Below are 576,716 nucleotides of genomic sequence, written 5' to 3'. Positions count from 1 at the left end.
GCCACGCTGCTTCTCTGTAATAACCTGGTAGCTGTTTGGATGGAGAGGAAAGGATAGATTTTAGTGATGCTGTGAGGGTGAAACCAATAGGATTTAGTGATGGATTGAATATGTGAGTTGAATGAGAGAGAGGAGTCAAAGATAACGCCAAGCTCATGGGCTTGTGAGACGGGAAGGATGGTGGTGCCGTCTACAGTGATGGGAAAGTCACGGGGAGGACAGGGTGTGAGGTTAAGGAGTTCTAGCGCTCAGTAAATACAGTTGAATGTTTTGGGCATGTTAAGCTTGAGGTGATGGGGGACATCCAAGTAGAGATGTCTTGAAGGCGGGAGGAGATGCGAGACTGTGGAGAGAGAGAGAGATAACAGCTGGAGATGCAGATTTGGGTATCACCCGCATAGAGGTGATAGCTGAAGACGTGGGAGCAAATGAGTTCTCCAAGGGAGTGGGTGCAGATGGAGAATAGAAGGGACCCAGAAATGAACCTTGAGGGACCCCCACAGTTAAGATATGAGATGCACCAGAGGAGCCCGCGAAGAAGACTAAGAATGAACGGTCAGAGAGATAAGAGAGCCAGGAGAGGACAGGGTCAGTGAAGTCAGAGAAGAAGGTTGGATAACGTTTCCAGGAGAAGGGGTGGTCGACAATGTCAAAGGCAGCTGAGAGGTTGAGGAGGATTAGGATGGAGTAAAGGCCGTTGGATTCGGCAGGAAGGAGATCACTGGTGACCTACTAATAGTAGTGGTGTAATAATGATGGTATTTGTTAAGCGCTTATGATGTGCCAAGCGCTATTCTAAGCGCTGGGGTAGATGCATGACAATCAGGTTGTCCCACTTGGGGCTCACAGTCTCAATCCCCATTTTACAGATGAGTTAACTGAAGCAAAGAGAAGTGAAGTGACTTGCCCAAGGTCACTCAGCAGACGAGCGACCCCTGGGCCGCGTCCTCCCGCGGTCCCGGAACGCCCTCCCTCCTCACCTCCGCCAAACTCATTCTCTTCCCCTCTTCAAAACCCTACTTAAAGCTCACCTCCTCCGAGAGGCCTTCCCAGACTGAGCTCCCCTTTTCCCTCCGCTCCCTCTACCCCCCCTTCGCCTCTCCGCAGCTAAACCCTCTTCTCCCCCATTTCCCTCTGCTCCTCCCCCTCTCCCATCCCATCCCCTCATCACCATACTCATCCGCTCGACTGTATATATCTTCATCACCCTATTTATTTTGTTAATGGGATGTACATCGCCCTGATTCTATTTATTTGCTATCGTTTTAATGAGATGCTCTTCCCCTCGATTCTATTTATTGCCACTGTTCTCGTCTCCGTCTCCCCCGATTAGACTCTAAGCCCGACAAAGGGCAGGGACTGTCTCTATCTGTTGTCGATTTGTACATTCCAAGCGCTTAGTACGGTGCTCTGCACATAGTAAGCGCTCAATAAATACTATTGAATGAATGAACAAGTGGTAGAGCCTGGATTAGAACCCAGGTCCTCTGACTCCCAAACCTGAGCTCTTGTCATTGAGCCAACTGCTTCTCTATTACTACTATTTCTACTATCCACAAGGTCCAGGAAGTCCTGAGGCAGTTTCTGGATGCATTTCCCTCACTGGGAGAGCCCTGCTTTGTTACTTCCCCCTCCCTTCCCAAATCCCTCCTGTCTCTATCGCTCTCCCCACGAGTGCCCATTCCAGAGGCCAGTCGCTTCCTCCCTCCCCAAGTCTCCGATGACAGTAGTCAGGACTGAAATCTCCCCCCACGTAGAGGCTTAAAGAGACACATAGGAACACGTCTGTTATGTGTCCTGAAATAAGTGGCTCGTGATTCAAGGTGGGATCAGCATTTTTCCTAAATGGTCTATTTTCAGCCCCTCCCTTTTCTTCACCAGACTTGTTTTGGACAAATCTTTGAGTCATGAAATTGGGAGGGAAACACCTTCTAGGCGGGGGCTATTTTCCATTATGTTCTGCAGAGGAAGGGAGGTAGTATGGCCGAGAGGAAAGGGCACGGGACCAGGAATCGGGAGAGTGGTTCTTCTCCTGGGCCTGTCTTTGGTTTATGGGTGACCTTGGATGAGTCACTCTCTAGACCTCAGTTACCTCACCTGTAAAATGAGGATACAATTCTTGCTCACACTCGTTCTTGGACCGTGAACCCGTGGGGTCAGGGTCAGTGATTGATCTGATTATATTGAACCGGTGCTTCGTTCCTAGTATATGTTTAATAAATCTAATAATGATGATAAAAAATTGTATTTGTTAAATGCTTACTATAAGCCGGGCACTGTCCTAAGTGCAGGGGTAGATACAAGCGACTCAGGTTGGACCCATTCATTCATTCATTCATTCATTCATTCATTCATTCAATCATATTTATTGAGCGCTTACTATGTGCAGAGCACTGTACTAAGCGCTTGGAATGGACAAATCGGTAACAGATAGAGACAGTCCCTACCCTTTGACGGGCTTACGGTCTAATCGGGGGAGACGGACAGACAAGAACAATGCAATCCGTCTATTTATTTAGCTCTTACTGTGTGCAGAGCACTTTACAAAGTGCTTGGGAGCGTACAATTCAATAACAGACACACTCCCTGCCCACAACCAGCTTGCAATCTACATTCCTTTCCCCATGGGGCTCACGGCCTTATTCCCCATTTTACGGATGAGTTCACTGAGGCTCGGAGAAGTGAAGTGACTTGCCCAAGGTCACACATCAGACATGTGGCATACCAGAGATTAGAGTTCAGTTCCTTCATCTTCCAAGCCCATGCTCTATTCACTAGGCCACACTGCTTCTAATGATGATAATATTAATAATAAAAAGAGCTCACTGTGGGCAGGGATTGTCACTGTTTATTGTTGTACTGCACTTTCCCAAGTGCTTAGTTCAGTGCTCTGCACAAGGTAAGCGCTTAATAAATACGACTGAATGAATGAATAATAATAATAATATAATAACCACATTTATAATGATGCTACTGATGCCTGTTGACTCATTTTGATGTCTGTCTCCCCCCTTCTAGATTGTGAGCCCACTGTGGGCAGGGATTGTCTCTCTTTATTGTTGAATTGTACTTCCCAAGTGCTTAGTACAGTGCTCTGCACACAATAAGCGCTCAATAAATATGATTGAATGAATGAATAACAATAATAATAGAGAGCACTCTACTTTTAGTTGTCTTCGAAAGTTATAATTTGGGATTAAAACTGAAACTTTGCCAAGTGGAATGGGACCACCACTGGTTTCACTGGACTGTAAGATCGTAGTGGGCAGGGAACATGTCTACCGACTCTTAAACTGTACTCACCCAAGCGCTTAGTACAGAGCTCTGCCCACAGTTGGGGCTTAATAAATATGACTGATCGAGGAACACTATAGCTTAGTGGAAAGAGCACAGACTTGGGAGTCACAGATCATGGGTTCTAATCCCGCCTCTGCCATTTATCAACCTTGTGACTTTGGGCAAGTCACTCAACTTCTCTGCCCCTCACTTCCCTCACCTGTAAAATGGGGATTCAGACTGTGAGCCCCAAGTGGGACAACTTGATTACCTTGTATCTACCCCAGTGCTTAGAACAGTGCTTGGCACATAGTAAGCAATGTGCCAAGCACTTAACAAATACCAAACAAATACCATCATTATCTTAAAGAGCAGTGTGGCTTAGTGGAAAGAGCACGGGCTTGGGAGTCAGAGGACATGGGTTCTAATCCCAGCTCTGCCGCTTGTCTGCTATGTGATCTTAGGCAAGCCACTTAACTTCTCTGTGCCTCAGTTACTTCATCTATAAAATGGGAATTCAGACTGTGAGGCCCACGTGGGACAGCCTGATTACCTTGTATCTACCCCAGTGTTTAGAACAGTGCTTAGCACATAATGGTTCTATTCATCTATTTTAATGGTAGTGATGCTTAGCTACTTGTTTTGTTTTGTTGCCTTGTCTCCTCCTTCTAGACTGTGAGCCTGTTGTTGGGTAAGGATTGTCTCTATCTGTTGCCAAATTCTACTTTCCAAGTGCTTAGTACAGTGCTCTGCACACAGTAAGTGCTCAATAAATACAATTGAATGAATGAATAAGTGCTTACCAAATACCATAATCATTATCATTATTGAGACACACTGATTTTTAATGTGCCTTCATCTGTGGCAACCAAGGAAGCTGGGAGGAACAATGGAATGGGGATGGTGGTTAGCACCCTTGAATCCACCCTAAGGATTCCAGACAAGGTCCAAGGGAATAGAACAGTTCTTTTCTCTTGACTGCCATTTTTCAGCCCACAGGGATTCAGTCAGGATGAGGAGTTTGGTTGATGGGCGTTTTGCACGGGCCCTTTGGTTCACAGAACACAGAGAAGCTGTGCTCACATCACTTGCCCACAGCTTGGCATTTTGGTGGTGGGGGTGGAGAGAGACGGGAGACGATCAGAAGCAACATGACTGAAAAAAAAAGCCAGAAACATTACAGGTTCTGACTGCCCCAAACCAAAGAGGAAGGAATTATTACACAGAAAAATGGGAGGTCATTTGCTTAAACCCTTGAGAGCCTTGAGATTTTTTTTTCCCATCACAGAAACTCTCTCCTTTTCCCTCGTCTGACACGCTGCCCCTCCCTCTCCCTCCCAAGCCATCGTGTTCCCATAAGACTCTTCTCTCTCCCCATATTTCTGGTCCCCCCCAATCAACTCTATTTTAAGATATCTTGGCATGTCTCCTTTTATCTAACTCCAGAATATCACTCCGTGCTTGTCATTTCCCAGACCTTGCTTTTTCTCACTGTCTTGCTTCAGTGTTGCTAGACCTTTCTCAGACCTTTCCTTCTTCTCCCCATCTCCCTGGCTTCCCTCTCTACTTGCATGTTATCCATCAGCAGGGTTTTGCCCTCAGCCAGCACAACCTATTAGCCATGGGCCCTGTTGCTAATTTTAGCCTTTGGCTGGGGCTGGCGCTTGGATTTCCATTTTCTGGTAGTTGAAATACTCCCATGGTATTTGGGAGTAATCTATCTCCTCCCCAGAGTGCCCAGAATCTTGCCATCCTCCCCCTGGAAGGCCTGAGACTTTGAGGTGCAACCCCCGGAAGGCTTAAAACTTTGCAATGCTCCTTCTGAAAGGGCTGAAACTTTTTAGTGCTCCTCCCGGAGGCCTGAAATTTTGCAAGGTCCCCTCGGAATATTTGAAACTTTCCAGTGCTCGTCCCGGAAGGGCTGAAACTTTGCAGTGGTCCCCATCGAAGGCCTGAAATTTTGCAGTGCTCCTCCTGGAAGGTCTGAAACTCTGCATTGCTCCCCTCGGAGTGTCTCGAGCCTTGCAGCGATCCCCATGTCCCCAAGGTACCTGGCAGCTAGCACTGCACCCATCAGATTGCCTGAAACTTCATCGTGCCCTCCCTGGAGGGTCTGGACCACCGCAGTCCTTCCCTCCTCCCCTCCTTCCCCCTAACCTAAATACCTGGTGACTTGTAGTCCTCCCCTATAAGTGCCTGGAATTTTAATAATAATGTCGGTATTTGTTAAGCGCTTACTATGTGCAGAGCACTGTTCTAAGTAGTGGGGTAGATACAGGGTAATCAGGTTGTCCCCCGTGAGGCTCACAGTCTTCATCCCCATTTTACAGATGAGGTAACTGAGGCACAGAGAAGTGAAGTGACTTGCCCACAATCACACAGCTGACAAGTGTCAGAGCTGGGAGTCGAACCCATAACCTCTGACTCCGAAGCCAGGCTCTTTCCACTGAGCCACGCTGCTTCCCCTTGCTTTTACTTTGGGATAAAAATGTTTTTCACATTAGAATCTGCAGAGGATCTGAGACTTTTTTTTCCGAGATTAAGCAAATTTGCCGTTTGCCCAATTACTACTTATGGATGCAAAGGTTTTTGGCTAAATTATAATAATAATAATGGTATTTGTTAAGCAATTACTATGTGCCAGGTACTGTACTAAGCACTGGGGTGGATATGAGCAAATCGGGTTGGACACAGTCCCTGTCCTACGTGGGGAATCACAGCCTCAATCCCCGTTTTACAGATGAGGTAACTGAGGCCCAATGAAGTGGAGTGATTTGTCCAAGGTCACACAACAGACAAGCGGCAAAGCCGAGAACAGAACCCATAACCTTCAGATTCCCAGGCCCGTGCTCTATCCACTGCATCATGCTGCTTCCCTAAATCTACTTCTCTGCCCTCATTTCCCAAACCTCTGCAACTAAATAGAAGCAGCATGGCGTAATAATAATAATAACGATGATGTTGGTATTCGTTAAGCGCTTACTATGTGCAGAGCACTGTTCTAAGCTCTGGGGTCGATACAGGGTAATCAGGTTGTCCCACGTAGGCTCACAGTCTTAATCCCCACTTTACAGATGAGGGAACTGAGGCACAGAGAAGTGAAGTGACTTGCCCACAGTCACACAGCTGACAAGTGGCAGGGCCAGGATTCGAACCCATGACCTCTGACTCCCAAGCCCATGCTCTTTCCACTGAGCCATGCTGCTTCTCTAGTGAATAGAGCAAAGGCCTGGGAATCAGAAGGTCTTGGGTTCTAATCCTGACTCTGCCCCTTGTCTGCTGTGTGACCTTGGGCAAACCATTTCACTTGTCTGTGCCTCAGTTACCTCATCTGGAAAAATGGGGATTAAAAAAATGTGAGCCCCACGTGGGACAATCTGACTACCCTTTATCTACCCCAGGACAGTGTTCTGCACATAGTAAGCGCTTAACAAATACCATAATTATTATTATTAGTAGCACAGTGCCTGGCACACAGCTAAGCACTTAACAAATACCATCATTATTAAATACTACTTGAAGCGCGTGCACATCTAATTCAGATCTTTCTGCAGGAGAGGACGCCTCTTGGGTTCTCGACTCTTACGTCTGTCTGCCTGCCTCCCCCTTCATTTTCATTCTAAGACTTAATAGTATGGTAGATTTTTTTGTGTGGGTGCGCATTTGCCCCTCGTTTTGACTTTGACTCTGGTGGCTTCCAACTGCCTTTTATTTTCCATTTTACTGCCTCGAGATTGATGGTCTTTTCCTGTTCTTCACTTTGTACCCTAAATTATCCATTTGCTTTATTTCCTTTATTTGCATGGTACTTACTTTTCACGAGCCCGTTGTTCCCGCAGCTGCCGCTGTTTCTGGGCTGCACCTCTGACTCTGCCTTCTACTCTGATGACACGAAACAAAAATTAGGCAGGTCTATCCCTGCCTCCGGCTGCAGAACCTGCCCCAGACTATTTCAGTCCTTAATTTCCAGATGACGAGTCAGAAATCCCCTTGGAAGCTCTTAGACAAGGGGTTGAGTTGAAGACGCACTGACGAACGAAAGAAAACCTGGCGATCCTGTTGATGGAATGAGCAGTTAACGTCGGTCTCTCGGCGGTGTGGAATGAGCCCCTACGGTGTGTCGAGCATTGTGCTAACTGTTCGGGAGAGCACGGTAGAGCTAGGAAACATGATTCAAGAGCGATTCGGGTTTGAGGCAAGCAAGCTGCTGTGGGATCTAACCCACTCGTGACTGCTATGGTTAAAGAAGGGATATCTGGAATCATAAAAGAAGTCCTCTAGACTTTAAGCCCGTGGTGGGTACAGAATTGGTCTCTTACATTGCTATATTCTACTCTCCCGAGTGCTTAGTTCAGCGCTCTGCACACAGTAAATGCTCAATAAATATGATTGATTGATTAAGGCTTTTGGACTGTGGAAGCCCAAGCAGTTTTTGGGAGAGATTTTTGGTAGAGACTCTTTCAGAGAGATAATTCCTTCACCTGAAGAAGAATGCGTCTTGATCGAGGGAGTGAGGGCCGCTGGACTGAGCTACTCTAGATAACCTTGCCAACGGGACAACCAATCAATCGATCCTATGTACTGAGTGCTTACTGTGTGCCTAAGCTCTTGGGAGAGTATGATATAACAGAGTTGGTTCCCTGCCCCAGATGAGCTTACAGTCCAGAGGGGTAGACAGACCTTAATATAGATTTTTTAAAAATGCATATGTTCGTAAGTGCTGTGAGACTGAGGGAGAGATGAATAAAGGGTGAAATCCAAGTGCCCTCCCAATGTTTCCAGGGGACGAGGGGGCCGAGTCGCTCAGCTCCTCTGGGCCTCAATTTCCTCATCTGTCACGTGGGAGGCTAATATACCCATTCTCCCTTTCCTCTCTTTGACGTTGAGCCACCTGTGGGCCAGCAAGTGAGAGCGGAGTGGCTTAGTGCAAAGAGCACGGGCTTGGGAGTCCCAGGTCATGGATTTTAATCCCTGCTCTGCCACTTAGCAGCTGTGTGACTTTGGGCCAGTCACTTCACTTCTCTGTGCCTCAGGTACCTCACCTGTAGAAAGGGGGATTAAGACTGTGAGCCCCGGGTGGGACAACCCAATTACCTTGGATCTACCCCAGAGCTTAGAAGAGTGCTTGGCACATAGTAAGCTTTTAACATATACCGTCATCATCAGGGATCGTGTCCAATCTCATCATCTTGCAACTGTCCTAGTGTGCTTGGCATGTAGGAGGCGCTGGGTGGAGAGCATTATTATTATTAGTATGAAGAAGTGATGTGGCTTAGTGGAAAGTGCATGGTCTTGGGAGTCAGAGGACTTGGGTTCTAATCCTGGCACCACCACTGGCCTACTGTGTGATCTTGGGCCAGCCACTAACTTCTCTGTGCCTCAATTACCTCATCTGTAATATGTGGATTAAGACTGGGAGCCCCATGTGGCACACACCGATTACCTTGTATTAATATTATTCTCTACCCTTTTGCCTTATGAGGGGAGCCAGGGTCCCTCTCCAGCTGGTCTGTCTCCTGTCCGGCTAGACATCTTTGCGCATGGCTCTTTACCCTCGGCCTCCATTCCTGCTTCCAGGTGCCATGACTCAGAAGAGGTGCCCCTCTTTCCAGGGCTCTGGGAGGGTCACGGACACAAAAGCAGTGGAGCAAGTTGGGGAGTGACAAGGTCTGGGGTCCTCCTGAAGAAATAGTCTAGGTTCTGCAGATTTCCTACTTCTTGCCACAAACATTTCTCCGGTCACTTAGGTCAAAATCAGTGAAGAAGCTACAAGAAAAGAAAACAATCCAGGGTTACCTTCAACCACCTTAGAATCTGACTTTCTGTGGGACAGGGACAGTTTGCCTTTGGGCAAATCACTTAACTTCCCTGGGGCCCAGTTTTCTCATCTACAAAATGAGGGTTAAGACTAAGAGCCTCACGTGGTGATTCGTGGACTGTGTCCAGATTGATTAGGACAGGACAGGAGAAGCAGCGTGGCTCAGTGGAAAGAGCACGGGCTTTGGAGTCAGAGGTCATGGGTTTGAATCCCGGCTCTGCCACTTGTCAGCTGTGTGACTGTGAGCAAGTCACTTCACTTCTCTGGGCCTCAGTGACCTCATCTGTAAAATGGGGATGAAGACTGTGAGCCCCACGTGGGACAACCTGATTCCCCTGTGTCTACCCCGGCGCTTAGAACAGTGCTCTGCACATAGTAAGCGCTTAACAAATACCAACATTATCATTATTATTATTAGCTTGTATCTACCCCAACACTTAGAACAATGCCTGGCATATAGGAAGAGCTTAACAAATACCCTAAAAAAAAAAAAAGTCACATAGTAGGTATGTGACAGAGCAGGGATTAGAACCCAGTTTTCTTTTTTTATCTCACAGACTCTTTTCACTAGGCCATGCTGCTTCTCTGTATCAAGGACACATTTGCATCTAGGCAATGCCTAATACGGATAAAGCGCCTGATTCCGAAACAGAAGATTTAGGGTTCGAGTCCCTTCGTGGTTGATTTTCCAGCCCTTAGAACAGTACCTGGCACATAGTGCTTAACAAATACCATCATTTTTATCATTATTGATGCAGTCCATAAAAAGTGGTCAGAATGTTCAGAAAAAGATGAGGGCTGATTTTCTTCACCAAATCTTTCCAGTAATCACAGATGCTTCTTAGTGATAATAATCATAATAAAATCGAAAATAATAATAAAATGAATAATTATAATTCAATATTTATTAAGCACCTACTAGGTGCTAAGCACTGAAGTATGAGGTATGCTTCTATGCAGAAGCAGCGTGACGCAGTGGAAAGAGCACGGGCTTGGGAATGAGAGGTCGTGGGTTTCTAGTTCCGCCTCTGCCACTTGTCTGTGTGTGACTTTGGGAGGGTCACTTGACTTCTCTGTGCCTCCGTTACCTCATCTGTCAAAGGGGGATTAAGACTGTGAGCCCCATGTGGGACAACCTGATTTCCCTGTATCTATCCCAGCATTTAGAACAATGCTTGGCACATAGTAAGTGCTTAACAAATACCATCATTAACTGAGGTAGATACAAGATAACCAGTCTGGGCACAGTCCATGTCCCACATGGGGTTCACTGTCTAAGAAGGAGGTATTTCAACCCCCATTTCCCAGGTGTGTAAACAAAGGCACAAAGAGTTAAATGCTTTGTCCGAGGTCATACAGGAGACCAGCGGTAGAGCCAGCATTCGATCCCAGGACTCCTGATTCCTAGCCCTGTGCTCTTTCTACTAGGCCATGTTGCGTCTCAGTGTTCCCAATATCAGTTGACCTGCCAGAGGAATTTATTTAAATTATTTAAATCCAATCTATCCATTGAAACAATTTTCCTACACAAGAAAAGTCTTTTCTGTTTTGGGAAATTGAAGCTTGATAAATAAATGAATAAAGACATGCAGCAGTAGATTTCTCCACAAAGAAAAGTGCTTTGCCTGGGAACCATTACAATCTGAAATCTCAGAAATCACAATATTCCCGGTGGTTCCAGTGTTCTACATTAAAAATAACTAAAGCCCAGGTCTCACTTTTTCAAAACATGAAATGTATTTTATGCCACAATGCCTGCAATGATACAGACATGACAGCACTAAGAGGGTGTCTGTTCAGCCTCTTTCTGTGGATCTGCTAACAGTTAGGCAGACTTTACTGGTGAAACCCCATGCTTTAACATGTTAAAAACATTTCTTGAAAGCGATGTAGATTAAAATTCATGAAAAATAGCTTGCTTGCATAAATAAGGGGATGCGAAATTAAAATTTAAACACCCAAGCACGACTATCATTTTGCAAACGCCGTTCATATCATGACTCTAAGTCCCACCCTGCCATGTGATAATTCTGAGGAGAAAATTCGCTTGACTGAGTACTTACTAAAAGTAGGGGGCTCAGGTTGTAGGGAAAGGTGTTTAAGCTCCCCGATTCCATTGGCGGAGTGGAATAATTTTCCTTGACCTTGCTGAAATTTGTTAAGCACTTACTAAGTGCCAGGCACAGTACTGAGTGCTGGACTTTGTCTTACAGAAGTGAACATCCACTTTGACTGTGCTCTGTTCATAAAGGATTCAGATTTTCAGAATAGAACCTTAGCCCATTGTCATCTGGATTCCTCTTTTGGGGCAAAAGGTGTAAGGGGTATTTGCTTAAGCCTGCTGGTGGGCCAGTGGAAAGAACATGGCTCTGGAAATCAAGAGAGCTGGATTCTAGTCCTGGTCTTGAGGTAAGGTGAACGCCTGCTGGGGTCTTGCCATCGGTAACGAAGACGTCTAACCAATGAAGCACCCAGGGCGAACCCTAAGATAGACAGGCCCGGCAGGATGCCGGGAAAATAGCTCTCAAATGGGAGTGAAGAATGCCACAAGGCTTCCAAAGCAACTGCCTGCCAGATTACAGTTTCATAGCTTTGTATTGGCAGCTATGCTTAATCAGTCATTAACAGTATCAATTAAGGGTCTAGTGTATGCAGAACACTATACAAATCCCTTGGACAAATAGACTTAAAAGACACGATCCTTGCCCACAAGGGGCTTACAGTCCTAGCAGAGGAGATGGACCCCAAACTATCTACAGATAAAATAAAAAGAAAAATGTTTATGTTGAGGAATAAACGCTTAACTTGTAGGTTGTGCTCCGAAGTGCTACGGGTGGTGGGAATCCATCTGTGCGGGAACTAGTAATAATCGTGGTATTTGTTAAGTGCTCACTAGGTGCCCAGGTACCATAATAAGCGATGTGGTAGATACAAGCAAATTGGGTTAGACACGGACCCTGTTCCACATGGAGCTCACAGTCTTTATCCCCATTTTATAGATGAGGTAACAAAGGCACAGAGAAGTGAAGTGACTTACCCAAGGTCACGCGGCAGACAACTGGTGGAGCGGCGGTTAGAAACTAGGTCCTTCTGACTCCCATACTCTATCCATTAGACCATGCTGCTTCTCCTGTGGTACGGGAGTGCTGAGGTTGTAGAATGGGGATATGACCTGAGGAGAAGCAAAACGCATCTATGTGGAGATGAGATTTCTGATGATTAATACAGAAGATGAGGAAAGCTGTGCTGTGGTGAATTTGAACTGGGAAGGAGGCAAGGGAAGGGGGTGTGAGCAAGGGTCTGAGGCTGGAGAATCAAGAGGATGGCACAATAAGGAGGTTGCTGATCGCTTAGGCAGGTAATGGATCCTGCACTTTAAAAAAAAGGCGGTTGTTGGATTCACTCCGAACCGCACCGCCGCCAGCCTACTCTCCCACGCTGTGCTCCGGTCTCCAGAGGGAACTTGACTGGATGGAAGAAGAGTGTCACTGGTCAGGTTCCTGGAACCATAATCATTTCCTCCATGCAGGTTCCCGGTACTGAAGCCTCAGGACGGGGGTGGTCATCGGCCATTTTCAATTCAAGACCCCGGAAGCAGCATGGCCTAGTGGAGAGAGGCTGGGCCTGGAATTCAGAAGGACCTGCATTCTAATCCCGGTTCTGCCACTTACCTGCTGTGTGATCTTGGGCAACTCAACAGTCATGTGAGACTGGGACTGAGTGTGACTTGATTATTTTGTTATCTACCTAATAATAATAATAATCATGATTGTATTTGTTAAGTGCTTATTATGTGCCAAGCACTTTTCTAAATTCTGGGATAGATACAAGGTTATCAGATTGTCCCTCGTGGGGCTCACAATCTTAATCCTTATTTTACAGATGAAGGTAACTGAGGCACAGAGAAGTTAAGTGACTTGCCTAAAATCACACAGCTGACAAATGGCAGAACTGCGGTTAGAACCCAAGTCCTCTGACTCCCAAGCCCTGGTTCTTTCCACTAAGCCACACTGTTTCACTGTTAGAACAGTGATTAACCAACAGGAAGTACTTCATAAATATAACTATTATCATTATCTTCCAAGACACATGTTTCTCTCTCTGCGTAGAGGTGATAAAAGACAGTTCAGGCCGACTTTCAGCTTGGCCCAGAGACTCTCTAAGAGCCCCAGAATTAAATGATCAAAGAGGAGGAGCGATCCCACATGCCAGTCAACAGGAAAGCTACCAAAGACTAACTTTTATTTATTTTTTCTTGGCATTGTCAAGCGCTTTCTATGTGTCAGGCACTGTACCAAACGCTGGGGTAATGGAAGAGCAGTACAAATTGAAAACTAAAAACTTGCGGCATACAGTCTGCTTTTCCTCATCTCCCTGCAAGAATGAGCTCTCCATTTCCCCATTTCCCTGAAATGTCAGAGCAGGCGGGTGGGGTGAGCAGACTCAATTTCCCTGAAGTTAATAGTGAGATTATTCTGAATGATTTCCAGAGGGATGAGCTTTTTGCCTTCCTTTTATTTAGAGAATAGACAAAAATGGCTCAACAGCCTTATCGAGGGACCAGGAGCTCTCGATGCAGCTCACCTTTGCACGATTCCTTAAGAGAGATTTTGTTTTTAGCAATGCTCAATTAATTCTTCCAGGAATGGGTCCAATCAGAAAGAGTTGATTTAAGTGTGATAAACTGGGCATCTGTTTGCAAAAGTTGATTACCCAAAATGTGCCTTTCATCATGAGAAACAGAATAGCACACTCCACATTTAAAACACATGCATCCAAACAGCATCTTTTTTCTTTGAAAGCTAGAACAGTAGTCGAGTGAAATCATATCTCGGTCTGAAGTAAGCCAGGGCTGAGCTGATTAGGGTTAAAATCCTTCCCAAATTTCACGGAACAGCTCGGGAGCCTGTGGTGGGGAGGTTGAGAGGTTGGGGGTTGGTGGGAGACCTCCGCAGAGTGGGATTTGATTTTTAGCCTCAAAGAAAACAAAGCTGGCATCTCTCCTCTAGTGAGCCCAACTGAGCAGAGTTATTCGTCAGGTAACCAGCCTATTAACATTTTCACCCAATTTGATACAAGTCCAAAGATTAGCACCTTCTTTGACACTTTATAGTCCATTTAAGGGATCCAAAAGGTAGCCAGAGCAACAGTTTTTGGAGTGGGTGTGAAGTGGGGCTTTGTCAGGTTAAGAAAGAGGGAGGGAGGAAGCAAGGGAGGGAGGGAGGAAGGAAGGGAAGGAAAAAGGGAAAGAAAGAGGGAGAGAAGGACAGAAGAAGCAACAACTTAAGAGAAACAGCTTGGCCTAGTGGATAGAGCACGGGCCTGGGTGTCAGAAGGACCTGGGTGTCCATCACTTGTCCACTAGGTTGGCTCAGTGGAAAGAGCACGGGCTTTGGAGTCAGAGGTTATGGGTTCGAATCCCAGCTCTGCCACTTGTCAGCTGTGTGACTGTGGGCAAGTCACTTAACTTCTCTGGGCCTCAGTTACCTCATCTGTAAAATGGGAATTAAGACTGTGAGCCCTACGTGGGACAACCTGATTCCCCTGTGTCTACCCCAGCGCTTAGAACAGTGCTCTGCACATAGTAAGCACTTAACAAATACCAACATTATTATTATTATGGCAAATCACTTAACTTCTTTGTGCCTCAGTTACCTCATTGGTAAAATGGGGATTAAAGCTGTGAGCCCCACGTGAGAAGGGACTGTGTCCAACGCGATAACCTTGTATCCACCCTAGCGCTTACTACAGTGCCTGACACATAGTAAGTGCTTAACGGACACCAAGCAAATAGCGTAACAACAGGAAGATGGAATCTAGGGATGACTTCCGTGCATCTAAATTCACTCAGAAAAAAAAGTGTTCTTGTGATCTGTGTTGGTCATAAATGGCTTATAATGAGGAGTCAGTATCAGTATAATAATAATCATTACGGCATATGTTGAGGGCTTACTGTGTGCTAAGCACTAGTATAGATACAATACAATTGAATCAATCACCATCCCTGTCCGTTACAAGCCTCCCAGTCAAAGAGGAAGGGGAAACAGTTTCTCTTTTTTTCCGCCCAGTATAAATCTGTGGCTTTTAAAAGCCTTTTCGTGGAAGCTCCAGGGTCATGACCATTAGACGTAACAAGAAACTCAAGAAGTAAATGACCAACCACAGTCCTCAAATTTGAATTTCTTTGTCTGAAACAAGGCTGTGGCTTTCTTCATGGGGTCTTCCACAGACTGTACGGTAGGTGAATAATTGCTTGAGTTGCCTTAAGGACTAATTGCTCTGTTTGAAGTGGCTGATCTGGTTGAAAGTCAGTGGTGGGATTAGAGACCCCATTTGCCAAAAGGGATTGCGCTATACTAGTTTCAGTTTCCTGGACAGTGCTGGACCCTAAAATAGAAATTAAATACCATCAAAAGAGTTTTAGAAATATGTGATCACCCCACTATCCTGCCCGGGCTAATTTCACCGGGAAGGGTTGTCAGAGCAGGGTGGAAGAGGGGTCACACAACCAACCTCGGTTAGCGTAGCCCAAGCTCTGCTTCATTGTGGAAACAGGGGGCTAACGATTCTGGAATCAGGTGGGTACGGCCCACCCAGGCCTGGCAATCCAGGAACCCACCAAGAACAGGGCATTCACCGTCAATGAGCCAGCCTGAAGGGACCGCAAATCTTAAGAAGTCTTTGGGGAGGGAAAGTAACCTGGTCTAAAGGATAGAGCCCAGGCCTGGGAGTCAGAAGGACCTGGGTTCTAATCCTGGCTCCACCACTTGTCTGCTGCACAATAATAATAATAATGTTGGTGTTGGTTAAGCGCTTACTATGTGCAGAGCACTGTTCTAAGCGCTGGGGGAGATACAGGGTAATCGGTTTGTCCCACGTGCTCACAGTTAATCCCCATTTTCCAGATGAGGTAACTGAGGCACCGAGAAGTGAAGTGACTTGCCCACAGTCGCACAGCTGACAAGTGGCAGAGCCGGGATTCGAACCCATGACCTCTGACTCCCAGGTCCAGGCTCTTTCCACTGAGCCATGCTGCTGCATGACCTTGGGCTTTACTTTTTTGTGCCTCAGTTACCTCATCTGTCAGCGCCACGTGGGACATGGACTGAGTCTAACCTAATTACCTTGCATGTTACCCCAGCACTTAAAACAGTCCTTGTTTTCTCCCAAGCACTCAGTACAGTGCTCTTCACCCAGTAAGTGCTCAATAAATGCGATCGAATAAGTGCTTAACAAACACCATTGAAAAAACAAAAACCCAGGGAGAATTGGCCAAAGATCTGTGAGCGGACAGGAAGATCTCGGCTAAGATGCTGGGAAGCAGTGTGGCCTAGTGGAAAGAACACGGGCCCGGGAGGCAGAGGACCTGGTTCTAATGCTAATTCTGGCACGCGTCTTCTGTGTGACCTTGGGCAAGTCGCTTAACTTCTTTGTGCCTCAGTTACCTCGTCTACAAATGGAGATTGAATCCTAGTCAGACTGTGAGCCCCATGTTGGACAGGGACTTTGTCCAATCTGATTAGCTTGCCTCTTCTCCAGCACTTAGAAAAGTGCTTGGTACAAAGCCCTTGATAAACGCTATTACTATTATCATTATTATTATTACCCAAGATTTAGAACAGATAAATGGACCAGTTGGGAAATCAGTCAATCAGTGGTATTTATTGGGTGCTTTCTATGTGCAGAGCACTGTACTAATTGCTTGGGAAGGTACAATATTACAGAATTAGCAGACCAGTTCCCTGTCCGTAATGAGCTTGCAGGCTTGATGAAGACAACGCTTCCATACACCAACCCACTTGGGCTGGAAGGTCAACTGAGCATTGGCTTTTGATGCATAGTGGATAGAGCACGGGCCTGGCAGTCAGAAACCCATGGGTTCTAATCCTGGCTCTTGTAAGAAGTGAAGTCACTTCACTTCTCTGGGCCTCAGTTACCTCATCTGGAAAATGGGGATCAAGACTGTGAGCCCCACGTGGGACAAGGGACTTTGTCCATCTGAATTTGCTTGTATCCAACCCAGTGCTTAGTAAAGTGCCTGGCATATAATAGGCACTTAACAAATAACAAATTATTATTATTATTGTTATCTGCCGGCCTGGAGGAGGAAGAGAATGAAGAACCATTCATTCATTCATTCAATCATACTTAATGAGCGCATACTGTGTGCAGAGCACTGTACTAAGCACTTGGAAAGTACAATACAGCAATAAAGAGAAAAAATCCTTACCCACAGACTCTCTTGATAGCCAAAAATCTGAGTTTCGGTCTCCCCTTGTTACAGTGGAAGTTCCTTGTAGGCACAGAGGGTCTCTCTTGGTTCTCGAAGCACTCAGTACAGTGTGTTGTCCCTAATGAGTGCTCAATAAATACCATTACTAGTAATAATAATAATAATGTTGGTATTTGTTAAGCGCTTACTATGTGCCAAGCACTGTTCTAAGCGCTGGGGTAGATAGAAGGTAATCAGGTTGTCCCACGTAGGGCTCACAGTCTTCATTCTCATTTTACAGATAACTGAGGCACAGAGAAGTGAAGTGACTTGCCCAAGGTCACACGGCTGACGCGCGGCAGAGCCGAGATTAGTGCTACTGCCATGATTCATGGGAGCCACCTGAGCAGAGAAATGGTAAGATCAACAAATTGGTGTGCTTTTTCCCCTCCCTGAATTCCATTTCCCCACCCAGAATGTTCCTCCCACTAAGCAGGCAAGAAGTGCTAAGGGAAAAAAATAAAAAAAGGTTCAAATAATAATAGACTTCCATTAAACCAAATAAAGTCATTTTGAAATGACTGAAGAGAAATAGTGTAGGAAACATGCCCTCGGGTTTGCCGTCTGTTTATCTATTGCATATTATACCTTTTCATCACAATTACCTAAAGTGGTACATTTGTATTTCGGTAATGTATGGAATTCATTACATAGTTTTGCAATGAAATTATCACACTGTGTCTGGGACATCTGCACCCTGTCATACATCATTCTATTCATTTCTACTTAATTTAATCCCAATATCTGCCCACATGATAAGACAGATGTTCAGCTATACTGTAGCTTCTATAGTTTTCTGCCTTGAAGAAACTTTACGCCATTGAAAGAAATGACATCTTTCAGATGGATGTCTTAGAGCCCTGAAAACAAATTTTTTTTCAGAATTTCCTTCTTTTTGGTCTAGTACTGTAACCTCCTCCATAACAACCCACTGTGTTAGATCAAGTAATACATTTGCAAATGGGAATATATTGGATCTTACTGACAGCGAATCCTTTCGTAACCCTATGATGCTACCGGGGGTTTTCGGTCCCAAATCCTGACCAAAGGAGCCCCCAGAATTCATTCATTCAAATGTATTTATTGAGTGTGCTTTTCTGTGTGAAGAGCACTGTACTAAGCGGGTAGAAAGTACAATTCGGCAACAGAGACAGTCCTTACCGCAGGAGCACCCGGATGACGGTCCACTTCCACTGGGTTCTAAAGCGCTCCAGATTTCTCATTCTTCAGAAAGTCTGGGGCATCCTACTTACTGATCCCTAAGTTCATTCATTCAATTGTATTTATTGAGCGTTTACTGTGTGCAGAGCACTGTAATAAGCGGTTGGGAAGTACAATTCAGCAACAAATAAATTAGAGAAGCATCACGGCTCAGTGGAAAGAGCACGGGCTTAGGAGTCAGAAGACGTGGGTTCTAATCCCAGCTCTGCCACTTGTCTGCTGCGTGACCTTGGGCAAGTCACGTAAGTTCTCTGTGCCTCAGTTACCCCATCTGTAAAATGGGGATTAAGACTGTGGGCCCCACATGGGACAACCTGATTACCTTGTATTTACCACGGTGCTTAGAACAGTGCTTCGCACATAGTAAACGCTTAACACGTACCATTATTACTATTACCTTTACAATATTTAATACAGTCTTAGAAGGTAACAACCAAAGTAAATCCAGATTAAAACACCTTTCCCCGGAACTAAGGGGGTTCCCAGTAGGATGCATTCTACTTCCCTGCAGACATACTGGGGGGCTCCCACTCTTCTTCCTCTCAGGGACAGGAGAATCACTCCTCCAAAGACTGGACAAGTGCACCCCGAACCTCCAAAATCCTCTCTGTCCTTCCATGTGCCCTGTGTCCTTCCAGGCTTCACATTATGAGCTCTCCCTATGTTTCCCCTGCCAGGAAACACCAGCTTGCTTTTCCTTGCCTCAAGATGGCTGAAGTCCTCCTCCTTCTTCTCAACCTGCCCCGTTGCTTCCTCAACGATCCTTCTCTCTGATTGGTTTCGCTTATACTTCTGGGAGAGGAACCAAGGAGTGCCTCTCCTGGCTTCCTTCTCCCTCTCAAGTGTGGGGGCCAGGGGAACTGGGCTTCACGGAACCCTCTGATAATGTGTTTGGGCATTTTTACGAGTAACGGTGCAAAAAAACCCGGAGGCCTTTTGTTTTTACATTCACTTGGACATTTTCTTCCCTCATCCAGATTACTTATAGATCATTTCCCCTTCTTTGTATCCACAAGTAATGAGCTTTATGTTTATTCCTTAAATGGATGCGAGTCTTCCAGCTGCACCTGTTTGAGGGTTCAAACTCAATCCAGAAATTATCGTACATGAAATTAGTTTTTCTGTCTGCCTCTCCCACTAGATCAAAAATGGGATCTAGTTAATCACTAGTTAATCACTAGTTAATCACTAGTATTTACTGTACACTTCCTGGGTGCAGAATACTATACTAGATGCTTAAGAGAGTACAATAATATGTAGTAGGCACAATCCCTGACCTCAAGGAGCTCGTGAATACCTATTCTTTTGTACTCTCTCAAACATGTAGTACGGCGCTCTGCACAGTGTAGGGGCTCGATAAATACCGCTGACCCACAATCACCTCAGGTAAGGCCCTGGAATAAGGCACTGGGCAGCAAAAAAAACCCAGCAAAAGGAGGAAAAGAAACCATTTGTCCAGCAAGATGTCAGTGCTCTTTCCATCATCCCAGGGAGGCGACCAAGGGCTACCAGGAGCCACCAGAGTTTCCTGGAATCTTTCTCCTGACAGCCCGAAGAGTGAATGAAGTTAGTCTCTACTGAGCTCCACAAGGAGCCCATACTGCCTAAGCAAGACTTCTTTCCTTTATCCTGGAAGTTTAGGGTTTTTCTTTTTAATGGTATTTGTTAAGTGCTTACTGTGTTCATTCATTCATTCAGTCGTATTTATCGAGTGCTCACTGTGTGCAGAACTCCGTACTAAGCGCTTGGAAAGGACAATTCGGCAACAGATAGAGACAATCCCTACCCAGCAACGAGCTCACTGTTTAGAAGGGGGAGAGAGACAACAAAACAAAACAAGTAGACAGGCATGCCAAGCACTGTTCTAAGCACTGGGGTAGAAGCAGCGTGGCTTAGTGGAAAGATCACGTGCTTGGCAGTCAGAGGGCATGGGCTCTAATCCCAACACCGCCACTTGCCTGCTTTGTGACCTTAGGCAAGCCACTTAACTTTTCTGTGTCTCAGTTACCTCATCTGTAAAATGGGGATTGGGACTGTGAGCCCCAAGTGGGACAACCTGATTACCATGTACCTACCCCAGCGCTTAGAACGGTGCTTGGCCATAGTAAGCTCTTAACAAATACCATTAATAATAATAAAAATAATAATACAAGTTCATCAGGCTGGACACAGTCCCCGTCCCACATGAGGCTCACACTCTTAATCGCCGTTTTACAGAAGAGGTAACTGAGGCCCCAGAGAAGTGAAGTGACTTGCCCAAGGTCACACAACAGACATGTGGCAGAGTCGGAATGAGAACCCAGGTCCTTCTGACTCCCAGGCCCGAACTCTATCCACTAAGCCACGCTGTTCTATCCATCTATCTATCTTAACCTGTATACACCTACAAACGGATAAGTATGTATATAGCTATATATTTAATCCCCCTTCCCAGAAAGTGTCTAACTCCTTAAACTACTGTGTCAGTCTTCTGTGTTACAAATGTTACAGTCCTTCCCTTCCCTGTCTTTCATGTTACACTACTGTGATTTCTCATGCCCTCTGCCTGGATTAGAGTCCTCTCCCCCATTGGTTTCCTGTTGAAATGATGTGCCTGCCCAAGGGATTCACTAGGGTGACCACTGGCCAGCACTTGGGAATCTGTCTTTCCCATCGCTGGAGACACCACCGTCATCCTTCTTGTCTCACAAGTCTATAAGGTCGGCACTGCACTGAACTCACCTCTCTTTCATTCAACCCAAACGTTCAGTCTTTCACCAAATCCTTATGTGATGTTCTACCTTCACAACATGGTTAAAACTTGCCCTTTCATCTCCATTCAAACAGCTAGTACGCCGATCCGAGCATTTATGCCATCCCACCTTGACTACTGCATCAGCCTCCTTGCTGACTTCCTTATCTCCTGTCTCTCCCCATTTCAGTCATTTCTTCAGACTGCTGTCTGGATTCTTTTTCTAAGGAAACATTTAGTACACCTCTCTCCACTCTTCAGGAACCTCCAGTGGTTGTCAATCTACCTCCTCATCGAACAGAAACTCTTTACAATTGCCTTTAAAGTACTCAAAAAACTCTCCCCTTCTTACCATACCGCACTGATTTCCTACTACAACCCAGGCTGCAAATATTGTTCCTCTAACACCAACATACTCTCTCTACCTCAGTCTCATCTACCTCACCACCAGCCCTTTTGGCCTGGAACTCCCTCCCCACTTTCTATATGACAGACCATCACTCTCCAGAGGTCATGGGTTCGAATTCCGGCTCTGCCGCTTGTCAGCTGTGTGACTGTGGGCAAGTCACTTCACTTCTCGGTGCCTCAGTTACCTCATCTGTAAAATGGGGATGAAGAGTGTGAGCCTCACATGGGACAACCTGATCACCCTGTATCTCCCCCAGTGCTTAGAACAGTGTTCTGCACATAATAGGCGCTTAACAAATGCCAACACTATTAAAGTTTCATTAAAATCTTCTCCAAGAGGCCGTCCGTGACTAAGCCCTCAATTCTCTCACTCCCACTCCCTTTCGTGCCTCCTTTTGCTTGGATCTGTTCCCCTTTAGCATTTTCTATTCACCTCACCTTCAACCCCACAGCACTTATGTATGTGTCCATAATTTATTTTAATGCCTCTCTCCCCCACTGGACTATAATCTCCTTATGGGCAGGGACTCCAATTAGCAATTGTATTGTGCTGTACTCTCCCACACTCCTAGCATAGTGTTCTGCACACAATAAATGCTCACTAAACGCCACTGATTGTATCTTGGACAATGAGGTGCATGTGTTGTCATGCATGTTATTCTGGGAACACAGCAGAACATGAAGATTGATGACATCATACAGACCATTTTGCAGAAGTACACCCAAAGATGCCCAAACCTAGAGTACTTCCCGGGAGTCCCCCTACAAGCCCTCACCCCCCCCCCCCCCCCACACGATTCTATTTATTGCTATTGTTCTCGTCTGTCCGTCTCCCCCGATTAGACCATAAGCCCGTCAAAGGGTAGGGACTGTCTCTATCTGTTACCGATTTGTACATTTCAAGCGCTTAGTACAGTGCTCTGCACATAGTAAACGCTCAATAAATACTATTGAATGAACACATACAGACAGAAACACAAACGCACGCAACAACACACGTCCACGTGCCTGCTCCAGAATCTTCATTTCCCACCCAGGGAACACTTCCCAACTGTGAAGGTGGGTGGCAGGAACAGAGGGAAGATGGATACTGAAGATGAAATACCTGACCTAAAGACATTGGTGCAGGGATGGGGAAAAGCCGGGATTAGAATCCATGTCTCCTGATTCCCATGCCCTAACTGGGCTCTTTCCACTAGGCCACACTCCTTCTCTTTGCAGGGAAGAAGTCCCTCCCCCCTACCCCTCTCTCGTGGCTGCTAATGGTTTTACAGAAGCAGTGTGGCTCAGTGGAAAGAGCACGGGCTTGGGAGTCAGAGATCATGGGTTCGAATCCCGGCTCTGCCACTTGTCAGCTGTGTGACTGTGGGCAAGTCACTTCACTTCTCTGTGCCTCAGTGACCTCATCTGGAAAATGGGGATTAAGACGGTGAGCCTCATGTGGGACAATCTGATGACCCTGTATCTACCCCACCACTTAGAACAGTACTGTGCACATAGTAAGCGCTTAACAAATACCAACAGTATTATTATTATTATTATTATTATTATTATTATTATTTAGCAGTGACAGTAGCTGGGCCCTACTGGCCCTGCTGGTTCGGAGGTTCAGGGTCCCACCACCAGGTGGCGCTGCGCCAATAAAGTGCTGAGGGGTTGGAAGAATAATAAGAATAATAATAAGAAGAATAATAATAATGATAGAAGCACTTAAGAAGTACACAGCCAAGTCCATAGAGCAGAGCAGAGCAGAGGGCAGACAGGGGGAAATGTGGGCTTAATCAGGGAAGGGCTCTTGGAGGAGATGAGATTTTAGGAAGGTTTCAAATGTAGGGAGAGCGGTGGACTGTCAGAAATGAAGGGGGAGGACCCGAGGCCCGAGGGACGACGTGGGAGAGGGATTGGCGGTGGGATGATGATGATTACGATACTTATTAAGCGCTTACTATGTGCCAAACACTGTACTAACCACTGGGGTAGATACAAGAGAATCAGGTTGGACACAGTCCCCGTCCCACACAGGGATCACAGTCTGAGTAGGAGTGAGAAACGGGACTTCAATCCCCATTTTAGAAATGAGGCAACTGAGGCACTGAGAAGTTAAGTGACCTGCACAAGGGCACACAGCAGACAAGTGCCAGAGTCGGGATTGGAACTCAGGTCCTCTGACTCTCAGGCTCGGGCTCTACTAGGCCGTGCTGCGAGATCAAATCTATCTCAGTGATAATAATGATAGTACTGGTTAAGCACTGCTTATGCGGCAAAGGTGTGGGGAAGAAGCAAACGCAGGGCCCCCGGTCTAAGAGGGAGGGAGAACAATTATTTTATTCGCATTTAACAGTTGAGGAAACTAAGACCCAGAGAAGTCACTGGATCGAGGTTACACAGCTGGGGAGATGCACCATCGACTAATAGAACAAGCACAGAACGAGGATTTAAGAGATCTGGGTTCTAATACCAGTTCCACTATTAGTCTTCGGAATGACCTCAGGCAAGTCATTTAACTTTTCTGTGCTCCCTTTCCTCCACTGTAAAATGCCTAATTTACCTCTACTTCAGAAGAAGAGACATGAAAGACAGGGAAGAGAAGGATTGCACGATTTGGAACAAAGAAGAATGAGACAGTAGCTTAAGGAGTTGGTCGCTGTATGGGAGGGGGGGAAGTAGCACGGCTTAGTGGAGAGAGCCCGGGCTTGGGAGTCAGAGGACGAGGGCTCTAATCCCGGCTCCGCCACTTGTCTGCTGTGTGACCTTGGGCAATCCACTTGATTTCTCTGTGCCTCAGCTCCCTCATCTGTAAAATGGAAGTTAAGACTGTGAGCCCCATGTGGGACATTCATTCATTCAATAGTATTTATTGAGCGTTTACTAATGATAATAATTACGTTGGTATTTGTTAGGCGCTTACTATGTGCAGAGCACTGTTCTAAGCGCTGGGGGAGATACAGGGTAATCAGGTCATCCCGTGTGAGGCTCACAGTCTTAATCCCCATTTTACAGATGAGGTAACTGAGGCACCAAGAAGTGAAGCGACTTGCCCACAGTCACACGGCTGACAAGTGGCAGAGCCGGGAGTCGAACCCATGATCTCTGACTCCGAAGCCCGGGCTCTTTCCACTGAGCCACGCAGGGCACTGTACTAAGCGCTTGGAATGAACAAATCGGCAACAGATGGAGACAGATTCATTCATTTGTATTTATTGGGACAGGGACTGTGTCCAACCCGATTTGCTCGTATCAACCCCAGTGCTTAGTACAGTGCCTGGCACATAGTAAGCACTTAACACACACTACGATTATTATTAAGAACAGGAAGCAGGCATCTTAACCTCTCTAAGCTTTAATTAACATGCAGCATGGTGTGGTGGATAGAGCACTGCCGTGGGATTCAGAAGGTCGTGGGTTCTAATCCCGGCTCTGCCACTTGTCTGTTGTGGGACCTTGGGCAAATCACTTCACTTCTCTATGCCTCAGATACCTCATCTGTAAAATGGGGGATTGAGAACGTGAGTCCTGTGTGAGACGAGGACTGTATCCAACCTTATTTGCTTGTATCCACCCCAGTGCTTAGTACGATGCTTGGTACATAGTAAGCGCTTAACAAATACCACAATTATTATTATTATTCAGTTTGCTCATCTGTAAAATGGGAACAAAGGTCTGCCCAAAGTCACCCAGCAGGTCAGTGGCAAAGCTGGGGTTAGAAGCCTTGTCTCCTGACCCTCAGACCCGTACTCTTTCCACCAGACCAGGCTTCCAGGAGAGATGCATGTCTCCTCTACCTGTTTTTATGAAAGGAATTTCCATCTAACTTCTTTGACTGCCCCTAACATCCAACCTTTCCTGTTTCTAGGTCTTGGGCCCAGTATAATCTCTAGTTCATGAGAAAAGATCTCTTAGACACCGTAACTGTAGCCAGTGTCCTTGAAAATCAAACGGAGACATTGTGCACTGTCCAAAATGTGCCTAAGTCCACTGGGAAAAATAAGAACAACACTTCATTAAATTCAGCATAGATGTTTCAGTGTTAAAGAGGGCTTTCTCAACACAAATGGATTTTTCCTCAAAACGTCAGCGTGCGGAAGGCCGCTGACATAACTTTAGCACTCTCCCTCGCAGAATCTCATTATATATACATTTGAGGTAAACATTCTGTCCCTAAGTTACTGCCATTATTGTAGTCTTTAAGTCAGCTCTCATTAATTTATGACAAATCTAGTGCGATCTGAAGAAAGGGTCTATTTTATGTTTCTAGAGAATGATTTATTCGGTTCTTTTTCTTCATTTACTCTTACTCCCCTTCTGAAAAACCTAATTTGGAGCGTTCAATGCCCATAAAACATGGGCCTAACCACAACTAGGAGACACGAGTATTTGCTTTCACAAGACTCTTAGAAGTTTGAAATAACTTACAAGAAGTCTTGGGAAAATTGTAGACCGCTTGGGAACTCGCAAAAGCTCAGTGTGATTTTTAGTCCTTGGTAGAGGATGTTGAGACTGACAAAGAAGTCCAGAGCAAGCCAATTCTGACAGGTTTTCTTCTCCTTTCCCAAATTACTAAACCTGCCTGTCTCTGCCCCTCACTGTGCAGCCCAGCCTAGCAAAATCATCATCATCATAATAATACTTGTTAAGCACATATTATGTGCCAAACCCTGAACAGAGTGCTGGGGTAGATACAAAATAATCAGGTTGGACACAGTCCCTGCCCGACATGGACTTCACAGTCAAAGTGGGAGAGATAACAGGTTTCGAAGTCCCGTTTTATAGATGAGATAACTGAGGCACAGAGCCGTTAACTGATTTAAATTGAGGTCATATTACAGGCAAGTGGCAGAGCCGGGATTAGAACCCACGTTCTCCGACTCCCAGGGCCAAGCTCTTTTCACCAGGGCACGTTGCTTCCCAAGCGTTGAAACCCAGAAAACGGAAAGTCGCTTTCAGAAATTCAGCTTCACGGTAACTAGAAGGATCTGCATCTTTCATCCCCTTTGATAATAACTGTGGTATTTGGCAATGCCATGCACTCGGCACAGTGGACAAAGTCCGGACCTGGGAGTAAGAAGGTCATGGGTGCTAATCCCGGCTCCGCCACTTGTCTGTTCTGTGACCTTGGGCTCTATTTTGTAGTTGACTGTGGGCAAGTCACTTTACTTCTCTGGTCCTCAGTTCCCTCATCAGTAAAATGGGGATTGAGACCGTGAGCCCCACGTGGGACAGGGACTGTGCCAACCTGATTTGATTGTATACAAATTTGCTCAGTACAGTGCCTGGCACATAATGAGTGCTTAACAAATGCCATAATAATAATTATTATTATTACTAAGCGCTGGGGTAGATTCGAGATAGTCAGGTCCTACATGGTGTTCACATTTTAAGTAGGAGGAAGAACAGGTAATGAATCCCTATTTTGCCGACGAGGGAACTGAGGCACAGAGAAGTTAAGTGACTTGCCCAAGATCACTAAGCAAGTAAATGGCAGAGCTGGGATTTCTCATTCCCAGACTCCTGCTCTTTCCACTAGATCACACTGCTTCCCTTTAATCTTAGGCGGACATCCGACTGGAGCAAATCTCTCCCCACTTAGCTCCCTCATCCCCTCCCAAATGGATCAGACTCCCTCACGGCATTTTTGTATGTATACAAATTATATATTATAAATAATTCATTTATAATAATCTCTGCCTCCTCCCCTAGACTGTAAGCTCGCTGTGAATAGGGAACGAATCTATCAATTATGTTGCATTGAATTTTTTTTTCATTTATTTAATGGTAATTTTTAAGTGCTTACTATGTGTGTCAGGCACCATACAAGCGCTGGGGTAAATACAAGCTAACCAGGTCGGACACAATCTTAATCCCCAAATTAAGTGACTTGCCCAGGGTCACATAGACAAGTGGCAGATCCAGGATTAGAACCCAGACCCTCTTGTCTCCCACGTCCACGCTCTATCCACAAGGCCATGCTGCTTCTCTATTGGACCCTCCCGGGCGCTTATTACAATGCTAGAAATAGCACTGGCGATGATGCCGATGATGCTGATAATGGGGATGAATCAGACCCACGACTTCAAATAACCTTCCCATATCAGGAAGTAGCAGTGGAAGTGACTAAATGCTTTCTTCATGTTCTAAAACAAGCCTCCCCAACGCTGATTTGAACGATACCGTTCGTTTTAATGTGTCACAGTGTGCTGTTGGCCATCCTAAATCCACTGCGCCTAAGGATCCATAAGCTGAGCCCTGCAAATATGAGCAAACCAACAGCGTGAAGTACCACACGCTTGCCATCTCTTGCTTAAATTATTCAGGAGCTTCGAATGTACCGTTTTGTGCTTTGATAACACAGTGCAGCTGGTAAGTTCACTGAGTTTACACTTAGTTATTAGAACAGGCGGTCCCATTCTGTATTCTTTGAGCAAACTTAGGTAGTATAACAGCAACTACAAAATAGAGCCCTCTTGGCCCCCTAAAGGGAAAAGAATGATAAGATTTCATATTTATTTCATAATTCCCAAGGGAAGTTTGGCCAAGTCTCGAATACCCTCAAGTGATCAAACGCCACTAGGGTGGGGAGAAAGGTGGCCTAGCGGATAGACCATATGGGCCTGGGAGTCAGGGGACCATTCACTCATTCAATCGGATTTATTGAGCGCTTTCTGTGTGCAGAGCATTGTGCTAAGCGCTTGGAAAGTAAAATTTCGCAACATATAGATACGATCCCTACCCAACGACAGGCTCACAGTCGAGAACAGGGTTCTAATCCCTGCCCTGTCCTTTGCCTGCTGTATGACCTCATGCAAGTCACTTCTCTGTGCCTCAGTTTCCTCAACTTGAAACTGGGGATTCAATCCTTCTCTCTCCTAGTCTGTGAGACCCTTGCAGGAGAGGGTCTGCAGCTGGCTTGATTATACTGTACCTATCTCAGAGCTTGGACGGATATATGGCACATAGTAAGTACTTAACAAATGCCACAGTTATTATTATTGATGACTTCATCCAGAAATAGGAATTGAAAATAATTTTGCCCAAACCAAGCTAAGGGACACAGTCCTGGGGCCATCAGCTGAGTCAGGCCCCGTTGTGGTGCGGCAGCCTGGGCAGAGGTAGGAGGTGAGGAGGTAGAGACCCCTTGGCATCCTGGTGCCTTTGCAGGTCAGGAGAAGTCGTGAGACGTCACATTTCCGGAGACTTTCATTCACCATTCATTCAGTCGCTCATTATTGAGCGCTTACCGTGTGCAAAGCACTGAACTAAGCTCTTGGGTGAGTACAGTAAACAGTGAATAGACACATTCCCTGCCCACAAAGACCTTACAGTCTAGAGGGGGAGATAGACATTAATGAAAATAAATATATTACAGATATGTACATAAGCGCGGTGGCCACACCACGACCGGGGTAAATCTGTCAGTCTATCGTGGATTCTTTTTATGGTATTGGTTAAACGTTTACTATGTTCCAGGCACTGTGACAACCGCTGGGGTAGACACAAGCTAATCAGGTTGGACACCGTCCATGACTCACATGGGACTCTCGTTTTAATGCCCATTTTACAGATGAGGGAACTGAGTCACAAAGAAGTGAAGTGCCTGGCTCGAGGTCACACAGCAGGTAAGTGGCAGAGCTAGGATTAGAACCCACGTCCTTCTGACTCCCAGGACCATGCTCTATCCACTAGGCCAGCCACACTGCTTGGCTGTCCAAGAGGGAGGGAGTGGAAGGAAAGGAGTTTGAGGTGATTTGGTCCCTTAATATCCATTAATTGTGCTATCTCTTAAGCACTTAATATGTGCCAAGCACTGTACTAACCACTGGAGTAGATACAAGATAATGAGGTCCCATAGAGAAGCAGCGTGGCTCAGTGGAAAGAGCATGGGCTAGGGAGTCAGAGGTCATGGGTTCGAATCCCGGCTCTGCCGCTTGTCAGCTGTGTGACTTTGGGCCAGTCACTTAACTTCCCTGTGCTTCAGTTACCTCATCTGTAAAATGGGGATTAAGACCGTGAGCCTCATGTGGGACAACCTGATTCCCCTGTGTCTACCCCAGCGCTTAGAACAGTGCTCTGCACACAGTAAGCGCTTAACAAATACCAACACTATTATTATATGGAACACACAGTCTAAACAGGAGAAAGAACAGATTTTGGATGTCCATTTGCAAATGAGGGAACTGAGGCTCAGAGAAGTTAAGTGAATTTCCCCCAGGTCGCACAGCAGGTACGTGGCAGAGCTGGGATTAGAGCCAGGTCCTTTGATTTTCAGGCCCATGCTCTTTCCACTAGGCCATACTTCTTCCCTAGGAGAGCGGCTACTGGCTGCTAAAGCTGAGAGGGTGACAAACTCCTATCCTAAGAGGCCCCTGATGGTGGGGGCTCAAGGGTCTGGGGTGAGCCCTTCTCTTGGGGACTCCGGATCCCCATTCGAAAGCAATTATGTTTTCAATAACCCTCAGCCCCCAGAGACCTTCCTTTACGGTGTTGGAGGGGGACCAAGAAAGTTCTGGAATGGAGCCACAGCCACGGCCGGGTGGAAGACACGCTAATAAAGGGCGATCACCATGGTCTGACAATTTGCAGCTCCAGGAACTTAAAAAGAAAATAAATTTGAGGAAGCTAAATAGGTCCCAGGCCGGCCCTGCTGGAGCTTGCCTTCAGAATCCGTGGCATTCCTCCTTCATGACCATTGTTTGAATTGGCACCACAAACAACCCGAGGGTGACTACAGACCCAACTGCATCTTCATCCCTGCTGCCCTGCTGTGGTTCTTTTTTCATGGTATTTCTTAAGTGCTTACTATGTGCCAAGCATCGTACTAAGCACTGGGGTAGATACTCAGGTGGGATACAGTCCTTGTCCCACATGGGGCTCACAGTCTTAATTACATTTTACAGATGAGACAACTGAGACCCAGAGAAGTTAAGTGATTTGCCCAGGGTCTCACAGCAGACAAATGGGGGAGCCAAGATTAGAACCCGGGTCCTTCTGGTTCTCAGGCCTGTTGTTCTGTAGCCACTAGGCCATGTTGGTTCTTGCCCGAGCACAAGGATCTCGCCTCAGGAAAAAAAAAATTCCTAAAAACGCTCATTACTACTTACTGAAAAACTTCCATCCTCTGAACTCTGCCCAATTCCTTTCTGTGATCTTTCTCCGGATGTTTAATATAGTGCTTTTCACACAATGTGTTTAATAAATACTTTTACTGCTTCCCAGGGCTTAAATGGCATCAGGCAATCCAGAGCTAAAGCTGTCATCATCACGGTCATCAGTTTTTACTGAGTGTCTATGGTGTGCAGAGCAAGAATTAGGTGTTTGCAAGAGTATAATAGGATTAGTAGGTGAGATCTCTGCCTCAAGCTGTTAAGAGTCTAGTGCCTAGGAAGAAATAATAGAATGGAAAAGTTATGGGTATATGTGCTTCAGGGCAGGGCTGAGACTGCCAAAGTGCTTAGGTAGCACAAGAGTGCCAATGTGTAAACCGAGGGATTTAAAGTGGCAAAATGGGAGGTTAATTCAATTCAATAGTATTTGTTGAGCATTTACTGTGTGCAGAGCACTGTACTAAGCACTTGAGAGAGTACAATATAACGATAAAGCGACACTATTCCTGCTCAGAACAAGCTTACAGTCTAGACGTTAATCAGGGAAGGCCTCCTGGAAGAGATATAGTTTCAATCAATCATATTTGTTGAGGGTTTACTATGTGCAAAGCACTGTACTAAGTGCTAGGGAGAGGGTAACACCACAGAACTAGCAGATGCGTTTCCTGTTTCAGATAGGCTTTGGAGATGGGGAAAAGCTGTGGTCTGTGGGACATGAAGGGCGAGGGAGCTCCAAGAAGCGGGGGGGGAGCAAAACCTTGGAGGTGAGGGAGACAAGAATGAGAGAAGGGGAGAGAAAGAGAAGAGGGGTGAGGAGAGAGGGAAAGAAGAGGGGAAAAGGGAGGAGGACGAGAAGAAGAGAGAGAAGGAAAAGGAGAAAAAGAGGGAGGAGTGAGGGAGAGATAGACCGAGAGAGGGAGAAACAGTGAGTGGTCTGGGAGAAAGAGATGGGGACAGGGAGAGGAGAAAAGGAAAGACAGAGGTGGGGAGAGAAAAAGAATCTTTATGAGGGGGTAAGTGTATAAAACTGAGTCGGGGGTGAGGATTAGAATCAATCATATTTATTAAGCACTTACTGTGTGCAGGACACTGTACTAAACACTTGGGAGAGCACGATAAAACAGAGCTGGTTAGAAGCACAGTGGAGATGAAAAAAGCTTTACATGGCCACCCTCAGCTCAGCCCGCCACTTGATATGTTTTTTGCCGAGGCACTTGGTCTGTGGGTTGCTTTTTCATCCACTCGAACGTCTCTTTCTCTAAAAGACCCGGCCAGCTCAGGTCTCTCATTCCTCATGCGACCTCACCCGTGCCCATTCTCGGGTCCACGCTCACGGAACGGGGACAGGCTTAGACGTTGGCCGCTCCCAAGGGAAGAGATAAGCCAGAGAAGCAGTGGGGCTTAGTGGATAGGGCACGCACCTGGGCGTCAGAAAGACCTGGGTTCTAATCCTGGCTCTGCCACTTGCCTGCCGTGTGATCTATCAAATGGAGTATTAGACCGTGAGTCCCCTGAGGGATGGGGACCATGTCCAACCTGGTTGGCTTGTATCTACCTCAGTGCTTAGAAGAGTGCTTGACATGTAGTAAGCGCTTAACAGCTTACAAGCAGCATGGAGTGGTGGATAGAACATGGGCTTAGAAGTCAAAAGGTCAAGGGTTCTAACCTCGGCTCTGCCGCGTATCCGCTGTGTGACCTAGAGCAAGTTGCTTCACTTCTCTGGGCCTCAGTTACCTCATCTGTAAAATGGGACTGTGAGCTGTATGTGGCACAGGGACTGTGTCCGACCTGATTTGCTTGTATCTAAGCCCCAGTGCTTAGTAGAGTGCATGCCACATAGCAAGTTCTTAACAAATACCGTTATTATTAAATTCTGTAATTATTATTATTATTATAAGCTAGTCGAAAAGGATGCTACCCTTCTGCAGTGACTCACCAGGTCGGGCTTTTCCAAGTGAAGACGCTGAAGGTAATGAATTGGCCAGTTATTAACAGAAACGCGGAATGGTTCCTTTTACCACGTCGGAGCCATCATTACCCTATTTATTTACATTACCCTATCTATTTCATTACCCTATTTATTTTGTCATTACCCTATTTATTTTGTTATTACCCTATTTATTTTGTTAATGAGATGCACATCACCTTGATTCTATTTATTTGCTATTGTTTTAATGAGATGTTCATCCCCTAGATTCTATTTACTGCTATTGTTCTTGTCTGTCCATCTCCCCCGATGAGACGGTGAGCCCGTCAAAGGGCAGAGACTGTCTCTATCAGTTACCGATTTGTACACTCCAAGCGCTTAGTACAGTGCTGTGCACATAGTAAGCGCTCAAGAAATACTATTGAATGAATTCCACCAAATGCCCACTGGTGCGGGGGAGGAGGTGGAGAAGCCTTCCCATCCCAGAGTAGGGTATTCATTCATTCAATAATATTTATTGAGTGCTTACTGTGTTCAAAACGCTGCATTAAGCACTTGGGAAAGTACAATATAACAATAAACAGACACAGGCCCTGCCCACCATGAGCTCACGGTCTAGTGAGGGGAGACAGACATTAATATAAATAAATTACAGATATGTACATAAGTGCTGTGGGGCAGAACACAGGGTAGGCAGAGTGGGTGGCAGCCACAATTCCCACCTTCGCCAGATTTTTTTTTTTAGAGTGGGTATGTGGCTTTGGCTGGCCCTAGCTTAGTAGGTTGGGTCTCGCTCACTGGGTGGCACCGTCACCGCGAGCATTTGCAGAGTTCCGCCATCTCTATGGCAACCGGTTCCTTTTTTTTTCCACTTTAACGGTATTCGTTAAACTCTTACCGTGTGCCAGGCACTGTACTAAAGCACTGGGGTGCTTTATATTATTTTTATTATACATTATACATTACTTCTTTATTCATATTAATGTCTGTCTCGCCCTCTGGACTGCAAACTCGTCGCGAGCAGGGAACTTGGCGGCTAATTCTGTTGTATTCCATTCTCCCAAGCGCTGGCGCAGTTCTCTGCACGTAGGGAGCGCTTCATAAATAACACCGATTGATTGTTTGACAGGGTAGATACAAGATCATCAGGTTGGACACAGTCTTTGTCCCATGTGAGATTTACAGTCTAAGTTGGAGGGAGGATGGTTTAAACTTCATTTTACAGATGAAGTAAGAGGCACAGAGAAGTTCGGTGACTTGCCCAGGGTCACACAGAAAATCAGTGGGGAAGACGGGATGAGAACCCAGTTCCTCATCCCAACTTCATTCTCCTCCTGAAGGGGCATCAGCAACAGATCAAGCCTCACTTCACGGTTCCTCTTGCTGCTTGCCTCGCATACTATCAGTCAGTCAAGAGTATTACTGAGCACTTACTCTGCCGAGCACTGTAAAAGAGCTTGGGAGAATGCAATCAACGATATCTGTCGATCACCTACTTCGTTCATTTCCCTTCCAGACACACACAAGTCATTCGGGGGGCTCTGAAGAACTTCGGAACATCAAAAAGCAGGTGGGTGGTCGGGTAACAACAAGGGCAGCATGACAATAAAAAACCCCATCCAAGCCGGGCCTTGTTGGTGGATTCCCCGTAACCCTGGAGTCGGTGAGTCTAAAATCCAAAATGGAACAAAGTGGACAGAGGAACACAATTCTTAGAAAAAACAAAATACTTTGACCAAAAAAATGGTGTGTGGTTTTGCAAAATGCTTTAGAAAATAACAAACATAGGAATGGTCCCACCTACACCTTAGGCTGGAGTTTGAACCGGTGCACTTAAAAAAATTATGTTTATCGGGCCTAGGTTGTTTTTCCAGTTCAAGTAGAAACTGAGACTCGAAAATGGAATTTTTAGCCAATAACTCATACGTTTAGATTCCTGGTTTTTAGGTTTTGGAAAAAATGCACCTAGTTGTTTTCTTATTACAATACTGCTGGTTTTGTTCACCGGTCCATGTTTTTCTTGGAATGTGGTAGAGTGGAATGTTTTAAATTATGGGCTTTTACTTTTTAACCATCCAATGTCTACTAAATAAGTCCATCATCTAATTCTAAAATTGTGAAGCAGCAAACATGCACTTGTAGCCAACAAAGCATACATTTTTATTCCAGAGAGGGTATTTCTGTTCTAAATTTATGGCAAACCGCTGCAGAGACAAAGGGCGGGCACTCAGCCAAACCCAACTTTGCTTCCTTATAATGACATGTCTCTTCCAATGCTCTGCCTAAGTGCAGTACCTTATTGAAAAGTTTCACTTTATTAGTCAAAACAATAGGGTTTCTGGGCTTCACTTGATGGAACAAGATGAGCTACCTATCTGGGTAGACTGTGGAATCAAACGAAGAAATCAGATATTATTTGGGAGACAAGGTTCCGTCTTCCTTAGACTATAATTGCAAACCATGTTAGCAATACATTCCAGCCATAAATTTGATTAGAGTGAAATGGATACAATCTCTTTCAGTAGAGCTTCTGCCTATTAGCTTTCTCCCACCTCCCTTTCTATTCTACCCCACTCTCCCTCCCTCGCCCCCCACTTCCACACACAAACACACACGCACACACAAATATTGGTCCAAGGTCTGATTCCAGAGTTCCAACCCTCAATAAAAACCCTGGAGTCAATAGGTTGGGAGTCGATTTAGTATGGTTTAGTGCTTGGGGTTATCACAGATCGTCTAGTGGAAAGAACACAGGCCCGGGATTCAGAGGACTTGGGTTCTAATCCCAGCTGGGCCAATTACTTGCCGTGTACCTTTGGGTAAGTCATTCAACTCCTCTGTACCTCAGTTTTCTCAACTTTAAAATGGGGATCATAATCTTACTCCCGCCTTTTTAGACTGTGAGCTCCATGTGGAACAGGGACTGTATATACCCTAATAATAATAATAACAATAATGCATTTGTTGAGCGTTTACTATGTGCCCAGCACTGCTCTAATAATAATAATAATGTTGGTATTTGTTAAGTGCTTACTATGTGCAGAGCACTGTTCTAAGCGTTGGGGTAGATACAGGATAATCAGGTTGTCCCACGTGGGGCTCGCAGTCTCAATCCCCATTTTACAGATGAGGTGATCGAGGCACAGAGAAGTTAAGTGACTTGCTCAAGGTCACACGGCGGACGAGTGGCGGAGCCGGAATTAGAACCCACGACCTCTGACTCCCAAGCCTGTACTCTTTCCACTAACCCATGCTGCTTCTCTAATAAACTTGTTTCCATCCCAGTGCTTAGAACGGTGCTTCACACATTTTAAGTGCTTAACAACTACCTTAAAAAAAAAAGTCCATTGCATGGATTGCACTAGAGGAATCCACAGACACAAGCAGCTGGGGTTCGCCAGGCCAAAACAGATTCTTTGGCTTAATTTTTCTCCTTGATTGGCTCCGTTCTATCAGTGCAATAGACCACATAGGTTTTTATTTACCGTCAAAAGAGAAACAGTTGAGGAGGTTCAGTAACATAATCACAAGCAGAGGGCTATCACCACTGTTTGTTTTAATCAGGTGACCTAAACCGCTTTGCAGGAACTCTGCCAGAACTCTGCCAAAAAAATCAATGGTATTTATTGAGGGCTTATTGTGTGCAGAGCACTGTACTAAGTACTTGGGAGAGTACAATATAGCAGAGGTTTTTATGACACATAATCAAGCAATGGTATTTACTGCACATTTATTATGTGCAGACACTGTTCTAAGCACTTGGGAGAGTACAGTAATAATCACAATTGTGGTATTTGTTAAATGTTTACTCCGCGCCGAGCACTGTACTAAGCACCGGGATGGATACAAGCAAATCAGGTTGGACACTGTCTCCCAAGTGGAGCTCACAGCCTCAATCTCCATTTTCCAGATGAGGTAACTGAGGCCCAGAGAAGTTAAGCGATTTGCCCAAGGCCTCACGACAGACAAGTGGCAGAGCCAGGATTAGAATCCATGAACTTCTGATTCCCAGGCCTGTGCTCTGTCCACTAAGTCATGCGGCTTTCCCAGTGCAACAGAATTAGCAGGTACTTTCCCTGCCCATAATGAGCTTACAGCCTGGAGGGTTAGACAGACAGCACTCTGAATAAGTAATTTATGATATATAATTTAAAGATATGTATATCAGTGCTGTGGGGTTGGGGGTGGCGTGAATACGGAATGTCCAAAGGTTACAGATCGAAGTCGTAGATGATGCAGAAGGGAGAGAGAGCTAGGAAAAAGAGGACTTCATTGGGGAAGGCCTCTTGGAGGAGATGTAACCTCAGTAATGGTTCGTAGGCGGAGAGGGTGGTGATCTGGCCTATATGGAGGGGGACGGAGTTTCAGGCTGGAGGAGACGAGATAGATATCGAAGCACAGTGAGTAAGCTGGCACTAGTGGAGCAGAGTGTGCGCGCTGGGCTGGAGTCGGAGATCAGCGAGGTGAGGTAGGATGGGGTGAGCCGATCGAGTGCTTTAAAGGCCCTGAAATGTCAGGCACCGTTCTAAGCAATGGGGTAGATACTAACTAATCAGCTTGGACACAGTCCGTGTCCCACATAGAGGCTCACGGTGTTTATCCCCATTTTATAGATGAGGTAACTGAGGCACAGAGAAATTAAGTGACTCGCCCAAGGTCACTCAACAGACAAGTGGCAGGTAAGCAGCGTGGCTCAGTGGAAAGAGCCCGGGCTTGGAAGTCAGAGGTCAGGGGTTCGAATCCCGCCGGCTCCGTCACTTGTCAGCTGGGTGACTGTGGGCAAGTCACTTCACTTCTCTGCGCCTCAGTTCCCTCATCTGTAAAATGGGGATTAAAACCGTGAGCCCCACGTGGGACGATCTGATCACCCTGTTTCCACTCCAGCGCTTAGAACAGTGCTCTGCACACAGTAAGCGCTTAACAAATACCAACATTATGAGGTAGGTATTAGTACCCAGGCCATTCTGACTGCCAGGCTCATTTTCTAACCATTAGGCCCCACTGATTCTCAGGTAGACACATTTCACGCCCACAGAGAGCTTACTTAGCGTTGCTCTATAGCACTTCACGCTGTGATGATGTGACTGTGGTATTCGTTAAGCCCTTACTATGTGCCAGTCACTGTACTAAGCACTAGAGTGAGTAGGAGTCCCTGTCCCACATGGAGCTCATAGTCTTAATCCCCATGAGGTAACTGAGGCACAGTTGAATGAAGTGATTTGCCCGAGGTCGCACAGCAGACAAGTGGCAGAGCCGGGATCGGAACCCAGCTCCTTCTGACTCGCAGACCCGTGTTTTATACTAAGCACACCCGCTCTGTGTTACCTGCAGAACCTAATGGAGGGCCTGGGAAGAGAGGAGGTGATTGAGCCAGTGGTGGAGCCAAGATACACAGGGCTCTCCCCTGTTCTTCACTCTTCACTTCTCAGTTGGCAGTTGGAGGGGAGAAGGGCCCCATTGTGGGCCTAGGGCAGGATATATAAAAGAAAAAGAAACAACAAATCATTACACTTCTATAGTGTATATAAACTCTTGTTCGCCTGTGCTATTCCAATGAGAAGGGGTGCCAAAACATTCACTTCTGCAACTATCCAGTCTGCCAGAAACTTTGAAAAAGCCAGTGTTGGAATGAATATGAATATTTACCAGAGGGCTCTGTGGAAGCAGGCACTTAATATATAGATGTAAAAAATACATAAAATACATATATATATATATATATGTATATATTTAAGTGCCCAAATGACTGAAAAATTCAGTCAGCTACAGGAAAACAATCAAAGACCGATTCCAGTCCTAGGACAACAACTCTCCCCACTATTGCGATTCTACAAACACCCATCAACTGGGCAAATTCTTTTGTTATGAATAGTTAACGTGTGTTTACTTGAAGCGGCGTGGCTCAGTGGATAGAGCATGGGCTTGGGAGTCAGAGGTCATGGGTGCGAATCCCGGCTCTGCCACTTGTCAGCTATGGGACTGTGGGCAAGTCACTTCACTTCTCTGGGCCTCAGTCACCTCATCTGTAAAATGGGGATGAAGACTGTGAGCCTCACGTGGGACAACCCGATTACGCTGTATCTATCCCAGCGCTTAGACCGGTGCCCTGCACACAGTAAGCGCTTAACAAATACCAACATTATTACTTAGTTAAGGATTTCAACAGTCCCAGTACAGGTAGAAGGGCATCTTCAACTAAATCCAGGAAAACTCACCTTCCCCTGATCTGGGATTTGGTCCTCGCTTAACCCAGCCCGCACACTTCACTTAATGCCTCTAATGCCTACCTACTCACTGTACCTCGAGCTCATCTATCTCGCAGCCAGCCTCTAGCCCACATCTCGCCTCTGGCCTGGAGCGCCTCTCTTCTCAAATCCATCAGATAGTGACTCCCCTCGATTCAAAGCTTTATCGAAGGCACCTCTCCTCCAAGAGGCCTTCCCTGACGAAACCCTTTTGCCCTTTTCTTCCACTCCCTTGTGGGCCATCCTGACTTGCTCCCAGAGAAGCAGCGAGGCGTAGCGGCAAGAGCACGGGCTTGGAAATCAGAGGACGCGGGTGCTAATCCTGCCTTCGCCACTTGTCCGCTGTGTGACCTCGGGCAAGCCACTTAACTTCTCCGTGCCTCAGTTACCTCATCTGTAAAATGGGGATGGAGATTGTGAGCCGCGCATAGGACAACCTGATTCCCTTGTATCTACTCGAGTGCTTAGAACAGTGCTTGGTACTTAGTAAGCGCTTAATAAACACCATATTATTCATCCCCTTTCCCAGCCCCACAGCACTTATATTCTCATTCGTAATATATATATATATATATATTAATGTCCGTCTCCCCCTCTAGACCGTAAGTTCGCTGTGGACAGGGAGTGTGTCTGTTATACTGTTATACTGTACTCTCCCAAGTGCTTAGTACGGTACTCGGCACACAGTAAGCACTCGATAGATACAACTGATAGATTAATCCCTGGGTTTACCATCCTCCCCGCTGAAGCTACTGCTCCATTTCTGTATTCTCTCAGGCACCTAGTACAGTGCCCTGCACATACTTAGAGCTCAAGATGAATAATACCCTTTTGTTGAAAGCAGGCTAATAATTCACCTCAGGGCTAAGAGAGTGAATTCTGGGGCCAGTAGGTGAAATATTGACCTGAAATAGACCTCCATCTTTAGGTAGTGAAGGATCATTCTCCAGTTTCCTCCCTCTGCCCACAACGAACAGGGATGAGACACCCCCATCCCCCAAATCCACCAACCACCCACCCATTCATGCTTAAGCAAAGCGATTTTACTCTCTGGAGGGAGAGGGCAGAAACCTCCATGCTACTGAAGTTGCATAAGGCCGACGTGTGTCTCAGTTACCTTATCTGTAAAATGGGGATTAAGACTGTGAGCCCCATGGCGGACAGGGACCGTGTCCGATCTGATTACCCCAGGGCTTAGTAAAATTGAAAAAAAATAGATGTTGGCATTTGTCAAGCGCTTACTATGTGCAGAGCACTGTTCTAAGCGCTGGGCTAGATACAGGGGAAGGAGGTTGTCCCACGTGAGGCTCACAGTCTTCATCCCCATTTTACAGATGAGGGAACTGAGGCCCAGAGAAGTGAAGTGACTCGCCCACAGTCACACAGCTGACAAGGAGCAGAGTCGGGATTCAAACCCATGACCTCTGATGCCCAAGCCCGGGCTCTTTCCACTGAGCCACGCAGCTCCTCTAGTACAGTGTCTGGCACATAGTAAGCACTTAACAAAGTCCAAATAATAATATAAAATAAGGAAGGTCTAATGTTCTAAAAGGTGAAATCCTTAAAGGAGCCCAGAAAAATGAGTGAACCGTCGACCCTCTACCTGGTTTAGGAACGGGGGTCAGTAGCCAAAGATACAACCCAGTTTGGCTCTCGGGCACAGTGAAAACCTATCCCATTGATAGGAGACCTATCCCATTACTGTGTCTTCTTGCTCAACCTAATAATAATAATAATAATAATGTTGGTATTTGTTAAGCGCTTACTATGTGCCGAGCACTGTTCTAAGCGCTGGGGTAGACACAGGGGAATCAGGTTGTCCCACGTGGGGCTCACAGTCTTCATCCCCATTTTACAGATGAGGGAACTGAGGCACGGAGAAGTGAAGTGACTTGCCCACAGTCACACAGCCGACAAGTGGCAGAGCTGGGATTCGAACTCATGAGCCCTGACTCCAAAGCCCGTGCTCTTTCCACTGAGCCACGCTGCTTCTCCTAGACACCTCCCATCACCCCTGCTCTGATTCAGAGATGTAGAGAGTCTCGTGGTCCTTTTCATGTTTCCTCCCGCCTTTTGATGTCTATTCATCATGGTGATGTTTGTAAAGCTCTTACGTGTGCCAAGCACTGTATTAAGCGTTGGGATAGATTCAAGATAATCAGGGCAGACACAGGGCTCACAGTCTACAAAAATTTTGTGAGTGAAAACACGGACTGGTTATTCGATTTAGACTTTTGCCAGCGCCAGGCATGACACTGCTGGAAACCAAAAGCCAAAGAGGGATTGAAGGTTCAGGTAACCAGAGTTGTTGTTCATCCCTTCAGTTGGTCTCAAAGTTTAGAGCTCCGGCCTGGGAGTCAGAAGGAACTGGCTTCTAATCCCCTCGTTGCCTCATGTCTGCAGTGTGACCTTGGGCATGTCATTTTACTTCTCTGTGCCTCATTTACCTCATCTGCAAAATGGGGGTAAGAGTGTGAGCCCCACAGGGGACAGGGACTATGTACAACCTGATGACTTCGTATCCACCCCTGCACTTAGAACAGTGCTTGACACATAATAAGTGCTTAACAGTACCATTTTTATTATTATTTCCTCTCTGAATACCCTAAAATATTTTCATTCCCCTTACTCCTCCTCCTCTCCATCCTCCTCCGCCTACTATCCCTCAACAGTCTCAGCTAAAATGTCCTGGATCTTATTTGTACCTCAATTACAATCTTTATCCCCAGTCAATAAGCAGCCAACCCTTTTAGGGTCTTTTTAAATTCAATACCCATATGCAGCTATAATATTGGTATTATTATTATTATTGATTACCTGTGAGAATGATTGTGTTGGAGTAGCATTTTACTTCCTCTGTTAATGTATCCTCTGAAAATATTTCCTAAAAGGACACTCTGCACATATATTACCCCAGGGAAATCCACATCAGGATCCCAAGCCATAAACCAGAGGCTTGGCACGGCCATATACGAGATGAGTGATCTCCAAGTACCTGGAAGAAATTAGGCTAAGTCTTAGCAAATGCCAGATTCTGGGCAGACCGAGAATGTACTCAAAAAAGGAAAGATGTTCCCCTTGGCCTGGGCAAGGTACGTTTTGGGCTCCCAACTTTGATCAAGGCAAACGGAGGCACGATAATAATAATGATCGAATTTTTTAAGTGCTTACCATGAGCCAGGCACTGTTCTAAGCAATGAGGTAGATGCAAGCTACTCAAGTTGGACACAGCTTGTGTCCCTAATGGAGCTCACAGTCTTAATCCCCATTTTCAAGCCGCAGTAACAGAGGCACAGAGAAGTCAAGTGATTTGGCCGAGATCACGCAGTCCACAGGTGGCAGAGCAGGATTAGAACACAGAGCCTTCTGACTCCCAGGCTCGTCTCTATCCACTAGGCCATGTTACTTCTCTATCTTGTGACACTACTGAAGGGATAAGAATTCACCTTTCTGAAAGGAACGTGAAAGTTTTGTCAGTGAGCGTATGTTTTGGAACCTATCTGAGAGGAGGGTTTAAGTACTTTATTTTTTATTGGCTTTGTTAAATCCTTACTATGTGTCAGGCACTGTACTAAGCACTGAGGTAGATACAAGCAGTCCAGGTCGGATGCAGTCCATGTCCCGCGTTCTCTAGCCATTTGAACGAGCTGTAAAGAATGGGGCTGCAGAATGAAACGACTAGTGTCAGTCAGTAGGAAGAAAACATTTTACTAATCTCATCTGCTTCCGGGATGTGGGTTGAACACCCTTGTAACATCATGACCACCAACTTTGCAGGCCTGCTAATAATAATTAATAATAATTGCGGAATTTGTTAAGGTCTTACTGTGCTGGGCCCCGTGCTAAGCGATGGGATAGATACAAGGTGATGGGGTTGGATACGGTCCCTGTCCTACATGGGGGTCACTGTCTTAATCCCCATTCTAAAGAGAAGTGAAGTGACTTGCCCAAGGTCACCCAGCAGACGGGTGGCAGAAGCAGCATTAGAACCCCGGACCTTCTGACTCCCAGTCCCACTTTCTACACAATAGGCCTCCTGTTTTCTAGTGGGCTTTGCTTCCATATTGGAGTAAGCACTCTATAAATATGATTGATTGATTAATTGATTGACAATGGATGCGGAACCTTGCAAATGCGAAAACAGAGCCTTGTTTTTTAAGGAGAACTCGGATCCCAGAGGGAGTTCTTGCTTTAGAACACTAACCACAGTCTTCTAGACTGTGAGCCCGTTGTTGGCTAGGGATGGTCTCTATCTGTTGCCGAATTGTACTTTCCAAGCATTTAGTACAGTGCTCTGCACACAGTAAGCGCTCAATAAGTACGACTGAGTGAACGAACCCTCTCTAAGTCGCAAGACAAGTGGATCAAACCATTTGGTTTTGGGGGGGGGCCCAAAAGATAAATGTTTCCAGCAAGGGAGATAGACATTCAATTAGTATATCAATCATATTTATTGAAGGCTTACACTGGGCAAAGCACTGTATTAAGCGCTTGGGAGAGTACAATAGAACAGAGTTGATAGGAGCTTACAGTACAGTGAGCTTACAGTACAATGGGTTTACAGTCTAGAGGCATAATATACTTGAATAATATATTAATAATGATAAATGATGATATTTGTTAAGCGCTTACTAGGTGCTAAGCACTGTTCTAAGCGCTGGGGGAAATACAAGGTAATCAAATTATCCCTCGTGGGGCTCGCAGTCTCAATCCCCATTTTACAGAAGAGGTCACTGAGGCTCAGAGAAGTAAAGTGACCAGTCCAAAGTCACACAGCTGACAAATGGTGCGGCTGGGATTAGAACCCACCACCTTTGACTCCCAAGCCCCTACTCTTTCCGCTAAGCCACGCTGCTTCTCAGTGTTGTGGAAAGGACATGGATGTGGAGTTGAGAAATCCTCCCCACTCCTATTCTATGGGTGCTCACTCATCCTCAGGGAAAATCAAGGCACACGTGAACAGGTAGGATTCATCCTAGACCCCGTCGAAAATTTTGAGTCAACTTCTGCATTCCCCCACTTGAGAGAACAGAAAAGGTTTCGATATGACCTGGGTTCTAATCCCAGCTCCACCACTTGTCTGCTGTATGACCTAGGGCAAGCTACTTCTCTGTGCATCAGTTCCCTCATCTGCAAAATGAGGATTAAATATCTGTTTTCCCTCTTACTTAGACTGTGAGCAGTCCGTGGAACTGATTAGCTTATATCTACCCCGGTGCTTAGTACAGTTCTTGGCATATAGTAAGCACTTTACAAATATCACAAGGATCATTTCTAGCGGCAAAAAAGAGAATTACAGGATAAATAAATTCACTGATTTACAAACGGTAGAATTACAAACAGTAATTATAATGTATTTACTAAGTACATAGTATATGCCAAGCATTCTACTAAGCGCTAAATAAAAGGTAATCGGATCAAACACAGTCCCTGTCTCACATGGGGCTCATGGTCTTAGGGGGAGGGAGAACAGTACTGGATTTCCATTTTTCAGATGAGGAAATTGAGTCTCAGACAAGTGAAGTGACTTGCCCAAAAGGTCATACAGCAGGCAAGTGCGTGCGTGCGTTCCCTAAGCCCCCCTTTCCTCTTCTCCCACTCCCTTCTGCATCTCCCTGACTTGCTCCCACTGTTCATCAATCCCTCCCAGCCCCACAGCGCTTATGTACATATCTGTCATTTATTTATTTCTATTAACTTCTTCCTCCCCAACTCATTGTGAGCAGAGAATGTGTCTGTTTTCTGTTGTATTGTACTCTCACAAGCACTTGGCACAGCGCTGGGCACACAGTAAGCACTCAATCAATACAACTGAATGAACGAATGAGTAACGTGGAGGAGCAAGAATAAGAACCCAGGTCCAGAAATTGGCATCCTCGCTACTGATCTGGAGAATAAAAAACCAACAGATCTGCTTTCTCATTTTTCCAATCCCTTTAGAATTAATCGAATAGGAAAACCATAGCTTAATGCTTCTTGCCCAAGTCTCTGCTCTTATTCCAACAGCCTTAAAAAAGTTTGCATAATTGGTGGAAGGGAAATCAAAATGTTTCACCTGTCTGCCACTGTTTTCTCAGAGTTTCCTTTCTTCAAGAAGTATTTTCAAGCAACCAGGAAGCTCTGTGGCCTAATAAGAAAGAACACAGGCCTGGGAGTGAGAGGGTGTGAGTTCTAATCCTGGTTCTGCCACAGGTCTGCTGGGTGACCTTGGGCAAGTTACTTCATTTCTCAGTGCCTCAGTTATCTCATCTGTAAAATGGGAATCAAGACAGGGAGCCCCATGGGGGACAGGGACTGTGTCCAGCCCTATTATATTGTATCTACTTCAAGCACTTAGAACAGTGCTTGTCATACAGTAAGTGCTTAATAAATACCATACATTATTATTATCATTTTGCATGTGGATGCTGTATGAAACTCAGGGCAACAGAATCTCAAAAATCTAACATATTTAAAGGCATGGATATGAACTGGAGAGATCAATCCCATCTACTTTTCTTCCTCCTCCCCCATCCATCATGGGCTTATTTCTTAGAGAAAATATTGTTTGTTGTTGTGGTTAAACAGTACATTGCGCTAGAGACCAAAATGACCTGAAGCCATTCCAGAGTATTGATAAACTGTACTGTCTTTACGTCCAGTACTTTTATCTGCCTAGAAGCATATGGCTTATTCAATAATCAATCTACAATCACTTCATGTAACCATTATGGCCTAACACCTCAATCCATACTGAGTATCTTATTGATCTGAAACATGAGCCTTGACAGACTTCATCTCAATAATAAAAATTCAGAGAAAAACATTTACATGTATCGTTTGCACTATACCCAATACCCAGGTGTTTTATATTTTCAGGAGAAACACAGTGACCTCTGTCTATGAAAACTATTATAAAATGCACTGAGACAAACATTAGCATAGTATTAGCATTAGCAAAGAAAACTTCCTTAAAGACTAACTTGGATCTAATTTACGTGACCTTAAAAATGTTTTCTGAAGCAGCACCATTGAACTTTTCTATTCAGACCGTTTCAAGTCATCTACGACACGACAGAATTTCTTTAATCAATTAAAAAACATTTTCCCCTAAACTACAAAGTTTCACATCATGCTCCAGTCTGGAGCCTGTTCTCACAGCCATATTACCGAATACATTAAAGAAAAAAAATCAGATTTTTATCCTGGAAAATCTGACACGAACTGAACTCGGTAGTGTGAACATATTGTTGTAATTTCTTTCAGGCACGGTGAAACTAGCCAGCGTGAGTGATTTATTAAAACCAAACCGCATTTGGGAGGCATCTCTTCAAGGGAAACAGGGTCCATTTCATCCTTGTGCATTTTGGGGTTATTTTCCTGACTGATCTTGAGAGCCTGAAGCTTGGCTTCTTCAATTGTCAGGACAGACCACGCAAAGTCACAAATCCATCCAGGTGACCGCAGATGAAATAAACAGTTAGTCACCATGTCCCAGGGTCTCTCTGTACTACAAGGCTATTTTGTCCTCATTCATCCAGTTTCAAATGCTCCTTCCTTTTGCTTTTACTTGATTTTTTTTAAAAAAAGCCTTAAGATCAGAGTAGCAAGCAATTGGAAACAAATTGGGTCCTTGGGAGACATATTTAACTCACCAGAAACTCCAATGAACTCTCTTTCATTATTTCATTGTTTTCTCTTTCAAGGCCACAGAATTTTATCCGTAAAACTTTCCAGGGTAACAACAAGGGAGGGCGGAAGGATCAGGGAGTCCTAGGGGTGATGAAAAAACCAGATAACCACAGGGAAACAGAGCAGATCGCTCAGCAGGGGAGGAGGGAAGCCCCTCGCTGACGTCTCCACAGGCAAGGGGATGAGGGGAGTTGTGGCAATTACCTCGGTTTCCAAAAACGCTTGGAAGCAGAAGATCATTTGGGGCTGAATGATCCAAATTGACAACACTGTAAACAGCTCAGGTGACCTTGGGCAAGTCACTTTACTTCTCTATGCCTCAGTTCCCTCATCTGTAAAATGAAGATTGAGACTGTGAGCCCCATATGGGACAGGACCTGTGTCCAACCCGATCTGCCTGTATCTACCAAGAGCTTAATATAGTGGCTGGCACATAGTAAGTGCTTAACAAATACCACAGTTAGTAACTTAGGAACCAGGAAAGGGTCAGTCTGTTTGAGTAGATGATGTGGTTGGGCCTTTTCAGCCACTGCTGCACTTATTAAGACTGTGAGCTCTGTGTGGGACAGAGACTGTGTCCAACCCAGTTACCTTATATCTACCCCAGTGCTTAGTACAGTGCCCGGTCCATAGTAAGCACTTAAAAATACCACAATTAATAAGTGAATTCCACTGCTGGTGGCATCTTATTCAATCCCAAAAGACAAGTAAATATATGCATATATATATATATATATACACAAGAAATTTGGATATATACATCCAAATTGACAGTGTCTACTACTCCAATTCACAGATCAGTATTTAGCTCCCCCAGTTCATCTGACTCTAGACAAATGAACAGACAGGAAAGCAGTGTGGCCTCATGGAAAAAGTTCCTGCCTGGGGATCAAAGGACCTGGGTTCTAATCCCCATTCTGTCAGTTCCTTGCTGTGTGACTTTGGGCAAGTCACCTAACTTTCATGTGCCTCAGTTTAGTCATCTACAACATGGGGATTAAATACCTGTTCTCCCTCCTACTGAGAAAGCGAGCCCCAAGTAGGATAGGAACTGTGTTCACCCTGATTAGCTTGAATCTACCCCAGTACTTAAAACAGTGCTTGACACCTAATATTCATTCATTCAATCATATTTATTGAGTGCTAACTGTGTGCAGAGCACTGTATTAAGTGCTTGGGAAAGTACAATTCAGCAACAAAGAGTGACAATCCCTGCCCACAATGAGCTCACTGTCTACAGGGAGGGAGAGAGATATTAATACAAATAAACAGACATCAATATAGATAAATAAAATTGAGACATAAACATAAGTGATGAGGGGAGGGGAGAGGGAACAAGAGCAAAGGGAGCAAATCGGGGTGACGCAGAAGGGAGTGGGAGATGGGGAAAAGTGGGACTTAGTCTGGGAAGCCCTCTTGGAGGAGATGTCCCTTCAGGAAGGCTTTGAATGGAGGGAGAGTAGTTGTCTGATGGATTTGAGGAGAGAGGGCGTTCCAGGCCAAAGGTAAGACGTGGGCCAGGGGTCGGCACTGAGACAGGTGAGATGGAGGGACGGTGATGATAAGAGCGTAACGAATGTCATTATGTAAATGTCACCATGTACTACCCCAGCTACAGTGCCTGGCACATAGTAAGTGCTTAGAGAATAGCAGACAGAAAAAAAAATGGAGGTCACTTAGGAACTCTGTCTTATCAGCTATGTAACTTTGGGCAAGTCACTTAACTTCTCTGTGCCTCAGTTACCTCATCTATAAAATGGGGATTGAGACAGCCCCACGTGGGACAACCTGATTACCCTGTATCTACCCCAGTGCTTAGAACAGTGCTTGGCACATAGTAAGTGCTCAGCAAATATGATATTATTATCATTATTCCACCCTCATTCCCATAGCACTTATATACATATCTGTAATTTATCTTAACATCCGTTGCCCCTTCTAGACTGTAAGCTCACTGGGGGTAGGGAACGTGTCTACCAACTCCCAAGTGCTTAGAACCATGCCCTGCACACTGTAAGTACTCAATAAATACGACTGATTGATCAATTGAATAAGTGTTCAATACATACCAATGATTCTGACAGGTCACTTCACTGAAAGGGATTATTGCTGTGGAGATCACCTTTGTTTTAACCAGTGAAATTCTGTTTTGCCAGTATTGATTGTCAATGGGCACTCAGGATGCCCACAATGAAGAATTTGATTTTAAACACTTTGAGAGCAGCCTTCTACTTCTTTTATATGCTCCCAAGTCTCTGGTCGCAGTAGAGACTCAGAATTTATTTATGGCTTTTATTCATCTTTTTGCTGTTTATATTTGAATTAGAATTCATTCAAGACTTACTGTCTAGCTAACTTATCTCTGTCCTCTCAGGGTTGTACTTGGAGAGTTTCCAATACTCTTCCGGTCTCGGCTACGGGAGGGAGAGTCAAGCAGAGGCCTACCCATTCCATTCCTAGCTTGGCCAGTGGCTAGAGAGTGGAAGGCATTCTGCTACAAGTCAAAACTCACCTATGCTGGGCAGCAGCGGCACTGGAGAGAGTCGAGGGCGGAGACTCAAGTTTACTGCATGGAAGGAGGCACTGGTAAACCACTTCTGGATTTTTACCAAGAAAACCCTATGGATCCACTACCAGAATGATTGCAGATGGAGAGCAGAGCGTTCTGGGAGAGATGTGTCCTTGGTGTCGCTATGGGTCAGAAACGACTCGACGGCATAAGACAAGACAAACTTGTCTCAAAGGACTGTACAAAGATTATAAAGCACCTCGAGGGAAGGGTTAGTGTCTACCAATTCTGTTCTACTGTACTCTCCCAAGGACCTAATACAGTGCTCTGCATATGGTGCTCAATAAATACCATTGATTGATTAAAGGAAGAACAAGAACCAATCTGGTTCTTGCAGCAAATAAATGCCTGAAGCATTTTCTTAACTTTCAACTTCGGGATAGAAAGTAGACTGTAAGCTCACTGTGGGCAGAATACGAGTCTACTAACTCCGCTATATTGTATTCTCACAAGCAATTAGTATCGCGCTCTGCACTCGGCAAGTGTTCAACGAATATGATTGATCGTTTGATTAATAGTATTTATAGAGCACGCACTTTCCTAAGTACTGTACTAAACACTGGGAAAAAGGACATGGATGAGAGTGAGAGCTGTTCTTTGTCTTTCAAGAAACTCACAATTTAAAATAAGGCGGGGAAGATTTGGCTACAATAGGAAGAGTGAAACAAATTGAGGGCTGCAGTGAAAAATGTGAAAAAAACAGAAGGTTAAAAGCATTAATTAAATCTGACAATTTCCAGATTTTGTCAAGTCTTAGAAAAGCCACATGGCACCAAATTGTCAATGCAAATTTGGAAACTGTTATAAAAATAGGAAACAACAAAGTATGGAGAACGTTACAAGATGACAAAGTGTCACCAAATATTTTGGATGCCACATTATGGTTCAAATCATGTTTGTATTTCCATGTGCCTCTGTTAAGTGAGACTTCCTCTCCTGAAACCAGGCAGCTGGGATCTGCATCTGATTGGTAGAAATTCAACTTGCGCTAGTCTGCATGTCAAATCTGGTTCCCTCTGTAATCTATCAGTCGTTAATGGACACTTTCAGCTTTCCCAATCAGGGGAGCAATTTGGGTTTCTAATTAATGGGGAAGCCTTATGAAATCTAACAGTTTAGGATTTATTGCTAGAATTGAGCCTTGGTTTTCAGGTGAGAATTGGCTTAACAAGATGAGAGATTTGCCTGCAGAGAATCTCTAGAAGCAGATCCTGAAATCTGGACAAAGTAAACTTTGCTTGCAATTCAGAAAGGGCAGCGCTTAGGTTGATGAGAGATTAGATTGGAGAAAGTGCCAGAGAGGGACATTCTGGGATAGGGATTCAAAAGTCTGAAGGGGTTGGGAAGAAGAACGATACGACACATTACCAACGCCATTTGGTAGAAAAGCGGCACGGTCTAGTGGAAAGAGCACGGGTCTGGTTTGAATCCTGGGCTCCACCATTTGTCTGCCGTGTGACCTTGGGCAAGTCACTTCACTTCTCTGGGTCTCAGTTACCTTATCTGTAAAGTAGGAATTAATTCTGTGAGCCCCATGTGGGACATGGACTGTGACCAACCTGATTAACGTGTATCTACTCCTAGCTCTTAGTTCAGTGCCTGGCACAAAGTACATGTTTAACAAATACCACTAAAAAAAAATCCTGTTTTTCTGGAGTATAAAATACCCTTGCTTTGCCCGATCATAATAACAAATGTGTTATTTGTTATGTACTAACTCTGCATCAAAGTAGAATTTATCTACTCTGGGGTCAATAAAATCCAATTAGAAACAGTCCCTGTCCCAAATGTTCAATCCTATTTACTGATAATTTATTGTGTGCAGAGCATTGTACTAAGCAATTGGGAGAGTGCAATATAAAAGACACTCCCTGCCCACAAGGAGCTTAAACTCTATAAGGCGAGACAGATATTAAAAAAATGCAGATATGTACATAAAGGACTGAGGAGGGAATGAATAAAGGGTACAAATCCAAGTGCAAGGGCAATACAGAAGGAAGAGGGAGTGGGGGAAATAGAACAGGTCAACCCCATTTTTATCAATGAGGAAACTGAGTCACAGAACAGTTCAGTGACTTACCCAAGGTCTCACAGCAAACAAGTGGCAGAGGGGGGACGAACCCCAGGTCTCCTGAGTCCAAGTCCTGTGATCTTAGTGGATAGGGCACAGGCCTGAGAGTAGGAACGTCATGGGTTCTAATCCCGGCTCTGCCGCTTGTCTGCTGGGTGGCCTTGGACAAGACACTTCACATCTCTGTACCTCAGTTCCCTCATCTGTAAAATGGGGATTGAGACGGTGAGCCCCAAGTCGGACAGGGACTGAGTCCAACCTGATTCTGCTTGCATCTACCCCAGAGTTTAGAACAGTGGTTGGTACATAGTGAGCGTTGGACAAATATTGAGAAGTAGCGGCGCTTAGTTGAAAGAGCAGGGGCTTGGGAGACAGAGGTCGTGGGTTCTAATACCGGCTCTGTCACTTGTCAGCTGTGTGACCTTGGGCAAGTCACTTAACTTCTCTGTGACTCAGTTACCTCATCTGTAAAATGGGGATGAAGACTGCGAGCCCCACATGGGACAACCTGATTACCTCGTATCTACCCCAGCGCTTAGAGCAGTGCTTGGCACATAGTAAACGCTTCAAAAAAAATCAACATTATTATTATTAAATACCATCATTATTTCTAGGCTGTGAGCCCATTGTTGGGTACAGATTGTCTCTATTTGTTGCCAAATTGTACTCTCCAATTGCTCATTACGGTGCTCTGCACACAGCAAAGCGCTCGATCAATATGATCGAATGAATGAATGAATCTTATCACGGGATGACCCCATTTTTCTAGCAGCCTATTCTCCTACCTACGAGAAGCAGCTTGGCTCAGTGGAAAGAGCCCGGGCTTGGGAGTCAGAGGTTATGGGTTCGAATCCCGGCTCTGCCACTTGGCAGCTGTGTGACTGCGGGCAAGTCACTTAACTTCTCTGTGCCTCAGTTACCTCATCTGGAAAATGGGGATTAAGACTGTGAGCCTCACATGGGACAACCTGATTATCCTGTCTCTGCCCTAGCGCTTAGAACAGTGCTCTGCACATAGTAAGCGCTTAACAAATACCAATATTATTATTATTATTACCTTTCCTGGGGCCGCTGGTTCTTCTCAGCTCACTTTCAGCTTCCATTCCCCATCCCCAACTTCCCGGCTCTCCTCTCTGTTCTTCCCCTTCCCACGGTTCCTCTTCCACCACCTTCCCAGAGTCCTCAAATTTATTCATTCATTCGATCATTTGTTAAATAATATTTATTGAGCACTTACTGTGTGCAAAACACTGAGCTAAGAGCATGGGAGAGTACATTACAACAATAAACAGACACATTCCCTGCCCACAGTGAGCTCACAGCCTAGAGGGGGAAGGGAGACATTCATAAAAATGAAGAAGTAAATTAGATACAAATACAGATACAAATCCTACCACTGTATAGGTTTCTCCCAGAAACCTGGACTAGCCGCTTCATCAACGGATCTAGATTGCGAAGTTGTCACTTTGAGAAATATTGTTCTCCCAAAGGAAGCTGAACGAGCACTTGGCACGCAGTATGTGCTCGATAAGTACCACGAGTTGAAATTAAGATGAACGGAGAGATGGAGACGTATACACACATATCCATTCACATATACACACGCACACACACAGTCCGACATACGTTCAACGAATATTTACTGAAGAGCAGTAGGTATCCACCATTGTTCTTGGCTATTACTCTGGGAAGAATTCACAGATTACTGCTCTCCGAAGGCTGACAAGAAGACACGTCACTATGTACAGATCGGCAGAGAGTCGAAGCTCCGAGTGGTCAGGAAACATGTCTGGGACTTCTGAGGTATCTTCTAAGTCCTTCGCACAGTGCGCTACACTCAAATGCCATGACCACTACTATTTTAATCCTGGCAGAGCCACTTGCCAAGGAAGAATCACTTAATGTGTGGAAATCACTTAACTTCTCCATGCCTCAGTTTCCTTACCTGTAAAATGGACATCAAATACCCTCTGACTTAGACCATACCCCATCTGGATCATGCCTGGCAGGAGTGAGTGTGTCAGTGGGACTGCACAAACTCACTCTTGCAATAATCCATTCCGCTCTGCAAATCAATAGTAACCGTGGTATTATGATATTATAATATTCACCCCATTCCCAACATCACGGCACCTATCTACGGCTCTCTAAATTATACGTTATTATTTATTCATATTAGTGTCGGTCTCTCCCTCTAGGCTGTAAGCTCTTTATAGGCAGGGACCCGTGTTTGCTGATTATGTTGTACTGTACTTTCCCAAAGGCTTAGTACAGAGCTCTGCACATACTAAGTGCTCAGTAAATAGCGTTGATGGATTGATTTATTAAGGGTTTAATAGGTGGGTAGATACAAGATGATCCGGGCAGGCAACGTCCCTGTCCCATCTGGGGCTCACATTCTAAGGGAGAAGGGGGACGGTTATTCAATTCTTATTTTCCAGGTGAGGAAACTGACACAGTTAAGTTAAGGGACTTTCCTAGGGTCACACAGCAGGTAATTGGCAGGCCTTCTGAATCCCAGGCCTGTGTGCTTTCCACTGAGCCATTCTGCTTCTCAGGTGCTTGCTCCTGAGACATTAAAAATCTGACCCCTCAGTCATTCCCGATGGGAAATTCCATTCTTATCCTGCCCATCTCCCGTTAATGACACTCAGCGCCTTTCTAGGTCAGCTATGAACCCGGGAAAAACATCCCTAATGGGATCCCCAATGAGAAGTTTAGGAGGAGCAATGAGAGGACCAGTGGGAAAAGCACAGGTGAGGGAATGGAGATTGAGGTTCCAGTCCTGACACTGGTACTGATCTCAGTAAACCAATCTGTCAATATTTACTGAGTGCTTACTGTGCGCAGAGCACTTTGCAAAGCCCTTGGGAAAGGACAATGCAATAAAGTTGGTAGGCACCATCCCTGCCTAAAAGGAACTTGCAGTCTAGGGGGAAAGTTTATAGACTTCTTTGAAACACTGGGCAAGTCACCAATCTTCTCTGGGCCTCGGTTTAAAGAAGTAGCAAGGCCTAGAGAGAAGCAGTATGGCTCAGTGAAAAGTGCACAGGCTCGGGGGTCAAGAGACCTGGTTTCTAATCCAGCCTTAACCATTTTTCCTGATTTGTGAATTCAGACAAGTCATCTGACTGGTCTAGGCCTCAGTTTCCTCATCTGGAAAATAGGATTTGAAGCTATTTCTCCTTTCCTTTTAGACTGGGAGCCTCAAGTGGGACAGGGACTGTATTATAATAATAATAATGGTATTTATGAAGTGCTTACTATGTACCAGGCACCGTTCTAAGCGCTGGGGTAGATGCGAGGTAATCAGGTTGTCCCACACGTGGCTCACAGCCTTAATCCCCATTTTACGGAGGAGGTAACTGAGGCGCAGAAGAATTAAGTGACTCGCCCAAAGTCACACTGCTGACAAGTGGAGGAGTGGGGATTAGAATCCATGACCTCTGATTCCCAAGTCCGTACTCTTTCCACCAAGCCACTCTGCTTCTCTATCTGACCTGATTATCTTGTACCTCAACCTGAACTCAATATAATGCTTGGTATATATTAATATATTAATATTAATATATATTAAGAAGTTAACAAATACTATTTACTTACCTGTTCAAAGCGAATACTAATTACTCTAACTCAAGACAACTGATATAATAGCCCTTAATATTTTAAACCCTAAATGATTTTATTACATCCAGGTCTGCAACATGCATTCTCATTCCACAATTCAGATGGAATGGTACCGAATGATCAGGGAAGGTCGGTCTAGACAGATTCCAATCCGCTAGTAGATGTGGTGTAGAAATAAATGGCCATGTGCTTGCATGTGGAATCAAGCAAACTTTGAGTCCTATAATGAGATTTTTCTATAAACATAATAATAATGATAACAACAACAATAATAGGTTACTTGACTACTTCATCAGCCTCCTTGCTGACCTCTCTGCCTCCTGTCTTTCCCCACTTCAGTGCATACTTCACTCTGCTGCCCAGATCATTTGTCTAAAACACACGTTCAGTCCATGTCTCCCCACTCCTCCAGAACCTCCAGTGGTTGCTCATCCATCTCTGTATCAAACAGAACTTTTTTTTTATTATTTAATGGCATTTGTTAAACATTTACTATATATCAAGCACTGTTCCAAGCTTTGGGTTAAACACAAGTTAATCAGGCCAGATACAGTCCCCGTCCCACATGGGTCTCACAGTCTAAGCAGGAGGGTGAACAATCATCGAATCCCCATTTTTTAGTTGAGGAAACTGAGGCACATAGAAGATAAGTGACTCGCCCAAGGTCACATAGCAGGAAGGTGGCAGAGCTGGAATTAGAACCCAGGTCCTTTGACTCCCAGGCCTGTGCTTTATTCACTAGGGCACGCTGTTTCTCTTTACCATTGACCGGAAAGCACTCGAGCACCTTGACCCTTCCTACCTTATTTCACCGATTTCCTGCTCCAGCCCAGCACGCTCACTTTGGTCCTCTAACACCAACATACTCCCTGCATCTCAGTCTCATCTGTCTCGCTGCCGATCCCACGTCCATGTCCTGTCTCTGGCCTGGAACTCCCCTCCCTTTCATTTCCGACAGAACATCACTTTCCCCACCTTCCAAGCCTCATTAAGATCACATCTCCTCCAAGAGGCCTTCCCCGACTAAACCGTCCTTTCCCCTACTCCCTCTCTCTCCGCATCCCCCTCGCACTTGGATTTGTACCCTTTAATCAGCCCACCTGCAGCCCCCACAGCACTTACGGACATATCCATGATTTATTTTACTATTTGTCTCTTCCCTCTAGATTGGGAACTCCTTGTGAGGAGGGAATGTATCTACCAACTCTGTTTATTACATTATACACTCCCGAATGTGCTCTGCTCGCAGTAAATGCTCAGTAAATATGATTGCTTGATTGAGGTATTTGTTACGAGCAATATGTGCCAAGCACCGTCCTAAGTACTGAGGTCGATATAAGACGATGAAGTTGGACACATTCCCAGTTCCACCTGGGGCTCACCGCCGGGATTGAGAGAACGGGTATTGAATCCTCATTTTACAGATGAGGAAACTGAGGCTCAAGGAAATTAAACGACCTACCCAAGATCACCCGGCTGACTCATAGAGCCCGTATTCCTTCCACTAGGTCATGCTGCTTTATATTTTTTAAGGTAGAAAAGGAAAGGATTAGTCATTAAAGTTTTAGAAGAATCAGAATCAGAATCCTTTCTGTTTTGTGGGCTGGCACTGTTGTGAAGCCTGATCGTGTTCTCTTAGTGGGTGTGCTTGAAACAGTAGCCATCGTGTGCGTGTGTGTGTGTGTGTGTGTCTGTCTCCGTGTGCGTTTGTGTGTCTGTGTGTGTGTGACAGGAGTCAGTTCCAAATCCAAAGTGAATTGAGTTTTGGCCTTCTGGAACCTATCATTTTTGGATCAATCCTTGCTGGACTAAGTATCTGAGCTCCTTGCTTTCACCGCGGCATTTAATAATGACAACACTTGAGCCAATAATTTGTCGACCAGCTGTTGTGGACTAACTGTCTGGTTCACTCGTAATTTCTGGAACTTGATATAATCAGGGCCTTTGAGCCAATTACAGTAAAATTAGGTGTGCTGGAAGCGGGCTTCTCCTTCCCCGGAGGCTCAGCGGCAAGTTAGTTCGTATCTGTTACGGAACATTCTTGATTGGGAGACAAACCCCCGCGCTGTGGCCTGAGGAAAAGTTGCCGCCTGCCGCTCAAAATGGGCATCGTTTTCAATCTGCAGCCGGCCTGTCTCTGCCAGAGCTCAGGCGGCACCGGACACCCTGTACCGTCACTTCTTTAAAGCCACCGTTTCCCACTTGCTCAGCTCCTGCTTTCAAGTTCCTTGTCTCGGAAGTGGTAACCCTGTTTAGAGGGCTGGTAATCTGGCTCACCGGAAAGAGCCGCGGTTTGGGAGTCGGAGGCTCTGCATTCTAATCCCTGTTCTGCCGCTTGCCCGCTGTGTGGACTGGGGCGAGTCACTTATCTGTGCCTCAGTTTCCTCATCGGTAAAATTGGGATTCGATACCTGCCTCATTCTTCCATTCAATTGTATTTATTGAGTGCTTACTGTGTGTGGAGCACTGTACTAAGCACTTGGGAGAGTGTAATACAATAATAAACAGGTACATTCCCTGCCCACATTGAGCACCCTCCTACTTAGACTGTGAGTCCCATATGGGACGGGGATTAAGATTAACTTGTATCTACCCCAGAACTGAGCACGGTACGTACACAGAGTATGCGCCTAATGGCTAATACGATCATTATTACTTTTATCTGGTGAAAGTGGAGGGTTAGAAGTCCCCCTGGAAAAATGTTCTAAGCTAGCATGGCCTTGAAGGGACTTCCACAGTGTCATCACCTCACCATGTTCCACGTCTGGCATCGCACATGACATCATGCGTGTCTCTGGGTCCCCGGTCCATTTGAATCGGCAAGGCCCACCTGAGTCGGCTCCCTTAGACTGTGAACCCTCTATGGGACAGACACCATGTCTGATCTGAATGTGTTCTGTCTACCCCAGAACTTAGCCCAATGCTGGTCATGTAGCAGGTGTTTATCAAATACTACAATTATTATATCCCGACTCTGCCCCTTGTCAGCTGTGTGACTGTGGGCAAGTCACTTCACTTCTCTAAGCCTCAGTTCCCTCATCTGGAAAATGGGGATGAAGACTGTGAGCCTCGCGTGGGACAACCTCATTCCCCTGTATCTACCCCGCGCTTAGAACAGTGCTCTGCACGTAGTAAGCGCTTCACAAATACCAACATTATTATTATTATTGAAGACGAGACATCTCTAAAAATTGTTTCCTGGTCTCATCACATTTTCTTTCAAGATGGAAAGAAGAACCATGCCAGCTGTAGAGAGGATAAACTCTCTTCGTTAGTTAACCACCTTTTGCCCAGAATTGTGTAGTGGGATTCCTCACTGAGGTAGCCGTGCTCCCTAAATCGGTTATAATGAGACATGTCTACCAACTCTGTTACATTTCACTCTCTCTTAGTGCTTAGAGTCGTGTTCTGCACTCAGTAAGTGCTCAATAAATACAATTGATTAACTGATTGATATCCCAACCCCCTGAGACCACATAGCTAACCAACTATCCTCATCATAAGCCGTTAATTCATTTGTTCAATCTTACTCACTGAGTGCTTGTTGTGTGCAGAGCACTGTACGAAGAGCTTGGAGAAGACAATACAACAATAAATAGAAACTGTTCCCTGCCAACCACTGAGCTTACAGTCTGGAGGTGCTGTTTATTGAGCACTTGACTTGTTCAGAGAACTTTTTTAAGTGCTGGAGTGAATACAAAAGAAGTGAAATCTCAGATACGAAGGGCTCACATCTACCAGTCTCTCGGTGGTATTTATCGAATGCTTGCGGTGTGTAGAACGCTGTATGAACACTTGGGAAAATACAGTGCAATAGACTTGGTAGACGTGACCCCTTTCCATGTTTACAGCCTACAAGGGAAGAAAATTAAGAGAGTAGATTTAGGGATAAGGGGAATGGAAGGTTTTAGAGTTGTGCAGAAAAAAAACAAAAACTGATCTTGTAGACGACCCACAGATAACAGAGATTGTAAGCTCTCTGTGGGTACGGAACCTATCTACCAACTCTATTATAATGTAGTCGTCTTCATGCTTAGTACAATGCTCCGCACACAGTAAGTAGCATAATCGATTGGATTGTTTGATTGTTCAGGTCCAGACACTGTCCTGGAAACACATCGTATTCTTTTGACTCTGAGGAGGAAGGGAAAGTAGTGAGAAAATGAAGATGAGAGTACATGTACTGAGATGTACACAGACCTGCACACAGGCTCAGCAATTTGGGACACAGCAAGCTTTCAGTAGCTGTGCTTAGCATCAGTGTAATTCACCTCTCCACCACCCAAGTTATACAGTAGAGGGTTTGTGTTTAAACAAAACCGGTACTGTAAAACTGCTCACACGGCTTGTTTCTGGGGGATTGGTAGGGATTGAGCTGCGCGGAGGGTTGAGGAGGGCATGAACTGAATATTCATGCTAAAGAGTTTCAAGCTGTTACCCTTAACTGTACATATAAAAGTGACATTGCCATCCATAATAGTCAAGGCTGGTAAAGTTATACCCGTTAACGATACAAACGCAATCGATCCGTCACCAAATGCTGTCGGTTCAACCTTCAGAACATTGCTAAAATCCACCTTTTCCTCTCCACCTAAACTGCTACCATATTATTCCAAGCATTTATCCTATCCCACCTTGATTACTGCATCTGCCTCCTCAGTAACCCTCCTGTCTCTCTCCACTCTAGTCCACGCTTCACTCTGTCGCCTGGATCGTTTTTCTACAAAAATGTTCGGTCCACGTTTCCCCATTCCTCAACAACCTCCAGGGGTTACCCATCCACCTCCGCATCAAACAAGAACTCCTTACCGTTGGCTTTAAAGCCCTCAATCACTTCTCCCCCTCTTACCTCACCGCTATGATCTCCTACTACAACTCAGCCCGCACACTTCACTCCTCTAATGCTAATGTACTCACTGTATCTCAATCTCATCTATCTCACTGCCGACCTCTCGCCCATGACCCGCTTCTGGCCTGTGACAACGGACACCCTCCGTTGTCATCTCTGACAGTCGATCGCTCTCTCACCTTCCAAATCTTGTTAAAAACAAAGCTCCTCCAAGAGGCCTTCCCTGATTAAACCCTCCGTTTCCTCTTCTCCCACTCCCTCTGAGTCACCCTTGCTCTGGGATTTGCTTCCTTTATTCACCTCTCCCTCAGCTCCACAGCACTTATGTACATATCTGTAATTAATTTATTTCTAATAAGATCTGACTCCCCCTCTAGACTGTAAACTTGCTGTGGTCAGGGAATATGTCTACCAGCTCCATTATATTGTATTCGTCCAAGTGCTTAGTACAGTGCTCTGCACACAGCAAGAACTCAATAAACAGGAATGATTGATTGTTTGAAATGCCATTTTTTCGGAAATAAGTCTGGGGGATCTTTTCACTTGATCATTCTCTAAGAACAGCGAAATCCAACTGAAGCCCGTGGAATTGTATTTCATGATCTCATGTCTAGTGAAGAAAGTTATCGGACGTCTGAAGAGAAGTCCGGCACGTTGTCACTCAGCTCAAAATGTAAACCCTACCAAACCACTGTTCCCAAACTTGCAGATATATCCTTTTCTCATATTGGTTTCCAGGTTAGACAGAGGAACTCCCCGAGACTGAATTGACTAAAATAGAAATGACATCCTTGATTCATTTCTTTCACTGACAGAATAGAATGAATTCTGGGTCAGGGAATTTATGTTTGTGATTGAAATATTACGTTATTAGTAAATCATGCCGTACCTGGGTTTCAAATTGCATGTCTCTCATGGGAACTTGGAGATGGAAGATAGAAAAGCAAAGCATGAGTCTACACACTCAGAGCAGAGCTTAGTATTTTCATCCCGAATGCTGGTGGTGTGGAGGGTTTCTCCCGTCTGTGTCACGTATGCATTTGGATCTGCACCTTTGGGCATTTGATATTCACCCACTATTATATATATATATATATATATATATATATATATATATATATATATATATATATAAATTATAGATGGTTTACTTATATTATTGTCTGTCTCCCCGTCTAGACTGTAAGCTTGTTGTAGGCAGGGAACGTGTCTACCAACTCTGTCGTATCATGCTTTCCGAAGCGCTTAGTACGGTGCTATGCATAGAGTAAGCACTCAATAAATTCTCCTGGTGATGAAGATGATGAGGGAAAGGAGAAGGGAAACACTTCCAAAAAAACCACTTTCTTCTCTAATGTCTTAAGCATCACAAATATTCACTGCAGTGACTGATTTATGCTACGGTTGATTTTGCAGCCACATTGAGAACTTAGCACTTGCTGTGTGCAGAGCACTGTACTAAGTGTTGCACAGAGGACAATAAAACAGAGTCGATAGACATGTTCCCTGCCCACGAGGAACTTACAGTAGTATTAATGATCATTATATTAATGGGAAGCAACATGACTTAGTGGAAAAAGCACAGACTTGGGAGTCAGAGGTCGTGGGTTCTAATCCCTACTCTGCCACTTGTCAGCTGTGTGACTTTGGGCAAATCACTTCACTTCTCTGGGCTTCAGTTACCTCATCTGTAAAATGGGGATGAAGACTGTGAGCCCCGTGTGGGACAACCTGATTACCTTGTATCTAACCCAGAATTTAGAACAGTGCCTAGTGGCACATAGTAAGCACTTAGCAAATACCATTATTATTAGTAGTAGTAAAGTGCTTACTATGAGCCAAACACTGTACTCAGCACTGGGGTATAGACAAGTTAATCAGGTTGGAGTCTCTATCCCTCCTGCGATTCACAATCTTTGGGAGAGGAAGAACAGGGACTTAATCCCCATTTTACAAATGAAGAAAACTGGGGCACCGAGAAGTGACTTGCTCAGGGTCACACAGCAGGGGAGAGGTGGAACCCCTGACTCCCGGACCTGTGATCTTTCCGCTATCCCACACTGCCACTCCAAATAAGCATCATAGGGGTTAAATACTTCAAAACTCCTCATTTGAGTCGGCCTTATTCTCTTCCAAGTACTCCGAAGCTACGGAAAGGGCCAGCGGAGGCTATTTCTAAGGGGGCACATCGCTGGGAGGAAGTCAGACACAAAATAGGCCACGCCTGCCGGCTAGTCAGTCGGTGGATCGGATTGACTGAGGGCTTACCGTGTACAGAGCACTGTAATAATAATAATAATAATGACGATGGTATTTGTTAAGCGCTTACTATGAGCAAAGCACTGTTCTAAGCGCTGGAGCGTATACAAAGGTAATCAGGTTGTCCCACTGGGGGATCACAGTCTTAATCCCCATTTTCCAGATGAGGGAACTGAGGCACAGAGACGTGAAGTGACTTGCCCAAAGTCACACAGCTGACAAGTGGCAGAGCCAGGATTAGAACCTATTACCTCTGACTCCCAAGCCGGTCCTCTTTCCACTGAGTCACGCTGCTTCTCTAATAATAATTGTGTTGCTAAATGCTTCTCTGTGCCAGGCACTGTATTAAGTGCTGGGGTGAATACAGGCAAATTGGGTAGGACACAGTCCCTGTCCCGTATGAGACTCACAGTTTTAATCCCCATTTTACAGTCGAGGTAACTGAGACACAGAGAAGTGAAGTGATTTACCCAAGGTCACACAGCAGACAACTGGGATTTTTCCAGGTCTTCCCTGGAAAGATATTGCTTACTCCTTCTCTATCCAACAGGTACTCGTTAGCTGGTTTATAAAGAGAAAGCACAACTAGCTTGTTGCGGGCAGGGAATGTGTCTGTCCCAAGTGCTTAGTACAGTGTTCTGCACAAAATAAGCACTCAATAAATACGAGTGAAGGAATGAATGAGTGAGGAGGAGGAACAGAGGGTTAAGGGGTAAAGGATGTTGAAAAATCTTCCAAGAATTCCCCTGGCTGGAAACAAAAGATCACCACCAGGCCATTACTATTGCCGTCATCTTTAACCAGTAGAGTCTCTTGAACATCGTAGCGGGTTTTAACAGCTCAGAGAATCTCCCCTCCCACAGTGGCCAATTCAATCAATTTATTGGTGGAATATTAATTGAGTAAATGAAGGAGGAACCCAGAATTAAGCCCTTGGGAAATTACAGCCAAAGGAAAACATATGCTCCCTGCCTTTAAGGCGTTTAGAATCTAAGGGGGGAGTCAAACAAAAATGATTCGCATTAATAGCAAGAATAAAAGGAAGAGAAAATATAAAACAGGAAAGAATAAGAATATGTCAGGAGAGTGAGACTGTAGATTGTAACCTCCTTGTGGGCAGGGACTGCATTTACCAACTCTATTGTACTGTACTTTTTAAAAATCGCTTAGCGCAGTGCTCAGCACAAGGTAATAATAATAATGTTCGTATTTGTTAAGCGCTTACTATTTGCCGAGCACTGTTCTAAGCGCTGGGGGAGATACAGGGTCATCGGGTTGTCCCACGTGAGGCTCACAATCTTCACCCCCATTTTACAGATGAGGTAACTGAGGCACAGAGAAGTTAAGCGCATTGCCCACGGTCACACAGCTGACAAGCGGCAGAGCCGGGATTCGAACTCTTGATCTCTGACTCCCAAGCCCGGGCTCTTTCCATTGAGCCACGCTGCTTCCCTAAGCATTCAGTATAAGGTAAGCATTCAGTTCATTCATTAATAACATTGGTATTTGTTAAGCGCTTACTATGTGCCGAGCACTGTTCTAAGCGCTGGGGTAGACACAGGGGAATCAGGTTGCCCCACGTGGGGCTCACAGTCTTAATCCCCATTTTACAGATGAGGGAACTGAGGCACAGAGAAGTGAAGTGACTCGCCCACAGTCACACAGCTGACAAGTGACAGAGCTGGGATTCGAACTCATGAGCCCTGACTCCAAAGCCCGTGCTCTTTCCACTGTGCCGCGCTGCTTCTCCTTCATTCATTCATTCAATCACGCCGTACTAAGCACTTAGGAGAGTTCAATACAACGACAAACAGACACAGTCCCTGCCCACAGCGAGCTCACAAGTTAGAGGAGGAGAAATATCTTCTGGGAAGAATTCAAGTCAGTTCCAGGAAAAGAGGAGACAGAGGGGAGAGTCAGTTATTTCCGTTTTATACAACAATCAGAAGTTCCTTAAGGGACTAGAAGACATAAACCTAGAAGCGAAATTTTAAGGGAATAACAACTCTGGTATTTGTTAAGTGCTTATCAAAAGCCAGGCATTGTATTAAGCACCGAATTAGAAATGCAATAATCAGGTCAGGCACTGGTGTTTAATCCCCATTTTACAGCTCAGGAAACTGAGGCCCAGAGCAGTTTAGTGATCTGCCCAAGTTCACACAGCAGGAAAGTGGAGAAGCCAGATTAGAACCTGGGAATCCCGACTCTCAGTCTCTATGTTCTTTGCCCTAGGCCTCCCTGTTTGGCAAAGGTTCTCATAGGAATTAACTGTAACTGACAGTTTAAGAAAACTTTGTTGCAAAAAGAATTGTTTACAAACCTGCCATTCAATTCCTTACAGTTTGATTATCAAACTATTGGCAGCCTTAGAAAATGAATAGAATTTCTCTGGGAGAGGGATTTCTCCTCTCTCCACCCGGCTCGTCGCCCCAACCGCCCCCCCCCCCGGCCCCAATTTCCTCTAATCAAGAATTATTTGTAAGGACTTCAGACTTGTAAAAAGCACCTCTGGCGTGCAGATTCATTGGGGAAAATTCACCATGTTTCCTGCAATTTTAACTTACTGAAAACAAGCAGACAACCAAAACAAATTCATCGGTCTGCTATCGGAGAACTGTCCCCCACTGCAGGGAAAAACGGAAATATGACATCAAGACGGCTGCAAGGGCCCTGCGATTTGATGACGTCATCTGCTGAAAAAACGTCACGCTTCAAATTTGTCCAGGACGCTTTTTCTCACCGAGCGTCTCTCGGGGCTGCCTCTAACCTAAGGAGTCAGAATTTGAAAAAGGGGCCTCCAGTAGTCCAGTTGTACATGCCCAGAGAGTCAGATTTGAAGAAAAGAGCTGCTAGTGATCCAAAATGCACTTGCCCCGTGTCAGACGCCCAAGGGCTCTCTATTGGAGAGGTTTGGCTCCTGATGGGGTGGATGTTAATAATAATTGTGGTATGTCTTAAGTGTTTGTGTCAAGCACTGTAATAAGCACTGGGATAGATTCAAGATAATCAGGTCAGACCCCCCCCGCGTCCCACACGGACCTCACAGACTAAGGAGAAGGAAGAACGGGTATTGAACCTTTATTATACTGTTGAGGGAAATGAGCACAGGCTTAAAGGACTTGCCCGAGGTCACACAGGAGGTAAGTGGCAGAACCGGAATTAAAACTCAGATCCTTTGACACCCAGACCAGGGCTTTTTTTTACTAGGCCACTCTGCACTTCTGAGCTGCATTCTGTCGATCAATGGTATTTACTGATTATACACTATGAGCAGAAGCCGTGTAGCGCAGTAGAAAGAGCACGGACTTGAGAGTCAATGGTCATGGGCTCTCATCCGGGCTCCTCCACTTGTCAGCTGTGTGACTTTGGGCAAGTCACTTAACGTCTATGTGCCTCAGTTCCCTCGTCTGTAAAATGGGGATTAAGACTGTGCGCTCCATGTGGGACAACCTGATTACCTTGTATCTACCCCAGTGTTTAGAACAGTGCTTGGCACACGGTAAGCGCTTAACAAATATGATAATGATAATTATTATTACAAATGTGCGTGTATGTACATTTTACATATATATGTGGTTTTTATCACTTATTTATTTATATTAATGTCTCTCTACCCCTCTAGACCATAAGCTCATTGGGTGCAAAGAACAAGTTGCCAACTCTATTGTATTGTACTCATCCAAGAACTTAGTGCAGTGCTGTACACATAGTAGGCGCTCAAATAAAATTTCACTGAAAAAAAAAAAGTTAGCTAACGATCCCTGTTTTCGAAGAGCTTAGAATTCAGCAGAGGATAGTCCATCCTACCCTTGAACTAAAACCAAAGCCCCGACCAATTGGATGATTAACTGATCGATAGGTTGAGCAATGACCAGGTTTTGGTACCTTATTTTCCCCTGCCCCAACCCCCCTTCCTAAATCGGTGTGTGCGTGGACAGAGGCTAAGTTTTGGGCATAACAATAATAATAATAAGGTATTTGTTAAGTGCTTACTATGTGTAGAGCACTGTTCTCAGCACTGGGGGGATGCAAGGTGATCAGGTTGTCCCACGTGGGGCTCACAGCTTTACTCCCCATTTTACAGATGAGGGAACTGAGGTACAGAGAAGTTAAGTGACTTGCCCAAAGTCACACAGCTCGCAAGTGGCAGAGCCGGGATTAGAACCCACGACCTCTGACTCCCATGCCCTGGATCTTGCCACTGAGCCATGCTACTCCTCTATTATCTACAGTATGCTCTCCTCGCCTCTTTCCCTTTAGAGTGGCAGCTTGTTGTGGGCAGGTAGTGGGTCAGTTCTTGGTTTGGTACTTCCTAAGCATTCAGGACAGAGCAATGCCCCCATTGGAAGCTCCATAAAGGCTACTTCTACTAGGACCGATCCGTGTTTTCAGCGTCGCAGGAGCAACTCATGGTAAAGATCAAGCACTGCCTTCTTGTTTTAGGCCATTCTCAGGTCTGCAGTCTGAGAAATGATGCTGATAATAGTTCTGGGTGCAGTCCAGCGCTTAGAACAGTGCTAGGTACATAGTAAACACTTAACAAATTCCATCATCATCATCATTATTATTATTTCTAGGGTCAGCCTTTTTAGTTCATGATAAAAACCTCTTCCATTTGACTTTTTTAATTGACCTATCAATCAATGCTATTTACTGAGCTCTTATTAAAGCACTTAATCACCTTGCTATTTCAACCTGCTGCTCTCCTACAAAACCCAGCCTGGACTCTTCTCTTCTCTAATGCCACCCTACTCACTGTTCCTCCATCTCCTCTATCTTACCACCGACCTCCCGCTCACGTCCTACTCTGTCCTGGAGCGTCCTCCCTCTTCATATCCAACGGACAATTACTCTCCCCTCCTTCAAAGCTTTGTTAAAGGCACATCTCTTCCAAGAGACTTTCCCTGGCAAAGACCTCGTTTCCTCTTCTCCCACTCCCTTCTATTCATTCAATAGTATTTTTTTTCATTCATTCAATAGTATTTAGTGAGCGCTTACTATGTGCAGAGCACTGGACTAAGCGCTTGGAACGTACAATTCGGCAACAGATAGAGACAGTCCCTGCCGTTTGACGGGCTTACGGTCTAATCGGGGGAAACGGACGAGAACAATGGCAATAAATAGAATCGAGGGGAAGAACATCTCATTAAAACAATAGCAAATAAATAGAATCAGGGGGATGTACATCTCATTAAACAAAATAAATAGGGTGATGAAGATATATACAGTTGAGCGGACAAGTATAGTGCTGAGGGGAGGGGACGGGAGAGGGGGAGGAGGAGAGGGAAAGGGGGGAGAAGAGGGTTCAGCTGCGGAGAGGCGAAGGCGGGGGGTAGAGGGAGCAGAGGGAAATGGGAAGAGCTCAGTCTGGGAAGGCCTCTTGGAGGAGGTGAGCTTTAAGTAGGGAGAGCTTTCCCTCCCTTGCACTCGAATCTGTTTCCTTTATTAACCCTTCCCTCCGCCCCACAGCACTAACATACATATCTGTAAGGGAGTCAGAAGGTCATGTGTTGTAATCCCGGCTTTGTTACTTGTCTGCTGTGTGACCTTGGGCAAGTCACTTCACTTCTCTGCGCCTCAGTTGTCTCATCCGTAAAACGGGGATTGAGACTGTGAACCCCCATGTCGGACAGGAACTGTGTCCAACCCAAACGGCTTGTAGCCAGTGCTCAGTATGGTGCTCGGCACAAAGTCAACTCTTAATACCGTTATCATTGATGATAATAATAATCTGTTTATTTAAATTAACGTTTGTCTCCCCCTCTAGACTGCGAGCTCACCGTGGGCTGTTATATTGCTATATTGAACTCTCCCCAGTGCTTAGTACAGTGCTCTGCACACAATATGCACTCAATAAATAAGATTGACTGATTGCTTACTGTGCACAGTTCCATGTGCCGAGGAGAGCAGAATGCAGTGGAGTAAACTTTCCCTCAAGGATTTTACAATCTAGCAGGTTTACAATCTAGCTGACCTCCACTGTAAGCTCCTTATGGTCAGAAATAGGTCTCTTTCTTGGGCCATACTTTCCAAAGCACTTACTGGGAGCTCAGCATATACCATTATGGTTTCCAGTTTGCAAATGGATTACATAACAGAAGCCTCAACACAGAGACAGATTCGAACCCCATTCTCAAACTTTCAAACCTCTCCGGGATTCGTAACCAAATATCCGCCTCCCCCTAGGGAATCTCACATCTCCCTGCCCTCCCTCCTTCCCAGGAATCAGCTCTGCATGGTATACAAAGCCAGTCGTCTCTTCCTACAAAAAAAATAGGCAGAGTGCGTTGCTGCTACTAATTGCCTAGGAGCATTTTTCCCTTTACTGTGTCATTAAAAACGGGTGACCTTGTCCTAAAAATGCCAAAAAGGCAACCATAGTTTATTTGTTTATAGCTCCATTTAAATTTAAAGGATATTGGTGGATGGAAATGCAAAATGAGAGTATTAAAATACTGGTGAAGCATTCGGAGAGGTGGACGTTATTATCCATTCGACGATAATGATTAACAGTTAAAATCCACTCTCTGCTACTCCCCATGCCTTGGGAAGAATGGACGCTTTTGTTTTCCTGAAATAAAAAGCCACATCTCTCTTTGCAGGGAATGCATTAGAATGAAGGGCTTCCCCAGGCTTGGCGTGTGGCCAGGAAATTTTGGATTCAAGTGCCCTCCCTCTCGCCACCCTTACAACCCCCCTTTCAGCATGGCACGGGGCCCACAGAGTCCCTCAGTGCTGTTTCTCTAGGTTTGGGGATTTACTCTGCTCAGGGGCCAAGGAGGACGATGAAATACATACGTTGCTTAGTTAATTAACCCGAGCAGTCCACAGTAGACGCGGATGCGGTCGGGGCCAAGCAGCAAGCCGGCGTTAACCGGGAGCTGCCTTTAAAGGTGTCTGAGGCACCGTGGGCGTGCGAGAGACGTTTAGCGAACGGGACTGGCACGGCCAACCGGCCCCGTCCAGGCAAAGAGAAGGATCACGAGACGAGCCTCAAGCAGCACCTACAGCGATGAGGGATTTGGCTCTCATTTATAAACTCCACGCCCGGGCAGAGGGTCCAGCTCATGACCGTTTTATAACCCGCCCACCTCGATCGCAAACGACTAAATTAAATCTGGCCCGAGAACAGTGGCGGGTTTTCCTCTCTTCGGGGAAAAAAAAAGAGGAAAGAATGAAAGCAAAGGAAACCGGTCTCTTATGAGAGAATCAGACAGCATTCTAACCAGCCTCTCGCCCATGTTATGAAAAAGCTATTGTGATGGGGGGGGGGGGCTGAAAGGGGAAAGGGGGGAGGGGGGCTCTTGGCACCAGAAAGGCAGAGAGAGATTTTCCTGAATCATTTCTCATTTTTTATTTAGGCTTCACACTTTTCCCGGGGCCTCTGGGCTGCCTTCCAGGCCCAGATACTCCGTGATTGACTTGGATGAGGTAAGTGATCCGTCACTCTCGGACCCGAAGGAGGGGGCAGCGCCCGGTGGTCCCCCTCAGGCCGGGCCTCGGGCCCCGGCTCCCGGACCCTGTCCACGCTAATGCGATGTGAAGTAGCGTGTCTAAATAGCCTGTCAAACTTTTTTGATGTTAGGGAACCCACAGATGGGATTCATTTCCACACTGTTCAAAAAACGTAAACGATACAAGGACATTAAAGAGCATTAAACTACTTGATGACATTTCAGTCACATTAATGAAAAGTGGCATTTTTAAACTACTAGAAAAAGGAGGTGGGTACAGGGGTGGGAAGGGGAGTGGGGAAAAGAGCAACAAGGAGAGGGGAGTGAGCGAAATTAAAATCCACTGAATAATAATAATTGTGGTACTTGCCATGTTCTGTACTAAGCACTGGAGTGGATACAACCAAATCGGGTTAGACGCAGTCCCTGTCCCCCATGGGGCTTGCGGTCTCGATCCCCATTTTCCAGATGAGGGAACTGAGGCCCAGAGAAGTGAAGTGACTTGCCTAAGGTCACCCAGCAGACAGGTGGCAGAGCCAGGATTAAAACCCCTGACCTTCTGACTCCCAGGCCCATACTCTATCCACTACGCCATGCCGCTTCTAAAAGAGGAGGAGAAAATCTGGAAGTTCCTAGACAGCGCCAAAGTGAGTAGGACCCCCCCTCAGACGAAAGGAAGTCGGTGGAATTCTCCTCCCCCGGATAAGCAATCCCTGGGACGACCCCCGCCGTCCGCCACCTCTACCTGGGACCCAGAACCGGGGAGCGGGGCGGGAGACAGGACGCGCCCCAAGTTCCTTCCCCGTCATCGTGGCCGCTGCCGGCAGCAACTGCGGCGGCTTCTTTTTTCCGGCCTCTGCGGTTACATTAATTGTTTATGACAAAGGCAACCTTCACTCTGTGTGGTTTCCTGCCCGTGTTTGGATCCTTTACAGGGCCTTCCTTATTTTCCTTCCCTGATAGGAAATGCAACCCGAGACGTGCGAAAAAGGAAAAAAAAAACAAAACAGGGCCCGTATTGTCGTCTAATCGGCCCCTCGCTCGGACTCATCGTGGCCGGGCGCGTGTGCCGTGGGGGTGTCTCCTCCACAACAGGAAAGAATAAACTCAGACGCAAATCATAGGAAATTCATCAAATGTGCTTCTTAGAGCTCTGCCTTTCAAGGTCTGTTTCCCTGCCATATGATCTCCATAAACCAAATCACCGCTGGCCCGAATACAAGCCTGGAGACGCCCGGGGCTAACCTCCTAATGAATGCCAAATGCATGTGACAATAGACCGATCAGGGAAAAGAATGGACATTTTTTAAGTAGCGCTGTCTATTTCGTTTCCTAAAAAATCAAACTGACTGCACTTAATGCGCTTGAAAGAAGCCGAGTGGGGATGGGCACTGCCAGCCTGTCTCACCGATCATCTCTACCAACCCGGTTCAGCCGGAGCAACGGCAGGAGAGATGGGAGAGAGAAGAGAAGACAACTCCACAACTCCAAAATGCACTCGATGCTCATTGCCATTTTGGAGGAATGGACGCTAGGGCTGAGGGAGTTCTATATCCACCCTCATTTCATAACGTTCCCCCAACTTCATAAAAGATGGCTCCATGGCTCCTTTGCAACGAATCCAAATGCTCTGCTTCTCCTGTGGAGACCCATCATCCTACTAATCAAGTATTGTATCCTCCCAAGTGCTTAGTACACCACTCTGCACCCAGCAAGTGCTTGGCAAATTCATTCATTCATCAGTCAGTCATGGGTTCGAATTCCGCCTCTGCCCCTTGTCAGCTGTGTGACTGTGGGCAAGTCAATTAACTTCTCTGTGCTTCAGTTACCTCATCTGTAAAATGGGTATTTAGATTGTGAGCCTCACGTGGGACAAGCCGATGACCCTGTATCTACCCCAGCGCTTAGAGCAGTGCTCTGCACGTAGTAAGCGCTTAACAAATACCAATATTGTTATAGAGTGCTTACTGTGTGCAGAGCACTGTATAAAGTGGTTGGGAGAGTACAATACAGCTATAAGTAGACACATTCCCTGCCCACAACGAGCTTACAGTCTAGAACGGCGGGGGTGGGGGGGAGACAGACATTAATATAAATAAATAAATTACATATCTGTACATAAGTGCTGGGGGCTGGGGCGGTGGGGGGATGAACAAAGGGATATGAACAAATACCATGGATTGATTGAATATTATTTAGTGAGCACTCACTAGATGCAGGGCACTGTACTAAGTACAAGGGGAATTGTATTTATTTGTTTTCATGTCTGTCTTCCCCCTTCTAGACTGAGAGATCACTGTGGGCAGGGATTGTCGCTCTTTATTGTTGAATTGTTCTTTCCCAAGCGCTTAGTATATGCTCTGCACATAGTAAGCACTTTATAAATATGACTGAATGATTGAATGCAAGGCACGCTACCTGCCCTCAGAAAGCTTACGAAAACTCTCAGACTCAATGGGAGAAACTGCCTCAAATTCAGGGCTTACAGAATCAGTGCTGTTCTATCAACTTGAACACCCGATTGTCCCCAGGTTTTTTGCTGGACTTTTTCTCCCCGCTCTGTGCTTAGCAATTATTTCAAATATTCCAAGAGCCATAGGTGCTTCGGGATAACAGAAAATGTATAAGGCCCAGAAAATAAAAGAGTCTGCATCAGACTGAAGGCAAAAAGGTAATTAATATCATGGCTTTTTAGGTTTTTAGAAAAGACGGCACTTAAAACTGCAAGTCAACTAAGAGACTGTCGACAACCTATAAATGGTTCCATACCCACAGACATCAGCAGTCTTCCAGTTACAAAAAAGTCATAATACATACATATTAATGGATCACATTTTGTCCTTTGGGGAGCATATTTTTTAAAAGGGCCGAGGCAGCAATAATGGTTCCTTGAAAAATTCTAAATGCGGTAATTGTTTTCGATGAATTACAGTGCTAGGATTTAATTAGTGATGGATGTTCCGAACGGAGCCCACACTTTTCAGTCGAATTCAGGCGGAGAGAAAAAAAGGGGTCTTGTCTGAGCCGACAACCTCTCCGGGCCCATCTCCCCCTCCTGCCCCCTCTTCTCCTACTGGCAGTCGGAAGGTTTGGAACTGGTTAAATCCGAGATCCGTTTGACCGCATTTCAATGAGGAACATGAAATATGGTTAATGAGGTCATGCGTCTCGACAGAAGGTTTGGGCTCCCTTAGTTAAAGAGAGATGTGAGCCAAATCGCAGGAATCTCTCCCCTGCCCGGCTGGAGGCACAAGAATGAGGGAGAAACCAGTCCCACTTTCCAGCTTGGGGATTTGAGCAGGTTGGCTACGGACCTGCTCTCAGAGCAATTCCTCTTGCCGGCTTCAGCGGCCCCACTCGGGCGAAGCTCTGGCATTTCACATTGTTCCGGAGCTGGTTTGATTTTCTGCGTTTTCTATAAGATCACTTGGTTTCCTTCCAAGTTACTTAAGTGTGAAAATAATTGTGGTTCAGCAAGAAATCCTTCTTGTCCTCACAGCAAACTCTGGCGTCTAAAGGGACGTAAAACAATCTGGATGAGGTGAGCGTCTTGTTCAGGAAAAGAGGTCTGGACGCCAGTCAGTCCAGAGTCCGAGGAAGGCGCAGTTGGGAGCAGACAACGAGATACAAGATGAAAGAGAAGCCTTTCCTCAAGCAGGGCTGCTGGAGAACTCCTGAGATCTCCTGGGTTCACGGCTTAAGTTTCAATACACAGTCCTTCCCCTAATGACACCCTTGGCTCCCTTCAAGACCGGGCCGCTCTTAATCTTACTTTAGAGTTTGGCTGTTCCTCCTTCCAGATAATCACCCTTATTATTGATAATAATTGTGGTATTTGTTAAGTGCTTACCACATGCTAAGCACTGAGGAATAGACAATCTGGACTTTCTTTCTCGGCCCCATAGGTAGCTCACAGTCTAGGAGGGAAGGGAGAACAAGTGTTGAACCTCTATTTGGCAGATGAAGAAGGTGAGGCACAGGGAAGTGAAGTAGCTTGCCCAAGATCACTCAGCAGAAGGCGGAGCTGGGATTAGAACCCAGGTCTCCTGACTCCCAGGCCTGTACTCTTTCCAGTCATTCATTCATCCATTCATCCGATCGTATTTATCGAGCGCTTACCCTGTGCAGAACACTGAACTAAGCCCTTGGACAGTACAATTCACCAACAAAGAGAGACAGTCCCTGCCCACAACGGGCTTACGGTTAGAAGGGGGGAAATAGACGTCAAAACAAGTAAACGGGCATCAGTAGCATCAATAATAATAATAATAATCTTGGTATTTGTAAAGCGCTTACTATGTGCAGAGCACTGTTCTAAGCGCTGGGGTGGATACAGGGTAATCAGGTTGTCCCACGTGAGGCTCACAGTTAATCCCCATTTTACAGATGAGGTAACTGAGGCACAGAGAAGTGAAGTGACCCGCCCACAGTCACACAGCTGACAAGTGGCAGAGCCGGGAGTCGAACCCACGACCTCGGACTCCCAAGCCCAGGCTCTTGCCACTGAGCTGCGCTGCTTCTCTAAATAGAAATAAATAGAATTATAGATATGTACATATATACGCAAGTGCCCTGGGGCGGGGAGGTGTAGAGCAAAGGGGGAGAGTCGGGGTGACGCGGGGAGGGAGAACTGAGGAAAAGGGGGACTTAGTCTGGGAAAAGGGGGGCTTTTCCACCTGGACTATGTCTAACCCGATTTGCTCGTATCCGCTTCAGCACTCAATACAGTGTCTGGCAAACAGTAAGTGCTTAACAAATACCAGAATTATTATTGTTACTATTATAGGCTGTACTGCTTTCTCTCAGAGCATTTATTGGCTTTGGCCACTTTCCAAGACCTGGCACTATTCTCCTCGGCTCCTACTCGTGTTTTCCCTGGTCCTCTCTTTCTCCCTCATGCTCCTCCTGATCTGAACCTTCGGGGCCACGTATCAATCAATCAGTGGTATTCACTGAGCACTTACTATGTGCAGAGCACTGTCCTATGCACTTGGGAGAATAGACTGTTACACGTCTAAAATTCTGGAATTCCTGCCCAAGCAGGTTGTCCATGACAAATTTATTTATTCACAAAGTGCCACAAATATTTTTATGGTTTCCCTTCCCCTTGGAGTATGAGCTCCTTATGGACAGGGCGCACGGAGCATTTCTTTATGTCGTGCTTCCCAAGCGCTTAGTACGGTTCCCCTCACCAAGTGGAAGCTCAATAAATAATACTTTTTTATGGTAGTTGTTAAGTGTTTACTAGATGCCAGGCATCGTACAGAGTGTTGGGATAGGTGCAAAATAATCAGGTTGGACAGAGTCCCCGTCCCACATGGGGCTCACAGTCTTCATCCCCCCCCCGTGAAGCAGCGCGGCTTAGTGGAAAGAGCGGAGGCTTGGGAGTCAGAGGACGTGGGTTCTAATCCCAGCTCCACCACTTGCCTGCTGTGTGACCTTGGGCAAGCCACTGAACCTCTCAGTGCCTCAGTTACCCCCACTGTAAAATGGGAATTAATACCACGAGCCCCACGTGGGACAACTTGATTATCTTGTATTCACTCCAGCGTTTTAAACAGCGCGTGGCACATAGTTAGTGCTTAATAAATACCATTATTATTACTGTTATGATTTTACAGATGAGGCAACTGAAGCAAGGAGAAGTGAAGTGACTTTCCCAAGGTCGCATGGCAGACAAGTGGAGGAGCTGGGATTAGAAACCAGGTCTTCCTGCTTCCCGGGCCCACGGTCTACCCACTAGGCCAAGCTGTTTCTTTATTACCATTCCTATTCCTTCCCCTGGGTTTGACATCTCAGTAAGACTATCTGAGCTGTGTGGTCCAACCCCATCAGGTACGGACTAGGTCTGGATCTGTGTCCAACCCGATTTGCTTGTATCCACCCCAGCGCTCAGTACAGTGCCTAGTGCATAGTAAGCACTTAACAAATACCATTATCATTATTACTATTATTACCATTTGGCATTTGGCAGTTACCTCACCTTCAGCCCCACAGCACTTGTATACATGTCGGTAATTTATTTATATTAATGTCCGTCTCCAGCTCTAGACTGTCAGCTCCCTGTGGGCAGGGAATGGATCTACCACCTATGTTGTAGCGCACTCTCCCAAGTGCTCAGTACAGTGTTCCTCACTCTGTAAGTGTTCCATAAATACCACTGGTATGGGAATCTTTCTAGCTGCAGGTGGAAGGAAGATTGATCTCGTCACGTTTGTGGCCAGGTAATACATCGGTCTTATTTTGGATCACGTTGTGTGCAGAGTACGGTGCTTAGAGCTTGGAAGGGTACAACAGTGTTAGACTAAGCTCCCCCACCCCCACTTTTCTCCCTTCACTGTCACCTGACTTGCTCCCTTTGCTCTTCCTCCCTCCCAACCTCACGGCACTTATATACCTATCTGTAATTTATTTATTTGTGTTGTTGTCTGTCTCCCATTCTCTAGACCGTAAGCTCATTGTGGGCTGGGAATACGTTTATTGCTATATTGTACTCTCCCAGTCGCTTAGTACAGTGTTCTACACACAGTAAGTGCTCAATAAACAAGATTGAATGACTTGAATGAATTTCCCTGTCCCCAAGGAGCTCACGTTTCTAAGAGGAGAAAGCATCGGCATCCTGGGTGTGGAATGGGTAATAACCATTCAATGGTATTTGTTGAATTACTACTCTGTGCAGAGCACTGGACTAAACCCTAGGGAGGGTACAATACAACAGAGGTGGTAGACACATTCCCTTGCCCAGAATGAGCTTACAGTCTAGACGACCTTAGGGAGAAACGTGAAACTGGGGAACCTAAGCAAACAAATGCCAGTTTTGTAAGACGGTGAAAAATGTTTGCGTCCAAAGCTGATTTTGAAACTCTCTACCATATGCCTAGAGCATACTCCCTTGTCCTTTTTGGGACTGGGTGATTTTCCTTATCCAAAGTTGAACTCAAGGTCACTGCCCTCTCAAAAGCACATTAACCTTCGGGAAAGTTTTGAACCCAGCATAAAACCACAAGATGCCATCCTCTGAACCCAATCTCTTTCTTATAAAAGCCGATAGCTCATCGTTGAATTCCACTACACTCGTGGCAGCAAATGACTCACTGAGTTACGAGGAACTTGAAAATGGTAATTCAGACAGATAGACTATAATCTCCTTGATGGACAGGGAATGAGTTTTCCAAATCCGTCATTTTGTACTTTCCCAAGAGCTTAGTACAGTGCTCTGCACACAGTAATCTCTCAATAAATACTATTGACTGATGAATAAATGTAGAACTAAGCCATGTATCAGATTCTGGGCGTCTAGAAATAAACATGTATTACATGGAATACATTTTTTTAATTATTATTTTTAAGGAGAAAAGTTGTGTTTGCTTCCAAAATACTTTCAGCCAGTGACGAGTCCTATGAAAATGTGTCTGGGGCCCAAGTGTAGATTACCATTGTTCTTTTCCATTTGATCGTTCCTCCCAGATGTGAGTAGTGATGAACTGCCTGCTCATGTGTTTTTCTCACTTCCGTGATCTCTCCTACGGCTTCCAGACAGGTAATAAATGTGGCATTTGTTAAGTGTTTACTATGTGCCAAGAACTGTACTAAGAGCTAGGGTAGATATAAGAGAATCAGGTCTTGCATGGGATTCACAGTCTCAGAAGGAAGGAGAACAGGTATTGAATCCACATTCTGCAGATGAGGGAACTGAGGCACATAGAAGTGAAATGACTTACCCAACGTCCCACAGCAGGGACGTGGCACAACCGGGATTAGAACCCAGGTCCTCTGACTCCCAGGCCCCTGTTCTTTCTACTAGGGCATGCTGCTTCCCTATGTGGGGGGGATTTTAATAATAATAATAATGTTGGTATTTGTTAAGCGCTTACTATGTGCCGAGCACCGTTCTAAGCGCTGGGGTAGACATAGGGGAATCAGGTTGTCCCACGTGGGGCTCACAGTCTTAATCCCCATTTTACAGATGAGGGAACTGAGGCACAGAGAAGTTCAGTGACTTGCCCACAGTCACACAGCCGACAAGTGGCAGAGCTGGGATTCGAACTCATGAGCCCTGACTCCAAAGCCCGTGCTCTTCCCACTGAGCCACGCTGCTTCTCTTTTAGCTTTCTCCCCCCATAGAGTAGCCATTGAGATCCACGGGGGATCTTATTGCTTTAATTCTCGAACTTTCCTTTACCAAATGACTCCTCTTTACAGGAAGGAAAAGTAAAGTCACCGACGCATAGCTGAACGGGCCTCCAAAACGGGGTTCTTCAAGCCTCTCCGGTTGCTAAGCGACCGATATTTCAAGTTTGGAAATCTTTATCCATACCGGATATATTATCCTGGCAAATTGGACTTTCAGATCTGGCGGCTATGGAAAGAGTACCTTTTAAAAATAGAGACAATTTAGATGATTTCAAAGACATCTGGTCTCTTTTTCTAGCAATGGATGACTAGTCTATTTTGCTAACATGTATCTGATCTAAAACACTTCACATGTTAAAAAAAAAAAAAAGAGAGAGAACCGAGTTAGAAAAACAGTGGTTCAACCCTCTACAGATATATCTATAAAACCAGCTGCACTGGCCAAGAGTTGCCTGTGTCCCCAGCCGAGCTAAATAAAATGCAGGTAGGAAACAACCAGTCCCACTGTTTCACTTTGGCATGGACGGAGGCTGTGTTCATAAATCCTCAGAGAGATTATAAAACTCTGTCTAATTCTGCCCTGGTTCCCTGGATTTTACGGCTTTAGGAGGAGAATGAGGATGAAAACTTCCAGGCGATCGCGGGGGAGAACCCGGACAATGTTTCGAACGGATGGGAATTCCTGGCAACACCGGTAGCTGGGTTTTCTGGTCCTGGCAAGGGGATCTCGGCTGCAGCTTCTCGAAAGAAGACTTCAGTTGTGGAAAAGTACGGAGGAGTGACAGAATGGCTGGGATTTCTAGGCCACGTTTGATGCTACAGGTCCATTGGAAAGCCTTTTATTCTACTATTTCCTCTAGGTGTAACTTATTTTAATTTTTTTATGGTATATAAATGTTTACTATGTGCCAGGCACTGCAATAAATGCTGCGGTGGAAGCAGCAAGGCATAGGGGATAGAACACGGGCCTGGGAGTCGGAAGGTCACGGGTTCTAATCCCACTCTGCCACTTGTCTTCTGTGTTAACTTCTGCAAGTCACTTCTCTTGGTCTCAGTTACCTCATCTGTAAAATGGGGTTAAGACTGTGAGCTCCACGTGAGACAGAGACTATGTCCAACCCGGTCTGCTTGTATCCACCCCAGCATTTAGTACAGTGCCTGACACATAATAAGCACTTAACAAATTCCCCAATTATTATAAATTAATCAGATTGGGCACAGTCCCAGTCTCACATAGCGTTCACATTCTTAATCTCTATTTTACGGGTGAGGTAACCGAGGCACAGAGAAGTTCAGCGAATTGCCCAAGGTCAGTTTTAATGTGTGCCTTTCCTATAAACTGAAAACTCTTAGTGGGCAGGGATTGTGTCTACCAACTCTACAATATTATAATGCCCCAAGTGCTTAGTACAGTACTCTGCGCACAGTAAGTGTTCAGTAAACACAAAGGATGGACTGAATGGGCTCAGTAGAATCCCACACGTGTTCAGAAAATGAATTTGAGAGTAGGCTTGTTATTAAACTTACTCTCCTGCAGCAGTAAGCTCATTGTGGACAGGGAATGTGTCTGTTTATTGCTATATTGTACTCTCCCAAGTGCTTAGTAGAGTGCTCTGCACACAGTAAGTGCTCAATGTATACAACCGACTGACTGATTAATGGTGAGTAGGAGAGAACTGTATCTCCCTGCTTTTTAGTTTTCCTCATGCCTCGGTTCGCTGTGGTCTCTCCACCCCTAATGGTATTAACTGAGTGCTTAAAGAATCTAGATCACTGTACAAAGCGCTTGGGAAAATCCAACACAATACCCTGAATGACAGCCCAGAAACTGTGACATTCGATGTCACATCCCCACTCCTCATGTTTGCTTGTAAGCACCCCAGCACTTAGTTCAGTGTCTGGCACATAGTAAGTGCTTAATAAACACTATTATTATTATGTGTCAAGCACTGTTCTAAGGGCTGGGGTAGACAGAAGGTAATCAGATTGGACACAGTCCCTGGCCCACATGGGGCTCACAGTCTTAATCCCCATTTTCAGATGAGATAACTGAGGCAGAGAGAAGTGAAGTACCTTGACCAAGGTCAAACAACGGACAAGTTCCGGAACCAGGACTGGAACCCAGGTCCTTTAGCTCCCGGGCTTGTGCTCTAACCCCAGGCCACGGTGCTTACTACGACAGCGTTGATAGACACACAACCGGGCTGCCAAGAACCCTCTGCCATCACTGGGTGGTTGATGACTTTGCCTTCTCCGTTTTCCCTTTTCCCTCGCCCTACACTCCCACCCAAATCAATGAAGGATGAGGAGACGAATGGCATCCAAGAGGCTGGCAGGATTTGCCCCACTGGAAGGGCACAGTGAGCAACATCACCCTGAAAGGGACTGGCCAGGGGTCAAGTCACCCCTGGGTTACTGGCCCTGAAGGAACTGTTATTAATAATAATAATAATGACAATAATTGTGGTATCGACTAAGCTTACTATAAGCCAAGCACTGAGCATGGCGTAGTGGATAAAGCATGGATCTGGGAGTCAGAAGATCATGGATTCTAATCCTGGCTCCGTCACATTTCTGCTGTGTGACCTTGGGCGAGTCGCTTTACTCCTCGATGCCTCAGTTACCTCATCTGTAAAATGGGTATTGAGACTGTGAGCCCCATGAGGAACAGGGACTGTGTCCAACCTGATTAGCTTCTATTCACTCCAGCATTCAGTACAGTGTTTGGCATATAGCAAGCAATTAACAAATGCCACTATTATTCCAGTGCTCAGCACAGTTGCCGGCATGATAAGCACTCAACAGATACCATGATTAATCATTATTACGAACAAAATCAAGTTGGACACGGTCCCCGGCACTGTATTAAGCACTGGATTGGATAGAAGCAAATTTGGGTCGGACATAGTCCCCGTCCCACATAGGGCTCCCAGTCTCAATCCCCATTTTACAGATGAGGGAACTGAGGTCTAGAGAAGTGAAGTGACTTGCCCAGGGCCATACAGCGGACAAGTGGAGGAGCCGGAATTAGAACCCGTGACCTCTGACTTCCAGGCCCGTGCTCTATCCACTACGCCATGGTCTTTTTAGTTCTACTAAGAGTCACCGCTCCACCGAGCACAGATGGGATTTTTAATGAATGGAAAGGGCTACACGATTTCGCGGCTCTTCTTTAGTAGGAGATGGATTTACCTTGTGCCCTCCAGGTAGAGTCTGGCTCTGGCTAGGGGAAGAAGCTCTCGCAGAGCTCTGTGGTTTTGAGCTGCCTACCCTCTGCCAGAAACCACTGCCAAACATGGTGTTACCTGCAAAGCCAACGGGAGTTACTCTGGCATCGGCTGGGCTGAGGATGCAGTGGGGCTGATCCGGGCTTAGCAAGCGATGGTGTCTGCTTTCCAAATCCTTGCCCTTTCATCCCCAAGATGAAATGACTAAGCTCTGGCGGAGATGTCAACCTCGCTGTTTTCCCTTTTCCCTCGTCCCCGTCTGCTCCGAACAACCCCGGGTGCCCCTTACCTGCCGTGAGACCTTGGACAAGTCACTTAACTTCTCTGTGCCTCCGTTACCTCATCTGGAAAATGGGGATTAAAAGTGGGAGCTCCACGTGGGACAACCTGATTACCCTGCATCTTCCCCAGTGCTTGGAACAGTGCTTGGCATATAGTAAGCGCTTAACAAATACCCTAATTATTATGTGGGACAGGGACTGTACCCGACCCTATTCTCTTGTACGTTTCCCAGGGCTTACTATAGTGCCTGGCACATAGTACGCACTTGACAAATACCAGGATTATTATTATTCTTGTTATTCATTCATTCAATAGTATTTATTGAGCGCTTGCTATGTGCAGAGCACTGTACTAAGCGCTTGGAATGGACAAATCGGCAACAGATAGAGACGGTCCCTGCCCACTGACGGGCTTGCGGTCTAATCGGGGGAGACGGACGGATGTTACGTCACCCCCTACCCGAATAGTCATCGGGTACATCGATGGGAGGTGGCACTAAGACATCAGTGGTATTTACTGAGCACTTGCTGTGTGCAGAGCACTGATCTAAGTGCTTGGGAGAGTACAAAACCAGAGAGGTGTAGACATGATCCCTGCTCTGAAGAGGCTGCCAAGATCCAAAAAGAGCAGTTCAACTCTCTACAGATGAAGCAACATGGAAGTGGATAGAGCACGGGCCTGGGAGTCAGAAGGCCATGGGTTCTAATCCTGGCTCTGCCCCTTGTCTGCCGTATGGCCTTGGGAAAGTCACTTCGTTTCCTCTGTGCCTCAGTTACCTCATCTGTAAAATGAGGATTAAGACTCTGAGCCCTGTGTGGGACAGGGACTATGTCCAACCCAAATTTGCTTCTTACCAATCCAGTGTGCTTAGTACGGTGCCTGACACATAGTAAGGGTTTAACAGATACCACAGATATTATTATTATTATGGAATTTAAGTGGGATTTAGGTTGGCCCCAGCCCCAGCATTGAGTCTGTCAAAAAGGTAGCAGCAGAGAAGGAAAGGCCCATCATTGTTGTTTTGCTGTTGAGCCGCTGCGCACGAAGGGTTCCACGGTAGTATAGCCAGTGTCTACTTCAGCAGAAGTAAACACGTCAGTCAGTCAGTCAATTTATTTATTGAGGACTCACTGCTTGCAGAGCACTGTACTAAGTGTTTGGGGGAAGACAATAGAACACCGTGGCTCAGTGGAAAGAGCCTGGGCTTCGCAGTCAGAGGTCATGGGTTCGACTCCCGGCTCTGCCACTTGTCAGCTGTGGGACTGTGGGCGAGTCACTTCACTTCTCTGGGCCTCAGGTACCTCATCTGTAAAGTGGGGATTAAGACTGTGAGCCCCACGTGGGACAAGCTGATTCCCCTGTGTCTACCCCAGCGCTTAGAACAGTGCTCTGCACATAGTAAGCGCTTAACAAATACCGACATTATTATTATTATTATTGTCACTTCACTTCTCTGGGCCTCAGTTACCTCATCTGTAAAATGGGGATTAACTGTGAGCCTCACGTGGGACAACCTGATGACCCTGCATCTACCCCAGCGCTTAGAACAGTGCTCGGCACGTAGTCAGCGCTTAACAAATACCAACATTATTATTATTATTATTATTATTGTTATTATTATCAAACTGACACAATCCCTGCCTACAAGGAGCTTAGAGTCTAGAGGCTGAGACATCAATATAAGTAAATAATTTAATCTCCCTTCTACAGTTGAGGGAATTGAGGAATAGAGAATTAATATTGGTATTTGCTAAGCGCTTACTATTCATTCATTCATTCAATAGTACTTATTGAGCGCTTACCATGTGCAGAGCACTGTACTAAGCGCTTGGAATGTATTATGTGCCAGGCACTGTTCTAAACTGGGATAGATACAAGGTAATCAGGTTGTCCCACATGAGGCCAACAGTCTTAATCCCCATTTTCCAGATGAGGTAACTGAGGCACAGAGAAGTTAAATGACTTGCCCATGGTCACACAGCTGACAAGCGGCAGAGTTGGAATTAGAACCCATGACCTCTGACTCCCAAGCCCGGGTTCTTTCCACTAATCCACGCTGCTTCTCTTGATTTACCCCAGCTCACACAGCAAGCCACTGGCAGAGCTGGGACTAGAACCTAAAACCCAGGTCCTCTGACTCCCGGGCCCATGCTCTTTCCACTAGACCACACTGCTTTCCAACAATCTTTTTTAAAAAGGGTAAAGTTTATTTTAAAAAATTCTAAATCCTGTGCCAGGTGAGAGAGGATATGCTGAGATGTTATAGGGTTTGAGGGGAAGCGGTCTGGGGTTGGAGGGTGTTTAGTGGGAGAGTGGAGGGATGCAGAATTGGGGAATCATTCAAGAGTATTTACTGAGCGCTTACTGTGTGCAGAGCACTGGACTAAGCCCTTGGAATGTACAAATCGGCAACAGGCAGAGACAGTCCCTGCCGTTTGACGGGCTTACGGTCTAATCGATGCAAGGAAACCAAGGGGCAACGAGGGGGAAGGGTAACCTGGTTAATAGCTAAGGATCCAAGAATGGAAGTCGTACCTATTATATTTCCTCTGAAGTTGGTCAGTCCTGCTGTCTCACCACTATTGAAAACTTCACCCTTTTAACCACAACTCAGCGACACAGTACAGTGCTCTGCATACTGTAAGCGCTCAATAAATATGGTTGAATGAATAATAATAATAACGATGGTATTTGTTAAGCACTTATGTGCCAAGCACTGTTCTAAGAACTGGGGGAGATACACAGTAATCAGATTGTCCCACATGAGGTTCACAGTCTTAATCCCCATTTTCCAGATGAGGTAACTGAGGCAGAGAAGTTAAGTGACTTAATAATAATGTTGGTATTTGTTAAGCGCTTACTATGTGCCGAGCACTCTTCTAAGCGCTGGGGTGGACACAGGGGAATCAGGTTGTCCCACGTGGGGCTCACGGTCTTAATCCCCATTTTACAGATGAGGTAACTGTGGCACCGAGAAGTTAAGTGACTTGCCCAAAGTCACACGGCTAAGTGGCCGAGCCGGCAATCGAACCCACGATCTCTGACTCCGAAGCCTGTGCTCTTTCCACTGAGCCACGTGTGACTTGCCCAGAGTCACACAGCTGATAAGTGGCAGGGCCGGGAATAGAACATACGACCGCAGGACTGGGTCCAAGGGCTTAGAACAGTGTTTGGCACATAGTAAGCACTTAACAAATACAATAACTGTTTATTATTTATTTACTATGTACAAGTCACTGTACTAAGTGCTAGGCTAAATACAAGCAAATCAGATTGGGTACAGTCGCTGTCCCACAGGGGACTCACAGCCTCAATCCTCATTTTAAAGATTAGGTAACTGAGGCGCAGCCAAGTGAAGTGACCTTCCCTAGGTCACACAGCAGACAGGTGGTGGATCTGGAATTAGAACCTATGACCTTATGACTCCCAGGCCTATGCTCTATCCACCACACCATGCTGCCTCTCTGCCACTGCCTAGAACAGAGATGGCACCGGACACCCACAGGTCTGGTATTTTTTACTTTCAGCACCCACCTCCTTCTGCCTCAGTTCTTGCTGCTGAGATCTTGGGTTCAGAAGCAGCGCCCAAGTTCAGAGGGACCTGGGGGTAGGGAGGTGCGGGAGAGATACGACAACTGTGGAGCAATTCAAGGGGGGGCCGGGGGTCCAGGAATCCACCGAAAGAAAGGTTTCGGGCTCCGTGACCCTGGACGGACTTCCGTAAAACAGAAAACATTCCCTACGATGTCGTTATCCTATATCACGTCCCCAGGAAAACACATGTAATAACAGTAATCGTAATTGTGGTTTTTGTTAAGCGCTTCTATGTGCCAAGCCTAGAAGATACAAGCCAATCAGGCCCTACATGGAGTTTACAGCCTAAATCGGAGGAAGAACAGGTATTGAATCCTGTTCTTTAAAGAAGCGGCATGGTCTAATGAACAGAGCACAGGCCTGGGAGTCAGAAGGACCTGGGTTCTAATCCCAGCGCCGCCATTTGTCTGCTGTGTGATCCTGGGCGAGTCACTTCACACTCTGTACCTCAGTTCCCTCATCTGTAAAATGGGTACGAAGACTGCGAGCCCAATGTGGGACGTGCACTGCGTCCAACCTGTCCAAACTGAGGCCCAGAGAAACGAAGCGAATTGCCCAAGGTGACACAGCAGCGGACAAGTGGCATAGCCGGGGTCAGAACTCACGACCTTCTGACTCCCAGGCCCGCGGTCTCTCCGCTGTGCCGTGCTGCTTCCACTGACTATTTACAGACAGAAGCCGGGGGCTTCCACCATTTATGCAGCTAGAGAGAGCAGCCCGAAACCTGTCGTCCGTTCACTATTTCATCCCTTGGAGATGGAGTCCTGAAGAGAATCCTGCCAAGGAGCCCGGTGCCAACAGGAGCTGAAAGGACTCTCCCAAAGGCATTCTCGAGGCCGGTCCTTACACAGAAAACGATGTTTTTATTCCAGATACTGGACTGCAGAGAAGGGTGGAACCACTAGATAATATTATTATATTACATTATATAATAAGATACCGTTATTATTATTATTACTAGGCAGTTTGGGTTAATAGGAGAGGCCCAGGAGGTGGGCAGTAGCAGCAGGGAGGATAACAAGGGAAGCAAGAAGCCTGGCTCCCGCGGGCTTGGGTGATGAAGGGTTGGCGTCGTTTAATAGGCCGGTTCCACGGAAAGAGAAAGTTAACCAGACTACCTCCCTCTCCCCACGAGGGTCCACGTGGGAAAGGACGGTTCCTCAGGGATCGCAGCAAGAACGTTCAAAGGCTCCAGAGCAGCCAAAAATCAGTCAGCTGATTCTTGTTTACGCAAGCTTGTTCGGGGAATGTTTTCCATAAACCAAGCGCAGCACGGCTTAAACACATAAATACAATTAGGAAGGCTCTCACTTGCCGAATTACAGTGTTGGGGAGGTGGAGGAGGGGATGTCTTGGCTGGCCTCGGATTGGATTGGGGAATTGAGGCTGCTACTGAAGGAAGCATTCTTGTCCTGGGGCTAAGGAGATTGAGATCTCCTCGATCGTGGTGATGACTTCATTTCGGTCTTTTTTTTTTCTTTCTTTCTCTTTGAGCGTGCTAGTGGCCGCACGTGAAAGGAGCTGAACCAGGAAGGCAGGCAGAGGGTGAGTCTCCGAAGCCCCAGAATCAGTCAGTCGGCCAATGGTACTGAGCTCTTATCTGTGCAGAACACTGTCCTAAGCACTTGGGAGAGTACAATATATATCGACGTGATAGACACATTCCCTGGCCACCCTTGGCTCGGACAGGAGTCAAAATATTGAGATCTTTATCTCCAAGGTCTTGTCTTGTCTCACGCTGTCGAGTTGTTTCCTAACCATCGCGTCTCCATGGGCGCAGCTCGCCCAGAAGGCCCCTCCACCATCTGCAATCGTCGCGGCAGTGTATCCGTAGAGTCTTCTTGGTAAAAACACGGAAGTGATTTACCATCGCCTTCTTCCACGCGATAAACCTGAGTCTCCACCCTCGACTCTCTCCCACACCTCTGCTGCCCGGCACAGGTGAGTTTTGACTCGGATCAGATTGCCTTCCGCTCTCTGGTCGCTGCCCAAGGGAGAAATGGAATGGATCTGCCTCTGCTTGACTTTCCTTCCCATAGCCGAGACTGGGAGAGTACTGGAAACTCTCCGGGTGCCAGCCGGGATTCTGGGGATTCAAGAAGGGTCTCTGCCCTCTTCTCACCTCCCCCAGGACAGTCTGTGAGGGGCTTTTGCGGGGCAGCTGGGTCCTCTTCGACCCCCTCCTCTCTTCTCCCCAGCTCCTCAGGCTCTTGCACTTGGGTCTGGACTCTAGCCTGGCATGAAACCATGGGGGATGAAAAGTCTTGACTGAACTTTTCAGAAGATTTAAACCAAAAGCAAAAGAGTAAAATCAAATTTAAGGGAAGCAGCGTGGTCTAGTGGAAAATACACGGGGCTGGGAATCAGGGAACCTGGGTTCTAATTCCAACTCTGCAACGTGCCTGCTTTGTGATCTTGGGCGAGTCACTTAACTTTGCTAGGCTTTAGTTTCCTCATATGTAAAATAGGGATTTAATACTCGATCATCAAAATAATAAATGTGGTATTTAAGTGCTTATTATGTGCCGAGCACTGTACTATGTACTTGGGGCTCACAGTCTAAGTAGGAGGGAGAACAGGTATTGACTCCCTATTTTGCAAATGAGGGAACTGAAGCAGAGAAGTGAAGTGATTTGCCCAAAGTCCCAAAGCAGGTAAGTGGAGAAGCTAGGATTAGAACTCAGGACCCCTGAGTCCCAGGCCCAGATTTTTCCACTAGCCAAGCTGCTGTCTTTCCCTCTTAGATCGTGAGCCCCACTTGAGATAGGGACTGGGTTCGACCTGACTATCTTGTACCTACCCCAGACGGAGCATAAAGTAAGCACTCAAGAAATTCCACGATTATTATACTATTATAATTTTGTTAGTCTTCTCAGGAAACGATGCACTAGATGAAGAAGCAGCAGAAGCAGCGTGGCTTAGAAAAAAAAGCACGAGCTTGGGATTCAGAGGATGTGGGTTCTAATCCCGTCTCCGCCACTTGTCTTCTGTGTGACCTTGGGCAAGTCACTTAACTTCTCTGTGCTTCAGTTACCTCATCTGTAAAATGGGGATTAAAAGTGTGAGCTCCACTCGGGACTACCTGATGACCCTCTATCTACCCCAGCACTTAGAACAGTAAGTGCTTAAACAAATACCATAATTATTATCATTATTATTAGGAGTGGGAGAAAAGGAAATGAGTGTTTAGTAGAGTGCTCTGCACAGAGTAAGCACTTATATACCATGATTATTATTTACTGCTATTATTCTTGTCTGTCCGACTCCCCCGATTAGACCGTAAGCCCGTCAAAGGACAGGGACTGTCTCTATCTGTTACCGATCTGTACATTCCAAGCGCTTAGTACGGTGCTCTGCACATAGTAAGTGCTCAATAAATACTACTGAATGAATGATTATCATTATTATCATTAGAGAAGGCTTGGGAAATAGTTTTCTTTTAGCATAAACCATTAAGAATTATGAAATTATTTCTACATTTCCTCCCACCCCTTTTAGTAGACTGTATCATCCGTCCCTATCTCTTCTTATCTTTATTACGTGTCTACTCTCATTGCTGTTACTTTTGATCTGGCAGTTCATTCTTCAAAATATGCATCAAATGACCTGTCTGAAATTCCACCCACATTCCACTCCTCCCAGGCACTTCTCAGTGTTTTACTCATCAAATCCTCCTCCTGGCACGGGGTACGTTTTTCGAAAGGTGTTGTTGGTGGTTCTCCCAAGTCTTAGTTTAATTCATTCCCTCCCGACTGCAAAAGCGAGAGCGTCGGGGGCTGGGATTCAGCAGACCTAGGTTCTGAATCCGGATCACTTCCGGCATTGTTACCGACAGTGCTTTCTCAGAACCTCATTGTTCAGTCCTTATAAAAGGGATGGAAACGGATCCCCATCCTGTCTCTCGGGGGACGCTTGAGATCCAGATAAGGTAGAGCTCGGTGTCCCTGTTAGAGGGCGGGCTCTTTAGGGGAAGGAATAGTCTGGCTTTTTCATGCTGTACCTCCCTGGCACGGCAAACCGAACCAAGAAACGCTCTCGAGAAACGCTATTGCTGCTAATCCCTTGGAAGGGAGAGGTGCTCGAGCTCTGTGCTTCTGAATTTGAAAATGAGCGCTACGTTTCCAAGTTCTCTGTTATAGTTCATCGGTCTCAATAGAGGCTCAATAAATACCATTACTAGGAGAAAAAGCCGGGTAAGAATAATGTAGCACTCATTAGACGCTACCTCACCTTGATGTTCTCCTTTTTACTTCCCAGCCGCGCACTTCACTCGTCTAATGCCAACCTAGTCACTGTACTCCGATCTCACCCATCTCTCCACCAACCTCTCGCCCACATCCTGGCTCTGGCCTGGAACACCCTCCCTCTTCAAATCCAACAGACAATCCCCCTCCCCACCTCTGAAGCCTAATTGAAGTTCCATCTCCTGCAAGAGGCCTTCCCTGACTGAGAGTTCCCACTCTACCCAGCTGTGAACGAACCCATCTCTCCTTCCCTGCCTCGCTCTCTCCCTGTCCCGTCCTGATCAATTCCCGAACGCTTGCCCCTCTGTCTCTGAGCTAATTTCTTTTCTTGCAGCACCTCAAGCAGGTACACACAGTTCTGCCAAAGCACTGTGGCCTAGTAGGAAGAGCCCAGGCCCAGGAGTCAGAGGACCTGGGTTCTAATCCCAGCTCCGCCGCATGCCTGCGGTGTCACCTCGGGCAAGTCACTTAACTTCTCTGTGCCTCCGTTATCTCATCTGTAAAATGGGGATTAAGACCGTGAGCCCTCATGTGGGACAGGGTCTGTGTTCAACCCGATTTGCCTGTATCTACCCCGGCGCTTAGTTCGGTGCCTGGAACATAGTAAGAGCTTAACAAATACCACAATTTTTATTATTATTAGTAGTAAAGTTTCTGAGCCTCAGTTTCCTCATCTCCAAAATGGGTACTCAATACCAGTTATGCCTTGTATCTGGAGAAGCAGCGTGGCTCAGTGGAAGCAGCCTGGGCTTCGGAGTCAGAGGTCATGAGTTCGACTCCCGGCTCTGCCACTTGTCAGCTGGGTGACTGTGGGCAAGTCACTTAACTTCTCTGTGCCTCAGTTCCCTCATCTGTAAAATGGGGATTAAAAGTGTGTGAGCCCCACGTGGGACAACCTGATTACCCTGTATCTCCCCCAGCGCTTAGAACAGTGCCGAGCAAATACCAACATTATTATTATTCTATCTAAACTGTGAGTCGCATGTGGCTCAGGGACTGAGCTCAGCCTGATTATCTTGTATTTACCCAAGAGCTTAGCACATTGTAAGTACTTCCCAAATACCACTGGCACGCTTATTATTACTACCCTATTTATTTTGTTAATGAAATGTACATCGCCTTGATTCTATTTGGTCGCCATCGTTTTTACGAGATGTTCTTCCCCTCGACTCTATTTATCGCCATCGTTCTCGTCTGTCCGTCTCCCCCGATTAGACCGCGAGCCCGTCAGACGGCAGGGACCGTCTCTATCTGTTGCCGACTCGTTCATTCCAAGCGCTTAGTACAGTGCTCTGCACCTAGTAAGTGCTCAATAGATACTATTGAATGAATGAATGAATATTCATCTGTGGGAAGAGAGCTTTCACTAGGCACCCTGGCTAAGACATGTCAGTACAATTAGGTGCCGGGCTTCCTCTGGAGACAACAGGCGGTGGTGGAGACAACAGGCGGTGGTGGAGACAACAGGCGGTGGTTCTGGGAAAGCTGTTGTGTGCAGACATGGTATTGTGACCGCTACAAGGTAAATTTTCCTTAATGAGCGATTTGCAAGAAGATAACCACTGGGAATAGGAGAAATGCCTGAATTTTGGTGTCTCAGGCAGGGGCTTCTTCCTTTCTCTTTCCCCCTCATCTCCCACCCTGGCCTTTGAGTCTTGAGTCAAGCTTAGCTATAGTCCAGCTTCATCTAGCACTTTTAGGCACTTATTCATAAGCACTCTCTGGTCACTTGCACATATAGAGAAGCGGAAAGAGCACAGACCTGCAAGTCTGAGGACCTGAGTTCTAATCCTGGCTCTGCCACGAACCTGTTCTGGGACCCTGGGCAAGTCACTTAACTTCTCTGTGCCTCAGTTCCTTCATCTGCAAAATGGGGGTTCAATACCTGTTCTTCCTTTTTTGAATGGGAGCTTCTCATTCATTCAGTTGTATCTGTTGACTGCTTAACGTGTGCTAAGTGCCCTTGCATACCTTGCTTATCTTAATACCGATGATACTTTTTAAGCGCTTACTATGTGCCAGGCACTGATCTAAGCACTGGGGTAGATATGAGTTAATCGAGTTGGACACAGTCCCCGTCCCACATGGGGCTCACGCTCTTAATCCACATTTTACAGATTGAGACCCAGAGACATTAAGTGATTTGCCCAAGGTCACACACCAGACATGTGGCAGAGGTGGGATTAGAACCCAGGTCCTTCTGACTCCCAGTGCCGCGGTCTAACCGTGCTGCTTGTTTTAAACCCAGTGTTCAGCATATAGTAAGCACCTAATGAGTGCCACAGTTATTACTAAACGCTGTCCTGAGCACTGGGGTAAATTACAGTATACACAGGTTAAGTACAGCCTCCTCCTCTAAATAAATGAGGAACTGGACTTCTTCTTCCTGAAAGTCACTCTGGGGCAACCAGACCAGCCAGTCAAGCCTAGGTTTCTTTATAAAATAATCTGCTAATCCCAAAGAAAATTCAACCTGTTAAAGGTGTGTCGAAAAATGCAACACGGTTTTACTGTGCGCAGAGAGGAAAGAGTCCAGCCCTTCCCAGGAATTCTTGGTGTTCCCTAAATTAACCTTCACCAGGAGTCCAACATCATATTGGCAATGGCTTTATGTTCTCAGAGTTTCCATCAGGGAGCTGCCATTTCATTAGAGAGATGGTGAGGGGAGAGCAGACGGGTTCTCTTTCCAGACGTGGAAAGACTGTGGAGATTGTTAAACCGGTAGAGAAATTATGTGTTTCCAAGGAGTTTGGGCCTGTTGGGCAGTTCTGCAGAACCCAGCCTATACGAGCGGTTGGGGAGTTAAGAACTGACTCCGCTTGGAAAGCAGGAATAATATTCCTGGTGATTATGATTTGCTGATTAATTTACAACAGAAACAGCATCTTGGGTTTCAGAAACCAGCAACCACGAAGCAGCATGGCCTAGTGGATAGAGCTCAGGGCTGGGAGTAGGGAGGTCCCGCGTCCTAATCCTGGCTCTGCCACTTGTCTGCTGTGTGACCTTGGGCAAATCACTTGACTTCTCCGTGGAGGTTGTTAGGCGACCACTGAAGATTTTGGAGGAGGTGGGTGACATGCCCCGAACGTCTGTAGGAAGATAATCCGGGCAGTGGAGTGAAGTATGGACTGAAGTGGGGAAAGACAGGAGATTGGGAGATCGGAAAGGAGGCTGATGCAGTAATCCAGTCGGGATAGGATGAGTGATTGCTCTAACGTGATAGTGGTGTGGATGGGGAGGAAAAGTAACGTATTAAGTGCTTCAGAGTATAATAAAGTGCCAAAGACATTATGCTGGGTACACTAAATGGGTCATCTTGCCAAAACCCACACTGACCTGGCCTGACCCAAGAATGTTTCTCCAGTCCCCCCTCACTCCCGATTAGCTTGCATCTACCCCAGTACTTAGAACAGTTCCTGACACATAATAGGTGCTTAACAAATACCATTTTCATTTTTATTTTTATTATTGTTATTTGTTTTACTCCCTTGAACTTGCCTGTGATCGGAGGTACCGCCTCTGAGCCCTGGAACTTGGTGTCAAAAACCAAGGTGGAGGGGGGTTAGATGTTTGAAAAATAAAATCTTAAATGAAAAGGTGCCCGGGGCCATATCCATTCTGGACAGGAGACAGACCAGTTGAAAACTGGACGAGTGGCCACCCTAATGATAGCTATTATTTTATCTACCACTTGAGTAGATAAAATACTACTAGATAATCTACCACTTGAGATGGACAGTTGACCTCCCGAGGCCAGTTTTCAAGCAAAAAAGTCTCTTTCTAAATCAGACTCCCCTGAAATGGCTGCTTTCCTAGACTCAGGCTAGAGTGTATGTGCAAAACCACATCAGTCACCTCCGATACTGGAGATCAGGCTCTGAATTTCAAGAGAGAAGATAAAATATAAACGGTTATTTTCTGGCAGTATTGAAGAGACAAGAAAACTACCCTTCTTGCTAATCCTCAAGGAGACATGTTTATTTACCCAATCAATTAACGTCATCACAGCCTTTTACTAAGATAAAAAAGACCCTGCGTCCTTTCCCTGCACGGCATTTTGAACCAAAGAGCCAAAACATAAACTATTGTTATAAATTAATTTTTAATAGTCAATTGCAAGCATTACAGAGAGAGCAGTTGTTTGCTACTGAGGTCAGACCATCTCAGTTCACATCCTTTTAGAAGAGCTGCAACCCAGAAGAGATTTATTGGATGAGATGCTGGAGAAATTACATTAGATTTGAGTGTCTGCCAGTCCCACAGGAACAAAATTATCGGGGCATGAGAGTCTGTGGCCAAGAGCGTATCACAGTAAATGGCAGCACCCCTCTTTTTAGGGGCTCAGGAAAGATTGGTGAATTCTCCAATCTTCCTCCACCTCCTTGTACGCCCCCAAACATTCTAGCACATAAATTGAGGGGTGACACTCCCGTGCGTGAGTTGTACGGTGCTGGTAGTTCTACTCCGAAACATGGAAGGGGCTGGAGTGGGTGAGGGTAGGGCCACGGTGGGGTAGACCGTGGTAGATCAGGAGCGTCTGTCCAAAACTGTCTGCAGACTTGAAAAAAAAAACACAGGCCTCTCCAGCCTAGTTGGGTCCCAAATTTCAGGGCTGACACGTGTGAGAAATCCAGCTCCGTTCCCCTTTCTAGGGACCCCAGAGGCTCTTGGGATACTTTGACCTTGGCATCGTTAACAGCAGAATTGAGAGAGCATCTGTGTGCAGAGCACAGTACTGTGCACTTGGGGAGGCTACAGAAGGAGCTCACATGTGGGGCTCACGGTCTCAATCTCCATTTTACAGATGAGGGAACTGAGGTCTGGAGAAGCGAAGTGACTTGTCCCAAGCCACAGAGCAGACAAGTGGCAGAGCCAGGATTAGAACCCATGACCTTCCAGCTCCCAGGCCCGTGATGATGATGTTGGTATTCGTTAAGCGCTCACTATGTGCCGAGCGCTGTTCTAAGCGCTGGGGTAGATACAAGGCAATTTAAGTTGTCCCACATGAGGCTCACAGTCTCAATCCCCATTTTACGGATGAGCCAACTGGGGCACCGAGAAGTTAAGTGACCTGCCCAAAGTCACACAGCTGACAAGTGGCGGAGCCGGGATTCATGACCTCTGAATCCTAAGCCCGGGCTCTTTCCACTGAGCCACACTGCTTCTTTGGCATCTCCAAGGGATTCCAATATATAACCCTACAAAGTTAGAAGTCACCTATCCACTAACTAAACGGATAGCATCATTACTATTATTATTATTATTCTCATCATTACTATTAGCCGCTTTTCAGATCTCCGGATCTGTGAAGTCGCTTCTTTCACATTTTCTATCGTTCCCCTGAATCCCCAGGCTTAGACTTCCCGGCTAGCCTAAATCTGAGGCCCCATTTGCTACCCCCCCGGCCCTTAGTCCTGGGGGTGACGGAGGTGCTTCCATTTGAACGGTCTCTTTCCTCGAAAGGACCTGCTTTGGCAATCAGCTATCTGGTTGCCCAGCGCTCTGTACTCTAGTTTCCCCATCACCCCAGGCAGAAGGAGTCAGCCCAAACCCTTGGCGAGTCCAGGCTTTCCAGATCTCTCTCATTCCGCAACCCAAACTCACCCCCCCGTCTGGAAGCGCCGCACGTCAACCGCACAAAGTCTCACCCGCCCTGACTCCGTCGGCTCGGGGACTTTGAACTTTCTACCTTTTTACCAGAGATCTGCTGGGCCGCTGCGATAAAAATGAAGTCAGATACCAGCTGCCCGTCTCTGGGCTCTCATCCAGGACGCGCCTGGCCTGAGCACACGTGTGAACACAGGGAACACTCCACCCACACGGAGGACAGTCCATCGAGAAGCTGTGGCCCAGCAGAAAGGAGCCACCAGTCTGATCTACTCCCCTGACTCCAGGAGACGTAACACAAGTCTTCCCAGTCTGACAGCAACGTCCACCAAGTGCTCTGTGCAGTGCTCTGTGCGTACTTGATAAATACCACTGATTGATGGAGAAGCAACATGGCTTAGTGGACAGAGCACGGGTTTGGAAGTCGGAGGTCGGGGGTTCGAATCCCAGCTCTGCCTCTCGTCGGCTGTGTGACTTCTCTGTGCCTCAGTTACCTCATCTGGAAAATGGGGATTAAGACTGTGAGACCTAATTAAGACCTAATTACCTTGTATCTACCCCAGTGTTGAGAACAGTGGTTGGCACATTGTAAGTGCTTAACAAATACCATTATTATTATTATTATTCTCTGTGCTTCAGTTAACTTATCTGTAAAATGGGGATTGAACACCTGCTTCTCTCAGCCCCTTAGACTTTGAGACCTTGTGATACAGGGATTGTGTTCCACCTCATTATCTTGTATCTAACCTAGTTTATCACAAAGTGCTTGGCACATAGAAAGCACTTACCCAAATAATAATAATAATAATGTCGGTATTTGTTAAGCGCTTACTATGTGCAGGGCACTGTTCTAAGCGCTGGGGTAGATACAGGGTAATCAGGCTGTCCCACGTGAGGTTCACCGTCTTCATCCCCATTTTACAGCTGAGGGAACTGAGGCACAGAGAAGTTTAGTGACTTGCCCACAGTCACACAGCTGACAAGTGGCAGAGCAGGGATTAATGCTACAGTTGTTAGTATAGGTGCTCTAATATGAAGTGCCCCTCTCAGGGTCCCATGTGGAGAGTTCCCAATACTCTACCAGTCTAGACTACAGGAGGGAGAGTCAGGCAGGGGCATATCCATTCCATTCCTAGCTTGGCCAGTGGCTAGCGAGTGGAAGCCAATCTGCTCCAAGTCAAAACTCACCTGTGTTGGGCGGCAGCAGCTTGGGAGAGAATCAAGGGTGAAGATTCACGATTACTGCGTGGAAGGAGGAAATGGTAAGCCACTTCCAAATTTTTACCCCGAAAACTCTTTAGATCCATTACCAGAATGATTGTAGATGGAGGTGGGGCCTTCTGGGAGAGAGAATAATAACAATGTTGGTATTTGGTTAAGCGCTTACTATGTGCAGAGCACTGTTCCAAGCGCTGGGGTAGATACAGGGTAATCAGTGGTCCCGCAGGAGGCTCACAGTCTTAATCCCCATTTTCCAGATGAGGTAACTGAGGCACAGAGAAGTGAAGTGACTTGCCCAAAGTCACACAGCTGACAAGTGGCAGTGCCGGGATTTGAACCCATGAACTCTGACTCTCAAGCCCGGGCTCTTTCCACTGAGCCAAGCGTCTGTGGTGTCACTATGGGTCGAAGATGACTCGAAGGCCTAAGAGAAGACAATACAAAGTGAAACAGCTTTGTGTTTGGATGACTTTAAGTTCGCTGAGGGCAGGGAATGTGCCTACCAATGCATCTGTTGCATTGCACTCTCCAAAACAGTGGAGTGCTCTGCATTGAGTGAGCGCTCGATAAATACCATCGATTAGTCAATTGATTGACTCGATACATTATTATACAGGGAGTGGCGACATTAAAGTGCAAGCTTATTGAGGTCGGGGAGTGTATCATTCATTCATTCATTCATTCAATAGTATGTATTGAGCGCTTACTATGTGCAGAGCACTGTACTGAGCGCTTGGAATGGACAAATCGGCAACAGATAGAGACAGTCCCTGCCCTTTGACGGGCTTACGGTCTAATCGGGGGAGACGGGCAGACGAGAACAATGACGATATCATTTCGTTGTTCGGTATTTCCCAAGATCTCAGTGCAGTGTTTTGCTCAGCAGGTGCCCAACATTATTACTTACTACTGTTCTTTAAAAAAGAAAAGAAATAAGTTGCCTGCTTAATTTAGAGCTCATTTCTCTAGAATAATTAGGTGTACACTGAAGAACTCAAGAGTGGAAATGGAGAGAGGAAGATCACCTAAATTTGCCCCTAACTGCTCTCATTTAGTTCTATGCCAAAGTAATTTTAAAATTTAAGCAATGAATTCAGTTTGCCGCAAGATAGGCCCTTATTTGGGTCATTCCTCCTGACCCACCTCAGGTCCGATCACCTTTCAAATGAAATCGATACAGCAACAGAAGGAACGGGTAATAATACCAGAAGGAGAGGAAATTGAAAGGGCGTAATAAACTGAGGCAAAGACCTATGTCTCCATGGGATCTGAAAAGAAATGGAAGTTTTTCAGGAAATGCTCTTCCCCTTTTCGGAATACCAGGGTCCCAGTCTGCACTGCCGCTATAATGTACACAAATAAGGGCGCCTCAGCCATCGCAGAGTAAAAGCAGGTCCCGGTAAGCCTAGCTTATGTTCAAGGATCAGGTGACGTGGCAAAAAAATCTGATTGATAATAATTATGATAATTATGGTATTTAAGCGCTTACTATGTTCCAGGCACGGTACTAAGGGCTGAGGTTGATACAAGCAAATCAGGTTGGACACAGTCCCTGTCCCACATGGGGCTTACGGTCTTAATCCCCATTTTACAGATGAGGGAACTGAGGCCTAGAGAAGTGAAATGACTTGTCCCAGTTCAAACAGCCGGGGATTGAGCAGAAGGACCTGAGTTCTGGCTCCCAGGCCTGTGCTCCGTCCCCTAGGCTACTCTGCTTCTTGACATAACCACAGTAATTGTGATTTTTAAGTGCTTACTGTGTGTCAAGCATTATGCACAGCATGAGAGTAGATACAGTACGGGGACTGTCCCTCTTAGACTAAAGGGCAGGGAGAAGAGGTATTTCATCTCCCATCTTACAGACGAGGAAACTGAGACCCGGAGAAGTTAAGTGACTTCCCCAAGGTCACACAGCGGGCAAGGGGAGGAGCTGCAACTAGAACCCAGCTCTCCAAGACTCCCAATCCCGTGCTCTTTCTGCTAAGCCATGCTGCCGCTTCCCGAGGGATCTTCAAAAGAAACATGCAAATGGCGGACACCAGCATTAACCAGGGACCAGAGGAAGGAGCAAATTTCCCTTGATGCCTAGTCCTTAGGAAAAAAAATAATAATAATGGCATTTGTTAAGGGCTAACTATGAGTCACACACCGTTCTCAGCACTGGGGTAGATACAAACCAATCAGGTTGGATAGGGTCCCTGTCCCACGTGGGGCTCACGGTCTTAATCCCCATTTTACCGATGAGGTAACTGAGGCACAGAGAAATGAAGTGATTTGCCCAAGGTCAAACAGCAGATACGTTGCGGGGTCAGAATTAGAATGCAGGTCCTTGTGACTCCCAAGCCCATGCTTTGCCCGCTAGGTAATGCTGATAATAATAACAATAATGTTGGTCTTTGTTAAGCGCTTACTACGTGCAGATCACTGTTCTAAGCGCCGGGGTAGACGCAGGGGAATCAGGTCGTCCCACGTGGGGCTCACAGTCTTCATCCCCCTTTTCCAGATGAGGTAACTGAGGCACAGAGAAGTGAAGTGACTTGCCCACAGTCACACAGCTGACAAGTGGCGGAGCCGGGGGTCGAACCCACGACCCCGGACTCCAAAGCCCGGGCTCTTTCCACTGAGCCACGCTGCTGCTGCCAATGCTTTGCACACGACAAGTGCTCAGTAAATACGATCAAATGAATGAATTGTCGGGGGCTTTCAAGCGAAGGTCCCCGAATGCTCGAGCTTCCTATCCCAACCAGGGGTGCACCCAACCAGTTGGGGGGGAGGGCCGGCACGCAGCCAACATTCATTATGTAAATTCAACACCTGCCAATAGAAACTGTCCCTTGAAGGGACAAAAAAAAAATGAAACTATTCAACGGCCTTTTCTTAGCAGAAGTGAGCGAGAAAATGAAGCTATGTTTCTGAACTCTCTGTTTTCTTTTTCAAAGCCAGGCAACAGCATTCAAGCTTTCAAACTGTTTATAAAATAATCAGCATTAATTTGTTCTGTTCAGATTTTAATTACACACATTGGACCATCCTGACAGGACACCACGGAGCCTAGATCTGTCAGATGGAAATCATTTGCTCCAAAGATGACCACATACCTCATGCATTATACATGAAACTTTGTTTCCTCGTGGCTGTCGCTAAAAGATGCTGTCATCCTTCCTAAATTTCAAAGGACCCCAATTGTTTTTAAGATAAGTCTAATTAGCTGGAAGAAGATGGTGAAGGGTCAGGGATGACTTCCCAATTGCTAAAACATTCTTAGAGACACCATCCTTATTCACGCTTTCCCTTCGGGTTTCCGCCGGGGTCCCCGCTACGGTCTCGGGGGTGATTTCTCCGAAGCCGGAGGGGTCCAGGTCAGTTCGTGCGTGTTTTTCGAGATCCTCTCCTGAGGCGAGATTTACATTTGCTTTCTAGAAGACTCAGCTACAGCAAACAAGGCGTAGATCTAGACATAATTCTGTTATTCAAATGGGAGAAGAGTTTGATAGCTATGCTAATGACTTTTATCTGTGAAAACATAACTAATAGCTTGGTTTACATTTGCCTACATTTATGAGCATAATTTTAGCACATAATTTTATTGCACAATAAAACATAATACTGCATTAGCCCGCTTTAAAAAAAAAAAAAAAGATACCTTAGCGGGATTCGCGCTTAAACATTTGTGGTGCCTTTAAATGGCAGAATCAGTTTTAAAATGTTGACCCGTATGAATTAAGGAAATTCCCAGGTAACGATGAGCCAAAACGGATCGTTCCCCGTCTGTATGATATTGGAGGGGAAATGTTGAAGATTTTCTGCGTAATTCATTTCTGCAGATTGTTTTTAGACTCCGGTTATTCTTACGGGTAAATTGGATTGAATGAAGATAATTTTTCTTACATTGCATCAAAAGGCTCTCTTAAAATCTCTGCAGGGCTGTTCACATTTAACAAATTATGTGGAAGAAAATCAACAACCCACATGCAGTCCTGTTGCTAAAGGGGTCTGACTTCCGCCGCGTGACCCGGCTTCAGACACAGCGGATCTTGGGAAACCTCAAAGAGGAAATTAAGCTCCTTGTGGGCAGGCAACTTGTCTACCAACTCTGTTGTGTTGTACTCTCCCAAGCGCTTAGTACAGTGTTCTGCACACTGTAAGCACTCAATAAATGCTGATTGACTGAAGGTTCCAGCGGTCATGACAACGATCCATGCAAGGGGAAGTTATACCGGCGTGGCCCAGTGGAAAGAGCACGGGTCTGAGAGTCAGATGATCTGGGTTCTAATGCTGGCGCCACCGCTTGTCTGCTGTGAGACCTTGGGCAAGTCACTTTACTTGTGAAGTGCTTACGAGAAGCAGCGTGGCTCAGTGGGAAGAGCCCGGGCTTGGGAGTCGGAGGTCATGGGTTCGAATGCCGGATCTACCGCTTGTCAGCTTTGTGACTGTGGGCAAGTCACTTCACTTCTCTGTGCCTGTTACCTCATCTGTAAAATGGGGATTGAGACTGTGACCCTCACGTGGGACAACCTGATTACTCTGTATCCACCCCAGCACTCTGCACATAGTAAGCGCTTAACAAATGCCAACATTGTTTGGGTTTTTTGTATTTGCCTCGATCATCTCATCTGTAAAATGAGGATTGAGACTGTACCTCGTACCTACCCCAGCGTTTAGTACAGCGTCTGGCAGATGTTAAGCGCCTTACAAACACCACAATCATTACTGTTATTATTATTATTACCAGACGTTGGATCAGATGCCAGGGAATCCCCATGGTCACATCACCAGAAAATGATGCTAAAAGGGGCCACAGGGAAACAGAGTGAGGACCCCCTTTTTAAGAAAATTTCTATTGACGGTCCAGGCACTGTCAAGTATCTGCACCCTTTAATGGGGGGAAAACTCTCAGAACCTGAAATGTACACTTCCTCAGCTAATTGTATATCTTCAGTGCATATGTGCATCTTTTACGCCCCATCACATGAGAAGTTAAGCTTTCGTTTTCGACAGGCAGAATGCTCAATTCAAAGCCATCTTTAACTCGTCTCCCACGGACTCTCTGTCTTGCTTCCCTAGACCAAAGTCGCAGCAAACGAGGCCGGTCAGAAACTAAAAATTCAGACACAAATTATGAAGCTGATTGGATTTCTTTTGAGCCGCTTCCAGTCCCGATCATTTTCCGGGGAAACAGACAAAAGGATTTCCCTCTAAGAGAAACCGTGGGGAGGGATGTGTGCCTTCAAGCTGTCCTGAGTATCACCTTGGGTCTAAAAGTGGCATGAGGAGCAGAAAGCCCAGTGGGCAGAACCCTGACTGGGGAGCTGCTGGTGTCTTGCCAATAGCTTCCCTACTGCGGGTTTCATTTTCAACCCCAACTCACCGGGCAGTGTGGCCATTTGGCCATTTTGCATCGGTCTATCATTCATCCAGTCATATTCATTGGGCGCCTGTTTCGCAGAGCACAGTACTAAGTGCTTGGGAAGCAGCGTGGCTCAGTGGAAAGAGCCTGGGCTTCGGAGTCAGGGTTCGACTCCCGGCTCGGCCACCCGTCAGCTGTGTGACTAGGGGCGAGTCACTTCACTTCTCTGGGCCTCAGTTACGTCATCTGTAGAATGGGGATTAACCGTGAGCCTCACGTGGGACAACCTGATTACCCTGTAACTACCCCAGCGCTTAGAACAGTGCTCTGCACGTAGTAAGCGCTTAACAAATACCAACATTATTATTATTATTATTGGGAGAGTACAATAAACAGACACATTCCCTGCCCACAGTGAACTTACAGTCTAGAGGGGGAGAGAGGTATTAATAGAAATAAATTACAGATATCCTCTGTCCGGTACAGAGTCAGCAACGCCTTTAAGACTGATATTTTTATTTTCCCCTTCCAGGAGCGGTGCCCCGAGTTCAGCGGGAACTGGATGGAGAGCACGCAGTTTCCAGAGCAAGTTTAGGTTTTTAACCGCTGACGGAGACTCCCTTGGAGAAACTTTCTAAGTTGGGATGGCCTTGGGCATACTTCTACTTAAAGATGCAAACGATATCATGATGTGACACTCCAGGGCAGCCTAATGCAAGTAGTGTCTTGCAATAATTATAATGACCGTGGAATTTGGTAAGGGCTTACTATGTGTCAAGCAATCAATCACTGGTATTTATTAAGCATGCTTACTCTGTGTAAGGTACTATACTAGAGGAAGAGCGTGGCTTAGTGGAAAAAGCACAGACTTGGGAGTCAGAGGTTGCGAGTTCTAATCCCGGCTCCGCCGCTCATCTGCTGTGTGACCTTGGTCAGTGATAATAATAATAATGTTGGTATTTGTTAAGCGCTTACTACGTGCAGAGCACTGTTCTAAGCGCCGGGGGAGACACAGGGGAATCAGGTTGTCCCACGTGGGGCTCACAGTCTTAAGCCCCATTTTCCAGATGAGGTAACTGAGGCACAGAGAAGTGAAGTGACTTGCTCACAGTCACACAGCTGACAAGTGGCAGAGCTGGGATTCAAACTCATGACCCCTGACTCCAAAGCCCGTGCTCTTTCCACTGAGCCACGCTGCTTCTCTGTGCCTCAGTTACCTCATCTGTAAAATGGAAATTAAGACTGTAAACCCCACGTGGGACAACCTGATTACCTGATGATCTCCCCCAGCGCTTTGAACAGTGCTTGGCGCATAGTAAGCGCTTAACAAATGCCATTATCATCATTATTACTAAGCGCTGGGGTACTCACAGGATAATTGATCATTTATTGAGCACTAACTGGGTGCAGATCAATGAACTAAGTTCTTGGAAGAGTGCAGTATAACAATGTAAGAGAATCTAGAGGGGGTGATAGACATTAATTTGTATAAATTAAGGATGTGGACCTAATTGCTGTGGGGCTGGAAGGGAGGATGAATAAAAGGAGCAAGTCAGGGAGATACAGAAGGGAGTGGAAGGAAAGAAAAATAGGGCCAGGCAGGGAAAGTTTCTTGGAGATGTGCCTTCAATAAGGCTTTGAAGGTGGGGAGAGTAATTATCGATGTGAATAATAATAACGTTGGTATTTGTTAAGCGCTTACTGCGTGCCGAGCACTGTTCTAAGCGCTGGGGTAGATACAGGGTAATCAGGCTGTCCCACGTAGGGCTCTCAGCCTTAATCCCCATTTTACAGATGAGGGAACTGAGACACCCGAGTTAAGTGACTTGCCCACGGCCACACAGCAGTGCTCGGCACATAGTAAGCGCTCAACAAATACCAACATTATTAAGTGGCAGAGACAGGATTCGAAGGGTAGTCCAGGCAAGAGGCTGGATGTGGGCGAGAGGTCGGCAGTGACATGGACGAGATTGAGATACAGCGAGTAGGTTGCCATTAGAGGAGCAAAGTGTGCGGGCTGGGCTGTAGTAGGAGAATAGCAAGGTGAAGTAGGAAGGGGCAAGGTGATTAGGTGTTTAGAGTCAACGGTAAGGAGTTTTTGTTCGATGCAGAAGTGGATAGGAAGTCAGTGGAGGTTCTTGAGGAATGGGAGATATCAACTGAACACATCAAAAACTCCCTCCCTGACCTGAATGGTCTCACAGACTACGGGAGAGGGAAAAGATTTAATTCCCATTTTACAGATGAGGCAACTGAAGCACAGAGAATCCAACAACCGAGAGTCAATCTCCCCTAAGTCCTTGGGAAAGTACATCAGAGTTGGTAGACAAAGCTCAAAGTTCACATTTCAGGACTAGATGATGATGAATTTTTATCCCGGTGGTATTTGTTAATCAGTTTCCTGCTACCAAGCTCCGGGGTAGATACCATATAATCACATCGGATATAGTGGGGAGAACAGGTATTTTATCTCCACGTGCCAGTTGAAGAAACTGAGGCAAAGAGAAGTTCGGTTATTTGACCGAAGTCACCCAGCAGGGAGGTGCCAGATCCAGAATTAGAACCCAGGTTCCTTGCCCCTGAAACCCGGGCTCTTTCCACTAGGTCCGGCTGCTTCTTTTCGGACAGTAGGAAGGGAGGAGTTGGGGGAAGAGAACATCTCATGGAAAGCGGAGTTGAGGGCTCTGGCTGTGCAGGATTTAGGACAGACAGGTCACGGTCTGTAAGAATCACCTCTTAATGGCTTTTCGCAAACCGTTTCCAATGTGGTTTCCACAATTACTGACTGGGGGGAGACAGGAACACCCCACTGTTCTCAGATTGGTCAGGGAGCGGTCCATTTGACCATCTCTTATCTCCTCTCTTTTGTTCAGCCTGAGTCTCGCGGTAATTAACCCTTTTCCACCATTGGATGGTCCCAGTGTGGGCCTGGGAGGAGACCGTCACGTGTCCTTAATGGCCCAGACGCCTCTTCTACTGCTCCCTTGGGGATAATAGGTCTGAAAGGCTTGAACGACACCGTTTTCCATCTTCCTCCCCACTCTGAAATCTCCTCCCTCCAGTACTGGGTGAGTCTTTGTACCAGTAAATGATCCGTTCTGAAAGAGCAGAGGAAAAAACAAAAACAAACCAACTTTGGCTCACCCCTGATAGGCTTCAGAGAGACAGGTTGCTTCCAGGGGGTTTAAAACTCCTGGGATCGATTCAGTAGTTTCATGAGACATTGCACGGTAGCGAAGCACTCCGGGGTCCAGAACCAAATATCTCGCAGGAAAGAGGAAAGAAAAAAAAATACTCCCGGTGTTGCCTTGAATGAGTCCATTCTTTCGATCCTCTGATCCGTCCAATACGGATAATGATGATAATAACGGTATTTTTTTAGGCACTTACTTTGTGCAAGGCACTGTGCTGGGGTGGATACGGGCAAATTGGGTTGGACACAGTCTCTGTCCTATGTGGGGCTCACAGTCTCAATCCCCATTTTTCAGATGAGGTAACTGAGGCACAGAGGAAGTGAAGTGACCTGCCCAAGGTCACACTGACTCCCAGGCCTGTGCTTGATCCACCACGCCATGCCGCTTCCCAAGAAGCAAGGATCTGACCCCAGATGCCATATTGTTACACTGTGCTTTCCCAATCGCTTAGTACAGCGCTCTGCATGTAGTAAACGCTTAATAAATGTTATTGATTAATTGACGTCCCGGACTTTCATCTTCAGTGCTCACCCTCCCTGCGCCATGGCTCCTACTGTCAGGCTCTCTGGCTCAGATGTGATGTCCACGTGATGGGGGACCAGAAGGAGATCGTGACAGAGCAACAGCGTGGCCTAATGGAAAGGACACAGATCTGGGAGTCAGAGGAGCTGGGTTCTAATCCCGGCTCAACCACCCGTCTGTCGTGTGAACTTGGACGAGTCACTTAATTCTCTGTGACTCAGTTTCCTAATCTGTACAGTCAGTGATATTCATTGAGTGCTCTCTATGAGCAGAGCACCGTACCAAGTGCTTGGGAGAGAATTAGCAGACATTAATATTAAACCATACTGATAATAACGTTGGTATTTGTTAAGCGCTTACTACGTGCAGAGCACTGTTCTAAGCGCTGGGGTAGATACAGGGTAATCGGGTTGTCCCACGTGAGGCTCACAGTGAATCCCCATCTGACTGTGACCTGCTGAATAAAACTCCTTATGAGAAGCAGCATGGCCTAATGGATAGAGCACAGGCTGGGAATCAGACGGCCATGGCATCTAATCCCTGCTCCACCTCTTGTCTGCTGTGTGGCCTTGGGCAAGTCACTTCACTTCTCTGGGAAGCGGCGTGGCTCAGTAGAAAGAGCACGGGCTTTGGAGTCAGAGACCATGGGTTCAAATCCCGGCTCTGCCACTTGTCAGCTGTGTGACTTTGGGCGAGTCACTTCACTTCTCTGTGCCCCAGTTACCTCATCTGGAAAATGGGAATTAACTGTGAGCCTCATGTGGGACAACCTGATGCCCCGGTGTCTACCCCAGCGCTTAGAACAGTGCTCTGCACATAGTAAGCGCTTAACAAATACCAACATTATTATTATTATTATCTTTAAAATGGGGATTAAGAATGTGAGCCCCGACCCGATTTGCGTGTATCCACCCCAGTGGTTAATACGGTGCCTGGTAAATCATAAGCACTTAACAAATACCATTTAAAAAAAACACCCCTGAAGGATGAGGTGTGTGTCTTTGCTGCTGAGATCATTTTATCATCAAAAGCAGAGTGGTCCTTTGTGTGCTCTCAGGCCTGCTGGTCTCCCTCCTCATACCTCATAGAGCACAAATTCCCCAAGGATGAAGCAGATCTTATTCCACTGCTCTGCCCTGTTCCCCATGCAGAGTATAGCACTTTGCACACTCTGAGTGTGGAAGAAGTAATAATAATGATAATAACGTCGGTATGTGTTAAGCGCTTACTATGTGCAAAGCACTGTTCTAAGCGCTGGGGGTATACAAGGTGATCAGGTTGTCCCACATGGAGCTCACAGTCTTTATCCCCATTTTACGGATGAGGGAACTGAGGCCCAGAGAAGTGAACTGCCCAAAGTCACACGGCTGACAAGCGGCGGAGACGGGATTAGAACCCATGACCTCTGACTCCCAAGCCTGGGCTCTTTCCACTGAGCCACGCTGCTTCTCTGTGTACAGGATTGATACTTCAAAGGATTGTGTGCATGTGCAAGGGTGTGTATGTGCATGTGTGTGTGAGAAAGAGAGTGAGGAGGAAGCAGAAGAGTGAACACTGGAGTAGGAGAGAGGTTAGGTAATCAGTGCTGAGCAGAGGGGAGGAAAGAAGGAAGGAGAGCCGAGGAAATGATAATGTTGGTATTTGTTGAGCGCTTACTATGTGCAGAGCACTGTTCAAAGCGCTGGGGTAGATACAGGGTGATCAGGCTGTCCCACGTAGGGCTCACAGCCTTAATCCCCATTTTACAGATGAGAGAACTGAGGCACAGAGAAGTGAAGTGACTCGCCCACAGTCACGCGGCCGACAGGTGGCAGAGCCGGAGGTCGAACCCGTGACCTCCGACTCCGAAGCCCAGGCTCTTTCCACTGAGCCTCGCTGCGTCCCCTATGAGACCTGACCGGAAGGGGTGCAGAGGAAACGAGTACTGAGCGGCGGGGAGGGAGAGCGCAGAGGAAACCAACACTGAACAGGGGCTGGCGGTGGGCGGCGGGGGAGGCCAGAGGAAACAAGTGCCGACCAGAGGCGAGGCAGAGGAAACGAGGATGTTTGAGTTGAGGGGTGGAGGGGGAAGAGAAGTGATGTGGCCTAGTGGAAAGAGCACAGTCCAGGGAGTCAGAGGACCTGGGTTCTAATCCCAGCTCCACCACCAAACTGCTGTATTAACTTGGGCAACTCACTTCCCTCGTCTGTGCCTCAGTTCTCTCATGTGCAAAACGGGGATTCAGTACCTGTTCTCTCCTACTTGGACTGTGGGCCCGTGTGGGTCCTGATGTTTTCTATCTACCCCAATGCTTAATAAAGTGCTTGGCACATAATAAATGGCTAACGAATGCCATAATCTTTATTGAAAAGGAGCCCTTGAAGCTTTGGCGGGACTTTCAGAAGTTTCCCAATCATTATTCCAGTGACCATTTCCTTACAATCTGACAAAAATCTGATAATCTGAAATAAAAGTGGGTTGGGCAAAGTACCTTACATATCTGCTAGAAAAGCAGCATGCCCTAATGGGTAGAGCACAAGCACGGGCCAGGAGTCAGAGGACTTGCGTTCTAATCCCAACTCACTCGCTTCTCCGCCGCGTGACCACGGGCAAGTCGCTCTGTGTACCGGATAGAGCACGGGCCCGGGAGTAAGAAGATCGTGGGTTCCAATCCTGGCTCCACCATTTGTCTGCAGTGGGACCTTGGGCAAATCACTTCACTTCTCTGTGCCTCAGTTACCTCATCTGTAAAATGGTGATTGAGACCGTGAGCCCCTTGTGGAACAGGGACTATGTCCAATCTGATTTCCTTGAATCTACCTCGGCGCTTAGTATAGTGCAAGGCACATAGTGAGCGCTTAACAAATACTATAATAATTATTACTTCACCTGTAAAATTCTATTTATTGCTATTGTTCCTGTCTGTCCGTCTCCCCCGATTAGACTGTAAGACCGTCAAAGGGCAGGGACTCTATCTGTTACCGATTTGGACATTCCAAGCGCTTAGTGCAGTGCTCTGCACATAGTAAGCGCTCAGTAAATACTATTGAATGAATGAATGAATGAATAAAATGGGGATGAAGACTGTGAGCCCCATGTGGGACATGGATTGTGTCCAACCTGACTAGCTTGTACCTACTCCAGCGCTTACTCCAGTGCCTGGTACATGGGTATGCGCTTAAATACCACACACACACACACACACAAAGAAAAAATCCAGGTTAGAGAATTCTTACAGAAGAGGCTGAGTCTCCCAACACGATAGAGGTAACCCTCAGAATTGAGGTGGAGTGGGGGGGAGTGAAGGGAAAACTCCTCGCCAAACCACTTGATGAGAGTTCCACAACAGAAAGAACACTCTGATATTCATTCAACCCTGTACTCTGACTTTCTATTTGCTGTCGAATCATTTCCAATTCTTAGGGACACCATGTACTCATCTCTCCCAGAACCCCGCTCTGTATCTGCAGTCATTCTGGTAGTGTATTTACTACCTGTAATTTATCCTAGGGTCTGCACCTCCCCACTAGATTGAAATCTCCCTGAGGGCAGGGAATCATGTCTACTCCTTATTATACCCTTTCAAGCATTTACCTTGCTGCTCTACCCGGAATAAGATCCCTATAAGATCGATCGAAAGAAACACAGTTATTTGCCTGGTTCTTCTCTGGAATTTGGTGGGTGTGCCGGGATTTAACCCAAGCTGAGTCAGCCGATGGAAAAAAAAAATTGGCCCCAGTTTACCAGGAACAATTCACAAGATGTAAGAATTGTTTTTTCCTTCCTCCCAAGGAGAGAAAAAGTTTGGCCTGTGTGTGTCCTGGTAAGCTCTTCTCAATGTTAGATTATCTCCTCCTGCAAGTGAGTTGGAAATTTCAGGGTGAGAGGTGTGTTTTATCAGCCTGAATGCCGCATTCCTTGCTTGTTGCCCCCAACCCTGCCCCCTACAACTTCCCACCCCCTCCCCAAGGTAGGTCCCCCACCGTGGAATGTGGCACATTTCGGAAAATGTTGTGCTGGTAGTATCTCCTCTCCTTCCCACCCGTACCTCCCCCCGTCACTGCTCACACCAGGCCACTCCCTCCTCTCCTGTCCTTCCCTTTCTGGATCGTTCTCTTCCTCTAGACTTTTAGGTCCTTGTAGGCAAGGAACACCTCTACCAACTCCATTCATTCAATAGTATTTGAGCGCTTACTATGTGCAGAGCACTGTACTAAGCGCTTGGAATGCACAAGTCGGCAACAGATAGAGACGGTCCCTGCCGTTTGACGGGCTTACGGTCTAGTCGACGGGCTTACAGTCTATTGTTTTGTACCCTACCAAGTGCTTAGTACAGTGCTCTGCACAGAGTCTTATGCTGTCCAGTTGTTTCTGACTCCTGTCCCTCCTCAAATCCAACAGGCAATTATTCTCCGCTCCTTCAAAGCCTTTTTGAATGCACATCTCCTCCAAGAGGCCTTCCAGACCAAAAGGACTTCCTTCCTTTATCTCCCACTCCCTTCTGCCTCACCCTGACTTGCTCCCTTTGCTCTTCTCCCCTCCCAGCCCCACCGCACTTATATACGTCTTTAATTTATTTATTCGTATTGATGTCTGTCCCTGCCCCCAGACTGTACGCTCAATGCGGGCAGGAATTGTCTGTTTATTATTGCACTCTACTCTCCCAACCACTAAGTGCAGTGCTCTGCACATGGTAAGCGCTCAATAAATACGACTGAAGGAACGAAACCTCCCAAGCCTGAGAACTTGGGTACCGACTACCGTGAAACAAAGGCCTCAGTCAATGAGCGAGAAGGGTAATTGGGCAGTCAGAGATGAAACGACTTTCCCATCTGATTATTTCCTAAATGGGCAAGCGTGCTCCAGCTTTATCTGTGGAGCCATTCTGCTCATTCAGAATGAAAAATACTTCCTGACATCTGTTCTGAATTTCTCTTTCATTTCAGTATGGGCTTCTTTGTCCCATCACCCGGGCCACTTTGAAAAACAACAACGGGGCTTGACAGGTTCTAAGCCAGTTAAATATTGCATGCGCGGTTCCCTTCCCGGGATCCGTACGTTCTTTCTTCCAACTGGAGAAATTGCTTCTTGGGTCCTCGTGGTTGGACCACAATGGTTCGGAAGCATGATGTAGATTTGAGGAGAAAAATGATAATCGGGCAGGAGAGGGAGAAAAAATGGAGCGGGGAGATCCAAGCTGGAATCGAGCGAAGTAATTTCTCCAACGAAGAGCAGTCATCAGAAATAAAAAGCTCAGCAGGGATCCCGTCTACCAACTCTGTCATATAGTACTGCCCTAAGCGCTTAGTACAGTGCTCAGCACACAGTAAGCACTCAATAAATGCCATTGATCGATTGATTCACAGAGGGTCCATCCTCTAAAAACCTAAAGTAAAAGTCAGAAGCAGCGTGGACTAGTGGAGAGGGCATGGGCCTGGAAGTCAGAAGGACAGAGTTCTAATCCCAGCTCTGTCTATTGCTTGCTATGTGACCTTGGACAAGTCACTTGACTTCTCTATGCCTCAGTTCCCCGTTCTCCCTCCTACTTAGATTGTGAGCCCCATGTGGGTTAGAGTCTGTGTCCAACCCAATTAATTTTTACCTTCCTTACCACTTAGAGCAGTGCTTGATCTACAGTAAGAACTTAAATACCATAAAGAATAATAATAATAATAATATTTTTTAAGCACTTACTATGTGTCAAGTTCTGTTCTTAGCACTGGGAAAAATGCAAACTAATCAGATCAGAAACAGTCCCTGTTTCACCAAGGGCTTACAAGCTAAGTAGAAGGGAGAACAGGTCTTTATATTGTTTCTTTTTTTAATGGTATTTATTAAGCACTTACTGTGCATCACGTTCTGTTCTAGGTGCTGGGAAAATGCTAAAAATCCTTTGTCAGACATAGTGCTTATCCTACATGGTGCTCTAAGTAGGAGGAAGAACAGGTATCGAATCCCCATTTTTACAGTTGAGGAAACTGAGGCATAGAGAAGCTAAGTGATTTGCCCAAGGTCACACAGCAGGCAAGTGGCAGAGTCGGGATTAGAACCCAGGTCCTCTGACTCCCAGGCCTTTGCCTTATCTGCTACGCCGCACCGTTTCCCAGGACAGATATCATTATGGATATCGCTCAACTAAATGGACATATCCATTCCGATTATGATAATAATCAAAATAGCGGCGATAGTCATTAAGCAATTACTGTTGTGTTAAGCACTGTTCTAAGTGCTGGGGTAGATCACAAGGTAGTCAGGTCAGACACAGTCCCTGTCCCATATGGAGTTCACAGTCCTGACATGTGGTGGGGCGGAAAGTAGAAATCTTGTCCCCTGAATCCCAGACCTGTGCTCTTTCCAAGAGGCCAAGGACAGACAAGCCGTGACGTCAAAGCTTAGAACAGTGCTCACTTCTTAGAACAGTGCTTGACACATAGTAAACGCTTAACAGATACCATCATCATCATCATTATCATTATCACTCTGGGGCTGTCATAACTTTGGTTTCCACTCTGCATTTTGGCTCCAACACTGTTAGGGCATATCCTTCAACTAGCTCACTTTTCCCCTCCAGAGCCCTACTGAGAGCTCACCTCCTCCAGGAGGCCTTCCCAGACCGAGCCCCCTTTTCCTCTGCTCCTCCCCGCCTCCCGATCGCCCCGACTCCCTCCCTCTGCTCTATCCCCCTGCCCGCCCCACAGCACTTGCGTATATATGTACATATTTATTATTCTATTTATTTTATTAATGATGTGCATATATCGACATGTCCAAAACTGAGCTCCCTATCTTCCCTCCCAAACCCTGTCCTCTTCTTGACTTCCCTGTCACCGTGGACGGCACTACCATCCTTCCTGTCTCACCAGCCTGCAACCTTGGTGTCATCCTTGACTTAGCTCTCTCATTCACCCCACACAGATCAGGTCCTCACTTATACAGAGGTCAAAGTGATAGGGCAGACCTAGAAGCCACTGACCCTGGAAGGCAGACTTTCCCCACTCACAGCAGAGAGCTCGGGGGGCGTGAGGTGGGCAGGGCAAACGGGACCTGGCCTCGGTTTTATGTGTCTTTGCTCAGGCAGCTGAAAATGGTGCCCTTCTACCAAGGTTAAGAATCGAGGTTCCATTGGGCAGACATCTCAAAATCAGAGGGGTTCCACAATAAGCTAGCTGTCTTGCTTCATAGAAGTAAAACAGATACGTCCACCATCCCTAGTCACTTCACCTAACCATCCCTAAGTGTCCACCTGCCACCCTGGACTCTTCTCTGCCCGCAGCTTGAAGCCTCCCTTCCTTTCCCTTCCACTGCGACTTTCAAAATTGCATCCTCATTTCTTTAAGATTTCCCCGCATTGCTACATTCCAGTCCCTCCAGCCAGTATTCTTAGACAGTAAACTCACCCTCTAGACAGTAAGCTCCCTTTGGGCAGAGACTAGGTCTGCTTATTGTTATATTGAACTCTCCCGAGTGCTTAGTGTAGTGCCGTGCACACGGTAAGGGCTCAATAAATATGATCAACTGAGCGACCCAGAGCCAGTACCGGAAAGGAGGCTAGCCTCGTAAAGTCGAAACCCCTGCACTGTAAGACGTGAAATGGTATGAATTCAAAAAATGTTCCAAGTATCGTTCATCATAACTCAAAATACGTTACATTCCTTTCATCTCCACTCTGTGGCCTCAGAAGCTTATCTAAGTTTATCTAAACGGTCACCACAAACGTGTCCATTTTACAGTAATGTCTACTGAGGCACCACTGTCACACCATGCCTCACTGATACCCTGGAACAGAGTTTAGAGTCCTAATCTGCATTCTTTCATCACAAAGCCAAATAAAAATCTATCGGTGTTATTCATTGATTGCTTACTCTCCACAGAGCGCTGTACTAAACGCTTGGGAGGATACAATAGGATAGATTAGGTAGACACAATCCCTGCCCTCGAGGCACTTACAGTGTTAGAGGAAACATGATGCATCCTAGGGAATGATTTTTCTGCATTTCCGACTATCTTTTCCTCAATTCTTCAGTAAAACTTATTTATCACCATTTGAATAGCGCTGGATTGCTTTGTAGAAGAGATATTCCCTAAACCAGAATATCTGGACAGTTTTTTTACTTTTTGTGACACCTACCCTCAACACCCCTTAAATTTAGGCAAGGAATCATGGCACGCACTCTGCTTTCCCAAAAAGAACCTTTTTTACTGCAGGTTTAGTGTGTTAGCTTAACCGCCACTATTATTAGTATTATTGAAGAAGTAATAATAATAATAATCGTGGTATTTGTTAAGTGTTTACTAGGTGCCAAGCACTATACTAAGCACTGGTGTAGATACAGGATAATGAGGTCAGGCACAGTCCCTGACCCACACAGAGCTCGCTTTACTAAGTAGGAAGGAAACCGGATATCGAATCCCCATTTTACAGAGAAGGTAACTGAAGGCACAGAGAAGTAAAGTGACCTGCCCCAGGTCACAGCAGGCAAATGGCAAAACTGCCATTAGAACCCAGGTCCTCTGACTCCCAGGCCTGTGCTCTGGCCCCCGGAGACCTCACTGCCTCTAGAGAAAACGTTATATTGTCTTCTGCCGAGACAGGAAGGAGGGATCTGGTGAGGGAAGTAGGTGTTTGAACGAACTAAATATATGGTAGTGTGAGTAATAATTTTATTCTGAGTTTACACATTTCTAGACCCTATTCCTTGGAGGCTAGGGATCAAAGGTGTGGAAAGTTATTGTTGAGTAGAGGTGGAAGGTCAGAGTCATAAAGTAACACTAGGGGTTTTCCATAACAATGAAAAGTTAATGCAAATAGTCATTGTCCTTCCTTACAAAAAATATTTGGCAACAACTTTTCCAGGCTCTTGTTAAGGTCGGAGAGAAATATTTCAGCACAGAACCACTTCATCATTTGTATGAATGAAAATGAGCGCAAACAGATTGTTAAGATGACTTTTAAGTTCACATCTTTTTTCTCGTGCGGACTGTCCTCCGTAATTACATTTTGCCTGTCAGTTCATAAATTTTTTTTCTTCCAAACCAGGCATTATTGATTGCTTTTTAAAAGCACTAAAACTAAGCTCAGACCTCTAGATCTCTCAGCAAATTCAAAACATACAATCTTCAAGACTAATCACTGGCAAAAGGCACGGTGGAAAAAACTATCCAAGTTTATTGCGAACTCGAGGCAAAAGCTGAAGCCGCCAGGAGTTTCAGTTTAGTGACTTGGCTTGGGCTTAGCGTGTTTTAGGCCACAATGAAAAGAGATAAACTTATTTGGCAAAGTCACATGCTTTGAGAGCCAGCATCCTGTAATTGTTCCCTCATTTAGGCTGGCCAGGCAAATAAAGTTTGGGGGGAAAAAAAGGTGGTTTATGACAAAACACCATAATATTGTCTGGGGAGAAAAAAAAAATACAGGAACCAAAGTTTTTAAAGGTAGTTTCTAAATCAGATGGAGCTGCTTGGTGCTTTGCTCTTTGGTTCTGATTTATTATTTTTTCTTTTTTAAGACTGGGGGTCATTCAGAACCTTGTGGATAGAGCATGAATCTGAGGGTGGGTTGGTTTGAATTACAGAGTCAGAGGGAGGCTCCCTGTGACCCTGGCACTGACCCCATGAGTCCCGGAGAGCCAGAGAGCGGAGGGGGTAGCATTCGTGAACCCGGCCTCTTACGAGAGCAGTTGATTAAACGGTGCCGACGGGAATTAATCCACTCTGGGAATACCGGTCTGGAGTCCCGGAGAGGAATAAGGACAATCACAACGGATTTTATACTGGCCGCTCTCTTTCCAACAAGGACAGGCGGATATCTATGGATGCCTGCTCGGGACACGTGACTGTGGGGCGAGAGAGGCCGACTGTACTCGATCGATTCACGTTCTTTGCAGGAGAGAGCTAAGCAGTCGGTCTCTGGAGCGATCCAAGTTTAGTGCTGTGGTGTTGCCAATCTTCAACTACAGCTGAGAGAGACCGGGAAGGAGCTACTGATCTGGCCGGGAAACAATGCCCCATTCAAAGAGTTGGAGTGTCTGTTCTTAATATCAAGGCACAGAGAATGAACTATCCACAGCTTGAGGAAAGAGGCATTTATGTCCTTGTGGGGCCAGGAAAGCATTAGACCCTAACCCAAGAAGTGAACAAAATGGGATACATAAAAATATTTTAAAAGTGGAAATAATTTAAGAACCTTCTAAATATCTTAACAGTGCGCTTGGCTATGCTTGGATTTAGGAAGCAATATTTTATGTTTAGTGGCAGATTCTTTTTTTTTTTGCAGCCGGAGATCCAAAGACAGGACTGTTCTCCATCAATAGATGACAACGGCCAACCTAAAAACCACTCCAAAGAAGGGCATGCAGATCCCCCAAGCTTTTAGGAAGCGGACAACTTAATAACACTGTTTGTGGTACTTGTTAAGCACTTACGGTATGCCAAGCACCGTACCGAACCTTGAGGAAGTTATGGGATGATCAGATCAGACACAGTCCCACATGGGGTCCACAGAAAGTAAATTAGATGGAGAACAGGTATTTAATCTTCATTTTACAGATGAGGAAACTGAGGCCCAGAGAAGTGAAGTGATTTGCTCAAGGTCATGCAGCAGGCACGTGGCCAAGTGGGGATTAGTGGTACTGATTGTCTCCATTTTACAGATGTGAAAGCTGAGGCCCAGAAAGGTTAAGTGATTTGTCCAAGGCCAGCAGGCCAGTGCTAGAGTGGGTTTTAACTAGAACACAGAAAGTCACATAGCAGACATGTGGCGGATCCAGAATTACTACCCAGGACCTTCTGACTACCCACTCCGTGCTCTCTCCACGTAGCTGCCTCCCAACGACCGTCTATTCTCTGCACTGGGCAGGCTCACTGGCAGCACAGAGAGTGTCAGAGCTGTAGGCCATTTTCTTCTTCCTGAAGGCCCTTCTTCACCGGCAGCCCAGTTTCCCTCAGCATGGGGGCCCCACTTCAGTATTCATGACTTATTTCTCCTCAGCGATTTTTTACAATCCTCCTTTTACTAAAGACGAGATTCCCTGGCTATTGGAAAACTCTAACATTTCCGCATTTCAATCTGCAAGACCTCCCCCTCCCCAAGGGAATGGCCAGTGACCCTTATCTTCACGGAGTCAAATATCTCAGAACCCAGGGACTCTGTCTCTGGTGCCGGAGAGGAGAGAAATGTAGGGCAGAGATGAAGGAGAGAACCCCCTGATCTCAGACTGGTCCTTAATGATTACCCAATCACTGATCAATGTGGCCACAAACTCCCCATTAGTCGATTTGGAAAATTACGTGCCGTTTGCCTTCACATCTGATCGCCACCATCGCAAAACACGAAGCAGGGGCGGGAGCGGTTAGGGGGTGGGGACGACACTGCGTGTAACCCAAGCGTCTCATAAAGACTCCAAGCCCCGAAAATGCATCCTAGAGACCCTATTAGTTGTCTCAAAGCTGCCTTCGTGCTGTTGCCCTGGACAGGAGGCTCCATGAGTGTGCTTCTCTCTCCTAGGCCCCAGAGATGGAGTGGGGCTTAGAGAAGCAGAGGAACAATGTGACCTAGTGGCTTGAGCATGGCCCTGGCAGTCAGAAGACCTGGAATCGAATCCCGACTCCACCACCTGTCTGCTGTGTGACCTCGGGCAAGTCACTTCGCTTCTCTGGGCCTCAGATACATCATCTGTAAAATGGGGATTGAGACGGCGAGCCCTGTGTGGGACAGGGACTATGTCCAACCTGATTATCTTCTAACTACCCCAGTGCTTAGTACAGTGTCTGGCACATAGTAAGCTCTTAAAAAGCACAATTATGATTGTCTGCAGTGTGACCTTGGGTAAATCATTTCGCTTTTCTGTGGCTCAGTTAGCTCACCTGTAAAATGGGGAATAAGACTATGAGATCCCTATGGGACATAGACTGTGTCCAACCTGATTTTCTTGTATCTACCTCAGTGCTCAGTACAGCGCCTGGCACATTGAAAGTGCTCAACAGGTACCATAAAAAAAAGGTTTCCCATCATATGGAAGGGACACCGCCTACCCCGAGAGAGCCCAGACCCAGACCCCGCTCTATCCGCGACTTCCCCCGTCAGGGACCTGTCCACTGCAGCTCCTGGTCAAGTCAATCAGTATCCACAGAGAGATTGGTTAAGCACCTACGAGCCCCTTGCCCAGCCAGGTTCTCAGAGCCGGGGTTGACACGAGATGATCATGTCGGATACAGTCCCTGACTTTCTAGACACGGCTCACAGTCTGTGGCACTTTACAGATGAGGGAAATATTGAGGTCCAGAGAAGCGAAGTGCCCAAGGTCACACAGCAAATGAGTGGCAGATCCGGGATTAAAACACAGGTCCTTCTGACTCCCAGAACTGAGCTTTACCCACTAGGCCAAGCTGCCTCTCTACTGAGAGCCTACTGTTTGAAGAGCAGGGGGGATTAGAACCCAGGAGCCAGACAAAAGAGGTCAAAGGCCATCCTGGCGACATTCACCGTGAAATTCTTCTTCCCCATTGCCACCTCGGCTGCTGCATAGTAACTGAGCCCAGACCCCACATTCTCCATTTCCACCACCTCTGCTCAGGTCATAAACACTCCCCCGGTCCCGCTGGCCCAGTTTTCCACATGTGCACAGGAATGATGGAGGCAGAGGCACAGGGGGAGGGGTTGCTCGTGTCTTAACCGACCTCACACCTAACGCCTGCACCCTGCAGGACAACACACATCCCTAAAATACCGTTGCAAAAAAAAAAAAAACCCTTAACGATTCCATCTGCTTCCCACCCACACGTTCCCCTTGGCATAATGGACAAAGAGGCCATTTAAGAGGTGGGGAGACGACGTGGGCAAGAGGAGAGAGAGCAGGCCTGGGGATACGGTGGACGGCTGCCGGCCGGCTGACGGGGGAGGTGTTTGAGCCGCCGGGGGTCCCAGACGGCAAACCCTGGCTCGGGAAGGCAGAGTGGGGGAATCTCGGGAAGTCTCGGGTGCCGCCGGGGAGGAGGAGAGAGGAGGGATTGTCCCCGTGGAGATCTCACTCAGCACGGAGACATGGATTGTTTTTGGCACGGAGTAACCGCTGCAGGTGCATAAACACCAGCCGGCTCCTCGATTTCCAGACAGAGACGGGGAACGTTCCTGCCTATTCCGAAACTCAAAAAGGAGGCTTCTCTAGACTGGAAGCTCGTTAAGGGCAAGGAACCTGTCTGCTCATTCTGTCAAATTGTGCTCTCCCAAGATCTTAGTACAGTGCTCTGCACATAGTGAGCGCTCGATTAATAGCGTCGATTCCTATTAAGATGATAAATTGTCACCAACCTTCTTGAGCACATGCTAACAAGATAGCCTGACTTCTAGAGGGCCATCCTGGGGCCTAATGTTATAGACACGGTAAGTTCCTTGTGGGCAGCGATCGTGTCTACTAACTTTATTGTACGTCAAACGTTTAGTACAGTATCCTGCAAACTGTAAGGGCTCAGTAAATACCGCTGATGGAGAGACTTCCCAAGCCCGCCCATCAGACCCGCCGAAACGGGACAGGCCCAAGAATGAGAAGCAGTGTGGTCCACTGGAAATAACACAGGCCTGGAAGCAAGGGGCCCTGGGTTCTAATCCCAGCCCCGGCAAGGGCTGTGTGACCTTGGTCAAGCCACTTCATTTACCTGTGCCTCAGTTACTTCATCTGTAAAATGGGGATTAAACCCTCCTCCCTCAAATTAAGACCGTGAGCCCCATATTAGACAGGAACTGCATCCTGATGTATCTACCTCAGTGCTTAAAACAATGCTAAGTCCTTGGCAAATACCATTACAAATAGAAAACACATCTTTTAAAAATTCATTCCTACAGCTTCCAGTGATGGAAGAACCTGGAGCAGCAAAGGAGAAAGGGTCTGGGATGAGGAGAAGAAAGTCCAAGCTGATGACTGGGCTCTTCCCCCTATGACTGGAAACTCTCCCAAGTATATAGGTGCAGGATAATGGTATTCATTATTCATTCAGTCGTATTTGTTGAGCATTTACTTTTTTGCGGAGATCTACTGAGCACTTGGGAAAGTACAATACAACAATAAACAGAGACATTCCCTACCCACAATCAGCTTACAGTCTAGAGGGGTGGAGCCAGACAATACAAATAAAGTTACAGATATGTTCATAAGTGCCATACATAAGTGTTGTGGGGTTGGGAGGGGGGAAGAGCAAAGGGAGCCACTCAGGGTGATTCATTCATTAATTCATTCAATAGTATTTATTGAGCGCTTACTATGTGCAGAGCACTGTACTAAGTGTTTGGAGCGTACAAATCGGTCACAGATAGAGACAGTCCCCGCCCTCTGACGGGCTCACAGTCTAAATCGGGGGAGACGGACAGACAAGAACAATAGCAATAAATAGAATCAAGGGGATGAACATCTCATTAAAACAATAGCAAATAAATAGAATCAAGGCGATGTACATCTCATTAACAAAATAAATAGGGTAATGAAAATATATACGGTTGAGCCGACGAGTACAGTGCTGAGGGGATGGGACGGGGGGGGGGAGGAGCAGAGGGAAAGGGGATGCATGAGGGCCAGGCACTGACTGTACTAAGCACTTGGGAAAATACATCAGAGACAGAAGACACGTTCCATTCCCGCAAGTGCTTACACTCTAAAAAGGGACATCTCAGTTTTTCCACGTAGATCAATAAAAGGTACTTATTGGGTGTTTACCATGTACAGAGCTCTGTATTGAGTGCTCAGGAGTCCAGCAAAATCCAATGACAACATAATACGGCAAAAGTCTGCTCAGGCAAGTAAGATGACAGGAAGAGTACTGTAAACTCATATTTACAAAACTTGGTTAAATAAGAGGGACTGTGGTATCATAAACTCAGCACCAAGAGGGTCTGGGAGATGTCTTCTCTACAGGGCAGTGGATGGGACAAGAATTTACCCACGATTCAGCCATTCCTGGCACTTTTGTTTTAATTATCCTAGAAGAAACGAAAATCCTTGGTTCCTCAGGACGGAGAAACACATCACAAAGCTAGCAAAGCAGTATGGTCTAATGGATAGGGCGCAGGCCTGGGAGTCAGAAGGCCCTAGGTTCTAATCCCAGCTCTGCCACTTGCCTGATGTGTGACCTTGGGCAAGTCACGTCTCTCTAGACTGTGAGCTCATTGCGAGCAGAGATTGTCCCTCTTTATTCCTGTACTGTACTCTCCCAAGCAGTTAGTACAGTGCTCTGCACACAGTAAGTGCTCAGTAAATACGACTGAATGAAATGACTGAATGAATGAACTTCTCTGTGCCTCAATTCCTTCATCTGTAAAACAATAATAATAATGTTGGCATTTGTTAAGTGCTTATTATGTGCAGAGCACTGTTTTAAGCGCTGGGGGAGATACAGGGTAATCAGGTTGCCCTACGTGAGGCTCACAGTTAATCCCCATTTTACAGATGAGGTCACTGAGGCACAGAGAAGTGAAGTGACTCGCCCACAGTCACGCAGCTGACGAGTGGCAGAGCCGGGATTCGAACCCATGACCTCCGACTCCCGTGCTCTTTCCACTGAGCCCCGCTGCTTCTCTCAAATGGGGCTTAAGACTATGAGCCCCATGTGAGACGGGTACTGTGTCCAACCTGATAAGCTTGTAGCTAGCCCAGCAATTAGTACATTACCTGGCACAAGATAAATGTTTAACAGAGACCACTTAAAAAAAAAAAATCCAACAACCCTCCGACACCGAACTCCAGCTTCTGCCCTGGTACCTACCTCATGGGTGTCAGGAGTCATGTAGTAGTTTTCCCAAAGTCCCCTTCGGCTTCCCAGGTGGCTTCCTGCTCTGCGGGCGATCACAGAAAGGGAGTCCTCACCTGAGGGGCTAAAGAGACCCCCTCCTGAACCCAATCTTCCCAGACAAAGTCCTCTCCCAGGGGCCCGGACAGACATTCCTTTGGGGCTTCTGTCTTCAGCTTTGGTCCTAACAACCCCCTCCCAGACCTTCCAGTGTCGGAGAAGCAAATCACTTACGCCATTTTAGCTGGCCTCCACTCCGCCAACTGGCTCCCATTACCTTAAGTACTCAAGGAGCCCTAGGCCTTGGGTTTAAAGGGCCAGTCCACCTTACCCAGCCTTAAGGAGACCCACTGCACTTAGGATAGGCTAGCAGATGCAACCTCATCTATAGATCAAGAGGAGAGCTCGGTCATCTGACCTAATCCCATCCAGCCCCCGCCTTCCATGATTTTAATTCTACCCACATAGATCCTGATTCTATTTAGTCGCCACTGTTTTTACGAGTTGTTCTTCCCCTCGACTCTATCTACCGCCGTCGTTCTCGTCCGCCCGTCTCCCCCGATTAGACCGTAAACCCTTCAAACGGCAGGGACCGTCTCTATCCGTTGCCGACTTGTTCATTCCAAGCGCTTAGTACGGTGCTCTGCACATAGTAAGCGCTCAATAAATACTATTGAATGAATGAATGAATCGATCAGTGGTATCTGTTGAACGCTTGCTGGGTGCAGAGCATTGTGCAAAGCGCCTGGGAGAGTACAGTACAACAGAGTTGAAAGGCACATTTACAGTCGAGAGGGGGAGAATTGGCCATCTCTTGGGGATTTCAGGGGTCAAAGGGCACTCCACCAGAGCTGTAAAAATAAGCATTAGCCAATGTGCCCAGCAAGTCTAAAAGAAATTTGGATTTCAGAGTTCAGGAGACCTGGGTTCTCATGCCAGCTATGCCACTGACCTGCTCTGGGATCTTGTGCAAATCACTGAAGTTCTCTGTGCCTCAGTTTCCTCATCTGTAAAATGGGGATTAAATATTTGTTCTCCCCGCCCCCCGCACAAACCACACACACACACACCCCCACACCTGACACCGGGAGCTCCATGTGGTCAGGGCCTATGCCAGTCAGTCAGTAGCATTTATTGACGATGATGACGATGATGGTACTTGGAAGGTCTCTTGGAGGAGATGTGCCTTCAATAAGGCTATGAAGAAAGGGAAAGTAATTGTCGGTGGGATTTGAGGAAGGACGGTTTACCAGGCCAGAGGCAGGACATGGGCCAGGGGTTGGCGGTGAGACCCGCAGGACTGAGGCACAGTGATTAGGTTAACGCCGGAGGAGCGAAGTGTGCGGGCTGGATTGTAGAAGGAGAGAAGAGAGGTGAGGTAGGAGGATCCAAATTAAGAGGAAGCAAGATTAACAGAGGAGGCTGAGGAAGGTGAGCAAAAAGAGGCATAAAAGGAAAGAAAGTAGAAGAGGAACCCAGAGAGAGTACAGGAGTGGATTTCTGAGGGAAAAAAAAAAGGCAGAAGAGAATTAGGAAAGAAAAATAATGTTGATATTTGTTAAGCACTTACTATGTGCAGAGCACTGTTCTAAGTGCTGGGGTAGATACAGGGTAATCAGGTGGTCCCACGTGAGGCTCACAGTTAATCCCCATTTTACAGATGAGGTCACTGAGGCACAGAGAAGTGAAGTGACTTGCCCACAGTCACAAAGCTGACAAGTGGCAGAGCCGGGAGTCGAACTCACGACCTCTGACTCCGAAGCCCGGGCTCTTTCCACTGAGCCACGCTGCTTCTCATGACTGGGTCTGTGCAGGGTTGGGAGATGGCCAGACTGTAGGTCAGCAGGCATGACAGGCAAATGCACAATTCTTCAACAGGCCTTTTTGGCGGACAGACGGGACAAGGACTCACAAGAGAAGATCCATGAAGTGCACTCCTCTGCAACTGCAAAAACCTGGGGGAATCATTGAAACAAACACATAAATCTGAACAAACAAACAAATAAACAAATAGCCATATCAAGGAAGGCAAAGGAGCAAAGCCTCCAGAGTCTTAGCTCTGGTTTCAAACTGTGCCTAACATCCCTCCTCCTCTCCCTCGGATATAGCAGGTCCTGATTTCTCATTAATCACAGAGTAAATAATTGTAAAGCTCCGAGGGTTCTCCTCTTCTTCCCCTGGCACGGTTTTCCTTCGGTATTTCCTAACACCGTGCTCTACTTGAAAAGGATTGCCAATGTCTCTTTCCACTGCTATTCTTCCTTTTCAGCTCTGGAGTTGGAGGAGAAGGACAAAGCCAAAGGGGTTGCCCGTGAATTCAAAAGAATATTTTCCATCCATAAAGAACATTCTCACTTTTTGGAGTAAATGATAAAAAAAGCTTATGCACATAATTAGTGCATAAGCTTTAATGAATTTGGATCTCCAACGAATGCTAAGAAGGGGAACCTTGGGAAACGATTCAGCCCTTAAGAGATTTTTTGAAAGCAAAGGCAAATACCAGTTTAGAAATACTTTGATTATAAGGGAACTGACTTTTTGATAGTAAATGGCCACTGGACGAATCAAAAGGGGCCAAACTTCAGGATGTGATGATGTGAAGGCATTAGACCAAAGGACTTTTCTAAGACCAATGAAAATCATAATTACTATCATCTCTTTGAAGGAAGGTTCCTTGCTCGGAGTTCCAGCCTGATTTTTTTTTTTTTTGACGGCTCCTGGCACTTTCGTTTTAATTATCTTTCTAGGAGAAACAAAATCCTTGGTTCGCAACAGGGGCAGAGAAACGCATTACAAAGCTGCTTCGCTTTTAAATTTACAGAAGTTCTTGTATCTAATTTATGAAGCTAGAAAGCATCACCAGGTTTTCTATTCATTCATTTGTATTTATTGAGCAATTTCTGCGTGCAGAGTACTGTACTAAGCGCTTGGGAGAGTACAATACAACAATACGCAGACTCATTCCCTGCCCACAGTGAGCTTACAATCTAGGTGGTGCAGACTTTCTGATGAGGTGCAGAGGAGATAGGGCAATGGCATTTATTGAGCTCCTACTGAGTTCAGTGCACTGGGCTAAGTTAAGGACTTTAAACTGGAAGCTCTCCACTAGATGATAAGTTACTTCGTTCAGTCGTATTTATTGAACACTTACTGTGTGTAGATCACTGTACTAAGCACTTGGGAAAGTACAACACAACAATAAATAGTGACATTCCCTGCCCACAACAAGCTTACAGTTTAGAAGGGGAGAAGAGGTCACATCTACCCATCCTAGTGTATTCCCCTAACCTCTTAGTACGGTGCTCTGCACACAGTAAGTGCTCAATAAATAGCAATGATTGATTGATTGGTAAAATACCACAATCCGTTCAATGCCTTGAATGAGTTTCCCAACTACTGAGGGAAATATCTTCCCTTCTTGTAAGCTCCATGAGGGTAGAAATTGTATCTATTTACTCTATTGTACTCTCCCATGTATTTGGAACAGTGAACACTCAATAAATACCGGTGATTGATTGACTGATGGGGGAAGGTAGGCATAAAAATAGTCACAACCAGTTCGATCAGAGAAGCAGAGATACATATTCCTCTAGGTTCAATTGATTCTTTCTAGGAAGTCCTTTCAAGGGTGGTATTTCCTTGCACTGACTAATTTCCACATGAAACACGGAGAACCAAAACCCCTTCATAACCAACATCTTTTTAACAAAGCGTCTCAATCCAAATGCCCAACGTATAATTATATTCCATTTACCAAAGATCTCTTTGCAAAGGACTCCACTCATTTAATGATCAATAAAGCATATTTATTTAATCAATCATATTTACTCCAGTTAACCAGTTTCCTGACACTGATAGGTTTTACTGGATCAGAGACCCAAAAAATACCATCTTTTAACTCAGCCCAATAGGTTGTCCTTCACAGAGGGTGTTGGGAAGGGGGGAGAGAGAGAGAGAGAGAGACTCTCCCACATCAATCTCCCCCCATGAAGATGTCACCAAATGGGTCCATCAAGAGCACCGCTAGGCTGTACAATGGAGTGAAAATCCAAACAAACTCAGCTTCTTGGGCTCACAAGCGTCCTGAGGAAAGGAAATGTCTGCCAACTCTGTTATATGGTGCCCTCCCAAGCACTTATTAAAATGCTCTGCACACAGTAAGTGCTTGATAAATATGACTGATTGAGGATTCCAAAGTGATTCCAAAGTACAGGGAGAGGTGGAATAAAAGGAAAGATTTTCTTTAATTCTCAGAATTATTCAGTTTGTAAATATTTGTAAATATTTCTGTCTGCCTCCCCCGTGTAAGTGCCTCGTGGGTAAGGGACATGCCTCATGCAACAGTTGTTCTCTCCCAAGTGGGTGCTCAATAAAGAACATTGTTACTTAACCGTGAAGGTTGAGAAATTTAAAAAACACAAAAATTTCATCACTTTACATTAGATTACCCTTGTGAATTCCAAGCAACCCGTGAGCCTTTTCTAGTGGGAAAAGCATAGGTGTGAGTGTCGGGAAATGTAGTTTTATGACCCAACCCCGCCACTGGCCTATTACCTCAAACTCATGAAACGAGACTGTAAGCTTGTCCCTCCGGGCTGTAAGCTCATTGTGGGCAGGGAATATTACTGTTTATATTGTATTGAACTTTCCCAACTGCTTATTATCGTGCTCTGCACAAACAGTAAGTGCTCAATAAATGCAATTCATTCATTCATTCAATAGTATTTATTGAGCTCTTACTATGTGCAGAGCACTGTACTAAGCGCTTGGAATGTACAATTCGGCAACAGATAGAGACAGTCCACAATCCTTGCCCATTGACGGACTTACAGTCTAATCAGGGGAGACAGAAGGACAAAAAACAAGACAACTTAATCACGATAAATAGAATCAAAGGGGTGTACACCTCATTAACAAAATAAATAGGGTAATAAAAATATATACAAATGAGCACAGTGCTGAGGGGAAGGGAGAGGGGGAGGAGCAGAGGGAAAGGGGGGTAAGGGGGCTTAGCTGAGGGGAGGTGAAGGGGGAGCAGAGAGGGAGCAGAGGGAGCAGAGGGAAAAGGGGAAGTTTAGTCTGGGAAGGCCTCTTGGAGGAGATGAGCTCTCAGTAGGGCTTTGGAGAGGGGAAGAGAATTAGTTTGGCAGAGGTGAGGAGGGAGGGCATTCCAAGACAGCAGTAGGACATAGACCAGGGGTCGATGGTGGGATAGGCGTGAACGGGGGACGGTGAGGAGGTGAGCGGCAGAGGAGCGGAGCATGCAGGTTGGGCAGTAGAAGGAGAGAAGGGAGGAGAGGTAGGAGGGGGCAAGGTGATGGACAGCCTTGAAGCCTAGAGTGAGAAGTTTTTGTTTCGTGCAGAGGTTAATAGGCAACCACTGGAGGTTTTTGAGGAGGGGAGTGACATGCTCAGAGCCTTTCTGCAGGAAGATGATCCGGGCAGCGGAATGAAGAATAGACTGGAGCGGGGGAGAGACGGGAGGAAGGAAGATCAGAGAGGAGGCTGACACAATAATCCAGTCAGGATATTATGAGAGCTTGTACCAGTAAGATAGCCGTTTGGATGGAGAGGAAAGGGTGGATCTTGGTGATATTGTAAAGGTGAGACAGGCAGGCATTGGTGATGGATCCGATGTGTGGGGTGAATGAGAGAGCTGAGTCAAGGATGACACCAAGGTTGTGGGCTTGAGAGACGGGAAGGCTGGTTGTACCATCCACAGTGACAGGGAAATCAGGAAGAGGACAGGGCTTGGGAGGGAGGAGGGAGGGAGCTCAGTTTTGGACATGTTGAGTTTTAGGTGGCAGGCCGACATCCAGGTGGAGACGTCCTGGAGGCAGGAGGAGATACGAGCCTGAAGGGTGGGGGAGAGAAAAGGGGAGGAGATGTAGATGTGTCATCTGCATAGAGATGATAGCTGAAGCTGTGGGAGCGAATGAGTTTACCAAGGGAGTGAGTGTAGATGGAGAACAGAAGAGGGCCAAGAACTGACCCTTGAGGAACCCCAACAGTTAGAGGTTGGCAGGGGGAGGAGGAGCCCGCGAAGGAGACCGAGAATGACCGGCCAGAGAGATAAGAGGAGAACCAGGAGAGAATGGAGTCCGTGAAGCCAAGGTGAGATAAGGTGTGGAGGAGAAGGGGATGGTCGACTGTGTCAAAGGCAACTGAGAGGTCAAGGAGGATTAGTTGAATGAATGAATGAAATGGGGGCTATCCAATTCATCGAGTGGCCAAGCCCAGGTTCCCTGTATCTCCCAGCTCAGTCGGGAACATGAACGTCACTTGTGAACATGGAACATAGCTGAAGACCTCTCCTCCGCTCTTCCCAACCAATCTCAAAGGATATGCACAACTCCCTACAGAGTATCAAGCACCTTTCAGAGAAAGGCAAATCTCAGTTCTCTCCATGCTTCCTGCACATGCCCACTGGGCCTTGTTCTGTACCTTCACCTCATGGAGCTTCTGAAACTGTTGCTTCAGAAGAGTTGCGCCCCACTGGAAAGGAGCCTCTGTCTAGCGGAAAGAGCCTGGGTTGAAATTCCAACTCCTCCACCAGTTTGCTGTGTGACCTCAAGCAAGTCATTTACCTTCTCTGTGCTTCATTTTCCTCAACTGTAAAATGGAGATGAAATACCTGTTCATCCTCTTCCTGAGGTTCTGAGCCCTGTGGGCAACAAAGACAGTCTGACCTGAATAACTTGTATCAAACTAAGCACTTAAAACAGTGTTTGCCACATAGTAAGAACTTAACAAATACCATCAATAAAACAAACAAAAAATACCCACAACACCTGTAAAATGGGACCTCATAGTCTAACAAGCATTGAATCCCCATTTTAAAGATGAGGGAACTGAGGCACAGCAAAGTTAAGGGACTCGCCCAAAGTCACAGAGCAGACAAGTAGCAGAGCTGGGATTAGAACCCAGGTCTTCTGACTCTCAGGCCTGGGATCTTTCTATTTTTCAGATAGTTCCAGCCAGGAAGGATGATGTATAGCACAAGGTCACAGGCAAGAGAAATTTGGAAGAGGTCAAGAGAGAAGATTACCTAAAGAGGAACAAAGAGTGAGAGAGAGGGTGCTGTGGGGAAAATGGTGGTTAAGTAGGAGGGAGAGAGTTGGTTGAGTTCCTTGAAACTAGCTATTGGAAGTTTCTCCCTGGAACTGCCCCCATCTTCCTGCAAGGGAGAAAACAGTTGGGCCAGAGATACCAAATAATCTTAATAATGGTATCTGCTTAGCGCTTACTATGTGCCAGGCACTGTAATAAGCTCTGAGGTGGATATAAGCAAATCGGATGGGACACAGTCCCTGTCCCACACGGGGCTCACAGTCTCAATCTCCATTTTACAGCTGAAGTAACAGAGGCCCAGAGAAGAGAAGAGACTTACCCAAGGTCACACAGCAGATAGGTGGCAGAGCTAGGATTAGAACCCATGACTCTCTGACTACCAGGCCTGCATTCTATCCACTACACCATGCTGCTTCACACCAGACAGTGTGAGTGGCTCTGCCCCAAACACTATAATTCTCCTCAGGTCCATGCAGTGGTTCTCTTTACAGAAAGCTGAGGATGGGAGTTAGTCCATGGTATTGGATGGGATCCTTCATCATCATCATCATCACCGTCTTCATCATCATTGTCTTCATCACTGTCATCATCGTCAACGTCGCCTTACTTGTTGTCTTCATCATCTTGACGATCATCACCATCACGGTTGTCATCCTCATTTTCGTCGTCATCATCATTCCTGTTGACCGAATGCTGGATTTCTCCCTGCCTGAACCCCATCCTCTTCTTCAAAGCTAGAGGGGCATCCCCCTTAATCTCAGCTGCCACCCACCCTCGCAAACAACATCCCCACCTCAGGGAAAGTCAAGTGACGAGCAGCCTCCACCATGTTTCAGATTCCAGGGAATTAGGAAGAAGCCGAGAGGTGGTCTTGGATGGCTCCCAGATTTCGATCCGGTCCTGAGAATGGAGAATGAGAACTTCCAAACCAGAAAATCGAAGCATTGCTGGTCCCTCGAATCCAGGGCTCCTGAGCACGGGTACCCAAACTGTTCCCACTTTGGGCCTGGGAACATCTGGAAGTACTTCTCAAGGGGCTGGGGTTCGGGAAAACCCAATCTCCATTGGCCAAACACTTTTCTCCTTAATTTTTAAGCCCGTGTGGATTTTAAGGGAAATTTAATCCATATGTTTCTGATTCATTTTCACTTAACTCATCAAAATGTTGTTTTGCGAGAGTTAAACGGTGGCCGGATACCTTCGAGAGTGGGAGCCCGCTCCAGAAGCTAGTGGAGCCGATTGGCTAGTGAATCCAGCTGATAATGAAGCAGTGTGGCCTAGCGGGAAGAGAATGGACCTAGAGTCAAAGGACGTGGCTACTCATGCCTGCTCTGCACTTGTCTGTTGTGTGACCGTGGACAAATCACTTCATTTCTCTGTGCCTCAGAGTCCTCATTTGTAAAATGGTAACTAAAGAATAGTTATGGCATTTGATAAGTGCTTATTATGTGCCAAGCACTGGGGTAGATACAGGTAATCAGGTTGTCCCACGTGGGACTCACAGTTTAAATCCCCAGTTTACAGATGAGATAACTGAGGCACAGAGAACTTAAGTGGCTTCCCCAAGGTCACACAGATGACCAGTGGCGGAGCTGGGATTAGAACCCACAACCTCTAACTCCCAAGCCTGTACTCTCTCCACTAAGCCATGCTGCTTCTCTACCCTCCTCCCTCCCACCTAGAGTAAGAGTCCCACTGGGGACATCGACTGTGTCCAACCAGATAACCTTATCCTCCGCTCAACTGTATATATCTTCATTACCCTCTTAATTTTGTTAATGAGATGTACATCACCCTGATTCTATTTATTTGCTATTGTTTCAATGAGATGTTCTTCCCCTCGATTCTATTTATTGCCCTTATTCTTGTCTGTCCGTCTCCCCCGATTAGACCGTAAGCCCGTCAAAGGGCAGGGACTGTATCTGTTACCGATTTATACATTCCAAGCACTTAGTACAGTGCTCTGCACATAGTAAGCGCTCAAAAAAATACTATTGAATGAATGAATGAAGCACTTAGACAGTGCTTGGCACATAGTAAGTTCCTAACAAACACCATAAAAAAAATTGGTTTTGTTTTAGGAAGAGGAATTTTCCAGATGAAAACAAACTAGAAGACAGAAGTGTTCTCATTTCACTCTCAGGACCTCTCTAGACCTCTTCCCCTGCCTCTGTTGTAATTCCCAAATGCTTAGCATAGTACCGTGCAACCACGTAGGCATGCAATAAATAGCATTCCTACTATGATTATCATTTTTATGGTATTTGTTACATACTTATTAAGTGCCAGTCACTATACTAAATGCTGGGGTAGATAAAGGCTGATCAGGTTGGACGCGGTCCCTGTCCCACATCAGGCTCACAGTCTTAATCCCCATTTTACTGATGAGGTAACTGAGGCCCAAAGAAGTTTAACAACGTGTCCGAGGTCACACAGACCACGGAACAGTGGGGCAACTGCCTGGTCCAGTAGGGATGCGTGCAGGCGGGGGGGGCGGCCACCAGTCCGATGTCAGATTGCATCATACAGGGAGAGCCGGCGCAAAGTTGGATCGTAGTTCAACCCCTTCGCCTGAAATTGGTAGAACTGACAGGACACCCAGAGAGATTTTTAAACCAACCAAATGCCTCTCATGCAAACCATATCCTGTTCACGGACCCTCTATGGCTAAGGCCAAAGTAGGGTCTCGACAGTTCTGTCATGATGTGTTCTCCTAGGCTGTTTCATCTGTGGAAACCCTTTCTGTCCTAGGTTCCTGAGGCAGAGCAGCTCTTGGCCTTCAAGACAGGAGCGGTTTGCATGCAAGCTGAGAGTATCAGCTCTGAGCTTCCGCTCCTTAACACACTTCTCATCGCCCCAGCCCTGCACCAACAAACACACCAATCAGTTACCAGTTGCAGCGGGTTCACTGAGCTCTTCCTCTGTGCCGAGCACTGTAAGAGACCCTTGGGAATATGTGATAGGAGTTATGTCTTCCTGACCCTGAGGAATTCATAACCTAAGAGTGAAATGACAAAATGAAAGATATACATCAATCAATCAATTTATTAAGCACTTACTGTCTGCAGAGCACTGTACTAAGAATTTGGGAGAGTCCAATATAACAGAGTTGGTAGAAATGTTCCCTGCCCCTACATTGGGAAATAGACTGTGAGCTCCTTGTTAGGAGGGAACATGTCTACCAACTCTGTTTTATTATACCCTCGGCATAGTACGGCGGTCTGCACACAATAAGAGCTCAGTTTAGATGACTGATTGGTATTTATTAAGTGCTTACTATATGCCAAACACTATGGTAAATCGGAAACAATCAAATGAGGAACAAGCCCTGTCCCACATTGGGCTCACCATATAAGGAGTGGGGAAGAACAGGCATGTTCTCCCCATTTTACGGATGAGGAAACAGAGGTACAAAGAATTTAAGTGATTTGCCCTAAGTCACACAGAAGACAAGTGGCGGATAAGGCAGAATTTAGTACCTTCCAGTACTATGCTTTTTCTGGAGGCCAAGCTGCTTCTCTAAGAACATAAATACAATGGATAGCTATCAAAGTAAGCAAAAAAAAAGAATAGTGATTAGATACAGATCTACTGATGAGTGCTCAGAGGAAGGGCATGACCAGCGAGGTGGAGATTATGTGGGGAATGTTTCCTGGAGGAGGTGGCTGATTCAGAGGGTGTTGAATATGGGTAGGGACAGGTTTTCTTTGCCTCCATTTCCTTGGCATGAAAGACACCTTGTGTTGAAGTGAATGCTTTTCTCTCTCTTTGATTTCACTTCCCTAATTTGACTCTGAGCTCAGAGCGAAGACCCAGCAAAAAGAGGGTAAAAGAAAGGGAGGGAGGAGGAGGGAGAGTCCTCCGAAGGCAGGAAGGGTAAATTACTTAGAGGATGTTGGGACTATTTTTTAAAGAGCCACCCATCTTATCTGGGTTGACTCTTACATTATTTTCACAAGAAAGCAATCATGTCTCATCGGATTGCCACAAAACGCAAAGACCACACTTTTTCCCATATTGATTATATTGATGGGTGAAAGAGACAACAACAGTCTTCTCGAGCCGGAGCCCTTTTATGGAAAACTAAGGCAAAGCAGATATAGGACAAAGGTTTTTGTTGGTGGTGGTGGTGTTCTTGAGATGTGGAGCTTCCAGGCAAAATGAAGATCAGGGCGTGAACTTTAGAACTGCACCAGGATGTGAACTATCAGACTTGCTCAGGATTGACCCAAAGCCAAGAGCTAATAGAATCAGCTCCCTCACTAGACTGCCAGGGATCCTGCCTATCAACCCTATAGTATTGTTTTTCCCCAAGCGTTCAGCCCAGTGCTCTCCACCCAGCAAGCACTCAATACCATCGATGGATTGAGTGATTGATGATTGAGCACCCACCAGATACAATGTAGTGTACCAAGCGCACGGGAAAGTACATCACTGAGAAGTGAGGCATAGTCTTCCTACACTCTGTCTCAGAGGGACAGAAAAGGAAAGGAGTCTTTCTGGTGTAAATATTAATACATAACTATGAGGAAAGCAGGGAGGAAAGATAGGAAGAAAGAGGATCTTCTAGACTGTGAGCCCGTTGTTGGGTAGGGATTGGGTAGGGTAGATAGGGTAGGTAGGTAGGGTAGGGTAGAGAAGCAGCGTGGCTCAGTGGAAAGAGCATGGGCTTTGGAGTCAGGGCTCATGAGTTCGAATCCCAGCTCTGCCACTTGTCGGCTGGGTGACTGTGGGCAAGTCACTTAACTTCTCTGTGCCTCAGTTCCCTCATCTGTAAAATGGGGATTAAGACTGTGAGCCCCACGTGGGACAACCTGATTCCCCTATGTCTACCCCAGCGCTTAGAACAGTGCTCGGCACATAGTAAGCGCTTAACAAATACCAACATTATTATTATTATTATTATTATTATTGTCTCTATTTGTTGCCAAATTGTACTTTCCAAGCGCAGTTAAGTATATGTAACTTCGCTTAACATCTCTGTGCTTCAGTTTCCTCAACTGCAAAGTGAGGACGCAATACTGGTTTTCCTTCCTACTTAGATTGGGAGCCCCTTGTTAGCCAGAGATTTCATCTAACCCGATTACCTTGCATCTACCCCAGTGCTTAGAACAGTGCTTGACGCGTAGTCAGCACTTAACACATACCACAGTTCTTATCATTAAAGGGACTGCAAAGTCTAGTCCCGTGGAATAATGCCTAATGACCTTGATGTCAGAAAGTGCTTGCTGAGGTCTAACCTAAATAATAAGAATAATAATAATAGTAACAATAATAATATTTTTAAGCACTTACTATGTGCTAAGCACTGTTCTAAATGCTGGAGTAGATACAAGATAACCAGATAAGACATAGTCCCTGTCCCTCATGGGGCTCACAGTCTCAATCCCCTTTTCACAGATGAGGTAACTGAGGCACAGAGATGTAAAGTGATTTGCCCAAGGTCACACAGCAGACACGTGTTAGAGCTGGAATTAGAACCCACGACCTCTGACTCCTAAGCCTGCACCCTTGCCACTGGGTCATGCTGCTTCTCTAACCCTCACATTGTGGGTTAAGCCCTTTTCCTCTTGAAATTAGATTCTGGTCTTGGTGGGGATGGAAAACAGCAGATAGAAAAATCCCTTCAGATAAGTAAAGTTGCTTCGTTGCCTCTCAACTTTCTTTTGCAGGAGCTTAATTAGAGATCTTCGTTCACGTATCCTGGAAGCCTGGAAGAGACTCAGGCTATTACCTGACAATAATTCAACCGCCCCAACTTATGAAAGAAGTATGGATTCCTGTTAATGTTTCTGTAACTCATTTCAATTGTGTGTTCCCTGCTGCTCTGCACATCGCATCTCTTCATTAGTCTGTCTGAGTAAATACGCAGCTTAGTGAAGTAATTGTGTCTGATATCTCACTCCCGCCCGCCTCACCTTGCTAAAATCACACACTTTAGCTCTTTGGGGAATTTCAGGGAATCTGCAAGGTGCAATATTACTTGTGACAAGTCAATTATCTGAGCAAGGGAGCGGGGAGAATATTAATTTCTCTTTTATGAAATTTCAGCTGAAGCATTGGGTAAGATGGAAGAGGAAAAAAAATGGGACATGTAGTTTCCTTCCTTTTTTTTTCCTTCTATGTGCTTGAGGTCAGCACAGTGATTTAAAGGACTGCCCCCTTCCCTTCCTTCCCATCTGCTCTGTTCCTCTCTTTTCTCTCTTCTCCACCTTCCTCCCCTCCCTTCCCTCTACAGTGGTTCAACAATTATTTGGCGTCATCAGAGCCCCTAATTGAAAATATTTTTTCCATCATTCTTCATGGTGATAATAGAATTTCTTCAGTGCTTACTCTGTGCCAAGCACTATATTAAGTACTGAAATGGATACAAGATAATCAGGTTCTGACCTGGGAGAAGGGATATTTAATCCCTACTTGACAGATGAGGAAATTGGGTCACTTTGGACTTTGGTTGAAGTTGGATATTTCTATTCCAAGCATCTTAAAAAACACACTTGCTTCTCACAGACTCCTCCACAATCTAATCAATTTAATCAATCAATAGTATTTGATGAGCGCTTTCTGACAGTGACGATGGTATTTGTTAAGGGCTTACTGTGTGCCAAACGCTGTACTAAATGCTGAGGTGGATACAAGCTAATCGAGTTGGACCTAGTCCCTGTCCTATGTAGGGCTCACTGTCTCGATCCCCATTTTACAGATGAGGTAACTGAGGCACAGAGAAGTGAAGTGACTTGCTCCTGGTCACACAAAAGATAAGTGGCAGAGCCGGGATTAGAACCCACGACCTGGTGACTCCCAGGCCTGTGCTCCCTCCACTACATCATACTGCTTCTTTCTGTGAACAGAGTGCCGTACTAAGTGCTTCGGAGAGAACAGTGCAGAAGCAGCATGACCTAGTGATAAGCGCACAGGTCTGGGAGTCAGAGGACCTAATCCCAGCTCTGCCAAGTGCTTGCTCTGTGACCTTGGGCAAGTCACTTCACTTCTCTGTGCCTCAGATCTCCTGATCCAATAATGTTGGTATTTGTTAAGCACTTACTATGTGCAGAGCACTGTTCTAAGCGCTGGGGAAGATACAGGGTCATCGGGTTGTCCCACGTGAGGCTCGCAGTCTTAATCCCCACTTTACAGGTGAGCTCACTGAGGCACAGAGAAGTGAAGTGACTGGCCCACAGTCACACAGCTGACAAGTGGCAGAGCCGGGATTCGAACCCATGACCTCTGACTCCCAAGCCCGGGCTCTTTCCACTGAGCCACGCTGCTTCTCTAATCTCTGATCTCCCTTCCCACTTAAACTGTGAGCCCCATTCGGGAAAGGACTGTGTCCAACTTAATTCATTCGTATCTACCCTGACTTAGTGGAAAGAGCACAGGCTTGCGAGTCAGAGGTCGTGGGTTTTAATCCCAGCACTGCCACTCGTCAGCTGTGTGACTTTGGGCAAATCATTTAAATTCATTTAAATTCTCTTTGCCTCGGCTTCACCGCTTGTCAACTGCGTGACTACGGGCGAATCGCTTAACTTCTCTGTGACTCAGTTACCTCATCTATAAAATGGGGATTAAGATTGTGAGCCCCACGTGGGACACCCGATTACCTTGTCTCTACCCCAGAGCTTAGAACAGTGCTTGGCACATAGTAAGCACTTAACAAATACCTTCATTATTATTATTATTATTACCCCAGCGTTTAGAACTTAGTACAGTGCTCTCCACATAGTAAGCACTCAATAAAAACGATTGAATGAATGAACTGTGTTTGACATATAGCAAGCACTTATGTCATAAGCAAGCACAACTGTCATAAAAAAAATGCAGCCTAAAGTTACTAGACAGGTTCTCTGCTCAAAAGGAGCTTAGAGTCTAGAGGGAAATTCAATATATATTTTCAAACGAAACACTCTCAACTTGTCATACACTCCATCCCCAAAGAGCGTGATTTAGTTAAAACTTCATGTGCCCTAGAAGGTGGCGAAAAGGAACGATTGCTCAGTGCTCTCTTTTACCGATGATGCCAACCGGAAGCTGATGAAAAGTGGCATCAGAAAGGATGGAAAAAGGTTTTGTTTAACCTGGTTATCTAGGGTTGGCAAGCTTATACATTTGTACTATTTCCTCCTAAATCGTTCTTTCTGCTAGTAATAGTAATCAGGGAAGTAGTGGGGAATGAGCATGGCTTGAGGCAGCAGCAGAGCCTAGTGAAAAGAGCACAGACCGGGGAGTCAGAAGATCTGAGTTCTAATCCCTGGCTCTTTCAAATGCCTGTTGGGTGACCTTGGGTAAGTCACTTAACTTCTCTGTGTCTCAGTTTCCTCAACTGCAAAATGGGGATTAAATACTTGTTCTCCCTCCTATTTAAACGGAGAGCCCCACTCAAGACAGGGACTGTATCTGACCTAATTAACCTGTACCTACCCCAGTGCTTAGAACTGTGTTGGACACATAGTAAGCACTAAGTTAAATGCCATGAAAATAGTATTTACTAAGTGCACTTAGTAAGCACTGTACTAAGCGATAGGAAAGAAACGCAAATAAGAGATATAGACACGGTCCCCAGTTTCCAAGTCGCTCACCTCTTCCTACTCCCTTTACTTGTAAAGTTTTTTGAACCGTCTCTCCATCCTGCTAAACTGTAAGTTACTGGAAGGCAGCGATCGTGTCTTACTTCTGTGGTACTCTCCCAGCTGGTTAGTATAGGACACTGGAGGGACGCTCAGTGAGTACCACTGATGATGGTAGTGACGATGACGCCTTTGAGGGAGGAGTTAAAGGTCGGTGTCCAGTCCCGAAGAAATGGATTGGAGGGGGTTTCTGAGGCATCTGGGAAGAGGCGAGGAGCCTGGAGAGCGGTTCACCCCTTCTCCCCAGTGCCTCATGGTCGTGACCGCTGTTCTGACTCCTCTTCTCTAGCCCTGCCCGCCTCAGCATTCCCCTAACAGCGCTCTACACACACTGACAGTTTGGTCAGAGACACTGTCAATTACCCCCAGGCCCCAGGGAAAACTGAGGCAGCGATGTCTCCAGGAATCCTGTCCCAGAAAATTCCCTTCAAAAGCAACTGAATTTAAGGGGAAAATCATCTCCAGGTAGACTGCAAGCTCACTGTGGGCAGGGAATGTGTCTATCGTTGTACTGTACTCTCCCAAGTGCTTACTATAGTACTGTGCACACAATAAGCACTCAATAAATATGATCGAATGAAGGAATTAGGTCCAGTAGTCCACCCCAACCTGGACCTCCAGCTCTTTATAGCTCCTAACTGGTGGCCAAAGAATGCCAGGTCAGATGAGCTGGCCTCAGTTTCTTCCTCCTGCCTGGACTGTGAGCCCCCTGTGGGACAGGGATTGTGTCCACCCCGATCAGCTTGTACTGCCCCTAAAGCTTAGAAAAGTGCTTGACTCATAGGGAGAACTTATCAAATAATAATGTTGGTATTTGTTAAGCGCTAACTATGTGCCGAGCACTGTTCTAAGTGCTGGGGGAGATACAGGGTAATTAGGTTGTCCCACGTGAGGCTCACAGTCTTCATCCCCGTTTTACAGATGAGGGAACGGAGGCCCAGAGAAGTGAAGCGACTTGCCCACAGTCACACAGCTGACAAGTGGTAGAGTGGGGATTCGAACCCATGACCTCTGACTCCAAAGCCCGTGCTCTTTCCACTGAGCCATGCCGCTTCTCTGCCGTCATCAATCATTCGATCCATCGAAGATATTTATTGAGCACTTTTTGTGTGATGAGCACCGTACTAAGCGCTTGAGAGAGTACCATACAACAGAATTGGTTGACAAGTTCCCCTTCTAGACTGTCCGTAGTGGGCAGGGATTGTCTCTATTTGTTGCTGAATTGTACTGTCCAAGCAGTTAGTACAGTGCTCTGCACACAGTAAGCGCTCAATAAATACGATTGAATGAATGAATGAGCTTTCAACCTAGAGTAAGTTACAGTCATAATTATTATTATTATTGCTGTTGTTATTATTTTCAAGGCAGACCAGAACTGGTTTTTATCCTTCCAGCAGTCCTTACCAAAAGTCTCAGCATGTGGGCAGGATTCCAGACGCCTAGGTGGGGAAATTAAGGTAGGGGTGGTTGGAGGAGCAGCGTGGCTCAGTGGAAAGAGCACGGGACTGGGAGTCAGAGGTCATGGGTTCGAATCCCGGCTCTGCCACTTGGCAGCTGTGTGACTGTGGGCAAGTCACATAACTTCTCTGTGCCTCAGTTCCCTCATCGGTAAAATGGGGATGAAGACTGTGAGCCTCATGTGGGACAACCTAGTCACCCTGTATACCTCAGTGCTTAGAACAGTGCTCTGCACATAGTAAGCGCTTAATAAATACCAACATTATTATTATTGTCCCCGGAGGAGGTTTTTGAGATAGGCTCCAGGGCTCCAGATGACTCTAAAGCAAGAGTTCTTGTAACCTCTCTCCCGCTCAGCCCTCCCAGCTCATCCTTTCCAGGGCTAAAGCCGTATTTAGTTTCCAACTCTAGTGACATTACCTTCTAATAGAAGGCCCTTATCTCCTATGATGGAGGCAGTTGAATCGCTTAATTCAAGGGAATGCTACTCTTGGAAAAATAGGTACCAATTTACAGCAATCACAATACGAAAAAGTCCCATATCCGGCAGATGCAAGACAACAAGGTAATAGTACATTGTGGAGTGTGGGGAGATCAAAAGGATTTTTTTTAAGTCTCCAGTAGGCACTTAATCTCTCTCTTGCTCTCTCTCTCTTTCCATTACGGTCCACTGATACACTACTTAGACTGCCTACTTTCAATGCTTTCCTGGCCCTCTCCCCTTCTTGGAAACCATTTCTGAAGTAAAGCTAAAAAGAAACGGATTACAGATCCATGTCTCTGCTTCTTCTTGAAATCAAACATCCCCCGGCTCCGGAGGCAAGGTAGCCAGCCGGCTTCCCTTACTGCCACAGAAGGGACCTTGTGAAGGTGAGAAAACACTGTCCCTTAATTGCCCCTGATTCTCTCCCTCCCTCCCTCTCTCCCTCCACCACAAACTCATGTTCATCCACCTAAAAGGGTCGGTTTCATAGTCCACAACCAATTTCCAGATGTCACGCCCGAGTTCCTTGCCGGGGCATTAGCATGCACTTAGTTCCCCACTGCCAGTCCTCCCGCAAGCATCCATTTCTGAGCACCACCCAGGCCGGCCGAGGCCTAGTGTTCTGGTGCCAGATTCTCAATTCTAGTATCCATGTTGGGGGTACCAGGGCCCCCTTAATCCGGACCCTTTCCTAGAAGGCTGTGTTACCTGGGATATCCTTATTGGCCACTGAAAGACCTCGGCCCTCTATGGCCAACTGTTACTTGTCAGCAGGAATGTCAATTGACTGATCAATGGTATTTTTTTTCTATATTTGTTAAGCACTTACAATGTGCTGGGCACTGTACTAAATGCTGGGGCATGTACAAGCTACTTAAGCTGGACACGATCCATGTCCCACATGGGAGTCACAGTCTTAATCCCCATTTTACAGTTGAGGGAACTGAGGCCCAGAGGAGTGAAGCAACTTGCCCAGGGTCACTCAACAGACAAGTGGTGGAGCGGGAATAAAACCTAGGTCCTTCTGACTCTCAGACCTGTGTTCTACCCATTAGGGCAACACTGTTTCTCATTTTGGGTATTTATTGGTGGTACTTATTGACGTCCTACGTTAGGCAGAGCACTATGCTAAACACTTGGGAGAGTACGATAAGGTGGATAGACATAGAGAAGCAGCGTGGCTCAGTGGAAAGAGCCCGGGCTTGGGAGTCAGAGGTCATGGGTTCAAATCCCGGCTCTGTCATTTGTCAGCTGTGTGACTGTGGGCAAGTCACTTAACTCTCTGTGCCTCGTTACCTCATCTGTAAAATGGGGATTAACTGTGAGCCTCATGTGGGACAACCTGATTTCCCTGTATTTACCCCAGCACTTAGAACAGTGCTCTGCACATAGTAAGTGCTTAACAAATACCAACATCATTATTATTATTATTATAACCCCTGCCCTTCAGGAGTTTAGAATCTAGTAGAAGAGACAAACAAAATAAATTACATATAGGGGAAGCAACAGACTATAAGGGGATTTACATAAATGTTGTGTGAGTGGGAAGGGGGTGAATATCAAGGTGCTTAGAGGCTATGATTGCAAATACATAGGTGACGCAGAAGGGAGGGAGATTTAGAGTGGGGAGAGGAAAGGTTAGTCAGGGAAGGCTTACTGGAGGAGATGTGATTTTAGTAGCGCTTTGAAGATGGGGAGAGTAGTAGTCTGTGAGATGTGAAGAGGGAGGGAGTTCCAGGTCGGAGGAAAGGCATGAGCAAGGGGTTGATGGATTGAATGGATGATTGAATGAATGAGAGAGATGAGATGGAGGCGCAGTGAATCAGTTGGTGTTAGAAGAGCCAGTTGTGTGAAAAGACGTAGTGGGAAATGGTTAAAAAGTTTTCAGAGTTTGGGACCCCTTTACTCTCTCCCTCCATCAAAGGGTTATTGAAGGTACATCTCCTCCAGGACACCTTCCCTGACTAAATTCCTCTTTTCCCTTTTCCCACTCCCTTGTGCATCGCCCTGACTTGCTCCCTTTATTCATCCTCCCTCCCAGCCCCACAGCACTTATGTACATATCTGTGATTTATTTATTCGTATTAATGTCTGTCTCCCACTCAAGACTGTAAGCTAGTCGTGGACAAGGAATGTGTCTATTACATTGCTATATTGTATTCTCCCAAGCGCTTAGTACTGTGCTCTGCACACAGTAAGCACTCAATAAATGCAATTGACTGACAGACTGAATGATCTAAGACTGGTAAATCGGATTAGGTGTTGATGGCTTGTTCTTCTCCTCCAATTAGAATGGAAGTTCCCTATGGGAAGGAACTTGTCTTCTGTATGTGTTGTCTTCCCCAAGTGCCTAGTACAATACACTGCAATCAATTAATCAATAGTATTTATTGAGCCCTTATTGTGTGCAAAACACTATACTAAGCGTTTGGGAGAGTACAGCGTAACAATATAACAGACACATTCCCTGTCCACAACAAATTTACAGACTAGCAGGGGAAAGAGATAGTGATATAAAAAAAAATACAGATATGTTCGTAAGTGCTTTGGGGCTGAGGGAGAGGGGAATAAAGGGAAGAAAGCAGGGTGATGCGGAAGGGAGTGGGAGAAGGGGAAAGAAGGGCATGTTCCTTCAGTAAGGCTTTGAAGGTAGGGATAGTAATTGTCTGTCATATGAAGAGGGAGGGTGTTCCAGGACAGAAGCAGGATGTGGGCAAGAGGGCAGTGGTGAGAGAAACAAGATCCAGGTACTGTGGGTAGATTGGCACAAGAGGAGCAGAGTGTGTGGGCTGGGTTGTAGGAGGAGAGCAGCGAGGTGAGGTAGGAGGGAGCAAGTGATTGAGGGCTTTAAAGCCATTGAAAGTTCCCTTCCAAAAGGGAGCTGAACACTCCCCATCCCCTAGTTTTCACTCCCCTTTTCTCTCCTTCACACAATGGGGTCCAGACTAAAATCTCCTCATCAGCCCCTCAGCCTTGACTCCTAAAGAGCTGCAGAAACAAAGGAATGTCCTCCTGCTTTGCCCAGGATCAAGCTTTTGTGTTTGAGCTTATCTGCAGCAAATCCCCAATCCCCAGGCCAGGAGGGGAGTGGGGAAAGGGAGAGAAAGGAGGGGCATCCCTGTCTGCACCGTGGCTAATGACCTTTATTCCGGGGACTTTGACTATGCCCAGCGGGACCAGTGAAGTCAGGAACCCTGCGTTCTAGTCCCAGTCGAGTCACTGACCTGCTGAGCAACCTTGGCAAGTCACTTAACATTTCTGGGCCTCCATTTCCTCATCCATTAAATGTGGTTAAAATAGGTTATGGGACAGGCCTTGTAGAAAGAGCACGGGCCTGGGAGTCAGAGGACTTGGGTTTTAATCCTATCTCTGCCACTTGCCTGCTATGTGACCTTGGGCCAGTCACTTAACTTCTTTGGGCCTCAATTGCCTCATCTGTCAAGTGGAGATTCAATACTTGTTAATAATAATTAATAATTATGGCGTTTGTTAAGTGCTTTCTATCTACCACACACTATTCGTAGCACTGGGGTATTACAAGGTAATCAGCTTGTCCCACATGGGGTTCACAGTCTTAATCCCCATTTTACAGATGAGGTAACTGAGGCACAGAGAAATGAATCAGCTTTCCCAAGGTCACACAGAGACAAGTGGCAGAGCCAGGATTAGAACCCACGTCCTCTGACTCCCAAGCCTGGGCTCTTTCCACTAAGCCATGCTGTTCTCTCTCCTACTTAGACTGTGAACTCCAGGTGGGACAGGGACTGTGCCTGACCTGATTATCTTATATTTACCCCAGTACTTAGCATAGTGCTTGTCACATAGTAAGCACTCATTAAATATATTTATTAATCTACCTCAGGAGGCAGTGCAGTGTTCAATATATATTGTAGATATTATTATAAAACACAAGCCTGGTAGTCAGAAGGACTTGGGTTCTAATCCTCACACTGCCATGTGCTTGCTGTGTGACCTTGGACAAGTCACTTAACTTCTATGGGCCTCAGCTACTTCATCTGTGAAATAGGTATTTAGAGTGTGAGCCACGTGGGGGAACAGGGACTGTGTCCAGCCTGATTAATCTATATCTACCCTCAGTGCTTGGTACATAGTAAGTGCTTAACAAGTACTATTACTATTAATATTGGTTCCCACTTTCCCCCAGAATGAACCTTTGCTATTCATGTGAGCTTGTTGTGGGCAGGGAACGTGTCTGCTGTTATATTGTGCTCTCCCAAATGCTTATTAGAGTGCTTTGCCCACAGTAAATGCTCAATAAATAAGATCGAATGAATGGATGAATCATTTAGAACAGTCCTGTCTGACTCCCCAAATGTGACTCTATTTTCACCTGGGAGCCGATCAGAAAAGTCGAGTGGATTCCTGAAGTTGCAAAGTGGCTGAAGAACAGGTTCTCTTGCCGAGGAACAAATCTTGCCACAGGACAGGAGAAGAAAAATTCAGCCGTGGCCTAAAGGAAACCGCCAATTCATCTTGTCAGGAAGAAGCTGGTTGGGGGTGGGATTTCCCCCCTCCACGTCTGCCCGCCTGGGAACTGCAAGTGAGCGGGGTGGAGGGGAGGGGAGAGGGAGGCTGGGGGCTTGGTTCCCCCTGACCTCACCCAGGCGGACTGCTCCTTCCCCATTGAGGATCGACCACAATCCCCAGAAGGGGATGAAAAGGCTCATTTTTTTGTGCCACGATGAATGGGGTCGCACGCCTTGTGCAGATGGAAAAACTCATTCATAAATACTTCCTCCACTACTCAACAACCCTTTGGTTTTGACACACTAATATTTCCTGTACAAGTCATTTCTGAAAAAACATCTAATTAATCTAGTCTGGCACCCGGGAGCCTGTGAACTTCTCAGTGGAAAGAGCTTGGGTGAGTACAAAAGCAGAGCCACCTTCCTGACCATAGGGGAATCAATCAATTGAATGCTCAATCAGGGCATTTACTGAGCACTCACTGTGTGCAACACACTGTACAAAGTGCTTAGGCGACGACAATACAATAGAATCGGTAGAGACGAGTCCTACCCACATGAAGCTGGTAATCTACAGGGACTCAGAAATGAAATAAAGGTTAAAGCAGCCCTCATTACCCAGAAGGAGGAAAACAGAACTCAATATTTAAGATAATTCCGACAGCCTAGTGTATAACCGCAGCCAGGAATGGAACTTCAACATCTGGCTTTTCTCCCAATTTAGATTGTCAGTTCCTGGAGGTCAGAGGTCTTGTCTTCTAATTCTATTGTACTCTCCCAAGCACTTAGTACAGTGCTCTATCCAGAGTAGGTGCTCAGTTAATACTACTGATTGATTTTCTGTCAGACCTGTTCCATTTCCGGTTTGATTTCCTCTCTCCCCGGCTAGACTGCCAGCTCCTCGAGAGCAGGGATTGTGTTTTTTAACTTTAATGTACTCTCCCAAGTGCTCAGTACAGTGCTCTGCCCATAGTAGGTAGAATCAGAAGACTCGAGTTTAAATCTCAGCTCTGACACTCGTCTGCCTCTGGAACTTTGAACAGGTCACTTGTCTTCACTGTGCCTCAGTTTCCTCTGTAAAATGAGGATTAAATACCTCTCCCTCTTACTTAGACTGTGAATCCTGTGTGGGAAAGGGACTGTGTTCACCCTGTAAATTATTTACCTTCCCAGTGCTTAGTACAGTGCTTAGCACATAGTAAGGGCTTAACAAATATTATTATTGTTATTATATGCTTCTTTGGCAGCATTTTGGGTATCGACACATAATCAATTTTGCAACCTTTTATTTATTCTGATTTGTTTAAATTTGTGCTTATTTCTTGGCCCGTCTCCCCTGTTAGAGTGGAAGCTCCTTGTGGACAGAGAATGTGTTTCATGGACCTGCCGTTCTTTTCCAAGTCCTTAGTACAGTGCACTGCATGCAGTGTGTGCTCAATAAATACCATAACAATAATAATAATAAGCGCATACTGTGTGCCAGCCACTATACCAGGCGCTGGGGTGGATACAAGCGAATTGGGTTGGACACAGTCCCTGTCCCTCTTGGGGCTCACGGTTTCAATCCCCATTTTACAGATGAAGTAAATGAGGCACAGAGAAGTAAAGTGACTCACCCAAGGTCACACAACAGACAAGTGGTGGAGCTAGGATTAGAAACCATGACTTTCTGACTCCAAGGCCCGTGCTCTATTCACTACGCCACGCTGCTTCTTCTCGCATCCCGTTGCGACCATTACTGCCCAGGGGAACCTGCAGTGAGTTGTGTGCTGAGCACGCGTGACTCTAACTTCCAGAAAAACTCTAACCCCCAAACCTCCCCTCAATATCTGCACGCTTTCAGGATGGAGATGTAAATTCCAGTCACCAAATTCGTATCCTCTCTGCTGATCGATTTGCATTCCATATCGATCTCGAGGGCCGTATAATGTGTTTGATTTGGGGCACTTTGCATAATTTTCTGATTAAGTTACTTATTTAACCTATTGACCTTTTCTCTTAATTAGAGTACCTGTGTACTGTAAATGTTGAGTAGTAATCAAGTTGTGCGTTTTCCTGAGTGAATTTACATTTCCGGGAGTTCAACTGACAGCACGGAAGGCCCCGGGTCTTGGGGTGCTAAGGGTGGTCAGGGCTCCGGTGCCGTCCCTTCTGTGAGGGCCAAGAGACCAGACACTTGGAGTGATGAGGAGGGAATTTTTCCGTGGGCCAGTACAGATGATCAGTCCCTGGAGGTCTGCAGGCCAGCAAAAGGGAAGCAGCATGGCCTCGTAGGTAGAGTACAGTTCTGGAAGTGACAAAGACTTGTGCTCTAATCCTGGCTTTGCCGCTTGTCTGCTGTGTGACCTTGGGCAAGTCACTTCACTTTTCTTTGCCTCGGGTTACCTTATCCGTAAAATGGGAATTAAGACTGAGAGCCCTTTGTGGGACAAGGACTGTGTCCAACCTGATTATCCTGTATCTACTTCAGTGCTTGACACATAATTTGCATTCACCAAGTTCCCAATTAATACGAATGAAAGAATGAATGAATAGTAAATGCTGAACAAATACCATTATCATTATTATTATTATTTGTTAAGATGAGAAGCACTGTGGTGGTGTGGATAGAGCACAGGCCCGGGAGACCGAAGAACCTAGCTTCTATCCACAGTTCCGTCTCTTGTCGGTTGTGTGACCAAGGAAGGTCACTTCATTTTTTAGTGCCTAAGTTACCTTTTCTGTAAAATAGGGACTGAGACTGTGTCCAACCTAATTGAATTGCATCAACCCCAGCTCTTAGTACGGTGCCTGGCACGTAGTAAACACTTAACAAATACCATAATAGAAAGGAAGGTGGGGCAAGGGGAAGGGGAGGGAAAGAAGTCCTGATTCTCCCCCAAGTCTGGGCTGGGAGAGTCATACTTATTCCCAAAATGGCTCCTGTGTCAATGACATCGCTTCAACCAAATAGGAATTAAGGCTATGAACCCCAGGTGGGACAGGGTGTCCAATCTGATATACTTGTATCCCCTCCCTGCCCCCCCCCCCGTGCTTAGTACTATGCCTAGCACATAGTAAGCGCTTAACAAATACCAAAATTATTGCTGATCATTATTCAGAGCAAGATGAATCAGGTGAAGGGCAGACAGAACTTGGCACAGCCCAGTGTTGGGCAAAGTGGAGACTGAGCTCGGCACAGCCCAATCTCGGCCCGGTCCTTGTCAACAAATAGCTTCAAGGCCTCAGTTGATTCATTTACTCTTTATAAGCTTTTGGGGTCAGTTTTTTTTGGGGGTATTTGTTAAGTACTCACTATGTTCCAGGCACTGTACTAAGCACTGGGGAAAGATACAGGTTAATCAGGTTGGACCCAATCCCTGTCCCACTTGGGGCATGGAGTCTTCATCCTCATTTTACAGATGAGGTAGCTGAAGCTCAGAGAAGAAAAGTGACTGCCTCTAAGTGTCACTTGCCCAAGGTTTTTACTTAGACTGTGAGCCCCAGGTTAAATAGGGATGGTAACCAAGCTGGCTGTTGCATAACAACCTCAGCACTTAGTTCAGTGCTTGGCACTTTATAAGAACTTAACAAATACCACAATTACCACTACTCTTATGATCAGGTTAGGCTGGATCTGTCCCTCGGATGGAGTGCTCACACTCTCCTCTCCAGTTCTGGCTCATTTTTCCCTTGCTTATTGTTGAGGCACAAGAGAACGCTAATCAGAGAGCATCTTGGCGGTCTCCAGGTCCCTTTTCCCGCTGGAGGGCCGGATGGGGGCTTGGCCTGCCTCCACGATCTCACACGTCCTCTGACTAGAGGCTGGGCCTCTTCCCGGCCTCTGACAGCGCTGAGTGTTCTGGCGTCACTCAACAAACACTAAACACTGAAAATCCTGCGGCACGTAAATCTCCCTCATTAGCACTATGGGAGGTAAGTGGAGGCATCCAGGGAGAATTTACCCTTAGCAGCAACACGCTTTTCACTGAGATGCTAAACACACATCAGCAGGTAGCAAATGCAGAGATGGGAGTTTGGGGCTTGTGTGAACTCTTCAGAAATATTTCTGGTTTCTCGGGCATGAACCACACACACACTCTCTCTCTCCCTCATTCTCTCCATCTATTTTTCTCTCTTCCTCTCTTTCTCCTTCCCTCCCTTCTCTTTCTTTCTCTCTCTCTCTCCCCCCTTCTATCTCTTTTTCCTTCCCCTAGCTTTCTCCTTTCCTCTCCCTCTCTCCCTTCTTCCTCCTTCTTCTTTCTCTCCCACTTTCTCTTTCTACTTAGCTCTTTTTCTTTCTTTCTCTCCTTCCCTTCTCTTTTTCTCTTCTTTCTTTTTTTCCCTTCCATTTCTTTCTCTATTTCTCCATTCTCTCTCTTCCTTCATCTCTCCATTTCCCCACTCTTCTACCTCCCAGCCAAAGGAATGTTCCCCAGTTTTCTGCCAGCCCTGCTCCAACACTAAACACCTTTTTTCCTCTTCTGGCTTTCAGCCACTCGCTCCATCCCTCCGGAGCTCCCAGCCTCAGTTTTCACCCTCAGCTCCTCTGAACAATCTCTTGACTTTCCACGACCCCTCCCTACCTCTCCACACCTTCCAGCTGCCTCCCCACAATATCCACAGTTTAATTAGAGCTGCCATCTTTCTTCTCCCAACATACCTTGCTCAACTTACTAGCCCGGGTCGTGCTGGAGAGGAAGGGGAAGAGGACCTGTGCTTGCATTCTGTGATTCCATCTTCTTCCTCTTCTTCCCTCACGAGTCTGATGAGGACAATAAAAGGAATAATTCAGAGACTCTAAACATTTGGCTCCAGAAACACCCTCCAGTCCAAACCATCTGAGCTCCCAAACTTCCCAGAATGCAACCCTATGATCTGTGGCTGCATGGAAACACAGCCAAGTTAGCCGCCCATCCCCTCCCGTGGTCCAAAGATGCTCTGTGGGGTCATTCCACGTGCCATGGACACAGGGGAGCATGCAACTCAACCATCAAAGCGCAGAACATTTAAAATATTCAGCCCCATCAGTAAAGAATGCACCTTGATTAGAAAAGTGTATTACATTTCAGCTACTTAACTTGGCAGCTTGATTAGTGAAGTATGCAGCTCAATCAGCACAGCACGCCACCTCACGACAATGCTCACCACCTAAGCCCTCCTGGCTGAGGAATTCTACGTAATCGTCAAAGCCTATGAGAGGATCTGTTGAGTCGGCCAGTCAGTCGGTCAATCATATTCATTGAGTGCTTACTGTTGGCAGAGCACTGTACTAAGTGCTAGGGAGAGTACCATGCAACAATATAACAGACACGTTCCCTGTCCACAACGAGCGCCTCATCAAAGTCAGCCATGTGGCCTGGAAGTTGGTGAAATTGTTGATCACAGAAACCGGCTACTTAAAGGGAGAGAGATCCAGGTGTGTGGAAGGTTAACACTGCTGGAAGATTTACAGGCACCAATTTGGTCTACAAAAATTGCTTCTGTGGCCCTCACACCAGAGCAATGCTCTGTACCAGGTGCTTAAGGAAAGTACTACAGATAGATGAGTAAATTAGAAAGTCCATAGTGGGTCAGGATTGGGAAATTTTGGTTTGACCTTTGGTCCACCCAATCACTCTTCTTTCTGCATCATCTAGAAGTGCTTTGTTTCTCATTACCATCCTCCTACACAGAGGGACGGGACCCATGTCTAATTCCCACCTGTGCATTCTCTCTTAGAGTTTAGAACAGTGCTCTGCACATAGTAAGCACTTAATAAGTATCATTACTACTCCTACTGTTTCATCCCAGTACAGATGTTCATCTCCTCTCAGGGTCACACCTGGAGAGTTTCCAGTGCTCTACCAGTCTCGATTACAGGAGGGAGAGCCAAGCAGAGGCATACCCATTCCATTCCTAGCTTGGGCAGCGGCTAGTGAGTGGAAGGCAATCTACTATAAGTTCAAACTCACCTGTGCTGGGCACAGAAGGAGGGAGAAAGGAGAAAATTAAACGTAATTGTCAAAATGACTTTTTTAATATAAATATTTTATGAGTTGGCTGTAAATAGTTGACTTTTGTAATATAAAAACAAAGAGAACATTTCTACAGTGGAAAAATGGTATTTTGGGACACTTTCTTCTAGTGCGTACAATTTTACTCCCAGCTTTCTAGTAATACTAGAGACTAGTTATAGAACTCTTATCTCTCAATTACTCAAAACAGGTTCCAGGAATGATTTAATGCAACTTTCTAACATGTATGTGAAGTCATTAAGTCCAACATTCCTTGGAGAGATGGGGGAGGGGATTCAGAGAGAGGGTGAATTGTTTGATTTATATTATCTAAAGAGTCACTCTAGATAAAAAATGAGGTTTTGTACTGACTTGTTTAACATAATATCAATCAGTCAATCAATCAAGCACATTTACTGAGCACTTACTCTGTACAAAGCACGTGGGATATTATTATTAATCCCTATTTTACAGATGAGGTAACTGAGGCACAGAAAATTGAAGTGACTTTCCCAAGGTTACACAGCAGACAAGAGGCAGAGGTGGGATTAGAACACAGATCCTTCTGATTCTCATTTGACTCAGTTTCCTTTAGAACCCTAAGACTCCTCTTCCTTTTTTTGTCTCACAGAATAATCATGCTTGTGTCTCATGAGCTGATATCATTCAACCCTTCAGAGAGATCAAAGCTCAAACAACTTTATATTTACTCTCTCAGAATTCTTGAGGTGGGTAAGGGACACAGTTATTATGTACCCATCTTTCACGAGGTGAAAAACTGAGATCCAGAGAGGATAGGTGACCTGCTTCAGATCACAGGAGGTCTCGTTTCTCGTGCCCACTTGGGCCCTCTATAAAGAAGCAGCATGGCCTAGTGGATAAAGTGAGGACCTGGGAGTCAGAAGTACTAGGCTCTAATCCTGGCTCCACCACTTGTCTGCTGTGTGACCTTGGGCAAGTCACCTAACGTCTCTGTGCCTCAGTGGCCTCATCTATAAAATGAGGATTGAGAATGGGAGCCCAGCATAGGACAGGGACTGTGTCCAACCTGATTCTCTTTTACCTACCCCAGAACTTCTAGAGTGCCTGGCATATTGTAAGCGCACAATGTGTTGGATAAATGTGATCGACAAATGTGATTAATTGTTTGACTGTTACAATCCCTCTCCCACCAGGGGCTCACAATTTAGAGGGGAGAGGGAGAACAGGTATTTAATCTCCATTTTATAGATTAGGAAATTGAGAAAGAGAGAAATTCTAGGAGGCAGAGATAAATTCTGATTTACCCGAAGTCACATTACAGTCAAGTGTGACCTAGTGGATAGAGCAAAGGCCTGAGAGTCAGGAGGACCTGAGTTCTAATCCCTCCTCCACCTCTTGTATGCTGTGTAACCTTGGAGAAGTCCCTTCACTTCTCTGCGCCTCAGTTACCTCATCTGAAAAATGGGGATTAATTATGTGAGCACTATGTGAGACATGGACCATGTCCAACTTGATTACCTTGTATCTATCCCAGAGCAGAGTGCAGTGCCTGTCACATAGTAAGTGCTTCAGAAATGCCGTAAAATAAATAAATAGTGGTGGAGTCACGAATAGAACCCAGACCTCTTTATGTCCAGATTTGTGCTTTCCAGTCACCAAGACCTACCGGTCTCACCTTTATAATATCGCCAAGATCCACCCTTTCCTCTCCACCCAAATGGTTATCTTACTGATATAGGCTCTCATAATATCCCAGCTGGATTATTGTGTCAGCCTTCTCTCTGATCTCCCTTCCTCCTGTCTCTCCCCACTCCAGTCTATTCTTCTTTCTGCTGCCAGGCTCATCTTCCTGCAGAAACACTCTGGGCATGTCACTCCCCTTCTTAAAAACCTCCAGTGGTTGCCTATCAACCTCTGCACGAAATAAAAACTTCTCACTCCAGGCTTCAAGGCTCTCCATCACCTTGCCCCCTCCTACCTCTCCTCCCTTCTCTCTTTCCACCGCCCACCCTGCACACTCCGCTCCTCCGCCGCCCACCTCCTCACCGTCCCCCGTTCTCATCTATCCCACAATCGACCCCTGGCCCACGTCCTCCCGCTGTCCTGGAATGCCCTCCCTACTCACCTCCTCCAAACTAACTCTCTTCCCCTCTTCAAAGCTCTACTGAGAGCTCACCTCCTCCAAGAGGCCTTCCCAGACTGAGCTTCCCCTTTTCCCTCTGCTCCCTCTTCTGCCTCTCTGCCCCCTTTCACTTCCCCTCAGCTAAGCCCCTTTTCCCCCCTTTCCCTCTGCTCCTCCCCCTCTCCCTTCTTCTCCCCTCAGCACTGTGCTCATCTGCTCATTTGTATATGTTTTTATTACCCTATTTATTTTGTTAATGAGATGTACATCCCCTTGATTCTATATATTGCTATTGTTTTTGTCTGTCTGTCTCCCCCAATTAGACTGTAACCCCATCAATGGGCAGGGGATTGTCTCTATCTGTTGCCGAATTGTACATTCCAAGTGCTTGGTACAGTGCTCCGCACATAGTAAGCGCTCAATAAATATTACTGAATAAATGAATGAAAAGTGTTGTGATCCACAGCCCCACAAAGTGCTGAAAACTCTGAGAGGAGGTTTGAGTATTAAAATCACTTCAGGCTGATTTTTCCCAAATGGTTCAAACCTGAGTTGAAGGCAACATGAATCTGCGTCGTGGGAAAACACAGCAGTGTTTAGTTAGAAACGGATTCTTCCCCGTCTCGCCGTACCCCATCGGCAAATAGCTTCCTGCTTGGAAAGGGACCCAAGCAGCCTACCCAGAATCCTCTTAGCCAGCATCCCGTCCTCTGGTTCGTACAAGGATCCTAACGGCCTCAGCCTCAGTCCCCACAAAGATTTTCATGAGGCTTCCCTTCGTTGATGGAATGATTTCCTCCAAAAACTTCATGGGAGTTTTTATGAAGTGACAAAATGACCATTTATGGGTGAGGCCATGTAGTGAAACATGTAACAATGGTTATAGTCTCGTGGCCAGGAGTCAGTGAATAAAAATACACACCCCCTTGGCCTCAGGCTCAGAGGGGTGAGGGGATTTATAAGCAGTTAGAAATATAGGCATTTCCCTCTGGGCATAAAATTAAACTACCCTGTAAGTTAACCAACCAAAGCTCTGGTCTCTTGGGAGTGAGGATTATACATTTTAAAGTGAATACTTCACTTGGCCTAATGGAAAGGGCCTGGGAGTCGGGAGACCGGGGTTCTAATCTCAACTCCACCAGTTGCCTGCCGTCTGAACTTGGGCAGGTCATAACTTCCATGTTTCAGTTTCCTCATCTGTAAATTAGGTATTCAATATCCGTTCTCCCTCCTACTTAATAATAATAATAATAATGATGATGGGATTTGTAAAGTGCTTACTACGTACCATGGACTGTACTAAGCGTTGGGGTGAATGCAAGCAAATCGAGTTGGACACAGTCCCTGTTCCCTGTGTGACTCCCAGTCTCAATCCCCATTTTACAGACGAGGTAACTGAGGCACAGAGAAGTGGAGTGATTTGCCCAAGGTCACACAGCAGACAAGTGGCAGAGCCGGTATTAGAACCCAGTTCCTTCTGGCTCCCAGGCCTGTGCTCTATCCTCTACACCATGATGTGAGCCTCAGATCGGACAAGGACTGAGGCTGACCCGGTTACATTATATCTACCCCAGTGTTTAGTACAGTGGTTGGCACATGGTATGTGCTTAAGTAATACCGCAATCATTAGTATTGAAGACATGTTGGGAGACACTAGCACTGAGAACACTGAGCGTAAAAGAAATTTTAAAAGAAGAAAAAGAAAAGAAAAATGGGGCTGGGAGTAAAGAGGTGAGAGGAGTTTTGTGTTTTTTTAATAATATTTGTTAAGGCACTTACTGTGTGTTAAGCACTACACTAAGCATTGAGGTAGATACAAGATAATCAAGGTGGACATAGTCCCTGTCCCTCAAAAGGCTCATAGTTTTAATCCCCAGTTCACAGATGAGGTAACTGAGGCACAGATAAATTGACTTGCCCAAAGTTACAGAGAGGACAAGTGGCGGAGCTGGGATTAGAACCCAGTTTATAGTGTGAAATGGGACTAGAGAGGCAGGTGTTGGGAGAAAGTCTGAAATGAGGAAGTGGGGAAGGAACCAGGATGGGAAAGGGGAAGTGAAGAAGACCAAGTTGGTACTTACCTCAGGAAGTAGCACACCATGAACAGCACCTAGTGGATAGAGCACAGAAGGACTTGGGTTCCAATCCTGGCTCTGCCACTTGTCTCCTGTGTGACCTTAGGCAAGTCACCTCACTTCTCTAGGCCTCAGTTACCTCATCAGTAAAATGGGGATGAAGACTGTGAGTCCCATGTGGAACAAGGATCGGGTCCAACCTGATTAGCTTGTATCTACCCCATTGCTTAGAACAGTGGCTGGCACACAGTAAGAACTTAAACACTAACATAAATAAAAACAAGCTATCATATCGATTGAACCCTTCACTTTGGTTAAGAAGAGGTTGAAAAATGCTTTTAGTTACTAATGATGACTTTCATTAAATGATTCCCATTTGCAAAGCCCTGTGTAGATACAAGATAAGCAGATGGGTCCCAGAGGCTGCCCCTCAAGAAGGTCGCAGTCTGAAAAAGAGAGAAAATAGGTACATTATCCCCATGGTGCGGATGAGAAACTGAGGCCCAGAGACTTGCCCGAGGTCACACAGCATGCCAGTGGCAGAGCTGGGGTAAGAATCTGGGACACCTGATTCCCCCCATCCTGTCCTCTTTCCACTACTAGTGCATGGGGCTTGTCTGCCAGATTAATTTCATAGTAGTTACTCATCACCTGCCCCGTGCAGAGCTCTGACTTGAGAGAGGAGAAAATAGGATAAAGGAGGTGTCCCTGCCCTCTGGGAGCTGACAGTCTCACCGTCAGCTCTCTCTTTATGTTTAAGCTGTCACTTGCAGATATCTACATGTCTGTCTTCCCTCGGAGATCACTGGAGTCGCTTGCCAACTGGTCCCCTTCTGCTCAGTCCAGCGTGTGAGGGGAGAACAGTCCGGGGGGATGATGGGTGTGACAGGCTGAACACAGAACGGGGATTCATCAGTTCTGTTCTGGAAGCCCCCACGGACCTAGGGCCTTCTGCGGTTAGAGGGTAGGCAAATCTTGGGAAGCAGTGTCGCCCAGTGGAAAAGGCAAGGGCCTGGGTCTCAGGAGACACAGATTCTAGTCCCAGGCTTGCTGTGTGTCCTTGGGCAAATCACTGAACCTCTCGGGGTTTCAGTTTCGTCATTTGTAAATTGGTGGTGACCCACCTGCTCTCCCTCCCTCGTTGACTGTGAGTGTTGGCAGGATACTGAGTCTTCCTAGGTCTTAGCACAGAGCTTGGAAGCTAGTAAAGGCTTAATAAATACCTTGACTGGACTCAACTAAACCCGAGGGACCTGCCCTGGCCACATTCTCACCCGAAACTGACCAGGCCTCCATGTTCAAGGGCCCAGAGATGATAACTGTAATTTTATTTATTTGCACTGATGTCTGTTTCACTTCTTCTAGACTGTAAGCTCTTTGTGGGCAGGGAATGTCACTGTTTGCTTTTTTTGTGTTGTACCTTCTCAAGCACTTAGTACAATGCTCTTCAATCAGAAAGTGCTCAAGAAATACAACTGAACGAATGAATGACTAGTAATCATATTTGTTGTGCACTTACTCGGCACCAAGCACTTTGGAGATTAAAATGTAATCAGATCAAATAGAGTTCCTGTCCTCCTTAAGACTACTGTCAAAATGGACTCAATCCCACCCTAACTTGGGGTTTTCAGCCTTTGTTTTGACTACAGCACTGATGGGAAGTTAGAGAGTGTCCATCTAACCTGTGCACACAAGCAAGCATAAGAAACTCGTCGCTCAGTGGAAAGAGCACGGGCTTTGGAGTCAGAGGTCATGGGTTCGAATCCCTGCTCGGTCACTTGTCAGCTGTGTGACTTTGGGCAAGTCACTTAACTTCTCGGTGCCTCAGTTACCTCAACTGTAAAATGGGGATTAAGACTGTGAGCCCCGTGTGGGACAACCTGATTCCCCTGTGTCTACCCCAGCGCTTAGAACAGTGCTCGGCACATAGTAAGCGCTTAACAAATACCAACATTATCATTATTATTAAATTGTGTGCACACACAGGATAAGTACAACCTACACTTTTTTAAAAAAATATGGTTCTCTTAGAACACAACTCCCATGTTGGTGGAGAATGTTGGAGAATTGTATGTGTTTAGAACACAAGTTGGTTAGGCAACCAGAACAGGGTTTTTCTTTCCTCATCATCCCTTCCTCCTCCTGCTTCTCATCTTTCTCTTCCCCACCCTTCTCTCTCTCTTTCTATTTCTATCTCCTCCCAGCTCTCTCCAATATTCTGGAACCTGGCTAACAGATATTTTGCTCACTATATCAAGCAGAACAATCAAGAGTCAGATTCATTCCAGTAAAAGGGCTTACTCCCTTCTTTCCCAACCTCCGTCCTGTGGTTACAATAATACTAATCATGGTATTTGTTAAACACTTACTATTTGCCTTACTCTGTACCTCTAGACTATAAACTCCTTGTGGGCAGGGAGCAAGTCTACCATCTCTGTTATATTGTAACAATAATAATAATAATTGTGGCAATTGTGATACTTCTTAATCACTTACTCGGCACCAAGTGCTGTACTAAGTGCTGGGGTAGATACGAGATAATCAGGTCCCACATTGGGCTCAAAGTCTAAGTAGGTATTGAATCCCCATTTTATAGATGAGGGCACAGAAAAGTTAAGTGATTTGCCCAAAGCCATAAAGCAGGTAAATGGTGGAGCCGGGAATAGAACTTGGTTCCGCTGGCTCCCAGGCCCATGCTCTTTCCACTAAGCCATTCAATAGACAAAATTGAATGATTGATTGATGGATCAATGTGCCAAACACTGTTTGAGAAGGAACATGCCTTATTGGAAAGAGCACGGGCTTGGGAGTCAGAGAACAAGGGTTCTTATCTCAGCTCCACCATTTGTCTGCTGTGTGACCTTGGGCAAGCCATTTAACTTCTCTGTGCTTCAGCTACCTCATCTGTAAAATGAGGATTAAGACTGTGAGCCCCACGTGGGCAACCTGATTACCTTGTATCTACCCAGAGCATAGAACAGTGCTTGGCACATAGTAAGCCCTTAACAAATACCATAATGATTATTGTTATTATTGAGCATGGGGGTAGATACAAGACAGTCAGGATGAACACAGCCCTTGTCACTCATGAGGCTCTCAGTCTAAAGGAGATGGAGTACAGGTATTACATTCCCATTTTACAGATGAGGAAGTTAGGCTAAAAGAAATTATTTGACTTGCCCAAAGGTCACTCAGCAGGCAAGTGGCAAAGCCAGAATTGGAACTCGGGTCCTCTGACCCTCAGGGCCATGCTGTTTCCGCTAGGCCTCACTACTTCTCATTTCCCCAGCCCCACTAGAGTCACTGGGAGTTCTGACAAGCAGGCATTCCAAGCAGCGAAAAACATTCTTCTTCCACTAGGTTGACTCCAATGTCTAGTCATAAAATCCATGCAATAATCAGAGCGCAGTAGCCTATCTTGACCAAGGGTACATTAGTTATGATCTGCAGCACAAACACCTTCCACTTTGTACTAACATTTTGGCAGTTAATATGCACACAGCACTTAAAGCTCCATCATAATTCCGAGATAGGCCTGGGCCAGCTGGCACCCGTAAAAACTATTTTATAACAAAAAAGTAAATGAAACTTTTTTATAGGTTTCAGTCCTCTCCCATGGCCTCCCTCTTCAGCACCATGCCTTTCCTCCACCCCCTGACACCCCTTTTTTTTAAAGGCGGTAGCACAGGTATGATTTCAGCCCAGTGATTTCAGGAGTGGCTAATGGGGCCACCGCTGTGTGAATTACAACGAGCTTTACTGTGACATGGGGGGGTGGGGAGGAGTGGTGTGTGTGTACTGGAAAGGGCCTTGGCGGGGGGGGTCAGAGAATGTGGGTTCTAATCCTTTCTCTGCCACATGTCTGCTCTGTGACCTTAGTCAAATCACTTCATTTCTCCGTGCCTCAATTATCTCGTCTGTACAGTGGGGATCAGAACTGTGAGCCCCAAGTGGGACAGGGACTGTGTCCTTCCTGATTACTGTGTATCTACCCCAGTGCTTAAAACAATGTTTGGCACATACTAAGCCCTTAACGAATACCATAATTATTTCTATGTGTGGATCTGATTTTCCAAGCTCGTAATGGGCAGGGAAGACATCTTTTATATTGTTGGACTGCACTCTTCCAAGCACTTAGTAAACTTCTCTCCACCCAGGAAGCATTCAATAAATACAACTGAGTGCTGGGAGTTTCAGTTGGCAGGAAGTATCCAACAGAGAAGATTTTATGCCAAGGCAGGTTCTCACCATGGCCTTCAATCAATCAATCAATCAATCATATTTATTTCGCGTTACTGTGCACAGAGCACCATACTAAGCTCTTAGGAGAGTATAACCCAACAATCTAATAGACACATTCCCTGCCCACAGTGAGCTTCCAGTCTAGAGGGATCCTGGTGCTCTCCGGCCACACAGCAGACCTAAGAGTGAGCCAGCAGAGAGATCAAAATCCAGGGAGAGCAGGGAACCCTCCCCTTCTCCCAGCCCTAGCAGACTGCGGCGTGAGGTTCAAAGGCTCCCCACATTACCTTTTTTTGAAAATGGTATTTGTTAAGTGCTAACTATGTGCCACACACCACATTAAACACTGGGGTACTTACAGGATAATCAGGACGGACACACTCCCTGTCCCATATTAGATTTGCCATCTTAATCCCCATTTTTCAGACGAGGTAACTGAAGCCCAGAGAACTTCAGTGACTTACCTCAGGTCTCCCAGCAGGCAAGTGGCAGAGCCGGGATTGGAACTCAGGATCTCTGGCTCCTGGGCACCTGCTCTTTCCAGTAGGTGATGCTGCTTACTGCTTGTGGAGATTGGTTCATTGGCTATGGATATCAAGCCACAGGTCCAGTCCAGTGTCTCCTGGGCCAGTTGTCTTCCCAAGGACTAAAAAAGTAAATAAGTAAAATGGCGGTATCCATTAAGGGCTCGCTACGTGCCAAGTACTGTGCTAAAATGCTGCAGTAAATAAAAATCCAGTCAGTCCACATTCCCACATGTTACTCACAATCTAAGCAGGAGGCTGGACAGGTATTGAATCCCCATTTTATACGTGAGGAAGCTAAAAAGTTAAAGGACTTGCCCCGGATCACATAAGCAAGTGGCAAATCCGGGATTAGAAGCCAGGTCTCCTGTCTCCTCATCCTGTGCTCTTTCCAGGGATCCACTGGGCCAGGAGAAGCCCCAACTCCAGGCTGTGGAGTTTCTCCCCAGCGACCAGGCCAGGTGGGGGTTTGGGGGTTAATGGCATATTTTCAAGGGTCAGTAGCTTCATTCCCCATTCTGGTTTTCCTGAGGTGACTGTGACGGCTAGACTATCAGCTTGTTGTGGGCAGGGAACGTGTCTGCCAGCTCTGTTGTTCTGTAGTCTCTCAAGTGCTTAGTACAGCCCTCTGCACGTAGTCAGCACTCGATAAATATCAGTGAATGAATAAACGAATGGGGTGAAGGAGACGGGCTTTTTTCCTCGGGAGTGAGCGGGAATGGGGGCTGCAGCAAGGAACGAGAGGCACAGCAGGTAGAGATGGGCCCATCGCAGGGAGAAGAGCATAGATCATAGAGAGAGAAGAAGAGGTGTTTGTAAGAGGGAGTCCTGAGACACCAAAAATGCAGCCAGAGAGAGCAAGCAAGAGGGAAATGATCAGAATAAGAAGGTGCCCAGAAGGGTAACATAAGCTGGTGCTGAGCTGTTCTTAATGCACTTCCCGCCCCCTCCCGACCTCCTGCTATAGGCTCTCCTCTCTCCTCCCCTACTTTAGGGAAAGTCACTTGGGTGTACGGGGGAGGAGAGGGGGGCAGGAGGCTGAGAGCTGATTGCTCCGAGAAGGAAAGAGTAACTTATATTTTTTTTATGACATTGGTCGAGCCCTTACTGTGCACCAAGCACCGTTCCAAGCGCTGAGGTAGATACAAACTAATGAGGTTGGACACGGACTATGTCCCACAAGGGGCTCACAGCCTTAATCCCCATTTTGCAGAAGAGGAAAGTGAGGCCCAGAGAAATGCAGTGACTTGCCCAGGGTCCCACAGCAGACAAGTAGTGGAGAAGGAATGAGAAGCCCGGACCTTCTGAATCCCAGGCCCGTGCTCTAACCAGTAGACCACGCTGCATTTCCCTTGTCTAAAGAAAACACCAGCACAGAAGACGCTTCTGCCCCCCAAATCCCCCAAATCCGGGCCCAGCCCTAGGGAAACAGCAGCGTCAAGCTCGTTTAAACCGATCCGATTCCTTGCATCTGACTCTTGTTAAACACACAGATCCACCCACATGTTTTACGAATAAAACAAAAATAGATTAGATGAACACAGAGTGTAGTCATCTAAAAATAGCCGCTGTGCTCGGAACCACATTTCGGTTTCAACTCCAGGTCCCTCAAATAGCCAGAGGAACAAACTGGATGGAAAAGTCAGGCTGCGGCGGGGGGATGGGGAGGGGTGTAATCCTCCCAGGTGACCCAAGGGGGCGATAGAGAGGACTCCAACGTCGTGCACTTCCCCCCTTTTCCACCAGATGGCACTCTGACAACTGAGGGCCCCCCAACTCCCCTTACCCCTTACCCCCCCACCCCCCCACCTTCCACCCCCCCCCCAATTTCTCCCTGCACCAAAGCCCATCGTCTAAGAGCGCATTAATGAAACATTATGTCTGGGGGATGGCTGGCGGGAGGGCGTGGGGTGGCGGGGAAGGGTTGGCTGGCGCAGGCCTAGTGCACTCTAGTGCAGTATGCTATTTCAGTCTCTCTGGAGATCCCTAATTGATGCGTGTTGAAAAAATGTTAAGGAAACTGATGTCGGGAACATGCTGAACCAATTTTCTTCTAACTTTCCCAAAAAGCCATTCACCTTTGGGCTGGGAGGAAGCTGAGACGTTTTAGCTCCAAAGGAATTTTTTTTTTTCATACTTTCGGGGGAAAGCGGAGATGGGGCTGGACGGCGGTGGTCGTTCGGGGGCTCGGTGGCCCCCCGTTCTACTGTCTGGCGCTGGCTCAGGCCTCGTCCCTCCACGGGGTGGTGGCCCCGCGGTCCCGGAAGGAGCTCGGACCGTCGGACGGACCGGGTTGCCGAGGAGATCGGGTCAGCGGGGAGACTGTCGACGTCGCTGGGGAGCGGTACGGTGGGTCCCACCGGGAACTGCAGGCTCCCCCATAGGATAAATAGTAATAATAATTGTGACTTTTTTAAGCACTTACTATGTACCAGGCACTGTACTAAATGCTGGGGTAGATATAAGCAAATTAGGTTGAAAACAGTCCTTGTCCCACGTGGGGCTCACAGTCTCAATCCTCATTTTACAGATGAGGTGACAGAGACCCAGAGAAGGGAAATGACTTGCCCAGTGACAGAGACCCAGAGAAGGGAAGTGACTTGCCCAAGGTCAGAAAGCACACTAGTGGCGCAGTCGAGATTAGAACTAACGACCTTCTGATCCTAGGCCCCTGCTCTATCCACTATAACATGTTCTTTCACCAGGATGGTCCAGAATCTCCCTGTTGTTCAACCATGAGTTAACCAGCATTGGACTCTGAGCCCTCAATGGGTCCCAGGTGCTCTTGGGAGTTACAAAGGAAGCACAAGACCCAGGATCATTTAACAGTCCAATGGGGGAGCCGAGATGGACATGGACACGCAAAAAGTCCAGTTGCTAGAGAATGCAGCGTCAGAGGCAGGTAAGCAGCCAATTTGGAGAGCGTCGAGAGCAGAAATAAGATTACCAAGATGGGCTTCTGGTTTAAGGGACAGCTAAAGCAATTAGAGGGGGCAGCACGATGAGGGGGGCAATCCAAGTCTTGGGGGGAGAGGAGGAGAGGAGGAGGAGGAGGAGGAGAACGAGGAGGACAGTTTTAGGAGTGACTGAAAGGCGGGCATGGTCCAGAGAGGAGCGGACTGTGTGTTTGAGTAATGTCCCTAAATTGTAACTCCTTGAGAGCAAGAATCAAGAACTTATCTGTAATTTCCTTTAGTGACCAACTCCCCCAGCTAGAATGTATGCTCCTTGAGGGATCCTTGAGGGCAGGGACCATATTCTATATTCTCCCATTTCCCCTTTTCATGTCTTAAGCCATTGAGTCGCCTCCGACCCATAACGACACCGTGGACACAACTCTCCAGAATGCCCTGCTCTCCATCTGCAATCGTTCTGCTAATGTATCCATAGAGTCTTCTTGGTAAAAATACAGAAGTGGTTTACCACTGCCACCTTCCGCGCAGTAAACTCGAGTCTCCTCCCTCGTTTCTCTCCGTGCCGCTGTTGCCCGGCGTGGGTGAGTTTTGCCTTGTAGCAGATTGCCTTTCACTCACTAGCCACTGGCCAAGCTAGGAATGGAGCGGGTAGGCCTCCGTTTGACTTTCCCTCCCGAAGCCGAGACTGGTAGAGGACTGGAAACTCTCCAGGTGTGACTCTGAGCTGGGTCCCATTCCCCTACCTGTAATTTATTTTAATGTCCACCTTCCCCTCTAGACCATAAATTCCTCACAGGCTGGGAATGTGTCTACCAACTCTGTTATAGTGTACTCTCCCAGGTGTTAAATACAGTGCTCTGTACACAGTAAAGCATTCGATAAATACCACTAATTGATTCACTGATTGATTACAACCTCTACTGTAATCTTCTGAGCATTTTGTACAGTGCTCTGCACAGAGGATTCACTCAGTAAATAGTACTGATTGATTGATCAATTCGGGTTCTGTCAGGATTCTCCATTGCGTGAGAGTGTGTATGTGTTTCTGTGTCTGTATGTCTGTGTGTACGTGTCCCTTATTGAGTTGTCCCATTTAATGCTTGCAGTATCAGGGCACTGTTTTCTCCCTTATCTTTCTGTCACTTTTTCTTTATGAAGTTTTGCTTCGAAGAGAGCCTCTCTTTTCTTCATGCTGGTCTCGTCCTCAGTAGCTGACTCCCCTTCTTCAGCTGGGACACAGTGTTTTCTGAGGCTTTGTTTTACTCGTGTACTTAGAAAGTTTCTTCTGTCCTCCTTGGTTTTGGCTTTCTATACAGAAACTCTCTGGGTAGCCAGCTGTCGCTCATTTTCTTCACATATCTCCCCCAGCATAGTAGTGTTAAGGTGAGCATATTCTCACTACTAGAGGATGAGATTAAGGTAACCAGCATGCTTGATAATAATAATAATAATAATGGCATTTGTTAAGGGCTTACTATGTGCCAGGCACTGTTTTAAGCACAGGGTAGATACAAGCTAATATGGTTGGACACCAGGGGCTCACCAGGGGCTCTTAATCCCCATTTTGCAGATGAGGTAACTGAGGCACAGAGTAATGAAGTTACTTGCCCAAAATCACGAAGTGGGCCAGTGGCAGAGCCGGGATTAGAACCCAGGTCCTTCTGATTCCCAGGCCCATGCTCTCTCTACTAGGCCACGGTGCTGTTTTTGTTCAGCCTGACCCTCAGTGCCTTATAGCACACTAATGAACATGGAGACCTGTGATCACAAGGCATGGTGGGCAGAAAGAAAACAGACTTACACTGTCCAGGCCATGCCTGGTGCAGGATGGGACAAGGGGCTTCTCTGAGGGAATCAGCCCCTCAGACCGCATGGCTCTCCAGCTCTGTGGATCCAGGGGAGGGGTCTCTGATGAAATGAAAGGGGGGGCTGACCTCTTTTGAGTTCTTCAGAGGGTCTCGCAAGGCTCTGACCTTCAAGACGAGGCTGCCGTTGCAGTAGGTCTCTGTGGGGGACAGAGGGATCTGCCTGCTGCCTGAAGGGGGTGTCCTTCTGGTCAGATTTTTGGCCCCAGTCCCTTCCCTCTCACTTCACCCCACTGGGAGAAGAAATTTAGGGCCATCTGGTTGAGAGGTGCTTGAATCTCTGAATCACCTCCGGCCACCCAGAGAGACGGCGGGTGACCCCTTTGGCCCAGAGGTGAAGTGGGCAGAAAGGCGAAGTCCTCAGACCCATTGAGACTCAGCCACCTTGAGAGACTGGTGCAAACTTAAGGTGCAAACAGGGGTGAAGCAGGGAGGCCTAGTGGGTAGTGCACAGGCCTGGGAGTCAGAAGGAACTGGGTTCTAATCCCAGCTCTGCCATTTGTCTGCTGTGTGACTTTGAACAAGTCACTTCACTTCTCTCAGCCTCTGTTACCTCATCTGTAAAACGGGGATTATGACTGTGAGCCCTAGGTGGGACGTGGGCTGCGTCCAACCTGATCGCCTGTATCTACCCCAGTGCTTAGAACAGTGCTTGGCACATAATAAGTGCTTTACAAATACCATAATCATTATAGTATTATTATTATTATTATTATTAACCTGAATTTCCTGTATCTACCCCAGTGTCGGGCACATAGTAAGAAAGTGCTTAACAAATATCATAAAAAAGCCAACTCAGCATTTTCTTCTGAACTCAAAGTTGTTTCCTCTCTCGGAGGAATTAGATTGTGCTCCTGAGGGTGATCAATATGTACTGTTCGGAGGTGGAGGTGAAGATGGAGGCCAAGGTGGGGATGGGGTTGGGGGATGGGGTAAGGAGGTGTGAGTGGAGATGGAGTTGGAGGCAGAGGAAAAAGTAAGGGTGTCAGAATTATCCTCCTATGGCCTCACTCCCAGGACTGCCTCCCTCATTCTTCCAAGCACTTAGTACAGTGCTCCTCATACAGTAAGTACTTCATAAAGCCATTCATTCATTCAACCATATTTATTGAGTGCTCACTCTGTGCAGAGCACTGTACTAAGTACTGGGGAAAGTTCGTCACGACAATAAACAGTGACATTCCTTTCCCACAACGAGCTTATGGTCTAGAATGGAGGAGCCAGACACGAATACAAATAAAGTACAGATAGGTACATTAGTGCTCTGCACATAGTAAGCGCTCAATAAATGCTATTGAATTCATTCAGTAACATTTATTGAGCGCTTACTATGTGCAGAGCACTGTACTAAGCGCTTGGAATGTACAATTCAGCAACAGATAGGGACAATCCTTGCCCAGTAACGGGCTCACAGTCTAAACAGGAGGGACAGCAAAGCAAAACAGAACAAAACAAAACAACATCAAGATAAATAGAATCATAGAGGTATATACATCGTTAACAAAATAAATGGAGCAATAAATAATATATACAAATATGCACAATGCTGAGGGGAGGGGAAGGGGAAAGAGCAGAGGGTGGGGGGGGATGGAGACGGGAGGAGGAGCAGAGGGAAAGGGGGGCTCAGTCTGGGAAGGCCTCCTGGAGAAGGTGAGCTCTGAGTAGGGCGCTGAAGAGGGGAAGAGAGTTATTTTGGTGGATGTGAGGAGAGAGGGCATTCCAGGAGAGCGGTAGGACGTGGGCCAGAGGTCGACGGTGGGACAGGTGCGAACGGGGGGCCGTGAGGAGGTGAGCGGCAGAGGAGCGGATTGTATGGGGTGGGCAATAGAAAGAGAGAAGGGAGGAGAGGTAGGAGGGGGCAAGGTGATGGAGAACTTTGAAGCCAAGAGTGATTAGTTTTTGTTTCGTGCCAAGGTTGGTAGGCAACCGCTACCCCACACATCCAATCCGTCACCAATGCCTGCCGGTCCCACCTTTACAGTTTCGCCAAGATCCGCTCTTTCCTCTCCATCCAAACGGCTATCTTACTGGTACAAGCTCTCATAATATCCCAGCTGGATTATTATGCAGCTCTGATCTCCCTTCCTCCTGTCTCTCCCGCTCCAGTCTATTCTTCACTCCGCTGCCCGGATCATCTTCCTGCAGAAACGCTCTGGGCATGTCACTCCCCTTCTTAAAAACCTCCAGTGATTGCCTTTCAACCACCACACGAAACAAAAACTTCTCACTGTGGGCTTCAAGGTTCTCCATCCTCTTGCCCCCTCCTACCTCTCCTCCCTTCTCTCTGTCTACTGCCCACCCCGCACGCTCCTCTCCTCTGCTGCTCACCTCCTCACCGTCCCCCGCTCACGCCTATCCCGCCGTTGACCTCTGGCCCACGTCTTACCGCTGTCTTGGAATGCCCTCCCTCCTCACCTCCGCCAAACTAACTCCCTTCCCCTCTTCAAAGCCCTACTGAGAGCTCACTTCCTCCAAGAGGCCTTCCCAGACTGAATTTCCCCTTTCTCCTCTGCTCCCCCTGCTCCCCCCGCCCTCTACTCCCTCCCCTTCCCCTCTTCACCTCCCCTCAGCTAAGCCCCCTTTCCCTCTGTTCCTCCCCCTCTCTCTTCCCCTCCCCTCAGCACTGTGCTCACTTGTATATATTTTTATTACCTTATTTATTTTATTAATGAGGTGTACATCCCCTTGATTCTATTTACCGTGATTAAGTTGTTTTTGTCCATCTGTCTCCCCCCGATTAGACTGTAAGCCCAACAATGGGTAGGGATTGTCTCTCTCTGTTGCCGAATTGTACATTCCAAGCGCTTAGTACAGTGCTCTGCACATAGTAAGTGCTCAATAAATACTATTGAATGAATGGATGGAGGTTTTTGAGGAGGGGAGTGACATGCCCAGGACCTTTCTGCAGGAAGATGATCTGGGCAGTGAAATGAAGAATAGACTGGAGTGGGAAGAGACAGAAGGAAGGGAGATCATAAGGGAGGCTAACACAAAAATCCAGTTGGTATAATTTGAGAGCTTGTACCAGCACAGTAGCAGTTTGGATAGAGAGGAGAGGGCGGATCTTGTGTCAGATTTGAAGAGGGAGGTCGTTCCAGGCTGGAGGCAGGACGTGGGCTAGGGGTCGGCGGTGAGATAGGCAAGATGGAGGTACAGTGAGAAGGTTAGCACTAGAGGCCTGAAGTGTGTGAGCTGGATTTCAGAAGGAGAGAAGCGAGGTGAGGTAGGAGGGGTTCAAGGTGATGGGCTACTTTAAAGCCCAAATGGTGAGGAGTTTTTGTTTGATATGGAGGTGGATGGACCCACTGGAGTTTTTTGAGGAGGGGAGGGTGGCATATCCTGAATGTTTTTGTACAAAAATGATCCAGGCAGCAGAGTGAAGTATGGATTGGAGTTGGGAGAGACAGGAGGCTGGGTGGTCAGTAAGGAGGCTGATGCAGTAATCCAGGCGGGATAGGATGAGTGATTGCCTTAATGTCGATAAATACTATCGACTCACTGAGTCTGCCACCTCTAGAGAAGATCATCTCCTCCCAGTCTGGCCATGATGCATCCTGAATCTCTTTAAGATGGTAAGCTCCTTACGGGCAGGGCACGTGTCTGCTAATTCTGTTGCAGTGCACTCTCCCAAGCGCTTATTACAGGGCTCTACACATAGTAAGCAGCCAGTAAATACGATTGTTGATTGATTGATTGATTGATTGATCCTAGGAGCTGATGGGCCAAGCTCAGCATCAGTGCTCGGGTCACAACCTGAACTCACAGCTGGCCTCTACTTTCTAGGCTTTACTTCACAGAGAGTGCCTCCCTGCCAATGCCAGAAAAATATACCCGACTCCACAATTACAGGCGACTCCTCTTCCCATTTACTGTGGGAGATGAAAAACATAAGACAGACCCAATCCTCACATCTATTTGATTACTTTCTTGTCCATCTTTGCTTTTGCAAATGAGGAATTCTCCAATTTTAGGTAACAGCATCTGTATTTCGGGCAGCCGGACTCCAAACCTCAGAAGACAAGGGGAAATGTCTAGTTTCTTCATGGAGTCGTAGAAATGCTAGCAGTGGAGCAAAATCATGCCTCAAGCTCCTCTCTGAGCCTGTTTGCTTTCTTCTTTGGAAAGCGGTAGGCACAGTCCATTGAGCTCAATATCACCCTCCGGAAAGCCGGGAAAATCTGTGGGAGAAAATCGAGAAATTAATTCCCTGAAATTTTTACCCAATCGGAGGGAGATGAGCGAGCAAGGCCACAGAGCAAAGTCGAGCTCCACTTTTCCCAGTGCCAGCATCATCTCTTGGTTGCAAAGAGACCCTCTCCTCTCTCCCTCAGAACCTTATTATATTGGTCACTTAATTGCATGTGCAAAATGGAATGAAATTTCATATGTCCAAGTGGAGTCATGTCAGAAAATATTTTTATAATTTTGCTTCCAGCCGTAGTGTGAAAGCCATAATGTAACTGCCGCATGGTTTCTTGGAAATTCCCACCTATGTCTGCGAGGGTAATAGAAAACCACACATATTTCCACATGGCTGCCAGCACACCCTTGCCCGACACAGATAGAGCTCGAGCAGCACATGGAAAGGAATAGACTGGGGCGGATGGGGGGTTTGTGAGGCGTGTTTTCAGGCTAAAATCCACTCAACACAGGCAAGGGGAAGCAGAGCCCCCCGGGGAGAAGTGGGGAACAGCCATGGGATGCGGGGGACGACCTGCCAAGTGGGATTTCTGTGCCTCCATTTCCAAGGGCAGGAAACCAGAAGTGTGCATTGGAATGGGGAATGCTCTGCTCATTCTCATCTCTCTTGCCATCAACCGCTTTTCCAAGTGCTTAGTACAGTGTTCTGCACACAGTAAGCACTCAGTAAGTGCCACTAATTGATTAATCATCCAGATTCTCCCTCTGGCCTATAAAACCTTCCCCCTTCATATGTGAAGGAAAACAAATCTCCCCATTTTCTAAACCCTACTAAAATCAGTCACCTCCAAGAAGTCTTCCCTGACTAACGTCTAATTTCCCTACTCTGTTTGCCCTCTCTTCTGTGTCACCTATGCATCTGGGTCTCAATCCTGCCCCAGCCTCACGGTACATATGTAAATATACTTAAAACCTCCCGCTTCCCCTTGCTGTAGCTGAGAAACATTGTTGCTTAGTGGATAGAGCACGGGCCTGGGAATCAGAAGGTCCTGGCTTCTAATCCTGACTCTCCTGCATATCTGCTGTGTGACCTTAGGCAAGTCACTTAACTGCACTGGATCTCAGTTACCTCATCTGTAAAAGTTTGAGCCCCATGTGAGATAGGAACTGTGTCCAACCTGATCAACTTGTATCTACCCCAGTGCTCAGAACGGTCTTTGGTGCATAGTAAGTGCTTATAAGTACCATAATTACTTAAATATCTGCTTCCCCTACTAGACTGTAAACTCCTTGAGGGATCTTATCTCTCAGCTCTATTGTAGCGTACTCTCCCAAGCAGTTAGTACGGTATGCTGCACACAGTAATGGTTCAATAAATACTGTTTGATTGGTAGTAGTGATTGACTGATAGTAGGCTGGAGGGATGGAGAGTGAGCCCTATTGGATGCGTTTTGGGATCGATATTTTGGAACTCTTCCTGCAGGTTTAATAATAATAATAGTAACAAATAATGAATTCCACAGTTATTACTGACAAGTAAAATAACAATAATAATAATTATGGTATGTGTTAAATGCTTAATATGGGCCGGGCACTGTACCAAGCGCTGAGGTGGATACCAACAAATTGGAAAGGGCAAGAGTCCCTGTCCCACATGGGGCTCCCAGTCCTAATCCCCATTTTACAGATGAGGTAACTAAGGCCCAGAGAAGTGAAGTGGCCCAAGACCATACAGCAGATAAGTGGCAGAGTCGGGATTAGAACCCAGGTCCTTCTGACTCCCAGGCCTGCCACATGTCTGCTGCCTGACCTTGGGCAAGTCACTTAACTTAACTTCTCTAGGTCTCAGTTCCCTCATCTGTAAAAAGGGGATTGAATACCGGTTCTCCCCCCACTTCGACTATGAGTCTCATGTGGAACAGGGACTGTGTCCAAACAGATTATCTTCTATCTGCCCCAGTGTTTAGTGCCACGTTTGGAACATAGTAAGCACTTAAGTACCATAATGATTATAAGTGCTAATAAGGGGTTGTCAGTCAGTCAACTGTATTTATTGAGAGCTTACTGTGTGCAGAGCACCGTACTAAGCGCTTGGGAGAGTACAACATAACATACAGTTACAGTCCCTGCCCTTTGACGGGCTTACACTCTGTTATGTTACGTTGTACTCTCCCAAGGAGTGAATTGTGTGGACTGGGTTGTTATTAGAAATCAGAGATGTAAGATAGGAGGGGGCAGGGGGATTGAGTACTTTATAGTCAATAGTTGAACATTTCTGTTCCATTTGAAGGTGGATGGGCAACCGCTAGAGGTTTTGAGGAGTGGGGAAACATGGACTGAATATTTTTTTAGAAAAATGATCTGGGCAGCAGAGTAAAGTTTGGGATGGACTGGGGAAGTGCAGGAGTCAGGGAGAGCACCTAGGAGGCTGAGGCAGTAGTCAAGACGGGATAGGATACGTGCTTGGATCAGCATACTAGCAGTTGGATGTAGAAGAATGGGTGGATTTTAGCAATGTTGTGAAGGAAGAATGAATTTGGTTCATTCAATCGTATTTTTTGAGCACATATTGTGTGCAAAGCACTGTACTAAGCACTTAGCACTGTACTAAGCTATGACTATGTGAATTGAATGGGAGAGATGAGTTGAAGATAATGCAAAGGATACTGGCATGGTGGTGCTGTCTACAGTGATGGGAAAGTCTGGGGGAGGACAGGGGTTGGGTGGGAAGATGAGTTCTGTTTTAGGCATCTTCATTTTGAGGTGTCAGTGGGACATTCAAGCAGCGATGTCCCGAAGGCAATACGAGACTGCAGAGAAAGAGAAACATCAGGCTGGAGATGTAGACTGGAAAATCATCCACTAGAGCTGGCAACTGAAACTAGAGGAGTGAATGAGCTCTCCAAAGGAGGGGGGTAGATGGAGAATAGAACTGAGCCTTGGTGATCTCTCAAAGTTAGGGATGGGAGGCAGAAGGGGAGAAGCAGGTTGGTCTAGTGGCAAGAACACAGGCCTGGCAGTCAGAGGATCTGAGTTCTAATCCTTGCTTCACTATTTTTATCCTGTGTTACTAAGGGTAAGTCACTTTTCTCTGTCCCTCCAATACCTCATCTGTAAAGTGGGGATTAAGACTGTGAGCCCCATGTAGAAAATGGACTGTATCTAATCTGATTAGCTTGTATCTACCCCAGAGTTTAGTACAGTGCCTGGCATATAGTACAAGCTGAACTTTCATTCATTCATTCATTCATTCATTCATTCATTCAATCAATCGTTTTTATTGAACACTTACTGTGCCTCAGTTACCTCATCTGTAAAATGGGGATGAAGACTGTGAGCCCCACCTGGGACAACCTGCTCACCTTGTAACCTCCCCAGCGCTTAGAATAGTGCTTTGCATATAGTAAGCGCTTAACAAATACCATCATCATTATTATTATTATCACCGTGTACAGAGTACTGAACTAAGTGCTTGGGAGGATCCAATATAACAAAGAACGGACACATTCCCTGCCCAAGGTGAGCTCACAGTCTAAAAGGGAAGACAGATGCCATAGAGAAGGAGCGAGGCTCAGTGAAAAGAGCACAGGCTTTGGAGTCAGAGGTCATGGGTTCAAGTCCCAGATCGGCCGCTTGTCAGCTGTGTGACTTTGGGCAAGTCACTTAACTTCTCTGTGCCTCAGTTACCTCATCTGTAAAACGGAGATTAAAACTGTGAGCCCCATTTGGGACAACCTGATCATCTTGTATCCTCTCCAGGGCTTAGAATAGTGCCTTGCACATAGTAAGCGCTTAACAAATGCCATCATTATTATTATAAAATAACAAATACCATTAAAAAGGGCTTAAGAAAGAGACTGACCAGACAGTAAGTTTTACCATCATCACCCTACTAAAGAGTCACTCTCTTTAAGATCATTACAGAGCAATATCATCATCAGTTTCCAGTTACTTCAGAATCATTTTGAAATCACATTTCCTCCACTAGACCTTCCCCATCTAAACCCTCAATTCCTCTACTCCTCCCTTCTGTGTTGCCCTTGCACTAGGATTTGTAGCCTTTATTCACACATCCTCTGCCCCATAAGACTTCTATGCAGATCCATAATTTATTTATTTATATTAATATCAGTATCCCCCTCTAGGCTGAAGCCTTCTTGTGGGCAGGAAATGTGTCTACCAATTCTGATATTGTACTCTCTCAAGTACTTAATATAGCATTCCACATACAGTAAGCACTCAATAAATACCATTAATTGATCATTATCAATCATTATCATAATCATCAGTACCTACCAAGAGCCTTTCATTTGCAGAGCATGTCGCTGAGCTCTTCAAAGCTTCCCCAATGGAAACCTGAAAACTTCCTTTCTTCTAGGCAGGATCCCACAAGGAGGCTTCTTTCTCAGGGGTTATCTAAGCTTCATTGACTCCACTGGGAATTGACTTACCTACTGGCTAATTTTTTTTTTTAATGTAATTTGTTAAGTGCTTACTCTGTAAACAAGCACTACATTAAGCACTGGAGTAGATACAAGCTAACCAGGTTGGACATAGTCCATGTCACCATGAAGTTCACATTCTTAATCCTTGATTCTATTTATTGCTATTGTTCTTGTCTGTCCGTCTCCCCCGATTAGACTGTAAGCCAGTCAAAGCGCAGGGACTGTCTCTATCTGTTACCAATCTGTACATTCCAAGCGCTTAGTACAGTGCTCTGCACATAGTAAGCGCTCAATAAATACTATTGAATGAATGAATGAATTTTATAGCACTGTACTAAGCTCAGGGGTAATTAGAACATAATCAGGTTGCACCCGGTCCATGTCCCACAAGAGGCTCACAGTCTTAATAATAATAATAATAATGATTACGGTATTCATTAAGCATGTACTATGTGCAAATCACTTTTCTAAGCGCTGGGGTAGATACAGGGTAATCAGGTTGTCCCACGTGGGGCTCACACTTTTAATCCCCATTTTACAGATAAGGTAACTAAGACCCAGATAAGTAAAGTGACTTGCCCAAAGTCACAGAGCGGACAGCTGGAGGAGCTGGGATTAGAACCCATGTCCTCTGACTCCCAGGCCCGTGCTCTTGCCACTAAGCCACACTGATTCTCTTAATCCCCATGTGGGATTTTCTTGCTGACTTGGTGATATTCTCCCCCTTTTTTTCTAATGATAATCATTAAGCACATACTATGTGCCAGGCACTACACTACGCACTGGGGTAGATACAACTTTTTCAGGTTGGACACAGTCCCTATCCCACAATGGGCTCATCGTCTCAATCCCCATTATACAGATGGGGTAACTGAGGCACATAGAAGTTATGTGGTTTGCCCAAGGTCACACAGTAGATAGCTAGTGGTACTGGGATTAAAACCCAGTTCTTTCTATTTTCCGGCTCCATGCTCTGTCCACTAATGATGATGATGATGATGATGTTGGTATTTGTTAAGCGCTTACTATGTGCCGAGCACTGTTCTAAGCGCTGGGGTAGACATAGGGGAATCAGGTTGTCCCACATGGGGCTCACAGTCTTAATCCCCATTTTACAGATGAGGGAACTGAGGCACAGAGAAGTTAAGTGACTTGCCCACAGTCACACAGCCGACAAGTGGCAGAGCTGGGATTCGAACTCATGAGCCCTGACTCCAAAGCCCGCACTCTTTCCACTGAGCCACGCTGCTTCTCAAAGCGTGGGATGTTTGCTACTTTGTCTCAATTCAAAACCTCAGATCTGCAGAAGCCACCCTCCTGTGCCCAGGCCTCCAGATTGGCCTAAGAATAATAATATTTGTGCTATTTATTAAGTGCTTAATATGTCCCAAGCACTGCACTAAGCACTGGGGTAGATTCAAGATAATCAATTTGGACACCATTCCTGCGCCCTCTAGGCTGTAAACTCATTGTGGGCAGGGAATGTGTCTACCAACTCTGTTGCATTGGACTCTTCAAAGTGCTTAGTATAGTCTGCACATAGTAAGCTCTCAATAAATACCATTGATTGGTTGTTTGCTTAAATCCCCATTTTACAGATGAGGAAACTGAAGCACCAAGAAATAACTTGCCAAAGGTCACACGGCTGGCAAATGGTGAAATCAGAATCGTAGCTCATGATCTCACTAGACTGACTCTAGTATGGCTCTGAAACCCCCAGGAGAGTAATGGTTTGGGGGACCAATATCAGGTGGACAGGGATGCAGGCAGGTGTTCAGTTCAATCGGATTTATTGAGCACTTACTGTGTGCAAAGCACTGTACTCAGCACTAGGAAGCATATAATGTAACATCAGAAACATCCCCTGCCCACAGTGAACTCACAGTCTAGAGAAGAGCCTAAATTGCAGGCTAGTTGACAGGTTGGGGTACCATTTAGCATTCCTGGGGTGGTCTTGGAGGGAAGTCTGTCTGATTTTGGAGTAGCAGTGTAGCTTAATGGATAGAACAAAGGCTGGGAGTCAGAAGGACCTGTTTTCTGGGGGGCGGGGCGGGGGTTAAATGGTATTTGTTAAGCACTTACTCTGTACCAGGCACTGTTCTAAGTGCTGAGGTAGATCCAAAGTAATCAGGTTGAACACAGTCCAAGTCCCCAGTGCCAATTTACAGATGAGGTCAGTGAGGCATGGAAAAGTTAAGTGACTTACCCAAGGTCACACAGCAGACAAGTGGCGGAGCCAGAAGTAGAACCCAGGTCCCTCCAACTCCCAGGGCCTTGCTCTATCCACTAAGCTCCACTAAGTGTCTGCTTTGTGACCTTGAGAAAATCACTTCACTTCTCTGTACCTCATTTACCTCATCTGTGAAATGCAGATTAAGAATGTGAGCTCCACATGGGATATGGACTGTGTTCAACCTTGTATCTGCCCCAGCACTTAATAGAGTGCCTGGCACATAGTAAGCGCTTAACGAATACCATAAGAACAAGGACTCGAATCCTGTGCTGTTCTGCCCAGCACAGCACTGGTGGGGGCGTCGTGCAAATATGCTCCAGGCAAATTCAAGCCTCCTACAGGAAAAAGGTCTTGGAAAATTCACCAGCCCACACCAGCAGGATCAATGAGTCTTGAATATTTGCCAAGTTCTCAAGGCTAATGCCCAGGAAGCTAACACCTCCCTCTGTGCCCAATGCCATCCAACCCAGCAACTCAGCCAGTGCCCTAGTAGATCGAGCCCAGGCCTGGGAATCTCACAGAACTGGGTTCTAATTCCGGCTCCTCCACTTGCCTGCCGTGTGACTTTGGACAAGTCACTTAACTTCTCTGAGCCTCAGTTACCTCATCTGTATAATGGGGCTTAAGACTGTGAGCCCCATGTGGAACATGGACGGTGTCCAACCTGCTTATGTTGTAATTACCCCAGAGCTTAGTGCAGTACCTGACATATAATAAGCACTTAATAAATACCACAGAAAATTCCAACAAACCAATTCTTCTCCAACCTGTCCCACCTCCCTTTCCTGAGCTTGATTTTCTTTTCCACTTATCAGAGGGTTGTCAGAAACTTCAATTAAATTTGAATTTCCTGCTATTTTATTAAACTTGATTCTTTTTTTGATTTTTATATCCAGGTTTGGATTGGATAATTTGACTGTTAAGATCTGCGGCCTCCAGCTTTTCTTGATTAAATCATTTGGATTTTAGCCACAGTTCGCAGTAGAGTTGTAAAAATAGAGAGAGATTTGGCAGTGAGTTGAAATTCGGCAGCCTGAAAAGGAATCCAATGTCTTGGCCTATATTTGAGGTACTCTGTCCTCCTCTCCATAGTGACAGCTCACACAGTAGTACAGTGCTCTGTACGCAGTAAGCGCTCAATAAATCCCATTTAATGAATGAATGGACTGAACTACCAGTCTTCAAAGCAATGCCAACAGCAGAATCTGAGGTCATAGGTCAACTATCTTCCCAGAATTGGAGTCGAAGCTCTTTGTGGGCCACAGTGTAAGCTCCTCGAGGGCAGGGACTGTATCTATAAACTCTAGTGTACTCTCCCAAGCGTTTAGTACAGTGCTCAGCACAAAGGAAGAGCTAAATACTACTGCTTGATTGGCTGATTATGTTGAGCTTCTGTTGAACCTCCCCAAGTCCTCAGTACCATGCACTGCCTTCTGTGAGTGCTCAATAACTAATATTACACACACACACACAGCAATCCCCACTATCATAGCTGGCAGAAAAGGTAATCCTTCCTCCAATTAGGAGATAGTTATTGAAGGACTGTTTGATACAAATCTCTGCACAGAAGGAGTGCTCAATAAATCCCATGGCGTTTGACTGATTGAATTACAGTCAGTCTCAGTGCTGATTGCCCCACAAAGCCAGTGTTGGTTAGTACTCAATAAATAGCATTGATTTATCGATTGATTTACATTAAGATTCAGTGCTGAACGATCCACAAATCCAGTGTTCCCTGGAAGGTCTTGATAACACCTGTGGCATTTGTTAAACACTTACTATCTGCCCCAAGCATTGTACTAAGTGCTGGGACAGGTACAGTATCGGCAGGGTCGCACGCGAGTTTTCAGTCGCTCTGGTTTTGGAAAATATAGTTCTTAGAGTAACTTTAAAGAAACTCACCAATAAAATTTCGCTCCATTTACGGCATCGTATATCTCCCCATTCGGCATGTAATAATAACAATGGTACTAAGTGCTTGCTATGTGCCCAGCACTATACTGAGCGCTGGGGTGGATACAAGCAAATCAGGTTGGACACAGTCCCTGTCCCAAATGAGACTCACAGTCAGATGAGGGAACTGAGGCACAGAGAAGTGAAGGGATGTGTCCTTGGTCACACAGCGGACAAGTGGCGGATCCGGGATTGAAACCCATGACCTTCTGACTCCCAGGCCCGTGCTCTATCCACTACGCCATGCCGCTCCTAATGGGCGAGTACCAGCTTCACTGCCCAAATCCTGCAAGATCTGATTGGTTCCCACTGAGCTGGAGATGCTGACCATCAAGGGAAGAGCCAGAAAAGGCAATCAGTCAATCAAGGATATTTGCTGAGCTTTAAATGTGTGCCGGGGAATTATACTAAGCACTTGGGAAAGTACAGTGCAATAGAGTTGGCAGATATGATCCCTGCCCACAAGGTGGTTACAGTCTTACAAGGGGAGATAGACCTTAAATTAAAGAGAGGGGAAAGAGTAGAGAATGTAGACGTGTACAAGAGTGTTATGGGGCTGGGTGACTATGAAAGTGCTGGCTTAGCTGATAGTAGAGCACAGGCCCCAGAGTCAGAAGGATATTCATTCATTCAATAGTATTTATTGAGCGCTTACTATGTGCAGAGCACTGTACTAAGCGCTTGGGATGAACAAGTCGGCAACAGATAGAGACGGTCCCTGCCGTTTGATGGGCTTACAGTCTAATTGGGGGAGACGGACAGACAAGAACAATGGCACTAAACAGCGTCAAGGGGAAGAACATCTCGTAAAAACAATGGCGACTAAATAGAATCGAGGCGATGTACAATTCATTAACAAAATAAATAGGGTAACGAAAATATATACAGTTGAGCGGACGAATACAGTGCTGTGGGGATGGGAAGGGAGAGGTGGAGGAGCAGAGGGAAAAGGGGAAAATGAGGCTTTAGCTGCGGAGAGGTAAAGGGGGGATGGCAGAGGGAGTAGAGGGGGAAGAGGAGCTCAGTCTGGGAACGCCTCTTGGAGGAGGTGATTTTTAAGTAAGGTTTTGAAGAGGGAAAGAGAATCAGTTTGGCGGAGGTGAGGAGGGAGGGCGTTCCAGGACCGCGGGAGGACGTGACCCGGGGGTCGACGGCGGGATAGGCGAGACCGAGGGACGGCGAGGAGGTGGGCGGCAGAGGAGCGGAGCGTGCGGGGTGGGCGGTAGAAAGAGAGAAGGGAGGAGAGGTAGGAAGGGGCAAGGTGATGGAGAGCCTCGAAGCCTAGAGTGAGGAGTTTTTGTTTGGAGCGGAGGTCGATAGGCAACCACTGGAGTTGTTTAAGAAGGGGAGTGACATGCCCAGATCATTTCTGCGGGAAGATGAGCCGGGCAGCGGAGTGAAGAATAGACCGGAGCGGGGCGAGAGAGGAGGAAGGGAGGTCAGAGAGAAGGCTGACACAGTAGTCTAGCCGGGATATAACGAGAGCCCGTAACAGTAAGGTAGCCGTTTGGGTGGAGAGGAAAGGGCGGATCTTGGCGATATTGTAGAGGTGAAACCGGCAGGTCTTGGTAACGGATAGGATGTGTGGGGTGAACGAGAGGGACGAGTCAAGGATGACATCGAGATTGCGGGCCTGCGGGACGGGAAGGATGGTCGTGCCATCCACGGTGATGGAGAAGTCTGGGAGCGGACCGGGCTTGGGAGCGAAGATGAGGAGCTCAGTCTTGCTCATGTTGAGTTTTAGGTGGCGGGCCGACATCCAGGTGGAGACGTCCCGGAGGCAGGAGGAGATGCGAGCCTGAAGGGAGGGGGAGAGGACGGGGCGGAGATGTACGTGCCTGCTGTGTGAACTCGGGCAAGTCACTTCTCTGTGCCTCAGTTACCTCATATGTAAAATGGGTATGAGTGTGAGCCCCATGTGGGACAGGGGCTGTGTCCCACCTGATTAACTTGTATCTATCCCAGTGCTTAGAACAGTGCTTGGCTCTTACAAGTACCATAATTATCATTATTATTAGTCTTAAGGGGTATATATGGTAAAGGGCAGCGTCACTGTAGAGGGGAGGGCAGGTAGGGGAAATGAGGGCTCAGTGAGGGATAGAGGGAGGTGGGGCCCAATCCCCGAGATGGTTGGAGCCACGGAGCCAGACTCTGGGCCTAGGTCAGGGCCACAGCGCCCTTTCTCATCCAGTCACGGAGTTGAGCTGGGCTTCGTTTCCAGGAGTGAAAGAGATTACACAGAAAAACACGCCTCGCCTACTGACTGGGAACTTAAGGACATATGCTTCGACCATGACGGGTTTGAGCCATGAACTGGGGGTTCAAAGCCTTTCTGAAATCACATCTTTTCCAGGAGGCCTTTTCTGACCACTTCAGCACTTCCACATCACTCAAAGAACCTTAGTGCACATATCCCCACCCCGGCCCCCACAATACTTCTGTCCCTATTCCCCCATTTTGACTGGAATTTATTATAGTGCGTCTCCCCTCTACAAGATAACTCTGTGAGGACACAGATTCTATTTTCTACCTTGTTGGGCCTCTTGGGGGCCATGGACCAAAATCGAATTTCCACCTGTGCATTCTTTCCCAGGACTCAGTAAAGTGCTTTGAACACAAAAGTGTTCAATAAATACTAATACTTCTACCACTTAGTTCCACAACTACTACTACTATCACCAACGCTTAATACAGTGCCTGACACATTGTAATGCTTAAAAAATGCCATGACAAACAAAACACTACTCTTTCAACTTAGACCTTCATGGACCCTTCTCTATTGTACTGACAATAAATTAATCAACCGTATTTATTGTGTGCAGAGCACTGTACTTAGCTCTCGGGAAAGTATCATGCCATAGACAGGATCTCTGCACTCAGTAGATGCTCAATAAATACGAGAATTTATGTATGGGGAAGCAGCGTGGCTCAGTGGAAAGAGCCTGGGCTTCAGAGTCAGAGGTCATGGGTTCGACTCCCGGCTCTGCCGCTTGTCAGCTGGGTGACTGTGGGCGAGTCACTTAACTTCTCTGGGCTTCAGTTACCTCATCTGGAAAATGGGGATTAACTGTGAGCCTCAGGTAAACAACCTGATTACCTTGTATCTACCCCAGCCCTTAGAACAGCGGTCTGCACAAAGTAAGTGCTTAACAAATACCAACATTATTATTATTATGTATCTGTAATTTATTTATATTCAGGTCTGTCTCCCCCTCCAGACTTAAGCTCAATGTGGGCAAGAAATGTGACTGTTTATTGTTATACTGTACTCTCCCAAGTGCTTAGTACAGTGCTCTGCATGCAGTAAACGCTCTATAAACACGATTGACTGACTGAACGAATGAATGAATGATTGGATCGCCCGCTCAAGAAGAAGGGAGAGAAATCAAGGAGGGGCTCGGCGCTGCCTTCTCTTCGGGCGAAAGTTTTGTCTAACTGCTTTACCCGGTGAGAGAGAAAGCAGTCATCACATCAGAAGCCATGCTCTTTCTCATCTCCCCTTGATGAAAATCCATTTCAGAGTCTGTTCCTCCCACCTAAGTCCACTAGCTTTTCCTGTTTTCCCTGCATGCACTATAAAATCAAAGAGGTAATGAACCCTTTGGGGGCAAATAATTTTAATGACTTTCAAGGACACTTGTATATTCTGACAGGGCTGGAATAGGAAAAGGAGAAATTAACAGCTATTGGCAAATTGGGAGAAGATGGGGATAGACACTTCAAGATGAGAGGCTAGCGGATAGGGAGGCCAAGACCTCAGGCTCTTCCCCTGAAGGTGGCCAGGTACAGGGACAGGACGGAAGATAACGAATGGTTCACGCTGCACAGACAAGGCCACACAGGAGGGTCATAAAACAAAATTTATCTTTAATTTGTAAGTGTCAACAGCAGTACAAAAGATGGAGTGATGGTGAATAGATTAAGGGTAGAGAGGACAGTCTTGAGGTAAATGAGCATAAATAGGCAGTCTTATAGACACTCCCCTGAGGGGCCTACACCCCTATCATGGCATATACGGTATCACCCAAAGATGGTGTGTTTAACATATCAGGAAAGCACCTTGTGCAAAAAAAAAAAAAAAGAAACATGAAGCTAAGGTGCCAACATACACCAGAATATATAAAGACAGTGTGTCTTTCAATTTTGTCTTTTCCATTAATTACTGAGGCAGAGGAGGAGAAGACTCTTAAAAGTACCACTGAAAGATTATTTAATATTTAATTTACCTCACGTCAATACCGCACAACATAATCCAAGAAGTCTGTTTATGCAATGAAGCGAAGCTAAGAATAATGATCCTTCTTTTTTCCCACTGGACAGCTGATCTTGTTTTGAAAATCAATATCTTTATCCTTAGCGAACTTTTATTTTTATTTTTTTACTGTATCAAGAGGAAAGTGTGAGAAAGATGTGATGGCAACCTTTAAGTTCATTTAAAAACTTTACACTGGACTGTACAAGATTTTTTTTTTTGATAAACTATTTACATTTTCAGACTTTAAAACATATTCAAAGCAGCAATAGACACTAGATTTTTTTTTCTCTAAACGCCCAAATAATTACCAGCCATGGGCCCAGGTAGGTACCTGCATTGTACATAGAATTTCTACAAAGAAAACCTGCCAGTTAAAATTTGCTAGAGGGTGTATAAATAGCCCGCCCTAGCATCTCGAGAGCCACACCCCCACAGTGTTGCTATAGGAACCAAAGCAAAGTACCTTGACAACAGAGTTGCAGGTGTTCCCACAGCCCTACACAAACTTTACAATTTGAAACAGCAGCTAGCATGTCAGTCCAGCATGTCAGTGAATTGTGCTGATTAAATTAACATAGAGTACAATCTCACAATATACATCACAAACAAATTACAATGTCAGGAAATAAAAGAGTTACAGTAAGATAAGTTATGTAGTAACAGCTTATAAGCTTGTCTTAATGTAATAAAAAATTTTTACATGGCAAATACAATAATGAAGGAACATAAAGGCCAAGCGTTCTATCGGCTACGAGCTGGAGAGGGCTACAATAAAAACAACAAAAAAAAACAAAACAAAAGAAAAACTGTGCTTTCAAAAAAGCAAAACACAAATGACAAAGGAAGACAAACGGAGAATGCACTCGAGCGGATCTGCAATGTGCAGCATACAAACAGTTAAATAGTTGCACATTCCCCATAGTACAACACAGCACCAAGGACCTCACTTGCGGTTCTTCAGAAAGAGGAAATTACCGAGCAAGCCGTGTCACTCTATGCTTCCTAGCTTTCATATTGCTGTAAATACCAATTTGAAAATGCTTCTCATTTAGCTCCGCCACCCCTTAGGCTGCACCCTCCCACTCTCGGAATACTTGTCAGTGGAGAGTCGGGAAGGCCGTCGGTCCCGAGACGGGCGGGGAGGCGAACGAAACGTGTCCGGGTATAAATACTCGGAAACGGGTCTTTTTGTTCGGCGCTAGCCCTGTGGCACTGTAGTCATCAGAACTGTGACGATCTGAAGGAATCGAAGAGAGTTTATTAAGGAAAAGTGTCGGGGACGAGTTGGGGAAGGAAATGAAGCAAGTGCTTTCAGAAAAGGGCAAATGAGGTCACGCGATAGTATCATTATTCTTTTTGAAGAGAACGTGTAAGTGCCAACTTGACTCTTAAACCAGAATGGCGACTGGGACTACCTGTCACCTTCTCGTTAAAAACGAAGACTCGGGCAATGATTACAATACATTCAACCAGCTGCAGTTCTAGCGCTGCCGTTGGCACTTAGTGCGGGATTTCTTCCGTGGATTCAAACGACCGAGTGACTCTCTCTGAACCGATCGGGAAATTCATTCTCTTCGAATCCGGCAAAATGGGGAAAGCACAGCGGGAGGAGGGGAGAGGGGCAGGAGAAGAAGAGGACTGCTTGCCCTCGAGGGGGACGGACGGTTTTCTGGAACCAATCGATGCTTTCAAATGACCACCCGATCCCGCCGCCCAGCCCTCCGTTCTCGGACCACAGGTGGTGGGACTTAATGAAGCAGCTGAGTGGGTGGGGAAAATGCCCAGGCTTTATTTATCCTGGGGTCGCCCCAATATGTTAACTTCCTCCCTGCCCGGTACCCGGCTCCTCCCGTGGGGTCAGATGGGCACCCTGGGCTGGACAGCACAATCCCCTCGCCAGCTCTGGAGCCAGCCGAGCGTGAGGCCCGAATTCAGAACCAGGCCGGGAAACCCGAGAACTTTAGTTCCCTGGAGCCCAGGGCTAGCGGGTTCCACTGAGAAGAGGCCGATGAGGGGAACTGCACAAATAAGCGAGATGTGACTTTCCAAAAAGAACACAGCACACGGGGAGATATTATGTCTGACTGCTTTTTTTCACAGTGATTTTTCTTTTTAGGTCTCGACCTTGCCAGGATAGACCATGGCTTCCGGCAAGCTGACGGGATCCCGGTTCAAAGGGGACAGGAAGAGCCCTGTACGTCCTCAGTCTACTGTCGGAATAGTCTTCGTCTGCGATCTGACAGTGCCGTGAAATAACGAATCCAGAAGATGTTTTTTAATGTTATTAGATCTAATTAGCATTGCGGGGGTTCTATTAATGAGTCTAATCTTAGGGAGTCAGAGTTTCGCCTCCAAAATGCTACGGAGCCGTTCCGCTCTCCGAGGGTATCAGAAACTATTTCATCAGTTTTGCTTGGATTCACCGAGCAAATTGAGTTTCTCACCAGCTGTACTGGAACTCGGGTGGGTTTAATGAATCAACTTTCTATAAGAAAAAAAGGAAGCCCGCGTGTGTTCGAAATCAAGTGAGTACCCAAGGCAGGGGTCTTCCTGTCCCAGCTCTAGGTCCAAAATGCTGCTCCCTCACTGTGCGTGTAAATTCAGCATCTACATGAGGAACAGTGACTCGTCAGCTTTTACTATGGACCGACGCACACTGATAAAGAACAAAAAAGTAAATACATAACTTATACTTCACTAAGAATTTATGAACCAAAAATAAAATTCTATTTCCTATGTTATATTTACACAATTTAAAAAAAAAAATCTAAAATGAGATGGTAAAAATCATCCAAGACTTTGTTTTGCGCCCCGATTAAGATTAAATGACACTATCCCTATGATTGTCCTTTCCTCGTCCCCACTGTCGTTTTAGAGCCACGGTTGGCTAATAAATATGAAAAACTGCCTAGCCGCACAATTGAGATTCGACTGCTGTTGTGGCCCGTGGATGAGACCTTTCCACCCTGATGGTTCCTGAATAGCCTTTCGTGTTTTGAAAATGGCTAAAATTCACCGAGCACCAGCGCTGAGGCAGGGCTGTAGCCAAAACAAAGTGTTCATACACACATGTATTTTGCATAAATAAATGAAATAACAAGACATAAAAATGACTCAAATCTGGCAACTGTGAGGCAAGCCCACACGAGTCGAAACAGATGACTTTTGTTCATGTAGTTTTCGTACAACAGTTTCACATTAGTCAGAAGTGATAAAAAATACCATTTATATCCAGTGCTTATAACACTTACGAAACAACATCTGTGAGTGTGTGTTTTTTTGTCCTACAAGCAAAATCAAGTTTCAGTCCTAAAGAACAGTCCTTTGTTCTCCACCAGCCTGCAGAATATTATTTTGGCATGGTCATAAAAACAAACAAAATTAACCAACTACCCTAAATGTTTGCCTTTGTGCAAAAATCATTACATAAAACACAATGCTAGCCATACAGCACTCTACCTAGGCAACAAAACCAAAAAGAAGAGAAATGGGGGGAGAGAGAGAGTGGGGGAGGGGGGAGAAAGAAAGAGAAGGAAAGAGAGAGTGAGAGAGAGAGAGGAGAAGGTGATATGTATGAGTGAATAAATCTGTAAGACTTCAATAAATAGTCAGTTTTTAGGAAATAATGACATCCTTCCCATCTGAGCTAAATGTACTAAAACAAAGTTCCAATCCCCAAGCAATATTAAGAACAAAACATTTCTATCAATACCTATTCAGTTTATAGAGAGCTCACCAGCTAATGACACAGCATACACCTTTAATGTCTTGGCTAGACCTGTTTATTGCTATTAGGAACGGCCTTGAACACTCTTAAATAACTACAAAGATGCACTATTTTCTTCCAAGTGACAAAATGGCTCAAGAAATCGGACCGCCACGTTTCTGCCATGGCAATTAGCCATGAAACTGTCCCCCGGGGAGGAGGTGGGGGTGAGGGAAGGGCTGAACTGAGGGGGCTCTGTTGACCCCAAACGAACACATCAATGCGGTGTCTACACTGGGCGATTCTGGTTAGAGCCGGCCCAGGAGGGCGGGAATCAGCGTGCTCTGCCGTTGCAGTTGGGAGGCACAATTTCTGCAAGGGGCCGGCGCTCTTGGCCAAAAAGCAAGTCGGCCGCTTCCCGGGGAAAACGAGCGGCAAGTGCAAAGTTAATGCCGGCCGGGCCGGAGCCTCTCGTCCTCGCTCTGCACCTACCCGAGTGGGTCCGCCTTGCATAGACAGTGACTTATCTGCATGGGCCAGAGAGGCAGGCGAATCAACGCTTCTATCTCCCGCAAATGACCTGTTCCCCGTCTCTGAAACAGAGTAACATCCCCACCCCTTTCCTTCTCTGAGTTCGAAATGGCATTCCCTAAATGCCTTCTGACTCACTATTCACCTCCCCGCACAGCTCTGGGAGCGCTGGGTGGTGTCTGCCCATTCTTGGGATTTTGCAAACAAATCTCTGAATATGCATGCGGAAGGGTGCCCTCTCACAGGGCCCACCCAGTCGGCTTTTCCTGGGCCCCTGGTCCTCTAAAGACTCCCCGACATTCTGTAAGAGCTTTGCTGCTGATTTCTGCCTAGTCCTCCCCAATACTGACTTCAGGGGAAGGTCTGGCAAAGTGAACTGAAGCCCAAGTTGGCCTCGGGTATAATACCTCCGCTCAGGGGTATGGGTGGATACACCCTTGCAGGTATATATCTATATATATATATATTTATTTATATATAAATATATCTTTGCATGCCGATATGTACTGTATATATTAAAACATTCATCTCAATTAGCATTATACTTAAGAAATGTTTCCAGGTCTTCTGGGGACATACAATCACTGCCTACATTTTCATGATTGGAGCAGGTGTGCTCTTCTGTTTGGGGACCTTTCGGAGAAGGAAGAGAAAGGGGTTTTCCAGGGGGCAAAGGGGGATTGTAAATGTAATGCCATCAACAATGCTTTTAAATAAATAGTAATTGGACCCTTGACATTCTGGAATGAATAAATTATTTAAGAGAAAAATGTGTTAAGACTGAATGCCAGGGTGAACAGCGAGGATAGTGGGGGGGGGGGGCGGGGGAGGGGAGAGGGGGAAGAGGGGTCATGTCCTTAGAGAGATGATTGCTCTTCCTTATTTACTTGGTATGACCCACCGATGGCACATCAAGAGGCTAAAGCAGTTGGGTATATGCACTGTGGCAACCATATGGACTTGTAATATCCTGTCTTCAGATTCCTGAGTACATTACCATATTCTGGAAAAAATAAAATAAAATCATGTGGCTATACTTTTTTTTTTTAAGATGCCAAAGGATTGTCTAAGACTTTGCAGTGTCTCCCTTAAGACTTTCAAAATGTTAAGATTCAAAAGTTATGAAAAAGTTTGGCACATTAGAAGTTCAACTCTACACGTGGAAAAATGGAATTCAGAGGCCTTTGTAAATGCTCTCCATGCAGCTGCACACACCTGGGGGCTTGTCCTGTTTCACAATAGGAAATCCGCGCTTGTTTTCGAAAATAATTCAGAATGAAAACACATTCACAACCTGTAGGCTGGCACAGCATACCTGAGTGAGAATGTTTAACCCCGTCTAAAACAGTAACTTAAACCTTGATCAACATCCAAAAGGAAAAAAAAAAGGACAAAAAAGTAAGACTTGTAAGACAGCTATGGATCCAGATAAGTTTTCAAGCCCCGATGTCTCATATTTAATATATGTCTTCACCTAAATAAAAAACAAACAAAAAAAAAACACAAGTTCATGAAAAATCAGGGAAAACTCAATCTGTCTCACACGTTACGAAACACTTAAGACCATTCTGCTGATGTAATTGTGGGAGCCACAAATGCATGCAGGCTCTTTAAGAACTTTTTGTTCAGAAAAAAACAAAAACTTCAGAGTACTTTCATTCTGCAAACACTCCTCAGTTAGCACTGACGGCCTCTGGGGCTTCGTTTTCGCTGCTATAGTCCGATTTGGGATCGTCTTCGTAGTCGTCGTACATTTCCATCTCGTCCTCTCCGTTTATCATTTCGTTTCCCGCCAGGCTTCCGCTGTCTGTCTTCATACCGTAAGTGCTCTGGATGACAGGGAGGCTGGGCTCGGGGCTGGCGGAGTTGCTGGAGCAGTCAGATGTCATCTGGGGTGATGGGGTGGTAGTTGCCATGGTAATAGCACCAGGATACACAACACCTGTTCCTGTGGTAATTGGAATCTGAGGCTGTTGCCTGTAAAAAATAAATAAATAAATAAGAGGGAGAGAAAAAAAATAAAAAAGAGAGAGAGAAAAAAATACCCCTGTTGCACAAGCGAACTGTATTTGATTTAGCCTGGCCACATACTGGGGCATTCTCTGGCAAACAACCTCGTCGAAAAGCAACTAGAAGCAGCGCGGCTCAATGGATAGAGCACGGGCCTGGGAGTCAGAGGAACTGAGTTCTAATTTTTTGTCTGCTGTGGGACCTTGGGCAAGTCACTTCACTTCTCTGGGCCTCAGTTACCTCCTCTGCAAAATGGGGATTAAGACAGGGAGCGCTATGTGGGACATACCTACCCCAGTGCTTAGAACAGTGCCTGCAGGGCGCGTGGGCAGCACTGAACAAATGCGATTTAAAAAAAATGAAACCTTCATGTTATAATAATAATAATGTTGGTATTTGTTGAGCGCTTACTATGTGCAGAGCACCGTTCTAAGCGCTGGGGTAGATACAGGGTAATTAGGTTGTCCCACGTGAGGCTCACAGTTAATCCCCATTTTCCAGATGAGGGAGCTGAGGCACAGAGAAGTGAAGTGACTTGCCCACAGTCACACAGATGACAAGTGGCAGAGCCGGGATTCGAACCCAGGTCCTCTGACTCCCAAGCCCGGGCTCTTTCCACTGAGCCACGCTGCTTCTCCCCAGAGGGCTGGATCACCGTATTCATTTCCTTCTTCAGGGGAGGGGGGTGTTGAAGCCGGGCCAGATGAGGAGCAGAGTGTATTCCCTCAGGAGCCTCTAGAGGGGTAGCTCTTTGAGGGCAGGGATAATAATAATAATGATGATGATGATGGCATTTAAGTGCTTACTATGTGTCAAGCACTGTTATAAACGCTGGGGTAGATACAAATTAATCAGATTGGACACAGTCCCTGTCTCAGATGGGGCTCCCAATCTTAATCCCCATTTTGCAGATGAAGTAACTGAAGCCCAGAGAAGTTAAGTGACTTGCAAAGGATCATGCCTAGTAATTCTATTTTCCTATCCCAAGTGCCTATAACAGGGATCCGCACACCACAGACAGTCAATAAATATCACGGAATGATGTACTGCGTAACTTTAACACACACGGGACCGTACTTGGATTTATTTCATTTTTTTTTCTTCTAGGAAAGGACATATTTCCTTGTAACCACACTCATGCAGAATGGAGAGAGGTTTAAGCAAAAGTTAAACAAAATCTCCATTTGACGCTCCTAAAGTTCCTATACTCCATGGCTTGTGGTCATGTGCAGCTTGGCTGTGCTGTTTGCTAAACTGTGCTAACAGGAAGTTTAAATGGTACCTAAGAAGTAGGCAACAGGAATAGAACCCAACTTTACTGTGCTTTCACCTTGCTGAAATGGGTCACCTCTATTCTTTACGTCGAATGTGCGTTCTGTATACATCTGAGACTCAAAACATTATGCAGCTTCAGCGTCTCTTTGCAGCTATCTGACTAACGGCGATTTCCTTCCTTCTAATCAAATGCTCCTCTTGACACAATTCTCTGCAGATGCAAGTTTGCTCCATGCCCAAAACATTCCCAGGACACTCTGAATCTTTGCAATCTGGGCTGTCCCTTGTGGAGCAGTATTCTAAAGATAGGTGACACTTGATCTCTCCTTCATAAACTTCGACTGAATTTAGAAGACTTTTCTTTCAATGCCTTTAAAAGACATTTCTTTGAAATGCCAATGAGAACAAGAATGGCAGATACTGTTGCCAAGCGGCTACAGACTTATAATAATAATGAGGATAATAATAACAGTGATATTTAATAATAATTAATAATCGTGATTTTTTAAGAGCTTATTATGTACCAAGCACTGTTCTAAGCACTGGGGTAAATACTTGGGGCTCACAGTCTCGATCCTCATTTTACACATGAGGGAACGGAGGCACGGAGTAGTTAACTGACCTGCCCAAAGTCACCCAGCAGGTATGTGGCAGAGCCAGGATTAGAACCCAGTGCTCTGACTCCCAGGTCCAAGCTCTGTCCACTAGGTCATGATGCTTCCTGTATCTGCTAAGCAGCAACGGTGTGTCAAGCATCAGACTAAGAACTAAGTACTAAATCCTTTCAAGCCATGAGAGAGGATGTTGTAATTTCCTTTACACTCTGTATTCTCAAGGCAAGCATCCCTCTGCACTCCCCTTAACAATAATAATTATTCTCATTGCATTTGTTAAGCTCTATGGGCCAAGCACTGTACTAAGCATTGGAGTGTACAGAATATAAGCGGATGAGACACAGTCCCTGTTCCACATGGAGCTCAGAACTTAAGGGTGAGAGAGAATAGGCATTAATCCCCATTTTACAGATGAGGAAACTGAGGCACAAAAGAGCTAAGGGACTTGTCCAAGGTCACACAGCAGGCAAGTGGCAGAGCCAAGATTAGAACCCAGGTCTCCTAACTGTTAGTCTGGAGCAATTTTTGCTAACCAGCGCTACTTCTCAGAAAGGCCTTGTATCTAAACAGGCTCGCCTTTATAGGTTGAATATTCCTCAATTCTCTACGTTTTAGCTAAAATGGGGAAAGAAAACGTGCATTATGATAGAAATGATTGTACTTTTCCCACCTATTTTGTAGGTGGGATTATCTGATGATCTTGTATCTGCCCCAGTGCTTAGTACAGTGCTTGGCACATAGCAAGTGCTCAACCAACACCACCATTATTTTTACTATTATATTTTAACTCAGTCACGATAGTTCTGAGGTAAATGTCATTCTCAAATGCTAAAAAGGACACCCTTTTGATTTTTCCTCCACACATCCAGAAGGCAGGCAGTTTACCGGCAAGAATTCATAAGCCATCGATTCAAGTACCAACCTATGGAGCAGAACACCAGCACCTGTGTTCTGGTCTTCATTCTAATCTACCTGGCCTAAGAAATTCTTCCCCGAACGAGCATTGCCTGTCCACCCGGGAGAGGTCGAGTGGATACCCAGACATGTTTCTTTAGGCGTGCTTCAGGGTTGATAAATTCCAGAATTCCTCCAGCCTGTCAACTTAGTACACAGCCCCATATTGATTCAATTGCTCTGGAATCACATGGCAATATCTTGATACAGAAGTTGAAAAGGAGCAAGTGTCAGAGAAAAATAAGCCTAACCAAACTTGAGAAACATTTTATGAAATGCCAGTTTCCCTCTCAGAACACCAAATACCCTGAGCAGTATACTATGCACTTCCCCAGTTTTGGGCAAATTAGCACAAATTAAATTTCACGCTAACCTGCCCGAGACAGCGAATGCCTCATTAGGTTTTACTGAATTCAGATAATTGCGATAAAAATATTTTTGCCTTGATCATGCGATGAGAAAATTTGGCAAAAATGCTTTCTCGGAAATATTAACCCATTTCACAGGCTGTCATCATTTTTCAAAGCATGACCATGTGAGCTGAGTTTCACACACTGGCCCAACTGTAGAACATAAATGCAAAAACACAGACCCAAATACTCTCAAGGTCTTTTTAAAGAGCAGAAAAGTTGTCCATTTTCCTATCTTATCCAGGAAAAGAACAAAACAAAAACCTCTCAAGCCAAGAGAAAGGATGTGTTGAAACTCAGTCATCAACTGAATTTTTTTAAGCTCCACTTTTTTAAGACTGACAGAATCAGTTAAATAATGAAATGATATTCTAGATGGTAGAGGAACGGGTGAGCTTGAACCCTCCTAATGAGAAACGTTCTTTTGGAAGGACAAAAGTTGCTTGACACCTGATTATAAGTGATGGTAGATTTTTTAGGAAGGGGCATTCAGCCTCCTGGAAGACTTCAAAAGGACCAAGGGTCCACTTCTACTATGTCCCAGCCTAGGAGACACTGCTTCAGTTTCTTCAGCTATAAAATGGGGAATGAATACTTAGTCTTCCTCTTTCTTAAAACTCTGAGTCCCATGAGGCACAGGAACTAGTCTGCCTTGCTATCTACTCCAGTGTTTAGTGCATTGCTATGCCCAAGGGAAGCATTTTAACAGACACTCCAATTATTAGGGAAGAAACATGACCTAGTGGAAAGAATGTGGGCCTGGGGGTCAGAGGACCTGGGTTCTAATCTCAGATCTGCCATTTGCCCGTTATGTGACTTTGGGTAAGTCAACTTCTTCGTGCCTCAGTTACCTCCTCTGTAAAATGGGCATCCAAAACCTGTTCTCATACTTAGACCGTGAGCCTCATATGGGATAGGGACTGTATCTGATTAACCTGTACTACTCCGATGCTTAGAACAGTGTTTGACGCATAGCAAGTGCTTAATAAATACTATTATCACTATCATTATTATCATCATCATCAGCATCATCATCATTATTATTAAAGAGAGTCCTCAATTGCATTAAGGCTATCATAGAGCTAACAACAGGATTTGGAATGCACTTGGATTTGCACCCTTTATTCACCCCTCCCTTAGCCCCACAGCACTTACATATATATCCATAATTTACTAATTTACATTAACATCTGTCTCCCGCTCTAGACTGGCAGTTCGGTATTGGCAGGAATTGTGTCTACCAACTCTGATGTACTGTACTCTCTGAAGCACTTAGTACAGTGATCTGCTTTGGCACATAGTAAGAGCTTAAAAAATACCAGTGGGGGAAAAAAAAGACATGAGCAGAATGAAAGATGGACCAAAGTGGGATGAGGTCTCTCCTGGATGAAAATATAACTCTAATTCCCTTTCTGGTCTGGCAGGTTTTTAAGCTGCCTAGGGAGCTTGGAAAGACAGGCTGGATGTTTTAAATATTTCTATTATTTTTGCTAGTCGTTTCATGGGTGAGTAGAGTGGAAACAGCATGGCAGAGTGGATAGAGCACAGGCCTGGGAGTCAGAAGGTCACGAGTACTAATCCTGGCACCACCACCTGTCTGCTGTGTGACCTTGGGCAAGTCACTTCACTTCTCTGGGCCTCAGTTACCTCATCTATAAAATGGGGATTGAGAGGGTGAGCCCCAACTCTTTTCTCCTTTAAAGGATAAGTAAAACCCTCTCTCCCATCCTCACTTTGCTCTCATAAACAAAACTCCTTTTCCTCTGCTCTTCCTCCCCTCTTTTCCTCCCTCCCCCACTTCTGCTCTTGCCCCTTCCCATCCCCTCAGCACTATGCATATTTGCATATATTATTACCATATTTATTTTGTTAATGAGGTGTATATCTCCATGATTCTATTTATCTTGATGTTGTCTTGTTTTGTTTTGCTTTGCTATCTGTCTCCCCCATTTAGACTGAGCGCCCATTATTGGGTAGGGATTGTCGCTATCTGTTGCTGAATTGTACATTCCAAGCGCATAGTACAGTGCTCTGCACATATTAAGCACTCAATAAATACTACTGAATGAATGAATGAATGACAGGGACTGGGTCCAACCTGATTTGCCTATACCTACCCCAGCGATTGGTACGGTGCCTGGCACTTAAGCACTTAACACTAAGCACTTAACAAATGCCATAGTTATTAAACCTTACCTTTATCCCTGAAATCCTATGATACTCCTGACATTGCCAATGTGCCACCTACCCATCATCCTCTGCTGCATAAATTATTAGACGGCTAATCTTGTCTAGGGCCGCATAAACTAGGACTGAAGGAATTTAAGGTGGTGCTGCAGCAGGAAAAGACTCTGAGCTGCAAGAATCAATCACTATCCAGTTAAAATGATAATAATAATAATAATGTTGGTATTTGTTAAGCGCTTACTATGTGCAGAGCACTGTTCTAAGCACTGGGGTAGATACAGGGTAATCAGGTTGTCCCACGTGAAGCTCACAGTTAACCCCCATTTTAATAATAATAATAATAATAATAATGTTGGTATTTGTTAAGCGCTTACTATGTGCAGAGCACTGTTCTAAGCGCTGGGGTAAACACAGGGGAATCAGGTTGTCCCACGTGGGGCTCACAGTCTTAATCCCCATTTTACAGATGAGGTAACTGAGGCACTGAGACGTTAAGTGACTTGCCCACAGTCACACAGCTGACAAGTGGCAGAGCCGGGATTCGAACTCATGAGCCCTGACTCCAAAGCCCGTGCTCTTTCCACTGCGCCACGCTGCTTCTCTATTTTACAGATGAGGTAACTGAGGCACAGAGAAGTTAAGTGACTTGCCCACAGTCACACAGATGACAAGTGGCAGAGCCGGGAGTCGAACTCATGACCTCTGACTCCGAAGCCCAGGCTCTTTCCACTGAGCCACGCTGCTTCCCTGATCAGCGAGTGAGTTGTAGGGATGGATCATGGTGACGAAAAGAGCACCAATGGAAGACAGCCTGGCCTAGTGGACAGAGCACAGAGTTGGGAGTCAGGAAATAATAATGTTGGTATTTGTTAAGCGCTTACTATGTGCAGAGCACCGTTCTAAGCGCTGGGGTGGATACAGGATTATCAGGTTGTCCCACGTGAGGCTCACAGCTAATCCCCATTTTGCAGATGAGGTAACTGAGGCACAGAGAAGTTCAGTGACTTGCCCACAGTCACACAGCTGACAAGTGGCAGATCTGGGATTCGAACCCATGACCCCTGACTCCCAAACCCGTGCTCTTTCCACTGAGCCATGCTAATCTTTACTCCACTACTTGCTTTCTGGGAGACCTTGGGAAAGTCACTTAACTTCTCTGTGCCTCAGTTGCCTCATCGGTGAAATGGGGATAAAACACCTGTTTTTCTTCCCTTTCAGACCATGGGACACAAGGGACAAGTCCCATGTCCCACATGGGGCAGGGACTGTGACCCATCTGATTTTCTTTCATCTACCTCAGTGCTAGGCATACAGCAAATGCTTAGTAAATCCCACCGTCACTATGATTTCTGCTATGTCTAACAAGAGAATGAGACAGTCATCATTGCCAGTGTTCCATGCACACTTCCCTTTCTGGGCTCCCCCTCTCTGGTGAAGGTAAGACGACCTCAGTTCTGGATATTTCATGAGGACTTACTTGGAGAGAAGCTATGTTCACTCTTCCCGGCCCAGGAAAAGGTAAGAACCATACCCATATAAAATAGGAATCTTCTAGGCGGCCCCTTAGGTTCGTAGAGTCAATCAAAAATAACTTCCCTAAAACTTGCCTTCATCTTCTGTCCAAGCTTGGACGATCCAAACGTACTGCAGATCAAATGTCAGAGAACTCACAAGCAAGAGGAGATAGAACTAGGAATGGGGTGTACAAAGAAAGTGAAGGGATCAAAATAAAATGCAGCGTAGCCCAGTGGAGAGAAAATGGGCCTGAGAGTCAGAAAGAGCTGAGTTCTAATCCCAGCTCTGCCAATTGCTTTCCGGGTGATGTTGGGCAAGTCACTTAAATCTCTCTGTGCCTCAGTTTCCTCAACTCTAAAATGGGAATACCTGATCTCCCGCCTAGTTACACTGTAAGCCCCACGCGGGACAGGGACTATGTCTAACCTGATTAACCTGTACCTATCCCAGCGCTTTGAACAGTGTTTGACACATAGTGAGTGCTTTACAGATACAACAAAAAAAATGCTGCTCCCTTAAATAAACACCCATGAGTTCTCTTGGAATGCACTGGAGAATAAGCAGTAAGAATGAGAGTCGATGGAAACTTGCTAGGAGAGGTGAAAAGTTATGGGAATTTTTCTGGAGAAGAGTCGACCTTTTGCCTTTCGGAAGTTAAACTGGAAAATCCCTATTGTCTGTTGACTTCTCAGGCAGATTTGCTTTATACTTTTCAAATTTCAATTGGCTGTATGAAAAATGCCTATGCATTACCCCTCTTACTTTTGTAAGGAATTGAATAACAGTCATCATAGAACAGTATCCATCTTGTGCTTTTCTTAAACTCTTACTACAGTAGGATAATACTGTATTAAAGTCATAATCAAAACAGTAGGCTAAGATACTCCTGCATTTGGTACTTATGAACATTATAAAGGCTTAATTTAATGGCCCTAGGGTTAAGACACAAACTTTAAATGTGAGGCCATTTAGCAAAACTAGAGGGTCTAAGAGTTATATAAGTCTCCTCAGTAAATGTCTGAAAATTGCTATTAGCCTTTCTCTCTCATCACAAAGACCAAAGTGACCTTCATATTTTGTGGTTTTTCTTGAGTATTCTCTTAGCACCTTTATATGCAATGAAGATCACTTAAAAATATTTATTCAATTATTCATCTAACCATAACTACTAACAGGATGCAGAAAATTGCCCCAGAAACCACTTTTAGTGGAACACGATTTAAGCAAGGAGCTAGCCCAGAGAGTCTTAGAAAAATGACTGCCAGGTAATAAATAGTAATAATAATAATAATAATAATAAATAGTAATGGTGGTATTCGTCCTAAGCTCGGGGATAGATTTAAGATAATCAGGTTGGATACAGTCCATGTCCACAAAGTGTTTGCCATCTAAATATGATTTTAATCCCCATTTTATAAGATGAGGGAACTGAGACCTGGAGAAGTTAAGTGATTTGTCCAGAGCCACACATAGGACAAGTGGTGGAGCCTGGATTCGAACCCAAATCCTCTGACTCCCAAGTTCGTGCTCTTTCCGCTAGGCCACTCTGCTTCTTGGTATCAGAAAGGCAAGAGAAGGGCAGTCAGTGGACATGTGGGATGCTACTAAAGCAACTCCTTCGTGTAGAAACTCAACCACAGAGCTCACACTGGATTTTTTGTTACCGGATCAAAAATGATCCTACTGAATGAACTACCTTGAACACCATAAATAACATGAACACCATATGGAAGCAACATGGCATAGTGAAAACAGCACGGGCTTGGGAGTCAGAAGGTTCTGGATTAGAACCATTGTTATGGTTCTAATCCTGGATTCACCACTTGTCTCCTGTGAGACCTTGGGCAAGTCCCTTCACTTCTTTGGGCCTCAGTTACCTCATCTGTAAAATGGGGATTGAGACTGTGAGCCCTATGTGGGACAGGGAATGTGTCTAACCCAATCTGCTTGTATCCAACCCAGTGCTTAGCACAGTGCCTGGCCCATAGTAAGTGCTTAACAAATATCATTATTATTACTATAATTATAATAAAAAAGTCTTCAGAACTAAATTCATCCCTTCTCCACCATCTCTCCACAAGAGCATATGTTTGAGGAATGAGCGAAGACCTAGGTTCTTTCCAGTTTCTGGAATTAGCTGCCTTTCATGATCCAGGATGACTCAGTTCTGCTATAGGGTAGAAGGATAACTGCTTATCATGTAAACTATGTTGGATTGCTTTATTCGTATTTAATTCATCACTGCTCCTTTCATTTTTAAAGAGTTTCAGTAGTTTTCCTAAAGTTATTTTATTATACTATCACTTAAGGATGATTTGATGAGGAACCCAATTTTAGGGATCCAAATAATAAATTACAAATTAAAGACAAAACTATGAGTTTCTGGTGCTTTCTGTCTGACACGGTCTGTTAGGCCTATTATCTTCGGAGAGCTACTGATTTCAATTATTGTTTCGGAGTCGCCTAACATACATTTCTCACATACCAAACCATACCATGCTTCTCTGCTTCTGAGAGTCCTATTTTTCTGAGTTTTGTATTCCATTACTATGGGCAAAAGAGCCGTTCCAAGGAGGAATCTCCTTTGCACTACGTTTAAGTGGAATCTTCTTCTTCTTCTTCATCAGGCACAGCCTCAAGGTTTAAATCTTCCTTGTGGGGGAGACAATTAACTTGCCATTTTCTCTTCTAATTTCTCCTGTCATTCCCCTGAAATTACATCCCCGATCCGTGCTCCGTGCTGCCGCAAAAACTTGCAAATGTGACCATTTCACTGGCACTCACTCCCTTGCCAGACTCCTCCTGGGGTGTAAAATCCTTGCTCCTTTGATTTCAGCGGATCAGGGGGATCGACGACCAGCTGAATAAGCCTGGTCATTTTGCCAACCTCTGCTGTGAGTAAACAGCCTTTCTAAGAGCAGACAATCAGTCGGCCAAGTCAAAATTTAGACCAGAAATCTACTACTTAGTTTTGAATCAGAATTATGTAAAATCATACTTCGAGATATCAAAAACAGGTCTCGTATCTCATCTGAGCAAGAAAATCCACATTGTTGCTGCCTCAGCCGCAAAATAACTGACTGCAACAGGAGTTCGGAAAGCTCTGCCAAAAGAGACGTCCCTAACAGACGTCAAGGTCAATTATCTGGTGGTGCAACCCACAACAGAAGCAGACTATTGTGATTAGAGAGAGAAACAAGGCACTGAGAATCTGGAAGGCTTCCGGGAGATTTGGGGAAGGCTTTTATTTTAACTCCTAGAAGGATTTATTGTGTGTGGGCACGGAGTGCCTTAGATTAATCTGTGAGACGATGCAAGGGACGACTCCACTGTGAGTTAGCTGACCCAACAGATCTAGAGGCTGAGGCAGCGAAATGCTGTGCTTTGAGCACGGAGACAACGTATCTGTCAATCAATTGATGGTTTTGAAGGGGTCCTTATCGTGTGTGGAGCACTCTATTAAGCGCTTGAGAGAGGACAATATCACTGAGTCTGTAGACACGATCCTTACCCTCAAAGATGCCAGCACACTTCCCTCCTCTAATGCCAACCTATTCGTGCTGCCTCAACCTCATCCATCTCGCCACCAACCTCTCACCCACATCCTGCCTCGGGCCTGGAACACCCTCCCTCTTCATTTCTGAAAGACGGTCACTCTCCCCATGTTCAAAGCCTTGTTTAAAGCACAGCTCCTCCAAGAGGGTTTCCCAGAATAAGCCCTCATATCTTCTCCTCCCATTCCCTCCCGAATCACCCTTCCACTTGGATTTGCAGGCTTTTTTCACCCCTCCCTCATCTCCAAAGCGCTGATGTTCATAACCCTAATTTATTTCTTTAAATTTTACCTCTGGACTCCCCTCCTGACTGCAAGCTTGCTGTGGGCAAAGAATATTCATTAATTCGATCTTATTTATTGAGCACTTACTGTGTGCAAAGCACTGTACTAAGCACTTAGGAGAGTACATTACAACAACAAATAGACACATTCCTGCCCACAATAAGGTCAAGGGCTACAGGGGAAGACAGACATTCATATAAGCAGCGTGGCTCGGTGGAAAGAGCACGAGCTTTGGAGTCACAGGTCATGGGTTCAAATCCCGGCTCTGCCACTTGTCAGCTGTGTGACTGTGGGCAAGTCACATAACTTCTTTGTGCCTCAGTTACCTCATCTGTAAAATGGGGATTAAGACTGTGAGCCCCAAGTGGGACAACCTGATTCCCCTGTGTCTACCCCAGCGCTTGAAACAGTGCTCTGCACACAGTAAGCGCTTAATACCAACATTATTATTATTATATTAATACATAAATAAATTGCAGATATACAGATACACACATATCTGTTGCCCATTTGTACATTCCAAGTGCTTAGTACAGTGCTCTGCACATAGTAAGTGCTCAATAAATGCTATTGAATGAATGAATGTACTGAGGGATGAGAGGGAGGATGAATGAAGGAGCAAGTAAGAGTGGCGCAGAAGGGAGTGGGAGAAGAGGATAGGAGGGCTTAGTCAGGGAATGCTTCTCCAAGGATGGGTCTACCAACTCTGCTGTGAGCCCCACGTGGGACAACCTGATTCCCCTGTGCCTACCCCAGTGCTTAGAACAGTGCTCTGCACATAGTAAGCGCTTAACAAATACCAACATTATTATTATTATTATTATATTGTACTCTCCCAGGTGCTTAGTACAGCGTTCTGTACACAGTAAATCCTCAATAAATATATGGTCTAAATAATGGCCTTTGTGGGATTCACACCTATGTTGGGATTCAGAGCCGGGCCCAAACAGAAAACTGAGAGGGAAGTGGATACTCAGAGACCTGTAGCTTCAGGTACTTACCCTACAGTAAAGAACTGCCTCATCTCCTGTCTCCGAGACCTCATCAGCTGCTTGTACTCGCCAATGCGTAGCTTTTTGCCATCAACAATGCAGGTGCGTTTGGGTCGGGGCTTGTATTTGTAGTTCGGATATTTCTCTAAGTGGATCTTGCTTAGCCGGGCCTGCTCTTCATAATACGGTTGCTTCTCTTGGTTCGACATGGATTTCCAGCGAGAGCCTGGGCACAGAAAATAACTTTTGAGTGCACGAGTGAGGGAAAGGAGGCATTCTGCATATGACAAACTCAGAGCCCATGTCTGCCACCCCACTCACCTATGCATATTATAACACCTTCTAGCTCCTTCCCCACTCCTCAGGTTCCCGAGTGCATTTGAAGAAACGCTAATCTGAGCACAAGGAAGAATTCTGGGGCTGATACTTTTGGACTCTCGTCATTCCATCAATCAGAACTTCTGCTCATTTCCAAACAGAGCCCGTCCTCCGGGAAGGTAAGCAAAACTAAGCCCGTAGTCCTTTAGGACTCAACTTCCAAATCTGCCATAAGGACTTGTACTTTCCTGTGTCTCAGTGGAAATTTAGGGAGAGCTCTGAACTGGTGATTACTACATTTTAGGCTTTTTCACTCAAGTGACTCTTTGAAATCATGTTGGCAGATGTTGACATCCTAGCCTACTTAAAAAAAAAAACAACAAACCCAAAACTATTGTGCGTAGTGTCTTCTCCTGGACAAATGTAATTAAAAGAACTGAACTCTACTTAGGAAGTTATATTTTAAGAACCGGAAAGCCCAGTTGCAATTATATATCCTGCTTGCAAGTTTTGTAAACGCTCATTCAAAGCCACACCAATAAAAGTACTAAAAATTTAATACAGTTTATACAGGAAGAGGGAAAAGTATTCAAATCTCTAATATTGTTTATAAAGAAATAGCTAAACACTCGATGGGAGAGGGATGTGTTTTTTTTTAAATGTAGCAAATCACATTTTTGTGCCTCGCTGGTGAATAAAACAGTTACAGCTGCGATGGATGCCGATCACAGCTATTCTTTCACCACGATATTTCATCCATCAACAAATGGAAAAGTCGTACAGATAGTTTCTGCATCCAGATATGTTCGCTGTCAATTTTAATATCATCTCCAGTCTACGCTCCTTGCTTATTGTCCTAGATAAGCTGGACAGATGTTTGACGCAGATATTCGTCTTTGTGGCAGACCAACTCCTGACAGGTTAATTCCACATTTAACAGAGAGCATATTTCTGGCACTCCTGAAATATTTATGCTGAAAGTTTACATTTTAATGAATACCGTCACTATACTCTTAATAGTTTTTTCACAGAATGCACACAAATAATATGGATTCTCCACAGCTGCCAAAAATGGAACAGGGCAGGTTTTATTCAAAACTGAAAGCCTATTCATGGTGCTGCTAAAATGGTAGACAAAAATATGAGACCTTCCAAGCTAGATATCGGTTTTAGGACAGAGAAACATTGATGTCTAGAATGTCTTTTGCCTATGAAAGAAATAACAAATGTATTTATGAAGACTATTTGGGTTAAAAAGGCACTCAGTAGCATAAGGCCCATCTTACAGTTGAAATGTGATTTTTTTTTCCAGCGTTCCTTGTGAGTTGTACTGAAACCTCTTTAACTTCAAAGGCTAAAGGAACAAATATAGGTTTTCATGTTTTCACCACTTGTTCTTATGTGTTTCTAATTCTCGAGAGGTCAGTAACTCACAATGGCTCAGAATCAAGACAATCTATTTACACAATGGCAAAACACATCTATTTGTATAGATCTCAGTTATTTATTCAGGTTAAATATTTATTTCTTTTGAAAAAAAGATTAAAAAATTAAGCCACAGTTTAATGCTCTAATTTGGGGAGATTCTTAAACTGCTTCCTTTGAGACTTTGACACATCATGCCAATTTAAACACTAACAGTATTTGATTTTTTTCCTTTTTAAAGGAAAACAAGTTGATTGTAATGCTACATGTTGTAGTCAATGTGTTGAACAGAATTGTTCCAAAGAGAATAGAGTTGGTATTAGCAAAACCCTCAATAGTTTAGAATTTTCTAATAGTTTAGAATAGTATTTGACCAGAATTTCATCCAGGGTGGAGCAGAGAATCCTTCTGCTTCATAGGTAATCTCCTCAGGTCACGGCTAGGAAATTCCAACTAGTCATATTTGATTGAACAAATGCAATCGCACTTTTCAAATTTTTAGAGCGGCAATCAGAACCACCGTTTTGAATTCCCCGAATTTCCCACCCGTTCCCATGTTTTTAAATTGGTTTCTGATGACCTGCTACCCTGGGTTGTCTTTCCTACAATTACTCTAGCAGACTACCTTTAGAAGGTCTGTGAGTGCTGGGAGGTTAATCACCCCCCCCCCCCGCACATACCCACCAAAAAATAAAAAAATTAAGATACGTCTCCAAGAGGTCTCGAAAACCAGCTACAGCCTTTGTCCCAGTACCTATCGCAGACACCAGTACAATCAGATGTGTCAGTACTGTTGTCGCTGACAGAGCTTCTACCCTGTCTCTGAACTCTAAACTCATTGTGGGCAGGGAATGTGTCTATTTATTGTTGTACTGTAGTCTTCCAAGTGCTTAGTATAGTGCTCTGCACACAGTAAGTGCTCAATAAATACGACAGACCCACCGACTGGTGACTGCTGCTTCAAATCCAGAGACTCTAAAAGAGAAAGGGCCAAACTTGCTCAAGCGGGCTGCGTCCGACAATTGTGTCCCAAGGGCGGTCCCTGCTCTGCCCCTGACTTCCCTCCCCAGCAAACCCGGGGCAGGTGGGTGGCTTCAACACTTACCGAGAATTTTGCTAATATTGGAGTTATGCATGTCAGGGAAGGCTTGCAGAATTTTCCTCCGCTCGTCCTTTGCCCAAACCATGAAAGCATTCATTGGTCGCTTGATGTGCGGTTCACTGCTGGCTCGGCCTCGGGCGTCCCTGTAGACTCGAGCTTCAGCCACAGTGGCGCCTCCTGTTGGCCAACAATAATACTGCTGTAGTTTAGCTGCAGAGCCATTCATTGCTTTACTTCCTGGAATATCAGGGCAGGAAGAAACAACATGGGTGCAAAGCATTATTATCTGCATCATGAAACCCAATGCTTTGCCTGGCTCGACTGCTTTCCCTTCTTTCTTTCCCTTTCCCCAGCTTCCAAACCCCTCTGAAGGATGAAACTCTTTTGAAAGGTGCAGCGTGGCTCAGCGGAGAGGGCACGGGCTTTGGAGTCAGAGGTCATGGTTTCGACTCCCGGCTCTGCCACTTGTCAGCTGTGTGACTGTGGGCAAGTCACTTCACTTCTCTGTGCCTCTGTTACCTCATCTGCAAAATGGGGATTAAGACTGTGAGCCCCACGTGGGACAACCTGATTCCCTCGTAGACACCCCAGCGCTTAGAACAGTGCTCTGCACATAGTAAGCGCTTAACAAATACCAACATTATTAATGCTCACTGCGGGGAATGTGTCTATTTACTGGTATGCTGTACTCTCCTAAGCGCTGAGTAATAATGTTGGGATTTGTTAAGCGCTTAGTATGTGCAGAGCACAATTCTAAGCACTGGGGTAGATACAGGGTAATCAGGTTGTCCCACTGAGGCTCACAGTTTATCCCCATTTTACAGATGAGGTAACTGAAGCACAGGGAAATGAAGTGACTTGCCCACAGTCACACAGCTGACAAGCGGCAGAACCTGGAGTCAAACCCATGACCTCTGACTCTGAAGCCCAGGCTCTTTCCACTAAGCCATGCTGCTTCAGTGCTTTGCACACAGTAAATGCTCAATAAATACGACTGAACAAATGACTGTAATGACAGTCACTCTTACTCATAAGATCTAACAATACAGATTATATCTTTCCCAATTCTAATGTACTTTGCTCAACCACATTCATCCTCCCTTGGTGTACTCTACATTTGAATCCGTACACACTGTTTGACATTACTTTCCTCTCGGTTTACCTGCCACGATCCTAGAACAAAATCAGCATTCATCTGTTTCAACCCAAAGAGTAGCATTTTCATACATGAGAAAGAGAAATATTCATCTCAAACCAAACCCACACACAAGCCATACATTCATTAAAAAAAAAAACCTACTTGGTTTGGACGGTTTGAATTCTACTGACCAAAGAATATACTTTTTGTAAGGGATTTCTGGACCATCTCTTTAGCGTCTAAGACAGTGGCACAAGCTCTAAAATGCCGTGCCTTCTCTCTCTTTTTAATTATGGCTATCAGTAAATGCTTCCTATGTGCCAGGCATTGTACTAAACTCTTTTGAGTAGTTACAAGCTCCTCAGGTTGGATACAGTCCCTGTCCCACATAGAGTTCGCAGTCTTAATCTCCATTTTACAGATGAGGTAACTGAGGCACAGAGAAGTGAAGCAACTTGCCCAAGGTCACACAGCAGACAAGCGGTGGAGCCGGAATTGGAACGCCAGGTCTCTGACACCCAGAGCCGTGTTCTTTCCACTAGGCCGTGCTGCTTCTCTCTGGCAGGCAAACCATGGAAGGTCTTGTTGGTTTGTTTTACTGACACCTTGGACTTCCCCGTAATGTTGAGATTCTCGATGTAGTTTCAGTACCACTTGGTGAACACCCCAAAAGCTGAAAGCCCCTGTGGGCAGAGATCACGTCCAACCAACTCTGTTTATTTATTTACACTAATATCTGTCTTCCCCTCGACGACTGTGAGCTCACTGTGGGCGGGCAATGTGTCTATTTTATTGTTACACTGTACTCTCCCAAGCGCTTAGTTCAGTGTAAGCATTCAGTAAATATGGTTGATGGATTGGCTGTTGTACTTTACTTTCCTGAGCACTTAGTACAGTGCTCTGAACACAGTAAGTGCTCAATAAATACCACTGATTGACCATACTTGTATGTGTTCTATTTGGCTATGCAGCTTACACTGAATCATGGCAGAGGGAAAATCTGTGTTCACTAATGTGCTACAGTAGGTATTACCTGGTAAATCCAAGGCTTTTACTGTTTCAAACCAGAGTATCTGCCCTGGCAAAATCTGTTGCAAAATATTAGTGCTACCTGAAACCCAAATCTTTTCTGGACTCTCGTCCTTAAGCCCAGAAGCAATATATCATGATTAATCTCTCTTTCTCATTCTTTCCATGCCCTAACAGAAATGTGGTTCTAAGCCTGGTAATAAATGAACAAAACAGTGGGCATTATTATTTATTAACAAGGCCATCATTTACCTTAAACAGAAACTGAGAAGAAAGGAAAATATTGACTATGATTTTGAATTTCCATTCTCTCTAGAAAAGAAAGCTTCAGAATAACTTGCAAAAACACATATTTAGAAACACTTCCTTTTTCTTTTTCTTTTTTTTTGGGCCTTACTGGATAAGCAGTTGACTTTTAACATGAAAAGTCTTGGAGCACAGAATGCATAACTAATATGCTACCTTTTTGCCACCATACCCACAGTACATTAATTTCATTGAAAATGCACTGACCATACAGGATAAATTGATTTCACTTTATATGGCTTTGACAGCCATGTTTATTGTGCAGTGAAATGTAGTGTAGCTTCAAGCTGACAATATCCATCAACAAGGGACCCAGATGAAGGCATACATTACTCTGGAAGCGAAACACTCATTCAGATACGACAGTGTCTTCTCCTGAGGATCACCGTGATAATTTATGATGCCCTCAATGCCATTACTTTACAACTGACACCGATTCAGCAATTTATATACTTGTATGCCTACACATTAAAGGAGACAAGTTTGTGGGGAATAGCAGATGAAAAAACATTTCAATATTATTCTGTGTGAACTACTGGGCCACAGGTGTTTAACTTTGAGGTTTGTTTTTAACTGTCCCTTTCTCTCTACCCATCCCTGACCAGAGAGAGTAGGGAGCGAGTTTTAGACTTTTTGATGGACTTAATGATAATAATTGTATTTGTTTAAGCACTTACCATAATAATAGTAATAATAATAATGATATTCATTAAGCCCTTACTATGTGTCGAGCACTGTTCTAAGCACTGGGGTAGCTACTGGTATACTAATCAGGTTGGATACAGTCCCTCTCCCACATTAGGCTCACAGACTTAATCCCCACTTTTCAGATGATATCACTGAGGCATGGAGAAGTTAAATGACTTGACCAAGGTCTTGCAGCAGGCAAGTGGCAGAGCCGGGATTAGGAGCCAGATCCTTCTAACTCCCAGGCCCATGCTCTGTGCCAAGCATTCTACTAAACGCTGGGGTAGATAGAAGATGATCAGGTCCCACATGGGGTTCACACTCTAAGTAGGAGCAAGAACAGGTACTGAATCCCCATTTGGCGGATTAGGGAACTGAGGCCCAGAGAAGTGAAGTGACTTGCCCAAGGCCACAAAGAGGTAAGGGGCAGAGCTGGGATTAGATCCCAGGTCCTTTGACTCCCAGGACCATCCTCTTTCTGCTAGGCCACGCTGCTTCCCTTGGAAAGAATAGGAAAGGATTATCATTAACTGATTAAATTGTACTAACCTAGATTTTAGAGCAGCGTAAAACACATAGTAAGCACTTAACCAAGATCACAATAATAACTGTGAGTCAAACAACTTGAGTTAGCCCCACGAATGGTTCAGTTTTGATATTTACATGGAAGGGAGGGTAAAGAGGAGAAAGTGACTTCTTCACCACAATGGCTAACAAAAGCCTCCACATTAGGCCTCTCAATGCAATCAATAAATTAGACTGTAAGCCCGTCAAACGGCAGGGACTGTCTCTATCTGTTGCCGACTTGTTCATCCCAAGCGCTTAGTACAGTGCTCTGCACATAGTAAGCGCTCAATAAATACTATTGAATGAATGAATAAATCAATGGCATTTACTGAGCACTTACTGTGTGCAGAGCAGTATAGTAAGTGTTTCATAGGAAGGCCAGGTTAAACCCCTGCAGCTGGTGACAGTGGGTCATATGCTCTTTCTCAGAGGGGCATCTGGCTCCAGAGTTACCACTAGAGGCTAAGAAAATCTCAGAGTATCCCTTAGCCATTGAAGTCCCTGACCTCGGGACCAGGTTTTCTGAAATCTGGGTATGTAATAATAATAATAATAATGATGCCTTTGTTAAGCGCTTACTATATGCCAAGCATTGTTCTAAGCATTGGGTAGATACAAGGTAATCAGGTTGTCTCACATAGGACACAATAATAACTGTGGTATTTGTTGAGTGTTTACTATGGGGTAAGCACTGTTCTAAGAGTTGGGCGAGAAACAAGTTAATCAGGTTGGATATAGGCCCTGTCCTACATGGGCTCCCTGTCTCAGTAGACCCACTGCGTTGTTGCAGCTGAAGGCTATTGTCCAACCCCTCGCTCCCTCCTACCCACAGAAATTGAATTTCAGTCCTACCCTCGGATATTCCGACAGAGTCAAAAGCCTGCGGCAAAGAGCCTGGGGAGAATGACATTCAGCAGTCAATCCACCTCTCTCAGCACCTCAGAATGGCAGGATAATATTTAGCCCAATTTAAATTAGAGAAAACGATCCTATTTATGAACAGAATTACTGTGAAGGGCAGAAATTCTTCAGTATTCATTTAAGCTATAACTAAATACTTCAGGAGAAAAGCGAAAAGCAAAATGAAAAATGTTTCATTGCATGTTCAAACTCTAGACAATCATGGTATTTCAGACTACAAGTAGTTTCAGAGCTACTTCAACCTGCCCATCAAATTGAAAAGCTTTTCTACTTGCATGTGAAATTTTGGTAGGAGCTCTGAGCTATATTTGATCGTGCCTTGTTTGTGCTAATAGATAAAATGATGAGTGCACCAGAAACAAAATACAGAAAATTATGGAACTCGAGAAGAGGAAATGAAAAAATTAGGACAAGAAGAGGGGGTTTTCATTCTAGTAGGATCTCTGCATCAATGTTTATCCTTCCCAAATCCATCTTAACTCAGTAGGGGACGTAGCGTTCTAAGTTGTGGGAGAGGATGACAGCTGTCTGTCTTTCTGAGATGACTGAGAGACCCTCCTCGAACTTTTCATTCATGTTTCACTGCCAAAACGTGACTTCAGTTTCAGAATTAATAGCTTGGCCAGAATTCCTTTTTTTCTTCTTTCAAAAAGCCATAGGATTTGGATGTCCTAATGGCTTAGTTGGCAGAGAAACATATCGCAGGGACAAGCAAGGGCCCTAAATTAATTGTGGTATTTGCTAAGTGCTTATTACAGACCAAGCACCGTTCTAAACACTGGGGTAGATACGCGGAATTCAGATCAGACACAGTCCCTTCCCATTCCAGGTTCACATTTTAAGTATGAGAAAGCATAGGTATTGGATCCTCATTCTACAGATGAGGAAAGTGGGGCACAAAGAAGTTAAGGGATTTGCCCAAGCTCACACGGAATATAAGCAGTGGAGCCGGGATTAGAACCCAAGTCCTCTGACTGCCAGAACCATACTCTATCCACAAGGCGTGCTATTTCTCAGTTCTGGAGGCCCTGAGTTAGGATTTGGTGGACAACCAGAATGAAAACAGACCTTGGGGATGTGATGGATTCTAAGTAGCCACAGTGAAACTCTGCTTAGAACTGCACCAACAAACTCTGGAGATAAAGACTCAGGGTGACATCCAATATGTCTGTTCCCCTGGATTGTAAACTCTTTGAGGGCAAAGACTGTGTCTATCAACTCTATCGTACTCTCCCAGCCACTTAGTACAGTGCACAGTAAGAACTCAATAAATAACATTCATTGATTGTTCATTGATTGGTTTCTACACTGACAAAGGAACTCTGACCCTATTCAGGTACTTGGTCTCATTTTTGCCTTTAAGCTTAAACTTAGTAAGGATGACTTGGTTATCTTCAAATAATTTATTGAACTCCCACAGTGTGAACGATGCTCTATTAAACACTTGGGGATTATACTGTAGTAGAGAAAACAGTGATGAGAAACAATATGCTTGTTGTTAAATAATAATAATAACTATTATGGTGCTTGTTAAGCATCTACTAAGTGCCAAGCATTTTTCTAAGCACTGGGAGAGAGACAAGTTAATCAGAATGGTCACAGCCCACATAAGGCTCACAGTCTAAGTAGGAGAGAGTAGAATTGAATCCCCATGTTAGAGATGAGGTAACTGAGGAACAGAGAATTTAAGTGACTTGCCCAAGGTCATCAGCAGATTAGTGCCAGAGCTAGGATTAGAACCCAGATCCTCTGAATTCCGGGTCCAATCTCCTTCCCCTTGGCTAAAGAGAAGACTATTTGGACATTTGTTCTTGATCTTCTAGGAATGAAACCTCACCTGGCAATAAAATATCCTTGATTCATTCTCAACACCCCAAATTGTATCAACCCAACAGGTATTTTTTGCACTTCTGTATTTATTTATACCTATCCCCAATATATGATTATATTGAATATACTTATATATATATAATATATTGAATATACTTATATATAAGTATATTCAATGATGCACTCAGTTATTTATTCTGATCACTCTAATTGTAAATCTTTTTTATGTCTGTCTCCTCTGATAGAGCATAAGCTTCTTGTGGATGGGGAAGGTGTCTCTTGCTTCAACTGTGCCCTCCCAAGCACTTAATACAGTGCATCATACCTTTGTGGGTGCTCAATAAATACCCTAACTACTACTCCTAATCAATCAAGCAATCATTGGTAGTTATGTGTGCAGAGCACTGTACTAAGCACTTACAAAAGTTGTTAGAAACAATGCTGCTAGTCTCACAACATCAAAACTTTCAACTTTGTATTAGTTCAAAGGGAGGACTGAGAAACTGAGTTACAGAAGAATTAGAGAAGCAGCATGGCCAGAAAAGCAGGATGGCCCAGTGGATAGAGCACAGGCCTGGGTGGCAGAATGACCTGGGTTCTAAGGCCAGCTCCTCCATTTGCTGTGTGACCTTGGGTAAGTCACTTAACTGCTCTTATGCCTCAGATACCTCATCTGCAAAATGGGGATTATGACTGGGAGCCCCATGTGGGACATGGGCAGTGTCCAGCTTGATTTAACTTGAATCTACCCCAGTTCTTAGCACAGTGCCTGGCACATAGCAAGCACTTAACCAATAGCATAAAAAATCGATGTAACCACTTGCATGTGAAGTATAAGGAGGAGGAAAAGATAAGAGGAGTTGGGAGAAGAAAAATGGTTAGTGAGTGCTTCACAAATTCCAGAATTGTTATTATTATCAGTCTAATGAGGTGTGCATTTCTAAGCTTGTGAATGGGGCACATCACCAGTTTTGAAGCTCACTGCACTATGTAATTGGTCTTGAAAATATTTCACCGCAAAGGTCACGAGACATGAAAATAAAATCCTGAAACCTGAAAATATGCTCCTGATGAAAATTTGGCTAAATTAACCTGGACATCAGTTACGAGATTACTAGAAAGTGTGACTGGGGATCGGGCTTCTATTTTTCTTATTAGAGACTCCATTCTCCTTAAACATCAACAAGAAGTACCAAAAGGGAATTCCCTAAGGTCAGCGCTGAGGAAACATAAACCTCTAATTCAATAACTCTGCTACTGCTCTGAAAAAGGCCTTATTATTGCAACATCCATATGGAGTCAATTGGACATTAATGACTAATCAATCCCTCCCCTTTCTATTCTACTTATAGTGTCACAAACCATGTTTAGATTAGCCCATTTCCTGCTTAGGATTGCTCAAGATGTCTTTTGTTCTTTCAGAGCCGGTCTGGTGGAGGCAGCTTAAACAAACACACGACTAGAGTGGCGCAGGAGTTATAAACTGCCATATGTGAATGAACAAAGGGGCCATACTAAAGCCTTTTGTGGTATTTGTTAATGTTTTTCATCTGAGTTTAAAAAGACCTAATGACTTTGTGGTGAGCTGATGCATGTGGCTCGTGGCTTTGCAAAATGAAGGAAATTCTAGCCAGCCATCTTCCAGTTCTCTATTTTCTTCAGTCCCTTGCTTTCAGTTTTGGTGGCAGAGAGATTTACTTTTTTTTCTTTTTGATAATTGAGTTACGTTTGCTTTACATATCCAAACAGAATTCTTTATCTTGATTAAACCAAAACATCTCAGGGACCCTGGGATACAGTGAAAGATTTGGAGGCAATAGCAAGGTAAAAATGACTGATCTCAGAACATCCAACATTCTGTTGACCCTCTACCCATAGATACAAAAATTAGGGTGCTGGCCCGAGGGGCAAGCCGACGCAATTTCGACTTAAACCGGGTTTGCAGTGAGCTTATGTTTAGTGTACAGTCTCCCTGGACTGTCAACTCCATCTAGACTCTAAGCTCCTTTGGGTCAGGGATGGTGTCTATCAACCCTTCTGATTTGTTCTCGCCCAAGTGACTAGCACAGGGTTCGGCTTACAGTCAGCGTTCAACAAATACCAGTGAGAGATTGAGTCTTTAACATGGGAGTTTTTAGTCCTTTTGGTGATTTGGGGCTGAGATTCAGGTGGCTTCTCTTTACCTGCAATCAATCAATCAGTAGTATTTTTGGATCATTTAGGAGAGTACTGTGCTAAACATTTAGGAGAGTATATTAAAAAAGAGTTGGTAGACACATTTCCTACCCACAAGGAACTTAGAATCTACAGGGGGGTCATACGAGTCCTGCTAAGAAGCCCCGGAGTTAAGCAATTTGAAATTTTGCTTTGTGTCTCTGGCTTCACTCAAAACCTAGAGAAGCAGCATGGCCTAGTGGATAAAGCCCTGGCCTGGAAGTCAGAAGATCGTGGGTTCTAATCTCGGCTCTGCCACTTGTCTCCTGGGTGACCTTGGGCAAGTCACTTCCCCTCTCTGGGCCTCAGTTACCTCATCTTTAAAATGGGCATTGAGACTGGGAGCCCTACATGGGACAAGGGCTGTGTCCAACTCAATTTGCTTGTATCCACCCCAGCGTTTAGTTCACTGCCTGGCACACAGTAAGCACTTAACAAATACCATCATTAGATTCCAAATGAAACTTTAGGGGGTGTGAGCTCTCTGCAGCCAAAGCGAAAAATGTCTGGCTGAGCCGCTTTCGGAACAAGGAGCAGTCACTGTATCTGCTCCGGGAAAAACCAATAATTGCTTTACCTCCAAAACCCTCCTGGATCCACATGTTTCATAACACTCTGCCGGTTCCAGCCTCGTCTTCAATCCAACTTGCGGGAGATGGGGCGAGTAGCAAATACTTGTTTTTTTACGGTATTTGTTAAGCATTTACTATGTACCAGGCATTGTACTAAGCTCTGGGGCAGATACAAGCTGATCAGGTGGGACACAGTCATGTCCCACATAAGGCTCACAGAATTATTTTCCATTTGACAGATGAGGTAACTGAGGCACAGAGAAGTGAAGTGACTTGCCCAAGGTCACAGAGCAGACAAGTGGAGCAGCCAGGATTCGAACCCGGGTCTTCATGACTCCCAGGCCCCTATTCTACCAAGCATGCTTGGGGATGCATGTTTGGCCATGGGCCTGCATCTTCCAGCCTACCTCCTGATTGGTCTGATGGGCATCTGGTAGACACCTGCAGTATGGTAGTACTGGGAGCCCACGGATGTTTCAACCCCCTCTACTCTCAACTCTAAGGGAATTATTGCGAGAATCCCCTCACGGTCGTGATTGGGTGAAGGAGCAGAACTGGGGATTGCAAAAGTCTGCACTGTAACCCATCACTCAGGTTACAGTGTGGAGAACAGCATGTCTTAGTGGATAGAGCATGGGTCTGGAAGTCAGAAGGACCTGGGTTCTAATCCCTGCCTCGCCACTTGTCTGCTGTGTGACCGCGGGCAAGTCATTTAACGTCTCTGTGCCTCAGTTACCTCATCTGTAAAATTCTTTATTATTATTTTTGTTATTACTAGGTCCTGGGTCAAAGGGCTTTCACAGGCCAGAGTAAAACGCCCTCTCTTTGACTCCCCTGGGCAAGGCCGCTCACCCTGAGGGCACACTAGATCTGGGGTTCTTGTCATTGCAGCTGTGAGCCCCACATGGACAGGAAATGTGTCACCTGATTATCTTCTATCTACCACAGTGCTTGGCACTTAGTATACTCTTATAAGATATTATTGCTGTTATTATTATGATTTTTATTTATTTGTGAGACTTCTCAATCCCCACCTCCCCCCCAGCCCCGCACCAACCAACCCCCCGGACTTACATGCACGTCTGTAAGTTATTTATTTATATTAATGTCTGTCTCCCCCTCTAGACTGTAAGCTCGTTGTGAGCCAAGATATGACTGTTGATTGGTGTACTGTACTTTTCCAAGTGCTTAGTACAGTGATCTGCACACATTAAGCACTCAATAAATATGACTGAATGAATTAATGAATTCCCCCTGTCTCCCCTTTGAAAGTGGAAGGTCTTTGTGGGCAGGCAACACGTCTTCTGCCTCTATTGCATCAATCATTGTACTTCCTCAAGCAGTTAGTTCGGTGAATTGCATTCTCTGGTGTTCGATAACTCTCATTATTACTATTACTACTCCAGATAGATGACTTTTTTTTCACAAAACTACACATGTTCTCATAAAGCAATGAACGCTGGCGTGGGGAAGTCTACCGTCTCCAGATAATGGGGCTGAGGAAATAAGGGGAGAGAGAATCAAACCACGCTTGCAAGCTGAAGGCTTAGCTTTTCCTCCCTTCTACATGAAAAGCCCTTTCATTCTCATCAGTGAGCAGTAGGTTTCCACTTTCATTTTGCCCTCATTGAGAACTAAACTTTCCTCTGAAGAACAAACTTAATCACTAGCATGAAGCCGTTCCTATGCCCCAGCATGAATTTGATAAGCTTCCATTTTAACATTTCTAAAATTTAAAAATAAAGCTGGCATTCTACTTGATGGATTCCCTCCCGAGTCAAAACGCCGTATACCGAGTCTGAGTTCTGAGTCACTCTCTACAACTGCCTGCTGAAAGTAAGAGTTTACAGTATAGTAAAAACGCCGCACCTTCTAATTGGCCTCAATTCAGAGTTCGCTTTTAATGAATGGGTGTATGATAGCTACAATTCTATAACAATTTTACACATAGATGGGAAGATCTTGCGGCGGGGAGGAGAGGGAGAGGCTGGAGGGAGGAGAGAGCAAGGGGGGAATTACCCCAAGTCCTGGCAATGGGGCAATTAGTATCAGCTGCAATGACAGGAACCCCAGATCTAGAGGGCCCTCAGGGTGAGCGGCCTTGCCTAGGGGAGTCAAAGAGAGGGCGTTTTACTCTGGCCTGTGAAAGCCCTTTGACACAGGACCTAGTAATAATAACCAAAATAATAATAAAGAATCTGATATTTGTGATATAAGTGATATTAAACACTTACTCTGTGCCAGGGCCTGTGTTACATGTTGAGGTAGGTAAATAAACTCAGATTGGACACAGTTCCAATCTGGGGCTCAGTCTAAGGGAAAGGCAGAACAAGTAATGGCTCCCCACTTTACAGATGAGGATACTGAGGCACAGAGAAGAAAATGATTCGCTGAAGGTCACACAGCAGGCAAACACTTAATGGACATATCCATGATTTATTTTGAAGTCTGTCTTCCTCTCCAGACTGTAAGCTCCATCTGAACGGGGAACACAGTGTACCATCTCTGCTATATTGTACTCTCCCAAGCGCTTAGTACAGTGCTTTGCACATAATAAGCACTCAATAAACAACATTGATTGTTTGAAGAAATGCCAATGATTGACTAATTGCTTGAAGTTGGCAAAGCCAGGACTAGAACCCAGGTCTCCTAACTCCCAGATTCATGCTCTTTTCACTAGGCCGGGCTATTTCTCAAAGCAAAGTGCTCCCAGCCGACTTTTAAATGAAACATGCGTTTAAGCACTTTAGCACTTCCTCCTCCTAACTGTAAAGTATTTAGCGTCTGTTTCTCCTGCTAGAATATAAGTTCCTTGAGGATCGGAATCGTGTCTTCCTCTACTGCACTCTACTCTGCAGAGTGCTCTGCACATAACAGAAGCACAATACAGAGTAGGAGATGTGTGTGTGTGTGTGTGTGTGTGTGTGTGTGTGTGTGTGTGCGTGTGTGTTGGAAAGTCAATTCTTTTTCACTTGCCTAAATCAAAAAGAAATGCGATTAGACCTGGCAGACATGTCTCCTTCATAACCCAAGGTACGTTTCTGTTGTTACGTGAGGCGGCAAAAAGGCTCCTGGGAATCCAAGGCCTGAGCTTGCATTCTTGCTGGGAACATTTCTTTGTCTTTAACTGAGCTTTCACCAGTTACTGATTTTCATCTTTTCTCTCTCAACTGCCATAGCAACTATTACAAATATTTATGTGCAACCCAAACTGGCATGGAGAGACAGTCTCTCCCTAGGATTTATGCATTTCTGTCACAAGAGCAGACAATGCTTTGTCATGCATGTGCTCCCTGCTGTTTACACCTCAGCTCAGGAGGGTGTTAAGCAAGTTACCTCACAGTTTTGGATTGTGCTGGCATGCTGCCAGGCTTCTCTCTTTTCATGAAAATTGTGCTTTTTTTTTCCTTCTTTAATTCTTCTGTGTAACAGGTCGGAGTTTGCCTTTTGTGGGGTAGCAAGAAATGGCTTTGCCAGTGGATTATTGCATTCCACTCTGCTCAGGGGGGTGAGTTTTATCACTCAGAGGATTCAAAAGGAATCGTCCCCTCCCGACATAAAAAGTTATTTTGGAGCTTTTAAGACCCATTGAATATATTTCTTTAAGGGAAGTTTATCTGTTTGCTTAAGAGGGCTGCACTTTATATATAGTACTGATATAAACTGGTGTACAGGATCCTGTAAAACTGTTTATATCCATAGTAAAATACATTTTGCGATATTCATGTTTGAGAGTGAGCCCGCAGTGGATTTTCATTTTTTTTTGAACTCCAGTTAGCCCTCAGCTTGCTTTGTTGCCTCTCTCTGGGCTATTGAGGCTTAGCTTCCCTTCTCTGGACATCAGGAGTCTGCTTTTCCAACTGTCCTGTTCTTCAGACTCTGTTTACTTTGATTTATTGCTCTGGATTGTAAGCCCATGGTGGGCAGAAAATGAGTCTGCATTCTTCTCACCGTGGCTGGGAAGGAATAAAAGCCAACTTATCTGGTCACTTGGTCCTGCCCTTCACCTGCATGCCTTCTAGGCGGAACTAATATTAATGGATGACTCCTCCTTTAGATCTTCAGCTCCTTGAGGGGAGGGATGCCATCTACCCACTCTATTGAACACTTCCAAGCACTTAGTACAATGTTCTGCACATAGAAAGCACTCATAAATACCAATCACTGATTAATTGGAACCACCTGAGGCCAGCTCACAGTCAATACTCATGCTTTACCTCCAGCATGCATGAACAAAGTACTGGGGCAGATATAAGATAATCAAGTCAGACACAGTCCCTATCTCCCATAGGGCTCACATTCTAAGAGGGAAGGAGGACAGGGATTGAATTCCCATTTTGCTGATGAAGAAACTGAGGCACAGAGAACTTAAGTGATTTGACCAAGGTCTCCTAGCAGGCACACGATAAAGCCGGCATTAGAACTCAGGTCCTCCGACTCCTAGACCTGTGCTTTTCCCACTACGCCACGCTGCTTCTCAGGGTGTGTTCTCTCGATGCCAGCACACTTCCTCTCCATTCACATTGACTTTAGGTAAATGGCCATCCAGGTGCTTAGTACAGTACCTGGAACATAGTAAACGCTTAACAAATACCATAATTATTATTAGAGTCCTTCTGCTCTATTGCATTCCGTCAAGTACTTAGTACAGGGTTCTACCCACAGTAAGCTCTCGATTAATACCACTGATTGATTGGCATTCATCTCACACTTCTCATAGCCAAGTCCTGTTACTACACATACAATGTCAAATGGTTATAATCATTTAACACTAAAGTCCATTACCAGTGGAAACAGCAAGACTACTTATTGAGCTCACACTAAGTGAATGTCCTCCCCTTTAGACTGTCTCCCTCTTTCTAGACTGTGAGCCTACTGTTGGGTAGGGATTGTCTCTCTTTGTTGCCGAACTGTACTTTCCAAACACTTAGTACAATGGTCTGCACGTAGTAAGCGCTGAATAAATACGATTGAATGAATGAACGAATGCATTCTATTAAGTGCTTGGAAAGGTAACAGAGAAACATGTTTTCTGCCTTCATAAAGCTCCCCTAAGGGGTTTGAAGTAAGGATTCATAAGGTCAAAAGGAGTAGCAAGTCCATTATTTGGGTCCTTGTCAATCATTCAATCAATCAATCAATGGTATTTCTTGAGCACTCACTGGATGCAGACCGCTGCACTATTTGGGAGAGAACAGTGGGATTGGTTGCCATGATGCTTGTCTTCAAGAGGTGGGGGTGACCTTGGTAGCATTGGATGAGGGATGTATCCTCTCTGCCCCTAACTCACCAATGAAAGCAATCAATCAAGCAATCGTTTTTTCTTGAGTGCTTACTGTGTGCCCAGCACTCTACTAATTGCTTGGGAGAGTACAATACAAAGGAGTCGGTAGGCAATGTTCCCTACCCTCAAGGAACTTACAGTCTAGAACAAGGGAACCTTCCCTTTTGCCTCAGAGCTCTTTCCTGTTTGAACTAAGTGTTTTGTGGGTTAATTAGCATGGCCTGAGGCATTTTGAAGAGGCAGAAGTAAGCATAAGAATCACTGCTTCTCAACCTTCCATCCGTTAAAATCAGCTCTTTCTCCAGTATCTCAAAGCCCCAGAAAATGGACCCTTTATATGATATCAAACAAGCAGAGATTCCCTCCTAGAGAAGGGAAACAAAAATAATCATGAGGAAGGAGCAATTTTTGTTCCATGATAGGTTGAAGATGATTGTGACTCTTCGGTCAGATGAGTCGAACGACACAAATCAGCCAGTCGGCCAGTCAATCGGATTTATTGAGCTATAACTGTGTGCACAGCACTGTACTAAGCCCTTGAGGGAATGCAATATAACAATATAACAGACACATTCCCTGCCCACAGTAAGCTTATAATCCAGAGGGGGAGACAGTATGACCTGTTCATTCTCTCCTTACCTCAACTGGACTTAGGGAAAGCCCTCCTCTAAAACCTGAAGTTGGTAGGCTCAAGAGGATAAAAAGTAACACTTCAGACAGGAGGTGGTAAGCATATGGAATTGGTTACCACAGGAAGTTAAACAAGAAGAAAATAGGTTCAAGAAGGGATTGGAGCAATTAAAGGATGATGGGCCTAAAATGAATTTACTAGAGAAAAGCAAAAGGGATTTGGGGTAGTTTAATGAGATTTTGAAACAATGCATACATGATGGGTCTATGTGGGATGAACAGAAGGGAAAGAATGGGATGTTTGATAGTATGTCCCTAACAATAGAGAGGAATAAGCAACCCTCTAGCATCCTTTAATCCCACAGTCAATGGAAGATTAGTGGGCTGGACAGATCAGCTGTGTGACCTTGGGCAAGTCACTTAACTTCTCTGTGCCTCAGTTGCCTCATCTGTAAAATGGGGATTAAGACTGTGAGCCCCATGTGGGACAACCTAATTACTTTGTGTGTACTCCAGTGCTTGGCACCCCGTAAGCACTTAACAAATATACCATCGTTATCATCATCAGCGGTATTTATTAAGCACTTACAATATCATAAAGTTGTTTATAATAATAATAATTGTGGTATTTGTTAAGCACTTACTATGCTCCAGGCACTGTACTAAGCGCTGGGGTAGATAGAAGCAAATCGGCTCAGACATAGATGGTGTCCCACGTGGGGCTCACAGTCTCAATCCCCATGTTACAGATGTGGTAACTGAGGCACTGGGAAGCGAAGTGACTCACCTAAGGTCACACAGCAGACAAGTGGCAGATCCAGGACTAGAACTCATGACCTTCTGACTCCCAAGCCTGGGCTCCATCTGCTATGCCCCACGATCCCTGACCTCAATTAATTTATATTCTAGTAAAATACTCATCTGATTCAGTATGTATTCCATAGGAAACTCATAAAATTCACAAATTCATAAAAGAAGGGACTTCTGCACTTCAGAAAGAAGAGACTCTGAGATCATAACCACAACTATCAAGTTGGCAAACAGATCTGGGGAACACATCCTTGGGAGGGGGCACAGCTGGGCACTTGGGACCAAGAAGAACCACCACTTTGCCAGCTGTCTTTCCACCCTCCTCCCAAACCCATAAAAATCCTGGGACATCAAGATCCCAAACCCGACCTGAACTGCTTCCATTCCCCTGGACAACCACTCATTAAGTGGACTGGAGTAATGTAAGCTCCTTGCTCTGCATGCAGAAAACTACTCACCCCTTATGGGCAGGAATCGTGTAAACTTCCTCTACGGCACTCTCAGTCAATCGTATTTATTGAGCGCTTACTGTATGCAGAGCACTCTACTAAGTGCTTGGGAGAGTACAATATAACAGACACATTCCCTGCCTACTTAGTACAGTACCCTGAACACATAAATGCTCAATAAATGCCAGTGATTGGATTGTTTCCTCTTAGAGGTATAACTAATTTAAAAAAAATGAAATAGGGGGGAACCAAGTAAAGAGATTTGTCCATTTTACATCTTGGAATGTCCCCTCAAGGGAAGGATCAGTAAATACTTACTCTGTGCCAGGCATTGTGTTACACCTTCAGGCAGGTAAATAAACCCAGATTAGACACAATTCCAAACTGGAGCCCAGTCTAAGGGAAAGGCAGAACAGGTATCAGCTCCCCATTTTACAGATGAGGACACTGAGGCACAGAGAAGAACGTGATTTGCTCAAGGTCAAACAGCAAGCAAGCACTTAATGTACATACCCATGATTTATTTTGAAATCTGTCTTCCTCTCTAGACTGTAAGCACCATGTGGGCAGGGAACATGGTGTATCAACTCTGCTGTATTGTACTCTCCCAAGCGCTTAGTACTGTGCAGTACAGTCTTCTGACCTCTGTGGTGTCAATCACATTATGACCAATCAGGGTCAGCTATTATTAGTAACGTTGGGGACTTTAAAACAAAATCTACTCCCCAGTCCCTTTTTTTTCTAAATTAGGTTTAAACCCCCCCAAAAAACTTAGAATTATATTTCTTAAAATATTATTTTCTTAGGATTTTGCTGCCAAAATCGATTTTTAATTCATGAATCCACTGGAATTCAGCCACAGTTGAATTATGGTGATTTGATGCATTTGTGTGATAAAATGTCAATATCCTCCCTTTCATCATAAATCTAGATGGAGAGTACAGTGCCATAGCTGGAAGGTGTGGTCATTTCTAAATGCAGGTAACTGTCATCTTTCATTCACTCAATTGTATTTATTGAGCGCCTACTGTGTGCAGAGAACTGTACTAAACTCCTGGAATGTACAATTCGGCAACAGATAGAGACAATCCCTGCCCGACAATGGGCTCACAGTCTGAGACCAGATACTTCTTACTTGAACATAGCCTTCGTCTCAAAACCAAGGTATGGATATTGGTAAATCTGGATTGACAATGGAGTCTGATCCCCTCTCGAAAAAGTAAGTGGTGTTCACAATGCTTTCATTCAGTCATTTGAATCTGTTGCAAATACGGATCAGGAGTGATACTTTCAAAGCTTGCCAATCAGATGCCAATGTATGTGGACTGCAAAAAATACAACTAAATTAAAGCTTGAAACTTTGCACATCTTTTTAAAAATTTGATTTTCATCTTTTTTAAAAAATAAATATCTATAATTTTATATTTTTTAATCCTCAAATCCATATGTGAATTATAAGCTGTCAGTGAATTGAAATCTTGATGAAGCCAAACATGTTAGGCTAGTTTTCAGTGCAGATCAATTCAGGAGGGAGAGTGGTAATAATAATAATTATAACGATAATAGTATTTTCTAATTGCTTACTATGTCCCTGTCTCCTTGTTTTGGTTTGTTTTATTGTCTGTCTCCCCGCTTCTAGACTGTGAGCCCATTGTTGGGTAGGGATTGTCTCTACTTGTTGCCAAATTGTACTTTCCAAGCATTTAGTACAGTGCTCTGCACACAGTAAGCACTCAATAAATACGACTGAATGAATGAATGAACGAATGAATGAATGAATGAATGAATGTGCCAGCTGCTGTACTAAGCACTGGGGTGGACACCGGCAAATCGGGCTGGAAACAGTCTCAACCCCCATTTTACAGATGAGGTAACGGAGGCCCAGAGAAGTGACTTGCCAAGGTCAAAGAGCTGAAACAGTAGGGTATTCTAAACAACTCAGTACAAAATGACAAAATGCAACTTTCTACTAGATTAAAATTATGCCTCTGGTTGCATCATACAAGCCAACCAACGGCTGAATTTATAAAAATAAAATTCTGTTGGCCATTAGCTTTCAGGTTTATAATTTTTGGGTTTTTTTCTAACTTTTTTTATTTGATTGTGAAGAAAGGCTTGATCCACCTGATTCTAGACTGTAAGCCCGTTGTGGGAAGGGATTGTCTCTCTTTATTGCTGAATTGTACTTTCCAAGCGCTTAGTACAATGCTCTGCACAGAGTAAGTGCTCAATAAATACAATCGAATAAACGAATCCAGTCAGTCGAATAAACGAATCCAGTCAGCCAGTCGCCTCTTTGGAATATTTTGTCCCATTGGCCAAAGTTTGGGAATAAGGACCTAGGATACTTAGAATTTCCTTGTTTGGAATGCTGCACACTTGAGCACTCAATTGGTACTGAAGCCTGACTGACAACGGAAATTTTCCAAGAAACAGCAGTGAACGGGGCCCCATTTTTAAGTGAGAGTCTTGTCTCCCAAATATTTCCCCTGAGGTGTTTGGACCCAACAGAGTAATTTCTTACTTAGTCTGTCAGAGAGAAAGAAAAGGGAAAAACTTGAGAAGGTAGAATGTGCCTGGTGTCTTCCCCCAACTATGATATTAACAGCTCATGATGCATCATACCCTAGCCAGGCCTGGCCTTCACCTCACACTTAAACAGAGAAGCGGTGCATCCTAGTGAATAGAGCACGGGCCTTGGAGTCAGAAGAACCTGGGTTCTAATCCCGGCTCTGCCATTTGTCTGCTGTGTGACCTTGGGTAAATCACTTGTCTTCTCTGTGCCTCAGTTACCTCACCTGTGAAATGGGGATTAGGACTGTGAGCCCCATGTGGGATAGGGGCTGGGTCCTACCTGATTACCTTGTATCTACCCCAGCAGTTAGAACAGGGTCCGGCAAATACGAAGCACTACTATTCCAAAACACCCAAAAAACAGATGCGGGAGAATATCACCAAATCAGCGAAAGCTGTGATTGGTTTCCAGCCCCTGGCTGCAAATGCTATCTAGCCCCACTAGTAGTAAACCAGGTAGCCTGCATTCATTTATTAACTCACACTCTCCACAAGCCACCCCATCCCAAGATGGCAGGTTAGTTTCAGAGGAAAGCCTCCTCAGAGGCCTTCACCATCTGGGCTACTATAGTCTATGTGGACCAGACAATTGGCATGGGACACAAGTAGCTAATAGTAGTTCTGGTGTTTGCTAAGCACTTACTATGTGCCAAGCAGTGTACTAGACTCTAGGAGAGATACAAGACAATCAGGTGAGACACAATTCCTGCCTGTCATGGGGCTCACAGTCTAAGTACGAGGGAGAACAGGTATTGAGTCTCCAATTTATACATAAGGAAACTGAGGCACACAGAAGTTCAATCTTATTTTTTGAGTGCTTACTGTATGCAGAGTACTGTACTAAATGCTTGAAGTCTCTAGATTCTACAACCTCTATACTGTAAGCTCATTGTGTGCAGGGAATATCACTGTTTTTTGTTGCATTGTACTTTTCCAGGTGTTTAGTACAATGCCCTGCACACAGTAAGTGCTCAATACATACAACTGAATGAGTGAATGAAAGTGTCCAAGATCACACAACAGGCAAGTAGGAGAGCTGGGATTAGAACCCATGTCCTTTGATTCCCAGGCCCAGGCTCTTTCCACTAGGTGATGCTGCTTTACTGACTATACTGAAAAAGAGAGAGAAGGGAAATGAAGGATAAACAGAAAAGTCACCAAAAAAAAATTTCCCAAAGAGGGCATTAACTTAAATAGATGTAACCTTGAATGTAGACATTCCGACTATAAAACGGACTTTCGCAGGAGGTAGTTTGGATATATTATGTTAGCAAATGCTTTTATAAGGTATGCTGAGTAAAAAGAAACAGCTTATTTTTCTGAAAAACTTTTTTCTTTGATTTCTTACAATGGACAGGTCAAAAAAAAAAAAGACTTTTATGTTCCTCCAGGGATGTTTCCAACTACAAAGTAATTGGCATCAACAAAGGAATTATCCCAGTAGAATATATGAGGAGGAGCTGCATCTATTTATACCCATTTCACAGAGAAGAAACAGGGGTGAAAAGAGGAAAGTGATATGTTGCCTGGGGATCTGGGGGAAATCTGGTTTCAGCCAAAACCAGCCACAGGTATCCATGGCTCTCAGGCCTGTGGTCAAATGAGCAAACCACAAGGCTCCCCAGGGAAGGAAAATATCTACTGATTTTAGCTATAAAATGAATGCACAGACTGTAATCTCCTCCCTCTAGATTGCAAGCTCCTTGTGGGCAGGGAACATGTCTACCAAATCGGTTATACTGTACTCTGCCAAGTGCTCTGCATGCAAATGAGCACTCAATAAAAACAAAAAAAGACTGATTGATCGACTGATTTACTCTGAAGGCTCAATCATCAATCAACAAGAAGATGGATAAGCCAATCCCCAATCCTCAAACATCCTCAAACGCCTTCAAATGAAACAGAAGTTGGGATGAGAAGCAGCGTGGCTCAGTGGAAAGAGCACGGGCTTTGGAGTCAGGGCTCATGAGTTCGAATCCCAGCTCTGCCACTTGTCGGCTGTGTGACTGTGGGCAAGTCACTTAACTTCTCTGTGCCTCAGATCCCTCATCTGTAAAATGGGGATTAAGACTATGAGCCCCACGTGGGACAACCTGATTCCCCTATGTCTACCCCAGCGCTTAGAACAGTGCTCGGCACATAGTAAGCGCTTAAATACCAACGTTATTATTATTATTATTATTATTATAAGGTGTGAGACAGCTCTGGGATTTTGGATGCTTTACAGTATATTCAAAGACCAGAGGATTCATTCTGTGTAACTCACTATGAACCAAATACTTTAGATACTTGGGCTTCAGACTCTAAAACTCCCAGTGTAGGAGATATCTTTAGGGGCCTGTGGAAATTTTCCCTACTGCCAGGAATGATCCACTACAAGGACTCTTGATGCCACCATCCCTCAGATCAGAGGTGCCCAGACTTAAGCCAACATCGTAAGCAGCGTGGCTCAGTGGAAAGAGCCCGGGCTTGGGAGTCAGAGGTCATGAGTTCAAATCCCGGCTCTGCCACTTGTGTGCTGTGTGACTGTGGGCAAGTCACTTCACTTCTCTGTGCCTCGGTTACCTCATCTGTAAAATGGGGATTAACTGTGAGCCTCACGTGGGACAACCTGATTACCCTGTATCTACCCCAGTGCTTAGAACAGTGCTCTGCACATAGTAAGTGCTTAACAAATACCAACATTATTATTATTATTATCGTACTCTCCAAAACACTCAGTATAGTACTCTGCACACAGTAAGTGCTCGATAAAATTGATTAATTTTCTTGTCGTATTTGTTATGAGCTTACTTTGTGCCAGGCACTGCACTAAGGGTTGGGACAGATACAAACTAATTGGGTTGGACGTAGTCCGATTCCCACATGGGGCTCACAGAATAAATCCCCATATTGCAGATGGGGTGACTGAGGCCCAGAGAAGTGAAGTGATTTGCCCAAGGTCACACAGTGGAGAAGTGGCAGAGCTGGAATTAGAACCCAGGACTTTCTGACTCCCAAGCCCGTGATCTGACCCGTTTTGAGGGTGTGGGTGGGGAAGCGGGAGAAAGGGAGAGGGTCTGTGTGGGGATAAGTCCCGGGAGGAGGCAAGCTTCAAAGACCAATAGGCCAAAATGCCACCATTTTGATTACGAATCCTCAGATCTACTCAGAGGCATCAAGCGTCTTCTGTGTGGTTGCCCTAGTCCACCAATTACAGTTCCAGGTAAGCAGCATGAGGTAGTGGATAGAGCACGGGCCTGGGAGTCAGAAAGTCCTGGGTTCTAATTTCAGCTCCGCCACTTGACCGCTGTGTGACCTCGAGCAAGCCACTTCACTTCTCTGGGCCTCAGTTATCTCATCTGTAAAACGGGGATCGAGACTGTGAGCCTCACATGGGAGAGGGACTGTGTCCAACCTGATTTACTTGCCTCCACTCCAGGGCTTAGTACAGTGCCTGGCACACAGTAAGCGCTGAACAAGTACCATAATTGCTCATTATTGTGAGGTGAGGAAGTCTAGGGGCCATGGACGCTGCTAAGAGTGCACTTGTGACAGTCTGTCCTGCCCAAATTCCTCCCAGCAATGGTTGGAGCAGATATAGTCACAAATGGGTCTGTGCTCAATCGATCACATTTACCGAGTGCTTACTGTGTGCAGAGCATATAATAGGAGCTTGGGAGTGTACAAGATAACAGAGTTGGTAGACGAATTCCCTGCTCACAAGAAGCTTAAAGTCTAGAGGGGGCGATACACACTAATACCTATAAATTAATTACAGGTATGTCCATAAGTGCCATGACGACCTACTGCTCACAAAGATTTATACTAAGTGCTTGGGAAAATACGATGACAGACCTGATTCCCACCCATCATCTTTCCTGAGATCCCAAAATATGAAAGCCACACTTTGGTGTTGGAAAGGGTAGGAAAGGGACTCTGCCTCCCTGGCTAAAGAAGGAATTCTGTTCGGAGCCAGAGACGGAGGGGTATTGTGTTACTCTGAAGAAAACAAATTAATCTTCCCTGACTTGTAGGAGGGTTTCTGCCAAAGCAACCACTAACGGGAAAACCAGTCAGTGCTCCGTGATGATGACACAGTAAATAACCAGGCAACATTACTACCGAGGCACTGACCTAACTCAAATTGGACTCGGCCCCTTGAGAACAATTTCTGCTGATTTGCTGCTGTACTTTTTTTCTTTTATTTTTTTAAACCGAACACTTTAACGGTACTGTTGGAGAACACCCTGTCTGAGAACCGGGATTTTTTTTTTCTTCTACTGCTTCATTGAGGGTTTAGCACTGGACTTAAAGGACACGGGGACTCCATAATTTTAGGCATTAACTTCGGAATGTATCCGCTAATTCTGTTGTATCGTGCCCTCCCACGTGTGTAGTTCAATTCTCTGCACGTAGTAAGCTGTCAATAAATTCTATCAATTGATTGATTCACCGCACACCAAGCCTGCTGTAAACACCGGAGGTGATCCTAGGGTAACCAGAGTAATTGTTTCTTTGCGTGACAAAATATCTCTTTCATAGTTTCTTGGGGAGACATAGTGAAGAAAAGGGACAGAAATAGCTACCCCGATTTGTTACATTAAGGTGTCTTCAACAACACCCAGTGAAATAACACAGCGATCAGAAAGCAATACGGTCTGTGACAAGAGACTACTTAATCTGTGCGGAGCGACCACCAGGGCATATACATTTTCTGATGAAGGCCCAGAAACTTACATGAAAGAAATAGCTCCGTGTCATGGATTGCTTTGAGAAATAACCCAGTGTCAAGGATTGGTACCAACGCAAGCCAGAAGCCCAAGGTGAAATGTTCCCCTCCGATTTTAAAAATCAGGAAAGCAGCCTGCGGAGACAGCGGGAGTCATAACGCTAACTCACCCTCTGCATCTTCTGGCCGGGTGAGGTCGATGACTCCAGGGCCCAATTTTCCATCTTCAGCTGCCTTTCCCGTTAACTGGGGGCCCAGGTTGTCAAAACGTGTCCTTTCCTAGAAGAAGCAAGAATCGTCAAATGTACACGAGCAGTCGGCTGGCTCCGGGGGTGGGGGGCATTTTACAAACGGTTCCCGTGTCTCTCGGGATCCCTAGCCAGAATCAGACATTCTTTATGACAAATCTGCCATCTGAAGACATCTGAAGATGACTTCACTTCAGGCTGAACTTTGCACCCATGGTCCTCGAGGGACAGCCCAGGCAAAGGGAGGGGAAGTCGGGGCAGGGAGACGGCAGATCTGTGGGCTGAAATTCTTCTTTCTTTTGGTTTAGCTATAGTAAACCAATCGACAGCTCAGCGCCTAAAATGCAGAACTCGAAAGAGCGGTCCCTATTAAAACACACTGGTAAATTTAATGGAAAAGGCATTTCCCCCCATTTAGAGATCACAGTTTGCATTTGTACTCCTGAGGAAACACAAGTCTGAATTTTATGCAAGAGCCTTTCAAAGACAAATATTTCAAAGAAGGAATAGTAGATGACGGAATGGAGATACCATTATTTTGCCTAGGAGTTTGAACGGAGCCTCCACGGGAACGGAAAAGGAGGACACAGCTTCTAGCGAAGCGCAAAGCCCGTGAGAGCCGGGGACCTGTTCAGCACCTAGAAAAGGCATTTTCCTCACTAACCCAATACTTCAAAGATGGCAGAGCGGGACAGCGTCGAACCACTTCACAATAGAGCCCTCTGTGGCACACGGTATCAGTGGCTAAATGCTCAGTGGTTATCATTAATTTAGTGGACTCATCTGAGAGACTGTGCCTCTCTTCTTGCGTAGCTGTTACTGCTTCAGACCAATCTTGGCATTCGGTTATACTTGGGAATGAATGAAACCTTGTTGTTCATTACTATAAAACAATATTAAATGTCATGTCAGCTTGAATTTACAGACGCGAAATACCAGCATTCAGCGCCGCGGAGAGTTTCCGCATGTTATTCTTAATGCATTATGCAGCAGCAGAGAGCTGATTACCGTTCTAGCCTATTGTTCAATGACCTAGTTCTGTACTGAGCATGTTAGACACGAAGAGGAAAAAAAAAACATTTTGAGTTTTCTCCTCTGCAAGATGTTTAGAAACTTGGAAATATTCTGAAAGTGCAAACATACAATTACTTGATAGCTGCTGTGCCTCATTTGTTCAGTCTCAATCCATTTGTGCTTTCTAATATGATTATTTTTGAATATCATTATATTTCTATAATTAATTCCCATCAGTCAAATTGTGCAGGAATTCTTTCCGCTCCCCTCATCACGTAATATGCTTAAAAAATCTGCACTGGAAGGAAACACCGCATAAGCCTGATAGGATCACAGCCTTTACCTAAGCCCAAATTGTGGAACCATTTTAAGCAGAAAACTTCTTTGAAGGTCTACCATAAATTTGGGTGTTTGAATTTTACCAACTGAGTTAAGTTTTCTTAATTAGTCACAAATGAATTGAAACTTCTCTCCATACAACAGCTGTAAAAACAGAAAATAAACGTACAACAAACTGAAAATTCAACATTAAATTATCTGACATGCTTTTAAATAGGCCTGCTAGTGCAAGGACGCCCATCGTAGCAATCTTAAATATAACAGTAAGTTGCTTTGTCCATGGGGAAAGAAGAAAAATCCATTTCCCAAGGAAACAGGGTTTGTGTTTTGAGAATTATTCTGGGCTGTCAGGATTTGTAGACAAAAATCAAAGCAACGAGAACTAGAGAAGCAAAATAGCCGATCTTTTTCATCACATTGTCTCTTATTTCAAATATTTGCATTTGAAAGCTATCTTATGTTAAAGACAGAAGGATCCCTGATGTGACACCTGCAATCTTCTTGGAAGCACAACCTTGAACTGTATTTGAGAAGGGAGGGAAAAGAACTTTCAACTCAAAAAATCAACAGGCCATACCTCCTACCAGAGTGCATATTGCACGTATCTTTCTAGTCACTCAGTCTTTTTGATTTTACTGAAAAATATTCGTAGTTTTAAAAAAAATAAAGTTCCTATAAGAATGCCAATATTTTGGCAAGGAAGAAGAAAGAGAAAATTACCTGATATGTTTGGAAAATACTAAGACAACAAAGATTACATAATGAGAATATCTTTCCTTCTATAAAAAATACAAAGTGCCCTTACATTTCAATAATATCAGATTATTATAAAACCTTCCTAAAAACATTCAGAATGACTATTCGCAAATAGAATCACACTCAAGAAATTAGTCTTGAAGTCATCCATTTTCTTTGACTTCATTAAAAACAAGTGTGTTGTAGATAACGGTATTTTAAACTCTCAATATTTTTACAAGGTATGCAATAGCAAAGAACATTTGACAGAGAGGCAAACAATTCTAAAAGATGATTCTGAACAAAGCACCACCATGTCACTTTACCAATTTAAAAGAATATTTGTTTGAAAATAAAAATCACAGCGACAGTACAAGTGCAGTGGTTTTTATGGCAAGGTAAATTTTGTGCATCACTCCAGACTGAATCCCGGGTTTTCTCACTTTCTTCAAAACAATACCTCCGAATATCCATTCACCAGATTCTTACCCACAGAGACAAGAACCTCCCGTCACCAAATAATGACCGCTAATTTTGATCACTAATGATCATTAATTTTGTAGCCAGAGGACCCCTAAAATTCCTTCTCGAATATTTTACCACCAAAATGCATGCTCTGTGTAGAGACAAGGACTTATACGGATTATGTCCTAGCCCTAATATCTTTAAACTCTTGGACCTAGGTGGGCGCGCTTCCAAAAGAAGCACATGAACAACAAGGTTTACCTGTGCCCTTAAATTCAAGAATTTCAACGAAGACCTCATTTATTTCTATGCTGGCACCCTCATAAACAAAAATATGTAAATGTTGAAGATTAAAGAAAAAAACCAGCATTCAACTGCTAACTTAAAAATACCCCCACCGAAAAATTCCTATTCTTTACAATAGGAGTGAAATTTTCATTTTCCTAACGGCAACATGATTAGGCACTTCTTTAGGCAATATCAGTGACAAAACACGCAGAAAACCTAAAAGTTACCAAAAAAAAAAAAATTGAATTCTGCTCCTTTATGCTTAGAGGACGGTTGGTTCTCTAAGTGCTTTGAAATTATGATGAATGAGGTAGATGTTGCATATTAAATAAAGATATTTAAATGATAAAGCCCCCTTTAGTGAGAGCTGATGAATGTTAAACGTTACAAGCCACAAGATGGTGGCATCCATCATATTCACATATTATCACAGTCAATGACGGAGCAGCTTCAGTGATGACAGATAGACTGCTAGATTATTATCCCTTATTTCTAGAGTCAGTGAGCAAAACCCCTCAACCCTCCGGGTTTTTTAACTTTGCATTAAATTGGGAACTTTTTCCTCACTCCCGTGGCAGGGATGATCAATTCTTCCTTTGCAGGGGATAAAGAAAAAGAACCATTTTGGGTTTACTGAATTGAAATGGGCAAGAGTTTGTCTTCCTCCGGAAAATGGCAAACTTCTTATGACTGGAAACAAATGTAAAATTGTGATCTTGTGAAAGAACAGCAATGAAACAGTAAGCACACAATAATGGTTTTTCTTTGCACTTAGATAAAAGCTGAATTTTTGATGTGCCCAGTATATTTTCATAAAATTTTATATACTATGTTTTATACACTTATTGGCTATTCCATAATAATGTGTGTGCTAACACTAAAATTGCTCTTAAATTTATGTGCGTTATTTATATGTTCCCACGTAACAATGCTTTTTGTTGTAAAAAATATTCTGTTTATTAATGTAACTTTACAACCCCTGCATCCGAGATCCGTGGTAAATTAATGACATTTTTATTATTTTATAGTGTCATTAAATTTTTACTGATCACTCCATCAAATAGAAGCAATAAAGACCATAATGTAAAACTGGGACACTTAGATCAGGGGAGCAGGAAGGCATTCCATATAGTCTGAAGTAAACTGCTTGCTATAAATGATATTTATACCATCTTTAAGCATGTGAGAATACTTGGATAACTTTGGCAAAACTGTTTCAGGAGTAGAGTGGATTGTGTACTTAAATAACAGTTTACTTGCCAGCGAGATGAGCTTTTTTCAAACCATATGCGAGAAGATGACTGATTGCAGCCATCTCCTGAAAAACAATATATGAAATGTAATAATACTCTGGGCACTCCTCCCTTCTGGATTACCAAGACTGATCAGCCTATACCCATGCCTCAAATTATTTCAACATGCTCGCTTTCTCCACATCTGAAATTAGTATGCTGAAAACTGAAATGGAAAATGGCATACATACTGATGGTTGTGAGAGATTTTTTTTTTCATTTAGCAAACAAATACATTTTGTTTAAGCAGACGTGGTTGGACAATGATGTAATAACTTTAATTTCAAGAGTCTAGTTCAGAAGCAGTTACCAAACCCTGTTTCAAAAGCCAATTTCTAAAGTCGGGGGTTAATATGGGTCAGAAGCTGCCGAGTATATGCCTCGAGGGCCATTACAAATTCTGTAGACAATATTTTAGTTACAATAGGTACGAGTAATTATTCCATGTTGCCATCACAAGTAAAATATATTATAATCAGGCTACTCTACACAAACCAGTCTAAATGAATCCATCTGGGGGTTATTAGCTAATTGTCAACTCTCCCGCGTATATGCTTGACAATAAACAAAAAAATCTATGCTTATATAATCTCGGGGTTAGACGGTGAACAGAGGTATTTGCGTGATTCTTACTAATGTCAAATGAAATTATGTGGTTAAATTCCAAGACACTGAGTTTCGAGACTTGAGACGCTTTAAAATCTAACTTAAATCCATAAAAATGTATCAAATGGGAATAAAAGCCAATACTTTACTCTTGCCTTGAAATCCCCATAGTGTCTAGATAGTGGGAAAATTTAAGGGATAAGGCAAAATCTCTGTCCCACCTTAAATGAGAGTTGGCCATTTCCCCCAAATGGTCCAATGCTTTGGGGGAATCTCACCTACTGTTCTTCGTTTCTCCCAAGCAAACCTTTTAACTGCCCCTCACCCACAAGCAGCGCTTAGCACAAGTGCTCTGCACACGGTAAGCCATTAAAGGACTGACTGATTATCTCCGATCAATTGCCAATGCTTTTCCAATGCATGTGATGTCTACCTTCCTCATGAATGTACTTCTGAATCTATCTATACCCCTCCTCAGCATGTGTGTATATGTGCAATTGAGTGCACATTCCACCATTTATTCTGATTTCATGAAAAAAAATGTACATCTTTCCCTGCATTAAAGTTAGCTCCTTGTGGGCAGGGAGCAATTCTAGAATGGACACATTTGTAATATCTCCCAACCACTTATTTCAGATGCGTGGCATGCAGTGGGAGCTTAAATACCATTCAGTCGTATTTATTAAGCACTTACTGCAGGCAGAGCACTGTATTAAGCACTCGGGAGAGTACAATATAACAGTAAATGGAACATTCCCAGCCCACAATGATCTTACAGTCTAGAGGGGGAGCTTACGTTCTATGCGTACTGGAACCGGGTTTGGGTTTATCTACTTCAAAGTCCTCCTAAAAAGTCACCTCCTCTGGAAAGCATTCCCTGATCAACTCCCCGCTCTTCTGTTTAATAATAACGTTGGTATTTGTTAAGTGCTTATTATGTGCAGAGCACTGTTCTAAGCGCTGGGGTAGATAGAGGGTAATCAGGTTGTCCCACGTGAGGCTCACAGTTAATCCCCATTTTACAGATGAGGTAACTGAGGCACAGAGAAGTTAAGTGACTTGCCCACAGTCACACAGCTGAGTCACCTGAATATTCGTGCACAAACCTGTTCATTTGTTATTTATGTATTTACTCGTGTTCATCAGTGCATCTCATTTCTCACACCATGGACTTTTTAATATTAAGCAACTGATGTTTGTCTCCTCGTTTCACTGGAAATCCCTCAGGGGTCACTAGCTTGGAATACTCTGTACCTCATAGTTGCTCAAAAATTGTTATCTGTTTTGCTGCTGGAAAACCCCACATTTAATCCTACTCACGAATAATAATCGTAATTGTGATACTTATAATAATAATAATAACGATGGTAATTGTTGGTATTTGGTATTTGTTATGTGCTCACTATATGCAGAGCACTGTTCTAAGCTCTGGGGGAGATACAGGATAAGCAGATTGTCCCACGTGGGGCTCACATTTTTTAATCCCCATTTTTGCAGATGAGGTAACTGAGGCACAGAGAAGTGAAGTGACTTGCCCAAGGTCATAAAGCAGACAAGTGGCGGATCCAGGATTAGAACCCACGACCTCTGACTCCCAAGCCCGGGCTCTTTCCACTAAGCCATGCTGCTTCTCGCTTAATTGTTAAGCGCTTACTATGTGCCAAGCACTGTTCTAAGCGCCGGGGAAGATACAAGGTAATCAGGTAGTCCCACGGAGGGCTCGCAGTCTTAATCCCCATTTTACAGATGAGGTAACTATGTGCCCAGCACTGTACTAAGCACTGGGATGGATACAAACAAATAGGGTTGGACACAGTCCCAGATAAGTGGCAGCTGGTACTTGACCCACCCCCACAGCCCTTGTGTACACACTCTGTGGCTTCCCCTACCTGGAATTTATTTTATCAGCTGTCTCTTCCACTGGATAGTAAACTCCTTGAAAGCAAGCATCATGTCTATCTACTCTATTGTACTCTCCCAAGTGTTTAGTACAGTGCTCTGCACCCAGTAAGTGCTCAAAATATTATTGATTCATCATTCAGGTGAAGCTGAAAACACAGCTTTAAATCTAAATTTTCAGTGAAATAGATGGAATAGATGCAGACTCATCAATATTTCTCCTACTTTGGGTGAGATTTCTGTCACTTGATAATAAAAATAATAAGAGGGAGGGATAAAATAAAGAAAAAAATGCAGCTATAAGAAGACTCAGGTTTAAAGTAGAATCATGTGAAGGTATTAATAGTAGGATATACCTTTCCTGTTCCAACTTTTGATGGCAGAGCAACACACACTCCTGTCAGGCAATCGTATTTATTGAGCATTTACTGTGTGCAGAGCACTGTAGTAAGCGCTTAGGAGAGTACAATAAAATAACAGAAACATCCCCTGTCTGAAATGAGTTTAAAGTCTAATACACTCCTAATAACAATAATGATAACAATTGTGGTATTTGTTAAGTGGCACTGGGCTAGGCACTGGCAGACTAACAGCTTAACAAATAGCATTACTGTCATTATTATTATTAATAATGCTTTGAAGGTGGAGAGGTGGTCTGGCGTGTAATCAATCAATCCATCAGTGGTACTAACTGAGCACTCGGTGCGTGCAGAGCGCTGCGCTAAGTGCTGCTAAGTGCTTGGGGTCCAGGTTCACCTGTATTGGATGGAGATCTTCTGAACTGAAGGCCAAGGAGCTTGGGTTAGTTCTGAGGGGACAGAATTGGGACCAGTCAGGCTGGCATCCCAAACATGTCACAGGGAAATATGAGGATAAAGCCCTCTTGACTGTCACAGTGTGAATTTGTGCTACTCTTTAGGTGCCTCACTGTCTGGCAACTGTACAGCTTCCCACAGCCCCTCAGCACCTACTCCATATCTGTAATTTATTTATTTATATTAATGTTCATCTCCCACTCTAGACTATAAACTCGTTGCGGGCAGGGAATGTGTCCACTTAATAATAATAATAATGTTGGTATTTGTTAAGCGCTTACTATGTGCCGAGCACTGTTCTAAGCGCTGGGGTAGACACAGGGGAATCAGGTTGTCCCACGTGGGGCTCACAGTCTTAATCCCCATTTTACAGATGAGGTAACTGAGGCACCGAGAAGTTAAGTGACTTGCCCAAAGTTACACAGCTGACATGTGGCCACTTACTGGCGTACTGTACTCTCTCCAGAAGTAGCATGGCTTAGTAGAGAGAGCACAGGCTTGGGAGTCAGAGGATGTGAGTTCTAATGCCGGCTTCACACTTGTCTGCTCTGTGACCTTGGGCAAGTCACTTAACTTCTCTGTACCTCAGTTACCTCATCTGTAAAATGGGGATTAAGATCGTGAGCCCCACATGGGACAACCTAATAATAATAATAATAATGTTGGTATTTGTTAAGCGCTTACTATGTGCCGAGCACCGTTCTAAGCGCTGGGGTAGACATAGGGGAATCAGGTTGTCCCATGTGGGGCTCACAGTCTTAATCCCCATTTTACAGACGAGGGAACTGAGGCACGGAGAAGTTAAGTGACTTGCCCACAGTCACACAGCTGACAAGTGGCAGAGCTGGGATTCGAACTCATGAGCCCTGACTCCAAAGCCCGTGCTCTTTCCACTGAGCCACGCTGCTTCTCTGACTACCTTGCATCTACCCCAGTGTTTAGAACAATGCTTGGCACAAAGTAAATGCTTAACAAATACCATCATTAGTACTACAGGGCTCTGCACACAGTAAACTCTTGATACATATGATTGACTGACAACATGGCATCCTAAGAGAGAACAAAAAAGCCTTTCTATGACAACTGCTTGGAGAATTTATGTCCCTCTGGACTGTAAACTCATTGAGGACAGTCAATCGTATTTATTGAGTGCTTACTTCTTTATAATGGCATTTGTTACCTTCTTCTATGTACCAGGCACTGTTCTAACCACCGGGATAGGTACACGGTAACTGGTTAGACACACCTCATGTCCCATGTAGGGCTCACAGTCTTAATCCCCATTTTACAGATGGGGAACTAAGGCACAGAGAAGTGAAGTGACTTGGCCAAGGTCACACTGCAGACAAATGGCAGAGCAGGGACTAGAACCCAGTCCTTCGGACTCCCGGCCCACGTTCTATCCACTAGGCCACACAGCTTCTCTTGTGTGCTCAGCATTCATTTATTCAATTATATTTATTGAGCACTTACTGTGTACAGAGCACTGTACTAAGCACTTGGGAGAGGCCAATGTAACACTAAACAGACACATTCCCTACCCAAAATGAGCTTACAGTCTAGAGATGAGCTGGCAGGGAACCTGCCCACCAGCTCTGTTGTACTGTACTCTTCCAAGTGCTTACTAAAGAGTTCTGCACAAAGTAAGCACTCAATAAATACCACTGATGAACTGAATAGAGGTTACCCCAATAAAGGAGTACCTCAAGCATATTTTTAAATGCTACTCAACACTATGCAGAATTATTGCTTTCAAATCTTAAAGATGCTTAGCATTTGCATTTTAATACTATGGCCAAAAAAGATTTTGACCAGGAGTAATGGCTTGGCTGGGAAAGCAGAATTGGGCCACTGGTCGAGCTTGGAGAAGCACTGGTGAGAAGGACATGGGGGAGGAGATTTTTTGGATTTAGAGCACGGTTTTTAACTTGTTCCATTGTGAGCTGTGAAGAAAACCCACCAAAACTCAATAAGACTGCAAATTTGAACATGCCTCACACAACTTCATGCTTGACCGCATTGTTCTTAGAGTATGTGGTATTTTACTAGGCACCCTGTAAAGTTTTACCCAGAGACATTCTAAACGCCCAACAACCTGACCCAACACTAAAAATATACTTTTTTTCTACACAAGAATAAGAATAAACCATGGCCCCAACATTAGCAGCGTGTTTCTGGAGAACTGGATATAATAAATGAGCTGTGAAAACATGACAGCAGGGTGTGCTTTAGATTATAAAACCACCGAGTGGAATTATGTCTGATTCTTCACTCAGCTCGGACTTTAACTTCTTGTTGCACCTCAGTAAACGTGTACATGATCAATGATGTAAATGTCCACATTTACCTTTACCCTTAATGAGAAGCAGTGTGCCTAGTTGAAAAAGCATGGCCCCAGGGGTCAGAGGATCTGGGTTTTAATCCCGGCTCTGCCAGGTGTCCATTTTTTAACCTTGGGCAGGTCACTTAACTTCTCTGTGCCTCAGTCATCTCATCAGTAAAATTAGGAATCAATGGAGAAGCAGCATGGCCTAGGGGATAGAGCATGGGCCTGGGAGTCAGAAGGTCTTAGGTTCTAATCCTGACTTTGCCATTTGTCTGTTGTGTGACCTTTGGGCAAGCCATTTCACTCTCTGTGACTCATTTACCTCATCTGTAACTCAGGGATGGTGTCCAACCTCATTAACTTGTATCTATCCCAGAGGTAAGTACAGTGTGTGGCATACAGTAAGCGCTTAACAAGTACAAAGTACCATTATTATTCATCATAAAAATACTCCACTTCATCCCATATTTGCTAAACTAATCCTTGAATTTAAATACCCAAACTATAGGTTGGTCCTGGGGTAATGGAGAAAAATGCTTATGTTTTTTAAATTGGACCTTTTAAAAAAAAAGAGTCTCTCTTACAATGAGATAAAAGTAATTTCCAAATACACTCATTATTGGGCAGTTTTTCTTAAGAATACAGTCTTCTAGGTTGTTGCCCTGTTGAATTTTGTGGGCTAAGTCTCAACTGTTGCCAAACTCAACTGAGACACCATCATTGTTAAATAAGTACCGAATGCCCCAATGTGCTGAGAAGCACCGTAGCCTAGAGGAAAGTGCCGAGGCCTGATAGTCAGAGGACCTGGGATCTAATCTCAGTTTTGTGATTTGTCTACTGTGTGACCTTGGGAAAGTCACTTAATTCTTCTGTGCTTTCATAACTTCATCTGTAAAATGGGGATTAAATCCTCTTCCCTCTCAATTAGACTGTGAGCCCCATGTGGGACAGGGCCTATCTCCAACCTGATTATTTTGTATCTACCCCAGCAATTAGAATAGAGTTTGACAAGTCACTTCACAGAGTTTGGGCAAGTCACTTCACTTCTCTGTGCCTCAGTGACCTCATCTGTCAAATGGGGTTTAAGACTGTATGACCAAAGTGGGACAGGGACTGTGTCCAACCTGATTCGCTTGTATCGATCGCAGCACTTGGTACAGTGCCTGGTACATAGTAAGCACTTAACCAATACCATACAAAAAAGTAATGTGTTGCCATTCTATGAAATATGTTGCCATTCTATGAAATACCAGAGTGCTCCAGACAAGTGTTTCAATAGATAATAATAATAATAATAATGTTGGTATTTGTTAAGTGCTTACTACGTGCAGAGCACTGTTCAAAGCGCTGGGGTAGATACAGGGTAATCAGGTTGTCCCATGTGAAGGTCACAGTTAATCCCCATTTTACACATGAGGTAACTGAGGTGCAGAGAAGTTAAGTGACTTGCCCACAGTCACACAGCTGACAAGTGGCAGAGCCGGAATTCGAACCCATGACCTCTGACTCCCAAGCCCAGGCTCTTTCCACTGAGCCACGTTGCTTCTCTATGCACTACTGCTAACAATAACGGTATTTATTAAGAACTTGCCATGGGCCAAAACACTGCACTAAGTACTGGGATTGACCCAAAATTACTTGATTGGACACCATCCCTGTCCTACATAGGGTTCATAATCTAATAGACAGAAGGAGCAGGTATCAGCCCATTTTAAAAATGAGGATACTGAGGCCCAGAGAGGTGAAGTGACTTGCCCAAGGTCACAAAGGCCAACATCAGAACTGGGACTACAACCTGGTTCTTCCAACTTCTAGACTCAAGCTCTTTTTCACTAGGCAACACTGCCTGTTTTCTCCAAGTCACTCCTGGGCCTACCTCTCAAACCAATTCTGGCTAAAGGGACACTTTGGAAGTGTTATTGAACATGTGCTGAAAAGTCACATGAAACACAAAACTACTGCTCCGAGATTATGAGATATTTTCCTCCAGGCTTCAAGGCTTACTTCCAGTGTCCTGACCAAACCACAGCTCAGAAAATAATTCCACTTGGCCTCCCGAAAATTCCTTGGAGGCCCTTCCCTATCTCCCCACCCATTTTCCTCCCCTAAATCTTTGCATAGAGCTCCTGCAGGAGGATGAACAACTGTTGTTGCCCACCCCAACGGCAAACCTATTTCAGTGGGGATTAGCTTGGTGCCCCTTACCGCCTACTGCCAAAGGAATAGTCGTAGTGAAACTGGACTCTCCAGACAAACTCCGGCCAAGTTGGGCAGAAGTAAGTCATATTATTTTAAAAGGCTTCTTTGTTGGTTGTGTTTTGGATACACTGAAAATGCCGCATTATTTGCCCACAGAGAATCCAAGTTGGGTTAGAGAAGTTAGACGGGCTTGCTGTTTTTGCCAGTAGAAATCTGCGGTCAACCCAGTGCAATTTCATGGTGCACAGAAGGGTGCAGGCGGATATGCTGGAATGGGGCAATTTCTCCCATGACAGAAACTCTAACCTGAAGCAAAATCATACTGGATATTCCAGAAAGAAAGAGCAAGAGAGATTTCAATATCAAATTATTATCAGCAGCAGCAGCAAGGCCTAGTGGATAGAGCACAGGCCCAGGAGTCAGAAGTCATGGGTTCCTATCCCAGCTCAGCTGTCTGCTGTGTGACCTTGACAAGTCGTTTCACTTCTCTGGGCCTCAGTTACCTCATCTGTGAAATGGGGATTGATACTGTGAGTACCACGTGGGACAGAGACTTGTCCAACCTGATTTGCTTGTACCTACCCAGTGCTTAGTAAAGTTCCTGGCACCTAGTAAGCACTTAACAAATACCATAATTATTATTATTATTAATAAATAGTGCCTATCATTGTTCATGAATTTGCTTTGTTTTCCAATGAGAAAAATGCTCTAATAATCTACATGCCATGTTTACTCCTGAAAACAGTCGTGGCTTCTCCAATCTACCTCAAAAGGGTCTGAATCTCATCCATATTCTGTAGATGTACAAAGTGTTCTTAACCCAACAGATGTCAAAGAATAAGGATCCATTAACCCTGAAAACACAGAGCAGTAGCAGGCAGTACTAGACTCAGGTCTAAGTTAAATTACTTTCATCAGGATTATGATTCCTATTGAACACCCTTAACCAAATGCTTTATGTCTCTGTTCATATGGTTTTAATATGATTTAACCAATTGCAAGGTTATTTATAAGTTTGCAACTCCCCAGTAGTTAGAGTTATGAAGCGTTCAGACTTAAGCGTATCCAGTTGTGTGGTAGCCCAACTATAGCTTTTATGTGGTTTCCAACTTTTTATTCATGCACAAAGGCATGATGTATGGCAGCAGCATCTGAATGCTTTTTGTTTAACTCTTTGCTTCAGCAAAAATTCATTCAAAGAGTTTTCATGAAATGATGAGACAATCTATTCAAACTCATCATTTAAAAACATAAATCGACAACAACAAAAAAAACTGTAGAAATTCCTCATTACTCATTACCCAGTCTCTTATAAACACAAAAGGTCACACTAATAAATTCAAGGACCTGTGCAACTGTTAACCTTGGGAAATCTTTGTCTAATGCTGCGGCTGGGGGTAAATATGTTTAAGGTCCTCTAGACTGTACGTTCATTGTGCGTAGGGAACATGACTACCAACTCTTTTGTACTGTACTCTTCTAAACACTTAGTATAGTGCTCTACACACAGTAAGCACTCAGTCAGTACCATTGATCGACTGCATAAAATATGCCCATTTGAACATTTGGCAGGAAGGAGAAATGACTGCTCACGGTAGATGCTTAATATGTACTATTGATTCACTCATTCATTGCTGAATATTTAGAGTTCTACAGGGGCTTCATACAATTATCTTTATTTTGTCAGAAAAGTGAAGAGTAATGGCCAATGAGAAGGCCGCTTTTGACATCTCAAAGACTTAATCACACGTGACTCCTCCTTATTTGGAAAGAGTTTATCGCTATGAAAACCCAAGTTTTTCTTCTAATTCCAAGCAGAGTGCATTCAAGTTTGTCTTCCATCACGGTACTCAATAAATATTTTTAAAGCAAATGACTTCAAGTAGCCGGGCCCTACAAGTCAGTAAAATTACTATGCTTTGACTTTTTTCTTTTTAACTTCTGTGCCATTATTCATCTTCTTTAGGAAAGTGCTTGAAAGTAATCTGTCTTTCTCATGGGCCTGCCAAACCATCGTCACACTCTTATGCCAAAGCGCATTTGTTTGCTGCTTCTGAAATTCCAGCCCTCCTGTATGCAAAAGGGTCAGAAGTGCTTCAGCTAAAAATCAAGCAGCTATTCTTCTCTTCCAATACTATTATGTTTTAAGAGGAAATAACTAGTAATGGGCAGAGAGACTTCACAGGTGTTTAAATGGGGCCCAAGAGACAAGGCTCATGTAGTATTAAGATACTAATAAATGAGTACATTAATAGAGAGAGAGGTTTTTAGGGTTGATTCATATTTTAAAGGAGTAACTGATTTTCATTTCCTGGTGACAGAATAATGACTTCAGGTTGCCCCATGGTAGAATTAGTGGTCTTCCACAAGGTCTAAAGTTCCAAAGTTCTAAAGTTCCAAGAGATCTCAAGTTCCAAAGAAATTTAGTCTTTTGTGTCAAATACATCTCTCCTTGAGAGACGGATAATCCCAAGGAGCTGAGGAGATAAAAGAAGAGATGAGAGTCCTTTGAAAAGGTTGATAGTTGCTGAGAGAGGAGAAGAACAAAGTGTGAAAAGGGAAAGAATTTGGGGGAAAAAGAAAAGTTCTGCACAGGGATTTAATAATGATAATCTAAATGTGAAGTTACTGTAAAAAAGAGAGGTAACTTTATAGAGTATCATGCACTGGAGAACAGGAAATGGCCAAAAAAAAAAGCAATCCAAGGAAGAAAGAAAAGGAGAAAAAAGAAAAGATTTTTTAGAGAAGCAGCATGTTGTAGTGGATAGAGCATAGAGACTATGAGTCAGAAGGTCCTGGGATCTGATCCCGGCTCCACCACTGGTCTACTGTCTTCGTGCCTCAGTTACCTCATTTGTAAAATGGGGATTGAGATCGTAAGCCCTACGTGGGACAAGGACTTTGTCCAACTGGATTTGCTGGTATCCATCCCAGTGTTTAGTACAGTGCTTGGCACATAGTTAACACTTAACAAATACCATAATTATTAGCATTATTAAGTGGCATTTTTGCCCACGCAAAACTAGATCAATGGGTTCCTGTTGTTTATCTTTTGCAGTACGGTACCCTACACAAAACACATCACTGTGTTTCTGAAAGCAACTTCACAAAATACCAGAGGATACTGGTAAGCTGTAAGCCATTAGGTAAGGAAGGTGTTGATTAACACTTTGATGATCAGTGTTTGACCATCCGCATCTTTAAGCTTGCATTGTACCACAAGGGAAAATGAACAAAAAAATAATGGAAGTATGTGTTCCTTTACAAATATGGAATTGGGCCAAAGATGATATTTAATGATTAACACAAGTAAGATTTTAAGATGATTACAATTCAATAAATTGATTGTTAATTTTAACGGCATCATTCACTTTGAAGAAATACTGAAAGAACCAAAAAAAAAAAAGGAAAATGTCGATATTCCCAATGCCATCATAGAGAGGAAGGTATTCCAAAGTCAGCAATGTGCAAAAAGACAAAACCTACACTGTCCAGCGGTGGTGATATGTGTTAATTGCATGGTTCTGAGAAGATGTGGGAGAATGGATTCCAATGCCCATATAATTACCATGACTCCCAGCAGAGTTAACAGGGAGTTAGTCTGTGGTTGCCACAAAATAACATGCAATTAAGTGGTGTCACATTGCACACCAGACTCAATAAGATACAGATTAATACTCTACAATCTAACCATGGCACAGTGCATTCCTAGGCATTTTGCTTCTAAAATTCCTGCAGCATTAGGCATGTATTCAATGATAAATCTTCACAAGATCTTTGGGGAGAATGAAGCTGAAACCATCTCTCTCCATTTCAGAGATGGAAAACCAAAACACGAGGATTAGAACAGGAGAATTTGTTTCAGAAACAGCAAATACAATATTAAAATATTACCCTTTCCACACCACCCACACATTTTAAATTTAAAAATGTTTCAACCTTGTGATTAAGGAGAACCTATTTTCCCGCTTATGTCCTTTTTTTCTTTTTTGCATTGATTCCTGGATAGGAAACCTGAGCTTTTTTTTTTCAGAGTTGAACTCTACAAAATTGTCTCAATTTTGAAACAAAATTCATAGTACTAATTGCTACAAGAAGGGGTGTAATTTAGAATCAATCCACTTTTATATTGGGATGTAAATGGTAAACGACAATCACGCAGTTCACCTTTAAAAGTCCCATATAGTAGTATTAATAGTAAATATATGCTTACTGTATGCAGAGCATATCAACGGATAAAATACGGACAATATAGAAGAATGTAAAAGATACACTTGTGGGGAAAATTATGCATGCAGGCAAAATGAGTAGGAAGTGACGAAGTGCATTGCTCTGAACATGACAAGAGCAGTGAGAAGTGCAAAGGGAAAACAGCTATATCTGAACCTAGCTACAGTGTTTCTGCTATATCCGGTCATTCCAGCATCCAATTATTTACTGAACTTCTATATGAGAGTTATTTGGGAATTCTGCTAATGTCCTTGCAAAAGGAATTGGCAAACTGCTTCATAAAATATGAGCCAAACTGAACGCATGTTAAAATTCTAAACAATATTGGAGAGGATGGTGTGAAAAAAGTATTAGCTCATCAGATATTTGCAGGATGCTTTATGCCAATGAAAGCTATACTTTTAAATATGATGCTAATTGATGGGCAAGGAATGCCACTTAATAGGAATTTATGTTCCACTTAATTTGCAAATAATGATAACATTCTCTGTTTTATGTAGTCAACAAAGATGGGTTTATGTTCATCAGTATATTTTGCACTTCTGCCCATTTCTAGCATAAATATGTATAGGAAACATATATGCATACACAAACACATAATATACATCAGGTGGCAACATTCTATTTATTTTGCATTTTTCTCTCTTTTGTGTGGTATGCCTCAAGCTCAATGTTTGGTTGCAGGGGTTTTATTTTGTTAAACTTGGGCTTTCTTTGTTATGCTCAGAGGGGAACCAAACCCATCAGAATGTATGACAACGGAACAATGATAGGAGCATCATTATACCATGTTATTTCCCCTTGTTCTCACATCACTGCTATGCGCCTCTGATTATTTCAGCCTTAAGAAAATGTGCTGATTACTCCGTATGTTAGCAATACTGCCAATCCTAATGCTTTAATATCACATGTAGCGTGCATTATGCTCTGAAGTAAATGAGTTAGGCTCTCTTCACGTGTCACGAAGTTTGTCATAGGGTGGCCAAAAAATAAAACTGTTGCAAATGTCGACGATTCCCTTACTCTATCAGAAACAACAGATTCTACATGCAAGGAGATTCAAAATGATTTGAAAGTTAAAGTGGATTTGGGGGAGATGTTGCATCAATTTTTAGAATACAGTTGAGAAGATATATCTCTTTTACACATTCCTAAATTGCACCCTGGATTGTCATGCAAACTGTAGCATGCACCAGTGATGGTAGAAAGAGCAAAAGGTACTCCTTATGAATTTATAAATTCTTTAGAAATTAGTTTTGTTTGTTTTTCCTTAAAAAGTAATCCTAATCTCAAAATGGTGCTACTCATTCAAGTGTATCTGAGATCTCCCTTAGGAAACCCACTTGAAGTTTTCCTGTAAAAACCTGATATTTAGCAAAAAGCAGGTACTGCATAAACCCAAGTACGTGAGCTCCCCTTTTCCCTCTGCTCCCTCTACCCCCACTTCACCTCTCCGCAGCTAAACCCTCCTTTGCCCCCTTTCCCTCTGCTCCTCCCCCTCTCCCTTCCCATCCCCTCAGCACTATACTCATCTGCTCAACTGTATATATTTTCATTACTCTATTTATTTTGTTAATGAGATGTACATCACCTTGATTCTATTTATTGCTATTGTTTTAATGAGATGTTCATCCCCTTGATTCTATTTATTGCTATTGTTCTTGTCTGTCCATCTCCCCCGATTACACTGTAAGCCCGTCAAAGGGCAGGGACTGTCTCTATCTGTTACCGATTTGTACATTCCAAGCTCTAAGTACAGTGCTCTGCACATAGTAAGCGCTCAATAAATACTATTGAACGAATGAATGAATGTGAAGGCCATTGGGTGGGTGTCCACTTCAGGGAATTGGTCTTCTTGAAGGCTCAGGGATCCAATCTGCTGAATCAGTTGAAAAAACTCCGAGGGAATTATTCTACGCACCAACAGAAACAACTTATAAAGGGGCTAGCTTCTTCTAAACTCTCTATCCCTACGAATCATTCTCAGGCCCACCTTTTCCTTCCAAAAGTATTCCGAGAGTCAAGGACCTAAATTACAGCACTATTCAGAGTTAACAGACATATGCAATCATAATAATTATTGCTTATACCAACTCTAATTCTTTGAAAAAACAAAGATTTTGGAGCAATAAATATTAGAATAAATCCTGATATTTATTTGAACCTTATCTGTGGGACTTTCAAAAATTTCTGCAAAATTCGTAGTGATACTCTTCACTGCTTTGCTGTAGAGCTGTTGGAAACCACCATGGTTGTTTTGAATCTATTTATAAAAACCAAAATGGCAATTTTCCTGGTTAACAGCTTACTTTAAATCTGAAAGGAGAACGACTCATTTTGCACTGGTTAAATCTAACATATGGCAAATTCTGTATTGTGACCAAAAGCTGAATTTGGCAGGGAAGAAGCAGTAGCAAAGAAATCGCAGAAAATTGCTCTGAGCATGGCCAGTTTATCTGACAGCCTTGCATCAAGTTTGCTCAGAGAATTTGCCATATTACCGTCTTAAATTCATCTAGGCCTTCAATTGTGGATTTCATTCTGGTACTGGTAATAAGATGTGAAGAGCCGGATTATGAGATTGCCTAGGCCCAATAAATGAGAATTCTCAATATAAACTAGATGATATATTTAGGAATTATTCAGTTCGAAATGCAAGTCTTTCATTTAAGATTTAGAAGGCCATCCCATGCCATTGAAATGCTCACCCTTGCCCTGCCAGTTGTTTTAAGATTCATGTGTTCATTGTACTAAACGCAGCAATACAGTTTGCATTCCAGATGAATCGATTTGACTGCAGGCTTCGTCCTTTAGTATGATTCTTACTCGAAGATAAATCAATATTTAATATCCCTTCTGACATCATCCATGGATAATTGTATACCTTTTCTTTATCCCATTAAGCTACCTTTAAAAAATTTTGTGTGTTAGCTTTCAGAAATGACTTCTGAAAAAACTAGTTTTAGGAATGCTGCCTGAAATTCATTAACTCAGACAGAGAGGGTTTTGATCTTGCTGCATTGTGCTGATCTGTAAATCCATCTACATTTAGCTAATTCTCAGTTCTCAGCTAATTCTTTGAGGAAAAATAAATCCTTCCCCTAAACCCCGAAGATCTATGGTACAACAGGCCTGACTGACTTGAAACAGGCTTCATTTCCTTTCCACATCCTCCTCTTCCCACTACCACCCACAAAGATGACAAACAAGGAATTGTCTTATTTATGAAAAAAGCCTGGTGTGCTACGTATTCATGCTATCAGACCTAGGCAGGGAATTCAGCCAGTTCAGATGCTATGGTTTACGGACTACAGACAGCCCAAACCAGGGGAATCATTTACTATTTCCATACATTCTGTGGGGCTCACAAACCATGTGCAAAGACTTCTCAATCACATCCATCCCGATAGTCTTCATAACAAACTATAAGCCAGATAATCACTACTCTCCTTCCTTTGCAAATAATAAAATTGAACACAGAAAACCTACATACTTGGCTCAAAGAAAGCCACCCTGTCAATGCTACAAAAAGCTAAGACTGGCTTTCTTAACGCTGGAGTTTCTACCACGAATGTTCAGGTAAGTTCCCAGAGTGAATGGCTCACTTTATCCCCAAGCTTCTCTCTGGTAAATTTCATCAGGTCTGGGTCCCCTCAGGCCAAAACTAAAACTAGGACTTAGTATGAATTCAAATTTACTTATTAGGTATATACAGTGCTTTATTTTAGTATAAAAAGTTCCAGAACTTTACAATCTCTAGACTGTAAGCTCATTGTGGGAAGGGAATGTCTGTTATATTGTTATACTCTCCCAAGTGTATAGTACAGTGCTCTGCACACAGTAAGTCCTTCATAAATACAAGTGACTGACTGACAGAACTCAAGCCAGGGCACAACCTCCATTTGTGGGTAAAAATGAAGTGAAGAATGAAGAAATGTTCAGATTCCAGAGGCTTGGATAGCCCACGTCAGAGGACGGTGAGAGCTAGGGGTAAGGGTGGGGTGAGGATACGGCATGAGTTAGGCCTGAATAAGGAAACACAACAAAATTAAGTGCCAGAACCTCTTTCCAGGGCAAACCTGAGAAAATTAGAACCTGGGCCTTTTTATAAAAGTTCCCTTTTCTGTGTTAAAAAACAGAGGTTTGAAATGCTACCAGTTGAATGCAAACATTTCACTTGACAAGAGGGTATAAGAGGACACAGATATAGCAGCTGTCTGAGGCTAGAGAAGGAGCTTAGGAAAATCTCTAAGAGTGGTCAGAGACTGCACCCTACCAGTAGCCAGAAACCTCACAATTGAGGCTGCTGCAACACAGCTTTACAGGGCCCATGGTGTAAGCCTCATTTCCTAACCCACCTATCCAGCCCTGCTATTTATTTTTTTCTGCCACCCAGCACTTACGTGCCTATCCATAAATTATTTATTTATATATATGTCTGTCTCCCGCTCTAGACTGTAAGCTTCTTGTAAGCAGGGAATGTGTCTACCAACTCTGCTGTATTATACTCTCCTAAGTGCTTAGTAGAGTGCTCTGCACATAGAAAGCATTCAATAAATACCACTGATTAACTGATTGTTGGAGAGTGCTAATAGTGGTGTTCTCCCACCCCAGGGGTCCCTTTCCAAAGCATGGCCCTCTCCATTCTCCTGGGACAATCAATCAACCAATCATTCAATAGCAATAATTGACTGTTTACTGTGTGAACAGCATTGTACTAAGCATTTGGGGGATATAATATAATGTAGTCAATAGATATGATCCTTGCCCACGATGAGCTTACAGTCTAGAGGGGGAGAAAGACACTGATATAAACAAATAATTTACAGATATATACCTAAGTGCTTTGGGGCTGAGAGTCGGATGAATACCAAGTTCCCAAAAGATACCGATCCGTGTGCGTACAGAACACAGCAGCATGGCTCAGTGGAAAGAGCACAGGCTTGGGAGCCAGAGGTCATGGGTTCGAATCCCAGCTCTGGCACCTGTCAGCTGTGTGACTGTGGGCACATCACTTTACTTCTCTGTGCCTCAGTTCCCATATCTGTAAAATGGGGATGAAGACTGTGAGCCGCATGTGGAACAACCTGATTACCCTGTATCTACCCCAGCGCTTAGAACAGTGCTCTGCACGTAGTAAGCGCTTAACAAATACCTACATTAATTAACACAGAAGAGAGAAGGAGTCAGGGAAAATGGGCTTAGTAGGGGAAGGCCTCTTGGAGGAGATGTAATCTTTGGTGAAAGTCATTTCTTTGGAAATGAACCATAGCTAGGAGAGAGAGGAAGAGAGATAAGACAATTAACCCATGTCGACATGTTGAGAAAATAAACAAGTTTGAGAAGCAGCATGGCCTAGTGGATAGAGCATGGGCCTGGGAGTTGAAAGGACCTGGGTTTAAATAGCAGCTCCGCCACTTGCCTGCAATGTGACTTGGACAAGTCATTTAAGTTCTCTGAGCTTCAGTTACCTCACCTGTACAGTGAGGATCAAGACTGTGAGTCCCAGGAGGTACATATAATTTGTGTGACCTGACTAGCTTGTATCTCCCCAGCACTTAATATAGTGCTTGGCACACAGTAAGCACTTAATAAATGCCATAAAAAACTAACTGGCATGTAGATTTTTCTCACATAATAATAATAATGATGGTATTTGTTAAGCACTTACTATGTGCCAAGCACTGTTCTAAGTGCTGGGGGAGATACAAGGTAATCAGGTTGTCCCACGTGAGCTCACAGTCTTAAGCCCCATTTTACGGATGAGGTAACTGAGGCACTGAGAAGCTAAGTGACTTGCCCAAAGTCACACAGCTGACAGTGGCAGAGCGGGATTCAAGCCCATGACCTCTTTCCACTGAGCAGTGCTGCTCCTTTGGCTCCAACCTAGAAAATATTTCATCAAAACATTTGCTTCAAATTGAATTTCTTGGTTGTACTCAGGGAGGTTTCCAATTAAAAAAATCTAGTGACCAATGAGTTATAGAAAGGTTGAAATAATATATTAGGATAAAAGACCTGGACCAGTCCCCAGATCTCCTCCATCTAGGGTGCTACAGATACTCAAATATCAACTTTATAAGCTCCTCGTCAGCAGGGATTGTGTCTGCCAACTTTAGTGTACTCTCCCAAGCACTTAACACATAGTAAGCACTCAAATTCCCAACCCCATTCTGAAAAACTCATTCCTTTGGAAAGGGAAAATAGCTTCTTAACCAGTGTATCCTTGTAAGGAGATGGAGATTATTGGGAATGGGGAAGCCCTAGGAGAATATCTTTAATAAAATGCTTTTTGTATTTCTAGATTTGGTTCTGTGGGTCACAGACTAATAAGCAAAAGAAGGGGTTACAGGGTTTTCACAAATAAATACAAGTGGGTAATCCCTTGATTAAAGGTCATCTCTTAGGAGGAAGGAACCATCTAATTCACAGACAGCTAACAGCCCTGCTTAAAAGCAGGCTAAAACTGTAATTCTCGCCAAGAGTTGACCATAAGGAAGGGAATTTTTCTGAAAAAACAAACAAAAAAACAACTCTGAAAGAGCAAACCTAAATTGATCAATCAATGGTATTTACTGAGTGCTTACTATGTGCAGAGCACTGTACTAAGAGCTTGAGAGAGTATAATATAACAGAATTAGCAGACACGTTTCCGGCCCATATCTCCACTAATGAAAAAGGTGCAAAAGAACTGACTGTGTTGGATTTAAATGTCAGCAGAAAACACACATCTTGGCTAGGGGGAGTTAAATGGAAAAAGTCGATTTTGAAAGTCTTCACAGTCATCAGTGACCAGACTCTTGACTTCCCATTCTCAGTGTCAGGTTCAAATGCAAAAAATCAACATCTGTCACTTTTTTTGTTGTTTTGTAGAACAAACCGCAAATTTCCCAGTCCACTCTCTTTTTTAAAGATACGTTATTTGTGGGGAGAATCCCTGAGAAGGCTCAAAGTTACCAAATGACATTCAGTGGACAAGTGTTTATATGGCTTCTAAAGTTCCTAATTCTCAGCCAAGATACAGTTACGGACTGAGAGCACAGACTTGAGAAGTGGCCTGCCAATTTCACTGGAAGAATTCTTCTAGTAGCAACTACAGTTGGTCACTAACATTTCTTTGGAAAGTCTAATCATGGTTCTACAGTACTAATTTCATTTTTTAGCTAAATTGCTACACTATTTTCATTCGTTTTACATGCTCAGAGTTAATCTGAGCTGGAATTGGAAGACGTTAAAACCCCATTAGTCAAGGTTATAATTTGGTATTTTAAATTGAGCCCAAACTTTCAGTTTTCCATGTTTGATTAAGTCTAACAAAATCTGCCTTATTTCAGTGAAAAAGAACAGCTTTCATTTCCATTAAGAAATGCGGGTCTGCTGAAAAGTTTCAACAAAAATGGAAGCATTTCAAAGCAATAGTTTGATCTTATTTGCAGGCCATTAATGTATGTATTAAATCATCCTCAAATTATACACTTTAAAAATATGCAAAAACAAAAATTCCTTGCAAAGTGCAATATGTATTTTAAGGAATACAAATGTTTGAAAACTTCCAGTGAATACAAAAGGTGACCTAAGTCAAATTTATCTAATTTAAAAGATAATCAACTGCAGGGTACTTTTCATGTTGTGCTTTAGTTAATTTAAGAGAACTGACAGCAACAATGATAACGACTCTGATAGCCAAGATCTCTGACAGAGTCTTCTGCCTCGTGTTTGTCATTTCTATTGAGGATATCCTGTTTATCGTTTTAGTCATTCATGGCATTTGGGATAATTCAGGGATGATTATGCTTGTGGGTGTATTTATTCCTGCATTTGTGCCAAAATGCTTAAACTGCGACAGGCCAAAATCTAAACTAAGGAAGGGAAGGAGAGAAGCATAAAAGGTCTCGAACAATGAATAGAGTGATTTTAGTTTATGCCAAGTCAAGTGAACATCCCTCCAACAGAAACATGTGCTACTCTGAATTTTGCCAAGCTAGTAGATTATGGAATTTATTAAGTGCTGACAAGATACTAACACTGTGCTAACTGCTGGGGGTAAGTAATCTGATCAGGCACAACTTCTGTCTGAAATGTAGCTCACAATCCAAGAGTCAGGGAGAGGAGGTATTTTATCCCCATTTTACAGGTGAGAAAACTGAGAGCAACAGAGAGTAAGTGCCTTGCCCTAGGTAACATAGCAGGCCAGGGTCAGAGCCAAGTCTAGAACCTGGGTCTTCTGGGTCTTTTGACCCACATTTCTTTTCCATTCAGCCACACTGATGGCCAAGTGTTTGAGTCAGAAAGTACTCATTTCTTGAAAATCTAAAGCACACATGAGATCTGAGCTATGGCTCTAAAGCAGCTTTAGATAAGCACTTGGGTACTCAGGTGCTATGCTGCACTTAAGTACATCTTTATATTATATTGCTTCCCCCAGCTATAATTTATTTTAGCGTCTGCCTATTCTGATGGATTGTAAGCCCCTTGAGGGCAAGGATCATGTCTACTAACTCTAGGGTATTCTCCTAAGCACATAGTACAGTGCTCACTTGCTTTCCACTACTTGTAACTGATTTCAATGCCTGCCTACTTAGGTAGATTGTCTATTGTTTACTTTGCTAGAATGTACGCCTTTGCAGGGTAAAGATCAGGTCGACTAACTCTAGTGTATTCTCCAAAGTGCTTAATACAGTGTAAGCCCTTTGAGAGCAAGGACCATGTCTACCAACTTTATTGCACTCTCCTAAATGTACAGTGCTCTATTGCTTTTCCTTACCTGAGTTGATTGCATTGTCTGCTTACTCTGCTAGAATGTAAGACCCTTGAGGCCAAGGATCATTTCTAGTAATTCTACGGTACTCTCCTAAGCGTGAGGTACAGTGCTCTGCCCAGAGCAAATGTTCAAGAAATACTTTTGACCAACTGATTGCTAAGTGCTGTGGTAGATACAGTGTGATCAGATCAGATACGGTATCGGTCCCACGTAGAGCTCACAGTCTAAGGTGAAGGCAGCTGAGAGGTCAAGGAGGATTAAGATGGAGTACAGGCCATCGGATTGGGCTAAGAAGAAGATCGTTTGTGACCTTCGAGAGGACGGTTTCTCTGGAGTGAGGGGGATGGAAGTCAGCTTGGAGGGGGTCAAGGAGATAACTCGAAGAGAACTTGAGACAGCGGGTTTAAACAACTCGCTCAAGGAGTTTGGAGAGGAATGGTAAGAGGGAGATGGGGCGATAGCTGGAGGGAGTCATGGGGTAAAGGAAAGATATTTTTAGAACAGGGAGACATGAGCACATTTGAAAGCAGAGGGGAAGAAGCCTCTGGAGAATGAACAGTGAACTGCTGAAGATGGCAGTAAGGAAAGGAACAAGAGAGAGGGTAAGATTTTGATACAGTGGAAGGCATGGGGTTGGCTAAGCAGGTGAAGAGGGTGGATTTTTGAGAGGAGGCAGGAGCTCTCCTCTTGAGATACTGCTGGAAAAGATGGGAGAGTTGAGGAAGGGGCAGGAAGAGAGAGAGACTGGAGAAGAGCAGGAGAGATTTAGGGAAATCGAGCCTGATAGTTTCAATTTTCTCAATAAAGTAGGTAGCCAAGTCATTAGGGGCGATGGTGGGTTTTCATGAGAAGCAGAACGATCTAGTGGGAAGAGCATGGACCTGGAAGTCAGAAGATGTGGTTCTAATCCTGACTCTGCAAATTGCTTGCCATGTAACCTAGGGCAAACCACGTCACTTCTCTGTGCCTCAGTTTCCTCAACTCTAAAATGGGGATTAATTTCTCCCTCTTAGACTGTGAGCCCTATGCCAGACAGAGACTGTGTCTAACCTAATTAACTTGAATCTACCCCAGCAATTAGAAGAGTGACACGTAGTAAGCACTTAACAAATACCATCAAAAAAAACTATAGGATCATAACTGATGAACTTTGCTAGTGAAAAGCAAAGCCACTAACACCCTTTGGGGGGATTTATGCAAAATTATTTATTGCAATTCCTTATTTTTTAATCATCCATTAGAAGATCCATTTTAATTGGACTCCACCTTAAGGGAAGATTGCTCATTCCTTTGAGGCTTAAAGGAGGTAGTGTACATTGAAACAAAGCTTTTCTCCCCCTTTCTTGCATCTACCATTTGCCTGACAAACCTGTGAGCTCAGCAATTTCCTATTATTTAAAGTGGATGGAGGAAAGGGGCCAAAGAAGTTTTTTTTAATGCTTTAGGTCTTAAAGTAGTAGCTAGGCAACCCATCAAGTAGCCCTGACAACAGAAATAAAAAGAACTTAAGCGCTTGTTACATCCAGGCACTATCCCAATATACAGAAACTGTAAGTGGCTGTTGTTAATTGTCCCAATCGGGAAAAACAAGCTCTGCTTCTTTATCACTTATTACTGAACGGTAGAGCAGCACGTATGTGACTGAGATAAAAGAATTGAAGAAATATACTTTTGGCCCATTTGGGAGGCTTTTCTTCAGCATATTACTTTGGGGCTCATTACATTAAGGTCCAGATTTGAATCTCAGATGTGTGGTTTTTATTAGTTCCTCTATTTTTGGCGAAACAAAAAAAGGCAGCTATGGTAGCATACTGTCTTTCCACTAGGTGGAAAGTGCAGATGTTTTTCGTGCAATGGGAGCTGATAATCTGGTCCTCTGCGTGACCCACAATATGCACCTTTACAGAGCAGAAGTTGTCAGTATCTATTCAGGACTGAAGACCGGTCATTGGAAAACTTCTAATGCAAATTGGGCACCCCTTCCTGCAAGATACTTGGGTTTCAATTTGTACATAATATATTCCTAATTATGCCTAGGAAATTCATCCCAGCACTCTGCATGTGAGCTGTATTGTAATCAGAGACAAGTTTAGTTCTAGAGCAGGCCTCCAAAAACAATGTGGTCTGTTGTTCTCCAGGCACAGGTCGATTTAGAAAAGCACTGCAACTGAACGTGTCAATAGACTGCAAAGAAAAGTGACAGTCTTGATGCTTCATTTCTATGTGCACCTCTTAAGAACAACAAAATCTTCAGAGTCTGGGGACTGTCTGAGGATCTCATTCAAAACACACCCTGCCTCACAATTTGTTCACAATGCTCCTTTCACTTATTGTTGAACAGCAGTATTGATCTCATGTCTAAACCTATGCTGGCATACAACAGTGAATATCTGAAACAACTATATCAATATCATGGAAATGTTGCAAACTGCAACGCCAAGGGTTTCAAGTCCAGCATGTTTTCGTTTCTAATAAAAGGGGGCAGTATTACATCAGTTGAAATTCTAATATTCAGATTTGAGAGAGAATATTGGTGAGGAACATCGATACTTCTTTGCAGAAAAGGCAACCACTCTGGAAAAAAGTGTAGTGCTTAGGGTGCTATTTCTCTCTGTGAAAGAAACATCACTTTGATACTGTGAATCGATGTAGTTTTCTCAGGTCGCCTGGAAAGTTGGAAACTTTTAAAAATCCCAGATGGAAATTCTATCACTGTTCATCTGAATCACAGTACGTGGTAGATCATTGGGGATATCCAACCCTGAATGGAATTTATATTGAAATAGACATAAATTATTACTGTCAAAGGCCAGTGTACTCCTACTGGTCCACATGCAAACTCCACAGCCCTATATATGTAGTTAGGCAAAAAGGTTTTGTCTCCCCAAAAGCCAAATCCCACTGGAATTCTATCACTGTTCATCTGAATCACAGTACGTGGTAGATCATTGGGGATATCCAACCCTTAATGGAATTTATATTGAAATAGACATAAATTATTACTGTCAAAGGCCAGTGTACTCCTACTGGTCCACATGCAAACTCCACAGCCCTATACATGTAGTTAGGCAAAAAGGTTTTGTCTCCCCAAAAGCCAAATCCCACTGGAAGGAAGTTTGGCTGCGCTGGGTGACAGAAATACAGGATCTAAGGGCTGGATAGGATCCGGAGAAGTCAATCTATAGCCTTAAGGTAAAATTAAGGGCCCCCATAAAAGCCTATTGTTTGGAAGACAGTCCAGAAAAGTTTTCACAACTTCCTTCCTAAGTGTTTAACAATCGTTCCTGTCTGTCAGGAAATTCTTCCTCAGAGTTAACCTCATACTGCGGTGGAGAATAATTTCCACTAGTATCCTCCAAGGCGATAGGGAAAGCAGACCAATAAGCCCTTCCTAAAATCCCTCCATATCCTTGAGAACCATTACTAAATCACCCTCAGTCTTCTCTTCTCTGCACCGAAGAATTCTAATTCTTTTTCCATAGGTCTCATTTTTCCAATCCTGAATTTCCTTGATGGTGATCGAAACCATCTTGAGGTTACATTCTACATTTATGTTTTGGTCTTCTCCAGTAGGGAAAACCTGGCAACAGGAGAGTTGGGCCACCAGTCTCCTTGGAAGTGATCACTGGAGGTTAAAGAAGGATAGAATCTGGTTCACGCCTTCCGTCCTGCTTCAATCAACCAATCTATTATACTTATTGAGTGCTTACTGTGTGCAGAACATTGTACTGAGTGCTTGGGAAAGTAATAATAATTATGGTACTTGTTGAGCGCTTCCTATGTGCCAGGCACTGTACTAAGCCCTGGGGTAGATATAAGCAAATAGGGTTGGACACAGTCCCTGTCCCATGTGGGGCTCACATTCTCAATCCCCATTTCCAGATGAGGTAACTGAGGCCCAGAGAAGTGAAATGACTTGCCCAAAGTCACACAGCAGACTAGTAGCAGAGCCAGGATTAGAACCCATGACCTTCTGACTCCCGGGCCCATGCTCTATCCACTAAGCCATCAACATAACAGAGTACAACATAACAGCTTTGGTAGGCACTTTGCCTGTCTACAATGAGATTAAATAAATTACAGATACATACATTAGTGGGGAGGGAACGAGGGAGGGGTGAATAAAGGGTGCAAATCTAAGTGCAAGGGCAATGCAGAAGGGAGTGGAGAAAACTAGTCAGGGAAAGCCTTTTGAAGGAAATGTCCTTTTAAGCTTTGAAGGTGGGGAAAGTGATCATCTGTAGGATAGGAAGAGGGAGGGAGGGTGTTCCGGGGCAGAGGCAAGATGTAGACAAGAGGTCGGGGGCAAGGTAGTGAGATGGAAAAGATTGAGGTACAGTGAGCAAGTTGGCATTTGAAGAGCCAAGTGGGAGGGCTGTGTTGTAGTAGGGAGGTAAGGCAGGAGAAGACAAGGCAGTTGAGTAGTTTAAAGCCAAAGGTAAGGAGTTTCTGTTTGAGTAGAGGTGGTTGGGCAGTCTACTGCCCTCCTCATCTTCAAAGCCCTTCTGAGATCACATCTCCTCCAGGAGGCCTTCCCCAGTTCATTTCTAATCTCCCCAGTTTATAACCACACAACTTCTACTTCATCACTTCCGGGACTCCTAACCACTTAAGTACTCTCAACTTCCCACACAACTTATGTACATCTTACATACCACATGACTTAAGCACTAAGTCATGTTCATATCTTTCTTTTCATTCTTCCTCCTAGCTGTCATTCATTTTAAATTCTATCTGCTACACAGTGAGAATCTTGAGGGTAGGGATCATGACTGCTAATATTACTATACTCACTGAGCACTTAATACAGTGCTCTCTACACAGCAGACAGTCAATTACAACTAATGAGTCCCCTGAAAACAGAAGAACCCAGTGCTGAAGAGGGGAATGACATCTAGATCTCTTGACATTCAGCCATCTTGGCCCAGAGGGTAAGTCAGAAGGGGCTGATTTAAAATGCAGTTGGGTAGAATTATAACTAAAAGGCTGTAGAACTGAAATATTCCAACAACACAAGTTGGCAAGGATTAGTTCACAATATGATCAAATCATACCGAATATTTACCCCTTTAAATTATACTCTCCCAAGAGCTTAGAAAGGTGCTCTGCTTGTAGCAAGCGCTCAATAAATATCATTACTGAAGAAGCATGGCCTAGTGGATAGAGCATGGGCCAGGGAGTCAGAAGGACTGGGTTCTAATCCCACTTCATCCCATGTCTGCTGTGGGAACTTGAGTATGTCACTTCTCTGTGTCTCAGCTACCTCATCTGTAAAAAATGGGGATAAGAGTGTGAGTCCCAAGTGGGACAGAGACTGCGTCCAACCTAACTTGTATTGACCCCAGTGCTTAGAACAATGTTTGGCACATAGTAAGTGCTTAACAAGTATAATTATTATTAAATTATATTATTTTTGTCTTGTCTTATGCCATCGAGTCGTCTCCGACCCATAGTGACGTCATGGACACATCTCTCCCAGAACGCCCCACCTCCATCTGCAATCGTTCTGGTAGTGTATCCAGAGAGTTTTCTCGGTAAAAATACGGAAGTGGTTTATCATTGCCTCCTTCCATGCAGTAAACTTGAGTCTTCGTCCTTGATTCTCTCCCATGCTGCTGCTGCCCAGCACAGGTGAGTTTTGACTTGTAGCAGATTGGCTTCCACTCGCTAGCCACTGCCCAAGCAAGGAATGGAATGGATATGCTACTGCCTGGCTCTCCCTCCTGAAGTCGAGACCAGCAGAGTATTGGGAACTCTCCAGGTGTGACCCCGAGAGGCTTATTATAGTACATATTACATTATATATTATAATTATAATTATCAATATTATTAGTGTAATCTTAGGCAAGTCAACTTCTCTGTGCCTCAGATATCTCATCTGTAAAATGGGGATTAACACTGTGAGCCCTAGGTGGGACAAGGATTGTGGCCAACCCACTTTGCTATACCTATCCCAGCACTGAGAACAGTGTCTAGCACATACTAAGTGCTCAACAAATACCACAATCACTATTATTACCAATAGACCAGAGATAGTCCTTTCTCACTGGGAAAGTCAAGAGCTGGGCTGCCATTTTTTCCCCAACTGTTTCAGAAGGGACTGAAGAAGAGCAGAATTTCTTCCACCCATGGCACCAGCCACACTGCAGTGATGGAGTGAAACAACTCTCAAGGAACAGTTCCACTCTGCTGTGCCTACTAGTCGCACATTTAACAGCCCCTGACTTCCCGGTCACGCAGAAAACTGGAACCCGCTTCCCAAGGGGCCGATACGGCCTATCGGGCCCAAAATCTTTTTCTTATGGATTTAGCCAATAAACTGTAACATCTCCGAGGGTAAATATGTATCTCAAAATATATGTATGCATAAGAGGGTATATAGCTTATAGTTCATAATATAACCATATGCGTCCAAAATGTATTTAACATTGTTGAGGTCTATATTTGAATCAGCGTGTTATTATTTTGAATAATGATTATACATCTTTCAGCAGGGATTAAAAAAATATATTGGAAAGTTGTTAATTATAACACATATGAAGGAGAGTTCTAAGATTTCAAGAGAGCACAAATATGTAGGCTATATATTGCAGAATGCAAGGTGCAATATCCTAATTTGGATATGTCTTTGTCTTGATTGTATCCTTCAGTGATGAAATTTAGACTAGACAAACTGAGATTGGCACAATTGGTTCAAGAAATGCACCCTATCATCTGTGCTTTTATTGTGTCTGCCCCTTTCCGCATTTCCCAGAAGAAAGGAATTTTATGCCATTCAGTCACTGAAAAGTTTGCCTTACTGCAGGTCTCTCCCATATTCTGTGTTTTGGGTTTTCTCTTCTGTTGAAAGGCTGGCAAGGCCTTTTGCCAAATTTGGAATTCCACCCAATCCCCAGTACCCTGCTGAATGTCAAAAACAACATTAGCAACGGGAGGACGAAAAAATCTACTGAGGTATTCCAAATGGCTTCTGGAATGACAATCCTAAATGTCTTTTCCTAGAACTTAAACTGTTTTCTAAACACCTTCTATTTCAAATGTTTCAAATACAGATCTTACCAACAAAAGTCATGGAGGCATTTTCCAATAATCTGCTTAGCAAGTACCTTAGCACATAGTAAGGGCCTTAAAATTACCATTAAAAAAATAAATGATCCATCATATCATCTGGGCACAGAGGTTCTTATTTTAGATACAGCGGGTCTAAAGTCTTAGCCTCATCGTAATGGGATCATAATCTACCAACTCTGTTTGCAATTTTTTCCCAAGCTCTAGAGTTCTGCACACAGTCAGCTCCCAAATAAATATCATTGATTGATGGATTCATGGATCTACCAGTGTGAATTTAATGAGTACTGAAGTGGATAGAGAGAGAGAGAATGAGGAAGAGAAGTGGGGAAAAAGATTGGGTAGCATAGAATTCATAGAGTGCAATCACCTCCACTGTATTACAAACCAATTCATACACTTAAATGCTATGAATACGTAAGGATTCTGGGTTATGGCACCTAATAATATAATAATATAATGTTGGTATTTGTTAAGCGCTTACTATGTGCAGAGCACTGTTCTAAGCGCTGGGGTAAACACAGGGGAATCAGGTTGTCCCACGTGGGCTCACAGTCTTAATCCCCATTTTACAGATGAGGGAACTGAGGCCACAGAGAAGTTAAGTGACTTGCCCACAGTCACACAGCTGACAAGTGGCAGAGCTGGGATTCGAACTCATGAGCCCTGACTCCAAAGCCCGTGCTCTTTCCACTGCACCACGCTGCTTCTCTAAGGCACCTACCTTCAATAACATGTTCTTCATCTGGTTAGGGAGGTGACGTGCTTCTTCCATTCTTCGTTGGGTTCTCCTCCTGCCCTCTACTACATTATCTTCTAACCCGGTTTCCTCGATTGGGCCTGAATCCTAGTGTGTCGTGCCCACGGGTCACTGTGTCTCTGGGAATGTGGTGGGCCCCCTGTATATACATCTGTGATTGAGCTTTCCTGTGGAAATAACCCTGAGTGTTCTACTGATGTATATGTCTGATGCCCGTGTTCTGTAAGTATTTGGGAAGCAACATGGCCTATTGGAAGCCGAAGGAGCCTGCCGACACGGAGCACCTGGTTCTTATCCAAGCTCTATGATGTGCTTGCTGTGTGACTTTGGGAAAGTCCCTTTACTTTTTACCCCAGTGCCTCGGACAGTGCTTGGCACAGGGTAAGCCATTAACAAATATCACTGCCAGTTCACAGCCAGTCTGCCAGGTCACAGAAATAATAATGATAATAATGATAATAATAATAATAACCGTGGTATTTGCTACGCGTTTATTATGTGCCAGGCACTGTACTATCCTCATTTACAGATGAGGTAACTGAGGGCCAGGGAAGTGGAGTGACGTCCAAAGTCACAGAGCAGAACTCATGACCTTCTGACTCCCAGGTACGTGCTCTATCCACTACAACCTGGATCAGAGACCTTGATTCCCACTCCTAGATCCTATGGGGATAGCACATTATGCCAGAAGAGATGGAGGAGGAGAAGAGGTATATCTTTGAGCTCAAACCTTTCAAAGGCTCACCAACATCCACCTGAATGGTTATCACTAGGAAAAAGAAGCAATGATTCAAAACTGGGAGGAGGCTAGAGTGTGTCATCTTAAACTTGGAGTCATCCTAACTCGCAGATGAAATAACTGAGGCACAGAGAACTTAAGTGACTTGCCCAATGTCACATCCAGAGAAGTGGAGGAGCTGGGATTAGAAGCCACATCCTTCTGACTCCCAGGCCTGCACTCGATCCACTAGGCCACTCTGCTCTTCAGGCCCTCTGAGGCCTCCAGTCTTGGACGAGACTCTGGCGAGTTCGAAAATGGTCTCGGAAGCAAACAGCGGGTCCGGCCATAAAAGAAAGACTTACCTTTTCATTCCTGCAGTTGTTCAGACCCAAGTTATTCATGGAGGTTAGCTTTCCGTCAACACTGAGAGGTGGCCGGTGGCGGCTGCTGCTGCTTGCTGCTCTCGCTGGATCTGTTCTCTTCATCTTACGAGCCTCCTGAATGGCTTTCATCACTGTGTCCTGGTCCCCAAACAGGGCAGGGGAGTTGAGGCTGGACAGGATATCTGAAAACACAGTAATGCCTAATTAGAATGTGCAAGCAGCCTGATTCTGCCCATACCCGTGCTTTCAACCTTTGCTCCATGAATGGTTGATCTAGGCTAGAAGCAGGGAGACCAATGGAAAAGGCATGGGCAGGAGAGTCAGACGACTGCTCCTCCATTACTCTGCTGGGTGACCCTGAGCAAGACACTTCACTTCTCTGTGCTTTGGTTACCTCATCTGTAAAATGGGGATTAAATTGTCCCACCCGGCCAATTTAAACTGTGAGCCCAAAGGGGTACAAGGACACCATCTAACCTGATGGTGTTCATTCATTCATTCAATAGTATTTATTGAGTTCTTACTATGTGCAGAGCACTGTAGTAAGCGCTTGCTGTACTTACACCAGTGCTAAGTAAAGTTCCTAGCTCATAGCAAGCACTTAACAAGTACCAAACTAACTCTACAGTCTGGAAAGGAGTAAGGGGAATTGGAGCAAAGGAAATTGGCTCGTTTACATCAGGGCTCTGAGAGGGGTGTTCTATAAAATCTGAGGGAACATGAAAACCCAGACTAGGGACCAAACTCCAGAAGTGCGGCCGAAAGAACTCAACTATCTAGAACTCATCTCCAGACGGGGGAAGCCGAGCTATCCTGAACCCTGCCCCTTCTTGACTTGATTAATAGGTTGCCTCTGTGGTACTTAAAAACTCCTCTGGAGAAAAAATAAATCTCTTGAGAAAGAGTATGCCCGGAATGATATAACCCAGGCCTGAGAGTCAGAGGACTTGGTTCTAATATCTTGCTCTGTTACTTGCCTTCTCTATGATTCTGGGCAAGTCACTTCACTGCTCTAGACTATAAGGCCACTTTGGGCAGGGAATGTGTCTGTTTACTGTGTACTCTCCCAAGCGCTTAATACAGAGCTCTTACACAATAAGCACTTAGTAAATATGATTGACTGACTACTCTATGCTTTGGTTTCCTCATCCTTAAAATGGGACTAAAATAACTGCTCTCCTTAAACTAGGAGCCCAATGAGGGAAAAGGACTGTGTCCAACTTAATTACTTTGTACTGTGTATCTATCCCAGCGTTTAATGCAGTATTTGGCACACAGTAAGTGCTTAGCAATACCTTATTTTTTTATTTTCAGTTAATAATTATCATTATCATTATTATCATAAACCTAGACTCTAATTGTTTCCCTTACATACAGACCCAATGATGATTACTCTTACTCTCGTGTATTGGCACTTGGGCACAACTCTGAGTTTTCTTTACGACAGCCAGAATATGGGCCTGTATCAGTCACTGTGGCTTTGTCTGTGTTGGTGTGAGTCTGTGTGCATGTTGTGTGTGTTTGCCACAGCAGGAAAGTGTGCACTCTATACACTGCATTGCCCTCCTCATCCAGGATGACCTCAAAGTGCTGAGGTGACTAATGAGGCATTCTACTCATTTGTGCTGCCTTATTTATTTACCACAAGAATGACAATCCACCCCCAACCTCTAGACTTCCTGCTTTGAAAGACTCAATCTGCTGGCTATGTAACTGTGTGCATGGGTAGAACTTTAACTCAGGCATAATGCTGCAAAAAAGGCAAGACTAAATATTACTCTCTTCAGACTCTGGTGTAACAGAAAGAATAGGATCTCTAAACTTTCAACAGACTAATTTTCCTCTGTAAAATGCATTTTATTGTAGGTAAGAGTAGTACTTTGGATAAGTCCTTCCAATTTTAGACAAAAAGGTAGCAATTATTCAGTGATTGGTAGGTACAGGCTGCTGTGGTAAAGTTTGAACTTGATCCACCTGTTTGTTGCTCTGAGGGTGTGTAGTGTATGGATATACATTATATGTGCGTGTGTTTGGGGGGGTGGAGGGAGGCAGTGAGTCTTGTATATTTAAAACAGTCAGACAAGCCTGATGAAGGAGAAAGTATGCATGCTGGGTAGGCTCATAAATATTGATGTGTTTTATTATTTTTTTGGGGTGTGTGTATGTGTGTTTGAGCAAGCCATACCCATATGGATATATCTGGGTAGGTATGGATTTGCCCTATCAAGATCTCTAGAGGCTAATTATATGTGAGTGTGTCTGGGGAGAAGGGAGGGAAGAGGGCTCCAATTAATTGCTATTTGGTCATGGCTGAAGGAGTGTCTTCCCCTCTCATTCTTTTGCCAAAACAGTTCTCATACACACTTACTCCTATACCTGCCTAGGTCTAACTACTAATTCACTTTCCAGTCTTGCCCAATGACTTGACCCTGAAATGACTACATCAGAATCAAATCATTGCACCACATGCTATGTTTCTTCCTTAACTTCTGAAGCCAAGAAAAGCTCAGTGAGGTATTCAGTTTTCTGGTTCTGAAAACATCTTCCCTCCTGCCCCTCCCAATCCTGCCCCCAAGGTATCTGATAAATGCTTACTATGTGGTAGGCACTGTACTAAGTGCTGGGGTAGATACAAGCTAATCAAATTGGACAGAGTCCTTGTACTACAAGGGGCTCATAGTCTTAATCCCCATTTTACAGATGAGGTAACTGAGGCACAAAAAACTTAAGTAACTTGCCTAAGGTAAGTAGCAGACAAGTAGCTGAGCCGGGATTCAAACTCAGGTCCTTCTGACTCAATTATCATCATTATTATGAAGTACTTCCGGAACATCCGTTCAGTTTTTGTTTTCATTTCTCTCTCTCTCTCTGTCTCTCCCGACTAGTCCCAACTACTCTCAAGACTCAAGTCACTTAACCAGGATCCTTCACTTCAGCAGACAAGGAACACTGGGCCTTCCCTTCACTGAGCAATCATCCTGAACCGAGGTAGGGTGCCGTAGGCCACTTCAGTCAGAGACACATCCCGGGCCTGCAGACTGGATGCTGTTGCTCCTTCCCAACCCTCTGATTACCTCCTTTCTGGTTTACCTAAAGAGGATCCTCTTCCCAGAGTTCCCCCCAATAGGGCTGGGGATACTGCTTTTGTTGGACAAAGTCACCGGGCTGGTTTTACTGGCTGGAAGAGGGTCTGTGGTTTCGGTGACGTCGGAGATTTTCACCGGCTCTGCCGTCTTGGGTCGAGCTGAGAGATTCAGGGCTGTGCTGCTTCATCCTACAAGGGTTGAACATAAATAATTAATTAAAAAAAGACAAAGGAAACACATTATCACTTAGCAAGCCACAGATATTTTACACCTCTGAGACAATGCCACCTTCTCCTGAAATAATGACAAAAGAAGCTAATTATCTACCTCCTTGAAGATTCAATGAAAGGAAACCTCATTAATTTCTCTGTGTTATGCTTCTATTTACATTAAACTGGGTAGTTGGTTCATTCTTTTTTGCCAAATTAAAATTTGAATTAGCTCACATTTACCGCTTAATTTCCTAATGTGTTTCAGAGATCTAAATTAACCTAGGGCACTGGCAAAGAATTATTTAAGATTTCAAGCAGCTCAGTAAGGCTTTTGTGCTTGTTCTTGCTGAAAAGTTCCCGGCATTAGAAATAAGCTTTTGTAGTTAATTTTTTAATACATATTTAAAATTAAACAATTGCGAGGACTTTAAAAATGGAAACATGGAAAAACCCTATTCTGATCTTCTGGACTCTTGCCCAGAGAGCCTCAGCTCTGCCGCCTGTCTTCCATGTGGCTTTGGGTTCTGGGTGTGTGCACTCTTCATGGTATATATTCTGGTCTCTCCCAGAACATAAAATTAATTTTTGCAAGATGCAGGGATGCATTGTAATTACATTTTACATGCCATCCTGTGTGCAATTTATTGTACAGACTTAAAATGATGCATCTGTCTGTTGTGCTGCCTATTTTTACGGGATGTTTATTTTAAGCAACCCTGAGTCCCACTGGAAGGAACAAGCAGTTCGACGTCCGACTTCCAGTTCTACTTTAGCCAGGGACCGGTTTTGGAGCTGGCTATGAAGGGGCTTTCCCTGGCCAATCTGTGTCTCTCTTTCCTCTTTTATAAAGTGTTCCGGATATTTTCAATTACGGGCCAACCGGTATAATCTCATTAACAAATGAGATGTGATTATATGCTAAGTCAGATGAATTACTTCTAGTGTTTTCAAAATAAAATCCATCAAAAATCAATCAATAGTATTGAATGAGCACCTATTTTGTTTAGACTACTATGCTAAATGCTTGGGGAGGAGTGGGTACAATAGACTTAGTGGACATGATCCCTACCGGTAAGGATCTTTCAATCTAGAGGCAATAAAATGGCCTGTTTCATAGTAACAATTTACTGGTTGAATCTAGGTTGGGGTTGCAACACCACCATTAAGGGAATTGTCTGTGTTGAAGGTGCTTTACTAGCACTGATTGGCTAATGCTGCATGACCTTGGGCAAGTCATTTAACCTCTCTGTGCCTGTGTTTCCTCATCCTCCTCCATTTAGGAAGAATTAAATACCCATTCTCCCACTCCATTACTTAGGTTGTGACCTGATTATCTTCTGTTTACCCAGGAACATAGCAAATGCTTGGCACGTTATAGTGTTTAACTTCAAAGTGACAGCATGACTCTTCCCATGCTAAAAATGAGGAAATGGGCAAAATCTGAGGAAGAGAGAGACCTAGAGCCTTGTCCAAAATAATAGGTGTAACCTTATTCATGCAACTCTGATCATATTTCTCAGAAGACCCCCAAGACTCCTCTAGACTGTAAACTCATTGTGGGCAGGGACCATGTGACTACCAAGTCTGCTAGTATTATACTCTCCCCAACACTTAATACAGTGTTCTGCACACAGTAAGCACTCCATAAATTGGATTGATTGATTGACTGATTCCCTCAGGTGGAGTCCACATTTCTTCCAAGAATTAAAAAGAGGGAGTCTGGTTTCCCTACTCAATCATTCAGAGTTCACCAGAACTTGAGGTATAGTGGTTGACAGTGGTTGTAACTGGTATTCATGAAAGTGGAACCCATCAGCTCAGAAACACATGCTAAGGATCCATAAATGTACTGAATCATGTCCTCTTTCCCTTCCTTCTTCCCTGGGAGGACAGATTTGGGAACTGTATCTATGCTCATATTTAATTTCTTAAATGCAACAAATTGCTATTTATTTGGAATACTATCACACATTTTCAGTTAGAATCAGTCTGCGCATACACCTACATGAAGTTATTTGTCACACTACATCATATGTAATTTTGTTCTGAAGTTTTAGTAGGTTTATTATGATGAAGGAAGAGATACTGGGCATTTGCAGGGGGATCTTCATGTTTTCTTTTGTTACTTCAATAAATTGCTAGAGATGCCATGGCTGTATAAAATTAGTATTCACAGAGCTTTAGAACACACAGGCATATTTACTGCAACAACATATGTAAATACCACAATATGTTAGGATACTGAGTAATGTATGAACATTTTCAAGCAAGCGGTGGCTCCAGTGGAAAGAGCACAGACTTGGGAGTCAGAGGTCATGGGTCCGGCCAATCCCGGGATCGCTGTTTGTCAGCTGTGTGACTCATGGGCAAGTCACTTAACTTCTCTGTGTCTCAGTCACCTCATCTGTAAAATGGGATTAAGACTCGTGAGCCTCACGTGGGACAACCTGATTACCCTATATCTACCCCAGTGCTTAGAACAGTGCTCTGCACATAGTAAGCGCTTAACAAATACCAACATTATTATTATTATTATGTTCTCTGTGTGTGAAAGAGTCTCCAACAGAGCATGCTGTGATATTATTTTCAGGGCTTCTTCTGTGACTGAAGCTTTTTTTTTCTCCCCCTCAAAGGATCGCTTATTTTCATCTATTTTTATGCAGGCAAAGCTATATTACAATATAATAAGTATAAAGAAAAAGGTTTCCTTTTTAGTAACACAAAGTAAGTCAAGTTTAAATTATGTAGGAAACCCCCAAGAATTACATGTGTCAACTGAGTAATTGAATTGCAGCTGGCCAGCAAAGCTAGAATAGTATATTGGCAGATATGTGCTTACAATTTAACCAGGGAAAATTTTACTCATCCAGTAAAGGTTTGGTTTGGTGGAGATCCATTTGGCTTCATTCACTCTTGTAACATATTACTTCTGCACGTTAAAGAATCCAATACTCAATACGCTAAGTCGCCGATGTTTAGTACCACTTATTACTATGGTAACTCTGATTAAACAAAATGCCTTCACTCTGGGGATAGCTTAAATGACTGCTTCACATACGCAAGCTCTGGAATGCAGTGGATGGGGCAGCCTGCTCCCATAAATTGACGCTGTTCATTTTCATATTTAGAAACTCTCTTAATCGCTAATTTTCATGCTCTTAACAATAGGCGATGGAAAGTCAACCTTCTCCTCAAAGGATTCCACTAACCCCTGGGCTACTGAAATAAATCCTTTTAAAATATTCTGACACGATGTGATTTTTTTTTGTGTGTGTGTGTGGTGGCCGGGGCGGGGGGGGGGGGGGGGCCTTTGGGTATGTTCAGGTCAGATTTCCACAAAATTTCACACGTAACATTTGTAGTTTACTCAGCATTTGAAAATGAATTCATTTAAGTGAATGTGTGATCCATTTATCGGTCCACTTAAAACTGAGTCACATAGGCAGGCGAGCACAGTGTTCCATATCTACAAGTCTATCTGAATAATCAATCAATGGTATTTATTGTTTTCTATGTGATTCAGCAACTCTGTACTACATGCTTGGAAGAGCACAGTACAAGAGTTAATCGACACCCCCTCTGACTGTAAACTCCTTGTGGGCAGGGAACATGTCTACCAACTCTATACTGCACTTTCCCCAAGTGCTTTGTACAGTCCTCTGCCACACAGTTAAGTGCCTCAATAAATATGATTGGCTAACTACACTGATTAGATATGTTCCCCTCCACAAGGAGCTTATAGTCTAGAGAAAGCCATGCTTATTAAAAGGTATCCCCTTTTTCAATGTGAGAATTTTTATATGTCTTCCCTTCTAGACTATAAGGAAATTCTGGGCAGGGTATGTGTCTCTCAACTCTCTTCTGCTCCTCTGCCACTAAACTCCTCACTGTGCCTCATTCTCGCCTGTCCTGGCCGTTGACCCCTGGCCCATGTCCCTTCCTCTGGCCTGAAAGCCCTAACATCTGCCAAACTAGCTCACTTCCCCCCTTCAAAGCCCTACTGAAAGCTCACCTCCTCCAGGAGGCCTTCCCATACTGAGCCCTCCTTTTCCTTCTGCTCCTCCTCCCCTCCTCATCGCCCCTACTCCCTCCCTCTGCTCTACCCCTTCCCCGCCCTACAGCACTTATGCTATATTTGTATATATTATTTATTTCTCTATTTTATTAATGAGGTGCATATACCTATAATTCTATTCATTTATTTGATGCTATGATGCCTGTTGATTTGTTTTGCTTTGTTGGCCTGTCTCCCCGCTTCTAGACTGTGAGCCCGTTGTTGGGTAGGGATTGTCTCCATCTGTTGCCGAATTGTACATTGCAACTGCTTAGTACAGTGCTCTGCACATAAAATGCTCAATAAATACGATTGAATGAATGAAGGTACTCTCCAAGTGCTTAGCACAGTGCTGGGCACATGGTAAGCGATAGATACAAACTGATGATTTTATTTTTCAAATAATTTTTTTCCTCACTCCATTTGACCTCCAGTACCTAGCAGAGCCAACAACGACTTTATAGTAATTCCACTGTGCTGTACTTTCTCACAGTACCTTAGTACAGTGTTCACACAGTAAGAGCTCAATGAATACCATCGATTGATTGATACAGACAACCATGACCGCCCAAGGGTACCAGCTTCACCTCAGATTTGGAGAACTCCATAGTGTCAATTTCCCATTCCTACCAAGAGCAAGGCGACAACCTAGTTTTACGTGATTAAAACTAAACTGCACAAAACAACCAACAATGGTGCAGATGAGATGGGGAAGAGCCCAGTCATCAGCAGCTCTGTGAACTCAACAGAGCTGAGTTCTGCCCCATTGCCCCTACTCCCTTCCTCTGCTCTACTCCCTTCCCTTCCCCACAGCACTTCTACATATTTGTACATATTTATTGCTCTATTTTATTAATGATGTGCATTTATCTACGGTTCTATCTATTTTGATGGTAGTGATTCTTGTCTACTTGTTTTGTTTTCTTGACTGTCTCCCACTTCTAGACTGTGAGCCCGTTGTTGGGTAGGGATTGTCTCTGTTGCCGAACTGTACTTTCCAAGTGCTTAGTAGCAGAAGCGGCGTGGCTCAGTGGAAAAGAGCCTGGGCTTCGGAGTCAGAGGTCATGAGTTCAACTCCCGGCTCTGCCACTTGTCAGCTGTGTGACTGTAGGCAAATCACTTAACTTCTCTGTGCCTCAGTTACCTCATCTGTAAAATGGGGATTAACTGTGAGCCTCACATGGGACAACCTCATTACCCTGTATCTACCCCAGCGCTTAGAACGGTGCTCGGCACCTAGTAAGCGCTTAACAAATACCAACATTATTATTATTAGTACAGTGTTCTGCACATAGTAAGTGCTTAACAAATACCAACATTATTAGTAGTAGTACAGTGCTCTGCACATAGTAAGTGCTCAATAAATACGATTGAATGAATGAATGAACAGGAAGTAGACACAATTTGCTCCCCAGGGGGTGTATTTGTTCAATGATTTGCGCATTCATTCAAAAGTTTTTTTTGCACGCCTCTGATGGCCGAGTACTGTACTAATGTATTTTCAATGCATTTCGAGAAGAGGCTTTACCAAAGTGGAGCAGAAAGTCCAAGAATTAATACGGCTTGCTGGAAAGAGCATGGCCCTAAGAGTTAAAGAACCTGGGTTCGAATCCCAGCTCTGCCAAATACATCCTGAGTGACCTGGGGCAAGTCAATTGACTTGTCTGTTCTCCTATTCTCCCTCTTACTTAGACTGTGAGCCCCATGAGGGACAGGGACTATGTCCAACCTAATTAGCTTGTATCTACCCCAGCGCTTAGAACAGTGTTTGACACATAGTAAGCACTTAACAAATACCATAAAAAAGTTACTTAAATTTTGTTTTCTGTAAATGAAGTGGGGATTCCAGTCACTCTTGCCCCACTAGGAGATGCAACAAGGTGTAATGCCCCATCAAGCCAACCACGGAATTAAAGGCTCAGCTTTCGAATTAGCTCTGGACAGAAAAAAAAAAGCCATTTACTCTAATGCGCATTTTCAAACAAAACCTCAGGTCCCAAAAAACTCTCAGGAATGAGTCTGCCAAGAGGGGCACAACAATTTAGGAACTGATCTCACAATGAGGCGGGGGTGTTTTTGAGAGGCCAACACCTGTTTCTGCATGCACCATCATGAAAATTTACCACAATGGATGACGCGTTCAACGATCCTTTCTATTCCTGGGTTTCCTGCTGTTCATTTGGAATGGCGATCGACCGAACCTCTATTTCTCACGGTACCATCTTCCCAACTCACTTTCACCTCCCCTCCAAAGAGGTACCTTAACTTGAGTTACAGGGCTGGTTCCTCTCTTTTCATTTTTCATCCCAGTAGGTGAAAGGGCTCCTGCTGTGTTCGGGGGCTGTGGAGTTGATGGCATCTTGGCTCCAGGTGACACCTGCATACTGGCTAACTGAGCTGCGTAGAGCTGCTGCAAAAGAGAGAAGACAAACACTTTTTTTGTTGTCGTTGCTGATGAAATGAGGAGCTAGAGTGGGAATTCAACTGGGAGGACTCTATTTCTCTAACATTCTCGATACTTGGCTTTTGGATCTTTTGTTGCTGATTTTAAACTAAGTGAAAAGAGACACTGAATTCCACTGAAAATAGAATTCACACAAAAAGCACACAAAAAATCACTTTCAAAATCACCAACTCGGACGCCTACCAGGACCTGTTTGGGAATTCCAGAGAGACTGACTCTTAAGGAATGTTCCTGACCTTTCCTCTTTATTCCGTCAAGATCAGGTCCTGTAAGAGATCTGCCTCCTAAGTTGGAAAGGGGCATGGGCCTTGGGAGTCAGGGCACCTGGGTTCTAATCCTGGCTCTGTCACGTGCCTGCTGTGTGACCTTGGGCAAATCACTTAACTGCTCTGTGCCTCAGTTTCCTCATCTGTAAAATAAGGTTGAAATACTTGTTCTCCCTCCTATTAAAACTGTGAGCCATATGCGGGGCAAGGACTAACCCAGCGCTTAGTACAGTGTTTGGTTTGTAGTACGCACTTAATATTATTATTATTATTCCTATTATCATTATTGGCCCCTGGCAAAGCAATTAGTTCTAATTAACCCAAAACAACTCCATCATTCGAATGGTCTGACAGAGTTGTAACTTCTCAAAATTCTGCCCAACTCTCAATTAGGGAGAAGCTTGCGCTACCCAGATTGGACCAACTTTACAGCTATCTCTGCATCTCAATGCGCTGGTGTTTTTAAATCTTGCCCCTGAGAATACCACCTTTTCAGACAGAAATATATTTTTTGGATTGGTAAAACTAGAGATATCGGTCCACTCTCTGAACCAATCCCCAGATACAAAAAAAAAAAAAAGATGCCAGTGAGATCAAATATTCACAATATCCTCAAGGTCTTGGGAAGCCTCCAAAATTCAACCCTCACCTTGAACCAGAAGTAACAATAATTCTTCTACAATAAATAGGACAATTCAAATCCCCTCATCCTCCTCGAAATTCCATTCAAACTTTGTCTTATTAGTGGAAAAAAAACAGGTGGTTTGTATGTAATTTCTAACATTACTATCATTCAGATGGACAAATAAAAAAAATTACAGTAATCAAAAGCAGACCTTTCAGCACATGTAATTAAATGAAAGCTTAATAAAGAATAATTTGCAAGAGCCAGATGTGCTTATGTCATAATTGTTGCTTTCTTTGGAACAATTTTTCTAATATAACAAGCCTCTAAAGAAATGAAAGTTACACAATACTCTATGTGCAATGACTCAGTGGCTAGACAAATCCATGCGTAAGGGTCAGAGTCAGAATGTCGGCGTTTAATGAAAAATACTGGGCTTTCTGTTTGTTCCACTTAACCTTTGCAAACCAGTCCTGCTAAAATGAAGCAGACTGTCCCCAAATGGGAATGAAATAGTCTCCTGAAGTAAAGAGAATTTAAATTTAGGTTAAGTAACTGTATTTTCTCCTTCTTAGGGGCGGGGAGAACTTGAAATGATGCGGAGAAGTTCAGTATGTGTCCAGGGTTGGAAATGTTCAGATTGATTCTAGTACCAGGGACCCAGGATATTGGTGAATACATCCATAGGGTATTTTTCAGATCATTTCTCTCTAGTCTGCCACTCTTCAGATGAGAAGGAAGCTCGTCCCTACTAAAATCTAGAATGCTATAAAGTTTCAACTCGGGGTTGAAAAAGAAGGGCAAAGACTATTCAGTTTTAACAGTAGCTAGGATTTTGCGTATTTTTCCCTTGTGACCTTACGTTTCTTGGAATCAGCTTAATGGCATGTGATATCTATTAATGTACTCATACCCACAATGCCCTCAGAGCCCTCTTCTAGATTTGTCTAAATGACACAAAAGAAGAAACTAATTCAGACCAATATCAGGATGTAGGGTGAAGGTTTTTGACAAAAATTAAATGATCCTGAAGCCAAGTCCTGGTCTATTCAACTACAAATTTGCCTGTTGAGAAACACAGCTGGTGAATTGCGAATGGAAAAGTCACTGAGGTAAAAGTGACCCAGGTCCTTCTGCCTTCCACTCTGTCTTCTGTGAGACACTAGCTGAACTTTAAATCCCATCTGTGTACACTTTCCCAGTGCTTAGTACAGTGCTCTGCACATGGTAAGGGTTTGATAAATACTACTACATCATTTTTCTCCCTAATAGAAGCGGCGATAAGATTTTTAAAGACAAAGTAGATCAGTCATTTCTGCAGGCCGGGTGTCTAAGTGACAATGTTTTGTAGAACCCCTACACACAGGTTTGTTAATTGCCAAACATTTGTCAAGCTATATTTACATACAAATGGCTCACTACCACCTGAGGTGTTTCACAGGTAATGCTGCTATGAATATTGCTTGCTTAAAATGTAAACGGGTTAGCTATCGGATATCAATTTCCTAAATTTAACTACCGACCTAAACACATGAATTTTTACACACATTAGGCAGTTTAGGCAGTAACTAATGAGTAGCAGCAACTCTTCCCAGGCTTGTTACTTATAAATTTAAAGCCGCTTTTAAACAGTATACCATCGTTTTTATACTTGCACATAAAATACTAGTTATTCGCAGAGCTATAATCAGAAAATTATCAGAGCAGCTCAAACATTGAAAAGTAGCCCCATTTCCCTCACTGATATCTCCAGAATCTAAAGGGATTAGCATGAGATAATTCTTTGAAGACTGATCATTTAGAGAAAGACAATTTCTGATTACATATAAGGTTGGGATTTCAGAAAGCATCAGTGAATAAAAACACCAGCCGGGTAACATCACTTTGCATAAAAAGATAACCCTGAGGTGCATTTGTTCTCAAAAAGAGTTAAGATTTTTAAAACAATGTCAAGGCTTTTGGAAACCTCCAAAATACATCACTTGTTGCAGATATTTCAAAAATGTAAGGATTTTCTCTTTCTCATTTTGAAACTAAGTGTCTGTGTGGTTCGTAGACTGTGCGTCCTGTGTGCTACAAAGTCTATGTCTAACCTGATCACCCTGTACCTATCCCAGCGTTTAGTACAGTGGTTAGCCATAGCAAATGTTTCATCATTATTATCATTGTTGTTGTTGTAGCTATGGAATTTCATATAAATATAAAATCAATCCTAGCTTTGCACCCTTCATTGCAGGATTATTAAATTACTATTGCTTGGAAAAAAAACAGCTATGAAGTTAATGCTCCCTTATTTCATGTCCCGCTATTATTCCACTTTTGCTGTCTTTTTATGAAAAATAACCAATTTAAAAATTCAACACAATTGAACAGCTGAATTTTCTGTTTATTAGGGTGTGATTCATAGCTGAAGGAGACCCTTCACCATTGTATTTCCCCAGAGGAAAGTAAACTGTCTCCCAGCCTTCTTACTGTTGTGATGGTGTTAAACACAGTTAATAGACACATTTCCTGCCCACAATAAGCTTACAGTCTAGAGGGAGAAGCAGACTTCAATTTATCTGAACAATAATAATAATAATAATAATAATGTTGGTATTTGTTAAGCACTTACTATGTGCAGAGCACTGTTCTAAGCGCTGGGGTAGATACAGGGTAATCAGGTTGTCCCACGTGAGGCTCACAGTTAATCCCCATTTTACAGATAAGGTAACTGAGGCCCAGAGAAGTTAAGTGACTTGCCCACAGTCACACAGCTGACAAGAGGCAGAGCCGGGAGTCGAACCCATGACCTCTGACTCCGAAGCCCAGGCTCTTTCCACTGAGTCATGCTGCTTCCCCGAATTCGTAGATAGGTACAGAACTGCTGTGGGGCAAATACTAAATGCTCAAAAGGCACAGATCCAATAATTGATGTCTGAATGTACTTAGAAATGGATTTCAAAACAACATTTGCAAGTAGCAATTAATAGTAATGACTCTTATTCTTATGATATTTAGTCAGCACTAATGTGCCAACCACTAGGGTGATATAAGGTACTATGTGCCCGGCACATAGTAAGTGCTTAACAAATACCATTTAGAAAAAAAGATTATCAGATCAGATTCACTCATTTAGATAATCAATGGTATTGACTGAGTGCTTACCATGTGCAGAGCACTATACTACATGTTTGGGATAGTATGATATAACAGAGTTGGTAGACATATTCCCTGCCCACAAGGAGCTTCAAATCAGTTATTCATTTCCTCTCTGCAGGGCGGAAATTGGGGACACAATTTGGATTTGGTCCTGCCTTGTGTGTGCAATCTGCCAAGATGTCCTAGCACATTCTAAACACTCCTCAACGCATCAGGAAAAATGCAAACTTGGGAAGGAAAAGATTTTGGAGCCCCTTTAATAATGATAATAATAATAATAATCAATATTATTGTAGCACTTAAGTGCTTATATATAGCACCACGCTTAATCTAGCTCCTCTCTTTTCCCTCTGCTCCCTCTACCCCCCTTCACCTCTCCGCAGCTTAGCTCTCTTCTCCCCCCTTTCCCTCTGCTCCTCCCCCTCTCCCGTCCCATCCCCTCAGCACCGTACTCGTCCGCTCAACTGTATAGATCTTCATCACCCTATTTATTTTGTTTAATGAGATGTACATCACCCTGATTCTATTTATTTGCCATTGTTTTAATGAGATGTTCTTCCCCTTGACTCTATTTATTGCCACTGTTCTTGTCTGCCTGTCTCCCCCGATTAGACTGTAAGCCCGTCAAAGGGCAGGGACTGTCTCTATCTGTTGTCGATTTGTACATTCCAAGCGCTTAGTACAGTGCTCTGCACATAGTAAGCGCTCAATAAATACTATTGAACGATAGACACAGAATAATCTAATTGGACAAAGTCTCACATGGGATTCCTGTCTAAGGAGAGAAGGAGAAGTTACTTTATCCCCATTTTGCAGGTGAAGAAGCTGAGGCACAGAGCAATTAAGTGACTTGCCCCAGGTCACCCAGCAGGCAAGTGGCAGAACCGGTATTAGAACCTAGGTCCTAGGATTCCCGGCCCTGTGCTCTATCCACGAGACCACGTTGCTTCACCTTGTATGAAAAAAAGAGGCAATAATGTTGTCTAGTCTTCCTGTTGTCATAGAGGATGAATGCTCAGTCCTCAGGGCTACATGTAAGTCATCTCCAGCACCCTCAATAACCTGTCTGTTGAGTGGATAATGACAAAAGTGTCCTTGGTGGCCCAATTTATTGTCTCTGGGCCACTGTTACAATATATTCATTCAATCATATTTATTGACTGCGCACTGTATTCACTCATTAAGTGTGCTAAGCGCTTAGGAGAGAATAATATAACAACTGACATATCCCTTCCCCACAATAATAATAATGATGATGGCATTTGTTAAGCGCTTACTATGTGCCAATACTCTTCTAAGCACTGGGGGGGTTCAAGGTAATCAGATTGTCCCACGTGGGGCTCACAGTCTTAATCCCTATTTTACAGATGAGGTAACTGAGGCACAGAGAAGTTAAGTGACTTGCCCAAAGTCACACAGCTGATAAGTGGCAGAGGCGGGATGAGAACCCCTGACCTCTGACTCCCAAGCCCGTGCTCTTACCACTGAGCCACTCTGCTTCTCTAAAAAGGGGTTTACAGTCTAGCTATATCCACTATCACAGTCACAACTGAAGGGTACTAATGGCTGCTGCATTTTTATCCCCTTGGCTTTTGGACCCAGGACACTGTCAGGGTAGTGAAGGAATTTAACCTATTGATGGGTGAAAAATTTTAATTAGAAAAAAAATTGCTATAACTACTCTCTGTCCAAACAAGTCAAACAAATCAAACCAAACTTTACTGGGAATCCTTCCAAATCCTCCCAAACCAATCCAATCCTTCCCTCTCTAGCCCGTAAGCTTGCTGTGGGTGAGGAACGTCTTTACCAGCTCCGTTATAGTGCACTTTCCCAAGTGCTTAGTACAGTGCTCTGCACACAGTAAGCATTCTATAAAATGATGGATTCACTGGGAAACCAAGAGCTCCTTCCTGTCTGGGGTTCAAAGGAGTTCCAATTGTTTCCCAGGATTCTGACTGTTCGGATGGTGGAAATTCTCAGACTGCAAGAAGCATTCATTGTTCCTCTAGACTGTAAACTTGCTGTGGGCAGGGAATGCGTCTGTTCATTGTTGCACTGTACTCTCCCGAGTGCTCAGTAAGGTGCTCTGCACATGGTGAGTGCTCAATAAGAACAATTGAATGAACTGTTACTCTACTCTCTCTTCTGGACTGTATCAGCAGGCCCAATCTTCCTCAATGTGAGACTCCAGTATGTCCAGGACAGAGGTAATACTAGTATTACTAATCCTGCTGTTGGGGTTGGGATTTGTCCCCAAAATGCAAAGACTGAGTGTGAAGAGATCCAGCTCTGCCACTGACCTGCTGAGTGACCCTGGTGAAGTCATTTAATGCCTCTGTGCCTTCATCTGTAAAATAGGGATTCAATGCCTGTTCTTCTTCCTCTTTAAAGTGTGAGCACCATATGGAAGAGGGCCTGATTATCTTGTATCAATCAGGATAGAGAGATACAAGATCTATCTATATCTTGTATATCTATATCTTGAGTGTATTAAGCTGAGTGCTTAATACAGAGCTTGTCACATAGTAAGCGTTTAACAAGTACTGAGTAATTATTATCATTATGAAGTCACTGAACCTCGCCACACTTACTTCCTCGTCTTTAAAATTGGACGAAAAAGACCAGCCACTCCCAACATCTTAGAATGTGAGCCCTGAGAGGGAACCTGATTATCTTACATCGTTCCCAGTGCTTAGCACAGCAGCTAGCACAGCTAAGTGCCTAATGAATATCATGTGAATACCCAATCCTTTGAAAATACTATAACCACTGAATCTGTGCAGCACTAAACACCTCCACCAGTGACCTTTCAGAACCATGGCCAAGTGGAATCTGGGTTCTTTGGCAGAAAGAAGCTATAGGGATCCAATAAATTAGTATACACTGTCATCGCCATCAAACGTAAATGGACGAGATGAGAAGCAGTGTGGCTCAGTGGAAAGAGCCCGGGTTTAAGAGTCAGAGGTCATGGGTTTGAATCCCGGCTCTGCCGCTTGTCAGCTGTGTGACTGTGGGCAAGTCACTTCACTTCTCTGTGCCTCAGTTACCTCATCTGTAAAATGGGGATTAACTGTGAGCCCCATGTGGGACAACCTGATTACCCTGTATCTACCCCAGCACTTAGAACAGTGCTCTGCACATAGTAAGCACTTAACAAATACCAACATTATTATTATTATTATTATTATTATTATTATTATTAGAACAAAGGCTAAAAATGAGCACGAGGCAAGTATTCCTAGCCACGATACAATGCTTAGTCCAAACCTTTAATTCTCACTCTGTCAGCTGCCTGCTCTTTAGGTAAGTGAAATAGAGTGGAAAAGGTTTAAAGTCAAGTACTGCACTCTTCCAAACCTAGGAGGTAAGAGAAAACTTGGAGACCCAGCAAGAAAGAGTGAGAGAGAGAAGACAGACCATAGGAGAAAGAATAACAGACAAGGAGGGAAAGAGAAACTAAGAAATACACCTACAAGTAGGGTGAAAATGAAAATCAGAAAATCAATCTCATCTTCATTCTTTCTAGCACTTTCCGTGAGGAGACTGGATTTGCAAAAGGGAAGGAAGGAAAAAGGCCATGACATCAATGACCAGAGTATTGAATGAAACTGTTTTGCATATCAGTTTCAATTGCTTGGGCAAACCAGGTTTCTGCTCTTTAATGTTAAGCATGGTCATAAAGCACTAGTAATTATAATAATAACAGTAGAAATAACACTTACTGAAAGCTTACAATGCTTACAAGGAGCAAAGCGATGGAATGAATCCTGGGGAGAGATGCTCACAAAGTGATGATTCAGACATGGAGCAAAATGATAATGCTGCTGAAATCCTCGGGAGGGGGTGCGGGGGTCACCAAAGAGGGTCACAGATGGCAGTGGATTTGTACCCTGATCCTGGGTCTCTCTAACCCCCAGGGGACTGTGTGGAATTCTCATTCAGATCCATTCCCCAAAGTTGTGGTTCTGGATAAATTGGAGTGAATCTCAAATTGGCCCTCAGAGATTCTTCCTAGAATTTATCCACAAGTAGAGACTTTCATATTCCCATCTGTTTCTGGCTGGACTGTTCTAGCCCCTACCAGTGCTGGCCTGGCTTACCCGAGTCTTCTGCTAAGATGGCAGTGCTGAATGGTGAACTGAAGGTAGGTGGGGAAAACCATTTTCCTGGAGCTCACCTTGTGCACCCGAGAGCTGGTTTTCAGCCCCTCATACTTTGGTGGCAGCTGGATCCCCCTGCCCTGAACTGGGGAGCTGTTTAGGGGTACAACAGTGGGCAGAGGCCAAGGGAGCCACCAGAGTCTTGCCCACGAAGGATAGCGGTGTCCCAGATCTCCGAGAGTAAGCCGACTCTACCACCAATGCCAACCACCATCTCACCCTCTTCCTCCCGATGGCACATTTCTCGGAAAGAAACATTTCTACCCAACATTGCATTGGGTGCATCCAGTATTGAGAAGTAACATGGCCTAGTGGAATAAGCACAGGCCTGGAAGTCAGAGGACATGGGTTCTAATCTCGACTTGGGCAAATCACTTAACTTCTCTGGGTTTCAGTTACCTCATCTGTAAAAGAGGGATTAAGAGTGTGAGCCCCATGTGGGAAAGGGACTTTGTCCAACCTGATTACCTTCTATCTATCCCTAGGCTTAGAACACTGCTTGGTAAATAGTAAGCGCTTAACAAATACCACAATTATTATTATTATTGCTGATGACAATCCACTGACAATTATGGGCACCAATTTCTCTGGTTGCAAATTGTCATACTTGTGGCCTTTGTTACTCACTTATTTGTGCCAAGCACCGGGGTACATACAAGATAATCAGGTCAGACACAGTTGCTTCCTCGTACTTCTCTCCCAATTGGTCCAGGAAATAGCTGTTGCCTAAATGCACCTGATCCCTCATTCCCCATCTTGCCCCACTTCCATTCAACTTGGACTCCAGGTCCTTGGCAACTTTGCTACTGGACTGAAAGATCCATGAAGGCTGAGATCGTATCTTCCAACTCTACTGCATAGTAGAAGTACTGCATAGTAGAGGAACAGCGTGGCTTAGCGGAAAGAGCAGGGGCTTAGGAGTCAAAGGTCATGGGTTCTAATCCCGGATCCGCCACTGATCAGCTGTGTGATTTAGGGCAAGTCACTTCACTTCTCTGTGCCTCAGTTACCTCATCTGTAAAATAGGGATTAAGACTGTGAGCCCCACATGGGACAACCCAATTACCTTGTATCCCAGTGCTTAGAAAAGTGCTCAGCACATAGTAAGCGCTTAACAAATGCCATTATTATTATTATTATTATTATCAGCACTCTCCCACACTCTGCACCCAGGAAATGCTCCATAAATACCATTGATGGATTTTGAAGACTACCATGAAAGCTTCCCTCCAAATGGCCAAGCACTGTACTAAGGGCTGGAGTAGATACAAGATAATCATGTTCTACATGGGGCTCACAGTCTAGATATTGAATCCCTATTTTGCAGATGAGGGAACTGAGACACGGAGAAGGTAAGGGACTTGTCCAAGGTCACACGGCAGGTAAGTGGCCGAGCTGGGATTAGAACCCAGGCCTTCTGACTCCAAGTCTCATGCTCTTTCCACTACACCAATGAGATGGGTCGGGAGGAGAGGTGAATGGATGGATAAGCTTGAAAAGCTCCTGACTAATTAGGAAGAGGACAAATGTCGCTGAGGGTTCCTGAGGTGGGTTGGAAAGCAGGCCTAGTGGCTTAAGTTAGTTTTTGCTAAACATCTCCACAACCTCTTTCTGTGGGATTGCTTGCATTAGCTTGGCACTTAACACGAGGCTTGGCCCTGTGTTGAAATGTGGTAGGAGATATTTTCAGAGGAAAATTTTTCTCCCCCAAACACACTTGCCTCCCATAGATGATATAAACTGAGTGAGCCAATGGGAGAACGTAAATGTGTGAAAACCTGTTGCCAATTCTATTCATTCATTCAATAGTATTTATTGAGCGCTTACTATGTGCTGAGCACTGTACTAAGCGCTTGGAATGTACAAATAGGTAACAGATGGAGACAGTCCCTAATTCTAGTCACCATCCTCCCGCAAATGGCTCTCTGGGAGGCGGAGGGGGTGTCAAATTAGATGCAGTTATCAGTTGCACCTCCATCTAAAGAGAGAGACTATATTTCCGCACACCTCTCTATCGATGGGTGTCAGGAATTTCTTCTTAAAACTGCTCCCTTTCCAAAAGGGGCCAGAGACTGTGAGGAAGGATGAGGATAAGAGAGCCCCTCTTGGGAAACATTCATTAGGCCCGAAGCGGAAAGGTTGGGACTTTTCCACAAATACACCCCTCTCCTATGTAATTTGCTGACCCTTTTTTTCTTCAGCTTCTCATAAATAGCCCTGTCCCTGTGTCTCCTTCAGAGGGGCTGCTCACACAAGGTTCACTGGAGCCCTGTGTCTACTCTCGCCCTCGCGGGCTGAAAAGTATTTCTGGGGTCAAAGGGGGAGGGAGAGAGTTGAGAGTCAGGGCAGAGAGTTGTTGCCAATAAGCTGAGAACTCATTATTATGATTTATATCGACTAACCCCATTGCCCCCACCCTGCTCGGCTCTGCAGTGGACATTAGGCTGGATGCCCTTGGTTTTGTTCACGGCTCACAACAATGCTGGCAAGCGTTCAAGCTTCCCTTCGGCCCACAAAGCATGGCATGATATAAATAGCCCCAGCTTTCAGCAGTGAGGAGGTGGAGATGAAGACTGGAGTAATTAGAGGGTCTGATTTATTGCTTCTTCTGCACGGGGAAGAAAGCGTGTCAGTAACAAGTCATTATGAACCAAAGAGGTTGGGGGAGGGCAGTTTGAAAATAACCATTTTAAAAAGATTATGAATTGACTTCATAATAAAACTCACCATACTGACCAAATAATCCAGAAAATTGGTTTTTAACTAGGTTTTTCAAAAATGAGAAGCCTCAAACTAATACTTCTTAAAATGGGCATTTCTTGTTTACCAAATCCAACCATGCTTCCCAGGGGTGGCAAGACCAATCCTTCCATTTATTTTCGTTGCCTCCTTTTCATTTGCTCCTCCTCTTTTCCCCACTTTTCTCTGAGTGCTTTCCAGCTTCATTTTAGAACCATCAAGATAGGGAGGGGCAGGGCACAAAATGTATCGGAGAGAGGAGCGTGAGGAAGTAGGTACCTCAAGGGCAAGGATCTTATCTTTAATTCCAAGCTGCACGTTTCAAAGTGCCAGGTACACTAGATTTGTAAACTGCTTGATCAGGGATCATGTCTACCAAATCTATTGTAGTGTCCCTCCCAAACGCTTAGGACAGTGCTCTACACACAGTAAGTGCTCAATAAATTCCACTGATGGAGTGATTCAGAACCCTACACACAGTAAGAGCTCAAAGGTGCTCTTGATGGTGATCACGATGATGAGGTTGAGTACCCTCCTTGTATTTCCAGGGGGCAAGTCCCACATATTAAAAAAGCAGCGTGGCTCAGTGGAAAGAGCACGGGCTTAGGAGTCAGAGGTCATGGGTTCTAATCCCGGCTCCGCCACCTGTCAGCTGTGTGACTTTGGGCAAGTCACTTCACTTCTCGGTGCCTCAGTTAACTCATCTGGAAAATGGGGATTAAGACTGTGAGTCTCACGTGGGACAATCTGATGAACCTATATCTACCCAGCGCTTAGAAGAGTGCTCGGCACATAGTAGGCGCTTAACAAATACCAACATTATTATATTGGGGTCTAACTGGGACCATTTAGGGCACTAGCTCCTGTTTTCAATCAATCAATCAATGGTAGTGAGTGCTACTGTGTGCAGAGCTCTGTACTAAGCACTTGGGAGAGTAAAACTGAGTTGGTAGACTTATTGCCTGCCCACAACGAGCTTACAGTCTACAGTTTTCCTTTGTTTCTCTACTGTTTTTGTGAACACCTCTTTTGCTTTCGCTAACCCTTCCCTAATTTGTCTGTTCCACTTCCACAGGATGAAGGCGAGGGGTCGGCTATATTTTGTTCCTAAAAAATCTGGGCACAAAGCTTCTTGGGCCAAAAGGGGAGTTAAAAGGAGACAGCATCAAAAATCCCCAGTAGCTCAAGAAACTCATCAGCAAAACTAACCATGTGATGGACCCTGAGGCAAAGCCAAAGCTGCTAGGCTGCTGTCTGTCACGGCCTGCCAAGGGGCCAGATGCTATTGCTAGAAAAATATCTTCAACTTTTAAGCATCTGAGCCCTTCAATTGGAAGAACACAATGTTGGGAAATACACATGTGATGGTTTAGGGGAAAAAAGAACTGTTTCATTAAAAGAAATGATTTCAATGAATATATGAAGCAGAGTGACCTAGTGGATTAGAGGATGGCTCTATAAGTCAGAAGGACCTGAGTTCTAATTCGTGCTCTGTCACTTGTCTGCTGTGTGACCTTGGGAAAGTCACCTCATTTCTCTGGGCCTCAATTGCCTCATATTTAAAATGGGGATTAAGATTGTGAGCCCCATGTGGGACATGGACTATATCCAACCAGAGCAACTTGAAGGTATCCCAGCACTTGGTGCAATGCCTGGCGCATAGTACGGGCTTAACAAATACACTAAGAGAAATATCTGAAGAAACAATCGTACACTAAAATACATTTTAAATACATACTTTTCCTCACCTCATATCTGCACAGATAGTACGGTTTGGAATTGCCTAAGAAGTCCACCGAATATCAGTATTTCCATCTTTACATCATTTCAATGAAAGCCCAACCTGAATTTTACCTCAGTATAATTTTGTGAATTGATATATAACTATCACATTAATTCATTGAATCCACAACCCTGATGAACTGAATACATGAATGAATACTAGGAACTTCTAAAGTACAGAACATTTTATTTAAATTTTGTTAATTGAAAGGAAGTAGATCCATTTGTAACATACATGGAGGAAATTGATGCCGCATTTGGAATGTAATTCTAAGAGATTAACTAAAAAGGCAAAGAAAGTACTATAGAATTGCCTCCCCTACCTTGCCTTTCATTTTTTGCCACCGCTGCTTTAAACAAATCATCTTCACCTGATGCACACATAATTTTAAAGAAATCATGGTTTTAAAGTCAACTCTTCCTTCTCTCTTTTTAAAGAAACTTCATTTCCTCTATATCCTCCATTGTAGAATTGGGGTACAATAGAATTATTCATTCGTTCATTCAGTCGTATTTACTGTGCACTTACTGTGTATAAAGCACTGTACTTAGCTCTTGGGAGAGTACAACATAACAGCAGACACACTCCCTGCCCACTACGAGCTTACACACAGTTTTCATGCCTCGACAATGGCATCGCTCATCTCTATCTTTCAGACATCCATCGCCCTTTCAGATCAAAGAAGATCCAGGAAGGTGGAACTCAAGAAAAAGCTCAACGATTTCTTGAGACCAGGGTGGGAAGGAGCACCGTGAAAAGACTGGATGGCAACGTCTAAAGGGCATGAAGTCCCTCAGGCCTTCTGGAAGCTGGAGTCTTCTGGAAGATAAACCTGGCTCCCAGCCCCATTCCGCAGGCCCCAGTCTGGGTCGGGGGAGCAGGGCGGCCACAGAAAAAAATCCTGACCAGATCTGTGAAGGAGGCAATGTGGACCTCTCCTGGAAATGGGTTATCTGACTAAACTCTCAAACTGGAGGGAGGCAGCAAATTGGGACTGGAGGAGCTTGTGAGGGAGGCAGACAATGGAAGTGGGTTCTAATCCCTCATAGGTTCTAATCCCAGCTCCACCACTTGTCTCCTGTGTCACCTTGGGCAAGTCACTTCACTTCTCTGTGCCTCAGTTATTATTATTATCAAGTGCCGTCGAGTCATATCCGATTCATAAAGACTCCATTGATATGCTTTCTCCAGAACATCCTGTCCTCTGCCATAATCTGCAACCTTTCTAACGGTTCTTCCGCTATTGTTGTTGAGAAGCAGCGTGACTCAGTGGAAAGAGCATGGGCTTTGGAGTCAGGGGTCATGAGTTCGAATCCCAGCTCTGCCACTTGTCAGCTGTGTGACTGTGGACAAGTCACTTAACTTTTCTGTGCCTCAGTTCCCTCTTCTGTAAAATGGGGATTAAGACTGTGAGCCCCACATGGGACAACCAGATTCCCCTGTGTCTACCCCAGCGCTTAGAACAGTGTTCTGCACATAGTAAGCGCTTAACAGATACCAACATTATTATTATTGTTGTTATGGTCTCTCCATCTAGCTGCTGGTCTACCTCTTCCACGTTTTCCCTGGATTTTTCCTAGCATTAGTGTGACTCAGTTACCTCATCTGTAAAATGGGGATTAAGATTGCAAGCTCGTTGTGGGCAGGGAATGTGTCTATTATTGTATTGTACTCTCCCAAGTGCTCAGTACAGTGCTCTGCATACAGTAAGTGCTCAATAAATACAATTGAATGAATGAATGGCAGGGACTGTGTCTAACCCAATTTGCTTGTATTTCCCTCAGTGTTTAGTACAGTGCTTGGCGCATAGTAAGCGCTTAACAAATGCCACAATTATTATTATTACTATTATTATGCGGGGGCCAAGGCAAGCCCTGTGATACCATAATCACTTTGATTAGCAAAATCTTCTCTGAAAGGATTGTATTACCTAGCTCCCCGCTTATTCCCGGTCTGCATGTGACTGATGTCCTAACAATATGCTGTGGTACTGAGAACCAGCTTTTACTAATACAACTTGTCTGCTATGTGACCCTGGGCAAGTCACTTAACTTCTCTCTGCCTCAGTTACTTCAGCTTTAAAATGAGGGATAAAGACTGTGAGCCCCATGCGGGACATGGATTGTGTCCACCCTGATTATCCTGTATCTATCCCAGGGCTTAGTACAGTGCCTGGCAGGTAGTAAGTGTTTAACAAACATTGTAAAGCAAAACAAACTAATCTCAGTTAAAATCTGAAATAAAGTTGACCACCTTAAGGAAAGTTGCAAGGCTTCCTGCCTTCCTAATTCAATATATTCACAAATTGGAAGCAAGCTCTTTGCCAAAGTCTAACTTGGAAAAATTACTGTGGAACAATAAAGGGTGGAATTATCCAGGGCGAGTCACCGCTCAATCAATGGTATTTATTGAGCACTTACTATATGGAAGGTGCTATAGGAAGTGCTTCGGAGAATCCAGTGTGGTGATTTATCATGAGAAGCCCTGATTGGAGCTAATGGAAAGAGAACGGCCCTGGAAAATCAGAAGGCCTGGGTTCTAGTCCCAACTCTACGATTGCAGAAATATCTGTTGGGAAGAGCTGAGGTCTTCTAATAAAAAACGCTTCTCTGTGGTGAACAGGTCTAGGAAGAATTCTTCTAGACTGTGACCCCGTTGTTGGGTAGGGATTGTCTCTATTTATTGTCGAATTATAATTTTTATGCTCTTAGTACAGTGCTCTTCACACAGTAAGCTCTCAAAAAATATGATTGAATAAAACATTGAGTAAATGAAAAAGAGCTGGCTAATGTGGGCGAGAAAGCCCACATTTGCTGGGTTAAGGAACTACAGGTTGGCAGTGGCATTCTGCTGCAGTCGTTTCGGCCAGAAATGGACTCTGCACGTAAAATGCCCTCAAGTGCAGACCTTAGAACCTTAAAAGCTATGGCCTGATGCCAATTCCCTGGAGAAAAGAAATATATTCAGCATACTGTTATACTGAATTTTCCACGGCATTTAGTACAGTGCTCTGCACACGGAAGCGCTCGGTAAATAGCACTGATAGATTGACTGACATTGTTGTACCTTGACATCCAATCTACAATTGGGAGTTGGCTAACTCTGGCATCTCAACCATAGAAAATGTGTTTAGGTTTTGGGTGAGTCTGTAAGCTCCCCATGGACAGAGATCTTGTCTACCTTATTTGATCGTATTGCTCTCTTCCAAACGCTTAGTACAGTGCTCTGCAATCAACTAATTAGAGAAGCAGCGTGGCTCAGTGGAAAGAGCATGGGCTTTGGAGTCAGAGGTCATGGGTTCAAATCTCGGCTCGGCCATTTGTCAGCTGTGTGACTTTGGGCAAGTCACTTAACTTCTCGGTGCCTCAGTTCCCTCATCTGTAAAATGGGGATGAAGACTGTGAGCCCCAGGTGGGACAACCTGATTCCCCTGTGTCTACCCCAGCGCTTAGAACAGTGCTCGGCACATAGTAAGCGTTTAACAAATACCACCATTACCAATCAAATTTATTGAAGGCTTACGGTCTGCAGAGCACTGTACCAAGCACTTGGGAAAGCACGACACAACAATATAACAGACACATTCCCTGCTCCCTGCACACAGTAAGCATTCAATAAATACCACTGATAAACTGTTGGAAGTAGGAACTGGCCACCTCCACAGTCCCACTGCAGTCAGCCACCAATGAGACTTTACAGCCAAAACACTTGCTCGATATAAATGTTCTTTTGCATACAAGAAAAGAATCCTGACAAGTCCTGCTGCCTTGGTGCAAAATAACAGCTTAATTTTGTTAAAAGGACCTAACTTTAAGAGAACCGGGGGAATATTTATGTGTCTCTCTAGTTCTTTGAAGGAATCGTCTTATGTTTCTATGCCTATCATGGGTCAGAGGTTCAAATCAGCACTTTTACCTGTCACTCCTTATATGTTTTACTATAATTTACAGCTCAGCAAGAGGACCCATAAAACAAAAGTGTCTCTTTTACTTCAGTAACTAATTCTAGTTAATCAAAGCTTTCCAGCAAAACAACTCAGCATGAAACTCTGCATGGAAAATATGCCGAGAACAAAGCATTTTGTCAAATAACACATCAAGTGATGTAAACACATATGCCTTTTATAGAAAATGTTATCGCTTCCACATTATTGGCATCCAAAAGGAATGTTCTTGATCATAGACCTGGTGTGGCTGTGGAGCCATTGTCATTGGAAACAGGAGCCTGATCAGATTATTGTTATTATTATTATTTTCATGGTATTTGTTAAGCCCCTACAATGTGTTAAGCACTGTTCTAAGTCCTGGGGTAAACACATGCTGATCAGGTCATACACAGTCTCTGTCCTAAATGGGGCTCAGTTCCAACAAGAATATGAATAGACTTTCCTTTTTGAAAGGGTTGTTGATAATATTTATTGAGCGCTTCCTATATGCAGAAGACTGTACTAAATGCTTAGGAGCAACAATAAACAGAGTTGGCAGACTTGTTCCCTGCCCGCAGTAACTGGTTTTATTTTTTTTTCCACACGGTCCAGTAATTGCCACTGGAAAAAAAAAAAGGCATTTATTTCTTCACTGTTTTTATCTTTTTAAAATCAGTCACTGACATTGGCTACCCCTTTGTCCTCTTCTGGAAAGTCTGAGTTAGTTAATCCACAGCTGTGGGGATATGAAGAAGGGACCCAGCAGGCTCTAAATCCATTGAGTCTCTTGTCTGTTAATAAAATCCACAGTCTGCAGGACAGATGTGAAGAGGATCTGTTAAATAAGTCAGTGGCAAAGATCTTGACCTCGGCTGAGGAAAATTTTATTATTCCAGAAAGAGACATAATTGTGAAGCACCGATAATTAGAGGCACCAAATCTATTCTTCGCGATTTTTCACTCTCCGCCTCAGCCTTATGGTGAAATAGAGCATCACAGCTTGTGTACAGAACAACACAGTTCTATAAATGGTGGTAAAGCAAGAGGCATATTGTAATGAGCTAAATTGTTCCAGAGAAGCAGTGAGACCTTCGTCTTTGACTTATTCTTAAATAGTTTTGTTTGCAAGTGATGTATGTCACTTCTTCTGCAACTTCACCAACCAGTGTGCCAAAACCTGACAAATGCAGTGTGAACTGCAAAGTTCCCCTCTAGGGGGAAATGTAAACTGAAGATTTAAATTGTCTCCACTTATTTTTTTTCCAGCGTGCGAATGGTTTGTTCCCACTACACGCAAGTGCATGAAGAAGCCATTTTTGAAAAACCCAAATCCCACTCACCAAACAGAAATCCAAGTGGGCAACTCACAGGCCTAGGATTCAGCCACAAACCTAATTTAAGTTCATATCTTGAGCGAGTGTAGACTGTAAGCTCACTGTGGCCAAGGAATGTGTCTACCAACTGTATTGTATGGTATTCACTTGCTGACTGCAGAGAAGCAGTGTGGCTCAGTGGAAAGAGCACGGCCTTGGGAGTCAGAGGTCATGAGTTCAAATCCCGGCTCTGTCACTTGTCAGCTGTGTGACTGTGGGCAAGTCACTTAACTTCTCTGTGCCTCAGTTACCTCATCTGTAAAATGGGGATTAACTGTGAGCCTCACGTGGGACAACCTGATTACCCTGTATCTACCCCAGCTCTTAGAACAGTGCTCAGCACATAGTAAGCACTTAACAGATACCAACATTATTATTACTCTACCCATGCGCTTAATACAGTGCTCTACATACAGTAAGCACTCAATAAATTCCACTGCCTGTCATCCTCAAATTTTCCAAAATAATATTGTTTTTTTAAATTATGGGAATGTTAAATGTATGTAAATAGAATATGTATGTAAATAGAATATACGCACTTACATAAATGCATTGCCCTTATCCTTAATCACCATAAGTCTTTCCCCTTATGAAAACATCCAAAGTTGTTTTTGTTGATTAAACGGTAAAGGTACTACAAGGTCATCTACAGTCTCTCACAATTCTACCCATCAGTCAGTGTTATCTATTGAGTGCTTACTATATGTAAAACACTATGCCAATAGCTTGGGAAAGTACAGTATAATAAAATTAACAGACATGTTCCCTGCCCATAATCAGTTTAGAGTCTAAAATATGAATAGAGCTCCTCTTGAAAAAGAACAATGTGGCCCAGTAGATAGAGGATGGGCCTGGGAGTCAGAAGGACCTGGGTTCTAACCCTGGCTCCACCCCTTGTCTACTGTGACCTTAGGCAAGTCACTTAACTTCTCTGTGCTGCAGTTACCTCATCTGTCAAATGGGGATTAAGATTGTGAGCCCCATGTGGGACAACCTGATTAGCCTGTATCTACCCCAGCACTTAGTACAGTGCCTGGCACATCATGAATATTCAACAAACACCATTCAAAAAAGAGAGGATGTTTTTTCATTTCACAAGTTCAAGTCTCCCATGTAGTTGCCATTTCCTTCAATGGCAAGAGTAGAAAACTGAAACCAAGAATAGGCAGCCAGCGTATCTCATGTCACGGTGCTGCGTGGAGTGAGATGGACAGAGCTGCCCGGATCGCTCTTCTAAAGCATCTGCAGCTGTTTCCCCAGTCCTCAAAAACATCTGATGGCTGCCATTTCTTGCCACATCACTCCTCCACTGACTTCGAGGCACTGGTTCACCTCTCTCCTCAGTACTTCTCTTCTCTCCCACTGCACCCCAGTTTGCACACTTCATTCTCCTCAAGCTAATCTACTCACTGTGGTTCATTCCCATCCCTTCCACCACCGCATTCTGGCTCACGCTGCCACTCCGCTCTTGTCAGGAACTCCCTGTCCCACCTCACCTCTGCTAGACCACTGCTCTCTCTGTTGCCAAAGCCCCTCTCTCTAAAAGCACGTCTCCTCCAAGAGACACTCCGGGAATCATCCCTCACCTCCCCACCCTTTACCTCTTCTGACTGCCACTTCACCACTTCTGGATCTCCTCCCATCTGTAATCTATCTTAATATCTGTCTCCCCTGCTAGATCTAAGCTCCCAGAGGCAGAGATCGGGTCTACCAATTCTATTGCACTCTGCTTTGCAGAGGGTAGATGCTCAGCAAATGTTACTGACTGGAAGCTCATTTGGGCAGGGAATGTGCCTACCGACTCTGTTATATTGTATACGCCTGTGCTTAACCCAGTGCTCCGCAACAGTAGGTGCTCAATAAATGCCACTGATTGATGGACCTCTAGTGACCTTGGATGAGCTTCTTCCCGGCTACCAGTGATCCCCTCTCCATTCTAGGGTTCCCAGGACCCACAGATGTATGAGAGAGCAATGCCACCAATACTGCCCCAGAAGCAGCCTGGCATTAGTGGATAGAGTGAGAGTCAGAAGGTCATGGGTTTGAATCCAGCGCTTAGTACAGTGCCTGGCACCCAGTAAGCATTTAACAAATATCACTTTTTTCCCCCTACTGTACCTGCTGTTGTTATACTTTCCAGGACTCTTCTCACTCTGACACTCAGGCCACTCAGCAAGGAAGGACAAGACTAAGAACGATGAAGACCTGGGAAGACGAGAACTGCAACTACTTGGGCGTGGGCACTCATTCATTCATTCAATCGTATTTATTGAGTGTTTACTGTGTGCAGAACACTGTACTAAGCACTTGGGAGAGTATAATATAACAATAAACAGACACATTCCTGCAATGCATGAAGCTGTGACTGTCAAGGTCAGGAACACCAGCCCGGGAATTGCCTCGTCTACTGTCCCCAGAGTAAAAGCTACCTTTATGCCCTTCTAGGTTGGAATACGAGCAGCATGGCTCAGTGGAAACAGCACGGGCTTGGGGGTCAGAGGTCATGGGTTCTAATTCCGGCTCCACCTGTCAGCTGGGTGACTTTGGGCAAGTCACTTTACTTCTCTGTGCCTCAGTTACTCATCTGTAAAATGGGGACTAAGACTGTGAGCCCCACGTGGGACACTCCGATCGCTTTGTATCCTCCGCAGCGCTTAGAACAGTGCTTTGCACATAGTAAGCGCTTAACAAATACCATTATTATTATTATGAGCCAGGGTAAGGCTAGCCAGAGAAAATAAACAACAGCAGTAATAAAGGCTGGAGGAGAAGCATGGCTTAGTGGATAGAGCACAGGACTTGCAGTCAGAGGACCTGGGTTCTAATCCCAGTTTTGCCACTTGCCTACAGGGTGACCTTGGACAAGTCACATAACTTCTCTGAGCCTCAGTTACTCTATCTGTAAATGGGGATTCAATACCTCAATACCTGTTCTCCCTCCTGTTTAGACTGAGCCCTGTATGGGACAGGGACTGTGTCTAATCTGCTCATCCTATAAATTCCTCAGTACTTAGAAAGTGCTGGACACAGTAAGGGGTTAGCAAATACCACAATTATTATTAGAATAATGATTATAATTGATTATAATTACTGTGGTATTTGTTAAGCACTCATTATGTGTCAGGCAATGTGCTAGGCGCTGAGGAAGATTTGAGACAATCAAGTCAGAGTGTTTCCCTGTCCCACAAGAGGCTCATAGTTTAAGGGGGAAGGAAAACAAGGATTGAATCCCCATTTTACAGATGTGAAAACTGAGGAACGGAGTGATTTGCTCAAGGTCTTACAAGAGGCAAGTAGCAGAACCAGGATTAGAACCTAGGTCCTCTGACTCCTGGGCCCTGTGTTCTTTCCATTAGGCCATGCTGTTTCTCTGCACTGCAAAGGAAAAAAAAAACCTTTCTTCATGGAATATCCAATTCCTGCCCCTCCCAATCCACCACCCGCCAGAGAGCAATTCCCCTGGGGAAACCATCTACTAAAAGGCGAGGCAAAAACTCTGAGTGATTTGGTGACTGTGCCTCACCTCATTTCACTTTTTTTTTTTTGAAGCAGGCTGAGCGTTGCTCTACTGAGAATACGAAGCTAAGCCACTTTTCCTGTAGAGTTTTTAAACTGGGCCTCTGAGAAAGGGTTTGATACAATTCAATGACTGAAGTAATACCTTTGTCCATTTGAGCATTAAATGGCCCATTGAAATACAGCTTAGTTAGAAGGAATTTCAGTAAATGGTGCTTTCTAATTTTTTTTTTTTATTTTCCTCCCAGCAGACCTTCGTCTGGCTCCGAAAATGCAGCTCAATCATTTTCTGGAGCCTCCCAGGTCAGGCCTTTAGCCAGTGTTAATTAAATATAACCCCCTTAGAATACTGGAGGTTAAGTGAGAGCAACAAATATTTCTTCTTCACTATATTACCTGATAACACAAATAGCCATAACCCTTTCATAAAAGGTCTTCTTAGAGCAAGGTTGTCACCGAAAAGTTACAAGGGGAGAAAACCATAATTGAGCTGGTTGAGGTAACAACTATTAATCATTAAGTTCTCTGTAACAAACTCTGATTTTGTGTAAATTACCTACAAAAAAAATGCCACGGTGGGCTCTTTTCTGGTTTATATACCAATTTTCAGTGACATAAGGAAAAACAAAGTACCAAAGTTAGACAGCTTCCTTCCTGAAAACTCCCTTCTGTAACAAATTTATGTTTTCGAGGTTTTTTTGCTTTTGTTTTACATCTCAGAAGTCAGAAGCACTCCTTGATTTTCAAGTTTTCACTATGTGCCCAACCTGCATTTCTCACGAGGCAGGTAACCCGACTAGATTCTGAAAAGGAGCTGAAATGACCTTGGTGGGCTCTGATGATTCAAAACAAGAAAAGCATCCTTCTCTTTCCCCACCGCTCGACCAAGTTGGATTGAAGCGACCAGCGCCATTTGTAAATGAAATCATCGGAAAGCAAGGTTTTTCAATACTCTGTAATTAGTTTAGTCTCCACGAACATTACTTTATTGCGAACGCTCCTTCCTGACTCTCCTTTTGTCCCAGGATCCCTTGGAAGAAAGCAGCCGAGCGATAATTCAGCATTATCGCTGCTTCGTTGCACTAATCGCTTAAAGAGCAGCGGAGACCCTGTGCTCCACTGCCACGAGGCTCCTGGCCTGAGGCAGGCTTCCCGCCCCGGCAGCATGCAGATGTCAAGAGGAATATCCAGGTCCTTATGCAGCAGGCGCTCCGTTCCAGTATGGTCTAACATCTGCTAACTCTGCTGCCATGCAACCTGCTGAACACACTCAGGCGAGGGCAAAGCCTGGGAATGAGGGAGGCTGAAACTACCCAACCGCCCCTTGGCATGCACGAGGCCCCCTACTATCTGGAGATCCTCTCACGTCTCCCCCCAGTGAGGACGATGGCACCGTTTTGTACGCTGATTTCATCCGAATGAAAGCTCCTCTCATGAGGGAATCAGAAGAAGAGAAAATGATTTTTCCAAGAGCTGATATAGATTCAGGTGTGCCACATTCTCCCGGTATGCGTGTTAGTCCTGAATCAATTAATCAATCGGCGGTACTTATTGAGTGCTCATTGTGTGTAGAGTCAGTCCGGAGCTGAGAAGTGCATTAGCTCTTTCAATTGGGTGGGTAAACGCGTCCTGGCATGGCTAATTGAAATGACATGGTGAAACACTTCCAGGTAGGCTCCAGCACTTTTCTGCTGTGTGACCTTGGGCAAGTCACTTAACATCTGTCAGCTTCGGTTCTCTCATAATAATAACGATAATGATGATGTTGGTATTTGTTAAGCGCTTACTATGTGCCGAGCACTGTTCTAAGATACAGGGTAATCAGGTGAGGCTCACAGTTAATCCCCATTTTACAGATGAGGGAACTGAGGCACAGAGAAGTGAAGTGACTTGCCCACAGTCACACAGCTGACAAGTGGCAGATGGGGAATTCGAACTCATGACCATTGACTCCCAAGCCCATACTCTTTCCACTGAGCCACGCTCTCATCTGTTTCCAACCTACCTTGTATCTACCACAGCGCTTAGAACAGTGCTTGGCACAGAGTAAGCACTTAACAAATACCCTAATAATTATGATTATTAAAGTCAATGTCCAAATTTAAGTCTTTAATATCTGTCACTAGTTCACCTTACCCTTCCTTATTGTTGGGTGATTCCCAAATGATAATCCTACTTTTACCTGATAGCCTTTGGATTTTTTTTGAAGGTAACTGTTAAGAGTTTACTATGTGCAAGGCACTGTCCTAAGCGCTGGGGTAGATACAAGCTACTCAGGGTGGACCCATTCCACGTCCCATGTGGGGTCACAAGTCCTATCCCCATTTTACAGATGAGGTAACTGAGACCCAAAGAAGTGAAGTGACTTGCCCAAGATCACAAAGCAGAAAAGTGGCATATCCGGATTAGAACACAGGTCCTCGTATCCCCAGGCCCGTGCTCTTTCCACGAGACCAAGTTGCACCCTAATCTCAAATGTGTATGAGAAGCAGTGCGGCTTAGAGGAAAGAGCACAGGCTTGGGAATCAGAGGACATGGTTTCTAATCCCGCCTCCACCACTTGTCACCACTTGGGCAAGCCACTTCATTTCTCTGGGCCTCAGTTACCTCATCTGTAAAATGGGGATTAAGACTGTGCGCCCCACGTGGGACAACCTGATTACCTTGTATCTATCCCAGTGCTTAGAATAGTGCTCGGCACATAGTAAGTCCTTAACAAATAACATAAGTATTATTATTATGTGTCATGTGAGAAAGGATTTAGGGGCTCGAAAAACCCATTTTATCATTTTTCAATTTTTATTGTAACAAGTAGACAAAGGCCTAAAAAACAAGGCAAGCTCTTTTAGGGTCTCAAAGAGTGTTGAAGTTTCTGCATTTAATTAATTCAAATATTTACTATTAATACTTAGATGCAGATGGGGGGCTAGATGGAGAACAAGCTACAACAAAGCTCAAACGTCATTCCTCCCAATCTAATCTCCAACCTGCTCCTTGCTCTCTGTCATCATCCCAGCAAGAGAAGCAGCGTGGCTCAGTGGAAAGAGCCTGGGCTTGGGAGTCAGAGATCCTGGGTTCGAATCCCGGCTTTGCCACTTGTCAGCTGTGTGACTGTGGGCAAGTCACTTTACTTCTCTGTGCCTCAGTGACCTCCTCTGTAAAATGGGGATTAAGATTGTGAGCCTCACGTGGGACAACCTGATTACCCCGTATCTACCCCAGCGCTTAGAACAGTGCTCTGCACATAGTAAGCGCTTAACAAATATCAACATTATTATTATTATAGTAGGGACCGTGTCCACCAACTCTGTTATACTGTTCTCTCCCAAGTGCTTAATGCAGTGCTTTGCACACAGTAAGTGCTCAATAAATATGACTGACTGGTTGTTTGGCACACACCCTTCCCCCTGCATAGAACTTGCTCCTCCTTCAAATCTGCCAAACCACATACCTCCCTACCTTCAAAGCCCTCTTTAAAAGCCATTTTCTTCTGGATCAAATCTCTGATAAATCCCCACATCCCTGGTCATGACATTTAATCATCCACCCTTAGAATTCATGGGCATATGCATTTATTTATTCTACTTTGTTTATTCATTTTTTGTTAAGTCATATGTCTGTTAGTGCTCTTCTTCTTAATATATGTATTGAAATTGTTTCTGCCTTTCTCCCCCTATGAGTGTAAACTCCCAGAAGACAGAGTCTTTATCATCTATTGTTATCGTAAGTTCCCAAATAGGGTGCTTGGCACAAGTAGGCACTCAATAAATGCTGCTGCTGATGAGAATAAAAGGAAGTCTAATCACAGGTACAAATCAAGCACAAAGCTATAATAAAGTAGCTTCTCCGTGATGCCTGTTCATTAGTCGGTTTCCAATCACTTTCAGAATCTCTCAATCACACCTGGCATTCATAAGCATATACTTCTGGATATTTGAGGTTAGTCCTGAAAACTGATTTACCAAGTCACCGTAAGCGGGGTCTCTCTAAATCACAGAAGAAGCCGAGAGCAGAACTCATCCAAGTTAGAAAGAGGGGCATTTTATGAAAGGAACCTCCCTATGCATCGATTAGATTAGGGGTTTTTAGAAAGCGGTTACTTGATAGCGACTGCTAAGCAGCAGACACACTGGAAGTGTGCTCAAAAATACAGACACTGATAATACTATAGTTTGGAGTTATATCATTTGCTTCCGAAGAACTCGGTCGATCGTATTTATTGAGTGCTTACTGTTTGCAGAGCACTATACTAAGCGCTTGGGAGACCACAATATAACGGACACATTCCCTGTCCTCAATGAGCTTACAGTCTAGAGAGAACTCCAACACCTTCACATTTCTGAATAATTTTTACTGTCTAAGGAAAAGGGGAGCCCCGGGGATGAGAAATTTCCAAATCACTGCAGATTTTCAACTCCGAGATCCTTTCTATTAACTTACTAAAGGGCTGGGCTGATATACACACACGCACGCGCACACACACACACACGGAGATGACTGAGAGAAAAGAATCATGGCCTGCAGCCAATGTCTTATTCTCCTTAGGAAGTGGTGCAGGAGACGGGCAGAGACGTAATAAATATACACCAGCTCTACTGGTCAGAAGTTTTAATCACTCAATTGGGGCACAACTGAGGGGGAAAACCCATTCAGCTGCATCTTCAGAATCTCATTCAATTAACATATCATTAAAATGTTTTTGTCCTTGCTCAGCCTGTTATGTTACCTAATGTCAAAATATTTAAGTCCCTCCATTTATGATCTATATTTCTAAATGCAGCAAACATTGTAATGCATTGCAATTGTGTTTCAGAGAATGGGCTTTCGGCAGCATTTCAGCAATTGTGCACGATTTTAATTTCGAACCAACTGATGCCTCTTTGATAGAGCCACCTCCCGCCAACTCCATCTACAGTGTGTTTCACTACGTGTTTTGGACGGAACGTCGATGGAACATGAGGATGGTCATCTGGTGATGTGAGCCTGCTTGAAGACAGGATGTCATGGTTTCAGAAGAAATGGCTTTCGTGCATGGAGGTGGTGTCAGTCAGTCTGAATACTGCAGTGTGAGTTTTCCTTAATGCGGGGCCTTGCCACGCCTCAACACCCATGTTTATGGAGAACTGCATGCACATTGAAGTAAATAAAGAAAATGTTGGCAGGATCTGCCTTAGCAAGATTTAAGTTCACTAGCTAGGTGGCATCCTGAGGACAAAGATTACAAGTAAAAATATATCTCTGGTGATTGTGTCAGAAAAGCAGGCAACCACAGAATGTTGAAGGCTCCTTCTGAAGTCTTAATCTAGTCTAATGGAACTTCGGAATAAGCAATTTTTACTAGCTGAGGTGAATAAGAACCAACACCAGTTTAAACCCATTCAGAAAAGGACCCTCAATAGACTGTGTTATGTTTGTTTTTGTTTTTATATTTGTTAAGCGTTTTCTATGAGCCCAGTACTGTACTAAGCGCTGAGGTAGATAGAAGACAATCGTGTTGGACACGGTTCAGGTCCTACATGGGGCTCACAGTCTTAATCCCCATTTTATACATGAGGTAACTGAGGCACAGAGAATTTAAGTGACTTGCCCAAGATAAAATGAGTGGTGTGGCCAGAATTTGAACTCATCTCCTTCTGACTTCCAGGCCCTGGATCTATCCACTAAGTCACGATGTTTATGTGGGTTTGAATTTTCACTGACACTGTCAACACAGCCAGAGTAATTAAAACCAGAACTGTAACAAGCTGACTGCAGAGGGCTACACTAAGCGCCTGGGAGAGAATAATCTAATAGATTTGGTAAATACGAATCTTGTCCTCAAGGAACTTTCAGTCTTGTGGGGCTGGACAGACATTAAATGCAAGGTGTTCACTCTCTTTCATACGCTAATCCACTGTTTCTCCCCCACCCCATTAGATCTAATAAATCAATTTGCCATTTACCTTTTATAACTGAAAAGAAAATCAAAATTTTCAAGCCATTCTAATTTTGCTCCCGACCCCATCCCCACAAATCAATAAAACAATTTTATGGAATAAGTGTGGCAAGCAAGATTTCATTTCAGATGGCCAGAGAAGAACCAAGAAAAGCAGAGGTGGCACCTAATAACTTAGGAAAACCTGAAAGACTTAAACAGGAGCTAAAATATTTACAGAGGAATGGCAAAGACCACTCTTTCAACTTCCGCTTGCAGCACAGAAACTGATATGGCCAATTAAATAAGATCTGTGTCTGTGCTCGCTTTTTACCAAAGCTTCAATTGTTCCCCCTTTATCTTGGTAAACTTGTCCAGATTTTTATGGCTTTCCCCATCTCTCAAGGTTCTAATTAAGTCTTTTCCCTGAAACTTCTTTCACAAATTCAAACATAATTCCCATCAATTGAAATGAGAGATTATTTAAAATTATTTACACCTTTCAAATTTTCCAATACTGTTCTGTTCCTCTCACAAAGACCAATCCTCACACCATCAGTCACAGAAGTAGTTCGAATGTTGTTAAAATATGGCCGACTTGAGCTTGGTAGTCTTTGAATGTGAAATAAAAATCATTCTCTGAGGCTAATGAAGACAGAAACTCTGCCTGTAACAATATTAAGTTTGTTTTCTCTAGTGATTCAAAGAAGTGAGCAATCTGTCAGTAATACATTGAGTGAAATTACTTGTCTTGTAGGAATTCCTGCTGACAGTCACTCAATCTCAGTGTTGACCCAAACATCTACCCACTGACAAACAAATTACCGTGTCCAACTTTGAAAAGGTAACTAGCTGCTTTTTTAATTTTGATTGGTCTTTCTGAATCCCTTGCCCATTTAGCCAGCACCATTCTTCATTGTGTTACAGAAAAAAAAGGAACCAGCCCCCACCCAGACTGCACTGGGAAAAGAAAACGGATATTGCCTCTGCCCTAGACCGTTATGTCAGATAAAGCTGTTAAGTGTGTCTAACCAACATTAAGACTGGCAGCACCGCCAGTGACTGACTGGGTGACTGAACACATTACCGAGACGGTATTGTAGGAATTAATTTTCTCCAATAAAGTGATTTTTAAGGCTCATATATTTCACAATCTAAACATATGTCACTGTTTCATAAACAAAATAAATGGATTAAAATAATACATTACCAATATGCTGACACATAGAGATATTTTAATTAGAAATACTTAAGCTGTGTGATATTTAACTGCTGTATTTGCCGAAGAGACGCATGCATCATTTAATAAGACATAAGGCAGGTGTATCGCCTTGCACGATGTGGAACCAGAATAGCACCAAATCACCTTGAGTTTAAACTACAACTATCAGGCAACGTAAGTTCTCATAAAAAATGACTTTAAGGTTATATCATATTGGAAGAAACTACATCAAGAGAGTCAATCCACTCAAACCGCTTTTTCATTGAAATAAGTCACCAAGAGCTTAGTCCCTGAGCATCATATTTCTTCATAAAAGGCCACATTTAACATCTTAGCTATTTAAAGGCCATATTTACATGACTGTCACATTACATTGGCCCCCTTTTTCTGCCCATTCTTCTTGACATACTTTAAGGACCAACACTAAAATAGCTGAGGAAAGCAAATGTCAACTGTGTCCTGAAATTTATATGTGTGAGAGAATTGGAATAAGTAGAAATGTAATATATTGTTTACTGTATCAAGTGCCCTCTGTTCTCTAAAGGTCAAAAGCATTGCAACCTTAGCGTTACAGTTTCTGATTGTTCCCAGGGTTAAATACATTATCAAAATTAATGGTTTAAAGCCCTCAACCCTCAGATACATGAGTATTCATGCCTCCATCTGCTGAACTGTTCAACTAAAAATAGCATTCTTTGGCCTTCGCTCTCCTAACGTCGTGCCCCTGAGGCAGAGTGAACAGTGTTTTGGATCTGCACCCAGTAGTACAGCAAAAGGTCATTACTGTGTCTGTAATTTTTTTAAAAAATCAGAATAGGCTAACGTGAGGGTCTTTTCTTTTTAAACACCTTTTCCTCCTTTGAACGTGCACTTTAGGTTTCTAAGATGAACCAGGACACTATTAGGAAATGCCCAAGACTCCCTGTCGTCATCTGACGATGCCTCTTCCCGGGTTCAAAGCCTTATTGGAGGCATGTCTCCTCCAAGAGGCCTTCCCCGACTAAGTTCTCCTTTCCCCTTCTCCCATTACCTTCTGCATCACCTTAATTTGCTCCCTTTATTCATCACTCTCTTCCAGTCCCACAGCCCTTATGTCCATATCTTGTAATTTATTCATTTATATTAATGTCTGTCTCCCCTTCTAGACTGTAAGCTCCGTGTGTGCAGGGAATGTGTCTGTTTATTGTTATTCCATACTCTTCATTAGTACAGTGCTCAATTAATACGAATTGACTGCCTAACTAAAAGGACTGAATGACAAGTGAACTGCTGCCCCGGGGAGATTTGGGCGGGGGGGGGGGGGGGGGGGGGGGGGGGTTGGGTTGGGTTGGGGGGAGAAGAGAGAGAGAGACAATCCAGATTGGGTGTGTTTCTTTCTATGACCCTTCTGTTTAGGAATGACCCTGCCTAATATAATTGTAATGCTTCATTAGAATCAACAGTTGATGGTAGTTGTTGACAGAGCTGGGGCATTTCCTTGTTTAGCCTAAAGAGGCTTTGTAATGGGTGGGGGTAGCTAAAAGAAAATGAAAGCAGTTTTTTTAAACAATAAAAAATCATGTTGTAACTTCCCCCACACACACACACTTCTTTTTTGTGTGTGTTTTTTTCCTGGTCTTGCCCAAGATTGAATGCAGGGAGGTCTGTGGGGACCTGCTGAGCTGTGTGTCAACCGAGCTGGGATGGGATTTCCCAGTGACAGGGTTGGATGCCTGTGCTGAAAGCTTGGGAAATCTGCCGGGCGGGCAAGCTTGGCCTTTCTGAGCCGGACGGCCAGGCAGCGGGCCTGGGAAAGGTTTTCCTGAGAACCGTGGAAAACATGAGTAATGGGATGGAGGAGAAATGGGGCAACGAGAAAGGGTAGAGTGCAAGAAAGCCTCGGAGATGAGCACCAATAATCCCGAGCCATGAGCTCGAGCCACGATGGATTCCATTTCAATGCAAGCAGCTGGCATAGGACACGTGACCTGCAGATGGATCCGCAGTGGTACGCAAACGACTGGGCATATTTGGCATATGCGCATTTAGGTTTGTACTTGCCAGCTCCCTGACAGAAGCCAGATTTCAAACTCTGGAGTGAGTGCGAGAGAGAGAAAGACAGATAGACAGATACATGGGCAGGAAGGGTAAAGGAGAAGAAGAGAGTCAGACATAGAGAGACAGAAGCAGGAGCGGAAATAGAGAAACTTTTCCCTATCTTCCAACCCACCCTTGACCTTAAAGAAGCAGTGTCGCCCAGTGGATAAAGCATGGGCCTGGAAGTCAGAAGGACCCTGATTCTAATCCCGGCTCTGCCACTTGTCTGCTATGTGACCTTGGGGAAAGTAGCTTTACTTCTCTGTAACTCAGTTACTTCAGCTGTAAAATGGGGATTAAGACTGGGAGCCCCATGGGTGACATGGACTGTTTCCAACCTGATTAGCTTGTAGCTATCCCAATGCTTAGTAAGATGCCTGGCACATAGTAAGTGCTTAGCAAATACCTTAAAGTAATAATAATAATAATTATTATTATTATAGTGATGTCTGCTAAACACTTACTATATGCCAAGCGCTGTTCCAAGAACTGGGGTTTATACAAGATAATCAGGTCGCACATATGGCTCATAGTCTAAGAAGGAGGAAGAGCAGGTGTTGAGTCCCCTTTTGCAGATAAGGGAACTGAGGCAGAGTGAAGTTAAGTGACTTACCCAAGGTCACACAGCAGGTAAGTGGAAGAATCTGGATTAGAACCCATGTCCACTGATTCCCAGACCTGTGTTTTTTTTACAGTTGGCCATGCTAGTAAGAGTAAAATGGAGTTGCAAAGGTTCTTGTCTTACCCTATGGACTGACATTCAGTCCTGTGCTCTCCATATCCTTGATCATAATTCCTCTTCCAGTTCTCCAAATATGCTTCTGCTCCTGAATTTCATGTCGTCAAAAATCACCTTTCTAACTGCACGATGTTAAATATTCTAGACTCGGCTTAGAGAAACAGACTGAGGCTAATTCTCTCCCTCAATGGTTTGATCCCTGGCTACTTGGGAATAAGAGACTTTCAAGAAGAAAAGACTTAAAATGAAAATGAGTTAACCCTATCTCTGTTGTTTTGAAGAATACTTTGGTTTCTAGAGTGATTTAATATTTCTTAGCACTTTCACATCAATGATCTCATTTTATCCTCACAGCTTCCCTTCGAGGTAGGGAGAGACAGGTATTAGTATTATTATTTGGCCTCAAGTCACCCAACGTGGCTAATCCATCAACAGTATCTATTGAGAGCTTACTGTCTGCAGAGCACTGTACTAAGCACTTGGGAGAGGACAAAACAACAGAGGTGGTAGATTTCTTTCCTGCCCACAGTGACATGACCTTACAGTCTACAGAGGGAGACAGACAATAAAATAAATTATAGATATGTACATAAGTGCTGTGGAGCTGAGGGTGGGGTGAATACCAAATGCTTAAAGGGGACAAATTCAAGGGTCAGGATGATAAAGAAGGGAGAAGGAGAGGGTGCAGGACAGTTCTGGAACTGGAACTAACACCTGGGGTTCGTGACTCCCACCTCCATTTTCTTTCCTCTTCGACCAGGCTGCCTCCAATGGAAACATAGGAGTTAACTTCTGAGCCCAACCATTTTCTTTCTCGCTGTTTTGCTCCTGCTAGTCATTAATGTGAGGATAATTGGGTAAGGAGACTATAAGACTGGGAAAAAAGATGATTGGACCACCTTGGCATATCGTAACTTTATTTTCTCTGTCCCACTATGTCACATTTTTTCACATTTCAGAGACCTACCACAAACACAGAGGATCGTGGGCACTAGTGAAGAAAGCAGCATCTGACAAGCATAAAAGAACCAGCCTTGGGCCCAACCGAGGATCACCAGAGAGGATGGTGATCCATTCAACTTGAAAAACTTCCCTTTGCACCCACCTCTGAAATTTCTAAAAGTTGGAAGGCATTTGATTTGGATTTTTTTCTGTTTATAAAGTCAAGTCCTTGCCTTTCGATAGGCAAAATTTGCCAGGAGTGAGGAATAAACTATTGCTCTAGCCTAAGGTGCCTGCTTTAAAAGGAAGTTAGGCGCACAACTGTCCAACCAAATCCCCACCCACAGAAGCAGCAATGGAAGCATTCATACCTCAATCTTTTTGTGGTTGTAAGAGTGGCCACCACCATGTTCAAAGGTGTCCAAATTCCTGCCATAACGTTCACTTAGGCCCTTTAGTCTTGGACTAATTTGTGGGTGGGAGGCATGACCTTTCTGTTTAGTAGCATAGTCAGCAAAAAAGCAAAAAAAAAACAAAAAACATACTGTCAGAAACCTGAGAAACGGAACCAAGCATTTCTAAACTCGGGGTCACGGACCACCCCAAAGTAATGTGGAATTGAGGAGCTTGGGGATTCCGCCTCTTCTTTTTACAGAAACCCAGTTGTCTGTTTTCCCCTAAACCAACATGACCTACTGTTTTTGTTGTTTTCTGTTTTGTTTTTTTGCTTTTTGTTTTCCTTCTAGCCAAAAAAAAAAATACTAAATCATGATTTCTCTTTAAAGCACAGATGTGGGAGGAGGAGGCAGATGGGCTCACCATTTTTAATTATCCAAGCTTTCCCCTAAGTTTTCATGGGCCGCAGTACATTCTTTGGGAGTTTTTTGGTTTGGGTTTTGTTGTGTTTTTTTTAAGGGGGGGGGTGCTGTAAATTGGAACTGCTATGCACTGTTGAAGAGCCCCCGCCCCAACACTAGTGTCTAACCTGGGTGGGTATTTTGCAAAATACTTCCCCATATTTTGATGTGAAAAATGAATGTAATTTGAAGTGACAAATAAAAACTGAGAATTATTTGTGCTTAAAAATGTTTAAGGAAAGAAGAGGGCAGTGGAATGTCAAGGCTCCAATAATCATCCCTACTCAGATAGATAGATCTACCCGAGTTTACTGAAGTGGATAAGTAAAACAGGCAAAGAAATTGAGTGTGGGTTTCCTGGAATTTCCCTTGTTGCTCCTTAAAGTGGCTGCTATCACATACTCCAAACCATTTTTTACTGCCGGCTATTTTTAAGGTGCCTATCATTGCACTGACACATTTATATAAAATAAAATAAAAACAGTTCTTCGTGAGGGTGATCAGAAGTTTGGAGTGTGATTCCTTTTCATTTAACACTGAATTGCATTTAACGGGGAAGGGACTCCATGACCCAAGCAGGGACACAGCTCAGACTTCTGACTGGCATTCCACCAGCCAAATGAATGGAAAGGTTGAGATTGCATAAATGCACAAGCAACGGTTTACCACAGAAGGAACAGACACAGCTGAACCCAGGTAGGGGGGTAGATCTAATATTCTAAGATTTCTCCCTCTTCCCCCCTACACTACAAACCCCCCCAAAAACAGCAACAAAGACAGCTCACTAAACTGACAGTAAAATGCCTACACAACAGATAATCCGGGCCACTGAAGGAAATCTGGATGAAAAGTGAAGTGGAAAAAAAAAGTATTTTTTTAATGTGTCATCTGACAACCGGGCATATAAACTTTAACATTATTAACTCACTTGATACAGAATACCCAGTGCTAAGTCATAATGCCATTTCCCCTGTTAAAATATTGAAGTTGGCAGCAGGCTCTCGTATTTGCCGTGTGGTAAGCACATAAGGTGTTAATCCTTCTGGGCTATGCTTAAAAAATTATTTAACATTCAGGCCATTATTTAGCATACAGCTGGTTAGCAGTTTTCCACTAAAGGGTTGGCTTGTGTCCCACATTTTTTTTTTTTTGTTCTGGCACATACCTGGAGTTGTAAAGGGCTGAGTCCAGAAGCAGCAGCAGCTGCCATTGTTGATGGAATGAACTGTACAGGATAGTTATCACCTGTCGGAGAGAACAATGCATACAGGTTTAGACAATGAGCTGAGAAGAGCGGCAGACAAGTACAAACACGGTTTCCGCATTGCCTGTTTGCTACCACGCTGCTCTAAGCCCAAACATCTGCAGAAACAAAAGGCGGAGTTGGGCACGGGCTTGCAGGACTACCTTGGAACTTTCTGTTAGCAGATATAGCTGGTAGGCAAACTGGCAAAACATAAATGTGATGTTTAAAAAAAAATTAAATGTGCAATTCAAGCATGTTCACTCCATTACAAATCATGTAATACATCATTTATGGGAGTTAAAAAACATTCCTAAAGCCAACTTGACACCCACCAAACCAAGAAAGCTTTGGGGTTTGTTTTGTTGTTTTTTTTCTTGAGCAACGATTAATTTATGAGAACACTGTGTCTCTAGGTCACAAGCTAGCTCAGTTTTGAAGCAAGATTACGAAGTTCTGGTCTCCCAACTTTTTGGGGGGCAGCTAAGGTATGGGGAAAAGCAAAAACTGAATTTAAAAGGGTGAAAACTTCAGAGAATTTCTTTGGCAGGGGAAAAAGGGTCTTTTCTACCTACCTTCTCTTAAGGGCTTTACCTTGAGGAACTGGAGCTACATTGCCCCTTTGAGGGAAGAGACTGTGTCTGTAAAAATCAATACTGCTCACCACTTAGCACAGCATCAAGGAGTTGGTGCGTTCTTCTTGTTAATAATCTGATTAAATTGTCATTCACCGTGAATGAGAGACTACATGAATAGCCCAGTGGATACCGTGCATGACTGGGTAGAGTTTATGCTACATCATAATGCCCCAAGAACGTGGACACTCCCATTATTGGTGCCTTGACTTGTGATTGTGACTCTCTAAAGACACACACACACATACACACACACGATTCAGTAGTTGCAAGAATCCAGAAATGCTGCCAAAGAGCACAGTTTGACAGTGGGACCTGTAACAAAAATTAATACAGTGATGGATAAATTACACAATAACAGTGATTTAATGGAGTATCACTTTGGCTCCAGCTACTTATTTTAAAGTCAGTGTTATGTACTATCTCCAGGCTATATTTTAATAGGCTGCTCCTCTGCACATTTTTGACATTTATAATCATCAAGCTGCTTTGCATGAACTTTTTCACGTTGAAAGCAAAATGGAATAATGAAGACACAACGTGGAGGGAACCAGAGTAATTGAACCTGGAGCTTTAAAAGCTGTAACTTTGCCTTCTCCCCGCAACTCCCCTCTCCTTCCCACCGCCCCCCCCCCGACACAAACACACACAGAGACATAGACATCTGAAGCCTTCAAGAGTTACCAGATCTTTGGAACTCCCCATGTTTGCCCCATAAAGTGTTACTCAGTCAGCCCAATGTAAATGTTAAGCGCTTTCACTTTTTAACAAATTGTTAGCCTTCTAATCCACATGGTCTCTTTGCATCATATCCATAATACCTCATCAGACCATTGAGCACAGTATGTGCTTGTACACAGTCCAGTAACAATTGGCTTCTGATTGCATAGGGAGCTCTGCTACAATGCATTCACTAACACTATATTGTGCTGGTGTCCTATGGCGTAATGTTCAAAATATCTGATCTTATTTTTCCTCCTTCCATGAGGCTGATTTTAGTTCTCTGGGCTTTTTGTTGTTGTTGGGTTTTTTTTTAACAGATAACTAGACCAGATTATTTTTTTATAGTAAATGACTGTCTCTTTATGGTTAAATAATTCTACTGATCTCCTTGATATTTAAACTAAATTATCTGAATAAAGAATATCCTAATCTAAGTTAAATAGTGTTTCTTTGGTCAATATCTTCCCAGGTTAAAAAAAATCACAAAGATGCTGAATTAATGATGCTTTAAATAGAAAAAAAAATCACCATTCAAGCTATCAGCATGGACTGCCTCACGGAACATTTCGGAGCCGTTCTTTCTTTAAATATCATGAATTATTCATCCCTGTTCCGCACCGCAATTCCTCCCCCCTTTGTAAGTTTAATACCAGTTGCTTTATTTGTACTAAAACATTTTCCATGTCAAACATATTTTAAAAAAAATCAAACTCTAAAAGAATTCCCCGCGGCACTCCTTTTTCATAGCTGTCATGCTTCTATGGTTTGAAATAGCTGAGTTTTTTTTATAGTTTTTGGCATGGCAGTTAATTTATTAGTATCTCTACCACACCCTGTAGTACTCTCCAGCTCACCTGCTGGCTAAAAACAGCTTTCTCCCTACTGTTGACAAGCACAATTTTTCGAACGTTTTTGAGCCAAATTATAGTGCTGTTCCTTTCTTCTGACTTGAATTTGACCACCTGAATATAATTTGGAGCCTGCCTGGTCTGAATGGTGGGACATTGTGTTACCATCCAATCCAGAAATGAAGAAACTGGAGCAATAAAGCAAACTGCAAACACCAAGTAGTAAAAGATGAAAAGTCTGTGGCTGTGTATGTGTGTGTGTCTGTCTGTCTGTGTCGGAGTGTGCTCGCACACGTCTGTGTGTTTTAAAGGAATTAGGCCGCTCTGATGTCGCTGGTGATTTTAATTTTTAATTACAGAAGGTACATGCTTTCCCTCTAATTTTCTTAGTACGGGAGTGGATCAAGAAGGCTCTCAGTAGCTGACTTGGCAAGAAATCAGTCAACATGTTGTAGCAATTTTTTTCAAATTTGTTTCTGGATTCAAAATGCTTGCGTGAGGACCCATTCTTTTAAAAACGCGTACAAAGGAAAATGAAGCATGTTGAAACAGGTTGGCTTTTAAGTACTGGTGTGTTCTGGCCTTTGATACCTGGGGTGTGAGATGAGAGCCTCAAAAAACAAACCTGAACAATAATGCCCATTCTGTAAGCTGATCTCTTTAGTCTCTCTGGCTTTGTTGATTGTCTGCTTGAATCCAGCTTCTATTGTTGAGTGAGAAATTGGTGTTTACAAGCCCTGAAGAGTTTACCAGACATTGTTTTACTTTTCCGATGAAGCTACCATGTAAATGTGCAGGAGCAGGACACCCTCCCTGGGTCTGACCAAGTAAATTATTTCTTTTTACTGTAAGTTAACAGTAAAGATCAGTAGACTATGCACAGGAGGAGGTGATCACAGGCTGACGGATGAGACTCCATTAGAGTCAGTGGGGTCAAATCCTGCTCTTAACTATTTTTGATCAATTCGGGAAAACAATCTCCTCCTCTTTGAGGGCTGGGAGCCCCAGTCAGCAGCATTTAGATCTTTCTCAACTGAATTTTCCTCTCTTCTCTCCAACGCACATGGCAGAATTGCCTCTGTAATACCCTAGGTTGGTGATTTTGGAGTCTCCCCCCCCCCCCCCCAGTTCGTTTGGAAGCTTTGGAGACATCGTTCAGAAAAACCCTTCCAATTTATCGACCCTTGAAAGAAATGAGAACAAATTACAAGGGTGGAGTTGGACCCGTATGTCAAACGAAGTTTCTTCCCTTCACCCCCTTCCGAAAGAGTGGCTCTTCCACTGAATAATATCAGGACAATATCTCCACTATGTCATGTCACCTGACCTCACAGAAAGATACTTCGGACAGAATGTCAGGGCCAAGGTCACAAGAAAGCAGTTGTTTCTCCTCACTTCTCCCCCATCGTAGTAGAGGAGAAGATGGCATCATTTCAGATGGTTTGCTTGATGGATACCAGGATGTCAATCAACTCTATATCATTTAGGATCAATAAACCCACCTTTGGAGGTGGGATCAATGAGTCCTGGTTGATTTCAGACCAATAGCCATTCATTCATTCATTCAATCATACTTATTAAGAGCTTACTATGTGCACAGCACTACACTAAGCACTTGGGAGAGAACAGACACATTCTCTGCCCACATTAAGCTTACGGTCTAGATAATGATTGATGATGTAAAATTAGCCCATGTTATGGTCAGATATGAAAGTATGACTACAGAAATCTCCAAGAGGAGGGGAAGGAGGTGAAGATCTCAACTTATTCATTCAATCGTACTTATTGAGCACTTACTGTGTGCGGGGCACCGTATTAAGTGCTTGGGAAGTACAGTTCAGCAACAAATAAAGGCAATCCCTGCCCACAGTGGGCTCACAGTCTAGAAAACGGTCTCACAGTCTTACCTCTCCAAGGCAGGGACAGTATCATTGCTCTTTGCTGGAGATCAATATCCAGTGGCCAACTGGCATTGAAAAGACACCAACAATGATACTTCATTCCTACTCTGGCTTAATACTTATATTTTCTGAGTTGGTTCAAGGAAAGTTTGAGTAGAGGTAAGGGCACCTATCTTCCTCGTCATTTTGAATGCCTTGATCAATCTAGTTAGTCTTCCTCCAACTACTGCTCCTTAGTGAAGACTGAGGGATTTCATGTGGTCAGAAGCCTGAATTGGAGGGCAAGAAAAACTTGGATTTTACTACTACACTGCAGACAGGATGGGTGTTTCTAGAGTTCCCACCAAGTAAATGAGGACCTGATCCATCCATAGAACATGCTGGAAAAGAGCCATGAGAGGCAGAGTGGACCAGTGGATAGACCACGGGGCTGGGCGTGAGAGGACCTGGGTTCTATCCCAGTGCCGTCACTTGTCTGCTGTGTAACCTCGGGCAAATCACTTAATATCTGTGTCTCAGTTACTTCAACTGTAAAATGAGTATTAACACTGGGAGCCTCATGTGGGACATGGACTGTGCCCAACCTGATTAGCTTGCATCTACCCCAGCGCTTAGTACTGTGCCTGGCATATAGTAAGTGCTTAACAAATGCCATAGAAAAATGGGATGGAATAGGATGTACAGTCCTAAAAAAGAGATGGGGAGAAACATCCCTCACCTAAAAATCATTGACTAATGTTCTCTGAATCTTCAATAATGCTTTGCTCAAGGGGAATCTTTGAGCACAGGTAAGACAGTGAACAACATAAATGATATGAAGAAAAGCAGCGTGGCCTAGTGGAAAGAGCAGGGGTCTGGGACACAGATGACCTGGGATCTAATCCCAGCTCTGCCACATTTCTCCTGTGTGACCTTGGGCAAATCACTTCATGTTTCTATGCCTCAATTTCCTTATCTGTAAAATGGGAATCAAATCCTAGTCCCCCCTATTTGGACTGTGAGCCCCATGTGAGACAGGGACCGTGTCCAACCTGATTACCTTGCCAATACCCCAGTATATGATGCTGGGCACATAGTAAAAGCTTACAAGTATAATAATAATAATAACAAGGCTTTGTGCCTTGACCCTGAGGAGGTAGATGCCTAGCACAGAATGAAGGTTAGAATTCAGTGCCCATTATCATCATCATTATTATCATTATATTTGTTAAGTGCTCATTTTGTGCCAGGTACTGTACTAAGTGCTGGGTTAGATACAAGGTAATCAGGTTGGATACAGGGCTTTGTTCCACAAAGGGCTCTCATCCTTAACCCCCATTTTAGAGATGAAGTAACTGAGGCCCAGAGAAGTTACTTGTCCAAGGCCACAGCAGACAAGTGGCAGAGCCAGGATTAGAACTCAGGTTCTTCTGACTCCCAGGCCTGCGCTCTATCCATTAGGCTATGCTGCTTCTCGGCAGCACCTACCACTTCCTGGGATTCATCTGCCTTCTTCAGTACATCTTGTTGCTTCAACTTTGTTATTTTGGGTGGTTTTTGAGGGAAAAAAAATTACTGCACTTTTTTCTTTCAAATATGGGGCTCAAAACAGTTTCCCTTATAAATAGCTACCCCTGGCGCTGCTGTTTTCTTAACATTAATAAAATTATTCCTGCTTTTGACAGTTGATGATTTTTTTTCTAGTAAGTCAAATGGAGTGCTCCTATTGAGACCCGTAAAGACCATACTCCTTTGGAAAGAGTCACAGACCTGTTGGCAACGGAAAGCCCCGTGTGAACCCCAGAGTTGTTCGGATTGTGTTAATCACATGAGGATGAGGAGATGGTTTAATCCTAATCTGGAAAGTTTTCTCCCAAGGCCGGACTAGCTTCAAATTTCCTTCTGGCAAATGTTACTTAAAGGGGCAGAGGGGACAAAGTCAATCACCACCAATCTCACTAGTCTAATTGGTTCTGAGCATCCATGGACTTACTCATAGCTTGGGGCAAGTAAAGATTCACTGTGAGCCTGGTGTAGCTGACAATCAATCGATCAAAACTATTGAGCATTTACTTTATGCGGAGCACTACTGAAGGCGCTTAGGAAAGTACAATATAGTAGACCTGGTAGACCTTATCCTTGTCCATCCAAGCACTGGCTCACCAAGATTTTCCCTGGCATCCCAGTGGTCAAGTCAGTCCCTGACCTCTTCTGATCAATCAGTAAATCAGACGTATTTACTGTGCACTTATCATGTGCAGAGCACCGTACTAAGTCCCTGGTAGAGTACCATATAACGTCGGTGGGTCTGGTGTTGATCCAATCCCCTGGACCAATAATCAAGTAGTTCTATTCATCTTCTTTGACACTGCCCAAGGGGATGACAATTTTACGATAGCTTTTATTGGACTAGAAATATGCATTTTAGGAACAAGATCAAGTCTCTCTCTGCATTAAACCAGATTAGCACCAAGTGTTTTGTTTTGTTTTTAAATGGCATTTGTTAAATGCTTACTATGTCCTAGGCACTGCACTAAGTGCTGGGGTAGATACTACCCCCAGAGGTCCCATATGGGGCTCACAGTCTTAATCCCCATTTTACAGATGTGGTAACCGAGGCACAGAGAAGTGAAGTGACCTGCCCAAGGTCACACAGCAGAAAAGGAGTGGAGCTGGGATAGGAACCCAGATCCATGCTTGTTTGTATTAAGCCATCCTGCCTCTTGGTGATGATCCAAGGGGAGCACAGTTTTTTCTCACTAATAATAACAATGATATTTGTTAAGTGCTCACTACGTGCCAGGCACTGTTCTAAGTGCTGGAGTAGATAGAAGACAATCTGGTTGGACACAGTCCCAGTCCCCCATGGGGCTCACAGTCTTAATCCTTATTGTTACAGATGAGGGAATTGAGGCCCAGAGAAGTTAAGTGATTTGCCCAAGGTCAAAGAGCAGGCAAGTGATGGATCCGAGATCAGAACTCATGACCTGACTCCCAGGCCCATACTCTGTCCACCAGGCCATGCTGCTTTCCTGCTTCTCAGTACCTGAGGTAAGTTTGCATCAGAAATGCCATAGTGAGGAGTTAGACTGTAAATTCCTTGAGGATATTAACTCTAGTGTACTCTCCCAAGCACATAGTTCAGTTCAGTTCTCTAAGCAGAATAAGTGCTCAGTAAATACTACTGATCGACTGAGTTGTTATAAAAAAACAACCATAGGATGAGATCACAACCATAGGATGTTTAAAATTTACAGACAAACTTTGAGTCCCCTCAGAAGGAGTGAGAGGAAAAGAGTGTTACTCAAAAACAGCGATGCAGAAAATTCATTGAAACAAAGATCCAGGTCCTGAAATGATTTCCGGCCCCCAAATGCAGCAGGTAACATTTAAAAGCTCCTTGGCAGCCTTACTCGAATGGAGTTTTGGCAAAAACATGGTGTTTCGTATGCTCTTTACATTAAAAATGCTGCTGCCTGAGTTCAATCTGTAAACTCTGTTCGATTTCCAGGGAAACCGCAGCACACAGATTTGGGGGTTAATATTGTCAGATTAATATGCTAAAAAGAGCTTGACAAGAAAATTATTAATGAGCAGAACAAGGTCGCTGCTTCTGGGCTGAGGTCACTTAGGAAGAATGCACAAATAAAATAAGGTTGACTTTTATTTACTTAACTATCTTCTTACGTTGGATTCCTTTGGCAACATATCTTCAAACATTTAAAGTCCTGTTTACAAGGAGGCTCTGAAAGTAGCTTCAAACCATTATACCCCTAATTGAATTCCCCAGGAGTCCAGTAAACTCAGAGGAATAAAGAAAGAAATCATAACATTTGCTAAATCATCTCCAAACATATTTCACTGCAAGGTTATGGGGCTGGCTTTGAGTCTTAATGATGAATGAGAATGAACTCCTGCATACTTTATTATTTAGACTGAAGTAAAACAAAGAGTCGCCTATTGGGGCAAGCTAATGAATTTAAACTAGTTTCTACTTTCTTCTAACATAAAAGGACGACCATCGGGATCCATTCCATTGTGTGGCCATCAGCCTTTCATCCAACGTCTTAAATTCAATTACAGAGATCTTTCACAAAAAGTAGCTGCTTTTGGTCAAGGTAACAGAGATCTGACAAAAATTACTCAGTTTCCTAAAGAAAGGAGCACAGCTCTGCTCCAAATGAGACGCCCAGGTAATTGTGGACTGCAGAAGGAAGATACGTACGGCTTCCGGCAAGCCAATTAGGCTACCGCTTCCTGTAAATTGGGACGGGGGTAATCAACAGAACTCGGAAAACTTCCACTCGCTTTCCCCAGTCCCTTCCTTTGGTCACTATATACATCCTGTGGATCACAAGCAAACGCACCCTGGATTTCTTAGCACTTCCAAACAGTCGCATGTCCCTGTCAGCTTACCTGGTTTGTAAGTTATTCCTGGGGGGAAGAGGAATCCCTGCTGGGCAGCAGCAGCAGCTGCCAGTGTCCGCTGGTCGTGTGGAAAAATTGGGATCATAAGCGGAGGCATATGACCCTGAACCTGCTGAACAGAAGAGAGCCTATGATCAGACAGAGTGCAAATTTGTCTTGACAGGTATTTTCCAACCTTGAGAGTGTTCTGGTGTTCACCAGACACCCGGCACCTTCTCCTCAATGGAAAACTCGCCATTCGAAGCCCTCACCCACATGGCTTCCCTCCATCTTGGAGGCAGAACCACTCTCGTGAGCTCCCCTTTCCCCTGCTTCCTCCGAAATTCGACTCAGTGGTGTTTTGCAAAGCAAAAGAAGTGTTCAGCCGGTGTTCTCTGACACTCCAGTCAGACACAGAGTAAATCAGGTGGGGTTTGCCCTATTGGATATTTCAGTGTTCCTGGTTTTACTGTCTAAAATTTTTAATTTAGGGTCTCGGGTCTTCAAATGATGCCTTGTGGTTTTACTTTCCCAACGCAGTGTCCCTCCGACCCCCAATTCAGGTATCTCATTTCAAAGTCTCGCTGGTGGATGTTAAACAGTTTCCTAGACAACACCCCAGCTCTTCAGATTTAAGGCTACTACAGCTTGGCTCCCAATTAAACTAATATCCTTCGCCATATACACCTCGCTGTAACATATAAATTGCTTGTCTGTCTAAGCAGTTTTATAGCTTTATGCACTATCACACAGCTCAGTAATTATGGAGTTGTATTCAGAGAGCATTTCAGAATAAATCCCACTAAATCAAATTTCATTTGACCTTAATAAATGTATCAAAGAGCACAAAAATGCAAAAGCGGAAAATTCTTCACCTTATATCAGTATTTGTATTCCGTATAGAGAAAATGAGGGCTGTGACAGAATCATGTCTGTTAAAATCACATTTTAATTTCCTAGTTTCTTTCTTTATGCTATCCACGCTGAACTGTCAGCAGATTGGATCCCGTGCAGTTTGTGCCTCGACCCTTAATGCACTGTGATATCATTAGGGTTGGACGGCAGGATTTTTCTGATTAAAGGAAAGTAAACATGGGAAGGGTTATATATCAAAACTCGGAAGTGGAGAAAGGAATTACGCTTTCAGCCAGACAGGGTTTGTGGCCTCCATCCTGCCGTAAAAGGACAGCATTACATCCTATTACAGAGTCAAACTCAACTTCAAGTGGCTTTTTTTCCATTTAATTCCTAAATCTTTTTTGGTCCGATCCCATATGTTGACCTGTGACACTGTTTAAATAGTGCCAAATTTCCCTGTCATACCCCTGTTCCTTTCCCAACCACTGATGCAGTGCAGAAATGCTACTGTGTGTGTCTAGGAAGCGTAATTTACCAACAACTCTTCTCGGGGGAAAGCCCTAAGATGTAGGTTAATAAAGGTCAAACAAAAAATAAACACTTTACAGTATTTTTCTGAATTCATTTCTCAGGAAAATCAACTTATAATAAAAAGGTCTTTGTGCAATTACTGCCTTGCCACTGGGGCGTGAAAGAAACTAGCTTTGGGCAGCTATTTATTTCATTTCAGCTGAGGTAAGCCTGGTTTTGAACGTTACTGCACGAGCCTAACTTGGTTAAATTGGAGCTGAGCTCCCTAGTGCCCAGCCCTGCCCTTTAACTTTTGATAACAGAACTAGTTCTGTTGTACAACCCTAGTTTGTGTTTGCCAGCTCCAGTCCAAGAAGGCAAAGCAGCGTCGATGTTCTTTGCCAGGAAAACAAACACATTGGCTTCATGGAGGGGGGAAACAAAATGGGCTTCATTTCTGCTTGCTGGAAAAGTGGATCCGACATTTCCATTTCCCTTCAAGTGAGCTCTCCTGGGAGATTACAGTGCTCGGGGAGAGTACAGTGCTCTGCATACAGTAAGAGCTCAATTAATACAATTGAATGAACTAATGAAAAGTCTTCACGAGCTGTATATGCTTGGAAAATCCTAGAAGGCCTCAAAGTTGAATCACAGAATTTGGAGAGATCCTTTCTTTGAGGCAGCAAACAATAAAATCCAAACTGTTGGTTTGGTACCAAGGCTACCTTGAGAAAGAGACATTTTGGCAGTTTCCAGAAGCCGGTGGAGACGTGGAACTAAGGGATTATATTCCAATATGTTACAGCCTCTTGTTAACGTTTCACCTTTCTGACATTCAGATCCCAAAAGACACTTAGCTAGGGAAGAGAAAAGACAGGAGTAGATAGTAATAATAATGATTATGGTATTTGTTAAGCGCCTACTATGTGCCAAGCACTGTTCTAAGCACTGGGCACTGTTGCTACTGTAGGTTGAAAGGAGGAATATTACAAAGTTGTTGAATAATGAAGTGAATAATGGTTGTCCTCCTTTTGGGCCTAGGATGAAACATGCAAAGAAATGGCAATTGATAACAGACCCTGATTCTTAGAAAAGGCATTTTTCCTCCTCAGGTTAGTTTCTAGAGACACTTTCAAAATTAACAGCTATAATCCCCGGGATGCCTGGGTGAAAATGACCAGATTATCAGGCTCCTTGGTGACTTCTCTGCCTCTTGTCTCTCCCCACTTCAGTCCATAGTTCACTCTGCTGCTTGGATCATTTTCCTACAGAAACGTTCAGACCATGTTTCCCCACTCTTCAAGAACCTCCAGTGGTTTTCCATCTACCTTGGCATAAAACAAAAACTCCTCACCATTGGTTTTAAAGCACGCAATCACCTTGCCCCCTCCTACCTCACTTTGCTACTCTCCTACTACAACCTAGCCCACCCACTTCACTCCTCCAATGCTGACATTCTCACTGTAACTTGATCTCATCTATCTCACCACCAACCTTTCATCCACGTCTTGCCTCTGGCCTGGAAAGCCCTCCCTTTTCAAATCCGACAAACAATTACTCTTCCCCAAGAGGCTTTCCCTGACTGAGCCCTCCTTTCTTCTTCTCCCACTCCCTACTTCATCTCCCTGATTTGCTCCCCTTATTCATCCCCCCTCCCAGCCCCAAAGCACAATGTAAATTCATAGTGGGCAGGGAATGTGTCTGTTAATTGTTCTTTTGTACTCTCCCAAGCACTCAGTACATAGGAGTCAGGGCTCATGAGTTCGAATCCCAGCTCTGCCACTTGTCGGCTGTGTGACTGTGGGCAAGTCACTTAACTTCTCTGCGCCTCAGTTCCCTCATCTGTAAAATGGGGATGAAAACTGTGAGCCCCACGTGGGACAACCTGATTCCCCTATGTCTACCCCAGCGCTTAGAACAGTGCTCGGCACATAGTAAGCGCTTAACAAATACCAACATTATTATTATTATTATTAGTAAGCACTCAACAAATCCAATTGAATGAATGAATTGACCATCACATTTCCTAACAGGGGAATTACAGATGCAAATCCTTATGCTATAGGGATTTGATCAATTATTTCTCATCACTGCACTTGTTTTTTAAATGGTAGTTATTAAGCGCTTACTACATGCCAGAAATTGTATGTTGGGTTAGATACAAGGTAATCAGATTAGACACAATCCCTGTCCCACAGAGGGCTCACAGTCTTAATTCCACCTTTACAAATGAGATAACTTCTGAGGCACAGAGAAGTTTAGTGACTTGCCCAAGGTCACAGAACAGACAAATCAGGATTAGGACACAGGTCACCTGACTCCAAGGCCTGTGCTCTTTCCACTAGGGCATGTTGATTCTCTTGATAAAGAGGTCATCCTGAAGCCTCAGTGCTCTACAGAAGGGCCATCTCTAGGCAGAGATGGGGAAAAGGAAACATCATAGCCCTTATGTATATATTTTATAAACCCTATAACTCAATCCTATCTGTAACGGATTTGTGTGTGTCTCCTCCACTACACTGTAAGCTCCTTTAGGGCAGGGTTCATGTATACTAATTCTATAGTACTCTCCTGAGTGCTTAGCACAGTTCTTTGCATCAAGGAGGAGCTCAATAAATTCTACTGATGGATTGTTGCAGAGTGCCATGTTCTTATTTTAAGTAATTTGCGAGAGTTGGCAGTTGGAAAGAATTTTACTTGGAATTGGGATGGATTCTCACTCTAATAATAATCAATCAGTGGTATCTATTGAGGGCTTATTGTGTGCAGAACACCGTACTAAGCACTTGGGAGACTATAGTACAACAGAATTAGAAGTTATGTTCCCTCCTCATGAGGTGGTTACAATCCAGATGGGGAGATGGACATTAATATATATAAATAAATTACAAATATCTACATGAGTAGCTCTTTACCACTGATTGAGAGTAGAAAGGTGCGGTGTAGTGGAGAGAGCACGGGCCTGGGAGTCAGAAGATCATGGGTTCTAATCCTGGCTATGCCACCTGTATGCTCTGTGACCTCGAGCAAGTGACTTCACTTCTCTGGGCCTCAGATACCTCACCTGTAAAATGGGGATTGAGACTGTGAGCTCCATGTGGGACAAGGACTGTGTCTAACTCGATCTACCTGTAGCCACTGCAGCACTTAGTACAGTGCCTGGCACACAGTAAGCACTGAACAAGTACCACACATTATTATTATTAGAACATTATTATTATTAGAAAGAATGTGATGCCGAAAGCTGGAGGGCCCAGGTTCAATCAAGCAAGCAAGCAAACAAGCAAGGACTCATATTTATTTAGTGCTTACTGTGTGCAGAACACTGAACTAAGTGTTGGAAGAGTACAATATGAGAGTAGATATACTTGTTCCCTGCCTTCAACGAGGTTACAGTCTTGAGGGGTTTTCATTCTTCCTCTGCTCCTGGCCCCAGTGTGACCTAGAGAAAATCATTTACTCTCTATTTGCCTCAGCTTCCTCGTGATAAAATGGGGATAACAATACCTGTCTCTCCCTACCCCACAGCAATGTTGTGAGGAAAAAAATGAGATCAATTATGTCCAAAGAACTCTGAAAAACAAAACACATAATTCAAATTCATTCAATCAATCAATCAGTCCTATACTGAGCCCTTACTGTGTGCACAGCCCTGTACTAAGTGCTTGGGACAGTACAATTCAAAAGAATACAAGGTAACTATTCCTCTTAAATTGAAAAATTAACTTTGCCCAAGGATAAATCATATGATTATCCATTTTTGGTCAGTTATTCATTCGGTTGTTCTTTAGACTCGGATCACCAGAAAAGTCCTTGGCAAGTAAAAGACAAGGGCACTGACTCTCTTAGAGGACATTAAATTAAAAATAAAAAAATACTAGAGTTTAACGATCTTACAAGTATTGCTGTAGTTCTCAGGGTCTTCAGAGTGTATCTCCAACTACAGCAATTTTTTAGAGAGGTAACCACTTTATCCAGTCAGGATGATGCAAGGAAAAAGACCAGCTTTAAAGTACCAGAAGGATATTTATCTCTCTAAGAGGCTGGATGTTCTTGGAGGTTTCTGAGTGTTGAATGTATTGAGGGAGGATGAGAGGAGCATTGAGAGGAAAAGTTCCAGGGACTTATTAGGCTTCCCAAAAATTACAAGATCACAAAAATCAACTTGGGACAACTAGCTACTTTTCTCCAAAAAAAATGGCATTTTTATGGCATTTGTTAAGCCCTTACTATGTGTCAAGAACTGTTCTGTCATGAATTGTTCTAAACACTACATGGGGCTCACAGTTTAAGAAGGGAGGAAGCACAGAGAAGCAGTGTGGCTTATTGGATAGAGCACGGGCCTGGGTGCCAGACCGAGGTTCCAACCCCATCTCCGCCACATGTCTGCTGTGTGAACTTGGGCAAGTCACTTAACTTCTCTGGGCCTCAGTTGCCACATCTGCAAAATGGAGATTAAGAGTGTGACGTGTGGGACAGGGACTGTGTCTAAATTGATTAACTTCTATCTACCCCAGGGCTTAGAACAGTGCATGGCATATAGTAAGTGCTTAATAAGTACCACAATTATGATTATTATTTGGTATTGAATCCCCATTTTAATAATGACAAAAATAATAATAATAATGGTATTTGTTTAGTGCTTATTATGTGCCAGGCACTGTACACAAGCAAATCGGGTTGGACGCATTCCCTATCCTACATGAAGCTCACAGTCCCAATCCTCATTTTACAGATGAGGTGACTGAGGCACAGAGAAGTGAAGTGACTTGTCCAAGGTCACAGAGCAGACAAGTGGTGGATCCAGCATTAGATCCATGACCTTCTGACTCCCGGGCCCATGCTCTAATCACTATGCCATGCTGCTTCTTGTTTTATAGTTGAGGAAACTGAGGTATAGAGATTTATGTGACTTGCCCAAGATGCTACGGCAGACAAATGGTGGAGCTTGAATTAGAACACAGGTCCTCTATCTCCAGGCCTGTACTCTTTCCACTAGTCTGCTGCCCATGATTTCAGACTTATCTAAAGAATGCAGTAAAGGCAGGTCTCAGGTCAGTGGCTTGGAAATACGATGGATTCTGCCAAACATCTCATAGTATTGAAAATGAATAGCAGCACAGAAGATTTCAAACACATCCCAAGATAAAGCACTCACATGTCTAACATCAATCTGTCTTCCTTCTAGAATCAATCAATGCTATTTATTGAGTGCTTACTATGTGCAAAACACTGTATTAAGCTCTTGGGAGACTACAATACCACAGAGTTGGAAGACCTAATCCCTGCTCACAAAGAGTTTACAGTCTAATATCCCCTCCTTTCGTCTTCCTTCAAATAGTCTATTGTATTAATGAATTAATTACTAGTGTGGCCTAGTGGAAAGAACATGGGCCTGGGAGTCTGAGGACCTGGCTTCTAATCCTACCACCATCACTTGCCTGCTCTGTGACCCTGGGCAAAACACTTGATTTATCTGTGCCTCACTTCCCTCAAAAGGAAGATGGGGATTCAATATCTGTTCTCCCTCCTCCTTAGACTGTGAGCCTCATGTGGGAGCTGATTATCTTGTACCTACTTAAATGCTTAGAACAGTGCTTGACTCAAAGAAAACACTTACAAAATGTCACAATTATTATTACCATTATCACTATTACTTCCAAATCATTTATGTTTTACATTTTTGAACATATCATGAATCAGAAATGTGTGAAGTACTGACTTTCAAAAACTGAAAAAAAATCCCACCTGATTTACATATTTAAATGAAGTGTTCAGTTTGTTATATGAAGTTATTGAACTTCTAAATGGTACCTACTTATTCTGGTGAACAAGGTTCTCAGCGAAACCTTACTTTCTAGATATCTAGGGACCCTACCTAAAAGTGATTCCTAGTCAGTTCATGCGAACAGTGATTACTGGTGTCACCAAGAATTAACCTAAAAAGATGGAAATCATATTATTGTCAAATCCAATGATCATGGACACTGACCAGGCGAACAACGATGAGAGAAAGGAACCCCCACGATAAGTTGGTGGTGTCTAATCGGTGCACGTGAAAGAAATCAAGTATCTGCACCAAAGACTGACTGCCCATTAATGTGAACCTTCCAACTCTCGCTCCAAAGGCTTTCCTCTTGAAGGGCGGGGGAATGCATTCTTTATCAAATCGGCTACATGCCCAGAAATTTTAATTGCCAGGATGTTCCTCAGGTCTTTCGGAAAATCAAGACAGCAGCAGATGCGCATGAAACACTTAGACTGTCTCTTCCCGTTCGTAAAAATAGCGCATTGTTACATCGACACTTTCCCCTTTTGTCTCCTTTGTGCTAAGTTGTTGATGATGCCATTTTTTGCCATCTGCCCCAGAGCTTCATTAAAGATACATGAATGGGCTAACTGGCCTGATATCTTGTGAGGAACAGGTGCTATTGTTTGTCCCTGAAGACTTGCGCTAAAGATCTGACTCAGAATACTTGAGAAAGAGCATCTGCAGCAGTCAGTCAGAGAGCAACTTGGCAGGAACCTCGCTCTGTGCTAATATGCAAACAGAGTGACACTCAAGGGGGACTCATTTTCTCCTTCATAAAGATTATTTAACTTTTTTAGAATTGGGCAACAAGTCTTTGTATTTGAAAATCAGGTGCCTCTTAAGTGACTCTTCTCGGGTTGCAGAGACAGAGTGAGACAATTCCGGTCCACGTTTGTATTTCCAAATAAATCAACTTTCATACATTTTAATTTCGGAGGAATTCCTCAAATTATTGTAAAGTTCATTTCCACTGCAAAATAAGCACAAGAAAATTCCCTTAATGACCCTTTTATTTATTGCAAAGAACAAACCAGGGCCATTTTTCTACCAAATTACAAGTGGAGAACTGCGGTTTCTGTAGCAGCCGAAACAAAGACCAAAGAAACCATAGAACTGTATCAGTGACCCCAGAGCCATTCATAATCCAGCCTGGGAGAGCTGGTCCCATAACTGAAAAGTTACTAAGGCATTTCTAGCCTCTTAACATTCCCCAGAGGATTCAGCAAATGTCCAGAAATGTTGGTTGCAGGCTAACTGAGCAATGAATTTTCTTGCTTCTGAGGAATTTGGCAGGCTCCAGAGGGGGAAAAAATGATCTGGGGAAGCAGTTTATGAGTGCAAATTATTCAGAAAAGAATGAAGCCAGTGTGGATTTGCCCAAGGTAAATTCTCCAGATCCTGGGACCACTCCCACCCAAATGCCTTCCCGCTGGCCAAGAATTACCTACCCATTTGGCCTATATCTTTGCATTTTCAGGAAAATTCTCTATATTCCAGACCAGTGGGAATGCTACCTCTAGAGGGAATTTTGGTTTTTGCAGCCTAAATTTTAGACTGTACATGGCATCACAGATTACTGTTACCCTGTCCTCCCCTTGCAAGGAAGGTAATCAATCATGAATTAATCAATTAATAGCAAGAATAATAACCACTGTGGCATTGGTTCAGTGCTTGCTATGCGTCAAGCTCTATAATAAGTGCTGGGATAGCTGCAGGATAATCAAGTCCCAGAGTGGCCTCACGGTCTGAGTGGGAGGGAGAAAAGGCATTGAATCCACATTTTACAGATAAGGAAATTGAAGCGCAGAGAAGTTAAGTGACTTTCCAAAGTCAATTGCTGGAACTGGGATTGGAACCCAGATCCTCTGATTCTCAGATCTAAATCTTTCCACTGGATCAGGCTGCTCCTATTATTAGTATTTATGAAGCACCTGTGTGGAGAGCCCTGTAGGGTACTAAATACTCAAGAAACTATAATAGAGTTTGAAATAATAATAATAATAATAATAATCATGGAATTTGTTAAGAAAATACTTTGTTCCAGACACTGTTCTAAGCACTGGGGCAGATACAAGCTAGTCAGATTGTACATGGTCCCTGTCCCACATAGTCATTTTTGTTAATGAAATGTACATCGACTTGATTCTATTTAGTTGCCATTGTTTTTACGAGATGTTCTTCCCCTTGACTCTATTTATTGCCATTGTTCTTGTCTGTCCGTCTCCCCCGATTAGACCGTAAGCCCGTCAAACGGCAGGGACTGTCTCTGTCTGTTGCCGACTTGTTCATTCCAAGCTCTTAGTACAGTGCTCTGCACATAGTAAGTGCTCAATAAATACTATTGCATGAATGAATAGTCCCTCACAGTCTTCATCCAGTCTTCATACAGATGAGGGAACTGAGGCCCAGAGAAGTTAAGTGACTAGCCCAAGGTCGCTCAGCAGACAAGTGGCGGAAAGAACAGCATTAAACAATCACTGCCCTCAAGGAGTTAAGCCTCCAACAAGGATCATCAGCTTCAGGATCCACTGAACATCAGAAGGATCTGGGTTCTAATCACAGCTTTGCCACTTCAATCAAGCAATTAATCAATCATATTTATTGATCACTTACTGTGCACAGAACACTATTAAGTGCTTGGGAGAATATAATATAACAGAGTTGGTAGGCACATTCCCTGCCTACAGCAAACTTACATTCACTTAATCGTATTTATTGAGAGCTGTATGCACAGCACTGTACTAAGCACTTGGAAAGTACAAATTGGCAACAGAGACAATCCCTACCCAACAATGGGCTCACAGTCTAGAAGGGGGAGTCTCTGCTATGTGACCTTGTAGCTAACCCAGCCTTTAACGCAGTGTCTGACACACATAGTAAGCCCTTAACAAATACCATAAAAAAGAAAGTCACTTTACCTCTCTGTGCCTCAGTTATCTCATCTGTAAAAGGTCTTAAGACTCTGATCTCCATGTGGGTCATGGGCTGTGTCCAAGAGGGTTAACTTGTATTTATCCCAGTGCTTACTAGCTGGTATACTGTAACCATACCATAAAAAACCATAAAAAATACCAAAACAAATACCATAAAAAAGATTTTCCCCTCCAAAAAACTGTAATCTGAGCATCTAGAAAATTACCTGAGAAAGATCTAAAAATCACCCTTTCCTAGATACCAACCAGACTCAATCCCAGACAAGAATGGAAAACACAGCTGCCCACAAAATGGAATTACCCTAGAAACGATACACAACATCACACAGCACTGAACCTCAACTTTAGCGAATATTAGCACCGCATCGTGTTTCTACTCAGATCTTTTACACTTCACCAGTCATGGGTAATCCATCTAACCTTTTCTGATGATGCAAAACTAGCCAGAAAACTACAACTGCTTCTGATTAATCAATCAGTGCACTGCAGCCTATCCAAAAATCAATATAAAAGAGTGAAATGCTTTATGCTAAGACGGGCATGACTCAGAGAAGTGCTTGGGTGTCGGAAACGCCTCAGTAATTGACTTTGTAATGAACTGTGCTTGCCTTTCTGGGCCTCAGTTTCTCCTTTCAAATCCTGAGTGTGGAATCTTTCCCTTTGCTGTCACTGAGCCGAAGAAGATGGAATAAGCTATCCACAGTGTCACGTAAGTGAATATAACACTTTGAGGAAGTTCTGTAAATTGTTTCTAAATGTTTTTATTATTATTACTCCCCCCCCAATGTAATCTCTATTCCTTTCCCCTGAACCTGGACAAGGTTGAACTTTATAATAATATTAATAATAGTACTAATAAAACTAATAACATGTATTAAGAGCCTAGTGAGCGACATGGAGTGTTCTACAATCTTGGGAAACTACAACATAAGTAAAACACATGCTCCTTGCCCTCAAGGAATACAATTTAATGGGGGAGACAAACATACAAAATATTTATAAATAGTGGGAAGAGAGGATCAATGGGGAGTAGAATTAATATACCAGGATGAAACAGCAGAATAACTGACACCCCCATTCACACTCACACCTTTACATATTTATCCCACAGGCTACTCACAGTGCCCATGACCTGCCTAAACAAAATAATTTAGTAGACTTACTAAACAGACATGAGCAGTTGAAGTACAGATCAGTGCCTTTCAGAAATTGTTTGACCTTTCACGGAAGTAACATCTCCCCTCTCCTCTCGTCAGAACCCTCCAATGGATTCAAATTTCTCCCTAGATCAAACAGAAACTCCTGAACACTGCCTTTAAGTTACTCAATCATCTCTCTCCCTCCTACTTATCTACTCTCTTCTCTTACTACATCCCAGCTCACTCTCTTCATTCCTCTCTAGCAAACCTATTCATTATGACTTGTCCTCATCATTCCTGCCTCTTGCCTAGGCCCTTCCCCCCTGTCTGGAAGTCTATCTCCCTTCAAATCCACCAAATCACAGCTCTCCCCATGTTCAAAGCCCTTCTGAAATCACATCTCCCCCAGGAAGCCTTACTGAATTAATTTATCATCCTTCATGCGTATATTCAATTACCACTTCAGAATTTTTGCACCCAATTATGCCCTTGTATGCTCACAACAGCCATAGTATTTCTGTACAATTTTGCAGAACATTTCTATGCCTAACTAGAGCCATTGAAGTAGTAACTCAAATGCACATCTACCTCTCCTTCTCTCTACTTGTATATTATTTTTATACCTGTCTCCCCCACGAAGTTGTAAGCTCCTTGAGGGCAAGGATCATGTTTATTAACATTACTGTATGCTCCTAAGTTTTCAGCACAGTTTTCTCTATAAAGTAGGCACACAATACATATGATTGACTGATTCTGTTTTTGTTATTTGGCAAAAAATAGGGTTAGATTCCCCATAAAGGATTTAGTCTTTTAGGCCTAATCGCAATTCCCCTAACGGGCAAAGCAGAGTTAGAAAAGACACTTAATTCCTCATTAGCCACACTCTTCCAGACTCTTCATTCCCCACACCACAGAGTAAGGGGAACAAACCCAGAAACCTGACCTGCTTGCTTCACTTTTAGAAAGGACAATTAAAATGTTCCTCACAACATAGTACTTTCTAGCCCACTTCTCTAGTTACACAGGAGAGAAATCATACTGAAACTAAGATCCTAATGGCTCCATAGATCAGGTCAACCACACGTTTTTTCCATCGTCTTTAGGAGTATTCTTGGGAGATATCTTAATAGTGCTAAAGGAGCCATTTCTATCCATCGCGTTAATAATGCTTCTTTTTAAAATTCTCTGTGTACTTCCTAAGCTTACTCCATCTGCATCTTTAAAAGTCCGCAGACATCGACAATTTACAAGGCACGTATGTGGTCAAACTCCATCATTTTATCTCCTACTCATTTCCAGGAGTGCTGTTTAAATATTTGATTTTCAAAGGCAAGAGAATGCCAAGTGTTTCCGATCTTCATTTTTAAGTTTCCATTGGACAGATTGGATGCTCCAGGGGAAAAAATAAATCTTACCCCCTTGTTAGAATTACTAGGGGGCCAGAACAACATTCCACGCAACTCTTAGAAAACTATGTTAACCCCAGGGCCTTCCCCTAATTCCCCCTGTTCTCAGCAGACTGCCCTATGGATCAAACAGAATGGAGATGGGTGGTGCATCATTTCAACACACTCAACATGTTAACTCTGGAGCCTGAAAAGAAAAAAAAAAATTGGCAGCATCGTTATCTTAACACACTGAACCCCCTGACTCTTCCAGAAAGGAGGACTTGGCTCTGGTTTTCTAATGAACTAAGCCCTCTTTTCTCCTGCATGTTATCCATTTGGACATGTGACCTTTGGGCATTTGATATTCACCCCACCCTTAACCCCTCAGCACTTATGTGCATACATATAAATTATACATTAGAAATTATTTATAGTAATGTCTGTCACCCCTCCAGACTGTAAGTTCGTTGTGGGGAGGGTACATGTCTACCATTTCTGTTGAAATGTACTCTGCCAAGCGCTTAGTACAGAGGTCTCTACACCGTAAGTGCTCAATAAATATCATGGAGGATGATGACTATTTTACTCCAGAGAAACAAAGGCTTTCTAAGCAACAGATAGTTGTCCTTAGTTTTCGAAGACAACATTGCTGATGATGAAAGTGCTTAGTACAGTGCTCTGCACAGAGTAAGCAGTCGATAAATGTCATTGATTGATTGATGACATTCACCTACAGAAGCACGAGAAAGATTACTGTGGGTCCTTCAGTTCCCAGCAGCATCAAGCAAATGCAAAGCCGGTCCCTTCCCTGTCCTGGGTGGAATAGCAGTAGTAGCCAAGATTGAACCTATTAGACTTCATTTATTTATTTTTCTGTCAACAACCTTCGTTGCAGCCTCTAATTTGAAACTATATGCTGGTATAAAGCATGCATCGTTGGTCTGTTGGTTCTTGCATGGGTACAGCAGTAAAAACTGAAACAATAAAAAAAAGATAAAGGATCATTATGAATTTCTCCCTTATTTTCCTATTGTTTGGATTCCAGAAAAATGGCAGGGGGAATATGTGAGGACAGAAATCTATTTCTATAAAATTAAATGCATGATAAATGATCATTAAATATGTTTAAAATGTCTTACTATGTTTTAAGGAACTCTCACTAGGAGGGAAGTAAAGCTTCCTTGCCATAAAGAAATTAATAAAACATGTTATGCAAAAGTGAAATTTATGGTTCATTTGGAATTAGATATCTACTACCTTTTCAATCCATACAAATGCATAATCTTGTCAATTAAATATTATTGTTAAGGTCTAGTAGTATGTTAAAATCACTTTAAAGTGCAACTAAGGAAAATTCATGTGTGTTTATTACTCCTTAAGGATCTATTAGTGGGTATTTTATTCAGATTCGTGTTGTAAAATCTGCATAAACTCAGCATATTGTTATCCCCATGTGTGCATTTGTTTGGTTAAAGCAGAACAGCAAATCTCAATTTTTGCAACTTCTGGAAAAGTCAAGAGAGCTAAAACAGTCTTAATTTTAATCAGGTACAAACAGTTATCACTACAGAAGTGAAGAGTTGACTATTATGCAAATAGTCACAGTTAGCGGTCACCAAGCCATCACAGAAGACTGAGCAAGTCAATTATTTTCGATATTTCCAAAGACTAGTGAAGATGTATGTTTCCTATTTCCACCCTGTCTTATTGCCACAGAAATATGAAAGATATTATAGCCTAATGATTGTTGTTCAAAAACAGAAACCTCATTAAGCCCACCAAGATCAAAGTCTTCTTGTGCCAGGACTGAGACTAATTTGTTTTCTGATGTGTTTTAAATGACATATTAAAACTTAGAGCATAGTGTGATGTTCTTCTCCTGGTAACCACAAATAAACCTTTCTTAAGCTTTGTTACCTTCAGTGAAGCCCTTCAATCTTTTATGTCTGAAGAATACAATTTCCTTTTCCCAGGAATAACTAAGGCTTATAATAAGGCTCACCCATTAGAACAGTTAGAAACAAACAGAAAACACACAGACACATAGACACACACACATATATTTTGCCACCACACAATCCTGGTAGTAAGGTAGCCTGAGACCAGTAAATCAGAAACAATCACATTAAGATATTTACTAGCAAAAACAGTATAGATATTTTAAAAATGAACTCTCTTACAACACTCTAGCAATAGTATTTATTAAGTGGCTACTGTGTGCACAGCATACTCTTGGGACAGTATGATGGAATTAGTGCACAAGATTCTCTCCCTCAAGAAGCTTACAGTCTAACAGGGGAGGGAGGCAGGCACAAACACAAATTAGAGGAGGAATCTACAGGCAGAAGAAGGAAAGGGGGATATGAGTATAGGTGCCCATAATAAGGATAGGCTTCATCAATATCCAAAATCATTTTTCACTTACAATTTTAAAGAAGAAAAGGTATTACAAGTGTGATGAATTTCATGGGAACTACTCCAAATATCTGAATTAGGGCGGATAGATACTTTACTTCTAGTAGGTTAATTCCCTTTTTAAAAGTATGTCTAATAGTAATCTTTCATGTCATTATTCATGTCACAATCTTTGCCTCTTTTTTCATTTTTTTAAAATAAAAACCTTTTAATGCATGAACAGAAGTGCATCTTGCACCTTGATTGATTTGTGTTTTGATATAATACTCTCATCATTTGAAATCTGAATTAAGTTGTAAAAGCTGGCAGAAGTAGAAGGTGCATTTTGCATAAAATCATTGAATTTTTTTAAAAAAGTCGTGGTTCCCTTTTTTAAAACAAACAAAAATGGCAATTTTATGTTTTAATGGCATATACATGTAAAAGAAAACACCTCAAAGTTTAACTGATTCTATAGCATAAACCTCTAGAGGATATCCCACTATATTATAATGTAGTTGCATAAAAATGCTCTTGATACTGATAAACTACTGTGCAGACTAACTGGTTGGGCCTCAGTTTCTGAAGTGCCCGATTCCTCTCTGGGGTTGATCAGCAAACATCCCTATTCTGTCTGGGGAAATCTGATGCCCAAAGAGAAAAACAGCTTGCCTCAGTTCACACCATTTAGCTACATCTACCCTAGATGAAAAACTCTTTGGTCTTACTACGTTTACCATGAAAAACAAGGTTAAAAAAAAGTACACAAAACAAAATAATCTTCATTTTACTGGCCACAATGGACAGTATTCTAAGCAGGAAAAAGGGACAAGGGGACTCATAAATTCTAACTCCCTAGACCACTTGGGAATTGGTAACATAGTCTATGGATCACGAACTAGATTGTAGGCTCGCTGTGGGCACAGAATGTGTGTTTACTGTTGTATTGTACTCTCCCAAGCACTTAGTACAATGATCTGAACACGGTAAGTGCTCAATAAACACGACTGAGTGAATGAATGAATGGACCATACAGAATGGCTTCTGGGAGATTCACATACAGAATTTGGTGTCAATGATCACTCAGGCTTCAAACAAACTTGAAGATCTGTCTACCAACTCTTACAGCAAACTTTCCCAAGCCCTTAATATAGTGCTCTGCACACAGTAAGTGCTTAATAAATTTGATTGATTGATGAATGGCTCTCTACAGCTCTGAGCCACCTAGGCCCTATAACAGAAGATACATCCTCTTTGTGAGCAGTTTCATTATATGCCTCCCATGACTTACACTCAATCAATCAATCAACCAGTGGTATTTACTGAGTGCTGACTGTGTGCAGAGGAATTTACTAATCTCTCGGGAGAGTATAATACAATAGAATGAGTAGACATGATCCCTGCCCTCAAGGAGAACTACAATCTCAACATGAAATGAAATTATAAAATGGCAAAAATCAATGACCAGGAGTGGCATAAATTCTTCGGCACTGAGGTGCTGCTGATAATAATGAAGCTTCACATGCCAGGACCTTTGTGGAGAATGAATGATGGCAGAAGAGGAAAGCAACTGGTAAATGAGGAAACGAAAAGGGGACTGCATGTGCGGGGAGAGTAACATAAATAACTTAATGACATAGGGAAGTTTGACCTCAAACAGAATGATCAAGCAGTGAAATGTGAGGAAATGATCAGAGGAAATGAGAAGCAGCCTGACCGAGGGGATTGAGCAAGGACTTAGGAGTCAGAAGGACCTGGGCAAGTCACTCAACTTCTCTGTGACTCAGTTACCTCATCTGTAAAAATGCTAATTGACTGTGCATGGCATAGTGGATAAAGCATGGGCCTGGGAGTCAGAAGGTTATGGGTTCTAACCCCTGCTCTGCCATTTGTCTGCTGCGTGAAGTTGGGCAAGTCACTTCACATCTCTGGGCCTCAGTTACCTCATCTGTAAAATGTGGATTGAGACTGTGAGCCCCATGTGGGACAGGACTGTGTCCACCCTGATTTGCTTTTAACCACACCAGCGCTTAGTAGAGTGCCTGGCACATAGTAAGCACTCAACAAATAGCTTTGAATTATTATTATTATTATTATTATTATGTGGTACCTGGACTGTGTCCAACCTGGTTAGTTTGTATCTACCCCAGAGCTTAATATAGTGCCTAGCACACAGTAAATGTTTAACAAATGCCATAATAAAAACAATAATTTTAAAAAAAACAGCGGACAGGCCAGCCTGGTAGGCAACAATCAGAAGAGGGGTTGTTCTCCTGGAATGGAGATTTAGCAAAGATCAGGGTGTAAAATGTCAGTCTTGCTAATAGAGACAAGTTTGGAATGGGGAAATCCACTCAGTCCCACAGTACTTTCGTATTTATCAGTAAATTATGGATTTATATCAAGGTCTGTCTCTCTAGTCTGTAAGCTTATTGTGGACAGGGAATGGGTTTACCCACTTGAACACAGTAAGTGCTCAATATATACCACTGATTGACTGGGTGACTGATTGAGCCCAGAACTCCAATATTTTTACTCGAGCACAATCTGGACTAGATACTGTTCATCCTTCACACACATAGAGAGATTTCAATATCACTAATGTCACCTTTGGACATTGCAGGCAGTCTCCTTCTCTCTCTCTCTCTCTCTCTCTCTCTCTCTCTCCCCCCCAACGCCCTGCCACTCCTGAAACATGTATGGATTCTTCTACCTTCTCCATACCTAAATGCTTTACATACCTAGGAGGAAACACCCCTAGAAAAAGATGAGCAGATGGAACATAAAATTTTTGAAAGGTCAAAGGCCTGGAAATGTATTTACCATATGTTCAAGAGTTAATTTGAAAGACCCGTATTTTTTCTTCTTCACCCACTTTAGATGCAAATATTGTGCTTTTAAATCACAAGGGAAAATTTCAAATATCAAGAAGGTGTTTTCTAAAGCATGCTCTAATCTCGAAAACAGATCCTTTTTCAAATCACCTAACGTGATTTTTCTGTTCTTTGGAAGGAGAACAGGCAGATTGATTATTGAGTACTTACTTATTCAGTCACAGTTAAAGGATCATCGATATTTGAAGTTTCAAGAACAAAGAGAAACCAATTCATTATCATTTTGGTGGTGAATTCAAAATGACAAATCAAACCACTGTAAAAGTGCAAGTTTGAAAACCATACCAATTGCTTTCCAAACAAGAACTGAATTCTACACTCCTCGGTCTGTGGGAGAGCACAAGCACTCTGCTGCATCCCCTTCGGTTGCAGCTGAGTTTTGCACGTAAAATTCTGGCATGCGCTATAGAATTTTTGCTTTAACCACCACACGCCTACTTGCTTATTGATCCCCGACCCCAGGAGGAAAGTGATTGACACGAATATGAGAGCATGAACAGCGATGTTTATTGTTGTATTGTACTCTACCAAGCACTTAATACAGTGTTCTGCACTCAGTAAGCGCTCAATAAATACAATCAAATGAATGAACGCTGCTTTCAGAGCTAGTATTAAGCCCTTTGCACGGATTCGCGTGGCTCAGTGGAAAGAGCACGGGCTTAGGAGTCAAAGTTCATAGGTTCTAATTCCGGCTCCACCACTGGTCAGCTGTGTGACTTTGGGCAAGTCACTTCACTTCTCGGTGCCTAAGTTACCTCATCTGTAAAATGGGGCTGAAGACGGTGAGCCTCATGTGGGACAACCTAATTACCTTGTATCTACCCCAGTGCTTAGAACAGTGCTCGGCACACAGTCAGCGCATAACAAATACTAACATTATTATTCTCAGACCCCAAATCTTTGTGACAGAGCCCATTTATGGTGAGAGATTTCTTTATCACAACATCATAAATCAAGATGCAGACTTTCTTCTCCTTGTGGGCAGGGGCTGCATCTACCAAATCTGTTGTACTCTCCCAAGTGCTTAGTACAGTGTTCTGCCCACAGTAAGCACTTGATAAATACCACTGATGATAATGATGATGATGACTGGGATAAAGAAAAGATGACACTGAGGTTCTTTAGGTGTTACAGCTGAAATGTCTGCAAAAGGAAAAGAACACATCTAGAAATTTTGGATTTAGTGGAAGGGAAGTGACACTCTGTTATCTTCCAAAACATTGATACATAACATCTGCTTCCCATGACTGTAAGTTTTTCAGGGCAGGGAAAGAATCTAGTAACTCTAGTGTATTGTACCCTCCCAAGTGCTTAGTACAGTGTGCTCTGATTTTATATTATTCAAATCAAAGCCATATCTTGCTCTATTACTTCTGCTTTTTAAGAGTGGGAGTATGGAATTTGGGTAGGGAATAGCAGATGCATGTCAAAAATCAAGACTTGTTCGGGACTAAAGTGACAACCTTAAAGCTATCTTTCAAACTAATCAAAATCACAAACAAAAACTCCCAACTAAAACGTGAAGAAAATATCAGTTTATGGGAGCTTTAATGACAAAAATGTGAAAAAAAGTCATGTAATGGAGGATTTCTAAAAGACACTGTCATGTCCACAGTACTGCACTGATTCAAACTCTTCACTTAAATGCACAAAGATAATATATAGTTCTCATATCAAGATGTGTATTTACCTTGTAAACATTTTGCCTTAAAAATGTGTTGATATTGGCCTCCTCACAGTAAAACTGACATTAAGCACTTACTAACCCAACAGCAACTTCATGTCTCCTCAGGAGACTGAGACCTGAAGCAATTATACTTTGTCTACTGGGGAAACACCTACATTTTATTTAAGATTTTGTCTTTTTTTTTTTGCCTTTTTTAACAACATGGTATTAAAACACAGAAAACGTGGCCAAACAAAACACTCCATTAAGAAGAATTAAAACAACACACTAACCTTTCAAGCCTGAAAATTAATTCCTGATTAGGCTGCATGTATGAATTGGATTGTCAGTACTTCAGACTCAACAGGCACTGGAAAGTTTGTAATACGATGTAATGGCATAGCCATTTGGTGAATTATATAAAGCATTTGCTACGTCTCTGCCAATTTTGATGCGGAGTTATTTAGTGACTTTTGCTAAAGTAAATATTTATTATTCATACTGCATAGAACAAGCTGGATTGCTTTAACAAGAATAAACTTCATCTATTTTTCTAAAGATAGCCAAAATACTAAAAAAGAAGTCAAAGCCAAGAAATACAAGTTGGAAGACAGGTGTCACCCTCCAATCCTATCTCCTCCCCACTCATTATCTCCTCTTCACCCCCTCACAAATTTAGTAGATGTGAGTCATAGGGTGGAACAACAATTTAAAATTTGAGTTTCTTGACTTTGGTCACCTTGGATTGAACCCTGAATGTTCTTCAATCAATTCAGCAATCAATCATATTTAATGAGAATGTGTTTATTGTTTTATTGTACTCTCCCAACTGCTTAGGACACTGCTCGGCATACAGTAAGTGCTCAACAAATAGGACTTAATGAATAAATGAATGACTGATTGACCGATATAATCCCGGCCCTCAAGATGTTTACAGTCTAAATTTACAATTCAACTCTTGCCACATTCCCATTTTCATTTCCACAATGCTATAGCATGGTTATCAAAACCTTGGATATTTTCTGAAGTTCCACATGACAATCTGCCAAAATCAGTAATGGGGGGACTAGGATTCCCTATCACGCTGGCTGATTTAACAGCAATAAAGGTCAGGTTAGCCCTTTTACAACTGCACTGTGACTGTAGTTTCCATGGAGGAAAACTCAAGTCAAATCTACATAGAAATTATCGGTCGATAACAATGGGCCTTTGTCCAGCTGTGCCTATTTCCCCTCTCTACAGCCAGGCCTTATCTGGCTCAGGAAATGCCTGTTTTAACTGACAGGTAGGAGATTAAATCTACAGCTGCCGAAACACAATCTCAGCTCTGTTAGATAGGCTTTCATTGAAAAGCACTACAAACACATAATTTGTTTATGTTGTACCAGCAATCTTTGACAAAGCAGACTGTCTAGCTGAGACAAATGTGGTTAAACCCATTTATTGTATTATTTCTGCTACACAGAACAAGCTCTTAAAACGTAGAAACTAGACAAGACACAAAGCTCTAGCTGTCTAAAGAAATCAAGAATAGATGACTTCTTGTTACACTAGCCCCTTTAACACAGTAAAGCATGTTTTCTCCTGGAAAACATCCATTCCAATTTCTTTTTTAAGTGGGTGGTTCAATGCTGTTTAGACTTTCGGTTTTTAAAGTTTCTTTTGTTTCTTTCAGAGTAAATGGGCATAAAATAACATTGTCACTGGACATCTCCAGATTTAAGAAACTGATGATTATTTCTAGAAAAGGCTTTACTACAAACAAATGGAATGATTCTTTAGTTCTGAATTCACTCTCCTCTCGATTTTTATTACCACCACACGGTTCACAAAATGCAGTGTCATTTCCCAATAATACCAACTGAAAATGTAGTTTTATTTACATAAAGAAATGAAGAGTTGTTCATTTAAAATCAAAATGCCATGGGTTTGGATACCGTGTGCTTACAAAGTGGAGCACCAAGGCAGAGGAATTTTTATTTCTAATTGAAAGGGTTTAGCAGGAAACACGTTACTGATTCCAATGGTGGCACAGTACTCAGGGTAAATAACTCTAAATAATTAACAGAAACTGTCAACGCTCAAAATTTTGCATTCGGATACTGCGTCATTTCTCTCCTAACTACAAATTCTTGCAGAACTTGGTAACATGGTAAACTCAGGCTGCACTGCTCACTGCACGTCTGATACCGAGTGCATGTACACAACTATCACCTTCAAACAATCAATGGTATTTATTGAGCGCTTATTAGGTGCATAGCACTGTATTAAGCACTTGGGAGAGTTCAATGCAGCAGAATTAGTAGACTCGTTCCCTCCCCTTAAACCAAACAGATGCACCGTCAAAAGAACCTTCCCTGATTTTGTCGACCCAGTCCATCCAAAACATGTAGAGTATGCATTTTGGCTGAAATGTGTGAATTTGGGTACATTCTGTTAGCATTCCTGGGAGTCTCTGCATACAATAACTGCAGAATAGACCCCAGTGAAATCTCCCCCGCCAGTGGAATCTCCCCTGCCTTATACTGAATTCTAAAAGTTATTGATAATAGAGGAACAAGAGATGGTAGATGACACTGGAAAACATGTTGTAAGTCAAAATTAACAAACTTGACAGAACACAGAGATTCTATTACTCAAGCCCAGAGAGATCCTAGGTCTGTATCTTCTCTCAATTTACTATCATTCATTAAAAAAGAAAAAATTCACATTCATTACGAGCATCAGTACTGGAGTCGAGCTGAGAACTCTTCTGTGGCAGGGCAGAAGCTGCCACTCAGAATGCAGAGTTGGGCATAAAATTTAAAAACTGTGTAATAAACTTGCCCAACCCACGGGGAATCCCTCAAACAGCATGGATAATGAGGAGAATCCATAACAGACATAAACAAAGTCAAAAAGATGTCTACAACCCAACATCATTATGTAAGATATATGCCTAAGATATATGGGCATACATTTGAATGTTCAACTTCAAACTTGGCCTCTATTACATTGATTCAATCACAGCATGGGGCTTAGTTAATAAACAAACCTGGCTGGAAAAATGTGGAGCTCCACTGCCCTATCTCCCTGTAAGCTTTGTTAAAACAGACTATAAATAAAAGCAGAAAGCTCCTTCCCAGAAAGCAAATATAATTTTCCAAGTGATGCGTCACAACTTTTGAGCAATTAGTACACAAAGGGCATATTTCAGCATATACTCGAGGGACATTTTACAAGATTTCATATTAAAAAGAACACATCACTGTAATATTGTCTGCCCTGATTCATATTTTTGCCATTAAACCTACTGCTCATATGTTCACAAAGGAAATGACAATAATATTGGCGATGACCACATTTATTATTTTCGCTGAACTTATTTTCTTTCTCTTTTTACCTGCTTTAAAAATGCATTTAACATGACTAAGGTACATGCTCTTTTGCTTTACCCAATTTCATTTTAAGAATTTTTCTTAAGCATTGACATTAATCATTGTTCAAGGATTAAGGGGATTCTTTTGAGCAAAAGCACCCCTTTTTCTGAGCAAAATGAAGGCAGAATGGGTATGTTCATTCACTCATTCAATCGTATTTATTGAGCACTTACTATGTGCAGAGCACTGAACTAAGCGCTTGGAATGTACAATTGGGCAACAGATAGAGACAATCCCTTCCCAACAATGGGCTCACAGTCTAAACAGGGGAGACAGACGGAAAAACAAAACAAGTAGTCAGGGTATGGCTTACTCCTCCCTTAGTAAGAGAGCAGGGGAACTCCTAATAGAAAAGGAGATAAATCAATGGGATTTATTGAGTGTTTACTCTGTGGAGAGCACTGTACTACGCACTCAGGAAATTATAATACAGTCAAGCGCTCTGTACTCTTCCAAGAGCTTTTGTACTCTCCTGAGCACTTAGTAAAGTGCTCTGCACACAGTGAGCGCTCAATAAATATGAGTGATGGATTCACAGAGTTGGTAGGTAGACGACAGTGGGCATAAGCATATATTCAGAGCAGAAGGGATGATAGAGGGAGGAAAGATGAAAGTCTTATCCCACCATTCCACCACAGCAGTGTGCAAGTCCCTCACTAAAATGAGGCCACAGGGTAGTATTAAAATACTTGGACTAGATTGGAGATGGCCCATAGTTTCCCCTGGTTTAAGGTGTTAAGGGGGGGGTCTCAGGGTATCTGGAGTTCTTCATCCTCTGTGGGGGTCCAGCATGGCCCAAGCACACCTTCTAATTCAGTGATCATAGTAATAACAATAATGACGGTATTTGTTAGGTACTATATGCTAAGCTCTGTTCTAAGTGCTGGGGCAGATACAGGGTAATCAGATTGCCCCATGTGGGGCTCGCAGTTTTAATCCCCATTTTACAGATGAGGTAACTGAGGCACAGAGAAGTTTAGTGACTTGCCAAGGTCACACAGCAGACAAGTGATGGAGCTGGGATTAGAACCCATGTCCTCTGACTCCCAAGCCCATGCTCTTTCCACTAAGCTACGCTGATCATGTCACTGGGCTGATATGGTTACAGGCCAGCCTTATTCAGATTGGGCTGGGGAGATCCTGGAGAGATCCTTCTAGACTGTAAGCTTGTTATGGGCAGGGAACGCTTCTGCTAATTCTGTTGCGTTGTACTCTCCCAAGTACTTAGTACACTGCTCTGCACCTACGAAATTCTCAATAAATACAATGGATTGATTGCTATAAATGGAACATGACTGCCTAGTCTCCATTCTGGGGGGGTATTACTGAAGAGAAAGGCCCAGTTTATGATGTCTAGGTGTTTAGTAGTCTAATAGATAAATCTGCATAGTGCAGTGTGCTCAGTGGAAAGAGCCCGGGCTTGGGAGTCAGAGGTCATGGGTTTGAAACCCAACTCTGCCACTTGTCAGCTGTGTGACTGTGGGCAAGTCACTTAACTTCTCTGTGCCTCAGTTGCCTCATCTGTAAAATGGGGATTAAGACTGTGAGCCTCACGTGGGACAACCTGATTACCCTGTATCTCCCCCAGCACTTAGAACAGTGCTCTGTACATAGTAAGTGCTTAACAAATACCAACATTATTATACTGTATGATCCCATCATGCCATCCCATGTATGATCCCACTACTGACATTTGAGTCAGTAATGTGTCAGGTAATGAATAGAAATCATGGCACTTTCCCTATTATGTAAGATTTTAAAATTTTAGCTGGCAGGATCACAGATCACATGCAAATACTGGATATTCTGGGCATTTTGACCACTTTTATATGTTAGTAGTATTTAGCCTTTTATACTTTTGGTTCACATTGCTTTTAGTTTGTTATTCAAAGTGAATTCATGGGGAAAGGCAATTGGTAGACTGATAGGAAACAACAGTTTCCATCCTCCCAGCTTTTCGGGGAAGATTGAATACAAAGTGGGCAGGTCATACTAAAAGAGTGAGAGATGAATTAATTGGTAGGCTAATGTCGGAGGGAAGCAAGGACCTCAAAGGTATAAACAGATCGTGAAGAAGGAAAAACAAAAGAGACGTATTAACCCAGTTCTGATCTAGAGTTTCAAACCCACTTTAGCATCTTCTATATTATTCACAAGGATGTTGGTGGATTATTAGAAACTTGGGATGTATTCATCACTGCTTCTGACCAACCTGCTCCCATGGAGAAGCTGTGAGAGTGGTTTGGAGAGAACTGGCCGGAGGAGCTGGGGAAAAGCTGAAAAACCAGGACTTCCTATGGTTGGGCTTTTGAATATCCTTCCTATCTCTTTTCCCCCAAAGTCTTCTAAACTGGCTATTTCAGGTGGGTGACAGTTCAGTGACTGCCCACCCCCTGTAAAATGTCTTCCTTTCCCAAACACCATGACTAACTGTCGTTTGATTGGCTCCTTTCGTCAGTGACTTCGTTCTGTTGTGAGATGCCAAGTTACAAATAATATAGCTTCTCCTTAGCAGAGTCCTGAATTTTCACTTTGGAATTTCTACAAAGGCTTAAATTTATTCAAGCACATTTTGAAAGAGGAGGAGCAGAAATCTGGGAGCTTAAGGAACAGACAGGAAGGTGGGATTTCAATAGGGTGGCTGTTCCATTTTTATACTGGACACTCTGGTCTTCAGCTGGCCTGCCTCAAATCTGGTACTGATATGGAATTGGATGTTTTTATGTTGTTACTGTTTTTTTCCCTTTTGAACCGAGCCTTCCTCCACTGAGTTTTGCAGCTCAGACTTTGCATTACACTTCACGCTGAGTTGAGAGAAGAATGCAAAGGCTCTGGAGCTAATGGACGTTCAATAGTCTCTCGGGAAAAATATTCCAAGAGTACACGAAATCTATGTTCTTCTAGAACATGGTGCCGTGATGTCATCACATTACACCGCATACCGGCAAGACGTGTGACATCACGTACACCTCTTTGCCAGATATCTGTGGGTGCCACTAGATAGGCAGGGAGACCTTCTTCCTAAGACTAGCACAATGCTAGGCATTATCTCAGCCAATGGATTGTACCCCTTCTCAAACCCAATCCTTATAAAGTCCCTGAAATAGACGTCCTAGAAATCAGTCAGCTACAGCATTTATTTGGCACATAGTATGAACAAGGCAATCAATCCAACTATGAATGGCATTTATTAAATGCTTAATCCTTGCAGAGCACTGTACTTACAATAATCTAGTAGAAATTGGTATATATGAGCCCTGCTCGCAAGAAGATTACAATCTAGTACACTGCCTGGTAGACAGGCATTGTCCAAGTAATCCTGAACTCCTAAAGATAGAGGAAAAGTCAACAGAGTCCTTATCATTATTATTAGTAATAATAATAATGGCATTTAAGTGTTTACTATGTGCCAAGCACTGTTTTAAACACTGGGGTAGCTACAAGGTAATCAGGTTGTTCAATATGGGGCTCACAGTCTTAATCCCCATTATACAGATGAGGTAATGGAGGCAGAGAAGAGTTAAGTGACTTGCCCAAGGTCACACAGCAGACAAGTGGAGGAGCCAGGATTGATACCGACATCCTCCGACTCCCAAACCCATGCTCTTGCCACTGCGCCATGTTGCTTCCCCGTGTCCTCACCAAATTTTCCAAAATCAGAGATCTCTACACGTGGACCTATATCTAAACTATTCTTCAACGTTGGCTCGATTCTACCTAAGATACTGTGGACAGCTTGATCTGAGGCCATAATGGATAGTAGACCATTCGTGACAAGACATTTTTGTTATTCTTTTGTCGACCACAGAACCTGCACTCTGCTGCCTCAACCCATCCTTAGAATCGATTATTTATGGTTTCAAGTGACCTGGACTGACTTAAGGCCAGCGTGGGTTAGATCTACCAGAAACCCAAATACCCAATGGCAGGAACTAGCCTCTAAATTGTGATTGTTAAAGACCTAATGACTGAACCCAAGGCTCAATTATCCCACCACCAAATCAGTCCTCCTTATTCCTGAGGGATAATTCCATTTAACTGAGGTTAGAGGCCGAAAAAGAACGAAAATGTATCAGTACATGGTTTTTTCCTAGTCATGTGGTCCTGAGAAACAGAGCATAGCACAGTTTTGCCAGGCTGGAGATCTACTCTTATGCTTTCCCTTCTCTGCCCTCTAGGGATTAAGATCAATCATCGTATTCTCTTCATTCCACTGGTTTTCTAGGTGACCTTTAACAAGTCACCTAACCTCCACTGGTTTCATTTCTCTGATCTGAAAATGAGGATTAAGCACCTGCTCCCTCTACCTCTTAGAGTGGAAGCCTCATGTCAGATGAGGCCTGAATCCAATCAGATTATCTTGCATCTACCACAGTGTTTAGCACAACATTAGGCATATAATACGTACTTAATAAATGCCGCCGCTAAGTAATTCCATTCTCCATCTCCATTTGGATGGAGGCTTATTGCTCAGTTTATCTGAATCTTTGGAACAGTCCCTATTTCTGTCCTTTCCACTTCCAATTCCCCAAATCAGTGGCTTTCTATCTTTCACTTCATAATTCTTCTACTTTCCCCTTTTCACCATCTATGTGGAATAATTAACATTAAAGGACTCTAGGGTGCCTTCTGTCTTGCAAATCGTTTCTTTTTCCTGCAAAATTTACTTTGGATCAGGCATAACTGGAGAGTTCTTGGTGACAAAGCAGGAAAGAGGTGTAGCCGGGATTAGAATCTAGATCCTCTGACTCCTAGGCCCCACTGCTTCCCAAGATAAGAGTCTGGATTTATGCAGGAATTGAAATATGATTTGATTAAAATTATCATTTTTTAATCTACCTTTGGGAGGGTTTTTAAGGATTTATTGGTACTTCCAAAATGGAGGAGAGACTCCCAAGAATTGTTTCACCACAATGAACCTTATTGTTCCAAACTAGTTAGGCCAGACTGATTGTGGCTTCAGAAAGTGATTATACTAAAAGGACCCAAGTAGTCATGAAAGAGTTAAGGCTCTCTTTAAAGTGGGTCATTGTTTCCACTGCCTTCACTGATTTAATAATAGTTTAAAAAAGGGGGGGGGGAGGGGAAAAGGGGGATAAAAACCTGTGTTAGGGATTTTAAGTGGACTGGTGGTGTTATGAAGATTAGGGAGGTTTGGCTTCATTTTTCTATCTCTCCCTCTTTCGACTCTCTTCCCTGACTCTGAACTAAATGCTTTGCTTCTCCATTCCACACAGAATAATAAATACCTCATTCACTCTCTCAGGCGGCATTCTCAAATGAACAGCAAGACCACTAATTCCGACTTCTGGATCAGTCTTTCCATCACTACCCTCTCCCCAGATTCTTACCTTAAATATGAAATTCAGTCTTATATAAATCTAGATATTCACCAGAGCACTGTGCAGAGATAAATCGCCAACAGCCCTTGGCACTCTTCACAGAAACTAAAACCCATTTATCAAATACGATGAAATATTATTTCACAACTACACCATTTGTTTGTGTGTGTTTTTTTTGTTTTCTCCCAAATAACATCTTTTTGTAAAATCACCAACTGCTACTTAGCAAATTATAGAAAACAAACTGCCTGTCATACTTTTGGTAACCACTGAAATGTGTATGTGTGTGCATTCTTGTGCGTTTCAATTGGTAAGGAATACGATCAATCCCAAATCATAAATTTGTTTTTAACTCTTAAAAACAACAAAATAGAGACATTATACATTGTGTTCTGCCAATCAATTACTGAACAGGACCACCCATAACCAATTTTTTTTTAAATGCATTGTCTGCAATGATATGGAAGGAAATTTAGTGTACATTCTCTTCTTCCTGTATTTTCCAGCTAGATTAAGCTGTTGTCCTCACAATTGCCTCCCAGCTGCTGTGACTTGTGAAAACAACAGACCCTGCTCTGTTGTCTGTAGAAAGCCTGGATTGTAATGAGTAACTTTATTGCAGGCACATGAGTGTGTTAAGACTTTAAAACACGCTCAAATGTCATGTGCACACCCAGTGACGGGCAAGAATAATTATGAAAAAACAAGAATTCTATGTCTATGAAACAGCGTTGGACAAAATGGGCCATTCATTGTGTTCCCCTGGGAATGCCTGAATCCTGCAGCCCGAAAACAAAAAGGGCACTTTTTTCCTGCCGTAGGCTGAATGCTTAGCTTTGCCATCTGAGCCCTAAGAAAACATGCACCCCCCCGCCTGCCCGCCCGCCCTCCCGTCTAACTACTGGCTGGCCTGCACACACTAAAAACTATTAATGCCCCCATTTTTCCAGCCAACCTCTCTGCGTGTAGACCGTGGCCAACATAAAGTCAATGCAAAGACAAAACAGTTTGCCTAACTATAAGGGGGTCGGGGAGAACTTGAATCTAATATAGTGTGCAAATGCTTCTGACACAGAGGGTTGGTCTCGGGCCTGTCAGTTTGCTCCTGCTTTAGTTTCCGTCGGACAGTAAGGGCTGGGGTTTGCTCTGTTCCCAACTTTCTGCTTTTCCTTAAAAGCGTGGCAGCTTAAGGATATCATCTTAGACCAAACTTTCCTCTTCCCTTCAGAGTGTCATCCATCTGTCTGGCTTGCCAGTCTGGGTGTTGCACAGGTGGTGTGTCATGTGAAATTCAAAAGCATTTATTTCAGCCCCGGTGTCCACATTTCCCTACAAGTTCAACGTATCTGTGTCTTAATGCAGGTTTCAGCTGGAGTTATTTAACATTACAGACTGCATGAGCTGAACACTAACGTTTTTATCCAGAGCTAGTGTATGTGCTGGCCTTGGGAGTGTGGATGGGGAAGCCCAAGCTGGCCTTGGACCTACCTGATTCTCTGGTTTCTGAAAGTCAATCAATCAATCAATCAATACTATTTATGGAGGGCTTACTGTGTGCAGAGTGACGTACTAGTCGCTTGGAAAAATACCACAGAATTGGTAGGAGTGATCCCTATCCACAAGGAGATTTCTATTTACAGGCAGAGACAGACATTAAAATAGATTAGGGGAATTAATAGAGTATAGGAATATTTACAAAAGTATCATGGGACTGGGGTAAGTATCATAAGAGTGGGTTCTCACAGAAACTCCCATTGTTACTCCTTCAGGTGGGCTGAGGAAGCGGGACAAAGGAAACGCTCTCCAATCAAGTAATCAGTGGTATTTCTTGAGTGTTTCCTGTGTGCAGAGCACTGCACTAAGCTCTTGGGAAAATACAAAACGACAGAGTTGGTAGGCACAATCCCTATACACATGGAGCTTTCAGTCTGGGGGGACAAAGACACTGAAGTAGATTAGGGATTAGAGAAATAGTAGTGTATAAGAATATTTACACAAATATCGCAGGGCTGGGATGAGTATCAAAAGGGAGAGATTATAGAGAAACTCCAATTGTTACTCTTTTAAGGGGACTGAGGAAGCAGGAAAAAGGAGGCACTTTCTCCAACCAATAGATGACCTTTACCAACTTTTTTTATTGTACTTTCCCAAGCGCTTTGTATAGTGCTCTGCACAGAGTAAGTGCTCACTACATACCAATGATTGATTTATGGAGAACTTTCTGCCTATCACACCTCTCAAGACATAGGGACCCCATTCCTAATAAAGCCCAAATTTAATGAATTGTTTTGGACTTGGGTTGACTATAAGAGCTTCGACTTAACTCGAATCCTATCTAAAGGCAGGTCACTAAAGGTAAACAGTTGATTGGATGATAATATTGTATTTGTTAAGTGCTTACTATGTGTCAAACACTGTCCTGAGCACTGGGGTAAGAGAAGATAATCAGGCCCCAGAAGATAATCAGGCCCCACATGAGGCTAACAGTCTAAGTAGGAGGGAGAACAGATATCGAATCCCTATTCTGCAGATGAGAGAAGTGAGGCAGAGAGAAGTCAAGTGACTTGCCCCAAGTCACACAACAGGTAAGTGGAAGAACCAGGATAAGAATCCAGGTCCTCTGACTCCCAGGCCCTTGCTCTTTCCACTAGGCCATGCTGCTTCTCTATTTAAATGTACCAATAAAACACCGACAACAATTCCTTTGACCAGAATGAGTATTATTTAAAAAGTCATGTTTAAACATTTACTCTATCTTGAGCTAATAAACCACTGACCTAATAAACCTTAGTGAGACATGGTTTATGTTTTACCAAAAACAATTACATTTGGGGAACTTCTTTTCAACCAGTGGATATTCTTGATCTAAAAAAAGGGTGGAGACCTAAAAGCATAAGAATAAGATGGGGAGGTCATAAAATAGCCTTTTATTCACAAATGATCTTCAAATTTTTCATTTGCAACATCTCAAACAGAAAATACTCTAAGCTCCTTGTGAGTGGGGAACTTGTCTACCAACTCTGTTATATTACATTCTCTCAAGTGCTTAGAATAATAATTATGGTATTTGTTAAGTGCTTACTATGTGCCAAGCACTGTCACTGCTCTGCACACAGTAAGCAGTCAGTAAATAGTACTGATTGAAGGAATGATTGATTGGAGAAGCAGCGTGGCTCAGTGGAAAGAGCACGGGCTTTGGAGTCAGGGCTCATGAGTTCGAATCCCAGCTCTGCCACTTGTTGGCTGTGTGACTGTGGGCAAGTCACTTCACTTCTCTGTGCCTCAGTTCCCTCATCTGTAAAATGGGGATGAAGACTGTGAGCCCCATGTGGGACAACCTGATTCCCCTATGTCTACCCCAGCGCTTAGAACAGTGCTCGGCACATAGTAAGCGCTTAACAAATACCAACATTATTATTATTATTATGTCCCTTACTGCCTTGCCCATCAGGAGGAGAGCAAATCAGAATGGTAGATGATATAAGCTGGAGATTTTCGCTCACTACAGTTCCCATTAGCGAGCTTTTACCTCCACAGTAAAATCCTTATGTCCTTCAAGAGATCATGGTTTTTCAGTCCCGTATTCTGGATCCGCACGGATAGAGAGCATCACTGAGAACGAAGCCCTGCTTCCTATCACCTACCAGGTAATGATAATGAGTAGCACCACCAATTAACGTATTTATTCATTCAGTCATGTGTATTAGAGCGCTTACTGTGTGCAGAGCATTAAACTATTTATTGAACGCTTACTGTGTGCCAAGGCACGGTACTAGAAGCTGCTAGAGAAGCAGTGTAGTATAGTGGAAAGAACACGGACTTGGGAGTCAGAGGATGTGGGTTCTAATCCCAGCTCCGCCACTTGTCTGCTGTGTGACCTTGGGCAAGTCACTAAAGTTCTCTGTGCCTCAGTTACCTCATCTGTAAAATAGGGATTAAAAGTTGAGCCCCATGTGGGACAACCTTATTACCCTGTATCTACCCCAGCACTTAAAACAGTGCTTGGCACATAGTAAGTGCTTAACAAATACCATCATTATTATTATTATTATTACTATGAGCCTGGGGAGGTGTAATATAGTTGGTAGGCATGATTCCCGCCCACAAGGAATCCCAGGACTCCCGAGTTGTGTTTTTTCCACCCCCAGTGCCTTGACTGAATCTTAACCCATTCAAATTCCCAAAACTCTACCTTTCTACCTTGACTGAATCTTAACCCATTCAAATTCCCAAAACCCTCATTCGAAAAGTACCAAGCAAAGGCTGTAGGCCCAGGTTCGGTTTCCCAGGCACAAAGAGAACTACTTACTATCTAACTCACCATCAGGCCAGCCATGAATTTGTTTTAACAATCCAACAACATCACCATTCCTCATTCACCCACTTAGCTTAATTTTCCAACCATCACTTTCATTGCTGAGGTTGTCTCTATTAAGCCATTTTTTTGTGCATCATTAACTTTTAACCAGGCATCGATAGCTTTATTGTTTAAATTGCGTATGACTTTATTTAACGTCAGCATTTCTTCTGGCTCCTGACAAGAAGTCACATTTTATAACTAATTAAATTGATCCCTGGGAAGCAAAAGCCACTAAACGGAATTATTCGTACCCAAGTGTCAATATATTAAATCAAAGGGCTAATGAGTTGGGTCACTGCTTCTTTTATCGGAATCCTAGAGCAGAATAGTACTCATATCATCCTCTATTTTCTGCTTTAACAATCAATTTTGTTTAAACCAAAGGCTGCTAATTAATGCATTTTGATCTCACAGTAAATAATACATTTTTGCCTGTTTTATAACTTCTATGAATTTTAAAGTCACATTGGAGAGGGGGAAAAAAGAGCTCTGTTGATACAAGCTGTCAAATTGCACATTTCCTCATCTTCCTGTGACATCAGAGCTTCTTGTAAGTCATAAGGAACATTAGAGTTAACCTAAAAGGTGCTTTGCAAGTAAATGATTTTGAAAACTTTTCATTTTCAACTATTATCATTACGAGTGTAAATCAAGAAGAAAATTTGCCACTTGGAGCTGACAATAGTGCCTAACGAAAGTGATTAGGAAATGACTAAATTTGTCATGTCAGCTTTTCCTATAGCCCTTGCAGCTGCTGAGTAATACTTTGGATGCTTTGACTATTTACATATGGACACTACTTTTAAAATTCATCACCTAATAATTTATATCAGTCACAGTCTTAGTCATAACTTAGTTTCTCTTGACAGAATCCTCTTAGGTGATGGGAAGGCAATTTTTGATTCGCTTACCTGCACTTCATGTGATTGTACCCAATTTACATTCAGATAAAATGCCATGCCCCACAACCTTCTTATATATGAATTCATTTTGCTTTATGGAACTTTACTGTTGGTGTTACAAATCCTTTGTCCTGCTGTCAGCCTTCCATTTTCCATAATTTAACCTCAGAGTTTTGGGAAAACTAAATTACTGACACCACTGAGAGAGATCTTTTGATCCTTTATTCAGTTTCTAGATAAGGTTTATCAAGATGAACACCTAAGAGAAAACATAGCAAGCACAAGATATATTCACAATCCTGTATAACTGGACCTATGACTATTCAATTCCAACTGCAGTGGCAAGTAGGTCTCTAGACCGTAAACTCCCTGTGGGCAGGGAATGTGTCTGTTACATCGTTTTAGTGGACTCTCCCAAGCGCTTAGTACAGTGTTCTGCACACAGTAAGTGCTCAATAAATACTACTGATTGACTGCCAGTGCCTGTAACAGGGGTACGAAACCTCCACCAGGAAGCCTTTCTTGGCTAAGTCCTCATTTCCCCTCTGTGCTGACTACTCACTTAGCTGAGCACCACTTAAGCACTTTGATACTCACCCCAATCCCACAGCACTTACGTCCACCTCCTTATATTCTACTATTTCACTTAACCGTAATTTAACGCCTCTATCCCTCTGTAGACTGAAAGTTCTTTGTGGGCAGGGATCACATCTACTAACACTATTGTATTGTACTTTCCCTGGCACTTTAGTACAGCGCTCAGCACACAGTAAGCTCTTAATAAATACCATTCTAATTAATAATAAATTAGAAGCAGCGTGGCTCACTGGAAAGAGCCTGAGCTTGGGAGTCAGAGGTCGTGGGTTCTAATCCCAGCTCTGCCGCTTGCCAGCTGTGTGAGTTTGGGCAAGTCACTTAACTTCTCTGGGCCTCAGTTACCTCATCTGTAAAATGGGGATTGAAAACTGTGACCCCTTCGTGGGACTACCTGATCACCTTGTATCCCCCAGTGCTTAGAACAGTGCTTTGCACATAGTAAGCACTTAACAAATACCACCATTTTTATTTTACCATTGATTGAATTACTGATTGAAGACATACTCCCTCTTGTTCCCTCCACTCCATTTCTGAACTGCCAGCTTATCTGGTGAAAGTCAACTATCTTTTCCCGATTTGGAATCGAAATAAAATACCATGCTGGTTTAAAGTGTCAGTCTTTGGATTGTGAGGTATTGTGTCGGGGAAGGAAGAAAGGTGGAGAAAAAGAGAGTGGAGAAAGAACTAGAAAGGGACAGAGAGAGGAGAAATAACACTCAGACCCCTTTGTACGTGGGGATGCTTTTATTCCCATGAAAGCTGATCTGTGTATTTGGGCAGGGCTGACACACTCTCATCGATCCTTTCCACATCGTGTGTGCACAAAAATATTCCTTTTTGCCACTACTGGTGTGTCTGCCATCTGCAACGCCTGCCATTTTTGACTCTACCTCTTGCTATCATAATCAACCCAAAGCCTTTCCTCAAAAACCAGCCGATGGAACAGTCTGGTTGTTGCCCCCTGCTACGTGACATTATTTGAGAAGGGGCTTCTCTCTGACTTTAAGAATATTCAGTCTGTCTTCTTGACTGCAAATGCCTGATTTCAGCTACCATCATTTACTCTCCTCCTTTGTCCTTCCCACTGAAGCTGTGATGAGATGAACACCGTTTGGATGCTAACAGTCTCCTCATTCCAGCTAAGATAGTTATATTATTTAATACTCCTGCCCCCAAAATCTTCATCTGGTATATCTATTACTAGGATCAAATATATAACAAGAAACGCCACAGATGTTTCAGGCAAAAACGTGTTCTTCTACCCACACATAGTTTGCTTTTTCAAACATTAAATTAGTGTTTCTCTGTAGATACAGTGGTTCTTTTTTGAAACAACTTGAAATAGTCATTTTTATCCATTTATAGATGCCCTCGCTTTGGAGGGTCGAACATGTGCTGTTGTTTCTTACCACAAAAGTTTGCCTTCATTTCCAATGGTCAAATATCACAAGAGTGTGCACCCTCAGCATCTGGGGAAACTATACGTGGTATTGTCCTGGGCTCCAGCCACACAGTGAAACAATGAAAGACCATTTCGACAATTCATTCATTCATTCAAAACGCATTCACATGCGAGTCGACGGAACCTTTTTCAAATGACCTAAATACAACAGATGTATAACAACTCGTTCCCGGCGAACTACGTCTCTAAAACATCATCCTCGGGAAACGGCAAAAGACAGGGCGGTAACCCAACCTCTTGACTTTCTGACGGATCAGAGAGATGACAGAGGTACTGGGGATGGGGGAGTGGCAGAGGGGAAAGCCACCACTGTCACCCACTTTCAAGCTCCTCTGCCAAAGCAACCAAGAGCCAAACGGTTGGGTATGTTCAACCTTTTCCTGCTACATAGAGATGAGGTTTTATGGGGTGTGCACCCCTCCTCTAAAAAAAACAAGGAAAATGGCCTTTTTTCCAGACATTTGTATTTTTAAGCAGCACCTCCCAATAAAGAATATTATATTATTTTCCAAGGCTTTCTGAAGAGGCATTTAGAATAATGGTTGAATTATTCCCCCTGCCTTTTTCCAACCTACCTTGCTTGATATAGTAAATTTTCCATTAGTTGCATTCACACACACACACACACACACACACACACACACACACACACACACACATTTTTCTCTCTCTCTCTTCCCCTCCCGCCCCCCCAGGCAGGAATAACTTCACTATTTTTTAGGGGGGAAAACATATGTTCTGGTCCCTTTTTCGGGTGTGCCTAAGTGGTTAAATAGGCTATTCTTCAGAAACTTCATGATGCCAGAAGTAGACTATAAGCTCTTTGTAGGCAGGGCACCCAACTACCCACTCTGTTATATTGTACTTTCCCAAGTGTTTAGTACAGTGTTCTGCACAAAGTAAGCGCTCAATAAATATGATTGACTGGTTGATAGTTTGCTCTCTGGTCACCCAGGAAATGCTTGCCAATGAGCCAGCAACAACTTTCAATCAAAGCCCCAGCTCCAAGACATCAACTGAATATTCTCTGAGCCTAACCGGGTCAGTCACAACCCTCTTGCTGATGCCATTTACAAGTCAGGAGCATAAATTTTTCTGCCCCTATGAGCACCAGAATTCAGGCTCCTGCTATTCAGCATTCATTTTTAATAGAAATACCCACAGAACCCCCATTAGGTAGGAAGACGCTCAGGGTCTCAGACAACCCATAGAGAGACTAAAATTAGAGGCCTAAATGTTGCTGTTGCCTTGCTCTGCCCTGATGCCGAAAATCTAGTTGTCTAGCAAGAAATGCAAAGATAGAGTGTGAAAAATGAATGTGTGATCTTTTTTAATGGTATTTGTTAAGCACTTCCTATGTGCCAGGCACTATACTAAGAGCTGGGGTAAATACAAACTAATCAGGTTGTTCACAATCCATTTCCCACATGGGGCACATATTTTACAGAGGAAGTAACTTGGGCCCAGAGAAGCTGGGTAACTTGCTCAAGGTCAGACAGCAGACAAGTGGGGGTAAAGCACTGTATTAAATACTTAGAAGAGTATAGCCAGATACCTCACAATTGGTTTTACCATCTAAGTTGCCAAAAACATAATGGGAAAAAATAAAGTCCCTCAATTGAACTGTAGTCTGAAAACAAAAAAAGATTGGGTAACAATCAGCACAACAAAATTAGAAGCTTCATTAATGGGCTAAAATGAATTGGAGAAATACCCTCTATTGGGGGACTTCGGAATATTCCCTTAGGCCTCATACTACGTTGCGTTGAACTTAGAGGCATTAGTGGTTCAGGCTTTGATCCTGCTTTCTTGGGCTCAACTTGCCCTTCCTTGTGAATCCTCCTCTTTGCTTGCACCAGCCCAATCATCTGTGCAATCATCTAGCTTTGATTTTCTGAGTCACAATAATACAGACTCTGCCTAAGCAATGTTCAGAGTTACTTAAAGTTGTACACACAAAAAATGTAAAGTAGCTACAGGTATAGGTGTGGGAGCAGCAGCAGCGTGGCTCAGTGGAAAGAGCACGGGCTTTGAAGTCAGAGGTCATGGGTTCAAATCCCTGCTCGGCCACATGTCAGCTGTGTGACTTTGGGCAAGTCACTTAACTTCTCGGTGCCTCAGTTACCTCATCTGTCAAATGGGGATTAAGATTGTGAGCCCCACGTGGGACAACCTGATTCCCCTGTGTCTACCCCAGCGCTTAGAACAGTGCTCGGCACATAGTAAGCGCTTAACAAATACCAACATTATTATTATCTACCTTATTTTCCCCAAATGAAAGATTTTGGTTTCCTGAACAAGCTGCAAGACAACAATGATGCTAGCAAGCATCTACCTATACAAAGTCACAATAAAGCCCTGCAACTTGGCATTAACTGAGTCTTTCAGGAAATGTTCCCATATTTGAAGTGGGTTGTTTCATTACACATATTTTAACTGGTGGGCCTCCATTTCTAATCTACAACTTGTGAGTCTAACAGATTTTTGCATATGATGCTTTTTGGCTTTTTTTTCCCCAGAGCATATCCTTGCCAATTTGGAAACGCTTCCTGTGTGATCTTCATTTTGTACCACCTCTGGCCCCTGATGGTGTCTAATATAAGAAGATGTGTGACCTAATGGAAAGAGCATGGGCCTAGGAAATCAGAGAAGCTGAGTTTTTATCCCAGTTCTGCCACTTACTCGCTATGTGACCTTAGGCAAGTTAACTTCTCTGTGCCTCAGTTCCTTCATCTGCAAAGTAGGAATTCAATACCTGTTCTCCCTCCTACTTATACTGTGAGCCCCATGCGGGACCTGATTATCTTGTGTCTGCCCCAGTGCTTAGTACAATACTTGGCATGTAATAAATGCTTAATGAATACCACATTTACTATCATTTTTTAAAATTATTATTACAAATAATAATTTAAAAAAATTCCACCTGTGTGTTCTTTCCCAGTGTTTAGTACAGTGCTCTGCACACAATAAGTGCTTAAATACTATTATTACTACTACTTCTACTAATTGATTCTATGATTTCCTGCTGGAATGAAAAGGGAGCTGGCAGGCACGGTACTTTTCATTTTTCAAGTTCTACTTGTCTGATCATTTGGTTTATTTCTCCTATGGACCTTACAAGTTTTCTCCCTGTTCCTTCCTCTAGTGTTTTTTGGGCCCCTGAGTTAGACTGAAAGTTCACTGTGGGCAGGGAATGTGTCGTATTACTGTTATATTGTACTCTTCCACACAGCACACTATAAGCACTCAAGAAATACAATTGACTGGTACCCACAGGGTCATCTAAGGAGGGAGGGAATTTCACTAAGTCCCCTGGCCAACATTTCCTCTGAGTTTAATTCCACAAGTTCCCTTTGGTCCTTCAAAGTGTTTCTCCTCCACTCCCAATGGGAAGGGGCAGGGGAGGGCTTTATGATGCCTCCAGTCCCTGAATAATAATAATTATTATTATTATTGTGGTATATGTTAAGCACTTATTTTGTGGCAGGCACTGTACTAAGTCCTGGGGTGGCTACAAGCAAATCGGGTTGGATGCAGTCCCTGTCCCACGTGGGGCTCACAGTCTCAATCCCCATTTTACAAATGAGGTAACTGAGGCCCAGAGAAGTGAAGTGACTTTTCCAAGGTCATACAGCAGACAAGTGGCAGAGCCTGGATTTGAACCCATGACCTTCTGACTCGCAGGCCCATTCTCTATCCACTAGGGCATGCTGCTTCAAAGCCTGGAATGCCCTGAATCACCGAAGTCTGGGAAACACCTTCCCAATCCCAATGACTTCTTGATCTTTCCTTTCCAATCCTTCGTGCTTCACAAAACCCGACACCTGCCAAAACACACCACCACTCCTTGCTCCCTATGTGCCATACTTAGGATGCCTTCTTAGATTAGGCACCCCAGGGCTCAAATCTGCTTTACCTGTCTGTTTCAGTGTTGACCTTGTAAGGCACTCTGCCTGTCTCTGTCTCTGGTACGAAAATAAATAAATGAATAAATAAATAAATGAATAAATAAATAAATAAATAAACAAACTCATCATCTGATGTTTCCTGTTTCTACACCTCCTGAGTCCCAACTTGTCTCCTCTCTTTTTATCTCAACTGCAATTTCTATATAAATGTACAAGCAATTTGCTTTCCGTCCATATTTTGGCAGGGCCCAGGCTGACAGGGTAATGAGAGAACTGTTCTCTGTCCATAATGCAAGAGGGGAATGCCAGCCAAGATAGAACTGCTGCTTGGCTATTCGAGCCCTCTTTTTGAGATTTCAAATCATGTCATCATGGCCACCCTGTCTGCCTTCCTCACTCAGGTACGAAGAACACTAACCATAGTAACTACTGTCTTTCAGGCTCAGAAGATGTCAGTGCAGCCAAGAGATTAAATAAGAAGCTGCTCTTTCAGTGTAATTAAAGAGAGAGGCACAAAACCCACAAAGTAGAAATCCGGACTCGTCCTCTAGACGGTAAGCTCATCGTGGGCAAGGAATGTGTCTGTTTATTGTTATGTTGCACTCTCCCAAGTGCTTAGTACAGTGCTCTGCACACAGTAAGGACTCAATAAATGCGATTTACTGACCGATTTGTATAAACATAGGCTTTTTAAAAATGGTATTTGTTGAGGGCTTACTAAGTGCTAGACATTGTTCCAAGCACTAGGATAGATATAAGGTAATGAGGTTGGACAGTTCAAGTCCCACATGGGGCTCACCATCTTAATCCCTATTTTACAGATGAGGTAACTGAGGTACAGAGGAGTTAGATGACATGCCCAAGGTCCCACAGCAGACAAGTGCTGAAGCCGGGCTTAGCACCCAGGTCTTTCTGAATTCCAGAGCTCTAACAAGTAGGGAAAGCTGCTTGTTAAGCTTAGAGAGAAAGGAATGTAAAGTCTCACTTTTCCTCATCTCCCACTCCCTTCTGCATCGCCCTAACTTGCTCCCTTTGCTCCCCCACCCAGCCCCACAGCACTTATGTATATATCTCTAATTTCATTTATTCGTACTGACGACTCTCTCGCTCCCTCTAGACTGTAAACTCATTGTGGGTAGATACTGTCACCATTTATTGTTGTACTGTTCTTTCCCAAGCGCTTGGTACAGTGGTCTGCACACAGTAAGCACTTTATAAATATGACTGAATGAACAAATAAATGAATGAATCTTTTCTGGTATTTGTTTAGCGCTTCTATGTGCCAGGCATTGTGCTAAGCACTGGGGTGGATGCAAGCTTATCCGGTTGAACACAGTCGCTGTTTCCCACACAGGGCTAACAGTCTTAATCCCCATTTAGGAGAAGCAGTGGTGGCCAGTGGATAGAGTGTGGGCCTGGGAATCGGAAGGACCTGGGCTCCAATCCCAGCTCTGCCGCTTATCTGCTGTGTGACCTCGAGCAAGTCACTTCACTAGGCCTCAGTTACCTCATCTGTAAAATGGGGATGAAGACTGTGAGTTCCACGTGGTGCATGGACTGTCTCCAATCCGGACAGCTTGTATAATAACTATGGTATTTGTTAAGCGCTTACTATGTGCCAAGCACTGTTCTATCTGTGTATCTATCCCAGCGTTTAGTATAGTGGCTGGCCGTAGTAAGCGCTTAACATATACCACAATTATTATTACTATTATTATTACAGATGAGGTAACTGAAGCACAAAGAAGTGAAGGGATTTGTCCAAGGTTGCACAGCAGGTAAGTGGTGGAGCTGAGATTATAACCCAGGTCCTTCTCCCAGCCTGTGCTCTTTCCACTAGGTCACACTGATGATACTCAAACAAATGCTTCATCATCTTTATCATCCCTACAACAACAAAATAGCAATCCAGGGTTTCCCAAAGGAAGATTCCTATAGTCACTTATGGATATTTTTATTGAAAGTCTACATATTTATATCAATCAAAGGTATTTTTCCCAACATTCTGTTTTCCTCATTCTACTCTTAAGGAATGGAGTAAGGAAGACAAAATATTGGGGAAAATTTTTTGAAGGATCAGTACAAAATGAAGGAATTCAGTTACTCAAAGCAAATCATGTAATATGCCATCAAATTTGAAACCAGAGACACTCAGATACTATTTTCTTCTACTAAACCTAGGAAGATTTCGCTCCTAAATATGCTCACTCTTTAAAAATAATGCTACTCTGAGGTAAATTTATTTCCCTGATTCTTCCATGCAGAAAGTCTATTTTACTTTTGATGTAGTTCATTATATGATCTGTAGGTTAAGAAAAATTAAAATTTGTACGCTCTAATTTTTTCCCCAGTCTGTCTAGATGTGGAAGTGTAGTTGGGTACCTTGGACCAAAAAAAAAAACACAAAACAAAACAAAACAAATGACACACCTAAAAATATTTAGAAACCACCTGGCTTGCCTTCTGTCTTTGTAGGCAAATAGTTAAAGTTTCCCAATAAATTAAATTTCTGAATATAACTAAATATCTCTAGTTATTTTATGTTTGCTTAATGGTGACAGTAGGAAACCACTTAGGCGATGTAGATTGTTTATACTGATCTTTGATGAAAAATATAGTTGAAAATACTGAATTTCTGTGAATCTCTGAGTGTGTGTGTGTGTGTGTGTGTGTGTGTGTGTGTATGGGGGGGAAGGGGGCGGGTACATAATATGTGCCAGGAAACTAGGACAAATTTTTCAACATAGTTATTATTTTGTAAAAAATACTTGTGTTTAGACTAAATTTAAATTAATAATCTATACTTAAAGACCACAGAAAATGCTCATTTTTCTAAAAGCCTTTTGATTCAGTAAATAATTCAGGTGCTTTTGCCTAAGTAAACAGATTTCACTTACTCCACATTTCATATAAATGCGGGTATATAATATATAGTATATTTTATATATTATACACTGCATATATAACATATATATATATATATATACATAGTCTCTTTTGGTGCTATCCTGTTATTTTGAACCCATTCCTTTTCACTGCTCCAGCTGTTACTCGACCACTATACCAATTTTGCCATTTCTGACAGCAAATTGGGAAAGATGGCATATGGAGAGAAGAGATGGTAAAGAAACAAGGAAGGCTGAAATACGATCAGAAAAATGACAGGGTGCCTTATCATCGAATTCTAACATTGAAAGGGCCAAATTACGCACTGGGTTTTGTGCTCACAACTTGTCACTGAAGTCAAAGGGAGTCACTGGCAAGATAACTTGCCAGGAAATTGTTCCCCACAGGAAAGAATATGCATGCCTTAGTTGGTTACTGTTTGTTTACTCTTTCAGCTCTAAAACATGCAAATAACATCAATGTCTGTGAATACAGGACCTAAAAATGGTACAAGTACTTCATCAAATTTAATACCACACACAAAAAAATTTAATGCCACACTGGGGATGGTGGGGGGAAGGAGGGAGGTGGATGAGGGAGAGTTGCTTTGAATCTCTTAGGACTTTCAAATTAAATTTTCTAGGAGATATTCAATCCACAAACTTAAACCCATGACTAGTCCCTGTCAATATTTATCTTTAAGGAAAGAAGATGAAACCCAAAGCCTAAAAGCAGCATCAAACTACCAAGAACTTCCCTTTGAAAGAGTTTGGGTTCATTAAAAATCCATTACTCTTCCTTCTTTTTAAGGCCATGCAACAGAGAAAAATAATTTGATGGAGGAACATGAGTAGATAAATTGGTGCTACAAAACACAGTACAGATTTTCAAACCACACTAATAGAGCAAGAACAAATTTATATCCTCTACATCATTCAATGATATTTATTGTGCACCTTTTGAATGCATAGCATTGCAACAAATTCAGTTTAATTCAGTTGGATTTATTGAGTGCTTCCTGTGCGCATAGCACTGTATTAAGCACTTGGGAGAGTACAATACAACAATAAACAGACACATTCTCTGCCCACGACCAGCTTACAGTCCAGAGGGGATAGTTTGCTTGCGACTGTACAACAGAAACAAGGCACAGGGGCCTTTGAGGAGCTAACAATCTAACGGGGGAGACAGAGAGAAACTATTTACAAATCACTGGAGCATGAGGATTAACTAGGATGCAACAGGAAATAATACAAATATATCAGATTGAAATAGCTATATTAACTGGTATTCATTTATTCAGCTAAGTGTTCAATAAGCAGTTAGTAGAAATGGCCCAGGCCTGGGAGTCAGAAGACCCTGGTTCAAATCCCAGCTCTGTCACTTACTGCCAGGTGTTTTTTGGGCAAATAACTTCACTTCTCTGGGCCTCAGTTCCATCATCTTCAAAATGGGGACTCAATGCTTGTCCTCCCTCCTACTTACATTGCAAGTCTGGCAGTCAGTCAATCGATCGTATTTATTGAGCACTTTACTTGTGTGCACATCACTGCATTAAGCACTTGGGAGAGTACAACACAACAAACAGACACATTCCCTGTCCATAAGGAGCTCATGTGGGACCTATCCATTTCAGTCCTTTTCTTACAGTAAGTGCTTAGCAAATATTATAATAAAAAGAGGAATAACATACTTCTTTGTTAAAGGTGGCTGTTGGTAGAGGAGAGCTCGATGCTGTCATTTAATCAGGGCAGGGTTCCTGGAGGATATGGAATTTTAGAAAGAATGTGAAGATGGAGAGCTGTGGTTTGACAGATTTGGAGGGGGAGGGTGTTGTGGGTCGGGGAACAGTGTGAGTCAGGAGTTAGAGGTGAGAGAATCCCTTGTGAGGTATAGTTAGGTGAGTTTAAGAGAAAAGCTCAAGTTGGGCAAATTATTTAAAAATTGTAAATCATTCATATTTATTCAGCATTTACTGTGTGAAGAGCACTGTATTAACGCTTGGGAGAGTACAGCATAACAATTATAACAGAGTTGGTAGAAAAATAATCTGAATATTGTACTCGTATCCCTCGATATTGACAGCCAAAGTATCAAATTTACAGGTCTAAGTTCTCTTTGAGATTTTAATGACTTTCAGCATTTTTTTACCTATTATGGGCTAGAGATGAATATTAATAAACAGTTGATTTTCTTGTGCCAAACTTGTACCAGAATCCAAGCTTTCACTTTTTTTTTAATGGCACTTGTTAAACACTTAATATGTGTCAAACACTGTGCTAAGCGCTGGGGTAATAAAAGTTAATTATGTGGGACACAGACTCTGTCCCGCATGGGGTTCACAGTCGAAGTAGGAGGGAAAACAGGAGAACTGCGGCCCCAAAGAAGTGAAGTGAAATGCCCAAGACTACACAGCAAGCAACTGTCTGAGCCAGAATTATTACCCAGATCCTCTGACTCCTGGGCCTGTGTTCTTTCCATTAGGCCGTGCTGCTCCAAAAGGTATGCAAGCACTGGCCGGCAGGTGACTCAGAAATATTTTAAAATGTATAAATTATTATCAGAATAGAGCTCCCACCTAACTCCTTCTTGAAGCTCCAGAAAAGTTCAGATTATTATTATTAATAATAGCAATTATTATTATTAATAACAATAGCATTACTATTGCACTTGTTAAACACCTACTATGTGCCAAGAACTGTGCTAAACACTTGGGTAGATACGAATTAATCAGGTTGGACACAGTCCCTGTCCCACATGAGGTTCACACTCTTAATCCCCGTTTTAAAGATGAGACAACTGAGGCACAGAGAAAGTAAATGATTTGCCCAAGGTCACACAGCAGACAAGTGGAGGAGCCAGGATTAGAACACAGGTCCTTCTAACTCCAAGGCCTGTGCCCTATCTACCAAGCCATGCTGCAGATTCTCTAGTGAACAAGAATTTTTTTTTTTTTTCTTGAGGCTGATTTAGGACTTGAGTCTGTCCTCCATCAGGCTCCCAATTTAAGAGTAAGTGGAGGCAGATGGTTGTCCCACAGCACATATAAACATAACCTTTTACTCTCCTGCTTTCCTTATCTGTAATTTATTTTAATGTCTGTCTCCCCCACTAGACCATTAGCTTCTTGAGGGTAAGGATCATGTCCACCAACTCTACTGCATTGTACGCTCCCAACCACTTAGTACAGTGGTCTGTACCACCGCAAAGCGCTCAATATATACTACTGATTGATTGATGTAAGTAGTGATGAAAACAAAAATCTGAAAGACATGGACGAAGATCAAAACATCAAGCACTGCAGCTAAAAGAACTCCTCAAGATTCAGTTGGTCCACAAAATCACATGGCTATGCCTTCCCAACATTTAAAGAATTCAAAATATAGGACATTTATGTGTATATTTTATTCACTCTATTACTTCCTCTTTTCCTACCACAGTGTCTGTCTTATTCTGCTAATTCTATTATGATTTCCTATGCTCTTGGCATAGTTCTCGACAAATACTACCGATTGATCGACTGATTGATTACTCAGGCTAAGAGAACACCAGCAGCGTCAATAGGTGTCCCAGGCTGAAATACTAGTGGGCCCTGGAAAGAAGACCCATGATGCCTTTCAGTCTCTTCCAGCCTTCTGATCCCTTGTCCTCAGACTCCTTGTTTGACACTCCTCAAATATATCTGGTAGCTTTCCTTTCACTTCACCTACCTTTCTCTACAGTATTGTCATCTCAGTCAAGGATTCTTTTCAACTATGGATTCTCTTCCATTCATTCAACCGCATTTATTGAGTTCTTACTGTGTTCTAAGCCCTGTACTAAGTGCTTGGTCCTTACTCTTCTTTCTGTGTCACTTATGCAAATGGATCTGTATGCCTTGAGCTCCTGATATTCATCCACCCCAACTCCTAAGCACTTACACGTCCATTTCCCCTATCTGTAATTTATTTCAATGTCGGTCTCCCCGATGAGTGTGTAAATTCTTGGCACGCAGGGATCTTGTCTACCAACTCTAGGGCAATGTACTTTCCCAAACACTTGGTACAGTGCTCCGAATAATAATGACGGTATTTGTTAACTGCTTATTATGTGTGAAGCATTGTTCTAAGCACTGGGGTAGATTCAGGGTAATCAGGTTCTCCCACATTGGGCTCACAGTTTTAATCCCTATTTTACAGATGAGGAAACGAGAAGTTAAGTGGCTTACCCAAGGTCACACAGCAGACGAGTGGCAGAGCCCGGATTAGAACCCACGTCCTCTGACTCCCAGGTCCGTGCTCTTTCCACCAAGTCACGCTGCTTCTCATACTTTGAATGCAGTTAGTGTTCAAGAAATACCACTGATTGATTGATTATGACCCTAGTCTTCAAACACAGATGTATTTGGTTGATGTAACCCCTGGATCTTCTGTTTAGTAAGGAGACACCATAAAATGACCCCGATATAGAACTATACTTTCTGGACATGAAACAGACTGCATCTGTAAACAAACAATAACCACAAAACTAAAGGTTAAATGTGTTGTGCATTCTCTCTTCCTATTACAACAGGAAGAACATTCTTTTAAGAAATTAAAAAAGAAAAAAAATCAAGTGTTCTTTAGCAAGATTTCAGCACCACAAATATGGGAAGAATCTTCTCTTAAAACCAGATAAAATGAGGCGTCGGTGGATGAAAAGTCTCTCTTCCCCCAACTGGAAACAAATCTTGCCAATAAATCTTAATCAAAGCCTGCCTGGGACACAGGTTAAACCATTTTCCCTGAGTCTTGACACCACATGGATTTGGCTCCTAAACTTTATCCAAAGAGAATGTTAATCCAAGGAAGATATCAACTTGCAATATCTGTCTTCGTAGCACTAACATCTGAATGCACCTGAAAGCTGCAATTTCTCATCTGCTCTATACTCCGTCATCTGTAAAAAGTACAGCCATTGGCAGGTGAAGTTGTGACTCAATGCAGATCCAAGGATATTTCTGTTTTGAGGCTCTGGTTCTTTCAGAAAGGGAAAACCAAAGCTGGAATCATGGAGCAATATTAAAAAAAAAAAACCTCTGGCCTTTTTAAAATGGAAATCTTTCAGTGGTGCGACCTAAACTGAGTGCAGTGAAAGGAATAGGATAGTATTTTTTAAAATCGAGAACAAATAACTAGGCATATACAGGAATGCCCCAGGATCTAGCTGAAAACCTACTTATCCCGGTGTGCATGGTTATACCATGGGGTTCATTTACCCAGAAACTCACACAGCACAAATTGGGGTCTGTTCCAGAATCTCTAGAGAAGTCAGGTGAAATTCCTTTATGAGGTCTGTACTATACTGACAAATATCACTATATGATTTAATTTTATAATAACCCAATTTTCAATAAATGAGATATTATAACTATGAGTCACTGCAGGAGGCTGTAAAAGTAGAAATTGCCCAATTTCACAATTTCACTGAAGATTTTACTCAATTTCAGTTGAACAGTAGCCTTCTTGTCTTCTTAAATCACCTATTAGGCAACCTGTATCTGAATATCCCTGGGCATCCTTTGAACTCTTCTCTCAGTCAGTCAATCATACTTACTGAGCTCTTACTGTGTGCAGAGCATTGTATTAAGCACTTGGAAGAACACAGTATAACAATGAACAGACACACTCCCATTAGGGTCTTCTTCTTCATTTGTATTTATAAGTTAACTTGCTCTCTTGAAAACTGATCCAAGATTTTTTAGTACCAGGATTTTAGCTGGTGGTAAAGACACCATAACTTCTTCCTCGTTTTGGCATCTTGCTATGATGCACCGGAGTGTTGAAGTTCAATGAGGTCCTTGTTGGACGATTCCTCCGAATGAGATGCAATTAACTTATCAACATCTGCCTCATTCATTTCTAAATTAAGCTGCCTCCTCAGTTCAACAACTTTCTTGGCTATCGGCTCAGGGGGTTTCTTCCACAGCTTGAAAATCTGACACAAATTGGGGCCAGGTTTCCTCTAAGATCCGGTCACTGTCAACTCCTTAATTTCAGCTCAGGTCGGGAGGGGACGGGAACAAATTTACAGACCTCTAGCACTCAGCTGCATCACGGAGTCTGTCAGGGTTATCAATCAATCGATCAATCAATCAATCAATGGTATTCATTGAGCACTCACTGGGGTTTGAGCACTGTATAAGTCTTTTGGAGAGTACAGTACAATAGAGTTGGTGGATGAGGCCCCTGGCCACAAAGAGTTTACGGTGTGTGAGGTAAGGCAATCATTCATTCAATCATATTTATTGAGCGCTTACTGTGTGCAAAGCACTGTACTAGTGCTTAGGAGAGTAAGGCACCTAAAAGTACTGGTTGGATACCCAAGGTGCTCGTAACCTGGAGTATACCAGTAGAGCACTGATTTTCTTTTCTCTTTCTCACCTACTATTTAGACAGTTTTCCTGCAGACTACCATATTTTTTGCTAGTAGGGATTAGTCCTATTAATAAATGATTAATTACCTAAGGGCTCAAAGCAACACATTAGGCAAATACATGATTCTTTACTTTGAAGATATGTACCTTTTCGATGAATGTCCTAAATTATCTAAGAAGGCCCAGAAACCATCATTTGGGTTCAGACCACAAGGTCCAACATCACAGTCATTCCAGGGTCTTATCCTGGTGCTACAAAAATTGAAAAGTCTATCACTTGCCCTGTTTGTGTAACTGGAAAGGACAATTTCTATGGATTAAAAAAGGAAATTCGACCTCATTTACAGTTGTTGCTTGGAGTTGCTCATCATTCTGTGACTTCAATTAGCCCCTCACTAGCCTGCCTGGACTATGAAGACTGTCTTAAAGACATCTTGGACAGCAAACAGGACTGGGCCAGGATGGGAGGGGGGCAGAGAGATTCTTGAAATGTTCTTTACCAACCTGGTTGGATATGCTGAAGTCCAGATTTCTGGTGGGGGCCAAGGGGGAAGAAGGGTATTCAGGGGAGGGAGCAATAATAATGACGGTAATTGTTAAGCGCATACAATGTTTCAAGCATTAATCTATGTCACTGGTGTAGATACAAGCTAATCAGGTTGGACACAGTCCCTGTCCCACATGGAGCGCAAATTCTTAATCCTTATTTTACAGATGAGGTATCTGAGGCACAGAGAAGCCAAGTGACTTGCCCAAGGTCACACAGCAGACAAGTGGTGGAGCTGGGATTAGATCCCAGGTCCTTCTGACTCGCAGGTAGGGCTCTGTCTACTAGGCCATATTGTTTCTCATGGAATGATACCTGGGTTCAAAAACACCAACCCTGCCTGGATCCTGCAACCCACAGATAATTTAGTTTGGCATTATAGTTTTAACAGCCTAAAATCAGATCACTTGACTAAACGTTATTTTAAGAAACCACACTCTTCCTATGCAAACACGCCCAGTGAATCCTGTCCCGGTCCCAGTCTCCCAAACACTGCCAAAAGAGAACAAAAATAACCCCGTGATCAGATCGTTCAAAAGCCGGGCTTAATTTATTCAATGTTAACAGTTGTTGCCTATGCCATTTGGCCTCAGGGAGTTCTAACATACTTGGATATTACACAATGAAACATTTTTTAAATTGACATTTTGATTACTGAAGATGGGTCTCTGCACACACACGCCAGGGAGATAAGACTTGGGCCCAATGCAAATACCTGTATCTCCTGAAAGAAAACTGAAGCAGATTTGAAAACTCATCATTAGTAAAGCTTTGATGGTCAAAGGTTACAATAAAGTTCATTAGAGTTCCTTTCCAGACTTCCCACTTAACAAAATTTGGGCTAGAAATGGTGTTGTAAATAAAGATTTTATTCCGCTTAATACTTGCATGATTATTGTCATTGCCTCTGGGAACTTTTTAAAAATGAAATCTGCCTTTTGTGGTCTACCCATTTTCTGCAGAGGAGTGAGAATCAGAGTCACTTAATCATGTGAGCAGCATAACTGGAATGAAACACTCCCGATCCTTGATCATCCCTTGAAGCCCCAATTGGATTGGAACATTTAGGCCCACTTAGCTTGGGGATATGCTTTGATAAATGATATATAAATATGCCATGATATATGAATGTGTACATGATCATAAGAGGGTGACTTTGGACAAATAATTTTAGATCAAAACATCCATGAAAATAGAAAGGAGATAGCAAATCTCAGGGCAAGAATATGTCTACTGGTAACAGCATGTGCTGTAATGGATTTTAAAAATACGTTTCCTTCTAGAGTTTTACTAGTCTTCTATTTCCCTACATTTGGGCATTTGACTCTCAGTTATTATTCTATGTGCTCTGAAGAATGAGAGGATTTGTAGGGAATATGTACTCCCAGTGTGGATAGAGTATAGCATAATGTGTTTTCCTCTTTGGCCATATTTCAATATTTGAAACTCTAAGGGATGCCACTTATATCCAGTGGGAGACCTGGAAATTTTGGTCGTCTACTGAGAACAAGAAATGGTTCTTCCTGTCAGGTACGTGCAATCAAAGAATTTCATTGGCAACTTATTGCTATCACCAAATTCTGCTACCTAGGTCATATACCGCCCAGTGATGAATAATCCAGTGCATGAACAGACAAAACAGAAGATATTTGGGGGGAAAAAAAAGGCCAGCCTCAGCCTCATAGCCCCTTTATGCCTATCCATATTTATTTATGTATATTAATGTCGGTCTCATACTGTAGGCTCTAAGCTCCTTATGGGCAAGGAATTTGTCTACCAATTCTCCCAAGTGCTTAGTAAAGTGTTCTTGTAGACTGTGAGCCCGCTGTGGGCAGGGATTGTCTCTATCTGTTGCTGAATTGTACTTGCCAAGCGCTTAGTACAGTGCTCTGTGCACATTAAGAGCTCAATAAATACAACTGAATGAATAAGCACAGTAAGTGCACAATATACCACTGATTGATTGACTGAGAAAATGAAATAATTTGGAAAGAATAAGGCACCAAGCTTCATACCAAAATGTAGGTCTAAAGCAGGTTTGAAATGTCCTGCTACTGAAGAAGCATCCACTCATGTGAGCTGTATCAACAGGGTTTTTTTGTGTGTTTGCTTTTTATGATACTTGTTAAGCACTTACTATGTGCCAGGCACCGTACTAAGCACTGGGGTAGATATGAGTTAATCATGTTGGACAAAGTCCCTATCCCACATGGGGCTCACACTCTCATTCCCATTTTACAGATGAGGTAGCTGAGTCCCAGAGAAGTTAAGTGGTTGCCCAAGGTCACACAGCAGACACATGGAGGAGCCGATATTAAAACACAGGTCCTTCTGACTCCCAGGCACATGCTCTATCCACAAGGCCACACTGCTTCTTGCCACAGGGTTACCTGTGAATCACACTCTGCATCAAATGGCAAGATAAAATGATCAAAAACAAGGTGCTAGAACACAATCTGCACAGCAGGATTTAGGATCATAGCAATGCAGGACGTATGCGGTAATTGGATTATAATTGGATGTCAATCAGTCAATGGAACTTTCTGGGTCCTTACTTTGAGTGGAGCACTATATTAAGCACTTGGGAAGACACAATCCCTACCTCAAGGAATTTATAATCCAGTGGTATGTCCAAGCGAAAGTCAAGGAACTGCAGCATTGTAAACTGAAAAGTGACACATGCAAATAGGTAGGGCAGAAAAATTGGAGACATACTGAAGCGTGATTTCAAACAATAAAGCAATGCCTGGAGAGTGGGCATAATGGCTAACTTTAGGACACCAGAAAGCAGCTTTGAAAATAGACATGGCTCCTTCATGAGGCAAATATATCGGTGGAGTAAGGAACTATCCTTTCAGGTGAACTGCTTAGAGTCTAGTCATTCATCAGTCTGCTCAGCCACACCTACATAAATTCACACCACTGGTAGCCACATTGTTGGAAACAAAGAGCAGCTACATTAATGCACTATTAATGAGAAGAATAAATGAACCCATGCCCTAATCTAGTTCGACCATGCTATAGTGCTATAAACCTCCTATGTTAATCACGGGTGCATTATGTCAACTTGGAACATGAAGGCAGGCCTCGGTTACGTGAATTTCCTGGTATTCCAACAGAAAATTGTAGCTCTCACTATGTAACAGAGGTTTTTTGTTGGGAAAGCTACCCCAACAAAGTGTCGATTATTTTACTCTGTTAAACTCTAATTGGACTGTGGGATGAATATGGCAGAAAGGTCTCAAACATGGTGTTTCTTCTAAAGTTTCAAGAGCCACATAAACCATTTTTAATAATCTTTTTAACAATATCTTGATTTGAAGCTATTTCAAATCATTTTGCTGCCTACTTGTTTCTCTTTAATAAAATATGATCTCCCCCAAATTGGAACATCATGGGCTAATACAATAGAATTTAGGTAAGGAGCTTGGGTCAACTAGAAAGATCCAGAATCAATCAATGAATGGTATTTATTGAATGCTTACTATGTGCCAAATACTTTACTAAACCCTTAGGAGAGTACAATAATAATAATGACGACGGCATTTGTTAAGTGCTTGCTATGTGCCAAGCACTGTTCTAATCACTAAGATAACAGAGTTGGTAGGCACATTCCCTGCCCACCAGGAGTTCAAATACTGAATTGGTGATTTATTTTTTCCATATTAAAGAAAGGCTGGATGTTAAGAAAGTTTCCCCAGTAATACCTGAGATGACTTTTAGCAATTGAAAATAGATTGTCAACTCTACTTTGGTGAGAAAAGAACCTCACTGAATTACCATTCCCCAGTCCCAGCCACAGAGCTGGTTTATGTTCAGCTTAGCTTTGGAATGCTCTGCTCTGACAGAGTTGCGGTGGGTGCCTTTTCTAAAGCGCTCTGGGTTCTTAAAATGGCTATTTCACAAAGCAAAAATATGCCCTTGTAATTTTAATGCGTGTTTATGTAAAAGGAAAGTGGCAGCTCTGTGTTAATAAACCTTGCTCTGAGAGAGAGAAAAAAAAACAGTAACTAAACCATGGTGAGTAATTAGCCCTTTAGCATCCCCTTTCTTCAAGAATGCTTCCTCCTGTGCTGCCTCTTTTAAATAGCTCCAGTCGCGGCTGCCTTTGTTGAGCTTGGAAATTGTGCACATATGAGAGAAATTAAGCCCTCATTTAACAGAGACACATGCCTGTCAAGACCAGTGGAACAAAGACACCTCCCTGGGGACTGTTCTGCTGCCCGAGGCTGCCACTCATTCTGTTATCATTTCATCTGCTCTGGTTAATATACACATGAGTCCAGGCCAATTCTTCAAAGTGTTTTCTCTTTCTTGAGCAACTTCTTTGCCTTTTCATAAGAGAAGACCTGTGTTTTTAGACTGCCGTGCCACTTTTATCATTGGAAAGAGAATGGGAATGTCTGGGGAGTCGGTCTCGAGCATATGTTCCTCCCACAAATGAAGAGAGTCAGTGTTGGATCCGTTTCACCTACAGGATGGTTTCTCCCTTCTGGACAATCGGTAATCTACAGGCAGTCAATCGTGTAAATCAACAGGGTGTCTTTCTGTTGCTGTGGAAGTTAAGTTCTGTAGGCTGATTGAAAAAAAAAACCACCTACGTGTTCCAACATCGCCTATACAACAGTGGGAAAGAAAGAAATAGCTCCAACTGGAGAAGATGCTTCTTTTTTAAAACGATATATTTTCAAAGAGAAATTTATCACCCCTCTGCAAAAATGCTGCTGTTCATTCAATAGTATTTTTTGAGCACTTACTACGTGCAGAACACTGTACTAGTGCTCTTCCAATTGATATGAATTGGGACATTAATGACAGATTATCTCCCCAAAGATAATTCGTTAATTTACGGTACCTACTGCTCTCCTGATTTCCCCAAGGTACATGAGGTTAAAAGTGCTACAAGAAGAGCAGTGTGTCTTGGTGGAAAGAGCATAGGCCTGGGTTCTAATCCCAGCTCTGCCACTTCTCTGCTACGTGACCTTGGGCAAGTCACTTCACTTCTCTGTGCCTTAGTTATCTCATCTGTAAAATGAGGAGTAAAACTGTGAACCTCATGTGGACATGGACTGTGTCCAACCTGATTAGCTTATATCTATCCCAGACCTTAGTACAGTGCTTGGTGTATAGTAAGCACTTAACAAATACCATTAACAAAACAAATAGTAAACACCATCAGAAGAAGAAAATGATGAATATTGGAAATTTTGAGGGAAAAGTGACAGACTTAAAGATATTTACAGTCCTGGATTACCTAAATCCAGAGAAGTGGAAAAGACGAGGAGTGATGACCAATAGAATTTTTCAGGGTATTTGAAAATAAAAAAACATTTTCAAACCAACCATCCTACTTTTTAAACAAACTCCTATGGTTTCCACCAACTGAGTCAACCTTTACATTGAAAACCACAAAAACAAAATGAAGGGGCCCTTCAACAGCTTAAATCCTGGTGATGCAGTGCATCCTAAAATCAAAAGACAGTGTCTACCTTCCCCTGTACTACCCAGAGAGATAAAGCAGGTCTAGGTTGGAAAAATAAAACCAGTCCTTCTCAATGATTAGATGGCAAAGTCCCACAATTAATGAGGAGTATAAGTAGTCTAGAACCACAGTGATTTTTCAGAAAAAGCTGCTTGAATATCTTGCAAGAAAGTAATCAACTCTACAACCCACGTGAAAGCTTTGTGTAAACACAAGTGATCCTGCATGGGTTTTAGTGCAAGGTTTTGTTTTCTTGGTATTTGTTAAGCACTTACTATGTGCCAAACACTGTTCTAAGCCCTGGGGTAGAGACAGGGTAATCAGGTTGTCCCACGCGGGGCTCACATTTTTAATCCCCATTTTATAGTGAGGTAACGAAGGCACAGAGAAATGAAGTGACTTGCCCAAGGTCACACAACAGACAAGTGATGGAGGCAGGATTAGAACCCATGTCCTCTGACTCCCAAGCCCGTGCTCTTTCCACTAAGCCACCCCGCTTCCCTAAGATAACACTGTCTAATAGAACTACCACATCACTCTTACTTTGCACTGGACTTTCTAACACCTACATTTCAGAAGCAGTCCCTAAATCTTATTTCTTTAAAAAAAAAAATCATCTTGAAAAAACTACAATGCAAATCACATACTGGAGACTTCAAGAGGTGCCATGACAGGGCAGTACAATGAAATCTATTCAGAAAACAAAGTTTATAGCAATAATTGAAATGTTGTTACGGTGAAGTGCTTTATAGTTCATGTATTTAAATAAAACAGTATTTTGTTCAATTTTACATTCATCCCTACAGCTCCAAAAGATATTAGAATTTTTAGTGAGTAATTACCTTATTTGCTTCCAACAAAATGGGAGTAATCAGAAACCATATTAAGATGTCCTATACATCTGAAATAGAAATCTCTCATTTTTCCTCTCTTACCAAGTAGCAAATTCTACTAAAATTAGAAGTTTACAATGGGGAAATCTGAAATGAGGAAATAGCTGCACATGTGTATCAAAATTAGCCCTCCAGAAGAAGACGTACTTCCAGGAGAAGCAAATCTTGACGTCTACCCCTAAGACCAGGTTTTCATACGATCTTATAGATTGGGCAGCACTGCTTATGAGTTTTGAATAGAGTTGCAGCCATCTCACACACCTCCAATTTTCAGCTCAAAACCACCACTTGTGGGAGAAAACAAGAGAGAATACGCAAAGGTGTTACATTTTATATAAACCTCTGACATAATACTTTAATAGGATATGCTGTAATTTCCTGTAATTAATATTTTAGCAAAGCTGAGAAGATTTTTTTCCCCAAAAACTATAACTTTGCATTTATGGTGCTAAAATTAACTTGTGTCACCCTTTCCATTTAAACCCCCCACTATCAAGGGACCTGCACTGGGGCTGTAAATTTACTATGTGTTGAAATCCGGCCTCATGGACATTCATCTTCAGTTTATTTAAAAAAAAAAACTCCTCTAGCCATTGTTTGACTCAGAAATGTCAACCCATTGGGGTGTCTCAGAATTCCAGACTCAATGACACTTAAAATCCCAACAATCTTTTAGGGTCACCATGGTGGACTCATGTCATGACAGACACTAGGCTCCGAGGCCCCTTGCCAGTGCTGCTGGGGTCCTTTTTCTAATGTTTAGAAGATATTTCCTAGGAACTTGTCACATAGTTTGCATCTGGCACCTCGCGTAAGTAGATTCATTCATTCCTTCATTCGATCGTATTTAATCATACATTCATTCAGATTCATTCATTCATTCAATCTCAGAGCACTGACTAAGCGTTTGGGGAAGTACAATACCTCAATAAACAGTGACATTCCCTGCCCACAACGGGCTCAAGGAATTGATGGATGCATCCTAAACTGACCTGAGAGGAATGGGGAAATGGAGAGAGAATCCAGGTCACTGTACTTCCTAAGCGCTTAGTACTCTGCTCTGCACACAGTAAGTGCTCAATAAATACGATTGAATGATTGAATTAATAATTTTAAAGGCCAATCAGTTGCTTTCCCTGAGCACTTACTGTGTACAGAGCATTGTATTAAGTGCTTGGGAGAGTAGAGTTGGAAGACTTGTTCCCTGCCCACAGGGAGCTTACAGTCTAAAGCCCTTCTAGAAGCAGTATTCAACCTCGTCGAACCTGGCCTGCATCTGAAGTTGTGATTTCACTCGGCTTTCTTGGAAATTGAGGCACATGGGAGCAAGGTCAGGGCCCTAATGGAGAAGTAATGTTGGTTGGGGAAGGTGACTGAAAGTGTGGAAGTGAGAAATAAATAGCAGAGTGGTACTGAGCATGATGTTGGAGCATAAAGAAAGCATTATTTTTATGTCCTTCTGCCTGGTACTTAGCCAGCTGAGGTAAACTTTTTTCACAGAAAACAAGGTCGATTTTTCCTATTTGGCAGCTCCATTTCAGGGGTTGAAAGCTTCAGATGTTTGCCTAGTAGCCAGTGAGAGAAGAAGCAGCCGGTGGAAGTAACGGGGCCTAGTGGAAAGAACACAGGCCAGGGAGTCAGAGGACCTTGATTCTACTTCCACTTTTGTCACTTGTCTGCTGTGTGACCTTGGGCAAGTCATTTAACTCTTCTGTGCCTCAGTTACCTCAGCTGTAAAATGGGGATTAAGACTGTGAGCCCCTCGTGGGACACAGACTAGGTCCAACCTGATTAACTTGTATTTACCCCAGTGCTTAGTTAACAAATACCATTTTAAAAAAAGCACTGTACTTGGCCCAAATGCTTTAGGAAATGTAGCCTAGTGGAAAGAGTATGACCCTGGCAGTCAGAGGACCTAGGTTCTATCAGCTCCACCAATTGCCTGCTGTATGAACTTGGAAATCAATCAGTGGTATTTATTGAACACTTACTATGGGCAGAGCACTGTTCTAAGCTCTTGGGAAGGTACAGTACAACAGAGTTGGTAGGCACATTACCAGTTCACAAGGAGTTTACAAACCAGAAGGGGAGACAGACATTAATAAAAATAAATTATAGATATGTACATAAATGCTGTGGATTGAGGGTAGGGTGAACATCAAGTGCTTGAAGGGTACAGATCTAATCTCATAGGAAATGCAGGAGAGGAAGTAGGGGGAAAAGAGGGCTTAATCTAGGAAGGCCTCTTGGAGGGGATGTGATTTGATTAAGGCTTTGAAGGTGAGGAGAGTGGTTTTCTGTCATACACGGAGGGGAAGGGAGTTCCAGGCCAGAAGAAGGACGTGGGCAAAATGTCAGTGGCGAGAAAGACGAGATCCCGGTACAGTGAGGAAGTTGGCAACAGAGGAGCAAAGTGTGCCGACTGGGTTGTAATAGGAAATCAATGAAGTAAGGTAGGAGGGGGCAAGCTTATCGAGAGGTCTGAAGCTGTTCCACCCCATCCTATAATGAATAATCTTTCCAATTGCAGAACCAGTTTCCAAACAGCTCATGACAACATTAAAGAACACATCTTTGCAATGTAGATTGCGTTTTGTAGAGCAGAAATCCCTAATTCGTCCAAATCATTTCTCTTGTAGTTACATTTTTCACTATACCAGTCCTACTAAAAAATACATTTCTTCCGGAATGTCCATTTAAGGGACGTTGCACTAGAAATCAGCATGCGGTTTAACGGCAAAATGAGCCCACTGTATCGGAGTCATTGAACTCAGTATGTAGCCCCCTGATTTGCCTGTTGAAGTCCAGAGTAGAGTCCTCACTCCATAGGTTCCAGGCAATCAATCAGCAGTATTTACTGAGTGCTTATTAGGCACAGAGCACTATATTAAGTACTTGGGAGAGTACGACAGAGTTGGTAGACACAATCCCGCATACACAGAGTAAAAATCATCTGCAGATTATTTGAAAAGAAAATTCTTCCACTGAGCCACATATTTAACAAGTGCCAAGGCTGTGACCTGACTGAGGAGGGATTTTTACACTTCATTCTTGGGGTGGTGAATTTCTAGGTTTTCATTGTTTGGCTTTACACCTTGAATATTTTCCTAATGGATCAGGATGGGGGGGGGGATGAATAAGGTGACTTCAGAGTTTCACAACGAAATATTATGAACCCTCTTCATCATTTGTTTTCTTTTATGTTGAATAGTTTCTTTAAAAAAAGCCTAAATCAAGCATTCATCATCTTGCGAAGGAGTTACCATATATGAATTAAACATGGTTACGTCAGTACATCTCTTCAGAATTTAAAAGATATTTCACTGGGTTATATCATGTGTCACACAGTATATCAATTTTTATTTCCCATCCCTCAAGTTTGGTATGTGCACTGTTTAACTTCTTCAATTCTGAATGTAGACATAATTTACACAAGCTGGGCAAATGCTTGGCTTATGGGAGATGCTATACCCAAGATTTATAGGTACAACTTTCTCTTAAACAAGGGCTACTTTTGCATTCATGCTGCCTCAGATCCAGCTGCTTCTCATAATTTCATTTGTATTAAGAAGCTGTAAACTTAAAGGGGAAAGTCTCACCTTTCCACATCCACTAACTTCATGACCACTATTTCGTCTAAACGGCAAATTCCCTTTCAGCGATAAACTTTGGTCTTACAAACTGAAAAAAAGAACATTCTCCATTTCAGGCAGCTCTCAGCTCAACCGCTATGACATATTTTTTACACATCCCATTAACTCCGGAGAGGCACAGGGATATTTGGGTTCTCTATTTACCTGAATTATAAAAATACAAAATGAATAAGTGTTCAGGAAACAGAGAGAATGGACGCCTATCTTAAAGTCACATCAGTACCGAGGAGTGAATTCTAAATATACATGCATGTACATATAGAGACACAGACATATTCAAATTATACGCATGTTTGGTTCTTTCATTTATATTGATGGCAATTATAGGTGTAATTGCAGTAAGAAATAGATCCCAATGGCTTTCAATTGCTGTTAAACTAACTACACCTTAAAATAACATTTCTTCACCTCCATACACTTCCACCACAACCCACAAATTTGGCTCTAAAGGCAACTTCATCTACAGCATAATTCTCAAATGTTTACAAATGTTGAAATAAAGTGATTCTACACATCAGAACTTCATAGGAATGAAGTGCGCCAACTCAAAAGTGTTTTAATCCTTTGAACAGTTATTCTGCCTACTGAATCAAACTAGAATCAAAAGTCAAAAAAGAAACAAAATATCTCTCCTAATATATTTTGTTCTTTTGATAGGACATGTTTTAGCATTTTTCCTCCAAATACTTGCCTCTGAAGACAGAAACTTTAACCTCTGATATCATCACATTCTTTCCTTGCTTTCCTCTCTCTCTATATAATCATAAATCAAACTGTGTAAATGGCTATCCCTTGTTAACTATTTTCTTCATTCCCTATCTAGTCTGCTCTCCAGCAAGGGATATAACACTAGAGCCTAAAATATACGGTGCCAAAGCCACAAGAGGTATTCAGGTTCTTAAATAATATTCTAGTTCAAAAGCCATTGGAACCACAGAGTTTAAAAATCTGTTGTGTTGTGGAATTTAGAATCCAGGGCTATTTAAACTGACTTCGCACTCTCGTGTTTTGGGAAAGAAATAATATAAAGGAGACACCTAGTAGTCAGGGAAAGCTTTGACAAAGGGAAAGAATAATCTAAAGGGAAGAAATCAGTATTGGCTAACATTCATTCATTTATTCATTCAATCCGTTTTATTGAACGCTGTGTACTAAGCATTTCGGAGAGTGCAATACAACAATAAACAGACACATTCCCTGCCCACAGCAAGCTTACAGTCTAGAGGGGAAAGTGACAGCAACACCACCTTCACATAGAAACAAATGAGAAATAAATCAAAGATAATTTAAATTCATGTAGAAATTCAGCACCAATCTACTGAAGTCACTATCTGCAATATGCTTTTCTTAAATCTGGGTGTCAGCATTTGACTAAAACCCAACCCGGTGCTCTCTGTGAGTTTATAGCTCACTTTGGAAGTTCTTGTTCTTGCTCATATTGTTCACTCTTTTATAATCGGGACTTCTGTATGAAAAGTGATCTCTTCCATGTCATTTATTTAGAGCTAAATTTAAATAACAAATTTTTAAAATATTGACTGTGAAACTGGGGTGTGATTACATGGTATTTAAAACTGATAAAGTTTAAAGGCCAGCTAAAAAGAGTGCCATTCAGCCATCAGAATATCCACAAGGAAAACAGAAAAGAAAAACATGAACAAATGTTTTCTTCTCTTGATACTTTACCTAACTTCCATCTATCCCTTTCTCACCTTCTGGGCCTTCTATCCATGCTACAAACTGACTCACTGATGGGGCATAGAGGTAATTTAAGGATAGGATTCAACCTCAGTTCAATTGAAAGGGTCAGTGTCATTCTCTCTTTTACTATGTTACGACTGATACATGCTTGGTGCCAATTTTTGGACACCAGATAATGATTAGTGTGGCATTTGCTAATCACTGTGTGCTAAGCACTGTACTAAGTGTGGGGTAGATATAAGATAATGAGGTCGGATCCAGTCCCTGTCCCAAATGGGGCTCATAGTTCAAGTAGAAGGAAGAACAGGTATTGAATCCCCATTTTACAGATGAGGAAACTGAGGCACAGAGAAGTTAAGTGACTTGCTCAATGTCACACAGTAAGCAAGTGGTGGAACCAGCAATACAGCTCAGGTCCTCTGACACCCAGGCCCGTGTTCTTTCCACTATGCCATGCTGCTTAGTTTTGTGCTGTAGGTTTTACACATGATTTTTCCCCACCCAACAGATCCATTTCTCAAGGCCACTAGAACTTCATTAAGCATAACCACTCCAGGAGGAAGAACTGAGAACCGTTCCTATGAGGTCTTCGACCACAGCCTGAATTTACATTTTCATCTGCTCCAATCCTCAGTGTTCATAAATTACAGCAGATTTACCTATTCTTTATAATCCAGAAACTTGGTTATTAAAATGTTTGAAGCGGGCCACAGCACATCTATCATTACTTAAAAAGTCAATTAGATTACATAAAAGAAATAATTAGATCTGCATTTTTATCCTGGTCTTAAACTTCCAAAGAAGATCACAACAGCATGCCTAGGGGCAATTAAAAACAGCAAAGAGCAGTGATATATAAAAGGAAAGAGGGTCTGTTTTTCCTGGCTAATTCATGATTGAAGATACAATTACAAAATATTTGAAGGGTTTGCTGAAGCTGGGGGCTATTCCTAGACTTCTAAGCTTTGTTTATAACCCTCGTTCAGTTTCAAGGGAGTATCAGGTCCGTGTACAGTGCCAATGGAAGTTTCAAATTGCTTTCAATGGGTTTATTTGGCCTCGGTTAGAGCTTGGGGAAGGGGATCAGTTTCATGATCAATAACACACAAAAAAAGGTATACTCCCTAGAGCCAGAGCAGTAGCCCTGTAATTGCTTTTTTTTTTTTTTGCTGGTCAATGCTAAATACAATTTGCAAACAAAGAGATATGACCTGAGACAAGGGACCCTGAGATAAGGCAGTCCTTCCTTTCCAGCCTTAGGCTTTTATACACATCCACCGGTGGTTTACCCCATCCCCAAATGACAGTAAATGGAAGGTCCAGCTCTTAAAATTGGAGGTCAATTAGATACTTAATGATGAGGCATATTTTTAAATATATTTCTACTCTTATTTTCCTAGCAAAAAATTAATTAACCAGGTCACGCAGGGCAGGAAGGCTAATGTGAAATGTAATTCTTCCTGATCTCTGGACTTGCACTTTGCTTAAAAAGATAGTTCCTTATTCAGCTCACCAGATACCTGAATTATCGATAATTAATCATTTGGAAGAAAAGAGAAAGGTTCCCTCTGTTACGCCCTTAAAATTTTAAACGTGACTCAAATTATTCGTGTTCAGCTTAATGTCACCTCCTGGCTTGTAGTGTTTTAGTGTATCTACTTACCATTCTCCCACACAAGAATAAAATAATAACACACACTTGTTGAAGTCAAATTGCCCAGCATGAACCCAGACCTATACACATCTAAATTACAACTAATTTTGAAATATTTAAGGTACATATTTAGACTAAAATAGTTTACAAGTCTTTCATCAAAACTTAAGGCTAATGAAATCAGAAACATATAAATTAGTACTAATTTGGAAATATTTAAGGAACATAGACTAAAATAGTTTACAGGGCTTTTGTCAAAACCAAAGGCTAATGAAATCTGAATCCACTTAGATTCCAGAAGTCTGGTCTTTTATAAACCAAGTACGAAAATAAAATGGCCCGTTTTACAGAACGTGCGATGGTATTATATGGCAAGGTGTTGAGAAGGACAGAGACAAGCCCAGTGGTTCCTCTTCATAAAATAAGGAAGTTCCCTGTGTAGACAGCAGTATTCCTATTCCCGAAAGCATTTGTGCTTCAAGTCACTGACTGCTTTACCAGTAAATCATTTTAATGCCTGCCTCCCTTGCTAATAATAATAACAATAATAATAATGGTACTTGTTAAGTGCTTACTATGTGCCAAGCACTGTTCTAAGCACTGGAGTAGACACGAGTTAATCAGATTGCACAACAGTCCCTGTTCCACATGGAGCTCATACTCTTATTGCCATTTTACAGACTGGGTAACTACTACTATGTGCCAGGCATTGTTCTAAGTGGTGGGGTAGGTACAAGGTAATCGGGCTGTCCCGAGCACTGTACAAGCACTTGGGAGAGTACAGTATAACAATATAACAGGCACAATCCCTGCCTATAATAAGCTTATAGTCTAGAGGACCATTTGCTACTTAGAGTTTGGGCCAGGTTTGCAGGGTAGCCTTTGCATATAAGACACTAGACACAAAATTTTTCATTTCTAAAGCTAAAGCGGAAGAGCTTAAAAACAAAGCATTTAACAAAAGAGCATAATCTGTAACTGTATTATTTGAGTGACCAGAGGGCAAGTAAGGTGCCAAGAGTCAATTGATAAGGAGGGCATTCCCTAAGTATCTATCTGGTCTGTTTCCCTGTCGGGAATGGATATGGTAGAAGATACCCTTAGGCCTGTATTTTTCTTTTCCTTTTAACTACTGAGCTCCTCTGGCTCAGTTCCTTGCCTCCACCTAAATCTCCCACCACAACATCACCATCCTCCTCATCTCTTGAGCCTGGTTGGTGTTATCCTAGATTCTTCTTTCTCTTTTAACCCTCTAGAGTTGAAATCAGTCTGTAATGGAATTCTGTTGGTTCTTCATCCACATCTCCAGAACCTGCCCCTTCCTCTTTATCCAATCTGCCACCATACTGGTCTAGGAACTTAGAATATCCCAATTTGATTAATGCATCAGCCTCCTGGCAGATCTTCCTGCCTCCCCTTTCCAGTCCATACTTTGCTCTGCTGCCCAAATCATTTTCCTAAATTATTATGCTGTTCGAGTCTCTGCACTCCTCAGACACCTTTAATGGTTATCTATTATTTACTGCAACAAGCAAAAGGTTCCTGACCACTGGCCCTAAAGCACTCAATCAACTCTCTCTCCCGCTCCTTTATCCTTGTTCCTCCCCTGTTCCTCCCCAACTGGCACACTCTGTCCCTCTCATGTCAACCTCCTCACTGTTTCTCATTCTCATCTTTCTTGCTGATGACTTCTTGCCTGGAACTCCCTCCCCCCTTCACAACCAGCAGACCACTGCTCTCCCCATCTTCAAGGTCTTTTTGAATTCACTTATTTCCAGATGGCTTCCCTAGATTGTTCTCTCATCTCCACTTTGTATTTCCAAGCCAGTTGAGCACTTCGGCATCACCCAAGCACTTGGGTACTCACACCACCAACCATTGCACCTATATATGTCTCATCATCAATGGTATCTATTGAGTTTTTACTATGTGTAGAGCACTGTACTCAGTGCTTGGGAGAGTACAGTAGAATACAGAGTTGGTAGACATGTGTCCTGACCACCACGAGATTACATGTCATTAAATTCTATTCCTTCCCCCTACCTGTAATTAGTGTCTGTCTCCCCACTAGATTGTAAATTCACAGTTAGGCAGATTATATCTACTAACTGTGACTGTGAACTCCATATGCCCAAGACAGTGCTTGGCACATGGTACATACTGAATTTTAGACAGCTTTCAGTCAATCAAATAATCAACCAATCATATTTATTGAGTGCTTACAGTGTGTGGAGCACAGTACTAAACACTTGGGAGAATACAACAAAACACTATAACACAAAACATTCCCTGCCCACAACGAGGTTCTTATTTGCGGGAAGAGAACATGGCTACCAACTCTGTCACACTGTATTTTCTCTAGTGCTTAGTATAGTGCTCTGTACACAGTATGCACTCAAAAAATTCCCCTGATTATTTAATAACACAAACATAATTATTATTCTTATTATGCTAGCAAGGAAAACTGACTAATCTCCTCTGAAAATATTAGAAAAAAGAACAGACTGCAACCAACTCTGAGTGGTTTCCAACTTTTGCCTAACTAAAAACTTGGGGTGTACCAAAAGAACAGAACCCTTCCAGTTCTAGGAGTATATGCTTTTCCTCACTGCCAAATCCTCTAAGCATATGCATTTGGATTGCATCACGCTAATCAAATGGTTTCACACAGTTCTTACAGAAAGTGTTCCATACACCTTCCCTCTCTCTGTACCTAAATCTGTAAATTTCAAAGGACCAATATCAGCTCAGAAGGATAGAAGGATAAGAACCTCTAAGAAGTCTAATGACCTGATGGTACTGAACCAAGTCTGAATCCTGTGATGTCAATCCTGAATGTGGCTTTATTCCTTATCAGTTTGAACTCTGGGCCCTGGGTCTCTGAAGCAAACAGCAGCTCACTCAACCATCTCCTTATAACCATTATTTTCTCCCCAGCAAAGCTGAAACTGAAAAGTATTAAATGAATGTGTAAATGTTTTAAGAGGTTAAATGAATGAACGTTTCCAAGAGCAAACTTCTTTGTGTTAAAATGAAGATGATAAGTTAATAAATGATTAATTCTACGGCTAATAAATTATTAGAAAAGATTCATCTCAAAAACATGAATAAAGTGGGTTTTTTGTTTGTGTTTTTGTTTTTTGATGGTATTTGTTAAACGCTTACTATGTGCCAGTCATTGTATTAGGTGCTGAGAAAGTTACATGATAATCAGGTTGGACAAAGTCCAAGGTGTTTACAGTCTTAATCCCCATTTTACAGATTAGGTGACTGAAGCACAGAGACATTAGATCACACAGCACACAGCAGAGCACATATTAGAACGCAGGTCCTTCTGATTCCCAGGCCTGTGCTCTACCCATTAGGCCATGCTGCTTCTCTAACTTTGATACATAAAACAGCTGCTCTGTTAGCACTTGGTATAAATCATTTTGGTTTAGGGATAGTATGATAACAAAGAGAAAATTATTGAATTGTTTCATATTATTTTGAGTGCTTAAATAAGATACATTTCATAAAGAATTTAAAATATGATTATTTCTCATTACATCATAGAATATGAATGCCTTTTGCAAGTACTAGTTTTCTAAAATTAATGATATCCTGATATCCTTATCTTTATAATTACATAGTTTGTACATAACTTATTTATTCACCTAAGAGTGTGTGTGTTTGTGTGTGTATGTTTTTGTATGTATGTATGCTTTTGAAAAGGGAAATCCAGGTCACATGGTTCTGGCCACACTGTGCACACAAGAAGGATTTGTTCCTTGTGGTGTTATGTTTAATATAAGCTGAGCCTGATATTGTCCACTTTTGTCTCCTTGTTCCTTGCTCTTTACGAAGCTTTAGCTCAAAAAAACCCAACCTTATCCTTCTTGATAAAACAGCTTGTGGTTTCTACAACTACGTTCAAAGACTGATTTACTGTAGTTTTAAACTGCGGAATAAAGTTCCGAAGTAACTCTAAAATACTTCTTTTAGGACGGTTAAAAACAAGCACATGACATTGTCTTTTCAAAAGAAATATTCAGACTGAAGCTCTATTCAACAGCTGGATTCTTCAGTTTACATTATGAAAAAACATCAGTTTCATACAGCAGACTCCAAATGATAACATTTTTATCAGATAAGGAATACTACTAAGAGTTCAAAAAAATTCTAAGTTCTTGTTTGGTGTTCTTTTATCTCAGGTCCACAGAACCACTTCGTCAACATTAACTAAGTCAAAAATAAGTCAACACAACATAAAAATGGGAGAAGGGATGGTATGTCTAAAAGCAAAGTCAGAGGGAAATAAGAAAAAGGCTAATAGAGTAGTGGAAATAAGAGGAGCAACAGAAATCCTTCCTGGAGAAGCCTTTCTATCCTCTCCTTCATAAATGGAGAGCTACATGAAGTGGAAAGAGATCTGGTTATTTAACACATACTGTGTATTTAAGAAGGGATCTCAGGGAAAAAGCAGGAAGCTACAGGCTAAATATCTTGACCTCAGCAGTAGGAGACAAACTGAGAATTCTAATAAGGGCAGTGCAGGGGAACACCTGGACGGTTATTTAATTAAGGCTCACAGCAGGCAGCCATAAAACAGATATCTGGCATCAGAAATTATTCCAAGATTTAACATCAAGAGCTGACAAGCCAAAGTCCAGATAAAAATCCACAGCCTCAGCATTCGGGTTACAGGAGTCTAATCCTTCAGCTGTAATGCAAGGAGTCAAGGACTGAGACGAAAGAAAGTTTTTCGAAAACGCCACACACAAAATGGTTTGACAATACCAGTGGGCACAGGGTAGAGCTAACAGAGTCCATTTCTTGACATGAACCTCGATTGACAAGCAGAAATAGAAAGGCCTGAGAATCCTAAATAGGAAGAAAGGATATAACTAATTAAGTGGTACCCAGAACTGAGCTTGATTCTCAGTGGCTGGAGAAATAAAACAGTAAGCTACAGCTCTTTGCTACAGATAATAGAAAAATTTGGAGGCTATAAGCCAAAATAAAGGGGTAATAATTGGACAGGCTAGGATCATTAATCATCCATAAGAGCACGAGGAAAACTAGATTTGAGAAATCTCTATTGTAGCAGCAGAAGCAGAGAAGACTAGAGCGGTGAGTCAGCGGCATTGGAAATGAGCAGCTCTGAGTGCTAATTTCTGGGCTGCTGCTCACTTGACACCTGGCTATCTGGAAGCCCCAAACCTTCTCCGTACACATCTCCGCAGTATGGACAGAGCTACATAATCATTTAAGGGGTCTGCTGTGCAGACAAATTGATAAATAACTGAAGAAAAAATCAGAAATGTAAAATATCACATACATGCCCCAGGTCACAGCCTGGGATCATTAAATCCACTTTCCCTGCCTGCCAGGGAAGGGGAGAAAATGCTAGACTAGCACTCTGTCCCTCCTTCATGCTCATGAGAACATGTAACTGTCCCCTCCTCGTTAGTAAGCTCAAACCCCCACAGACCTGCTCCTCTAGCACACCATTCTCAGAGAATCCCTGAGAAGCTGAACAGGCAAGCACATTTTCTACAGCCTAACAACAGAAGCAGATAAAGTGACTTTCCCCTCTCATGACATTAGGTGGTTAAACCCCGAACAGGAAATGTTTGGGGCGATTGTAACTGAATCTGGGTTCCAAGAGAAGCTGCTAAAATGTATTAGATAAGCAATGGAAGGAAAAAATGATAGAATTTGTTCTGCTAATGCATCAGAGAAGGAAGTGTTGCCATTCAGAAAGTGCCCAAACTCCCCTAGAAGACCACCTACGCATGGCCCAACGTTTTCCGCAGGCTTCCAAGGCGTCATGTATGTTACCCCTGAGTGACAACTCTGCGGCTGCTGTTCGCAAGTGAGGGTTGGGTCGGGTGAATGTTACCTTCTCATTTGCAGGGAGAAAAGTCTCTAAAGTATAATAAGGTGAAAGCAATTAAATACACTGACCTGGATTTGTTGCTGCAGGAGATTGATTTTGTGTTGCTGTTGCAGGAGTTGCTGCTGTTGTCTTGCAATCTATCAAAAATAAAGTTGCATTAAGTTCAAGTAGAAGTCTGAAACCTTCAGTTTCAACTCAGCTAGATTCTGTGCTAATTAGAAAGACTCATTTGTTCCTCTTGGTTTTGGGGGTCCCAAAAACTGAGACGAGAGGTAGAACACAGTGATTCCTCATTTCCCATACTTGACAAATCAGAAAAGTTGAGGGAGAGGACAAATATTAACTGTTATCACATCCTTGAGAACCCAGAAATCACTATTTGCTGATGATTTCCCATTGCAGGCACATTCTCTCCAGATGTGCTGCGAAGCAGCGTGGCCTAGAATGAAGACCATGGGCCTGCAAGTCAGAACACCTGAGTTCTAATTCCAGCTCCACCACTTGCCTGCTGTGTGATCTTGGGCAAGTCACTTCACTGTACCTCAGTTTCTTCAACTGTAAAATGGGGATTCAATACCTGTTCTCCCACCTTCTTAGACTGTGAGTCCCTTGTGGGACAAGGAGAGTGTACGAACTGATGAACTTATGTCTAACCAGCGCTTAGAACAGTGCTTGACACATAGTAAGCACTTAACAAATATCGTGGAAAAAAAAGGGGGCTTGTAAATTTGAAAGGACCAGAACCTGTATACTAACTTCGATGGTTCAGGGCCATTAGAGCCAAAATACAAGATTACGTAAAAGAAATTACTTCAGGTGGGAAAGATGATGTATTTTCCTATGCAGAAATCAGGATGGTGAGCTCTTTATTACAAAGCCAGCTGTGCTATAATCATGCTACAGTGATACTATATGATTTAGAAATACAGTCATTTCTATTAATTGAGCTCTTGAAGAGCTGCATGTTATGAGAAAATTATGTCTAAGGGGAATTCATGGGTTGGGGGTTAGAGGGTCGGAAGATGATACCATAACTGCCATTTTTCAATTCAAAATCTTACCTCCATTGAATGCATTATACCCTTGCTGCTCATTGGAATTTCCCCCGAGCAGTGAAATAACACAAAATAATAACATAACATAAATAATCCTTTAGACCATAAGCTCTCTGTGGGCAGGAAATCTGTGTGTTATATTGTTAGATTGGCCTCACCCAAGCTCTTAGTACAGTGCTCCGCAAAGAGTAGGTGCTCAATAAATAAATAAATACTATAAAGTTGCAAAAAAACCAAAGTAGCACAAAATCTTTTTTCAATACAGTAAGGCAGAGGCAGTAGCTGGGACAGCATCATTTCTCGAACTGCACCACCTGCATGTACCCAACTGCTTCCTTCGACACCAAATCTACCTGCCCCAACTTGTGGTTTACTTTCTACCAGAACAGACTTGGGTTGTGGAAAGAACATTTGCTAATTCTTCCATTGTGCAATATCCAAATCAGGTAACCAAGGCATATGTTGGAACAAAACTGACGGGGCACTGAATTTTCAGTCTGTCCCAATATAAAGTCTTCAGAAGAACTGAAGTGTAAACAAAATTAGCAGTTTGGATACCAAAAAAGTAACACTGAAACAGTTTTCACTTCTTTTTTACAAGAACTGTAATAAATTTACTAAAGTACAATAAATCTCTATTTTAAGGTCTATTTGGGTCCTGAGTTTTTAACCTTTACTAATAAAGCAGTTTTCACACATTCTCTGCTGTACTGTTTTAAGACTATAGGACAACACAAACAGGCTCACACAGTAGGTGAATACTATGACTACTACTAGTAAATATTCTTTCTCCTTTTAAAAGTAAATCCCAATCTTATATCTTCCTCCTATGCAGACTGTGAGCCTCACGTGGGATAGGAGCTGTGTTCAACTTGATTAACTTTTATCTACCCCAGTGCTTAGAACAGTGCTTAGCACATAGTAAGCACTTAACAAATACTGTTATTGTTATCTTCCAGGGCCAGGAATGGAATCCTTATCATTTAAACAGTCCAAACCAAGACTGAATTCTCCCCTTAGGAGACAAATGAATTTTCCAGTGAAAGTGGTGATTGGAAGGGAACATATTCCCTTGACTGTTGGGAAGTTCAGCTCTAAATGCTGGAAAAATTGTAATGATAAGAGCAAGCTCACTGCTGGGTCACTATTCACACAGATAAGCAAACCTCATCTATGATAGCTACCATTATAATAATGGTGGTTTATGTCCAGCACTTATTATATGCCAAGCATTTCACTAAGCACTGGGGCAGAAACTAGTATCAAATGGGGCTTCCAGTTTAAGTAGGAGGGAGAACAAGAAGTGAATCACCATTATGCAATTTAGGAACTGAGGCCCAGATAAGTTAAGTGACTTCCCCAAGAACACACAGCAGTTACGTGATGGAGCCAAGATTAGAAACCAGGTCCTCTGACTCCCAGGCCTGGGCTATAAGGCCTAAGAAGCAGCGTGGCTTAATGGAAAGAGCACAGGATTGGGAATCAGGGGACGTGGGTTCTAATCCCTGCCCTGACACCTGTCTGCTGTGTGGCCTTGGGCAAGCCATTTAACTTCTCTATGCCTCAGTTAACTCATCTGTAAAATGGGGTTTAAGCCTGTGAGGCCCACGTGGGACAACCTGATTACCTTGTATCTACTCCAGTGCTTGGCAGATAGTAATCGCTTCATAAATACCATAATTATTATTATTTTTCCAGTAGGCCAGGATGCTTCTCTTACATTACCATATCTCTGCAGTAAAGAGTGCTTCTCTTTTCTTTATTTTAGCTTACAGAATGAAGCTAACAAATATTCTAGAATGGAGAATCCCTTAGTACAAAAGTCCCAGGCTACGGGAGCTGGAAGAGAAGGAGAGTTCCTCAGTTTCCCGCTAAGCTCCTTTAGCCTTACTGGCGTTGCAGTATTAACCGCAGCCACATCAAATCAGCTTCACAATGGGGCGAAGGTCATTTGGTCCGCTCCCAAATAGTACCCTGTGATTTCAGCAGCTCCTCAGTCCGGCACTGCAAACCACATAAAAACTGCTGGGGCTGGAGGAATCAGCAAGTGGATTCAAGGGCTGACCCTCCACGGGCTGATGGAGGAGTGGAGAAGGTATAATTTAAGCTTGTGGGCACAGCCAGCACTATTTGCCAGAGTTCCAATCACTGGTGCGTACTGGAGTCTGCAACTCTAGGTATGAAACTGTGATCTCTGAATATTCATTTCCTGCTTGGAAACCAATGAAACACCACGAAGCATCTAATATTGATGGTGCTTCCTAAATGATAAAGTGCTTCCCAGAAATGCATCCAAAACACCACAGTGCAATTACCATCATCCACTCTAGATGTATAGGCTTGACACAGTGAAGTATGGTACATAAGCACCATGTGGCTCAAATTCTGAATTTTATTTGCCTATCGGTTGAGCTACATGCTCGCTTCATTGAGCATGACAACCTAGTTTTAAGTGTCATTTAATTTTCATTTTGAAATATAATTACAAAGTGTTCACTGTAAGATATCACTCGTCTGCAAATGTGTCAAGATTAATTTGTGCTAGCTTATTCACAAGTGTCAATAGTTAATTACTGTGTCATCTCTAGATGGCTAAATGACATTCTAACTTCTGATTTTTTACAGTGTTCCTTTATGTTATTTTCCATTAGGGGCTGAGTCCATATTCCTACATGTGGGCAAATATTCAAGCACATAAAATACCAGACGTCACAACTCATTAAAATCAACAGAGCATATATTGCTCTATATACCCCTATAAAATACATTTAACCGAAAAGATAATTCCAGTAATAATGTCAGATTCTTAAAAACTGCCCATTAATTTGGGTCTGTCTGATCTAATACCTTAGAGACCCCGCGATAGGATTATTGTTGCGAGATTACTGCACTCTAATGAGACAAGCAAGGCACTTGGGTTAGTGACTGCCTTAAAAATACATGATTCACCACCTTCCATCTGCAGATGCCCGAAACTTTACTCTTTTCCTCACCTGACTACCTCATAGCCCCAAAGACCCTTTGCTTGGAGCGAGAAAATTCTGGGAAACTGCCCCTTCCATGTATTAATCAATCAATGGTATTTACTGAGCATTTGCTATGTGCGGAGAGCACTGTCCTGAATGCTTGGGAGAATACAATGCAAGAGAATTAGCAGACATATTCCTTGCCCATAATGAAGTACTTTTTTTGGTTATAAACTACGATGCTTCTATTTTAGATTGTTTAGTTTTAATATCCTCTATTTCCTATTCATTATGATACTTTTAATAATGTTGGTATTTGTTAAGCGCTTACTATGTGCAGAGCACTGTTCTAAGCACTGGGGTAGACACAAGGGAATCAGGTTGTCCCACGTGGGGCTCACAGTCTTAATCCCCATTTTACAGATGAGGTAACTGAGGCACAGAGAAGTTAAGTAAGAGTCACACAGCTGACAAGTGGCAGAGCCAGGATTCGAACCCATGACCTCTGACTTCAAAGCCCGTGCTCTTTCCACTGAGCCACGCTGCTTCTCATCTTTATCTTTCTGTGAGTGCATAACTCCCACTTAGATAGTGAGTTCTTCCTGGGACAGGAACTGTATGCTAATTGATTATTTTGTACTTGCTCCTGCACTTTAATGGAGTGTTTTGCACATAGTAAGGGCCTGATAATGTTAAAAATCATATGCATAACCATAAATGGAAGGGACTGTGCCTGACTTATATTTGAAAAATTTAGTCTGGAAAAACTTCACTAAACCAATCTCAAAATAAAACTTGACAGTCTAGTTACTCTCATGGCATTTGGCAATTTTACAAGTAATTTTTGATTAGCTGATTTACCCTTTGGAGTCCTTTGCCTGATAACCATATATATGAATACTGGTCCCTACCAAAATTATGAAGGGAGAAGCAGCGTGGCTCAGAGGAAAGAGCACGGGCTTTGGAGTCAGGGCTCATGAGTTCGAATCCCAGATCTGCCACTTGTCGGCTGTGTGACTGTGGGCAAGTCACTTAACTTCTCTGTGCCTCAGTTCCCTCATCTGTAAAATGGGGATTAAGACTGTGAGCCCTACGTGGGACAACCTGATTCCCCAATGTCTACCCCAGCGCTTAGAACAGCGCTCGGCACATAGTAAGCGCTTAACAAATACCAACATTATTATTATTATTATTATGAACCCCAAAGACAACATTAGCTAAATAAGTAAGGTGAAATTTGTTTCCAACAACGATTTTAAATATTTTTTATGGTATTTGTTGGGTGCCTACTAAATGCCAGGCACTGTACCGAGTGCCGGGATATGCCCAAGGTATTCAGGATGGACAAAGTCCATGTCGTTCCACATGGGTCTCACAGTCTTAATCCTCATTTTTCAAATGAGGTAAATGTGACACCGGGAATTATCTAAGTGAGTTGCCCAAGGTCACACGGCAGACAAGTGGCAAAGCCAGAATTCAAACCCAGGTCCTTCTGACTCCCAATATTAAATTGCTTCAGTATCTTCCCTTTGCTTCCATTCTGCTGAAAAGCCCAGGTCCACGAATGTATCGTGTTTGTGATGGCCAGGTGGCTGCTGTTTTGGGAAGGAAGCCCATTAACGAAAACCATGGGGTGATCGACACTATTCTGAATTCTGAACATTCTGCATGAGGTGCTTCATCGGGCTTCTTCCTTGGATCCTCACCTGCTCTTGTTGTTGCCGAGCAAGGTCCATTTGCTGCCGTTGTTTCTCAATTTGCGAGGCTGCCAGCTTTTTCTGTTCATCGTGAGCGGCTAGGAGCTGCTCCCGTAGACCGATCAGCTGGGTGATCATGGTGGAGAGTTGGCGCTCCTTTTCCGCCAGGCTCTCAGGGGTTCCTGAAGGGGAGAAATGACATTTTACCCATTTTAGTGGAATCATAACCAACGGAGGGGGCCGGTAACCAAAACAAGGCTGTGCACCGAAATGCTCTCTCCAAACAGCGGCTGGTCGGTCTATTTTGTCAGGGAGAATCCTAACATATGGAGCAAGAGGCAAGAGTGGTTGTCGCACCTGGAAAAGGGATGAGGAGGAAGTCTCGTATTACTCAGTCCCACAAGCGTGATGAACTTTCCCATAGCGATTGGCCATTTCTCTTCCCCTTTTCACATAGCAAAATACCAAAGAACTGTTCAAAGAACGGGGCCTTCAATATTTAATAAACATTAAAGTGTGCTGGGTAGAGTTAGCATTTTCCTCATGCCCTAACACAAACTGGGGCGGAAAGCTAAACGGATCGGTAACCAACACTAAAATGCCAGGAAACATGGGACGGAACAAGTCTTAAAAGCACAGAAAATCCTACTTTGAGGGAGAAAAAAGCCCATCGGTGAAATTTGCTTAGAACTCAGACAGGTTCAATGGAGTCTTCTTTGGAGGCAAAAGTGTTGCTGGGTGGGGGCGGGCTGGGCGGGGGGAGGGACTCTCACCCCTTTCTCGCTTGTCATTCTTCATAGGAAAAAACATACTTGAGGTTGAAAAGGTTATGCATAAGGATGTGCTGTTTAATGAATATGATGTGACAGAATACTTGTGGCACGCACTAATGCTGTCGTACAGTCTTTTTATGGGTAAATTGCACGGCTCTCCTAAGTAAAGGGTACAGAACCCTTTTGTGAATCTAAATTAGAGCGTTTTACTGTGGCACAAGATAAGAATTTCAACCTACTGTACTTGAGCCACACAGGTTTCATTATGAAGGAATGATCTATGATTTGAAAGCTTTTCAGAAAGAAGCTACCAGCTGTCAGTGGGAACAAAGATAGTCTTTTCTTGTGGGAGGGGTGACTCAAGCATCCTGATGACATTTTTTTTTCTGCTTGCTAATGCAAAGGCAGCAACTGGTTTGGAGAGGGTCTGCCAATACTGAGGTCTGTAGCGTGGCCTAGTGGAAAGAACACTGGGAGCCTGAGGACCTGGGTTCTAATTCCGGCTCCATCACACGCCTGCTGTGAGACACTGAGCAAGTCACTTCTCTGCGGCTCAGTTACCTCAACTGTAAAATAGGGCATCAAAATCCGCTCTCCCCTCTACTTAAACTGTGAGCCCATGTGGGTCTTGATCATCTTGCATCTACCCCAGGACTTAGTACAGTACTCGACCCAGAGAAGCTCTTAACAAATCTGACAATCATCATTATTACCTGAAAATTGTTATTTTCTAAACGTTCCCTATGTTAGCAATAGGATCCAGCTAGAAGTTAGAGCACAGTCCTCTCTAAAAGGTGTCAGTGAACATTCAATTACCCTAGACATCATCTTCAGGCAAGTCTTAGCTTCTTCCCATCAAGACTCTTATTAAGAGCAAGAAGCATGGTTAGATTAATAATAATAATAATAATGTTGGTATTTGTTAAGCGCTTACTATGTGCCGAGCACTGTTCTAAGCGCTGGGGTAGACACAAGGGAATCAGGTTGTCCCACGCGGGGCTCACAGTCTTAATCCCCATTTTACAGATGAGGAAACTGAGGCACCGAGAAGTTAAGTGACTTGCCCAAAGTCACACAGCTGACAAATGGCCAAGCTGGGATTTGAACCCATGACCTCTGACTCCAAAGCCCATGCTCCTTCCACTGAGCCACGCTGCTTCCCTATATGATTCTCTATAAGATTAAACAAACTTTTATAAGTGCTACCAAGAAACAATTGTTCTTAGGCACCGAGAAAGCCTTTAGGATGTTTTTCCCTATTGACTAAGAAATGCAAAGAGACCAGTGTTCTAATCCTGATCATATACAGGCGAGGGTCCCCTAGGCTGATACAAGAATCAATCCTAGCGTGCGAGATTCCCCATTAAAGACCACTGGCTTTATGATGATTTCCCCTCCTAACTTTCCTTGCTAATCTCCTAAAACAACCCAGCTGCACACACTCCGTCCCCCTAACATCCAACTCCTCGCTGAATCTTAATCTCGTCCCCCTCGCTGTCGATCTCTCGCTCACATCCTCCCTCCAGCCTGCAACTCCCTCTCCCTTCATATCCGTCAGACCGCCACTCTCCCCATCTTCAAAACCCTATTAAAGGTCATACCTCTTCCTAGAAGCTTTTTCTGACTAACCTGTCATTACCCCACCCCATTCCCCTTTCCTACACATCCTCTAGGCACTTGGGTGTGCAACCCTTAAGCATTTTGATACTCGCCCAACAGAGTCCCACAGCACTTATTCATTCATTCAAGCATATTTATTGAGTGCTTACTGTGTGCAGAGCACTGTACTAAGCACTTGGTAGAGCACAATTCAACAACATACAGACACATTCTTTGCCCACAGTGATCTATCTTACAGTCTAGGGGTGGAGGTCGGGGGGAGGAGACAGACATTAATATAAATAAATTACAGATCTGTACACAGAATATCCTGATACTCTGCTGCTTCCCCTATTTATAATGTATTTCAGAGTCTGTCTACACACACTGGATTGTAAATTTCTTGAGCGGAGGGATTGTGCCCATCACCTCCATTGTACTATACTCTGCCAAATGCTTAATATACTCTGCCCACAATAAATGTTCAGTATATACCATTGACTGATTTTTTTTTCCAAAAAGGGACATGCTCAAAGAGCACTTGGGTATCTTATAGGAGGCCTACACTTGTCCAACAGAGACAGGAGGGAGGAGGAAAAATAATAATAATGTTGGTAGTTAAGTGCTTACTATGTGCAGAGCACTGTTCTAAGCGCTGGGGTAGATACAGGGTAATGAGGTTGTCCCATGTGAGGCTCACAGTTAATCCCCATTTTATAGATGAGGTAACTGAGGCACAGAGAAGTGAAGTGACTTGCCCACAGTCACACAACTGACAAGTGGCAGAGCCGGAATTTGAACCCATGACCCTGACTCCCAAGGCTGGGTTCCTTCCACTGAGCCACGCTGCTTCTCTAAATTACAGATCTGTACACAAGAATATACTAGCAGATACTCTGCTACTTCCCCTATTTATAATGTATTTTAGAGTCTGTCTACACACACTGGATTGTAAATTACTTGAGGGCAGGTATTGTCCATCTCTGCCCAACCCTCTCTCCCAAGAAATGGTTCCAATCTCTTGAAGCCCTGCCTTCATGGGTCCTGTCTCTGAGGAAAGACCACAGAGTGGTCTGATATCATGATAATTTGTCCACTAGTTCAACTCTCCCATGAGTTTTGGTCTGCCCCTCTCTTTCTTCAGTCCACCAATTGAAGCAAGCCCTAATGAGGTTTCTTATAAAAACACAAGCAACGTCTTCAGTGGCTGAGAACCATGGCCACCCAATCTGGTATTCTGTGCCCAGATGAACCGTCAGATGGTTGTCCTCCTTGACATCTGCAATTTGGCTCCTGCCCCCTCCACTCCACAGAAATGGCCCTCTTTATGTCACCGATGACCGACCACCTTCTTGCCAAATTCACTTCAATCTAATCCCCCTCGACCTCTCAGCTGCCTTCAACACTGTCCCACCTCCTTCTCTAACCTTGGCTTCACTGACATTCTCCAACCTTTGATTCTCCTCTTATCTCTCTGATGGCTCCTTATCAGTCTCTTTGGCAGGCTCCCCCTCTGCCTCCCCAGTCTATCTGTGAAGGTCCCTCAAAGGTCAGTTCTGGATCCCACTCTGTTTTCCATCCGCACCCATTCTCTGCAGAACTCATTCACTCTTTACATTTTCAGTTACTATCTCTAAGTGAACGCTTCTCACCTCTCTCCTGTAGAGTCTCACATTTCCTCTTGCCTCCAGGACACCTCTACTTGGATGCCATGCCAACATCTCAAACTTAACGTGTCCAAACCAGAACTCATCTTCCACCTAAACAGTGTCCTCCACATCACTGTAGACAACACTATTAACCTCCCTGACTCACAGGCCCTTATCCTTGGTAATATCCTCGACTCGCCTCTCTAATTCCACCCATACATTCAATGTCACAAAATTTTGTCATTTTTATTTTCACATCTCTAAAATCTGCCTTTTACTCTCCATCCAAACTGCTATCCCGCTGATCCAAGCTCTCGTCATTTCCCGCCTCGACAACTGCATCAGGCACCTCACTGACCTCTCCGTATCCTATCTCTCCCCTCTTCAGTCCCTGCTTCACTGGCTGCTTGGGTCATTTTTCTGAAAAACCATTCAGTCCACATCTCCCCATTCTACTGGTTGCCCATCTACTCCCGCCTCAAACAGAAACTCCTTACTATTGGCTTTAAGGCACTCAATCAGCTTTCTCCTTCCTATCTTACCTTGTCAATTTCCTACTACAACCCAGCCTGCATACTCCACTTCAACCTGCTCTCTGTACCTTGATCTCATCTATCCTGCCACCAACCCCTTATAAAGACCTTCTTCTGGCGTGGAACTCCCTCCCCTACATATCTGAAAGTCTACTACTCTCCCCACCTTCAAAGCCCTCCAAAAATCACATCTCTGCTAAGAGGCCTTTCCAGACTAAGCCCTTCATTTCCCCTACCTGTTCTCCCCTATGCGTCAACTATGAACTTGGCCGTGTTCCTCTAAAACACTTTGAAATTTACCCCCGCCCTGCAATACTGATGTAAATATTCATCTACTCTACCATCCTATCCCTAATCTTGTTTAATGTCTCCCCCCTTGAAGATTTTAAACTCCTTGTGGACAGGGTTCATGTCTACCAATTTTGTTATATTGTACTTTCCTAAGCACATAGTGCAATGTTTTGCACACAATAAATGCTCAATAAATACCATTGATTGATCTTAATGACTTGGGATGTACCGTTTTACAGCAGCAGCGTGGCTCAGTGGAAAGAGCCCGGGCTTGGGAGTCAGAGGTCATGGGTTAGAATCCCGGCTCTGCCACTTGTCAACTGTGTGACTGTGGGCAAGTCACTTCACTTCTCTGGGCCTCAGTTCCCTCATCTGTAAAATGGGGATTAAGACTGTGAGCCCCACGTGGGACAACCTGATTCCCCTGTGACTACCCCAGCGCTTAGAACAGTGCTCTGCACATACAGTCTAATTTCTCCCCCTTTGAATGCTTTATTTTCCCATTACAGAGTGTTCTCCCCTTCCAAGGCTACTGATATTTTCAGCCTGCACAATTGCTTGTGATAAGATCCACTTCTTATCCAACTACTGCTTGAAGACACATTTCTTCAGGCTTCAGTGGGTGTCCTCTTGTCCTGTTGTTGTGGAATTTGAAGAACAACAATTCCAAACTGGCCCCATCCACAGTTTTCATGATTTTATAGACTTCAATCAGGTCCCCTCTCAGCTTTCATCTTTCAAGCCTGAAGAGTGCTAATCATTTCTGTCTGTCCTTATACAGATGTTTCTTCGCCCATCCTGATCATTTTAACTGCCCTTCTCTTTATCTCCTGACCACTCTGCAGACAGCAGACTAGCAGTGTAAAAAAAAGGAAAGGTTGCACTTTAAACATTTCCTGGGACATTTGTTTTTTTTACAATTTATATTTTCAGATAGGCAAATTATTTGAAGTACCACTCAGAACCTACTACTGTCATCAAGAGAGACTTAAACCAAAAGCACAGAAGAAAAAGAAACAAGATAAAAAAATTAAGTGTTTAATGATGGATTTGACCTATGGAATATGGCTGCTACTACTCTGAAAGTCATTTTTTTTCCACAGAGCTCTTTAAATATATTTCCTTTGGGGGGGGGGGGATACATTGTTTTTGAGTGAGGGGGAAGGATTACCTAGGACAGGAGTCCCTCAGCAAGGGTAAACTCATGTGCAACTTAATGTTGTCTCATGGGCTACAAATCTGAAGACTATTTTACCAGTTTAGAATATTTTACATCCCCAAGACTTTCTTGATTTTCATTTTGTCACCCACTTACCCAACAATTAAGAGTTCGGTAATATTTAAAAGTGGTGGTGTTGAATTTTCATTTCTAATTAACCCCATCACCATAAGCATTTTCAGCTAAAAACGAACATCTGAGTAATCTCTTTTCCAAACAATCATATTTATGGAGTTCTTACTTCATGTTGAGCACTGGGGAAAGAGCTTGGGCCTGGGAGCCAGGGGAGCTGGGTTCTAATCCCAGCTCTTTCATGTGTCTGCTATGTGACCGTGAGCAATTCACTTAACTTCTCTGTGCCTCAGTTACCTGATCCACAAAACGGTGATTAGGATTGTAAATCCCATGTGGGACTTTGACCATGTCCAATCTAATTACCTTATACCTACCCCAATACTTAGTACAGTCTGGCACAGAGTAAGCACTTACCAAATACTATTTTTTTTAAAAAAGCATTTGGGCTGTACAAGATGTACATTACAACAGAGTTGGTAGATACGTTCCCTGCCCAAGGAGCTGACAGTCTACAGGAGAAGATAGGCATGAGAAGCAGCTTAGTGGAAAGAGCACGGGCTTGGGAGTCAGAGGTCATGGGTTCTAATCCCGGCTCCTCCACTTGTCTGCTGTGTGACCTTGGGCAAGCCACTTAACTTATCTGGGCCTCAGCTACCTCATCTGTAAAGTGGGGATGAAGACTGTGAGTCCCATGTGGGACAACCTGATTACCTTGTATCTACCCCAGTGCTTAGAATAGTGCTTGGCACATAGTAAGTGCTTAACAAATATCATCATTAATATTATTATTAACATTATTAAATTACAGATATATACATAAGTACTCTGCATTGTCTTGTGTTGGAGACTTGTTTTTCACTCAATCAAGGTTGTTTTTCAAGTGCTTACTGTGTGCAGAGCACTGTAATAAGTGCTTGGGAGAGTACAACAGATTTGATAGCCACATTCCCTGCCCATAACGGGCTACTGTAAACCAAGTGAGGGCAGGGATCGTATCTATTACCTCTAGTGTACTCTCCAAAATGAGTAGCACAATAATCTCCACCCAGTAGGTGCTCAATTGATACTACTGATTGATCAGAAAATTCCACTAAACATGCCTAAATTTTAAGATGCCACTGAAGCTACAATCATTGCGAACCCAAGGGTACTTTTGCTGTTTCTTCCTTGATTTTCAATCAATCGTATTTAATTGAGCACTTACTGTGCATAGAGCTCTGTACTAAGCATGCAAGAGAGTATGATATGTCAGTGTTCCCTGCCCAGAACAAGCTTACTGTCCAAAACAAAAGGTAGTCAGTGGGTGCCAGAGCAACCTAAATAGTATATTTTTCCTAAGTATATATATAGGGAAGGAGAAAAATCCACCTGGAATGCTACAACGGCTGATGGTGACTGAGATTGTCAGTTCTGCAGGAAGGCAGCGAACCTGCCCAGACCAAAAGAGATCATCAGTAGCTGGCTGTCATCATCTGTTTCCCTTCCAAGAAACTGCAAACCACAATACCTTGAAAGCATTCTCAGCGAATAGCCTATACTGATTGCAGGATGAAAACTGAGGTATTTCCATAAACTATAAAAAAAACCAACCCAAAAGAAACAGGAAATGAGGAGACCCCACACACCCAAAAACTGTGCCTCTTTTCATCTGGCACAGCATAGTATGTGTCTAACATGCTCATCTCTAAACTCTACCTATAATATTTTCTAACTCCAAAGAGTGAGCTGCCTTTTTTTTATTATTATTTTCCATGGGGTCGGCTTTATCCCCAAGCCACATCTGTCTTGAGTTTCTCTCGGATTTGTCAGGTGGATCAGTGCTCCCCAGGGCCTGCTCCAGCTGAAGTATTTTAATTTGACTAAACACCTGATTTATTTTATCTCTCCGATGAGAAAGGCAGTTTGTCTTAATAGAGCCTGTCAGCCCACAGTCCCATTCACAGCAATTTACAGGCAGCCAGGGACGCTGCAAGAGAAGAGTGCTGTGATTCTGTATTTTATCCTCCTCCAGAAAGCACCTAAAAGCAGCTATTCACTGCTACTGCATGTGGCATTTTAGACCTGAATTAGCTTTTTATTCAAGTAACTACACTTGTTGTGAATAGCTTATCTGTAAAATTGCTACATTCACTACTGATTTTATTAACCTTTGGCTCTAACACAAAATGGTCTTCAGTTAGGAAAGACCTTTAAAATTGACACATTTTTCTTAGGGGCCTTTATTTCAGTGACTTGGGATAGACTGAATTTGATCCATTGAATCCTTTACCAGTTGTACTTCAATTTTCAGCCTCAATAGGAAGTAGAAAGTACATAAATGAGGAAATGGGAAAAATGTAAATACAGCACTAATTTCCCCCCTCCATCGAAAATTTTAAAATAACATTTCAGTTTGAAAAAATCAGTCTCCTACCCCCCTGGCCATAAGTTTAATAGTCTGAAAAAAGTAACCAAATTGTATAGCAATTTTATTTGGCAAATTTTAGCTATCCAGTGCATTTCTCCTTGAACACAAACTTATCAAAATGGATAAAAATGTATTGGTTAGTTTTCCCAAAACTGGGAAAATAATATTTCTAAAACAGGTGTGCTGCAAGTTTTTAATTTTTTTTTCCTACTAGCTTCACAAATTCACTACTGAAATGATCCAACTGAGAAGACGCCTGCCTGAAATGTGAAGTGTTTTAAATGCAGCGGTCAAAATGGGACTGGGATTTGGGATATAACCAAAGATCTTAGATCTGGAATCTGCAGCAGCAGCAGCGGCGGCAACCAATGTGCCAAGGAGTTGACTAGTTCGAGATTCACTCACCCTCTTAAAACCCACCGTCTCGACCCTTCCACTTATCTCAGAGGAAATCTCCAAACCGGCCACTTCTTCAGAATCATTCCACTGAAAACTGTTGCCTGATAGTGCCACGCTTTTGTTCCCAAGTACTAGCTATGTGGAGGAGCAAGAAATGCTGCTCGAAGGAGGAATGTGGCTTAGTGGAAAGAAATGGGCCGGGGTGACAGAGAACAGAGTTCTAATAGTGGATCTGCCACTTACCTGCTGTGTGACCTTGAGCAAACTCACTTATCTTCTCTGAGCTCAGTTTCCTCGTCTGTAAAATGGGAATTCAATACCTCCCTCCTACTTAGACTGTGAACCACAAGTTGCAAAAAGGACTGTGTCTGACCTGATTATCTTGTATCTACTCTAGCGCTTCGTACTGTGCTTGGCAGAAAGTAAGCACTTAATAAATACTACAATTATTATTGTGAAGAAAGTCACAGTGCTGACATCCTCCTCCTCATCATTGTATTTAATGAGCACCTTCTGTATGCAGAGCACTGAATTAGACATTTGGAAGTGGGCAATAAAAATAGAAATTCTATTTTCAATAAAAATAAAAATTCTCATTAGATGCTAAGCTTCTCGAGGGCAGGGACTGTGCACTCGAGAGGCTTATCGTCCAATGAAAATACCATATTTTATCTACTCAAGAAACCAACAATAAACTGTCTCTGATAGTTTGTTCCAAGGCATTTAAAATAAGCATGACAACTACTCTAATGAACTCATAAGGATTTACAATGAAATCATCAGAAGGCTAGTAGACTAAAAAGCACATAAAGGGAAGATTTTCCAACATTAATCTCAAAGGGATTATGGCATGTTACAATAATTCTGAAACAGCATGAATTGATGAAACTAATAATCCAAAAGGATTCCAAATAAAGCTATGATGGTTTCATTATTGAAGAAAAGCCCTTATGAACCAGTTCCCTGGCCAATTCTAATTTTGGGATGGACTTTGAAAGAAAGTCAAAATACAATTCTAGGTGGTAAAAGAAAAGACTATTTGATGTTTGCTGACCAAAGATAACCTGGTTAAGCTGTTCTGTTGAATATGGCAGACTACACAAACATCAGACAGTTTGTGATGTCTCCACTTAGACTCCTTTCTCCACATAACATTTGCCTTTTGTTGCTCTGCCACAAAATGAAACAAAAATAAATGATAAGTAGAAGAAAGCAACAATCTAATGGAATTAAATAAATTTCCTCTGAGAATAAAAGTGATTCTGTGGCAAACCCCAGAAAGAGGAGCCCCTTTTCCGGGACCTGAACATCCGAATGTGAGTTCTGAATCCAACAGCAATTTAAAAGGCTTTCTACTCTAAAGGGCCCCAAATGCATCATTAAGATAAAGGATTCCTGTACAAAACATCCACAAAGCTGCTATTATCTTATCAGTCTTTGGTTACCACAGCTGAACTAATATGACTAAGTTCTCAATGAGTTTTTTCAAAACCCTAAAATACTGGAATTCCTTTGTTTCCCATCAGTCAGCCATTGTTGATATTCCCATATGTTACTGTCCAGTCCTTAGTCAATAAAAGACTTTATAAATGCCACAATTGTACCCTGGAGGATCCAATTGTGGATTGTTTCACCAGCAAACATGCCTGTTGGTTGAAAACACTTGGGCTGCCTTCTTAACTGAAAGTGGGAGAGTTTTCTTCTTAAAATGAAAATAACTTCAAGTGTCTCAAATTCCACAAAGTTCAATCAAGATGAGGCCACCACACCCTCTTTAGACCCGTCAATTTGAGCTAAATTGTGTCATCAGAATAATGCATTTTTATCTCCCTTTTTTCTTTCACTTTCCTCCCTTCCCCTATTAAAAAAAAAAAAACCTGGCTCAAATAAAGGCTATTCATACTATGAACTGGAGGGCTTTACTGACAAATTATGGAACTCAGCCATCTACCCTACCCCATGTGCCCAATTCTACATCTGGACTTTCAGCACGTTTGGGGGAAGGAGCACAAAAAGGGAAATGGAGAATCTCAGAATTCGAACTTTCCAAAGCTTTTGGTCCAATTGAGTTGGAGACAGTAAGGAATATTACCGACCATATTTGTTATTGGATCAAATACCCTATTTCACCGTGTGGTTCTCTTGATTAATACCATTCAGTCCCCATGACCTCTCTTGAGGTATGAAAAAACTGCAGATGCAAACAGGAAGAGTTCCTCTGATTTACATGGTGGGGGGGGGGGGGAGTGGGGTGTGTGTGTGTGTGTGTGTGTGTGTGTGTGTGTGTGTGTGTGGATCTATGTACTTTGGCAGGGACAGTGGGGTGGAGAGAAGAGACTGATGCTTCAGACCTTTTCTGTTTTGAAAAATACCCACAGTAGAATTCACCTATCATGATTAAAAAATGTTTTGAGTGTGAATTGGGGTAGTAATTTACCCTCCTTGAAAAGTTAATGAGAAAAGCACCCAAATCTTATAGAAGAGGAAACTGAGGCAGGGAAATTAAAAGAACTGTCCAAAGCTGCAGCAGGTTTACAACTGAGGTATCACTGAAGTCTTTGATGGTGCTTACCCAATTAAGCCTCCTTGTTCCCAGACAAAAACGCAGGAAACATTCAGGATATATTTTCCAGTATGCCATATACAATATTTATAACACCTATTAAATGCCTGATAAACAGTGGCAGATAAAAAGAATCAAATATTTACACACTTTAAGCACACAAAGCATTATGTGGCTACCCGAAGGCAAATCACTGCTTACAGGTAGGTATTTTCAATGTAAGCAGGAAGGAAATTCCTGAAACAGTGACCCAGGAGGGGTGACTGACAGGGTTTCAAAAACCTTCCACCCAAATTAGGCTTTAGGATAACTGTCTACACAGAAACATTTTTCAGTGTGGGCATTAAATAACTTGATTACAGAGAAGCAGCATTGCACAGTGGATAGAGCACAGGCCTGGGAGTCTGAAAGTCTTGAGTTCTAATCTCAGCTCTCCTACTTGTCTGGACAAGTCACTTCACTTCTCTGTGCCTCAGTTACCTCATCTGTAAAATGGGGATTGTGACTGTGAGCCCCACATGGGGCAGGGACTGGGTCCAATCTGATTTTCTTGCATCCACCCAGCACTTAGTAGAGTGCCTGACACATAGTAAGCTCTTAACAAATACCATAATTATTATTATTATTATAACTTTTCAAGTAAAGCCATTAAAATTACTATTTAGACATCTTTGTCCATCCCCAATCTGTAGAAATTCAGGATATGCCCTCATAATTTCAAAAATTTCTCAGTCAACTGATCTTTCTCTCAATTAATCCTCACCCCCATATCTCTCTCTCACGTGCGCTCATGCGCGCACACACATACATACCCATGAATGATCCTAGAAATATTCAGGTACTGCAAGTTGTTTTTATCAAAGACTATCAACACAATAATTATTAAGTACATTCAGAATGTTAAAAAAACTGATAAACATGAAATCTGCCATAAATGTGCATAATTTCTCAATATCAAACAGTGAATTAAGAAATGTGACAGCTAGATGCTTTTGCCTGGAATTCACAATTCACTCTGGTTTAGAAAAGTTACCTCGCTCCACTAGATTGTAAGCACTGTGACGGCAGGTATCGTATTTGCCCGTACTGTGGTAATGCGCTCTCCCTTGTGCTTAGCACAGTGCTCTGCCCATAGTAAGCATTTGATAAATACTACTGATTGATTCCTGAATATTGTTCTAAAGTTTCATGGAGCAAAAAACACTCAAAACATTGTTTGTGTGGGTAATTTTCCTCAATTGTGGACACCAAATGCTATGCAAGGTCTTAAATAGAGCTGCGTGATTTGAGGAATTGAAATGCTCACCCATATTCTCAGTTAATGAAAATGTTGCTAGTGAACTTTGAAATGCGTGCCTGTACTTTCACTGCAATAACTTGTCAGGGAATGTGTCTGTTCATTGCTATATTGTACATTCCCAAGCACTTAGTAAAATGCTCTGCATACAGTAAACTCTTAAATAAATAAGATTGACTGACTGACTGACTCTATTGTTTGCTAGACAAAGATGATTAAACTTAAGTATCTGGCCATCTAGGTTGTGATTTTGGGGGGCAATGTGCTAAAAACCTATTTTTACCAACTAACAAGGGGTGCGTGCAGGTCTCCAAACCTCGGTGCTGATAATCTGATCAGATGACAGATCAATCAACCATTATCATTTATTCAGGACCTCCAGTGTGCGGACAGTACAACAGAATTAATAAACATGATCTCTGTCACTCAGGGAGCTAATAATCTGCGGGGGGGGGGGGGGGGGGGCAGATACTGACATGATTTACTAATTTACAGTCTTACCCACCACATGCACAGATCATATGTGTAAATGGAGATCTTACATTGATGAATGTGCTCTAATTTTAATATAAGGAGAAGCAGAGTACTCTAGTGGATAGAGCACGGGTCTAGAAATCAGAAGGACCTGGGTTCTAATTCTGGCTCCGCCACTTGTCTGTTGTGTGAAGTGGGGCAAGTCATTTCACTTCTCTGTGCCTCAGTTACCTCGGCCATAAAATGGGGATGAAGACTGTGAGTCCTATGTGAGACGTGGACTGTGTCCAACCTAATTAGCTTGGATCTATCCCTGCACTTAGGACAGTGCTTGGAATATAATTAGCGCTGAACAAATACCTAAAAAAAGTAATAATAATTTTTGATGGTTCTTTCAGAGCTGAATTTGTATAAAAAAACACTGTGTTATCCTCAATTTTGAGTTTAGCAACGGTATTGTGCAATAGTTGTTTGCATTTAAATGAATCTTGCCTAGGTGGCATGTAATCAGTGTATTCAGAAAAGTTTTTTTTTTCTAAATTAGCAGGCTTTCAGAGGTGTTCTTCATGACTTTTGCACGAAGAGTAATTAATGAGTGGCAGGAAGAGTAATGTTTCTGTCGGTATAAGAGAACTCATTGCAAAACCTGGGTCCCCTAAAAACTACAAGCAAGGTTGCTGGAGTTTTTCTGTTTGTTTTTTTTATCATGCTAAGGTGAAATCAGATCAGAATATCAAAATTGGTTTCTGGACCTTTTCCTGAATAAATCAATACAGAAAGTGTACACCTTTGATCTGATCTGGTCTTACATCCTCACTGCATCTTCTGCAGGACAATAGTTCATTGACAGACACAGCCATCAACTTCACTACAAATCAAGAAACGCAAGGAAATGTAGCCATTCAGAAAGTAGGGATAAGCTGGAGTGATGTTAAACTCTGTGAGTCATTCAACAAGTTTTTATGGAGAGGCCACAGGGCACATAGTACTGTAAAAACCACAGCTCTTCCCACATTCATCTCCCTCTTAAAAATCCTCACTCCTCCAACGAGTTTCTTTATGGTATTTATTAAGCACTTACTCTGGGTCAAACACTGTTCTAAGCGCTGTGGGAGATACAAGTTAATTAGCTTTACCTGATTAATTTCCCATATCATCCCTTCAGCCAATTAGTGATAATAATTATTGTGGCATTTGTTAAGCAATGACTATGTGCCAGCACTGTACTAAGCACTGGGATAGAAACAAGGCAATTGGGTGGGACACAGTCTCCATCTGACATGGGGCTCACAAATCTCCATTTCATAGATGAGGTAACTAAGGCACAGAGCAGTGGAGCCAGTAGAAAGAGAGAAGTTGATCTCCCTTTCATGCTTCCATTTTAGTTGCACCTTCTGCTCCATTGGATTATAACTTCCTAAAGGGCATGGACCACATTTTTTGCTTTGATTGTGCTCTCGCAAGTACCTTAGTATGATACTCTGCACACTGTAGGTGCTCAATAAACACTGTTGAAAGAATTTCATTCATTCATTCAACCATTTTTATTGAGCACTTATACTGTGTGCAGAGCACTGTACTACACGCTTGGAAAGTACAATTTGGCAACAGAGAGACAAACCTGCCCCAAACAGACTGACAGTCTAGAGGGGGGAGACAGACATCAAAACAAGTAAATGGGAATCAGTAGCATCAAAATTAATAGAATTATAGATCTATACACATCAAAACAAGTAAAAGGGAAATAACAGAAATAAATAGAATTATAGCTAGACACAAGTGCTGTGGGGTGGGGAGGGAGGGTAGAGGAAAGGGAGAGAGTTGGGGCGACGGGGGAGGAAGGGGAGCTGAGGAAAAGGAGGGCACTGTCTTGGAAGGCCTCCTGGAGAATGTGAGCTTTCAGTAGGGCTTTGAAGGGGGGGAACTGTGATTGTTTAGCAGAATTATGGAGAGAAGGTGTTTCAGGCCAGAGGTAGGACGTGGGACAGGAGTCGACGGAGGGACAGGTGTGAATGAGGCACAATGAGAAGGTTAGAAGCAGAAGAGCAGAGTGTGTGGGCTGAGCTAGAGAAGGAAAGAAGTGAGGTGAGGTAGGAGGGGGCAAGATGATGGAGAGTTTTGAAGCCATTAAAGAATGGACCATCACAGTCTTCTTGATGCCTTTGTTCTAAGATAGTCCTTCATTTCTGTCTTTCTCAACGTGCCTGCTAATACTGTTGTATTATACTCTTCCAAACGCTTAATACAGTATTCTGCATATAATAAGCACTCCATTCATTCATTCATTCATTCATTCAATCGTATTTACTGAGTGCTTACTTTGTGCAAAGCATTGTACGACGTGTTTGGGAGAATACATTATAACCAAAAACAGACACATTCCTGCCCACAACAAGCTCAATAAATACCACCGAATGAATTTCTAATTGTGGAATCCTTGACCAACTCGTTCCCATTAAAAGTGAGGATGGAGAGGAAGAATACTGACTCACTACATTCAAAAACAAGTCCTGAATTTACTATACCTGTAGTACCCATTTCATCAAATATTTTGAAAAGTAGTGTCTGATTGAATATTTATAGAAACATTAAATCTATTTTTCATGAAAAGTTATTCCCAATTTCCCTAATTTTAAGGTCACTCTGCTTGTTCTTTTTTTAGACGACATAGCCTTGCATTTCTACTGAGTGACTAATTGAACCACTCAAAAATGCCTAAGAATAAATCTTTAGAGTATTAAAATATATAAAACTTACAACATTATCTAAGCATAAATTTCAATTTTGATATTAATTACATGTTCATCTTTCATATGTTGAAAATACAAACATGTAAATCAATGAAAAACGTACATTTGCCTCTGAAGATTTTATGGCCTCTGGTTGTAAGTAATGAAGAAATAATGAAGTTTTCTACAAAGTGAAAATATTAGAATCTGGGGTCTTGCAGTACATTCCAAAATTGAAACTTTCCATTTGAGTTTAGAAACAGTGTGGCCTAGTGGATAGAGAATGGGCCTGGAAGTCAGAAGGACTGGTTTCTAATCCCAGCTCTGCCACTTGTCTGCTGTGGGACCTTGGGCAAATCACTTAAACTTCTCTGTGCCTATGTTCCCTCATCTGTAAAATGGGGATTGAGACTGTGAGCCCCGCATGGGGCAAGGGACTGTGTCTAACCTGATTTGCTTGTATCCACCCTAGCGCTTAGCCCATAATAAGCACTTTACAAATACCACAATTATTATTATTATTATTTTGGAGGAGATAATTCGGTCAAAGTCTTTGAAATTGAAAGCAAAGATTTGCACCATGTCACCCGTCTCTGAATGAGTTCTTTCCAAGCTTAGACTTCCCAAAGCTCAAAGCCCTACTGAAGGCGTACCTTCTCCAAGAGGCCTTCCCAAACTAAGCCCCCTTTTCCCCAGCTCCCCCTACCTTCCTCATCACTTGACTCACTCCCTTTGTTCTTCCCCTCTCTCCCCGCCCCACAACACTTATGTATATATGTATGTATCTATAATTCTACTTATTTCTATTGATGCCTGTTTATTTGTATTGAAGTCTGCCTCCCTGTTTCTAAACGATGAGCATGTTGTAGGCAGGGACTGTCTCTCTTTATTGCTGTATAGTACTTTCCAAGCACTTGGCACAGTTCTCTGCACACAGTAAGCACTCAATAAATGCAACTGAATGAATGAATAAACCATCATAGAACTCCAATTCTCCAAAACATCTGCCTGTCCCCAATCCCTCCAGAAATTCTTATCACTACGTTGCTAAGAAACAAACGGCAACATTAGTGACCAAACTTTCTAATTACGTAGATAAACAACTCCCAAATCATATTAGAAAGAGCATGAAAGAGGTGGCCTCCACCTCCAGTACTGAGTTCCACTTGAGTTCTAACAGGGTATGATCTAATTACGTTTCAAAGTACATGCATGAACAAGTTTTTCCAGATATTTATGGGTGCAGCTAAAACCATAGAGAGTGGATTTTTCTTCAGTGAAGTGCAATTCTTTCCAGAAAACCACAAGTGGAAAATTTCAACTATCTTTACAACCAATCACTAAAGGGCAGACAAAACTGAGCATTTTAAGAAGTCTCACAAATGCTAATACAGGTGTGAAAAATAAGTGAGTCTCACACCCAAAGGGGATTTGGGCAGAAGGGCTTTGGAATGAGAGTATTTTATGGGCCCCTCAGCCTTCTAGGGATTAGCCTATCCGGGAGACTCTAACATTCAGTCAATCAATCAATCATTCAAAGGTATTTATTGAGTGTTTACTGTGTGTAATGCTCTGTACTAAGTGCTTGAGGGAGAACAATACAAAAAAATTTATAGAAATGGTTCTCTGCCCACGAGGAGTTTGCAGTCTAGTTGGATAACAGTGCTATTTATTTAACAATTACTATGTTTCAGTCACTATTCTAAGTGCTGGGGTAGAAACAAGTTAAACAGGTTTGGGACTCAAAGTCTTAGTAGGAGGGAGAACAGTTCTTTAATCCCCATTTGCAGATGAGAAAACTGAGGCACAGTAAAGTGAAATGACTTGCCTAAGATCACAGAGAAAGCAATTGGCAGGGTTGGGATTAGAACCCAGGTCCTCTGACTCCCAGGCCCAGGTCCTTTCCACTAGGTCACACTGTTTCTCAACTACATTTATTATCTTCTGAAAGTAGGAGCAACAGAGTGTATCTGAAGGGCAGGGATCTAAGTCCTGGGCATTAGATTTGTGGGGCAAGGAAACCCGCCTTGCCCCCAGCCCACCCCAGTGGGCCAGAAAGCACCATGAATATCCTTATGCCTCCTGCTGCCCAGGCTATACTGACCCTGAACTGACCCCATGACCCCTGACAAGGGGCTACCGCTCCATCCTGAGCCACCATCACGAGCACCAGAGCGGCAAAATAAATGCTGGGATTTGTGGCCTTTTTGAACCCACTACTCTCTCCATACGGCAGGAATCCAGAGGGAAGTGAGTGGGGAGGGAGGACTCTAAGATGTTCCTCTCTGAAGAACTATTTGCCTCACTCCAGAAAGAAGGCTGCTCACTCAGGCAAGGAAAAAAGATTTAAGGAGTGGCCTAGTGGAAAAAGCACAAGCCTGGAAATCAGAGAACCTGGGTTCTGATCCAGCCTCCACCACTTGCCTTCTGTGTGACCTTGGACAAGTCATTTAACTTCTCTGGGACTCAAGAAACATGGCACAGTGGGAAAAGACACACGCCTGATATCCCAAGGAGCTGGGTTCTAATCCTGGTTTTAAGCACTTGCCTGCTTTGAGACCTTGGACAAGTCACTTAACTTCTCCAGAATTCAAGAAGCATGCCATACCGAAAAGACATACGCCTAGAATCTAAAGGACCTGGGTCCTGATGCTGACTGCACACCTTGCCTGCTGTGTGACCTTGGGCACGTCACTTAACTTCTCGGGGATTCAAGAAATGTGGCATTATGGAAAAAGCACAGGCCTTGCAATCAGAGGACCTGGGTTCTAACCCCAGCTCTGCCATTTGTCCACTGTGTGGCCTAGGGTGAGTCACTTAACTTCTATGTGCTTCAGTTACCTCATCTGTATAATGGGGATTAAGACTGTGAGCTCTAAGTGGGACAGGGACTGTGTCTGGCTGAAGAGAAGCAGTGTGGCTCAGTGGAAAGAGCACGGGTTTGGAAGTCACAGGTCAAGGGTTCGAATCCCGGCTCCACCGCTTGGCAGCTATGTGACTGGGCAAGTCACTTCTCTGTGCCTCAGTTACCTCATCTGGAAAATGGGGATTAAGACTGTGAGCCTCATGTGGGACAACCTGATTACCCTGTATCTATCCCCAGCACTTAGAACAGTGCTCTGCACATAGTAAGCGCTTAACAAATACCAACATTATTATTATTATTTCAATCCAATTAACTTATATTTACCCCAGCACTCGGTACTGTGCCTATCACAAACAATAAGCACATAACAAATGTCATTAAAAAAAAACAAAAAGTCAGCTAACAACTGTAAAATGGGAATGAAATCCCTCCTACTTAGACAGTGAGCTCCATGTGGGACAGTAACTGAGTCCAACCTGATTAACTTGTATCTACCCGAGCACTTAGAACAGGGCTTGAAACACAGTAAGTGCTTAACAAATACCATAGAAAAATAGTGTCTAAAGAGTTAATCTGCACAAAGTAAGTCCTGAGGCCCCTTCAATGTCTAAGGTTCATATTCTTAGATAGCTCAGTAGTGAACTTTTCCTCTCCATTTCATAAATATCAAAATGAAGTGTGACCTAAAGGATTCACAGCTTATAAGGTATCGGTTTTTAAAATATCCTGACAAATGGAATTCCCCAGGAAAAAGAGAGAGTGAGATAATGACTCCTTATCATTGTGGAAGCCTTCGGTACTTCCACACTACTAACCGGTCCAGACAGTGCTTTGAAACACTGTCGAGTCTATTGTAGAGTTCAGAATTTTGCCGGAACAAATGACTTTCCTCTTGAACCCAAAGAAATAATTTTCCAGGGCAATTCTTTTCCCCTTCCAATCTGCCCTTGGGATCTGAGCCAAATCAGAGATAGTTGATGGATGTTCTCTACTTGCTTAAACTAAGAACTCTTGTTGCCATCAAAAGCAGGAGAAAACATGTGACAAGGGCAGAAGATAGAGTAGTGTTTTGATCTGGGGAACTGAGAATCACAAAGATCAGAGAGAAAATTCTGCTCTAAGTATTAATGCTTCACCCGTTCATTATATATCAAGTATTTTCTGCCTAAACTGCTAATTTTACACTGTTTGAATTGTCCACTAATACATACATATATAAATATATATTAAAAAAATATGTAAATATATGAAAAGTAGAGGGGCTTAGTGGAAAGAGCCCGGGCTTGGGAGTAAGAGACCATGGGTTCTAATCCCGGCTCTGCCATTTGTCTTTGGGGAAGTCACTTAACTTCTCTGTGCCTTAGTTCCTTAGTTACCTCATCTGTAAAATGGGGATTAAGACTGAGCCCCAAGTGACACAACCCGATTACCTTGTATCTTCCCCAGCGCTTAGAACAGTGCTTGGCACACAGTAAGCCCTTAACAAATACGATTATTATATATCCTAGGTGGCCACTGTCATCAAATACCTGGCTGCACAACCAGTTCTAAAATGTCTTCCCATGAAGATTAGCAATTTTGATTTCCAAAGATGGGCAGGGCAGTTCTAAGACAGAAAATGAGAAAAGATATAAGACTGCAATCACAGACATACTAATAATAACTGAGTGCCGCTACTGTGGATGCACTGTGAAAGGTGACTGAAGAAATAATAATGATAATAATAAATGTGGTATTTGTTAAATGCTTACTATGTGCCAAGCACTGTTCTAAGTCCTGGGGGGAATACAAGCAAATTGGGTTGTCACCGTACCTGTCCTTCTTAGGGCTCACAGTCTTAATCCTCATTTTACAGATGAGGTAATACTAATAACGATGTTGGTATTTGTTAAGCGCTTACTATGTGCAGAGCATTGTTCTAAGTGCTGGGATCGATACAGGGTAATCAGGTTATCTCACATGGGGCTCACAGTCTTAATCCCCATTTTACAGATGAAGTAATTTAGGCACAGAGAAGTTAACTGACTTGCCCAAGGCTACGTATCAGACAAATGGGGGAGCAGGGATTAGAATTCATGACCTTCTGACTCCCAAGCCCATGCTCTTGTCACTAGGCCATGTTGTTTGTCAAGCGCTTACTATGTGTCAGGCACTGTAATGTACCTACCCCAGTGCTTAGTAGGTGCTCAACAAATACCACAATTATTAGTTATCATTATTCCTCCTACTCTTGGTCCATTTCTTTTCAAAAAGTTTTTCCTAAATATACTTGGGGGAGACAGAACTGCTATTTCACTAATGCTTTTTTCTGGAATATTTTTTCCCAAGAACTTCAGGCAACCTTCTAAATGGATTATCCAGCCAACATATATTTTGAAAAATTCAACTAAGAAAAGATAAAAGTGCCAGCCATGCTAAACTACTCAGTGGTGAAATTTCACACCCATAGATGGAATTACTATAGGGAGAGTTATATGATAGCTGTACAATGTCATGTATTAATTTCATAGGAATGATGAATTGTTGCTCAAAATCACATTTTGCAAAGCAAGAACAAGTATGGGCAGGGAATGTATCTGCTAATTCTATTGTATTGTACTCTCCCAAGTGCTTAGTACAGTGCTGTGCACACAGGAAGCACTCAACAGATACCACTGATTGACTGAATCTCAAATTCTCCTCATAAACAAATAATCTAGAGTATTCCATATGTTGATCCCATACTTGGAATGTCAAAATGAACGGTAATCTGAGAATTAGCAAGAGTACTCAAACTCTACTTTATTTTGATACAACAGCAAAAGGCTATTGACTCTGAGCTCCTGGATCAATCAATCAATGGTATTTATTAAGCATTTGCTATGTACAGAGCACTGTACTAGGCACTTGGGAGAACACAATACAACAGAATTAATGGACATGTTCCCTGTCCGCAATGATCTTACAGTCTAGAGGAGGACAGATATTAATATAAACAGTTATAATGTATAATTTAAAGATACGTACTTAGGTGCTGTGGGTTTGAGGGTGGGGTGAAAATCAAATCCCCAAGGTGACAGATCCAAGTTCATTCTGGAGGATGGCCATCCTAAATATATTGCTCATCACTGAGAACGTGTCTACCAACTCTGTTATATGCACTCTCCTAAGCATTTGGTACAGCGTGGCTCAGTGGAATGAGCACGATCTTGGGAGTCAGAGGTCATGGGTCCTAATCCCAGCTCTGCCACTTTTGGACAAGTCACTAAACTTCTCTGTGACTCAGTTACCTCATCTTTAAAATGGGGATTAAGACTGTGAGCCCCATGTGGGACAACCTGATTACCTTGTATCCCCCCCAGTGCTTAGAACAGGGTTTGGCATATAGTGAGTGCTTAACAAATCATTATAATAATTATTATTATTATTATTACAGTGCTCTGCCTGTATGGGCCTGGGAGTTAGAAGGACCTGGGTTCTAATCCCAGATCTGCCACCTGTCGGCTGTATGACCTTGGGCAACTCACTTCACTTCTCTGTGCCTTAGCAACCTCATCTGTCAAATGGGGATTAACACTATGAGCTCAATGTGAGATAGGGACTGTGTCAAATCCAATTTGTTTGTACCTATTCTATCACTTAGTATAGTGCCTGGAACATACTAAGTGCTTACAAATACCACTATTATTATTATTATTATTAATACCATTGATTGCTCAATTGATCCAATGCATAAATTCCATTCTGTAGAATTGCAAGTGATAAAGGTATTATAAATACATTGCACCATAGGTAACAATATTTTAACCCCACATAAGCTCCTTTGTAACAATTTACATACTCTTCAAAGCATGGGAGAATTGATCTTAACAGTATTACTATTACAGGACCTAGACAAAGCTGTATGACATGGTGGATAGAGCACGGGCCTAGGAGTCAGAAGCTCATGGGTTCTAATCCCGCCCCTGCCACTTGTCTGCTGTGTGACCTTGGGCAAGTCACTTAACTTCTCTGTGCCTCAGTTACCTCATTTGTAAACTCCTGGACAACAGGAGTCCAGTCAGGATCAGGTACTGCTACTTCCCACATTCTAGGGCGCAAATTGCACAGCTCATAAAACATATGAAGCCAGTCCATAATTTAGGGTCACTGCGGTGAATGACGGCCAAGTTCATTATTTAGGCATGGTCATGTAACCAAACCTACAGTGCACATGGTCCATAGCTCACCGTTCTGACCATAAATTAAGGACTGGAGTTTTTCTTCGGTTCAAGGCACAATATAAAAAAAAAAAATGTGGGGAGAGTTGATCGGGGTCAAACCAGAAGGGCTGAAATTTAATATCCCCTCAGGCTTGCGAGATAAAATTTTGAAAAGGCAATCTATCTCAAACAAATGTGGTTTACCTGGGTTCACACTTCTACAGAGATATGACTAGCTAGATAGTGGAATTATTACTAAGCTCCGAGAGCCAGGGCAGACAGATTTGTTATACAAGTGCACAGTCCCCCTCAGTCAGATAGTCCTAAATCCTACTCTCCCTGATCTTGTTCAGAGACTCTCCAGAATTCTGGTTTCTGAGCAGGATAAGGGTGGTCCCTAAAGAAGGTGGGCCCCTGAGATTTGGTAGAGCAGAGAAGAGAGAACCAATCAATCAAGTATATGTATTGGACGCTTGCTGTGTGCAGAACACTATACAAAGCGCATAGGAGATTAAAATATAATCGAGTGGTAGACATGTTCCCTGCTCACTCCGAGTTTACAGTCTAGAGGGGAAGATAACTCGTGTCCTGAGAAAGCTAAACAAGACAATGGGGAAGACCCTGTCTAGACTGGAAGCTCATTGGGGGCAGGGAAAGTATCTATCAACTCTGTTATACTGTACTCTCCCAAGCAATCAGTACTGTGCTCCACACACAGTGCTCAATAAATATGATTTGATTAATTGACCCTTAAATTTCAGAATTGTCCCTCTGAAAGCAGAACATCTGGTCATTTTTTATGGTATTTGTTAATCACTTACTATGTGCTAGGCACTGTTCTAAGCACTGGAGTAAATACAAGCTAATCAGGTTGGACACAATCCATGTCCCACATGGGGCTCAAGGTCTTTACAGAAGAGGTAACTGAGGCACGGAGAAAGTGACTTGCCCAAGGCCACATAGCAGACAAAAGGCAGAGCTGGGATTGGAGTCCAGGTCCTTATGATGCCCAGGCCCATGCTTTAACCAATAGGCAACACTGCTTTAACCCAACTGTACTGTTCAAGCTGTCCATCATTTCTGGAGCCCAAGAAAACAGGGAATAGTATAAGGACTTGCCAGAGAGAGACTGTTTGACTGTGATGAAAAATGAACAGTAAAAACTGTTTCAAGCTCAAAGCAAATACTGAGTTACTGAAGTGCTAAGTAATATCCCGTCTCCTTGAGGTATAAGCAAAGAGATGATCTGAGTGGGGGGACCAGGGAGAGAGAAAAGGTGGAGGAGGTAATGCATACTGCCTCAAATGATATCGTCTCTGTAAGAGAAGTAGTTACTATCAGTTCGGACAGTTAGTTTGGAAACAACCATCAGCTTGGAGTCACTCTAAAAAGTATAACTTTCTTTGAAAAGCACTATAAGAAAATCGTTTCAAATAGGCCTCTGTGATCAAAGAGTGTGAATTTTTAAGGCAAAAGCAAGAAAAAATGTTCTCTGAGGCACTGAGTGCTCTGAATGTCTACCCATCCAATGCAGTGAGGTCTTTATATCACTTAGAGAATCGACTTTCCAGGTGTGATTTGAGTTAACCTTGAGAACACATAGTCCTGAATAAAAAATCGGCTCCTGGGGCAAAATGTGACATTACAATTAATGTCAGTTTTTCCAGCCAACCCACTCATTCTCATAATGGGTTTTAATCCATCTTTCTATTCACGGAAGAAAAATCTACTGGGGCAAGGGGGAATATAGGAACAGCCAATATCATCTTGTGACTAAGGAAGGCCATAGCTTTTAGGTGCTTCACCTTGTCACATTTTCCTTCATCCAACTCGGGTTTAAAAATAACATGCTACTGTAGTAAAAATCACTAAACTCCTTTAAACTCCTTGAGAAACTTTCCAGAACATGGAAGATCCAGCAAATATGAATTGTAACCTACTGTATCTCTCCAAACACCAAAAGAAAACCTGCCTTTGGTATGTAGACGCCTCCTCTGGTGCTAACCTTCTCACCGTAACTCCATCTTGTCTATCTCACCACCAACCCCTTGTTCACATCCTCTCTCTGGCCTGGAACGCCCTCTCTCCTCAAATCCGACAGATAATTACTCTCTCCCGCTTCAAAGCCTTACTAAAGGCACATCTCCTCCAAGATGCCTTCCCTAAGACCTCCTTTCCTCTTCTCCCATTTCCCTCTGCCCTGACTTGCTCCCTTTATTCATCCCCTTCCCAGCCCCACAGCACTTATGTACCTATCTGTCATTGATTTATGTCTATCAATGTCTGTCTCCTCCTCTAGACTTGAAGTTCATTGTGGGCAGAGAATATATATTGTACCCAAGCTTTTAGTAGGGTGCTCGGCACGTAATAAGCGCTCATTAAATACAACTGAATGTACGAATGAATACCTACATGACTATGAAAGGAAGAACCAGCTCTACAAGTTTGTTTTAAACCCAACTCCTCAGTAGCATAACCAAAAACCCTACTTGAGAAAAATTTTGTGAATTGTGGCAGCAACAAGGGAATTTTCATCCTGAGGGACAGATGGCTGTAATCCCACCCATGATCTGAAACCATGATCCAGTCTTCCTCACTAGACTATAAGCTCCTAGAGTACAGGGATTTTGTGTTCTAAATCTTCTATAGTAGACACTTAATCTCCCTTGCGTTTAGTGCAGAGCTCTGCCCACAGGATGTACACAATAAATGATGCCATTTAACAGCAGCATGGCATAGTGGGTAGAGCACAGGCTTGGGAGTCAGAAGATTATGGGTTCTAAACCCAGCTTTGCCACTTGCCTGCTGTGTGGCCTTGGGCAAGGCACTTCACTTCTCTGTGCCTCGGTTACCTCATCTGCAAAATGGGGATTGAGACTGTGAGCCCCACGTGGGACAGGGACTGTATCCAACTCGATTTGCCTGCATCCAACCCAGCGCTTAGTACAGTACCTGGCACACAGTAAGCGCTTAACAAGTGCCATTATTATTATCTCCTTTTTGATCTGTACCTAGCGTCTCAACTTAACACTGGAGTGTCTCTTTAAGAGGAACAAATACATTTTAATCAGTGACTCAGTGACACCTATCCAGGCGGGTTCAATCACCAAAAGAAAAGCACAAGAGGAACACTCAAACAGGAAGCTGCCATCTAGACAATGGGATGATGCAAACTAAAACTCAAAGGATCAACTTTTCCATCACTGAGCGATGAAGAGGAGAAAGGTTTGAGCCATTCATAGCGTTATTCACACAGGCTGACACGCCTCACTGGTCCTATAGTGTGTGTGAGTGTAAGAGGAGCCTTGTAGAATTTCAACAGCTCTCGGAGTGTGACGTGATACATTCAAAAAAGGGTCTTAACTAGATCTCCCGCACTGAATAATTTCCCTCTCAGATTTTCTTATGAAGAAACCGCAGATCAATCAAACGCTGTGAACACCAGGGCTCAAAACTAACTTTTCTGATGAAATCTGGCCCTTGGATATGTGAATCTCTTCGAAGTGACACTGATCCCTTTGGGGATTCCCTTTGGGGAATTTCTCTGAATAAGCTGGATCCTGGAATTGTGCTCTCTAAGCAAAACTCAGTAATAGCATGGCTTAGTGGAAAGGGTATGGGCCTGAGAGTCAAAGGACCTGGATTCTAATCCCGCCTGTGCCACTGTGTCCAACCCAATTATCTTCTATCTACCCCAGCGCTTAGTAAGATGGAAAGCACTTAACAAGGACTATTAAAAACAAAACAAATTTTTAAAAAATGACTGCACATCATCACCCATTTTACTTGGCCTCTGCAGTAAAATAACCTGAAAGAGAAAAGGCCCTCAGGGCCTAACCACAAGGCCTCTTTCACCATTTTCAGAATACAGTGCTTCTGATTTTTGATAAGGTTAGAGTGTTTCTACTCCCTGATGAGCAGGAGGGGGCAGAACTAATTCATGAAATAAAGCTCTGTACATTTTTTTTTAATGGTATTCGATCAGCACTTCCTATGTATTAGGCATTATACTAAGCACTAGGGCAGACACAAGCTACTCAGTTTGGACAGAGTTCATGTCCCACACAGGGTTCAAAGTCTTAACCACCATTTTCCAGATGAGGTCATTGTGGCACAGATAAATGAAGTGACTTGATCACTCTGCAGACAAGCAGTGAATCCAGGACTGGAATCCAGATCCCTCTGACTCCCAGGTCCGTACTCGAGCCACTGGGCCACCCTATTTCTCAGGCCAGGCTCATGCCCAGAATTAAAAGTTTCTGGCTTTATCAAATAATAAAGAGATTTTACATTTGGGGGAGTGTGCTACAGAGTGGACAACAATCTTCATTTTAATATTTCCTATGACTTAATTTAAGAATAATACTAATTCTTGACCACAATCTAGTCAGAAGTTAGCTACAAGGTATTGCAAATGCCATTCATGGTCTGAAGCCTTTTCAGGCAGAAAACAATACACATAATTTACATACACATCTTAACAATATGCATAAAAATGTAAAACATGTAAAAATTTATTGGCCCAGCAATCCAGGTAGTCTGGTTTTTGTACCCGCCAGTAGTTCATGTGCAACAGAAAAGGACTACAGCATCAGCATTCACAGAGGTCTGTCTTGTTGCCAACCGCTCACCCACATCTTCCCGCTGACTTGGAACTCCCTCCCCCTTCATATCCAACAGATCATCACTCTCCCCACCTTCAAACCCTCCTGAAACTGCATCTTCTTCAAGAGGCCTTCTCAGTCTAATTCCTCATTTTCCTTGCTCGCTCTCCCTCTGCATTGCCAATGCACTCCTATCTGTACCCCTTAAGAACTTGATTTTCACTCCACTCCCAACTCCACAGTACCTATGTGGTATTGTACTCTTAGTGCTTAGTTTAGTGCTCAATAAATACGATTGAATGAATGAATATATTTATACTCTCTCCCATTCCCCTATCAGTAATAAATTCTGTCTCCTTTTCTAGACTGTAAGATCCTTGTGGGCAGGGCCCATATCTACCAACCTTATTGTATTGTTCTCTCACAAGCACTTAGTACAGTGCTCAGCACACAATGGGCACTCAATGAATACCATTGATTGACTGATTGCGATGCTGGGATAAGTGTGGGGTCACTTGACCTGGATGATGCATTAGGAAATTCAGAATTTTTTCTAGCATAGCAAAATTGTTTAGCAATAACCTCTGGGCCCAGCAATCAACACCTTGCTGATAGTTTACACAGAACACAGTTATGGAGTAGGGAATAATAATAATAATAACAATAATAATAACTGTGGTATTTGTTAAGCACTTACTATGTGCCAGGCACTGTACTCAGCGCTGGAGTGGAGACAAGCAAATCAGGTTAGACACAGAGAACCTGTCCCTCGTGGGACTCACAGTCTCAATCCCCATTTTAGAGATGAGGAAACTGGGAGGCCCAGAGAAGTTAAGTGACTTGCCCAAGGTCACACATCAGACAAGTGGGGGAGCAAGATTTAGAACCCATGACCTTCTGACTCCCAGGCCCACGCTGCATCCATTACACCATGCTGATTCTCTACTACACCATGCTGTTTCTCTACTTGAAAAGCATAGATCCAAGGCTTACTGGGATGAAATGGGAGAAAAGCAGAGAAATGCAAGGAGACGACTCAGGAAGTGAAATTAAATATTCTTCATTGCCAATGAAAAGTTGCAACATTTCATAATAAAACTAAAGTGATGATATAAAAAAGGTTGTTAAACAGAGAAGGAAGATCACCTCCCCACATTCTGCTGACAGAACAAAGGGAAAGGATCATAAAATGCAAATGAGTGAGAGAGGATAGATCTCTGGAAGTATTTCCCATTATACTGGAAATGCTGTCAGTCAGTCAATCAGATTTATTAAGTGCTTACTTTGTGCAGAGCACTGTACCAAGTGCTTGGGAGAGCTTTTATCTGCAATTTATTTACTTATATTACAATAACTATTATGGCATTTGTTAAGCACTTGCTATGTGCCAGACACTCTAAGTGCTGGGGTGGATGCAAGCAAATCAGATTGGACACAGTCCTTGTCCCATGTAAAGGCTCACAGTCTCAATCCCCATTTTACAGATGAGGTAACTGAGGCACAGAAAAATGAAGCATCTTGCTCAAGATCACATAGACAAGTGACAGAGTCAAAATTAGAACCCACGATCTTCTGATTCCCAGGCTCGTGCTCTATTCAATACACCGTGTGTCTGTATCCTGACTTTAGCCTGGAAGCTCATTATGGACAGGGAATGTGTCCGTTTATTGTTCTGCTTTACTTTCTCAAGTGCTTAGTACAGTGCCCTGCACACAGTAACCACTCAATAAAACAGCTGAATGAATAAGAGTACAATAAAACAAAAAACAGACACATTTCCTGCCCATAACGAGGAATCAATCGTTCAGTGATATTTACTGAGCACTTTCTGGGTGCAGAGCACTGCATTAAGCACTCGGAAAAGCACAATACAACAGGACCGGGGACACTCTGCATGCCCACAAGGAGCTTACAGTCCACAGGGAGAGACAGACATTGAGTGCAGAATCTCCTTCCTTGGAAATTGAGTCCTGTGCGACATTCCTATCGGCACTGCTCCACTTCTTCACCCACAAGAAAAAGAAAAGAACCAAGAAAAAAAAAAGAACCAAGTGAAGAGAAAAGTGGGATTGATACCAACGATTCCAATAACTTGTTTGCCAGCTACCATCTGGGAGGGCAACCCTAAACTACAACACTGGTTGCAAAGAAACACAAGGTCGACCTGTGAGGGTTTAGAAAACCAACCCCTGTGCTCTAGGCAAATGCCTGTTGGCATAGCAGTAAGGCCGAGTAAGAAAAAGACCTTCTTTCAGTAAACCATCTAAAAGGAACTCCATGGTACTAAATGGATACCAAAGTCGATGTTTTAAGCAAACCACAGAACAGTTATGCGCATTTCGTTTTCTTTACCTTTCTTAATAAACTTCTATTTGTGTTCTCTTGATGTTACCAATCAAAACTTTAGGGTCCCTGTAGGCTTTCCCAGATTTCAGCAAAGAGAAACCCTTAGCTGTACAACTTATGTAAAGCTCTCTTTGTGTCCTGCACTGTCTTTTGAAATCCTGCAACCTGAGTACAACAGCTGCATATTTGAATACCGGGAGTTTTTTTATTACCTTTAGTAAGACTGTGTCCTGGGTCCAGATAAAACTAAAGTTTGCTCATAAACAGCTACATAAACTGGAAATTGCCATAACTGACTTTCAAAGTATAGCGCAAACTTGCCTACTGTAGTATTCAATGAAGGTAAACATCAACTCATTTCTAGATTTTAAAAAAGCATAAAAGCCTTCACATAGGGGCGGATGGTTAAAAAAAAGGGCTTTCCTGATGTTTTCAAACACTACTGTAGATATTTTCTATTTCTAGGCAGTAAAGGAACATTCGATTTCAAAACATCTCCTAGAACACATTGCTTCTTAGAGAAAATTGATTTTTTTCCAGAAATTATTACTTCTGCTTTTATATATGGCCTAAATATACATGGAGGCAGGAGGCATGCCTGCATTTACAGTTTTGATTCCATCCATGCTTCTCCTCTAATTTTTGTGGCTTGGAACTCTTCCAGATGCTATGTCTGACTTTGTGGTTTTGTATTTGAGATCCCATCTCCTGATTCATTGCACTCTCCTGATTGACAAACAGATTCATATATGAAAACAAACAGTTACCTGCATGTAATTGGTTTCTGACAGCTGCACTGTTCTGACACTTTCAATTCATGGTAAAAGCTACCTCTTCCATCGGCCTCCCATTTCAGATTTTATCCATTCCCTGGGTCTCCAGATTCACTGTTCACTCGGTGATTCGGTAACCGGTGGAGTATACGATCCCCATTTGGTAAAATGCACTTCGCAGTCTCATGATTTTTTTTTTTCCCCTCCACAAACTGCATTATTGAAAAAAAACACCCGACAACGCTAGGTTTTAAGTTTCTAAACTGATGGGCTTTCTAATTGAATGCAGAACAATTTCCAATTCTTTCCTAGAAGTCCATGACTTCTGATTTAACATACTTTCATTGCTAAATTAAAATGTTTGACTTGAACCAAAACCTACTATTATATGTTTTTTTAGTGGTTTTGCCTCCTATAATGCATGTTGAATTATGTAAAACATATTGTTCTGGTTACTCTACAAGCTACTACTTGCATTTTGCAAACAATCACACAGATCCCACTGAAAATCCCTAGGATAAGATTGAGACTTAACATCTTAATAATCCTGAGGAAATCAAGTGCATTTTAAGTATCAGGTCTGATTATTTAATCAGACGACTTGCATTTTGCCCTGGCTAATTTTGAAAGCTGATAATATTTTACTCAAAAAAATAATTGGGCACCTGTTATGATGGAAACCTATTCAAACGCATTATTAACAGGGAGGGATATGACTCTGTTCTTTGCCTTGGAATTGAGCACAGGCCTGAGAGTCAAAAGGACCAGGGTTCTAATTCCGGCTCCTCCATTTGACTTCTACGTAACCTTGGGTAAGTCACTCCACTTATCTGTGCCTCAGTTACCGCATCTGAAAAATGGAAATTAAAACGGTGAACCCTATGTAGGAAAGGGCCTATGTCCAACCTGGCAAATTGGAATCTACTCCAGCGCTTAGCACAGTGCCTGGCACATAGTAACCACTTAATAACACAATTATTAGTAGTGGTAGTGGGCAGGGATTGTCTCTATTTGTGGCTGAATTGCACTATCCAAGCGCTTAAAGCAGTGCTCTGCACACAGTAAGCGCTCAATAAATATGACTGAATGAATGAATAATAGTAAGAGTATTTATTAAATGCTTACTGTGTGTAGAGTTTTGTGCAAAATGTTGGGAGAGAAAATTGAGGTGGGAATTAGATGCCATTCCTGTCCCTAAGTGGGCTCTCAATCTAAATCCCTATTACTCCTACACGAGGCAAAACAATTTTTAAAGCAAAAAGGTATATGCCACTTATGATCATATCTTCCACAATCCCAGAGGAACTTTACAAACCATTATTAAAACATGCTATAACAAACAACTGCAAACTATCCTGAGAAGAAACTAAGCCCAGATGTCTGCTGAAAAAAAAAAAAAGGGATACAGATTTCTTCCTTCCCATTTTAGAGTAGCCTTTCTTTCGTCTTATGCCGAGCACAGACAGGTTTAATAACATCAAATAACTTTTAGGGTACTACCTCTACTCCTTATCAAAGAGGACCAGAAAAAGTAGTCATGCAGTTTGCACGCCACTCTTCTCCATTTTGGATCTGCTAGAGTTTAGAGGATTTGCTTCACTGTCAATATACACTGGGATTTGAAATAAGCTCTTCAGTAATTTAGATCCAAACCCAGATTTTGTCTCTTGGCTTTCTGTCATTTTATTCACACACATCATTTTAAAAATCATCTTTTTTCTATGTATTCATTTCCTAAGTGTGGTCAACACAAATTTTACAAAGACATTCTGGAAAACAAATGTTTTCTTATAAGTTGAACTGATAAATTTTGAGCTCTGCTACATATTTCTCCCAGTGGGTTCTGAGAGGTTGTAGTAAAGAGCGAAACCAGCTTCAAGTTCTTTATCATTGGACTTGAAACATGATTTTTCCTCAAGTCACCTAAATTTAGACGTTCTTTTTTCCTTCATCTCTGTCCCTCTAACAACTGTCCTTCTGTCCCTTTGTTAATGCACACCAACACAATCTCCTCTGAGATCTAAAGAGAGTGTGTTAATGCCCTAAATTCTCTGTCTTCCCTTTAAATAGTGCAGTACAGATGATTGGACTTAAAGAGAATCACAAATAAACTGAATAATTGTTTCAAATGTCCTCAATATGTTAGCACTGCATTCAGTATCAATTATTACCAGTAGTATCGTGCATTAAAATGTTGAAAATGATCGGCCATTTATGCTTATTTTTAATGGTATTTGATAAGTGCTTACTATGTGCCATACGCTGAACTAAGCGCTGGGATAGAGACAAGCCAATCAAGTTGGACGCAGTCCATATACCACATGGAGCTCTCAGTCTCAATCCTCATTTTACAGTTGAGGTAACTGAGGCACAAAGAATTTACATGATTTGCCCAAGGTCATACTGCAGGCAAGCGGCAGACCTAGGATTAGAACCCACGTCCTTCTGACGCCCAGGCCCATGCTCTATCCAATGGGCCATGTTATTTCTATATCCTTTTCCCTCTTTACCTCAAGGATGGATATATTAGGTTGCTTTTTCCCAGGCTACATCTCTGGCTAGTCCTATAGCATTCCACTATCACAAAGGACAAGCTCAAGTGGATGGCATAGCTCGTCCCAGGGGATTCCTTCAGTTTTCTTTCACAGCTTTGTCTCCTTCCTGATTCCAGTCCTCCTCAACAGGGGAATGGGAGAAGAGTTGAACATAAACTATACTCACATTCCAAATTAAGGGGAGGTGTGAAAACAGTCCATTGGAACTGTTTTCCAACTGGCCCTCTATCTGCCTGTAGTATTATAAATTTTCATATAGTAATAATTACGCATTTGTTAAGCACTTACTATGTACCAAGCTCTATTCTAAGCAATGGGTAGACACAATAATAATAATAATAATGTTGGTATTTGTTAAGCGCTTACTATGTGCCGAGCACTGTTCTAAGTGCTGGGATAGACACAGGGGAATCAGGTCGTCCAACGTGGGGCTCACAGTCTTAATCCCCATTTTACAGATGAGGTAATTGAGGTACAGAGAAGTGAAGTGACTTGCCCAAAGTCACACAGCTGACAAGTGACCGAGCCCGGATTTGAACCCATGACCGCTGACTCCAAAGCCCGTGCTCTTTCCACTGAGCCATGCTAATCAGGTGTGCTATGTGGGGCTCACAGTCCTAATCCTATTTTAAAGATGAGATAACTGAGGCCCAGAGAAATTAAGTGACTTACCCAAGGTCACACAGCAGACAGCTGGCAGAGGCAGGATTAGAACCCATGTCCTCTGACTCCAAAGCCCTTGCTCTTTCCACTAAGCCATGCTGCTTCCCATGCTTATCATGCACTTCTACAAAAAGCTTACCAGAAAGGAAGGGAGGGGGAAAGAGAGACAAGATGGAGGGAGGAGAAAAGGGAGGGGAAGGAAAGGGAGAGAGGGAGAGGGGGGGCCCCATCTCCCTCCTAACATTGCTCTCCAAACTTCTCGAGAGAGTTGTTCACACCCCCTGTGTTTATTTCATATACTCAAATTCTCTCCTAAAACCCCTTCAATCTGGTCCCCCTTCACTCCACAGAACCAGCACTAAAGTCACCAATGACCTTCTTCCCAGACACCTCCCCAACCTTTGACACTGAAGACCACTCCCTTCCCTTTGAAATTTTATCCAACCTTGGATTCACTGACACTGTCATCTCTTGGTTCTCTTCCTTTCTCTCCGATCGCTCCTTCTTGGTCTCTTTTGCTAGCTCCACCTCTGCCTCCCACCCTCAGACTGCAAAGGTCTCTCAGGGCTCAGTGTTAGGTCTCCTTCTATTCTCACTCCATACTCACTCCGTTGGAGAACTCATTTGCTCCCACGACTTTGGCTACCAACTCTATGCAGATGATTCCCAAATGTACAATTTTAGCCCTGACCTCTCTCCTTCCCTACAAACTCATATTTCCTCCTGCCTTCAAGACATATCTACTTGGATGTCCCACCGACACCTCAAATTAAACATGTCCAAAACCGAACTCCTTATCTTCCCAAACAAGCTCTGTCCTCCCACTGTCTTTCTCATCGCTGCCGATAACACCACTTATCTTCCCTTCCTCACAGGCCCATAATATTGATGTTGTCCTCGAGTCATCTCTCTCATTGAAAAGATGAATGGCCTAGTGGAAAGAGCATGGAGCTGGAAGTCAGAGGTCATGGGTTCTAATCCCGACTCCTCCACATGTCTGCTGTGTAACCCTGGGCAAGTCGCTTCACGTCTCTGTGACTCAGTTACCTCATCTGTAAAATGGGGATCAGGATTGTAAGCCTCATGAGAGACAAGAACTATGCCCAACATGATTACCTTGTATCTGCCTCAGTGTTCAGAACAGTGCTTGGCACATAGTAAGCATTTAAAAGTGCCACAATTATCATTATTATTATTCCACCCACAAATTCAATCTGTCACCAAATATTGTCGGTTCTACCTACACATGCTTACTAAAATCTGCCCTTTCCTCTCCACCCAGACTGCTACCATGCTGATCCAAGCACTTATCCTATCCCACCTTGACTACTGCATCTGCCGCCTCGCTGATTTCCTGGTCTCCTGTCTCTCCCTACTCCAATCCATACTTCACTCTGCTGCACGAATCATTTATGAACAAAAACATTCAGTTCATGTTGTCCCACTTGAGAATCTCCAATGGCTGCCCATCCACCTCCATATCAAACAAAAACTCCTTACCATTGAATTTTCTTGCCCCATCCCATTTCACCTCATTGATCTCCAAATGTGGTCCAGTACACACACTCTACTCCTCTAGTGAATGAGACACTCTCATCTATCTCACCACCAACACCTTTCCCACATCTTCCCCCTAGCCTGGAATTCCCGTCCCCTCCATATACGTCAGACCACCACTCTCTCCGCCTTCAAAGCATTACTAAGGTCACATCTCCTCCAAGAGAACTTCCCCAGTTAAGCCCTCTTCTCCCCTACTCCCTCTCCCTTCTGAGTCTATGCACTTCAATCTGTGACCTTTGGACATATGATATTTGCCCTGTCCCCAACCCCACAGCACCTTTGACTTTTAAATTATACATTATAAATTACTTCTTTATTCATATTAAGGTCTGTCTCCCCTTCTAGACTGTAAGCTCTTTATGGGCAGGGAACATGTCTTCTAATTTGGTTGTATTGTACTCTCCCAAGCACTCACTACACTGCTCTGAACATAGGAAGCATTCGATAAATATGACTGATTGATTGATGGGGGAAGGAAAGGGGGGCAGGAGAGAGGGGAGAAGAGAAGGGAGAGAGTTGGAAGGGAGAGAGGAGGGAGAGATAGTGGGGGGAAGGGAGAGAGTAGGGGGAGAGAGAGGGAAAAGAGAGGGGAGGAAGAGAGGAGGAAAAAAGGAGGGAGAGAGAGAGGGGAAGAGAGAGAGAGGAGAGAAAGAGAGAGAGAAGGAAGGGAAGGGGAAAGGAAGGGAGAGATGGGGAGGGAAGGGAGAAAGTGAGAGAGAGAGAGCTAAGTAGAGGGAAGGGAGAAATGTTTCAATTCCCTAAGACATTCCTGAAACAAGGGCCTGAGCTGGTGATCAAACACCAAACTGTGATGTGACTATAGCAGCCTGGTGTCAGTGGTTACCCTACCATGAGTCACATCATAATCTGGGAAGGAGGTTTGAGGTTTGTTCTTTTTTATCTTGTTTTGAAGCCCTAGGTGGGACAAGGACCTATCTGTTTGATCTATTCACTCCTGCACTTAGGACGGTGCTTAGCAAATAGTAAGTGCTAATAAATCCAATTACTACTAAAGTGCCAATTGAAATCAGTGAGCAATTCCCTTCCTAAATGTCCAAAGGAAAATGTTTTTGGGATCCATAAGAACATAAAATTTTGGTAACTGTACTGAAAATAGATCTTAAACCTTTTGAATATATGTCTGACTTCTACTTTCACTAATTCTTGTCTTATGCTGTCGAGTTGTCTCTGACCCATAGTGACACCATGGACACATCTCTCCCGGAATGGCCCACCTCCACCCGTAATTGTTCCAGTAGCATATCCAGAGAGACTTTTCTTGGTTAAAATACAGAAGTGATTACCGTTTTCTTCTTCCGCTCAGTAAACCTGAGTTTCCACCCTTGACTCCCTCCAATGCCGCTGCTGCCCAGCACAGGTGGGTTTTGACTTATAGCAGATTGCCTTCCACTTGCTAGCCACTGTCCAAGTTAGGAATGGAATGGGTAGGCCTCTGCTTCATTCATTCATTCACTCAATCATATTCATTCAGCGCTTACTGTGTGCAGAGCACTGTACTAAGCACTTGGGAATTACAATTCAGCAACAGAGACAATCCCTGCCCACAGTAGGCTACAGTCTAAAAGGAGGGAGACAGACATCAAAATAAGTAAAGAGGCATTGAATCTTCCTCTCATAGTCTAGATGGTAGGGTACTGGAAACTCTCCAAGTGCGACACTGAAAGGGGTTCACTAATTCATTCATTCAATCATATTTATTGAGTGTTTACTGTGTGCAGAGTACTGTACTAAGCACTTGGGAAGTACAATTCAGCAACAAATAGAGACAATCCCTGCCCACAATGGGCTCACATTCTAGCCAGTAATATTGCAGAGGGCTTGTTGGCTAGCATTTGCTAGTATACTTCATTTTTTATTAATGTCTGCCTCCCCCTCTAGGCTATAAGCTCATTATAATAATGTTGGTATTTGTTAAGCGCTTACTATGTGCAGAGCACTGTTCTAAGTGCTGGGGTAGACACTGGGGAATCAGGTTGTGGGGGTGGGGCTCACAGTCTTAATCCCCATTTACAGATGAGGTAACTGAGGCACAGAGAAGTTAAGTGACTTGCCCACAGTCACGCAGCTGACAAGAGGCAGAACCGGGATTCGAACCCATGACCTCTGAATCCAAAGCCTGGGCTCCTTCCACTGAGCCACGCTGCTTCTCATTATGGGAAGGGAACATATCTCCTAATTCTCCTGTACTGTACTTTCTCTAGCATTTAGTACAGTGCTCTGAACATAGTAAGTACTCAATAAAAATGATTGATTATATTGTCTGAATAGTCTTCAAAAATTGTTAATGACTTCCTGTAATTTAAAAACTCTACTAAGATCAGTGGCAATTTTTTATTCTCCATAATGGCTTATTGGTATTTTGGCAATCAGAAGAAGATAAATATTTTGCCTCATTTTTTCACACATTAAAATAGTCTTGTCTTTATTCTAATATGACATGAAGCACGCAAACACATTTCATTTTCTTATAATGGTGCAAAAAACCAAGTCACTTTATTTCCATATAGACTACTTCCTTCGATGTTAAAGCCTATAATTTATTTCTAGAATTAGTACTTTTTCCTGATGTCAATATGTGTATTTTTTCCTGCCCAGCTACAACTGAATTATTTCAATTTAAGCATGGCTTTAATATAAAGCTTTACGTGCAGTACTTAAAGTATTTTGGAGACATGGAGCAAAATGTTTAACATATGTAAGTGATAAAAAAAGATTTGTTTCAGATTCTTATCAAATTATTTTAAAATATTACTTCATAAGGTCAATGTAATAATTGCCAGGAAATCTTTTAACCTGTGTTATACTTATAATCAGGGCCAGCTACTAAACTTAAGTATTTTCTTTTATGTTTGCATTGATTTCACTAATTAGATCCAACTGATCTTTTCCTCCACTTATTGATTTTTTTTAATCCTAACAGTTAACAATGATTCTAATGTATCATAACACTTTAGACCTTAATCATAGAGTAAGCTTTTTTTTTTTGCTTGTAGCTTTTGTTTGAGTTTTAATTAAGAATACCTTGTGTCTCCAACCCTAAGCAGGGCTTTTTTAATTGCTTGTATGTATATCATGCAGACTTCAAAAGAAGTAAAAGATGTTTATAAGAGAGAGCACAAAGGGGAGCTTTGAAATGTCTATAGCCATACAAAGTGCTTTAATTAAAAACCTATGGGTGTTTCTGTGATATAACACACATATATATATATATATATATTTATAAAGCTAGATGCTGTATACACACACGGTTTGGCTCCAAAAATGTATAGGGGGAGGATTCCACAATAATCACATGATGTGGTATAGATTACGACATCTCATGATATGGCCAAATGCACTGGTGCTGCTGTGATTTAACTCACTTTCTGGGTGTGAGGAAAATCCTGACTTCCTGAATACTGACTTGAAATCTTAAATAACATCCTTTTGCCAAAATTTATTTTTCAGTGAAAGATATCACAAATCAGGAAAAAAAAAAGAACGTCCTTCCTCTTGATATAAGGGGGATTGGAAACCGTACAGTCTATATGAGGCTGGGAAATATCAACTATAAACAAACTGTGCACTGTGGGACTTCTAGAGAAGATGCACAGACTAGGGGGATATGTGAAAGGCTGGGAATCAAGAGACCAGGGTTCTAATACTGGCTTCACCACTTGCCTGTGGAGTGATCTTAGGAAAATCATTTTACTTTCCTGTGCCTCGGTTTCCTCATCTGTAAAATGGGGATTAAATTCTATCCTCCCTCCCCTTTAAACCGAGAGGTCCAATTTTAATAGGGGCTGTGTCCAATTTGATTATTCTGAATCTACCCCAGTGCTCAGCATAATGTCTGGCCTATAGAAAATGCTTAACAAATACAAAAAATTACTATTATTATAAATAAAATAATGTTGGTATTTGTTAAGTGCTTACTATGTGCATAGCACTGTTCTAAGAGCTGGGGTAGATACAGGGTAATTAGGCTGTCCCATGTGAGGCTCACAGTTAATCCCCATTTTACAGATGAGGTAACTGAGGCACAGAGAAGTTAAGTGACTTGCCCACAGTCACACAGCTGACCAGTGGCAGAGGCGGGATTCAAACTCATGACCTCTGACTCCCAAGCCTGGGCTCTTTCCACTGAGCCATGCTGCTTCTCTATCATGTCCTGCCAACAGCTAATAGGTAGAAGTGAAGAATTTCCCCTAGGAGGTAACTTTTCTCATTTGAAAAAAGAAACCATGAAATCCAAACAGCGACACCACTTTCCACAGTCCCAGGCCCAAGACTCTAAGTACCAACACGTAAGTGAAGATGTGACCTTATCACATTTGGAAGGTGGTGTGTTTCCCAGAGAAGCAGTGTGGCCCAATGGAAAGAGCATGGGCTTTGGAGTCAGAGGTCATGGGTTTGAATCCCAGCTCGGCCACTTGTCAGCTGTGTGACTTTGGGCAAGTCACTTAACTTCTCGGTGCCTCAGTTACCTCATCTGTAAAATGGGGATTAAGACTGTGAGCCCCACGTGGGACCACCTGATTCCCTTGTGTCTACCCCAGCGCTTAGAACAGTGCTCGGCACATAGTAAGCGCTTAACAAATACAAATACCAAATACCAAGCCTTTAAGCATTTCCAGCTTCTTTCATTTATCCAGAAAGGCATAGGTTCATGAATGGGAATGCAAGAAAGGCTTTGCTCTAAGCAATGTTATCAAGTGAAAGAAACTGATAATAGCACCGGGCAAAACCAGTATAGACTTTTAATAACTGGCTGCTGACTGTTTAACTCAGCTGAAACTGTAGTGCACAACTAGGGCTGTTTATTTTCCCAGAAGAAAGTATTCTGTAGAAAGACAGCCTGGAACATTAACTAACAATGCCATAAATATAGATTATGGCCTCATTCTTAATAGTAAACAATGTAAGACAGAGGACTAGTGCAAACCCAGAAGCCTGTGATGAAGGTAACTTGATCCTAAGGGCTGTTAGACCAATTCCAACTCTGGCGATAACCATACTTCTGTTTCTAAAAAGACAATCTTGATAATTTCATCATCAAGATGGGGTGGAAGGGAAAAAAAAAAACAATCTCTCTATGTTGGTCTCCAGAGATTTATGTCGGTGACTGAAACACAAAATGAAGCCATGCTGGCCGTAATGATAAGCTCAACATTACACCCTTCCTGCAGAATTTTCCTGGGCTCAGAACGACCAGAAATACGGGGCCAAAAGAGGGGGAAAAAAGTTAGAAAGTGGCTTGATGCCTGGGCTGAAGCCACATTTTATAATTCAATATTAGAGTCGGAAAATTATTAAGCATAATGTCTCATAACTATTCATAGTACAATACGCCTTCTAACGCTCTATGATTTAATAGCAGCTATCTCAAAGAGAGATAGAAAAGATTTTTGTTGCTGAGGGTGAACTATAAAATACAGAATTATTTGGACTGTAGAACTAAATCCCTCCAAGACTTCTTTGGAGAGTAAATTTGAAATCTAATTATATGTGGACAATGGAAATCATTTTGAGGGGGAAGAATGTCAAACTGAAAGCATTGGTATATAGTCACTTTATTCCACTGTAATAGGATTTATGTGTATTTAGTCCTAAGGTATAAAACAATACCTGTAGGAAACCCTCTACTTTGACCCTTAATAGAAGTACTTTTATAATTGGTCATAAATGTCCAAAGTAAAAACACTCTTTTCCTTACTTGGTTTGTATTACATAATCGATCAATCAATCGTATTTATTGAGCGCTAAGTGCAGAGGCCTTCCCTTACTAAGCCCTCCTTTCCTCTTCTACTCCCTTCTGAGTCACCCTAAACTTACTCTCTTTACCCATTCCCCCTTCTAGCCCCACAGCACTTATGTCCTTACCTGTAATTTATTTATTTCTATTAATGTCTGTCTCCCCCACTATACTGTAAGCTCGCTGTGGGCAGGGAATGCGTCTCTTGTATTGTTATACTGTACTCTCCCAAGAGCTTAGTACAGTGTTCTGCACACGTGATGTGCTCAATAAATAGGATCGACTGACAAGTCGATTCTACCCTTAGGAAGGGAGACGTCCCAAACACCCATCCTCAGCCTCCTTGTGGGCTCAATGTGGGACAGGAACTGTGCTTAATTCTCCTCCTGCGTATTTTCTCCCAGGGCTTAGTACAGTTCTCCGCACCCAGTTAGCACTTAGTAAATGCTATTACTAGTACTAACTTGGCAGCCCAAGAGTGGAAGAAGGAACAGGGTAACTATATTGGAAGCTCGTTGTGGACCGGGAATGTGTCTACCAATTCTATTATATTGTACCCTCCCAAGGGCACAGGGCTCTGTACAAAGTAAGCACTCAATAAATATGATTGATGGATTGGGATGGTACCACCTATAGACTGCAAGTTAGTTGTGGGCAGGGAATGTTTCTGTGATATTTTTATATTGCACTCTCCTAAGCAATTAGTACAGTGCGCTGCGCGGAGTAAGTGCTCAATAAATACGATTGCCTGACTGACTCCATCTTTCCAGACTGTGTCTCCCGCTGCCTCTGACCATTCCATCATAACCCTGCAGGGAAATGCAGGTTGCCACTGCCTCTGTCAGCTGCAGAGATGGAGTCAATTTCCTGTTTGGTCTCTCCTTTCTGTTGCTGTTATTATTATTCAGAATAATAATAGTGATGGTATTTGTTAAGCACTTACTACGTGCCAAGCAATGTTCTAAACAGTGGGGTAGAACAAGGTAATCAGGTTGTCCCACATGAGGTAACTGAGGCCCAGAGAAGTGAAGTGACTTGCCCAAAGTCACAGAGCAGACAAGTAGCGGAGCCGGGATTAGAACCCACGCCTTCCGAGTCCCAAGCCCATGATCTTTCCACTAAGGCACACTGCTTCGCAATACATCTAACGTTTAATAACAGTAATTTTTTTTTAAGCACCTATGTGCCAAGCATGATATCAAACACCGGGACAGATACAGAAGCAGTGTGGCTTAGGGGATAGAGCATGGGCCTGGATGTCAAAAGGACCTGGGTTCTATTTCCAGCTCCACCACACGTCTGCTCTGTGACTTTGGGCAAGTCACTTCACTTCTCTGGGCCTCAGTTACCTCATCTGTAAAATGGGGATTAAGACTGTGAGCCCCATGTGGGACAGGGAATGTATCCAACCTGATTAACTTGTATCGCTCCCAGCTCTGAGAAGAGTGCTTAGCAGAGGGTAAGCACTTAGCAAGTACCATATTCACTACTGTGTGACTGTGGACAAGTCACTTCACTTCTCTGTGCCTCAGTTCCCTCATCTGTAAAATGGGGGTGAAGACTGTGAGCCTCCCGTGGGACATCCGCATTCCCCTGTATCTACCCCAGCACTTAGAACAGTGCTCTGCAGGTAGTAAGTGCTTAACAAATACCAACATTATTACTATTATTATTATAGAAGATAATCAGGTCAAGTATACTTCCTGTCCCACATGGGGCTCAGAGTCTGAGAGGGAGGGAAAACAGGGATTTTTAACAGATTTAACAGATGAGAATCCTGACCCACTTAAATATGACTGATCACTGGCCTTCCTGGGGCAAGTTGGAGATTCAACCTTTAGTAGGGAGATTCTCAGTAATGTGCAAAGGATCTAGGATGGGCAAGGCCCAGAACCTTGTTGATTGTCATTCAGTGAGAACCTAAATTGTCTGCGTTCAAGCAAGTGTCAAGTAGCACCCTCAGGCAAGAGTTCACACATCACATGGAATCCAGGAGTGACATTCCAGAATGTGCAAGGCTTGGTTTGTATTCCTTTGCCTTTCAAGCTTTGTTCTTTTCCAGAATCCGAGTTCCTTGTTCTTAGATTTTAATTTAGAAATCACTTTCTCCTAGCCACACCTACGTCTGGAATGTTCTCCCCGACCCAAGCCTACCAAGCCCGCTCTCTACTTTCATTCAAGCCGCAAGCTAATACCTCACTCTCAGTGTGGCCTAGTGGAAAGAGCACAGGCTTGGGGTTGGGAAGATCTGGGTTTTCATCCCAGGTCTGCCACTTGTCTGCTGTGTGACCTTGGGCAAATCACTTCACTTCTCTGTGCCTCAGTTCTCTCGTCTGCAAAAATGGGGATTCGATACCTGTTCTCTTTCCTACTTAGAATTTGAGGCCCATATGGGACCTGTTTATAATAATAATAATAATGATGGCTACATTGTATCTACCCCAGCACTTAGTACAATGCTTGACACATAGTAAGCTTTTAACAAATACCACTGTTATTACTGAAAAAAGTCACGGTCAAACTGGACCAGAAGAGGTAAACCCACTTGAGCTTTTCCTGGCCAAAATGCAACTCCAAGACTCCCCTTCCCATGATACTCTATTCGCTTATTTGATTTTGTGCTTGATCGATGATCTGAAAGTTCTCTACAGATCGGCACAGGAGTTGTCGTTTTAAATAGTTCTTAGCAGGTACTCAATCAATCAATGGCATTTACTGAGAGCTTAGGGTGTGCAGAGCACAATATTAAGCATTTGGGAGAGTACAATGTAATAGCCATGATACCTGCCCTCAAGGAGTTTACAATCTAGGGAGTTTAACAGTCTAGGGAGGGACACGTCTCTTGATTTTCATTAGTTCAGCATTTAGGAAGGTGCCTTTATCACACATGTAAAGATGGAAAGGACAGAAAAGGTCCCCTCAATGGCCTGGAATGGGATGTTGCGAGGCTGATCCCAAAGTAAAATGCTAACTTCCATGTCAATAAGGAAAATAAGATCTCCCCCCCACACACACACACACACTATCAGCAGAAGTTAGCCTTTAAATGGGCATTTTTGTCATTGTCGTGGAATTAATGACTTTGGAAACTGAAGGAAAACATGCAAACTGCACACCAAGTCACTGCAGCTGTGTAGAGAATGTCTCACTAATGACTTTCTTTCTCACAGTAGTCAGTGATAAATTGACATCCTTCTTTCCAAAACAGCAAATGGGCATTATGAGTGCAAAACAAAGCAATACCACCCTGCATAATATTGAAATTCCATTCAATTTCTATTCTATTGGTTAATGACTGCATTAATTTCTAATTGTTCATTAAAACGTGTCAACTTCTTTCTATTTTCATTTGTGTTAAATGTGACATATCTAAAGTCACGGTTGATTCCTTCAGTGGGTTTAAAGTAGTTAACATCAGTTTTCACTTGCTTTGGTAGTTTTAGCAGTTTCATCTCTCGATGAGAGTATTGTTCATGGGGTTAGTTATAGTATTTATTAAAAGCTTATTACACACCAAGCATTGTGCTGAGCACTGGGGTAGATTCAAATGAATCAAAACTGAACCAGTTCCTATTTTACATGCAGCTCATAATCTAAGGAAGTAGTGAGAGACAAGTACCATCTCCTCATTTAAGTGGAAACTGAGGCCCGAAGAGATTACATCATTTGCCCTGTGTTGCTCACAGTCTCAATCCCCATTTCACAGATGAGGTAACTGAGGTTCAGAGAAGTTCAGTGACTTGCCCAAGGCTACTCAGCAGACAAGTGGAAGGGGCGGGATTAGAACCCATGACCTTCTCGACTCCCAGGCCCGTGCTAGATCCACTATGTCATGCTACTCCCCACAGAACCCATATGATTTGTAGACTCACCTGGAGTTTCTAGAACCATTTTGTTTAAACAAAGTAAATTAGATTATTAAATTCTCCAATCACACATATTTTTTTTCTTCTTACACCTTGGCAGGCTTCTCAGAGTTGAAAGGTAACTACTGCTACCCAGCTGCAACTCTATGCAACTACTGGCTAAGAGAAAATGATTACTCTGAACACTTGTTTGCCAAAAGAAAAAAAAAATTAATATCATGCATTAAGAGTTTAATATAGTGCTCTGCACACAGTAAGCATGCAATAAATACCATGGAAATCAAAAATAATTTTCTATCAACTTTTACATATCCATACCTCTTGACCATATAGACTAGGCAATATTTACAATTAGTTTATCCTATTCAAATATATGTATTAATTTTCAGAGCAAGAGATACTAACTTTTCAGAAAGCTCTATGTTCTTATAAAATCTCCTATATGTATGCTTCCACATTATCACTCTGAGGGATCACGTCTACCAGCTCTCTATACTCTCCCAAATGCTCTGTACAAAGTCAGAACTCAATAAATCACAGATTGATAAGATTAGAAGATCAGGATACCCACATTGGCCCCTAAGATGCATTTGAAATTGGAAATCAGTGTTGAGAGAGGAATGTGACTTCATTTTTATGAAAAAAAAAAATCTGCCAACTAATTTTTGAACCCAGAAAATTGGCAGTTCCTATGTACATAATAACTCTTTTGTTTAGGGAGTGAACAAACACCAGTCAACCGGAGTTGAATTGAAACATTCCAGAAGAAACAGAGTCTGTTTATCAATATTTCATTTCTCAAACTTTAGGGAGGAAAAGTTCAAGAACAATGCTCTCTGAACTTTCAGTGTGTTCAACTCCAGGGGTGTTATTTTTGAGGAACTGAAGAAAAAACTGATCTCAGGTACCCATTTCTGTACATTCAGGGATTGTTTTGGTAATTAAACAACACACTTGACTCTGAATACTGAGATTAATGATAGTTAATCAACTGTACCTTTTATTTCTCCAAGAAGCTCGCTTGTATTTAGTCTTTCCATTTTCTCCTTCCAATCTTTTGAAAGTAGCTTTTCCATGCAAGATGAGTCTATTATAAGGAAGGAAAGTATTGAATTAATATATTGGTATAAACTAGATCATATTCAAAGAAGACACAAATGTCAGGCACACCCATTCATCTTTCCCACATACACAATAACAAATAGTGTCTTTGACCAAAAGTATCAAATTCAAAAGTTCAAACATCATGGCATTCCTCTATTTTCATATTGGTATAGCTACAACAGTAATTCCAGTGAGGTTCCGGTGAATTTGTAACTACTCCTAAGCCTAAAATTTGTCGAATGTGTTCGGGCAAAATGGTCACGTTTTCTGCAATTCGGATTTAGACGTAATGATAATGCTTCTCACCTCTGTAACTCCCCTTAGCCTGTAGTGCCATGCTTCAGAGCCAGGGGACCACCTTCACGAATATCATCCTGTTGACCGATTACTTAATATACACCTCCTGGAGCAATCAGAGCAATTACAAACCTCTTCAGCAGATCTCCCCTAATTCTTTAGTTTGAGATCCTGAAGGTATTACTTTAGACTGAAAGCTCCTCAAACTTGTTGTGGGCAGGGAATGTGTCTTTCTGTTTCATTATACTCTCCCGAGCACTTAGTACAGTGTTCTGAACACTGTATGTGCTCATTAAATACAACTGATTGACTACCCGCTCTATTATACTTTATTCTCCCAAGCACTTAGAGCAGTGTTGAGCACATAGTAAGTGCTCAAAAAATACAAATGCTTGATACAAATGCTTGTAACATCAAGCCCTTGGGAGCTGAAGAAGGAAGATCAAGCATTTATTAAGCATTTATGTGTGCAGAGCACTGTACTAAAGCACATGGGAGAGTACAATACCATAGAGTTGGTAGACAGGATCTCTGTCCTCAAGGAGGTACAGTCCAGCAGGGAAAAGGGACACTAAAATAAATTACAGGGAGGGGAAGAAGTAGAGTATAAGGGCATTTGCATACGTGCTGTGAGGAAGGGGGTGGGGACAGTATCAAAATTTCTGTGGGATACAGTCCCAAGTGCATAGGTGACACAGAAGGAGAGAAAATAGGGTGAAGTAATAAGGGATTAGTCAGGGAAAATCAATTTCCCTCCATCTCCTCCAATTTTCTCTGCCGGAATAACAATTGTGGTATTTGTTAAGTGCTTCTGACCTTCTGACTCCCAGGCCTGTGCTCTATCCACTATGTCATGCGCTTCTCAAGGTGGAAGGAGACATCCACCTGGAGCCTCATTCCTCAGATAGCAGCAGCCTGAGCTGAGCATTGCCAGGAAGGCACTAGATCTGTCCATCTTCAAAGATGATGCTACCGATGAGGAGAATCTATCCACATGTCTAAGTCCGGTTGAAAAAGACCAATGCGTGACCAACAGTGCCTCTTGCAGGGTTAGCATACACTGACTCGGCCCTCTGCTTAACCAGCTTTGAGTTTGGAGAGGCAAGCGATGTCTAGGACCCCTTTTCTAGCAGCCCCTGCCCCAAAAAGGATGGGCAGTGAGTTCCTTAAGTAGCGCTGTGGTGACACCTAGGTTTGGCTGAATGTCACTGCTGCCACATCAACAATCAAAACACCAATAATCCAGCCTGCCTACTTGCAAAGCAATTTTGCTTCTGACAAGGAAGAGACTATCCCACCATCGCAAAGATATGTTGTTGTTTTCTGAAGTAGAGAAGCAGCGTGGCCTAGTAGAAGGAACCCAAACCTGGGAGTCAGTGGACCTTGCTTCTATCACTTGTCTGTTGGGTTGGACACCTTGGGCAAGTCACCTAACTTCTCTGAATCGGCATCCCCAACTTTAAAAACGGGGATTCAATACCTCCCTCCTACTTTGACTATGAGCCCCACATAAAAATAATGATGACAGTATTTGTAAAGCGCTTACTTTGTGCCAAGCATGGCTCTAAGTGCTGGGGTAGATACAAGGTTATCAGGTTGTCCCACGTGGGGCTCACAGTCATAATCCCCATTTTACAGATGAAGTAAGTGAGGCACAAAGAAATTAGGTGATTTGTCCAAAGTCACATAGCAGACAAGTGGCAGAGCTGGGATCAGAACCCACTAGGCCACGCTGCTTCTCAAATGGGACAGGACTATATCCGACCTGATCAATTTGTAAATACCTAAGTATTTACACACTAAGTGCTTAACATATACATTAGTGGAAAGACCATAGTCCTGGGAATCTGAGGACCTGGGTTCTAATGCCGGCTCTGTCACTTGTCTGCTGTGTGACTTTGGGCAAGTCACTTAACTAATATGTGTCTCAGTTACCTCATCTGTGAAATGGAGATTAAGACTGTCAGCCACTAGTGGAACATGGAATCTGTGCAACCCGATTAGCTTGTATCTACCCCAGTGCTTAGTACAGTGCCTGGCACATAGTAAGTGCTTAATACCATAAAAAAAAGTGATGATGGATTGAATTAAACCATCCCAATCCTCTCACATGGTCTCTTTGACCATCCCTTTTGAGATAAGCACCGGTCAGGATTATGGGTACTACCTAGGCTGTGGAGCAGATTATCGCTGTCTCATGAGAATCAGGAGCCTTTTAATGCCTTTTAATCTAGGCATTTTCTTTTGCCAATCAATCGATGGCATTTATTGAGCACTTGCTGTATGCTAAGCCCGTGGGAGAATACAATACAATTAGGTGACATGAACCCTCCCCTCTAGGACCTCACAGTCTACCCAGGGAGTCAAACAACAAAATCCATTATAGGTAGGGGAAGCATCAGAGCACGAGGGTATGCATGTAAATACCGCACGGGTGGAATGTGTACCAAAGTACTAACAGGGAATGCATTTCAGTACATAAGTGATTTAAAAGTGAGGGAAAAGAGGGTGAATAATTAATAACAATAATTATAAGTAATTAATAATAACAATTATGGTCCCTGCTAAGCGCTTACTATGCACCAAGCACTGTACTTAATGCTGGGACAGATACAAGTTAATCAGGTTGGACACAGTCCCTGTCTCACAGGGGACTCACACACTTAATTCCCATTTTACAGATGAGGTAACTGAGGCCCAAAAGCGTTAAGTGACTTGATCAAGGTCACACAGTAGATATGTGGCAGAGCTGAGATTAGAACCCAGGTCTTTCGAACTCCCAGCCCCACGGTCTATCCACTAACCCACACTGCTTCCAGCATGGAGAGAAGAGATATGAGTCAGGTAGGGTTTCCATAGAGGAGATGATTTTAGTACAGCTTTGAAGACAGGCAGGGTGGTACGCTGTTGAATATGAAGGAGGAGGGGTGTGAACAAGGGGTTGACGAACAGAATCAAAACGGGATTCTAGAAACAATGGTTTAACATCCAGAAAAAAAAAAGCAAATCATCCTGTACCTACTTCGTTCCTTTCCCGAAAAGACATGAAAAAATTTTTGAAAATGTTTATATGGAAAGAAACTGAGAAACACAAAGATCACGATGTGAGACCCTCTGGTAATGGAAACTTTCGTTGTTTTTCTCTTTATATAAATGGGAGAGGTATGTCTACAATAAAGAAAATAATTTTTCCAGTATTGCCATGCTGTATTTCTAAATACCATATGCGTATTACAGCTATCTGGGAACCCAGGGCAATGAATGCCTGTTATAATTTGTCAGGCACAGATTCACAAAAGGAACAAAAACAAGATTCGGGACCTAAGAATTATTAACAATAATTGAAGTATTCGTTAAGGGCTTATTATGTGCTATACCCTGAATTAAGGCCTCACAACTTAGTCAAAATTACTCAAAAATGCTATTTAACTTTTCATTCAATAGTATTTATTGAGCGCTTACTATGTGCAGAGCACTGTACTAAGCGCTTGGGATGAACAAGTCGGCAACAGATAGAGACAGTCCCTGCCGTTTGACGGGCTTACAGTCTAATCGGGGGAGACGGACAGACAAGAACAATGGCACTAAACAGCGTCAAGGGGAAGAACATCTCGTAAAAACAATGGCAACTAAATAGAATCAAGGCGATGTACAATTCATTAACAAAATAAATAGGGTAACGAAAATATATACAGTTGAGCGGACGGGTACAGTGCTGTGGGGATGGGAAGGGAGAGGTGGAGGAGCAGAGGGAAAAGGGGAAAATGAGGCTTTAGCTGCGGAGAGGTAAAGGGGGGATGGCAGAGGGAGTAGAGGGGAAGAGGAGCTCAGTCTGGGAAGGCCTCTTGGAGGAGGTGATTTTTAAGTAAGGTTTTGAAGAGGGAAAGAGAATCAGTTTGGCGGAGGTGAGGAGGGAGGGCGTTCCAGGACCGCGGGAGGACGTGACCCAGGGGTCGACGGCGGGATAGGCGAGACCGAGGGACGGCGAGGAGGTGGGCGGCAGAGGAGCGGAGCGTGCGGGGTGGGCGGTAGAAAGAGAGAAGGGAGGAGAGGTAGGAAGGGGCAAGGTGATGGAGAGCCTTGAAGCCTAGAGTGAGGAGTTTTTGTTTGGAGCGGAGGTCGATAGGCAACCACTGGAGTTGTTTAAGAAGGGGAGTGACATGCCCAGATCGTTTCTGCGGGAAGATGAGCCGGGCAGCGGAGTGAAGAATAGACCGGAGCGGGGCGAGAGAGGAGGAAGGGAGGTCAGAGAGAAGGCTGACACAGTAGTCTAGCCGGGATATAACGAGAGCCCGTAATAGTAAGGTAGCCGTTTGGGTGGAGAGGAAAGGGCGGATCTTGGCGATATTGTAGAGGTGAAACCGGCAGGTCTTGGTAACGGATAGGATGTGTGGGGTGAACGAGAGGGACGAGTCAAGGATGACACCGAGATTGCGGGCCTGCGGGACGGGAAGGATGGTCGTGCCATCCACGGTGATGGAGAAGTCTGGGAACTTTTGTTGCCTTGATTTCAGGTAGGCTTGCAACTTTGCTGTTGCTTCGGATGTTTAGATTCCACTAAACTCATGGATTTAGAAAAAAAGTAATCATTTACATGGAGGTGGTTGAGTCTGGGTGTCACAATGTAACCTATTCTATGCAGAGAACTTGTCTACCAAGTCTGTTTCATTGTACTCTCCCAAGTGCTTAGTACAGTGCTCTGCACATAGTAAGCACTCAATAAATAACCACTGACTGATTGATTGATATCACTTCTTTTCAGGATAATCTGGAACTACCTAGTTACCTTATTCTGGATTTAAAACCAGAAGGATTGAGGAGCAAGTAGGTTAAATCTATGCCTATGGACAATCCATTCCTCTTCCTTATTTCTCCAGTTGAAAGGATACACAAACCATCCTTTTTTCTTTTTTTCCTCTAGCAACAAGAATCACCTGGAAAATTATGCAAAAATCATAATGGAATCTGAATCTTTAATGCAAGTCCAACCTTCAAGAAGGCCAGTGTTTTCCAACAGTAGGATTAGCAAATGCTGAAAACATGAACATTCTGATGTCCAGCTGAAAAAAATCAACTTCAATCAATCCTCCCATTCTATCTTTTTTTTTTTTTGCCTATAGAACCAATTCCCTGTATATCTTCTTCAGGTTTAAAAGTTTAAAGCCTCACTTAAATCCAACTGGGTGGTAGTACGAATGTGGTGACTCTGAAGATGTTACAGGAGATGGATAAGCTATAAGGAGAAAGGTAAAGTTGAGGCTTATGAAGAGATGAGAGGGATTGCTTCATAATGGCAAGGCATCAGTGGAAACAATTAACATTTGTCCATGGCACAATCAATCAGCTGAGGAATGGATGGAATCCAGCTTCGTGTAGTGAGACTGGTAATGAAGAGTAAGCAGGCAAGTTATCACCAGTGAGACCTGAAGTTCCCCTTACTGAATGGAAATCAGCTTGATCCTTATCAAGGGCATATACCCTTTTCTTCCCCGCTTCTTTCGTTTTGATAATCTGACATCCATCACCAGTGAAGCTACCTGAACTGGCCTTGAGTGATTTTACAAAGAAGTGGTCATTCACAAGGGTACAGTTTGCTTTTAACCACAGTCTTCTAGTCTGTAACCTCCTTATGGGCAGGGAACATGTTTACTACTCTGTTGTACTGGACCTTCCAAGTGTTTAGTACAGTGCTCTGCACACAGTAAGAGCTCAATAAATTGACTCCTTTAAAAAAATACCTTGTGGTGTCTTACTACTCTCTTTGAATTCAGGTGGGAGGAAAGCATTTGTATCCCATGTGTGTTTTGTTTTCCCGGTAAAGTCATACATTAAAGACGAAGAGTGAGGGTACAGCAGCAAAACTTCAAAGCCAAGACTGTCAGATACTATTATTCCAAATCAGCTTTGGCTTTGAGACTTAATAAAAGCAGTTTAACATGGAGAAGCATTTTTAAACACCTCCATCAACAATATGATGAGCCAAACTACTTAATCTTGCTATCTTACCCCGGCATTGTTATTTTCATAAGCGCCTTTCAAAACATGTTGTAACAATATAGTAAGTTGATAATTATTACTAATACAAATGCTAAACCATGACTCATTTGTATTCAATTCCAGTTGAATTTGCACCTTACATTATGGCAGAAGACAAAAGCCTTCTTTTGTTCTCAAATACCCTTGCAAATTTATAAACTAGAACTAAAAAGTATATAGAAATGCAAAGCAGTCAAATATATCTCATTTCTATAAATATTCCTAACCATACTCGAGAGCCCAGGGGAAAGAATGCTAAAATATCATGGGAATAAAATGAAACTATATGGACATCAAGAACAAATACTTCAAACCTAAAAAAAAGTAGACTCAAAATGTTCCCTTCAGCTTTACATAAAACCATGTGGTAACAATGCTTAGCAACTTCAAAGTGCTTCAACCATATTAGCAAATTGAGCCTCAGCTATTGAGAAGCAGTGTTGCCTAGTGGATAGACCCAGGCCTGGAGTCAGAAGAACCTGGGTTCTAAACCCAGCTCCACACTTGACTGCTGTGTGACTTTAGGCAAGACACTTGACTTTTCTGTGCCTCAGTTACCTCATCTGTAAAATGGGGGTTAGGACTGTGAGCCTCATGTGGGACATGGACTGTGTCCAACCTGATTAGCTTTTATCTATCCTGGTGCTTATTACAATGTTTGGCACTAGTAAGCGCTTAACAAATACCATTTAAAGAAAATCAAAAGTCTGCAAGGTCACCCAGTTCTCAGAGTTCCTATTTTACTCTGAAAGAAACTGAGGCAGGAGGTGAATCTGGGTTCATCCCAAAACCTGTTTATGTAATAGGAATAAACTTGGAATTCCTAGAGTGTAGGCCCCTGAGGGCAGGGAACAGATCATATAATAATAATAATAACAATAAAATTGTGGCATTTGTTAAATGCTTTCAAAGTGTTAAGCACTGTGTTAAGTGCTGGCGTAGGTACAAATAATCAGATCAGACACAGTCCTTGTCTCACACCACGGGGCTGACATTCTAAGATGGATGGAGAAAAGGTATTTAATCCCCTTTTGACAGCTGAAGAAACTGAAGTTTAGAGCAGTTAAGGGACTTGTCCAAAGTCACATAGCAGGCAAGTGGCAGAGCTGAGATTAGAACCCAAATCTTCTGACTCCCATGCGCTTGTTTTTTCAACTAAGTCACGCTGCTTCTCTTTAATAATAATAATGTTGGTATTTGTTAAGCCCTTACTATGTGCAGAGCACTACTCTAAGCACTGGGGTAGATAGAGGGTATCAGGTTATCCCACGTGAGGCTCACAGTCTTAATCCCCATTTTACAGATGAGGTAACTGAGGCACCGAGAAGTGAAGTGACTTGCCCACAGTCACACAGCTGACAGGTGGCAGAGTCTGAATTCGAAACCATGACCTCTGACTCCCAAACCCAGGCTCTTTCCACCAAGCCATGCTGCTTCTCTAACCAGTTGTGTCTTCCCAAGCATTTAGTTCAAGTGCACTGCACCCAGGAGGTGCTCAATTCATTCCGGTACTCATCCTTCTCCTACTAAGCTCACCCTCTAGACCGTAAGCTCGCTGTGCGCAAGGAATGGTGTCTGCTACATTCCTGTGTTGTACTCTCCCAAGCACTTAGTACAGTGCTCTGCACACAGTAACCGCTCAATAAACATAATTGATTGATTGATTACTAGTAAATCATCTTCAGTGGGTCTCAATGACCTGTCCATTCATTCACGGGACGGCACCAACAGGAATATAACGTTACCGGAGCCCTCGTGTTTGGAGAAGCTGTCTTAAAGCACAGCCATCTCTTGTCCAATTATCTATCTGTTGACCATTTGGTGCCTATCACCATTAGTATCAAAACCCTTTGAGACATTGCAGGAGAGAGCAGGGGAGATAAGAGGAAGAAGCAAGGGGAGGACGGTACAAGTCGGAGCCCTTGCGGAGGAGGTGAGTGGATAGTGACGTTGGTGAGGGATGAACTACAGCAATGCTGTTGATTGTTCTAGAGCTGGGAGGAGGCAACTCTCTGGGGAAGGAGAGACAGTTAGGAAGTAAAACAGACTCTTTTCAGAACTTCCTCTCCAAATTCTATAAAGGGGAGGGTGTACTTTACTAGGCAAAAGTCCCCCCATCCTGCTCCTCACCTTCACTCATAATAAGCCAACCTCTCAGAAGAGGGTAACATTTTTCTCCTATGCCAAAGGAGCCCTAGAAGCCAAAATATAAATTCATTCATTCTTATTTATTGAGCACTTACTGTGTGCAGAGCACTGTACTGAGCACTTGGACAGTACAATTCAGCAACAGATAGAGATAATCCCTACCCAACAACGGGCTCACAGTCGAGAAGGGGGAGACAGACAACAAAACAAGTAGACAGGCATCAATACCATCAAAATAGATAAATAGAATTATAGAGCTATACACATCATTAATAAAACAAATAGAATAATAAATATGTACAAATATACATAAGTGCTATGGGGCGGGGAAAGGGATAGAGTAGAGGGAGGGAGTAGGGGCATGTTCACCTCAAGTGAAGAACCCCAATCCTCATATCCTTTGGCTATCAGAAACAGTATTTATTGAATGCTTCCTGTGTACAGAACACTGTACTGAGTGCTATGACGGGAAGCAGCATGGTTTTGTAGATAGAGCGCGGGCCTGGAAGTTAGAAGGTCATGGGTTCTAATCTTGGCTCCGCCACCTGTCTGCTGTGTGACCTTGGGTAAGTTATTTCACTTCCCCGTGCCTCAGTTACCTCATCTGTTAAATGGGGATTGAGACTGTGAGTCCCACACGGGACAGGGACTCTGTCCAACCTGATTTGCTTGTATCCATCCCAGAATTTAGTACAATGCCTGGCACATAGTAAGCTCTTAACACATACCACAATTATCATTATTATTATTATTATTATTAAAAAAGATCCTAAATCAGAGGTTTTCAACCAAAGGGAAAAATACCCATGGCAGTGCTTTACCATCACAGGTACAACATTTTGGTAGCAGCAGCAGCTGACACAAAAGAGGAGAGACATTTCTCCCGCCTCTGCCACCATCACCAATTTCCCATGGCTCCGTCACCAATGTGGTGTTTAGTACAGTTGTCTGCCCACAGTCAATAAATACCATTGATTAATTGATTGGGCCACCATTGCACTTCCTCTCCTTTCCTCCCACTTCACTCATTTGGCTCTACTTGTCGTGAGAGTTTCTCTGTGGGTGTATGTGGGGGTGGGATGTGAAGGCTAAGAGAGGGTGGGCTGCATTCATTCATTCAATAGTATTTATTGAGCGCTTACTATGTGCAGAGCACTATACTAAGCACTTGGAATGTACAAATCGGTAACAGATAGAGACAGTCCATGCCCTTTGACGGGCTTACGGTCTAATCGGGAGGCTGCATGTGAGGTGTTCGGGGGTGAAGAGGTAACTGAATGCTGGGGGGTGGCAAGTGGGATACGAATGAGGGTGAGTGTATGGGGAGGGGAGCATGTGGTAGTTTAGGCAAACCCTTGAGACCGCAGGGATACCGTTTCCAAAGGAGGATGAAAGCCTGATTTAAACGCACGGAATTAATTCAGAAGCCCTTAAGGGTCTCTTAAAGAAATGCAATAATCAAGACCCCAAAAGTCATTTGGAAAGAGTTCTACATAAATGAACGTGTTCGGGATACGGGGTTTTTAAGCTATTAATACAAAATTAGTGTTGGGATGAACGGGCAAGTCATGTGAGTTCTTCAGAGGGACACTTCTTTGATATGCCACAAGCTCACCTGAGTTTGTGTATGCAGGCAAGGGGGGCGGGGAGGGGAGCCTTTGACTAATTGAGTTATCTGCAGCTGGAAAAAAGCAGGAATTACATCTCCTTTGGGACAGCTCTGTCCTCTAGATTTCCTTTAGGTAAAGAACCGCTTAGCATAGCTTTACAATCATGAAAAAATTCTACGGCCTTCAGATATGAAACGATGATTATTAAAATCAAATGCAAACGCTAACATTTCAGTGTTAAGGGGAAAAGGAACCAGATGAAATTCTACTCACTTGGAGAGAATCGGCTTCCATAACCCTAAACCCATTTGACAAAAATGAAGATTTAATATTTGCATTTAGGATTTGCTAAATAAAAAATGTAATTTAACCCTGGCGATCATCAACTCCAGTGCTGGATGGCCTTGTCTATTTTGCTTTAATGCACGGCAGGATGTAAAGTTTATATAATGTACTGAAAATAGATTCTTTGTTGCCATGGTTTCTTTTATTCTTCTTTCATACACAAATTATCTTTTTTTCTTTTTCAATAAACTTTTGCTGAAATAAAAATGAAGGGTACAATTCAGAACTAATCAAAAACCAGCCTAGAGGCTCAACATATTGGGTTGTAATAGAGTGTTTACTCTTCAAATGTAGCAAGGTTTCAATCTCTCTACCACTGGTGAGGCAGGTCAAGGAAGCCCCATCACAGTCTGGTGAATTTCCATATTTCACTCCACTAATAATTAATTTTTTTCAATAAAATATACATTTTTGAACCAAATGCATCTGAATTCTCTACTTCCTAGCCTGGTGACCAATTTTGAAAAACAGCATTTCAAAACTGTACCCATTTAACAAATCCTACAATTCTGTCACCCATTTCAAGCTCACGATATTTTTTTCTTAATGGCAAAAATCAGGCAGATAATTGTTAAAATACATTGAAGGCCCAAAAAACTGGGAACGATTTTTGATTTAGAAAGAGTCAGGCTGCCAGGGTGCATACCCAAGGATTCTTTTAACTCAATATTTTGAAATAAGAACACACTGAAGATACGATATGGAGAATTTCCTTCAAATGCTTTGGCAATCAAAGCGTTGGGTGTTTTTCTTTTAAGCAGACTGCTTACTTCTCCCCAAATCTCCTAATAAATCACCAATGCAATTCCCTTTATACTTGAGATTCCTGATTCCTAAGGTTAAAATATAAACACAAGCTAAAGGATAACTTATCAAAGTACTCCTACTCCCCACATCAACTCCAAAAGCGAACAATATAAATTCAGTTCAGTCCTGATTACCTACACCACGGTTTTCTTTAGGAAACACAGAGAATCAGCAAGCCAGCTACTGTACATTTTTCCATGGTGACGAGTGTCTCACAATACAGTGTGATAACACTGGAGCTTGGAGAGCGCTCTTAAATTTTAATTAAAACTCTCCAAGCTCACTAAAAATAATTAGCCTCTAAAATGCGCCCATTTTATTTTGAACTCTCAACACTGCACAAAAAGCCGGCTCTCTGCAGTTTCTTCCCCCTCCAATGAAACGACCAAATTTCCAAATATGAGCGAGGGGTAATAAGAGTAGCGGTCTGCAGGCTTGCTCTCCACCGTGCTTGGCCTCTGAGTGGGTTCTGCACAGTGCTCCCAGCGAATCCCCAGTAGCCTGTCTGACCAGAATTCGAATCCTTTATAAATTCACCACAAAACGCAGCCTGCAGAAAACAGCATGAGAGATAAGCCCTGACCTGATTCCATCCCAAAGGCAAACCTTTAACCCCCTAAATGTTTTTGTTACCCTAAAATAACTCATACAATGCTCTATTCCTCCCTATTTTTAGCAGAGCAGCGAGAGAAAGCAAGCTTTTCCCATACAGCAGGGTACTGATATAAACATCAACACAGATGCTCCGAGAGGCAGTGCTGGACTTCTCAAGCACTTGATTATTAAGGAATGCACCAACTGTTTTAGATAATCTCGTGCCAGCTCCAATTCTGCTCCACACTCCCCTCTGGGAGTGGCCAATCTCGTCCCGCTCCTAATTTTTCATTTTACTCACTCCTCCGTGCATTTTTTTTCCTCTTCCAGAAAAGAAGGGAAAATGCATTGTATGCCAGGCAACGTAAAACTGGGCTCACTTCCCCAAACAGAGCAAAACTTTAAAACAATTAACCCTCCCCTCTGCTTTCAGATAAATTACTAAGTATAAAATGCAATCTGTTTCCTTTGTTTACTCAATATGAACAATTTGTAAATGACTCAAGGATAAAATTCAGAAAATGTTGTGCTAAATTAGAACCATTATAAACATGCTAATGACTCAGTGCTCAAGTAAAACATGCAAGATCGGTGAGAAGAAATAGATTTAGTTCCTGTGAAATTCAGTTGTTGTTGCCTTAAAACTATTTGGTCATTAAATCAAATATGTTTCCTCTAGGAAAATGTTAATTCCACAGACATTTTCCTAGATGATACATTGTGTGTGTGTGGGGGGGGGTGTTGTGTGTGTGTCTGTGTGTGTGCGCGCGTGCACATAAGCAAGAGAAATCTCCAAAATATTAGAGGAAAATACACAGCTCTGGCATACTGATAGGCAAAACCCTTATCAATCAATCAAAGATATTTGTTGAGCACCTTCTGTGTGCAGAGCACTGTACTAAATGCTTGGGAAAATACAATATAACTGAGTTAATAGATATGTTCCCTGCTCCAAATGGGCTTATTTTACACTTCCTGCCTGCCAGAATTACACACAGACACATACACAATCCTGCTTCACAACACTTTTCCACTATTGTCTGTACCCTTTCATTACACCATCTTCATCTATTTTTTATGGTATTCCTTAAGCTAATTATATGACATGAATTATACGGAGTCCTGGGATAGATACAAGCTAATCAAGTTGGACAAAGTCCTTGTCCCATGTGGGGTTCACCGTCTTAATCCCCATTTTACAGATGAGGAAACTAAGGCACAGAAAAGCTATCTGACCTACTCAAGGATTCACAGCAGGCATATGGTGGAGCCAGGATCAGAACCCAGGTCCTCTGACTCCCGGGGCCATGCTCTTTCCACAAGGCAACACTACTTCTAAGATAATCAGGTCTAACAAGGGGTTCACAATCAAAGTAGGAAGGAGAATGAATATAAAAACCCCATTTTGCAAATGAGGCTACTGAGGCCCAGATAAATTGAGTTGCCCAATGTCTCCAAGCTGTTATATGGAGGAGTTGGGATTAGAACCCAGGTTCCTCTGACAACAAGATTGAGATCACTGAAGTCCAAATTTCTCCACATTTCACTTAAGTAAAAATGACAGTCAGTGCTACTTATCAGAAAGTTACTTGCATTTCTGCATTTCGGCATCAGGTGAACTCTTTTCCCAATCCTACTTCACAAGGAGGTTCGAGAGATTTGAGCACTTCAAAATCCAGGACTTTTACTTTTTCCAGGCAGTTCCCAAGTATTTGAGTGGTTGGAGAGTTCATTCTCCAGTGTGGGCAGCTTCTTTTCCACACTACTTCCTGACATGGGTTATTTCCTTTTCCTCACTTCACAGTCTTTCCCAAAATGCTAAAATAAGTTCATTCATTCATTCAATAGTATTTATTGAGTGCTTACTATGTGCAGAGCACTGTACTAAGCGGTTGGAATGAACAAGTCGGCAACAGATAGAGACAGTCCCTGCCCTTTGACGGGCTTACGGTCTAATCGAGGGAGACGGGCAGACAAGAACAATGGCAATAAATAGAGTCAAGGGGAAGAACATCTCGTAAAAACAATGGCAACTAAATAGAATCAAGGTGATGTACATTTCATTAACAAAATAAGTTAAAATAAGTTCTCCCTCTGGGGTCTCTCAGAAGCAGGCTATTACTTCTAGAGGGGAAGTACTGTTGACTGCTTTGAGGGCCCAATCAATCATATTTATTTAGAGTTTACTGAGAGCAGAGCACTGTACTAAGCACTTGGGAGAGTACAATAGAACATTGTAACAGAGTTGGTAGACACATTCCCTGCCCATAACAAGCTCACAGTTTAGAGGATGAGCTTACAGTACATAAGATATGCCAATCAATGGCATTTACTGGGTGCTTACTTTGTACAGAGCACTGTACTAAGTCCTCAAGAGAGTACAAAACAGTTGGTAGACACGGCCCCTGCCCTCTAGGAACTTCTACTTCACTCTGCTCTGGAGCTATAGAAATAGCACTTTACATGCAGTTGCTTCAGATAAATATGCTCCACCCATCGCATTTTTTAAATTGTTCATTTTTCATTGCTTTTGCAATAGTCCCTTTCATTGCTGCTTTTCAAAAGAATTTTGGTGACATGAAATATGGCATGCCTGTGATGGTTTGTACCTAAGAATTGTTTACCTGAACCAGTGGGCACTCTGAGAACTATAACCTCCAAGATCAATCAAGGTTAATCAGTGGCATTTACTGAGCGCTTAATGTGTGCAGAGCACTCTACTAAGCGCTTGGGAGAGTACAGTATAATAGAGATGGTAGACATGTTCTCTGCCCACAATGAGCTTACAGTCTAGATGGGGAGAAAGACATTCATTTAAATAAATAAATTACAGGTATTTGCTTCGCAAGTGCTCTGGGGTTGAACGGGGGCATGAATACCAAGTGCATAGATAAAAAGCAGAGGCAAGGCAGAGGGGAGAGGAAAAGAGGGCTTAATCAGGGAAGACTTCTTGGAGGAGATATGACCTTTAGACCCATCCATACTAGGCTGTAAGCCTGTCAAAGGGCAGGGATTGTCTCTATCTGTTGCCGATTTGTACATTCCAAGCACCTAGTACACTGCTCTGCACATAGTAAGCGCTCAATAAATACTATCGAATGAATGCCTTGATATTGTTTTCTTGGTTGGTTGACTCTGTTGCTTATTATGGTTGCAATCCACTGTTCCTGATGTCTTTAACTGCCTACACTCATCTAGATTGTGAGCCCCTTATCCAAAAGAGAATGCATCTGATCTGCTATTTTATATCTACCCAATGCTTCAGACAGTGCTTTGCACAGAGTAAAGCGCTCAATAAATAGCATAATTAACTCACGCCACCAAGCTTCTTCCCAAAGAGCCATTTCAGTATCTGAAGCTTTAGAATATGCCCTGTTTTAAGCAAACTGCATTGTGCTTGTGTCTAAAGTGAAAAGAAAAGCAATTCAGAATTCAGAGTAGAAAAAGAAAAGGCAGTATGGATACAAAAAAATAATTTCAAAATGTATCCGGTCCAAGCATCATCATTTAATGCGCTTCCCCACTGCTCCGCCAATCAATTGACGATTGTCTTCGACATCATCATCGGTGGTATTTATTGAGCAAATTCGAGTGCCAAGCACTGTGCTAAGGGCTTGGGAGAGTGCAATAGATCCAAGACACACCATCACTGCCCTCCAGGTGCTTACAATCTAATGGAGTGGATGGAGACCATTTTTTTTTTCAAATAGTGGAGTAGGAGAAAGAACAAGGAAAGGTGCACCAATTATCAAATGAAGTGCTCCTTCATATAAATTTTGTTCATTCATTCATTCATTCAATAGTATTTATTGAGCGCTTACTACGTGCAGAGCACTGTACTAAGTGCTTGGAATGTACAATTCGCCAACAGATAGAGACAATCCCTGCCCATTGACGGGCTTCTTTGATCGGTCTATCTGACAAACTCAAGAACACAAAGAATCTTTAACTAGACATTTACATAATTTCAAGGCATATTTTTGCCTTTGCTCAATTCTCATCTTAAACACTGAAAAATGTTTACGATCGGGGAACTGAACTAAATGGAAACTAAGTGGAAACTTTGATCCTGTATAATGATGATCATCATATTCCATGATAACACAATTAATGATAATAACTGTGGTATTTGTTACGAATTGTTGAGAAGCAGCAAGGCCTAACTGGAAGAGCATGGGGCTGAGAGTCAGAGGACCTGAGTTCTAATCTCAGCTCTGCCACTTGTCTGCGGCTTGACCTGGGTCAAGTCACTTAACTGCTCTGTGCCTCAGTTGCCTCATCTGTAAAATGGAGATTAAGACCGTGAGCCTTATGTGGGACATGGACTTTGCCCAACCTAAATATCTTGTATCTATCCCAGTGCTCAGTACATAGCAAGTACTTAACAAATACCATTAAAAAAAAGAATGTATAATGGACCAAGCACTGGGGTATATACAGAATAATCAATTAGACACAGTCTCTGTCCCACACGGTACTCACATTCTAAGAGTGACGGAAGACAGGAGACAGGTAACATCTTCATTTTATGAATTAGGAAACTGAGGCACAGAGTAATAAATTGATCAAGGCTCACAGAAGGCAAGAGGCAGAGGAGGGTTTAGAATCTAGGTTTCCTGACTCCCAGGCTTATGCTCTTTCCACTAGGTCATGCTGCTTCTAAGAAATTATTGGTGAAATACTATCCCTACATGCAAAGTAACTGAAAGGACACCATGCAGTCAATAGTTCTTTTGCTTTTTCTATATGGTATTTGTTAAGCGCTTACTATTTACCGGGCACTTTTCTAAGCACCAGGGTGGATATTCATTCATTCAATAGTATTTATTGAGCGCTTACTATGTGCAGAGCACTGTACTAAGCGCTTGGAATGAACAAGTCGGCAACAGATAGAGACAGTCCCTGCCGTTTGATTCAAAGTAAGCAGGTTGGACATAGTCCCTGTTCCGCATGGGGCTCACAGTCTTAATCGCCCATTTTACAGATTAGGTAACTGAGGCTCAGGAAAGTGAAGTGACTTGCCCAGTGTCACCCAGCAGACAAGTGATGGATCCAGAACTAGAACCCAGGTCCTTCTGACTCCCAGGTCTGCGTTCTATCCACTAGGCCGTACTGCTTCTCTCGTGCCTTCCGTAGGGGGCATGTACAACATACCATCCGTTGGTTTGAGGCTGTCAACGTCTTTTATAATGCCTGTAGTAGGGCACTGTTTCCTGAAAGATGAGACATAAATTGATGGCGAGGTCAACTTTACATTACGCTCCTCCTTTACACTGTCTCAACCTTGATGACGGAAGCTGGGCACACACCTTGTCCTGTGAGCTCGTTGTGGGCAGGGGACATGTCCGTCAGTCAATCGTATTTATTGAGCGCTGACTGTTTGCAGAGCACTGTACTAAACGGAAGAGTACAGCATAGTCTAGTGGCAAGAGCATGGGCTTGGGGGTCAGAGTCGTGGGTTCTAATCCCGCCTCCACCACTTGTCTGCTGTGTGACCTTGGGCAAATCACTTCTTTGTGCCTCAGTTACCTCATCTGTAAAATGAGGATACAAGAGTGTGAGCCTCATGTGGGACAGGGACTGTGTCCAGACTGATTTCCTTGTATCTGCCCCCGGCACTTGGAACAGTGCTTGGCACAAAGTAAGTGCTTAACAAATACCATAAATATTATCATTATTACAATGCAACATACACATTCCCTGCCCACAGTGAGTTTGCAGTCTATCAATTTTGTTACATTGTACTCTCCCAAGTGTTTAGTGTAGTGCTCTGCACACAGAAAAGGTTCAATAAATATGATTCATTGATTGATTGGCTGACTGATGATCTTGGCACAGTGCACTTGCAGGATCTTTGACAGACCTTGGCCAAAGATTGTGAGAGAAGCAGCATGGCCTAGTGGCAAGAACACTAGTTTGGGAGTCAGAGGTCATGGGTTCTAATCCCAGCTCCGCCACTTGTCAGCTGTGTGATCTTGGGCAAGACACTTCACTTCTCTATGCCTCAGTTCCCTCATCTGTAAAATGGGGATTAAGACTGTGAGTCCCACCTGGGACAACCTGATTACCTTGTAACTACCCCAGTGCTTAGAAGAGTGCTTGGCACATAGTAAGCGCTTAACAAATATCGTAATTATTATTATTCCATAATTTCTCACTAACACTGAAGTTTCCAAACCGACACACAGTGGATGAATTATATCCCTTGGCCCTGCCTATGTGATCTTTACTCACTTTAAGTCAATCAATCCATCATATTTATTGAGTGCTTACTGTGTGCAGAGAACTGTATTAAACACTTGGGAGAGTATAACAGAGTTGGTAGACACATTCCTTGTCCACAAAGAGCTTGCAGTCTAGAGTGGGAGACCGACATAAATATATTACAGATACATAACAATAATAATTATTATGGCATTTGCTCGGCACTTACTGTGCGCCAAGCACTGTTCTAAGAGTTGGGGTAGATACAAGGTAATCAGGTTGTCCCATGTGCGGCTCACAGTCTTAATCCCCATTTTACAAATGAGGTAACCGAGGCATAGAGAAGTGAAGTGGCTTGTCCAGGGTCACACTGCAGACAAGAGGCAGAGCCGAAATTAGAACCCACGTCCTTTGACTCCTAAGCCCGTGCTCTTTCCACTAAGCCAAGCTGCTTCTCATAACACATAAGTGCTGTGGGGCTGAGCGTGGGGTGAATGAAGGGTGCAAATCCAAATGGAAATCCAATATAAAATCCATAAGCATACTTTAAAAGAAAACTTAAAAGAAAGCAAAGGATGAGGGGTGAGGGAGAAGCATGACCTATAGCCAGTCCCCTTACAGTGGACCACTGGGAGGGGAGAAGGAATGTGACCCAGTGGAAAGAGTTTGGGACAGAGAGTCAATGGCCCTGGGTTCTAATCCTAGCTCAACACTTTGTCTGCTGTGTGACCTAGGGCAAGTCACTTAACTTCTCTGGGTCTCAAGTTACCTCATCTGGAAAATGGGGATTAAGACTGTGAGCCCCATCCGGGACACCCTGATAACTTTGTATCTCCGATAACTTGGTATCTCCCTCAGAGCTTAGAGGAGTGCTTGGCACATAGTAAGTGCTTAATAAACTCCATCATTATTTTTTAAGCATTTAGTACAGTGCTCTGCACATAGTAAGCGCTCAGTAAGTACAATTGAATAAATCCATGTATTTTTTTCCCAAGGCTTAGTTCCATGCTCTGCATGCAGTTGAGACTTAGTTCTATTCCTACTTTAGGGAATTTCTGATCAAAACCCAGGGGATTTTCTGCACATAAAACAATGCATAGAAAACAAATTGAAATGACTTCAAATGAGACTGCAAAGGAATGAAAACAATAGCCACGGTCTTGTCTTTATTTAGTTTCCCAAGGACTCCATGCAGTTATCACCAAAATAACTCCTTCCAGAGCACAGCATTATCCCTTTTCCTCCTTCTCCCCCTCCTCGTTTCCCTTCCCAGTGCAGTTCTTCTGACCAATAGTCACGTTCCCAAGCGATGACTCTTATCAAATTACAAAATATATATTTCTTGCCTAATTGACAGCTAGGATATCTGCAACCCTCCTTAACAAGTAGATTACAGCATTCCCATCCACCAAGCTAATTAATGCTCTTTAACCTATTCAGCCACTTCACTAGTAATAGCTGAGAGATCTGGTCTGAAGACAAAATGAGCAAGTTAAGAGAAATAACATTTTGATATCTCTTCAGATAAAGCGAGCTAGTGTTAAACTGGATAATGCAGCCAAATACCAGTTAAGAGTAATTGCCGTCACTTTCCTTCCCCGGCTCATTCTCCCTTCTGCATCCTCTGTGGACTTGAATCTGTGACCTTCGAGCCTTTGATATCTGCCCCACCCTCGACCCCATTGTGCTTATGTACATACCTTTAAATTATATAGTGTACATTATTTATTTATACTTCTGTCTGTCTCCCTATAAGGTCACTGTGGCAGGGAACATTTCTGCTTATTGTTTTATACTGAACTCTCTCCCAAGCTCCTAATACAGTGTTCTGCACATAGTAAGTGCTCAAAAAATACCAAGCACTGATTGTACTTTCAACTGTACTATCCAGTGTGAGAGCATTCTTAACTTCCTGCCCCAAATTCTTATTCAGTGGTTATTGTACATCCTTGAAAGGACACTATGTTCCACCCAGAAGTTGGCTGCAGGTCAGTGGTGGATGAAATGATCCCAGTGCACATAAGAACTGGTCTACTGGTTTGCTAAGGGCCTGAAGCCACAATCACTAGGCACAAAGGATTTTCACTAAGGGCAGCATGACAGCAAGAGCTGAGGATATGGGCTGACACTCACCATGAGTTGCTAATAGGCCACATTCTTTAGGATCCTTAGGAGCGAAAGGCATTATACAAATAGTAGACCACAGTGAAAATTCTTTTTCTGCCGTATCAAAAATATAAACACTTGAGAAAATAGATACTGTAAAAAACCATCTCACCCAGAAGAACCGTGGGAAGCAGGGTGGCTCAGTAGAAAGAGCACAGGACAGGTCTGGGAGTCAGAGGACCTGGGTTCTAATCCAACAGATCCACTAGATCCACTAGTCTAAATTAATAGCGAAGCAGTGTGGCTTAGTGGATAAAGCACGGGTCTGGGAGTCAGAGATCCTGGGTTCTAGTCCTGGCTCCGCCACGTGTTTGCTGTGTGACCTTGGGCAAGTCACTTAACTTCTCTAGGCCTCGGTTGCCTCATCTGTAAAACGAGGAATTAGAGTGTGAACCCCACGTAGGACAGAGACTATGTCCAACCCAATTTGCTTGTATCTACTCCAGTGCTTAGTACAGTACCTGGCACAAAGTAATCTCCAGTGCTTAGTACAGTGCCTGGCACATAGTAATCTCTTAACAAAAACAAAAACAATTATTATTATGTTTATTATTATTAATAATAATAATAATCCAAGCTCTGCCAATAGTCTGCTGCATTACTTTGAGCAAGTCACTTCAGGTCTCTGGGCTCAGTCTCCTCATCTGTAAAATGGTGATTAAGACTTTTAGCCCATGTGTCACATGGACTGTGTGCAATTTGCATTTACCACAGTGCTTAGTGCAATGCCTGGCATGTGGTAAACACTTAATAAATACCTCAAAAAAAAAAAAGAAACGCTGAAGGTTGCCTCCTCTTGGGTAGCCTGGCCAAACCCATTCTATCAGCTGGTCTCTAAAGTTCTCCACCAATGACTGATTGTGCCTCCTCAGAGGGTTTGAACAGTTCCAGAGGAACTCAGGGAGAAACCAGTTCAATCCCACCCAACTAAGATTCCTTTAGGCAGATGACCAGAAGATCAAGGAGATGCCCAACATCCTTTTCATGGAATTATAAAATGGGAGGGATATGTTCAAACTAAACTGAAACCCTCCAGGGACTTTAATTTTTCCTGGAAGAAATATAGGAGGGCTGCAGAGGCTACTGTAGGCTACTGTACCCTCCCAAGTGCTTAGTACAGTGCCCTGATAGTCATATAGGCACAGAACAACCTCAATACTCTCAGTTCTTCCACCTCCATTTCAATTCTCCAAATGGATCAGTGTCCATTTCCAAAAGATGACTGCTAGAAACCCGAGTCGGGATATTGGAAATGGGCTATTCTCCTTACTAAAATTTACAGCTAAGCCTTCTCTCAGGTAGCACCTAGCAGGTTTATTGTTACCTCAGCATATGCCTAACTTCTTCTGATCCTTTTGTTCCAGGCTTCTATCTTTACAGGTGTTTGCAACCCTGTTCTAAGGACTTTTGCAAATGTAACTCAGATTTTATCTCCATCACTCCCAGAACCAGAACATGAACCAAAAATTAAACAAGATTATACCCAACTCACATTCCTGGGATACCCTTAAGGCCCTCCACCAATCAAGAGGTGTGAAGATTGTCATCATTCTCATCATATAATGGATGGATGGCCTGGGGTGTCCCCTTCACGCCCAATTAAAGCCTGAGGTTATAGTAGTTTTTTTCCTCAGGGTCTTAGTTCAGAGGTCACAGATCAAATGATTGTGAGCTACTGACTCGCTCCTCTAATACAGAACTAGAGGATGAAATTAACAGGACAGTATGGTCCTGCTTCTTGTCTGCTGTGTGACCTTGGGCAAGTCACTTAACTTCTCTGTGCCTCAGTTACCTCATCTGTAAAATGGGGATTTTGAGACTGTGAGTCCACACGGGACAGGGATCGTATCCAACCTGATTTGCTTGTATCCATCCCAGCACTTAGTACAGTTCATAGTAAGCACTTAACAAATATCGCAATTATTATTATAATATTCAGAAAGCCGGTCCCCGCCCCATGAGAAGTCTGGCCCCTTTCATGATCATTATTCCTAAGAAGTTTGGAAATCAGAGAGCACTTCAACACCCAAACACAGTTATGCCGAACCACCAAACACTGTTCATCTTGGCTGGCTCCAAATAGCTCAGAAACAATGGTGTTCATGATCTATTGTTAATAAATAATTGTTAAAAGTCCAGGATTCACTCCTAGTAGCTTCCACTCAGAAACATCCCTTCTGGAATTACTTATTTGCGAGTTTTCAGATTACAAACAATGTGTTTACTTCCCCAACCAGGCAGAATTAGCTAATATATTTATTATCCTGTAAATACTGCTGTAATTACGACCTATGGTGCAAAAACAAAACAATACAATCTCCTTTCTTCCCACAAACACATGCTGGATCTGATCAGGGTTATAGACAAGAAGATAATACTCAGAGCTCCTGGTTTAAGTGCCAAGTATTTTAACAGGCCTAAACTTGCACATTAAAATTTTCATGTGCACTTTTCCAGCATGCACAAACAGAAAACTGAACATGAAGTTTGGGAATCTTAGCATACCAACACCTTACAGAAAGTGAAATGCGGGGTTTGCGTAAGCTAAGTGGCAAGAAGGTGAGGTGACCGAAGGGAATGTCTTCCTCCTAAAATATAATTACTGTTCTGAATTCATCAATTTGGAAAAGAGCAAAGGAAAATATTCAAAATGAACTTTAAATAAAAACTTAATGGTCCCAACCTCTTGTATATTTGTAAATATGGCAAGTAAATGGCAATCAGCATGGCCTAGTGGAAAGAGCACAGGCTTTAGAATAGGAGGACCTGGGTTCTAGCCCTGAATCTGCCACTTGTCTGCTGTGACTTTTGTGCAAGTCACTTAACTTCCCTGTTCCTCAGAATCCTCACCTGTAAAAGAATCCCTCCTTCTCCCTCCTACTTAGACTGTGAGCCCCAGGTGAGACAGGAACCATGTCCAATCTGATTATCGTACCCCAGTTCTCAGGACAGTGCCCCACCCCCTCCCTCATCCCTCAGCACTGTGCTCATTTGTATATATAATTTGTTACCCTATTTATTTTGTTAATGCAGTGTATATCTCCTTGATTCTATTTATCTTGGTGATGTTGTCTTGCTTTGTTTTGTTCTGCTTTGCTTTGCTGTCTCCCCCATTTAGACTGTGAGCCCGTCAATGGGCAGGGATTGTCTTTATCTGTTGCCAAATTGTACATTCCAAGCACTTAGTACAGTGCTCTGCACAAAGTAAGCTCTCAATAAATACTACTGAATGAATGAACATAGTAAGTACTTATATACCATAGCATAAAAAATGCAAAATGTCATGTAACAGGAACCTAAAGAGGAAGCTGTCAAAATAAAATACCACCTTTTGACTTGGCAGTCGTGTTGCATGTGTGTACGTTTGAGGGATAGAATGAGATGAGTCCATGCCTTCTGCCACATGGGAAAGAGTGTGGAGAGGTAATGTAAAGATGCACTATACATATTACGTTGTTGTCTTCTTTTCTCTTTCAGGCTTCCTACATATGAGTTTCAAAATTCACAAAGTTGTTGCACTCTTTTACAGAAACCACTGACGTACTGGTTTTCTGTTTGGTTTCAGTTTTTTCCCACGTTAGAGATTCAGGCTATTTTTACAACAAAAAATTGTCTATTGAAATATGTTGAAGCGCTCAATGTCCGAGTGGGGAGTTCATCTAAGAAAACTACGTCCTGATGATAAAAACCAAGGACTGGTCTCTTGAATTTGTCTGACAGTTTTGCAAAGTCTTACTTTTTCCTCTTTTTTATTTTCATATTATTTTATACTTTGATAGACAATACTTGAACCAAAACCATTCCAACCACACCAATCTGATGAATTTCAAGAGCTCTCATGTAAAAACAATAAGCTTTGTTCAATAATGTTCTACAGCTTAGGACAAAGCTTTAAAAGAATAACATATTGTGTTTGTGTGGAAATACTTTTAAACACTTCATAAGACATAAAACTCCTTGAAAATGTGATCCTACTTCAAGTGTTAATTTAGTTTTGCAGTTTGACTTTGGTTTGGCAATTGTCCTTTGTATGGTAAGTATTCAAGTACATCTCCTAATTTCATCTCCATAATTAGCATGAATGTTTTCCAAACTGTCAGTGGTGTTTCTCTCTTAACTACATGAATAAAATGCCAGGATTTCCTGTGGAATCAGATGCGAGTGAGCAACTTATAAATGCTATGACTTTCAAGAAAAACCGATCTGAACATAAAGCAGAATTTGGTAACTACATTTGGCCAGTCAATTTCTTATTTTTTGGAGCAGGGAAGAATCAACTATTAATTTTCCACTTTGATCAAACTGGATCAGCAAATATTAACTTTAATTTACCACCAATATTCTTTAAGAAGGAATCTAGAGAGGAATATGGGCTAAAAGAAATATAGTTCACTTGCCTTTTTATCTGAGGCTAAGGAAATTCTATACAGATGGGCACCCACCAGGTCTCGGCTACAGAAATCCGCACTCGAATGTCATATTCTGATTAGATCTGACTTAAATCAAGGGAAAATAAAGACAGTTTACAAATGATCTGGTGGTAAGATCCACCCGCGGTGTGTGGGTGCAGTTTACTTCACTGTTAACAAGAACGACACAGCATATCAGAGAGAAAATACCCCTTCAGACTACAGCGGTTTTTGCGTGATAAATTGGCTCCGATCGTCTCGTTGGCCACTCCGCGGACATGTGCATACGTTTAAACATTTGTGTGTGCACGTCGAAATGTCTTCAGTGATGATGTCAGTTTTGCCAAAACTGCCGACAGAGCACTTTCAAAGCCAAAATGGGGCAAATTAATTTTTCCCACATAAACTTTGGGTTTGGCCCCCGATTTATCAAAACCAGAGACATTTGCTAGAGGAGGGGCACTCAAATTGGTTAGCCCACCAACATAAAAAAAAAAAAGAAGTTAGGATACTTTTTTCAGGTTTTTTTTTTATATATAGGAACCGTATGTGCGACTTTCACTTTCGAGAAAGTGGTTTTCTCTTGAACACACATCAGAACCATTCATCATAATATAATTGCAAGTTGTCAGTCAGAGCCGCGCCCTTCACCCGGTGGCAAGTCGCCAGCACATCTGTCAGAAGCACTCATAAGCTTCCGTGTGTTATTGTAATCCCCTACAAAGAGAACAAGCCCATTCACCGATTTCATATTTTCCAAATGGAACAATGACTTATTTAAGCGCCCAACCTAGTGAGATTGTTGTACCTCCCCCAGAAGCCATGAAGTATCTTGTCACCAGGGGAGTAAAAGCCGTCGTGATTAAAAGAAAGAACGCGTTATTGCTACTTGAAGATACAGCTGATCGCTTTCTGTAACTGATACACATTTTTCAAATGTACAACAAAAGCATTTCCATGTGTTTACACACACAATACCTCCTACAATTTTCCTGTCAGAAAATCCCGTCACAGACTATTTCAGAGTTCGATGAAGGAAGCTCATTTTTTATTAAAACCACTTGAGGATAATAATGATAATAATAGAACTATTTAATAAATGCCTACAATGCACCGGGCACTTTACTAAGCTCTGGGGTAGGTACAAAATGATCAGATTGGAAGCAAGCCCTGCACATAAGGGGGAGGAAGAACAGTTATCTATCCCCATTTCACAGATGAGGAAACTGAGGCACCGAGAAATTAATGACTTGCCCAAGGTCAAAGAGCAGGCAAGTGGCGGAATCAAGATTGGTATCCAAGTCTTTTGGCTCCTCAGCCCATTTCAACACAAATTAGAGGGTCTCCCAAGCCGAACTTGATTATCCAAGCCTAATCACTCCTCTGCAAGGCAAAAATGCACTGCAGAACCATATCAGGCTAATTTAATTATTGTTGACTTGAATTAGCATTCCTATATCTGGAACAATCTCAAACTACAATTGAGTGACAAAGAGGACAAGGGAACATATTTTGAGGTGGCTTCTAAGTAAGTGGGGGGGGGGGAAAGAATATATTTTTAAATCAACTTCATTCTGGTCTGCAAGAACAGCTGCCCGGGGACCCAGGAAAGACAGGTCATGATCACACCCACTAGTCACTAGACTGTAAGCTTCTTTTGTGCAGGGAATGTGTCTCTTATATTGTACTCTCCCTAGCACTTGGCACAGTGCTCTGCACACAGTAAGCACTCAATAAATATGACTGACTGACTGAGAACAACTTCAGGTGGGAAAAAACATTTCAATCAGAGGGCTGAATGATCATGTCAAACCATAATCAGCAAAATTTACAGTTTGGTTTATATACACACCCCCAAACCTCTACCTGGTGCCCATGTACCTGCTTAAATGTGGCAAACTGACAAAATATCTCCATTCCTTTACAATATTTATCTTCAGCGTGAAGAGCAGAATTACTCCAGAATGGCAGAACTCTGTGTAAACTACTCTTGTCATTCAATTGTTTTGTAATTTGACAAGATCAGACATAGCCTCTGTTCTACAGTCTAAAAATGAGGGCGGACAAGTACTTAATCCCCATTTTACGGATGGGGAAACTGAAACACAGAGAAGTTAAGTGATTTGTCCCTGGTCACAGAGCAGGCAAGGGGCAGACCCAGAATTAGAATCCAAGTCCTCTGCCCCCTAGGCCTGTGTCCTTTCCACTAGGCCACACTGGATTAAATGAAAATTATTACTCCTAGAAAACTTGAATAACAATCAGTCAAAATTAAGTACAGAGGGTATAAAACTGTGACTGTACTTATGTGCATTATATTTATTCATTCATTCATTTCATTCTCATTCAATAGTATGCATTGAGTGCTTACAATGTGCAGAGCACTGTACTAAGCGCTTGGAATGTACAATTCAGCAACAGATAGAGACAATCCCTGCCCAATGATGGGCTCAAAGTCTAAACAGGGGAGACAGTAAAGCAAAACAGAACAAAACAAAAACAAGGCAACATCATCAAGACAGAATCAAGGGGATGTACATCTCATTAACAAAATAAACAGGATAATAAATAATATATACAAATGAGCACAGTGCTGAGGGGAGGGGAAGGGGGAAGAGCAGAGGGTGGGTGGAAGAGGAGGGGAGGGGGTGCAGAGGGAAAGGGGGGCTCAGTCTGGGAAGGCTTCCTGGAGGAGGTGAGCGCTCAGTAGGGCTTTGAAGTGGGGAAGAGAGTTAATATTTATGAAAGGATATACAAACTTGGGTAGGTTACTTTACAAATGGCTTTCAGACATAATGATTATGGCATTTGTTAAGCACTCACTAAGTGACAAACACTGTACCAAACTAGATAACTTAATACTCAAAATTTTCATCATAATCTATTTGTAGACAGTGAGCTCGTTGTGGGCAGAGAATGTGTCCGACGTTATACTGTACTCTCCCAAGCGCTTAGTACTGTGCTTTGCACACAGTAAGCACTCGAGAAATATGATCATTATTAGTAGTAATAATAATAATGTATATATTTAATCGTACATATAACATGGAAGTGTGCACCTGGAGGACAAGATGCAATGCACAGTCATTGTGGAAAAGATTGAATTTGAGTGGCTCATCTCTACAGAATGAAGTGAAATGCTGCACGGAGGCAGGGAAGCAGCATGGCCTAGTGAAAGAAGCACAGAACTGGGAGCCAGGTGACCTGGGTTCTAATCCCAGCTCTGCCACTTGCCTGCTGTGTGACCTTGGTCAAGTCACTTAATTTCCCTGCGCCTCAATAGACTACCTGTTCTCCTTCCCTCTTGATGCTATGAGCCCTGAATGAAAAGGGGACTGTGCCCAATCTGATTATTTTGTATCCAGTTTCTGCTTGATACATAGCAGGTGCTTAATAAATACCATTATTATTAAACTCCTGTCTTTGAGAAGCAGCATGGCTCAGTGGAAAAAGAAGCAGCATGACTCGGTGGAAAAAGCACAGGCTTGGGAGTCAGAGGTCACGGGTCCAATCCCGGCTCCTCCGCTTGTCAGCTGTGTGACTTTGGGCAAGTCACTTCACTGTGCCTCAGTTACCTCATCTGTAAAATGGGAATGGGGATTAAGACTGTGAGCCCCAAGTGGGACAACCTGATCACCTTGTATCCTCCCCAGCGCTTAGAACAGTGCTTTGCACATAGTAAGCACTAAACAAGTGCCATCATCACTATATGGCCCTTCCTTTCCTTCCCATTTCCCAATAGAAGTAATGTATATATTATACAATCCGATTACTATTGTTTTGTATTGTCATATTTTAAGAAAAGGAAATCATAATTCTATAGGAATATATAACAATAATAATAATAATCATAATAATTGTGGTATTTGTTAAGCGCTTACTATGTGCCAGGTACTGTACTAAGCACTGGGAGGGATAAAAGCTTATCAGGTTGGACACAGTTCCCCTCCCACATGGGACTCAATAGTTTTAATCCCTATTTTACAGATGAAGTAAGTAAGGCACAGAGAAGTGAAGTGAATTGCCCAGGGTCACCCAGCAGACAAGTGGCAGAGCTAGGATTAGAACCCAGGTCCTTCTGACTCCCAGGCCCATGCTTTATCCATGAGGTCATGGATTCTAATTTTAATATTTAAATTTATTTTGCAAATTAAGATTTCCATCCATTCTTCAGAGGACAAAGTCCAAACATTAATTTCTCCCAAATATAGGTGTGAAAGCATTTTGCTTCTAAAGATGAAGTAATCTTTATTCATTCAATAGTATTTACTGAGCACTTTACTACGTGCAGAGCACTGTACTAAGTGCTTGGGATGTACAATTCGGCAACAGAGACAATATCCGCCCAATAACGGGCTCACAGTCTGAACGGGGAGACAGACAGCAAAGCAAAACAGAACCATACAAAACAAGTTGTCTGGCGACTACTTTATAATGCCTGCCATTACAATGTAGGTAAGAACCCTGTCTTCAAGAGAAGCAGCGTGGTCTGGTGGATAAAGCACGGTCCAGGGCATCAGAAGGACCATGGTTTTAATCACAGCTCTGCCACCTGTCTGCTGTGTAACCTTGGGCAAGTCAGTTCATTTTTCTATGTGTCAATTCCCTCATCTGTAAAATGGGGATTAAGACTTGTGAGCCATGTGGGGCAGGGACCGTGTCCAAACCTGATTTGTTGTACCCACCCCAGCGCTTAGTACATGCCTGGCACATAGTAAGCACACAACACACACGACAATTATTATTATTGTTATTATGTCTTCTACTCCCTTTCGAACTACCCAAAGTAATTAGGAATTAGGAATTTGTTCAGGACAATACGTACTCAATACTTTTGAATACTTGAACTTTTGAACGGCTATTTGCTTGCAAAGTAACTTAACTTCTCTCCGCCTCAGTTTCATCATCTGTAACGTGGGGATTAAATAGCTGTTCTCCCTCCCACTTAGACTAGGAACCCCATATGAGATAGAGATTTGGTCCAATTGAATTATCTGTATCTGCCCCAGCATTTAGCACATAGTCAGCACTTAGATACCGCAATTAGTAATATGATTTTAACTTCAACTATATGATCATTCATAACATTTTTTTAAAGTACTTCGGGTACTATTTCTGTGTAAAAGTGCATTTCCTAGTTTAAAAATTTTTCAAAACTCCAAAAAATCTCAAACTTTCTTCAGTTTAGGATTACGGGGGTTGGGGGCAAGCATGGATTGGAGGAATATGTAAAAGAATATCATTCTGTTATTAATTGTTAAAAGAAGCAAAAATCTATTTTGTTGTGTTTTATTGGTATTATGTCACTGAAGGGCTATATTTATATAAAGGCCTGGGAAATAAGAGTATTTAGCACTTAGTACAGTGTCCTGCACATAGTAAGCCTCAATAAATGCCAATGATTTATTACTTAGATAAAATAACTCCTCTAAAATATTACTTTTCCCCACTAGTAATGTTCTTTCAAATATATACTACATGTTGACTCCAAAGTAAAATTTAATTCCACCATGTTTACTCAGGGTATTTTCTTTTCAGTACTATCATTTTTATGTATCTTCTAAAATGTAAACAACAGTCCATTTTCAGTGCCCGAGCTTTACGGAAAATTTTAGTAAGCTGTTGAACAATCTTGTAAATAAATAGTTACATCTAAAACAGGTTAGGTCGATGTTGGTCACATTCAGATGTCATAATATGAAATCGATACCCTCTCCTTGTATAAGTTTTATTGCCCTTCTAAATTACATTTCAATCTAAGTTATAGACAAGTAAACAGAATCGAAAATCCTTTTTTTTTTTTTTGGTACTGTATATACACTATCGGATGGATGGCAACTATCCAAACCAAATTTCAGGTAGCAGATGGCTTAAATAGTGTACATGCAAGAAACAGGCAATTTCAATTATCTATGAACTGTTCATAAATAAAGCAACTTGGCAACCCACAAATTTAAAAAATTGGATTTTATAAATAATAGCATGTCATAAATATAATATTGAAAACATAATAATATAGTTACTGTGCTCACTTCTTGGATAATTTCATAATGAGGATTAAATGATTTTGCATGAGAGGACAGAGCTGCTCCAAGTATTCATGCTTGGAAAGTGGAACAATTAATTATTCCAAATAGGGTTTCTTTAGGTACTGTCTGAGAACAGGGTTTCATTTCAACCATAATTTACCGAAACAAGTAGATGTGAGGATTAGATTCCTGTGTAAACACACATACATGTAAATAAAGACTTCATTCTAAAAAAAGACTACAGATCGGTGTTATTTTTATTTTATTTCAATTAGAAATGACTCAATCTTACCAAATCTTTTTCTCCTCTAAATAAAGGTTTAACCAAATGAATCCTTTGGAATATGTAATATAAAATGAATTTGCACTTATTCTCAAAGGGGTCTAATTGTCAAATTTTCTATTCTAGTTTGGCTAGCTGTTTCATAATGAAAATCTTTTTCAGAGGTTTCGATGGTTCCCACTTTTCATTCACCACTTCAAGCTCTCTATCATCCCAGTTATGAGTAACTCCTTTATCCAGCCATGTTTAAAAATAGCTTAACCTTCTCTGATGACTTGAAAGGATGATAAAATTTGCCAAGAAACGTTAAAGGTGGTTAAGTTCAGATAATGACTATTAATCCCTTTTCGGAACTAATTGATATTTAAATCGCATCCTTAAATTTGACAACTAGATGTAAGGATAATTATATTCAGGCTAAATAGCTAACAACAAAAAAATAGTGGCTTTTTGCAACTTATGAAATTAATTCTGATTGCCCTCTTTCTACAAAATTCCATTTTCTAGTTACTTTGTCTGAATAATGGAATTTGAATACTTTGATTTTACTATGTAGACTAAATATCTTTTACTGGAAATTGACCTATGTTCAGATGCATGAAAAAGCATTAAGTGAAAAAAATTGGGGAATCATAAAACCACATGGACAAGCCACTAATATGGCAAGAACAGATGCCAGCAGAGTGCTGGTATCATCTAAGATAGAATGTGCATAGCAAATTGGACCACTGTGACCCAGTGTGGCACCTCTCATATTCTGGAACATGTTTATCACTGTTTGTGAAGGGCCTGCAAGGACAATGACCAATTTTTCAAGAACTCTCAATTACTTCCTGTACAAAAAAAGCCCCCAAAACTGGAGGCAAACACTCAAATGAGAGACAGCAAGAAAAACAGATTCTTTGAAATCAAAGATGATGATACTGAAGGTGAGAAGGTGAGACCCTACCCTTAAGGGTGGATGTGGTAGAAAACTTTACGCAGAACCAACATCCCTTTCCAATCAATCGATCAGTAGTATTTACTGAGTCCTTACTGCATGCCAAGCACTGTATTGGGTCCGTAAAAAATTATACTAATGCGCTTTGCTAATGAGTTTATCACTGTTTCCAAACATGCATCTCTCTCTTTTTTTTTTTTGTATTTGTTAAGCGCTTACTACATGCCGAACACTGTTCTAAGCACTGGGGTAGATCCAAGGTAATCAGATGGTCCCACGAGGGGCTCACAGTCTTAATCCCCATTTTGCAGATGAGGTTACTGGGGCACAGGGAGATTAAGTGACTTGCCCAAGGTCACACAGGAGACAAGTGGCAAAGCCAGGACTAGAACCCACATCCTCTGACTCTTAAGCCCATGCTCTTGCCATTACACCATGCTGCATCTCTTTCTCCTCTTCTTCCCCAAATGGCTACTCGAGGGCAGTAACTCCTTTTTTTAATATCACGTACAAGCTAGAATGTCTCTTGAAGTTGTCATCCAACAGTCTGCTGCTACACCTCATTGTTTACGATTACACGTTAATTCATCTTTATTACGCATTTCTATGTTTGATCCTTCCTGATTGCAACTGCTCCATTTCAGTTCACCCCACAGCAGCTGTTTGGGTATCCTGCTATCATCCATTTTTCTCCCATATTCCATCCACTGAAGCTGTTTTGCAATGAGTGAAGCTTCAATGCTGGCAAATTGACTGCATTCCACAACCTCATTGTTGGTGAAATTGTCCTGCCATTTGATGCAGAGTAAGTACAGCTCATAGGTGATTTGAATGAAACTGCTCAAGAGGCCAGACGTAACCTTCTTCGCAGTACAGAGGAGCTCCTAAATACGTAAGATGATTGGACAACATTACCGTTTTATAGACCTTCAGTCTGGTATTAAAAACGGTAGGGTTTTCCATTTACAGCATTGCTGTGGGTTTAAGAATGATACCCCTCAAAGTTACAGACTTCTTTTGTTATATGAATGGGACCAATGGGTATTGCATTTTAGTTAGAACAAAACAAATCATGGGTTGGTTGAAGGAAAGTGTAGTAGGGATTCATTGTCTCTAGAAAGTAAATCAATCATTACAATCAGTTCTTGGAATCTAAGTGGAGAAGCTTCCCCTGTATTTTTGGTCCAAGGCCACCAAAAGTCACAGGAATACATTTTTCTCTCTGAAAATCTGGAGGCAATCATCAGGTTACCCATTAACACAGTCTGAAGTAACACATGGCAGAATTTGACTCCATTTAAAAGCTTCTACATCAATAAGTACTTCACTTAAGCACGTGCCATATCAGAATTTTCTTTTCTTCAGCATCCCGGAAATAAAACTGTGAGTTCACAAAAACTGTGGGCATTTTGCTTTTGTCTTTTGAATCACGATTCACTTCTCTCTGCCCAGTCAAGAACTATCTCCCTCTACAACTGAAAGAAAGGAATGTGTCAGATTAGATGAATTGCCCAGCAGCTGCTACAAAGAACTGCACTAGCACCCTTGGTGAGCCTTGTAATAGACCCAAGCCCCGATGTGGCAAACCAGAAGACAAGCATCAACATCATCATCATCACCATGTAGCAGTTCCAGCATGACCAGGGTGAGAGAGATCGTAGCCAACTTTACGGAAAAACTTGGGTTTCATATAAGCCGAATCCTCCCTGATTCCATATTCCACAAGCCCTTGCCAAAACCTGGATTTGTGACATAAGCAACGGTGATAAAAGAGAACTCTCTAGTCCAGAGGAGAACAGACCAGGCATGAAAGCTAAAGAAACACCACGAATCATCTTCAAAGTCGAGTGCAATGAGGAAAATGGAATTCAGACCCTGCCATTAGGATTTTGCTGGTAAACTGGAGTCCATTAGTGCCTATGATAGCAATAAAGATTCAACTTCTGGTTAGTGTTCCTTCACTTCTGAAGAGCACTCCCAATTCAGGGTACAGAACAGAGAAAGCACTTACCCAATTTTAAAAGGAGAAAAGCAGCTAGTGATCACGGAGAGGGGGGTAAAAAGCAGCTTTCGAGTTCTCCATCTAAAACTTTTGGAAACATTCATTTTGTAAAGCCTTTTAATTGAAATATTTGGAGTTATTAGCATGATAAACTTCTCACCTATTCATCTTTTACTTTAAAAAAAATCTGCTCATCTTATGCCTAACACCTTGGCATTCAAACGAGTACTAAGCAGAAGCAGGATAAAAAATAAAACCTGTATAAATGACAGAGTGTTCAACCATGAACACATTGTCTTTTATGAATATTATAATCACAGAATCAATAAGCCTACAAAGAAAAAACAGGACACAAAACGTGTTTTGTCATTTCTGACGAAGTTATAAAAACAACAGACATTCAATATGCCAAGTGTTCTTCAATCCTTCATAATCATAGCCTTATTGAAGTGAGGACAAAAAGGGTCTAATTGCATAGGAGCAATCTCAATGTAATAGGTTATACACCCAGGCACTGCTGCACAATACAACAAAAACAACGTTCCCTGTGTATAGCAGAATGTCATCTCTCATTTTCAGGCAATTACCTTCTTTCTTGTCAACAGTTTTAATAACCTCCATCATCTCTAAAAGACTTTTGCTTCAGTTAAATAATTTTCAGCTTTTTAATATGCAAATGTGCTTGTTCATATGCATGGGTGAAGTGGCACTGCTACTTGAAATGTGTCAGTACATTGTGGAGCACCTGCACCTCGGGGAAGCTTGATTTAATTGACACCTAATACTATTCATTATTCCACTTAGTGAGCAACTCCTATTAGTCACCTGTAGGTTTTCCTATAAGCAGTGCTTTGGCCACCAATGAAAATATGAATATTTCTATAAATAGAATGTCCATATTTAGTAAAGGGGGTAAAGCTTTGGGGCATGTGGTAGGGTGGAGAAATCCAGAGTATTTTTCCAGGATATTTACAAAACTTTCTCTTTTTTTTGCATCTTTAAATAGATTCAGATATACATTGACAGCCACACTATATGAAAAATTCAGTATTTTACACGGCTCAACCAGTAATATGTAACAGAATGTAAAATTCTGAGATTCCAAAACTTAGAACTTCTTCATTATATAAAAAGAAATCAGAATTAGATAGCAGTCATTCATTCTGAGGCCCTCTGCCTTGTTCAAGCTGAGTTCTTTATTTTACGCTTCAAATGAACTGCACATAGAACTTAAAAGTCAGAAGAATGCAGCATCTTAGATTGATATTTACCGACCAATAAATCCACAGCCTTCATTGACATTGCTACCGGAGGTAATCTACTGGCTATTAAAATACAATCGTGAAGAGGCTGTGACAAGAGTCTCGAAAATATCAGCTTAAAAATTTTAATGCATATGGGATTTTGAACGTTTTCTGATACGGATGTAATAAACAGGTACTCAAGTGATTATAATGAAAATCTCTCAGTCTTCCTTTCCTGTACGAAAATGGAGGGGTTAATATTGAAGTATGTGTGCTGACGATGTTATTGGGGTTGCTTCTTGGCCACATGGTCTGTGACCTTTATTGTTCAGGCCACATTTCTTTCCAGCATTAATGCATTTGTCAGTCCCAGAAGGCTTAAACTACAGATGTTTAACATCCTGCTTATGGACAGATCATCTGGAATACGAAGTGAGAAATCTATACTACTTATTAGTATATATTATGAGTGTAACAGAGATTTAATAGCCCATTCAAACTAGATTAGGGAAACCATAGCTCACAAAAATGTATCATCCTAACAGAGGTACTCTCACAAACCTGAGGAGGGTTGGAGGTGGGGGGTCAAAATGAAAACATGTTTTCGCCTGGAATACGATTTTAGGGCATCATCAGCATCACTAATCAATGTTGTTTACATAATAATAAAAGTAACATTAATTATAGCCTTCAGTGTAAACTACAAACCTATTTTATGGAAAGGGGATTTATAAATACTGCAGTCATCTTAGCTCTTTTAAAGCCTTATCTGCAGCATACTGATCATAAATCACATTAAAGGCTAGGACCCAGAGACTACTGCTGTGATGGGGAGAAAAAAAAATATATCGAGTACTCTTAACTCCCAAATCCAATCATTTCTAGAATAAATGGGGAGAGCACTGGTCAACTAGACCTTTGTTGGTAACCCCCAAAATGTAATCTCCAAGCTAAAGAATGGCAGCTGGCAGAACAGCTGGTGAATAGGATTAATGTCAGAAGAAAGAAATAAAACTCAACATATGTCCAAGCCTGCGGTGCTGGGACTGAGCATGATTATACCCCGACGGATAGCATGTGTACAGCTGGAAAGTGCCACTGTGCCATGGTTCTCTACCCCCAAGGTCATTTCTAAGAAGTACAGCTAATGTCTAAGCAGCAAACTGAACTTTTCCTAGAGAACTCGGAGGCTGGCGAAGGAGGGAAGCCCAAGTTTAACACTGCAAATATCCTCTCTGTAGTTTTAACCCACTCTGCTGGTTGGTTTCTTACCCTATTAGGCAAACTAAAATGCCAGATTAGCATTAAAGCTAACAGATTGCACTAATGTAAATATAATTTTTAAACTGTTTAAACCACTTAATCTCATCTCAATCACATCAAATATGTTCGAGCAAACATATTTCCACCTTTTATTCAGAGTTCAAGCAGGCACCCGGAAAAGAAAAAAAAACTAATTAAATGCAATATAGTCTTTAAAGTTAGCACCATTTTTCAATGCTAACATTTTTGGCTTTTGACCTACTCGGAATTCAGAGAAAATTTTAAAAGAATATTTTTTTTTTCCCTATGTGCTATAGCTAATTTTGCAAACTGCATAATACAAGAAAGCTGTGTCTTCCTAACCCACAACCATGGTGTAGTTGGATGGCTTTATACTTTTGTAATTGTAGATGAAGGACACTGGAATTTAACTCTTGAAATTAGTTACAGTGATAAAGAGTAACCACGTGAACATTACTGATTGATGAGAAAGACAGTTATTTATAGACCCTTAGGCCAAATGAGTTCTGTCCAATTGGTTCCTTACTCTACAAACATCCTGTAGAGTTTTCTGAGTAGGTTGACCGTACTGCTCTTCTACAGGTTCTGCCTTCATTTGCTTCAGAACCCAAAATCAACTTTGGCTCAACAGATGCATAAAGTTTATCAGAAGCAACAAATCACCTCCCCTATCTAAAAACAGCCAGCACTCTCACTGCATTCCTCTGGCGGTTTATCAACAAGCTCACAGAAGAGTGGAAGATTGAGCAGATTCTTGCATACAGCATGCCTAGAGTGATGCTGTTCCAAGTATCCAAACATGCATCTCCCATATTAAAATGGAATGTCCAATTGGAAATCCATCAACCAGTTTTAAACTCAGTAACAGCTCCTTAACAGCTCACCCTCAGAGACATTTGATTTTTCATATACCCGGGGCTTTGCGGGGACTCATCCTTAAATGAGCTGGTCAACTAGTTACGTCCATCTCCCAGACAAGAACTAATTTCATTTACAGAACAGAAATGAACTGCCACCCCGGGGAAAAGGAACAGCTCAATTTTTTTTTCCTTCACAAACTCGGAAAGAGGTCTCAGGTCTCTTCCTAGGTTATTTTTGATGTAATCAGACAATCCATCAGATCAGGAAATGGGAGAAGAATTCCACTGTATAGTATACACACATAACATCTTTGGGGAAAGGAAAAGTCGAGGAGTAGTTTACGTCTTATTCACTCTCTGCTCATCTGGAGGCTGGAGGTGACCAAGAATTATGTAGGATTAGCCTTGCTCTGAATTGTTTTTAAAGGCAGAGCCAATTTCATTTAAAAACCTCTACTCATTCTTCAACTTCTCCCCAGTAGTTAGAATTTAAAAAAAAAATGATTTAGGATTGCGTATATTTCGGTTTTGAAATGCTGAAACCCAAGAGACCAGGCTGTTTCTAGAAAACAGAAATTGTTGAAAAAGATGTAATCCTGGAAATGTTGGAAAATACCGTAATGATTGCTTCCATATTGTATTTCCGGTGCTTTACTGGCATTCAAGCTTGCAGTATCTTTCTAATATCTTTATGTTCATACAAAAATGTTTTTATTTGTCCTTTCAGAAAATGAAAAGAAACCTACACAGCTTATTAATACCTCCTGAATTGTTTAAGAGAATTTTTAAGATATGAGTTAAAGGAATTTCATAATCTTAATTTCAATTTCTCCTTTTCATTTAATAGTAGACATTCATTAGGATCTACACACTGTAATAAATTATAATAATTTCAAACAAGAATTAAATTACTAGGTACCTAGTGAAAGAGCCGTTTTTTCTTAGGTACCCTGTAATCTAACTGTCAGATTTAAAATCTATTCCCAATCAACTCTTCACAACATTCACATTTATTCATCTATGTTAAATTAATAAAAGGTGTGAATAATACTGACAAAATTGATCATTATTGTTCATGTAGATTTAGAAAATTATAAGGTAATCTAAAATGTAAAAAGAACTGAGAGAAACTATTAAGCTTCTTATAAATAAATTCATCCTATGCTATTTTTTTCAAATCAAGACTGAAACTTCCACCAGACTTAAATAGACTATACAAGTTATTTGATAAATTGTACTCCAGTTTGAGAACGTAAATCATTTTCATTATTTTTGACAAACAGGTGAAAAATGAACCAAGATCATACTGCAACATCAAAGTTCATCCCCTACCTCAGAAAGTTTGCTAGGTTAACAGCAAGTGATAACCCTCAATGTCTACTGCTAGTCAGTGATTTAGGAAATGAGGTCTAGATGAAATAAAATACAGACAGATGAAGTGAGGAACCTTAAAGGAGACAGGGATCTCTCTGAGATGAACCCCTCTTTTTTCTCTGTGTAGACTGTAGGTGTAATCATCAGCTGTACTAACAGGAGTAACTACTAATTATGTTTACTTATAACCTTACACAGAACCCAACATACTCTCCAATAACAGGCTATCTTGTCATTTACACGTTTGCCATAATTCCTACCATCTAACCTTGTTGACCCCCCTCCCCCTTAACTGGAATCCCTGCAGATAAAGTAAAGCATGTCAACATCTGTTCCCATTCACACCGATTTTAATTTACAAAAAGAGCCTTGCTATTTTCAGAGCAGGCTCCAGAGCACAATGACAGATTTAGGGCCTTTAATGGGGTTGCATTTCTAGTGTGTCAGCATTTTATACTCTCGATGACTAGATTCTAAGGGGTCACAACAAAGGAATTAAAACTACAGTGGAATTAAAACCATATTAAGGAGATTTCTCTCACCCTTGCCCAGCCGTAACTTAAATAACCAGTACTTTGCATTGTTTATCGAGGTATGGATTTCGGATTTGAAATCCTAGGAAAATGACAGAGACATGATCTCTCTAGCCCTAACGTACATCAAACTGAGTTCAGTCCCAGCCAAACTTAAGCAGGTATTATTTTAAATCCTCCTTAGTTGGTAATACTTGGTTCCTTCCCTAGTCCTTTTTACAAACATTCCTCTTTAAATGAATTGTTCTGACAGTGCTCAAAAACTTGAGCCAATGTGAGAACTGAGATTTAAATCACAAATCTTTCCAAAAGATGAGCTTGATGGCTATTTGTGCCTTCTTTCAAACTTAGAGGGTAGAGGAGGTAGTTAATCAATACCCATCAATCATATTTATTAAGTGCTTACGGTGTGCAGATCACTGTACTAAGCAGTTGGGGGAGTACAATGTAACAGAGTCGGTGGTCACATTTCCTTCCCACCACCGGCTTACAGTCTGGGGCGGATATGGACCGGAGTGGGGAGAGACTGTAGGCAGGGAGGGTCAGCAAGGAGGCTGATACAGTGATCAAGGCGGGACAGGATAAATGCTTGGATTAACAGGGCGGCAGTTTGGATGGAGAGTAATAGTATTTGTCGTTGTTGTTATGGCATTTATTGAGGACCCACTGGATGCTCGGTAAGTACAGAACAAGCAAGTGATACAGAAAGGGGTAGATAGACATAAAAGCATTTAAAAAACACAATTATCCAAATAACTGAATAAACACATGTATGTAAGTGATGAGGATAGCTGTAAGTGCATAAATGCTAGAGAGAACCCTTTTTATGAGTTTTAATGAACATTCTCCCCCATTTTCTTGGATGAGGTAGAATTTTTAAGATACACAATATGAAGAGCAACTTGAAGAAACAATGCACAAGTTGTGTTGTAATCAAATAACAGCTAAGACATGAGCAGCTGAGCTCAAGGAAGATGGGCCATGGAATGCTATGCAGCAATCAGCACTGTTGACTAATCAGAATTTGAGACACTAGAAGGTAATAAGGGTATTATAAAGAATGGCTTATTGAAGGAGCAGCTGTTTATGTATAGCTCTCTGTTTAAATGAGTTCCACTAGATTGCTATGGTATGTTTTGGTGAAAATGTTTAACTCCTTTTAAAATGATCATTAGATCAGGAACAGTAAGTCCTGAATGATAAGTGATATCCAAACACTTTGGATTAGGAGGTCAGCCTTTTAAAAGAAGTTATCTAGGATTTGGAAACTAAGAAAAGCTTATTCGTATGGCCTTGCCAGTCCCAAGAAAGAAGGTAAATATTCATTGCCTAGTCATTTACGGGCCTAACGCCGGTGCTATGCCGTCACTTTGTGAGGGTTGTTATAGGTGTGGGAAATGGAGGTGCTGGGATTGGGGGGGCGCAGTTGTGGAGGGAAAAGAGAAAAGATGGAGAAGAAACTTCGGACAGGATATTATTTATGAGGGGGTAGGCAGCAAAATCACCCAACTCATTTTTGTAAATTAATCTTACTTTTATGTCACGGGGCACACGACAATTTTTTTAAAAATGGTATTCTGCCTCTAACCGGATAAGCCAAACAAAATAATTTTAAGGCACGAAAGTAGAAACTATAAACAAAAACAAATCATAACCAATCATATTTTCCAGCAATATTTATTTTGTTCAAATCTATTTTTGATATGCTTGCTGGAGGTCTTCTTTATGGGATAGGGTAAGAGAGAGGGGTTTTAGGGAGAACCCACTGGGAGAACAATTTCTCATCCTGCTTCCCCCAAATCTTCAAACTAGAATGAGACCAAAAAATGCTTCTGGAAATTTATAGTAATACATGGTTTAAAAGATTTTACTTCGACAGCCAGGTCTCAGTAATATGTAAAAGCATCCAACAAGCCGTGGAAACTCTGATATCTTTTGTAACAGTTCACATGTCAAACTGGCAAAGTGCCCACGGTGTTCGGCGGGGAAAAAAAAATCTATTTAATGTCTGCCCCACAAGGCGACATGAGGTTTGATTGGCAGAAAGCAGAGAGTGGCTTTTGATCATGTGTCCTAACAAGCAGTTCCAGCTCCCGTCTCTTCGGCTGATCGTCTCTGCATTACCTATTCAAACAGAAGTGACAGACCACTGCATTACTCCCTGGCTCTAGTCTCACGCAGTGGGAGCTATGCTGGAGACAGAGACACTGATTAAATATATCACTATTTCAAGACAAGCAGGTTGTCTGAATCAAAGTTGGACAGAATAGACTCAACATTATTAAAAGAGGATATAAAACTGGGATTGAGTGATGTTCAGCCAGTTTGCACAGCCTCGGGGATTCCCAGGCTGACAAGGGGAATAAGGAACAGCAGAACTCATAAAACAGGGTCAGAAATTAGCTGTGACACCTTGGCCATTTTCCCATCACTTCAGGGCCACTGTGTTTCAGATTCTGTAGTCTCATTTTGGATTTTTTTTTTAATGATTTAGTAGGGGTGGGGGGAATACCTAAAAAATCAAGACTCCTCTCAGTTACCAAATCCAGTCTTAACAGCAGTGAAATATTATAAGCAAGCTCTTTTCCTCCAATTTAAAATGCAACATATAGGTACTTTTCATTATGTGATTCAATTTATAATTTTCTTTGGCTAATTTGGAATTATTCAGACTGGAATTCAAGGACTTTTATAGAAGGATGTTGGGAAGCTTAATGATTAGAAGACCAAAAATAAAATTAAAGTGCTACAAAGATTCTAATTACTATTACAATGTATACTTAGATTTAGTTGTTGTGTAATCCATTTATAACATCTATATCTAAAACCTGTAAATAAAATCTGCATAGAAAATATTCGAGTAAGACTTTTCTTCATTCACTAAATTCCATTGGATTTTTTAAATAATATAGCATTAATAATAATAATTGTGGTATTTATTAAGTGCTTACTATGTGCCAAGCACTGTTCTAAGCACTGGGGTAGATACAAGGTAATTCAATGTCTGCCATTCAGTCAGTATCTAGGGAGCCCAAATATGAAATTAATTATGTTTTTTATTAGAAAAAATGTTTTAAGAAAATATTCTAGTACATAATTTTCTAACCACAAAAATTAAAAGTTGGAGAAAAAAAATTTTTTAAAAATCAGAAATGAGCAGACGTAGAATATGTTAAAAAGTGGCACTTATGGGTGCTCCATTTAACAGTCCTGTGAGGCTTTCCATTCTTTCCACAATTAATGATGTGAAATATCTGTCCCTTTTTATTTCTTTTTTTCATTTTTATTCAAATAGCCCCTTGGAACACCTCTGCTCTCTCTGTTTTTATTTTCCTGTCAATATTTAAAAGCAACTGGATTGTTAGGTATTTAAGATAGGATAGCGAGATTAAGACACATTTTTAATGGAGGTATGCAAGCAATTAAAAATAACCACTAAAACCTTTTTGGAAGACAAAAGTGGCTTTTCACTGTTGGGTATTGGATAAAGGTTGAGATTCAAGTTGTCATCAGAATATGCTACAAAAACATTGTTAATTAAATCCATGAAAATGTCACTTTGACATATTAGGCCTTAGCTAAAATTCCTGGCATCTAAAACTTTCTTTATTTAAGACATGGCACCCTATACTGACTCTGACCAGCCAGTATCTCAGAACGATCTTACTGTAAAAGCATTTGATTTGCATTCTGTTCTGTTGAGTGCGCTGTCTCTAATTAATAAATAACTCAGAATTCATCTAACATGCATTTTGCTGCATGAAAAGTAAAGTTACATGCCATCTGGCTTACTCTATCACACATCTCTAAAGATCTTAAATGATGATGATGATGGTGATGATGATAACAAATATTATTATTAATTGTTGTCCCTGGGAATTTCTGATTGCTGAAAAAGCCACAATCACTTGATTCTCCAAAAAAAAAAAAATCTGTCTTCCTTGTCGATCCAGATTACGTGCTGAAAAAGAGTACAATTTGGCATGCAGTGGGTCTGACTGTCAGAGTGGATTTTTGGAGTTCCGAGAGTAGAATAGTTGGGGTGCTGCAGATCTCCAAAATTTCCTAGGGCCAACCTTCCAAACAGACACTAACTCCATCCAGAAAGGCAAGGTTTCTGGTTTTCATGAAAAGCAGGTCCACATGAGATGGTTAGGGAGAAATGTATGTGAGTACAAAGGCCAAAATCTTTCTTTGAATGCCAGGAGAAAATAGATATTCAAAATGCCACCCAGTAAAGTGGCACATCATTCTGAAAAATATATTAGGTTTTGTGTTTTTTGTGTTTTTGCTTTTTTTTAATCTTTTGGGGCAATTATTGTTAATACTGGTAACCAAGGCAGTATTAAGAGTTAAGAGCTGCATAAGCACTGCCAGTGATAACATATCCTCATTGACAGTGGATTATTCTAAATTAAACCAATGCATTCAAAACCATATTTTCCACACCCCCATCCCCAAAAGTCTGGATTTAGTACAAGTTGTGTTTTTTTTTACAGGCTTTGTATGCTAAACTGGGAGAGAGCCAAGAGGGAATAAATCAGCAGGATATTTTGCAACATCAAAAGAATACTTTCTTTTTAAAAAATTTATAGTGATACCAAAATAATTAATTATTTTAGCCACTATATCATTGCTTACAGTAATACACGGCAATAACATTTACATTGATTGAATTCTGTTTCCTTAATGTGAAATTTGTTTGGGGTTAATTAGCACGGCTGAGGAATAAGCTTAATAATTTTATGTTGTTTACACTGGAGGCAGTTTTCCACGAGTGCTGCTCAGGGAGGAAGTGACATCTTGTAGTTGCAGACAAAACCCAGAGGTGAGAGCCGCGGGTCCCTCTGGGATTACTCAGTTGGGCAAGTAAAGATGTCACTTCCTTCTCTAGTCGCCTGCAAACATCTCCCCATTTCCAATATCAACAATATGAACTTGTCAAAATTATTTTTAAGGTAAGATACGTTTCCAAGCCAAACACTAAGCAGGGGTGAAAAGAAAAAAAAAAGCAAACGTATCCACATTTAAACGGTAGACAACATTAGACATTTTTACTGTCGTTTCTTTTAGGAAAAGCAGACCTAATTAGTTGTCTCTCTAAAATGCATACCTAGCATTTTTATTATGTATTATAACATTTTGCTCAGAGCTGACATTTTTATTCTGACAAGCACTGTCTGGAGAGCTCTCAATAAATAATACATTTACAATTTTCAGTAAATAAGCAGTGGACACAAATCGTTATCCTTACTTACAGCTGCCCCTCTCTAATAGTGCTTTTACAAGTAAGGTGCCTATTCAGTCTAATGCAATACTCTCAGTGCTGGAAAGACATTTTCATTCATTACCACGGTCACAAGCACTTAAAGCACTTTTAGGCCCTGTTGCAAAACAGCAGGAATGGCAGACCAAGGAGGGCTAACGCGAACTAAAGTTCATCACCAAAGAAACCTGAGGCTTTTCACTTCAACAACTGGGAAATTCACTTCTACCCGCTTTGCCTCGCTCTTCCTACAGTTATACATCTAAAAAGAATTTAGTATATTCTTAGGAGGTTTTTACAACCGTGCTGAAAATCAGAGGGAAGTTATAGTTTGAAACCTGCCCTACAGTGCTCATCTTCTAACCTCCTAAGTATTTTGCTTTTCAATGCTGACCGCTTTCCTCACCAAATGCCATTTACCAAATGCCATCAATGTATACTGTGCTGGGTTTAGGTACTAGAATTCTGATCCAAACATTCCTAGGCTCCCCAAATATCTGAAGCTGAAATGAAGTTGGAAACCAACTGAATGCGGCAAAACCCCCGAAATGAAACAATGATTTTTTTAAGTAACACTCAAACCAACCAATCGATAGCATTTCTTGACTGTGTGTGGAGCACTGTGCTAAACCCTTAATTAAGGTGATGTAAAAATCATGATTTCTCATCATTACTATCATTATGTGGCAATTACACTTCCTAAACTCACAAACCATTCTGACAGACATTTTATTCTCTTTTATTTATTCCTAATACTTTTAGGCTACTTTTTCTATTCCAAAGAAGAAATATCAAGACAGTGCCTACTCCTAAACTATTTGCAAAAGTATCTAGCATTTTCCTAGGATTGCTAGATAGAGATGGGGTAAATCTCCACACCAACAAACCTGGGTTACTCCATCCCACTTAACTTTGGCGTGCATTTGTGCCTAATAAACACACAAATACACACACACACATGAATCAGCAGAACCAAAAACCCTACAGAGAAGTGGATCGGCAGTTGCAGGTGCAAATAAGAGCAACCATCCAAGCCAAGGCTGAAACCACCATGTTGGCCAGACCATCTGGAACTGCTTATTACAGTGCTCTGCACACAGAAAGTGCTCAATAAACACCACAGGTATTTATTAACTCCTTTAGGGAGCTGTCTACACCAGCTTTCTCCACTTACTCTTCCCCAATTTTCTCCTGTCCCCCTCCAATCTGGCTTCCATCCCCTTCATTCCACAGAAACTGCCCTCTCAGAGGTTACCAACGAATCCAACGGCCTCTACTTCGTCTTAATCTTCCTCGACCTTTCAGATGCTGATGGCACTGTCGACCACATCCTTCTCCTGGAAACATGATCCAACCTTGGCTTCACTGACGCTTTCCTCTCCTGGTTCTCCCCCTACTTCTCTGGCTACTCCTTTTCAGTCTGTTTCACAGGCTCCTCCTCTGCCTCCCACCCCCTAGATGTGGAACTCCCTCTAGGTTTAATTCTGAGTCCCCTTCTATTCTCCATCTACACCCACTCACTTGGAGAACTCATTTGTTCCCATGACTTCAACTATCATCTCTTCTCTGTAGTCTCCCATTTCCTCCTGCCCTCAGGACATCTCTACTTTGCTCTCTGCCAACACCCAAAATTATTTTTGCATTCTTAGTCTGGTGTAAGACATTCCAGACACGGTAGCATAACAGAAATGCTATGTATCTCGGGATTTGATACAAATTGATAAACTGATAAATAAAGGAGTCAGAAGTATGACTACACTTTCGGCTTAAATATGGTGAAGGGATCAGACGTTGTCGAGTTGGGGATGCCAGGAAGGAGAGAGGAGTGAAATTGTATGTGGAAACAGGAAGCTAGACAATTCCAGGAGTGGAGTCATAGTCTAAATGGAGTAGGGACCCAGTTACACTAAAATTGGCATGAGGGAAAAAAAGAAAAAAACAAGGAGGTTACCTCAATCTCCCAAGAGGAAAGCATTATAAATTAGATTTATCTAGAGCAGGAAGAAAATGTTGTGCTTAAAACAGGGGAGACCTGTGTGAGCTTAGATGTAGAGGAGGAAGGAAAAACTAGCAGAAGTAGGAGTAGTATTTATTGAGTACCTCCTTCATGTAATGCACTGTATTAAGCAAGTGGGAAGCATACAGAGTGACTTATGCCCTGCCCACAAGGAACCTCTACACATGGGAATCAGACACAAATGAATGTACAACTGAATCAGTGTACACACAAAAGCACTGAGGATGGCTATTAATCCATTTAAAGAGATGGCTGATGGTTTTAGAGAGTGGGAAATTAATTGGGGCAGGCTATATTAATAATAATGTTTTGTTTTGTTTTTTATTGTTTACTAAGAGCCAAACACTGTGCTAGGCACTGGAGTAGGTACAAGGTACTCAAATTGAAGACAATCCCTGTCCCAAATGGGACTCACATATAAGAGGGAACAGGTATTTTCTTCTCATTTTACAGATGAGTAAACTGTGGCACAGAAAAGTTAAGTGACTAGCCAAGATCACACAGCAAGTCAAGTGGCAGAACTGGAACTAGATCGTGGACCTCCTGACTCTTTCCCCAGGCCATGCTGCCGCCAAGTACAGAAACTAGAAAATAGCCACAACAAGCAAAATGAGCATACTGATTCCATGGTGACTGGAAAGTGAGGAAACCCACAGTGAGAATGATTGAATCAGTGGTCCAGAGGCAAGTAAAAGAAAGAAACCAATAAGCTATGAAACAATGGTAGGAAGACTCTAACTGGTAATTCGGGATAAAAATAAATAAAATTGTGGTATTTGTTAAGCGCTTACTATGTGCAAAGCACTGTTCTAAGCACTGGGGGGTACAAGGTGATCAGGCTGTCCCACGTGGGGCTCACAGTTTTTTAATCCCCATTTGACAGATGAGGTAACTGAGGCACAGAGAAGTTAAGTGACTTGCCCAAGGTCACACAGCTGACTAGCGGCAGAGCCGGGATAAAAGATGTGTCTTACCGTAGGCTGAATTCAACCACACCAGTATCAACTTGACCCACCCCTAGAGTTTAGAGTTTCCAGTGCTGAAGGACTGTACACACCCAGTTGGCCCCAAAGGCTGCTGGGACTCTACACTACATGTCACAGCAACTCTTGGGGGCAGACACACATGCTTAAACACATTTTACTCCCAACTTTCCTTCAGATCCACTCTTTCCTAAAGAGTAGGAAAATACCACGTAGCAAGATATTTTCAGACCCTGTTCAATGGAAGCAGCATGGCGTAGTGGTAGAGCATGGTTCTGGGAGTCAGAAGGTCATAGGTTCTAATCCTGACTCTGCCACTTGTCTGCTCTGTGGCCATGGGCAAGTCACTTCACTTCTCTGGGCCTCAGAGATCTCATCTGTAAAATGGGGATTAAGACTGAGAGCCTCATGCGGGACTGGGTTCAACCTGATTTGCCCGTATCCACCCCAGCACTTAGGACAGTACCTGGACATAGTTAATGCTTAACAAATACCACTATTATCATTGTTATTATGACCTATGCATAATTGAAAGAAATAGATGCCTGCTGTCTTCTATCTGGACAGACGTGAAATATGCTGAGATTTTACAACTATAGAGGACAAAAGATATACACTAAACTGTATATCTGTATATTTTTTGATGATCTCTTTTGATGATCTGGAGCTGGGGATCATATAGAGATCACACTCAGTGCAGAAATCCCTACTCAATCTACCATTCTCCAAAAGAATGTACTGATTTGTTTTTATGGTATTTGTTAAGCGCTTGCTGTATACCAAGCTCTGGGGTAGAAACAGGATTATCAGGTTGGGTGCTGTCCCTATCCCACATAGGGCTCACAGTCTTAATCCCCATTTTACAGATGATGTAACTGAGGCACTGGAAAGTTAAGTGGCTTGCCCAAGGTCACACAGCAGACATATGGCAGAGCCATGATTAGAAACCAGGTCCTCGGACTTCCAGGCCCATGCTCTTTCTACTATGCCATTTGTTGATACTAGGGATTTTTTGATAGCTTTTGCACACAAGAACACAATATGACTGTGTACTGCCAAGGTAGCAAAATTAGGAAAGAGCTTTCAGCCCCAAATCAACTGCCCCGACCTTGAAGAGGATGGAAGACTATTACTGTAAGTTGATATTTAGATGCACTAATGATAATAAAGAGGAAGACCACGAACCTGGGAGTCAAGGGATCTGGGTTTTAATTCTGACTCCACCACCTGCCTGCCGTATAACTTTGGGAAAGTCACTGGAATTTCTCTGTGCCTGAGTTTTCTCATATGAGACTGTGCCCAACTTGATTAGCTTGCATCTGCCCACAGTTATTAGTACTTTGCTCAACACTTAGTAAGTGCCCAACGGATTTCAAAATTTTTTATGATTATTCAATCAGTCATATTTATTGAGTGCTTACTTTGTGCAGAGCACTGTACCAAGCACTTGGGAGAGTACAATGTGACAATAAAACAGACACATTCCCTGCCCACAACAATATTACTGTAGTTAAACAAAGACTTGCCCTCTCCTAAATAGAAATTCTCTACTGAAAATTGCATTGTTGGGGGCACAAAAATCTCTGTAAAAACACATGAACTTGCTGAACTCTTTTCATAATTTACTTGGCTTGATGGATGCAGTTTGAATTACGTATTCTGTAACGGTGTAGAAGACCTGAACCCAAAAGGTAAATAATGAAATAGTAATAGTCCTAAAAAATGAAGGAGGAAAAGGGAAATGATAATAAATACCTGAGGATTAGACTTTCTGAATCCACTCAGAGATTTGAACTAAATTTCCTTAGTAGTATCAATATGGATGACCTGCGCTGCTATTCAGTAGCAGAAAACAAACAGAAGAAAAGTTGAAAATGTGATGCTTTATGCTAAAAGCATCACATTTATGAGAAGCAGTGTGACCTAGTGGACAGAGTACAGGCCTGGGAGTCAGAAGGACCTGGGTTCTAATCCCAGCTTGGCCACTTGTCTGCTGGGTGATCTTGGACAAGTCCCTTCCCTTCTCTGTGCCTATTACTTCCTTAGTAAAATGAGGATTAAGACTGTGAGTCCCATGCGGGACATTAATTAATCAATCAATCAACTGTATTTATTGAGTGCTTACTCTGTTCAGAGCACTGTACTAAGAGTTTGGGAGATTACAATATAACAATATAATGGACATATTCCCTGCCCACAACGAGTTTAGAGTGCAGAGGGGACATGGACTGTGTCCAAACTGATAATCTTGTACTTACCCCAGTGCTTAGTACAGTGCATAACATATAGTAAACCCTTAAAAAAATACCATAAAAAAATTAACAAAGCCAAAAAAATGCAATGGGGAATGGATTACAAGGAGCTGACTGTTTGTATCTATGAAAAAATAACCCAACCAAAATCTGGAAACTGCAAGAGCCTTTCTATCTAGTCCTAGAAAAACTTCCTAAACCAATTATTAAAGAGTGAAAGCTCTTTGATCACCATGTCCCTCTAGATCTTGAACCCTGTCCTTATTTCTATGCATAGAAACTTGGCTGACCTTCGCTTAATGCAAGGGAAGAAATAACTTCATGGTATCAACTACAAAAGTAGCTTTCTTGGATTCTTAAGGAAGAAATTATTAAGAATTAGAAGTTATCAAAGAAATCTGGCAGTAGAGATCAAGAGTTACTTTGATTCCAAAAGTAAGCACTGTGTTGGACCCAGGCAACGTAGCAGCAGAGGATATTAGTCGTTCCCCCCCCCCAAAAAAAGTGTTACCTAACGAACCTAGTAATCATTTCCCAGAGAGAGATGGAATTAAAATCCATGACTGCTGACAGCAGAAGGGTTGAAGACACTCTATTAAGGTACAACAAAAGGCAAAATGAAAAACTTGCAGTGAAGAAGGGTCCATCAACGGGCCTTTGTAAAGATGTTCCTAAAGGTTTGGTGGCAAAAAGGAATTAGAACTAGAAATATAAAGGAAAAGAAGTAACTAAAGTTTTAAGGGAATTCTCCCTCTCTGCTTATTGCTTTCCTCGTCCCTCTGTATTCAAACACATACACACGCACATACACACACACACACACACACACTAACACAAATACACACAAACACACCTCCCCAACCCCAGGGCAAGGGCTAAATGCAGGAATTAAAAAAGTGTAGCTTTTTTATTTCATTTTCTCTGTAAGGATATATAATATTCAATGGGCTGAAAATGGTCTTCTTCCTTATAAACACCCTTAAAATTATTTCTGAAATGGCCGATCAATGGAACGAGAGATGAGAAAAAGCAAATGCCACCGTTCGAAACCAAATATGAATTCAGATGAACATAAAATGGTTATCAAATGATTCCTTCTAGGGAGCACTGCCAAGCTGATGCAGTGCTCAAGGCTTGCCCCACCACAGGATGCAGGGGGTGGTTCATTCAATCAATCAGTAGTACTTATTGAGCATTATGAAGAAGGACCCCTCTCAGGGTTGCACCTGGAGAGTTTCCAGTACTCTACCATTCTCTATTAAGGGAGGGAGAGTCAAACGGAGGCCTACCCATTCCATTCCTAGCTGGGGCAGTGGCTAGCCAGTGGAAGGCAATCTGGTACAAGTCAAAACTTCCCTGTGCTGGGCAGCAGCAGCACGGGAGTGAGTCAAGGGCGGAGACTCAAGTTTACTGTGTGGAAGGAGGCAACGGTAAACCGCTTCCATATTTTTACCCAGAAAACTCTATGGATCCACTACCAAAACGATTGCAGATGGACAGCGGGGCGTTCTGGGAGAGATGTGTCTGCGGTGTCGCTATGGGTCGGAAATGACTCGATGGCATAAGACAAGACAACGGAAGAAGGGCGTGTAGTTTGAGTCCTTCCACTGGTCTTGGAGCCTCTGCCCTTGGCTACCCACAACTGTCTTTGGAAAGAATAATAATATTAGTAATAATAATTATGGTATTTGTTAAGAGCTTACTATGTGAAAAGCACTGTTAGAACATTGGGGACCACTGGAGCTTTAGCTGTCTTTGGACCAGAATCGGAGAGGGCAATGTTAGGACTCGTTTAAATCTTTAAAAAGTTCATTCTTCCTCTGTGCTAGTTGCCCTCCCTAGACTGCAAGGATCCTGAAGGCAGTGACTGTCTTTAATTGATTAATTAAATTAATTAATATGGTTCTTGATTTTTCCTGAAGGTCCAGTTCAGAGCTAAGTTCAAAGTAGGTGCTCAATTATTCAATTGTTTTTTCATTCATTTTGTATTTATTGAGTGCTTACTGTGTGCAGAGCACTGTACTTAGCACTTAGGAGGGTACAATACAACAATTATTACCATCATCACTAATAAATTTCATAATAATGGTGACAATAATAGAAAGGACAATACTAATAATGAAATAATTATAATAGATGCAAGACTACACTGTGAGTGGGAAACAAACACCAGAACTGCTTGGTCCAACAACCCTGTGGGGCCAGCCCTCGTTTAATCATGGTGTAGTGGATAGGGCATGGGAGTCGGAAAGTCAGGGATTCTAATCCTGTCTCTACCATTTGTCTGCTGTGTGACCTTGGGCAAGTCATTTCATTTCTCTGGGCCTCAGTTATCTCATCTGTAAAATGGGGATTGAGACTGTGAGCCTCATGTGGAACAGGGACTGTAACCAACCGAAGTTGCTTATATCTGTCCCAGTTCTTCTTACAGTGTCCTGCACATAGTAAATTCTTAACAAATATCACAATTATTATTAATCACACCCAGTATGATAGAGCCCCCAATTTTAGATGTACCTCACAGACTTGAGAGGAGAGGAAAGGCTTTTACACCCAAAGTTCCTGGTGCTTGTTAATTCTATTGTCTCAGGTGGCTGTGAGGGTTTGCTCAGAATGCCTGCAGCCCAGAATCCTTGCTTGGCTTCCAGGGCATCTGAGCTTTTCTGGGCATCTCACCCCCCTCTTCAAAAATCTCCTGTGGTTACCCATCAACCTCTGCAACAAGCAAAAACTCCTCACTGTTGGCTTCAAAGCTCTCCATCACCTTGTCTCCTCCCACCTCACCTCGCTTCTCTCCTTCTACAGCCCAGCCCACACACTCCACTCCTCTGGTGCCACTAGCCTCACTGTGTCTCGTTCTCTCCTGTCCCGCCGTCGACTCCTGGCCCACATCCTACCTCTGGCCTGGAATGCCCTCCCTCCTCATATCTGCCAAACTAGCTATCTTCCCCCCTTTGAAGTCCTACTGAGAGCTCACCTCCACCAGGAGGCCTTCCCAAACTAAGCCTCCCTTTTCCTCTGCTCTTCCTCACCTCTCCATCGCCCCGACTCCCTCCCTCCTTGCCCCACAGCACTTGCGTATATATGGACATTGTGGAAAGAGCATGGGCCTGGAGAGTCAGAGGACCCAAGTTCTAGTCCCAGTGTGCCACTCGCTTGCTGTGTGACCTTGGGCAACTCACTTACCTCCTCTGGGTTGCAGTTTCCTCATCTGTGAAATGGGAATTCAATATCTATTCTCCTCTCTTAGACAGTGAGCCTCATGTGGGACAAGAACTGTGTCCCATTTGCTTTTACTGTGTAAACCCAGGGCTGAGTACAATACTTGGCACTGAGTAAGTGTTTGAGATATACCACAGTCACCAACCAGGGAGATTCCCTGATCAATCAGGAGGCATGCAACTAATCCTACACCTAATCTACAGGTGGCTCATCCTTCTCGACAACGGTTTTCTGTCTTGTTGCAAAGAGTTCAAGCAATGACTCTTCCAACTTGCCTTACACCGCCAAGTCGTTCCCTACCCATAGCGGCTCCGTGGGCACATCTCTCCCAGAACACCCCACCTCCACCTGCAATCGCAGTAGTTCCTAGTTAAAGGGTCAGCTCTTACTAGCATCATTTTGAGTTGTGCAAATCCTATAAAAATGTGGTCCACCTGATACTATGCTTACCCAATCTCCTCCAGACTGTAAGGCCTTGACGGCAGGGAATGCGTCCACAAATTCTGTTATATCACTCTCCCAAGTGCTTCATAGAGTGCTCCACACAGAGTAAGCACTCAATAAATACCATTGATTGACCCCACTGAAGTCTAATGTGGAGTCTGTAAAATGGAAAGGGGAGAGAAGTCTAGGAGACTGTATTTGTTACTTCAAATACAACAATTCCAAGACAACCTTTAGTAACCTCCTGAACTACATGATTATGGTGGATGCCAAGGCAATAAGAAGCAGCAGAGCATATGAACCAGCTCAATCATCACCTGTAATACCTGTCCTATTTGGAAAAAAAAAAGGAATAAAAACTTGGAAAAATCCAATTTTTTTTCCATTCTTCTTATGGCCTTTCATTAATCCTGCTTCAGCATTCCTCCTGCAAAAAGGGATGAACATAGAATAAAAAAACTCTTAGACTCTGTCACCGCCAACATGGATTAAATGGAACAATGGAAAAACCTCGATAAATATTCAGGAAAATGTTTTCTGCTGAAGGGTACATTTGGTGGTTTGGTGTGCACCAATGTGGCCAAGCCCCATGAATTGATGAGCAACAAACTGAAAATATAATAGGGCTGAAAGCCACAGATGAAAGAAATAAAAAGCCTTATAATGAGAATGGCAAGCAGATAGTATGAAACAAAAGGCATGGGGGGCGGTGAGTGATAGAGAGCGGGAATTCTGGGCTGGGGGTAGGGAGGAGACAAGCGGCAACAAGGAAAATACAGCCAGGGCAGGGGCTGGGGCTGGGGCTGGATGTCACTGCAGCTCATCCTGGCCTGTAGATTGTATTGTACTCTCCCAAGCACTTAGTACAGTGCTTTGCACATAGTAAACACTCAATAAATACAATTGAATGAACAAATGAATTTGGAGCTTTTTTATGGTTTTTGTTAAGCACTTACTATGTGCCAGGCTCTGCACTAAGCAGTGGGGTAGATACAAGCTAATCAGGTTGGACACCGTCCATTTCCCACGTGGGACTCACAGTCTTAATCCCCATTTTAGATATGAGGTAACTGAGGCACAGAAAAATGAAGTGATTTGACCAAGGTCACACAGCAGATAAGTGGCAGAGCCGAGATTGGAATTTCATTCCTTCTGACTTCCAGGCCTGGGCTCTATGCACTAGGCCATGCTGCCATGAGCTTCAGAGCAAGTAAAGAGGAGGAATAAGTGGCTCATGAGTTGTTGTAAGGCCACCCATGCTGTAGATGTTTATGTTTGCTTTTTTCTATTCTTCTCTACATTTTAAAAGTCATCTATTCTTCAGGAAAGATAAAATTCTTGCTCTCCAAAAATGGTTCTTGCTTGTCTGCTACCCAAAGCCTCACCCAAAGTACTGAGAGCCTTTCTCATTGACCCCACTCCATTTTTCACAAGACTGGGAAGATCAATTTTCTTTTTGTAATGAATTCTCTAGTTCCCTGGTCACAGACTCAGGCCCTGGTTCTTCCCATGGCCCTTGGAGAGGAGCCTCCAACGCTTCTCACTAAATGCAGTTCATTTTCTCTTTTCCTTTCACAGTAAAACTCTTGAGCATGGAAACATTATAACGTGACCCATCACAAAGCCTATATAGCTACCAAATATCCTGAGGAATATATGCCTATATACACACACTCCTAAGTAGATCAAAAATTTGAATATTAAGTCTGTCACATATATACCCATACACACAGGTTTATCCTTGAGTGGAGAAGGTTCAAAATAATCCATTAGAATCAACAGATGTAGGAGACATGATCCCTGCTCAGAAGGAGTTTTCAGTCTAACAGGGGAGACAGGCACATGACCATTTAGAGATAGGAGGAAGATTCATTCATTCATTCTATCGTATTTATTGGGCACTTTCTATGTGTGGAGCACTGTACTATGCACTTGGAAAATACAATTCAGCAACAAATAGATAATCCCTAGCCAACAACAGGCAGATGTTTTAACACAGAAGAGTATGTAAATTAAAATGTATAGAAATACAAGTACAGTTGTGAATGCAGAAGGGCTGAGGTGATAGTTGGAAGGATGAAGCTTGAAGACAAAAAAATTAATTGGGAAAAGCTTCCTGGAGGAGGTGAGAGTCAGAAGGGGCTTGAAGATGGGAAGAGCTGAGATTTGGCAGATTTGAAGGGGTAGAGAGTTCCAGACAGAAGAGAGTCGGTAACAAGACACGGTAGGATATGCTTGGGAGAAAAGGTGTGTCCAAGTTGGGGTACAATAGGCAAAGACAGTGGGTTATGTAAGAGAGAAGGAGATGACAAAATGCCTTAAAGCAAATTGTCAGGGTTTCTGTTTGATGTGGAGAATAGGTCATCCCTGAAAGTTTTGAGGAGAGAAGAGATGTGTGCAGAATGATATTTTAGAAAAATGATATACACACATATCTGTAATTTAATGTCTGTCTCCCATATAGACTGTAAGTTCCATGTGGGCAAGGATCGTGTCTACCTACTTTACTGTCCTATAATAATATTATTATAATAATAATGATGGCATTTATCAAGCACTTACTATGTGCCAAGCACTGTTCTAAGCGCTGGAGTAGATACAAGGTTACCGGGCTGTCCCACGTGGGGCTCAGAGTCTTAATCCCCATTTTACAGACGAGGTAACAGAGGCACCGAGATGTTAGTGACTTGCCCACAGTCACGCAGCTGACAAGTAGCGAAACAAGGATTATAACCCACAACATCTGACTCCCAAGCCCGTGTTCTTTCCACTAATTGCTCAGTACAGTGCTCTGCAAACAGTGTTCAATAAATACTACCAATGGATTGAGAAGCTGGAGTCAGTGAGGAGACTGAGATGATAGCCACCCTTTCCCTCTCCTCCCCCTCTCCCGTCCCACCCCCTCAGCACTGTACTCCGCTGGCGCCTCCTCCCCCTCCCATCCTTTAACTGTTGGAGTTCCTCAAGGGTCAGTTCTTGGCCCTCTTCTGTTCTCTATTTACACTCACTCCCTCGGTGAACTCATTCGATCTCACGGCTTTGACTACCATCTCTACGCAGATGACACGCAGATCTACATCTCCGCCCCTGTCTTCTCGCCCTCCCTTCAGGCTCGCATCTCCTCCTGCCTCCGGGACATCTCCACCTGGATGTCGGCCCGCCACCTAAAACTCAACATGAGCAAGACTGAGCTCCTCATCTTCCCTCCCAAGCCCGGTCCGCTCCCAGACTTCTCTATCACCGTGGATGGCACGACTGTCCCTCCCGTCTCTCGGGCCCGCGATCTCGGTGTCATCCTTGACTCGTCTCTCTCGTTCACCCCACACATCCTATCCGTTACCGAGACCTGCCGGTTTCACCTTTACAATATCGCCAAGATCCGCCCTTTCCTCTCCACCCAAACGGCTACCTTACTGCTACAGGCTCTCGTTATATCCCGGCTAGACTAGTGTCAGCCTTCTCTCTGACCTCCCTTCCTCCTCTCTCGCCCCGCTCCGGTCTATTCTTCACTCCGCTGCCCGGCTCATCTTCCCGCAGAAACGATCTGGGCGTGTCACTCCCCTTCTTAAACAACTCCAGTGGTTGCCTATCGACCTCCGCTCCAAACAAAAACTCCTCACTCTAGGCTTCGAGGCTCTACATCACCTTGCCCCTTCCTACCTCTCCTCCCTTCTCTCTTTCTACCGCCCACCCCGCACGCTCCGCTCCTCCGCCGCCCACCTCCTCACCGCTCCTCAGTCTCGCCTATCCCGCCGTCGACCCCCGGGCCACGTCCTCCCGCGGTCCTGGAACGCCCTCCCTCCTCACCTCCGCCAAACTGATTCTCTTCCCCTCTTCAAAACCCTACTTAAAACTCACCTCCTCCAAGAGGCCTTCCCAGATTGAGCTCCTCTTCTCCCTCTACTCCCTCTACCCCCTCTACCACCCTCCCTTCACCTCTCCGCAGCTAAACCCTCTTTTCCCCCTTTCCCTCTGCTCCTCCCCCTCTCCCTTCCCATCCCCTCAGCACTGTACTTGTCCGCTCAACTGTATATATTTCCATTACCCTATTTATTTTGTTAATGAAATGTACATCGCCTTGATTCTATTTAGTCGCCATTGTTTTTACGAGACGTTCTTCCCCTCGACTCTATTTATTGCCATTGTTCTCGTCTGTCCGTCTCCCCGATTAGACCGTAAGCCCGTCAAACGGCAGGGACTGTCTCTATCTGTTGCCGACTTGTTCATTCCAAGCGCTTAGTACAGTGCTCTGCACATAGTAAGCGCTCAATAAATACTATTGAATGAATGAATGAATACTCGTCCGCTCAACTGTATATATCTTCATCACCCTATTCGTTTTGTTTATTTTGTTTAATGAGATGTACATCACCCTGATTCTATTTATTTGCCACTGTTTTTATGAGATGTTCTTCCCCTTGACTCTATTTATTGCCATTGTTCTTGTCTGCCTGTCCCCCCAGTTTAGACTGTAAGCCCGTCAAAGGGCAGGGACTGTCTCTATCTGTTGCCGATTTGTACGTTCCAAGCGCTTAGTACAGTGCTCTGCACATAGTAAGCACTCAATAAATACTATTGAATCAATGACTGAATGAATGAATGAATGAATATGACAGAATCTCAACCCAGAATGTCGTCGTTCGGATGAAGAAAGGATGGATCCAGGAAATGTTATAGAGGAAAAATGGACAGGATTTAGTATCCTGCCCTGAAGCTCTAGACCTTTCTCTCAACATTACTGAAATGAAATGCAAGTTATATTACCAAGTAGTCTTACGCCCATTATAGAACAAACACTTGAATTTCTGGCCTGTCATGAACGATGAGTTATTATATGCCTATCTTACTTTTCCATAAATTACCAGTATTAAATCCCTTGTTTCTAATATCCCTCTGGTCTCTCGACTGGGAATTGTTTGGAAAAGACCATGATCATTTTAAGGTATAATTTAAGAATAAAAGGGAAACAATGAAAGTTAAGGTTTCAGTTTTTTCCACTGAGTTGAGATTTTTTTTTTCATTTTTCACCAAATCCAAACAACTCTAGAAATTGACCCAAAGTGCAGGTTACCCCAACCATGGTCTTATTTTTGTGGTATGATATATAAGACATGATACTGGCTGAAGCACTATTATTAAAGAGAGATTAAAACAGCTGTACATTATGCTGAAGCACTCAGTCTTCCCTTTACAAACAGACGGTCCTGGATTAGAAGCAGCACTTGGCCATTTAAATCACTACAACAACCAGATTTAACCAGCTGGGCCATATTCTCCTAGGCAATGCCTGTTGACCTCCTCAGTCGCAGCTGCTCAAATGAAATTCTCATTAGACAACTTATTTTCAGAAGCCAAAGGACTCTCTGATTAAATATATGTATTTAGACATAAAAAAGTATTTAAAAACGTATTCATTTTCTGACAACTGCTGCTTCTGCTTAGGCCCAGCTATGTTCAGAATGGCGTGGGTGACACAAGGATAACTAAACTGTGTCATTTAAATCATGGCATAATATTCAAAGTGGTTTAGATTAGAATCATTTTAACCTGGGTCTTGTAGCAGAGCCCTAGTGCCTACTCCATCCACCTAGATCAACAGCTGGGTACTTGTTTAGGTGGATTGGCCTTTCTCCCCCACCACAAACAGAATTGGAATTTTCCAGAGTAGGGATAGCTTCAAAGAGGCTAGGGCTGTAATAGAATTGACTATAAGCCAAATGAAGACAGAAATCTTGGATTTATTCCCACCGGGAGTGTTTCCAAAGTGTGGCCCCTCAAATTCTCATATCACTGCTAATCTGGGTCATCCTATGTGCTCTATTCCACCAGATAGTGCAACTCTTTGGAGGAATGGAAAACTAAGCCATCCCTGAGTGGAAAAACAGCAGCTCTACCCTATTAGCACAGAGCTGAACCCATTTGGTCAGATGGAAAAATCCCCTCTTCTGATATCTTACAATCTTTCAAGCATATTTACTGAGTGCTTACTGTGTACAGAGCACTACCCTAAGCATTTGGGAGAAAACAATATAACAGAGGTGGAAGACATGTTCCCTACCCACAATGATTTACAACCTAGAGGGGGAGGCAGGCATTAATATAAATAAATTAAATTATGGATACATACATAAGTACTGTGAGACTGGGGAAAGGGTGAATAAAGGGTGAAAATCCAAGTGCAAGGGCAATGCAGAAGGGAGTGGGAGTGATAAGTAAGGTTCCTTAAGAAAATTTTTAAAATTAGTGTCTGACCTATCTTGAATCTATCCCAGCATACAGTACAGTCCTTAGCACACAGCAGGAATTTAGCAGATATTATTATTATTATTTTTGTACTTGTTAATCACCTACTATGTGTTAAGCACTGTTCTAAGTGTTGGGGTAGAAACAAGTTAATTAGGTTAATCAGCCCCACATAGGGCTCACCATCTAAGTGGGAGGGAGAACAAGTATTTAAGCCCCATTTTGCAATTGAAAAAACTGAAACACAGAGAACTTAAGTGACTTGCCCATACAGAGAGCAATTGGCTTGAGCCTGAATGAGAACCCATTATAGAAGCTGCGTGGAGAGAGCATGGCCCTGGGAGTCAGAAGGACCTGGGTTCTAATCCCTGCTCTGCCTCTTCTCTGCTGTGTGACTTTGGGCAAGTCATCTTACTTCTCTGTCTCTGTTACCTCAACTGTGAAATGGGGATTAAGACTGCGGGCCTCGTGTGGGACAGGGACTGTATCCAACCTGATTTGCTTGTATACACTCCAGCACTTAGAAGAGTGCCTGGCACATATAAGTACTTACAAATACCACAATTATTATTATTGTTAAGTCCTCTGACTCCTAGACCCACACTCTTTCTGCTAGGCCATGCTGCTTCTCAGATAACCTTTATTATTAAAAATTAGGTTGTGAGTTTAGTGACACAGCCTTTCAAACAGTCAAACTGTATGTCCTACATTATGAATTTTATTCATTATTCCTTTTTTTCATTTAAGAAACACTAGATATGGGCCTGGGAATCAGAAGGACCTGGGCTCTAATCCCTGCCCTGCCACTTGTTTGCCATGTGACCTTGAGATAGTCACTTCACTTCTCTGTGGCTCAGTTACCTCATCTGTAAAATGGGGATTAAGAGTGTGAGTTCCATGTGGGACAGGGACGGTGTCCAACCTGATTATCTTGTATCTACCCCAGTATTTAGTACTGTGCTTGCCAAATAGTAAGTGATTACTAAGTATGATAATAATAATAAATATACATAAAATGCATACTGAATTGTTTATTTGACAACTCAACTAGTCCCCCTGTTCAAAGCCCTACTGAGAGCCCACCTCCTCCAAGAGGCCTTCCCAGACTGAGCTTCCTCTTTTCCTTCTGCTCCCTCTCTGCCACCCCCTTCACCTCCCCTCAGCTAAGCTCCCTTTTCACCCCCTTTCCCTCTGCTCCTCCACCTCTCCCTTCCACTCCCCTCAGCACTGTGCTCATCTGTTCATTTGTATATATTTTTATTACCCTATTTATTTTGTTAATGAGATGTACATCCCCTTGATTCTATTTATTGCTATTGTTTTTGTCTGTCTCCCCAATTGGACTGTAAGCCCATCAATGGGCAGGAATTGCCTCTATCTGTTGCCGAATTGTACATTCCAAGTGCTTAGTACAGTGCTCTGCACATAGTAAGCACTCAATAAATACTACTGACTGAATAATTATTTTACATTTTTGTCCCCTGACCAGCTCACTCCATTAGAGAGCTTACACTTAGGTTAAGCTCCTTGTGGGCAAAGAACCTGTAATTTCTTTATTCTATAATTCCCAAACTCTTAGAACATCACAATGCCTCAACCATGTGGTCAATAAATGCTAATACTACTACTATTACCATAAGGAAATATTTGTTCTACAAAAAACAATTAAAGTTGAAAAATTCTGTATTGTAATGAGGTAACACTCTTCTTTCTCTCCTGGCAATATAGTGGTAATGACCCTTAAGTTCCGCAAAGAGTGATGGCTCAGTTATGCAAGTGGCTCTCAGAGCAAATCAACTACAGTTTCACTAACAAGGAGAAGTGAAAAGTCTCTGTGACTTGTAGGGAAAAATGTGAGAAAGCCCTTAGAGATACAGAAGATAGTATTTATGAAGAGATTTTAGGCTTTATATAACATTGCACTGAAATTTTAGACCATTTCATTATTCTTAAGAGGACATACGCATTTTACTTTCACTAGATTAAAAGCATCTTTTTTAAATTCCAATGCATAGAAGGAGGTCAGAATCTTTCTGCAAACCTGTATTTCAGAACTATATTCCTCTGAATGGAGACCTGGAACTTCTAAATATATATTTAGAAAGCAATTGGTCTCTGTATAAAAATTCAAAATAAGGTTACTTCTGTCCAGGGCTAAATCTAGCAATATTTTAAACAGCCATGGAATCATACCTTAACTGCAATAGAGTGAGAATTTCCAAGGATTAGTAGCATCCTCCACATGTAAAAAAATAATCTTCTTAAAACAAAACAAATTGTTCCCTAGATAGCTTAAGGGAAAATAAACCCTAAAATATCATTGCAGGAAGGTAAATTTTAAAAATAACATTTCAAAAACCTGAAGCTCAACCCAAGCCCTGCTTTGATATCAGACGTGCTTTACAAAATGCAGAAAGTTTTAGAAAAACAGAGGTATCTGCTTAATGGATTTCAATCTGTGATTCCCATGGTAACCCCTGAATAACTTTTTGCCCAGCTATCACCAGTTATGCGCTCCAATGGCTCTCAAAGCTCAACACATTTTTTGTTGGTTTTTTTTGTAAGGCGTGGAATTTTTAGGAAAAAAAACCACCTCAAACTTAACAGTGTTGGTCCATACATACCCTCCTGCTCAGTCCTCGTCATCTCCTCTAACTTCTTCTGCTTCAGAGTGTCCACCACATCCGCCAGGCTCCCTTTACGGCGCTCTGGAGTTCCAATGGTCATCAGCTCACTGCGGTCTCGACTCCCTTCATCGGGCTTATGTGGTGAGGTAGAGGTATTTCGGAAGGAATAGAGGGAACATAACTTATTATTCTCTGACTCCTGCAAAGAAATAACAAGACCATTAGAAGAATATTCTTAAAACTAGAAATTCCAATTGCAGTATATCAATCTATATCTTAACTCTACAATGCTTAGAAGTATAAATACAATAAAATATTCACACTGCTGAAATAAGTGACAAATTCAAATGATGGGTGTTTTTTTTGTCACCAGGACTCGAAGACAAATAAACTTGTCTGGAAAATATAGTCATTTCAACTAATACTTATTCCCTTCCTACATGTCGAGATTGTTTTCTCTCATAGTTTGAAGGGGGTGTTTCTCCCATAGTTTGAAGGGGGTGTAGGATCAGGTTTGTGCAGATAATAATAATAAAAATAATAATAATAATGTTACTATTTAAGCGCTTACTATGTGCCAAGAACTGTTCTAAGTGCTGGGGGAGATACAAGGTAATCAGGTTGTCCCACGAAGGACTCACAATCTTCACCCCCATTTTACAGATGAGGTAACTGAAGCACAGAGAAGTTAAGTGACTTGCCCAAGGTCACACAGCTGACAAGCAGCGGTACCGAGATTAAAACCCATGACCTCTGACTCCCAAGCCTGGGCTCTTTCCATTGAGCCACACTGTAAAAGGACCACAGACTAGAAGTTGGCAGTGCTGCTCATGTGTTTGCAAAATCATATGCCCCATTCAATCCCTGAATTTATTTTACCCTCCCACACTAGTAGATGCAATTAATAATAATAATGATGCCATTTGGTAAACACTTACTATGTACAATGCACTGTTCCAAGCACTGAGGTAGATACAAGGTATTCAGGTTGTCCCATGTGGGGCTCACAGAATTCATCCCCATTTTACAGATGAGATAACTGAGGCACAGAGAAGTTAAGTGACTTGCCAAAGTTACACAGCTGACAAGTAGCAGAGGCGGGATCAGAACCCCCAGCCTCTGATTCCCAAGGCCATGTTCTTTCTACTAAGCCACGCTGCTTCTCTATCCATCAATCTATAATATTTAATGAGTGCTTGCTGTGGGCAAATCACTGCATTAAGCGCTGGGGCAAGGACAAGGCAATAGGGTTGGTAGACCCAATTCCTGCCTACAAGGAGTTTACAATCTAGGAGAATAATAGTAGAGAAAGAGTATTTATTAAGTGCTAACTGTGTGCAGAGTACTGAACAAAGTGCTAGGATAGACTACACAGATGGAGATTGGGCATGATCCCTATCTCCTGCAGCACTTACAAGCTAAATTGCAAATTAAGTTCTAGGTTCTAGATTCAAAGAATAATCTTCAGGATGAGAATCCTACTCTTAGACTCTCGTGGGCAGGAAACGTGTTTTCCAACTTTCATTCATTCATTCAATCTTATTTTTACTGTGTGCAAAGCACTGAACTGAGCACTTGGAAGAGTGCACTATAACAATAAACAGATACAATCCCTACTTAGGAGGAGCTTACAGTCTAGAGGGAGAGACAGACATAAATAAAGATATGGGGCTGGGAGTGGGAGATGAATAAAGGGACTAAGTCAGGGTGATGCAAAAGGGAGTGGGAGAACTCTGTTGTACTGTCATACTGTACTCTCCCAAGCACTTACTACAGTGCTCTGCACACAGTAGGTATCTAATAAATATGATTGATTAAACCACTCCTTTTGACTTTACTTGGTAGTGAAGATGCATCAGTCTTTCTAGAGTTTGAGAAAAAGGTAATCTTCAAAATACTTATCTCTGCGTTTAGTATAGAGAAATGAGCACAAAGCAGGTCACATATTTAAAGCATTATCCAAATAATATGGATTTTTAAACTACCATTATTTGATTATAAATCCAAATGACCAGGTCTATGGCAAGCTGGTGAGCAGTATTAGATCTCTCAAGTGATAACTTCAGCTTTGCAATCAATACTGCAAAAAGAAGTTATTTTTCATCAATCATAATCATGAGCAGAGTGAAACTTGCTGCACTGGTGGTTTGCTGCTGGGCAAGGAGTTCTTCCCCCTCCCATTTCCCCTCTTCTCCCCCAAATTCAGTGACATTATTCTGGAAACTGATTTTTGTGGGTGACAGCATTTTTTGTGAGAACCCATGGATATGTGTGTGTGTGTGTGTGTGTGTGTGTGTGTGTGTGTGTGCGTGCGCGCATGCCTACATTAGTTTGATACCGCTGTCCAGAAATGGTACTGGCACCACTGGTGATATAGAAAACAAAACAATACTAAAAAAGGCAGAAAATAAAACATTACTTTTAAAAAAAAAATCTGAGCAATGTGGCACCAAAACCTACCATCTTGGGAAAAGGGAAAACTGGGTTGAAAATATACAGTTTCTTCAGGATGCAGTCTACAAAGAGAACTGAGCTAGGTATTTGCAAGCTAGGCATTCAAAAACCAGGGCCCCTGCCCTCAAGGTGGTTACAAGTGAATGGGGACAAGGGGATATAAGAGTGCGAAGAGCACATCAGTTGAATTTCTAGCACCATGATAAAAGAGCGGTAAAAATGACCCCAAATCAAATCCAGACTTGCTGACAACAGATGCGAACGGTTCATTCTTATTTTCAACCTTGGATCTTTTGAAGAATAGAGGGCTCGTGGAGTCAATTCACTTTTGGACCATTCTCCTGATAAAATGTATACATAATCTGTCTCAGTGGAAAGAGCCCGGGCTTGGGAGTCAGGGGTCATGGTTCTAATTCAGTGCTTAGAGCAGTGCTTGGCACATAGTACTTAACAAATACCATCGTCATTATTATAATTATTATTATTATTCTAATCCTGGCTCAGTCACTTGTCATCTTTGTGATTTTGGGCAAGTCACTTAACTTCTCTGTGCATCAGTTACCTCATCTGTAAAATGGGGATTAAGACTTTGAGTCCCACATGGGACAACCTGATTACCTTATATCTCCCCCAGTGCTTAGAACAGTGCTTGGCACATAGTAAGCGCTTAACAAATGCCATCATTATTATTATTATAATCCTTCTCCACTTAAGGGTCTGAAATGGCAAATGAAATAGAGACAACACCCCCGCAAAAAAGGAACCTCTAGATCCTCCCACTCAACCCTCCACCCCAATCAAATGGGGAATTTTCCTTGCTAGACTTTTAAATGAAAACAATCTCCTTTAAGATTTCCAAGGAAGCGATGCTGTTCCTAAAACACACCAGTTGTAGCGTGAGACTCTCCAATGTGACTTATAACAGCTTTGATGGATTACACCACAACATAGCTATTGAGAAAAAAACATTTAGCAAAAGAAAGGCAATGGAATAAAATGCTCTGCCTGAATGCTGCAACACGCACATAATTATGTGAATTTTCATTATGAAAAAGGGACCCAGCTCCTTCTGATAAAATAAAACATAAGGGAGATCATCTTTATTCCTCCCTCTCCTGAGCTCTCTTAAGGAATGATTACGATAATAAACAGCCACAGTGTGAAATGACTGAGGCTGTGAACATCACAAAAGACAGAGCCCAGGTGGCCTCTCATTAGCATGGTTGTATTTTTCTCTAAGTCTGTTCTCCCTCTTCTCCACCAACATCAACAAACAACAAAAAATGCAGGTGAAGATGTACCCCCATCTTTCCAGGCTCAGCAACCCAACCTCACTGGAATTTCCTAATGAGGTCGCTGATAGTCCATAGGGTAGAAAATAATGGTAATATTGATGATGGTATTTGTTAAGTGCTTACTATATGCTTAGCACTGCTCTAAGCTTTGGGGGGCGGGGGGATACAAGGTAATCAGTTTGTCCCACGTGGGGCTCACAGTCTTAATCCCCATTTTACAGATGAGAGAATTGAGGCACAGAGAAGTGCAGTGACTTGCCCAAAGTCACACAGCTGACAAGTGGCGGAGACGGAATTAGAACCCATGATCTGACTCCCAAACCCGGGCTCTTTCCCCTGAGCCACACTGCTTCTCCAGTGGTACTTATTGAGCCTCTCCTGGGGACTGTATTTGGGAGAAGACAAGACAACAGATACACAAACACATGCCCACAAGGACCTTACATTCTGAGAAGATACAAAGAAACCTTTACAACTTTATGTTCCTCCTAATCCCCAAACCCTTGCAAATGAAATATCCCATCTTCGGAAAAAAATTTCTGAAACTTGTTTCCCGGCAAATCGAACAAGACTCAAACAACTGGGATGCTTATGCATGCAAATGAAAAGACATGATGTGGAGATTGGTCAATAATACATGCTAGCCCAAATAAAAATCCAACTAACATCTTTACTGAGAAAAAAAAATGAATTCCCTGAAATTAAGAATCATAATATAACCAGAATTCTAAATAACTTCTTCCAGGCTATCACAACTCTCCTTACAGCCCCAAAAGAGTATAAACTCCATGTTGGCAGAGAAAGCTCACCCTCCCAAGGGCTTATAGTGTAGTGCTTCACTCTCAGTAGGGGGATGAATAAATGCTACTGATTTATTCAGGTACCAGTTGAGGGCTTTGGCTTCTCCATGCTCTGATTAGGTTTTATAAATGAGCTTCAACACAAAAAAAAGCCAATTATTATGTATAAACACCTATTGGGATCCCCTACTTGGCTCAGGAAACATTTAATTTCACTTCTGTGCCTCCATTCCCTCATCTGTACAATGAGGATTAAAACTGTGAGCCCCTTGTGGGGCTTGTATCTCCCCCAGATTTTAAGTACAGTGCCTGGCACACAGTTAGCGCTTAACAAACACCATAAAAAAACCTTTTTCTTACACGCACTGGTTCTTTGCTAGAATTTATACCGTCATTCATTTCTGAAGATGATGCTGACAGTAAAATCTTATCTTTGAACCTGAATGATGCTTAAAAGACCCATATCTATTCCCCATTGGAAGGCTGAGTATAGATTAATAGTGCTGGTGATAGTTCTAGAGAAACTGGATGTATCTTCTGTAGTGAGTCCGAGGCTCGAAGCCAGAAAGGTTGGATACACTAAAGCTTTATGGATCTTCGATTTGATGTGAACTTGATATCCTATTGTTGTGAAACTCTGTCAATCTCTCCTAAACCACAGTATTCTTTTTATGTTTTCTATTTCCTTGTCAAACTATGTATCAGTAGATAGTGAACTTGCTTTAAAGCCGAATTTGATGGTAGCATTAAGCTCTATGTTGCTGATGAAAACCTCTAGCAACAATAACAATAGAATTTATTAAGCATTTAATGTGTTCAATATTAACACTGTCATAAACACTGGGAAATAATAAGTACACAGGTGAGAATATTTGGTTGAGTTAGACTTTCTAATTGTAGACTGGTATATAAACTCAGTTTTCCTTTTTCCTTCGTCCTACTCTCACTTTGTCAGTTCATATGCTCTGATGACTCTTTGAAGTAACACATCAGCACTTGCCCATCTTCTTGTGTTTATGCCTCAAAAGCACAGTACTAAATTCCAGCATACTGCTTCAAAAACTGGCGGTGATGCTTTAGCCTGTTGAGTTGGAAGAGTTTCCTGGAAGATTGGAACCAGGTCTCTCATTGCATCCTCAAACATGATTGAACAACACTAGACCTACCACTTAGTCATTCATTCATTCAGTTGTATTTATTGAGTGCTTACTGTGTGCCAAGCACTGCACTAAATGCTTCTTGAAAGTGTACAAGAGTCCCGCTTAACTCCACCGCTGTTGGAGAAAGGGACTGAGAGGTCACCTTCAACTCTGACTTCCAAGATATTCAACTCCATTCCTGGCTTCCGGCCTTGAGATTTCCAGGGTCTAACTCTGTTTTGGGCTTTGGTTAGGCACAGCCGACATGTATAAGGACAATAAAACTGCATCCCAAAGAGGAGAGATAGTCAAAACTCAAAAGAAGTACCAAAAAATTGGTATATTTCAATTAACAGGAGATATCTTTAACTTGTGAAAAGGTGGAAAAATAGCTTCCACATAATTGTTCCTGCAGTGGAACTTTATAAGGTTAGTTCTGCCTGGAGCAGGTAGGAGGTAGGGGAGTGGCGGGGAGTGGGAACTGTTTCCCCTATGAAAAGAAATAAACTGCACATTTTTTACTGTCTGTATTTTCAAATGGTTGAAGTTTAAGCTGCTTCTCAATGTTTACACTGTGAGATCCTTGAGGGCTAGGGACTGTGAAAATCAATTTTTCTGGTAATCTACTCAGTGCTTAGTACAGTGCCTTGCCTATTGTAAAGCACTTAATAAAGACTTGTGACGATGAGAAGTTGTGAGGGAAGGCAACTTTTTCAGAAAGCCCAAATGAATGTAAAATGCTGACTGGTTCTAATTACATACAAATTATTCTTGGTAAAAGTATAATTTACTACTCTGCAGTCTTGCAGTTCCTTCTGCCTTCAGGACATCTCTACTTAGATGTCCCGCTGACTCCTCACACTTAACAAGTCCAAAACTTAACAATTCCTCATCTTCTCACCCAAACCCACTCTAGATCATAAGCTAGTGGGAAAGGATTATGTCTACTATTGTACTGTACTCTCCCAAGTACTTAAAATAGTGCTCTGTACACTTTAAGGGCTCGTTAACATTACTGCTTCCTTGAGAAAGAAGAACTAGCTAGGATGGACCCGCATTCAGTCCCCAGGATCTTGCAGGCATGTTACTTGACCTTTACTGTAACACCTGAAGGAGATTCTTTTCACCCTGGAGGGTCTTTAAAAACACCATAGACCTTTCTTTAGAAGTGGTGTTTGCCCTAATGGCCTGGCTAGACATTTCCTCCTCCCCAAAGCCAAACCAAGGGGATATCAGGTTTGGCTATAGCTAAAGGGAAGTACAATTCATTTATATTCATGTTCTTATACACTACTAGCTTGGGGGAAAATCCAGAACAAATTATGTTTCAGTTATTAAAGCAATCAACAGGATTCTTAGGAAGGGTTAATTCTACTGCAGAAGGCTGATTATCCAAATGGTTGGAGGCTGAGACAGAATTGAGAAAACCAGAGGAAAGAAGCCCTGTATGATCAACCAGTATCAGGGCTGTCTTCTCAACTTTCCAACACTCTCTGGTCAGAGCAACAGGGACAAACAGGGAGACAAATTCACCCCACCTCAAAGTGTATGGGATGGCATGCCACATAATCTCACAATGTAAATACATTCCCCACACCAAGATCCCTCTGGACCTGACTCGCCTTAGAATACACAGGAACATTAGCAGGTTTAGAGGAAACTGCCTAAATACAGTAAGTCCTATTTTCCCAGAGCCTAAACGTACTCTTTTGTGGTAAATTAGGCTTTAACATGGTGTCTGAAAGAACATGGCAGGAGAGAGTTAATGACCTATGATTTGTTTACAAATTGTTTGACTTCAAGTTTGACTGATGTTTCTGTTTGGCCCAGATTCCCTTTTATTGAAGTTGCCTCACTGCTCCCACTTGCCTGCCTGTAACTTCAACAGATTGCTGAAAGGCAGGGATAAAAGGAGAGGGAGTGGCAGAAGGGAGGGGGAAGGAGGAGGTGTGGGGGAGAATGAGAGAGAGAAGAAAGAATATTCATTCATTTAATCATATTTATTGATCACTTACTGTGTGCAGAGCACTGTATTAAGTGCTTGGGAGAGCATAATATAACAATGAACAGACATGTTCCCTGCCCACAATGAGCTTACAACCTAGAGGGGGAGACAGACATTTATATAAATAAATTACAGCTAGGTACAACAGTACCGTGAGGCTGGGGAGGGAGTGAATATAGGGAGCAAGTCAGGATGATGCAGAAGGGAGTGAGAGAAGAGGAAAGAAGGGCTTAGTCAGGGAAGGTCTCTTGAAGGAGATGTGTCTTCAATAAAGCTCTGAAGAGGGGGAGAGTAATTGTCTGTCAGATTTGAAGAGGAAGGATGTTACAGGCCAGAGGCAGGATGTAGGCGAGATAAGCACTTAGTACAGTGCTCTGCACACAGTAAGCACTCAATAAATACGATTGAATGAATATAGATGGGATCGAGGTACAGTGAGAAAGTTGCCAGTAGAGGAGCAAAGTGTGTGGGCTGGGTTGTAGTAAGAGTGTGATGACGTAGGAGAGGTCAAGGTGAATGAGTGCTCTAAAATAAGGAGTTTCTGTTTGATGCTGAGGTGGATGGGCAATGACTGGAGGTTCTTGAGGTATGGACTGAATGTTTCTGTAGAAAAATGATCTGGGCAGCGGAGTGAAGTATAAATTGGAGAGGGAAGAGATAGGAGGCAGGGAGGTCAGCAAGGAGGCTGATCCAGTAATCAAGGTGGGATAGGATAAATGCTTGCATTAATTTAGTAGCAATTTGAATGGAGAGGAAAGGGTGAATATCTTAGTGTCAGGATTTAGTGATAGATTGAATATGTGGGTTGAATGAGAGAGAGGAGTCAAGGATAATGCCATAGGTAAGGGCTTGTGAGACAGGTGGCGGTGCTGTCTACAGTGATGGGAAATTCAGAGGGAGGACATGGTTGGGTGGGAAGATAACTTCTATTTTGGACATGTTAAGTTTGAGGTGACAGCACGACAGCCAAGAAGAGATATCTTAAAGGCAGGAAGAAATGTGAAACTAGAGAGAGGGAGAGAGATCAGGGCTGGAGATGTAGATTTGGGAAATATCTGCATAGAGGTGGTAGTTGAAGGATGCCACGGCAACAAATGAGTTCTCCAAGGGAGTAGGTGAAGATGGAGAATAGAAAGGGGACCCAGAACTGAATCTTGAATCTGAATCCCTCCCAGTTAAAGGGTGGGAGGCAGAGGAGGACCCAGCAAAGGAAACTAAGAATGAGCGGGCAGAGATGAAGGAGGAGAACCAGGAGAGGACAGTGTCAGTGAAGCAGATCTTGGATAATGTTTCCAGGAGAAAGACGTGGTCGACAGTGCTGAAGGCAGCTGAGAGACTGAGGAGGATTACAATGGAGTAGTCATACCACTTTCACCCTACTTGTGCAGCAGCTGTTATGATAGAGTACCTGTCTTCGACTTCTATGCACTTTTTTCCTTCTTTCTTTTACGAGCAGCAGGGATACTCAGCTAGTTTTAAATTGCTATTTACAAAGTATTGACTTAGGTACTTAACACTGATCAATTTTATCCCTTTCTCCTAAATTGTAGTGTTACAAGAGAGATAATCTGGGCCTGCCAAATTCATTGTTTTATAAATGAAAATATTTCTATATTGCTCAGTGAACAGTGAAATTCTTTTACAAAAGACCACTGGGAAGGTGTTAAGTGCAAATTTCTCTACATGTTCCTCACAGTAAGCTGTCAGGGGCATTCAGCAGGACCTGGCCATTTTCTCAGTCCTTATTGGGTTTGACTCTTGGGCTCACAGTCCAAGGATTTGAGAGTAAGACAAAAGCTCTTTAAATTGTTACCAATGTGGATGAAAATGACAGATTTAATTGGAAATTCTTCCCCAGGAATATTTAAAAAAAATTTCTCCTCTCCAAGTTAGGTTCCTCCAGATCTAAGTGTGAAGTGTCTGAAAGTGATTCCTCTGAGGCTGTTTCACTTACAAAACAGAATAAACACAAATATTGATGGTCTTCTTTCCAGGAGAGTGAAAAGCTAGGCTCAAAAATAGAACACACTTGACACAATGCAGCATACAGGGAACCAAATTTTGCCATCAGTTACTCACACGCTATGCCTGGGGAGTTATGCATTAGCATCTAAGGACGGGATGTGACCTTGAAGGGCAAGTAAGTGAAGAAAGAATTTTGTTCAGTAAACTTCCATGTTACCATTAGAGAAACAGGATTAGGGTTCTTTCTCCCCATATCCTAGATTACTAAAAATGACCTCTTGCTCTTTAATAGGGTGGTATTCCCGAAGTCCAAACACTGTGATATAAAATGACGTCAAATACACTGTGCCAACATACAGCATGATGTCATGTCACACAGCAGAAATCAGCTCAATTCAGCCTGATTCTAGGGAGTTTCTTCTAACAATAATAACTGTGTTATGCAGTAAGAGCTTACTAAATGCAAAACTCTGTATTAAATGCTGGGATAGAGTATGTGTAGATTGGACACAGTTCAGGCCCCAGACAGTGCTCATAGACAAAGTAGGAAGGAGAATAGTTGTTTAATCCCCATTTTACAGATGAGGAAACTGAGGCCCAGAGAAGTGAAGTGATTGGCTCAAGGTCCCACATCAAGCAAATAGCAGAGTCAAGATTAGAACCCACATCTTCAGACTTCCAAGACTGTGGTCTTTCCCCTAAGCCACACTGCTTCTTGGCTTTCCCTGGTATCCTGGCTCTCCAAATTCCTCCAAGGATTTTGTGTTCCCTTCCCACATCGGCATGAAATCTGATGAGGCAACTGAGCTGCGGTGGAGGGAAGCTCAGGGCCTGGGGTCAGACGGAACTGGGTTCTAATTCCAGTTCTACCACTGGATTTCTGTGTGACCTTAGGCAAGTCATTTAACTTATCTGTGCCTCAGTTATCTCATCTGCAAAATGGGGATTAAGACTGTGAGCCCCACTGGGACATGAATTGGGTCCAACCTGATTATCTTGCATCTACAACAGTGTTTAGTACAGTGCCTGGCACATAGTAACCACTTAAGAGATATCATAAAAAGCACCTGGTACTGAATCAGACCCCAACAGAGAATAGGACATCTGAAAACAGGACAGCCCAGTTTAAACTACTACTCATTATTCCCACTAAAATCCAAAGAAGATGTCCACAAACTCCAAGGAAAAAATACAATCCTACATTTCACTTGCAAAATATTAGGGGAAAAAAGTCACACATTAAGATTCCCCAACATAACCACAGCACATGGTATAAGATGAGGGCGAGATGGCGAAAAAGACACCGAATTGGTCCCAATTTGAGCTCAGAATTTAAGGATAACAGTGTTTTATTTTTTTCAGAGGTTACTGCTGGTAAGCGAGTCTGCCAAACCTAAGTGGCCAGAAAGGATTCAGAATCAGCTACTGCTAGAAGGTCAGGAAAAGTCCTGAGTGAAAACATTGGTCAAATAATTGTGCTGGGGCTCATTCTGTTCACTTATGGGTAGAGGAAGCTTTTCTAGTCTGTTGAGTTGTCTACTTCTGATCTGTGAATAGGGCACAAGTAAAAATCCCCCCAGAAAGTTGAATATTAGAAGCATTTTATAGTCCAAAATGCACCCAGCATACTGGCACTTGGAACCAGATCTGAGTTATCGGGTAATGAAAGCAAATGTTTACAAAATCATTTCCAATTACTTTATTAAATAAGGTTTCCCATTTTCCAAGACTCTAATGAAATAGACTGAAGAGAAATGAAACATATAAATGTTCATTTCTAATTTCTACCTGATTGTAAAAGTTTATTAGCAAAGCTTTAGAATTTACACTTCGGGCTTAAGAATATGACATCCTCAGATATCAAGGGAACTCGATTTGTATTGCCTAGAAAAATAACGCTCGAGGGGTCGTGGGAATGTAGAACACCATAATAATACTAAAAGAATAATATTACAGAGGATAAATAAGCTTTCATATTGGAAGATAATGTGAACACAAGGAGTAACAGGCTTTTAAAAAGACATTACATTTAGCTAGGAAAGAAGGAAAAACTTTTTACTGGTAAAGACAATCAAACAGTAAGATAATTTACATATCAAGGTAATTAAGGCACATTCATTAGAGGTGTTTGAGAAAAATTTGATGCGTTCATGGAAAGCACAGAGTTGGGTCTCTCCTGCTTGATGCAGGTGGCTTGACTCAATAATCAGAGAGAGCCCTTTCAACTTGATCAGCTATGATTCTATGAATGAATGAATGCTGGGAGATTTGTTTCCTAGATGACAAGCATTAAGTGCCTCAAAAGATAAAGATTTTACAGAAGACAACAGTGAAGAGGTGCTGACTGATTCTTCTACTCAAAATAATATGCTGCCCATCTCATAGCCATGGAAGTTCTATAGTTCTCCAAAATTTGGCTTGGCTACTAGTTTACTTCCAAAACGTTAGCAGCCTCACCAGAAAGTTTTAAAACTGCTTAGATATGTGACTAAGAACAACTTACAGAACTGAACGAATGCAACCCTTCAGTTATTTCACGGTCCCCAATGACACTGTAGATTCTGGTAAAAGCATCCAGCTTTTCATCTTAACGCAATTTCATTATTCTGGCCCTTAATTTTACATTCTAAGCTTTTTGTGGGCAGGGAATGTGTCTACCAACTCTGTTGGATTGTACTCTCCCAAGCACTTAGTACAGTGCTCTACACACAATAAGCACTGAATAAATACTACTGATGGATTTTTCTTTATGTGCTTTGTAGCACTGCTGGGTAGAAAGGAAACAGAAGTGAATCAGAAACACCTATAGAAAGAGGAATGAGGAGTTCAACTTCACTCAGAAAATAATAGACGCCTTAGATCGGCCTCAAATGATTAACACTGACCAACCCTTGGCATATAGGCACATTAAAAAAAACACCCAAAAACAAAACCCACTCCAGAACCTATGCCAATTGAACAAGCCAAGGAAAACAAAAGTTGAGTAGATTGGGCATGCTTGCTTGATCAGCCCATGTACACTGGACCAAATCACATCAGGCTTTTCACTGGTTGTCAAGCCAGGTTGAATGAATATCAGTGCAATTGTATATTTCTGAATAAAAACAAATAGCGAAGCGTCTTCAAAGCTGAGAGAACGCTATATGTTGCAGGCTGCAGGTTGGTCAGGAAGGAGTAATTGCGAAGTGAAATGTGTGCAGAGAGCAAAGACAATGCCAGCAGTACTTTGGTTTCCAAGAGGTGTACAGCCGGGCGGCACTGGAGAGAATGAAATGAAAACAAGACATTTATGAGACGAAAAGGTAGCACATAAAACCGAAGCGAATTAGGGTAATATTGGCTGAATCCCAGAATAGATAATCCTTATAAACATGCAGGAATGTTGTAAGCTGTAAGCGAATGTCAGTAATACAGTACATTAGAAGATTCAAGTTACACTCAATACTTTGGAGGGTCCAGTCACTGGATCTTATTCAGCCTCAAAGATTAAAATACACACAAAAAACCTGGGGCATCTCCCTTCTCCTTGAAGACATTTTGAGTACACAATTTTATTATCCTGAACAAAGATACCAGAGCCTGATTTTCCTTCAGCTATCAAAGTACAAAAGAAATGCAAAAAGTCCTTGCACAGATGTAGCAAAGTGCTGGATTTTATCTTTTGGCAGGTGCTCAATATGCAACCCACATAATCACATGTTAATGACTGGAGTGTGTTAATCAGCATGCATACCTGATTCCTTCTAACCCAAGGGGGGAAAAAAATCAAACTACTGTAGGTTAAAACATATTAATGTTTCTACTTCTGAAAAAAGATAGTCAATACAGAGAGAAAGGGAAAAAAAAAGAAACTTTTCAAGCTAGAATACAAAAATCAAACGAAAAGGGCAATAACCAAAATTTCCATGACTTGAAATTATGCCAAATAAAACTCAAAGGCTCCTTTAATGAATGTCAATGTCCACTGGATCCATTTAAATACAGATATGAAACAGCATATCCAAATCCCCTCACATGCTGCTGAATTTTTTTTCAGCAAACAAAACATTTCCTTGAAACCAGTGTGTGAAAAATACAAAAGAGCAATTATCAGCAATAAACAACTTTAATTGCCTATTTACTTATCTACACAAAATATATTAACCCAGTTGCTACACAAAACTTGAGCTGCTTTTTAATTTTGATTTAAAATGTAAATACATTTCCTGTCTCGAACTAGGAGTAAAAAGAAAACATGCAGTGTGCAAGTGACAGTTTCAGACTTGAGGGTGGGAGAGAGAAGGAGGGAAAGGGAAGGGAAAATCCCACACAAGTATTACTGAAAAGCTGTTGTTCTCTCTGGGCTTTTATTCGTTGCTTTGGATGTGCGTTCTCAGTACAGCCTGCCACCGAGGACTTCGGGTGTCTCCCACATTTAAAAGTTTCAGTTTCCAAACTCTTGAACGGCTATAAGAATCACCGCTCTCTCTGTTGACTCAAAGGACCTGGCTTGGAGATTTCCTACAGTCCCTCAAAAGACATTCTGGGGAACGTTGGGACGAATAGTGAGTTTAAATTCAAATTTACGAGACTTAGTAGGTTTGTGCAGTTTGCATGTCAGTCTGGCCATTATTTGGTGGCTACCTCGCTTTCCCTCTCACTAAAACTCAAAGTCTCTGCAGAACCAGAGAGCAGGGAACTGCATTTCCAAACTTCAATAACTAAATTTCACTCAGACTTGGCATCCACAAACTTTTAAACGACCAATAACGGCAACAAGATTTCAGCATTTTAAGGGTTGTGTCAAAGTATGGATGGTTGAAACACAGCCCATTACTAATGAAAATACTTTGGCTGTGTTAAAAAGCACTACCAAATCCATTCCATATTTTATATGTCTCCAGTCCTGAGAACTACATAAAACACTCCATCGTTGATTAACAACTCTTCTAGGCTACAAGTACAGAGGGGTAGGACTAGGCATTGTTTTCAAGCAGGAAAAGAGTTGCTCCTGACATTTCTTAATTAATTAAATATTTCAACACTTCTGCTGTTGTCTTCTTGCAGTTACAACAAAAGGACTTTTCAGACATCATATATTTAAAGTGCAAAAATGCTTTTAACCTTCAAGAAACTGAAACTCCCTGGGGAAGTTTAAGTAGCCTCTAAATTCTGAGGTTGAGCGATTTTGATTATTTTGTCGGTGATGATTAATTCTCCTCAATTAGATTGTTGTTCATTCCAAATAATTTAAAACAGAACGAATACAGGAAGTTCTGCTGTGTATTTTCAGTTCTTCTTAAAATGAACATTGGGGTGATCACTGATGCTGATGGGAACCCATCTTTCAATATGTAATTATCTTTTGCATCACTCACTCTGGATGGCAAAAAACCAGAAATGGGGAACTGCTGAATTTTCATTGGCAAAGTGTGTGTAAAAGATTTTCTTTGCGACACCCACTCACAGGTACAATCTCACCATTGTTATTGCTGTCTTTGAACCACGGGTACAAGCTAACTGTCCGTACTGCCCTCTTTAACTCAAAGGACAACTCTCTAGACCTCCTACAAGCAGCCACTAATACGTTATTTGCCCCTGACTAAAGAAGAGACAAATTTGCCAAGACTAATTGTTCATGCGAAACTGACAGCTAAAGCAAGGGAGAGTTAAAGTCACTTTCAGATTTTTAAGTACTTTAGTACATGAGAGTTTGCCCATTAGATGAGCAAAAGAGCAAGAGTACTTTTTGCAAAGAGTGCTTCTACCCCCAAATATACCTCCCTGGTTCTGACAGTGAAATTAATTACAAAATTTAGTAGGGTAGGTTTCCAGTGCGGGCACCTGTGGCTTAAAAAAATAAAATAAAAATACTTGAACCCATAAAAAACTATTCATTCATTCAATAGTATTTATTGAGCGCTTACTATGTGCAGAGCACTGTACTAAGCGCTTGGGATGAACAAGTCGGCAACAGATAGAGACAGTCCCTGCCGTTTGACGGGCTTACAGTCTAATCGGGGGAGACGGACAGACAAGAACAATGGCACTAAACAGCGTCAAGGGGAAGAACATCTCGTAAAAACAATGGCAACTAACTTGAGCCCAGAGAACTACACCCTCTACTCTTCTTGCAGCAAGGACTGTGCTCCTGCAGAGCCTCATGTTAATAATAGTTGGAAAATTCATTTGTAGCACTCACCATGTATGATACTTACATGTGCACACATGCAGACATAGTAACCACATCACCCTGTATCCAGACTCACGCTCTCAAATGTTTCCTAATGCCCTAACAATGTTCTAGCCAAAACGTGTAGTGAAGACACCCAACCGAGTAGAACTCTGTGTACTTTCTTTTTTTAAAATTCTTTGAGGTCTCCACTATCTTTTTGTACCATCCTCTTAGCATGGTGATAAGCATGGAAACATAAAAAACCACTTTCTTAGAATGATGATAAGAATGGAAACATATAAAACCACTTTCATAGCTAGGAAGGACACACATACTCAGTGAACCTGTGTTTTCTTACTTTCAATCAATGATATTTAATGAGCACTTCCTATGTGCAGAGTAATAATAATGTTGGTATTTGTAAAGCGCTTACTATGTGCACAGCACTGTTCTAAGCGCTGGGGGAGATACAGGTTGATCAGGTTGTCCTACGTGGGGCTCACAGTTTTAATCCCCATTTTGCAGAGGAGGGAACTGAGGTACAGAGAAGTTAAGTGACTTGCCCACAGTCACACAGCTGACAAGTGGCAGGACAGGGATTCGAACCCATGACCTCTGACTCTAAAGCCCATGCTCTTTCCACTGAGCAACGCGGCTTCTCTTCTCAGAGTACTCAGAGTTCTATACTTTCCTATGGCATTCTCAGTTGTGAAAAAGCTGTACAAGAATGCAAGTTATCTGCAAGTAAAACTCTTTCAGAATCACAAGAACAGCTGAACAAATTGTCTTTTAAAATTGATATGCATTTAGAGGAACAGGAACTAGGAATTGGTCTTACAGAGAACATCTGAACATTAAACTCATGCTCTGAAGAAAAACAGGTGGAATTGGCTGCTGCAGGTATTGTTTTAATATTTCTCCATCACCTTAACCACCACTTCTGTGTGGCTTTTCTACATAAATGAAAGGGTCAGAATGAAGCTCACTTTGCAATTTATAAAGGAAAGATCTTTTGCTGAATCCAATTACACCTTGATTCTTAACATTAGTTTTCAAGAGGAATCAGCTCTATAGTCCATTGAAAATAATTTTGGTAAGAGCCAAAAAAAAACCACCACTATATTACTTCTAACTCTGCCATGCAAACTTTGAAGCCTGAAATTCTTCTATTGTTTTTCTCCTTCCTGTAAAGTAAAATTGGTTGGTGACATGATACTTCTAGGGTAAGTCACTACAGGTCTGACATTACAGTTGTTACACATTACAGAATCTGTCAAATGAAAAGGGAACACAAAGGGAATTTCCAAATGCAGCTGTTATTTCCCATTTGTTAAATCCTTTTATTACACCATGTAAGTACACAGCTGGGAAATACTATAGAGTGGGAGTTAAAACAAAATATTTTGCCTTCCAGACATTCAGAATACACAAAGGCCCCAGAAGAAGGCAATGCTTGATATCGAAATGGAGTGAAAGTTTGAAAACATTTCTAGACAATATATTTTTTATAACAATGCAGAATATATTTGTAGCTTCATCTATATTACTGAAAATTCCCATCGATAGCAATAGTGGAAATGATTGTTTGAATATTTAGTTTTTGGAAGGGATTTCTGATGGCAGTATGGTTTGCATCATAAAAGTCTTTAGAATCCCTCCCATCCCTGCCCACAAGGCATCATAGAGGGTGATTTTAAATGGAAAAGTTATGGATCTTTTGGGGGTTTAATAAGGGTTTAAATAGATTTCTGGTTGAGACAATCGTTAAGTCATTAGTGGGGAAAACTAGAGCTAGAAGTAAGGGGGTCGAGCAGCAGACACTTCCTCCAAAAACCTTTTGATACCACTGTTAGAAAGAGAATATCAAACTACATTGTCCAGTTTGATTCAAAGTATATCTTGTGTTCTCATGATAAATGTCAAGGCATAGGCAATTATATTCTATGTGGAAGCAACACAATATTATTAATAAAGCTTAATAAAAATTCATATTTTATGTGTCTGAATTTTAAAAAATACTTTCATGGTCTCATCCATGACTGACCTAGGTAGCAGAATGACTTACTGCTTGGAAATCTTCATACACAATTAAAGATTTAGGATCAAAATATCTTTTTACTACTCCACCAAAATAGTTTCTTTCAAGCTAACCAAATCAAGGAAATATCAACATCAAAATTCACTGTAATGTTTAGCAATCTTCAATTGAAATTTATTAAACTGCCACTAGATATATGGCACCTTCCTAGACAATATATTGTGAAGTGACTTTGGTGAAATTTCAAGAGATTTGAATTTTGTCCCATCTTTGCCTCAGGCCTTGCTGGGTGACATGGGGGCAAGCCACTTAACCTCTCTGTGACTCACCCTCATCTGTAAAATGGGGATAATTAATATCTTTCCCTCCCTGCTTCACAGGGATGTCATGGGAACAAAATGAGATCATTCATATTAAAGTTCATTGGAAAATAAAACACTGTAAAATTCAAACTTTATTCTATTTTCTCACTCTGATTTTCCTTTCATGTGTGGTAGGCCGACATATGCTGTGTAATTCAGAACAGGAGGAAGAGCAAAATGCAGCCGTAGCCAACAAGTTCTCAAAAGTAACCTCAGGTGACTATATGAAGACAGTTTGCTGTCCATGTTTCATTCTGCTAAGTTTTCACAGCTGCAAAGAATCTACAGTGACCCAAAAGGCCACTGGGGTGTAGCAATTTATGACATCTCTACAAGCAGACTAAATTTCCAAAAGGTTCTCAATACCGTCGTGTAATACTGAGGTAGGGAAGGTAGTGCTGTTTTCTATCTCTAAAACTTCTCTAAGTGGAGGTTGCAATGACCCATTTTTAAACCCAGCAGCATGACTTGCTAGTCTAGCAAAGGAGCCTGGGATTTGAGTTCTAATTCTAGCTCTGCCACTGCCCAACTGTGTGACCTTGGAGGAAATTGAACTTTCTATTTATATATTTCTATATCCCCTATCATCTTGGGCTTGCAGACCTTTGAAAAGTGTTAGTCCAGAAAGTTCCTATCAAGTCACTTCCCCTCAATTGTCTCCAAGGGTAAAAATAGGGATGTCACTACTCTGGCCTATCACAGAGTGCTTTGTGCCATAGCTAATTAAAGCTGGGAAAAAAAGATATGAAATTTTGAGAAACACTGTCCAATATTTCTCTACGTCTGACTGTTCAAACTTAGTATATCACTGTATTTTTACAAAGATGAAAAATCTTTACCTCTTCCCCTAAACACACACCAAATTCAACTTGTGATTCAATTTCCCCAAAGCTAAGAAAGTCAAAGGGCCACAATTTTAAAAATAATGCAGATGTCAAAGTATTAGTCCATATTCTATATTCTGACTTTAAATGAGGCAATTAGGGTTGCTTACTGAAGTTTTTGTTTTGGCGGTTGAAAACTGTATTTAATAAAGGAAAGACCCGCTAATATATCGCATGCATTTGATGTCGTTTCTGCCTTCAGCACAAATTCCTGCAGCCAGATTGAATGATACTCAAGAGCTTTGCATGTCTTTTTGATATTAATGTAGAGGCACATGAGCTAGAAATGTTATTTTATAATTCAAGTCGGACTATGAAAAATGAGGAAAAATACCTGCAGAGCTTAACTAAAATCTGTGCCTATGTACAGCTTTGAAGTGAATATACATGTATGCAGATAGATAGATAGATAGATAGATAGATAGATAGATAGATAGATAGATACATAGATACATAGATACATAGATACATAGATACATAGATACATAGACAGATGATAGATAGATAGATACAGAGAGAGAGAGAGAGAGAGAACATGACCACCTTTCTTTTTAAAGACACTATCAAAGAAATGTCATCTCTGTTACTGAAGGTGCCCCAAAAGACCTGCCTTCCAAACTATATGTATGTGAAGATAGGAGTACATCTTTTCTATTCCCTTATCCAATGAGGGTGCATTTCTAAATTAGGTTATTCAGACCTGAAGAGTAAAGCCAAAAGGCCGTGTGGCCTTTTCAGCAACTGAGAGACCAGTATGACGTAGCCCACTTCCATAAGACTTTAGTGAAGGGGAGAAGGGGAGGAAACAAATCAGGTGCCTAATTTCTTTTTCAAATAGTAGTGATGGGTTACACTGGGCTATCCAATCACTCTCTCTCTCTCTTTCTCTCTTTTATAATATTCGTTAAGCACTTATCATGTGCCAGGCACTATACTAAGCACTGGGATAGATACAAGCTAATTAGGTTGGATACAGACCCTGTCCCACATGGGGCTCACAGTCTTAATCCCCATTTTACAGATGAGGTAACTGAGGGACAGGAAAGTGAAGTGTCTTGCCTAAGGTCACATAGCAGACAAGTGGTGGAGCCAGGATTAGAACCCAGGTCCTTCTGACTCTCAGGTTGTGCTCTATCCACTACGCAACACTGTTTCTCTACAGCATGCATTATAAGCATGCAGGCATGCACCAACAGCGTGCTTTATAAGATGCCCAGGAAAAGTAGCAAGTCTTTGGTCACTGGGGAGACCTCTACAGAAAGAGACATGATCATCACCTCTCCCATTTCAGAAGTTTATTAAGTGTGGCATTCACATTAGCCACAAAAAAGACGGGGCTTTCACTTCTTCTATGGAAAACTAACTAGGTGTGTATGAATGTCCTGTCACTGGACTGAGATACACATCATGGGTGCTTGAATCAAAACTATGCACCTCAAAACTGTTCGCCCCACAAAATACAAACCAAATGTCTGTTTTCTAGCCACTTGGGGCTTCACCTAGAGACTAAGATTCTTTGAAATTTTATCTCTCCTTACATCAATTTTCCTATGCCCAAGCAATTCTTCCCTTTCCCCACCCTCTTTTTAAGAAAGCCAAATCCTTTACTGCAGCCGTTCACCATCTGACCTCATTCACATTCACAGATACTTAGTGGGGTGATGCAACTTCACAAAACTCCACTTATAGCACCACCAGTATTGTGGTGAAACCAGAAGCAATGTGAAGAGTCCAGATACCCTGAAAAAGTGAAGAGTCCTTGAAGTGCCCCAGCATTTCTCTTCCAACAGTGGCTCCTCCATAAATCCCCGCTAAACTGTAAGCTTGTTGTGGGCAGGGAATGTGTCTGTGTATTATTGTACTGTACTGTCCCAAGCGCTTAGTACAGTGCTCTGCTAAGCGCCCAATAAATACAACTGACTGACTGACACTAGGCAAGGAGCATATTCTGAGACAGCTAGAGAGCAAAAATTTACCTTCTGGCTCCCGGCCCCTAACCTTCCCAACCCAGAACTAGAGCTGAGGGAATTTGGGGACCTCACCCCCAACAGAGGTAGTCCCAACAAGGGAGAGGACTGGGGTGCCAGAATAAGGGGAGAATGCTGGGGGTGGGGAAGAGGGAGTGCTGAAATCATTGAAAAGGATAAGAAAACTGTAAGAACTACTATGCACATAGTCATCCTCCAACATGCTTTCCAACAAGTTTCCCCAAACAATCAATGATACTTACTGAATGCTTATTCAAAGCAGAGCACTGTACTAAATGCTTGGGAGACTACAGAGTAGGTAGACACGATCCCTGACCACAAGGAGCTTACAGTCTACTATGATTATGAGCCCCATGTAAGACAGGGACTGTGTCTAACCTGACTTGCTTATATCCACCCCAGTGCTTAGTTTAGAGCCTGGCACAATAGTAAGTGCTTAACAAATACCAAAGTTATTATTATTACCATCATCACTGCTATTATCTCATTCTTTTACCACAAAAAGGATGCAGCTGGGGGAGATGGCCTCCAAAACCCACATTATAAGCAATATTTACTGTTGTATAATCTTTCTTGCAACCACACTATATCTGACCATTCCTAATTTTAGGCTCTTACACAACCTAGCACTTAGTACAGTGCCTGGCACATAGTAAGTGCTCAACAAATACCATTATTATTATTATTTTCAGCTGAAATAGATGAGCAAATTCTCCAAAGCAGGCAGAATATCATTTGGCTAATCATCTTAGTGGGGTAGATATATATTTTTTTAATTATGATTTTTTTAAGTAGTTACTATGTGGTAAACACTGTTTTAAGGGCAGGTGTTGATAGCAGGCTATCAGTTTGAACACGGATGAGCCACAAATAATGGCTCAGCTTCCATAACGTTCCCCAGAGTTCCATCATCAACTCCCTGGTGATGAGGCCAGGTCACGTTGGATCAGGAGCCAGAAATACAGTTTCAGTGACTGTCCTTGCATGGCTAGTGGAAAAAACAGGGGCCTGGCAGTCAGAGGATCCGGGTTCTCACTTCAGCTTGCCACCTGCCTGCTATGTGACATCGGGCAAGTTGCTTCACTTCTCTGTTGTCTCAATATCCTCATCTAAAAAATGGGGGTGTTCTCCCTCCCACTTAACTGGAAGAGCCATGTGGGAAAGGGGAAGTGCCTGACTTGACTAGACTGTATCCACCTGTGTGCTTAATACAGTGCTTGACACATACTTTGTTTAACAAATACTACACTTGTTGTTATTACCTTATTATTTAAGGACTAGTATAATTTCGTTCAAGCTTAGGGTCTTCACTCCCAGATATTTCATGTGTTCAGAAAAGAGATTCTGATCATACGGAACTTACCATTCTATGCTGGGCTGAGAGTACACTGTCCCAATCCGCATCTTGTTGAATGGTGGTGACAAGAGTTGGTAGCTCCTCAGAGTGAGGTTTGTTGTGCATTATGGGATGGAGAGGCAGGTGGGATGTCACCTGCTGCTCGGCGCCCTCTTCCTTTTCCCGTGAGGACAAGTCCTGGGTCATTGCTTCCTCTCCATCAGCTGCACAAGCAAATGGAGAGGCGGTTTGCTTGGAAGACATTCTTCTGCAAAAGAGGAAAACGCAACAGGAATCAGAACTAGCTAGCTGAATCAACAGAAGACGCGATGGTACTTATAGAGCATTTACCCTATGCAGGCAACATACTAAGTTCTTGGGAAAGTATAATACAACAGAGTTGGTAGGAGCACTCCCTATTCGGGAGGGGCTTACAGTCTATGTGGGGAGACAGATATAGGAGAAGCAGCATGGCTTAGTGCAAAGAACACGGGCTTGGGAATTAACTGGGTTCCAATCCCAGCTCCACCACTTGGCGCTGTGTGACCTTAGGCAAGCTGCTTAACTTCCCTGGGCCTCAGTTACCTCATCTGTAAAGTGTGGATTAAGACTGTGAGCCCCACGTGGGACAACCTGATTACCTTGGATCTACCCCAGTGCTCAAAACAATGCTTGGCATATAATAAGCACCTAGCAAATACCATAATTACTAATTAGTATTATTCTCAAATTAAAATAGATGAGGGATAAAGGAAATAGTAGAGTATAATTATATTAATACTGTGGGGCTGGGGTAAGAAGAAACAGTCCTACATTACACACTGAATTTCTGGAAGATTAGGATGCTTTTTGAGAACTCTAGGTTACACAAGCAGACAATTTTCCCATATTCTGTGATCTGTATAACCCTGCCAGGTATGAAAGGGCTTCTAAAATAAATACACCATTCTTCTGCCTTTGAAGAAAGAATGATGTCTTCTTTCAACAAAATTTTATATGTGCTACAGTGTTAAAAATGGGTTTTTTTCATATATTCCAATTAGCCATCTGTGGCTAATTTGAAGAATTACAAATAGCCAAATGTCTCCTAAACTTTTGTAAGGACAAAATTCTATTCATGGAGGAAAAAAGAAAATCTGCATAAGGCTCTTACAAATTTGTCTGGGAAAGTCAATAATTTACTCTCAGAGTCTTAAGCAACTCTGATCCCTAACTTGTTTTGGTGGTTCCTTCTGAGAACAAGTTTTACCATTATGAACAGTAGAGAAGCCTTTGTGAAGAATTACAAAATATTTTCATCTCAATAGTTATAAAAGTTGAAATGGCATATTGATGAACTGATTGATAATGCTTTTCTAGTCTTCAGGGAATTTGATACCTCTTGAGTAGAGGGCATGAAACAATTATCTGAATATTTTATATCAGCACAGGGGACACTGAAAGCACTTTATAGAATGCCATAAATGAGATTGGTAAAATTCCACTAGCCACTTAAAAAATTAAGTTCCCTAGGTCAAGGGCAATTTTTTGCTTTCCTACTTCCAAGTAGACATTGATCCCAGTTCTTAAAACTGAATTTCAAAACTTGGAAAAGTTCACCTTGATTTTCAAAGTAAGTGTTCATAACTCAAAAGAACAAAAGTATATTAAAAAAAAACTCTAGCTGTTTTAAGTTAGTTTACAGCATCTTAAGTGCTAAAATTGCTGTGTAAGAAAAGGGATCAGATCTCCACCTTAATCGCTCTTTAACATTAATTGATTTCATACCATTTCTGAAAAAATGCACAAATCAGTTAACATGGGAAACCACATGAGCATTTTTCAAATTAGCAAATCATTAACTTGCTAGTACTGTTTCTACAGACAAATAAATACTGATTAAAGGGTCTAGAAATCCGAAATTAACAGTTAAATTTACAAATCTGTCACATGCTTTCATGAATATTGCAGTGAAGGAAATATCAAGTGCAAAGAAAAATAATTAAGTTAATTCCAATTTAAACAGTAGTTTTTATGTAGCAGCCCATGTTTCACATAGGATTTAACAGCTAATGCTAAATTTCTCACAATTAATGAGGGGACTCAGATTTAGTATCCTACAGTGAAAAAAATTAATATAGGATCAGTTAATCTAATTATGCACGGTTCTAAATAAAAGTATTACAAGCTTTTGAAGTGCTTTGAAACACATTAAAATGCTGATACCTATTTATAATAGTGAGTCTACAAATAATGATCATCCCATTTCAAACCTGATTCTTTGAAAAAGACAACAACAACAACCAAAAAAAAGCTCAAATCCCCTAGAGGGAAAAGAAATTAAATGTTGAAAAGGAATCCTATTCTGAAAAATCAGAATGATTCACTTAGGTTTGATTTGGTTAATAACTAAAAATCAGAGCATTTCGCCATTGAATGGAACAATTCCACTAAGGGAATCTATGGAATCCCCAAAATAAGCTAATATTTCTTTCACTGTAACCCTAGGTATTTCAGCAAGTCCATGTTCTCTGCAGTAGTAAAGTGCCTTTGACCCAAGAATTTCACGAGGTCGCAATGAACAAGAGAAATGTTTCCACAGTTCTGATTACAACCGTCATGTCAATGTAATCATCCACATTGAGACAAAAGAATACATTTACTGCAGCATTATAAACATTTTAAAAACAGTTAAATACAATTGAAAGTCACAATATAACACTCACACTGGTTTCATCTCCCAACAGACATCATGCCATTATAGATTGAATTGGCTCCTTCCAATAGCAAAAGCTCTGGTTGTTTCTTTGGTATAAATTAATCATGACACAAAACCAGAAATGAAAATAGTCTCTTAAGAATAATTTCATCTATAAACTGCACCACTGAACAATAGTGCACAATCCTAATTAAACACAACTGTGCAGCTGTGAAAATAGACTAAATCTGTCCAGAGCTATGAGTTGGCTTTAAAGGCTGGTTTGTTAGGGAGTGTTTTCTTAAGGAAGGCTAGGCCCTCAGTCTTAATCAGCCAATAAATTATTTCCTGCAATTACATTAAATAGAAAATTATCTTCAAATTGGGAGTGTTAATTGAAAATCAAAATTCAGAGTGAAGTTTAGAAATTACACGCTGAATATAATTAGTCTAGAAAGGCTTCACCTCTATTTCATAAACAGGCTTTTGGTGATTCCTCAAGTGACCATTCAGAAAAGCTTCCTACTTGAAACACTGCACAGTTGTCTTTCTTGCTATTGTAGCTTGCAGGGTTTCTTTTGTTGTTGTTTAGGTTTTTTTGTTTTGTTTTGTTTTAACTGGACATCTACTTTTGCAAACCTAGACCTAAAGAGGTTACAGGTAAATGAAGAGTTTGCAAAAACCCAACACTAACACTTACCTGTTCCACCCTTAACTCCCTCCATAATATTGGGCAGAGGGAGCAGGAACATAGAACAAAAGCAGATAACAGTCTAGAGTGAGGTTTAACTTCAAATTTTCTAGCTGCTGACAGCTTAAGTGAAATGCTAATAATTAGAGGATTTTTTTCCCATATTTTTCAAAGGAATGTCACAGATTATGTTTGACTAGTAGAATTTAGTACCTGCAAGACACTATACATGAGGGCATTTCTACCAGTTAGGGATTTTTTTTTAAACCAAGATGGAAAGGTTCCAGAATCCAGTTGTTAAAGCGTGTGCATTATTGCTTATTAATTAAATACTTCATTTACCAAGATAGCTCATAGTTTAGGTTCATCCTTTCTGAAAATTTGTTTTCTCATAAACCAATTACCTGTCTCTAGCTACTATAAACATACTTATACCCATCCTCAGCCCTTATGCATTTATTCAATTGGACATTTAATCATCAATTTTGATTATTCTGTTTTTAAGTTATTTTATGGCAGCCTCCCCTTAACAATAATAACAGTGGTATTTGTTGGGGGCTTGCCATATGGCAAGCACTCTAATAAGCACTGGTAGTTTCAAGACAAACAGATCATATAAACAGCCCCTGTTCCACATGAGATTTATAATCTAATTCAAATCCCCATTTTACAGATGAGAAAACTGAGGTAGAGAGAAGTTAAATGACTTGATCAAGTGCGAGCTGCTTGTGGGCAGAAGCCTTTTTGTACTTCTCAACCATTAGCACAGTTTATTATACCCACTGGTTTTCTAGAAGGTGTGACAACAGATGTGATTTGAGAGAGTATATGTATATATGTATATATGACTATATATTACTATATATGTACAATAGATTATTGTATTGAACACTCCCAAGCACTTAGCACAATGCTCTGCACACTACTGTGCTAACATTCAAATACAATTGACTGATTGACTCTACAGTGACCACTCAGCCCTGGATGCCATCCTTTGGGTATTTGGTATTCACCACTCCCCTCAACCCTACAGCACATACACATATCTACAGATTATTAATTTATATTCGTGTCCGTTTCTCCCCGGACTGTAAACTCACTGTGGGCGGGGAATGTGTCTACCAATGCTGTTGTATTGTACTCTCCCACGCACTTAGTCCAGTGCTCTGCACACAGTAAGCCCACAGTAAATATGAGTGATTGATCAATCCTTTACGATCACATAGGTGTAATAAAATCATGATTTCTCTGTGAATTCCAAAAAGTGCCTCATTCAGTCGAGGTAAACCTAATCCTGATGGCGTGCCAATTTTAGATTTCTTAAAAGGACCCCAACTGTCCAATCCCCTTGGCCAAAGACTAGAGTGCATGCGTTCAGTTCACAAGAGAAAAAAAGTCATTTTCAAATCCATGTGTGAGAGGTCGATTTCTATTTGATTTTGCTTTGTATTATTTTTGCACTATTACAACTTAAAATCGGTCCAATGAATTGTTTTTTTTTAATTTGTATTAAAAAAATTTCCCTAGTTCTAACCCCCTGAAAACAGGGGTTTATAATGGAAGTGCTGACACAACCCTAACTAAAGCAGCGCAAATGGCGCCGCTATAATACACAAAATCAAGTTCTATTATTCTAAACTATCCTCGCTCATGGGATTTTTCTTTACTGTGCTCCCAGCTAAACTGCTGAAGCATGAAAAATTTAAATGCAATCAAATGGGCCCAATTCTACTTTACTAGAACAAGTGTCTACAGTGGTACAATCTTAAAAGGAGATGCAACAGATTTGTTTGGTGTTTTTTTTAACTGTTTATTTATAATACAGTGCATTGGAGATAAAATAAAAGAGGAAATTACACTCACATGGTACTAGTGTATTGACTACACAGAGTACATTATAATCAGAGAGAAAAACTACATTGTCAACTTATCACATTGGTTAAATGGGATGGTTTTCTGGGACACGGCCATTATTAAGTAAAACCTCCCAAGTTGAAAATCTATATTTTGCATAGCATCAAAATCCAAGGTCCCATTACTACATTCATAAGGAAATAGAAGATCATGCTCTAAATAAAACTAACCCGGCCCCTTACTGACTCTGGCATTCATAGTTTATAACAATAATAATAATAATTGTGGCATACATTTGTTAAGAGCTTACTGTGTGCCAGGCACAGTTCTAAGTGCTGGGGTAGATACAAGATAATCGGATTAGTCAAAGTCCCTGGCCCACATGGAGCTCACAGTCTTAATCCCCACTTCACAGATGAGGAAACAGGCCCAGAGAAGTGAAGTGACTTACCCAAGTTCACATAGCAGCCAAGGGGCGAAGCCAGGATTAGAACCCAGGTCCTTCTGACTCCAGGCTCATGACCTTTCCACTAGGCCACGTTGCTTAAAAAATAACATTTTATTTTTCGTTTCCAAAATAGTCTTATATCTGGAGATCTCATAGCACCCTCTAAGGATGCATTGAGTCTGTTTTACAAACAAAAAAAAAAGAAGGGCAAAAGTATCACTGCTATCAATGGCAGAGCAAAGTCCACTGCTCTGACCAGAACTCTTCTTATTAACAGAAAACACTCATACAAAATGTTTTCTGTCTCCATACAATTAACCCAGCACTTTCTAACCAGTGACAATACACAGCACACCAAGAACTCAATCCAAGCTTCTCTAGAAAACAACTCTAGAGTTGGCTTAACTAAAGGAGGTTTAGAGCAATCCTTTTATTCATTTGTCTGACTTGCTTACATATGACTCTTAGCTCAATGTGGGTAAGGAACGGATATATCAACTCTGTTTTGTACTGTCCTCTCCCAAGCACTCAGTTCAGTGCTCTGCACACAGTAAACATTCGAATAAATACCACTGATTAGATAAATTGGAGTCTCTTCAAAGAATAGGGAGAGCTTATTGATCCAGAGGGGAGAACTAAAACAACATTTTACAAAGTCTCCGCCTCTAGACTGCAAGGTTACTGTGGGCAGGGAATGTGTCTACTTATTGTTATATTGTATTCTCCCAAGTGCTCTGCACATAGTAAGAGCTCAATAAATATGAATGGAAGTCACGGTGTTCTGGATCCATCAACTGCCCCCGTAATAATAATAATAATTATGGCATTTGTTAAGCACTTACTATATGCCGAGCACTGTTCTAAGCACTGAGGTAGATACAAGGTAATCAAGTTGTCCCAAGTGGGCTCACAGTCTTAATCTCCATTTTACAGATGAGGTAAATGAGGCACAGGGAAATTAAGTGACTTGCCCAAATCCCCCAAATCCCGATCCCGAGAGCTGCTGATTTTACAGATTGGGAGCTGATTAGTACTTGAGAGATATGGTCAAAAAAAAAAGGATTAAAAAAATGAACTCATATAATATAAAATTTGTCACCTGAAGACTCTCCCTAGTCTTCCATACACAAAAATCTTAGTTAATTAAGCATTACACCTAATAGCACTTCTACCTTTTCTATCCATTACCACTGAAACCCAAGCAATTGCGGGGCAATCCAAGGATAAATGTCCAATCCTCAGATGCCAGCGGCTTACAAATCACTGTGCTCAAGAAAGCAAAAATACATAATAGTAATAGCAATAATAGTTGTGATATTTGGTAAGTGCTTACTATGTGCCAAGTAGTGTACTGGGAAGCAGCGTGGCTCAGTGGAAAGAGCCCGGGCTTGGGAGTCAGAGGTGTCCCACTTGTCAGCTGTGTGACTGTGGGCAAGTCACTTAACTTCTCTGTGACTCAGTTCCCTCATCTATAAAATGGGGATTAAGACTGTGAGCCTCCCGTGGGACAATCTGATTAACCTGTATCTACCCCAGCGCTTAGAACAGTGCTCTGCACATAGTAAGCGCTTAACAAATACCAACGTTATTATTATTAAGTGCTGGGGCCTTGTCTTATGCCATCAAGTCATTTCCGACCCATAGCGATACAACGGACACATCTCTCCCAGAACAACCCACTCTCCATCTGCAATCATTCTGGTAGTGGATCCATAGAGTTTTCTTGGTAAAAATCCAGAAGTAGTTTACCATTGCTGCCTTCCACACAGTAAACTCGAGTCTCCACCCTTGACTCTCTTCCCATGCCACTGCTGCTCAACACGGGGGAGTTTTAACTTGTAGCAGATTGCCTTCCACTCACTAGCCACTGCCCAAGCTAGGAATGGAATGGATAGGCCTCTGCTTGACTCTTCCTCCCATAGCTGAGACTGGTAGAGTACTGGAAACTCTCTAGGTGTGACCCCGAGAGGGGGAAGCTCTGGGGTAGATAAGAGATAATCAGATCTCACGTGGGTCTCAAAGTCTAAGTAGGAGGGAGAAAAGGTATTGAATTCCCATTTTGGAGAGGAGGGAATTGGGGTGAGAAGCTAAGTAACTTGCCCAAGGTCACAGAGAAGACAAGTGGCGGAATGGGATTAGAATCTGGGTCTTCTGACTCCCGGGCCTGCACTCTTTCTACTAGACCACACTGCTTCATACAAGAGCCAAGTCAGGAAGAAGACACTGCTTCGTACCTGTCAAGAGATACCGCAAGGGAAACAAGCAACATTCTTAGTTTCAAGGGAAGCTAAGATTACTTTTTTCCAAATATTGTGCCCATAATTTAGAACTCCATTATCATGACAGTGCTTAGGCAATCTTAACCTTCTCCAACAAACTACTGGCAGTTTTGTCAAGCATCATGGAATAAATAACCAGAAAAAAAATCAATCAATATCATCTACTGGGGATTTATTGTGGGCAAGCATGAAGCAGCATGGCATAGTGGATACAGCACGGGCCTGAGAGTCAGGAGGACATGGGTTCTAATCCCTGCTCCATCACTTGTCTGCTGTGTGACCTTGGGCAAGTCACTTCATTTCTCTGGGCCTCAATTTTCCTCACCTGTAAAATGGGGATTGAGACTGTGAACCCCATGTGGGACAGGGATGGTATCCAACCTGATTACCTTGTATCCATCCCAGGGTTTAGAATGTGCTTGCCACATAGTAAGCGTTTAATAAATACCATTATTATTATTATTATTATTACTTGGGAGAGTAAAACAGAATTAGTGTACATGATCTCTGTTAAATTAAAAAAAAACACCCATCACTGTGATTCTTTTACATTGAAGGTCAGGACCAATGATGAGTAGTTTCTTTACAGATTGATTATCACGCCCCAGGCCTAAAACTCTTCTCGCCCCCGCTCCCCACCCACCCAAAAAAAGGCATTTTGCTAGAGCTTACACTCAAGCCTGTTTTCAAATATGCATAATATTATTTCAACCATTTCTATTAAGGTATCACCACTCCACAAATAATACTGATTTGGTACAACTCCTGGCAAGGAGGCATATTCCAAGCCTATCAGGCTTTCATGACTATCCTAAGTAACTTTAGTATTGATTGAAATATATTTAATCAGCTTTAAAATGATTTTATTCTTCTAAAAAGATAGCTTTATAATTATAATCATGCTTAATATGAAATTACATTTTTATTTTCCTTGAAAAGAACAACTTCCTCCTAGTTACAGGAAAATTCAAATTCTTGGTTTATTTAAAGAAAGTGAAAAGCTCAGGCCAATAATCCAATTTATCTTTATGACTTTGCCCCAAGCTGGTATTATGATGTAGACTTAAGTCAGTCAGATAATTCACTGATAATTTTATGTCATAATTCATCTGGCATTGGGCAATAGTTATTTCCTAAAAGTAAAACAAAGTGCTAGTGTATTTCAGGCACTAGTAACAGTGATTAGCTGTTGCCAAAATGCCCAATACGTAAAAATCCCAAACCCTCACATCCCAAAAATCTAATGACCCACCAGACTGCTACCTCTTGAACATAGTCCGTAAACTCCTAGAGAGCAGCTTCTTATCTACCAATTCTTGGGTACTCTCCCAAGCCCTTAGCACAATTCTAAGTACACAATAGGCCATTAATAAATACTAGTGATTGATAAAACCAGAAAAGATACTCCAGAAAATCTGTCTTTCAGATCAAAGAGAGATATCGGTTCAGGAATATACTGTCACCCCTCAAAGAGCCAAGAGGCAATCCAATTATCACCAATATCTGAACCTCCCTAGGCATATGATAAATCCAGAGGTTTAGAGGTTCCTCCCTTCAATTTCCCTAGCTGCTCTGCTTCTGCCAAGTTTCTGTCATTTTCTTAAACAGAAAATGAGCCTTCGAGAAGCTGGAGAGTGACCGGGAGACTGTATATGTGCAACCATGAATGGGATTGGAAAACCAGTCCACTAAACTTGGCATCCTACATGAGCACACAAAACAAAATCCACAGAAATCACTTTCTCGCTTTAGTCACTGGTCAAATCAGTTAAAATAACCCGCATGAAATGCGCTTGAAATCTCAGCAGTATTTCTGAAAAAAAGGACCCAGGGGGTCGGATGTGATATACCAGATGTTACTGCTTCTTCATGGCAACATCAGCAATCAACCGAATCGTAAATGCTACGAAGACATCTTAATGCAGAGGCCAGCAAAGATGAAAAGTTAATGACTGGCCCCAACTCAACCCATCCCAAGCCAGGGTAACCTAAGCCAAAGCCCCAGGAACGTGGGGGCCTAAACCCGGCCCTGTCACTGGCTCATATCCGACTTCCTTTGAGGAGGAGGGGGCGGCACTACATGTAACGGGCACTGGTCTTGAAGGCTGCTGTGACTTGTAGTCTCGCCGAGTGCATACATCCTTCCACATCTGCGTAAGCAACTGTACAGTGTACAAAGTGTGATCTTTTGGAGAAAGCACAGACCTGGGAGTCAGAAGGACCTGGGTGCTAATCCCGGCTCCACCACTTGTCGACTGTCTGACCTTGGGTAAGTCGCTTCACTCCTCTGTGCTTCAGTTCCCTCATCTGTAAAATAGGGATTAAGACTGTGAGCCCTATGTGGGATAGGGACTGTGTCCAACCCAATTATCTTGTATCTACCTCAACACTCAGAACAGTGCCTGGCACAAATAAGTGCTTAACAAATATCACAATTATTAGTATTACTATTGTTATTACATGGTCAAGCTGTGCCACGTTTGCCAGAGAACATAACACTCCTGACATAAAGGGGCCTGAAAGAAAAGCCTGACTCGGGACTCTTCCTCTAATCGTCTTACAGAGTCCTAAAATAAATTCCTGAGCTAGGTTTCTCCTCAAGTCTCCAAAGTTAGAGTTTTCTGAAGTTTATATTTAGCTGACAATATTGCTGTCACTTTATTTATATAGCTTAAGACTGTTCTTTGGCCTGGAGCTCATATGCCTCGGAATTCTTTGACTCATGAATTGTTTCTCCTGATAATGTTACATCACGTAACCACCTCTGTTTAATTGGTTAGTATTGGCTGTGAGATCTGCCTGTGGAGTCCTATGACTAGGCCATGTGTCCCAGGATATCCAGTTTCTTACTGTTGCAAGAAGTTTAGACTTCAAGTAATTGCTACCTATGGCTTTTCCTAAATGAAAACAATGGTGACTTTTCTCACAGTTTATCAACCAGTCACTTCTTGGGGTCTGTTACTTTAGGAAGCCAGAAATGGAGCATACAAATAAAAGCAGGCAATTAACAATACCAGCAAAATAAAACAATGGCAACTATAAATAAACATTAACTTAGAAGGTTTTAATCAAGCCAAGTAGTGGGCAGAGAGCTCACTAAAAGTCCTGAGTAAAAGCTGTTTAGAATCATTTCAGGATGGATTTATTTTTAAATGTTCACACTCGACTTCTTTTCACATGAAATGAAAACCATAGTTTTTTTTCAAATGAATAAAGGACTTGTTTCTTTATCAACTCGACGCCTTCTCTTCAGGATTTTGGCCCCTCACCACAGGAGGCCCTGACCCGTTATTAATAAAAACCTGGATCAGAACAGTCATTTCTTATCAGGTAAGGGCATATGTCAAAAGCCTTCACTGTCTCCTCGCCCTCCCATTCCGGGGTAGTTTTCGAGGTTTGGGAGGTGATGAGGAAAATGCATACCAACTGGGTAATGCTGACAGTAAAAGCTCACATAAAACATGCCACTTTGCAAAGAATTGTGTAAAACATCTGATAACTTTGGTGTTCTTTTATGAAACACAGCACTATAGTAATTCCTCTCCCTTACACATAATTAAATAAAGTATCAATTTCAGGCTCATCTTTACTCAATTTGCTCTAAACCACGCATTAGTACTCCCATACAAAAAGAAACAATGGTTTTGCAGCTCACTTTCAGTTTGTCTACTTAATGAAAACCTCATTGTACAATTCTGAAAACCATTTCCAGCAGGCAAGGTATTTCTGATTCAGCAGAGGTTACACAATCATCAAAGCAGTTAAATATAGGTGCCAAGCCACACTGCCAGGAGCTCTTAGTACTGCAAGTTAGTGCTACCTGACAGCTTAGTGAATATAAAATTACTTGTTTCTCCAATTGAAGACAATCAAATTGTCACCTCCCATTGTAATAATGTACAACTAGCGATCAGGCAAAGTGCAAACATAATTACCCTGAAGAAAACAAAAAATCAAATCTAAATTTATCTAAGGAGTAAACACATCTATCTGGCTTCCCCCAAAAGGGAGCACATTTCAATACCAAGTGCTGTGATGCAATCCTTATGTTATTTAACAATAAGATTTATTAGTCTTACATTAAATGAAAATGAAAAACAGCAGGAGAAGCCAATTCCTAATAAGTGAGTATAAATACCAGTAAGAACATTACTTCTTTTCAGACATACAGTACAAGGCCAGTAAATCACTGCGATGGTGCCATGTGGGCCTCTAAAGTTAAGTGCGTGTCAGCAGCATTTCCATTATGAACCCCTATTTTTAGAGGTTTGTCTTTTCCAGTAAAAAAAAACTCCCTGATGGATGACAGGTGGTCTACGGGATCTCGGCCCAAGAGCAAGCCTTGGTTTTCAAAAATTCTGAAAAAACACAGTGTATTGTCATAATAATAGTATTCATTAAGCCCTTAGTGTGTGCAGGGCACTGTAGTAAGTGCTGGAAGAGGATATGGAAGTGGGAATTAGGCATAGTCCCTGTCCCTCGGCAGGCTCACAATCAACTATAAGCTCCATGCCTGACAGGGACTGTGTCCAACCTGACAGCCTTAAATCTACCCCAGTGCTTAACACAATGCCTGGCACATAGTAAGTACTTAACAAATACCATAAAACACACTGTGACTCGGGGAAGAAAAAGAAATTTCAGTAATTCACCTTGGAATTTTGGAGATCGGTAATCTACCCCAAGAACCGGTGACCTGGAAGATTTTTAGAGACTGAAAATCTTCTTTTCAACCAAGTAACCCAAGGAGAATGTGGATGGCCTATTGTTTTCTTTTCAAAAGTCATTAGAGTATTTAGCACCTGGAAACCTGGGAAGAATGTGTAGGATCCATTCAATCTCCTAAATGGTCTCAACAACCAGATGCGCAATTATTAAGGTACAGGAGTTCTTAATATGAAACACACCCTGAAGAGTCCCCAGAAGGCGCTTACATTTATAAAAGATCAGGCAAAAATGACTCTGAGATGCAGACACCCTTAAGAAATTCTCCCTAAACTGTATTCAGAAGCATTCCTGGAAGAGATTGTTCAGGTTTATAGCATGAGTACCTATTTAAATCATGCTATTGGTATGATATGCTACGTAAGAAGCAGCTTGGCTTAGTGGAAAGTGGCTTGGGATTCAGAGGTTGTGGGTTCTAATCCCAGCTCCGCCACTTGTCTGTTGTGTGATTTTGGGCAAATCACTTAACTTCTCTGTGCCTCAGTTACCTCATCTGTAACATGGGGATTAACACTGTAAGCCCCACGTGATACAACCTCATTACCTTGTATCTACCCAGCGCTTAGCTCAGTGCCTGGCACATAGTAAGCACTTAACAAATACCATCAATATTATTACATATGTGCTACAGGGGGTTGTGAGCACTTAAATGTTTAGCTGCTGAAGTAGCAGTTGCAGGGATAATGTTGCGAGACTAGAAATTAATTGGGGAAGGCCTCAAAAGGGCAGGTGATTTCAGATGGGATCTTAATACTGCCTGAGATGGCATCAACAAAATGGCTTGATTCTGCAGGAAACCAAATATATCACACATTGGGAATCAGTGTAGCCTAGTGGAAAAAGCACAGGCCCAGGAGTCGGAGGACCTGAGTTCTAAATCCTAGCTCTACCACTTGTCTGCTGTTTTACCTTGGGCAAGTCACATAACTACTCCATGCCTAGGGGCTGTGAGTCTCAAGGGGGACAGGAACTTTGTTTGATCTGATCATCTTGTATCTACCCCAGTGCTTAGTACAGTTTTTGATACTTTAAAAAATACCACAATTATTTTTTTTTGAGCACAAGAAATCAGGTCTTCACCTGCAATAGGAGTAGGTACCCATAAATGAGAAACAGTGTGGACTAATGGAGAGAACACGGGTCTGGGAGTCAGAACAACCTGGGTTCTAATCCCAGCTCTGCCACTTATTTGCTATGTGATCTCAGGCAAGTCACTTCACTTCTCTGTGCCTCAGGTACCTCTTCTGTAAAAATGGGGATAAGACCATGAGCCCTTTGAGAGACATGGACTGTGTCCAACCTGATTAACTTGTGTTGGCCACAGAGCTTATAAGTGTCTAACAAATACCATTTTTAAAAAAGCCATGATTTCCCATTACACTACTTTGAATAATGCCTTACACCATTACCCTTTACAAACCTTAATTTGGCAATCTTCCTCAGCAGCCTCATATCACCTAAATTAATGTCCTGAGTGCCAGAACACAGGTAGACAAACTGAGTTGAAAATATTAGATATCCTGGGGGCACTTGTGTAAGAAATAGTTCAGCCAGTTGGGAAATATACTTTTTTTTTCAGCTTAAACGTACCCCAAATACAGGGAACTGTATTTTTTTCCCTTGGGATCCCTCTAAAATCATATACTCTCAATAAATATCCAATTCTCCTAAAATGGGGGGCTGCATACCATAAAAAACAAAATGAACAAGCAAAAAAAGAGAAGGAAAACTCTCAGGGTCACATCTGCAGTGTTCCAAGCCATGTAAACGCACACAAGCTACTTATCCCAATACCAGGGCATCCAGTATCCAAACAGGCTTGCATTGTCATATGAGTGTTCCCGAATTCCCCAACAAAGTTCCAGCCAAAACACGTAGTGAAAACACACACTCTGGCACAACTGAGTTTATCAAAATGATCACCACCACTAGCACCATGCCGTAAAATTAAAAATGACATCTTTTTCAATGTCACATAGATATAGAGAATAATTTCTTTTATAGCTAAAACTCTTCTACCTATGAGAGGAAGCCCAGTAGTTGTTCTGCAACAACCCAAGTGTTTGAGGGAGGGAATTGTGCTTTGCCCAGATTGAAAACGTAGGCACACACTAAACACACACACGCAAATACACACACACACATATATTCACAGTTGACCACTGTACTCAAGGAAAACGTCAATGACGATTAAATGTAGCCGTTTAAACTGGGTTTAGACCAGGATCACAGTCCTGGAACAAAAGTGCCCACTTGTGCACAAGGCCCTGTTTAGTGGCTACAGTCTCTGCTTTCCATTTCAGAGGAGCGAAAATAGAGAACAATCAAATTTCTTTGGAAGCAAAATGAGGCTGGCTAAACAAATAGATTCATTTTTTTTTTTTAAGATAAAAAGCCCCACAGAAAATCCCCACATTGTATTAAGTTACCTCCTCTTATGGCAGGCATTAACTTCCCTTTAAAAAAAAATCCAATTGGAAGGAAAACTTTTAAAAATTCTGTTTAAGTCTATGTTTTCGGGGTTATTTCTTCCTCCTCCTCCTCCCCTCCATCCATTCAAACGGAGTGTTTTAATTCTATTCCACTATTAAATCCAATTTATCTTTGAGTCTCATTTACTCTATGGTATAAAAAGCAAAATCCAATTTCAATAGGCAATACCTTTAGAAACACTCTGAAAAACGAAAAACTAGATAATAACAACTGAAATAAATGAATAATCACTTTACTACAGTCCCAATTTAACACTTTAATCGGAATGTTACTGTGAACAATCTGTTCATACAGTAAAATCTACATCCTGCCCCCAATTATTCAGGGATTGTTTTTCTAATTTTGAATTATGTAGACCCTAGATTTTCCCCCTTTAAGCACTTCACTGTCAATATTTGACCTGAGAAAGGGGCTGAAGGAAAAACTACCCATTTTGTTATGTAAAATAGCTTCAGTGCAAGAAGTTGAAGCTATTGACTAATATTTTGTGCATATAAAGATTTCAGTTGTGCACCCTTTCTAGCTCCGTTAGCACATATAATTAAAAATGTACTGATGATGTGGTCAGCTATGCTTGAACATGTAAAATGAGTTCTGTTCCTTCATTTCATACCCTGTTTTCATAGATTGTTTCCAATTTCCAAAGCCCGTTCATATCCATTACTTCATTTTCTCCTCCTACCCTATGAATGAGAAGGAGATATCATTATCCCCATCTAACAGATAAGCAAACTGAGGTACAGAGAGTCCAAGTGACTTGCCAAAGGCTACACTGCCAGTCAATGGTCGAGCTGGAACGAGAACCCAGGTTTCCCTGACTTCCAGTCTCAGGGTCTTTTCCCTAAACTGAACCCCTACAGTGGCACTGTGCAAGGGACACAGCCTCAGTGCGGTGAGGAAGGGAAACCCAGGGGATTAATTATTGATAGTAATAATAATAATAGTACTTGTTAAGCGCTTACTATGTGCAAAGCACTGTTCTAAGCACTGGGATACATACAAGATAATCAGGGATGAAAAGAGATGTTGCGTCAGTGTCATTAACTGCACAGAGAACTGCTTTCCTTTCTTACGAGCTGGAAGTAGGTGCTGGACTGAGTCTGCCCTGAGGGAAAATGAGACAAGGAGCTTAGCAGGTAAGTATTTAACATACCAGTTTACAGCACACTTCAAGTAATCCAGACTAATACAGACATCCCTTTTAGATCCTCCCCACACCGTAACATTCCAAAGACTACTCCTTCTGAAAGAACCAAGAGCCTCATACAAGGGGACCGCACTTTAGTAAATTACTACACCGTATGCGAGAGCTGAAGAAATGTATAGTTCTGCCTTGTGGTTTTCACCACTGACCCAATTTTCCCAGATTGTAAGATGCAGCAGACAGTCTGGCTTTGAGGATGAATAATACTCATTTCATCAACACCGTCTTTTTTCTCTCCTCTCTTTTTTTCCATGAGCTAGGTGCTATAAATTTCCCATTTGCATTTACTGGTAACAGCTTATCATAGGCAGACAACAGTCAGTAACATGTGCCATTGATTACTTCATAAACTACAACTCGGTTATTTCCCTGAATTGTGCACAACGGGAATAGTTGACATCACTTTTAAAAACAACTGTGCCCACCCACTGTAGAGCAATAAGGGATTCTTTGCAAGGGACCTCTTGTTTCCCACCTCTTTAAAGTTTCAAGACTCCTCGTTTCCATAAGCCGGAAGCTTACGGGACCATGAAAAAGATCCCAAACTCCCTCCCTAACCCTGTTCTAAGTCTGCACCTTCAGCACCAACTTCAGTTATCCAGAATCTTCTTCAGGACACCTGTCTCCTGAAACGTTTTTCCCTCCCCTCGCACCTATCCAAGTCTCTCCTTTCAAGTTTCAGCTACCATCACCACATCATTTCTTCTTTGCCTAAATTCCTGGCTTCCCATCTCCCTTTGCCAATGATCTTTTAACTTTAAAGAATGAACTCTTTAGAGCATTTTAACAATTTGCCATACAATGGAACATTCGCCTCATGGTGGACTCTTGGGTTATGCTCCAGAATTATCCTGGGAGACAGAATACTATCTGAATGGATCGTTGGCCTGACTCAGTGATTGCATTTCTCAAGTCTTTAATGCTTTCAGGAGGATGGTTGGGAATAAGGACCCAACACTATTTCATCGGGATAAAGCTAGAGCGTGAAAACTTTAAAAGTGTGCATTTCTATGCTGCTTCACAATATCAGAGTACGGCTAGCATTCCCTCTAGGAGAAAAATAAACCTGATAATTAGCAACTCTATATGAAAACAATATTCCAAATAATGGCATTCATTCATTCATTCAATCGTATTTATTGAGCGCTTAATGGCACAGTCTAATATCCCTAATGTATATTTAGAATTTCTTTTCTCCCTCTTTCTTGGCTGCCAATGTGCAGAGTTCAAATACATCGCAGGACAGAGGAGGTTAAGAAAATTAAAACACAGGTATGCTGATTTACATTTTATTATAAATACATTAACCTTTTCAAAAGCTTTTTAAGGTTTAAGTTTCCAAACCTAGAAGACAATGCAACACAGCTTTACAAGAGATGTAGGATTTGCCAAAATGTGCCACAGATAGCAAAATCCATACAATTTCTAAACATAGAAGCATATCCCGTGAAGCATGATGGGTCTCAAAACCTGTTCCCCATAATGTACCAAGTGACTTCCACCCACCTTTAGACCCAGGCATTCTTAGCAGAGCTGTATATTAAATATTAGAATTCTCTCGGCCACTGCTCCCCGCCCCTACCTCTTCTCCCCAGACCAAGTTTGCTTCAGAAAATAAACTCCTGTAGTTGGGGTTTTCTTTACTTGCCTCAACCTCCGACTTTGTTAAATGTCACGGCGCAGATCACTTATTCTTATACCCACCACGGGACATGTTCAAATGACGTGATTAAAAAAGAGCAGATTCTTGCCCTGGGTGGCTATACAACCTATGCAGTTATTGAAAGGGCTTTTTGAAAGAGAAAGCTTCCCCAGAAGGATAAACATGCCTGAGACACAAGCTAAAAGGCAGTGCCATGGAAGCAAAGTCTAAAGCAGTTTTTCCAAGTCAGCCGAAGGATGAAACAAGCAGAAATAATCACTTTGAATCCAACTACTCAAGATACAGAACAAACAAATCAGGGACAGGGATGCTTGTTCCATGGAAGCATTCTAGAAAAATGTATGTAAATGAAAAAGCAATACACTGAAAATTGATAGAATAGTGCTATTTTAATGCATAAGCTAAAAGTCGCTATCAGTTACCAAACTGTTCATAAACTTTTAAAATAAATAGTGAAAATATCAAATGTGATGAATATCCAGGTAACATCTAGTCTGTTTGACTGTAGTAGCTTTGTGAATTAATCATCCTTAAATTCTTTACTAGAAATGAATCGATAATTACTCAGTTTGCCTGCCAGTGCTGTTTCTTTAGACTGCTTGCTCCTATCAAACATTTTCAGCAGTGAAAATGCTCCCTCGTCATATATTAAACATCACATCTCAGTCTGCATATATTATAGTCCAGCAATGTTGGCTAGAAAGATTGATTTTATTGAAAACAGTAATGTACCATGCCTTTGTAGTTCATTAAAGTAAGGGTGCATGGTATTTGAGATCTCAGACTACCCGGTAAGAACAGAAGGTCTAAGCCACACAGAGAAGACACACTGACTGCACAGCCTCAATAAAATCCAAATCTCTTTTTCAAGTTCCAGTTGCATTGAAAAACCTGCGAAAGCAAAATACTATCACAAGGTCCATTTCAACTCTGGAGTTTTTCGCTTTGAATGTAAATTCCTTCACATAGGTTGCTACAACAAGGTTTATTCAGTCCTACCCAGGCTGAACTCTGCAGTTCCCAAAACTAAAAATGCAAAAGGTAAAGTAACACAGATACTAATCACACGGATCACTCACATGTAGTGGCCGTTCTTCCACTCTTCAGTCCCGCTTTCTCTTACCACACCGGCCAGAACTTCAGCACTTGAGGGCATAACACCTTTGACACCTTCCCAAATTAAAAGGAACCACCACTGAACCACTGTCAGAAAACCCGCACTCAGTTAATCTCTGCCAAGTTCCGGTCCACCATATCCATCCATAAGTTCAGCGAATTTGCTGAACAAAGCCCTGTCAACTTTGCTCGACAATTAAAGGAGCTGAAAACATTAGAGTAAGTGAGAAAAGTGAAGGAGCTGGGGCCTGTTGGGAGATACAGTACCCCACATGCCTTCTGCCACTGCTGCTACAGTTAAGCAAACTTTACAAGCCAGTCAAGCCATCATCCAATAGAGCCTATTTGCTGAGCAACAGTGGAGCTTTGTGGTTTTGCCTCACAGTTGACAGTAAGTTATGAGCCCTTTGTGAGCACAGGGGAAGGAAAACAGAGATCGGAATTTGGCAGGAAAATATAATACAGAATTCTCCTGTCTATGGAACCTGAATTTTTGTGAAAACAATCAAGCATTGTTGAAAGAAAGAAAAGCAACTTTGACAGATGAAATATAGAGGGGCCCCTTTTAGGAAAACAGTAAACAAAGCGCCATTCAGGCCAAGTCCATTCTGTCATTTATAAAGATAGTTTCTTCTGTGTGGTGAGAGTTTATAGCAAAGAGTTCAGATTCAACAAATCAAGTGTAAAATCTCCCACAGTCCCCATTAAAATAGCCAGCTAGGAAAAGACAGGAATGCCAAAGAGAAAAATATCACAAGTTTTTTTTTCTTTTTTCCCCGTTAGAGAGAGAGGATACAATAAGTCGATGGGGTGAAAGGGGTTCTAAGAGAAGTCTGAAAGACAAGCCAAAAAACTACCAATTGTTAATTATAAAGGGCTAATTTTGTCAGAGACAGGAAGAGACGAGGACACTGGAGATCACTCAATAGAAATATGAAAGGAAGGAGCCATTCTTCATCATTGTTGGAGAACTATGTCTCTATTTCTCCAGGCTGGACCTCATGAGGTCATCATTGGCATGGAAGGCTCAAAAACTTGGGCTGGTACTACTATAGTTTGGACATCTGGAATGTCAGCACACAGTGCACTACTTTCTCCAAAGTATCTTAATTCCTCTTTCCAAAAATAGGCGTCCTGGCCAGCTTTAGTCACCCAAACTGGAAAATGTACAGCACAGAATGAAATGAAAAGCATTTTTGTTTCCTTACCCGCACAACGAGTAATAAGATTTCTGTGGGGGCAAATTAAGGAAATAGTGTTCAGCACACTGCAGCTTTGATTAACAGCGCCTATTTTTGCTCCATGACTGGCGATTGTTTTGCAGTTTTGACAGGCAGGAGTTTCAGGCATCGGTGGGACTCTTAAAAACGTATGTTTTTGCGGCCAACACATTATTTGTTAACATTTTAAAGAGGAGAGTGGGACCGTAAGCCAATAGAGCCCTAGTTAGAATCAAATGACACATTACTTGTACATCATTTGGAAAACATGAACAAAACCGGTTGGTTTTTTGCTACACCCAGCTAAAGTAACAGTCTTCATTGTGTGCTAATCTGGAGTCAAACCAAGCCGCACCTAAGCAAATAATGCTTAGGAGATGCAAAATAATACTGATTTCTTTATTTAGACAACCAAAACTATTTATTTCACCAATGAAATCACATAATAACTAACTACACTTTAAACAGTCTTTTGAAACAAAGCCCACAAAATGCTGAAGTGTGCCAATAGGTCAAGAATAATAAAAGCAAGCATGCATATGGATTCAATGCTGCAGATTTATTCAGCATTGGTTAATGGTTTCTATAGAGATTGATGTCAATCTCTCTGGCCTTTCTTGTGTCAACAGTCAGTTACAACAAGGAAGATCATGGCTTTTGCCTTTGATTAGAAGAGGTATCTTTCCATAGTTTACTGAAGGTCACAGCATTTGCAACATGTTCTCACTTATTACAGCTCCTATGTGGAATGTATACATAAAAAGACAATTTACTTCATAAAAAAGGGTCAGAGCAACAAGTTCTTCTGTACTAGATAGATTTCGCTTCCAATCAGGCTTGTTCTGATCAACTACAGGAAGGTTGGCATAGCGCTAATTAAGCTGTAACTGTGGCTCGCACCCCCTTTATCCCCTATTACTGACTTTCAAAAAGAACAAATCCCATTCTTGCCTCGCTTTAAGAACCCCTGTCTTTTAATCTATTCTCAACCAGGGATTCCCTCCATGGGCCTCCCTCTGACATTCTCCCCCAGATTCCACATCCCTCTTTGGCAGATGAAAAAAAAAAGCACAGGATCTTTTTTCAGTTATTGAAAAGAGAATGATGGTAGTAGTATGAAGCACTTATGGTGTGCACAGCACTGTGTTAAATACTGGGAAAGCTTACGCAGATGGGAATTAGACAGGGACCTTGTCTCTTGAGTCTCACAGCCTAGGAATGATGGCCATTTCTTCCCTTTGGGTCACTTTAGAACTGCCCAGGTCATCTCAGTCAGTCAATTGTGTTTATTGAGCACTTACTGTGTGCAGAGCACTGAATGAAGTGCTTGGGAGAGTACAAGAAAACAATATAATAGACACATTCCGTGCCCACAATGAGCTTAGTCTAGAGGACTGTAAGAGGGTCTACTTAAGGGTAGAATTAGATAGAGAGGAGGCATCCCAGTTTTTCATTTTGGATCTGGGGCAAAAGTGGGGATGAGAAGAGGAGGGGACTTAATTCAAAGAAAGCCAGTATTTGTGGTGATTGGTGGCCTTGAATGAGGCTAGGAGTCCAGTTCAAAAAGATGAGGGTTTGATGCCCCTGGGGGAAGGAGATGCAAGAGGGAAATGAGGTGCACACTGGCAGGGCCAAATAAGATGGGGTGACAGTGGGAGGGGATGAAAAGGAAAAAGAATGGAGAAAACAGTTTAGAGTGAATTGTCCCAGCCCCTTGCTCCATCTTTTAGAACATGCTGGTATCTCTGTTGTCAAGGATGAGAAGTACTTCATTTTGGGACAGCAGGTCACCAGAAGAAGTTATCGGTCTATAATGGAACAGCGTGAGAAAATTTGTAAATTGATTTCCAATTAGTTTAGCCCCACCCTTGCAAATAAACCTGCAGAGCTATGAGCCTGCTGGCTTCACAGCAGGCTTAGGTTTGCCTACAGTCTGCTAGTCCTGAAGGCATAAAATGCTCAGAAGCAAAGGAACGTCCCTGCCAATGGACCCTATGGGCCTCTTCCCTCCCCCAAACTCACCTCCCTTGAAGTCTCATTGGCTGCAAAATGGCTTTCCAGGGCATTAATCCCTTCCGCACTCCCTTGGGCAGGATTGCTCGAACTCTTTTCAGAGATGCTAGGCAAGGATAGAAGGAGTAGTAGACATAGGTTGGCACGCTGACCACACATTCCTGCTGGAAGCTCCAGGAAATGCTTGGAGAGAATTGTGCCTCCAGGCATGCTTACATTTCCCCTGCTCATCTTTGGTTTCCCTGCAGCCTTCTTAGGTGTCTGATTCCTTGACTTCAAGATCAATCAATGGAATTTATTGAGTGCTTACTTTGTGCAGTGCACTGTACTAAAACCTTAGGAGAGCACAATATAATAGAGTCGGTAGAAACATTCCCTGCCCATAACAAACTCCACTGCCTTCCTCCTACACCTGAATACCTTTTCCTTTATCAAATCTCTGTTCTCCAATACTCACCCACCATGAAAGATAATTCATGTCAGGGACTTTGTGTGTGTGTGTTGCGGAGGGGAAGAATGGCTGCCAGTTAAATACCCCAAAAACATCCTCGGGTCAGCCAACTGAACCCTAAGAATGAGAAGATGAGTTCATTCCATATTTTTCTTACTGGAATTAAAAGCCATGCCTCATATCCACAGGGGAAATAATCACCAGGCAAAGAGAGAGAACTCAATATTGAAAGCTCAAAAGCCTCCCACACCCGAAAAAAAAATATTTACGGAACTCACACTGTACTCATGCTATAAATTCTAATGAATCCTGTACAGCGGAGGTAAAGAGGGAAAAGAAGAAGTGACCGAGGGACTAAAAAGCAGATCTGAGAGGGCAGCAGCAGAAATGTTAAAAAAGGAGAAACAAGCTGGTGGGAATCAAGAAATACCTCGCTGGAAAAGCCAGCATGATGCAATGTGATCATGGAGCAAGATTTCCATGATTTATGATGAAGTGATGATGACAAGCTTCCATTGATCCCACACTCTGCATCTGGGCAGCTCGCAACGGGGGCCACCATTGTTAGTAATGGCCACTGCAACTCTACACCAGGATCATTTAATCCTGAGCTGGTGGAGTGCAACTACCTCTGCAGTGAAACACGGCAGCTGTTGAACAGCTTGAAGAAACCAGGAAACAGAGGGAAACGCCCCAGTGAAACCACAGGAGTGAGTAAAAAGGCAGAATGTGACGACTTAGACTAAGAGTCTGGCTCCGGCTTGGTTGCTTTTTCTGAGACAATTAGGATTTGAAGTGGTTGGGACTTAGTTTTATGCCTTATCCCAAGTGAGAAGCAGCATGGCCTAGAGGATAGGGCACAGGCCTTAGAGTCAGAAGGACATGGGTTCTAATCCCAGCTCTGCCACTTGTCTGCTGTGTGACCCTAGGCAAGTCATTTCACTTCTCTGGGCCTCAGTTATCTCATCTATAAAATGAGGATTGAGACTGTGAGCCCCACTTGGGAGGGGGACTGTGTCCACCCCGATTTGCTAATAATAATAATAAATATAGTATTTAAACACTTACTTTGTGCCAAGCACTGTTCAATAATAATAATTATTATAGCATTTAAATGCTTACTATGTGCCAAGCACTGTTCTAAGTGCTAGGGTAGATCCAAGGTAATCTGGTTGTCCCATGTGTGGCTCACAGGTTTAATCCCCATTTTACAGATGAGGTAATTGAGGTACAGAAAAATTAAGTGGTTTGGGTCACACAGCAGACGAGTGGCAGAGCTGGCATTAGAGCCCATGTCCTAGAACATGTGCTCGGCACATAGTAAGTGCTTAAAAATACCAACAATATCATTATTATCTACTCTGGCACTTAGTTCAATGCTTGGCACATAGTAAGTGCTTAACAAATACCATCATTATTATTAGCATCATCACTTTCATCATCATTATCATTATTATTTCCCAAGGGGAAATCAGAAGCCTACTAATTGGATTGGGAGTGGTCCCTCAAGTCTTGGATCTAGGAGACAGAAAGCAAAGCAATTTACTTGGACCTTACAGTGTAATAATTCTCAAAATTAAAAAAACAGCAACAAGGACAAGCAGGAGGATTATGGTGTGGGGAAAAAAGAAAAGAGGGTTGCAGGTCAGAGATAGTTGTTGAAGTCAGCCCCATACACCAGGCAGCTAGAGAAAACAGACCTCACTTAACAGTTTTCTAATGCTCTGCAGGGCAGAGGCCACAAGCATGTATGTTCTTTCAAAATAAAACCCTGGGTCTTTCCAGACACAGGGGGCCACAAAATACACACACACACATGCACACAAGTCACCATGCCTTCTGTATTTGGGCTACAAGACATTTCAATCATTTCTGTGCAGGGCCTAGGAAACCCGTGAAGGAAGTGTCATAATACTGGTAGGGGGAAGAGGTAGTATTTCTGAGAGGAGGACTCATCCAGATAAGAGTCTAAAAACTGCCAGGTAAACAGAGTCTATATTCCCAAGACCTAAGGTACAAGTGGAAGAGATGGAGACGTGGTAGGAGGGTATCCAGATTAAAGTTGTTAAAAACATATAATTTTCCTTGCATAGGAAAATGTGCTGATGAACAGCATATTCTACAGAAAATGTACAGCTAAAACCAATCTGTCAATATCATTTATTGAGCACCTACCAAGTGCTGGGCACTGTTCTAAGTGCTTGGGCAAGTATGATATAATTAGTAGAGGCATGATCCCTGCCCTCAAGGAATTTACACTCCAATAGAGACAGACACATAATTTTGGGATAGAAAGAAGACGTGCTTAAATAGTAGATGAATTAAATCTCTTTGAACAAAACTGAAACTGGAGATTGTGAGTGCAAAATGCTGATTTGATATTCATTCAATATTATTTACTGAGAGTTTACTATGTGCAAAACACCTTAGGAGGAATAGCTGGGAAGATGAAACTTGAGGAAAAGAAAAATGTATATGAGAGTCCTGCAGGAGGTGGGATTTCAGAAGGGCTGGAAGGTATGGAGAACTGAGGTTTGGTGGATTTGTAAGTGATTTAAAAAAAAACCCCTCAGTAGTTACAAAGTTTTATAGCCTATGATGCTTTGGTTCTATTCTCCCAGTAGTGATAATAATCATAACTAGTACTTAGTGAGCACCAGGGGAGACAAAATGAAATGAAATCAGATACCCCTCTCCTATTTCTCCTTTCTGTAATTTATTTTAATATCTGTCTCCTCCTGTAGAATGTAAGCTCCTTGTGGGAAGGGATTGCATCTACCAATGCTATTCTGTACTTTTCGAAACACTTAATACAGTGCTCAATAAATACCATTAATTGACTGACTGATAGACTGGAGCTGTTTCAGGGAGGAGAACAGATATTTAATCCCCATTGTATACTTGCAGAAACGAGGCCCAGAGAAGGAAAGTGACCTGCCCACGGTCACCCAGAAGGCAAGTGGCACAGCCAGGATTAGCTAGGTCTCCTGTGCTCTTTCCATTAGGCTAGACTGCTTCCGTCTCCTACACCATCCACCATCAAGTTAGAAAACTCCCAGCCACTAATAACAAAAGGGAAGCCACACCACTACACAAGTTTTCACAACTTCTAATACTTTCCATGAACTGTCAGCACTAAGATGAGCCTCATAAAGAGGTTTTTACAGCCAGGGTTTACTCTTTCTACCATTTTATAGTCAGTCAGCCAGTCGATAGTATTGATTGAGTGCTTACTGTGTGCAGAGCACTTTATTAAGTGCTCGGGAGAGGACAATATAACAATATAACTGACACATTCCCTGCCCACAGGGAGTTTACAGTCTAGAGGGAGAGACAGACATTACTATAAATAAATAAATTACAGGTATATACATAAGTGTTGTGGGGCTGGGAGGAGGGATGAATAAAAGGAGCAAGTCAGGGTGACCCAGAAGGGAGTAGGAGAAGAGAAAAGCAAGGCTTAATCAGGGAAGACCTCTTGGAGGAGTGTGCCTTCAATAAAGCTTTGATGGGGAGGAGAGCAATTGCTTGTAGGATATGAAGAGCAAAGACAATGAATAAAGGGGGCATAGATAGTTTACTGTGGTTTTTTTTTCCTTAAAAAGGGACTTCTTTCCCAATTCACTCCAATTGTTAATTGACACCACCTAGTGAAGTAGTATTTTAAAGCACCTGAGAGATAGATGCCTGGTTGACTCAGCTGGACTCAACTGCCCAGGACTGCCACAGGAGGGCCCTACATCCAAGGTCCCTTCTCAAAAAGCTTATTTGACCACCAGATTGCCACAAAAGCACACACATACATACACATACACACACACACACACACACACCTATCCCTGAAGCAATCCCCTATACCAGCTCCATTTCTGGCTCACTCTCCCTCTCTTTTTTTTCTTTCTTTTTTGATGGTCCCCCTTTCAGCAGTCAAATGACTTCAGGGAGGGTAACCTGGCCGACGAGGTTCAGCCAGTGTTGCTAGTCCAGATATATGCACAGCTGTAACTGCCGCCTTGCCAAGGGCCGAGGTCTCTTTGATAAATATTTCCAATCGGCATGGAACCGCCTATGGCAGAGACTGCCTAGGTGCCAGCCTTAGTCTGCTAAGTGGCCAGAGTTTTAGAGCCAATTCTTACCATAAGTATCTTCCAGTCTCTCGGGAACCTGAAACCTTAATAGGTACCCAGTGGCTTCTGTTTCAAACTCCACGCTGCATTTTTTTCTGCGACTCTGGATCGCTGGCTGCCATTCTGTTTACCTCTGTGCAAATGCCATATGGAGAAAAATCCTAAAGTCACCAGATCACACATTTTATTTTTATATATTATGCTGTTTGATGTCCTGTTGGCATGCAATTGATGTTCTTGCTTTTTGGTGTGCTTGCTTTTTTTGCCCCCCATTTCAATATAAAAAAAAAATGAAAAGTCTTCAGACCAATGACTTCAGACACTGACAGAACCGGTGCTGTTGCTCTTTTATGATGAGCTCAGAAACTGGATATGTTTCTGGTTTCAGACATATGAGGAACAGACCTAAGATCACAACTCTGAATTGTACAGGGAAGCACAATAAATGCACCTGCAGTCTACCCTGTATTCACAGGACAAAAAAAAAAATGTTTCCATGCTTTTGAGGCAGAGCCCTTGTCATTGCTTAATCAAAGCTAGAAGGCTCAGAAAATAGCATCTATGGGAATAGGAAGGCAAAATAATGATAATGGTATTTAATAAGCACTCACTCGGTGACATATATTGTGCTAAGCATTGAGGAAGATACAACATGATGAGATCAGACACAGCTCCTGTCCCACATGGGACTCAGCGTCTAAGAGGGAGGAGGGACAGGTATTTTATCCGCATTTAACAGATAAGGAAACCGAGGCACAGAGAAGTTAAGGGACTTGTGCAAAATGACACAGCAGGCAAGAGGCAGAGCTGGAACTAGAAGCCAGGGTTCTTGACCCTCAGGGCTGTGCATTTTCCATTAGATCACAGCATAACATTGCCTTCAGTTCCTCTAAATGCCTGGCTTGAGGATGAAGCAGGTGTCAGCAAAAGGCATTTTCAATCAGTGGTATTTACTGAGTGCTTACTCTGTGCATAGCACTTTACTTAGCTTGCCATGCTGTTTTCAGTGGGTGAACATCCTGTGGGAAGGAAATATGTTTTGTGCTTCTGTTGTACCTTCCCAACATAGAGTAGTGCACTGCATTCAAAAGGTACTTAATAAATGTCATTACTGCAGTTACTGCATTACTGTCATTACTACTGCCCTTTCCTAACAGGAGATGATCTCATGTCAAGATTTGAATACCACCTCTCATTTCTCCAATACACTAACTACTTGCCAGTGCCAATGCCTAGTTGAAGAAGATCCTTATTTCCCTACCCCTACAAATATAACTATAAACTCATCTGCCTAAAGACAGGAAGCAAAAAATGGCAGTTAACCTCATTGTATAGTGCAGTTACCTGACCCATTAATGGAAGCATTTTTTTATTAAAAGCATGTCTTCTCCAAGAGGCCTTCCCCACCTAAGCCCTCATTTCCTCTTCTCCCTCTCCCTTCTGCATCACCCTTGCACTTGGATTTGTACCCTTTATTCACCCCACCCTCAGCCCCACAGCAGTTATGTACAAGTCCGTATTTTATTTATTTATTTTAATGTCTGTCTCCCCATCTAGACTGTAAGAAATATATTTACAGTATAATCAAATTAATACCCCAACCATAAATGCCACATCTCCAAGACAAAGACAGTCATGCTTAAATATGTGAGCATATGATGCTTAAACATGTCGCAGGAAAGGAAAGAAGGGAAGAAAGTGGATGAGAGAAAAAAAGTACAGGGAAGAGAACAAGAAAGAGGGAGTTGGGTAGATGAAATGAACAAAAGGCCATAAATGACATAACTAGTTCATCCAAGCCAGTTTTCTGTCTCCAGCACTGGCAACCAAGAACGCTTAGGAGGGTGGGAAGGAAAGCTGAAGTCATCCAAAATCACCAAGAACTAATTTCAAACATACTGCCCAAGAAGGTCTAAGTAATTCTAAATCCAGCTCCTCCCAAACTCTCCCTCAGCTGAAAACCTTAAGGAAGGCCTTTTTTTCTTTTGAAATGGCATTTGTTAAGCACTTATTACGTGCCAGGCACATTACTAAGTGCTGGGGTAGACACAAGCTTATCAGGGTGGACACAGACCCCGTACCACATGGGGCTCACAGTCTCATTCCCCATTTTTACAGATGAGGTAATCGAGTCACCGAGAAGTTAGGTGACTTAGTAGTAATAATAATAATAAAAGTGTTTATTAAGCACTTACTATGTACCAAGTACTGTTCTAAGCACTGGGGCAGATACAAGGTTATCAGGTTTGATGCAGTCCCTATCCCACATAGGGCTCACAGTCTCAATCCCCATTTTACAGTTGAGGTAACTGAGGCAAGAGGACTCAAGTGACTTGTCCACGCTCTCACAGTACACCAGTGGCAGAGCTGAGACTAGAACCCAGGTCTTTCTGATTCCCAGGCCTGTGTTCTATCCACTGGACACACTGCTTCTCTTGTATCCCTGACCAATCCCTAGAGATGGCAACAGCCCAAGTGAGCTATGATAACTATTGGATCAGATAAAAAATGGTCAAAGTGCCTTGGAGCAACATCCAGCAAGGGCCAATCTCCAAAAATGGAAGGCCTTGTCCCCTCTATCTTCTAAGGTAAACTTTGTTAAAAAAAAAAGTTAACCCTCCAGATTATGTCTGCTGTCAGCATAAAACCAAACTTCCTCCAAATTCCCCAGTAAGTAACTCCCCATTCATTACTTGCATTTCTATAGAGAAGAGGCATGGTCTAGTGGAGAGAGCATGGGTCTAGGAGTCAGAGATTCCTGGGTTGCCATCCCAGCTCTAATATTTGCCTGCTACGTGATCTTGGGCAAGTTACTTAACTTCTCTGGAACTGAATTTCCTCATTTGAAAAATGGGGATTCAATTACTGTTCTCTCTCTTACTTAGACCTTGGGCCTCATGTGGGATGAGGACTGTGTCTGAACCTAATTACCTTCTATCTGCTCCAGTACTTAGTACAGTGGTTGGAGCACAGTAATGCTTAACAAGTCTTGTTTTGTGCTGTCGAATCATTTCTGACCCATAGTGACTCCATGGACACATCTCCCCCAGAATGACCCACCTCCATCTGCAATCGTGCTGGTAGTGTATCCATAGAGTTTTCTTGGTAAAATATATGAAACAAGTACCATCATTGTTATTCTATTTTCTAATTACTTTGATACATAGCCATTTATGCTATTTATTTTGTTGGTTAAATAATAATAATAACAATGGTGCTTATTAAGCACTTACTAGTGCCAAGTACTGTACTAAGCGCTGGGGTGTATACAAGCAAATCGGCTTGGACACGGTCCCTGTCCCACAAGGGGTTCAGTCTCAAGCCCTATTTTGCAGATGAGGGAACTGAGGCACAGAGAAATGAAGTGACTTGCCCAAGGTCATACAGCAGACAAGTGGCGAAGCTGGGATTAGAACCCATGACCTCGAAACTCCCAGGCCTGTGCTCTAGCCACTACGCCATGATGTTTTTCATAATAGCCACCATATGTTAGAAACAGAACTCCCATTTTAAAGGGGGAAATTGAAGCACAAGGAGGTGAAGATCAAAGATACCAGGCTCTGCACACAGTAAGCTCTTAATAAATACTGCTAGTCTCACAGAAGGAACAGGATTAGAATTCTTAACCTGTGCTTAGCCCCCCCTTTTCCTCTGCCCCCCCTCCCCTCCCCATTGCCCCAACTCGCTCCCTTTGCCCCCTCCCCACCCCACAGGACTATGTACATATTTATAATTATAATTCTATTTATTTTTATTAATGATACGTATACATCTATAATTCTTTTTATTTATAATGATGCTACTGATGCCAGTTTGTTTTGCTGTCTCCCCCTTCCAGACTGTGAGCCCGTTGTGGGCGGGGATTGTCTCTGTTGCTGAATTGTACATTCCAAGCGCTTAGTACAGTGCTCTGCACATAGTAAGTGCTCAATAAATACGATCGAATGAGTGAATGAAGTAGTAGTAGTAATAATAATAATAATAATGCTGGTATTTGTTAAGCACTTACTATGGGCCGAGCACTGTTCTAAGCACTGGGGTAGATACAGGGTAATCAGGTTGACCCAAGTGAGGCTCACATTAATCCCCATTTTACAAATGAGGGAACTGAGGCACCGAGAAGTTAAGTGACTTGCCCAAAGTCACACAGCTGACAGGAGGCGGACCCATGATCTCTAACTCCTAAACCTGTGCTCTTTCCACTAAGCCACACTGTGACCACAGCTACCAACTCTGTTATTCTGTACTCTCCCAAGCACTTAGTAAAGTGCTCTGCAAACAGTAAGTATAATGGCATCCTCTACACTGCAAGCTTCCCTTCTAAACTGAAAGTTACTTGTGAGCAGGGAACCTGTCTACCAACTCTACTGTACAGTGCTCTGCCCATAATAAGTGCTTGGTAAACATCATTAATTGACTGATTAGAGGTCCAGGATTGTTCAGTGCACTGTAACTAAGCTTTAGGATCAGTGCTTCCCCAACAAATAAACCACAGAAATCAATGCCGACAGGGATATACCATTGACTGATTGATAAACCAGATGGGGGGAAAAAAGTTCCTTCTTAGTTTCTGGATCTCTTTTTCTGCAATGCAAAAACTCATGCAAAACGGTATCAATGAAAATGAAAGGAAAAGTAAATAAGAAAAATGATTCACACTTTTAAATGGGGAAGTAACATAATCAATCAGGTCAGTTTGCTGATTCAAAGCAAAAGCTAAGATGTCATAATGTATACAAATATACAGGTTTTGCAGGACTAAGCCCTTCACTGTGATATCACTGATTAATATCATTACATTTCAGATGGCCCAGAACACTGCCCATGGAATGTGTTTATAGCATTTTTTCATTCATTTCCTCCTCACAATTGAATATGCTTTAGTTTTTCTCTATTGTTTTATGTTATTCTTGGAATAAAGAATTTTAAGTTCATGTGTAAAGCAGCAGGACTGATATATGTCCTTGCCTCATCTCTCGTGCAACCCAGGTATTCAGTCTAAACACCAAGTACTGTTGGTTCTACCTTTACAACATTGCTAACGTCCGCTTTTACCTAGCCATCTACACTGCCACTATGCAGATCCAAGCATTTCTAAAGCACCCTGACTATTCCATCAGGCTCCTTACTGATCTCCCTGCCTCCTGTTTCCCCCCAGTTCAGTCCATACTTCATTTTGTTGCCTGGATCATTTTTCTACAAAACCATTCAGTCCATGTTTGCCCACGAACCAAGAACTTCCAGTGGTTGCTCATCTACCTTCACATCCAAAAGAAACTCCTTACCATCAGCTCTAAAGCACTCAATCACCTTGACCCCTCCTATCTCACCTGACTGATTTCCTACTCCAACCTAGGCTATACGCTCAATTCCTTAATGCCAACCTACTCACTATACCTCGATCACTACTGAGCCCCTGCCCACATGGTCCCCCTGGCCTAGAACTCCCTCTCCCTCCATAAACTGCAGATCACCACTATTCCCACCTTCAAAGCCTTATTAAGGTCACATCTTCTCCAAGAGGCCTTCCCGAATTAAGCCCTCTTTTCCCCTACTCCCTCTCCCTTCTGTGTCATTTATGAACTTGGATATATACCCTTCAAGCACTTGATATTCACCCCACCCTCAGTCCCACAGCACTTACATACATATCAGTAACTCATTTATTTGCATTAATGTCTATCTCCCCCCTATCCCTTGTGGGCAGGACAGTGTATATATCCGTAATTAATGTATGTATAGTAATGGTCTTCTCCCCCTCTAGACTGTAGGTCCCTTGTGGGCAGAGCAGTGTACATATCTATAATTCATTTATATTAATGTCTGCCTCCCTCTGTAAACTGTAAACTGGTTGTGGGCAGGGTACAGGTCTACCAATTCTGTTGTCCTCTCCCAAGTGCTTAGTATAGTGCTCTGTTTACTGTATACACCATGGTGTAGTGGGTAGAGCATGAGCCTGTGATTCAGAAGGTCATCGGTTCTAATCCCGGCTCTGCTGTCTGTTGTGTGACCTTAGGCAAGTGACTTCACTTCTCTGTGCCTCGGTTACTTCATCTGTAAAATGGGGATTGCGACTGTGAGCCTCCCATGGGACAGGGACTGTGTACAACCGAAATTCCTTGCATCTACCCCAGCGCTTAGTACGGTGCCTGGCATGTAGTAAGCACTTAACAAATACCATTATTATTATTACTGATATACAGAAATATCTGCATATAAACCTGTAAATGTAGATATAATAATAATGTTGGTATTTGCTAAGTGCTTACTATGTGCCGAGCACTGTTCTAAGCGCTGGGGTAGACATAGGGGAATCAGGTTGTCCCACGTGGGGCTCACAGTCTTAATCCCCATTTTACAGATGAGGGAACTGAGGCACAAAGAAGTTAAGTGACTTGCCCACAGTCACACAGCCGACAAGTGGCAGGGCTGGGATTCGAACTCATGAGCCCTGACTCCAAAGCCCATGCTCTTTCCACTGAGCCACGCTGCTTCTCTAAAATGAGCTCTGTAGCAGTGGAAGCGATTGCAAGCTAAAGGCGATTTAATAATAATAATGTTGGTATTTGTTAAGCGCTTACTATGTGCAGAGCACTGTTCTAAGCGCTGGGGTAGACACAGGGGAATCAGGTTGTCCCACGTGGGGCTCACAGTCTTAATCCCCATTTTACAGATGAGGGAACTGAGGCACAGAGAAGTGAAGTGACTTGCCCACAGTCACACAGCCGACAAGTGGCAGAGCCGGGATTCGAACCCATGACCTCTGACTCCAAAGCCCGTGCTCTTTCCACTGAGCCACGCTGATCAATCATGCTATTTTTAACTATAGATAGAAAGATAGATTTATTAATAATAATTAATAACTGTGGTATTTGTTAAGCACTTACTGTGTGCCAGGCACGGTACTAAGCACTGGGGTGGATACAAGCAAATTGGGTAGGACACAGTCTCTGTCCCATGTGGGGCTCACAGTCTCAATCCCCATTCTACAGATGAGGTGACTGATGCACAGAGAAGTGAAGAGACTTGCCCTAGGTCACACAGCAGACAAGTGGCAGAACCGGTATTAGAACCCATGACCTTCTGACTCCCAGGCCTATGTGAATTAGATACATAGCTATCTTTTTGGCTATTTGACTATGTTTTTTACTCTTGTACCAGGGCCTGACCAAATCATGAAACTAAAAGTAAGAAATAACTTAGAATCTTCAAACAAAACATTTGGAATTTTCTAATCCAAAGTAGTGTTCTCCTCACACCATTATTTCCCCTTTAAATACAAATAAAAGCAGTCGGGGCAGGTTACGCCAGGCCATTAGAGAGGGAAGTGGTAAAGTTAAGGCCAGGCTCCAAGAGTTCTAACTCCTTATCTATTACACTAGCCAGTCGACACTTAAGCCTCTCAAGAAACCAGATCCTAAAAGTTTGAATACAGTTTCTCCTAGCACAAAGGAAATTTGAGCAAAGATGCATATTAGAGGAAAAGGGAACAGTGAAAAATGAATACCGGGGGATGGAGAGGCAAAAAGGAGAGAGAAAGAAGGGGGCAGATGGCAGGCTGGAAGCAGTGGAGGAGCCAGTGGTTGGCTGTGTGAGTTTCAGAGAAGTCCCACTAGAACAAGGGCCTAACAAAGCACTTTGCTGGCAGTTGAGAGTAGGACCTTAGAGGTTAGGCTGTCTCATCATAAAAAAAAAACAAACCAAAAAACATGCTGGCCCGGGTTGGGAGCCAGAAATGTAACATCTGGCTTCAAATGGAGTTCGAAGTCAAGCTAGGCTGGAAGACGAGAGGCTGAAATACTGGCCTGTGGCTGATAGGGAAACTGCAAAAGAGTTAGTTTTGCAGTTTTTTTAAAAAAGGAAATGATGGATATCATTTGTCAAATTACTTGTCTTATTAAACTTTCACATACTGTTTGGATGAAACAAGATAAATGCCTAACTAATAAGGTTGAATGATCTTGTAACACAATTCCATAGTAATATAAAATACATCAATCAGTCAGTGGTATTTGCTGAGCATTTACTGTGTGCAGGGCACTGTATTAAGCACTCAGGAGAGTACAACAGAGTTGGTAGACGTGTTCCCTGCCCACAGCCAGCTTACAGTCTACAGCAGGAGACAGACATTAATAGAGAGATGAGTCGAGGATAATGCCGAGGTTATGGGCTTGTGAGACAGGGAGGATGCTGGTGCGAACCACAGTGACAGAAAAGTCAAGTGGAGGACAGGGTTTGGGTGGGAAGACAAGGAGTTCTGTTTTGGACATGTTAAGTTTGAGGTATCGGTGGGTCATCCTGTCCTGAAGGCAGGAAGAAATGCTAGACTGCAGTGAAGAAGAGAGCTCAGGGCTGAAAGTGTAGACTTGGGAATCATCCGCAAAAACCTGGTAATTGAAAACACAGGAGTGAATGAGCTCTCCAAGGGAATAGGTATAGATGGAGAATGGAAAGGGACCCATTCATTTATTCATTCATTCTTCTTATAACATATATACAAAAAAAATCCCTCTGTATTGGATATTTTGCACACAGATAGGGAATCGGCTTTAGGTTGCATATTTGACATTTTTAGCACGAGCTAGCTGATTCATTTCAGATTATGGCTCATAAAAACATGACACAAAAACATGTGAAATAAGGGTCCACCAGATTTCTATGGGTGACTGTATTTCCATTTGCAACTTTCCTCCCCAACTCTGAAGATATTGGTCTCATATTTCTAGCGATAGAAAATAATTTCCATGACATGTATATGCCTAGAACTTATTCAGACACATGTATGATTTTCAACTTTTCAAAAATTTCAATTTAATGAATTCATTTGCCAAAACAATAGAGGAGAAATACAACTATGGACAGTATACTATTTATAATGCTTTACTTATGTGCGCATGGGGAGGAAGAGGAAAGTAGGGGAGAAAAGGAGGGAGAGAAAGGGAAAGGGAAAAATAATTCATTCCTGGGATATAATTTCATCAAAAGGTTATGGTCATGACACAAACCACTTAAGCTTTGCTCCCTGACATGGCAGCAAGAACAGAGATGGCATTTCCACCTATATTCCAACCACGCCTAGTATGGTATTATCTAGAGTCAAATCACACTGAGTTACATGCCTACAGTTGAGCACATAGTTGGGCATATGTGCCAACTCCAAGAGGGTAATGGGGCCACTGTCACCATGGGTTTCCATCAGCATCCACTCTTTTACCTTCAGAGAGGTTGCATGTCCCACTGAAGAAAGCACAAGCCCGATAGTCAGAGGAACTGAGTTCTAATCCTGGCCATGCCATTTGCCTGCTGGGTGGCCTTGGGCAAGTAGCTTCACTTATCTGGGCCTCAGTTTCCTTGCTGTAAAATGAGGATTCAATACCTATTCTCTCTTCCCCCCTATACTATGAGCCCCATGTGATAATAGGACTGCATCTAACCTGATTGGCTTGTGTCTACACCAGCATTTAGAGCAGCGCATGACATATAGTAAGCACATAAATACTATAATCATCAACTAAAGCAGTTTGGATTAGAGTCCCTGCCTCAGTTATTTGTCCAAAAACTACTAAATAATTCGGAGTATGGATTAAAAGACTTAAAGTGGGGTCTCTGACCCACTAACGCTTCAAAGCCTACCTGCCAATCTCAACTCATTCCACTTGCTCCCCCAAGAAGACCCACCTTGCTTTCACCCCCACACTCAAAACGAATATTTTACACCCATGTAGTTGGGTCACTTTTGCACAAATAAAATGGATTCCTCTGCCAGCTCAGTATTTCCGCGCCTACTGTCTCTCACAGATTCTCTCCAATTTCTGCTCACACCCTTTCATTTGAATGTTGGCCCTGGTTTTGTACAACTCCACTTTCCCTCTCAGACAGCCTTGACTTCCCACTCTGTGCCACTCTGCCTTTGGTGCATTCCCCAGTATTATTATGGAAATTTGTTGAAGCTAGCACGTGAAGGGTGTGACAACGCAACTGTGAGTTTAACTGGTGGCTTTCTGTGGTCCCGAAAACTACTGACACACCCATACATTACACAATTTTTATTGCATTGATTTGTTGCAGTTTTATGGCCCGTACAGTGTTTGCTTACCTCTCTAACCTTCAAATAAGGAAGCACGCACCAGGTAAATTGTATAAACATATACATATCATATGGCACACAAAATTAGAGAATCATATTCCTGGAAAGTGCTTCAGGAGTTCATAGGTTCCAGCCTCTGACTCCAAGCAGTTGAACTGCCTATCTGTGACAGTTGGCAAACTCCAGGAGTAGTAATTCCACAGCCTCCCTCGATTGCCTGCTTCAGAATTTATCTTTCAGTCAGTCAGCCAATCATATTAATTGAGTATTTTCTGTGTGCAGAACACTTGGGAGAATACCACATAACAGAGCTGGTAGACAAGTTCCCTTGCCCATAACGAGTTTACGGTCTAGAAAGGGAGATAGACATTAATATAGATAAATTATTGATGTATATATAGTGTGTACATATTGTGTCGGGCTGAGGGAGGAATGAGTAAAGGAATGAGTAAAGACAAGCAGCGTGGCTCAGTGGAAAGAGCACGGGCTTTGGAGTCAGGGCTCATGAGTTTGAATCCCAGCTCTGCCACTTGTCAGCTGTGTGACTGTGGGCAAGTCACTTAACTTCTCTGGGCCTCAGTTCCCTCATCTGTAAAATGGGGATTAAGACTGTGAGCCCCACGTGGGACAACCTGATTCCCCTATGTCTACCCCAGCGCTGAGAACAGTGCTCGGCACATAGTAAGCACTTAACAAATACCAACATTATTATTATTATTAAAGGGTGCAAATCCAGGTGCACCAGGTATAGGCTTTCAGAAAAGCATTGTTTTAGAGAATCAGTATAGCTTAGTGTATATAGCACAGGCCTGGGAGCCAGAAGTACTTGGGTTCTAATCCCTGCTCTGCCACATGTCTGCTGTGTGAGTTTGGGCAAGCCATTTAACTTCTCTGAGCTTCAGTTACCACATCTGTAGTAAGGATATGAGTGTGAGTCCCATGTGGGAAAGGGACTGTGTCCAATCTGATTAACTTGTATCTACCCCAGCACTTAGAACAGTGCTTGGCAAATAATAAGTGCTTAAAAAAATACCATTATTCCTATTATTAGAAAAGGAATTCTTATTTGTATCCTACTGGACTCTCTTGATGTTGTTTAAGCCTATCCACTCATTTGCTCATTTGTGGGCATGGAGAAGAACTAGTTAGTGCTATCCTCATGGAAATTATTCACATACTTGAATTCAATCATAAAGCCACCTCAACTTTCTCTCTGACCTTTGCACTGCTTTATTTTTGTTGTTTTATAGCATCATAAGCCTGCCTAGAAAAATAAACTTCAATAGCACCACTAAAAGATACAATGTCCAAACTTTCAGTATATCTAGTAAATATTCGATTTGTTCTATTGACCATATTTGATCAATGAATCGATCATATTTTTCAAGCACTTACTGTGTGCAGAACACTTGGGAGAATACGACATAACAGAGTTGGCAGACACAATTCTTTCCCACAAGGAGCTTAGAGTCATATTTTATAGTCTTTGATCCTTTCCTTTCCCACCTAGTTTAACTGCTTTTGAATTTCCTCTGAGGTTTTCTGCTGACCTTATCCACCACAAACCAGATCCTTATTCTCCTGAACAGCCATGAACTTCATAGGGGACCTAGATTTCTTAGATACAAATATAGGAGAACAGGATTGCATTAGAGCTGTTCCTGTTACAAATGCTCTTTGTGAAAACCTTCAGAAGACCTACTCCCTTGGCATTACCCTCGACTCTCCTTCAATCCCCAAAGACAGTCTGTCACCAAATCCTGCCACGTTCTACCTTCTCAACAATTTTATAATAATAATAATAATACTGATATTTGTTAAGTGCTTACTCTGTGCTAAATACTGTTCTAAGCACTGGGGTAGATACAAGGTAATCAGGTTGTACCACGTGGGGCTCACAGTCCTAATCCCCATTTTACAGATGAGGTAACTGAGGCACAGGGAGGTTAAGTGGCTTGTCCAAGGTAATTCAGCAGACAAGTGGTGGAGCCAGGATTAGAAACCATGTCCTCTGACTCTCAAGCCTGTGCTCTTTCCACTAAACCGCACTGCTTCTCTCCACTTCCTCTCCATCCAAACTGCTACCTTACTACTCCAAGCACTTATTTCCTGCCTTGACTACTGCACTGGGCTCCTCACTGACCTCCCTGCCTCTTGTCTCTCTCTCTTCTGTCCATACTCCACTATGCCGTACGGATCATTTTTCTAGACAATCTCTCTCCCCTCTGCTCAAAAATCTCCAGTGGCTGCTCATCCATTTCCACATCAAACAAAAACTCCTTATTACTGACTTTAAAGCACTTGATTGACTCTCCCGCTCTTACCTTACCTCGCCAATCTCCTATTAGCATCCAACCCACAAACCTTTCTCTAACACGAACATTCTCGATGTTCCTCAATCTCATCTTTCTCACCGCCAACCCCTTGCCTAAATCCTCCTTGTGGTCTGGAACTGTCTCCCCTTTCATATCCAACAGACCACCCCTCTTTCCATCTTCAAAGCCCTACTAAAATCATATCTCTTCCATGAGGCCTTCCCTGACTAAGCCCCTCATTTCCCCATTTTAGCCCTCTCTTCTGCATCATCTATGAACTTGGGCCTGTTCCCCCAAATCACGTTGATATTCACCCATCCCCCAGACCTCAGCATTTATGTATGTATCCATCTGTAACTTATTTATCTGTCTCCCCCTCTAGTCTGTAAACTCTTCTTGGGCAGGCGCTGTCTTTACCTACTCTTTTGTATTGTACTCTCCCGAGTGCTTAGTTGAGTGCTCTGAAAACAATAAGTACTCAATAAATACCATTGACTGAAGGATTGGTTGGCTACCAAATAGCCTACTCCAGATCACAATTTTCAGAAAGTGCAACTTTTCTATCATTAATAATCTTTACTGTTTGAAATGTAGTAAGTGCCTCTCAAATCTCCTAAATAAGATCCTGAAGCTAATAAATTCCTCACATTGCAGCCCCCGTCATCATTAGCATGTACAATGCGTAACTGTTTTATAGTATGTACTTTTAAATAATTCGGATAGTAACTCAAAATTTATCAGAGATTATATGTGCAATAGTTCATTTTTAAAATACCCAGCAGAACACTGCCTTTTAACATGCTTCTCATCACCATCCATCCTGTCACTTTTAAATATCTATCCCAACTCTCCTTTCTAGAGTACCTTTCACCATCACTCAAAGAATGCTAAATACTTAGAAGCAGTAGAGATTCTGATAATTAAACATTTTTTTTTGCAAGAGATCAAAAGCATAAACTAAATGAAGCAGCGGGACTATTTCCTACACCAAGTCCATTATTCTGTGCTGTATCATCTTCTTTGTGTATTCAGAACTCTGCCAAAAAAATCCAACAAACAGAAAAGGCAAATAGCTTTTGAAGGCCAGACAAATATTTGAAAAGCAAAGAAGAGATTCTGTCTTTCTCGATCAGTGTTCTATTTAGTTTGTCCTACTACCCGCTTTTTGGTTTTGTTTTTAAAGGAACCCAGTGACAGGGAACAGGATCCCATCCTATTTTATGGAATATGTGCATATTATGGGATCATAATGTGGAACCCAGGCTAGAGCAATTATCGGGTTTGAAATGGCATTTTAAAAACCTGATTTCATCCAAAAACAATTTAAATTGCCCATGCCTAACCAGAGCCAATCTTCAGGAATGATTTATACCAGAAAATTGGGCATAATCTTAACAGCTAATATTAAAAAAATCCAAATCAACAGCCAACACTATTACTAATTATTTAATTTTATTACAACATTGTAAGTACTTTCAGAAATTTACCAGCCCAAGCGATTTTTTTAGCCAGTCTTCCATTAGCTCTAGAGGTTCTAAAAATAATCAAATAGTCAAATTAAACAAAATAAATACCCTTCGTATTTTTCTGGAATACTGTGTTACCTGCTCTTATTAATTCATTCAATCATATTTATTGAGTGCATACTGTGTGCAGAGCACTGAACTAAGTGCTTGGAGAGTACAACTTGGCAACAAATAAGAGACAACGTCTACTCAACAAAGGACTCACAGTCTAGGAGCAGGGAGACAGACAACAAAACAAAACAAGTAGACAGGCTTAACAACATGAATATTACCGCTACTTCGTAAAGCACTTTACATTTTTCCAAAGTGCCTTCTTAAGTTTCTCATTTTATTCTCATTCCCTCCAACTTGGATTCTAAGTCCCACGTGGGAGAGGGACTGTGTGTACCCTGATTAAATCTTGTATCTATCCCAGTGCTTAATACAGTGTTTGGCCAACAGTAACAGCTTAACAACTACCATTAAAAAAAAAAACACAAAACATAAAGCTCCCTGTGAGGTAGGGAAAGACAGATACTATTGTTCCCACTTAATAGATGAGAAAATTGTGTAACAGAGAGGTTAAGTGATTTGCCTGAGGCTACAGAGCCAGCCAAAGGCAGAGCTAGAACTAGGATCCAGGCCTCTTGATACCCAATCTCACTCTTTCCATTAGAGCACACTGTTCCAGTCAAATAAGTTAGTGGTTGATTTCCACAGCCTCAGTGAGTTGGCACCAAACAGAAAACAGAGGAACGCTATTCCAATATTAAAGAAGCTTACTTCTATCTCTCTTTCCTGGGATGCCCCAGATCTAATAATAATAATAATAATAATGTTGGTATTTGTTAAGCACTTACTATGTGCCGAGCACTGTTCTAAGCGCTGGGGTAACAACAGGGGAATCAGGTTGTCCCACGTGGGGCTGACAGTCTTAATCCCCATTTTACAGATGAGGGAACTGAGGCACAGAGAAGTTAAGTGACTTGCCCACAGTCACACAGCCGACAAGTGGCAGAGCTGGGATTTGAACTCATGAGCCCTGACTCCAAAGCCCGTACTCTTTCCACTGAGCCACGAGATCTATAAAAGAATGATGGAACCTTCCATCAAACTACCTGCTAACAACAATGAAGGTGGAGGAATATGAAGGAGAGACAGAGAACCAAAACTGCCCAAGTAGCAGGACAATTTTCCCTTCCCTGGAAGGGTTTCGGGGAAGGAAGGAAAATTCAGTGCAAATTGAGTAGAGTTGGTGAGGAGGGTGAAGAGATGTCAAAAAGCCTAAGATTGTAAGAAAAGGTTTAAAAGGCTGAAATGGATGACCATAAGTCCCAAGAGACGTTGGGGAACAAGGAGAAAGCCTACAGATCTCTGGGCAGGGAACGAGTCTACCAACCCTTAGGAGAAGCAGTGTGACCTACTGAATAGAGCACGGGCCTGGGAGTCAGAAGGACCTGTGTTCTAATTCCAGCTTTGCCACGTGCCTGCTGTGTGACCTTAGGTAAGTCATTTCGCTTTGTGGCTCAGTGGAAAGAGCCCGGGGTTGGAAGTCAGAGGTCATGGGTTCGAATCCCGGCTCTGCCACTTGTCAGCTGTGTGACTGTGGGCAAGTCACTTAACTTCTCTGAGCCTCAGTACCCTCATCTGTAAAATGGGAATTAAAACTGTGAGCCCCACGTGGGACAATCTGATTACCCTGTATCTACCCCAGCACTTAGAACAGTGCTCTGCACATAGTAAGCACTTAACAAATACCAACATTATTATTCTCTCTGCCTCAGTTACCTCATCTGTAAAATGGTGATGAAGAGCCAGAGCTTCATGTGGGACATGGACTATGTCCAACGTAATTCACTTGTATCTACCCCAGTGTTCAGTACAGTGCCTGGCACATAGTAAATGCTTAGGAAAAACCATAAAAAATCTGCTGTATTGAACTCTCCTATTGCTCTGCCCACTGTAAGCACACAGTAAATATCATTGATCGCTTCAAAAGAGAAAAATGTAGACAGTTGAATGTGGAGAAGAAATAAGAACCGAGCTTTTGAGTTCTCCTCAAATGATTTACAGGTTTAGCTCGTTGGATGTATTTGTAAATCCCTCAGCTATGATTCCCCTCAATCATACGGTAGAAAACTGATTTTGAAAGATTGTCAGGGTGTGAAGGATGCAGACATCAGGGGATTTCCCAAATTTGCTTCGCTTTCCCTCAGTAATCATAACAGCTTACCATTGTCCCACTGAGTTATTTGGAAAGAGCAGATTTTCATAGCTATAACCACAAGTCCATATCAACTCATAGTAGCCTTTCTGACAGATCTATTAGTTTATCAGGGTTGGTGAGAGACTTGGCCACCCCAACCAACCCCAACAACGGAGGAACAGGAGAAAGATATTATTTTGAAGGTTTGGGTAAGGAGAAATCTTATACTAAACTCCTGCTACAAAAGGTGACTATGAATAAAGAGATCAAGTCTAAGAATGACTCCTGCTACACTCAGGTTTTGTTTCTTTGGTTTTTTGGGTTTGGTTTTTTCCTTCATAAAACAGGAGAACGGAGGCAGGAATGCATCAGGAAACTGTAGCTTTTAAAAGCAATTTGTAAACCAATGTTTTATAAGGTAAGGAAAGTCAAGTTGTCAACAACAGTTATAGAACAGATTGGTGTTTTTTTTCCCAGAGAGGGAGGAATTCACCTTTAAGATATAGAGTACTAATAATGACAATACCACAATCCTCTTCAGTTTTATAGCAAATATGCTGTAGTGAGAGAGAAGGATGAAAGAGAAAATGAAAAAAAAAATGATGAAGCATGGTATAGTGGAGAGAGCATGGGCCTGGAAGTCAGAAGGATGTGGGTTCTAATCCCAGATCTGCCAATTGCTTGCTGTGTGACCTGGGGCAAGTCAGTTAACTTTCTGTGCCTCATTTCCCTCAACTGTAAAATGTGAATACCTGTTCTCCATCGTACTTAGGCTGTTAGCCCTATGCAGGAGGGGGACTCTGTCCAACATAATTAATTTATACCTACCCAAATGCTTAGAATAGTGTTTGACACAAAGTAAGCACTTAAATGTCATAAAAGGTAATTTTAGTCTATTTCCTTGTTTAAATCTCAGCAGTCCAGTATGCAAGAAAGGAACACTATAAATGTGAATATTTTCCCGAACCAAAAACTGCAGCTTAGAACCAGCTGGTTCTTTTTACTGTTACAAGAACTGAAACTAAACAAACACTCAAAAATCAATTGTATTTATTAAATACTTTGTGCAAAGCACTGTACTAAGTGCTTGGGAGAGTATGCTATAACAATACTAAGGGAGAAAATTATACTATTCCTAACAGAAGGGAGCAGCATATTTTCTTAGCAAAGACAAACAAAAATCATACAATATTCAAAAAAAATGATTTTGAAGGTTCTGAACTAAAATTACTATATATTATTTTTATTGCCTGAATCTATTAAATCTTTGTGTATGCATATATATAATATAGTTATATTCTTTACATTTGGAACATGAACATGTAAATATTCACTTACACTTCCCATTTTATTGTCCTATATCATGAATTTTCACTCATAATTCAATATATCTGATATGCAAGTGGGATTAATACCTCACAGATATCTCTAAGCCTTCTTGATTATTTACCTAGGAAACATGAATGGGCAAGAAGAAATTGAAATTCTTTTTTTGTTCCATAAAACATTTCATGTAGAGTTCACTGGTAGCTGATATAAAGCAAGTCTTTCATTTCATCCACAGAAAATTTTTATTATTCAGAAACTTGTCCAAAAGCGGATTTCCAACTGCCCAAATCTACAAAAATAACGAGTTACTAAAAGGAAGCAAAAAAAATCAAAAGTAAAACTTAATCTGTCCTTACTGCTTAGGAGTTTCCCAGGGAGATAGAACACAAACACCTCTGTAGTAAGGAAAACAAAGATCAGCATGGAATTGTTTTTTTCTTAGAAAAATAAACTACATAAAACTATCCATAAGTGACTTATCAGAAACCTAAGTAGCAAAATCCCTTACAAATAGCAAGCTTGAGAGCATCTGTAAGCCCCAGGCAAGTAAGTGGTGAATTGCTATCCTTACCTTAAAGGAAGAAAAATAAAGACTCAAAGAGTCAGTCAGTACCTGGCACTGCTAAGAGGAAGAAGTAGGGACTGAACACCAGTAAATTTGGACTTCCTACCCCCTTCCTACCTAATCATCCAGGACTCTTCTCTATAAGCATATTCTTTACATATATGGTGAGGCTGATATAGCAGAGTTTTTAATTCTTTATCTGGATGAAAGACATAACCGCACAATACAGAGAAAATAAAGTCTTATAACCCTTCAACATCCAAAAATCTGCTGTGCGTTGCTCAACAGGATGCTATTTTTAAAATGTTTAAATAATTTTCTCTGCTGGTTTTCTAAAGTTAGTACCTGTTTCTCTACTGGAAAGCCTGTTTGGCATTTATAAGTCTGTGTGCCTTACTCCGTGCTACATATATTTTGGATAAACGAGAATACGCTACTAGCTTCATTTTGTTTCTGGTTAAAACACTGCAATTCTTCTGCACCAGCACAAGGGTGCAGTGCTTTATGCCCATTCTGTTTGAGGCTCCTTACTCGAAATTTCATCACTGCATTTCAGTTTTGCAAACAGTTAATTCTGGAAACTGACCCCCCTGCTAGTGACCCTAATTTTTTTTTTTATGGGGAAGTTAAAAAATGGCTAGAATAACTAAAAGCATTCTAATCAAAGCTGAGCGATCAATTTTACTCTCTTAATTCTCATTACATTACATTAGTTAAAACAACAAACCAGTCTTGGAGAATTACAGTAAACCATTTGTCCCAGTTAATTGCCACGTAAGAGAATGAAGTGAGAAGTTACCCATTTCAGGTTCGCCTTGATATCCCGGCCAACTCCGCGATCACCAGGAGATCATCCACAGAAATAAAAATCATTAAAGCTCTCTGTACTTTTGGATTAGCACCGAAGCTTCAGACGAGACATACTCATGAGAGGACTGGCCTCCAATGTTTCATTGAATCTTTCAACTCCTGGAACTTGCTGTCTTCTTTATCCCTTGGTGGCCTCAGTACCTTAACTGGATGGTTCTTATTACTATCATTATTTCTAATTTCATATCATCCTTTTCTCACTCCCAACCGCACCCTTCTCTGAAGGAAACATATTGGTTTTATCTCTTTTTTTCACACCACAGACATCCACACCCCCCACAAAGTGGAAAAAATAGCAAATGGACTGGCCAAAATTATTTCCATTGCAAAACCAAATCAACCAAGTGTGTTACCTTCCTTGAGACCATAGTATACGCAATGCATTGTATCCCGCTCTTTGGGAGGGCTGTATTGGTAGGTGATTTGTGCGGCTCTTGGTACAAAGATTAGTCAGCAAAGAATGTCATTTAACATATGCGGTTCCAAACGACTGGAGAAGGCTGGAGCTTGGGAAACTGAATCCTAGGTGAACTTTGACACTACATTTGATCCTTGCTCAAAAATTCCAATATGCAACATTGCCTTGCATTACATTTTACTTGTACATTTCTCTGCATAGGCATATGAAATTTAAATATAATTAGAAGAATTCAGGTTCAAGATCTGAGTAAGCTTTTATCATATTTTCCCCCTAAGGCCAGAAGTTAAGGAAAACACCACAGTATTTTACTAGCCGCCAGCTGCTCCTTTCATTGATGATCAGAAAGGCAGAGTTTGGAGAAAAATGGGGTGAAAATTTAAAGAGTCCACTGAGGTCAAATTGTCTGACACTTGTTGAAGAAAAACTCTTGCTCTACTTAGCAATGCATCTTAAGCATTCCCTTATCCCCCTACCCTTCCCCATGAAGTGTAACTATTGTGCTGATAATCAATATAATAGCATTTTGCTAATTACTATTCTGTTGACTCCTGCAGCAAATCCAAGGATCAGAACCTGCTTTAATATAGGAAATCTATGAAAGAATGCACTAAATTCCCAGATTTGAATAATGTCAAACAAAGGAGGCTTGTTTCCCCACTTGTAAAAGTGGCTCTCTTCCTAAAGAGGACTTTTTAATATATTCAAAAAAAGTCCTCTCCTGGCAGCCTTTATTTATTCTTCTTCTTACTAATAATAAGAAGAATAATAAAGGAATATTGATGGCATGTGTTAAGCGCTTACTATGTGTCAAGCACTGTTCTAAGTGCTGGGGTAGGTACAAGGCAATCAGATTGGACACAAATACCTGACTCACATGAGATTCACAGTCTTAATCCCCATTTTACAGATGAGGGAACTGAGGCACAGAGAAGTGAAGTGACTTGCCCAAAGTCATAGAGCAGACAAGTGGCAGGGTGGGGATTAGAACCCAGGTTTCTTCTGACTCCCTGGCCTGGGCTCTATCCACTAGGCCATACTGATACATAGGCCAAGTCCCCGCCTTCAATTTGGTAATCAGGCACCACAGGCAGTTATCATGGGGTCACCAGTACCTGCTTCAGACAGCCAATACTGACTCTGGAAGCTGTAATATTATGATAATTTTAAATTGAATTCAATTGACAAAAGCGGAGTTGGAGGAGGGGCGAGAACAAGATATATTATTACAGCATGATGAAACCATTCTACAAAGAAAAATAAAGTCCACCCCCCAAAAAACTATAGGCATCTTCATAAGACAGATGATACAAAAACCACACACTTAGTCCTATCTTTTCATGCAATAATTTGCCCCCACCTAAATTTTGGTGTCAGGGTGGGTCAGAGGGAATAAAAATCAGTAATATACGCTAAAGATGAACTATAAGATCCAACCCATTAAAATGAAAACTGAAAATGTATAGTCATAAAGTGAAATGCACTATTGACATACAAAAGAAAAAATACTCTAGGCACATTTCACTATTACCATGAAATCACTGACCTTCAAGTCACTTGATCTGCTATTCTACCACACTGCTAGAAAGCATATGACAACAGAAAAACAGATTAAAAGTCAGAAATGGACTACTGGCCGAGATCTCCATTCTGATCTGAAATCTGCAACTCTTTGTCATATTCTGCACATGAAATAACTACCCAAAATTAGTAGACTCTGAGGCTCTTGAGAGCATAAAGCGATTCTTCTTATGTTCTTTCCCAAGCACTTAGTACAGCAGAATAGGTGTTCAAAAAATGCTACTGATCGAAAAACCTAAGAGAATCTCCCAGCAAATCAGACTATGTAATATTACCATCTCTCCAAGTAGCTTGCCTCTTCCCTCAAGTACAATATTATTTTCTTTCTCCATTATCCAAGAATTCAGTTGTCTGGAAAATATTCAAGAAGTAAAAAGCCACTGGCAAATATACAGCAGTTTGAATACCCCCCATTATAATAGCCAGGATTTACAAAATACTTCCATCCACATTCACTCCAACCAATAAAATAAAAAGAAAAGGGCAAACAATAGAACTAACCACAAGAAATGACTTATGCCTTTTCCAATGATATGCACGTGTGATGGATATGCAGTCTGAATGATGAGTTTGACAGTGTATCTTAGAGTGTCAACTTCTGTAGTACCTTCTGTGTTGCCTAGGGCAGGGAATTTGTCTACCAACTCTGTTGTACTGTACTCCCCCAGGTGCTTAATACAATGTTCTGTATATAATAAGCACTCGATAAATAAGATAGACTGATCGGTTGTCTATGCATTTTGGGCAGTACTTTTTAAGCATTTTTATTTTCACCCCATCCCCACAGCACTTAACAATAATAACAATAATGGTATTTGTTAAGTGCTTCCTATGTGCCAGGCATAGTTCTAAGCACGGGGGTGGATACAAGCAAATTGAATTGGACACAGTCCCTATCCCACGAGGGCTAACAGTCTCAATCCACATTTAACAGATGAGGGAACTGAGGCACAGGGAAGTGAAGTGATTTGCCCAAGGTCACAGCAGTCAAATGGCACAGCTCGGATTAGAACCCATGACCTTCTAATTCCCAGGACCGTACTCTATCCATTAGGCTATGCTGCTTCTGTACTTATCCATCTATCCACTTATCCACGTATGTACTTACCCACCTAAAATATATTTTAATGTCTGTCTCCCTCTCAGTTCTGTAAGGTCCTTGCAGACAGGGATCGTTCTACCTACTCCACTGTATTCTACTCCCCCAAGTGCTTAGTAAAGTACTGTGCACACATTAACCTCTCAATAAATACTATTAATTGATTACAGGAGCCATGTTCTAAGCATGTTCTTACCATGATAGAGCACTGGAGGCACTTGACTGACAACAAAAACAACAAACATGAGTTTGTTCCCACGTTGAGTATGTATTTTTTACTTATTCATTCAATTGTATTTACTGAGCACTTACTTTTTGCAGAATACTGTGCTAAGTTCTTGGGAGAGTACAATATAACAATAAACAGACACAATCCCTGCCCGTAGGCCAATGGGAAAAATTCTAGGCTCTATTTAATTGGTTCAACGCCATCACAAACTGTTTGACTGTATGGTGAGGGAATCTGAGGAAGATTTTGCTTCAGGGATGAGAATCTCTCCCTTGGGAAGCGAGCAAACTTTCCCCACAGCACCTGGATGCTATTCAGATAACTGATGATGCCCTAATGGTACCCTGATGGGGTCGAACAACTAACTCACTGTTCCACTGCGGTGATTTCACTCTGCTTCTCTGTCATCCCACTCACCCACTCCCTGGTTCCTGCCAACCAACACTCCACTGCTTTTCAGCGGGTTATGTTTGAGTATATCACTTCCTGACTCAAACCACCATAGGGTGTGGTCTATGAGATGATGACAGTGGACTCCCTCCATTCCATCCTTGTGGTAGGGAGGGGAGGGCACTAAACCTTGACTGCAATTTGGTTTCCAGTTTGGGGTGGTTCTTCTTGAAATTAACAAAAGATGCTGTGTTACTATGCATTCATCTCAGTACAGCAGTGTCATTAGCAACATTCCTTGAAGCTAGCACTTTAAAAAACATTTCCCGAACATTTCTAGGGCAGGGAAGGGACCTAATTTCTTCCCTTTCTGATTATTTTGGTGCATATTTTACTCCTTTTTAAATTGAATACACTCAAGCTTGGGGAATGCAAATTCCTCAAAGGCCCAGGCAAGAACACATTATCATGCTGCTTAAGGAAAAAGGGGTCTAATAGATAAGAATCCCTGGATTTGACTCATTTTCAGTTCTTCTTAATTAATTAATTCTATGGAAATCCCAAGCAACTGCTATATAATTTGTGACTCAATCGGGTCCAAAGGAAGGAAATATGTAAAGCAATATTTAATTAAACCATTGCATTTCCTCTCCACCCCCACATTCCTCTCCTTGGAGCAGACTGTGATTTCACAGCAGAGAGACACTTGTGGTGGTTTGTTTCACATTGCCTTGGGTAGGCAGACTGTGTATTGGGACTACTGGTTCTGTCTGGTTCTGGTCTCCAGGGGGAGGCTTTAAAACATAGATATCAGGCCCGGATCATTTCATGAGAGCTGCCTATAGAATCCTTCTATATGCCATGAAAGATTTATCTGTTATGCATAGGGGCTTTTTCAAAGATGGTGGAAGATATGTATTTTTTAACCCTGTGGGTAAACTGGATATTTTTCCTTCTTTACTTAAATGATGAGTTTCCTAATCTAATAATAATAATAATCATAGTTAAGAGCTTACCATGTGCCAATACCTGTACTATGCCAACACCTGTTCTATGCTCTTAGTTAGATTCAAGACAATTAGGTTGGACACAGTCCCTGCCCCACAAGGGGCACACAGTCTTGAGGAGAGGAAGAACAGGTATTTCATCCCCTTTTTCAGATGAGGAAACAGACACAGAGAAGTTAAGTGACTTGTCCAAGGGCCCAAAGCAGACAAATGGCAGGAACAGTATTAGAACCCAGGCCCTCTGACCCTCCCCAGGCATGCGCTCTTCACCTAAATCCAGCTGCTCCTTTCATATAGTGTTGTAAAAGAACACTGAAGAAAAGCATCAGTATCTTGTCCTTATGCAGAAATGAATTAATACCATCATCACAGGTACTCTCCTCACCACTTATAGTAATTAGTAGAAATAGTATGGACTACAAAAATGCTAAGTCTCCTCTTACAGTAGGCAGAAATGGGGGTGGGGAAAAGAAGAAGAAAGAAGGAATGAGGGGAAAGGAAACTGGTGAGAGGAAGATGGACAAATGAAATGAAGGAGTGAATAAGGAGGATGAGAAGGGGTTTAGAGGGCAGGGAAGAACACATAAAAAAGGTAAGAACTCCATTTCTGGACTTCCCAGTTCACCACTCTGCTTTCCCTTTTCTCTTCTTTCTTCCTTTTCTCCCCTTCCCTCTAAATCAAAGGCTTTCTATCTTCAAATCAACTGCTTATAACTGCCCTACATCTACTTAGCCAATGCAGTGTCAAGGAAACAACTGCAAGTGTCCTGCTATGAAACCACAATCTGCAGATAACTTCATGGTATTACATTGGGGAGAATAGGAGAGAAAATGAGTTAGGTTGTGGCATTATAGATAAAATATGTGTAGACGAGTTCAAAGTCAGTCCACATAGGAGGAGTAAGGAAAGGCCAAGAGTAGAAGAAAATTGAAAATAACATTTGAAAATAACAAATAGCAATGGAAATGAGGGATTGCAGCAAATGCAGCTTGGAAAAGACAGTCAAATAGACTTTCATCCTCATCTGTACGTTCCTTGAGGGCAGGGATCATGCCTACCAACTGTACTGAATTACACTCTCCCAAATGCTTAGTATGGAGCTCTGCACAAAGTAAATGCTCAATAACTATCATTGATACATGACTGCTTGATCACTGATAAGAACGGAAAGCATAGCTGATACCTTTCAAGAATAGTTCCCAGTTATCCTAAGGTCCAATCAGGGGCCTAATGCAAGAAAAGGTACTGAGCAAAGACCACTGCCTCCAGAGTGAATATCCGCTCCCAACTTAGATTAAGTGAATATCTTAAGTGAATACTGAATGCTTACTGTATGCAGAGTACTGTACTGAGCACTTGGGAGAGTTTACAGATGAGGAATCTAAGCTACAGAGAAGTTAAGTGACTTGCCCATGGTCATACAGCAGGTTAGCAGCACAGCTCGGACTCAAACCCGGGTCCTCTGGTTCCCAGACCGTCACTCTGCCACTTTGCATGCCGCTTCAAGCTCTAACACTGCAGAAGGGCCCAAATCGTTCTGATATCTCTTACCCTGATTTCTCCCCTCTTTCACCTGTCAACACATCCCACCCTGTCTCTGACAGACACTTCTTGTTTTCCCTCTGATGATATTCTGAAGGGGCTGGTGCAGTTTCAAGCTCTCTCTTAATCGAGAGGAGCTGGTAACTCGAGATTCTAACTAGTCAAGAGTTTTGGAATTGCGGTCGGTAAATATTTTTTCTTTCAGAAAGTAAATCACAGACTGCAGGTTAAAGGTCTTCCTTCTAAATTTCCATAGTCCCGGAGGAAAATTCATATCCAGCAACCTGCATTGACTCAATTCTTTATTTTAGCCAGGCAAATAATAGTTGGCTATCGCTTCATCCATTTTCATCATCGGGGCACTAGCTGGAAGTTGCTACCTGTGAACCTCACCAAAGGTAAGAACTTGTACTTTCTCTGAACCACTCCACTTGCCCGTCTGAAACAGGCCAGATCCAGCTTGTGCCTGAACCAGATGACTGAAGTAATTTCTTGATTCCCAAAACCCTCCTACAGCAATCCTGGCTTGGCTAATGTCAGTACAACGTTGCTAAACCCAAACAACCTGTCATCTAACGGTAAAGCTTGCTTTGACACAATAGGTAAACTCTCTGGTGGAAGGGCTTGTGTTGCAGTTCCCTGGTAGATGCTGCCTCCAGATGACTTTGGACCATGCCATGTCAGCTGGTTTGATAGAAGGCTTTAAATAAGAACTACATGTTTTCAGCTTGGATGTTTTGGGTTTCCGTTTTACACCTTTTATTTTAGCACACTGCTTTTATTTGAGTTACAGTTCATTTACACTGGTTTATGGCATTTCTTTTTTTTTTCCTTTTTAAACACACACCTGTTTCTCCTTAGTTCTGGTTTCTAAAGAAATGAACCTAGTATTTGGCCCATTAAACTTCAGCCAATAAGCCAAAACTTGTAATAGGTGTTAAATAGCTACGAATGTGCATTCTGTTAACTCTACTCATTTAACCTCTACAGGAAGCACCCAATACTGATTGGTCTTGTTTCTTGGCCTAGCTTTCTTTAGGTCGTAAGAAAACTTGAGGCTAAAAATAGACTTGGAAGCCCATGAAGTAAAACCCATCTGTCTAACTCATACCAGTCCTCGTAAATTGTCATATTAGAACTTCCAGTAAATTAGACCTAACTTCTTTGTGCAAAGAGCAATATTAGCAACTTCTGCTGAGCCAGATAAGACAGCCCACAAATTAATCACTTTGCCCACAGAGATAATTTTATTAAATTCTTAGTTTGTCAGCCTTTTAAAAATAATCGATCTGGCCTTTCATTGTAAACTCTGTTTAGAGTGTTCGAGATAATACTTTCTCAGTATCTTCTGTCATTTTGAAAACTTCAGGTGTCCATCATTTGAACTGTTTATTCATTTGTGTTTTAATCCTTGGAAAAAATTCAGGCCTTCTCAGAGCACGCTACCCTTTATGTTCCGTGTGGTTTCTGAGAACATCTCTAGATAATAGTTCCACATTAAAACACTTAATTGTGACTTCAGTGATTTGAGAGAATTAGAAACAGTTCTCAAGCAATGCATTGTATGCCTCTTCAGTTTTACAGGGTCTAGCACAACATTTTCATATTCAGTCGCAGTCATCTGTTCACCTGCTGATTAAGTTCACAATTTTTTTCAAGGGAAGGTGAGTTCAGTTCAGCCCTCCCCTTGGGAATCCTCTATTAAGAAGAGCTAGTGAGATAGGGAGATTATGCTGTAAACAAAGGGCTGGAAGAAGAATTCCATCAAAATGTTTTCAGATTGAGAAGTGAGAAAATACTAATAGCCATAAGCACCACTGACTTGACAAGTTGAATAGCACTCCTCCAAGCAATGTGTCCAGTTCAGCCCAGAAAGCCTCTTTTTATCTAATTTATCCTTATCCCCTTTTTCCTTTCTGCACTCCACTTTTCTACTCAATTATCTCTCTCCTTAAATAACAGTGGAACACGCCGGGCTGAAGCAACGAAATTCAATTCTAATCCTAACCCTGTCATCCCATCAGATTGACTGCTGTGGGTTCAGGCAAAGTCTGTGCAAACCCCTGCGCCTCAGTTTCCCTATTTGTAAATTGCTTGGTCAGCTGCAGAGATGGACAGCCTAGTAAAAATAGCTAAAAGCAATTTGTAAATATGAAGGAGACAGATCTTTAGCTGTGCCTTCCTCTCTCTCCTCCCCTGGTTTAGGCTTGCATGAACTCCCTGGGGTCTTCTAAATCCACTGTACCCCAAGCACTGTGAACAGCATTCTACATACAACAGGTGCTCAGTAAATAATATTGATTGACTGATTCAGAAAAGAGACTTTGAGCTGGCAGTGTTTAGGAACTTCTCATCTTTTTAATTTTGGCTTTATGTTACCTAGTAAGTGCCAGGAACTGTGAGGCTCTTTTTTCCCCACATTTCACTTGGGTTTTCTTTTTTTTTTTTTAAAAAAAAAAAGCATTTCAATTTTCATAGCTTTACATTTCCTATAGTTTGATGTTGCTCCTGAGCTCAAATCTGACACTATTAAAAACATTACATTTATAGGTCCAAGTTTTGTTCTGGAATATATAATTTATATAATCCCACATATAATTTAGCTTCTGGATGTTAAAAAGTACTTTCTTCTACATTAATCACTGAAATAAAATATATATCCAAATGTCATATGGCTAGCTATTGCAGTATTTTAGCAAAACACTGATATTCCACATTTAAAGTGTATAATTCCATTATGAAGCAGTTAATAAATGAAGGAACTTCCCCCTAAATTCAGCACTGCTACACTGAAATGATTCAAATAATGCAGAAAGTTATTTTTATGGTGTCTAGTAATTCATGCAAATTCAATTTTACAGAACCGGATATTGACACCAGGATGTCTTCCACAACAGGAAAAGAAGAATTTGATGAAAAATATATAAAACATATTTTCACTTTTTTAAATAAACATCATGGCTTCTTTTTCCTTTTCTTTATTCAAATTGTATGAATACAGAAAAAAGCCTGTCTTTAATAATTGCTTAAACTTAAAAAAATGCTGTGAGGTCCAGGAAATAACAACAAAACCAATGACAGTCCTACACCTCACATAAATCTGCATAAAGCCTCCATAAATAAGTTATTAAATTCAAAATTGCATATATAATCTGTAACACTGGGAACTTTTTCAACTAAGAAAAAATGGGATATGGTCTAACTTGCAGCTGTTCTTTGTATTTCAATCACATTAGGATTTGATTTGTTTTTTGTAATCATGATCAATGTCCACTGTCTAAATCTTAATCACAAATCTAATCATGAATTTTATAAATATTTCACAATTAAATATACGGCATCCACTAATGTAAACAATGAATGGTAACACGTACTAATAGTGTTAGGTAAGGCTTTCGGTTGTAAGCATAATCTGGAGCTTTGAGGATTTGCAAAAGCAGTTAGTCATTTGCTTTTGGAGTTAGTTCTTACAGAACTGACATTCCATTCCCAGAAAAAGTAGAAATTCCACACAAATTCCCCATTATTTTTTGCTTACCTGGTACCGCCATTCCACCCGAACAATATTATCAGCTCTTCCGATACTAATTCTAGCTAAGTGGAAGAATATTTCTTCTCTTGCTGAGTTAATAATCAACTTTCTAGATAGTTCATTGGTAATGCTCTTCTGGTTAACCCTTAGTATTACTGAATTCCACCAAACAACGAATGCCTCTCCCATTTAGTGGAAAACAATAAAACAGACATAATTGGAATATTCATTCATTCACTAAGCACTTGGGAAAGTACAATATAACAATAAACAGACACATTTCCTGCCCACAATGAGCTTACAGTCTAAGATAGAATAGAATCTAAATTAAGAAAGTTATGTTACCCCATCTGAAAGCTAAATAGTAGCCTATGTTTACAAATGAATAATCTGCATTACATTTTCAGGAAAAACATAAGGTCACAGTGGGATCTGTACCAGGTTTATCACAGGAGGGGTGAGAGTCTCAACCCTGAGCTGTGGAAACGCATCCTCAGCCTCTCTTGAGGGAGGTAGGAAGGGGTGGGGAGGTAACTGTAACTGTAACTGTAACCCTCTTGGCTACTGGATTGGGTCCTGGGCCTCAACTTTGAACAGCAGTACGCAGCTGCCAATCGCTTTCCCAGGCCAACACCATTTCAGAGGTTTTTCCCCCTCTCTGTAATAAGTTGAAATGGCCAAATCAACACTATTTATTGAGCTCTTCCTAAATATTGAGTGCTGTACTCAGCATTTGAAGGGGTATAATAGAATTAGCAGACCTGAGGCCCACTTCAAGGAATTTACAAACTAGAGGGAGCGATGGACATTAAAATTAATTCCAAGGAGGAGAAAGCCAAGGAACGTAAAGGTACGTATGAAAATGCTACAGGTTGTCAGTGCTTAGGTGGCACAGAAGTGATCATGAAATGGGTGATATTCGGTGGGGAGATAGAGATTAATCAGGGAAGGCCTCCTGGAGGAGATGTAATTTCAAGAGGGCTTTGAAGATGGGGAGAATGGTGGTCCTCTAGATGTGAAGGGGGAGACTGTTCCATGCTAGAGGGAGGGTCTGACAAGAGGTCGCTGTCAGGAGAGATGAGAATGAGGAAACAGAAGGCAGGCTCTCAGACTCCACTATGTGATCTGGTTGGGATAGGAACAGGAAAAGAGGAAATGGAGGCCAAGGTACAAGGCTCTCTACAATAGACAAGGAATCCAGAAATATTCCAGGACACCAAATACAGAGTGTCAAAGTCTGGAGCCACCCATAGGAGGCTGGATGAGAGACAAGATTGTGTAAGACTCTGGGACAGCCTGGAGGGCTAAGGGCTGGCTAAAAATGAAGGACAGCCTTTGGCTCTTGGTTAATGTGAAAAGACTTTAGGATTTAGATGGTAGAATCACAAAATTTGGGGAAGTGGGGGTGGGAGCGAGGCTATGTCCCCATACCCGCTTGAGGTTCTTCAGGACATGTTTGGGTGCCAAAAACCTAAAGGAAAAAGTCAACTGACATGCGCATGTACCTCAGCCAATGGGAGGAGCCACACGGGAGGGAGTAGAGTGCCTACACCCACATATATCTCTCTCCCTAAGGACTAACGACAAGGATGGAGGGCAGGCCCCAGTTCCTCACAAGCTACACGGCTCTGAGCCCAGAGATGTGCAAGCTTTTGTCCTGAGTGTTCAGAGTGGGCCAGATGGCCATAGCAGTTGGAGGCCACTTTGTGGTCGCAATGGGAACACTACTCGCCATAAGGACCAGCACCACTGTAAACAGAAACTAGACAGAAGCGTCGGTACTAGTCCAGGGTGAACCAGCCCATCCTGAGGCCGGAAACTCCACTGGGAAAAATCGATGAAAGTCACGGAAGTGAGAGTGAGGGATGGAAGCAGCAAAAGGGAGGAATGGTGGAAGACACAAATAAGTGCTTTCTCACATCTTGCTACTTCTCACTTCTTCCCTTCTCTCTTTTGGCCATATCCTCTCCATTTTTCTTCCTTACCTCTCTCCTTTCCCACAATCCTCTTCCTCCCTCTTTGGGCCCTCACCCATCTTTTCTAACCCCATCTTTCCCCTTTTCTTTCTCCCTTCAGCTCTTCCATCTCTGCTTCTCTTTCTCTCATTCCCCTTTCCCCTCTTCCTCTATTCCCCTTTCAATATTCTCCCCCTTCCTCTTCCACCATCACCATTTTTCTCTGGTCAATAAAAATAATTATCATTATTATTGTCATTATGGTATTTAAGTCCTATGTGCCAAGTAGTCAGTCTGTCAATCATATGTATTGAGCGCTTACTGTGCACAGATCACTGTACAATATAACAACAGACACAATACTGGCTCACAGTGAGCTTACAGTCCATATAGTAGTAAGCACGGGGATAACTACAAGATAATTAGGCTGTACATAGTCTCTGTCCCACAAAGGACTTACAATCTAAGTAGGAGGGAAAACAGGGAATTAAATCCCCTTTTCACAGATGAGGAAACAGAGGCACAGAAAAGTTAAGTGACAATCATAATAATTGTGGTATTTGTTAAGCACTTACTATGTACCAGGCACTATACTAAGGGCTGGGTGGATGCAAGCAAATGGGGTTGGACACAGTCCCTTTCCCAAATGGGGTTCATAGTTTCAATCTCCACTCTACAGATGAGGAAACTGAGGGACAGGGAAGTTAAGTGACTTGCCCAAGGTCACACAGTAGACAAATGTTGGAGCTGGGATTAGAACCCATGATATTCTGACTTCCAGGCCCATGGTCTATCCATTCTGCCATGCTGCTACTCATTCTATAGATGAGGTAACTGGGGCACAGAGAAGTTAGGTGACTGGCCCAAGGTCACCCAACAGACAAGTGGCAGAGCCAGGATTAGAACCTCTGACTCCCAGGCCTGTGTTGTTTTCAGTAGGCCAAGCTCCTTCTCTCCTTTTTCCCTTCTCCCCAACTCTCTTTGGCCCTGCCCTCTTCCCAGTGCTTAGTACAGTGCCTGGCACATAGTAAATGCTTAACAAATAGCATTTTTTCCCCATCCCAGGTTTCTCACTACCTTAATCTTGATCTCCAGTGGGAGCAAAATTTAGGGAGTAGGAAATCCCTACCCAGCTGAGGTTCACTGTAGAGTGGGTGGGAAGAAGTCAGGAAGGTCTTGAGCTGGGGCAGGGGCAGGCCTGAGGAACAGGGATTTGGTTTTAATTCCTTCATTCTGATTACTCATTCCATTTAGAAGACATTATGGAAAATCACAGTCAAAGAATGAAAGTTTCAAGGAGGAGCCCTAGATTTTTATCTCTAGAAAGACAAGTATGGATCTTTGTATCAGATGCATTTCTAGAAGATTCCTGTTAAACGTTGTATCCCCAGAAATGTAATCACATAAGACTACATGCCAGGATATTCCACCCCTATAAAATTCTGGGCAGCCCCAGTATTACCAGCCTTCTCAGTAACACAGATTATCTACTGCTAGCTCAAAACACATGGATGAAGGTGAAAAATTCATGTTTCCTTTTATATAACAGTGAGCTGAAAGAGCATTCTTGTATTGTTTTAGGGAAGGCAATCTCTGTTTTGCAGACAAGAGAGGCAAGTGAAGCCAAGAGCAGGAAAAAGATAAGAGGGGCCCCAGACAGGTAAGGGAAAAGTTCAAATAGGGTCAGGATAATTGGTGAGGTGAAAATAAATTAATGACTTTACAAATATAATATTCTATTCTTTTTGTTTTGTAAATACACATAAGAAAGTAAAAGGAACAGGAATTATTCTTTCTAGAGGAAAGAAAACTAGAGTAACTGGATAACTGATTTCAAAGAATATTAATGGTTGGATTAAAAACTGACCAATTGTTCTTCACCTATAGTGAGGACAGAAAAAGAGAAAATGTGTTTAAATTGCAACAGAAGAGATTAAGATTAGATAAAAAGAAGAATGTCCAAACAGTGAGGATTGAGAGGCCTTGGAATAGGTTGGTGTTTTTGGAAGGTTGTGGAATGTCTTTCCCAGGAAATATTTAAGAATAGAATCTCCATCTGCCTGGGTGGATTAAGTGCAGCCTTGTCTAGTGATAGGGCGATTGAATAGATGACCTCTGTATAGGACAGTCATATATTCCAGATTGCCCAAAACAATTGCAGAAATCACTAGTTTCCATGGGTTCCAGTAGCAAAATGATTCTCCCTCCCAGTTTTCTGCCCAGACTGGCCCACCAAACTGCCAACTGAGCATCTCTAGGGTTTAGAGCTATAAACCCAAAGACAGGCCTTGCAAGGGACAAGCTACTCCAACCCCACCATCTGATTAAAGCACCTCTCCAGATTCCTCCAGCCTCAGAATCCTGATAGTGAGAACTCCTGCATAATTCCTCAGGACTGCAGGTCTGGAACTTTTTATAGCCTTTGAACCAAAACCTCTGGCTGGAGAGAGAACTGGGAAACACAGATGAATGGATCAAGAAGCAGGGGACTGTGGCTGCTACCTGCTTTCTGACCCTGGTGAGGCAGTGCCTGGAAGACGTGCAGTTCGTAGGTTGGGAGCTTAGGGAAGACAATTGGATGCCTACTACCGAGGGGAGAGAAGAGAGATTCTGGACCTAAATATTAGAAAGAACATTAAAATCATCTTCATTTGCATTTGTGTAAATATTTTAAAACCCCTCACAGCATGGGATTTAAAAGTATAACCACAAACTGGTTAACAATCTCCTAATGGGCCTAAGTAAGAAGTCCTCCAATGAGGTAA

General features: G+C 42.8%; 1 protein-coding gene and 5 non-coding genes across 6 annotated transcripts; 3 read left to right on the top strand and 3 right to left on the bottom strand.

Annotated features, from left to right (window-relative positions):
- Positions 1–49,031: 49,031 nt before the first annotated feature.
- On the top strand, positions 49,032–49,169 carry LOC114810576. Its single transcript, XR_003758272.1, has one exon. It is a non-coding gene; the product is annotated as a small nucleolar RNA SNORA7 (small nucleolar RNA).
- A 46,454-nt stretch (positions 49,170–95,623) lies between these two features.
- On the top strand, positions 95,624–95,761 carry LOC114810850. Its single transcript, XR_003758541.1, has one exon. It is a non-coding gene; the product is annotated as a small nucleolar RNA SNORA7 (small nucleolar RNA).
- Positions 95,762–148,527: 52,766 nt separating this feature from the next.
- Positions 148,528–148,665, top strand: LOC114810668. The gene has a single exon (XR_003758363.1). It is a non-coding gene; the product is annotated as a small nucleolar RNA SNORA7 (small nucleolar RNA).
- A 36,459-nt stretch (positions 148,666–185,124) lies between these two features.
- Positions 185,125–572,045, bottom strand: SOX6 (SRY-box transcription factor 6). The gene is given in 17 exon segments (XM_039911374.1): positions 185,125–185,682; positions 197,510–197,726; positions 200,349–200,582; positions 224,238–224,346; positions 258,196–258,398; positions 261,307–261,340; positions 261,342–261,472; positions 261,475–261,490; positions 267,829–267,978; positions 302,476–302,555; positions 311,056–311,176; positions 379,790–379,858; positions 385,449–385,621; positions 431,614–431,703; positions 493,937–494,138; positions 516,387–516,627; positions 572,003–572,045. Coding segments are annotated over 16 exon segments (2,370 nt in total). The 5' UTR covers positions 516,624–516,627; positions 572,003–572,045; the 3' UTR covers positions 185,125–185,378.
- LOC114810460 lies at positions 254,926–255,063 on the bottom strand. Its single transcript, XR_003758159.1, has one exon. It is a non-coding gene; the product is annotated as a small nucleolar RNA SNORA7 (small nucleolar RNA).
- Positions 523,864–524,001, bottom strand: LOC114810673. Its single transcript, XR_003758368.1, has one exon. It is a non-coding gene; the product is annotated as a small nucleolar RNA SNORA7 (small nucleolar RNA).
- Positions 572,046–576,716: the final 4,671 nt, after the last annotated feature.

The sequence above is a fragment of the Ornithorhynchus anatinus genome, chromosome 3, assembly GCF_004115215.2.
Source record: "Ornithorhynchus anatinus isolate Pmale09 chromosome 3, mOrnAna1.pri.v4, whole genome shotgun sequence".
Lineage (NCBI taxonomy): Eukaryota > Metazoa > Chordata > Mammalia > Monotremata > Ornithorhynchidae > Ornithorhynchus > Ornithorhynchus anatinus.
The sequence above is the reverse complement of the archived record's forward strand: the minus strand, read 5'-3'. Positions and strand labels throughout refer to the sequence as shown.